Genomic DNA, 576,716 nt, shown 5'->3' on the forward strand with positions numbered 1-576,716 from the left:
TCCCTGAGAACTATATGTTTTGAACAATGTGTTTTCTATTTTTTGGTGTATTGTTTACTGACTGCTTGATAGTGTATATCATTTTGATCACTTTGTTTATGATTTGAGCACAGGTAAAACTGTTTTGAGGCGAAAGTTTCATTTTGCAAGAGAATTCAGAGGCTTTGTAACTAGTGCTTGAAGATGAGGTTTTGTGTTTACAGTTTTGAGAAAATGGGTGACTGTTTCAAGAATGTGTTTTAGCAATTGTGAAAAACTGTAATGGCAAGGAGTCATCTTACAAAGGGAGTGTCAGGTTTAGCATTTTGTGTGTGAGGTTTTCAGTTTTGTGTGTGCAGTTTTGAGAAAGCCGTTATTGTTTTGAGAAACGTGTGTTAAAAAAAAAAGTAAATAAATTCATGGTGAATTATATGGGCATCCATCTCCAATCCTCTGTAACAGACAAAAGGATATACAGATGAGTAAATATGGTATGTCTGAAGTACTGGAAGTAGTGTTGCATACATACCTCTACAAAGTCATGTCGCAGATTCCTGACTGTCAGTTTCTCTCAAATGGCACCTTGTAAAGTTGTTTCATTGTCACTTGGTGCCGTTGGATGATGCGTTGTATGGTCGACAGGCTACAGCATTGATGTTGTTAAATATGGTGTCATTGTTGGAATGCTGCTTCAGCATTCCAAGTATTGTTCTTTGAATCTTTATTCAACTTCTTCATATTCTTCTTATTCTTCTTATTCTATTTCTTCCGTGGCACGTTTCAGCGCCTTCAAATCTTCAGCTATTAAAACCGTTCAGCTATCAAAAAATTCAGCAGTTTCAGGCCATGGGTGCTATGACTTTTCAGCTTTGTACCTCTTATGCTTGAATTAATATAAATCAATATTCCTAATATTTTTTACATGGGTTTCCAATGGAGTTTTCTTTCAAATCCTCTCAAACTTCTTTAAACTTCTTCAAATAAAATCAAATCAAATGTATTTGTATAGCCCTTTTTACACGCAAGCATGTCACAGAGGGCTTCACATATGCCCATAGAACTGCCCCTCAACCAACCTAAACCCTCAAGGAAGACAAGGAAAAACTCCCAAAAAACTCAACAGGAGAAAAAAATGGAAGAAAAAGAAACCTTGGGAGGAGCAATTCAGAGAGAGAGGAGCAATTCCTCTCTCTCACCAACCGTCTCCTCCAGAGACGGTTGGTAAGAGAGAGGAGCAGAACACAGGCTAAACATAGTCATACAGTGTCGATGGGTTTTTAAAACACCAAAATCCATTATTCAACTTTATAGATGTAGGACAGGACCGGGAGACTCGCGACCAGGTCCAGCGTTGGCTGACCGACGACCAGGCAGGTGCTGACAACTCAAACCCCCCACACCACAAGGGATGTGTGTGTGTGGGGGGGGGCAGAGAGAGGAGAGCAGGGATTAGAGAATGCCAGGAGCAGCTAACAGTTACAGTCATAATAGAATGAGATCCCCACCGGTCAAGTGTGGACTGGTGCAGCAATTTAACAGAGCAAAAAAGGGGAATTTGATGCAACCCCACACACCAAGACAGCGACAGCCCCCCTCATTTGGAACATGAAATCTGTTCCAGGGGAAGAGAACTCTAAAATAGGTTATACTTAAAGAATAAGGGTGGAAACAACCCGTCCCCCGTTGCCTCCAACTAGTAACATACTTACCTACACCTATTGGAAACGGGTGGAGGCAGATGTTTTGTCAATTGACGCTGCACCTGAGCTGCACCACCACGCCGCTCCTGAGCTACTCCTGCTCCAAACTTTTCCCAAGCTTTTGTTCTTGCTCCTTGTTAATCGAATATATATATATATATATATTACTTAGTTTATTCATTTATTTTGTCCTTCCCGATTTAACCTATACATTTACTATCTTACTTATAGGTTTACTCGCCGCGGTTTTCTTCGCGGCTTCCTTCCTTGGAGCCCGACACTACTGTTCCTGTTGAACTAGCCAACTCAACGCTCTTGACGGATTTCCCTGGCTGGCATAAACTATTAACGTAAGTTAACTATAATGTCTCAAGGCCCAAGCTAAGGCACATGGCGCACGCACTGATGATAGGTATGAGAATATTGTCATTCATGTCGGCACCAATGATGTTAGGCTAAGGCAGTCAGAGGTCACGAAGGTTAATATAGCTCGGGCATGTGACCTTGCCCAAAAGATGTGTCGGCATCGAGTAATAGTCTCTGGCCCATTACCTGTTAGGGGGACTGACGAGATCTACAGCAGACTGTCCGCTGGTTGGCTCGCTTCTGTTCAGAACAGGGTTTTGGATTTGTAGATAATTGGTCTTGTTTCTGGGCCAAACCTGGCTTGTTGAAAAGTGACGGGCTCCATCCGAGCTGGAGAGGTGCTTTTCTATTGTCTAGGAATATTGAAGCTATTTTAGAGCAGGCCTGACACTCACTAGAACAAGCCGCACAGCTCTTAGAGAGTCTGATAGGTATGTTGTGAGCTGTTGGGGGCCCGATAGCCTAGCTTGTAGTGTAGTCAGTGAGGTTGCTGATGTCGTTTCTCCCATTGAGACGGTGTCGGTCCCCCGCCCTTTCTCTAAATTTCGGCCTTCAAGTATTAGGAATTATACCAATTTAACCCTTGTGTTATCTTCGGGTCATTCTGACCCATCAGTCATTGTGACCCACCGTCGTATTGCGACAAATTTACCGCATACAAAGACAAAGTGAAGCATTTTCTTTTAACAGCTAGGCTGTCTCAGACCCCCCACATTGCAAAGGTTAAAAGAAAATTATTTTAATTTGTTTTTGTATTGGGTAAACACAACGATGGTTCGTTATGAACCTTTGGGTCATGTGACCCGAAGGCAGCACGAGGGTTAATATGTATTCAGCCTTGCTCCCCCGTTGCTCTTCCTTTAAACTTCTTCAACTTCCAAATCCTTCTTCTTCCTCAATCTTTCAGCTAGAGCCACCATTTAAACTTTAAAATGTTGACAAAACCCTAAACTATTTTTAAATAATTCAGCTTTTTGATATCTATTCAACTATTTTCAATATCACTGATTATGTTTCATGACTTTTTCAAGCCGTTTCTGAGATTTACATGGGTGTGTACGTGAAACCCTAGAGTGCAGACTGAAAAGCTTAGAGTGGAGGGCAGCTTCGGATGTCGTTGAAAAAATATTTCTAGTTTGCCAGCATTGCCACAATTTTCGCTCTTCATGCTTCATTTTTGGATCAATAGATAGCTAATTTGGTGCTCGTCGTAGACAGTTGTCTGTTGAATCCAACAGACGTACACATTTGTTCAGAGCCCCACGAAAGCGAGACAAAGTCCAACTCTCGCCCCATAGAGACCAATGCAAATCTGGTGACAAAATCGTCAGAGAAAGCAAAAAGAACAAGATTTTGAAACTGCCGGTAGAGTCGTATTTCTGACCGCACAGAAATATAAAGGACATCTCTGGTTTCGGCAGAGTCTTGGGTCTCGGAAAATATCCTTATTTTTTTGATTGGTGAAGGATTCTTATTCTATGTGTCTATTCCAATAGGTAATGATGGTATTCAATGACACAAATCTGTGTTCTAGAAAGAGTGGTCTGGAGTCGCAGAGGTTAATATCAGCTTTAATGCAGCAGTTGGAAATCAACAAGTACAGAGCTCTGGGGTTGTCTAAGTTTCCCTACCCGCAACAGAGTTTGGGCTGGTTCACGAAGTCCAACTGGCTATCTGTCCCTCCCCAGCATATATTTATACAGTGCAATTGAAAAACAAGTATTAAAAAAGGGTTGAGCTTGTTCTCTCGTGCATCAGGGAGTTGTTCTTGCCTACGCGTCCCACATGCTCGGGTGCCGTCTCCACCCAGTTTCAAGGTTGTTTCTGAAAATGAAGAGATAGAGACACAAAGAACAGCCTGCTTCCCACACTCAGTGTGAGACCCAATGTTTAAGCCTGAGCACACTTCTAAGTTCATAACTTTAATAAGCACAATGCATAACTTTAATAAGCACAATATATTCTTCAATCCCTCTTTTGATCTCTGAAAACACCAGAGATCAATCAACATAGCCCGGACCAACCACCGTCTCCTCGTCCTGGTCAGCCAGCCCCAGGAACGGCATTTGGAACCCCTTCGTCGGGTTCTCCTCAGCCGAGACAATGATCCTGTTACACAGGGACCTGATACATGGGATACAGCAACAATCATGTTGATATTGATATAGCACACTCTTAAGTAAAATAGCGGAAACCTACTTAGTCCAGTACAATTCTAGTGTGGTCAAGCAGTATCACTCTTGACCTAGTCTTAACCATCTTTTCTGGACTCTCTTCGTAGCAATAGCAAAAGGTTCACTGGCCCTTCTCCACCAACTCCTGCAACGTACGGCTGGATTCTGGAGCAGCACAACACATGCTCCAGTGGTACCACGTACTTCCTTTCCCCAGCACCCTTAGGGCGTGCAAGGTTCTCTCGATGACCTTGAATGGTCCTGTCCATAAATGTACAACAGGCTTCCCCGAACATCTGATGATGTATTGGGGCAGGTGGGACAGGGTCTTCAAGGGGAAGGGGGGGGCCAGACCACTCCTAGGTCTGATGGGGCATAGGGGCAGATGGGGCAGGGTCTCCAGGGGAATGGGGCCTTAGAACAGGGGTTAGGTAGTCAGACCCGCCGGTCTGACTCATCCTGAAGCAGAAAAGAGTTACAGTCCCAGCATCACCTTATCTCCCATGATCAAGCAGTAACTGAGTCAAATGAGATGCGAACAGTCGAACACCAATGATTAAACACAGATATTGAAATCAAGAACCCATTTCAGGATTTAAAGTGGATATTTTTAAAGTTCAAATAAATCCCTCCTTTCACACCCTTATAGGGTGTGACAACAAACCCAAATTCAAAAAATATCCCATTACCGATTACACAATGTTGACATACAATAATGATGAGACTATGCAGCGTTATAGCCAAGTGGTGTGGACACACTGGACACAGTGGGAAAACCCTAATGATGTTATAGGGGAAAACCCACCGTCACTCCAGAGTGGACATTCGACATCCATGTATCCACGGCAGACCTGGACATGCTCACAGGCCCCCTTCACCACATACATACAACTTTAGCCAAGCTTTTAGAATTGCAATAAAATAAACTAAATTCGAAACAAATAGAAAAACCAGAAATTAGACAGGATATTTTAAAGTTCTCATAAGATCCCTCCTTTCATTGATAACTTTAATCAATACCCAATCTCCTCGTTTGACTCCTCCACTCTTTGGTTTACTGCTTCACCTGGAACAGAATTTAGCAGGACGAGCCCCCACTATTAGTCATGCCTAGAAATGACAATTTCTTTGTTCCCTTCTTTAGAAAATCAACTGGTAGTCTTAATTTCTTTCACTCCAAAAAACCTTTTCTGTCTGTTAAAACAGTTAAGTTTAAGACCAATATTGTTTTAGATTCTCTATTTTACCAAATCACAGCTCTTTTTATCAAAGATATGATAAAAGCAATTTTCATTATGCCAAACCAGAATCTGTATGCGTCTTAAATGAAATATAGACCAAATAATGTTCTTAATGTAGCTATTAACCAAACATTTTTCCCAAATATATTTTCTATAAAGGTCAGATAGGTAGAACTTCATAACTAGTTTTGCTGCAGTTCAAAACGAGCCAATTAGCTCAAACCATCATAACCACAATTTATCAGACTTGATGAGTCTTCCCAAATTATTTCAGAACTGAATGTTATAATAATCCTCTTCATGCACTAATACCATTTATCAATACAACATTATCACAGCCTAACTGTTTATCCAAAACAGTATGCCAGGCTTTGATAAAACTCTCAAATAAAACTTAAAACCAAATTACAATTAAACTCCAAATAAAAGTACATTTAGTTATTTTCTCTTTCTCATTTTTAACCAAATTACATCTAATACCTTTATCAAAACTCTTAAAAACCCTAGATTTTACTATTTTGACTTAAAATGTTATCCCATATACCTTTCCAATTGCTTCCTCATAATTTTTCACATACATTTCCTCAAACCATTCTTTGACCAACACAGCTGGTTTGCTCTAGTATAACTCTTCCAATTGTATTAGAACCAATTTATAAACCAGGGGTTCAATTTCTGCATTTTTACTGAATACCCTCACACATCACAGATTTTCCGCCTATAAATCCAAGTTCTGGTCGGAAAGGCTTCAAAAAAAAAAACCTCCCTGTTTGGCTAGGAATTATAACAAATGTTGATCACGCATTTGTTAACCACCAAACTTGGGATTCATCTAAACAAACACATCTATCAGCATTAATACTCACATAATTATGCAGAACTATACCCTCTGGGATCACCTTTGTAAGATCTCAAGTAACAGGACTCTTTTAGCCCCCACCTTTCTCCAACTCTCCTCAGGATTTCTGTAACTTCTTGGTCAAAGAAAAAAGCATGAGATTGATAAAAGTGAGTGATTTCACAATTTAAAAACTTGTTAGACTTTGCACCGAAGGCAATTATGGTCCTTGGAGGACACCTAGTGGATCGTTTTATTTTTTATTTTATTTTTTAAAGAACGACAGATCTGTTTAAAATACCGTTCAGCTCAACCCGACTCCACACAAATAGACAGTGAAAAAGACAAAGACAACGAGTTTAGGGACTCTAACCCCTGGAAAGGACTCTAACCTCCCCTTGGACAAGGACAACGAGTTTAGGGACTCTAACCCCTGGAAAGGACTCTAACCTCCCCTTGGACAAGGACAAAACACAAAAACGGTTGATTTCCCACCACTGTTGGTTTGACTAGGTACGATGAAACATAGTAATCGTCTAAATTTGGTTCTCAGTTCCGAATAGCAGTACTTTGAATTAACAGGTGTCTGCTTACCTTTTTTTTAATGTTGAGGCGCCTCTGACGATTACGTCTGCCTCCTCGTACCGGTGTATGGGTCTCTCTCCCGATCTGTCGGTCGGGCCGGAACCCTCTGGACTCCCTCTTTTCAGCGTCGGGGTCACCATTTGAAGGATTCTTATTCTATGTGTCTATTCCAATATGTAATGATGGTATTCAATGACACAAATCTGTGTTCTAGAAAGAGTGGTCTGGAGTCGCAGAGGTCCGATAATATCAGCTTTAATGCAGCAGTTGGAAATCAACAAGTACAGAGCTCTGGGGTTGTCTAAGTTTCCCTACCCGCAACAGAGTTTGGGCTGGTTCACGAAGTCCAACTGGCTATCTGTCCCTCCCCAGCATATATTTATACAGTGCAATTGAAACACAAGTATTAAAAAAGGGTTGAGCTTGTTCTCTCGTGCATCAGGGAGTTGTTCTTGCCTACGCGTCCCACATGCTCGGGTGCCGTCTCCACCCGGTTTCAAGGTTGTTTCTGAAAATGAAGAGATAGAGACACAAAGAACAGCCTGCTTCCCACACTCAGTGTGAGACCCAATGTTTAAGCCTGAGCACACTTCTAAGTTCATAACTTTAATAAGCACAATGCATAACTTTAATAAGCACAATATATTCTTCATTGGACGTATAGTTTTGCGTCTAGGTTAACTTGTTTGAGGTGTGGATTCTAGCTACATTTCTGTTATTCTCTCACCTCAGCGCGTTAGCAATCATAGCTGCACCATCACCGTGGCAACGACAGACACACACCACTCAGTCTCACGCAGGTGATTGGTATTAGCTGATTAGTGGAGTCACAAGACAGAGTTTGATAGTATTTCAACCTAATACAATTTACAAGAGGTGACTCTGCAGGTGCTGCTAATATCTCTTTTACTACTATTGCTAATGGAACTGTTTTATTCTACTACGCCACTGAGTGCGTTTACTTGACCATGAGAAACCCGATTACTAGCAATTGTCGGTTTATGCCATACGATTACTCTGTTTACATGTGTAATTAGTTATGCGATTACTCAATAAGCGCGTCTACATGATTCTTTTTATTAATCGTTGTATGCTCCACGGACAAAACTTGCACCATCATCCTTCTGCAACAAAGTGTCGCCGTGTCTTCCTGTATCGGTTCTACTGCTGTATGTTTCATTCAATCAACACATTGAATCCTACTAAGAAAGCCGAGTAAACGCACTCAATGCACACATCTGCTACTGCTATTGTAACTGTTGCCACCATATTACTTTAATATTTTGTAAAGGTTTTTCAGAATTGTACATTTTGTATTTGTATGTAGCATTACTGTATTGTATTGACATTATTGTAATAACAGAAGACTTTTATTTTGGAGCCTTGGTGGAGCTGCTAGTTTTTGAGCGCGAAACACAGAGAAGAAAGCTGATGTCCTTGCACACACGTTAGTTAGGTAGTACATTAGTCAAGAGAATTACATTAAGATAGTAATGCCTTTAAAAGGGACTGTAAAAGAAAAGAAGATTTCCTTTTAGAGCATGCAGCCAACTAGGTATTTTGTCTGTTATGTACTCAGTGCCGCTGCAAGCCATTTTGGTGCCCTAAGCATAATTCCTTTATGATGCCCCCCCCCCCCTAAAAAAACCTGATTGATTTTGCCAGTTTAACTTTTTATTACCAAACATATAACTCAATACCAATAGCCTAACACAACAGCAGCATCACAATGTAACACCTATTCAGAGGTGGTGGTTCTCTGCTGTGTCTCTGTCCCTAAACAGCTGGTTGAGGGTGGTTGATCAGGGCTTGGCAGAGACGAACTGGGAGTAAAAATAGGCCCTGGACTTTGATCCAGACCGGCCCACCAGAACCGGCCCCGTATACGGCACCACAGCTGCCCTGCCAATGCATCCACATTCTGTGTTTGATGTGATGCTAGTTACGGAGTTCCCAACGTAATGCGAGCGGTGTTGCGCGCGGGCCTTCATTTGAGCGCAAAATAGTTTTTGAGCTTCATGTAAAATAAACAGTAGTGATGTGTCGTTCGTGAACGATTCGTTCATTTTGAACGAATACTTACAAGGACTCGGGAGTAACAAGTCCTCTCAAAGAGTGATTCGTTCATTTTCTCGTGGCCGTGCATCGGGACTGTTGCATAGGCTCGTCCAAGTAAACATAAATGATTAGTTCATTTCCCGACTCGGTCTTCAGGTACAAGTATTTGGATCATTTTTCACGTGACCTGCATAGGCTCTGTAGTGGTAGCTAGAGGAAACGCTAGAGGCAACGATTCGTTCATTTCCCGACTCGGTCTTTCTACGAGTCTTTGGATCCTTTTTTCACGTGACCCGCATTGTATTTTTTTGTAGAGGAAACAGTTTCCTCATTCCCTTTCGCGTGGCCACTGTTTTAGTAAGACGTGAATGATATTCGCTCCAGTCATCATACTGACTGGTTTTGTTATTTTCACTTTACATTTACACTTACAGTTTAGTGCAGTGTAATTGTTTGCCGTGATAATTAAATGCTAGTGTGATAATAAATGAACAAATCATACAAACTGTCATGATACATTATATAAAATGCAGGAATTTCTTTTAAAATAGTATCTGCTGGTGCACATGTCATGCACTAACCTAGATGAGAATATGATACGTGTTTGCGGTGGACGGATAGCCCCCCCCCCGCCCCCCCCGTTGAAATTAACGATTGACTCGAAAAAAGATTAGTTAATTTTACTGAATGAGATTCACAGAACCGAATCAGTAAAATGATCCGAACTTCCCATCACTAATAAACAGCCGTTTTTCAATTGGTAAAACCTTGTCTAGTGAAGGTGATGTATTTTTGTCTCTTAATGCTTCAGCCCCACCCTTACGTTTCTTAGCCTGGTTTTCCAAATTATAAACATTTAAAATGAACGCATGCAGCCAAGGAGCTCTCCACCTTTATTACTCATTTAAAAACTATTTGATAAATCGAATATAAAAGCATCATAGAATGTAAAGTAAAGTATCAGCTAGCTGGCGTCAGTTACTTGTAAAATGCATAGATAATGTTTAACAGTAAAATCTCAATTTAGCTTGCACCTAACATATTTGAGTGTGCTAACATTAGCAATAACGTCAGCTAGTTCGAGGTGTATGCATAGGATAACCATTAAATTAGCAGCACATTTCCCGTATTTAACAATGATTAAACATGGACTTACCTGAAAGTGATGCACGGGCATCATTTCGCAGTTTGTCTTTCTTATTTCTGCCCCTGACTCCTGTTGTCTTTTTGAGGCCATTTTCGAAAAGTTGACACTACTGTCAAAGTTCGTCAGGCCACTGAGATAGGAAAGGGCACCCACGGCGAGCATGGGAAGTTGAGTGTGTATGTAGTTACCATCGTAACTTTTTTTGAGCAATTAAATATATCTCTTGTTCTGCCTGTTTTGTGATACACATGCCTAAAAGGCCTAATATTTATATACTGATATAATATCGGCATTATAATTATTAGTACTATGATGATTTTTGAGTTGGCCATTTTTTGGTGCCCCCTCAGGACTTGGTGCCCTACGCACAGCGCGTAGTGCGCGTTATGGGAGCGGCGGTACTGTATGTACTTTAACTTTGTGTTACTTTTGATGCTGTGTTTGCTAACCAGCTAACGTTATGTCTTATGTCTTTTGATACCGTGTATTACATAGTTTTTACGGTTTGATGTGGAGAACACTTCATTAAAAACTCGTAAAGGAAACCATTTGCTGTCTGACTGTGCTTGGGAGGGAGTCACAGCTATTACTATCCCAACTATAATTTCAGCTGTTAAGACTATAATATTATTTTTATGACTAGCTAGCCTAGGCCTACTTCTTCTTCTGTTTAACAGTTCAGCTTTCAGCTTCTCTCGCATTGTATTTCAGCTCTTAGCGTTGTTAGATGATGCAGTTCAGTTTCCACACTGCCTCTTTTGTGTGACTCGCACATTTTTGACATTCATTTCAGCTTGCGGGTATTTTCTCATTTCTGTATTTTCTGCAATTTAAGAAAAAAAAATTAATCTTTCAGCATTCCAACGCATTTTCAGCAGGAAATGACTGACTTTCTAGTTATTGTTGGAATGCTGCTTCAGCATTCCAAGTATTGTTCTTTGAATCTTTATTCAACTTATTATTGTTGTAATGCTGCTTCAGCATTCCAAGTATTGTTCTTTAAATCTTTATTCAAATCAAATCAAATTTATTTGTATAGCCCCTTTTACACGCAAGCATGTCACAGAGGGCTTCACATATGCCCAGTGGCGGTTCTACATTGAATTACACCCAGGGCGAGACGCCCTTCGCGCCCCCCCCCCCCCCCCCCCCCCATTATGTTCTATACAGCTAAAACAGCCTGGGGTCAAATTGACACCAAACATAATAGGAGGGTTACATAAACATGCCCTTACAAGCTAAATGTCTGTTGTTACATGCTATATTAATATAACTTTTAGGGAGGAACACTTTTAGTTATGACGTTAAACTATACTTTGTCACGAAATATAGTTGTAGCAAATAGCAAATGTTCGTCTTTGAAACTACCTACAGATTGGAAAATTCCGTTGGCTAATTACAGGGCCTAACCTAAATAATGAAAATAAATAATAACTGAACTTGTAACAGTTTTGTTGCAAAGCACACTATTATGGTGAAATGTTATCTCGTGTTTGTTGAGTTAAAACCGAAATATTGTTGTTGCATAGCAAGCATCATAGCAAAAAGGCTAACAAACGTAAGAATTAGCCTATACCCATTTTTTTTAAATTCGCCATTTCACACAATTAAAAAAAAACAAAAATGTGCAGGAACTTTAGGCCTATATTTATAATATTATGAATTGTCCGTTCCATTTGGGAGACCCAGTCAGATGAGCTGTCTGTCCCTCTCCCCTGTTTTCACACAGCTTCTGTGCACGGCACCTTCTCAGCAAGCAGGGGTGCCTGCAGCTGCCTGAAGGGGGCGCCAATTTGCCAATTCCCCACACAGTGAAATGATAGAAAAGAGAAAACGCAGAAATTTTTATTTATTTATTTTATGCTTGTGCGCCCCCCACGTGACATGAAAAAATGCCGCCCCGGGCGGCTGCCCGGTCCGCCCGTGCCTAAAACCGCCCCTGCATACGCCCATAGAACTGCCCCTCAACCAACCTAAACCCTCAAGGAAGACAAGGAAAAACTCCCAAAAAACTCTCAACAGGAGAAAAAAAAAATGGAAGAAACCTTGGGAGGAGCAATTCAGAGAGGGATCCCCTCCTCCAGAGACGGTTGGTGGGAGAGAGGAGCAGAACACAGGCTAAACATAGTCATACAGTGTCGATGGGTTTTTAAAACACCAAAATCCATTATTCAACTTTATAGATGTAGGACAGGACCGGGAGACTCGCGACCAGGTCCAGCGTTGGCCGACCGACGACCAGGCAGGTGCTGACAACTCAAACCCCCCACACCACAAGGGATGTGTGTGGGGGGGGGACAGAGAGAGGAGAGCAGGGATTAGAGAATGCCAGGAGCAGCTAACAGTTACAGTCATAATAGAATGAGATCCCCACCGGTCAAGTGTGGACTGGTGCAGCAATTTAACAGAGCAAAAAAGGGGAATTTGATGCAACCCCACATACCAAGACAGCGACAGCCCCCCTCATTTGGAACATGAAATCTGTTCCAGGGGAAGAGAACTCTAAAATAGGTTATACTTAAAGAATAAGGATGGAAACAACCCATCCCCCGTTGCCTCCAACTAGTAACATACTTACCTTTAACAGTCGTAGAATTGACTAAACAATAACGTTTTTAACCTAATTTTAAATGTCGAAACAGTATCAGACTCCCTAATTGAGACGGGTAGTTTATTCCAGAGAAGAGGCGCTCTATATGAGAACGCCCTACCTCCAGCTGTTTTTTTCTTAATTTTGGGAACCACCAGATAGCCGGCATCTTGAGATCTAAGTGTCCTTGCGGGGCAATAGGGTGCAAGGAGACCGGAGAGGTACAGTGGTGCCAATCCATGCAGAGATTTGTAGGTTAGTAGTAGAACTTTGAAGTCAGCTCTGGCTTGGATAGGGAGCCAGTGTAGAGAGACAAGAGTAGATGTTATGTGATCAAACTTTCTTGTTCTGGTCAATAGTCTAGCAGCAGCATTTTGCACCCGCTGTAAATTTTTTAGGTGGGTAATTGGGAGGCCAGAGAACAACACATTGCAATAGTCCAATCAGGACGTAACAAATGCATGTATTAGTTTTTCGGCATCATCCTTTGAGATAAATTTTCGTATTTTGGCAATATTACGTAGATGGAAAAATGCAGTTCTAGTAATTTGCTTAATATGGTACTCAAACGAAAGGTCTGGGTCCATTGTGAATCCTAAATTTTTTACTAGCTGGCTTTGAGACTTTGACGCCGTCTAGGTCTAAGGTCAGATTGGAAAAATTATTTCTATATTTTTTAGGACCGAAAATTTGAACCTCGGTTTTATCCGAATTTAGAAGAAGGAAATTTGCAGTCATCCAAGCTCTCAACCTAGAAACACATTTTTCCATAGCATGTGGAAATTCTCCAGACTTTATAGACATATATAGCTGAGTATCATCTGCATAACAGTGAAAAATTACCCCAGAGCTTCTAATTAGGTTTCCTAAAGGCAGCATATAGAGAGAAAATAACAGAGGGCCTAGAACTGAACCCTTCAACTTATTATTGTTGGAATGCTGAAGCAGCATTCCAAGTATTGTTCTTTGAATCTTTATTCAACTTATCAGCATTCCAAGTATTGTTCTTTGAATCTTTATTCAACTTATTATTATTTATCTTCTATTTCTTCCGTGGCACCTTTCAGCGCCTTCAAATCTTCAGCTATTAAAACCGTTCAGCTATCTAAAAATTCAGCAGTTTCAGGCCATGGGTGCTATGACTTTTCAGCTTTGTACCTCTTATGCTTGAATTAATATAAATCAATATTCATAATATTTTTAACATGGGTTTGAATGTCCCCATGACGTTTTTTTGTAGGGTCCCCTGAAAGTCCCGGGGACGTTGCAGACAAACGTCCTCATAACATTTAGGGGACTTTCAGGGGACCCTACAAAAAAACGTAATGGGGACGTTCCCTTGCGACGTCCTGATAACTTTCGCATACCAAATGCAGAATCAATTTCTCACCCTTAATTTATAGTCACATTTATGCATTTAATGGATATTTTTTGTATACAAAGTATAAAATGCATATTAGCCTATAGTGCAAAACTAAACTGAATGTGTTCACTTAAACTCAACAACGTAATTTAAATTCTTTATTTTTAAAAATCAACTTTAAGTATAACAGGCTGCTGCTAAGTATTGTGTATTGTAACTTATGTGTATGCTTATAGAAGAAAACACACGATTTACAGTATAAACAAACACTTTATTCAAATGCATTTTAAAAGCCTGAATTAATTTTCTTATATTTTAATTGTGTCAACCCCTCCTCATTCCCTCCTCCTCGTCCTCCACCAGTTCGTCCGGAATCAACACCTGCAACATGAATTAGCTACAGTTAGACAGCAGATCAAATGCAAAGAACATTAAGTGGAAGTGTATTTTATCCATATGCTCCTGGAGTTATTTTTAGGACCGTAACAAGTGAAACGGAAAGCTCCCCTGACCTTCAGTATCCAGATATTTACAACCATCTAGCTAGTGCTAATCAACTTTCCTTCATCTACTCATCGTGAACATTTGTCCGACGTAGCAACGTAGCATATCATCATGATACTTTTCTTGCAAAACGTCTTGGTTTATTGTAGCTCTAGTCTAGAGCTAACTGTCCAAAAGTAGCTTGCTACTCTACAGTAGAGCTAACGCTACTTGACTAGCTAGAGCTGTAGCCTTCACCTGTCCAAAAGTAGCTTCAGCTGTTTTGTATTTTCTGTATCCTTAAAGAGACGACACCACTAGTGTGTAGGCATCCGATTTAGAGCTAGCTAGTGCTAACGATAACATTATTAGCTACTGTACAAATTAAGACGATACTGTACGACGTCTCAATTTAGCCGACTTAGAAAACCAGTGCCAACTCAAATTGGCTAGAAATGAATATACATTAATTTTCGATATGGCTATTTCACATTGGATAAACATACAAATACATAGATAGTAGAGCTTAAGTTTGTATTAAAACATTTACCTCAAATTCTGTCCTTCAGGTGGCCCACCTTCACAGGAGTGCCCTAAATTAGGCCTACTCTAAACTAGCCAACTACACAAAAAACACTATTAAAAACACAATAACAAAGAACTAAACTATCAACACTAAAACTTAAGTTGAAGATATATTTACACGAATTGATTATCAAACGGTATTATAGCTATAAATTAAGGATGCGGGATCAAAACGTTTTGTTGTCTCAACGACTTCTTCACTCAACAACAGGGTTCACTTCACGAGCAGTGACGTCCGCGAGAGATGTGCTGTAATAGGCTAGTATGGAACATTTCTAGAGACGCAGCTGGTGCTTGGATAGGCTGGATCCAGCTTAGATGTTTTGTTTCAGTGATGGTTCATCCCCAAATTATTTATGACTATAATGTATTACTTCGCTCAAATGCAAGTTATTGGTACCATACATAAACAATTGATTTAATACTGTACAGTTTCCATTGTGACAGTAGGCTATAGCTTGAGCAAGTCACATCACAGAATGACACACAAACTAAAATATCCGTTCGGAATTTAGATGGTTATGTTATGACCAACGAATGACGTTCTGGAACCCCCCGAAAGTTTTAAACATAATGTCATATCATAACCAACCAGGGACGTTCCTGGGACGTTCCTGGAACGTCCCGAATGTCCCCTAATTTTTTTTAACATAACGTCGTATCATAACCAACCAGGGACGTTCCTGGAACGTCCCCTGAAAGTTTAAAAATAAATGTCTATAACTGACTAAATTGTGACCTTTTAGGAACTTTCATAATGTCCTTAGGGACGTCCTAAGGATAACGTCACGGTATAACCTATAGGGGACCAAATACGAACGTCACCGAACGTCCCCAGGACGTCCCTTGTTAGCTGGGATGAAATACACCATATTAGTTGATATATTTGAATAAAAAAACGTGTTAAGATTTTACTCCATTAATTGTAGACTACGGTGAACATTTGTAAAGTTGTAGACTTTATAATTACACAATGTTGGTAACGAACGTCCTTTACATGTGGTTACCCTGATGAAAACGAATGAAAATAAACGGATAGATCCGTTGAGCTAGCATGCCCGTAGTTGTTTTGTTTGTTTGAGAGAAACGAGTTGTCACGCGTTGCACACAACACACAAGCAGACATAGCCTACCGAGAGAGAACCCCCAAGTAGATTTCTAAAATCAGCATCAAATGAATTCTCGAAGTTGAAAAGCACAGGGAGTTGTTGTATGTCAGCAACAATTTTACAAGGACAACGTAGATAAGGATCAATGCTGGGATATAGCCAATGCCATGTTTATGTACCATGTCAGCGTAAAGGAAAGCTCAGAGTAGCTGAAAGGCTTGGTGACCGGCACGGAGAAATGCGCGTCTGGTGTGAACAGCTTTTGCTCAGTCGTAGCCAATCGTGGCGCTGCGCGGCGCGTCCAGGCGCTTCGCAGCCAGTGTGTCCCAGGCATTAGACCGAAGAACAGTTTCTCTTCCGTTTTCAGATCAGGTTTTAATGGGCGGAGCCAAAAAATGCCCTATCTACGTCATTTCGCCCTATCTACGTCAGATCACTGAATGGCTCCTCCTGCTGTACTGTTATTGTAGCCTACATCAGCTAGCTAGCTAGCTAACTTCTGGATGTCTCCCACCACCCGCAACTGCATCTTCCCTGGATGCAAGAACTCCAGCTGCGCTGCAACGCCATTTAAGTTCCCTATTGATAATGAAAGGAAAAATAGGTGGATAGATTTTGTGAAGAGACACGCTCATGGAAAGCTTCGGATAAACTCCAACAGCCGCCTCTGCACTGACCATTTCACAGCGGACAGTTTTAACATGGACCAGAGACAGACGGGGTTCACCAACACACGGCTTTTCTTGCAGCGCGGAGCCGTACCGAGCATCGCCCCTCCGGCCGTTCATCCTCCGGTCGCACCTGGACCATCCACCGCCGCCAGCAGTTCATCACTCAGTTCTGTGTGCTTGTTATAATTATACTAGATAACTTTTCCAGAGGTATCTCTGCTATGAGTTAGTGCAAACCGCTAAATTGATATTAGGCTACTCGGTGTAGAATGATGGTATTTTGGTGAAATGGTAGCTAATGTGTTAGAAGTAGCCTAGTTGGAGAGCTCACTGTCTGCTGTCTCTGGTGTCCATTTTTACTGTCACAGCTCACGGGAACATTTCATTTATATGCATCTGTATGTTTCACTCATTGAACAAATAAATTCTAATTCTATACGGTTTTGTTCGGCTTGACATAGCGTCCATTATCTGGGTCGGAGGTAGGCACTAGGCAGCGAGGGGCGGAGCTTCAGCTCCTTCAGGCGACACACCCCCCCAGTCTCAAGCAGAGAAGACTGCCGATTTTTTCACGATTTCAAAGCCTAATTTAACATGTTGTCAGTGTTATTTTTTCATTCGAATTTGGATGGGTAATTAATAACACATTATTCTGTGGTGTGGCGAACTTAAAACTCGTTTCCAGGTCCACTTTACAGGATCTTTAACGAGCTGCTAAACTAATGTTCTGCTAGAGGTAGTCACGCGAGTTTTCGTGACGTTAGTGACGTCATTGACTGTGGCTAGCAAGTTAGCCACCGCGAAAAGTGAAGCCACCGCTTCACTTTTCGCCACAACTTAATTTATACTTGAACCGTGCAATGGAACCCAATAGAAGCAACTATGTAGGCCAAATATTGACTGAGTTTTAGGGGGGCAAAAATAACTAGAAAAGGCTGTTCCTGCGAAACAGCAGTGAGAATGCTGAAAACCTGAATGGGGATAGCTGACCATGCTAAAAAATCTGAAAATAGTGAAAATTTAGTAGAAAGTTATAAGCTGAAGCTTCAAAGCAACCGAAAGGTATTTTTGAAAGGGGCTGGAGCAGCATTCCAACAATGATTTGAAAGGATTTACCATTACTTTTAAAGGGAGAATAATTTGCACAAAACCTTAATATTTTAAAAAGTGAGAAATGAGAAAATACCCGCAAGCTGAAAGCTGAAATGAATTTCAAAAATGTGTGAGTCACACAAAAGAGGCAGTGTGGAAGCTGAACTGCATCATCTAACAAAGCTAAGAGCTAAAATAGCCTACAATGCGGGAGAAGCTGAAAGCTGAACTGTTAAACAGAAGAAGTAGGCTAGCTAGTCGTAACAAGAATATTATCGTTTTAACAGCTGAAATTATAGTTGGGATAGTAATAGCCAGTGGCGACTGGTCATTAGGGGCAGTGCCCCACCTGTTATCAACACAAAGAACTGCAACAAAATTATGTTTTTTTTGGTTTTATTTTGTTTACTTCGAATCATGAATCTATGAATATAGCATCTTCCTAAATTGTTTCGTTTCATTCGTTTGTGTTAGTATTTGATTTCATGTTCATTGGTCCCTGCCTTGCTGCTTCAGACTGCGTTCTGCCGATTCGAGTTAGCAGAGGCTAATCGTGAAGGTGGGGCTCTGGTGGGGCTAGCCCCTCTCTCACAATGCAATGTACATTGGACGAGGAAAAGTATTAATACGCATGCTCAGAATGTAATGTTATGTGGATCACACAAATTTGATGCCAAGTGGGGCTGAGAGCCGGTTGCCCCACCACAGCGTCATTTCGTATTTCAGATCTGATTGGCTGTCTGTCTTTCTGGCGCCAACATTAGTCGGCAAGAAGAAGAGCGAGTAGTCCTTTTTTGCTATCTTCTGTTGAAATACTACACTACCCACAATCCTACGCAAAACAACACTGATATCTTATTAGGTTACCATGGCGACGTTTACCACCCCCTTGACCGGTTTAAGCGATCTGAAGGTTAAAATGTTAGTTTGAGCAGGAAAAGAAATGAAACGTACATATGCCAGTGGTGCTGAACGTATCGGACAACAAAAGAAAAGCTTATTCAGTCTACCAAAAGTGACCTCTTTCTTTGGTCCAGTATCTGTAGAGCTAGCTCTAACCCTGCGCCCGGTGACCTGCATGTCCACGGTGCTGAAACACGGAGCCCATCGTTGCTATTTATGATACCAGTAGTCTAAGTTCGGTTCAGTGTCAGTCAGACACTTTTTCTTCTTTGCTTTTGTTAAATAATTCAAGTTGAGGGGATGTTTGAGTCAGCCCAGACAGCTGAAAATATACTGCGCTAATCAATTAGCTAAGCAGTGAAGTTGCCGAAAGGGCGAGGCTTATTCCAACATAAAACGCTGTATGTATATCGTTTTAATCAAATAAGGTTGGATTATTTCTATGTTGAGCTGCCAGTTCATGAAGATGAAAGTGCACATAATAAAATAATAAACCATTGATGCAAACCAACAGGAATCCTTGCTTTTTATGCTCTATTATGTTTATGTTTTATGTGGGTAGGGCCCCATATAGTTATTGAAACGGGCCCCCAGATGCTTAACCCTGTGAAGCCTGACACATCAACTACTAACAACTATCAATAGACAGAAAATTCAGTTTTTTGTTATTTTAGTGTTTATTGAACCTTTAGTCAAAACAATAAAAAAAATTATACATGATTGTCTGTCTGTTTGGCGCCAATATTAGTCAGCAAGAAGAAGATCGAGTAGATTGTCCCAGCTAGCTTATAAAATGAATACAGTTGATTTCCTACTTGAGCACCGGTTTGAAACCTTAAAATTGGAGGGGAAGCTTGAAATCAAGCGACTTACATTTAGTCATTTACATTTAGTCATTTGTGGCCATCAGCCACGGGATATTGCAATTACTCAAGCTGCTGGTAAAGTTAACCGTGGGTTTAATGTGGAGTGGTTTGTAAAGAAAAAGTGGCTAACGGTGAGCATTCAAAAGACCGCACTTTTCTGTTTTCCATGTCTGCTATTTGGTGGAGATGGTACTTGGTCGAGGACGGGGTACTGAAGGATTCTTAATCTATGTGTCTATTCCAATATGTAATGATGGTATCCAATGACACAAATCTGTGTTCTAGAAAGAGTGGTCTGGAGTCGCAGAGGTCCGATAATATCAGCTTTAATGCAGCAGTTGGAAATCAACAAGTACAGAGCTCTGGGGTTGTCTAAGTTTCCCTACCCGCAACAGAGTTTGGGCTGGTTCACGAAGTCCAACTGGCTATCTGTCCCTCCCCAGCATATATTTATACAGTGCAATTGAAACACACAAGTATTAAAAAAGGGTTGAGCTTGTTCTCTCGTGCATCAGGGAGTTGTTCTTGCCTACGCGTCCCACCTGCTCGGGTGCCGTCTCCACCCGGTTTCAAGGTTGTTTCTGAAAATGAAGAGATAGAGACACAAAGAACAGCCTGCTTCCCACACCCAGTGTGAGACCCAATGTTTAAGCCTGAGCACACTTCTAAGTTCATAACTTTAATAAGCATAATGCATAACTTTAATAAGCACAACATATTCTTTAGTACAAAGATTTAAAACATCTTTCTGAGAGAATTGCCAAACATGAGAGCAGTGGGAGTCATCTGGACAATGCTGTGAAATTGGGCCTACTTGGAAGGGTAAATGTCGCAGCCCAAGTTGACAGTGCATACAGACGCTCCATTGAGCAGCATAACAAACAGGTCGAAGAGAACAGGTACGTTCTCAGTCGGATCATAACCTGTATTCAACTGTGTGGAAAATGTGAAACAGCACTGCGGGGGCACGACGAGTCGGCGGACTCCCTGAATCCTGGTATTTTCCGATGTATTTTCGAGACTGTGTGAGGGTGATTCCAGACTTCTGGAGTCGAGTGCACCAGCTGGGCATAAAAAAGTTGGTCTTAACTCCTACGTCGGTCTTAGCTACGTCCGACTTTGTGATTTGAATTTACACCGAGTGCACCAAGCTTGACAGGCCACGGTCGTAGCTACGCCTGGTTTTAAGATGCGCGTCCTTGTGAAAATGCGAAAGCGTCGATCGTTGCCAAGCAACACATTTAAGAGCCTATCCAAAGCGCACTTAGCTAGCCTATCTCCCTTCAAAACAAGCCATGGATTTAAAAAAGAAAGAAAAGGAAAATACATTTTACTGATAGAGAAATTTGAAAACTTCTAGAGTTGTTTACTCAGAATAGAAGCGTGCTCACGGGGAAATGTAATAATATCAACACAAACAAACAGAAACAATCAGCTTGGAAATCGATCACCAATAAAATTAACAGTGGATTTGTGCGATCACGGACAACTTTTTCTCGCCTTAATGTCCTTTCCATATGTTGCCTATAAACAAGACGCGCTGCATGTGCGATCAAACTGTTGTACATTATAATTACCATGGATATTAGTCCGATTTTCCAATTTACGCCTGCTCCCCACTAGGCGTAAAATGTACACCCAGGTGCAGCACATAAAGGGCTTAAGTCTAACTGGTGCACTAGTCGTAACTTTAAGTTAGTCGTAACTTTCAGTTCTACGTCGGACGTAGCGTTACACCCAGGCGTACGCCCAGCTGGTGCACTCGGCTCCAGAGGCACTATGACGCTCAGCCCATCTTCAAAGGGACATCTAGCACTGTACAAAATGAACTGTTAGACATCATGTATGAAGTGTACAAGGAGGAGATAGCCAAGCAATTGGACGAGACATCATTTGTTGCCGTACAGGCAGATGAGACAACTGATGTCTCCTGTAAATCCCAAATGGTGGTTGTGTTGCGATACATGTTGCCTGACTACACAGTGACAGAGAGGTTTTTGGAGTTTGGAGTTTGTGGAAGTCAAAGACGGCCTCTCTAATAGCATCAAGGGTGTGCTGGAACCACTGAAGCTGGGAGAAAAGCTGATCGATCAAACCTATGACGGTGCGGCTGTAATATGAGTGGAAACATCCGAGGAGTACAGACGCTTATGAAAGAGACATACCCACATGCCCAGTTTGTTTACTGCTATGCTCACCAGCTGAACCTGACCTTGCAGCAACTTTGTTCAGCAAGGATGAGCATCCTGAAGGTTTTTTTTGCAGATTTAACAGCTTTTGCCACCTTTTTCTCTGGCGCTCCAAAACGTGTTGCGGCACTTGCTGAGGCAACACAGAGACGCATTCCAAGGCCACCAGCTGTACGATGGAACTTTAAAAGCAGAACTGTCAATGCAGTTTTGGAAAACCGCGCTGCGCTGCTCCTGTGTATGGAGAACATACGCACACAACCGGGATGGGATGAGGCCACCATAAGTGAGGCATACGGCCTGTCAAAAAAACTCCGGGACTGAGCCTTTCTGCAGCTGCTGGAATTTTTTTTCTTCCTTATGCCAGAAATTGATGTTTTATACAACACTCTGCAAAAAAGGAGCATCGATGCATCTGGGATTGGGAGTGCGCTTACCCGTTTCAAGGAGAATGTCCAGGACATGCGGAAGCAAACGGATGAATGGACTGCCACCGTTCACGATGGAACAGACGATCCAGGCCGACGAGTGACCAACACAGCGCCGGTGATGGAGGCATGCGACACTGTCATCTTCCAGGTGGAGCAGAGGTTTTCACAGAGTGACCACCTGATTGCTGCCAAGCTAGTTGACAGCTCGCTCTTCCCACAATTTCAAATCAAATCAAATTTATTTGTATAGCCCTTTTTACACGCAAGCATGTCACAGAGGGCTTCACATACGCCCATAGAACTGCCCCTCAACCAACCTAAACCCTCAAGGAAGACAAGGAAAAACTCCCCAAAAACTCTCAACAGGAGAAAAAATGGAAGAAACCTTGGGAGGAGCAATTCAGAGAGGGATCCCCTCCTCCAGAGACAGTTGGTGAGAGAGAGGAGCAGAACACAGGCTAAACATAGTCATACAGTGTCGATGGGTTTTGAAACACCAAAATCCATTGTTCAACTTTATAGATGTAGGACAGGACCGGGAGACTCGCGACCAGGTCCAGCGTTGGCCGACCGACGACCAGGCAGGTGCTGACAACTCAAACCCCCCACACCACAAGGGATGTGTGTAGGGGGGGACAGAGAGAGGAGAGCAGGGATTAGAGAATGCCAGGAGCAGCTAACAGTTACAGTCATAATAGAATGAGATCCCCACCGGTCAAGTGTGGACTGGTGCAGCAATTTAACAGAGCAAAAAAGGGGAATTTGATGCAACCCCACACACCAAGACAGCGACAGCCCCCCTCGTTTGGAACATGAAATCTGTTCCAGGGGAAGAGAACTCTAAAATAAGTTATACTTATAGAATAAGGATGGAAACAACCCGTCCCCCGTTGCCTCCAACTAGTAACATACTTACCTTTAACAGTCGTAGAATTGACTAAACAATAAAGTTTTTAACCTAATTTTAAATGTCGAAACAGTATCAGACTCCTTAATTGAGACAGGTAATTTGTTCCAGAGAAGAGGTGCTCTATATGAGAACGCCCTACCTCCAGCTGTTTTTTTCTTAATTTTGGGAACCACCAGATAGCCGGCATCTTGAGATCTAAGTGTCCTTGCGGGGCAATAGGGTGCAAGGAGACCGGAGAGGTACAGTGGTGCCAATCCATGCAGAGATTTGTAGGTTAGTAGTAGAACTTTGAAGTCAGCTCTGGCTTGGATAGGGAGCCAGTGTAGAGAGACAAGAGTAGATGTTATGTGATCAAACTTTCTTGTTCTGGTCAATAGTCTAGCAGCAGCATTTTGCACCCGCTGTAAATTTTTTAGGTGGGTAATTGGGAGGCCAGAGAACAACACATTGCAATAGTCCAATCGGGACGTAACAAATGCATGTATTAGTTTTTCGGCATCATCCTTTGAGAGAAATTTTCGTATTTTGGCAATATTACGTAGATGGAAAAATGCAGTTCTGGTAATTTGCTTAATATGGTACTCAAACGAAAGGTCTGGGTCCATTGTGACTCCTAAATTTTTTACCAGCTGGCTTTGAGAGACTTTGACGCCGTCTAGGTCTAAGGTCAGATTGGAAAAATTATTTCTATATTTTTTAGGACCGAAAATTTGAACCTCGGTTTTATCCGAATTTATAAGAAGGAAATTTGCAGTCATCCAAGCTCTCAACCTAGAAACACATTTTTCCATAGCATGTGGAAATTCTCCAGACTTTATAGACATATATAGCTGAGTATCATCTGCATAACAGTGAAAATTTACCCCAGAGCTTCTAATTATGTTTCCTAAAGGCAGCATATAGAGTGAAAATAACAGAGGGCCTAGAACTGAACCCTGTGGTACTCCGTATTTTACAGTGGAGCTCCTGGATGAGCAGCCATCATAGTGGACATATTGTGATCTATCAGATAGATACGATCTAAACCACTGAAGTGACGTACCAGAAATCCCAACATAGTTCTCCATACGTTCCAAGAGAATCTCATGATCCACCGTGTCAAAAGCTGCACTTAGGTCTAGAAGAACCAGGACAGAGATAGAACCCGCGTCAGAGGCTAACAGTAGATCATTGACTACCTTGGCTAATGCAGTTTCAGTGCTGTGGTGGAGACGAAATCCAGACTGGAGAGGTTCATAAAGCTGATTTGAGGAGAGGTGCTCAGTGAGCTGTTGTGCCACAGCCTTTTCTAAAATTTTGGAGAGAAATGGCAAATTTGAAATTGGCCTGTAGTTGCTAAGACAACCTGGATCCAGGTTTGTTTTTTTAAGAAGGGGCTTAATAATAGCTTGTTTGAAATCGTTGGGGACTTGGCCAATTACAATAGATTCATTAATAATACTAAGCATGGGTGGTCCAATAATAGGGAGAAGTTCCCTACAGAGTTTGGCAGGGAGGGGATCGAGAAGGCAGCTAGTAGGTTTCGAGGAGTCTATCAGCTCGATGAATGCTTCCATAGAAATAGGGTTAAAGTGAGTGAGAGCCTCAACATGCAGCATGCTTGGTATAGGGGAAAGTTCAGTGTTGATGGCCACTCCTCCAGGACTAGTCTGTAGTTTGTCCCTTATTGCATAGATTTTTTGGTCAAAGAAATCTAAGAAATCATTGGGAGAGAGATCTGAACTAACACAGAGTGTACTTTTCTGTCATTTGTCCTGTCAGTCCCTACATCTGAGCTTGACTGTGCGGTGAAACTATGGCCTCTAGGAAACGAGGAAAAGTTGAAGTCTGAGTTGACCACTCTGTACTGCCACACTGAGCTTCACACTGGCAAGACGGCTCTGTCTCTGTTACGATCCATCCATGACCACAACCTAGAGGAGGCTTTTGCTGAGACCGTCACTCTGCTGAAAATAATAATTACAACTCCTATGACGACATCCGAGTCAGAGAGGAACCTTTCCACCTTGAAGAGGGTAAAAACCTTCACCTTCGCATTTGCCACGTTGTCCATCGAAAGCCAGCTGATTCAGCACCTACAAGACTTCGTTCCCAAAGTCATCGAAAAGTTCGCCCAGAGGAAGAACCGCCGTGCCACCTTTCTCTTGAAGTGAGCCCTCAGCCTTGGTGAGTGAAAGCATATTGTATCATCCTGTCTGTAAGAAAGGCTGGTGGGATCAGCCAAATGGGAGACCGACTGCATTTGACGGACTTCTGTCAGTTGGAATCATTAGATAATGACAGTTGGCCTTCTGTTGAGTCAGTTGATAATATTGCTGTGGGTTAATTAATATAAATTTTTCGGGTTGCAGGCGGTAAAGTAGGGGTCTCGCGCCCTCGAGCGGCTACCTAAACTGGACGGGACGAGTCACGAGAGATGAGAAAAATAGAAGATTACAGTTAAGGCCGATATATGCTTCTGCGTTTTTCGAAAAACGGACACATGGGAACGCCCTCGTCTCCGTGGAACGCCCTCTACGAGCTCTCCGTCAGGCCTCGGAGAGCCCCGGAGAGCTCGACGTGCACCTCCTGAATTTTCTAACTATCCGTCGTAATTTCGGAGAGCTACGGAGACCCCCTTGGCTGTGATTGGTCAGTATTAAGAACCGCTTGCGTCAGGGGCGGGGTTGCCGGGATAAACAGGACGAACAGAATCCTTTGACCGCCATTGCTGTAAGTTTTCACAATTCATATTTCAGCTAAACAGTACATGTAAATCAGCATCTGAATTAAAATGTGACGAGAAATGGGCAGTGTAGTTGCTGAAAATGTGCGTATTTTATTGATGAAACGGCTAATTTGTAAATTTGCTCCGACTTCTCGATAACCTAGGTAAATAAACACTCCACGACGACTTACAAAAAACCGTTGCGCCACCTACTCTTCTAGCGGTGAATTGTTTTCAGCACCCACAGCCTACGGAGAACCATAAACGAAGTCTATCTGTCCGTATCCGTGCGTATCCGTGCGCCCGGCCATCCGTAAACGGAGACGGAGAAGCATATTTCGGCCTTTATCCTACTGAGAAGAAAGAAAGAAGAAATATTGATTTACTAACCTTAGAATAAATGCAGTAGTTGTAAATTGATTGAGAGAAGATTTATTGTCTTGCAAATAAAATTAAAGTGTTTTGTGGAGCCACGCTGTTTGTTGATGTGTTAAATAAACACATCAGTAGCAAGAGGGAGTTTTGTAGCTTTAATGGTATGTATCCTATATTTCGAAATGGTTTGTGCCCCACCAATTTTTAACATATAAAAACGCCACTGGTAATAGCAGATGTAGCCTTTGAGTGCGTTTACTCGGCTTTCTTAGTAGGATTCAATGTGTTGATGGAATGAAACATACAGCAGTGGGGCCGATACAGGAAGACACGGCGACACTTTGTTGCAGAAGGATGATGGTGCAAGTTTTGTCTGTGTAGCATACAACAATTAATAAAAAAGAATCATGTAGACGCGCTTATTGAGTAATCGCATAACTAATTACACATGTAAACGGAGTAATCGTATAATTGGCATAAACCGACAATTGCTAGTAATCAGGTTTCTCATGGTCAAGTAAACGCACCAATCACCTGTGTGAGAGACTGAGTGGTGCGTGTCTGTCGTTGCCACAGTGATGGTGCAGCTATGATTGCTAACGCGCTGAGGGCAGAGAATAACAGAAATGTAGCTAGAATCCACACCTCAAACAAGTTAACCTAGACGCAGAACTGTACGTCCAATCCAAAAAATAAGGATATTTTCCGAGACCCAAGACTGCCGAAACCAGAGATATTCTTTATATGTCTGTGCAGTCAGAAATACGACTCTACCTGCAGTTTCAAAAACGTGTTCCTTCTGCGTGTTTGTTTGGTTTTCACGGCGATGGAGCAGCTGTGATCGCTAACGAGCTGGGCAGAGAGAATAACTAATGTAGCTAGAATCCACACCTCAAACAAGTTAACCTAGACGCAAAACTTTACGTCCAATCCAAAAAATAAGGATATTTTCCGAGACCCAAGACTCTGCCGAAACCAGAGATGTCCTTTATATGTCTGTGCGGTCAGAAATACGACTCTATCGGCAGTTTCAAAATCTTGTTCCTTCTTGCTTTCTCTGACTGATTTTACCCACCTCTACATTGAAGTTAGTGAGAGAATTTGAAAGGCTGCTCTTGCTTCAAGGCTCATAGCTGAAAATCTGTAAATGTGAGCTCTTTAGTAGTTACATTGGCTGAAAGAGGACAATCTTTCCTACATTTTAAGGTATAACTTGTTTCTGTAAGTTAAACTATATGAACGTTAGAGGAATTTGTTTGACAATTTAGTTGAATATCAGAAAAAGAGCAGCCAGAAGTGTGCCACTCTGCTTGCTGCTCATTCATAAAAATCAAGAAGGAGCAAACATTTTAATGTATTTCAAACTGTCATAATTCAAAATTGGCTGAATATTTGAAAAAGCTGAATCATTTGGGAATAGCTGAATGTCTTGTGAACATTTTAAAGGTTGAATGGTGTCTCTAGCTGAAAGTATGCTGAAGTAGTTACGTTTGAAAGAGGAGGAAGTTTTTAATGATTTACCATTACTTTTAATGGGAGAATAATTTGCACAACAACCTTAATATCTTAAAAAGTATAAAAGTGAGAAATACCAAAAGACATAGCACACATCTCCTGAAGGAGCTGAACGTTTTGATACAAAAATTGTAGGAATCGGTGAAAGTATGCAGGATTAGTTAAAGGCCAAAAAACCTACGGAAGAACTAAGAAGTTGGAAAAACAATAGTGACTAGCGAGGGTACAATTTCTGGGGAAATTGTAGGGTGTGCTTGCTTGCGTCGGTTGCACAGGGGTCCGTTTTTTTATGACATTTTATTTATGACCCGACCCCCGGACAAGCGGAAGATGATGGATGGATGGATGGATGGATGGAAGATTACATAGATTTAAAAGCATTTTTTTTTTTGCTGCTCATTTACAACTGAAAATACGAGTGAAGTGTAGAATGAAATAGATGTCTTCTCATTTCCCCTGCAAGATGCAGCCTCATCGTTGAATCAAAACGAATACATTTGGCAGACCGGTGTAAAAATGGACCTAATCTCTATGACTTAAACGTCCTTTTAAGTTTTTCCCTTATCGTGATATTTTCAGGCATTTAGCCTACTCATTGCATTCATTCATTAATAAAGAACCCCCTTTAAAGATTATTCTACGACGTTACCGGCAGTAGAATATGGAATCGCGATTCAAACAGTACCATCTGCTAACTAAAAATATGCCCTCCCAAAACGTAAATAAGCTTGACATTTATTTAGTGGAAAATCGCTCATTCATAAAAAGCTCATTGGTAGCGATCATTGTCAGTAACAACGCAAAATGCGATATAGCCCTGTGTGGAGAAGCTGCCCCGGTAAATTGTACTACTACGGTACAGTACTAGACTACTGCTGTGTTCGTCTTGGTAGCGATTGCGTTGGTTGAATTGGATTTAACGTTCCGTTGTACGGTTTAGGCTGAAATTAATTATTTTCATGAACAGATTGACAAAGTTTAGGCTGTGGCAATGAAGTTCAGGTTAGTAGTTAGATAGACTTTTGATTTAAGTAAGGGGAGTGCCGAATATGTTCTGTCGCCGTTTGACTTCCTAAACAGCTGTGTAGATGTTTTTGTAGTGTCTCGCGTAGGCTACAGCGTTGCAGTGAGCTACACTGGTTTGAAACCACAGGTAATGATAATTTCACCCACAAATCGTTTACTTGTAATCTAATGTCATAATAAATCGTACAACGAAAATGTATTTGTGAGGAATGTTTATTTTAACGATTGAAAACAGATGCATCATAGACCACTGTAGTATGTGTTGCCCGGGCAACAGAGGCTAATGTCATGATGCTAATACTTCAGTGAGATAGTAGACTACTGTTTCCGAAAGTAGATGTACTTCCTTAATAATATCAGCTTATATTGTACATTACACATCACAATTGTGTGTCATATTACAAAGTAAAATTATTAAATAGTTATCACCCTGTCCTCTTTGCTTGTGGTGTTTCTGCAGCTGCCTTGCAGTAAAGCAGTTAGCTTAGCTATCTCCCAGAAGTTAACGAGCTGCTAAACTAATGTTTTGCTAGAGGTAGTCACGCGAGTTTTCGTGACGTTAGTGGCATAAGTAGCGTCATTGACTGTGGCTAGCAAGTTAGCCACTGTTAGCTTCACTTTTCACCACAAAAACGTAATTTCTACTTAAACCGTGCAACGGAACGTAAATCCCAATAGAAGCAACTCAATCGCTACCAAGACAAAACTTTTGACACCTAGGTTGTCTATGTAGGCCAAATATTGACTGAGTTTTAGGTGCAACGGAACGTAAATCCCAATAGAAGCAACTCAATCGCTACCAAGACAAAACTAATAGCAGATTACAAAAGTAATAGCAGATGTAGCCTTTGAGTGCGTTTACTCGGCTTTCTTAGTAGGATTCAATGTGTTGATGGAATGAAACATACAGCAGTGGGGCCGATACAGGAAGACACGGCGACACTTTGTTGCAGAAGGATGATGGTGCAAGTTTTGTCCGTGGAGCATACAACAATTAATAAAAAAGAATCATGTAGACGCGCTTATTGAGTAATCGCATAACTAATTACACATGTAAACGGAGTAATCGTATAATTGGCATAAACCGACAATTGCTAGTAATCAGGTTTCTCATGGTCAAGTAAACGCACCAATCACCTGTGTGAGAGACTGAGTGGTGCGTGTCTGTCGTTGCCACAGTGATGGTGCAGCTATGATTGCTAACGCGCTGAGGGCAGAGAATAACAGAAATGTAGCTAGAATCCACACCTCAAACAAGTTAACCTAGACGCAGAACTGTACGTCCAATCCAAAAAATAAGGATATTTTCCGAGACCCAAGACTGCCGAAACCAGAGATATTCTTTATATGTCTGTGCAGTCAGAAATACGACTCTACCTGCAGTTTCAAAAACGTGTTCCTTCTGCGTGTTTGTTTGGTTTTCACGGCGATGGAGCAGCTGTGATCGCTAACGAGCTGGGCAGAGAGAATAACTAATGTAGCTAGAATCCACAGTGTGAGTTTTAGGGGCGCGAAAATAAACAATAATAATAATAATAATATATATATATGTGAGAGAACAAAGGTTGTGCCCTTGCCGAAGGCAAAGCACACCCAATAATAATATATATGTGAGAGAACAAAGGTTGTGCCCTTGCCGAAGGCAAAGCACACCCAATGAGTAAATAGTTATCACCCTGGCCTCTTTGCTTGTGGCGTTTCTGCAGCTGCTTTGCAGTAAAGCTATAGTTAGCCTAGCTATCCCCCAAGTTAACAGATGTGAAACGAATGTTCTGCTACAGGTAGTCACGCATGTTTTCGTGACGTTAGTGACGTAGTGACGTTAGTAACGTCAGTGATTGTGGCTAGCAAATTAGCCACCTTTTAGCTTCACTTTTCGCCACAAAAACTTAACTTTAGCCTAAACCATGCAACGGAATGTAAATACAAATACAAGCAACTCAATCGCTACCAAGACGAAACTTTTGACACCTAGGTTGTCTATGTAGGCCAAATATTGACGAAGATTTAGGGGTGTGAAGAGAAACAATAATAATAATATATATGTGAGAGAACAAAGGTTGTGCCCTTACCGAAGGCAAAGCACACCCAATTACAACAAAGAAATGTTGTAATTTGATTGTATTTTATCAATACATTTCTGATTTTGCTTAATGATTCCACTGTCTGTAGTATTCTCTCTTAGTCCATTTATGGTGATGTAGTATCTTATGAAACATTTATCACATATTTTGTAGTACAATATTTAATGATTGTACAAACAACTACATGGTGAAACTATGGGTATCTTGTGTGTGGATGATCTAAGTGAATGTTCCTATGGCATTTGACAAGGTGTCTTTAAAGATATGAACATACAATGCTATGCTTTGAACATGTGACAGTCTCTGTTACAAGTAATGACTGTTTCGAATTTTGTATCTAGAGTTTTTAAAAAGGACATCAAGGTTCTGAAATGAGTGTCAAAGTGATTGTAAAAAAAATTGTAAGTCCTCAAAATGCTTTATAACAGAAGTGTTGTTGTAGGTTGGATTTGCACTTTTTCTCAATCTTTCAGGACTGTCACTGAGGTCACCTCCTCTCTGTTCACCTTGTATCTTGTGTATGTTCTAGGTTTTTTGTCTGACTGCTAATGGTAATTTTACTGTAGCTTCTCTTCATAGTGGGGACTCTGCCCGTGCCTCTTATGACTTCTGGCCAGATCCTGAGACTGATACTAGGGCTTGTTCCTGGACTCAGAGCCGGCCCAAGGAATAAGCGAACTAAGTGGCTGCTTAGGTCCCCGTGGCCACCAGAGGGCCCCCAAGAGCACATGAAATTACATTTTAATTTTTAAATTATATATATTATGTTAATGGTAATTATACAATTTCGGAGGGGCCCCCAAATCAATTCTGCTTAAGGGTCCCATAAAGGCTTGGGCCGGCCCTGCCTGGACTGTTACTAGTTTGCTTTAATTGGAAACTCTCCCTATAGTGCTGGGCAGGTTCTTAGGCTCTTTGTGACAGTTCTTATGTTTCTTCTGGGTTGTGGCCTGATCCTGAGACATATACTGAAACTTGTACCAAGACGGGTACTGAAGCTATTTGTTGTGGTGCACAACTACAATCCTGTAGTCCCTGTAGTGCCTCTTTCGAAAACTCTGGAACAATCCAAGAACCCTTTATAAGCCCCCATGTCTTTTGGGAATTCTAGTGAAGAGGTATTAGATAGTGCCCAATTGCTGTGAAAGTACCAAGTCAATGAAGTGAATCGCCAAGCACAAGTTCAAGACTAAATCAACGTATTTATTATAGGCGCAGTTGTCCGATACACTCAAGATGAGAATCTAGATAGCATTTTGGTGCTAGATAGCATTTGTTTAGGCTTTTGATAGGGCTCCTAGAAATGGCCCTGACATTCCATGTTCTCATGAGATAATGAAGGACTTTAATTGTTGTGTCTATTCCAATATGTAATGATGGTATTCAATGACACAAATCTGTGTTCTAGAAAGAGTGTTCTGGAGTCGCAGAGGTCCGATAATATCAGCTTTAATGCAGCAGTTGGAAATCAACAAGTACAGAGCTCTGGGGTTGTCTAAGTTTCCCTACCCGCAACAGAGTTTGGGCTGGTTCACGAAGTCCAACTGGCTATCTTTCCCTGCCCCAGCATATCATATACAATGCAATTGAAACACAAGTATTAAAAAAGGGTTGAGCTTGTTCTCTCGTGCATCAGGGAGTTGTTCTTGCCTACGCGTCCCACCTGCTCGGGTGCCATCTCCACCCGGTTTCAAGGTTGTTTCTGAAAATGAAGAGATAGAGACACAAAGAACAGCCTGCTTCCCACACTCAGTGTGAGACCCAATGTTTAAGCCTGAGCACACTTCTCAGATCATAGGGAGTCTACCTGCGGGAGTCCACCGAGGATGGCCGACGAGGCGGATCACCTCTTCTGATAAGTATCACCCTATTTGTATTCTATTCTACCTAGAACATATTCATAGCTAGCATGTGTTTCTTCAGCATTCCTGTTCATTACACTACTCGTAGACGTAGATATATCACAAAGTATATACGGTCAACTTCTAACCTTCACTATCTATCCACATCTCCACCTGCCCTCTCTCTTTCTATAGGGCTCTGGAACTGCCAGTCTGCTGTGAACAAGGCAGACTTCATCCCAGCGTTTGCATCTCATGCTTCTCTTCATGCCCTGGCGCTGACAGAGACATGGATCCGCCCTGAGAACACTGCAACTCCAGCTGCTCTCTCCGTCAACCACTCCTTCACTCACTCACCCCGCTCAACCGGGCGGGGTGGTGGGACAGGGTTGCTTCTTTCCCCACATATTAAATACACATCCACACCACTCCCTGTTACTGCCAAATCATTTGAACACCATTATGCGATGCTAACTGATCCTATCAAAGCATGCTTAATTGTTCTTTATCGCCCACCAGGCCCGCTAGCCGACTTTGTGGAGGAGCTGGACATGCTCCTCAGCGTCCTCCCGGATGATGGAACCCCCCTGATAGTCCTTGGGGACTTCAACATCCACCTCCAAGGAACGCAGGCTGTCGACTTCTTGTCTCTCCTGACCTCCTTCGACCTGACGCTGCTGAGCACACCGGCGACCCACAAGGCAGGCAAACAGCTAGAACTCATCCTGACACGTAACTGTATCACTGACTTAACCTCTGTAACCCCACTGCATATTTCTGATCACTACTTTATCCAATTCTCTATCTCTCTCCCTCCAACTCCTTCTACCTCCCCTCCCCTTGTAACTTTCCGGCGCAACCTCCGCTCCCTATCCCCCTCCCATTTCTCCTCTATTGTAACATCCTCCCTCCCCCCCATTGACGAGTTCTCGTCCCACCCCACTAACACTGCCACCGACACCTTGTTAACCACTTTAACTGCATCACTTGACTCTCTGTCCCCTGTCAACCAGGCCTGCACGATCTTCTCCCTCCTGCCCGTGGCTTACGGATGTTATTCGTGAAGAACGGTCCACCCTTCGGGCAGCTGAGAGGAGATGGCGCAAGTCCAAAGGCGGTCTGGACCTTGATAAGTATCACTCCCTCCTCAAATCCTTCTCTTCTCACATAACTGGTGCTAAAACCCTCTACTTTCTGAACAAAGTTAACTCTGCTTCAAACCCCCACAAACTTTTTTCTACCTTCTCCACCCTTCTTAAGGGTGGGGAAGGGGAGGCAAACTGTCAGGCCCTCGCCAGCTCTCCACTGGTGTCCCACAGGGCTCCGTCCTTGGACCCCTCCTCTTCTCTCTGTACACCACCTCACTTGGACCAATCATCACCTCCCATGGCTTCTCCTACCACTGCTACGCTGACGACACGCAGCTGTACCTGTCGTTCCCCCCGACCGATCCGGGGATCTCAGCTAGGATTGAGGCCTGCCTCACAGACATCTCCGCCTGGATGACCGAGCACCACCTCCAGCTGAACCTCGCCAAAACAGAACTTCTCATCATCCCGGCTAAACCCTCCATCTCCCACGATCTCTCAATCACCCTGGGATCTGCGATGGTGACCCCTTCATCCTCTGCCAGGAACCTTGGGGTTACCATGAACGACGAGCTCTCCCTCACGGCCCACATTGGTGCGGTCTCCCGGTCATGTAGATTCACCCTCTACAACATCCGGAAGATCAGGAGATACCTGTCTGAGCACTCCACCCAGCTGCTAGTCCAAGCACTTGTCCTCTCCAAGTTGGACTATTGCAACTCGCTGCTCGCTGGTCTCCCAGCATGTGCAACCCACCCTCTTCAGAGGCTTCAGAACGCAGCGGCCCGCCTGGTCTACAATCTACCCAGACGCTCCCATGTTACCCTGCTCCTCATCTCTCTCCACTGGCTACCTATCATGGCCCGTATCAGATTCAAGACCCTGGTATTGACCTTCCGAGCAGTGAACGGGACTGCACCCGTCTACATCAAGTCTCTCCTGCAGCCTTACACTCCCACCCGTCACCTACGGTCTTCTTCAGACAACCGCCTGGTGGTCCCACCGCTCAAGACCGCCCGGTCCCAACACAAGCTCTTCTCCTGTCTGGCCCCCCAGTGGTGGAATCAACTCCCCACCTCCATCAGAGACACTGACTGTCTCTCCACCTTCAAGAAAAGGCTCAAGACGCACTTGTTCCGGGAGTACAACGGTACTTAGGAATGGTTCGCTTGACCCGATGTTAGTTTCCTCAAGGATCACAATGACTCTTGCTCAGAGACTTGTTGCTCTTGTGGTTATTGGTAACTGATTAAAAAAAATTGTACTCGCTGTGATATATTGTTTTTATTATTGTTGCTTGTTTTTTCCACAGGTACACTTGCACGTATAGCGGTACATGTTGTTTAATTGTAACTTGTTTAACTACATGCTCTTATGGTTCTTCCCTTTGGCACTTACTTTGGTTGTTCACAATGTGTGCTTCATGTTTTGGCTACTCGCAATGTTTTGTGGCTATCTTGTTGTTATGATCAGTGACCTATTCACTTTGTAAAGCTCTCTCTTGGAAGTCGCTTTGGATAAAAGCGTCTGCTAAATGAATAAATGTAAATGTAAATCATAAGACAGAACTTTAATAAGCACAATGCATAACTTTACTAAGCACAATATATTCTTTAATAATAAAGCAGGATATAGTTCAAACATTGTTTATTATATTCAGAGCATTCCAAACAGTTTACAAGTAACACAGTAATCATTAGTTATTGTTAATTGATCAGCGGTTAAAGACAGACCTCTTCACTAGCAAACTGTAGTTCTGGGACTGGAACTCAAACTGGTCTTGTTCCAGAAGTAGGATTTGAGATCATTGCTGATCCTTGTTCTTATGTTTGTCCTCCCTGGAGGGCTCTTGAGAATTTAGCACAAATTCTGGGATTTGGCCTTGGTCTGAAAGTGGTCCCTGCTGGCCTGTTTGTCTTGTCTCTATGGCCAGATGTTGGACATCCTCGGCTGTCAGCTGTATTCAAAATAGTAGTCAGAGAGTTTCTGTGGCTCCCCGGGCTCACTGTGGAGGCTGACATGAAAAATTAGAGCTCCTATAATGCACTCTGCCTTCCTCCACTGATAGGCCAGTGGCAACAGCAAGTGCACTGTGAGTTTGCGCTCCAGATATGCTCTGCATATAGAAATTTCTATCCAACACCACAATCTCCCTTTGTCCTGGTAAAGCCTGTCCAGAGGCTATCAGTAAAAAACAAGCAATGGATACAAGTTTATCTTTTCATGGTGTCAATATTCTGACATGTGAATGCAACAACTGCAACCAAGGTGTGTTCAGCTTTAAATATATATTTTAGTTTTTTGGACCAGTATTTTATCAAAGACAGATCTGAGACAGGCTCATTTGGCCTAGGCAACTGGGAAGGGCCTTTGGCGGAGGATTTGATGAAGAACCTCAAAGGAGGGGGTCAAACTGGATGGACTTTGTTTGAAGGAGTCCTTGCAGTCTGAATCGTCTCAGCACCATACTTGTCACTTGAAACCTGAGCACCGCTAGGCCTGCCAGAATAAGTATAGCAGAATATAGAAAAGCAGATGGACAATGATTGATTAAACTCATCACATTACTGATGAGTACTGACTAAAATACATTGAGGTACATTGAGTTGAATAATAATAATAAACTTTATTTTTATAGCACTTTTCAAAACACAGTTACAACGTGCTTTACAGGACAAGATAAAATAGTACATACAGTCAGGATAGGAACAAACAACATATACATAGATACAAACACAGAGCATGACCTGATAAAACAAAGTATAAAAAATAAAATGAATAAGATTGAATTAGAGTGAGTGATAAACGTAGAATAAAGACAGATTTTCTATGATAAAGCCTTCCTATAAAAATAGGTTTTAAGAGGTGATTTAAAATAACAATACTTGCAGAAATGTAAAAAGATTAACATAGGGCAATTAGAACATTTAGAAATAATACATTTAGTGTTCTACAGCAAATCATCGGGTAGCATCCTATTCTTCGAGAGAATCAAGTATGAGTTAATCTGTTCTTATCTGCACTGTTTGTGTTTTGAATGTAGTTATTGAACTAATTGCACATTATGAAGAAGGAAGCTCCATTAAATGGAGGAATTATCAAAAATGCTGAAAACCTAACATTCAACCAAAAAGGAAGTAATTTAGTACAGAGGGCTAACAAGTGTTCTCGAACATCTGACTTCCACCAAAACTATACTCTCAAACTCTTTCAATGGCAGAATGTACTATACTTACAATTAGTCCTTATTCGATGTTCATTAATCTGCTGTTTATGAATCCATATCAGCTCACAATGCTAGCACTTGCTTTTTGTCAGTATCAAAAATGAATATACTGGAATTTTTACTTGATGCAGGATTTTTTGGGGTACAAGCACAATTATTCACTGCAAATTGTAAAAAATAACCTACTTCTCAAAGAAAGACCAATAACCTAGAAATATGCCTGAATAAATATAAAAGAAATTACTTTGTGGTCTGCACTTTCGACACTAGAGTGAGCTCTTTCTCCAGATTTATTGTGAATGATTTCCTGTTGCTATACAGAGGCACTGAATTTACCAATTGCAATAATGCCATCGTAAGGTTTTGGGTCAGCTTTAGGATCCACTGTTTTTGTGGAATTTATAATTTAATTTAATTTTGTCTTTATATACAACTTTTCAAAACGAAACAAATTCCAAAATGTTTATGTAAATGTGACTTGACATTTTTCTATCAGTATCACAGTCTACCTTCTAAAATGTTTTACAGTCATTCGCTCTCTCTCTCTTTCTCTCTCACACACACACTCAAAGACTGCACTCAGATCAGTGGTAACAACCTTTACCAAGGGCATGCCACCATACTTATTTTTTTGTCATGTATGAATTTGATTAATGTCTGGCTTATACACTTACATTTTCTTTGATAACTTGGCAGAGTCCCCATCATTACAATTTATGTCTCTTTAAGCAAACTGCACTAAAATGTAGGCAAGTTTTGCAGTCCTCATCCAGCATCTGGTTAATCAATGCATCTATGGCATCATTACGGAAAATATTAGCACCTCATATTATGTTTCCCTAAAACTGTATGGCGTTTGGAACAAAAATGTGGCTTACATTTCCAAGATGGTAGATATCTTCTGTATGTTTGACTGAATATGTACAGTACCACTGCCTTCAATGTGTATTCTTTCTTTTGAAAGACAATGTCACAGACAATGTCACAGAGGGCTTCACATAAGCCCATAGAACTGCCCATCAATCAACCTAAACCCTCAAGGAAGACAAGAAAAAAATAAGTAAATTAAGAAATTAAGAAACCTTAAGAGGAGCAATTCAGTGAAGGATCCCCTCCTCCAGAGACGGTTGGTGAAAGAGAGGTGCAGACTACATGCTAAACATAGTCATACATCAAGAAAAGTGCCAATGGGTGCTGAAACACAGAAATCCAAAGTTCAACTTGGGTCAGAGTTGGCGAATGTCAGTTTAAGCAGTGAAAGCCACAGGGCTGGGGTCATGTGATCGGCACAGCATCAAAGGACATTCAGGTAGATGGATGGACAGGAAGGGACCAGGAACTCCCCGTTGTCCGTCAAAGGAGACCGATGTCCACTTGGCGACTAGGTCCAATGTTGGCAGACCGTCATAGACCAATGTCCACTGGTGACCAAGTCCATTGTTGGCAGACGTTGGCAGCTTAACCCACTCACCACAGGGGAGGTATGGAGGGGGGTGTGGAGGAGGGACAGAGAGAAAAGAGCAGGATTAGAGAATGCAAAGGAGCAACTAATAGTTATAATAGCAGTAAGGGTGAGGTCCCCACCGGTCTAGTTTGAACTAGTGCAGCAGTTTAGCAGACAAAAAAGGATATTTGATGTAGCCCTAGACACCAAGACAGCGCCAGCCCCCCTAGTTTGGAACATGAAATCTGTTCCAGAGAAACTCTAAATAAGACTGCCCTGTTCCCCGTCATCTCCAACTAGCAACAGAAGTAAAAAACAAGTTCAGGTTTACTTTATTTGTAAATTCAAGTTATATGATACCTATGCAGATATGTAGATGCTTTATTTGTAATTTGAAGTTATATGATACATTCACAGACAAACACACACTTCAGGTTTGCTTTATTTGTAATAAAGTAAATTAAACTAAAAATACAAGCACACACACAAACTTTAGCAGCCATAAAACTGACTAAACAGAAAGGTTTTTAATCTAAAAACGGTGTCAGCCTCTTTAATTGACAAATGCATCTTTAAATATAGCTGCAAGCAGCAATGAGGTGGCCAAGCAGTCAAATGACCCAGAAAACGTTTTAGCAAGTTTGGTGTGAATCCATCAAAGATTTGCTGAGAAACGACCCAACTTCCTGTTTGCTGGCTAAACTGCACATTTGGCTGTACCGGGCAAACGGTTTCGAAAATAAAAATACTATGTGATGGCTTTTGTGAGGCTTGGTCTGAAGATAATCTGTGCCAAATTTGGTTCAGATTGGACACACTTTGTAGGAGTAGTAGAGACTTTTTTCATTAATTCAAAATGGCGGCTGCATCAATTCGGCTGTTATCACAAGTTATCATCTGTCACACACGGGATGTCCCAAGATATTGTAACGCTGGGAGGGTTTGGATAACACAAGTTCAAGTGTCATTTGTTCATTGGGGGAGATGTCTAGCCTGGTTTGGGTATTGGTGGAAAAGGGTTAACATACAGGGCTTGTTTTGTTTGTGACCTGACCGAAAGAGGGGGGGGGGCGTTTTTGTGTTTTGGGCGGACATCTCAACCCCGGGTAGCTGTGTGTAAAAATACATCTGGGCTTTCGAGCTATCAACCTGACTGTCTCTGGCTCTTGTGTTCTGAGTCCTGTCTGTTTCCTCGCACGCTACATTGAGGTTCATCGCGGGATTTGCTACAAAAGCAGCTCCGCTTAACCAATTGACGAACAAAAACATCCGGTTTACATGGGGACCAGAGCAGCAACAGGCATTCGACACACTCAAAACGTTGTTGTGCCATTCTCCCGTACTGTCAACACCAGAGCCTGGAGGGGAGTTTGTGCTCGATACAGATGCCAGCAATGAGGGGCTGGGAGCAGTCCTGGGCCAGGTCACGACCAAGGGGGAACGAGTGATCGCCTACTACAGTAGAACCTTCTCAAGACCGGAGAAAAACTACTGTGTCACGCGCCGAGAATTCCTGGCGGTGGTGGAAGCGGTGAATCGATTTAAACACTACTTGTGTGGCCTTAAGTTCCTAATTCGCACTGACCATGCTTCCCTCAAGTGGTTGCTGTCGTTCCGAGAGCCAGAGGGTCAAGTGGCTAGATGGATAGAGCGGCTACAAGAGTACAACTTCACTATCGTCCACCGTAAGGGTGAGGCCCACACCAACGCAGATGGGTTGTCCAGGCGCCCGTGTCCAGGAGAGTGCTCGCATTGCTGCAGGGCAGAGAACAGGGACCGTGAAGCGGGGAAGGAGGACGAGGCTAACTGCAGGGCGCTACGGCTGGACCAGCCTGCTGACTGGACTGCAGAACAACAAAATGACCCAGAACTGAAGGTTGTAATGGAGTGGGTGGAAAAAGGACAGCGGCCAGTGTGGCAAGACGTAGCTGTGGCCAGCCCTGGAGTGAGGGGGTTGTGGGCACAATGGAATAGTCTTAGTCTCCGTAATGGGACTCTCTGGAGATGATGGAAGGAGCCCGCCACAGCCAGGGAGAGGTGGCAAGTAGTGGTGCCACGGGGTCACCGGCAGGAGGTGTTGGCACATCACCATGGGCAACCGGGAGTTGGCCACTTCGGGATCAACAAAACATTGAAGAGGCTGCAGCAGTCCTTCTACTGGGTCACATGTCGGCGAGAGGTGCAAGCATACTGCCAAGGCTGCGACTCATGCACAGCCCGGAAGCGTCCAACAGGTCAGAGCAGAGCACCCCTCCAACAGTATGAGGTTGGAGCCCCCATGGACCGGGTGGCGGTTGATGTTCTGGGACCCTTCCCGCGCACCCCCAGAGGGAACCGCTTTGTGGTAGTGGCGATGGACTATTTCACTAAGTGGCCCAAAGCGTATGCAGTCCCTGATCAGGAGGCGGCCACAGTCTGTGAGGCACTCATTGGAGGGATGTTCAGTCAGTTTGGGGTCCCAACTGTGCTTCACTCCGATCAGGGAAGGAACTTTGAAGCCTGACTCTTTGCAGAGATGTGCAGGCGGTTGGCCATCCACAAGACCCGCACCACACCAATTCGGCCCCAGAGTGACGGGTTGGTGGAGCGGTTTAATCGCACGCTCGTGGCTCAGCTGGCGCTCGTGGTGGCAGTAGACCAGAAGGACTGGGATCTGCAGCTGCCGTTGGTTCTGTTGGCTTATCGGTCAGCAACACAAGAGTCAATGGGCTGCACCCCTGATGTTCGGGAGGGAGCTTCGCACGCCGCCTGCTCTAGTGTATGGGCAGCCGCCGGATACACCGAAGGAATATGCCCAGCAGTTATGGGAGAGGTTGGAAGTGGCACATGGGTTCGCTAGGAAACAGGCAGCGGAGGCAGGAATGAGGCAGAAGAGATACACTGGTTTGTGTATTGGTGGAAACGTTGAAGGGGGAGGGTTAACATACAGGGCTTGTTTTGTTTGGGACCTGACCGAAAGAGGGGGGGGGCGTTGTTGTGTTTTGGGCGGACATCTCAACCCTGGGTAGCTGTGTGTAAAGATACATCTGGGCTTTCGAGCTATCAACCTGACTGCGTGGTCTCTGGCTCTTGTGTTCTGAGTCCTGTCTGTTTCCCCGCACGCTACAATATCATGAGACAAAGGAATCACTTAATAAAGGCAAAAAAATCAACAGTTATTGGCCAAAACACATTTTTGCTTTCTGCAGCCACGCCCAGTGATCACATGACACCAAATTGTTTGGATATCCTCAGAAGAGGGTTCCAAGTCAATATACCAAGTTTGGTGTTGATTTCTCAAAGAGAAATGACCCAAAAAAAAGAGATATGACCCAACTTCCTGTTTGGTTGCTTTGTTGCCGATTTTGAGGGTTGCCCTGACGGTGATGTTTGCCAATTCTCGGAAAGATTGGACAAAAATTGTAGGAGGAGAAGCAAAAAAAAGTGTTTTCTTACAATTCAAAATGGCGGAAAATCTATATAACCGGAAATTGACCCCATAGGGTGTGTTGAACGCCATACGGTTCAAAAGTTACGTGTGTAAACGCAAGTCCAACTTTGACCCGTTGGTGGTGCTAGAGTGCTCCAATGGGACTGTCATTAATGAGTGTGCCAAATTTCACAACTTTTTACCATACGGTTCTAGGGGCTGCCATAGACTCTAATGGGAGAAGAAGATGATTAATAAATATAGTTGCAAGCAGCAATGAGGTGGCCAAACAGTCATATGACCAAGAAAACATTTTTGACATCCTCAGAAGAGGGTTACGAGTACACGCAACAAGTTTGGTGTTAATCCATTTGCTGAGATATGACCCAACTTCCTGTTTGCTGGCTTAACGGCACATTTTGATTGGCTGTACCGGGCAAACGGTTTTGAAAATTCAAAAATGGCTTTTGTGGGGCTTGGTCTGAAGATGATCTCTGCCAAATTTGGTGAAGATTGGAAAACATTTGTAGGAGGAGTAAAGAAAAAATTCAAAATGGCGGCCGGATCAATTCGGCTGTTATAAAGGCAAACAAATCAACAGTTATTGTCAAAAACCCATTTTTGCTTCCTGTGGCTACGCCCAGTGATCACATGACACCAAATTGTGTGGACATCCTCAGAAGAGGGTTCCGAGTCATCATACCAAGTTTGGTGTTGATTTCTCAAGGATTTGCTGAGATATGACCCAACTTCCTGTTTGGTGTCTTTGCTGCCGATTTTGATTGGCTGTACCGGACAAACGGTTTTGAAAATCAAAAATCCTTTCAAGCTTAACTTCACATTTTGATTGGCTGTAACGGGAAAAAGTTTTTGAAAATCAAAAAACCATGTGATGGGCGTTGTGAGGCTTGGTCTGAAGATAATCTCTGCCAAATTTGGTGAAGATTGGAAAACATTTGTAGGAGGAGTAGAGAAAACGTGTTTTTTCTGTAATTCAAAATGGCGGCCGGATCAATTCGGCTGTCATCACAAATTATCATGTGTCACACATGGGAGGTCCCAAGATATCATGAGACAAAGGAATCATTTAATAAAGGCAAACAAATCAACAGTTATTGGCCAAAACACATTTTTGCATCCTGCGGCCACGCCCAGTGATCACATGACACCAAATTGTTTGGACATCCTCAGATGAGGGTTCCGAATCATCATACCAAGTTTGGTGTTGATTTCTCAAGGATTGGCTGAGATATGACCCAACTTCCTGTTTGGTGTCTTTGCTGCCGATTTTGATTGGCTGTACCGGAAAAACGGTTTCGAAAATCAAAAATCCTTTTGTAATTTTTAGTGAGGGTTGCTGTGACGATGATGTGTGCCAATTCTGGGGAAGATTTTACAAAAATTGAAGGAGAAGCGAAAAAACGTTTTTTTCACAAGATTCAAAATGGCGGAAAATCTATATACCCGGAAATTGACGTCATAGGGTGTGTTCGAAAGTTACGTGTGTAAACACAAGTCCAACTTTGACCCGTTGGTGGCGCTAGAGTGCTCGAATGGGAGACATGAAACTTGGTGAGAATAAAGAGGGGCCTGTCCTTAATGTGTGCCAAATTTCACAAAAAGTGACTATACGGTTCTAGGGGCTGCCATAGACTCCAATGGGAGAGGAAGATGATTAATAATAATAATAATAATAATAAAAGGTAGAAACACTTAAGTGGCTTCGCGGCTTGGCCACCAATAAGAAAAGGTAGAAACACTTAAGTGGCTTCGCCGCTTCGCGGCTTGGCCACCAACTAGAGATGGTACAATTTCTGGGGAAATTGTAGGGTGTGCTTGCTTGCGTCGGTTGCAGAGGAGTCCGTTTTTTAATGACATTTTTACAACTGATATTTCTGTATATGTGATATAAAAACGCATAGCCTACTTATTATTTATAAAGATTACATAGATTTAAAAGCATAATTTTTGTGCTACTGATTTACAACTCAAAATACTAAGAATGAAGTGTAGAATGAAATAGTTGTCTTCTCATTTCCCCTGCAAGAGGGAATGGTGATCGGCTATAGCACTAGCAGCCTCAGTTCAATCAAAACGAATACATTTGGCAGACCCGTGTAAAAATGGACCTAATCTCTATGACTTAAACGTCCTTTTAAGTTTTCCCTTCTCGTGATATTTTCAGGCATTTAGCCTACTCATATTGCATTCATTCATTAATAAAGAACCCCCTTTGAAGCTTATTCTAACAACGACGTTACCGGCTGTAGCTAGCCTATCTCAGATGGAATCGCGATTCAAACAGTACCATCTGCTAACTGAAAATATGCCCCCCAAAATGTAAATAAACTTGACATTTATTTAGGGGAAAATCGCTCATTCATAAAAAGCTCACTGGTACTGATCATTGTCAGTCACAACGCAAAATGCGATATAGCCCTGTGGAGAAGCTGCCCCGGTAAATTGTACTACCACAGTACAGTACTAGACTACTGCTGTGTTCGTCTTGGTAGCAATTGCGTTGGTTGAATTCGATTCAACATGTTCTGTCGCCGTTTGACTTCCTAAACCGCTGTGGAGATGTTTTTGTTAGCTACTAGTGTGTCTCGCGTAGGCTACAGCGTTGCAGTGAGCTACACTGGTTTGAAACCACAGATAATAGTAATGATAATTTCACCAACAAATCGTTTACTTGTAATCTAAACAAACGCTATAGTATGGCTTCAAAATGTACAAGTAGGAGGCTAACAAGTAACACTAGCAGGTAGTAGCATTGCCACAAGTATTATGCTAGGTTGCTAGGTAACGGAAGCTAACTAAAACTAGCTAGCTTCCGTTTTGGAAAAATAACTCACTCTGGTGGAAGCGTTGGTAATATTTAGAATTCACTCCTTAAAACGTTAATAATATCAGCTTATATTGTACATTACACTTCACAATTGTGTTTCATATCACAAAGTAAAATGAGTAAATAGTTATCACCCTGGCCTCTTTGCTTGTGGCGTTTCTGCACCTGCCTTGCAGTAAAGCAGTTAGCCTAGCTATCTCCCAGAAGTTAACAAGCTGCTAAACTAATGTTCTGCTAGAGGTAGTCACACGAGTTTTCGTGACGTTAGTGACTTTAGTAGCGTCAGTGACTGTAGCTAGCAAGTTTCAACTTCAACCGTGCAATGGAACATAAATAAAAATACAAGCAACTCAATTGCTTCCAAGATGAAACTTTTGACACCTACGTTGTCTATGTAGTCCAAATATTGACGGAAGCTTAGGGGGGCAAAAAGAAATCAGTTTAATATATATGTGAGAGAACAAAGGTTGTGCCCTTGCCGAAGGCAAAGCACACCCAATAAGAAAAGGTAGAAACGCTTGAGTGGCTTCGTGGCTTGGCCACCAATTAACAAATGCAAGTATACATCTTTCAGCATCATCCTTTGAGAGGATATTTCTTATTTTAGCCATGTTACGTAGATGGAAAAAGGTAGTTTTGGTAATGTTTTTAATATAGTATTCAAATGAGAGGTTTGGGTCCATCGTGAATCCTAGATTTTGGACTAGCTGGCCTTGGGAGACTTTGATGCCGTTGAGGTCCAGGGTGAGATTAGACAGATTCTTCATGTGTTTTTTAGGTGCACTTAAGTCCAGGAGAACCAGGACACAAATAGAGCCTGCGTCAGAGGCCAATAGTAGATAATTGACTAAATTTATTTGTATAGCCCTTTTTACACGCAAGCATGTCACAGAGGGCTTCACATATGCCCATAGAACTGCCCCTCAACCAACCTAAACCCTCAAGTGAATGCTGTTTCAGTGCTGTAATGAGGACGAAATCCGAACTGGAGGGGTTCATACGACTGATTTGAGGAAAGGTGTTCAGTGAGCCGTTGTACCACAACTTTTTCAAAAATCTTTGAGAGAAATGGCAGATTTGAAATTGGCCTGCAACTGATGACAGATCCGGGATCCAGGTTTGTTTTTTGACCAGTTTATATTTGAAGAGTCAATCATATTATTTATTGTAAATTCCAGATAACATCAATCAAACTGCAGCTGGCTTGTTTTAATTTAGTACAAATAATTGCAAACTGCAGGAAACTTGTAAAATGTAACTTTGTTGATTTAGTTATCTAATTTTCTTTTGGCAAAAGCAGATAACTCCAATAGCAAAATCAGCAAACTGCACATTTGAGAGTTAATGTGCGAGTAAAGCACTCAATTGGTTACCTCCTCTGATGACAGTGCAGACAGACTTTTCAAAGTTTTTTTCCCCAAGCAATGGAGGGAGCTTTTCTTTGTACGCTATAACGCACTTTTTTCACTAGGTTACGCCAATAAGTTTCAGCTTTCCTTTTCTTTTCATGCCCCTAAGGAAATAACATCTCTTCACGTGTCTTCAGTTTTGTCTATCCTTAACCCTATTTAAAGATTGTGTTTCACGCAATTAAGACAGGAGCACTCTACTGTGCAAGATCTGGCAAGACGGAAGTTCCACATCGCACTGACCAGATCTTGGTTTTGCAAACTCCAATCAAGCCCCCACCCCTAGCTTTTCATTTTGAAGCAAAGGCCCTGATGGATGTCACCCAGCTTGTTCTGGTTATTTTATTCTATTAAATCCAAAATAAATATCTAAAACTATTACTAACAATTTTTACTGAAGACCAATTCGTTTTGAAAATCAGAATGAGCCAGGTTCCTTAACGGAAGTGCTCCTCTGCTTCAAGCTGAGGAGCTGGGGTTGGGGTTCTTGACTTCAAAGTTCCAATGAGCACTTGCCAAAGAAATGGAAGTGAAATAACATCACACTGTTGTAATTATGAAGATGAAGAATGATTATAGATTATATTATTGGAAATGTACCTCTTAATCACTTTTTATACTCTTACACTTTTATACTTTTATATGTTATACTACTGAAAACCAGATGCAAAGCTGTTGACTGATTAGTATTGCCACTAATATGTAGAAGAAATCAAGCCCAATGTGTTAATCTGGATAATTAGGGCTGGGTGCGAGAGAATGGTATGTGTATAGGCTTCATCGAGAAGAAAAGGGAGTCAGGTGGCTGAGCGGTGAGGGAATCGGGCTAGTAATCCGAAGGTTGCCAGTTCGATTCCCGGTCATGCAAACTGACGCTGACCCTACTTGCCTTGGGGGAATGTCCCTGTACTTACTGTAAGTCGCTCTGGATAAGAGCGTCTGCTAAATGATTAAATGTAATGTAAATGTAAAACTACAAGGCCCAGTTATCAGGAGGCAAAATTACGGCCCTACGTCAAGAAACCCAGTGTACCTGGCCTTCAAGGTCGGAGCAGGCCTAAAAATAGAATGATTTTCTATGCATTTGTAACCTGAAGCCCTAGTGAGAGAGGCCAATAGAGTGTGATATGCATTATGCATTTGTGACAAATAATATTGTACCAATGGGAGTCAGATGGCTGAGCGGTGAGGGAATCGGGCTAGTAATCCGAAGGTTGCCAGTTCGATTCCCGGTCATGCAAACTGACGTTGGCATGACTCTGTTGTCTTGGATTCTAAATAAACACTTGCATCAAACTCTGCTGAAGTTCCTGTGCTGTTTCAAAACTTAGAGACATTGACCCAAAACATTTCTTATTCTTCTACATCAAAATGAACGGGACACCATTTTTAAACAGCTTTGATGCCTGGTCTACTTAATAATAGTAGAAAGAATTACTTTTGTGACAAAACAAAGTTAAGGTTTAGAATATGCTATAAGAATAACTCAAGGCAGTTTGTTAGTTTTAATGATGGTATTTCTAGGTTTTTGCTACATAACTGTTTATTTCTCATTTAAAATTAAGACATTTGGGCAGTTTTCTTAAAATTATGACGTTTTATTAAGATAGTTAAGAAGTATATTAGGAAGTATTTTATTTTTAGTGGTTTGATATTGTAGGCTTGTGCGTTGACCCAAGCCAATAGAAGCTCCCAGTGGCCATCCCCAATGTTTCACCATCAAGCCCAGGAGAGGACACATTGCATACAATTAAAGCGTTATGTCAAAATCCTCTTAGAATCTTCCAAAATCACCTGAGGTAAATCAATTAATTCATTAACTAAGTAGAGATCAAAGCCAATACTTGAGGAAAAGACAAATCAATTCAATTTGGTGGGGCTAAGAAGAAGAGATAAACTTTAATTACTGGATGTTTAATTAAAGACTGTTGGCCATGTGACATTATTGGTTGTTCGATACATCTCCTTCTATAAGATCCATGAGACCTGTCACAAGCAGATCAGATGTCTAATTTTCTGTGTCTGGGTCTTAATGACTGTTTGTTTGGGGATGAACATAGTAATAATTTTGATGGAGTTTTGTAGTATAATTGCTCTGTGTGTGTGTCTGAAGCAGAGGCATAGCCACGGGTAGGCCTGGGTAGGAACTACCCAATTTGTTCTAAGGCCTACCCAAAAACGAAAATATCTCAGAAAGAATATGCACATCGCAAAGTAAATAAGTAAAAAAAACTGAAAAGATGCCTATCCATATTTTTCTAGGCCTACCCAAAAGATTATTCTGGCTACGCCCCTGGTGTGAAGGCAATAGGGGTGTACGGTACACAGAAGTCACGTTTTGGTACATATCGCGGATTTGGGGTCACGGTTTGCGACGAGTTCAACACAAAAGGAAAAAATCCCAAATACTAGGTTTGTTTTTATACGACTTCAATGCTAGTTCCTAAACTTTATGTCCATCTGTTTACTAAAACACGACTGTGAAAACTGCCAAAAAAATCAATTTGGCCTTAAATCCGATGAGTGCCGTTTTTAGCGTTTACAGAATGCCATTCGCTCTACCTAGCCAGCTTGCTGCGAGCATTTCTCAAACTTCCGGCATTAAAATACGGACAGATGAGGGTATATGTTTCAGCATTTTTGCTTATTTACAGTTTTTCTCAATTGTTTACACACAAATACTGGTACTTGAGACACAATGACCACAACATGTAACTCATGCACCAACCCCATGAACCAATTCTGCTAAACTACAAGCACAATTCCTGCTTTACACTCAAATTGCAGTTCTAAAACACACTTTTTTCAAAACACTACACACAATTCTCTGCATTTGGCACAATTTTCATGAAGAAAATCTTTTGTTTTCACAAGGAACACACTCCCATTCAAATACGCACACTGACTCATCGCATGGACAAACACCTGTCACACAGTTTTACAATTAGCAATCAGAGCTTTAGCATAAAAGGGCAACAGGTGACCTCTTCTGTTTTTGAGCAATGGATGCCAACATTGGAAGCAGAGGCAGAGGAGTGAGGGTAAGAGGAGGAGGACGGGGAGGACGAGGATGAGGAAGGCCAAGGACCATAATCTCTGATGAGATCCGAGCCGCTTTGGTTGACCATGTGGTCAACCATGGTCTAACAATGAGGGAGGCTGGGCAAAGAGTACAGCCAAATTTGAGCAGGTACACTGTAGCATCCATCATCCGGACTTTCCGAAATGAGAATAGGTAAGAAATCTACTCTCACTACAAAATTGAAGTAGGCCTACTGCATATCAATACAGTACTCAATGAGTACAGTAGTACAGTATTGCCTGTGGACTGTTCTGTATGACTGTAAAAATAAAGTATGTTTCAAGTATTTGGAAAATGTATTCCTACTTTGTATTCCTACACAGTATTTACAGTATTTTACTATTTGTTTGGCAGAACTGAAAGATTACCAACACAAGGTGGTCGGGAACGTCTTCTGTCTCCTGAACAGGAAACTGAAATCATGAACATGGTCCTAGAAAATAACGCCATAACATTACGGCAAATACAAAGAAAAATAATAATAATGTAACTGTATACACTATACAGTAAATTATTCTGTTGTTTTGTATGTAAACCGCTGTATGTGCAACTTTGTGTTGGTTGGGATGTACACTGTGTACATATATGTAAAATATATTTGTTACCGTGTATTTCTGTGTTCTGAGTATAAAAACAATATTCTCAAATATTTTACAACACACTTATGTATGTACTGTCTGTAGTAAATGTAACACTGAACAAAAAAAGGCCTAAATCACTATGATGATAGTGTTTTACATTGAGCACATCAGTGTTCAAATGGTTCTTAAAAATGTCGATTCATATGATGGGTTGTGTGTGTCATTTGAAGACAAAATACCATTTTGAGAAGAAATAACATTGTTTTGAATGTAAAGTTTAATTTTGCAGGAGAAGTGAGGGGTTTTGCCCATTGTGTGTGTGTGTGTGTGTTATTTGTGTGTAGAGTTCTGAGAGTATGAGGTATGCATCAGAAAATGTGTGTAACCAATCGAGAAAAACTGTAATTTGATCTCTTATACGTTCTCATAAATTGTAAACACCGTTGATGTACCGTTACAACCCTAGAAGGCAGTCTACCAGTAATGTTATCTCTCTATTAATTCCAGGAATCTGTGTGTGTGTACAAATTAGAATGAGTGTAGTTTCCCACGATCATAGAAATAACCGGGCACTCTGCAAAGTTCATATCTTGCAGGTGTCCTCTTTATAACCCAACGGAGCGCAGTTCTGCGAGTGACATTATTTAGATAAGCATTTCGACATTAAATAATGAAAGATTCCTCTATTCGCGTCACAGCCCCTTCCCTCTGATGTTCCTAAGAAAATGTCGTCTGGAGAATGGGGCACTATGGGACTGCAGTAGGCTACCGCGATTGAACTAATGCGATTAACAAAGGCATTCGCAATGAAATGAAACCAAGCATAGTAAGGAAAATAGGGAAATTCTGTTTAGTTATTTAGAAGCGAATTCGCGTTTAGGCTACAGCTGCTTTCAAAGGGGCTGGCTAGCTAACAGAACGACAATATAAAGTGGATATACTTTCATCATCAGAGAAATTTTGTTAAATAAATGTATTGACTGATGTCATAACTACCGAAGTAGCCTACCACGATTGATGTAATGCGGCATTCGCAATTAAATTCTAAACACGAGTGTTGCCAACAGGGACGTTGTAGAGTGCCCTCTGGTGGACATACTATACTATGCAACGCCAACATTCATAACATGGTTGAAGGGTGTTTCGTCAGTTTATTTATTATATTTTTTTATATTCATTTATCGGCCATTATGAGCCTTGATTTTGTACCTTGCTTGTTTGTTTGCATTGTGAAGACATGATAAAAATTACAATAAATTCTCCTACCACTGCTACGCTGACGACACGCAGCTGTATCCTGTCGTTCCCCCCGACTGATCCGGGGATCTCAGCTAGGATCGAGGCCTGCCTCACAGACATCTCCGCCTGGATGACCGAGCACCACCTCCAGCTGAACCTCGCCAAAACATAACTCCTCATCATCCCGGCCAAACCCTCCATCTCTCAATCACCCTGGGATCTGCGACGGTGACCCCTTCATCCTCTGCCAGGAACCTCGGGGTGACCATGGATGACGAGCTCTCCCTCACAGCCCACATTGCTGCGGTCTCCCTGTCGTGTAGATTCACCCTCTACAACATCTGGAAGATCAGGAGATACCTGTCTGAGCATTCCACCCAGCTGCTAGTCCAAGCACTTCGCTACCCTAGAATAATAAGGTTCTATCTGACATTTTTGTCAAAATTGAGTTATTTACATAGTCTTACTCTGGTATAACTTGTGAACATTATTTAAAGTGTTTTTTTTTAATAAAATTAATTTTGGGTGTTTTATTCGCAAAACTAAAAGGTTCTATCTACAAAGTTACGCTCAGACTTGGAGTTTTATAAGGTTATATCTGTGGCCCAATCATCTTTTGGAATATTTACAGAAGGACCAATCAAATACTGTCTCAGGCGCTCGCTCTCTGAAGTCTCTTTATGGCGCCAGGTTGTCTTTTTCACCCCAGTAATAGAAGATGGAAAAATGTCAAGCAAAACCAAAGCCAGATTTACGCGCAATTTAAAGGTTAATGATTTCATCGATGAACTAACAAAGAAACAGGTGAGTTATCTTCTTAAAATCGCTTTAATGTCAGTTCGGGAATTGCCATTCCTGTGCAGTATTAGCTGAGTGTGCTAATGTTAATTTAGTAGCATACATGTAATTTAGTCATCATTTTGAGGCAAGCCCTAACATACAGTGGGATTTATTTAAGTAATATATTTCTTTCTCGTGCTTTTAGATTATGCCGAAGGCAACTTAGATAGCTAACGCTAGCTAACGCTAGCTAACGCTAGCTAAATTGCATCTCATACTGGTTGTCCTTACTTGTGCAATGACGATAAAGTTGAATTTAATGTAATCTAGAACTGATAATGGAGGAATACATGGGCCTAAAGGGATTTTAATTTTATCCTTGATTCTCATCTATTTTCTATTGTGCTATATGATTACAGCAATGGTATAATATCAGTAATTTTCCCACAGACTGGTGATGTTGACCAAGATGCTGAGCCTGGGACTGTGGAGGAGTTGGCGGCAACAGACATTCTGGGTGGGACTGTAGATGAGGAGTTGGGGGCAACAGACATTCTGGGTGAGACTGTGGATGAGGAGTTGGGGGCAACAGAGGAGTCGGGCATGGCAGGAGAGGAGCTGGGGGACACAGAACCAAAGAAAAAGACAAGAAAAAGACCATCAAATTCATCTAAATGGAAAGCAAATATCCGCAAGAGGCTACACCAAGAAGGCAAAGAATACACTAATGCAAGCAATACAAAAGTTCCAGCCAAAAAAGTAAGATCACAGAAAAATTGTGCCCTCTCTTGTAAATTTAAATGTGCACAGAAGGTTACCCCTACTGAAAGGGAAGAATGTTTCTTGGACTACTACAAATTGACACAAAACAGGAAACATGATTACATTGCAATGACAACAGAATGTGCAATGAAAGAAAGGCAAACATGCTGCGAATCACAAAGAAAACGCACATTCTCATTTAAATACTACCTGAATATTGAGGGTGAGAGGATTAGAGTGTGCAAGTCATTTTACCTGGGCACACTGGCAATTAGTCAGAAGCCAGTTTACAACACACATTTAAAGAAAAACCAAACGACTGGCATGCCAAAACCTGATTCTAGAGGCAAACATACAAAACGTGTGATAGATCTTCAACTAAAAGAGCAGGTTCGGGATCACATCAGGTCTTTCCCTGTTGTTGAATCCCATTACTGCAGGGCTAGGACAGAGAGGCAGTATCTGGAATCCACGCTCAATGTGTCTCGAATGTATGATCTGTACAAACGTAAATGTCTTGAAGAGGGCAATACACCTGTAAAGGAGTCTTTCTATAGATTCATTTTCAACTCTGAGTTCAACCTCAGTTTTCACGTTCCTAAAAAGGATAGGTGTGATCAGTGTGAATCTTATCAGACAGCTCTCGAACAGAATCTTCTTAGCGAAGTTGCTGATAGCAAACAGAGGAAACACATTACCGACAAAACTGCAATGCGCCAAGAGCGACAGGCAGACAGGGATGCTGAAAACACATTAGTAGTGTGTTTTGACCTTCAGAATGTTATAACTTGTCCACGTGCAGAGATCAGTTCATTTTTCTACAAACGAAAACTGAACGTGTACAATCTTAAAGCTCATAGTTCTCTCTCAAAGAAAGGCTATTGTGCGATATGGACAGAGGGAATGTCAGGCAGAGGGGCTAACGACATTGCTAGTGCACTTGTTAAAATTTTCGACGAAATTATTCTTGACCACCCATATGCCACGAGCATAATTACATGGAGTGACAGCTGTGTGTCCCAAAACAGAAACTCCATAATAGCGTTTGCTATGGCAGAATTCTTGACAAGGAATTCTAAGATTCACCAGATTACAATGAAGTACTCTACCCCAGGTCATTCTGCTGTACAAGAGGTAGATAACATGCACAGTCAAATTGAGAAGGCTATGGCATTATCTGAATTCTACTCTCCCGTGTCATTATTGCGTGTGTTCCTCAAAGTAAACAGGAACAACCCATACAGAGTTATACAGATGAGAGAGTCAGATTTCTACGACTTTCACTCATGTTCCAAACTGTTCAAGTACAAACAGGTGCCATTTTCTGCAGTGTGTCAGCTCGTATTTGATCAGTGCCCATATACACTTTACTACAAAACATCACATGCACAGGCATTAGAGGTAGCAGTAGACCTTAGAGGACCAAGTAAAACCAGGAAACCAAACTTGGCGCCTACATGCACCCTACCCAAGCCAAGGATGCTCCCAAAACAGAGCCACGTCCCAGAGGTCAAGATGAATGATCTAGAGTCAATGTTTAGATTCATGCCACTTGCAGATAAAGAGTATTACCATACAATAATGAAGAAATGAGCAAAATGTATGTATGTATGTATAGATGTATGGATGGATGGATGTATAGATGTACAGATGTATGTATGTATGTATGTATGTATGTATGTATGTATGTATGTATGTATGTATAGATGTATGGATGTCATGGGTTGGAAATTCATTGATATGTTGAAGAAATAATTGTTCAATAGGCCTTAATGTTGCCAACATGAGCTGTGTGTTGATTATAAAGTGAATAGTATGTGATGTATGTGATGTATGTGTATAGTGAGAGATACTATGTATCTCTTACTATAATACTGTGTATTTTTATTGCATTAAATTATTTTCATTGCAAGGAGCAGCATCTCAAATAAGTTCGATTTTAAGTAACCAGTCTTGAGTTTGAAATACCTTGTTCATAAGCAAAACATTTCTGATCAGTTTTATCTGAATGAGTGTCAGTATTGCCATGTGTGATGTATGATGAATTTTACATTTAAATTGTTTGAAAATGATTTGATAAACTAAAAAAATAAAGACTGATTTTAAATATTCTTTCAACTCGTTTTGGTTTTCTACTGAAAATACTTTGATAAACTGAAGGACTTGACCTTCATCAGACCATGTATTTTTTAAATCATTCATTTACATTTAACATTATTAAATTACTGTTATCTTGAATAAGAAAGATGAAAGGAAAAATGACGCACTGGAAAAATAGTGTTATAGCAGTAAGTGCATGAATGCATGAAGATTTAACATATTAACCAATAAAAATACACTTTTTATTATATAAATTGAACATCCCAACAGTATGTATAAGTAAATTGTTAAACTTATTTGATAATCATTGTTCCTTTTTCAGTTTTTTAAGATAGAACCTTATAATTCCAAGGCGGCTGTTAGTTTTTAGAACTATAAGGTTCTATCTACAATTGACCTGTTTCAAAAACCCTAATTTACAATTCATGTAGAACTTTGGTATCTCAGATGTAAAATACATGTAAGGTGTATGTAACTCTGGTGCTATAAAGAAATGTGCTCCATTTGTCAGTTTTGCTATTTGTAATGCTTAAACTTTAAACCTCAATATCTCAAAACTGACCTGAACGCAGATAGAACCTTATTATTCTGAGGTAACGACTTGTCCTCTCAAAGTTGGACTACTGCAACTCGCTGCTCGCCGGTCTCCCAGCATGCGCAACCCGCCCTCTCCAGAGGATTCAGAACGCGGCAGCCCGTCTGGTCTTCAATCCACCCAGACGCTCCCATGTTACCCCGCTCCTCATCTCCCTCCACTGGCTTCCCATCACGGCCCGTATCAGATTCAAGACCCTGGTATTGACCTTCCGAGCGGTGAACGGGACTGCACCCGACTACATCAAGTCTCTCCTCCAGCCTTACCCGACAACCGTCTGGTGGTCCCACCGCTCAAGAGCGCCCGGTCCCAACACAAGCTCTTCTCCTGTCTGGCCCCCCAATGGTGGAATCAACTTCCCCACTTCCATCAGAGACAATGACTGTCTCCCACCTTCAAGAATAGGCTCAAGACGCACTTGTTCTGGGAGTACAACGGCACTTAGGAATGATTGGCTGGACCTGATGTTTCAGGATCACAATGACTCTTATTGAGAGTCTTGTTGCTCTTGTTGGTTAGTTGTAACTGACTTAAAACTATTGTACTTGCTGTGTAATATATTTTTGTTGCTTGCTTTTTTTACCACAGGTACACCCTTGCACTTTTGAGGTTCATGTTGTTAAATTGTTTAATTTTAACTTGTTCAACTACATGCTGTTATGGTTCTTCCCTTTGGGACTTATTTAGTTTTCACAATGTATGCTTCATGTTTTGGCTACCTGCAATGTTGGGGCTATCTCGTTGTTATGATCAGTGACCTATGCAAATTTGTAAATTAAAAAAACAAATATCGTCCATTATAAATGCCGATACCGATAGTTTGAAAATGCCTAATATCGTCCGATAATATCAGCCCGCCGATAAATCTAGTTCAGATATATAGATCAGTGAATTGTTGCATACATTTATGTGTTTACTGATGTCAAAACTGCCAGCACATTGCAAATGTACAAGCGCTGTATGGTGAAGCCTATACAATTATGACAACTGGCTCAACCATACAGCCCATTTCTCTATCCAATTGAAGAGTTTTTCTCTGTGTGGCGATGGAAGATCTATGACCGAAACCCATATACCAGGGTACATTTCCTACAGGCAATGGAATTGGCCTGTGGTGACATACGTGTGAAGTGTTTTCAAGGTTGGATCCATCACACCAGAGTGTTTTTACCCCGTTGTTCTTTGTTGACAGTACTAAGTTGTAATGGTTACTGTTCTATTATCAAATCAAATGTACAGTATTTGTATTGCCCTTTTTATATGCACAGAGGGCTGTACATACGCCCATGGAAGACGGGGAAAACTCCCAGAAAAACTCACTAGAGGAGATTTTTTTGGGGAATCTTGGTAGGGGGCAATTCAGTGAGGGATCCCCTCCTTCAGAGACAGTTGGCGAAAGAGAGGTGCAGAGCACAAGCTAAACATAGTCATACATCAGGAAAGTGTCAATGGGTGTTGAAACACCAAAATCCAGTGTTTCAAAATCCAAAAGCTACGTAAATGCATTTACTGTGTATACATAAACCAATTTGTCTTTTCATGCCCTGGATGCTGTGTTGTCCATTTTTTTGTGTTGTGTCTAATGATTGCTCCATAGTGTATATATATATGTATTTGCTGTGTTTATGATCTGACAGCAAAATCAAACAGCTTGTTTGATTTTGAGCACAGGTTACACGGTTTAGGGGCGAGTGTTTGATTTTTCCAGAAGAGTCAGAGGTTTTGGAAATTTAGTTTGAAGATTTGGTTTTGTGTTTACAGTTTTGAGAAAAGGGGTGAGTGTTTCAAGAAATGTTTTTTTAACAATTGTGAAAAACTGTAATCGCTGACTACATTACAGGCACTATGTACTAGTTGTTAAGTGCCTGTTTGTGTTTCAATCAAAGGTTTAAAAGTTTGAATAGAAAATGTAATTTTGCCTTCCAAATTGAACCTTTCATCCCTCAATGCTTTCCCATTATCTTTGTTTTCTATGGGATTACGAGCAGGTAAGAGGTTAAAAGCATGCTGACCTTTTTTTCTTGGATTTGCATTTCTTTTCCCCCATGGCAGTTTATGCTTCCGGTGACATTTTCATTCTGTTTGGGACAAAATCTGGAAATATTTTGTACTATAATTATGAAACAAAAACAGCTTCACATTTTTCCTCAAATAATTTTCCTCTATATATACGGTATCTCTGAAGCTCTTTCCCAAGTAATTAAACAAATCAAAGGGTTAAATAAGGAAGAGAAAGTTTAACTTTACTTTAAAAATAGATTATTATTATTTTTTATCTGGAAAATGTATTTTGTTTCCAAAGTTGAGATACGTAGACTCACTTGCCCATGGTTATGGTGAATGGGGACAAATGTTCCATCTCTTTTTCTCATCTGTTTGCTCTTTGTTATCCCTCTGTCCCTCTCCCCCTTCTATTTCTCTATTTTTCCATTTCTTCTCTCTCTCTTTGTCTCTCTCTCTTTCTCTCTCTCTATATGTCTGACTGTCACACATTCCCTCCATCCCCATTTGTCCCCAGATTGTGCCGGGTGTTAATCCCTGGCATAAGGGGGCAAGGCTGGATTAGTGACCGATGTGGAAACATCTGTAGGGGGGCTGGATCAGCAGGGGGGTTGGGTGGTGGGGTTGGTGTGGAGATGCGCTTGTGAGGCAGAGAATAGGGTGGGCTTTTTGTTTAAACTTTTTCAATTTTAAAACTGAAAACATTTTGAGATCTAAAACTTCCATAAACTTCCAAAAACATACAAGCACGAAGATGGGAGGAATAGAGCAGTATGCAGAAATGTATAATTGGGAAAAGGGGAGTTGAGGTGCGCTCGCATTCCTCCGTACTTCGACTGGACTGATGCGTATGATTTGATTGGCATGAAGGAGGAGTTGAGGTGCGATATTGTTCTCCTGAACTTCAGTTATGCCTAACTTCATTTATATGGTAACATGACAATGTCATCAGTAGCGTTTTGTGGCACGGGCGAAGCGGGCAACCGCCCAGGGCGGCATTTTTTCATTAGACATAGGGGGCTGCACGAGCACTTAATAAAAATTGGTAATACAAAACGATTACGTGGTCACCAAGATGAATTGTTTTATTCTTGACTTCTGGTCGTGAGTGACAATTTTGGGGGGATGGGAAATCTGTTGATTGTCGAGTGCCAAATAAACACAGATGGACAGGAAAAGGTCAAAGCCATCAGGTGCCCAATTTAGAAAAAAAAGAAAAGAAGAAGAGGAGAAATCAGGAAAAGGCATACAATTATGTTCTCTCTGTATGATTATGGTATCCATGTCATGAATGAGGTGCTAATGTTAATTACATTTACATTTAGTCATTTAGCAGACGCTCTTATCCAGAGCGACTTACAGTAAGTACAGAGACATTCCCCCGAGGCAAGTAGGGTGAAGTGCCTTGCCCAAGGACACAACGTCAGTTCGCATGACCGGGAATCGAACTGGCAACCTTCGGATTACTAGCCCGATTCCCTCACCGCTCAGCCACCTGACTCCCTGATTGGTGGGTAAACTTGCCTTTTTGCTATGATGCTTGCTATGCTTATACAACAATAATTCGGTTTTAACTCAACAAACACAAGATTTAATTTCACCATAATATTGTGCTATTGTGTAACAAAACTGTTACAAGATCAGTTATTATTTATTTCCGTAATTTGGGTTAACGTTAGGCCCTGTAATTATCCAACGGAATTTTCAAATCTGTAGGTAGTTTCAAAGACGAACATTTGTTCTATATTGTGACAAAGTATAGTTTAACAGGTCATAACTAAAAGTGTGCCATGCAAATAATTTGAGGCAGTAACCAAGGAGCTAATGTTTTCTCCCTTAAAGTTAGATTAATATAGCGTGGGATGACAGACATTTAGCGTGTAAGGGCATGTTTATGTAACCCTCCTATTATGTTTGGGGTCAATTTGACCCCAGGCTGTTTTAGCTGTATAGAACATAATCCTACGGTCTTTTGATTTCAAATTCAATTTCAATTTCAGGGGCACTTCTAAAATATTTTGTAGCATCCTCTGCCACTGGTCAGGACGAGCCACCAACCTCCCCCACTACACAGGACTCTGCTGGAATAGTCTCAGTGCCTCAGGATGAGGAGCTACCATCTACCTCATCAGCTACACAGGCCTCTTCTGGAATGGTCTCGACCCGTTAGGATGAGCTACCATCTATCTCCTCAACTACACATATAATATGTCTCCACAAATATCTCCACAAATATCTGATATTGAGGATGAAGACCTCTTTGCCTCTACTTCTCCCCAGCATGTGCCTTCAGGTGGGTTTTTGCATATGTCTGTATGTGTTTGTGTGTTTGTGTGGAGGGGGTATGCCTAGGCTACAAGACAACTGGACAACTGCAAGTTAATGTAATTTTAATATTTCTGATAATTTAGTAGGCCTATGTGTTCAATCCACTGCTTTGAGTAATGTGCCAATATGCTGTCTGATAGAAATGCCTGGAGCAGAACCCCCACTGAGCCCCACTGCTGAGGATCAGCCTGTCAACCGACCCTGCTAACTGGCCCTCACATATGACTGACAGGATTCAGACTGAGCTGGTTCGCAGAGGAACAAGTAAGGTGCCACCTGGCTTTGTTTTCCGTAGGAATGAGAGTGATGGGAGAAGTTGCCACCACCAATATTTTAAGAAGACATTAGTAAGTGGTGAAAAGATGGCAAGAAGTTGGCTGATTTAATCAATGAAGAACAACAGCCTTTTTTGCTTCTGCTGCAAATGTTTTCCAAGAGGAACATTCATTTAACAAGTGCAGGAATGGCAGATTGGAAACATGCTCGCATCACATGAAAACAGTCCAGAACACCTCAATTGCATGAAAGCATGGAAGGAACTGTCAGTGAGGTTAAAAAGTGGGAAAACTATTGTTAAGCTGGAGATGGCACTTCTGGAGGCTGAGAGGGTGAGATGGAGAGCAGTGCTGACACATCGTGCAGTCACAGGCAGTTTGAAATTTGGCTCTAACAGTGCGTGTCCACTGCGTGTCTACTGCAGCGACGTGAATCGCTTGCCATCACTCGCCTTCCCACAGTGCACCACGCTCGGGGGCGTGTCAGACAGATTAATGCAGAGTTGTAGTTCTCTAAAGTCACTGTTGTAGTTTGTATAACGTCATGGCAAAGGGTGCAGACTTGGGTTTACGTACTTGCAATATCAATCAAATACAACTCTACAATTCAAAACTGTTTAATGGACATACACGTTGACATGTGTAAAAAACTTTTTATTATATTACTCGAAGTCTCTGCTAATCTGTCGATACGACGAGAGAGTCCCAGCCGGGCTAGCTAGCCCTAGGCTAGTTACCACAGAACAAAGTTATATAATGTGACGAGACTGAATTTAAAAGTACAAAAAACCCGCTAGGAGCACCGACAACGTCGGCAACCCTGCGCCAGGCCTCATTCTTTTTATTAATGTCTGTACAAATACAGAGACGTATCAGAGCCTGTTTAAAGAGAGCCTGCCCACTCCCTATTAAGCCCTATTGTACTGAATTTTGTTGCAGTTCCACCAGAGTTCCACTGGGAGTGATCGCGGTCGAGTGCAAAATGAATGGGAGTCTATGGAGCTAAACGGCTAAATTAGTCTCTTTCACCTGATTATCGTGTGCCATTGCCATGTTCAACATAGATTGTAGGTCGAAAGTTGAATGAACGAGTACTTATGTCCTTTCGATTTCTTACAGGGTGAGTCGTTGTTGCCCATAATACGCTAGCATTCTGCTTATGAATGCTGATTGGTTAGTGAAGGACTGACTACGACCAGAGATCCCGCTTGATGGCATCCGAAGTGGAATCAGAATGTCAGAGCATTTGCAAGATTAGCAACAACATTAGCAAGCCAAAACTCTTTCTAGCATGTGTATTGACAGGTAGAGCCTAACTTGGCAGCTGTGTTGTCGATGCCTCAAGAGAAAAAAAGCATGTGACCATAGCTTGCCGTTATGCAATATCTCTGGCCGTACAATGTGTATGACATCATTGACATTGTAAAAGGCTTTTTAGAACAAAAGGCGACATAAAAAAAATCTAAAACCCAGCAGTGTGTATTTTTTTGCCTCCCCTTTCGAATTCAACATTCAAATTACTAGACAAAAAATGATATCCTGAGAAAAGTGGATTTTGAGGGGTATAGCTCCATAGACCTCCATTCATTCTGCACTCGACCGTTAGCGCCCTCATATGGAACTAGAGTGGAACTGCAACCAGTTCAGAAGCCGGAAGTTTCCCGAGAGTGGCAGTTCTCCCTATTTAAGACATTCTCTGACAATGCTCTTGGTACCCAGAATGCCCCGCGGCAAGCTGAAAAGCTCAGGGCATTATCTTAGTTAGATAAGCATTGTTCGGAGTTCTATTGTTGTATTCGTTCTGTTTTGATATGTGTAATGCTATGGTCTGTAGTTTAGATAATTTGAGTGTTCACCCAGATTGTGAATGTTGTCTAGTTTGATGGCTATCCAAGCTGTCCAATGTCAAAGTGTTTCTGGGTAAATAAACACTCGGCCTATATTCCAGTGCGGCCTAGACTCCAATTTACAAACAAAGTTCACATTCTGATGGTATGCGGCTTATAGAAAATGTGGCCTATTTTCCGTAAAATACGGTACATACTGATAAATCAGATAAAGCACTCTAATGTGTTTATGTTTCAGTTGCTGTGTGTCAGCAATACTAATGGTGGGATTTGGATATGAGATATGATAGCTCTAAGTACCACTTTTCATTAGAGAACAATTATGAAAATTAATACCTTCTTATTGGATACTTGGATAAAGTATTTGGGCATTTTTAGAAAATGCTTGGAAGTACCCTTAGAAAAAAAACGTGTTAAATATTAATTTATGTGGTATCATAATCTAGTTTGGACTTGGACTAGGTGAGGCTTCATGCAGTGTTGCTATTGTGTCTTTCAGCTAATATCTTAAACCTATAGGCATCTCTAGCAAAACAAAATTCAGGCGGAAATGAAAACCTTCTATTTGATTGTGTTTAAGCTTCTATTTCTCAAAACCAGTAGCACTTACAGGGATTCTGACAACAGATTCTGAAATACCTTCAGACTGTCACCTTTCCAAAACCATGCATGTACTCCAAATTGTTCAAGAACAGCTTTCAATTTACTTTGGGTATGCCTTGTTTAGGCGTTGTATGTGAATTTAACAGGATTGTTGAGATTAAACATTTTTAGTAATTAATGAACTTTTAAACTTAGTAATACATACAGTAGACTGCATTGATTCCATGCAACATAATTCATGACCAACATAACTCGTCATATTTTTTAATAAACAACAGATGAAATGTCATGTGATTATTGCATTGCATGCAGAAAGTACTTCAAATTGTGAAACAGATCAATTCAACTATTTCATTTGAACCATATCTTTACAGAGGCTGGCAACCAGCATCAGAAACATATATTGTTCGGATGTCGAATGGTAATCCCAACATTTTTCTGCATTGAAATTCCAAATTAAGGAGTAAATCTGCATTCATTTTAAATGTTCGTTCAGGCTGGTCTACAGGATTGGTGGGTTCTGTAACCCAAAAGTAAATCAGAATAAGTGACTTGATAGATTTTTCTGTGTTAATGTAGCCTGGTCTTGGCTCGCGCAATAAGCCTGGTCTTGGCTCGCGCAATAACTCAGGCAAGAAAGTGCATGCAGACCCACGACCCACTGCTGCCTTGCCGATGGGGTAGGTTCAACAAATTGACAATGCGATTGACCCCTGTTGACCCCTCTGGACAATCAGGCTAATGTTTGTCTGAGGACCTGGGTGGCACCTCACTGATCCTACATAGACACTCTTTCTCTCTCAGACACACACACACACATAAACACACACAAGCACGTGTCACATACAATAAACTTCTCACCCACATCACACCCTGGGTCTCTAACCTGCCTCCACTTTTACTGAACACATGGGTGCTTTGCTTCAAGTCAATGCTGACTCTGGTAACTAAAATGAACAGACCTCTGTGTTGATCACTTTGTAATACAGCAGTTGATGAGACTTCTAAACCATATTGGCTTTTACTAGTGTCTCAACCGCAAAAGTATGGAGGTTTCCCATTGGTACTGTCAGGCCAAATAGTGTCCTAGGGCCAAATACTGTCCTACCTGACGTCACAATGCCGTTCCGATGCAAGGACGCGTCCGTCGCTATGCCGACCTTAAATTCCTGAGATACTTACGCGTGCTAGCAGGAAACTGTCATGGTTGCTATACTGGTTACTACGTAGGAAGTTTTGTATTTAGGCTTATTTAAACCAGTTTATTTTACTCTAAGATTTAAAGTTTTTACTCCTTCGATAGCTAGTGCTAGCTAGCTAGTTGTTTTCGTCGGAAAAATTACTTATTAAGCATCAATTTTAACAGACCGGGAAGGCAACACGTATAGGATTCTACCTGCGCGCGTTGCTGTCTCGGGAATGTTGAACGAGTGAAAACTTTAAATCGTAGAGTAGAATAAACTGGTTTAAATAAGCCTAAATACAAAACTTCCTACGTAGTAACCAGTATAGCAACCATGACAGTTTCCTGCTAGCACGCGTAAGTATCTCAGGAATTTAAGGTCGGCATAGCGACGGACGCGTCCTTTCATCGGAACGGCATTGTGACGTCAGGTAGGACAGTATTTGGCCCTAGGACACTATTTGGCCTGACAGTACCAAGCTCAGGTTAAGAGAAGGTGTTAAACATGTGACTTGGTTTGGGGAATCAGAGCTAATACTTGACATGTAAATAATAATACATTTTATTTAAAGGCGCCTTCCTCGAAACTCAAGGACACCGTACAAATTAAATTTAAAAACAGCAAAAATAAAGAATACAACAACATTAAAAACAGCAGAAGTAGGCAGAGTAATTTACATTTAAATGGAATATGCAGTTTTAAACAGATGGGTTTTGAGTTCCGATTTGAAATGGGGGAATTAGTCAATTTTTCTGAGTTGGGGTGGTAGTGCATTACAGAGACGGGGAGCTGAGCAGCTTAATGCTCTATTCCCCAAGGTAGTGAGGCGGGCAGAGGGGACAGACAGATGTATGGAAGAAGAGGATCTGAGGGAGCGGGAGGTAGTGGGACCCTGGAGGAGATTAGACAAGTACGGGGGGACGAGGTTGTGGATGGCCTTGAATGTGAACAGGAGGATTTTGAATTGTATACAGAACTGAACCGGGAGACAGTGGAGCTGTTGCGAGACAGGAGTGATGTGATGGATAGAGGGGGTGCGAGTTATAATGCGGGCAGCTGAATTCTGGACTAGTTGAAGTTTATGGAGGGATTTGTGAGGGAGACCTAAAAGAGTTACAGTAATCCAGACAGGAAGTGACAAGACTGTGAACAAGAATGGCAGCAGTGTAGGGAGTAAGGGAGGGGCGGAGGCGATTAATGTTTCGGAGGTGAAAGTAGGCGGACCGGGTAATGATATTGATGTGGGGTTGAAAGGATAGTGTGCTGTCAAGGATGACACCCAGACTCTGTGGTATGTCATGTGGTATAAAACAGCAGAATCACCAGAACACAAACACCAGAATTCCACCGGGCCTAGACTACCTTGTGTGGATCAATCAGTCCTATATTACGAATCTACATAATCAATTACCATGAAACTGTAGACTCGAACAGTGAGACGTTGACCAGCCAGCAGATCAGAGGCTGTATTGGTAATATTGCAGTTTTACTCAATATTGATCAGATACACCATTGTATCACTGCATTAATCAAGGTTATGCATTGCCACATTTTAGTTACACCATAATCCCAATGAACGTCGGAAAAAAATACTTGTGAAAAAGGATGTGATTTCAGATTGCAAGTGCAAAGAAAATATTCTGCAGTGCAGCTCTGATCAAATGTAATTCTAAAATGTGATATTCATAAAGTGAAAATGCGATTTATGTATTTGCCAGCAATTTCACCTGTGCATTTCCACCTACTGAAACAAACAACACCATGCAAGTTAAAAAGAGGTCTTGTACGGTGACTTTATCCCTGTGGTGAGACATGATCAGCACTAGTAGGAAGACTATAAGATAAGGCTGCATGGTTGAAAATCCCTGCAATGTGGGTTAGAGCTACAGCTGGTGGAGAATGGGAGGAGAGGAAGAGATGTAGAGTTAGAGGCTGGGGGAGGATTAGCATAGTTAAGCCATGCACTAAGTTTCCTGATCTGTCTTCCCAAGCTTTGGGCTGGCAGGCAACGTGTGAGAGAGACTTAAGCTGGCCAGTGGGTGGACAGCTGCGCAGGTCATGTATTTGTGTGTGCTTGTGTGTGCGTATGATAGGATGTGAGTGTATGTAGGGAAGGCATGTATTTTTCGTTTTGAGTTAATTTACAAACTTGACATACACACACTCACTGCTGCACCAGTTGCCCAGTTCCTCATGCATATTTCTCTCCATGTCCTCCGTATGCCTCTCTGACATTCACCTCTAATTGTCCAGAAGTTGTCATCACACACTCCCAAACATCAGAAACAAAAAAATCCCCCCGAGCTACCATTCCATTGCACGCCAAGAGTGCTTTCTCCAGAGTGATGCCACACTATGTCAACAGAAATAAATTGCACAACTTTTCCAAACAGAGCAATTTCTCTGCCATCTGCTCTGCCATTTAAATCAGGTCTTGTTGATGCAAACCTCCTTGGGCAAAATCCTTAGCTACACTGCCAGGCAGTTGCCTAATACACTGTCTCCCCTAGTTCCTAAATCATCACACATATATGAGTGACACTATGTATACTGCCTCTCTACCAAAAATGAATATTTGCTAAATGCTCAGCTAGATAGCTAACTTACTGTAGGTATCTGATACAAATTTAAATATTACATTATTACGTTTTGAAAACTGCATTTAAAAACAGCATATACTGTACCAAGCACTACGGATATTATCAACAATATATTAACAAATCTAAAATAAGTTATGTGTATATATATGTAATACTTATAAATAGAAGAATATATATTGTAGACAAGTTCGGAAGGGTTGAATGTGTGTTCACCTGTTTGTTTGCCCCCACCCCCTCCAGGTGTGTCTCATCTGCTCATTAGTTGGGTATTTAGTCAGTTGGTCTATGTTTGTCCGGTGCCAGTTCGTCTTGTGTGATATTACCGAGCGTTCCCGCATTACCTGTTACCTGTCTTCTGTTCCTCCCTTGTGCTTTGATCTCACGTGTTTAGACCATCCCTGGACCACGACTACTCTGCCTACTCCCGGCCTGCACCTTCACCGCCAGCCTGTGTAACGACCACCTGCCTGTCCACAACTACTCTCTCCCTTAAATACATATTATTGTTTTTGGAAGCTACCTCCTGTGTCGGGGTCTGCATCTGGGTCCACCTCTGAGCGTGAGCCGTGATAGAATGTTGAAACTTGCTGTTTTGTTCAGGCTTGTCTGCATACACATATACACACACATACAAACATACAATCACCAAATCACATTGTTTTTATGTGAACTACAAAATAAGTTGTGATTACATTCTAATGAAATTGTCATGTTATCATATAATTATTATTATAGGAAGTCAATGACACACAGGACTTGGATCTAAAAAATTCTTCAATTTTCAAATCAGATTATTTTAAACCTAATGTGATATGAACCAAAATATGGCCCAGATCGAAATAAAAGACAAAAATGCTTGGTTTCAAATGTAGGAAACCTTTAACCAAAAGCTACAAGATCCACCTTTATCAGAGCGCATTAAAGTTACAGCAAGTACAAAAGTACTCCAGCTCGAATACCACTCTTCCTTTAACCTGTCCATACTAGATCTCTCCCAGCCACCAGAAAGAAATACCTCCACACTCCTTCCCTTCTAAGGGCTATGATGTCACAGGTCAAGAGGTTAAGGACGGAGGAAACGGGTGACCTAACCCTGATGTGTCACTTGGTGCAACATGGCGGGATAAGTGGAGGAGACAAGGAATGGGAGGAGTCTGTGGTTTTCCAGTTGTTTACCGACCTTTATTTTTTTCTAGTTCTCTCTTTCCTTTCCTTTTTATCTCAAACATACGTTTTTCTGAAGAATTCCTTCTCATTCTCTCCCCTACCCATCCACCATACTTTGACTGTACACCCCCTTTCTCCCTTCCTCCTCTTTCCTCCACCTGACCCCTCCTCCCTCATTCCCTGCCATCACTGGGGGGCTTTAAGTATCTGATTGATCACCTACTGCCTTCATATTTCACTGCTTGCTGGCAGGAGATTACGGGTGGCAATTTGTGTTTATGGGATTCCCGAAATTCGCTTAACAACTGGCCTCTTATTAAAAGGTCAGGCAACAAGGATGGGTGGGGGAGTTTTAACCGTCTGTTACTCTCTCCATCCTCGTCTGTCATTTCATTTTGCAAATGTTACTCGTAAAAACAGTATTGGCTCTGCTTAACCTCTAGAATGAGGGGTTAAATAAGCCGGCAACCATAGTCGATAGGGTTGTAGATGGTGACAGCTTGTGCAAATGTTTTTGGGTGTCTTTATTGCAGGGACACTACCTGTAAGCCAGTCCTCTGCTGAAGACATGTTATTTTTTCCACACCAACACAAGTAGGATTTAGATTATTGGGTGTGCTCAAGCCTTCGGCGAGAGCACAACCTTTGTTCTCTCACATATATATTATTATTATTTTTATTTCTTTTTGCCCCCCTAAAGCTCAGTCAATATTTGGCCTACATAGACAACGTAGGTGTCAAAAGTTTCGTCTTGGTAGCGATTGAGTTGCTTCTATTGGAATTTACGTTCCGTTGCATGGTTTAGGCTGAAGTTAAGTTTTTGTGGCGAAAAGTGAAGCTAACGGTGGCTAATTTGCTAGCCACAGTCACTGACGTTACTAACGTCACTACATCACTAACGTCACGAAAACACGCGTGACTACCTTTGGCAGAACATTCGTTTCGCATCTGTAAACTTGGGGGATAGCTAGGCTAACTATAGCTTTACTGCAAGGCAGCTGCAGAAATGCCACAAGCAAAGAGGCCAGGGTGATAACTATTTACTCATTTTACTTTGTGATATGACACACAATTGTGATGTGTAATGTACAGTATAAGCTGATATTATTAAGGAAGTACATCTACTTTCGGAAACAGTAGTCTACTATTTCACTGAAGTATTAGCATCATGGCATTAGCCTGTGTTGCCCGGGCAACACATACTACAGTGGTCTATGATGTAGCGTTATCTGTTTTCAATCGTTAAACATTCCTCACATATACATTTTTGTTGTAGGATTTATTCTGACATTAGTAAACGATTTGTTGGTGAAATTACCATTACCTGTGGTTTCAAACCAGTGTAGCTCACTGCAACGCTGTAGCTTACGCGAGACACACGACAAAAACATCTAACTTACACAGCTGTTTAGGAAGTCAAACGGCGACAGAACATGTTCGGCACTCCCCTTACTTAAATCAAAAGTCTATCTAACTACTAACCTGAACTTCATTGCCACAGCCTAAACGTTGTCAATCTGTTCATGAAAATAATTAATTTCAGCTTAAACCGTACAACGGAACGTTAAATCCAATTCAACCAACGCAATCGCTACCACGACGAACACAGCAGTAGTCTAGTACTGTACCGTAGTAGTACAATTTACCGGGGCAGCTTCTCCACACAGGGCTATATCGCATTTTGCGTTGTTACTGACAATGATCGCTACCAGTGAGCTTTTTATGAATCAGCGATTTTCCACTAAATGAATGTCAAGCTTATTTACGTTTTGGGGGGGGCATATTTTCAGTTAGAAGATGGTACTGTTTGAATCGCGATTCCATCTTCTACTGCCGGGTAACGTCGTAGAATAATCTTCAAAGGGGGTTCTTTATTAATGAATGAATGCAATGAGTAGGCTAAATGCCTGAAAATATCATGAGAAGGGAAACACTTAAAATGAAGTTTAAGTCATAGAGATTAGGTCAATTTTTACACCGGTCTGCCAAATGTATTCGTTTTGATTCAACGTTGAGGCTGCCTCTTGCAGGGGAAATGAGAAGACATCTATTTCATTCTACACTTCACTCGTATTTTCAGTTGTAAATGAGCAGCAAAAATAAATGCTTTTAAATCTATGTAATATTTATAAATAATAAGTATGCATTTTTATATAAAATATACAGAAATATCAGTTGTAAAAATGTCATTCAAAAACGGACCCCTGTGCAACCGACGCAAGCAAGCACACCCTGTACCTCTCTAGTTTTTAACCTGTTATTCATTGTTATTCAACACTGTTATCGTGTACTGAAATCTATTTCAATTGCACTCTCGGGTTTACAATTGTAAATTTCACTGTGAAAATCTCATACACTCTCTTGTGCTCAGTGTAATGGAATTCAAATGATTTGATTATAAAGTACCACTTTAATAGTAACTTATATTGCGTTCCCACTTTTAAAAAGTCTAGACTGGAAAACAATGGCTTGTACAAAAAAGACTGAGGCTATCTGGGAGTTTAGAGCTGCCTCAGGTCCGGTTACAGGCTTCTCACACACTGACCTTGGGTTGCAGGTTTGGGATTACACCAGCTCCTCCATTATTGATACACACTCCTTCCCCAGGTCTCCCTTTACACAGAGATGAGGTGCTTTTTACCAAACACACCTCCTGCCCTGCTCTGCAGTGTGTGGGTGAGAGAGAGAGGTAAAGAAACGTAACGTCAGTGTGGATGTGTGTGCGTATTTCGTGTGTGTTTGTGTGCATGCCTGTAAGTGAACCGGACAGTGGACAGGCCTTGTCATGAAATATTTATTGAAAAACATCACATAGGCTTTGAGTTGTTAAAGGTCGGATAGGCAAAACAGAAGGGGGAACGATATAAGAGAAGGACAGGAAGAAGGAAGTAATGTTCTACTGTAACATACAATACGCACTTTAAACTCACTGGCATCTAAAAAACACATGCCACAAGAACATGACACTTCATGTTACATCAATCAATATTGAACAGCAAAAAGTACAGAAGTAAAAATAGCAGAAATTGCTGTATTTGTGATCTTTTCAAAAATATTTTCTTTGCATCAAATCCCCCCCAAATATTACCGGAGCCTGTTTTACAAGCAATGACCAACAGATCAGCACCTATAGCCAACCTAAACCCTTAAAGAAGACAAGGGGAAAAAACTCTCAAGAGGGAAAATCTTTTAGAAACCTCAGGGAGAGGAATTCAGTGAGGGATCACTTCCTCCAGAGACGAGATGGGTGGTGATGCAAAGAGGTGCAGATAATAGGCTGGAGACAATTCTGCAATGAGAATACAAATAAAAGTATTGTGAAATTGAGCAACTATGTAGTCAGTGAAGTCCCATATATTATGCTATTGCAGAGCACTGGCAATGTCCTGCATTGGCGCTTCTCTTGAGGGCAGCATCTTCAGTACTCATCATTACTCGTGGTTACAATCAGATATTACCCAATTGTAGTCCTATAGTGGCTTAGCTAGCCAGAGGAGCTGGTGGAGTTTTGTCTTCGTCAGGTCACTACAAAGAGCGTTTAGCTGTTCTTGAATAATCGAATGAGAGTAGTCCGGCAGATGGGGACCAGGGGTCGGAAACCCGAGTGGCCATGACACCTGACACATGAAGGGGGGGGGGGGGGGGGGGGCATGCACCTGTTGTCTGTCTTGTGTGTAAACTCATCATGTCACCTGCCCCTCCTCAATCCCTTTAGCCCCTTCTTCCGCCTTTCTTCCAGACTCCAGAGAGGGCATCAGGTCATGAGTTAAATGTTAAACAACCCATCTAGCTTTGAAGAGAGGGTCTGGTTTCCTTGGTGTGTAGTTGTCTTGCCAACATTGTACTGGTGGTCTTTCTGTGGAGGAAAGGTGGGGTGGTGGGTTTTTCTCTCTTTAGTGTGTTTTCAGGTCAAAATAGTTTTGCGAGCGCGGTGGAGGGGGATGTTCTTCCTATTTTGCAGTGTTCCCTCAAGCAAAATACTGTATAAGGCATGTAGATGTATAGACAAGGCAAGGCAACTTTATTTATAGAGCGTATTTCATACACGTGTACAATTCAATGAACTTTACATAAAAATATGGAGAACACTTTAGAATAATGGCCCGTTGTTAACGAGTAGATATGCAGGAAGTAATAGGTACTACTACATTAACACCGAACTTAATACTATTAACTAATATGGAACCAAGATTAACTAAGCAGTTAATAATAGCAAATTTAGTACAAAGGTAGTTCCTTGGTAGTTATTTGATTATTACTAAATAAAAATATCCTCTGAGAACTCAACCCTCTACAATGCGAGTAAATCACTTGCATATGCGACCAAATTTCACGCTAGGCGACTAAAAATTATCTTTAATTAGCCAATGGATAGTAAAATGTTTGATTTCACTCGCCTGTGACTGAGTTAGAGGCAAATAATAAGTTTAGGTCAGATTTCAATGACGCACCGTTGCTTGACTGCGAGTTAACATGATTGGCTGCTATGACAACAGACGTACAATTAGTTATTTTTCTGCTGCTCAATAACGAAAACGGAGATTGCCAAAGTAACAGAAAGTCGCTAGATTTGTCGCTCGTCGCTAGATAAGATTTTTTGTCACTAGGGAAGGTAAAACACTGCCTCTGTCGCTTTCTCTCACAAAAAAATCGACTTGCTTTTTACGGCACTCGTCACGCACAAAGAGATGGATGCAAAAAAAGCTACAATTCCGTCTGAGCAGAAAACGCTTAATTGTTATCAAGACAATTTAAGATTACTGTTCCTTGTTCAGATTATTCTTGCTCTGCTAATCAGCTCTGCCAACTGCGAAAGAGCCTTCAGTGACCAAAAGAGAATAAAATCAGATGTCCGCAGCAGTCACACATCCTCACGCCTTTCAGACCAGATCTTCATTTAAACAGAAGAGCTTCAGCAGTATGATCCATCATCAGCTGTGGAGAGGTGGCTGAAGTCAAGTGGCAAGAGAAAGCCATTTACTAAAAAATGGTAGATTAAATCCATATGCAACATAAAGACTAATTCAGACAAATAATGTACTTTTTTTTCCAGTTGGATAGTTCATGCATTTCATGTAAAAAGTCTGGTGAGTAAAATGAAAAAATACTAGCCAATGGCGACTCAAGCTTCATTGTGTCCTTAGATGGTTGGAACTACTTGTGAACTATGACCAATTAAGAAAGAATAACCAATTAATTACTAATCACAAAAGTAACATGTCTAAAAAGTTAACAATTGTGTTTTTTTTTTACTCTTTACATGGTCATAACATTTCAGAAGCTTGTGCCTCAAATGGGTTCTTTGTGGAAACCAGTTTATGAATATTATATCCCCCCAAATACGTTAGCTACAGGTTGAGATTGTGACTACTACTCTTACCAAAGGATGGACGTATGTTTTCTGTTTATAGAATAATACAAATAATGATAAATTGTTTAAAACTTTAAATTATTAGGAAGTGATGCTGACATGCTAATGATTGGATTAGTTCACTATTATGAGCTCTATTGAGTGTCAGTTCAATATGTCTCAGACTCCAAAGACCTACCTTTATGTTACAGTAGCCGCCTGAGGAGGACTTCTCTTTAGGATATGAATATAAACATTGATGTTCCCTTTTCAAAAACAATTAGCATCCTTAATGAAGACATTGGCTGCATTTATGTTGCGATAAGCGCAAAACCACATCTTCCAGTTTACAATGTTTGTTATAATATCACTAGTGCCTGTACAAATATAAATGTATGCCTGTACAGTATGTGTCAAATATAAAATTAAATGACTTTTTATATTACTTGTGAAAAACATGTTAACTCCTATGTAAATGTACAAGCGCTGTATGGTGACTTAGGCCTACAATTATGACAGCTGACTCAACCATTGTGCATGTAATGACTTACAGTTAGGTCCATAAATATTTGGACATTGACACAATTTATCATTTTGGCTCTGTATACCACCACAATGGATTTGAAATGAAACAATCAAGATGTGCTTTAAGTGCAGACTTTCAGCTTTAATTTCAGGGTATTTACATCCAAATCAGGTGAACGGTGTAGGAATTACAACACATTTTATATGTGCCCCCCCCCTTTTTAAGGGACCAAAAATAATTGGACAAACTAACATAATCATAAATCGAATTGTCACTTTTAATACTTGGTTGCAAATCCTTTGCAGTCAATGACAGCCTGAAGTCTGGAACCCATAGACATCACCAGACGCTGGGTTTCGTCCCTGGTGATGCTCTGCCAGGCCTCTACTGCAACTGTCTTCAGTTCCTGCTTGTTCTTGGGGCATTTTCCCTTCAGTTTTGTCTTTAGCAAGTGAAATGCATGCTCAATTGGATTTAGGTCAGGTGATTGACTTGGCCATTGCAGAACATTCCACTTCTTTGCCTTAAAAAACTCTTTGGTTGCTTTCGCAGTATGCTTCGGGTCATTGTCCATCTGCACTGTGAAGCGCCGTCCTATGAGTTCTGAAGCATTTGGCTGAATCTGAGCAGATAATATTGCCAGAAACACTTCAGAATTCATCCTACTGCTTTTGTCAGCAGTCACATCATTGATAAATACAAGGGAACCAGTTCCATTGGCAGCCATACATGCCCACGCCATAACACTACCTCCACCATGCTTCACTGATGAGGTGGTATGCTTTGGATCATGAGCAGTTCCTTCCCTTCTCCATACTCTTCTCTTCCCATCATTCTGGTACAAGTTGATCTTGGTCTCATCTGTCCATAGGATGTTGTTCCAGAACTGTACAGGGTCTTTTAGATGTTTTTTGGCAAACTCTAATCTGGTCTTCCTGTTTTTGAGACTCACCAATGGTTTACATCTTGTGGTGAACCCTCTGTATTTACTCTGGTGAAGTCTTCTCTTAATTTTTGACTTTGACACAGATACGCCTACCTCCTGGAGAGTGTTCTTGATCTGGCCAACTGTTGTGAAGGGGTTTTTCTTCACCAGGGAACGAATTCTTCTGCCATCCACCACAGTTGTTTTCCGGGTCTTTTGGTGTTGCTGAGCTCACCAGTGCATTCTTTCTTTTTAAGAATGTACCAAACAGTTGATTTGGCCACACCTAATGTTTTTGCTATCTCTCTGATAGGTTTGTTTTGATTTTTCAGCCTAACGATGGCTTGCTTCACTGATGGTGACAGCTCTTTGGACTTCATATTGAGAGTTGACAGCAACAGATTCCAAACACAAATACCATACTTGAAATGAACTCTAGACCTTTTATCTGCTCCTTGTCAATGAAATAACAAACTCCCATGAGGGAATAACATACACCTGGCCATGGAACAGCTGAGCAGCCAATTGTCCAATTACTTTTGATCCCTTAAAAAGGGGGGGGGCACATATCAAATGTATTGTAATTCCTACACCGTTCACCTGATTTGGATGTAAATACCCTGAAATTAAAGCTGAAAGTCTGCACTTAAAGCACATCTTGATTGTTTCATTTCAAATCCATTGTGGTGGTATACAGAGCCAAAATGATGAAAATTGTGTCAATGTCCAAATATTTATGGACCTAACTGTATGCTATGAACTGAATGTTACAAGGGCCTTGTGTTGTCTCCCCTCTTGTGTTTGCCCCTCCCTCTCTTTCTCCTCCCTATCGTTCTTCGCAGGTGTCTGTCCGCGATTGGCTGGGATTGTCGTGCTCGCTCCTGTTTCCGCCCAATCATGTTCCCTTCCGTCTGCCCACAGCAGGAACTGTTCTCGGTTCAGAAGCCAGCCATCCGTGTTCTGTTGCAACGTTGTCGAAATCGTGCATTTTGAAGAAGCTTAGGTGTCCTGTGACACCTTCTTTGTAAATAAACACATGGTTATTGACACCCTGTATGCTTCTTGTTGGCTATAGTTGTTAGACCCTCATTTTGCCCTTAGACATCGGATATCACCCTTCAGCCGTATAAGTTCAGGGAGGGTCGTAACACTGAATGTTTAGATGTAGTGATAAGACAATATAACAGAGAACCAATATAGTACATTTTGATCGACATAACATAAGCAATGTTTAACGTAGGAAACAGCAGACTAATGAAGGCTACATAACAATTTGCATGACTGTGGGCTATCACATTATTGGCAATTTAGATTAGAATAGATGTGAAGTACTTCAGAGATGACAGAGAATTTCAATCGTGATCTAAGAAATATAGGTACCAAAACCACTGAGAAGAACTGTCATCACCAGCTGCATCACGGGAACTGCATCTATCTAACTCAAAAAATCTGTGTGTCACCGACATCGTGGGCACTGTGCCCTATCTATAATTCCGGGAATCTGTATGTGTGTGCCACCAATTTTATCACGGGCACTATTGTAGGGAAATTACGGGAAATTGTAGGGTGTGCTTGCTTGCGTCGGTTGCACAGGGGTCCGTTTTTTAATGACATTTTTACAACTGATATTTCTGTATATTTTATATAAAAATGCATACTTATAATTTTTTTGCTGCTCATTTACAACTCAAAATACCAGTGAAGTGTAAAATGAAATAGATGTCTTCTCATTTCCTTTGCAAGAGGCAGCCTCATAGTTGAATCAACGAATACATTTGGCAGACCGGTGTAAAAATTGACCTAATCTCTATGACTTAAACGTCCTTTTAAGTTTTTCCCTTCTCGTGATATTTTCAGACATTTAGCCTACTCATATTGCATTCATTAATAAAGAACCCCCTTTGAAGATTATTCTACGACGTTACCGGCAGTAGAAAATGGAATCGCGATTCAAACAGTACCATCTGCTAACTGAAAATATACCCCCAAAAACGTAAATAAGCTTGACATTTATTTAGTGGAAAATCGCTTTCATAAAAAGCTCACTGGTAGCGATCATTGTCAGTAACAACGCAAAGTGCGATATAGCCCTGTGTGGAGAAGCTGCCCCGGTAAATTGTACTACTACGGTACAGTACTAGACTGCTGTGTTCGTCTTGGTAGCGATTGCGTTGGTTGAATTCGATTTAACGTTCCGTTGTACGGTTTAGGCTGAAATTGATTATTTTCATTAACAGATTGACAAAGTTTAGGCTGTGGCAATGAAGTTAAGGTTAATAGTTAGAAACTGTAGACTTTTGATTTAAGTAAGGGGAGTGCCGAACGTGTTCTGTCGCCGTTTGACTTCCTAAACAGGTGTGTAGATGTTTTTGTAGTGTCTCGCGTAGGCTACAGCGTTGCAGTGAGCAACACTGGTTTGAAACCACAGGTAATGATAATTTCACCCATAAATCGTTTACTTGTAATGTCATAATAAATCCTACAACGAAAATGTATTTGTGAGGAATGTTTATTTTAACGATTGAAAACAGATGCATCATAGACCACTGTAGTATGTGTTGCCCGGGCAACAAAGGCTAATGTCATGATGGTAATGCCATATTAGACATTCTCTGCTAATGCTTCAGTGAAATAGTAGACTACCGTTTCCGAAAGTAGATGAGGGCCTACTTCCTCAATAATATCAGCTAATATTGTACATTACATTTCAAATTGTGTTTCACATCACAAAGTAAAATGAGTAAATAGTTATCACCCTGGCCTCTTTGCTTGTGGCGTTTCTGCAGCTGCCTTGCAGTAAAGCTATAGTTAGCCTAGCTATCCCCCAAGTTAACAGATGCTAAACGAATGTTCTGCTACAGGTAGTCAAGCGCGTTTTCGTGACGTTAGTAACGTCAGTGACTGTGGCTAGCAAATTAGCCACCGTTTGCTTCACTTTTCGCCACAAAAACTTAACTTGACCCTAAACCATGCAACTGAACGTAAATAAAAATACAAGCAACTCAATCGCTACCAAGACGAAACTTTTGACACCTAGGTTGTCTATGTAGGCCAAATATTGACAAAGATTCAGCATTCTCACGGCTGTTCCTGCGAAACAGCCGTGAGAATGCTGAAAACCTGAATGGGGATAGCTGACTATGCTAAAAAAGCAGAAAATTTAGTAGAAAGTTATAAGCTGAAGCGCCTGAAAGGTATTTTTGAAAGGGGCTGGAACTGGACGAAGGTATAAAACTACAGAAAGGAGAAGAAAAATGCAAAAAGAGAAATAATTCTGAAGAATTTGAAAATTTAGCAGAAAATGATTTGCTGGAGTTTCAAAAGGCCTGAAATGTATGTTAGAAAGGACCTGCAGCAAGATGATGGCAGAAAAGTACAGAAAAGAGAAGAAAAATGCAAAACAATAAGGGCAAAAATTCAGAAAGATGAGCTGCAGGAAAATGTGAAAATTTAGCAGAAAACCAGTTGCTGAAGTCTGGGTTGAACGAATTTGAAGGTAAAAGGACAACACTGGAATGACTTGAACTTGCTGGAAAAACGTAGCAACCGTTGGTCATTGGCAACAGACTGGCAACATTTCTAACCTGGAATCTAGGTTTCAGGTTCAAGACGGAGGAGAAACTAATCATGTGTGCCTGCACACCCAGTCCTGTTCAGACACTTAATTTAAGATGACATCAAAATAATAATTCATAGTGCAGGGTTGCCAATGTTGTCGTTGTCCCTGGTGAGTTTTTTATACTTAAATAATAAGATCATGCTACATCTAACCAGCGGATCATTTCTTGCAAGTGTGTCAAAGTGGTATTTTTACAGACTGTATTAACACCGTAGGCTTGAATAATAACCGAAGGCGTGAAGCTAGAGAGGATGCAATGGAAAATTTCCTACATAAGCTAGATCTACTGCTTCAAATTGAAAACGGAGACCATCTTTTGATTAAAGACAAGTTCCTTAACCTCTGTTGTCAATATCGCCAATTAAAAGTAAATACTCTTCAGTTACGAAGCATTTGTTTGTAGCTATAGGTAATGAATGATAGTTATTAGACCGTATGTGACCTGGTTTCGCCGTTCTATTAGCAGCCATGATGACAGTAGCGTCACTAGAATGGCCATAACTAACAAAAGATCAAATATCGAATCTGTCCGCTGTTCTACATTGCCCACATAATTACGTATATTTCATTCCAAGACTCTGCCGAAACCATAGATATCCTTTATGTGTCTGTGCTGTCAGGAAATACAACTCCTTTGGCAGTTTCAAAAACGTTCATGGTGCGTGTCTGTTTGGTTGCCACGGTGATGGGGCAGCAGTGATAGCTAACGAGCTAGGCAGAGACAAACGAACATTTACCTAGCATCCACACCTCAAACAAGTTGACCTAGACGCAAAACTACACGTCCAATCAATACAATTATTAATCGTTGTATGCTCCACGGACAAAACAAAAACAAAGTGTCGCTGTGTCTTCCTGTAGGCCTATCGGCCCTACTGCTGTATGTTTCATTCAATCAACACATTGAATCCTACTGAGAAAGCCGAGTAAACGCACTCAATGATCTACATCTGCTACTGCTATTACGATCCCAACTATAATTTCAGCTGTTAAAACTATAATATTCTTGTTACTACTACCTAGCCTACTTCTTCTTCTGTTTAACAGTTCAGCTTTCAGCTTCTCCCGCATTGTAGGCTATTTAAGCTCTTAGCTTTGTTAGATGATGCAGTTCAGCTTCCACACTGCCTCTTGAAATTCAACTATTTCTTTGATTGCTTCACAACGTTCAAACGTATTCTACCGCATTGTATTTAAGCACTTAGCTTTGTTAGATGATGTATCAGGTTGAAATACTATCAAACTCCGTCTTGTGACTCCACTAATCAGCTAATACCAATCACCTGTGTGAGAGACAGTGGTGCGTGTCTGTCGTTGCCACGGTGATGGTGCAGCTATGATTGCTAACGCGCTGAGGGCAGAGAATAACAGAAATGTAGCTTGAATCCACACCTCAAACAAGTTAACCTAGACGCAAAACTATACGTCCAATCCAAAAAATAAAGATATTTTCAGAGACCCAAGACTCTGCCGAAACCAGAGATGTCCTTTATATTTATGTGCGGTCAGAAATACGACTCTACCGGCAGTTTCAAAATCTTGTTCTTTTTGCTTTCTCTGACGATTTTGTCACCAGATTTGCATTGCTCTCTATGGGGCGAGAGTTGGACTTTGTCTCGCTTTCGTGGGGCTCTGAACAAATGTGTACGTCTGTTGTATTCAACAGACAACTGTCTACGACCAGCACAAAATTAGCTATCTATTGATCCAAAAATGAAGCATGAAGAGCGAAAATTGTGGCAATGCTGGCAAACTAGAAATATTTTTTCAACGACATCCGAAGCTGCCCTCCACTCTAAGCGTTTCAGTCTGCACTCTAGGGTTTCACGTACACACCCATGTAAATCTCAGAAACGGCTTGAAAAAGTCATGAAACATAATCACTGATATTGAAAAAAGTTGAATAGATATCAAAAAGCTGAATTATTTTAAAATAGTTTAGGATTTTGTCAACATTTTAAAGTTTAAATGGTGGCTCTAGCTGAAAGATTGAGGAAGAAGAAGGATTTGGAAGTTGAAGAAGTTTAAAGAATTTTGAGAGGATTTGAAAGAAAACTCCATTGGAAACCCATGTTAAAAAATATTATGAATATTGATTTATATTAATTCAAGCATAAGAGGTACAAAGCTGAAAAGTCATAGCACTTTGAAAAGATTTGAAGGCGCTGAAAGGTGTCTTGGAAGAAATAGAAGAAGAAGATGCTTGAATAAAGATTCAAAGAACAATACTTGGAATGCTGAAGCAGCATTCCAACAATAAAGATTCAAAGAACAATACTTGGAATGCTGAAGCAGCATTCCAACAATAAAGAGAAACAGGAAAACAATAGTGAGAATGCTTAACAGCATTCTCACAATAATAATAATAATATGTGAGAGAACAAAGGTTGTGCCCTTGCCGAAGGCAAAGCACACCCAATAATATATATGTGAGAGAACAAAGGTTGTGCTCTCGCCGAAGGCTTGAGCACACCCAAATATTGGTGCTACAACTCACAGTTGTGACTGGTACTCCTTTCTGAGGCTACTCTTAGTGGAGGTAGTCAGAGTCCTTAAACCCTACAAAACAGGAAGGTGTTGAGGGTGGATTTAAAAGTTGCCACATTTGGGGCATATCTAAGTGTTTCTGGGAGTTTATTCGAGGTGTAAGTGTATCCAGTGAAGATCAGTTAAACTCACTCCTCTGGTACGTATAGATGCCACCCGCACCAGATAATAGCTAGCTTTTCATTGGTGTAGCTGTTAGTGGTAGCGCTTGAGAAATCTGAGGTGGCAGGTTTGATCTCTGTTGCGGGCGAACGTCTGCCAAGTGTTCCTCCAACGGGGGTGCGGCCAACTCTGTTACATTGGTGCCAAGACCCAGATCATCAGGTTAGCTGCAGATGACCAACTCGGGTAGCTATGATGTGAGGAGTGAGTTTAGAGGGGTGAGTGTAGCCGGTTTAGACCGGTTAAACTCACTACTCAAGTTTGTATACAGGCTGCCATCAAAGAGCCAGCTTTTCACTGGCGTAGCTGGTAGTGTTCGCGCTTGAGATGGTGGGTTTGATCATGTTTGCGGGCAAATGTCAGCCAAGTGTATCCTTGATGGGGGCACGGCACCATCTCTTACATGGGAAGCATGATATCTGAATGATGGTTTACCATGGTTTGTCTTAGGTCTTTAAATATATGCAAGTATATCATAAAACTGTTGGAAAAACTTTAACTTATTATTTTTAACTTTATTTAGATGCAATTAACAATAAAACAAGTGCTGTACTGTTGCATATATAGTTATGGTTTGGTTGGCACTTCTATTCACAATCCAAAAACTGCTCTTATCTAATTTTATCACAAAGAGCTTTGGCAAATCATCTCACATTTTACATCCCATGCAAGTGTAAATAGTTTATATTTTAAGTGTGCAAGCATGTTTTGTGAAGAGCCTCTAAAGAAAGTAAATCCAAATGACATACAATGCTTACTCAGCCGATGCAACAAGGTGTTTTGTGATGTTGTTTGAAGTAGGCCACAGTAACAGAGTTTAACAGATGAAAAAAATGTGGACTGGAATAAATCTTACTTTTGCATCAGTGGAGTTAGGGTGTGGTGATCATTGGAATTTCCTTTCATTTGAGGTTTTCATAAACCCAAACTCACCGGATAAAATGTTGGGTTTTGTTTTTAATATACTGTCTGAATATACAGAAGTATTGGTTCATATTGGGTATGTACTCACGGGGGGATTGAGGGGCACAAAGGAGGGCAGATTGACCGTTCCAATCACGAACAAATGTAGATGACATAAAATTACTTCTAATTCTTACTGATATTCCTGGAAAGATGCCACAGTATATCCCTGAAAGATACTACTCAGCAAAACCCGAATTAATGAGATGATTTAATAACATTTATACAGAAACTTAACATTTATATTTAAGCTTTTTCTTTTCCTTTGCCCTCCTTTATATTATATTTCCTGCTTAAATGTTGTAGGTGCAGTCATCAACATTTACTGTATGTAGGATCTGGGTTGGCCACTACAACCAGTACTTGAGGCACAGCGCCGTAACTTATCCCTGTGTCCCTAACCTTTCTTGACCGTGGGGGCATCCATCATCTTAAAGTGTGATTCAGTTCAGCCCAACTTCATCCCAAGGAAAGGCCTGAGCTAGCATGTTGTGTTTGTGTGTATGCGTGTGTGTGTGTGTGTGGGGGATAGTTGAGGGCGAACAACTTATGAGCTGTCGCCCGCAAAGTGCAGAGCCATGCTGGCTGATACTGACAACTGCCAAAATACTGACACTGACATTGTAGTGTTATAGGGTGTGTTCGTGTTAGTGTTTGCTTTTGTTTGTGACTGTGCAGAGGCTAAGTGCCATGTTCTTCATTTCTTGTTTTTGCTGTTTATTTTTCACATACTGTTTTTCCTCTCTCTCTCCCTAGTCATTTCCTTGCTCTTGCACAAAGCTTGCACTAGCTTTAATCTGTCACTTATCCCAATGACTTTCTCAGTGTCATCCCCTTGAACCCATTTTGAAGCAGGGCTTTAGCAGACTTCGAGGACCTATAAGGCTTTAGAAAAATGGGGATTAGAAAAAGATAATATGTATCTCTGCCCCTGGTTTCTCATCTTATTCCTATATACATTTATCTTGACTTATTTTCCTCCTACCCCCAAATCATTCGTATTGTCTTTCATTTTGTCTCAGGCCCCCTCCTCCGGTCTGACAAATCATGTGATCCCTCTCACCAAACCCTCCCCACCCCGCTTCACTTATGTGTGTGTGGGAGGGGGGGGGGGGGGGGCGTCAGTGCTCATGGTCTGATGAATGTGTGGCCTCCTATTGATCCAGATGGGTGATGGATGATGGCCAGGAGATGACTGATGGGCTCTGGGAGAAGGTGCCAATAAGGGGCAGCTCGAGGGCGGGGCCTCCCCGGCAAGCCCTAATAGGAGAAGACTGGGGGCTACAGCAACCGTGGCAACTACTTGCCCCGTCGCTTAACCCCTGTACACGAGGCACACACATGCACACACTAGGCAATTTTTACATACACACCACCTGTATATTAAGTGTTTAGAATTCCATGGTTTCGTACTATTGCTATAATGAATGGAGAATGTATATGTGTGCTTGTGTTTATTTGTCTGTGCTTGTGTGTATTTGTCTGTTTGTGTGTGTGGCATTGCAAGTGTATGTAGGGGTGAGAGTGAACGTGTGGCGTGTGGAGGGTGTGTGGGTGGTAGTGTGTGTGGTGGTGGCGGGGTGAAGCCTGAGTCTGTGTGAAAAGATGATGGATGATGGTCCAGAAGGGGAAGACTGCCTCTCGGATCCAAATTGATATCCAGGCAAATGTGTTTGTCTGCTGTGAAAAATGGTGCCATGACTTTCATCTCCACTGCATCTCCCCTCCTGCCTCCATCTACACCCCCAACCCTCATACCTCCTCTCTGTCCTCTCTCTTGCTTTCTACTTTTCCCTGCAGTGAACCTTTCCCCAGCAATCCATTCCCATCTCCCTCTTCTCCATATCCTTCTCCCTATCTCAGACAGTATGGGAACATTGCTCTGGCTTCCTGGTGTCCTGTGCCCATTCCTTACCTGCCCTCCCATTTTCTTGTTGCCATGGTAACCCAACTTTGATTATTGACAGCCTCTACCACTCCCTCAACCCCCCCCCCCCCCCCAGCCCTACACTCACCCATGCACCCATAGAACAAAACCCTTTAAGTAGAGTACTACTAATTGTGAGGGGATTGGGAGAGGATCGAGAGGGTGGTTAGGCAAAATTTTCAATGTTTTACATTTTAGCTGCTAGTACCATAGGAGGAAGGGTTAGAATTTGAAGTAGGTGTAATGAAACTGCAAGAATTTAAGGACTCTAGAAGCTTCTTGAAATAGCTACGCATGAAGTGTGTTAATCTATTGGGGGGGAAAAAGAAGCAACAATGTATTAACCCAATTTATAGATGTGGAGCTAGTTCATGTATAGTTTTCAGTTTGGATTCAGTTAGTGTAAAACAGCATTTCAAAATGTAAAATACACTTCACATCAAGTATTTTGTTTATGGTGAGTTTATACTTTTGACACCAGGAATGAAAGGTGATATTTGGGGAGAGTGGGATGAGCAATTGAGAGAGAATAAGAAAGCCAATGTGGGGAGGAAGAAGTGAAGAGGATTGGATGGGGGGTGGTTTGAAAAAAATTAAGAAATAGGAGAGAGAGGGTGAGGCAAGGCAGGGATGGGAAGGAGAATAAGAACGGGAAGAGTTAGAGCAATAAAAGGAGGGAAGGGCATGATCTCAGTGCAGTGCTTAAATTATTAGACAAGTTCTGCCACCCACCCGGACACACACACACACACAAATGAATGGTTACACATAGACACACGCACACACACATATAGCAGGACATCAGTGGCCAGTCTGAGGTCTTTGAAATCATCAGCAGCAGCAGTATGGCCCTAATCCAGTTGTCACATCTGGAGGTTGACTATTGAATATTTGTTGATAAGGATATGCATTATAAATCAGTAAAATGCTAGCCTGGCTCTGCCCTCCTACATACTTCCGCTCAATTTGGATTTTGCTTCTGTACTAGGTCTGGGATTTCAGTGCATCAGTCGGTTTTCAGAAACACATTTTTTGTAGATCCAATCAGCGAACAGAGGGAGTGGCTGAGAATGATGACGTTGATGTTGTGCACCAGTTTGAGTTGTAGTTCAGTAATGGCGGCGGAGAAAGATGCGAGTGAAGCTATTCTGCGGTTGTGGCAACGCTGCCAAATATCCAGAGATATATAAATAATCCTTAAAACCGGAGCAAGAACAATCCTTGCTGAGTTTTGTTGGTGGTCATGATGTTGTGGCCCTTTGATTTTCCAGCTACGGCAGCTAGCTCCGTGGTGAAGGAGTTGGCTAAGGCGAACGCTAGCGATTGGTTATGGCAGATCAGAGTGGCTCTGGGCAGATCCAATAGCTTTAAACTTCCCATGGAGCAATCCCAGACCCTCTGTACAAATGAAATGTACGAGGGACTGGTTAGGACCAGGCTAGTAAAATGCTGCATTGTTCAAAAATTCCAAACAGTACGGTTGATTTGTCACTCATATCTTGGATGTGGTCGCAAAGATTATACAAAAAAGTGAATGTTTCAGCTTTAAAATAAAGTCATCAATGTGTTCTAAGTTCCATCCTCATAAAAGTGGTACACAGATCTATATGGTACAGTAAAATCTGTTTATGTCAGGGGCACGGGACATGCCGTTACGTCTAATCCCAGCTCACTAACCATGCCACCCAGTGAAGGGGCCAAGAACCCTGCTCCCATAAGACCAATCTCCCTGACATCTGGGCCTCAGCCTTACTCCATGCTCCAAACAGATGTTGGCTTCTCATGCCGCATGCTTAAACTCCAAGAGCTCCTAGACAAGGCGACAGTAGTGCAAGCTACATTCAATACCATGATTTATAGGTTTCAAATGTCAAATTTAGTTGCCATTTGTCATTCACCATTTGCTATGTGAAGTACAGATACATTGGAGCTCGTCCAATTACATCCTCTTGACTGTTTAGTGATCTAACCTATGTTGTATATGGTTCCACATTTCTGCATAAATAAATGTGAACTTTTCATTCTTCTAAACAATATATTTAAATCAAATCTAAACATTATATCAAAAGATTTGTGATCAAAAGGACAAGCGAGGGAATTGGGGATCAAAGTTCATGAATGGTGTCAAAGTTGAACCATTCTGTACTGAGTTCAGAAGGGCCCTTTTAGAATTTATTTAGCAGATTTCATGTTGTTTCATGTAAATAAATAGGTAAAGCAGGGATTTAAGTTTATATTTCCGTCTTTATTACACCATACACACATTACATTTTACATTTAGTCATTTAGCAGACGCTCTTATCCAGAGCGACTTACAGTAAGTACAGGGACATTCCCCCGAGGCAAGTAGGGTGAAGTGACTTGCCCAAGGACACAACGTCATTTGGCACGGCTGGGAATCGAACTGGCAACCTTCAGATTACTAGCCCAACTCCCTCACCGCTCAGCCATCTGACTCCCATATCTCACATATCTGCTGCATATAGAAATATTTGCTGATTTAGAAGGTGTTACATGGCATTACAAATGTGCAAAGGTGGGATTCACATGCTGCTGAAATACTGTATGTAATTTAGGTTACTGAGAAAGACTTTATGAACCTCTGATTTAACAAAAGAAATACGACGACGGATTTCATTTATTTGTAAGGATTTTTGCATTGCATGTACATTTTAAAGAAGATTAGTGCAATGTTTACAGTTTTAATCCAACAAAGGATATCGTCACATTAAGCATATTACTCTTTATGGACACCTTGCAAATGTCAACAACTCCTTTTAATCTGCTTTGAAACCTTCCCTTTCTTAATTTGGTTGTGTCAAGATGATAGAATGAACTAAACACAACATTCAGTCAATAAGCAAAGTCCTAACAGAACTGTATCCCTACAGTAACTAACTTAAATAACCTCTGATATTTACAAGGAGGGGTTTAAACTTTTGTTCTTTTTTGTCTCTGTGGATTTATTGAGATTTGGCCACTTGGTTTTGTGTATACCACCAATGAAAAATGTAATTTGAAGATTTGCTGAGCTGAATTTAGAGGCCATTATAGCAATAAATCTAGATTATGTCATTAATAAAGTTGAATCCATGCAGAACATACACTGACAAACTTCTTGAAACACACAGAAGGGGAGGCTATGTAAATACCTTAAATTGCAATTAAAGTTTCTATATGTTCACGTTGCCCCATCTAGAGTTTACAAATAAAGTAAACCTGTTACTGTATATTGTTATTGTTATAGTTTCCGTTACTTGTTGGTGACAACGGGGGACGGGTATTCTCACCCTTATTCTGTAAATAAAACTTATTTTATGTTCTTTCCCCTGGAACAGATTTCATGTTCCAACCGAGGGGGGCTGGCGCTGTCTTAGTGTCTAGGGCTGCATCAAATACACTTTTTTTGCTCTGCTAAATTGCTGCACTAGTCCACACTTGACAGGTGGGGATTTCATTCTAATATGACTGTCACTGTTAGCTGCTCCTGGCATTCCTTGAGGGTTTAGGTTGGTTGAGGGGCAGTTCTATGGGCATATGTGAAGCCCTCTGTCACATGCTTGCGTGTAAAAAGGGCTATACAAATAAATTTGATTTGATTTGATTCTCTAATCCCTGCTCTCTTTTCTCTGTCCCCCCTCCACACATCCCTTGTGGTGTGGGGGTTTTGAGCTGTCAGCACCTGCCTGGTCGTCGGTTTGCCAACGCTGGACCTGGTCGCCAACCGGAAACCAGTCTCCATGACGGGCAACAGTGAGTTTCCCGGTCCCTTCCTACATCTACCAAGTTGAACAATGGATTTTGATGTTTCAAAACCCATTGACACTTCCCTGCTGTATGACTATGTTGAGCCTGTGTTCTGCTCCTCTCTTTCACCAACCGTCTCTGGAGGAGGGGATCCCTCACTGAATTGCTCCTCCCTAGGTTTCTTCAATTTTTTCTCCTGCAGTGAGTTTTTCTGGGAGTTTGTCCTTGTCTTCCTTGAGGGTTTAGGTTGGTTGAGGGGCAGTTCTATGGGCGTATGTGAAGCCCTCTGTGACATGCTTGCGTTTAAAAAGGGCTATACAAATACAATTTTATTTGATTTGACTCCCCCTTCTGCTCCTTCAATCACACAGACATCTACATACAGTATATCCACAGATATAAATGTATGGGTAGTCCCAATGCCAATCTCCAAATCATTTGATGAAATCTATGCTCTCACTAACTGAGAGGATTACATCAGATACAATAAGTGAGATCCCTCCGTACTTCCTTCAGATTCAGAAGTAGTACAGATCTGAAGACTTCTAAATACACATTGTGAGAACGGATTATGTGAGTGAGTTCTTTCAAGTGCAGGTATAAAACCTCCAATCTGATGTTGTGTTTCCATTTCTTAATTAGGTTAATTGGAAGTACAGTTTCTTATGAGATTTGTTTATTAGAAGCCATAGGAAACTTTGATGTGTCTTTTGTCAACACTGCCTGTTACCCAAAAAATACATTTATTGTAATTTGGCTATTACTAAAAGAATTTGAATCTAAATTTGAAATACCAGTATATTATTATAAACATTTCAAGGTTTATCAGTTACACATACATAAAATGGTCTAGAAAAGTTATCCTCATTCCAAGCAACCTCGCTGACCCGTTGGTGAATAACACTGGTGATACAGTTTGATTGGTGAATTAAACAGTGACTCCTCCCCCCCATGCATTTACTTGATTTTCCCCCCTCCCCAACCTTACCTCTCACCCTGACCCTCTCCTTATTGTGAGGCGAACGCTTCGTCTGATAAATTACCCAGAATTGATATGTATTTAATTAACAATTTGCAAGAGCTGTTCATAAAGTCTCTCTGTTCCCAACAGTCTTGCCGGCCTCTCAGAGCATATCCTTGAGGAGAAGAGATACATGGATAATTTATGGTATGATCAATAAGTCCTGGCCTAACAACCATCGTGTTAGGGTAAGGAGTGTAGCACAGTCCACAGACAAAGCACGGTACCATCACACCTTCTCCTACCCCCGACAAGGAAAGGGTCTTCCCCCTTTGTCCTTCTCCCAGAGGAGAAGCTTCAAAGCTTCTGACCCAGCATGGGGTCAGATACAGAGGCCACACGGCCCACAGTATCAGAACAAAGGATTTACAAGGAATAACTTTCTTAAAGGATTTACAAACATATTCTCAAGGACTACATGGCTCATGGACACTATTTCAATGACAGTAGTTGATGTGTTATAATGTGTGTTTTTCCCATTTACTTAGAACGTTGTTTAATTGAGGTTTGATTATAACTTCCCTTCAAGTATAGTTAAGTCAGCCAATCTGGATATCAAAATGATTGTACCATACTAACAAAACCATTTACGAATGTTGTATTGTTATATTCTGAAGTATAAGCAATACATGGACATTTGAAATAGCTGAACTCTGAAAAGTTATCAGCCACTTCACACCTAGGCAGATCTCAGGACAACGCCCAGGTGGGGGAAAACTGACCAATGAAAGAGGTCACCTTCACGGGGACCCCCCCTTTTCCTTTGGAGTATAAAACCCCCAAACGTACAATCACCCCCGCTTGTTCGTAGGATTAAACTGAAGTGCTAGCTACATTTCTAAACTATTCCTCTCAACCTGCAAATTCACTGAGCGCCCGGAACTTTGGCCAAAGATTCCGTTGTTCTATTTTCGTTGGACGATAACGAAACCATTGACTCTACCTTTCTTCAAACCGACAAAAGTAACTACGATTTGCAATATTTCTTACCTGTGACATATTGGCATGTTGTGATTAAATTGTTGATGTTTGATTGTATTTTACAAATGAGTTAGCTTAACCCTCGCTAAGTCAGTTGCCCTTGCTCGTCCATTGTTACTACAAAGGCCTACCTGTCCCCCTCTACCCCTCTCTCTCTCTCCCTTCCCCCTTTACACGCTCTACACAGCCATTGTGTTGCTCGCCCTCATTTGCATCCAGCCACTGCACTATTCTGACTAACCCATAACTTATCTGGTATTTGTTCATTATAATTACATTCTCCTAAATAAATCATTGTGTATAATATTCGCGTATCACTCACGTTATCTGATCTGCTCTACTTTCATAGAATTCCCAACTTTAAGATTAGACTGATTATTACGAAGGCTATTATTTAAATATTATTCAATAAGGTTTCCTCTATCCCTTTAACAATAAGAGGTGGTGCCCCAAGAACTACATACTTTATTATAAATTAAGTATTGCTAATCTTAAACGAGCAAACCCCGCTACATATTGGAGCCCCGTGACAGGCTTTGAAACAGATTGAAATGAGCGATCTATAACGGAGATACATTTTCCGTCTGAAACCCACCCTCCCACCCTTTTGGTTAAATTAACGCTCCGTTGTATTTAACTATTCCCCCAGATAGCTACGGTTTTAAACACTGTTTGAATACTGTGCTGTGTACTCATTGAATTGGCTTTGTCGTGAACAATTGGCTATTTGTGTGTAACTAACTAGCTTCGGAAAAGCTAGACTTGAGCGGAGGTACGCGCGTGCGCAGTGACACTGCGACCCGTCTCATTTCATCTTGTGAAACAAAGGCAGCGCTTCTACATGAAGGCTAAGAACCTTTTTATAGAGTCACAACACTACTATTTTGGTACCATACACGCTTCGGAAAGGTGTATTATAGTAGTGTTGTCCATTTGGGTTGAGTAAATCAACCAAGCAACTGATAAGTTGCCATTGTCTAGTTAGAGGTAGATAACAGACATTGATCAGTCCAAAAGGACTTTGATTTTGAAGGAGACTACGCAGCTCTCTACATTAAGCTATATGCTTCTACCTTGTTAAACAATTGGTAAATTGATTAACTTAGCTTTTCGGAAAAGCTTCACTTTGTTTTGCATATAATTCAACATTAATGTAAACACTCAACCTCTAGAATCAGTAAAGTAACAGTAAAATAATTATTGAGACAGGAGAAGCTGCTTATTTAAGGACCTTTATTGTTGCTTAACCGGAAATAGTTACCTTTCGTGAACAAAGACCTGTAATTTGATTTTCATTCCGCGCACTTAAAAGTGGAGGTTGTCAGAATATCGGCGTTGTTGACCATACTGAACTGTAATCCTATTTATCCCTCATCAATATACAACTTTAACAACAATCGCTAAATAATAATTAAACGTAAAGTGTATTATTTTTAGTTTGCCCACTCTATCTGCGATCAGTCCAAAAGGACTTTTGTTTGGAAGTAGCCGAACAACGCAGCCTGTACTGCCACAATATTGTTAAACAACTCCGAAATTGATAAACTAGCTTTTCGAAAAGAAGCTTCACTGTTTCGCATTCAATTCGAGGTGAATGTAAAACCCTTGCCCAATTTAAAGCTACATTATAGATGCAGCAACAATTTAGTTCATTATCTGTTTGATTCTACAAGCTAAACCGGCTAACTTAATGTGCTATAGTATTTAAATACATTGTACTTTCTCAGTCCAGTTTAGGCTAAAACAAATCAACAGCTACTCAATCTAAATTCTCTAATCGTTTATAGATACTATAACAAGATTACTGAAATTAAGATTTAATATAGGCCTAAAAGAATAAATAATTTGTTTGAATCTTTGATCCTGGAAGGTGACTTTAATATTAATTTTAATTTCTGAATATTAATCTCAGTTTTGATTGTTAATCTTTGAATATTAACTTCTGATTTTAATTTTAGTATTGATTTGATAAACAATTTTTTTAAATCTTTGATCCTGGGTGGTGACTTTAATATTAATTTTAATTTCTGGATATTAATCTCAGTTTTTGATTGTTAATCTTTGAATATTAACTTCTGATTTTAACCTTAATATTAATTTGGTAAACAATTTTATTTATTTTCTGAATCTTTGATCCTGGATGGTGACTTTAATATTGATTTTAATTTCTGAATATTAATCTCAGTTTTTGATTGTTAATCTTTGAATATTAACTTCTGATTTTAATTTTAATATTAAGTTGGTAAACAAAAAAAAAAAAAGGAAAAGAAAAGTATATATATTGCTGCCAAAAAGAGAACCACTACAAAACTAAAGTGCCTATCAACAATTATCACAATAGCATTGTGTTAATAACTTCCAGTAGCCGAACCAAACATGTCTCACCTCACGGAAGCTGAGAAACTGATTGTCCACCTATCCGAAAAAGAAAACCCAAGATATGTGGAAACGCTGACCGATCTAAATTCCGATATGATCACCAGGAAAACTCAAGAAGTGGTCATAGAAAATGTAGGCCAAATATTGAGCAAATCCCAAATTGTCAAATGCCTATCCAGCCTCGGTCTCAACTATGCTGCACTACTCAGGTTATCAATAACAAAAGTCAACACACAATGGACACAGGCTCTCCAGGATCGAGAGGATGCTCTCAAGGCGGCACAAAGAGAACAAGAGCACAGGAAACGATTGGAACAGGAAACCAGCGACCTGGCTGTTGAACTAGATAGAGCTAAAGCACAGCTAACGGAACAGGAAACACAGCTAATACAACAGGAAATAACCCTCAAAGATGCCCTCAAAGAAAAAGAAAAGGAACAGGACCGACGGGAGCAAATGGCACAAAGAGAACTGGAAATAGCTAAGACACAACTAATGGAAAAGGAAATAACCCTCAAAGATGCCCTCAAAGAAAAGGAAAAGGAACAGGACCGACGGGAGCTAATGGAACAAGAAACCAGTGACCTGACTGGAGAACTGGACAGAGCTAGACAACAGCTAATGGAACAGAAAACAACCCTCAGGGATGCCCTCAAGGCGAAAGAAACTGAACGAGATATCCGGGAAACACTTCAACAGGAGAACAAGGAACTCGCTACGGAACTGGGAGACCTAAAAGAAGAAATGCAGGGGGTTCAGAAAAGCAAAAAGGACTCAACCGCCCTCATGGAAAACACTATTAAGATGTTGGATGAAGCTAATGAAAAAGTAGCAGACTACGACCACCAAAAAGAAGAATGGCACACTCTCTACACAAAATTCCAACACCTGGACCAAGATCTCTCACACATCACAGCTGACAGGGAGACAATGAAGGAGGAGTTACAGGAAACAAGAAATGAACTGCTATCTACCATTCGTAAGCTGAACAAGGCGAACGCCACAATCCAGTCCACAGAAGACCCCGACACCAACCGAAGGTGGGGAAGAGACGACAGAGAAGTAGATCGGCATTCAAGAAATCAAAACCCAAGACAGCTGCAATCACCTGAAGCACCGCTCCACTCAGAATACGAAACAAGAAGACCATATAGGGATACATCCCCTCCCAGCCAATCTCTGTACCAAGCTGACACGAATCCACGAAGGATGAGGAGAACAGAAGATGTGGAACAGCAGAGCAGAAGACTGTATGACCAGAAAATGGAGCTACAATTCCAACCTGAACGTCGCGGTCAGACCACAGCCCCAAACAGATGGGATGACCATGATGAACCCTCACGTTCAGCCTATCCACAAAATGCATGGGAAATGCATGACCTGCCACCAGCAGTGTCACTAGATCTGCTATTGAAAATTAGCAGGAACATAGAGAAGTTCGATCCAGACAATCCCACTCAGAGCATTGAGATGTATCTAGAACAACTGAACTCTAATCTCGAACGCCTGCCTACAGCTACAGACGCGGACAAGCTGTACCTGTTGAAGAACACCTCTTCCAGCTCAATCAGAGCCCTGCTTGACAGGCAACCTGCTGGAGAACGCCACAGCTATGACATGGCTTGCCGGACCCTCAAGGCTTGGCACTCAGAAAGTAAAGGCTCCTGCTGCACTATCGCCCTGCACACAAAACAAAAGGCCAACGAAAACCCAAAGACATTCTATGAGAGGCTCCGGAAAGCCTATTTCGCAACAGAAAACCAACCCGGAGGAGAAGAAACTCCCATGTTCAAGTCAGTGTTCATCAACAACCTCTCCCAATCCATAAAACCCTTCATGACGACCTTCGCGAACCAGGAAACCATGACGGCTCTGCAGCTGAGGGACATGGCATATAAATCATGGGCGAACAACAATCGATCCCAAGACTCAAATGTCCATGCGGTGGAATCAGACTCACACCTACAACTAGAAGGAAGAGAACTCCAGAGACCCTACGAACCCAGACCCGCCTGCAAGCAACCCTCCTATAATGCACGAGACCACTCAACAAGACCCGAACAATATCATAACAATTACAACAGACAACCCGACAACAACTATGAATACAAACAACACTCCTATCACGCAAGAAACCACTCAACAAGACCCACACCGTACAAAAACGAACACAACAGCCCTGGACGACGTCCGTCAGACCCAGCATGACTAGAAGGCCCCAACACGGAAAACACACCTCAAATGCTCCCCATTGGATGGAAGAAAGGGAACAGGACCCGAAAACACCACAAACCCACAAGAAGACGACCTCCGGAAACAACAACACACAAACAAGCCCCACAGTTACACACATTTCTGGGTGAGCTTTCCAGAAAAGGAAGAGCTAACCGAAGCTATGTCCCCATCACACTTGAAGATGAAGTGCCCTGCGAAGGATTGCTGGACACGGGTGCAGAAATCTGCCTGATTGCACCCACCTTGGCCGCTCAGCTAAAAGGAATAGCCAGGTCAAACAGAAGATGGATTAAAAGTGAAGATAGTGAATTCAACATCACAAGCTTCACCCAAAACAAAGCTCCAGTCACAGAGACGCTGTACTTGAAGCTAACGTTTGGGGAAATGTCCCTAATCCACCCCATCCATGTCTCACCGCTTGAGACCGAAAAGCTGCTGATTGGACACGATCTACTCAACAGACTGGAACCCCTCATTGACTTCAAACGAAACCAGATGTGGACCAACGTCGAGAAGCCCTATCCACTGCCTCACCCTGAAGTCCAAAACACAGTCTTCACAGTGGAAGGGGGGGGAGATTCCACGTCTGATCCACATCTCTCAGAAGAGGACCGAATCCATGAGCTAGATGGCCGCTCCAGACCGCCCCAGAGCTACGCCACTCACCCATCAAGACACAAGACTCAAACAAAATCAACACAACGCCATGACCGTCGGGTGCCATCAGAAACCCACCTGAGACGAGAAGCATCACAGGTCCAAAAGAAGTCATATGATGCCAACTGGATGAGAGTGCAGAAAGTAGGAAGACCTACTATGGCCACGAAGCATCCCAGAAGAAGCACCCCAGCTGCAACAAGCTGGCACAACCCCCGGAAGAAACCATCACTACTCGCGGGGACAACAGGCCATGCACAGAGGCCTGGCCTGGCCTTATACCAGCAACCTGACCCTGTCAAACTGCTGACGAAACAAGTGCACAACAGGTGCCTTAGCCAAAATGCCTCAAAGTTCAAGAATGAATGTTCCTTTAAACCAAAAATAATAGGAAAATACTATCATGAGACAAATATGGCTCCACCAATCTATCAAATGTTTTAATCTGTTACCAGAAAACCCAACATGAATGACCTTGAGGTACTGTCAAAATAATAGGCTACAACGCCTCATAACCAAACTACCCTGGTCCCTGACAAATGAGGTTTATGACTCCAGGAAGTCAAAGCCCACTCCCACTCCTATCATTTTATTTTAATCTTTCTCCTTTCTTTCCCTTTCCTTTTTCCTTTTATTTCCTTTCATTTTTAGGCATAAAACCTTAGCCCAGAGAAACTTAGTAATAGGACCCAAGTTAGCCCCATTGATTCCTACATTGTTTAGAGTCCACTCATGCCAATGTGTCCAGTAGAAGTGCTATCGTACTGTCGTGTTTGTCTGTTCTCTGCTCTTCTTACGTGCCAACAGCCCGACGACGTCGAATCATCGGACGTTGCCAGCAGGGGGATATGTAGCACAGTCCACAGACAAAGCACGGTACCATCACACCTTCTCCTACCCCCGACAAGGAAAGGGTCTTCCCCCTTTGTCCTTCTCCCAGAGGAGAAGCTTCAAAGCTTCTGACCCAGCATGGGGTCAGATACAGAGGCCACACGGCCCACAGTATCAGAACAAAGGATTTACAAGGAATAACTTTCTTAAAGGATTTACAAACATATTCTCAAGGACTACATGGCTCATGGACACTATTTCAATGACAGTAGTTGATGTGTTATAATGTGTGTTTTTCCCATTTACTTAGAACGTTGTTTAATTGAGGTTTGATTATAACTTCCCTTCAAGTATAGTTAAGTCAGCCAATCTGGATATCAAAATGATTGTACCATACTAACAAAACCATTTACGAATGTTGTATTGTTATATTCTGAAGTATAAGCAATACATGGACATTTGAAATAGCTGAACTCTGAAAAGTTATCAGCCACTTCACACCTAGGCAGATCTCAGGACAACGCCCAGGTGGGGGAAAACTGACCAATGAAAGAGGTCACCTTCACGGGGACCCCCCCTTTTCCTTTGGAGTATAAAACCCCCAAACGTACAATCACCCCCGCTTGTTCGTAGGATTAAACTGAAGTGCTAGCTACATTTCTAAACTATTCCTCTCAACCTGCAAATTCACTGAGCGCCCGGAACTTTGGCCAAAGATTCCGTTGTTCTATTTTCGTTGGACGATAACGAAACCATTGACTCTACCTTTCTTCAAACCGACAAAAGTAACTACGATTTGCAATATTTCTTACCTGTGACATATTGGCATGTTGTGATTAAATTGTTGATGTTTGATTGTATTTTACAAATGAGTTAGCTTAACCCTCGCTAAGTCAGTTGCCCTTGCTCGTCCATTGTTACTACAAAGGCCTACCTGTCCCCCTCTACCCCTCTCTCTCTCTCCCTTCCCCCTTTACACGCTCTACACAGCCATTGTGTTGCTCGCCCTCATTTGCATCCAGCCACTGCACTATTCTGACTAACCCATAACTTATCTGGTATTTGTTCATTATAATTACATTCTCCTAAATAAATCATTGTGTATAATATTCGCGTATCACTCACGTTATCTGATCTGCTCTACTTTCATAGAATTCCCAACTTTAAGATTAGACTGATTATTACGAAGGCTATTATTTAAATATTATTCAATAAGGTTTCCTCTATCCCTTTAACAATAAGAGGTGGTGCCCCAAGAACTACATACTTTATTATAAATTAAGTATTGCTAATCTTAAACGAGCAAACCCCGCTACAGGAGGTTGGAGGACTGTCACAGTCCACACATGCAGAGGAGTGTAAATGGAGAGTGCGCATTTGTGTCTACATGCATGTCTGTGCTTATAAACAAATAATTAATAGCCATGTGTGTGACTTCATTCAAATATATATATATATATATATATATATATATACATACTGTAGCGGGATATACACGTTTAAGGTTAGAAATACTTAATCTATAATAAAGTATTTAGTTGACGGGACACCACCCCAGGATTTGTTTAAAAGGGGCTGGGGAAACCTTGTTGAATAATAGCCTTCGTAATAATCAGTCTAATCTTAAAGGCTCCGTCACACCATAACGTTCTGGTTAACGTTCTCTACAATTCTAATCGTTCAATTTCGAGCGTTCTAGGGCGAGGTGGACACATCTAGCGTGTGACTAATGTGTGACTATGACGCATGACTAGCGTGAGGAGCGTGTAACAGCGACCAAGTAAGACACCCTGAAAACTATTAGCGTGTGACGATGTGTCACTGGGTCGCGACGACGTGTGACGAAAGCAAACTATGAAAACGACGTTTGCTTTCGCAAACGATGAATAACAACCAAGTAACGCTAGGGTAACGACTGACTAACGATAGACAAACGCGTGCAACGTTAGTCAAACGTCCACAAACGTTCTTCAGCGTTATCCAGAGTTTAAAATTAAACGTTGAAGAACGCTGGTCTCCATGAGAACTTTTTTTTTGGACCAGCGTTCTCCGACGATCACCGACGATTACCGACGATTACCAGCGTCCACACAACGCTCTTCTGGCGCTATACCAGCGCTATACCAGCGACCATGGACGATTACCAACGTTTCCTCTAACGTCATAGAACGTTGACCAGAATGTTATGGTGTGACGGGGCCTTAAGTAGTGAATTCTATGAAAGTAGAGCAGATCATATAACGTGAGAGATACACGAGTATTATACACAATGATTTAATTAAGAAAATGTAATTATTAATGAACAAATACCAGGGAAGTTATGGGTTAGTTGAGTATGAGTTGAGTTGAACAGTATAAAGTAGGTCCTAAACTATAATGAGCGGAGTACACAATGGTAGGTTGAGAGCGAGTGGGAAGGGGGAGAGAGAGAGAGAGATAGCTTCTTTAGAACATTGGTAGGCTATATGGCAACTATTCTAACGAAAGTTAGGTTAAACATTTGCAAAATGTTTAACATCAAACATAACAAATTCAACCACAATATGCCAATGTTCACAAATAAGAAATATAGAAAATCGCAGTTACTTTTGTCAGTTTGAAGAAAGGAGTCAATGGTTTCGTTATCATTCAACGATTAGAAACGGAATCTCTCGTCTCTCTCGTCATCTCTCGTTCCGGGCGGTCCAGTGATGTTACAGGTTAAGAGGTGTGTTACGTACGCCACCCCGGAGGGTGGGGACCGACAGCCCGCTGCTCAGCGACAACCAGTGGACAGTGAAAAGGGTATGGAGTCGTGGGTGCGAGCAAGGACACAGAGGCGAGGTGTACAGTGAATCAAAGGGTTTTATTTACCCGGTCAATGCTGGACGGAACCAAATCAAAAGAACTGAAAAGAAGACGCTCCTGCCGCCTATCCGCCCTAAGCTGGCACACGATCAAGGCGTCCTATCCAAACACAGAGGGTGGTCCGCCCAGACCTCGCCTAACGCGTCTAACAGGGTTTGTCCTACGGGAGTAAAAAGAGAAACAGTTAGACACCAAAACAGTACTGACAAATGTCCGACCCACCAAATGAGAGAGAGCGCGAACTGCAAATTGGACGGCTTTTATATCGTCCCAAACCAGCCTCAGCTGGAAGCGCGCTGATGAGAGGGTGGGGCTTGACGAGCACCAGATCGGAGACACGGGCTGGAATCAAGGCGTCCTCTCCGACCCGAATGGTTCCTGCTTGGTGACATAAAAAACACAAAACAGCAACAAGCAGAACAAATAGTAATAGTAACATGGGGGACGTAACAAGGTGATGTTAAGGAATAGTTTAGAAAATGACGCGTTCACTTCAGTTTAACTCCTACTAACAAGTAGGGAGTGATTGTTCATCTTGGGTTTTTATAATCCAAGCGAAATGTGGGGTATCCCTTTTTGAAGGTGACCTCTTCCATTGGTCAGTTAACCTGACTGTGCGTTGTCCTGAGATAAGATAGGTGTGAAGTGGTCGGTAGATTGAGGTCAATATTTTAAATGTCCATGGAATGCTTAAACTTCAAAATATAACAATACAACATTCAGACATTGTTTTGTTAGTATGGTACAATCATTTTGATATCAAGATTGACTGACTTATCATAACAGGAAAGGAAGTTACATTAAAACACCAAATTACATCAACACAGCATTTAAAGGGAAAGCATAAATTGTCACACAAATTCCAATAGTTCTTCTAGTGTCCACAAGTAGTATTGTCTTTGAGAGATGTTGTAAATCCATTAAATGTCTGTTTTGGGATGAGTCCTGGCTGTCTCTCCCCCCCCCCCCTCTTTGGGAGAAGGAGGAACCAGGTATGGCATCAGCCCCTTTGAGGCTTATCCAGAAGAGAGTGGCATTGTATGAGACGTCATATAATGCAATCAGTTGTCCTGAATGTCATCAGTACTGTGTCTTACTGAGTGGATCAGAAATGGTCGTGTTGGCGGTTTGGCTCCCTGCTACAAAACATACACACACACACAAACATACAGTGACTTCAAAGTATTCTGACCCTTTCACTTTTAGTACATTCGCGGTGTGTAAATTATTAACAATCTGAAACTAAGTATCAATTCAGATAGGCTGGGCAGCCCCTTTGGCAGCCATTAGAGCTACAACACGTCTTGGGTACATCTCTACGAGCTTTGCACACCTGGATCTTGGCAGTTTATCCCATTCTTCCTGTCTGATCCTCTCAAACTCTGTCAGATTGGATGGGAAGCTTCCTTGAACTGCAATCATCAGGTCTTTCCACAGATGTTCTTTAGGGTTTAATTCTGGACTTTGGCTGAGCCACTCAAGGACAGTCAGAGACTTGCCCCGAAGCCACTACATTTACATTTACATCCAAAGCGACTTCCAAGAGACAGCTTTACAAAAGAGTATAGGTCACTGATCATAACAATGAGATAGCCCCACACATTGCGAGCAGCCAAAACATGAAGCATACATTGTGGAAAACCAAATAAGTGCCAAAGGGAAGAACCATAAGAGCATGCAGTTAAACAAGTTACAATTGAACAACATGAAACTCCCCACAAGAGTGCAAGAGTGTACCTGTAGAAAAAACAATCAACAGTAAAATATTTCACAGCGAGTACAAGAATTTGAAACCGTTACAACTAACCAACAAGACAACAAGTCTCTCAATACGAGTCATTGTGATCCTGGAGGAAACTAACATCAGGTCCAGCCAAGCATTCCTAAGTGCCGTTGTACTCCCAGAACAAGTGCGTCTTGAGCCTTTTCTTGAAGGTGGGGAGACAGTCAGTGTCCCTGATGGAGGTGGGGAGTTGATTCCACCATTGGGGGGCCAGACAGGAGAAGAGCTTGTGTTGGGACCGGGCACTCTTGAGCGGTGGGACCACCAGACGGTTGTCAGAAGAAGACCGTAGGTGCCGGGGGGGGGGGGGGGGGGGGTGTAAGGCTGGAGGAGAGACTTGATGTAGTCGGGTGCAGTCCCGTTTACCGCTCGGAAGGTCAGTACCAGAGTCTTGAATCTAATGCCGTGATGGGAAGCCAGTGGAGGGAGATGCCCTCCACACTGAAATACCACAGCAAAGGACCTAAATATTAAATTAACGACTTCAGTTTTTGATTTAGTATGAATTTGCTCATTTCTAAAAACATGCTTTCACTTTGACATTATGGGTGACTGTGTGGTTTGATTGGCAAAAAATGCAATTTTATCCAATTGTACTTCTACAACACAGTCACCTGCTAAAGGTGAAGCTACAGTACATGTACAGTATGTATACATACTGGGTTTGCGTGTCTGCATGTGCATGTAAAATACACGTGTTACTCTTTTTAGGTAGTTTCATGTTACATAAAAAGGTAAAGCAGGGATTTAAGTTTATACCTCTGTCTCTTTTATACCTTACTTTCCTACTGTCTACTGTAAATATAACTATTTTCTGGGTTATTTTGGCATCCTTTTATACATCACACATGCAATGATTACAATGATTCACATGCTTTTGAAATACTGTATGTAAATTAGGGAGTCAGTTGGCTGAGCGGTGAGGGAGTCGGGCTAGTAATCCGAAGGTTGCCAGTTAGATTCCCGGTCATGCCAACTGACGTTGTGTCCTTGGGCAAGGCACTTCACCCTACTTGCCTCGGGGGAATGTCCCTGTACTTACTGTAAGTCTCTCTGGATAAGAGCGTCTGCTAAATGACTAAATGTAAATGTAAACTAGAGAGGGTACAATTTCTGGGGAAATTGTAGGGTGTGCTTGGTTGCACAGGGATCCGTTTTTGAATGACATTTTTACAACTGACATTTCTGTATATTTTATATAAAAATGCATACAATTATTTATAAATATTACATAGATTTAAAAGCATTTATTTTTGCTGCTCATTTACAACTGAAAATACGAGTGAAGTGTAGAATGAAATAGATGTCTTCTCATTTCCCCTGCAAGAGGCAGCCTCATCGTTGAATCAAAACGAATAAATTTGGCAGACCGGTGTAAAAATTGACCTAATCTCTATGACTTAAATGTCCTTTTAAGTTTTTCCCTTCTCGTGATATTTTAAGGAATTTAGCCTACTCATATTGCATTCATGAATAAAGAACCCCCTTTGAAGATTATTGTACGACGTTACCGGCAGTAGAAGATGGAATCGCGATTCAAACAGTACCAACGGAAATAAGCTTGACATTTATTTAGTGGAAAATCGCTTTCATAAAAAGCTCACTGGTAGCGATCATTGTCAGTAACAACGCCAAGTGCGATAGCCCTGTGTGGAGAAGCTGCCCCGGTAAATTGTACTACTACGGTACAGTACTAGACTAATGCTGTGTTCGTCTTGGTAGCGATTGCGTTGGTTGAATTTGATTCAACGTTCCGTTGTATGGTTTAGGCTGAAATTAATTATTTTCATGAACAGATTGACAAAGTTTAGGCTGTGGCAATGAAGTTAAGGTTAGTAGTTAGATAGATTTTTGATTTAAGTAAGGGGAGTGCCGAACATGTTCTGTCGCCGTTTGACTTCCTACAGCTGTGTACTGTAGATGTTTTTGTAGTGTCTCGCGTAGGCTACAGCGTTTCAGTGAGCAACACTGGTTTGAAACCACAGGTAATGATAATTTCACCCACAAATCGTTTACTTGTAATGTAATGTCATAATAAATCCTACAACGAAAATGTACTTGTGAGGAATGTTTATTTTAACGATTGAAAACAGATGCATCATAGACCACTGTAGTATGTGTTGCCCGGGCAACAGAGGCTAATGTCATGATGCTAATACTTCAGTGTATCCAGTACATCCGAAAGTAGATGTACTTCCTTCATAAAATCAGCTTATATTGTACATTACACGTCACAATTGTGTGTCATATCACAAAGTAAAATTAGTAAATAGTTATCACCCTGGCCTCTTTGCTTGTGGCGTTTCTGCAGCTGCCTTGCAGTAAAGCAGTTAGCTTAGCTATCTCCCAGAAGTTAACGAGCTGCTAAACTAATGTTCTGCTAGAGGTAGTCACGCGAGTTTTCGTGACGTTAGTGACGTAAGTAGCGTCATTGACTGTGGCTAGCAAGTTAGCCACCGTTAGCTTCACTTTTCGCCACAAAAACTTAATTTCCACTTAAACCATGCAACGGAACGTAAATCCCAATAGAAGCAACTCAATCGCTACCAAGACGAAACTTTTGACACCTAGGTTGTCTATGTAGGCCAAATATTGACTGAGTTTTAGGGGGGCAAAAAGAATAATAAAAATAATAATATATATGTGAGAGAATAAAGGTTGTGCCCTTGCCGAAGGCAAAGCACACCCAATTAGGTTACTGAGAAAGACATCATGAACCTGATATTTAACTAAAGAAATACGACGAGTGAATACAATACTGTCATGTGATGCATGCATTTGCTAAATTCTCTGATTTCAGGGAATTTCATTTTTTGTAAGGATTTTTGCATGATATGTACATTTGAAAGAAGATTAGTTTGTGTGGTGCACTATAGAGGAAAATGTGCAGTTTTGTAATAACGCAGTGTGTTACTTTATAACATTGATATATGATATCTATGTTTCACCCACACAGACACTCTCACACACAGACACGTGCACAGACATTTGGAGGGGCTATTGCTGCCCCCCCCCCCCCCCCCCCAGTCACTTTCTTTGTCATACAAGCCCAAAAAAGCAATCAACATTATCACCATTACTTCGAAAACTCATGTGAAAGTGGAAGGGTTTTTCCCTGTCCTTCACTCACAGTGCACCGGCGTGAGACTACAAACAATGTCATGTGACTTGTGGCAGAGGGCAACGGTGACGTTATGGTGGCAAAATAAATTAACACAGAACTGGATGATATGGCAATTTTATTTTATTTAACTTTACTAATGATGGGCTAATCGTATTGATGCAGCCACAAAAAAAAACATTTTATATAGGCTCTCTCTACAGAGGGGCAGATCAGCCAATCAGGGCAAACAGGCTGTTGCCCGGGCAACAATAGCTCGTACCTGTGCACGTCCCTGCACACACACACACACTTACACATATATATTAAGTAGATTTGCTCTTCAAATACTTTCCAAATGCTGTTTATGTATACTTTTTGTATGTGTGTGCATGTGCGTGTAGAGTATGTGTGACTGAGTTTGTGTGTAGAATGCATGTGTGTTTGTTTGAATGTGAGTGTGTGAGAGTTCGGACACTTACAGGAAATGAAAGGCAGCTATAAGATTAGTAAACACAAAAGAAAGGCTGATCTGTTTGTGTGAACGTTCTGTAGGATGGAAAGATTGGGAGGAAGGGATTAAGATTGTGTGAATACAGAAAGGAGGAGAAGCCCAAGAGAGAAATGATGAATGGGAGAATGAGGGTTGCGATTAATACTGTACTAATCTTTGGAAAGTACCAGATGCTTGGGTATCAAGCAGCACACAGCAGCAAGAGAGAGACTAGAATCACTGAAGTCATACGTCTGTCACTGAGAAATGACTTGCCAATCAGATTTGATTGGCAAGTCCATAAAGTGGACTTGCAAATTGATCCATAAAGTGTTACCAAAAAACCATTTGCTTAACAATTGGCTTTATCCATGCCATTACTGTGGACATTTATATCAACTTTATAAGGATCCCCACCACACACACAGACACACACCAAAGAAAATGTCAGACATGTAGGCCGATGACAATTTTGCAATTCATCTGAGAGTAAACAAGATTATGGCATACATAGCCATATAGCCCAGGTATCCAAAGTATTAGACCATTCATGTTTCATTCATGTTCATGATTCTGGAATGATTAAACACACAAATGCAGCAGAGTAATCATACATACCACTATACAAGAAATGTAGGCCTACCTATGATATTCATCTAATGTTATAATGTAACATAACCATGAGGGGGCAATGCTGAGTTTAGGAGTACATCTCTTCTCCTCTCCAATCATTTCTATAGAACAGAGCAACAAATGAAATGAGGAAGAGCAAAAAAACACCATCGACAAGCAAACCTGTGCAAACTTACTGAACACCAGTAAGTATGCTAAAGATAGAAGGCCTCATTGTGACCAAATGCATTAAAAGACAAGAGACACCCATAAAAGTTATGCACTCTATATGGTGTGCAATATGCCATCCTCAGTCGTGAATAAGCCATAACGGACAGTATGATAGTGTAATGTAAGGGGAGGTAAGCCATCTAAAAACAGGGGGCCAAGGTGAGAACAAAGACATTAGCCCAGTGCTGACACCTTGCGACTGGCCAGTGTTCTTGACCCACTCCTGGGGATGCACAGACTTAAAATGGGTCCTTGAATGGGGGCTGGTGGATGTGAGACGACAACGCATCTTTTACTATCTTCCCATAAAGATGTTTTATAACATATCTTGTAATGCAGCACATTAAGGGTTGCTGTTGTTATTAGAAGCAAGGTCATTTCTTCACTGCCCCCCTCATCCAAACCACCCCCTTCTCTCTCTCTCTCTCTCTCTACTCTCTCTCTGTATGGGCAGGGGTACTTAGCATGTGTCACAGCTCTGCTGTGTTATTACTCATAAAGAGGTGAACATGGCGAAAATATACACACGTATGAATAACTGTGAGGACTGCAACATGACAGGGTAATCTAGCATTATGGCAGATGTTCAGTGCAGAGCATCCACACTTTTGCTGTGTGTAAGTACAGCGATAGGGGGTAGTGTATTGAGATACCGTAATCAGGCCTATCTGTTTCCCCCCCAAATATCTGTATCCGTATCCAGATAGACAGTCGTAATGGTACCTTGGGCCTAACCAGGAAAGCAAAGACCTGGGGCCTCATGTATAAACGCTGCGTACGCACAAAAAGCTTGCGTACGCTGGTTTTAACGCACACGGTGTGATGTATAAAAATGTCCTTGACGAGAGAATGTGCGGGCCGTCACAGAAACTTTTGAGCAGACGTGAGAATGTGCGGACCGTCCGCAAAGTCTTGTCTGGCTCTGTAACATGGCGAATTCTAACTGAAAAGTGCCAAAACTCAACAAACATTACAAAATAAAGTTTCCACTACAGTTACTGTCATACGTCTATGTTGACTATTCAAAAAACATAAAAATAAAAGTTTGATCATAAATGTGGATGATCACATCAAAATGCCAAAACCCAAAACGGGAAATGCTATATACTGTTTAATCCGCCACAATTTAATAACTTCTGTTAAACTTGAGGGTGTCAAACGAACGACAAAATCACTCAGGAAATGCATGTCACGCCAATCCTACAGCTGCCATGCTGTTACAATGCGCCACCACTCGTTTCTTAATTTCAAGTTTTACATCGGACCATTTCTTCTTTATTTCTGCCATGGTCCGGTTCTTCGAACTGACAGAATTTACGGCCCTATAATAATAATAATGATTTTATTTGTAATGCACTTTACATTTAGCTAAATCTCAATGTGCTACAGGTTAAAAACCTCCGCCAACTTTCTTTTGTTGCCAATACCTGATGACAGGCCGCCAAACAGGACACATTTTCTCGCCTCCACCTCTGTTGTTAGAACCTCGATCTCACAGTCTGTGAAATTTTTCCTTTTTGCGTGTTTAGTCATTTCAATTCAGACAAAGAAATGACCTCAGGAGCTCATTTATAGGCCATCTGCATATTCATTTATGGGAGGAGGCAAGGCAGGGTCAGTGGCTCGTTCACGTACGGTAAATCTCACGTTGATTGTGATTTATAAAGGAAAGGTGCGCAGGACCTGGCGTACGACCGGTTTTATACATGTGAATATTTCTGTGCGTAGGTACTTTTCAAGTTTTGGCCGTACGCCATCTTCTGGTATGAAAGCTGCGCAATATTTTATACATGAGGCCCTTGGTCTCTGCAAGGAGATTTTAAACTTTTTTGACATTGTTTTAAATAAATACAGTTGACCAATAAATTAAAGATCCTGTAAAGTAAATTCCATGTTTTGCTTCTAAGTACATTATAAACGTGTGAAATGAGTTCCTGAAAGCATGTGCAAAGCGCTAAAACGTTGTCGCACTGAAATGTGGAGTTAGACCAAAGAACAGTTTCTCTTCCGTTTACAGATCAGGTTTTAATGGGCGGAGCCAAAAAACTACCTATCTACGTCATTTCGACCTATCTACTTCAGATCACTGAATGGCTCCTCCTGCTGTATTGTTATTGTAGCTTACATCAGCTAGCTAGCTAGCTTCAGCTCCCACCACCCGCAACTGCATCTTCCCTGATGCAAGAACTCCAGCTGCGCTGCAACGCCATTTAAGTTCCCTATTGATAATGAAAGGAAAATAGGTGGATAGATTTTGTGAAGAGCTACGCTCATGGAAAGCTTCGGATAAACTCCAACAGCCGCCTCTGCACTGTCCATTTCACGGCGGACAGTTTTAACATGGACCAGAGACAGACGGGGTTCACCAACACACGGCTTCTCTTGCAGCACGGAGCCGTACCGAGCATCGCCTCCCCGGCCGTTCATCCTCCGGTCGCACCTGGACCATCCACTGCCGCCAGCAGTTCATCACTCAGTTCTGTGTGCTTGTTATAATTATACTAGATAACTTTTCCAGAGGTATCTCTGCTATGAGTTAGTGCAAACCGCTAACTTGATATTAGGCTATACTCTGTGTAGAATGATGGTATTTTGGTGAAATGGTAGCTAATGTGCTAGAAGTAGTTGGAGAGAAACGCACGTAAGAAATATCGATGGTTTCGTTTTTTGCTCGATCGTTGCTACGATCCATCATTATCGGGAAACGCAGCCCTGATTGGTAGCCTGATTACCTAACCGCTAGCCATCTGCCCCCTGAAATCATTGTTCATCATTGTTTAATGCATTTCATGTTTTATATTGTAAGTGTGCTTGCTTTTAGCAAGGCACAACCTATATTCTATCTCATAATTTTTGTTATTATTATTATTATTATACATTTTAAAATTGACAGTGTTGAGTCAAAATGTCTTGGTCCCGAAATTTATAAACGTTAAGTTTTTGTGGCGAAAAATGAAGCTAACAGTAGCTAACTAGCTAGTCACATACGTCACAAACATCACAATGTCACAAACCTGCACGCGATTACCTATAGTAGACCATCAGTTTAGTAGCTAGTTAACACTTAGGCTACTTACCGGTCTGGGGATCAGGTCTGAATCTAGGATCAAAACAGAGCACAACCAGCTTCTCCAGGTGACGAAAATGGTGCATTATGCCTGCTAGGATGTTCTCTTCTGTAGCAGATCCACTTCTCCAAAGCACAAGATGTATCAGCTGTGTTTGCCAGCTACAGTACTAGCTACAAACCAGTTAGCTAATACGTTGTCAGTTTTGTTTTCCCTGTATTTGTGCTGTAGAGACAGTATTGTGGTGGGACTGTTGGGTTATTAAAGCAATCAACCACGAGAGGGGTATCATGTCCTGCCATTCAATATCCGAACGATTGAGTTGGATAAGCTTGAGGCGGTTATCCCTTCTTGCAGCGCGGATAGCCGGTCACATGACCCACTAGTCTTCAGACAGGGACACATAATGATCACCTCTCGTAAACTTGTTATATCAGCCAGTTTTCCAGAAATGCATTTCAAGCTTATTTATGTTTTTGGGGGCATAAATTCATATGGTACTGTTTGAATCGCTATACCATCTGATATGCTGCCAGTGACAACGTTGTTAGAATCAGCTTGTTTCAAAGGGGGTTATTTATTAACGAAATTCAATATGAATAAATGCTTAAAAATATCACTAGAAGGAAGAAACTTGAGGGTAAGTTTAATTCATAATATAGGTTAGCACCATTTTAATACAGGATTGTCCAATTTCTTTGTTTTGTTGCACCTGTTTCAACTATGTGAGACTACCACACAGCCAATCACCATTCCCTCTTGCACTAAGGGAAATTAAAAGAGAACCCTGTTTCATTCTACACTTTACTCTTAGTATTTTCAAGTGTACATGAGCAGCAATAAATGTATGCTTTCTAATCTATGCAATCTTCATAAATAATAAGTATGCATACTTATTTGCAATATACAGAAATATCAGTTGAAAAATTTAAGTTAAAAACGGATCTGCAAACGACAAGCACACCTCACACTTTCTCTAGAAAATGTACCCTTTCTAGTTATTATTATTTATGCCATGGAAGTCTATGGCAGCCCACAGAACCGCTTGTGGGAAAGTTATGAAATTTGGCACAGTGGTGGGGGAAAATACAGTGCCTCTTCTCACAAAGTTTCATGCCAGTTTCTCAAGCATTCTAGCCCCACCAATGGGGCAAAGTTGAGAGTGTATTTACATACGTAAGTTTGAAAGTACAATTGAATGTGTGTATACATGAACACCTGATCATCCCAGACTTCAGACTGCTTGATCGTAAATGTCTGGGTTTATCCTTAATTACTGCTTGAATCCTACTGGACTTCTATCAACCCTATTCAATCTTAGCTCATTCACAATTCATAATTTCTTACCTCATTCACAATTCATAATTACTCCACTGATCAGCTTGAAATAAATGTTTTACTCTTCTCAGTCAGAGTTAAACCTCTTGGCTTTGTGCTAATCCTATCAGTCCAGCCTAGGACCACCCCTTCCACTCCCCCGTCCCCATAGTCCTCCCCCATTACACCCGCCTTTATGTCCAACGGTAATAAAAGAGAAGCATAATCTAGTGTTGAAAAATATGAGATTTGCTTGTTGGAATCCAATGGCTCATGTTGGATTATGGGGCTTGTGCTGAGGCTGAGACTGTTGTTGTCTTGTGGCGAGAGTTAAGCCAGGCTTCGAACCCTGTCTGGATGGAAGGATAAATAGAGGGGAAAGAAAAAATAGGAAAAAAAGGTATTGTAGTTATACTTTGACTTTGGGAATGTCTAATGACTCATTCCCTTGCTAATATTTTCCTGCTACTTTCCAAGTGTATAAATGTAGCCTAAATATGAGAGTGTGTATGTGTGTTTCATAGTAGTGGTATACAAAGCACACAAAATTGCCTCATTCATCAATTAACAGAACACAAGCTGTGCTCAAACATGTGAGCCTATGTGTGCAGTACACTGAAAAGTTTGTGTGTGAGTGAAAACCATAAGGATGTCCTGTGTGTTTTTGTATCTTGTTATTTGTTTAGTTTTTTGTATGTTTTTTACAGTTATTTATGGCTGCCTGGATTTGAGATGATGGGACTGGAAAACAAGGCACTTTATTTTCTTTATTTCGCCCCTTTCTTTCTTTTTTTCACTGCCCATTTCTTTAATACCTTCTAAAATGTAAATCCGTATGCACACATGCATCTTGAACAATGCCGGCGATATGAATTTTATGTAAAACCTACCCATAACTCCAGCCCATGATGGAACACATGACTCCATGCAATTTCATTACGTAAAAAGGGTTGTGAGATTGTATGTGTGTGTGTGAGGGGGGGGGGGGGTGGGGGGGAGGGGGGTGAGGAGGGGGAAATAATGGGAAGGGAGAGTGGCTATTGGAGGGTAACAGAGGAGGGGTCTTATTAGTAAAGGCTTGTGTATGCGAGCATGTGTTTTAGTGTGAGGACATGGGTGTGGACGTGTGTATGTGCGTGCATGTGCGATGTAGGGGGAACATCCTGGAAATGCAAAGTGGACAATCGCATTGAATAGAGAGGGGAGCCTTTCTCCAACATTTGTCTAATTCAAGCAGCTACAAAGAGAGACTGCACAGCTTAGATTTAACATGCACTTATTCAGGTGAGCAATCTGAATAGGATTAAATGACAGTATACAATCTCAGTAATTATAATATTTTAAGCAAAGGCGACTGGTTGACCCTGTTCTGGTCCTCAATCAATCTTAATATACCATGAAAAAATAGATGGGCTTGAGTTAAGTATTTATTTGGATGGCATTTGTGTCAAAATGATAAGCTGTTCTGTGTGTTTTATGTGATTTTGTATGAGTTGTTAATGTTGGTTGAAGTGGAGGAGCCTCATCATCTGTATGAACTTTTTTGAAAGCCTGACAAGCTCAAAGAGTGTTTTGATGTTTTAAAATGGGATTGTGAGAGGATGTCACCAACATACTGTATCAACTTTTTTGATTGCATACAAGAACATATTCTATTAATAAGGGGCCCTGCCAATCCATAATGCGAAAATCATGCTCCTTGGCTATCGATCGTGTGAGAGAGAGTGTGTGGAGTGGGGTGGGGTTTGGGGGATGGACATCGGAGGGGGCATGCTTGGGCCAAGAAGCCCTAGACACTCCAGTCTATTGGATTGAGATTCATTCGCTATTTAAGGGTCAGGGATTGGGCTATGGGCGCGCCGGGGCCCCCTCTGATCAATACCAGCACTGCATGGCTGGCCTGACCCCAGCGTTTTGTCACCGTAAATCCCATCGCTCACTTTTTTTCTCTTCCTTTTCCTCCTTTCTCTCCTTCCCTATTTTTTCTAAAGGCGCCCAGTCATTTAAAAGAAATAATGGAGTCAAGGGGGAGCCCTTTGTAAGATCTAAATACATTTAATGTAACCTTGGATTGAGGCTTGATGAGTAATAGGAAGCTTGGCTTGAGGACCTTCACTATGATGTCATCAAAATGGCTTCCTACATTTGTGAACCATACCTCCCAACCTCCCCAGACCAAGTTTCACTTATTATTTGTACCGCTGAAATGTTATGAAGTGTAACCACATTGCAATTCCCATGTAAGTCCAATGTTTTAGCTTTTGCTACTGTATGTAGTTACATGGTAGTTAATGTAGCCTTAATGTAAATTGTTGCCAATCTTTTTTTATCTAAACTACATCATATTCTATCATTCAGCTGCTTTTTTCATTAACACTTTCATTCAGAGGTTTGGCTGAACCTCCCGTTCTGGCTATTCTAGCTGCCTTTCTCAACCTCGCAACCCCACACACCCATAGACATAAAAATACACACACACCAAAGCAATTCCCCACACACCCAATGTCCTTCACAAACCCTTCAGCTCCTTCCTCATTACCATACGGAATGCAAACAAGCCCCCCCCCGGTCGTCGTCACTTCTGTAACCCACTCTCTTCTATTGCTCCTCCATCATATTTTATCCCCCTATCTCTCTACAGTGTCAAGAACCAATGTAGCATTTCTGTCTCTGTCTGTCTATTTATCTGCTTGATTGCTTGCATAGTTGTCTCAGCTTTTCTGTCTGCATGTCTGTGTGTCTATCTGCCAATTCTCCTGCTTGCCTGCTTGCCTGTCCGTCTGGTTGTGATAAAGTGGGACAAGGCTTGGATGGTCGCAGAGGTCAGGGACAACCTATCTATTCAATCCACTCACTTATTGGGGTTATAAATAATTTGAATCGGGACTGAACCTTGAACCATGAACCTTTACCCTGTACAAAATATATCTTTCTTCGTTTCATCCTTTGCTCTCATGCTCTTGGACCCAATGTGTAAGCATCTCATCCATTAAGCAAATGAAATGAACGTTGCTGCTCTATATACAGTATGCAATATTCCCAGACACAATTTGCTTATGGAGAGAAAAGGGAATGTTTTTCTTCCTTTCAAGCAGTGCTTCTTCTCTATCTGTTTCTCTGACTCTATTTCTGTTGGAGTCAAGTATATTAACATTGGTCTATATATGGTTTATTGCAATGGGTATAGTGCCTTTAAAAAAGCATATAGATCTGCAGGAAACAAGTTTATTTGAAGTACTGATGCAACATCTCTTGAAAGAACATGGTCATTGGGATGTCACCCAGGTGAAAGAAAACAGTGATATACAAATGATCTGATTTGTTTGGATTCACTTCAAGTAACACTTTTACAATGTTTTTAGTAAAAACAAAAGTGCTAAGGTAATAGTCTTTGAAAAATACAATGTGTTGAAATATGTGGTGATGTGAAATTCATTATTAAAATACAGTAAGAGATTGACTGGGCTGTTCATCCAATGTGTGTGTGTGTCTCAGCTTGTGAATGTGTGTTGTGAGTATGTCTCTTACTCAAACTCACCTGTACTATCACCATAAAGCCACATAAAAGCCTCTACTACTGTACCTTTTAAAATAATAATTTATATGAATTTACATAATTTTATCAAAGCTGGAAATGTACTCTAGCGTGCTTTCAGAAATGTCAATACAGCCCCTACTTCATCTGTCTTTGGCCCTGATCCCATGGAAACAAAATTACAAAATCATAGAGAGCATGATGAGATTGCTCCTCTATTATTAATCTTCAATAAATACATCTTGACCTAAGGATTAAGTGAAAAAAAACCTATCCACATCGGGCTCACCCTCCTCCCTTGACCATTTCTCTAAAGATAAGGCGATCGCGCTGACATAAATTATGGAGGGGGAAAAAACTAACAAAAAAACAATGGATTGGGAGGGGAACCAAGGATCCACCCGGGATTGAGTATTGGGATGGTGCGGGTGTCCTTGACTTGAAAACTGATCATACCTGGGCTACTTCCGGCATGGCTAACATAAAAAATATATACATATAAGTAGATATGTATATATCAGTAGATATGTATATATGGCACCTCAGAGTTACTAGGAATGGATGAGGTGGACACATAATCTTTGGTTATGTTTATTGATCATCTACAGATTAAGTCTCTATGGGAAAACATGGTTTGTGTTTCTTATTATCTGTATCTTGTTGTCTGTTGTCTGTTTATCTAGCTCATCATAAACTCAAACACACTCTACATACTAAATTCAGAAATGTACAGAAAAATTATGAAAATAATGGAAATCAAGGCTTTTCCTCTTAAAAATGGTATAGGGTTCTTCTGTCACTGCTAAAACATTTAAAAGGCAACCTTCACGTTAGATCAGCCAATTTACAAATGTTATGCATAAAGACAGCACACTTTTGGAAGGCATTTTCCTAACCAGCATTTACTTACATCACACTAAATGCAATTGTTTGCATTCATCCTTCTGTGCAGTTTTTCTTCCGACCTCCTGTGGGATTCACCCTAAATCTAACAGTAACCCTAACCCCAACCCTTACAGTAGTGTTTGCTATTTCAGCGCCTATTTCAATTGCTGTTCCATAAACAGAAATGCAGATAATGATAATAAATAGGTTAGATCCTAGCTACTGCCTGAAATTTGTATAGCTCCACAGAAAAAGTATGTAGTTCAAAATCACTTTAGCATTCCAATATTGACATTGGTAAACTATCTGTCACCCTACTTCACCCTGGCCATGTCATAATCTAGAATGTTAATGATGTCCTACTGTCACACTTGTCCTAACGAGAGAAGACTCATCTCTAGCCAGCAGAACCTGCAAGACATTGATTTGGTGTCTCCGTGTCACAACATGCCACAAGAAAGGGAGTCAGGTGGCTGAGCGGTGAGGGAATCGGGCTAGTAATCCGAAGGTTGCCAGTTCGATTCCCGGCCATGCCAAATGACGTTGTGTCCTTGGACAAGGCACTTCACCCTACTTGCTTCGGGGGAATGTCCCTGTACTCACTGTAAGTCGCTCTGGATAAGAGTGTCTGCTAAATGACTAAATGTAAGAAAGTATGTGACAGTGTACAGGGCAGGATACACAGGCGGTGTCATTTGACAAAAATAATTGTTTGGTTCGGACTACTAGTTAGATAGTCTGATAACCAAAAAAACACTGGACAAGGTTTCTGAGGCTTAGTGGGATATGTTTGTGAAAAGGGGGTCTTGTAATATGATTTGATGTAATTGTCAATTTGAGGTTATTGGTAAACTATTTGTGGTTCAGTTTTCGGAGACAGGAAACACTAAAATCACTCTTTTTCAATTTTGTGTTATTTTCTGTTACCATTTGTTATATTTTAAAATAAAACATATTTCGTTGAATACAGTGTTAAGATTTTTCAGGTTCATTTTCTGAGACATTTACAAAAATCCTTCTGGTGTGCAAAAATGATCAGAAATCCTTCAGATTATTTTAATTGATGTTAATTCATCCATCCCCCCTTTTCCCATAAATCCATATTCAATTTAAATGCACACAGAGGGGTGTCAGTTAGCCTCTATGCCAGAGCCCTGACTCCCTCCAAGCCTCGGAGCAGACATGTGTGGGCAGAGGTACCTAGACATCCCCCCTTCCTTTTCTGGCTACTGAACCAACAGTTGTTCTTAATGTATTTATCACTTCATTTAGTTAGATAGCATATGGAACAAACTGAAGAACCACTCTGTTCTAACTGAATACCTTAACATAAACATTTTATTGTTGACGTACAAAGAAGAATTCTCATACGTTATCTGTACCATGTTTCTGGATATAGATAAAAAGATAATTCTATGCCAATCAATTTAGTGGCAGGTGTGGATGGGGGGCACTTCTAAATCTCTAAAACTCGAGTTTGGATTAAATTGCTGTAGATATAACTTTATTTAGATGGAAAACTGGGTACTCTTATCTTCATTTATTATCAAAGTGTATTTTACTGTATGTTTATGTATCTCCGTCCTTATGCTATTCTATTTTCCTAATATCATTTTATTCTCTGTCTTTACCTTTTATAACAGCCCTTTTCCAACTTTTCTCCATTCCTGATGTCCATCCTGTTCTTTCATGTGGCTTGTGACTCATGTCTGGTGAGCAATGGCTTGTCCTATCAGCTATGATGATTGAAAAGAGTCCCTGTGGCTGCTGGGACCATTTGCAGGTCTATATTCTATGCGCTGTGTGTGTGTGTTGTGGGGGGGGGGGGGGGGGCTGGGGGGCTATCGCCAGACTGGCTCCCAGGGGAGTTGTTAACTCCACATAGATGCATTGGGACCCTGGGGACCCCCGGTGGAGAGCCTTAATGAGAATGCCGGTGATTATAAATGTGTGCCTTTATGAATCCTGCTGACAACAGCAGGTGCTGTAAAATAACTGCATTAAGTGATACCACAGATTTAAGGCACAAGTTTGCAGAAGAGGATTCTGTTCTAGGTTTCATGGCTGAGAAAGTGAATGCAGATTTCTGACAGTCTAAGAATAAATCAAGACCAAATATCTAATGGTATTGTTCATTATTTGGATAGAACAAAGTTGCGTGGAAAGCATTTACTTTGGGAAACAGACTTCTTACTCATGACAATATAGGTTGTTTTGTTCTTCCAACTCTGTCCATCCTGTATCAGAAAGTGAAGATGTCAGCTCTCTTCTTATTTAGAACAACATAGCATAATCTACTCCAATTACAGTTTTATTGAATCATAATAATTCCTCTTCCGAACAACTACACTGAATGAGGCATATGCAATGTAAAGTGTACCGTAGTACCCTGACGACATATGGAAGACTTGGCTGCCAGCTCCAAGCAGAGGAGAAAAAAGACGATGCATTGTCACCCTTTATGTTTTCCCATACGAATGGTCCTGAATGCGTTTTAGGTATTCGTTGCAGACAGATTATCTAGAACATTGTGTTCCAGTCAAAGTGCAAAATGAAGAGATAATTATGCAGCGAGAGGATGATCGAGAGGTGGTCGTGTGATGGATTTGTTTCAAGTCCTCAGTGAAAACACGCTAATGGTTGTGTTGATTAGTGAGTTTGTCGTAATTATGGCATGGACATCAATCTACTGAATGTTGTGAGCAAAAGTGTCTATGTGCTGTGTTCGCAATTTTACCATATGTGTGTGTGAGTGAGAGAGAGAGAGTATGTGTGTGTGAGTGTGTGTTCATTCATTTGACAAGTACAGGTTGGTGGCACAAGCGAGTGACAGTTTGTCAGTGTGTTTTTCCCACACCGTGGATTTACAGGATTTGATTCACAGTATGGATCAGGTCTTTCAAGAGTTTTTTCTTGGTGAAATATTATCTTCAGCAGGTATTACTCAAGTGTAGCATATTTATAATATTTCTCATGCAAAGTGTGTGCGTAAATTTGCTGTGGATTTAATCCAACATTTAATTACTGCCGTATGTCTAAAAGACATATTCAAGAGACACTAGTAAGAGATCATACACCTTAAAAAAAATCTAACATCCAAATAATCTGATAAAAAAGAACATCTTCCAACATTGTCTAACTTGTTTTTAATCACCTCACCCTCCAAAACAAACCCAGGATGTTCAGATTAGGGTTGGTCAAACATTTTTCCAACCCTTCTTCCCTTTCCCTTCCCTTTTCTCAACATATGACCTACCCTCACAAAGTCCCTTCCCTAATTACTTGACCGCTAGATACAAAGAGACATAGAGACAAAGACCACCACAAGATTTTGCCGTAGTTGATTGTTTACTGAAATCAGTGCCTGGGTTAATCCTTTAAGTCCCTCCTCCTCTCCCTTTTACCTGCTTCACACCCCCTATCCCTGGCTGACTGTTGGCCCGAAAATGGACCAGAAGGTCCCCTCTGCATGCACAAGACACCCCCACCCACACACACAGCAACCAGCCATACATAGCTGTTCCATTAGGTCTGAATTGTTACTGCTGTGACGTGTGGGGCCCATGGGAGATGTTATTGTCAGGTCTGATTTACTCAGCGCCATCTGACACAAGGCTGGATGTTTGCTGGGGGGCGTGTGTGTGTGTTCGAGTGTACGAGGGACCGAGAGAGACAGTCTGTAGCCAGACCTGGTGACAGCTATGGCTCAATGCAACAGCCTATAATGTCAATACAAATGCAAATGAAAAGCAACAGTCTGAGCAACAATCTGAAAAGCAACAGCCTGAGCAACAGACTTGGCAACACCCACATTCAACAGGTTCTGTGAAACAGGAATGTATTTGATTATTGAATATTACATTTCAAATGTATAATTTCAGCATTAAAGTTGTCAAAATGACAACAAAAAACAAATAATTTAAATATTAATAAGTACATTGTTTATTTGATGTAATATTTTTAATAAGAAATGTAAAAACTGTTTAAATATGCATCCTCTCTGCACATGAGAGGATGCATATTTCATTCATCTTTGTCTGGAGCACTGTACACAATGATTGAGTGGACATCTGCAGACTTTTAGAGACTCTTTCTAGCCTCGAGGGTCCTGGACCTCCAGGGAAGAAGCTCAAAGGATCCTGCTTTTGTCTGCCGAAGAATGCATGTCAATCAACGGTCATGTCAAACATGGAACATACATTTATAGTACATACGTTGCACAAACTGATTCTATTTGCAAGCATCACAAGCAATATTTCATGAATTTCACTGACAAAATGGTACCTCATTTTTGAATATCAGGCATACATATCAAAAGTTACGTGTGTAAACGTACCTACAACTTTGACACGTTCGTGGTCAAAGTTGGTGCAGAAGGCTGAACAGTTAGGGAATTGGGCTATTAATCAGAAGGTTGCCGGTTCGATTCCCGGAAATGCAAATTACGTTGTGTCCTTGGGCAAGGCACTTCACCCTACTTGCCTCGGGGGGTGTGTCCCTGTACTTACTGTAAGTCGCTCTGGATAAGAGCGTCTACAGAATGACTAAATGTAAATATACAGCTAGACTACAGGTAGCTAGTGACTGCGTTGTACCTGGCTTCCTTTGCAGTGGCTTACAGTCTCGCTAAACAGAAAATCAGTGACATGGCAAGCTCGTTGGCTTTGGCTGGATTCGAACCTCGTACGTTGCCCTTGCCAGGGCACCAATTTATCCTAGTGAACTATTCTCAGTGCTGGAAATTACTGTGTTCAGTTACTGTGTAAAAATATAAGCAGTTTTTCAACTGGCAAGCGGTTGTCAGATTTGGCCCAAGTTTAAACAGCTATAATTCAGTCCTATTTTGACATGTCAAGGTGATTGAGGTCTGAAGATAATCTGTGCCAAATTTAGTGAATATTGGATACATTTTGTTGGAGGAATATGGAAAAGACTTTTATAAAACGTAAAATGGCGGCTGCATCAATTCAGCTGGTATCACAAGTTAACGTGTGTCAGACACGGGATCGTCCCCTAGCGGTTAGATGACACAACATTTTGTTGACCTCTTTGGAACAGGGTCCCGAGCACCTGTACCAAGTTTGATGTCAATTCAGCAAATATTTCCTGAGATATGATCTCACTTCCTGTTTTGGCGGCTTCATCGCCGACTTTGATCAGCTTTACCGGAAAAACAGTTTTGAAAATCAAAAACCATGTGAAAACGTTTGTGAGGCTTGATCTGAAGATAATTTTTGCTTATTGCAGCGCCACCTAGAGGTGACATGGCATGACCTATTGGACCTCTTTAGAACAGGGTCCCTAGTCCTTATACCAAATTTGGTGTCAATGCAATAAAGAGGTGCTGAGATATGACCTCACTTCTTTTATGGTGGCTTGGTTGACGACTTTGATTGGCTGTTCCAGTCAAAAGGTTTAGAAAATCCCAAAAACATGTGATGTATTTTGTGAGGCTTGGTCTGAAGATCATCTGTGGCAATTTTGAAGAAGATTCGACAAGAATTGTAGGAGGAGTAGCGAAAAAACGCTTTTCCTTAACAATCAAAATGGCGGAGAATCTATATAACTGGGTATGATGTCATAGAGTGCATTGAACTCGTCTTGATCCAGGGAATCCAACGGTACCTCATTTTGGAAAATGCGGCATATGGTTCAAAAGTAACGTGTGTAAACACACCTTCAACTTTGACCCATTGGTGGCGCTAGAGGGTTTGAAATGGAGACATGAAACTTGGTGAAATTGATGAGGGGACTGGTCCCAAAGAATGTGCCAAATTTCACAACTTCTGACCATGTGGTTGGGGCTGGCATAAACTCCCATGACAGATGTGTAATAATAACTAGAAAGGTACATTTCTTGAAGAAAATGTGTGTGTTTGCTGAAAGCAGTTGAAACGATTGTTTTGATGGCTTGAATAGTGAAGAAGGTTTTACTAAAATGTTAAAAGAGGTATGTGCTTTAAAAACAAAATGGTGAGAAAAAGTGTTAAAAGTATATCTGTCATTGTTATGCATTGCGATATTTTCTTACTGTTGAAAATGGAGAAAAAACAGTGATGAAAAGAGTATCTTGTTGACTTTCATACATTTTTAAGCGTTAAAAGTATTAAAGAATGAAAGATTGAGAAACAGAAAAAAGTTTGAAGTTAGAAAAATGAGCAAATATAGTGACGAAGAGTTTATTGCATAACAGTTATCAATATCATAGCAGACAAAAGTATGTCAGCAGTTGTGAAAAATGAAGGTGAAAAAAAGTGTTGCTTTGAAACCAAAATGGTGAGACAGTGTTAAAAGTATATCTGTCATTGTTATGCATTGCAATATTTTCTCACGGTTGAAAAAGGAGAAAAAATAGTGATGAAAAGGGTATCTTATTTAATTTAATAAATGTTAAAGCGTTATGTTAGAGCCATTTTATATTTTATTTCATTCTAAACCTTTTACATTTTTAAACCCTTAGTATTAGTTATACTTGTACACTTCTTATTTAAGATTCTTATATGTTTAATGTGTGCACCTTCCTGCCACAGTAAATTCCTTGTCTGTGTGATGTTTCTTGGCGAATAAAACCCATTCTGAAAAGTATTAATACTTGAAAGATGTAGAAACAGAAAAAAGTTTGAATAGTGGAACAGTGAAGAGCGTTGGCCAATCGGATTGGTTCCTTGTTTCTTGTAACGTAGCAACTGTTGGTCATTGTCAACATTTCTAACCTAGAATCTAGGTTTTAGGTTCAAGATGAAGGATAAACTAATCATGTGTGCCTGCACAACCAGTCCTGTTCAGACACTTAATTTAAAGATGACATCAAAATAATAATCCATAGTGCAGGGTTGCCGATGTTGTCGTTGTCCCTGGTGAGTTTTTTAAATTCAATCTCGTCACATTATGTGACTTTGTTGTGCAACTGGAAAAGCTACCTACTCTAACTCAGAATGCTGCTGCAAAAAAAGCTGAACTATTGTGGGTGGTAAATAAGATCATGCTACATCTAGCCAGCGGATCATTTCTTGCAAGTGTGTCAAAGTGGTATTTTTACAGACTGTATTAACACCGTAGGCGTGAATAATGCATGCATCGTCATTGTCGTCCATCTTTAGCCGAAGAAGCTAGAGAGAGGATGCAATGGGAGATTTCCTACAGTAAGCTAGATACTGCTTCAAATTGAAAACGGAGACGATCTTTTGATTAAAGACAAGTTCCTTAACCTCTGTTGTCAATATCGCCGATAAAAAGTAAATACTGTTACGAAGCATTTGTTTGTAGGTAACAAACGATAGACGTTAGTTAGCTAGTTTCGCCGTTCTATGGCAGCTAGCTACAGTACTGTATGATGACAGTCGTAGCTAGCGTTGTAAGCACTCGTCACTAGAATGGCCATAACTTTAAAACAAAAGATCATATTTCAAATCTGTCTGCTGTTCTACATTGCCCACACAATTATGTATATATATCAACTCTAACGTGGCCTGTATCTTGTATTGAAAGTGCTCGAAAATTAGCTTGTCTAATGTATGGTGGACTGAGAAAACATATTTGTCAAAGCGGAGCGAGCGGATGTCGTGGGAGAATTCCTACTGTGTTAGATTTACTGCTTCAAATTGAAAACGGAGAATATATTTAGAGTAAAGATAAGTTTCTTAACGTCTGTGTTCAATATCGTCAACTAAAAGTAAAAACTTTTCAGTTACGAAGCTTTTGTTCGTAGTAACGCCAGCTGCAGAAAACCTTTCGTGACCCCGGTTTGGCTGTTCGTGACAGTCGGATATGACAGTGTTGAGCCTCGATTTTTGCAGATTTCTGTGAAACTTTCTTAAAGAAAAATAATCTAGCTAGATTATGTACACTTTAAATTCAATGTACATACCTTGTTTGGCCAATTTGGTCGATTGTGGAAAAAAGTAGAACCGTTTTTAGTTATGGAGAGCCATCGCGCTAGCTTGGAATTGCGTTATCCCACTCATCACTTCGGTGGTCATAACTTTTAAACAAAATAGTCTATCTTAAATCTGTCTGCTGTTCTGAATTCACGACAAAAGTACGCACATTTCATACGCATTTCTAACTTATCCTATATCTTGTAGTGAAAGTGGTTAAAAATTAGGTTTTCTAAAAAAAGTAATGCAGACGGAGAAGATTTTTGTCAGAATGGCTCCGTGAAATCGTCTTGATAAAGGATGATTTGCCTAACATGGTCATATAAATATTTACATCATTAGAAAGCCCTAAATCTTGTCTTCAAAATGGTATAAACAGTTCAGGTATATTATTTGAAAAAGTCTGCATATTCAGGCAGGAAAGTGTTACACAGTGTCAAAAATTGACGCGGTGAGAAACAGTTCTGTCAGTGCATGACGTCACAATTGAATTTGACTTGAACATTCTGAACCATTGAAACCCATTCATTTTTTTAGCACTTTAAACTTTAATATCTTAAAAACTTTAAAAGTTATAAATGAGAAACGAAATAGCACACTAGAGCAGTTCAGACTTTATCAAATTAAGTTTGAACGGTGTTTCTAGCTTAAACGGTGTGAAAGGAGTAGGCGAGCAAAGAAAGTGGGAGAAAAAAAATATATATATATATAAGTATGCAGAATAACAATAGTGTTTTTGCTTGCAGCAAACACACTAATAATAACTAGAGAGGGTACAATTTCTGGGGAAATTGTAGGGTGTGCTTGCTTGCGTCGGTTGCACAGGAGTCCGTTTTTTAATGACATTTTTACAACTATTTCTGTATATTTTATATAAAAATGCATACTTATTATTTATAAAGATTACATAGATTTAAAAGCATATTTTTTTTGCTGCTCATTTACAACTCAAAATACGAGTAGAATGACATTAGAATCAGAATTTGGTTTATTCGCCATGTATGTTATACAAACACGGAATTTACTGTGGCAGGGAGGTGCAAAACACTAAACATATACAGATCTTAAATTAAGTAAAAGTACAAAAGTTTTACTATTTCTAAGAACTAAACAATCTAAGAATACAACAATTTAAATCTAAAATAAAATATATATAAAAATAAGAATAATGAACAGCGTGAATGGTCAACATAGTGCAATCGGATACTGAGATAAAGTGGCTTATGCATACTGAATTGCCATTAGATGGACTTATAATAGTTAAATAAGTGAATGAATGTCAATGGGAGTCCTCTGCCTTGTTGAAGAGGCCAGTAGCAGATGGAAAGAAACTGTTCTTATGGCGTGAGGTTTTGGTCCTGATGGACCGCAGCCTTCTGCCGGAGGGGAGTAGCTGGAACAGGGAGTGACCAGGGTGGGAGGGGTCGGCCACAATCTTCCTCGCACGTCTCAGGGTCTGAGGTGTGCAGGTCCTCGAGGGTAGGCAGATTGCAGCCGATCACCTTCTCAGCAGTGCGGATGATACGCTGCAGTCTGCTCTTGTCCTTGGCAGTGGCAGCAGCGTACCAGATGGTGATGGAAGAGGTGAGGATGGACTCAATGATGGCTGTGTAGAAGTGCACCATCATTGTCTTTGGCAGGTTGAATTTCTTCAGCTGCCGTAGGAAGTACATCCTCTGTTGTGCTTTTTTGGTGAGGGAGCTAATGTTCAGTTCCCACTTGAGGTCCTGAGAGAGGAGGTGCCCAGGAAGCGGAAGAACTCCACAGTGTTGACTGGGGAGTCGCACAGGGTGATGGGGGTGAGTGGGGCTGTATTCTTCCTGAAGTCCACAACCATCTCCACTGTCTTAAGAGCATTGAGCTCCAAGTTGTTCTGGCTACACCAGGTCACCAGGTTGTCAGCTTCCCACCTATAGTCAGACTCATCCCCGTCAGAGATGAGCCCAATGAGGGTGGTGTCGTCCGCAAACTTCAGAAGTTTGACAGATGGATGACTGGAGGTGTACAGGGAGAAGAGCAGAGGGGAAAGGGCGCAGCCCTGAGGAGATCCGGTGCTGATGGACCGGGAGTCAGAGACTTGTGTTCCCAGCTTAACGCACTGCTTCCTGTCAGACAGGAAGTCTGTGATCCACCTGCAGGTGGAGTCGGGCACGTTCAGCTGGGAGAGCTTGTCCTGAAGCAGGGCAGGGATGATGGTGTTGAAGGCAGAGCTGAAGTCCACAAACAGGATCCTGGCATAGGATGCTGGGGAGTCCAGGTGCTGTAGGGTGAAGTGGAGGGCCATGTTAACGGCGTCATCCACAGATCTGTTGGCTCTGTAGGCAAACTGCAGTGGGTCCAGGAAAGGGTCTGTGATGGCTTTGAGGTGTGCCAGCACAAGGCGCTCAAAAGACTTCATTACCACAGAGGTCAGGGCGACGGGTCTGTAGTCATTGAGTCCTGTTGGCCTTGGCTTTTTGGGCACAGGGATGATGGTGGAGGACTTGAGACAGGCTGGCACATGGCATGTCTCCAGGGAGGTGTTAAAGATGTAGGTGAACACCGGAGACAGCTGGTCAGCGCAGTGCTTGAGGGTGGCAGGAGAGACAGAGTCCGGCCCAGCTGCTTTGCGGGGGTTCTGCCTCTTGAAAAGTCTGTTAACTTCACCCTCCTGAATGGAGAGAGTTGTCACTGTAGAGGGGGTGAGGGAGGAGGCCCCGTGGGTGGGAAGGGGTAGTTCAGGACAGTCCAATTGTCTTTCAAATCTACAGTAGAACTCAGGTCGTTGGACAGGCGGGAGTCGTTAGTGGAGTGGGTGGCTCTGGGCTTGTAGTTGGTGATCTGCCTGAGCCCTCTCCATACAGAAGCAGAGTCGTTAGCAGAGAACTGACGCTTCAGTCTCTCTGAGTACAGTCGTTTAGCCTCTCTCACCGCCTTGCTAAACCTGTTCTTCGACTCCTTGAATCTGTCTCTATCCCCACTCCAAAATGCTTCCTCCTTCTCTGACCTCAACCTTCTGAGCTCTGCTGAGAAACAAGCGGAGCTGGTTCATGAAGGAGGACGTGAGACATAGCGCGTCACTAGCAACGCGTCATTTTATGCGCAGGGCACTCCCTCCTAATAGGGCGGGGTATATAAGGGGTTCCCGGCATATGCATCGCTAGTGCGACATAGACTTCAGTCTTCCTGCTGCCTCCGCCTCCCCGGCCTCCACCCTTGGTTCTGTTTCCTGTTTCAGGGGGAATGCGTCGCTGCTCTCTGCTCGGAGGTCGAGACGGTGTCTCGTTGGATGCGGCAGGGAGCCGATGCGAGCAGAACCACAATGCCAAATCAAATGTACAATCGTGTTTTGTATAGTGTGAAATAAAGTATCGTAAAGTCATACTGAGTCCTCCTGCCTGAACCAGGGCTTGTCGTGAAATTCACCCTGGTGCGTGTTGGAATACAGCAGTCCTCACAGAAGCTGATGTATGATGTCACAGCCTCTGTGAGTTCATCCAGACTATTGGTAGCAGTCGTGAACATATCCCAGTCAGTACAGTCCAAGCACGCCCGCAGATCCTCCATAGCCTCACTGGTCCACTGTTTTGATGTCCTCACAACAGGTTTACAGAGCTTTAATTTCTGCCTGTATGCAGGAATCAGATGGACCATGGTATGGTCAGAGTGACCCAGTGCTGCACGAGGGACGGCATGGTAGGCTCTACTGACTGTAGTGTAGCAGTGATCCAGAGTGTTCTCTTCTCTGGTTGGGCATTTGATGAATTGTCTGTATTTAGGGAGTTTGTGGCTGAGATTACCTTTGTTAAAGTCGCCGAGTACGATAACAAGGGAATCCGGGTTTGCTCGCTCCACACTCAGAATCTGGTCGGCGAGCATGCGTTGGGCCTCTACAAAAACAAATAGATGTCTTCTCATTTCCCCTGCAAGAGGCAGCCTCATAGCTGAATCAAAACGAATACATTTGGCAGACCGGTGTAAAAATTGACCTAATCTCTATGACTTAAACGTCCTTTTAAGTTTTTCCCTTCTCGTGATATTTTCAGGAATTTAGCCTACTCATATTGCATTCATTCATTAATAAAGAACCCCCTTTGAAAATTATTCTACGACGTTACCGGCAGTAGAAGATGCAATCGCAATTCAAACAGTACCATCTGCTAACTGAAAATATGCCCCCAAAAACATAAATAAGCTTGACATTTATTTTGTGGAAAATCGCTCATTCATAAAAGCGATCATTGTCAGTAACAACGCAAAATGCGATATAGCCCTGTGTGGAGAAGCTGCCCCGGTAAATTGTACTAGGCTACTACAGTACAGTACTAGACTACTGCTGTGTTCGTCTTGGTAGCGATTGCGTTGGTTGAATTCGATTTAACGTAGGGTTTAGGCTGAAATTTATTATTTTCATGAACAGATTGACAAAGTTTAGGCTGTGGCAATGAAGTTCAGGTTAGTAGTCAGACAGTTTCACCTATTGAAAGACTTTTGATTTAAGTAAGGGGAGTGACAAACATGTTCTGTCACCGTTTGACTTCCTAAACAGCTGTGGAGATGTTTTTGTAGTGTGTCTCGCGTAGGCTACAGCGTTGCAGTGAGCAACACTGGTTTGAAACCACAGGTAATGATAATTTCACCAACAAATCGTTTACTTGTAATGTAATGTCATAATAAATCCTACAACGAAAATGTATTTGTGAGGAATGTTTATTTTAACGATTGAAAACAGATGCATCATAGACCACTGTAGCAGAGCCTGTTTAAGGAGAGCCTGGCCACTCCCTATTAAGCCCCATTGTACCGAATTTTGTTGCAGTTCCACCAGAGTTCCACTGGGAGTGATAGCGGTCGAGTGCAGAATGAATGGGAGTCTATGGAGCTAAACGGCTAAATTTGTCTCTTTCACTTGATTGTCGTTGAGAAATCTCAGATTGGATTGTAGTTTTTATATGTTCAACATGGATTATAGGTCGAAAATTGAATGAACGAGCACTTACGTCCTTTCTATTTCTTACAGGGTGAGTCGTTGTTGCCCATAACACGCTAGCATTCTGCTAATGAATGCTGATTGGTTAGTGAAGGACTGACGACCAGAGATCCCGCTTGATGGCATCCGAAGCAGAATCAGAATGTCAGAGCATTAGCAACATTAGCAACCCAAAATTCTTTCTAGCATGTGTATTGACAAGGAGAGCCTAACTTGTCAGTTGTGTTGTCGATAGCTCGAGAGAAAAAAGGAAGTGACCAGAGCTTGCCGTAAAACAATATCTCTGGTCGTACGATGTGTATGACGTCAATGACATTTTAAAAGGCTTTTTAGAACAGAAAGGCTACTTTAAAAAAATCTACACCCAGCAGTGTGTATTTGTTTTGCCTACCCTTTCAAATTCAAAATTCAAATTACTAGAAAAAAAATTATATCCTGAGAGAAGTGGATTTTGAGGGGTATAGCTCCATAGACCTCCATTCATTCTGCACTCGACCGTTAGCACCCTCATATGGAACTAGAGTGGAACTGCAACCAGTTCAGAACCCGGAAGTTTCCCGAGAGTGGCAGTTCTCTCTATATTAGACATTCTCTGACTATATTAGACATTAGCCTCTGTTGCCCGGGCAACAGAGGCTAATGTCATGATGCTAATGCTTCAGTGAAATAGTAGACTACTGTTTCCGAAAGTAGATGTGGGCCTACTTACTTAATAATATCAGCTAATATTGTACATTACATTTCACATTTGTGTTTCACATCACACATCACCCTGGCCTCTTTGCTTGTGGCGTTTCTGCAGCTGCCTTGCAGTAAAGCTATAGTTAGCCTAGCTATCCCCCAAGTTAACAGATGCGAAACGAATGTTCTGCTACAGGTAGTCACGTGTGTTTTCGTGACGTTAGTAACGTCAGTGACTGTGGCTAGCAAGTTAGCCACCGTTAGCTTCACTTTTCGCCACAAAAACGTAATTTGAACTTAAACCATCCAACGAAACGTAAATAAAAATACAACCAACACAATCGCTTCCAAGACGAACCTTTTGACACCGCCGTTGTGTATGTAGTCCAAATATTGAGGGATCAAACTTTAAACTTTTGACCAAGCACTTCTAGGGCCTGCCATAGACACCCATGGCGGAATAATACAATAGATGCCTCGCAACTTCGCTGCTTGGCCCCTAATAAGAATAGGTAAAAACACTTAACCCCTGTAAGACCCCTTGTTGTAATATTACAACGTCACCTTTAGTTGTCCAAAAAAAACATTAAAAAAAAAATGTTTTGGGGAAAGACCACATTTTCATAGCCATTGGGTCTAATTGTATTGCCTTGCAATGCCATTGGATACTAAATGTGTATATAGATCTGGCTATAAGGCCATGAACTCATTCCACCAGCCAACGTTCCTGGAAGCAAATCTCCTTGTTTCATTGGACTGGATACATCAACATTAAAGTAAGTAAATTCCATTAAATATTTTTTGGGGTGATTGTTAGAATATGTAGTTCATGTAAATACTAAGTTATTGTGGAATTCATGCATCACATTTGATTTTCAGCTTGTTTTGTCTTTGTTGTAATTTTACAACGTTGGGTCAAAATGGTAGCTAAAATATTAATTCCACCTTGCACTCTACATGGAGACATTACACTTCTCGAATGTTCAGATACAGGATAAATACTTACAGAAATATAATGTATTTGATGATTCACACTTTACAAATGGGTCATTTGTTATAATTTTCAGTTTAGACCAGATTTGAAGATTTCGAAATCAATGGGCCTCATTCTCGAACGCAGTTAAGAAGAATTTAAGAAGGAATTTCTTTTGAATTGGATTTAGGAAAACATTTGGCATTCATGAACGTTTTCTCATCTGGGATTTGTTCTTAACTTCAGAAGACTTTCCAAACTCGAAATAGCAGTCGTAAATCGGCCAGAGTTGTCTCAAATTAAAAAAACACAAGGGGAATCGCATTTAACCCTTGTGTTATCTTCCTGGTCATTCTGACCCATCAGTCATTGTGACCCACCGTCGTATTGCGACGAATTTACTGCATACAAAAACAAAGTGAAGCATTTTCTTTTAACCGTTGGGCTGTCTCAGACCCCCCCCATTGCAAAGGTTAAAAGAAAATTATTTGTATTTGTTTTTGTATTGGGTAAAATTGGGTAAACACAACGATGGTTCGTTATGAACCTCTGGGTCATGTGACCCGAAGGCAGCACAAGGGTTAAGAAAACTCTCTGTGTTAGAAGTGTTAATGAATTTGTGAGAAATCGTTGGTGATTGCGTTCACATCAACTCTACAGACATCCTCGGATTAAAATAATTATAATAATTTACCTTGCTTAGTGTTCACACTGTTAGATCCAGTGGAGAACAATTCCACTGCTCATCTTACTGGTATGATGTTGTATGTGATAAATAAAACCTTTAACTTGCACTTGGACTTGAACATCATATAAATTCAACCAGGCCATCCAATTATCACTGATCACTCTACCTATTTAAAGGGACAAGTGTGCACCTTAGGCATGCAATATGGCACAATTACTGTTGCTCGAGCAAATTGCTGATCGTGCGCTGAGGAGGGAGCGCCTGTACCGCGACCATTTGGACCTTTTCGCAGAGAGCGATGAGTTTCTCATTGGACGCTTTAGGCTTCCGAGACCTGTCCTCTTGGACCTATGCAACACACTGGAGCCAGCACTGAGGAGCCGGACCAGACGCTCCATCCCAGTGCCACCACACGTCTAGGTCTGCATTGGGTCTGCATGGATTTTTAGCCACTGCGACATTTCAGAGAGAGCTGGGAGACAGGGTGGCCATTTCACAGCCATCAATCAGCCGTAGCCTCCATAGGGTGGTTAATGGGATCGTCGAACTGGTCCCAGAATATATCCGCTTCCCGTAAAGCGAGATGGAGCAGATCCCAGTGAAGAGGGCATTTTATGCCATTGCTGGTCTGCCAAACACCATCGGTGCACTAGACTGCACTCACGTGCGCATCAAGGCACCCTCTCCAGATCCGTTCCCATATTTAAATAGGAAACTGTATCATTCTATAAATGTGCAGATAATCTGCGATGCCCAGTACCACCTTCTCAACGTGGTCTCCCGCTTCCCAGGAGGTGCACATGACTCCTACATTTTTTCAAACAGCGCTGTGGGTGTGCACCTCGAGCAAGGAGATGCTGGAGACTCGTGGCTAATTGGTAAGTATCTGTGCAGAATTGATTGCTCCAGCAACAGTAGGCCTCAATTCTTCTAATGACTTGCTATATTAGGAGATTGCGGATATGCGCTGGCCCCTTGGCTGATGACCCCACTCACCAACCCTCAGACGGAGCAGGAGGTGGCCTATAATGAGAGGCACGCAAGGACTCGTTCAAACGTAGAGCGCAGCATCGGGCTGCTGTAAGGGAGGTGGATATGTTTGGGCGCAGCAGGTGACAAGCTGTTGTACAAACCTGAGAAGGTGTGTATGAAGGCAACAGCTTAGAAATGGTGTTTCATTCGTGCTCAAATAATACAGCGTCCACCTCACCCTAATACTATAATTTGTTGCATGTTAATTGTGGCAATTTTTTCATTGTTTCAGGTGTGTAGCATGATCATGGCCTGCTGCGTCCTCCATAATATCGCTCTGAAAAATGGTGTTCCCCTTGCCTTGGAGCCACCTCACCAACAACCTGATGGGGGTCCTGAACCATTCCTGGGCCAGGAAAACCTGCACACGGTCCAAGTCCGACAGGAATTGTTTTTTAGGATGTAGGGCAAATAAAGCCTTTCAACATGAATTTGCTTGTCACTATTCTTTCATACAGTTTACAATTTATGTCAAGAACTAAACACATCACTTCAGTAATAATCAAACAAGGGTTTCTGTGTGTTTATTATCAGGGTGTCGTGCATTTTGGCCATGGTTGAAACCAGGGCTTCCAGTGCCCCCACGATTCTCTCCAGGCTGTCGGCCAATCTCGCCTGGCTGAAGGCCATTCATTCCTGGCTGTCCAGCACTGCCTGTGTTACTACATTGCCACGGGCCCTGGGTGCACGCGTGGCAGCGCTGGTGGACAGCTGGGCTGGCGTGGCAGCGCTGGTGGACGGCGGGGTTGGTGGGGCAGCGCTGGTGGACGGCGGGGTTGGTGGGGCAGCGCTGGTGGACGTCTGCGAATCTGGTTCAAAATTAGTTTCAAATGTGAATAAATAAGTGGGTGAATAATTTATGGGGGTTGGGATCATACAATGCATTGGCACATGTTTAAATTGGATATCCATTCTGGGAGACACACTTACTGGCTGTATCCAAATGTTCAGCACCAGGCACCCCGGCGACTGCTGTGGTGCCTAAGATGGCCTGGATTCGCTGGTCCATCTCACCCAACCTTAAGCCCGCTGTTCAGTTACATTACACATTACATTTAGTCATTTAGCAGACGCTCTTATCCAGAGCGACTTACAGTAAGTACAGGGACATTCCCCCCGAGGCAAGTAGGGTGAAGTGCCTTGCCCAAGGACACAACGTCATTTTGCACAGCCAGGAATCGAACCGGTAACCTTCAGATTACTAGCCCGACTCCCTAACCGCTCAGCCACCTGACTCCCCTTTGCCTCCTCAGTTGCCTCCTCCAGTGGCCATGATCTCTCTGTTAACCTTGGCTATTCTTTTTTTGGCCTCCGATTTCACATCGGCCCATTTCTTTTTGACTTCAGCCGATGTGCGCCTCTGCCCTGACACCACGTTAACCTCCCTAGTAATGTAGTCCCGAGCCTCGTTTTTTTGAGAGGGCTTGTACCCCTCGTTAACACTGCTGAATAAAATGGCACGTTTGAACTCCACACCTTGCAGCATCACCTCAACCTCTGCACCGGTGAAGTTTGGTCTTCTCTTGCTCACCTGTGCACCGGTTGCTTTTCGCTTGGACATAACTTGCGTTCCTGTTGCTTTCCTAATTGTTTTTTTAATTGTTTTTGACTGCACACGTCACTGCTGTTGCGTGCCCTTATAAGGAGCTGCCGGGGCGTGTATGTATGCAAATTCAGGAGCACGAGGACGCGCTTTCAACTTAAGAAAACTCTTCCGGGGGAGCACAGCCCAGAAAACTTCTGCTGCGTAGGAACACATTTTCAAGCGTTCATGAATTTGGCGGACGTCTTTTTCTTGCGTTGTTTTTCCGAAGCCCGTAAGACACATTTCAGAAGAAACTTAAGAAAATGTTCGAGAATGAGGCCCAATGTTATTTCTATGTTAGAAGTGAAATATAGTCAACTGTTTTTTTAAATCTGGACTTTGCTTGTTTGCCCAAATATATGCTTGTTGCACAAGGCAGATACTGTTTGTGGAATTCTTTGGAGGATGGTTGTTCAGGGAAAAGTGTAAATGTTTTGGAATGTGGGGGTTGCATGTATGGTGCATTGTTCAGGGACAGGTGTGAATGTTCTGCAATATGGGGATTTAAGAGGTCTGGGGGGTTGTATCTTCCTTTTGGAATGTTAAGTAGAGAGCACATTAGGCTAGCCAGACAGTATTGTGTGCCTTCAGTGGAATGTATTGCATGAATAAGATTCATTTGCATTGGAATTAGGTATACTTGAACATACTCTAACTATTATTTCCATTTCAGAATGACACCAGCAAGGAGAGTTTACTTCAGTATGCATGATGTCATTGATGCTATCCAAAATGGAGAAAGTGATGTTGACATGGAATCAGACACCAGTGATTCGAGTGATGAGCAGGTGGTTTAAAATGTTGAGGAAGTGGAAAAAGAGAATCAGAGACCCACTGATTGTCCAACTAATGATGATGATGGTAAGGACATCGAGCAAACCAACACAAGCCAACCAAACCACAACATATGCACTGTCAAGTGATATGACAACAGGGCAGTCACACTTGTGTCATCCTTTGCTGGCATTGATCCTGTGCAAAAGATTCAACGCTAGAACAAAGCCACCAAATCTTACATTGAAGTTGAGAGACCTCATATTGTGGGTGCATACAACAAATACATGGGCGGTGTGGATTTGCTGGACTCATTTGGAGCCAAATACAAGTCCCTCATGAAATTGCGCCGCTGATAGTTACATCTTCTGGCACACTATTATCATTGCTGTGATCAATGCCTGTCTCCTCTACAAACGGGACTGCAAGGCTCTCAATATTCCCAAGAAAAAGATGTTGAACAGGAGACTGTTTCAGGCACAACTAGCTTCCTCTCTCATCCTGACAAACACAGCTGTCAACACACCAAGGAGAGGGTGGCCATCTTCAGCCAGTGGGAGCCCTTTGACATTGATAACTGTGACACCTCAGAGACCTGTGACTGCTCAGAAGAGACCATCCTCAGGTAATGGGGGTCCACCAAATGGGGTCCCAGCCAAGAGGGCATGTGAACCACCAACGGATGTGCGCAGGGACATGGTCGCACATTTCCGGTGAAGACAACGAGAGGACGCTGCAGACACTGCATAAAAGGATATTCTAATACGCTCTGCAGAAAGTGCAATCTCCGTCTCTGATTTTCAGAGGAAAGGAACTGCTTTTGGGACTACCATTGCACGTGAACAATGGACCCCGGGGTCTTTGAAGTTTTCATTCAGTTTTTATAATATTTATCCAGTTTTTTTTCTTTCTCATAAATTCTGATTCATCAAAATATAACTATTGGGTGATTATTATTAATGAAATGTACTGTTATAGTGCTATGTAAGCAATCCAAATGAACCATTAGTTGTTTTGTGTATTTGTTCTGACAGTTTGAGAGCAAAAAACTAGGCCCAACGTTGCATTATTACGTTTCCCTAAAAACGTACAAAAACATATTTTTTGAATTAATCCTTTATCTTCATCAGAAGACTCTTACAACATCATCTGACTAAAAAAAAATTGTAGACATTAGTTTTATGTTTGGGTCTTACAGGGTTAAGGTGGTTTCGCCACCAATAAGATGAAAAGGTAGAAACGCAATAGGATGCCTACGAAGCTTTGATGCTTGGCCCCCAATAATAATGATAAAGGGTAGAAACACAATAGGTTGGCTACGAAGCTTTGCTGCTTGGCCCTCAATAGCAGGAGGGAATCCAAGTTAATTTTATAGAGTGGAGGGCTTTATAAACTCTGGTTTAAATTGACCCAGGGTCACTAAAATCTCACCCTTATCACTGAAAGTACCTGACACATGTCTGGATGGGGGGTCATGAAAAACCAGGAAGTAAAGATCAGGGACTTAAAGGGGGTTTTGTGTACACAACCACTTACTTATTCGCCTGGTTGTCTGAGAAGATAACAAATCCAGTTTGCTAACTCCAAATGAAATTGCCTAGTAAACTGTCTAAGGAAAGGGATTGTGGAAGATTAGCGCTTCCTCTGACACTTCCCTCTCACCCCCCTCACTATCCTTGCGGAGACAGCCGGGGATGTCTATGTTGTATGGTGATGGCCGGCACTCAGATGGAAGAATTTGATTTGATGTTCTACCTGGTGTTCTTGTTTTGTTCCGGGAACCTGAGCAGGACAGAAGACCTAGCCTAATTGCCTGAGGAGGTTAGGTTTGCATGGAACAGAGGGTACTGTGTTCAGGTGGTTTATTGTCAGTTTGATGGGGTTGGCATACCTGCATACCACCATAAGTGCACATACAAACACACACACACTCACACACATACTGTACATATTACACAAACACAGAAACTTAAACAGTCAAGAACCCCAGCTTTGTCTATTCAGAATCATTAAGCACATTCTGGGAATGTTGCCCCTTGCTCTTAAAAGTTCATAAGAGTTCTTAAAAGCATGTACTTTTCATGCCCTTGGAGACATATTTAGCAAGAGCAATCATGGCGAGTGCTTGGGTTAAATCTGACCATGCAGTTATGAAACCAAAATAAGTGCCCATTGTTTTGCTCACAAATGGATAAGTACGTCCATAAGATGCTGATACAAGATGGGGAATACTGATACTGAATGTCATTACTTTTATTGTAATTATTGAGTCTAGAAACACAACCCTTAGTTAAAGCCTATGTTAGGACACTTCCGTAGGTTTTAATGAACTCACACCCATTAGGTATTTTCACTTATAGTCAGATTAGTTCCTTTTAGAACACTGTCAATTTTTCATCGATGTTGAGAGAAAATATCTCGGATAAATAAATAGATTTATGGTCTTTGTCAGAGTATGTAGGGGTTGAAAAGGGTATATCTATGACACTATGCAAAGATAAAATTGCACTGCAAGGTTTCTGTCATCAAAGACAAATGAAAGACATTTGTTCACACACACACAAAACTCTGAACGAAGCATATACCATACCAAAATATGTGCACACACAAACATGCATGCAAACTTAAAAAAAACACACAAACGCACAGTTTAATCGTTTAATTGAACCTGACATGGAATGGGTAAACAAATGAGGAAATTCACAAAGGGCACTCATCCCTCCCAAGCTAATGGATTGAGGATTTGTATCTGTAGGGGCATTTGGGCAAACAAGGCGCGGTTATTTCAAAATAGACATCTAGCCTCTCCATCTGCATCAAATGTCATAATTAAACACTTGTTTAACTCTTGATACACAGTTTATTTTTAGTCAGACAGTCATCTTACAGACTCAGACAGTTCTTTGGATTAATCTGGTTCCATTAATTGGTTTGTGATGCAGGATAAATCTTATAGACACAAGGATAAGAAGCAAAGATTTAAGAACGCCTCAGCTCAGTCCCAGTAAATAAAAACATGGTCACATTGTCTTAAGTTTGTTTAGTACTTCATTACTATCACAAAAAGTGTGTAGTGCTTGAATAGTACCAAAGGAATAAGAAAACGTTACAAACAAAGTTTGTTTTGTCCCTCAACAATCAACACCGCACAACGCAAAGACAAGTCAAAACAAGAATCAGTTTGGATTTAGCTGGCAAATTTATTACATACCTGTACCACATACTTAATAATCCTTCTTCTCATTATTATCAGATAGAATAAATAAGACAAAACATCTTCCACTTAAACAAACACGCACACCAGCCAGGTTCAGCATTGCCCCAGGTTGTTTCAGTAGAATTAAACAAATGAGATACATCAGAGAACACGCAAATGCCTAGAGGACATACCAGTAAGTGACAGTATCTAAAGCTGTCAAAGCCCCTGCCCATGAACATACAAAGTCCTCAGGGGTTTTATATAAAAATAAAGTTTTCACAATGATAAACCATATACGTATATGTGTGTGTGTCAGTGTCTATTATTAACATTTGGCAACAACCAGACGTGTAAAGACTCTGACTTTTAATCAAAACTTTTATAGACAGTTTTTATTTAAGAGAGAAAAGGTGGAAGAAGCATTTGTATCAAAATGTATCATGTGCCAGAATTTGCTGTACTGCAAGTGATATTGGATGTATGACATCAGCTATATGTTGCAATGTAACCTCTCAAAGTACGTATTTGTCATTATTCCTGGTTCGGATGTACGATAGTGATGACATCACAGGGAATAAATGTTGAAAATCATCATCAAGAGTCACTGTACACAGTTTATTGTTTGAGGACTACAGGGGTATCTATGGAGTCCTTTGTCAGCTACATCTGAAGACTAAATTGCGTAGTTTGTTTTTTCCAGAATTCTATATGGGTGGATGTCATTGATGCTACGAGAGCAACTTGTACTGAACTGTCAGTCAGAAGATAATGTGTCCTTTCAAGGCCTGCAGTCCTTGGAATGAGTGTAAGTGCTTCCATACAAGGACATAGTTCTAATTGTCATGTTTTAGTCCATCTCACCCAAACTGAACATGGCTAAGATGGATGACAGCAATAGAAAGATCCAAGAGTAGCAAAACATGGTGCCACTGTTTAACCCAGTCTCTGTTTGTACACACTGTGCTGTGTGGTGGGGTTACAGTCTCTTCTTGTCACATCCTCGGTTATCAAAACTGACCGTGGTCAACTTCGTCCAACCAGGAGGCAGGACTTGATGGGAAGTCTGGGTAGCCACCACTGCTGCCAGTGGACAGGTCCGAACTTGGGCCGTTGGCACCACCCATAACCCTCATGCCCGTGTTCATCCCTGATGCCACACCCTGGGTCATGATAGAAAGGCTGGAGTCAGGATAGACAAGACTGGAGACGAATGGCTGGTGCCTGGGAAGGACCTGAAGCGAGCCTGGGGATTGTGGGAGTCCGTAGGGGCTGCTGGAGCGGATGTCGTGGAACTGGTCCTGGGAGGGAAGGACTCCATGCTCCAGGGGGAAGGAGCTGTGGTTGCTTCCCTGGCGGCCCCCCATAAGTGGAGATGATTCACTCAGGCCACTATAGATGCCGTTGGAGTGGCCCAGCTCTGACATGGGTGGCTCATCTAAACAGAGATGGAAAAGAAAATCCAGTAGTAAGGTTTCTTTTTTGTATCATATTGTGGATTTGCTACAGTTACCTAAAAAACTATTTAAATAAGAAATAGCTCAGCCAGATCATGTGTGTCTATGAATGACATACAGTATATGCCATTGATATTTTATTCCAATAGTATTGTGTCAATATATAACACAATGTAGCACAAATCAGGTTGGCTAATTAAGCTCTCTTACACAATGAGCAAATTATCATATTATTATATTCCGATTACAATATTATAGTGGTAAAATAGTTACATAAATATAACAAATAAATGAATAATAACAATTATAATTAATACATTTCTGTTGCTGTCAGTATTGTGAAGTTTCAGCATGTTATCATTGCAGTGTGTAAGACTGTACAGTATTTCCCAATAGAAAAGCAATGGGTTCTATCTATTCAATTATACAGACTGCTTTCTTTGTACAGACACATAGTTTTCTCTTTCTCTTGTCCAAAAACAGCTTATATATGTAATTCCCTTCGCCACAACATTGTCCTTTCAGAAATGAATCAGATTTATATATTAGATTTATACAAATTAAAAATACATTAAAAAAACTTTTGGTTAACCTGTAAAGGAGACCTCTGCATCACTATCTATGCCCTCTTCCTGGATACTGTCCTTGTCTGATTTGGAGCTTCCCCGGGACCTCTTCATGTTACGGAAGTACTGACCCCACCTCTGCCTCCCGGCATCTTTCTTCAGCCTCTTCTCCTTTGCCCGTCTGTTCTGAAACCACACCTGGGACGAGAGCAGGACATGTTTAATTAAAATTTGTTCTGTTTATTTTTTTGTAAAGGGTTTAATATCATTATGTATAAAGAGAGGGTGTCAGTGTGTTTGTTTTTCACAAATGGTGTGTCTTTTCTGTCATTTTGAATATGCAGGAATGCAATTATATAATATAAAATAAATTATATATAAACAATATTTTTTATCACACTTTTCTCATCTGTATTGTTATAATGACAAAACTACGTTTGCATCCACTGGATCTTAACTTTAAACTGGACAATATTAATCTATATTTTCACCTCTATTTCTCCACTTCACCTGCTATGCTTTTAAGTGGTATGGTACATTACCATTAAAACGAAATTAATTTTCAAGGACTGTGTAGGGACAGGGTCACGTCTTCTTTAACCCAAGTCGGAGATTGAAACAGTTGGATGGAACAATAATGTTGGGACCACCATGCCCTGCGCGAGATTTATCACGCACGTAATTAACTTCGCGACAGCTACAAGTTGTCCTTAACCCCAAGAGAAGACTGGTTACCTTTCAATACCCTCTCATTCAAATCCATTGCTGGGGTAGAATTATTTAAATATAAGCTTAACTGAGCAACACAACTTACATTTGAGCACGTTAATAAATTAGTATGCCTAGTTTTAAATCATCGATCGAAAAAATAATATTGTATACATTCAATAGGGCCTCCTTGTTTACGGTTAAAATGCAAGCTTCAACCAATGGTAATTTAAACTAGCTGGTTCAAAATGTTGTCTTTTTTATAAAAGATTAAATTCGTCAATAATAATGCTGCCGTAAATTAATACGCTTCGATTTAATTTCCCACTCACTGAATGATGAACACAATAGGTTCCGTATAGGCTACTTTAAGTGTCCTTGCAAAACTATTTAGGCCTATGTGACCACAGTCATCAGCTCTTTCACAGACAATATCCAAGCCCCCGTCTACGCATGATTAACGTGCTCACCAATCTAACTCTCAAGTGTGTGGACTTCCTTTACTCCATCTCACCGTAAATTCAAACCAGCAAATTATGCTTGTATTATGGTAGCATATGCCATAATTGAAGCCGACTTTTAGCCACACATTCAAACGGAATCTATGGTCCTATGATAATCGTGTAAATACATGGGATGATTACCTGCACAACTCTCATATCAAGACCAGTCTCTGAAGATAATTGTTCTCGAACATGACGTGCTGGTTTGGGAGAGTTGTTGTAAGCATTTTTCAGGGTCTCAAGCTGTTTGGCGGTTATGGTCGTTCGCGGCCTTTTTGCAGTGGAGTCTGCTTCTAAAAACAAAAACCAACAAACGAAACACTATTAACAGTTAAACTACAATTTTTTTAAATACAAAACAGTCAATATGTTTTCAAATGCAGTTGTAGGATGGCACTGGTAAAAAAATTGTCTATTTAAAAAATAGGTCTCTGACCTCTCCTCTGACCATGTTATATGTTTTTTGTAGGCTACATTTGAGTTAAAGTTGTTGAGCTATAGGCCTACCATATTTCTGGTGTACAGTAAAAAGGCAAACAAGTGAAAGTCATGATAAAGGTTATTTGCGACCTGATTAATATCTGCAATGTAAAGTAACGATCTTTTAATATTTTCGTTTTCTTCGTGCGTCATGAAATGCGGTCTATGCAATTCAATTAACTTAATATGATGCAAATAAAATGAGAAATGAAACACCTTACTGCACGTGGACCAACCCAATGGCCCTTTCATTAGTAAAATAAACGTGTGTGTTTTTCTATAAAAACTCACGTTAACTCACTCTGTAAATCAAGTAGGGGCAGTAAATTCACACAAACAGATGGGCTAGATAAAACTTGAGTAATGTGCAACCTGTCCCTTTGCCATAACCACAATCAAAGCCATTATGAATTTCAAAGACAAATTGGCAGCAAGCCCTTTGGTCAAATAAAGTAAAATATATTTGAATTCAACTAAAGCATGAAGTTGATCAATAATTGGTAAAGGACATGTTAGTTTGAAATTAGAAATGTTTGGGCCCTATAATAGACTATGGCTTTCGAAAATGAAGTAGTCTTAATAGCCTTTCTGTAGGCGGTTAAGCCGTTGTAACAAAGCATTGTACAGTATTATGTCATATGATGTCCACTCCACGTTGTAAATGCATAACTCATCTATGGCCTCCATAGACTAATGCGTAATCTAATATCGATTTGGATGCAGGCAACGATACAATTAGTGCAGGCGGGTCAAGTGTTTATTAGTGACCCGTATTCTGCAGCTCAAGTTAAGGCAATAGCGCTCAGAGCAATTCCTCAATGAGAGGTCAGTTGCTAAAAATGTAAAAGATGGCTCCTTGCATGATGCCATTCCAGATTTCAATTTAGGTGAAAAATTCAAGTAGGCCTATAGTGAATAACGGTGGCCAACGATATGATTGCTGGTGTGATGTTAACCTAATATATTCCAAAATGTGGGGCACAGGGTTAGTTGATTCTTATTTTCATATGAAATGTTCAGATATGACATGATGATCCACAGATTCACAGCAACAACAAAAATCGTGCGTATGGAGGCATAAAAGTGTAGGCTACATGTGCGCATCCTTTGGACTTGTGTAAGCCGGATGTGTTCAGGTGTATCATCCTTGACCTCTCACCTCTTTGTTTGGCTGTTTCGTAGTCGGTCTTGCATACAAGCCTGCTGTCCTCCATCAAGTAGTATTCATCACCCGTCGCCAGCTGCCTCTTGCACACAATGCACGCAAAACAGTGCAGGTGGTACACGAAATCCTGCGCTCTCCTCACCACTTGCGTAGGTGGAATACCTTGCTGACATGCGGCGCATTTGGTCCCAAATCTCCTTTTTGGAAATGAGAAGGTTACCATCAATATAGTGATATTGATTGACGGACCTCAACACTAAAGAATGTAACTGCTTTTGTGCAAAGCGTTTTGTTCGTTTGGCCTAAAGCCTATCTAACCAAACTATGTTTAAATTAAGCATTATATTGCTTGTACTCACTTAAAGAAATCCTCTTTACAATAAACGCTGTCGCCTCGACTGAAGCACTTGTCTGCCAGTTGGGATTGACAGTCGATGCATTTCAGGCACTTGCTGTGCCAATGACGATCCAACACTTTAAGAATGAAGCGATCCACGATGTGTTGATTGCAACCCGCGCATACAGGAATTTCTGAAACAGTAGAAATGATAATTGATTCTAAATTGGACTTCAAAAACCCACACGATTAAAAAAACGACATTTCTAATAACTGAATGATGATAATTCAATAATGAGCCTGCTGTCAGTTGTACAAATAGCTTTATCAATTTATGTCTCTCTGTAGGTATTTAGTTGGCCTACATATTCGAGGCTACATAGTTTTCCGTGTATTACAAGGACAATTATGAAGCCTTTCGAATATTGTAGATTATTCGTTTATTTTTATTTTTTATAACCTATCAAAATGTGATCGCGAAATATATTCGTTTATGGATATAAATAAGGGTAGTAGGGCTGAACCTAAACAAATAACTGGATATTCCCAAAATCATTGCAAGAAGTTTAAATTCGAAAAACGTTGATTGTTATCTAAGAATAACTTCGAAGCCTACAGAATAGCTAGGCTAATATATTTAGTCTGGTTGTTGCAAAAGGTAAGTAATAATAATGTAATTCAAATGAAATCCCAAGTCCCAGCATTTGTTTTTTAGTCACCTGGAACATAACCATTAAAATCACTAAAAACATAAACACCAAACATAAAAAGTGTAATCACCAAAAACATAACCATTCAATAATTGTAAATCATCACCATTTTCCATCACCACTATCACAGCAAAGTCTCTCAAAATGTCAGAAGGAATTGCAATGAAAAATTGGAAAGTAGCCACTGAATTCAACTCGGGTTCGTTCCCTAGGTAAAACAAAAATTATATTATCAAAAGCAACTCGCCACTTGATCACTGCATCTATGATATTATAGCGACCATTGTAAAAAGCGGATGTTCACAGAGTTAAGGACATACAAAATTCACGAAACGCTCTTACTTTGCATGTTCACAAGTCCTGGAGTTCTTAGGGACATACCCTGAAATTCAAATGTATTATATCTCTCAAGCTTTCCCATTTAGCTGTAGCCTACTTATTTCATTCCTTCGTTTTCTAACCCTCTAGTACGAAAAAACTCGTCCCTTTTTGTCATACGAGGGCATACCCTACTTATGATTTAAAAAGAAGGGTAAACTTCCCTTTTTTGCTATTACTGGTGTGCCAATCAATCACCATGGGCTCAAAGGCTGCTTAGGAGGTTTTACTTCACATCCGGTCTTCAAATCATGCCGAGTAGTCCCGTTTCCCAGGATAGGCACGCGGTTTTCTTTCACGTAAACGAGACCGACCACAACAATCCATTGATCTAGAATGGAACCGGATTGATATGCCCATAACAGGCATACATGTTCGCCAATAGGCGTACACCTGATGAACAGCGATGGAAATAAACATAACCATTTAGTGATCAGTGACCAGGGAGCGTATCTATGATTGTAGACTTAATTGTTTGTCTTAGATTGGCCTACCATTCAATAATCCCCCTAGTACGAACCCAAGACCTTGCAAGGTGAACATTCACAACATTGCCATGCACTCGAACTTTTGCGCACGGCCTTCCCTCCACCACTGCACGGCACTCTTTAAAAAAAATGGTATTAAAAAGTCCAGGCACTTCATGTTTCACTCGTCTCAGCGGTCACATTCCTAGTGTTTAGTTGGACAATTTATTACATTTTAATGGCCCATTTTTTCTGGTACCACAAGCAAGCAATGCGCCGCAATGACGGAACAGCATAACGAATAGGTGCATCAGACATTATAAATGCAGGAGGTAATGTAAAACTAGTATTAAAGGGCCTTATTGCACGCCACAATGCCAGGTGTGGTAAGACTTTTACTAGTATAGCCGAACAAGTGAAAATACTCTCTGTAGCCTACTCTTTCATGTAGCTAGCCTTTATACAGGATTTGTATTCAGAATTATTCAGAATAGGCTATGTAGTACAATTGTTTGTAGCTAGCCTACTTCGTAAGATAGTTTGGTTAACCTAAAGCCTACGATGATAAAGTACGCATAGGGTTATTTGAAAGTTGCCTATGCAACGCTTGGATGCAAACGCAAGGATTCGACAATAAAACTGTAGGCCTACGTATAGCAGTCTCTTTATTCAGTTCAGGAAAAAAAGACGTACATTACATGTCACAAAAGATCCTTATTTGTCAATTTAGCTTGCGTTTTTGTGCACATTGGCTATTTGTATTAGGCTAATAACTCATTTACAATAGGCTAATAATTCTCCGATTGGAGCATCGCACACAGCACATTAAAACAATATTCAAATTAAACTAAAATATCTACACTAATTGTACGATACGTCTCTTGAATACCTTTCCGTAATTCCTCGCTCTGTGCCAGTAAGGCAAACAGCATCTCCGTGTTATTCGTTGCTCCTTTTGGAGAGTTCTGTTCATTTTCTCCATCCATTGTTCATGATTTCCGTTTAAATAACCCACACATACTATTCTCTGTGTATGTCTCAATTCCTCACACTGACATATAGGCCTATTGACAATATCTCAGCGAGTAGCAAGGGTGTTACGGGCTGTGCATGCATGCACTCTACATTAAAGCAACCTACAATTTGTTGTGTGCTGCGCAGGTTATACCACGCCGTTACCTTGGCAACTAGCCTGTTCTAGCTGAGAAACAGATTATCATCACCTTGCAGTAGCCTAATAAAAAAATTGTGCCGTGAATAGTTGCAACTTGGCATCTATGCTGCATTTTGAAATTAAAATGTTTTATTCCAACAATCGGCAATATCCATACATTTCATGCAATTTCTTTGCATGAAGGCTAAAGGGATTGCATTTAGCCTACAGGCTATGCTTTGGAATGACCACTATCATTCATGTTATAAAGTAATTGATCAGACATGGATTTTACAATTTGTAGTTGGTAGGCCTAACATAGATTTATTTACTAGGGCAAATTAATATTCACTCTCATTGCTATTATAGGCCTAAATTGTTTTAATTTAATAAATTAATTTCCTTATGCTATAGATTTTTTTAAAGTTAAAGAGAACTAAGAAAACATAATTTTCACATTAATTGGATTTGGCCTTATTATCAGTGACATATGTCAGTGTGGCCTATTACCCTAATTCATTTAGCATACACTTTCATCCAAAGCGAAATAGCCTACAAATAGCCTAGTGTACAAAGAAAGTAGCCTACAGTAGAAGATCAAGGATCAGAAGTGCATAGGCCTAGTTGTTCAGTCATTCGGTGGTCAAGGAACAATCTGTATTTAGATTTTAGCCACATTGCAAAGTAGCCTAAGCCTAACCACATCTCAGCTAACAGGCTCGGTGAACAAAAATAATGAATAGCTTACAGTGCAACAATCACATCTCAATTGCTTAAATAGGTTACAATTGAAGGAACAATAACATCTCAATTACATTAGCTGCTGATTAATGCACGGTGAGGTAAAATCTTACAATTACTTCTCAATTAGCTTACACGTAGGAGTGCAATAGAGTGCAGTGCGTTTAGTGCAGCAGAAACAATGACATAGACTATCTCAAGTGCAACATCAAGTTCCCATGTGTTGTGTAGTTTCATACCAGATAGTTTAACAAGAGGATCAAAAATACTTTATTAAGTTCTGGGAAGGGACAAAGTCACAACCTATACTTGTCATTACTTTCTGTGATGACAAGTATAGGTTACTGCTTTAAGTGCCCTTTTCATTGTACATAAAAAACCATTGACCTAAATATTTTACTTAGACACTTAAGTAGTCTGTTATTTATTGAGGAAACATTTAGTTAAGTTGTCTATGTAATTGGACTTACCTTTGGCAAGGCACAACCTATATTCTCTCTTATATTTATTAATTTATTATTATCCCCACACTAGCTAGTCCTTCAATTTTTGCACTACATAGACAGTGTCAGTGTCAAAATGTTTGTCTTGATCCCGATTGCTTTGCTTGTATTTCCGTGAAGGTTCCATTGCACGGTTTAGGCAGAATCAAAGTATTTGTGGTGAAAAGTACCGCTAACGGTAGCTAACTAGCTAGTCATAGTCAGAAACATCACAACGTCACATGATGCGAACGTCATAACAAGGCCTGTACAAAAAAAACAATCTGGAATGTTCGCTGTTTTCAGTGGAGACCTACCCAGTGAACTACAATTTTTAAGTCATTTTGTTATCTGCATAGCTAGCTACAGCTGACAAAGAATCCAGGGTGGTGTTATCACAGGAAACATAGATGGCTTCATCCGCGGTGTTGCCCCGTTTGTTTTGCATATATTTCTCAGTTTTTCGTTAGCTAGCTAGTTCACTTCTGGGAGGTACTGCAGCTGGCTAGCTATCTGGTAGAACTGTAAATCATCTAGGGCTGCGTTTCTCGAAAGCGTTGTAAGCCTAAATTGATCGTAGAATCCATCGTACGACTGATCTTAGTTTTACGGGCCGTTCCCAAAGTCATCGTAGCTAAAGTGGCTCTTGAAAATTCGTAGGTCTTGAAAGCGCTTAGATTAGCCTACTCCATACGAGCATGTTCGGGTGGGGATGGGATGGTTTTGTTATTTTACTCGATCGTTGCTACGATCAATCGTTATCGGGAAACGCAGGCTAGGCTAGTAATGGAACAAAAAGGCCACAGGCACAAGCCAGGGTGATAATGTCTCATATGTAGCTTCATATGCGTTCATGTGATATCAACACTCGTTTATGGGGGCATATTTTCAGTTAGCAGATGGTACTGTTTGAATCGCAATTCCAGCTAAGATAATGCCAGAGAGTGACAACATTGTTTGAATCATCTTGTGTCAAATGTGTTTCTTTATTAATGAAATCCAATATGAGTAAATGCTTAAAAATATCAGAAAAAGGGAAAAACTTAAGGGGAAGTTTAAATCAGGATGCAAGGTTAGGACAATTTTTAAACAGGATTTCCCTGTTTCTTAATTTTGGTGCAAGTGTTGAAACGATGTAAGGCTGCCACATATAATCATTAGATTATAGTCATAGTATCATTTTTTGTTAAGTGTAAATGAGCAGCAACACTTATTTAAAATATACAGAAATATCAGTTGTGAAATGTAAGTACAACCATGACAATTCTCCAAAAGTTTGGATATTTGATATTAGTTTAAACAATAGGTTTGGTGATATGTTAAAAAAAAGGCCCCAGCTGCAACTAAAGCAAGAACACTTCACAATTTCCTCCAAAATTGTACCCTCTCTAGTTATTATTTTTATCATTATTAGTATTATTATTTTGCAAAAACATCCAATCTCTGAATAAGACAAAATGCGTAGGTAAATGTTGTACATTGGCTACTTTGTTCCCTACATTGTACGTCCTTGTTTGTTAAATTGTTTATCCCTTAGAGTATGTCAAGTCAAAGTTACTGATGCCAGGTTGGAGAGTAAAATATCAAATTTCCACCATACATAAGTATTAAAGTGGCAGGTGATTTTCTTTGTTTCTCTTTCTCTCTCTCTTTCTCTCTCTCTCTCTCTCTCTCTCTCTCTCTCTCTCTCTCTCTCTCTCTCTCTCTCTCTCTCTCTTTCTCTATCTATCTATTTATCACACACACACAATTAACTTTATTGACACTGATCTTTGACGCAAAAAGGCGCCTTGGGAAATCAGCCGTAGTGCCATGACTGCCTCGAACCCTAATGAATCTAAAATCAATGACTTACTCATTTGCCTGTATTTTCAGAGTATATGAAACGTATTTTGGTGAAAGGTGCTCCCTAATTACTAAATTGCGTTACAGTATTTTTTGTCTAGTACTATATAGGTCACTTATTTTTGAGGAACGACCTTGACAGTGCATAGCCTAATAGTAGGAATATGAGATTCAATGCTATGAAACTGAAAATGTAGGCCTATATTGAAAAACTGATTATTCTCATTTTTATATATGTAATATAGAATAAATTAAATGATTTTTTACACGTGTTGCATTCTTTAAAAACATCAGTGTTTTATCGACCCTACACGTCTCGACCCTAGTACCCTACACGTCTTTCTTCAAAGCGCATAAAGCGCAAAAATAAATGAATGCAGCATAGGCTACTGAAGATGCTGGTCCGGAATAATTCACGGAATAATTTAAAGCGTGCTAATAGTTCTAACTTTGATGACTGAGTAAAATTAAATGGACATCCAACGTATTTCTTTTGATGTGTCACACACATAAAACACCTAAAGGAAACCGAACCGATACGTAACGCATAGCACATTTTTGTTATTGAGATGTCTTTTCATGCAACTGGATGACTTTGAATCTATGCCCTCTTTAACGTTATATTCACATGGCAACGAGACTCAGGTGCTGCACCTGTCGAAATGGAAGCTAACACCTGTTGGGTATTCCGCTCCGGTTGAATAGGGGCGGGGGCCGTCTGTTTACAGCCTGGCTCTCGTCCTGTCTCTCTGTAGGTGCGGTTGATTGGTTAGTTGGCGTGACACACTGCAAAGCACTCGGGTAGCCTCCTTTAGCCCATAGCCACAGTCTGCCGTGACAACCTTGAGCGATGGTGTGAAATGACAGCACGCGCAAAACATCTGTTAGTATGATTCTCTAACAATTCAAGCTCATTACGTATTCATAACGTCTTCTGCACGCAGGAAAAAAAGAAGAATGACAGAATGTTAACCTCGAAACAAAGTAATGTAAGGCTACACGAAGTTGTGTTGTTGGAGATGGTTATGTTTGACTCACTCTTCATTCATAAATATCAACGCATCCTCCATTCCTATTATAAATCATCTGTGTTAGATAAATAGGCTACATATTGGCAATATACAGGATAGGCTATAGGCAGGGTCGGACTGACCATCGGGAGATTTCCCGAACGGCCGGTCAAACGGTTGCAGCATAATGCATTTTTTTTATAGGCCTACAATAACAATACACGGACGTGGGCCGGTCTGCGTTTCAAAGTCCCGGGCCGTTTTTTAGTCCCAGTGCAGACCTGGCTATAGCTATATATAATTATATGTATAATTTTCCAGAAGACTAACTAAATTATCGGGTATATGCTGTTCCACAATAAGGCCGGTATCAACACAATACCTGTTTCGTGCTTGTTTGGGTGATGCCAGCAAAACCTCCTCAAAGCGTGCCCCTGTTTTGCCAATTTCCTGCATAACACTGTAATTTGATGGCTAATTATCGCCCATTAGCAAACCGCACGGTAGGCCTACTAAATGGACACAATGGGTTCACCTGATGAGGGTCTTTAATTACATCCCCCAATTTAACATGGTTTAGTAATTCCAGTTAAGCCTTGACATGCATGGGTTATAGTTACAATAGGCCTAGACAAGGAGGCTGAAAGACTTCTTACCTTGTTCTGCGCCGTAACGGGAGTAATTTCCGGAATTTTGACAACTTGATCCAGGATGTTCGAGCAACATTGTTAACAGTGGTGAGTTTGTTCTCAAACGAACATAAATTAAAATATGATTTGCAAAAAAAAAAGTATTTCCTGAGTAAAAAACTCTTGCTACAACGAACAAAAACGGGTTAAACGATATATGTATCCTGTGTGCCTCATGTAGCAGTTTCCTGTTGCTACAAACGAATTCTGAACGAAGACCCCCTTCAGACCTGACTCGGACACCGTTCACGGAAACTTTAAAAATATGCAGCAAGATGCTATTGATTCCGTGTTGGTAGCTGGAGATTAGCTAGAGAGGAGATAGTTCAGTGGTTGGATGGAAAGTAATGTATGACCATTACCAACGTCCGCTGACCTCGCGATGCAACCGGTATTTTCTTATGCATAACAAAAGTAACCGCTCAAGTCGAGATGCTATAACTATACGTGTGGAGAGGGTTGCCCTGTCCACGGTCCTGAATAAGAGGCGGGGTAAGAAAAAGGAGGAGGGTGGGGGAGTTACCATATGTGCTTGATTCTAGAGTCGTGTGGACACCCTACTCCAACCCCTTCCTTGTCTTCAATCCCCAACCCTCTTCCGTCCCTCCTCCTCTATTCAGAGGTAGGCTACACGTGTCCACTTTTCATCGCGCATTATAGGGCAGTGGGCGCTTTATTGGGACAACGTTGTACATTTCAATTCTACCGTCCTTGTCTGACCAATATGTCAGAACAACTGTCAAGATTGGAGCTTCCATTAAATTTTTTTATTATTGTGTTTAGGTTGTCCCCAAAAGAGGAACGAGAAGATTGAAGATCACATTACCTCAATCAAAAGTGTTAGAAATATTTAAATAGATTTGTATATTTTCTATTTCTGTTTCTATTGTAGGCTCCGCCCTATTGCGTAAAATATCATATGGTCTAGGAAACTATTTTTGAAATATAATTCACAATACAAAACTAGTTCAAAGAGTTCATTTGAAAAACAGCAAACAAATGTCAGTTTATGTTTAGAATTATTTCAGTCTGTGCCCTTTCTCTTAAATGCTTTATTAAATTAATATTATAAATAATCATTTATAATTTCATTTAATAATACAAATGTAATGATTGCACCATGCCATAGGCATGTCTTTTACCCACACAACTCAGTTCATCGTGAATACATCAATTGCCAGATTTGATCCGATTTTAAAATCAAGCCACATTAACAATGGAATCTCTATATCTAACATCAACTTCCTGGTGGTTTCCATAAGATAAAAGGCACTTGTTAAAAAAAACCTTTATTGTTGTACACTTTAATATTTGTTCCTCAGTAATCTCTGGTCAACAAGTCAACCCGATCTCTTCATGCAGATTAATTAGAAACACTAATAAATCTGCAAGGAATCCTATAATTGACTGTAACTAGGATTCCAAAGCAAATCAGCCTTAAATAAGTTTAGACAAACAGCACATCAACAGCCTCCAAATAACTGAGAGCGTTTTTATGTAGGATTTGTTCCACTTTTATGCTGGAGAGTAATTGTCCACTTGTCTGATATTGATGAACTAATCACATACATACTGTAGACCAATGGTTCCCAACCCTGGTCCTCAGGGAACACCTGTCCTGCATGTTTTAGATGTTTCCCTGCTCCAACACACCTGATTCAAATGAATGGTCATAAGCAGGCTTCTGCAGAGATGGATAACGACCCATTCATTTGAATCAAGTGTGTTGGAGCAGGGGAACATCTAAAACATGCAGGACAGGTGTTCCCTGAGGACCAGGGTTGGGAACCACTGCTGTAGACTACAGTAAACCCTGTCCTTTATTCAAGGGTCATGATCTTTATGCATCTCTCCCTAAATTTCAGGCAAGAGCTCTACTGAATAATAATAATAATACATTTTATTTATATAGCACTTTTCAAAGTTCTCAAAGTCGCTGTACATGGTTTAAAATAAACATAAAACAAGGACATCATATAAAATCACAGCATTAATTACACATTAAAAGCAAATCTAAAAAGGTGTGTTTTGACTAATGATTTAAAAGTTGACAGGTTGGTGCAGTCTCTGATGGGTTTGGGGAGTGAGTTCCAGAGGGAGGGAGCGGCGATGGAGAAAGTTCTGTCACCCCAGGTTCGGTGCTTGGTCCTGAGTGGGGTGGACAGGAGGTTGGCATCAGAGGAACGGAGGGAGCGGGAGGGAGTGTGGTGGTAGAGCAGGTCGTTGAGGTAGCGGGGGGCCTGGTTGTGAAGGGCTTTGTGAATGAGAAGAAGGATTTTAAAGTTAATTCGTTGTGGGACGGGGAGCCAGTGGAGGTTCTGGAGGACGGGGGTGATGTGGTCACGGGAGCGGGTGTGAGTGAGCAGACGTGCGGCGGAGTTCTGGATGTACTGAAGTTTATTGAGGATTTTGGATGGTGAGCCGTAAAGGATGCTATTGCAGTAATCAAGTCTGGAAGTGATGAACGAGTGGATCAGAAGCTTGGCAGTGGAGGAGGAGAGTGATGGACGGAGGTGTGCAATGTTTTTGAGATGGAATAGTCAGGGTTAGCACTACCATCTCCCTTCAATCAGTCTTAATATTAGTAGTGATAATAACAACAACTATAACAAAATACAGAAAATGTATCATAATAAGGTAATGATGTTAATGATGTTGGTAAAATAAGATTTATAATATAGAGGTGTACAATAATAATAGCCCACCGCAAAAAAAAATCTAGCAATAAGACAAAAAACTACTGCCCCCTAAATTCAAATGTGTCATAGCAAAACACTCCTTTGGTCATGGGCATCTTAACCAGCCCTTTCCTCCAAACTCCAGACATGAATATTATTAAAGTGACCCTCAAAAAAAAGCTGCTCTTGTTGCTCTTATCCTGCCCTCCCACCACATGGTGTGTATGTTGGAGGATCATCACAGGAGATTGGTAAAGTGTTAATGCACCTGGGGTCCCTCTCCACACAGCAGCAGCAATCTCGTTTTAATGGCCCCTGACATTTACCCCCCACCCCCACCCCCCATCAAAGTCCCAGGTTGAGTCTTAGCTGATACTGTGGAAGAACACAGGGACAATACAGAAACATGAGCACATGACCAGCAACTCAGAAAGCCAAGAGTCTCTTGAAAAGAAGATACAAAAGAAGAAAGGAAAGCACCATCTCTTGTCATGCAGTCTGATTATGTTTCAATAACTCCAACTTCCCTCAAGTAGCACAACTTATCTTTTGAGAGTTGATGATATTAAAGTGGTATGAATGTATGAATATCCTATTTCAGGTTTGAAGCATCTGTATGAGACAGTACGCTAAATGCTCACATTCAATTACTAAACAACCTTAGTTTCTCTTTCTCACAGGAACTGACTGGAAAATATTTGGGCTTCAACATTGCAGACCTCCGGAATTCTGTATCTGGACAGCTTGTCAGGAAAAATTATTATGTGAAAATGTAATAACTCAAGTTCAGCACACATCACAAATCAGTTTAACAATCTGTAACGATGACTAGCAAGTATTGAAAGGCAAATCTGAAATATGATGATTTCTCGTTTCTTTTTCCACTAATGTATGTGTGTGGCTAAATATTGCCGAGGTGATTCATTTGAGCAGGGAGAAAGTTTCATACATTTACATTCTCTAAATCTTCTTCTCTCCCCTTGTCAATATCAGTCAGGGAACTTCTTTTCATATGCAAGCGCCATATTATAGCAGGGTAATATTGATTGCAGGGCTATACCAAATGTATAGCCAGCATAAACTTGATATATGATGCAATACATAATAACAAAGTGTAAGTGGTAGGGAAAATGTCACATTTAGCCAACTGTCTCACACACACACTGAGAAAAACTTAATTTCGCACCAGTGCTTGTCCTCTTGTCTTGTGCTAGGTGGGCAAATCTTACACAGTGCAGGTATCAGCAAAACAGCAACAGAAGAAGTGCCCTAGCTCTAAATAGCTTCCATATTTTTTCAGATGCAGCATTGTATTTGTCAAGTCAGCTAAACATGGGTTATTGGCAGCCCACTTCACAAATCCGGTGCCTCTAAATGCCTTGTGTCAGAGTACACAGGCACAGGCACTACAGTGAATAATTTGGACAAAAGCTTCTCTATTCCACACCCGGTTCTCAAGGGAGACAGTCTCATGCATTACCATGCATTTTGTTCTTTGGGAAAAGTAGCCCCTCTCAGCCTTAGGTTGCTTGGTCTGCAGTTTTCAACCACATTGTTTTTCTATGCAATGAAGCCATATCATTTATTTTACAGTGAATATTCTGGGAAATTATTTGCCAATTGAGAAGGTGGGAGCTAATAAAAACGTGATATCATATAAAAGTCGGTGCAAATGCCAAGGTGAATCAAATTAATTTGTATGGTGTAGGTGTTTATTTGTGGTGATTGATGTGCATATGTATGAGCCAATGATGTATGTCTGTGTGTTGGTGTTTAAACATGATTGCGCACCCTAAGTGTGATGGTTTGAATTTGTCCTCATGCTTGGCTGTAGGTTACAATACAGTACATATGTGTCTATTCATCCATGATTTTCACATTGGGGTATATTGTATTGTGTCTGTGCGTGTGTATACAGATGTAAGCAGGATGTATCTCTCCATTCATGCTCTATGGGTGTGTGTGTGACCATGCACAAGTACTGCATGTGTTTTGATAGTGTGCATGTATGTTTGTGAGTGTGATCACAAATGTAAACGTCTTTGTGATTATGATGGTGTGTGTCAGTGTCTAACTGTGCACAGCTGAGCACAGTTAGAACGAACTCCTCCTCTGCCATGGGTCCCCCTGTCTTACCCCATGCTACCCCTCTGACACCAAATGTCTATTGTTCTCCTGTCATGATCAGTCATGTCCTCCATTAACTGGCCTTGTGCGGGATAGAGGCGACAAATCACACGCCTCATTACTCTGGCTTGGTTACTCTGTGGTGGAGTGGTCCCAGGACACTCAGCCTGTTGCTGTATGGCAGTGTCCAGGCCAGTTTTCTGGACCTCTGAAAGACAAGGCAGAGAAATAAACATGAGATGGTCTCCTAGGCCTACACTGGGCTGTGACGTTAAACACAATTCTGAGAGGTGGGAGGAGATGTGCAGGTGGTATCTGATATATTATGGAGTAATTGTGTTAGTAAGTGGAGTAATGGAGTTTTGTGGTCTGAAAACATGGCGATTAAGTTAATATTTAAGAAAACATGGTAGGAGAAGGAAGGAAAGAGGAGCCTCAAAAACAGCATCCAAACATCTATCTTAATACCTCAGAAGCAGATGCTGGTTTACGTATAGCCTTAAGATAAAGTGGAAAGGAGGAAGGATTCATGAAGGCATTCAAGACAATAAATGTATTTGTAGTGAAAGCCAGGACCTCAAATATGAAATCAGAGTACATACTGAAAAGAAGAAAAGTGCAACTGACATTGGCCGGGTTTCCCAGATTCGTTAAGAAGCTCTTAACGCTAAGAGCTTCTTAAGAGCGTTCTAAGAACGCTCTAGAACGCTCTTAGAACGCTCCTAAGAAGCTCTTAGCGTTAAGAGCTTCTTAACGAATCTGGGAAACCCGGCCATTGTTAAAACTACCAGTATCCATGTAATTGTCACAACTCAAAGCCAATAAACTACAGTCAATTGGTCAGCAAATTACCTTGTGAAATAAATAAAAAACTAGCCGTGCATAGAATTTATCTCTGCTGGTGGTTAGACTGTGTATCTTTAACTGTTTTCATTGTTTTGAAATTCATCCATCTGGCAGAATTCACTGACCAGCCAAAACCCCAGCCCTTCCTAGCCCAGCCCATACCAGCCCATGACCAGCAACAACTCCCCCAGCAGCTGGCAAAACTGCCCAACCGCTTTTCAGTTTCAGCCTAAAGAATAACTGACACACTCGCTGCTACTCCCTTTGCATACAAACAAACACACACACACGCATGACACACACACAGAAACACTTACTGAGATAACTGTCCTTCCTTGGCCTGTCAGTCAGGGGGTCAGAAGGCTAGGGGTATGTGATGGTGGGGGTTGGGATAGGAGGGGTGAAGCAAGACGGGTGACACCATTAAGCCCTTTGTTTCTCACTTCCCTGAAGGAGTGGGAAGAGGGAGATGGGTGAAGAGGTATTCAGATATACACTAGCCTATGACTGCCTACATATATATTTCCATGATATAAGTTATCTAGTGCAATGACCATTTGAGTGATCTATTACTCAGTCAATTGTCTGCTTGCTAGTTGAGAATATGCTTTCTCTTCTTTTTCCCTATTTCACAAATCGCAGAATCACCTTACCAGTTACCCTACTACGGTAAGCTGGCTCTACAACTCATGTTGGTAGCTTACTAGCTAATATTAGCTGCTGAAAGCCAGACTTTACTGTATATCTAGGTAACGCTATGTGGGTATGGACATAAAGCTAACCTATGGTTTTTACATTCCATATGCAGAAGCTAGTTTCAAAGAGTCTTGTTGCTGGGTTTTTGACAAATAATGCAGTGCCTGTTGGTAGCCAATGTATTTATATTTATTTGTTGCAAACCGCTCATCCAAATAATTTTATGAGATATTGCACGTTCTTGGGTCCTGACTGAGCAATAGACAGAACATACCTCAGTAGAGAATAGAATAGGTTCTCCAGATAATTGAACCACAGACACACAGACAGACAGAGATTCCCAGATAATATAGTTAGATTTGCGTAGTTTAAAAAGGTGATACAATTTAAAATGTCTGTTTATAAAAATTGTAAATGTTTTTCTTTCAGAAACATTTAAAGTGTTGAAAACATAAGCATCATAAGGAATCCTTCTCAAAATATCCATGACCCCTTAGAGACCTTGGGCCCTATCTTGCACCCAGCGCAATTGGACAACGACGCATGTATCATTCCTATATTGCATCCGATGCACAGCGGACTTTTCCCTCCACAGACGCATGTCGGTAAATTAAGGAATGAACTTGCGCTCCCGGGGGCGGTTCAGCGAAAAGAGGAGACGTGTTCCGCCGCAAACGTTCCCTGGTGCTATTTTTCAGTTTCAGAAAACAATTTTGCCACAGACCAGGAAAAAGGTACTGCTGGCGAGGCCAGGGGCTTCTTCATGCAAAGCTGTGTTACATTGTTTTGATTTATTGTATGGCTGTGTTACATTTCTTTCATGTCAATGATTAAAAAGATTTTCATGAGAAATCTCTATATTACTTGATTTGTAACAATTGTGGCAATTTCCTCCCAGGCCTGTTTAACCGAAGCTAATTTGGGTGGGTTTCTTCTCCCATCCCCATACCATGTCACTTCTCTGTCTTTTACTGCCCCGACGAGAACGTCGGTCTCCTCGGCTGTGAACCGCTCCTGGCAAATCCGCCATTATAATAGCAATTGGCAATGGTAAGCCTTGGTTCAACAAAGAGGTTGCTGCACTCCATAGGAAAAAACATTCTGCATTTCAAAGAGGTGACAAAGAGGAGTACAAGATTGCCAAGTATGAACTACGTTCTGCAATCAGAAAAGCAAAGTCTGATTATGCTAAGAAACTGGAGGATCATCTCAATACCAACAAATCTAGGTCAGTGTGGAGAAGTCTGAAGGAGATGACCAACTTCAAGAAAGGGCCTGCCTCTCCACCAGACAAGGACCCTAATCTTCCTGACAAACTTAATGAGTTTTATGCCCGGTTTGAGGACAATCAGTCCCTGGCAATCTTTCCCTCTCCCCCCTCTCCTCCCTTTGTTATCCAGGAGGCAGAGGTGTGCAAGCTTTAAAAAAAAACAGAATGTTGAGAATGCAGCAGGACCAGATCAGCTTTCCCCAGATGTTTTCAGACACATTTACATTATATTTAGCCATTTAGGAGACACTCTTATCCAGAGTGACTTACAGTAAGTACAGAGACATTCCCCCAAGGCAGGTAGGGTGAAGTGCCTTGCCCAAGGACACAACGTCATTTTGCACGGACGAGAATCAAACTGGCAACCTTCTGATTAATAGGCCGATTCCCTAACCGCTTAGCCAACTGACCCCCATTGTGACCAGACACTGTGCGGATCAACTGGCTTATGTCTTCACAAACATTTTCAACTCCTCTTTGCATCAGTGTGCTGTCCCACATTGTTTTAAATCATCTGTCATTATCCTGGTCCCGAAGACAGCAAAAACAACAGAGCTCAATGACTTCAGGCCAGTGGCTCTGACTTCAGTGAGTATGAAGGTGTTTGAACGCTTAGTACTCTCTCACCTACAATCCAGTGTATCACCGCTGATGGATCCCCATCAGTTTGCTTACCAGGCTAACAGATCTGTAGAAGATGCCATCAACCTGGCTGTTCACTCTACTCTGCAACATCTGGAGTCAAGTAACACCTATGTGCGCATGCTGTTTATTGACTTTAGCTCAGCCTTCAACACAATTGATCCACTCATTCTCTTCTCCAGGCTGCAAGCCATGAACATCGACATAGCTCTGTGTCACTGGATACTGGACTTCCTGAGAAACAGAACTCAAACAGTCAAAATCAGCAACGCAACATCATGCCCTCTGACCCTCAACACTGGTGCGCCGCAAGGCTGTGTGCTATCTCCTCTTCTGTTCTCCATCTACACAAATTACCTGAGATCTCACCACCACTCCGTCAAGATGCTCAAATATGCAGATGACACCACCATCATCAGCCTAATCAGAGATGAGGATGAGTCTCAGTACATCAAGGAGGTGAACTGGGCTGTAGACTTGTGTAGGAAGAATAAGATCAATCTTATGCCTCAAAAACTAAGGAAATAGTTGTGGACTTGAGAAGGAGGCCTAACACCAAAGCCTTCGTTAAAATATTTGACCAGCTCATAACCCTTACAGAGTCCTTAAAATTTCTGGGCTCTTACATCAGCCAAAATTTGAAATGGAATATCAACACCTCCCATCTTATCAAAAAAGCCTAACAAAGACTGTATTTCCTCAGACAACTGAAAAAGTTTCATGTCAACAAACACCTTTCGGTGCTCTTCTATAAAGCCATAATAGAAAGTGTCATCACCGCATCAATATCTGTCTGGTATGGAAGTTCTGACAGTCGCACAAAGATAAAACTGGAGAGAGTGGTCACCAAAGCCTCCAACATTATTGGTTATGACCTTCCATCAGTCCTCTCCTTGTATGCTGAGCGTAGCTTAAATCATGCAAAGAACATAATCAGAGACTCCTCCCATCCAAGCCATGACTTTTTTAAACTTCTGCCTTCTGTAAGACACTACAGATCTATGCGAGCTGGAACGACTCGCCTCAATAACAGCTTCTTCCCCTCTGCTATCAGACTCCTGAACTCCCAAAGCTGACCTGGACTTTTTCTATTTGTATTTTTTTATTTTTTCCTATCCCCATCTCCCCCCTCCTCACTGAACTGAGATACCTATGACAAAAGAATACCACCAACATTGTTGTGTGGCAATAAAGTTTGTATTGTATTGTAATCCCCCATGGAACAACGGCGCCTGCTTTTAAAGGAAATGTGAGATGACGCTCTGATCACACCAAACCATTTTAGATTTGCGTCGGGCGCAAGAGTCATTTACCCCGCCGGTATAATAGCAACAGAGCCGGAGTCCCGCCCACAAAGTTTCTTGCGTTTCGCGTTTGATACTTGCGTTTCAGATCTTTAAAATAGGGCCCCTTGTGTGACTGTATCTGATCAAGGATCTATCTTCAGCAGCTATCTACTCAGCAGCTGACTCCTATAAGTGAAACACTCAAGGGCCTGCCACCTCTATACCCTCAGCATCAACGTCTGATTATTGAGATGCAAATGGGGTACAACACTGAAAACAAAGCCTTAACGCTACTACTGGATACTAATACAATCGTCTTTAACTCAGGCCCTGACATTTTTACAACCCAACGTGTCACTTGCTTCATACTCAGACAATGAGCCCCAACAATGGTCCATCCTTTCCTTCTTTTCACTCAGACGGCTTTGCGTGCTCACTATCTTTTTGGTGTGTTTTTTGACCTTTTATTTTTCTATGTGCTGGACCCAGACTGACCTTCTGGGTACTATGAGTTTTTATTGTGTTCCGCCCCAGGTTTTTCTCTGTCATGGGATATCGGGCCTTAAAAGTGACAAGAAGTCACCTTGGAACAGACACAATGGCAAAGGGTACAAGTTTAAATCACTCTTAGCCTGGCCTTAGCTGTTCTTTGGGTAAGACGACCTGTCAAGGGTCTGTCTGGTTTGTAGGTGGTCGCTATATCCCAGAACATCTTCTGAGGGACATACGTATTGCTAGGGACGCAGATGGATATGTGTTCTATTTAACAATGGTATGTGAGGCGTGAGGATGAGGTCATGATTTGTCGAATTAAAAGGGTGACATTCTTTATGATTTAAAGATGCACATTGCTGCATATGAAAAGTCTGAGAACCACATTACATAATAATACTGTGTATTAGGGGAACCAAACAAAGGACTCCATGTCAGACTTTCTTCCTCGTGAATAATTCAACACATTCAGATTTGGGTAACCTGCTAAAATGCTAAACATACCATAACTTGTTCATGTCTGGTAAACTACAATCCCAAGATTATTTTCAGTCAAATTAATGCGAAGCATTAGACAGTCAAGGTTGCGTGGCTGTACCACTTCCAGGAAGTAACTGGTGGCACTGGCTGGTCTTACTTTAATTCTAATTTAAATCCCTGTTCCTGATGTCCCTCGTTTTCTCTTTTTGAACTCAGAGAAGTGAAGAGGTGAGCTTCCCAGCCTCCTCTTCTTCACACAGAGGAGACAAAGGGATTAGTTATGCCCGTCTCCCAGAAGACACGGAAAGTGTTCCTTGGCCACAAAAGCCTGTTCATATCCCCTTAACTATGGGTATTAGCAATGTTTTTTTAATGGTATTCTCATCTGTTTCCTCTCTTACTTTCTCTTTCTTTTCTTCTGTCTGTCTCCTTTTTGTTCTTGGCATTTGCTTTATTGGAGCTACTTCACAAATTAATTTCAATTTGATCTGCGTCTCTTAGGCTGAATCCCAATACTCTGTCTTACCCCTACCCCTTACCCCTTAGTTTTGCACGTTCACGTGAGAGTAAGTGGTGTCCCAATACTCTTGATCGAGGGGTAGGGCTAAGACGAAGGGGTATACACCCCTTAAAACCAAGTGTTTTCGGGAGCTTACTTGAAACCAAAGGGTATGTGAACACTGCGCAACCTGCAACAATGGCAGCCAGATCAGCCAGAGAGTCCCATAAATGTAATATTTTCAGCTTAAATAATTGATTAAAAAATTACAACAGTCTTGTTTTGTGCTCTACACAGTCCTGTACATACAGTCAGGTCCATAAATATTTGGACATTGACACCATTTTCATCATTTTGGCTCTGTATACCACCACAATGGATTTGAAATGAAACAATCAAGATGTGCTTTAAGTGCAGACTTTCAGCTTTAATTTCAGGGTATTTACATCCAAATCAGGTGAACGGTGTAGGAATTACAACACATTTTATATGTGGGCCCCCCCCTTTTTAAGGGACCAAAAATAATTGGACAAACTAACATAATAATAAATCTAATTGTCACTTTTAATACTTGGTTGCAAATCCTTTGCAGTCAATGACAGCCTGAAGTCTGGAACCCATAGACATCACCAGACGCTGGGTTTCGTCCCTGGTGATGCTCTGCCAGGCCTCTACTGCAACTGTCTTCAGTTCCTGCTTGTTCTTGGGGCATTTTCCCTTCAGTTTTGTCTTTAGCAAGTGAAATGCATGCTCAATTGGATTTAGGTCAGGTGATTGACTTGGCCATTGCCGAACATTCCACTTCTTTGCCTTAAAAAACTCTTTGGTTGCTTTCGCAGTATGCTTCGGGTCATTGTCCATCTGCACTGTGAAGCGCCGTCCTATGAGTTCTGAAGCATTTGGCTGAATCTGAGCAGATAATATTGCCCGAAACACTTCAGAATTCATCCTACTGCTTTTGTCAGCAGTCACATCATCGATAAATACAAGGGAACCAGTTCCATTGGCAGCCATACATGCCCAAACACTACCTCCACCATGCTTCACTGATGAGGTGGTATGCTTTAGATCATGAGCAGTTCCTTCCCTTCTCCATACTCTTCTCTTCCCATCATTCTGGTACAAGTTGATCTTGGTCTCATCTGTCCATAGGATGTTGTTCCAGAACTGTACAGGCTCTTTTAGATGTTTTTTGGCAAACTCTAATCTGGTCTTCCTGTTTTTGAGACTCACCAATGGTTTACATCTTGTGGTGAACCCTCTGTATTTACTCTGGTGAAGTCTTCTCTTAATTGTTGACTTTGACACAGATACGCCTACCTCCTGGAGAGTGTTCTTGATCTGGCCAACTGTTGTGAAGGGGTTTTTCTTCACCAGGGAAAGAATTCTTCTGTCATCCACCACAGTTGTTTTCCGTGGTCTTCCGGGTCTTTTGGTGTTGCTGAGCTCACCAGTGCGTTCTTTCTTTTTAAGAATGTACCAAACAGTTGATTTGGCCACACCTAATGTTTTTGCTATCTCTCTGATAGGTTTGTTTTGATTTTTAAGCCTAACGATGGCTTGCTTCACTGATGGTGACAGCTCTTTGGACTTCATATTGAGAGTTGACAGCAACAGATTCCAAACACAAATACCATACTTGAAATGAACTCTAGACCTTTTATCTGCTCCTTGTCAATGAAATAAGAACTCCCTTTATGAGGGAATAACATACACCTGGCCATGGAACAGCTGAGCAGCCAATTGTCCAATTACTTTTGGTCCCTTAAAAAGGGGGGGGCCACATATCAAATGTGTTGTAATTCCTACACCGTTCACCTGATTTGGATGTAAATACCCTGAAATTAAAGCTGAAAGTCTGCACTTAAAGCACATCTTGATTGTTTCATTTCAAATCCATTGTGGTGGTATACAGAGCCAAAATGATGAAAATTGTGTCAATGTCCAAATATTTATGGACCTGACTGTATGTATTTGCAACCATGTTCTTAACCCGTTAAGGAGTAGCGTTGCACATATGTGATCGTTCAACCATATTCTTAATTGAAACATTTTTAAAAATCGCTAGTTTGCTACACTAACGTTACATTGCTGATTTGCACAACAGTCCCGCTTTTCTCTGATTAGAGTAAATGCACTTCATGCATGTCTACAGTTTTAATTAAACTCCATTAGCAGCGATTCGTTTGATTTCAGTGCATAACACTACTTGCTTTGGAGACATCGATATACGTAACCGTAACCAAGTGGTTTCTCATTTCATAGGGCTATGTAGCCCTTACCCCTCAGTTTCGAGGGATACGGGCTAGGGGTAAACTAAGGGGTAGGGGTAAGGGGTATGGGTAAAACAGAATTGGGATTTGGCCTTAATTTGGCCTTAATTCTCTCTCTCTACCCATCTCTCTATCTCTCATATTAGCAGAGGGAATATCATTACCAAGAGGTGGGCCTACCGTTTTCCCTAATGATGGATGTAATCACTGAATCACTTATGAATGTATTTATTATTAGTTATTTATTTGCTGATTAATCATACTAGGTATCAAAGCATGCCAGACAAACGGCCCACTGTGAGGATCACAGAGGTCAGACGTTTAAAAGCTGGCATTTATCATTGTGTCACTTTTAAATGTCATTATTGCTGAGCTGGTCTTGATTCAGTACATTAGAAAACAATTCAATGGGGAAGACTTTGCAAATCACACAAGCAAACACTAAAAACAATTAGCAATTTTTTTTATGGCCATAAGTAGTTGTCCATGTTGATTGGACTGTGTCTACCCATCTTTGTTGCTGCTCTGTAATTGAAGTACTAGGGGTCTGTAAAAGGACATCAAATGTTTGTGTGTACAGCATGTGCAGGCTCAAGTGATTAGTTAGTAGTGGTGGCGGACTAGCAAGAATGTGAGTTTGTGTGGCGTTTCTTTGGTGGGTGGGGGAAGGTTGCTTGTTTTTTTTTCTCTTCCTTTTTTAACAGTGGCAGAGAGGATTTAAAAATCATGGATGAGGTACCACGCGCACAACTCACTGACGGAAGATAATCCGATACTCTCAGACTCATGACCCACTTTCCAGGAGGAGGGCAATGGAGCCCCTTGGCCAGCCCTGGACCCTCCAGAAGGTGGAAGGAAGGAGGGGCCACAGACCCTGCCACCCAGTTGTTTTGTAAAAAATAAAGTTGATACATAGGATGGGGATTAAACGTCATTATTATTCAAGGCTTTTTTCAAAAACAACATTGATTGTTGCACAGCAAGGTTATACGGTATGTTTATTCATGGTATACTTAAAACAAGTCAGAGTTTTGAGAAAGAGAAACTGTATTTGGGTTGACCGTCTATCGAGACTAATCTGATGTCGATAGCTACTCAGGGAGAAGTCGACCATGCTTGGCCCAGACCTGTCCATCCTATCAGATGCTTGACCGTTAGGCTTTTGGATGCCCCTGCGGCAGTTTAGCTTTTTACCCACCACCATACCTGCCATAGTGACAGTTTCAGCCACCTCCAACTCAGACCAGGCTGGGACCAATGAAGAGACAACAGCAATCCAAGCTATTTCCAAATAAAAGTAGTGAATTTAGAAGAGATCCACCAGTCCAAATGAAATGAAAAGAACAGCTTCCCCTCACCTTTGTCTTTTCTATCAATAAACATAGTGACTGCAATCATGATATGCAGAGCATGCAAATGTGTCAACAAACACATTACGGGGGCCTATCTTTTTTTTCTTCTTCTATTTATTTTATGCCCCCCCCTCCCCCTTTTTTCAGAAAACATATCCCCACATGGTCAGCATGATGCAGTGCCGGTCTTACTTCTCTCTTTATCTTAATCCCTGGCAGACTTGAAGTGTCTGGCATCAGGGCAAAATCCCAAACTGGAGAGGAACGCGTTGGGAGACATAATCCCCTTACTCATAGACTCTAGCTGCCCTCGATTCACCTCTCCCAAAGTAGGCCAGGGACCAGGAGCCACAACAGAGGCAAACAGATTCACCCACCCAGTTCTTGGGGCAGAGCGTCAACACGCTTCCAGGATACACACAAACATGCACATTTCTTTTTGCTAAAAGCTGATGTACATACACACACATATACACTTTCTCTTGCTTTGTCCACCACACTGGACAAACACAGACAGACAAACACAAAGACAGAAGGACAAAGCCCCTCTCCAGTGCCTTTTCCAAGCAAAAAGTCCTGCTCCCCCAGATTAGATGGCACTTTCTTCAAATGCAGTGGCAAACTACATGGACAAGACTTACACGGAGATTACAATTACATTATATTGTCATTTTTTGTCTCTATTGAGAGGAATTCACAAAAACATCCAGAAGTTTTTGAAACCCAAACTCCTTTGTGGGGCAATAAGAAAAACAAATTATATAACTATGGAGATGGTTGGGAACACATTCATAGATTATTAATTGTCATGAGGTACCATCTTTGCAAGGCGGCTGTGAGAATGGGGATACTAGTGCCTTGGTTGCTGGAACTGTCTTCTTGGAAACCAGTGTTTAATGGCTACCTTGATAACAGGTGTAACTAAAACCATGATGGTCCTTTGACAGAGTTCCTTTAGCATCTGGTCAATGGTCAGATCCCCCCGCTACCTGGTAATGTAATACAAGGAGTTGGTCTACCAAACAGACACACACTAACACAGACACAGCACACACATGAATGATCTGATGCATCAATTTAGGTTAAAAATATGTTCTTACTTATTGTTCAAGACTAACAATAATGTTTTTTTCCCAAAAGAAAAACTTTACAACATTGAAATCTATAAAATAAAATGTTCTAAACTCCAGTGAACTTGAATTTGATTGAGTACACTTTTGTCAAGACTGCCACCCTCTGGTAGCAGAATTAAACTACAGTTATGCATGGACGTAAAGAACATTAAGAATGACCAACCGTCCAAACGTATATGAAAGCATCATAGGGCATTCAATTATATACAGTAATTTGGAGTTTACATATATTCTCTACAGAATAACATAACAATTTTTCAAATTGATTTTCAGTGGGAAATTTAGAGACCATCAATCATATTACTTTGACATTTTTGGTCATTTGGACAAGGGATAATATTCTCATAAAGATTTAACTTTTTCAGACACATAAATTCCACTTAAAAGTCCATTAAGAACAAAAAGACTAGAAAAGGACAAACAAAACAACAAACTAAATGAAAATAACAATTAACTAAAAAAATATGGATTTGGAGGGAATTGCAGTAAGGCATAAAACATCTAGTCAATCTTTTTGAAAGTTATTCCACTATGTTTGAGCCTCTGACACACTGTGTGCTCTTTCCTATTGCATACAAGAGATGAATAGGTCTTCCAATCCAGAAAGTAAGCTGCTGTGAGCGCTCTCAGCCAGCTTACTGAAATAGGCGACATTATGGGAAAGCCCAAGAGGACAAAAGTCAGAAGCAAAATGCCCATTAGTGGGAGGAGATTGGCAGTCGAGAAGAATTGTCTTGGGGATTGCTATGGCAGAGCTGGAGTTTTAGGAGGTTTTAGAGGTGGGTTAAAAAACTTCAACTCCTGCTGGATCCCTCGCATGCACTGTGGAGCAGGGATAACAATGCTAAGGATTTAAAAACTCATCCAACTCTCTCTATTGCTGTCCCAACTGCCCTCCCTTTACTGCCCTTCTCCGAGTCTCCCATGCTGGACTGGCATTTGGGAAGACTTTTTCATTAAACTAATTGGTTTTCTCTGCCTAAAGGCAACCCTCCCTCAATCGTTATTTCTGGTGAGAGATCGTTTTCCTGTTAGCGTCAACTGGCACTGAATATTTGGCCAGATCCTAAGCTAGTGCATTACATCCTGCTTATAGACTGCCCTCCTTTCAAGGCTCTCTGGGCTGGTAAGCTGTCCATCTGGGCTTATTCTGATATGACTTTTACATTTCTCTTAATAATATGAGGGAAATTGTCTGCATAATGGCACAAACAACAATTTAAGGCAGGCAGGTACTGGCAGACACTGTAGTAGAGTGGCCTTAACAGAGTTAGCATGAGAAATTAAAAAGATAGTCAGTCAAACATATGAACAAGAACAGAGTAACAAAACACTACAGTAATGACAATGTGGCAGATGGTTTTATTTTGTCTAAATGGATAAAAAGGAAACACTTTTGAGAGCCAACTTTAAAGCTAATATTGGCTTATCACATCTTATTTTGACTTTGATTTTGCCTTGCAAGTCTTATATGCTGTTCTCTTTTTTAGTGAGGAAAATAAATAACTAAAAACTTTATCTATGGTCTATGGCTGCAGGATTAAGACCAAAACAAAGAAAAAAACAAGGGTCCTCTTGGGAAAAACTGCTTATTTTTGGTATATTTGAAGAAAACATACTTTAGGACTAATTTGTTTAAAATATCTGGTCTTACTGTCAAGTAAGTTCCCAAAATGTGAATAATAAAATACTGGTAAAATGAGTGTTCATATCCATTATTCGAGGACCATATTATTCTTACACAAAAATGCAAAACAAAATGAGTTTCCTTGCAAACAAATCTTAAAGGAATAAAAGACAGGAAACAAACTAATCAATCCAAGTAACAAACAATCCAAGTAACAAAAAAAAATATTCATGTCACAACTTTAATGTACCACACGCTGAGAAAAATAATACAACAAACAAACAACACACGTTTACATTAAATATATCATGAGCCAACACAACATTTGAAAATAAACCCACAGCATCCTTTTCAATATTCCTTTTGAAAAAGTGGTCCTTTTTATGCAACCCAAAAGTCAAGAGGTATGTTAATCGCACAACAACAACATAAGCCAAGACACGTGCCTGAATATCTGCTTAATTCTGGCTCTGCATCTTCATTCTTAGAGATGCTATACAAAGATTAAATGCTGAAAAAACCTACTGTTCCTGATGATGATGGTTTATATTAAATTACTGAAGAGCTACATTTGACAGGTGCAATCAACAATGATCTTTTAAGCTTATGCATCAGACAAATTATACATTTATATGTATTTTATTAAGATGGGGAGGGGGTGTGGGGGGCAGAAGTGCATGAGTATAAACAACTATTCATTAATGTTGACAGTGTTCTCGAAGATTTGTATCTCATTAAATAAAGAGTTCCTGAAGCCTGAATCCCCCACATGTACCCGAGTCCTGAACCAACTGGGGAGGGGCATATCATGGAATAAATTACAGTAAATATTTCCTTATATGTTAAGAGCATTTGGAGAAAGGGATTGTTTGAGGGAGGAGCCACAGAGGAGGTTAAGTGTTGAAAAGCCCAAGACTCAACGACACTGCAGGACAAAACAATAGGATTTTCCTCAGCACGCCACAACAACTTAATGCCCAATTGTGGGTCAGGTGTAATTTTAAAAAGTGACTCAAAATCCCTTTTCAAAAACACCCCAAAAAACATCTTGGGGTTTGACTTAAAAACACATTAAAGAGACTATATGATCTTCTAGCATAAAAGGCGATATATTTATTACATATGGGAACTTGGGCTTTGGACTTTGGTGTATGTCTGTCCTTTATAGCACACTATTTTTTATTATAGAAAGATTATGATGATGTTCTTGATGGTATTTGTGCGCAATGGTATAGTGAGAGACATGTACCATGCAAAACTAAACACACACTCCTTGTGGCCCCACTTCTACATTTCTTATTTCTTAGAGGTCAGCCATGCAGTGGCTGTATGGATATAATCCCTTTTGTAATGTGAATTATGTGTTTTGTGTAAAAGAGAAGATATATAGAGACAGGAAAGAGACGTTTGGGAAAGTTTGCAAGTATTAATTCAAACACTAAGATGAGTCAAGATGACAATAATGACTGTGAAGAATAGACTTGTTGTCTTGAATGCTCATGCAGCCACAAATCAACCCATGAACAGTTTAATATAATCTACACCAACGCCATAACATGCAATCTTCTCACACACAAAATCCTTTGTTCTCAACAAGTTAATCCAGAAAAAAATTATTTTATGTCAAAAATAGGAGGAACAAATGCAAAGAAAAAGAGTAATACAGAAAACAAAATGGTTGTCACAGCTCTGATTCTCATGGAAATTGGCATACTCACAGACATACACAACATTTAAACATTTGTTCATTGTGTGAGCCATCACAGGTAAATTATCCATTCAATAATCTAAATCAGTCAAATTACATGTACATTCCATAAACTGCAGGTTTATTTTTAAAATGTGATCATGCATGTCATTTTGTGGCACATTTTCTGTTCACTATTCATGATTTGCAAATGTGAGTTTTCTGTTTACAGTCAGTGACAACAAAAAGGTTGAACACAACTTAAATTGGTATATAAGAAGAATTTCCAGGGTTGATACCATACTAATCGTAGTATGTTGTCGATTTGTATGACTGGGCATCCTGATCCGTTTATGGACCTTTTGTGCCCTCTTGTGGTATTACAGTTTATTTCAACAAATACATTCTCCTCCATAGAATTGAACACAATTGTTTGGATAATTATAAGGGTCAAGCATATGGCTTGAAACCCTATTGCGTTTGACACAAATCTAATGATAAATCTGAAGTTGTTCGTCAAATCAGCACAACTTTCACCACTTATCATGTCCATATAAGTACTTGGAATATGCCACATGAAAATTTCAATAAGAACGTCCAGGAGTGGGAGTTAAAGGATTGGCTTAACACAAATTGGACAATAGGTTTGTACGACTTCATGCAGCGTCAGCGGCACCGACAGCCCTACCGCAGCAAAATATGTCTAATAACTCAGACATATTTTGGTGAATCCATAGACTATATATATAATGGATGTGGTCATCGTGATGTCACCCATTGGTTTGTGAAAGCCCGTTTTGAAGCCTCGATTTTTACTTCCTGGTCGCCATCTTTGTTTTTTTGAGCCAGAAATGACCAAATTTGGACAAGAAGGCGGAGTTGGGAAGGGGCGAAGGGCGGGAGAAGCCGAGGACACGTTGCATACCCTCCTCACTAACGGCCTTTCTCCTCTATGCCCCTGGCTAGTAGACCTGTCAATCAAGCCATCCAGGGCCGGCCCTAGCACATTTGGCGCAACGATTTTGCACGAAAACGGAATTGCAACTTTCAAACGCTATTTTGACTTGCAAGACTGCATTTCTTTCAAATAAACACAATAATGATCCCAACGATGAACAAACATTAAATAAAGAACGAAATCCCTGAGAAAATGTCACGTCTGTGCTGAACAACGCTCCGGCCACGCCCCCCTGTTCAACGGTGCACACACGGTGCACGGTCACATTCACTCCCTCATCGCCTCACACACACACTCTGGCCCAGCCGCGGGGGCTCGGATGGAATGAATGAATCAATAAATTACACTACTAACATAACATGGAAAAGTTTTTGACAGGCCTCCCACGTAAACGCAAAGCAGAGGGTGAAGCATCGCCAAATGTGCTTCCAAAGCAATTTCCTTCCAAGGCAAAGACTAGAAAATATGATGACACATATCTTGTCTTTGGCTTCACCTGTAGCTAGCCTACACAGGCACAAATGTGCTTTTTTGCAAAGTCTGCCAACATTCAATCGACCATATTCGGCGTCAAACTATTGTGGCGCAAAAATGTACCAAAGGGGGGCCCAGTACAGAAAGTCTGGGAACCAAACGCCTCACTGTGCTAGCATGTTTTGATAACACCAAGGAGGTACGTACCCCTTCCGTTTTCGCTCATTTTACCCTAATGTTAGATTTTTTTTTTATGTCAAAATATCGGTTGGAGATATAAAAGGGGGTGCAAAAAAAACTGCCCACCAAAAAAAGGGCAATTTTTTTTGCACCCCCCCTCTGAGTGGCGCCCTAGGCGACCGCCTATACCGCCTGTAGAAAAGACCGCCCCTGAAGCCATCCATGGCCCCAAATATACCGATCTTTGAGGCCTAATACCTACATAATTATCAAATTATTTTCAGATAGACCACCAGGACATGGATAAGACACAGATTTTTTTTATTTTAAACTTAATATTTCATGAGAGAAGTTGCCGATTTTTGAATGGAAGTCAATTGGAGCCAGAGTTTTTTGGAGCCAGCCCCTGGCGACCATCGGCGGTATTGCACTTTAAGACATTTCCGCATTGCCTTCATTTTTCAGCCCCGGAGGTTGCCCCCTGGTCAAATCCTTGCAGGTCGAATCCTTCCAGGATATGTTTCATAACAATGCTGAACCCCGTGTGTAAAACTATTTTGAAATCGCTCAATAGGTGGCGCCACCTTTTCCATAAATGGGCCATAAATGGGTCCATAAATCTGTGACAGTTAATCCAAACATAATAAACTTTATGGATATTTATGTTGAACTAACTTTGTAAAAGAAAGTCGTAAAATGGGAAAAAAGGGGGCCATAAATCCATATCAGAGAAAAATCATTTAGAAAGGGACAACTTTGAGGTGAGGTCTGTTCACCAGCTATGCTTATCAGGCCCATGCTTTCTTATAAGTGTAAGTCTAGTCTTTAGTATCACTGTGCCAAATAAGATAAATTATCAAGCTGTGTTGGTTGATTCAACTTCATGGTTCTGGAGAAGAACACCTTCTATTTCTGTTACCAGTAGCATTAGCTTTGGCCAAACTAATCACAGAATGTCTTCTTAAAGGCTCCGTCACACCATAACGTTCTGGTTAACGTTCTCTGAAAGTTCTAAACGTTCAATTTTGAGCGTTCTAGGGCGAGGTGGACACATCTGGCGTGTGACTAACGTGTGACTATAACGCATGACTAGCGTGGGACTGACGCATGAGGAGTGTGTAACAGCGACCAAGTAAGACACCCCTGAAAACTATTAGCGTGTGACGACGTGTCACTGGGTCACGACGACGTGTGACGAAAGCAAACGATGAATAACAACCAAGTAACGCTAGGGTAACGACTGACTAACGATAGCCAAACACAACGTTAGTCAAGCGTCCACAAACGTTCTTCAGCGTTATCCAGCGTTTAAAATAAAACGTTGAAGAACCCTTGTCTCCATGAGAACTTTTGTGCATGTTCAAAAAAAATTTTTGGGACCAGCGTTCTCCGACGATTACCAGCGTTACCAGCGTCCACACAACGCTCTTCTGGCGCTATACCAGCGCTATACCAGCGACCATGGACGAATACCAACGTTTCCTCTAACGTCATAGAACGTTGACCAGAACGTTATGGTGTGACGGGGCCTTTACAGACAGTCAAGTCTTTACAGACAGTCAAGTCTGTTTCATTCATTTGTGTTTTGTTTCATTCATTTGTGTTTTGCTAAAACTTTGCCTCAAGGACAGAGGGTAAAGGTATAGCAGCTAAATTGGTCAATAGGTAGCTAGCTAGAGATCGAGTTTCAGGGTACTTGCCGCCGAGTGAGACCCTGGCTTTGTTTACATAATTAGGGCCATTGTCAGCTGCGCCTTTAGCATATTTAAGGCGGCTAGCACTGCAGAGGCAGCCTCGGTGCACGAAAACTCGGTCGAACAAAGACAGGGAGGCTACCTGCGGGAGTCCACCGAGGATGGCCGACGAGGCGGATCACCTCTTCTGATAAGTATCACCCTATTTGTATTCTAATCCACCTAGAACATATTCATAGCTAGCATGTGTTTCTTCAGCATTCCCGTTCATTACACTACTCGTAGACGTAGATATATCACAAAGTATATACGGTCAACTTCTAACCTTCACTACCTATCCAGATCTTCTCCACCTGCCCTCTCTCTTTCTATAGGGCTCTGGAACTGCCAGTCTGCTGTGAACAAGGCAGACTTCATCCCAGCGTTTGCATCTCATGCTTCTCTTCATGCCCTTGCGCTGACAGAGACATGGATCCGCCCTGAGAACACTGCAACTCCAGCTGCTCTCTCCGTCAACCACTCCTTCACTCACTCACCCCGCTCAACCGGGCGGGGTGGTGGGACAGGGTTGCTTCTTTCCCCACATATTAAATACACATCCACACCACTCCCTGTTACTGCCAAATCATTTGAACACCATTATGTGATGCTAACTGATCCTATCAAAGCATGCTTAATTGTTCTTTATCGCCCACCAGGCCCGCTAGCCGACTTTGTGGAGGAGCTGGACATGCTCCTCAGCGTCCTCCCGGATGATGGAACCCCCCTGATAGTCCTTGGGGACTTCAACATCCACCTCCAAGGAACGCAGGCTGTCGACTTCTTGTCTCTCCTGACCTCCTTCGACCTGACGCTGCTGAGCACACCGGCGACCCACAAGGCAGGCAAACAGCTAGACCTCATCCTGACACGTAACTGTATCACTGACTTAACCTCTGTAACCCCACTGCATATTTCTGATCACTACTTTATCCAATTCTCTATCTCTCTCCCTCCAACTCCTTCTACCTCCCCTCCCCTTGTAACTTTCCGGCGCAACCTCCGCTCCCTATCCCCCTCCCATTTCTCCTCTATTGTAACATCCTCCCTCCCCCCCATTGACGAGTTCTCGTCCCACCCCACTAACACTGCCACGACACCTTGTTAACAACTTTAACTGCATCACTTGACTCTCTCTGTCCCCTGTCAACCAGGCCTGCACGATCTTCTCCCTCCTGCCCGTGGCTTACGGATGTTATTCGTGAAGAACGGTCCACCCTTCGGGCAGCTGAGAGGAGATGGCGCAAGTCCAAAGGCGGTCTGGACCTTGATAAGTATCACTCCCTCCTCAAAGCCTTCTCTTCTCACATAACTGGTGCTAAAACCCTCTACTTTCTGAACAAAATTAACTCAGCTTCAAACCCCCACAAACTTTTTTCTACCTTCTCCACCCTTCTTAACCCACCTCCCCCACCCCCTCCCTCCACCCTGACAGCAGACGACTTCTCCTCCTTCTTTGAGAAAAAAGTCGCCGACATTAGCAGTCGGTTCCCTAAACCCACCTTTCCTACCCTCTCACCCTCCATGACTGACCCAACTAAATGTCTAAACTCTTTTTCTCCCCTGTCTGAGGCAGAGATCTCTGACCTCATTCTCTCTCATCGCCCCACCTCCTGTCCCCTTGATCCTATCCCCTCCCCTCTCTTTCAAACCATCTCCCCCTCCATCATAACTTTTCTTCTCCATGTCCTAAACTCCTCTCTTACCTCTGGCACCTTCCCCTCTGCCTTCAAACAGGCTAGAGTTACCCCTCTACTCAAAAAACCCTCCCTTAACCCTGCCGTCCTCCAGAACTACAGACCGGTATCACTGTTACCCTTCCTTTCAAAAACAATTGAACGTGCTGTATCTAACCAACTGTCTAACTTTCTCTCTCAGAACAACCTGCTTGACCCCAACCAATCGGGCTTCAAGACTGGCCACTCCACAGAGACTGCCCTCCTTTCAGTCACCACTGCCCTCTGCTGGACCTTTCTGCAGCGTTTGATACGGTTAACCACCAGATCCTGCTCGCCAGACTTTCTGAGATGGGCATCACTGGCACTGCACTCCAGTGGATCTCATCCTACCTGTCGGGAAGATCCTACCAGGTTTCCTGGGGAGGCAAACTGTCAGGACCTCGCCAGCTCTCCACTGGTGTCCCACAGGGCTCCGTCCTTGGACCCCTCCTCTTCTCTCTGTACACCACCTCACTTGGACCAATCATCACCTCCCATGGCTTCTCCTACCACTGCTACGCTGACGACACGCAGCTGTACCTGTCGTTCCCCCCGACCGATCCGGGGATCTCAGCTAGGATTGAGGCCTGCCTCACAGACATCTCCGCCTGGATGACCGAGCACCACCTCCAGCTGAACCTCGCCAAAACAGAACTTCTCATCATCCCGGCTAAACCCTCCATCTCCCACGATCTCTCAATCACCCTGGGATCTGCAACGGTGACCCCATCATCCTCTGCCAGGAACCTTGGGGTTACCATGGACGACGAGCTCTCCCTCACAGGCCACATTGCTGCGGTCTCCCGGTCGTGTCTTTCACCCTCTACAACATCCGGAAGATCAGGAGATACCTGTCTGAGCACTCCACCCAGCTGCTAGTCCAAGCACTTGTCCTCTCCAAGTTGGACTATTGCAACTCGCTGCTCGCTGGTCTCCCAGCATGTGCAACCCGCCCTCTTCAGAGGATTCAGAACGCAGCGGCCCGCCTGGTCTACAATCTACCCAGACGCTCCCATGTTACCCCGCTCCTCATCTCTCTCCACTGGCTACCTATCATGGCCCGTATCAGATTCAAGACCCTGGTATTGACCTTCCGAGCGGTGAACGGGACTGCACCCGTCTACATCAAGTCTCTCCTGCAGCCTTACACCCCCACCCGTCACCTACGGTCTTCTTCAGACAACCGCCTGGTGGTCCCACCGCTCAAGACCGCCCGGTCCCAACACAAGCTCTTCTCCTGTCTGGCCCCCCAGTGGTGGAATCAACTCCCCACCTCCATCAGAGACACTGACTGTCTCTCCACCTTCAAGAAAAGGCTCAAGACGCACTTGTTCCGGGAGTACAACGGTACTTAGGAATGGTTCGCTTGACCCAATGTTAGTTTCCTCAAGGATCACAATGACTCTTGCTTAGAGACTTGTTGCTCTTGTGGTTAGTGGTAACTGATTTAAATTTTTGTACTCGCTGTGATATATTGTTTTTATTATTGTTGCTTGCTTTTTCCACAGGTACACTGGCACTTATAGCAGTTCATGTTGTTTAATTGTAACTTGTTTAACTACATGCTCTTATGGTTCTTCCCTTTGGCACTTACTTTGGTTGTTCACAATGTGTGCTTCATGTTTTGGCTACTCGCGATGTTTTTTGGCTATCTTGTTGTTATGATCAGTGACCTATGCACTTTGTAAAGCTCTCTCTTGGAAGTCGCTTTGGATAAAAGCGTCTGCTAAATGAATAAATGTAAATGTAAGTCAGCCCACCCTCCCCAGAAAGACTTCTGTGTGTACATGTCCCTAAACTCGTGCATGTAGCAAGGGCCTGGATGTGTCTGAGATTTTGAAGAGCACGCACGCGCCAGGTGTGACTTGACTGAGCAGATTGCAGTAGCATTTAGCCAACTATACATATTTCAATTATTCACAATAAATCTATTTTTAATCTTACATTCAACAACTTCTTAAATGTTGTTGTAGAAATCAAGACGTCCGTAGAAGGTAGTAGAAAAAGGAGTCGAAGACAAAATATCTTTCAACAGCTCAAGGCAGCTTGATGGTTTATTTCGGAATGGCAATAGCGCATTCACAAGACATACAGAAAAGACAAAGACTCAATTCCCCAAACATCATGTTTTATAGGCTAAATGAGAATAATCCCCCGCCCTGGATGATATGACGGCACTATCTCCGAAAGTCCCTAGATTTCCTAGTATTCTAACTTCCTCCCCCCATCTTTACCTTTTAGGCACTGTTTTGGCTAGTAAAGATGTTGATGAACTTCTCCACAGCTAAATCCCCCATCTTCCAAATCCTCCCCCTCTAATGTCCCAGGCCTACGGCCTTGGATCCCATCATAACAGACTTTGTGTCTCTCTCTCCTAATTCAGCCTGGTTCAGCATAACCGATTACTATTGGCAATGACAGTGGTCCCTTGAGACATACTTCTTGGTAACTTCTCTCTAATTCCCTACCCCCTCTCTTACTCCCCCTTTATTTCTTGACAGGCCCTCTTGAGCCTAACGACCCCAACATAGGCTGTTGTGCAATAACAGCCTATTTCCCTCAGACTATCATTTCCTTTCTCACACTTAGTTTTGCCAATTCAAGTCCCCCACCAGACATTCCCTTTGGTTTGGAGAAAACCAGTTTCAAGCGGAGTTTATCAACTGCGCAGTGATTTTCACCTACGCAGTTAGGAGTCAGCCATTTTAGGCCCCAGAACCTAGCCTGGGTTAACCTTTGCTAGTTTGCCTTGCCACCCCATAATCAATCTCCCACGACAATGTGTTTACTAAACATTATCAAGAGTCTTCACATGTTTGTATAGGAGTATCGGTTTTATGACTAGAGGATGAATGTTAGATGATTTTCTGTCAGAGGATGGGCCAAGGAAAGCACCACGATGAAAAGAGTTGACTTTGTTTATTAGATCGAGCGGCTCGGATCAGGTCACCACGACAGGCAGAGTGGTTGGCATGAGTGAGAAACATGTCGCTCAGAAGTCCTTTATATAAGGCTGGACAGTACAAATGTAGTAACCACCAAAAAATGCACTTAAACGATACACATTCCACAACTTAATGCACAGGAGAAACAACACACAGGTGATGCGTCATAACTCATTGTTTGTATTGTATTATTCTCTGCATCTTGCTCTTTCCCAAAGGTTCAACAGAGCACATTCCCTGATCTATATGTGTATTGTCAAAGGCCCGCTACGTGACCTCTTGACCACAGCAAGAGACAACCTCACATATGTATAGAAAATCTGCATATCAATGAATAAAGCATTATTTTAGCATTAGCAATAAATGATGTTTCCCTTTCATTTAATTGTTTTTGGAGAAATGAAGTTGCCATTGAATATGGTAACATACGCTAGTGTCTTACTCGTATGTGGAACAGATGAAATCCCGAAGTCAAAATACAATTGTTTGATGGACATTAAATATGTGCAAAAGGTGTACATTCTCCAATATACAAATAAATCCACCATATTGGATTCAATTCACAAAGATTTTTTGTCTGACGTATCCCAAACATACAGAAACAAATTTCAAGTCAAACGGACCTATGGTTAATTGAAGTTTGTTTACATAACCTGGAACTTCTTTGAACAGAAATTGATGGTTGAAACACAAGGAGAAAAATGCAGTGTGTTTTAGTGTGACATGATGTTTGCGATTGCGACTTTGTTAGGCAGCCATTATCAAAGTCTTAACAAGCTAGTGTGTCTGTTAAGCAAATGTTAAAACGTCGCAGAGAAAATGGCCAATGATAAAACAGCCAATTTTGCAATTAAAAGGATACATTTTTCAAAAGAAAATCGACTACTCCCAAATGTAAAAGTATCTCAAAGTAATCCTAAATATTTTTGTAATCTGTAAACTCCTCGAATATTGACTTCTGTAATACGATTTAAAAAAAAATGCCAGTAAAGTAATGGATTACAGTTAAAACTAGAGACGGTACAATTTCTGGGGAAATTGTAGGGTGTGCTTGCTTGCGTCGGTTGTAGATGGGTCCGTTAGTATGAAACAAGCTGAACCCCCTTTGAAACAAGCTGTTCTAACAACGTTGTCGCCAGCAGTATTTTTCAGATGGAATCGCGATTCAAGATTTTGATTTAAGTAAGGGGAGTGCCGAACATGTTCTGTTGCCGTTTGACTTTCTAAACAGCTGTGCAGATGTTTTTGTAGTGTCTCGCGTAGGCTACAGCGTTGCAGTGAGCTACACTGGTTTGAAACGACAGGTAATGATAATTTCACCCACAAATCGTTTACTTGTAATCTAATGTCATAATAAATCCTACAACAAAAACGTATTTGTGAGGAATGTTTATTTTAACGATTGAAAACAGATGCATCATAGACCACTGTTATGTGTTGCCCGGGCAACAGAGGCTAATGTCATGATGCTAATACTTCAGTGAAATAGTAAACTACTGTTTCCGAAAGTAGATGTACTTCCTTAATAATATCAGCTTATATTGTACATTACACATCACAATTGTGTGTCATATCACAAAGTAAAATTAGTAAATAGTTATCACCCTGGCCTCTTTGCTTGTGGCGTTTCTGCAGCTGCCTTGCAGTAAAGTAGTTAGGTTAGCTATCTCCCAGAAGTTAACGAGCTGCTAAACTAATGTTCTGCTGGAGGTAGTCACGCGAGTTTTCGTGACGTTAGTAACGTCAGTGACTGTGGCTAGCAAATTAGCCACCGTTAGCTTCACTTTTTGCCACAAAAACTTAACCTAAGCCTAAACCATGCAACGGAACGTAAATCCCAATACAAGCAACTCAATCGGTACCAAGACGAAACTTTTGACACCTAGGTTGTCTATGTAGGCCAAATATTGACTGAGTTTTAGGGGGGCAAAAAGAATAATAAAAATAATAATATATATGTGAGAGAACAAAGGTTGTTCCCTTGCCGAAGGCAAAGCACACCCAATAACATATATGTGAGAGAACAAAGGTTGTGCTCTCGCCGAAGGCTTGAGCACACCCAATAATAATAATACTAGAGAGGGTACAATTTCTGGGGAAATTGTAGGGTGTGCTTGCTTGCGTCGGTTGCACAGGGGTCCGTTTTTGAATGACATTTTTACAACTGATATTTCTGTATATTTTATATAAAAATGCATACTTATTATTTATAAAGATGACATAGATTGACATAGAAGCATTTTTTTTTTGCTGCTCATTTACAACTGAAAATACGAGTGAAGTGTAGAATGAAATAGATGTCTTCTCATTTCCCCTGCAAGAGGCAGCCTCATCGTTGAAACAAAACGAATAAATTGGGCAGACCGGTGTAAAAATTGACCTAATCTCTATGACTTAAACGTCATTTTAAGTTTTTCCCTTCTCATGATATTTTCAGGCATTTAGCCTACTCATTGCATTCATTCATTAATAAAGAACCCCCTTTGAAGATTATTCTACGACGTTACCCGGCAGTAGAAGATGGAATCGCGATTCAAACAGGACCATCTGCTAACTGAAAATATGCCCCCCAAAACGTAAATAAGCTTGACATTTATTTAGTGGAAAATCGCTCATTCATAAAAAGCTCACTGGTAGCGATCATTGTCAGTAACAACGCAAAATGCGATATAGCCCTGTGTGGAGAAGCTGCCCCGGTAAATTGTACTATTACGGTACAGTACTAGACTACTGCTGTGTTCGTCTTGGTAGCGGCATAGGCTACAGCGTTGCAGTGAGCAACACTGGTTTGAAACCACAGGTAATGATAATTTCACCCACAAATCGTTTACTTGTAATGTCATAATAAATCCTACAACGAAAATGTATTTGTGAGGAATGTTTATTTTAAAGATTAAAAACAGATGCATCATAGACCACTGTAGTATGTGTTGCCCGGGCAACAGAGGCTAATGTCATGATGCTAATGCGTCAGTGAAATAGTAGACTACCGTTTCCAAAAGTAGATGTGGGCCTACTTCCTTAATAATATCAGCTAATATTGTACATTACATTTCATAATTGTGTTTCACATCACAAAGTACAATGAGTAAATAGTTATCACCCTGGCCTCTTTGCTTGTGGCGTTCCTGCAGCTGCCTTGCAGTAAAGCTATAGTTAGCCTAGCTATCCCCCAAGTTAACAGATGTGAAACAAATGTTCTGCTAGCTACAGGTAGTCACGCGTGTTTTCGTGACGTCAGTGACTGTGGCTAGCAAATTAGCCACCATTAGCTTCACTTTTCACCACAAAAACGCAATTTCTACTTAAACCATGCAACGGAACGTAAATAAAAATACAACCAATGCAATCGCTACCAAGACGAACCTTTTGACACCGCCGTTGTGTATGTAGTCCAAATATTGACTGATCCTTAGGGGGGCGGAAATAAACAATAAATAAATAAATATGTGAGAGAACAAAGGTTGTGCTCTCGCCGAAGGCTTGAGCACACCAAGCTAGAGAGGATACAATTTCTGGGGAAATTGTAGGGTGTGCTTGCTTGCGTCGGTTGCACAGGGGTCTGTATATTTTATATAAAAATGCATAGGGCCTACTTATTATTTATAAAGATTACATAGATTTAAAAGCATCTTTTTTTTGCTGCTCATTTACAACTCAAAATACGAGTGAAGTGTAGAATGAAATATGATGTCTTCTCATTTCCCCTGCAAGAGGCAGCTGACTGAATCAAAGCTGAATCAAAACGAACTAGAGAGGGTACAATTTCTGGGGAAATTGTAGGGTGTGCTTGCTTGCGTCGGTTGCACAGGGGTCCGTTTTTTAATGACATTTTTACAACTGATATTTCTGTATTTTATATAAAAATGCATACTTATTATTTATAAAGATTACATAGATTTAAAAGCATTTTTTTTTGCTGCTCATTTACAACTGAAAATACGAGTGAAGTGTAGAATGAAATGGATGTCTTCTCATTTCCCCTGCAAGAGGCAGCCTCATCGTTGAATCAAAACGAATAAATTTGGCAGACCGGTGTAAAAATTGACCTAATCTCTATGACTTAAACGTCCTTTTAAGTTTTTCCCTTCTCGTGATATTTTAAGGAATTTAGCCTACTCATATTGCATTCATTCATGAATAAAGAACCCCCTTTGAAGATTATTCTACAACGTTACCGGCAGTAGAAGATGGAATCGCGATTCAAACAGTACCATCTGCTAACTGAAAATATGCCCCCAAAAACGTAAATAAGCTTGACATTTATTTAGTGGAAAATCGCTTTCATAAAAAGCTCACTGTTAGCGATCATTGTCAGTAACTACGCCAAGTGCGATATAGCCCTCTGTGGAGAAGCTGCCCCGGTAAATTGTACTACTACGGTACAGTAGACTACTGCTGTGTTCGTCTTGGTAGCGATTGCGTTGGTTGAATTGGATTTAACGTTCCGTTGTACGGTTTAGGCTGAAATTAATTATTTTCATGAACAGATTGACAAAGTTTAGGCTGTGGCAATGAAGTTAAGATTAGTAGTTAGATAGATTTTTGATTTAAGTAAGGGGAGTTCCGAACATGTTCTGTCGCCGTTTGACTTCCTACAGCTGTACTAGTAGATGTTTTTGTAGTGTCTCGCGTAGGCTACAGAGTTGCAGTGAGCAACACTGGTTTGAAACCACAGGTAATGATAATTTCACCCACAAATCGTTTACTTGTAATGTAATGTCATAATAAATCCTACAACGAAAATGTATTTGTGAGGAATGTTTATTTTAACGATTGAAAACAGATGCATCATAGACCACTGTAGTATGTGTTGCCCGGGCAACAGAGGCTAATGTCATGATGCTAATGCTTCAGTGACATAGTAGACTACTGTTTCCGAAAGTAGATGTACTTCCTTAATAAAATCAGCTTATATTGTACATTACACGTCACAATTGTGTGTCATATCAGAAAGTAAAATTAGTAAATAGTTATCACCCTGGCCTCTTTGCTTGTGGCGTTTCTGAAGCTGCCTTGCAGTAAAGCAGTTAGCTTAGCTATCTCCCAGAAGTTAACGAGCTGCTAAACTAATGTTCTGCTAGAGGTAGTCACGCGAGTTTTCGTGACGTTAGTGACGTAAGTAGCGTCATTGACTGTGGCTAGCAAGTTAGCCACCGTTAGCTTCACTTTTCGCCACAAAAACTTAATTTCCACTTAAACCATGCAATGGAACGTAAATCCCAATAGAATAAACTCAATGGCTACCAAGACGAAACTTTTGACACCTAGGTTGTGTATGTAGGCCAAATATTGACTGAGTTTTAGGGTGGCAAAAAGAAATAATAATAATATATATGTGAGAGAACAAAGGTTGTGCCCTTGCCGAAGGCAAAGCACACCCAATTAACCCCGAAGTCTAGCTAATACTTCGGCCCTGGAACGTTTAACAACGTCTCCCCTGCGATCTCCAACTACGGTCAGAGCTGGAAAGGTTAACAATAGGCTACTTAAAAAATAAAGGAATACGCATAACTATTGTTCCGTTTACTCAACTGTTAATGTTCCAAACTATTAGAACAATTTATATTAACGTCTTGCAGAACTTTGTTTACTGACTGTCTCCCCACCTTCAAGAAAAGGCCCAAGACGCACTTGTTCCGGGAGTACAACGGCACTTAGGAATGCTTGGCTGGACCTGATGTTAGTTTCCTCCAGGATCACAATGACTCTTATTGAGAGACTTGTTGCTCTTGTTGGTTAGTTGTAACGGTTTCAAATTCTTGTACTCGCTATGAAATATTTTACTGTTGATTGTTTTTTTTTCTACAGGTACACTCTTGCACTCTTGTGGGGAGTTTCATGTTGTTCAATTGTAACTTGTTTAACTACATGCTCTTATGGTTCTTCCCTTTGGCACTTATTTGGTTTTCCACAATGTATGCTTCATGTTTTGGCTGCTCGCAATGTTTTGGGCTATCTCGTTGTTATGATCAGTAACCTATGCTCTTTTGTAAAGCTCTCTCTTGGAAGTCGCTTTGGATAAAAGTGTCTGCAAAGTGGTAAATGTAAAATTTTAAAACTCAGTTAACCCTTTTTGTTTCTCTTTTAAACTAAATGGCTTTCAGTTAAATTGCATTACTACATTTTTGTTTCCTAGACATACTTTTTGTAGAAACGAATGTAGAAACTAAACGGTTTAAATCCCTTAGATTTACACCAGGGCTACACTCTCCCCCTTCTAAAATATTTGATGTCCTTATCAAATTACATTGTAGATAACTTGAATCTGCCTATACCTACTAGCTGTATTGAAACTATGACAGTCCCGGCATAAGGCCATAGCATGACACCAGACTGTCCGGCACAGACGGCATCTTGACTCTCTGAAGGTCCCGCCTCCCACAAGCACACCGTGGCTTAGTACAGTCAAAGGTCAGAGGGTTTTCCGAGCTCATCATAACTGAAACGAACCACTGGTTTCTTCACTCTCTTTGAACGTTCTATAAGGTAATCATCTTCATACACAGTTTCACCCGCTCCCTCTTCTAACTCTCTGTCTCCTTCTGGATCAATAGTAGGGAGGCAGATCAGCGTTTGGAATGTTGACAGTATCTAGACTTTGGTCAACTTCTGCGATGCTCCCAGCTGGTGAAACAACTGGGACCGCATCAAGGACTTGAGCCGGAGTCTGTTGTGTTGGGACAAACCATGGCCGTGTCGGGACAAACTCTGGCCGCGACAAACACTCCCCAGCCCATGGCTAGTGGTCGTGGGTTAGATCCAAGATGGAGCCGATGAAGGCTGCCTCGGTCGTTAGGTGCGCTCTTTTTTGTATCGTTTTGTCTGTTAATTCAGTGTTCTGCCAAGATTTCCATGGTTCTCTAACAAGAGAAGTACTTCTAAACATCAGGACTACAACTCCTGTGGATTTATTTCCCACTTTTCTGCTTCCAGCGGCAGAATTAGTGGGAATTATAGTCAAAGCCACCATCGGCTTTGTCCTACCAGCGAAGCGTCGTAGGAGAGGCAAACGAGCCGGTGCATTGGTGCGACTCCGCCGGCGTGGGGCACGCACAGCTCTTCCGGGGATATTTCTCTCCAACGTGCGTTCACTGAGCAACAAACTGGATAAACTTCAGCTACTGGTGTGGGAAAACAGAGACTTTCATTCATCTTCCGTTTTGTGCTTTACGGAGACATGGCTGAGTGAACTGATCCCAGACTCTGCGCTACAGCTAGCAGGTTTCAAACTGCTGAGAGCGGATCGTGACCCTGTGCTCTCTGGCAAAACAAAAGGCGGTGGTATTTGTTTTTACATTAACAGTGGCTGGTGTGAAGATGTGACAGTGATTCTGCAGCACTGTTCTCCTGATCTGGAATCATTTTTTATTAACTGCAGATCTTTTTACTCGCCACAAGAGTTTTCATCATTCATTCTGGTTGGCGTCTACATGCCTCCGCAGGCTAGCGTCAACGAGTCTCAACGTGTGCTCGCCAGCCAGATACTGAGTGTGGAGCATGAAAATCCGGATTCCTTGGTTATTGTGCTAGGCGACTTTAACAAAGGCAATCTCACTCAAGAACTCCCCAAATACAGACAATTCATCAAATGCCCTACCAGAGAAGGAAACACCTTGGATCACTGATACTCTACAATCAGCAAAAGATACCATGCGGTCCCCCGAGCAGCACGGGGCCACTCTGACCACGCCATGGTCCACCTGATTCCTGCATACAGGCAGAAGCTAAAGCGCTGTAAGCCTGCTGTGAGGACATCGAAACAGTGGACCAGTGAAGCTATGGAGGATCTGTGGGCGTGCTTGGACTGCACTGACTGGGAAATGTTCACGACTGCTACCAATAGTCTGGATGAGCTCACAGAGGCTGTGACATCATACATCAGCTTCTGTGAGGACTGCTGTATACCAACACGGACCAGGGTGAGCTACAACAACGACAAACCCTGGTTTACAGCTAAACTCAGAAGGTTGAGGTCAGCGAAAGAGGCCGCGTTTAGGAGTGGGGACAGAGACAGTTTCAAGGAGTCGAAGAACAGGTTTAGCAAAGCGGTGAGGGAGGCTAAACGACTGTACTCGGAGAGACTAAAACACCAATTCTCTGCAAACGACTCTGCTTCTGTCTGGAGAGGGCTCAGGCAGATTACCAACTTCAAGCCCAGAGCCCCCCACTCCACGAACGACTCCCGCCTGGCCAACGACCTGAATGAGTTCTACTGCAGATTTGAAAGACAATTGATAAGATTTTAATGATTCCGACTCCTTATAAATTCCTGCTTATCGATTCGATTCCTTATTGATTCTCTTATCGATGTTCCCCTCTACAGCCATAGGTCTGTGCGTCCTGCACCCCCACACTCACACACTCGTTTTAAACGAATTTCTCAAACTGGCTTTGACTGGCTCTGAAATGACCTAATACCTACCACCTCTAGGCCTCTTCAGGCCTCTGTTTTCAAAACAAAATCTAGTCGGAGATAGAAACTTTCAGTTTCCTTGTGTTCAAGCTTCTATTACTCAACACCAGTAGGACTTACAGGGGTCCGAACAACAGGGGAAATAACTTCAGTGTCACCTTTCAAAAGAGACCATTTACATGCATGTACTCCAAATGGTTCAACAACAGCTTTCAATGTACTTTGGGTATGTTGTTTAGGCGTTTTCAGGCACATTTAACAGGACTATTAAAAGGTTAAACAATTAAAATGCTAAGTTTAATAATGGATTAAAAATCGATATGCTAACGTTTGCTGATAACACACGCCGCCCCGATAACGAGAAATGATCAATAAGATCAATACTAATGGGAGACGAATGCCGGAGCTAAAATGTATGCTTGAAACGACGGGACAGAAGATAACTAGATCGACTACACACAATAAAGGCAAATTGCTTCACACAGTAACAAGTGGTTGTGATCACTTTTGAGCAGTTTAGCACTACCTTAGATGGTTAGAGATGAAGCGCGAATGTTAGCTGCGCTGCTGCATGCATCGAACACATGACGTTCCAGTAACTTCATTCCATGCTGTGTGTTCAAATGCTTCTTCATATTTGTAGTATTTCCTGCCTTCGACGAAATAGACTTTTTACACGCGTTACAAGTGGCGTTGTTGTCATTTTGTCGTGTGAAATGCAACCAAACTTTAGAACGCTTCTTCCTAGTTGCCATGTTTTCTGCAGTCTGTCTATGCGCGAACTTTTATAGTTTATTCAGACAGACGTTCGCGTCTTTTTAATCCATTATTAAACTTAGCATTTTAATTGTTTAACGGCACAGAGAATTGTTAACAGAATCGTTAAGGAATTTTGCTAACGATTCCAAGGAATCGATTCACTGGGAACCGGTTCTAAACAAGAACCGGTTCTCGATACCCATCCCTAGTCCTGAACTACGCCTTCCCACCCAGGAGGCCTCCCACCTCCCCCCCTCTACAGTGGCAAATCTCTCCATTCAGGAGGGTGAAGTTAACAGAATTTTCAAGAGGCAGAATCCCCGCAAAGCAGCTGGGCCGGACTCTGTCTCTCCAGCCACCCTCAAGCACTGTGCTGACCAGCTGTCTCCGGTGTTTACCTACATCTTTAACACCTCCCTTGAGACATGCCATGTGCCAGCCTGTCTCAAGTCCTCCACCATCATCCCTGTGCCCAAAAAGCCAAGGCCAACAGGACATAATGACTACAGACCCGTCGCCCTGACCTCTGTGGTAATGAAGTCTTTCGAGCGCCTGGTGCTGGCACACCTTAAATCCATCACAGACCCTCTACTGGACCCCCTGCAGTTTGCCTACAGAGCCAACAGGTCTGTGGATGATGCAGTTAACATGGCCCTCCACTTCACCCTACAGCACCTGGACTCCACAGCATCCTATGCCAGGATCCTGTTTGTGGACTTCAGCTCTGCCTTCAATACCATCATCCCCGACCTGCTTCAGGACAAGCTGTCCCAGCTGAACGTGCCTGATTCCACCTGCAGGTGGATCACAGACTTCCTGTCTGACAGGAAGCAGTGCGATAAGCTGGGAACACAAGTGTCTGACTCCCAGTCCATCAGCACTGGATCACCCCAGGGCTGCGTCCTTTCTCCTCTGCTCTTCTCCCTGTACACCAACAGCTGCACCTCCAGTCATCCGTCCGTCAAACTCCTGAAGTTTGCGGACGACACCACCCTCATTGGGGTCATCTTTGGTGGAGACGAGTCTGATTATAGGTGGGAAGCGGCCAACCTGGTGACTTGGTGCCGCCAGAACAACTTAGAGCTCAATGCTCTTAAGACAGTGGAGATGGTTGTGGACTTCAGGAAGAATACAGCCCCACTCACCCCCATCACCCTGTGCGACTCCCCAGTCAACACTGTGGAGTCCTTCCGCTTCCTGGGCACCATCCTCTCCCAGGACCTCAAGTGGGAACTGAACATCAGCTCCCTCACCAAAAAAGCACAACAGAGGATGTACTTCCTACGGCAGCTGAAGAAATTCAACCTGCCAAAGACAATGATGGTGCACTTCTACACAGCCATCATTGAGTCCATCCTCACCTCTTCCATCACCATCTGGTACGCTGCTGCCACTGCCAAGGACTAGAGCAGACTGCAGCGTATCATCCGCACTGCTGAGAATGTGATCGGCTGCAATCTGCCTACCCTCGAGGACCTGCACACCTCGAGGACCCTGAGGCGAGCGAGGAAGATTGTGGCCGACCCCTCCCCCCCTGGCCAGTCCCTGTTCCAGCTACTCCCCTCCGGCAGAAGGCTGCGGTCCATCAGGACCAAAACCTCACGCCATAAGAACAGTTTCTTTCCATCTGCTACTGGCCTCTTCAACAAGGCCAAGGACTCCCATTGACATTCATTCATTATTTAACCCAGTATCTGATTGCACTATAGGTTGACCACTCATGCTGCTCATTCTTATTCTTATTTTTATATATATTTTATTTTATATTTAAATTGTTTTATTCTTAGATTGTTTAGTTCTTAGGAATAGTTAAACTTCTGTACCTTTACTTAATTTAAGATTCGTATATGTTTAGTGTTTGCACCTCCCTGCCACAGAAAATTCTGTGTTTGTATAACATACATGGCGAATAAACCGAATTCTGATTCTGATTCTCTATTTTCATAGAAATATATTTCCTTTTTATGGTGTAACTAGTAAGGTTTCACTCTTTATTAGTGTAATTCACTATGTCTAAATTCACAAGTCCTGTTTTCCCTTGGTGATTTTTGGTGCAGAGATTATGGAAGTCCCTATGGTTTATAAATTTAGTTTCAGGAAAAACTTTTTTTACTTTTCATTGATAACAGGCACATGCTTTAACATGATTTGAATGTTTTTATAGGAAGAGAATAGTGTCTTGCTGTTGGTATGAACAGGGTATATGAAAAGCCTTACATGGGTCAGAAGCCCTGGGAATTGGTGTTTGGGGGCATTTGTTTTTCAGAACACTTGGTCCATAGCTGTCAGATGTTTGCCATATGGTAACTTACTGAAATAACATATGACTGCATGCAGAACCTAATGAATAGTTCATGTTTGTTTAATGTTAAATGTGTAAAAAATACTTTTTAAAGATGTAATTGTAAAAATGTTAATGTTGTGTTTGTGTGTGAAGACTTTAGAAGCTTTTAACATACCTGCAAACTTGTCGCTTTTTGGCGAAAATCGCAGTTTTGAATGGGAAAATGTCTCCACGTGAAGCGTATAGATCCGAAGAGTTTTTATTTGTGTGTGTGTGTGTTTGTGTGTGTGTGTGTGTGTGTGTGTGTGGGGGGGGGGGGGGGGGGGGGGGTGGATACAATGTATAAAATGTGTCACCTATTTCAGCCCTTCTGAGTTTGCAGGTATGTTTTAATGTTCTTGAAGGAGCTGGCTTCATGTGCCCATGGTGAATGAGAACACCAAATGTGGAAAAAGCTTACATCTTACGTCAGTCTAACAAATACTGTGTATTTTACTGTTTTACTGAAGACTACCACATTTAATGTAAAACAATTGTTTTATGTTGTAATTAATTATTTGCATTAATCTTTGCGTGAGCTTTAGTGGGAGTCAGATGGCTGAGTGGTTAGGGAGTCGGGCTATTAATCAGAAGGTTGTTGGTTCGCTTCCCGGCCGTGCCAAATGACGTTGTGTCCTTGGGCAAGGCACTTCACCCTACTTGCCTCGGGGAGAATGTCCCTGTACTTACTTACTGTAAGTCGCTCTGGATAAAGAGCGTCTGCTAAATGACTAAAATGGAAATGTAAATGAGCTTTAGTTTAGGTCAAATTTGCATAATTGGTCAAGAACGTTATTTCAAACTTATTTTGTCGAATGTTGGCCATCTCCTGATAGAAACATGAATAAAAAAAGATATGAAAATGAAATACAATTAATAATGAAGGTCGAATTTTGGTAACAAAATCTCTTCAACTGCTTGTACAACTGCTTGTACAAAAGTTGTCTCGCAAAGTCACGTGGCAAGTCTTTCAGCCAATGACATTGTTCAAATCTTACCCTCAAGATTTGAAGTTTGTTGTGAGCCAGCGAAGAATGCAGTTTGTAAGACCCAAGTTGAACCCAAGGTTTAAATCAAAACGGCAAAGTATTTCGCCTATGAATGTTAAACTGTGAAATTTAAACTCTAGAATGGAGGGCAAAGTGATTGGGCCGGGTCCCTACAGGGCAACGAAACTGGTGAGTACTGTATCTCCTGGCAGTCGACTTTGGGTTGTACATACTAGACTACTAGCTAGAGATAGCGCTGTTGAGAGTACTGCATTTCTACTGTGTAGACTAGTTGTGGGCTACAGTGTTTTGCTAACAAGCTAGATACCTTTGATTTTCCCAACCGAAAACTCGATCAGAACAAATGAGATGTACTATCTACTCAGCGTAGTTATCAAACGCAGAGGACAATACAAAAACTAGGCTATACAGTTCCTGTATAGCCCATTGTTAGCGTAAGGGGTCCCATTATCGTCCACCTAGCTCTCGACGCTGGTTAGAAAGTTTACCAAAATGTCGATATATTATATACGACATTATCGTCCACCCAACCACTTTCAATGGAGAAATGTCAAGTTTGACGCTGCGGAAGGCAGATGCTACACATACGGCTTGAGAGCGTATTTACATACTCAAATCTTAAAGTAAGAAGTTTTAATTTGGTGTGCAGCAATATAAGATGTGTACTCATCGATGAGTTAATTTATTTCGTTGCTGCTGCATAATCTTCTTTAAGAAATTAACGGAAGAAACGGTTGTGGACGATAATGGGGTCTGGAACGTTGGCGAGTTTGAATGGACGATAATGGGGCCGCTTGCTCTATAGACTAGTTTGCAACTGTATGTCCTGTCAATGAGCATGGTTTCGAGATGCGGGAGAGGGCCTATTTGCAGTACTGGACGGTAAATCAGATTCTGATATGTATTCATTGTAACGAATGAACAGATACACCCATTAAATTGTGACATGGGCCAACAGCGTATTCCCAACTGCAGTTACAAAGGAGTATGCAAGGACGTCTGATAGGCTCTCTCCATCCATACAGGATCTCACCATCTCACTGACACACACAACTACTTAAACCATCCCCCTTGAGTCTTCTTAGATTACTGCTATTTCATGTTTTCCAGGGGCGATTCTAGGATCAGACCTTTAGGGGTGCTCAGACCCCAATGAGAATGTGACATGAATACAGTGCTTTGCAAAAGTGCAAAACCCCTTTGCTAATAACAGGCATGCAAACAGGTCAGGGGTAAAAAAGATGAGAAGGATACAGCGAACCCGGGGTCCGGGGGCATGGTCCCCCGGAAGAAAATGTATTACATTTATAAGTTAAACGCATGAATCTGGTAGCCTGGCTCTGCTGAAATCCCAATTTCTTCCACACTGCCCTCCGACGTACTTCCGCTCAATTTAGATTTTGCTTCTGTACTGCGTCTGGGCTTGAGGTACGCAAGTCAAATGTCTCCGGTAGTGATTGGTTATGGCAGATCCAGAGTGGCTCTGGGCAGATCCAATAGTTTTAAACTTCAACAGAGTACCCGCCTTCAAGGAAGTTAACGCTTGTCAATGGAGCGAGCCCAGACTCTCTGTACAAATGAAATGTACGAGAGTCTGGTTAGGACCAGGCTATGAATGTGGTGCACTTTGAGAGCAAAATTAAGAGGCTTGATCTATGTAGAATCTGTGCTCTTGTAAGCAATTTCATGTTCTTTGAAACATAAATAAATTTTTTGTATAGCATACATCATAAAAAACAATTAAACAAACAGGATTACCTGTGTTGAACTACTTTAAAAAGCAAAAGTCAAAAGCATCACTTACTGTAAAGCTAACACACACCCAATCAACATAATTTTTTAATATTGGATCAAAAGTTTCTACTAGATGATGTAAAATGGGTCCGTAAACCTCTCCCCACTCTGCCTCTGATTGGCTGTGAGGTTTAGGCATTAGGAGTGATGATTTGGTTTCAGAGCCAGTTGGGAAGCACGGGTAAAACGCTGTGTTGGCCACGCCCCCCCCCCCCCCCCCCCCCCCCCCCCCATCGGATCTGCATGAACACGTAGGTTACCCATTTTGGTTTCAAAAAGGTGAGCTCGCCTAAAGGTGAGGAGTTTGCATGCCTGTAATAAATCCCTAATTTCACTGGTTAACAATTAAAGGTGACATGACATGAAAACTTAGCCTGCCTTTGGTCCCCCAGTGGCTAGAATTTTCGATCGGTGTAAACCAAGCCCTGGGTGTTCTTTTCCGCCTTTCAGAAAATGAAAGCTCAATTGCTCTGTTTGAAAATCTCTTTGTTACGTCACAATGAGGAAGGTTACCTCCCCTCTCTCTGCTTTGCCCGCCCAGAGAATCTGGCCCGCCCATAAGAAACTGAGCTACGACCGTGCAAGTGTTTTTATCCTCGAGAGACATCATGGCTTGCAAACGAACGAAGCATTACATTTGCTCAGTTTGGATGTACAAAGGAAAACAAAAATCTTTTTACAGTTCCTTCATCCGAGCCTCTGTAGACCCAGTATCTTAATTTTATTTTCTCTGGAAATGCGACTACACAACTTCTGTTGTAAGCGCATTTGTTTTGTATGTCTGCGCCAAACACTTCAGCCACGACTGTTTCTTCAACTTGAGCTAATACAAAACTGGCCTTGCTGAAATAAAATTCTGGATCAGTACTAACTCTCCTTCGTCCAGCTACTAACCTCGGACAAGTAAGTTAACTAACGCTATATCATTTTGTAGCTTTACTGTATATGGTTACCTAGCTTGCTACCCTTAGAATGTGGCTGTAACATTAGCTCTGCAACTAACAGCTGAGTTACCGTCGCTAATGGAAAGGTAGATAGCATCAAGTATGTGTGTGAATACACATGCTGTAACGTGAGTGTTGTACACTTCTTTGTTATTTGGATAACCGTTCTGCTGTTGGTGTTATGGCATGCGCGATATCCGCCTTTCCCCTCATTGAAATGACTGAGTGTGTACCTCTGCAAACCAGGGTAATCAGATGAGAATGGGCAAATGGAGGCATCTTACAGCAACGGGGCTACAGCCATTGCGATACATCCATTGTAAACATTAGCGCATGGTGCCGCCCCTCCGCTCCTCATTAGCATTTAAAGCTACAGACACCAAAACAGCGCGTTCTGAGGAAAGCTCCTTGTGGGACTGCTAGTAGTGGCTGTAATTCTGCACCAAGGCTGAATTTCGGGAAAGAGACTTCTGATACAGTATTAGGGGACCACTAAGGCCTATATAAAAGCATCCAAAAACAGCATGTCATGTCTCCTTTAATACATTTATTTATTATATGGCAACAACAGTACGAGCGTTCTGATTGGCTAGTGGGTCGTCATGGCAGTCGTGTATTGACTTCCTCGCCGGTCTGATACAGATTTTTATTACCCTCTGACGTCAACTTCAAAATGAGAGATATCTAGGAGTCAGTTTTACCATCCAGATGATAATAAAGACATCAACAGCGACGAGGAAATTCTTAACTTTCTAAAAGAGCATAAAAGTGAGAACACTGAGAAAACACACCTGAAACACACCGTGGAAAGACTTGAGATATGAACAAAACAACATGTTTTCTATTTACAATGACCATTTATTTTCATTTACGAGATGAAAAGAGCTAAAAATGCCGTATAATAAACAACTTACTAACCTCGACCGTTCGGTTACTAAGTAGTTAGTATTATTATGCAAAATATTGAATGAATGAAAAAACTAAGGATGTCCCTTTCTTCATGAACTACCAGCTTCAAATTATAATAAACAATAACTAGAGAGGGTACAATTTCTGGGGAAATTGTAGGGTGTGCTTGCGTCGGTTGCACAGGGGTCCGTTTTTGAATGACATTTTTACAACTGATATTTCTGTATATTTTATATAAAAATGCATACTTATTATTTATAAAGATGACATAGATTTAAAAGCATATTTTTTTTTGCTGCTCATTTACAACTGAAAATACGAGTGAAGTGTAGAATGAAATAGATGTCTTCTCATTTCCCCTGCAAGAGGCAGCCTCATCGTTGAAACAAAACGAATAAATTGGGCAGACCGGTGTAAAAATTGACCTAATCTCTATGACTTAAACGTCATTTTAAGTTTTTCCCTTCTCATGATATTTTCAGGCATTTAGCCTACTCATTGCATTCATTCATTAATAAAGAACCCCCTTTGAAGATTATTCTACGACGTTGCCCGGCAGTAGAAGATGGAATCGCGATTCAAACAGTACCATCTGCTAACGGAAAATATGCCCCCCAAAACGTAAATAAGCTTGACATTTATTTAGTGGAAAATCGCTCATTCATAAAAAGCTCACTGGTAGCGATCATTGTCAGTAACAACGCCAAGTGCAATAGCCCTGTGTGGAGAAGCTGCCCCGGTAAATTGTACTACTACGGCACAGTACTAGACTACTGCTGTGTTCGTCTTGGTAGCGATTGCGTTGGTTGAATTGGATTTAACTTTCCGTTGTACGGTTTAACAGGAACAGATTGACAACGTTTAGGCTGTGGCAATGAAGTTCAGGTTAGTAGTTAGATAGACTTTTGATTTAAGTAAGGGGAGTGCCGAACATGTTCTGTCGCCGTTTGACTTCCTAAACAGCTGTGTAGTGTAGATGTTTTTGTAGTGTCTCACGTAAGCTACAGCGTTGCAGTGAGCTACACTGGTTTGAAACCACAGGTAATGGTAATTTCACCAACAAATCGTTTACTAATGTCAGAATAAGTCCTACAACGAAAATGTATATGTAAGGAATGTTTATTTTAACGATTGAAAACAGATAACGCTACATCATAGACCACTGTAGTATGTGTTGCCCGGGCAACACAGGCTAATGTCATGATGCTAATACTTCAGTGAAATAGTAGACTACTGTTTCCGAAAGTAGATGTACTTCCTTAATAATATCAGCTTATACTGTACATTACACATGACAATTGTGTGTCATATCACAAAGTAAAATGAGTAAATAGTTATCACCCTGGCCTCTTTGCTTGTGGCGTTTCTGCAGCTGCCTTGCAGTAAAGCTATAGTTAGCCTAGCTATCCCCCAAGTTAACAGATGCGAAACGAATGTTCTGTATTGTATATATATGTATGTATTCTGTATGTATAAATATTGACTGAGTTTTAGGGGGGCAAAAAGAATAATAATAATAATAATATATATGTGAGAGAACAAAGGTTGTGCCCTTGCCGAAGGCAAAGCACACCCAATAATTTGTATTTGTTATTTTTGTATTATTATTATTTTTAGGGGTGCTGAGATTAAATTTATGGGTGCTTGAGCACCCCTAAAAAGGGTCTAAAATTGCCACTGCTTCATTTCATTTGCCTTTCATCATTTCACAATTAGTGAGGGCATTTTTATGAGGTGAGATGTCCTCTTAAATTGTGCCCTGCAATATTCAAACTAGGTGGAGAGCCACGCTCTTTGCTATGGGTGCATTATTGCTGGACAAATGCAGGACAAATACTTTATGTTAAGGACAAAGAAGCCATTATATAATATTACTTAAGTATTAAGTCAACATGCTCAACTAAGTAGGTTTTCACTGAGTCCTCTGTACAAGGCTCGATGCCATTTGAAGTGCTAGACAAATTAGGCATTCTTACGTTTGAAAGTTAAAAGGGGAGTCAGGTGGCTGAGCGGTGAGGGAGTCGCGCCAAAGCTGGGGAACATTCGTCTATCTGGGGGGGAAGAAAGGAAAGGAGGGGGGAGAAAGGGGAAGAAGGAGGAAAAAAGAGAAGGAAGGGATTTTTATGGCCCAGACCTACATCACCAATGTTTTTTAAATGTTGAGGTATATCAGGAATCACAATTAAAACCTTATATTTCTATAGACATATATATGGGATAAAAGTTAATCCCAAGGTTCTGGTTTGACTAAATTGTTGTAATTTTTATTCTTGGAAATCACATAATCACTGTTTGGATAATAACAAAACAATGGTGATACTAATAACTGTTAAGTGAATATTTAAAATTAAGTTGATGTATTTAGCAGAAACTTTTATCCACAAAACATACATTTACATTTAGTTATTTAGCAGACGCTCTTATCCAGAGGGACTTACAGTAAGTACAGAGACATTCCCCCGAGGCAAGTAGGGTGAAGTGACTTGCCCAAGGACACAACGTAATTTTGCACGGCTGGGAATCGAACTGGCAACCTTCAGATTACTAGCCCGACTCCCTCACCGCTCAGCCATCTGACTCACAAACGAAGCATAGGAAAATACATTTCTGTTGTGATCAAACTTTTATTTTCAGTCATCACAAAGCCATTATGCAGTAGTAAGTGAATTTCTCCATTCACGTATTCAACAGTAACTACAGACAATAACTTAAATATATACAGAACAGTAGTGAATCCCTCCATTCACTTATTCAACAGTAACTACAGACAATAACTTAAAGGGGTGATTGACTGGGTTTTTGGTGTATTTCACACTGTTCCTTAAGGTCTCCGAATAGGGTATGTAACATTGGTTGGGTTGAAAATGGCCCGGGTGCTGTTCTATGCCCCCTGATGGATCCTCTGAAATTTTCCCGGGAAAAATACTAGCTTTTCTCCTTTTATGGTATGCTCATTAATATTTAGATGAGCTGCGCGCTGATTGGTTGGTTTTCAACAAGTGAAGCTGGGGAGCAAAAACGCAACACGGCCAACAGCACTCACTGAAACACCGAAGGTGGAGACTTGAAATAAAAATGCGCAAATAAATCTATTGTGTCTACACAACACTGTTTTCAACAGATTGACTAGATATCATTTGAAATGATAACGTTAGTTGTTTCCACTACTGTTGTCGAAGAAAACTGGATTGACTTAGGTGGGTAGAACGTTACAGCTTATAGCAACCAAACTATATCGTGATTCAACTCAGCTTCAGTTAGCTAGCTCTAGACATCTTGCTGAAAAATAACCTGACAAAGATCTGGACAAACATGCATCGTGAATTGTAGATTTACATAACCACACAGGTTATTTATTTGAATGAAACAGTCAGGAACATGAAACAACGTTAGCCCCATTGCCAATAAACTAGGCTAAATCACCATACATTCTACCTATGCTCTTGCGTTAGCAAGCTAAACTAGTTTACATGCCTACAGTCCAGGTGTTTTCGCTATCTAGCTGTTCTTGCATTCCTTGCAAATCAGCGTTAATAAAAAGCAGATGAGCTAGAGTCTAGATAACATTGACTAGACGGGCATGGCTGATGTTTGTCTATACCGTAGCGTAGAAGATCCCTGTGCAGTTCAACCCTCGACACATTTGCGCGAACCATTTCACCGAGGACGGTTTTGAAAACCTGGGACAATGTAGCTAAAGCAGGATTTGCTATGAAGCTGTTGCTGAAAATAGAGGTGCGTTCCGACCGTCATCACAACCTCAAGCTGTAGTATGATTTTTGTCGGTAACAGTTATTAGCAATGCTAACGTATCCTGTATCTAGCACCTGCCTTTCTCCAGTTCTTTGAAATAGATAATCTAGACAGGCGTTAGCAATAGGCCAGACTGCTATTTGTTTTCTGGCTATTTTTTCGGAAGCTTCCCTTCTAATGCCGACTACAGCTAGTCGAGCTAGAGTAATTTGCTAAGTAAAGTATGTTGATGTGTTTAGAAACGTATGTAGTATTCTACCTATGCTAGATACAGGAGACGTTAGCATTGCTAATAACTGTTACCGACAAAATCATACCGTAGCCTACTTACAGATTGTGGTTGCGATGAGCGTACGGTCGGAACAGCACATCTTTTCAGAACCTGAAAAGATGTGCTCTTGGGTGAAATGTTCATAGCAAATGAATAATTGAGTGTCGAACTTCGCCGGGATCTTCTCATAGACAAACAGCAGCCATGCCTGTCGAATGTTTGGCTCCTTGGGAAGACTATGAGTGTTAGCCTTACCTGTACAGCCTGGAACACAGCATTTACGACCGTGGTCCATTTTCAATATCCTTGTTATACTTCAAAACGTTATTCTTTGTAATTGCTTAGAAGTAGCCTACACAGAGCAGCGCGCAGCTAAACTAGCACCGGAGATCTATGCTACCTCGGACTGGGCAAGAACACCAGTGAGTGGGCTGGTCTGGATATACATTTTTGGGCGTGACAAAGATACAGACCAGAGCCAAAAAAGGCGGTCCCCGGACTGACGTCAGTCCGGTGGCTTTGTTGAAAAGCTAGCGTTTTACAGCCAAAGTTTTTCATTTTTAAGATTTGCATAGGAAAGAGGTGTCAATGGACTTTGAGGTTCACTGTATGTTCATTTTACCCACCGAACTGTCGTTATTCAACTATGACAAGGTGAAATCGGTTTTGCAATCACCCCTTTAAATATATACAGAACAGTAGTGAATCCCGCCATTCACTTATTCAACAGTAACTATAGACATGTGACGCCACGAGAAGCTACACAGCCCTCAGCGGGACAGCTCAAAATAGTGCGAGGACACCGGGGTCGAACAAAACAAGGGTTTATTGAAGATCCTCAGGATTAACAAAAAAAAACTTCAAGATCTTACATAGGATTCCAAAAACGGCGCCTCTTCTAGGCGCAGGACTCCTTCTTCTTCACCAAACCCCACTCTGCCCACCTAACTGTGGCTCTCCCTCTTTAACCCAACCCTTTAGGTCATCTGATCAGTTTCAGGTGTGTGGGCATGCCCCGTTTTTAGGGAGGGATGGAGGTCCCCCAGCAGAGGGAGCCACAGCTGCTCAGGGCTGCAGCCACCTCCGGGGAATGTAGCACCCCTCCAGGACCCAGCCTCTCGTGATGTCACAGACAATAACGGAAAACATTAACAGAACTTTTGACAAAATTAAAGTGTTCAGTGTCTATGCCTTTGGGAGGGGGGTAGAGGGGCATCTACTTTTTTTTCATGTCCTCCAACCACTGCTCCTTGGGAACAGCCTCTACAGAGGGGGTGTACACGGTTCCTTTGTACTGACTGTGTCCAGTCTGGGCTGTCCCGCATTTCTTGCACGTGTTGTGGAGTACATGGCGGGTTAGTTTTCGGACCAGTGCAGGGAAGATACCTCCCAGGGCCTGTGGAGCAGCGACGAGGACAGGCACCTGTGAGGTCACCGGAGCCAGCACCAACAGACGAGGGGCCGAGGGTGGAGCAGGGAAGAGCTGACGCTGGGCATGCATCTTTATAGCCACCGGTGTCACATCTGTGGGCGGGACCATCTGTGGGTCGGCTGCCGCAGACAAGCGACTGGGCAAGTTCAGCCCCTGCATAACCACAGCGTTGTCCTGCTTCTTCACCCTCTTGTTGTGCCACTGCACAAGGGTGGTGTGGCTTACATCCACTAGCTGCAGTGTGGTCTGCTGCATGACCGTCCCATTTGCCTAAATGCGCTACCTGATTATCCTGTAGTCATCCAGGATTAAATTCCATCTGGACACTGCGCCAGTCCCCTTCTTCTTGGGAGACCGATGGATGGCACAGAGCCTGACAAAGATCAGTTCAATCAGGCGGCAGCAAGCAGGCCATTGGGCAAGCGGGGCAGTGGTGGTGAGTGCGTGCCTCTTCATGCTCTCCACCCCTGGAGTGAACTCCTGCCTCTTCTTTGGAGACCTGAACCTCCCTCTATCCAGCCTGCTCTGGTGTCTGGCAGCAAAGGAAACCCTCTGCTGGTCGTAGTCCAGCAGGTTCTGCCACAGAGCAACAATGTTGCTTACCTACACAGAGAGAACACATGAGAAGACAAAAAGATGTGCAAGTGTGAACATTTTTGGCAGGGCACAAAGGGAATGTAGCAAGACAATAAATGTTATTGACCTGCTGGTTGGTGAGGGCCAGAGAGGACTGGTTCCTCAGCTCCACCAAACGCTCTGCCAAGCTGTCTACTCTGTCCAAGCCGAACATGCCAGAGTCCACAGCCTGAAAATAAACAAAAATGAGCATCACAATGGAAGGTCAGTGAAGTGGGACAAAACGCAGATACATTGATTTTCTTAAGATACCAGGGAGGGAGCAGCCAGGGGGGCAGCAGCAGGCAGGGAGGCAGCAGGCAGGGTGTTAGTAGCCAGGGAGGCAGCAGGCAGGATGGGAGCAGCCATGGAGGCAGGAGGCAGGATGGGAGCAGCCATGGAGGCAGGAGGCAGGGTGGGAGCAGCCATGGAGGCAGGAGGCAGGATGGGAGCAGCCATGGAGGCAGGAGGCAGGGTGGGAGCAGGCAGGGTGGGAGCAGCCATGGAGGCAGGAGGCAGGATGGGAGCAGCCATGGAGGCAGGAGGCAGGGTGGGAGCAGCCATGGAGGCAGGGTGGGAGCAGCCATGGAGGCAGGAGGCAGGGTGGGAGCAGCCATGGAGGCAGGAGGCAGGATGGGAGCAGCCATGGAGGCAGGAGGCAGGGTGGGAGCAGGCAGGGTGGGAGCAGCCATGGAGGCAGGAGGCAGGATGGGAGCAGCCATGGAGGCAGGAGGCAGGGTGGGAGCAGCCATGGAGGCAGGGTGGGAGCAGCCATGGAGGCAGGAGGCAGGGTGGGAGCAGGCATGGAGGCAGGAGGCAGGATGGGAGCAGCCATGGAGGCAGGAGGCAGGGTGGGAGCAGGCATGGAGGCAGGAGGCAGGATGGGAGCAGCCATGGAGGCAGGAGGCAGGATGGGAGCAGCCATGGAGGCAGGAGGCAGGGTGGGAGCAGGCAGGGTGGGAGCAGCCATGGAGGCAGGAGGCAGGGTGGGAGCAGCCATGGAGGCAGGGTGGGAGCAGCCATGGAGGCAGGAGGCAGGGTGGGAGCAGGCATGGAGGCAGGAGGCAGGGTGGGAGCAGCCATGGAGGCAGGAGTCAGGGTGGGAGCAGGCATGGAGGCAGGAGGCAGGGTGGGAGCAGGCAGGGTGGGAGCAGCCATGGAGGCAGGAGGCAGGATGGGAGCAGCCATGGAGGCAGGAGGCAGGGTGGGAGCAGCCATGGAGGCAGGGTGGGAGCAGCCATGGAGGCAGGAGGCAGGGTGGGAGCAGGCATGGAGGCAGGAGGCAGGGTGGGAGCAGCCATGGAGGCAGGGTGGGAGCAGCCATGGAGGCAGGAGTCAGGGTGGGAGCAGGCATGGAGGCAGGAGGCAGGGTGGGAGCAGGCAGGGTGGGAGCAGCCATGGAGGCAGGAGGCAGGATGGGAGCAGCCATGGAGGCAGGAGGCAGGGTGGGAGCAGCCATGGAGGCAGGATGGGAGCAGCCATGGAGGCAGGAGGCAGGGTGGGAGCAGGCATGGAGGCAGGAGGCAGGGTGGGAGCAGCCATGGAGGCAGGAGGCAGGGTGGGAGCAGCCATGGAGGCAGGAGGCAGGGTGGGAGCAGCCATGGAGGCAGGAGGCAGGGTGGGAGCAGCCATGGAGGCAGGAGGCAGGGTGGGAGCAGCCATGGAGGCAGGAGGCAGGATGGGAGCAGCCATGGAGGCAGGAGGCAGGGTGGGAGCAGCCATGGAGGCAGGAGGCAGGATGGGAGCAGCCATGGAGGCAGGAGGCAGGGTGGGAGCAGCCATGGAGGCAGGAGGCAGGGTGGGAGCAGCCATGGAGGCAGGAGGCAGGGTGGGAGCAGCCATGGAGGCAGGAGGCAGGGTGGGAGCAGCCATGGAGGCAGGAGGCAGGGTGGGAGCAGCCATGGAGGCAGGGTGGGAGCAGCCATGGAGGCAGGAGTCAGGGTGGGAGCAGGCATGGAGGCAGGAGGCAGGGTGGGAGCAGGCAGGGTGGGAGCAGCCATGGAGGCAGGAGGCAGGATGGGAGCAGCCATGGAGGCAGGAGGCAGGGTGGGAGCAGCCATGGAGGCAGGATGGGAGCAGCCATGGAGGCAGGAGGCAGGGTGGGAGCAGGCATGGAGGCAGGAGGCAGGGTGGGAGCAGCCATGGAGGCAGGAGGCAGGGTGGGAGCAGCCATGGAGGCAGGAGGCAGGGTGGGAGCAGCCATGGAGGCAGGAGGCAGGATGGGAGCAGCCATGGAGGCAGGAGGCAGGGTGGGAGCAGCCATGGAGGCAGGAGGCAGGATGGGAGCAGCCATGGAGGCAGGAGGCAGGGTGGGAGCAGCCATGGAGGCAGGAGGCAGGATGGGAGCAGCCATGGAGGCAGGAGGCAGGGTGGGAGCAGCCATGGAGGCAGGAGGCAGGGTGGGAGCAGCCATGGAGGCAGGAGGCAGGGTGGGAGCAGCCATGGAGGCAGGAGGCAGGGTGGGAGCAGCCATGGAGGCAGGAGGCAGGATGGGAGCAGCCATGGAGGCAGGAGGCAGGGTGGGAGCAGCCATGGAGGCAGGAGGCAGGGTGGGAGTAGAGAAGCTTGGGTCATCCAGGAGACTTGACACAGCAAGACTTGGTTTTTCCTGGAAGCCCTCATCTTCTTCCTCGCCCTCATGAACATCCTCCAGCATGCCCTCTGTCTCCTCTGAGTCGGGGTTCACGTTGAGAGACTTCCCAGTCTGACTCAGCAGGTAGTCAACACCAAGCAGCTCTCCTATAAAATAGTACAGACAGTCACACACATTATTAGCTGTATTTGTAGCATTCTATATAGATACTGTTTAATATCAGAGTAGTGTTTCTGTATCATGTTATGAGCAAGTAAGTGTATGGTTTGCTTTGGTAATGGGCATAGTAAAAATAAAGCCTTGTTGAACTTAAGTTAGAACACAGAAAACCCACAAACAGTATTATATATCCAGATATCAGCTTGACATACCAGTGTATTTGGCAGGTGGCGTAAAGGTTGGCACAAATGCCCGGCCAAACACTTTCAGGCTGTTTTTACAGTGCTGCAGGTGTTTACACAGTGGGCCACACCCCCGGAGTAGGTGAGGAGGGACGATGGCTTGCTGGTCACTGCTGCAGTCCCCCGATCCTGGTTCCACCTATTCAGGCCTTCCAGGAGGTACAGCTGGAAATTCAGTGCGTTTGCACTGGTTCCTGAAGAAAATATATAAATGATGTTGGCCAATTAAAAAAAGGTCTTGCTTTTCAATCTGAATAATGGTTTCATAAAAAAACATAAAATTATTGAAAACATTACACATAAGAGAGACACCAACCTGGAATGAACCTGTTTAGGTGGCAATGAAACGACTCCAGGGATGTGGACCCCCTGGCACAGCGGTACCTGGTCAGTACCACGCCCCCCTTGGTGGTGCTTCCAACCTCAGTGTACAGCTGCACCCCTGGCACGTCCTGGATGCACTTGACGGTGTTTCTGCACACGCCAGATGTGCTCCATGCGCACCTGGTCCAGCAGTGGCACCCCCATGAGGTCTCTACCTCTTGCACCCCCCAGTTCCTGCAGCAGACGGTCGATGAGGCTGATGCTGGTCTCTTCGCCGCGTGTCTTCCTGCGGCAGTAGAGGCTCAGCTCCATCTTGGAGATCTTGGTGTCCACCACAAGATCCGTTATGGATGGCACACCCTCCTGCCTGAGCTGCGCTCTCTTTGCCTGCCGCAACAGAGTGAGGTCCCCTGCATCCCACTCAAAGATGCAGGCAGACAGAGAGCCCATAAAGGTGGGGTAGAGTGGGTGAGCGTCGGTGGTGCAGCCGATAGCCATCCTCCTCATAAAGTGCCAGATGTCCAGCCGTATGTGGAGGTCTGGCCACTCTCCAAACCTGGTCTGCAGCTTGCTCGGCCCCTCGCTTTTGCAGCAACCACAGTCCACGTACAGCAGCACTGGGGGTGGAACAGCTGCCTGGCGGTACCGCTCCATCACACCAGACACCATGTGATCCAATCCCGGCCCCTCCTGCACCGTCAGGACACTGGTCAGGATCTGTCCAACCTCGTTCCCAAGGGAGGTCACCCAGAGAGCTGTCCCCTTGCCATGGCCAGACAGCTTCTTTGTGATCTAGAATGTGACAAAAGTTAATGTTTATATGAGAGTAGGGATGCGTATTGATAAGATTTTAACGATTCCGACTCCTTATCGATTCGATTCTCTTATCGATTCTCTTATCGATTCTCCCCTCTACAGCCAACTAGGTCTGTGCGTCCTGCACCCCCCCCCCCCCCCCCCCACACACACACTCGTTCTAAACAAATTTCTCAAACTGGCTTTGACTGGCTCTGAAATGAGCTAATACCTACCACCTCTAGGCCTCTTCAGGCCTCTGTTTTCAAAACAAAATCTAGTCGGAGATAGAAACTTTCAGTTTCCTTGTGTTCAAGCTTCTATTACTCAACACCAGTAGGACTTACAGGGGTCCTAACAACAGGGGAAATAACTTCAGTGTCACCTTTCAAAAGAGACCATTTACATTCATGTACTCCAAATGGTTCAACAACAGCTTTCAATGTACTTTGGGTATGTTGTTTAGGCGTTTTCAGGCACATTTAAAACTATTAAAAGGTTAAACAATTAATGTACACAGTAATGTACAATTACACAGTCAAATGATGTATTACCTTTTTGGTTGAATCCATTTTTTAAATGGAGCCAAACGTGGAGTTGATGCTGGCCTTGATGTGGTCCATGCGGGAGAGGATGTCCCTGCCGTACACGGACAGCAGCCGGGTGGGAATGTCGATGGGCTCAGAGGGCTCCTGCCAGACTACTGGGAACAGACTGGGTCGATCCACAAAGTCAGCACACTCCCCGAGATAGTGTGCCAACCGGGTCAGCCATTCCTCCCCATGGTTCTCCTTGAGCTGCTTCACCAGTCGTGTTGGACTGTTGCCAAGGGTCCTTTCCCGAAGCATCCGAATGACACGAATGTCACAAGCATACCTGACATGCCCATTGTTGGAGTGATTAGTTACATGTTTATTGGAGGGTAATGTCTGCCCTGGTTCCCACAAGCTGGGCAGAACACCCTCACCAAAGGCGGTAGGGAATCCACACCATCAGCCGATGGGTGATGAAGCAGTCGGGTGTTGGTGTTTGATGATATATTAGTGCTGGAACAGGGGGCTCATACCACAGCTTCAAATCTGTCCGCAGTTTGCCAGAGTGAAAGAGGGTGTTGGAAATCCACCTCTGATCTTGAACAGGGATTGACTTGCTCAGCTCACCCGGCAACCAGACAGAAGCTGTAGCCCCAGTAGCAGCTGGATGGATTTCTCCTGCCCCATCCTGTTTGGAAGACAACAGCAAATAAGAATGTTTTTTTGCATTCAAAAAGGCTACTCTCAAGATGACTTGAAACATAACCAGACAAAAGGAGACGCTGTACTCACAGTGGCTACTTCCAGGCTGGTGCTAACAGCAGGGCTGGGGGTCCTCACAGAGGTGGTAAACGGGGTCCTCAGTGAGGATGGAGGAGGAGCAGGACGGGGGGTCCTCACAGAGGATGGAGAAGTTAGGGTTAGGGTTAGAGACGTTACCACAGAATAATGTGTTATTAACTACCCATCCAAATTCGAATGAAAAAATAACACCGACAAGTATGTTAAATTAGGCTTTGAAATCGTGAAAAAATCAGCAGTCTTCTCTGCTTGAGACTGGGGGGGCGTGTCGCCTGAAGGAGCTGAAGCTCCGCCCCTCGCTGCCTAGTGCCTACCTCCGACCCAGATAATGGACGCTATGTCGAGCCAAACAAAACCGTATAGAATTAGAATTTATTTGTTCAATGAGTGAAACATACAGATGCATATAAATGAAATGTTCCCCTGAGCTTTAACAGTAAAAATGGACACCAGAGACAGCAGACAGTGAGCTCTCCAACTAGGCTACTTCTAACACATTAGCTACCATATCACCAAAATACCATCATTCTACACCGAGTAGCCTAATATCAATTTAGCGGTTTGCACTAACTCATAGCAGAGATACCTCTGGAAAAGTTATCTAGTATAATTATAACAAGCACACGGTGGTCCAGGTGCGACCGGAGGATGAACGGCCGCAGGGGCGATGCTCGGTACGGCTCCGCGCTGCAAGAGAAGCCGTGTGTTGGTGAACCCCGTCTGTCTCTGGTCCATGTTAAAACTGTCCACTGTGAAATGGTCAGTGCAGAGGCGGCTGTTGGAGTTTATCCGAAGCTTTCCATGAGCGTGGCTCTTCACAAAATCTATCCACCTATTTTTCCTTTCATTATCAATAGGGAACTTAAATGGCGTTGCAGCGCAGCTGGATTTCTTGCATCCAGGGAAGATGCAGTTGTGGGTGGTGGGAGACATCCTGAAGCTAGCTAGCTAGCTGATGTAGGCTACAATAACAGTACAGCAGGAGGAGCCATTCAGTGATCTGGCGTAGATAGGGCGAAATGACGTAGATAAGGCATTTTTTGGCTCCGCCCATTAAAACCTGATCTGAAAACGGAAGAGAAACTGTTCTTTGGTTTAACTCCACATTTCAGTGTGACAAAGTCTTAGCGCTTTGCACATGCTTTCAGGAACTCATTTCACACGTATATAATGTAAGCAAAACATGGAATTTACTTTACAGGATCTTTAACATCCTTGGGCTGGGGACCATACAACAGAACCGCCCCCGGGAGTCAGGGGGCTGAGAGGTTAGGGAGTCGGGCTAGTAATCTGAAGGTTACCGGTTCGATTCCCGGCTCTGACGAATGACGTTGTGTCCTTGGGCAAGGCACTTCACCCTACTTGCCTCGGGGAGAATGTCCCTGTACTTACTGTAAGTCGCTCTGGATAAGAGCGTCTGCTAAATGATTAAATGTAAATGTAATGTAAATGTAACATGGGCATCGGAGTGTTCTTGTTTCTCGTAACGTAGCAACCATGGTAAACATTTCTAGCTTTCAGTTTCAAGATAGAGAAACTAATCGCCTGTGTGGCTGCATATCCAGTCCTGTACGATATGTCTCTGTATTTGTACAGAGACATTAATAAAAAGAATGAGGCCTGGCGCAGGGGTCCGTGTACTTTGCGGCCAATGGATTTTCGTTTTCAAATTAGAAAACCAAAATCGGGAAACAAGCTGTTTCCCGACTACCATTTAGAAATAGGAAAACGGAAAACTACCCATTTTCCGTTTTTTTGTTTCGATAATAGAAAACGAAAAACTGACCCGTTATCTGATTTTCTTTCATGTCCTTAATAGTGTGTGGAAATCTTCTTTCTCAATTTTGCATAGATTTTTGTGTTGTGACCCGGAAGTTGCTCCCACGAGCTTGACAGTCACTCTGGTCCACATATTCAGGATGTCAGCAGAGGGTGTGCTGCCATTTGTATGGAAGCAAATCAGTGACATCATGTTTTGAATTTTAAAATGCATTGAATACTTAATATTGAAATTTAAACAACACCGAATTCACATATGAATATATATTTCAATGGAAAAAGAAAATCTGACCCAAAAATTCAAGACTCGGAAATTTAGGTTGCTCAAATTCGAGCCCCCAAAAAATTCGAGCTTCACAATTTCGAGCCTATCAACGTCGAGCCAAAAATGTTCTATCTTAAAAAATTGGAGCCTTATGGAACAATAGGGTCATTGTAATCAATATGAAATCATTGTTTAAATATGATTGGTATGAAAAGGGAATTGTGTTTGTGAATGATGTTATAGATGTCTGGTAACCTTTTGGAATATAAAGCTTTCTTCAACATATATAATTTAAACTGTATCAAATCAAATTTATTTGTATAGCCCTTTTTACACGCAAGCATGTCACAGAGGGCTTCACATAAGCCCATAGAACTGCCCCTCAACCAACCTAAACCCTCAAGGAAGACAAGGAAAAACTCCCCAAAAAAAACTCAACAGGAGAAAAAATGGGAGGAGCAATTCAGAGAGGGATCCCCTCCTCCAGAGATGGTTGGTGAGAGAGAGGAGCAGAACACAGGCTAAACATAGTCATACAGTGTCGATCGGTTTTGAAACACCAAAATCCATTGTTCAACTTTATAGATGTAGGACAGGACCGGGAGACTCGCGACCAGGTCCAGCGTTGGCCGACCGACGACCAGGCAGGTGCTGACAACTCAAACCCCCCACACCACAAGGGATGTGTGTGGGGGAGGGTGACAGAGAGAGGAGAGCAGGGATTAGAGAATGCCAGGAGCAGCTAACAGTTACAGTCATAATAGAATGAGATCCCCACCGGTCAAGTGTGGACTGGTGCAGCAATTTAACAGAGCAAAAAAGGGGAATTTGATGCAACCCCACACACCAAGACAGCGACAGCCCCCCTCGTTTGGAACATGAAATCTGTTCCAGGGGAAGAGAACTCTAAAATAAGTTATACTTATAGAATAAGGATGGAAACAACCCGTCCCCCGTTGCCTCCAACTAGTAACATACTTACCTTTAACAGTCGTAGAATTGACTAAACAATAACGTTTTTAACCTAATTTTAAATGTCGAAACAGTATCAGACTCCTTAATTGAGACAGGTAATTTGTTCCAGAGAAGAGGTGCTCTATATGAGAACGCCCTACCTCCAGCTGTTTTTTTCTTAATTTTGGGAACCACCAGATAGCCGGCATCTTGAGATCTAAGTGTCCTTGCGGGGCAATAGGGTGCAAGGAGACCGGAGAGGTACAGTGGTGCCAATCCATGCAGAGATTTGTAGGTTAGTAGTAGAACTTTGAAGTCAGCTCTGGCTTGGATAGGGAGCCAGTGTAGAGAGACAAGAGTAGATGTTATGTGATCAAACTTTCTTGTTCTGGTCAATAGTCTAGCAGCAGCATTTTGCACCCGCTGTAAATTTTTTAGGTGGGTAATTGGGAGGCCAGAGAACAACACATTGCAATAGTCCAATCGGGACGTAACAAATGCATGTATTAGTTTTTCGGCATCATCCTTTGAGAGAAATTTTCGTATTTTGGCAATATTACGTAGATGGAAAAATGCAGTTCTGGTCATTTGCTTAATATGGTACTCAAACGAAAGGTCTGGGTCCATTGTGACTCCTAAATTTTTTACCAGCTGGCTTTGAGAGACTTTGACGCCGTCTAGGTCTAAGGTCAGATTGGAAAAATTATTTCTATATTTTTTAGGACCGAAAATTTGAACCTCGGTTTTATCCGAATTTAGAAGAAGGAAATGTGCAGTCATCCAAGCTCTCAACCTAGAAACACATTTTTCCATAGCATGTGGAAATTCTCCAGACTTTATAGACATATATAGCTGAGTATCATCTGCATAACAGTGAAAATTTACCCCAGAGCTTCTAATTATGTTTCCTAAAGGCAGCATATAGAGTGAAAATAAGAGGGCCTAGAACTGAACCCTGTGGTACTGGAGCTCCTGGATGAGCAGCCATCATAGATCACAATATGTCCACTATCAGATAGATACGATCTAAACCACTGAAGTGACGTACCAGAAATCCCAACATAGTTCTCCATACGTTCCAAGAGAATCTCATGATCCACCGTGTCAAAAGCTGCACTTAGGTCTAGAAGAACCAGGACAGAGATAGAACCCGCGTCACAGGATAACAGTAGATCATTGACTACCTTGGCTAATGCAGTTTCAGTGCTGTGGTGGAGACGAAATTCAGACTGGAGAGGTGCTCAGTGAGCTGTTGTGCCACAGCCTTTTCAAAAAAAAAATTGGAGAGAAATGGCAAATTTGAAATTGGCCTGTAGTTGCTAAGACAACCTGGATCCAGGTTTGTTTTTTTTAAGAAGGGGCTTAATAATAGCTTGTTTGAAATCGTTGGGGACTTGGCCAATTACAATAGATTCATTAATAATACTAAGCATGGGTGGTCCAATAATAGGGAGAAGTTCCCTACAGAGTTTGGCAGGGAGGGGATCGAGAAGGCAGCTAGTGGGTTTCGAGGAGTCTATCAGCTCGATGAACGCTTCCATAGAAATAGGGTTAAAGTGAGTGAGAGCCTCAACATGCAGAATGCTTGGTATAGGGGAAAGTTCAGTGTTGATGGCCACTCCTCCAGGACTAGTCTGTAGTTTGTCCCTTATTGCATAGATTTTTTGGTCAAAGAAATCTAAGAAATCATTGGGAGAGAGATCTGAACTAACACAGAGTGTACTTTTCTTAGTGAGATTTGCAACAGTATCAAATAGGAACTTCGTGTTGTGTTTGTTCTTACTAATAAACCTAGAGAAATATTCTGATCTGGACCTGATGAGGACTTGCTTGTACTCCATTAGGCTGTCCTTCCAGGCCAGGAGGAAAACCTCAAATTTAGTGGTACGCCACTTACGTTCTAGTTTTCTAGTGGACCTCTTAAGAGTGCGGGTTTCCTCTGAATACCATGGAGCCAGTTTCTTGTCCTTTCTTTTCCTTGGTTTGAGAGGGGCAACAGAGTCTAGGGATAGTTGAAGAACCAAATTCAGATCCCTCGTTTTAGTATTTAATGATTTATTTGGGACGTCAAGTGCTTCTAGTGCAGCGGGTAGAATATTAGCCAGTTCCAGAGCTGTGTTTGGGGTTATGCAGCAGTTAGTAGAAATATTCTTAGTGCCTCCAAGGCTCTGGCAGAGGTCCATTTTGAAGGTGACCAGGCAATGGTCTGATAATATAGGATTGTGGGGGTGGACAATGACGTCACTAATCTTGATTCCCCGTGTGAGAACTAAATCCAATGTATGCGAGTGAAGATGGGTAGGTTTGGAAACCACCTGAGTGAGACCTGTGGAATACATTAGAGCAGTAAAGGCCTTACTTAAAGGATCTTTTGGGTCATCCACATGAATGTTAAAATCACCCATAATTAAGATGGTATCAGTATATGTCACAAGATCAGCACTAAAATCTGCAAATTCCTCCAGGAAGAGGGAATACGGGCCGGGGGGCCGGTATAGAGTAACTATACAAAATGAGGGAGGGGGGCCAGGAGTAGTAGCATTATTCTTTTTTTAAATAGTTGGTGGTTTCATGCAAATTATTTCAAATGATTTAAAGGTATTTACAGATTTTAGGCTGAGGTTGAAGCTAGCTTTATATATCATAGCAACACCACCACCTTTCTTTGATACACGAGGGATGTGTGAGTACGCAAAATCCAGAGGCGATGAACTGTAGTTACAGAGAATACAACAAGATCTATAAAGCAATACCGATACCATTATTAGTTAGTTCAAAGCACATTGTTACATGTAAGAATAAGACCCTTACCAACTTTACCAAATGTTTTTCCAAATGAGACTTCGAGTAATATAATAAAACGTGTTTACCAGTGCTAGGAATTTTTTGTAGCAGTGGGGGCAGGCCTGTCCGACTTATTTTGTATTATTTTAACTGGGACAAAATGGGCAAAATATGTTGACATGTTGATTGCTGAGAAACAGTCTTAGGTACAGTACAGAAAGCATTAGGATATTATTAAATATTTAACACGAGTCTTCCTGTTTTCAACATGCTTTACAAAAATTTGCCTCGCAGTGGAATGAAACCATAAAGCTCTTCCGTGGGGGCATGCCATTGAGAAGACACTGGGCACACTTCCGTATCTATGACACCAGCTTCACAGGCTCCGAGGCCATTGATTGGCTGCACGAGATGCTGCGGCGGAACCATAACTTTGGGCCAACGGTGACTCGATACCAGACACTACAGCTTCTCAGAAAGTTCCTGAAGAATCACATTATCGAAGACATCAAGGGCCGCTATGGGAATGAAGACTTTGAGGACAGTGGCCAACTCTACAGGTGATGTTCTCTTAGGATATCTGAATGCAATCTTGTATTTCCTTCATATAGCCGATCAATAAAGTGGCTGCATTTTGAAACCACTGTCATATAAATTATATGCCCTTTGTTCTTATGCCATTGTCTTCCTCCTGTCCAATAGATTCCCTCCACTATCGCCCCTGAAACCTGTGCCCCAGAGACTCCCAGTGACAGAGCTCAATGACGTGCCCCGGCTGATCCGCTGGGATGATTATGAGGAGCTGCCTCAGCAGGAGAACCTACTCAGAAAGCCTCAAGCGCTGGTTAGAGTAGCCATGGTCTCTAAATTCTCAGTTTTGAAGATCAGTACAATGTGTGACAAATGTGGGGGGCATAACACTGTTTATTTATTTTGTTATCAATCAGAACTCTGAGTCCTGGAATAAGAGGCACAGCATTGCCATTGGGGAAGTGCCCGAGTGCAAACTCATACGCAGGAGAGAAATCACACCCAAACAAATGGACCGTATCTGGAAGTCAATGACTATAGCACAGTATGCACTTCCTCCCTCTCATGCTTCCGTGTATACCCTTTCAGTGTCCTGATGTTAGTACTCCTGGTCATACTCCATACCATTTTTTTGCCAGCTGTTTTATAACAACCTTTGTGTCAGTTTGCAGAGAGTGCTGGGTTTGAAGTCAATGGACGGAGTGCTGGACGGAAGATATGTAAATGCCGAGCACATCAATCACAATGTGTCCAGTGTCAACCTGACGGGAATAGTTATCCTGAAAAACAAAGCAGGTAACTACCAGAGCCTGATTTACAAACCATGTGTACAAAAATATGTGTGTTGACTGTTTAGTGAATTAGGGCTATTTGTGCCTTGATTTTGGTTCGTATTATCCTGATTTGTGGTTGTTGAAGTGGTGGATAAAAAAAAAAGTGTTCGTATTAATCAACATTAGGATTAGTTTTGTATGTCATGATCAGGGTTCTAAATTAACACCCGCCAACCCGCCAAATGCGGGTTCAAATTCATTTTGGTGGGTGTTAATAAAAACTCACTAGCCAGTTTGGCCGGTGATACATGTTCTCGGCATGGTTCTCGGTCATTTATCCCCCTGGCAGTACTTCCTAAGTTTCCCATGAACACTGTGCCGTAATGCTACGTGACAACGTTTTATACACCCATTGGCTGCGCGTAGTTGAAATTAAACCAGCGCGAGAAACCGTGGAAACGAACGGAGCATCCACCAGAAAACACAAGGAAGAAGTCAAACGAAGCATAGCGGATCATAGGAGGTAATAAGAGCTAGCTAGAGTAGTAAAGTAAAAAGTTAACTTAATGCGGCGGTGGTTAGGACAAACTTCTGGGGGCGAGAAGAGGAACGAGGCAGGGGATGAGGATATTGATAGCACTAGAGAAACGAAGAAAAGAAAATGTAATGCAAAATGGCTGGCGGGTCGGGAATGGCTTGTGTTTGACAATGAAAATGTTGTCATGTTTTGTAAGGATTGCCGCATGTAGTCTACGCATAAGAAAAATTATGTTGCTTACTGACACAGTCTAGTATAATGTAAATACACTGTTCTTAATAAAGAGTATATTAGGTCAGTTTAATTACTGCCTGCTTAGGACAAAACGTTACTGTAAATGCATGGGCAGGAGTCAATCTCATGACGCGAATGGACGTTTTAGCCATTTACAATAAATCGTGTCCTTACTTAGTCACCTGTTGGTGATTTCACATTCCCTTGCATCATACTTCTGTGCTTCATTTTCTGTGTTTTTCATGCCAACAATGTTGATAAAATGATCAAATGCATTCAGTGAAACTCATAATTGTTCTTATTTTCACCGGAAAGAATTTGGCTAGTGGGAATTCTCACATTGGCTGGTGATCAAAAAAGTTAATTTAGAACCCTGGTCATGATTATAAATGGCAACTTTTTTGTGGAAGCATGACTTTGCTTTCCATTGTTGCCTGCAATACACTATGAAATATATAGCAGATTTTATAAATGAGATTATAAAATAGATATTTAAATTGGTTATTTGCTGTACTTGCTTGCATATGAACTTATTATGAGTATTAAACTCTCAAATTTTTCCCTCTTTCTGCATTACCAGACGACATGCCCTATTGGGTTCTGTCAGCTATGAAATGCCTTGCCAACTGTGAGTATGAATAGCCCAACGATTATAAACAGTCAACATAAAAGCAACAAAACTTCATTTTGGTTGTGTTCGAAAATGCTCAACGACATTGTACTGCACACTGTAAACCTTGCCCCATTTCAAATAAACGGTGGCCATTGGTCCATCCAGATTTGGTTTGGGGGATATCTGTTTGAATGGGAAGGTGGCCAGACCCATCTGCCAGAGCAAATAAAGCATGAGCTTGCAGATTAATCTGGTCCCCAGGCTAGGCTTCATCCATTACCGTTTATCAAGGCAAAAATTCATTATGTCCGTACATATTTGAATATTTCTCTTCCCCACCCCAGGGCAGAATGAGGGTGAGACTAGACAGCCCATGTACCCAGGCTTCGAGAGAGATGTCTTGAGGACCGTGGCCGAGTACTTCCAGAGACTAAAGGAGCCGCTGTTGACCTTTCACCTCTACGAAGTTTTTGTCAACATACTCAGTGAGTGTTGCATGATAAAAAAAAAAAATTATACTCTGTGTTTCCCACAGAATTACATTCTATTTGTGGTGGTAGGCCAGACGTTGTCAACATTAGGGAGCTCAACAAGTAATGTGAGCACACAGAGTGCGCAAGCAAATTGTTTTCACGGTAATTTGTGCTCATTTTTTGGAGCTTTATGTAATAGAAGTATTACGTTGGAGTCATATTGTTATATTTGATGAATGAAGCGCCACGATCGGCTGTTCACACTAGACGCACATTTTACGTGCCGGTCACCAAGCCTTTCACCTTCTCTGAGCTTTCCTTTTTCACATGTAAAGCTGACATGGTACATAAACATGGCATAGGCTATATTTTGGCAACTTGTTATTCCAACAGCCGTCGCAACATCATCTCAACATAACGCCTGGGACACACTGGTTGCGAATCGCCCTGAAGCGCCACGATCGGTTACGAATGGCGCGAGGCTGTTCACACGGCGCGCATTTCTCGGCACCGGTCACCAAGCCTTTCACCTTCTCTGAGCTTTCCTTTTTAACATTGAAAGCAGACATAAACATTGCATAGGCTTTATTTAGGAAACTTGCTGCTCCAACAGCCATCGCAACAACATCCCAACGTAATGTGGCAACATTTGTCTTTTTTGCCGTAGGCTAGTCTTCAGGGCCGGCCAGACCCAATGAACAAACTAAACATTCGTTTAGGGTCCCGTGATTGGTTTGGGGCCCCCCCAAAAACAAAAGTTGGCAATCAAAAGGGCCCCATACACAATTTTTGTTCAGGGCCCCCAAAACCCTAGGGCCGGCCCTGCTTATCTTTGTAAAATAAGCTATAGTGCTGTGGGTCATACAAATCCATGTAGGCCTATGCTACTCAACTTTGATTATTAACTTTGCATCATCAATCTTCCAAAATTTCTCAGCTGGTTTGTGATGTAAGGCAGGGTTTTTCCTGGGTCAAAATGGGTCTTTGGTGCTCCAAAAAAAATATATATATGTATTCTTTTTTTCTAATCAATGTATTTATTCCCAGGTGTTTTGCACCCCCCCCCTGTAATAGTCTAATAGCTAATGTAATATTGCACATATTTTCGTCCTATTTCTCCTAAAGCAACAAAGTTAGCCTACTTAAAGACACCTTACACTCATAAAGTATGCTCTAAATGGCATAAATGCTGCCAATTAATAATTGACGTAACAACTTATTGTAAATGGTCAGTAGTAGCCTAGCCTATCGATTAAGGTAGGCCACTCTGAAGCATGTACACTGCCTGCTTCATTTGATCTTGATAGGCTAAGCATTCTGTAGCAAATAATAACAATAAACCCACTTTTTATTAATTAAAACTACTTCAGCACCTAAAATACAAACCTGAGCAAGGGCAGCAATCGCTATCAAATCAACAGACAATTTAGCTAGCAGGGGAAGAATACAAACAACGAAAATCACCAGTTAACTTGATTTAAATTTGCAAGAACTAGGGGCTCTCAAGTTTTGAAGACAGGCAAGAGTGACATTTCCCCTCCCCCAACCCCCCCCCCCACTCAACATTTATTAATTAATTAATTGCTTTTTACCTGACATCTTTGAAAGGCAGCAATGATTAATGCATCCATGGCCAGGATATAATGATAAAGTATGACATGATTTTAAAAGTGACCTATAACATCGACTATGCAAAACACTTAAATGTATTTAGTGCTAATAAAATTATTAAGCCTATTTGGAAAAATATGTTTATAATGTGACAATATGTCAGTCATCGTGTGATAACGAAAATATGACTAGGCCTACACTCAGGGGCGATTCTAGGATCAGACCTTTAGGGGTGCTCAGCCCCCAATGACAATGTGACATGAATACAGTGCCTTGCAAAAGTGCTAAACCCCCTTGCTAATAACAGGCATGCAAACAGGTCAAGGGTGAAAAAGGTGAGAAGGATACAGCGAACCCCCGACCCTCTAGGGGGGTCCGGGGGCATGGTCCCAATTGATTACATTTTAAAGTTAAACGCATGAATCTGGTGCACTTTGAGAGCAAAATTAAGAGATCTATATAGAATCTGTGCTCTTGTAAACAATGTCATGTTCTTTTAACCATAAAGACATTTTTTGTATAGCATTGGTTCCAGAGCCAGTTGTAAAGTTGGGAAGCATGGGTAAAATGCTGTGTTGGCCACGGTCACGAATCACTAGGTTACCCATTTTGATTTCAAAAAGGTGAGGAGTTTGCATGCTTGTAAATAAATCCCTAATTTTACTGGATAACAATTCATACATTTATGTATTATTATGCAAAATATTGAATGAATGAAAAAACTAAGGATGTTACTTTCTTCATGAACTTTTTAATTATTATTCTTTAAAGGGGTGCTTCAGCACCCCTAAAAAAAGGTCTAATCGCCACTGCCTAGACTACTTGTTCTGTACAGGTGTTGTCAGTGAACAGGCTGTAAAACCGTTGGTTTAGTTACAGACACTCATGAAAAACTGATGCTAATTATCTGGGAAACATTTTCTAACATTTTCTAAGTTGTCATTGTTTGTGTCAAACAAGTTGTGAATTAGTTGTAACATTAAAACAGGAGATCATGACTTACTCTGTGCTTAAAGTGATGCTCGAACTCCAGTGGTTTCCTCTCTAGGTGAACAAAACTTTCAGAAGACGTTGTAGCAGAATCACGTGAACAATTCCAGAATATGATTTTTTGCCATTGGTTGTTGCGTTAAATCTTACCCAGATACAATAGTGGTATTTTCTGATTAGCTATTGTGTAGACCTTTTCTTTTTTTGGATTGGGTGATAAGTGGCAGGCTCAACTAAGAACTCCAGGGGAGACTCGCTTGATTCCTGCCGGTTCCATAGTGAGAGAGGCGCGGCCAGAGAAATTTTGTTTGGGCGCTGCGGCATATTAAATATATTATAAATAGTTTTTCCGCGTGAGAAATACAATGTGTGGTGGGAGTGCGTGACAAAAGACCGAAATGAGTGACTGTCACGCTCAATGCGTGACAATTGAGAGCCCTGACTAAAGATTTATACAATAACAGGCTTAACAAGCAATCTCAACTGCGGTGTGAAGCGCGTGTCCGTGCAATTCTCCGACAAGCACTCTAACAATCACTGCTGATAGACTGCCTAAAATGTTGTACAGCCTGATTTCTGATACCGTGGTGGCAGAAATGTAGCCATAGAGGGAACACTGCACTATATATTATCATTCCAGGTTAAGAATACCAATGGAGGCTGCGTTGGAAATCGTAAATCAAACTTTTGTCAGCATTTTGAGTGGAAATTTCATTTGCATTTGTACAGGTGTATTCGTGCACGTCGGGCTGGCCCTCGCAGCGGAACGACAGTTTACTGGCCGCTCTGTCCATTCGCGCACCTCAAAGTTGCGTATTGATCAGACAAGAAGACACGCTTATCAACTCGATTACTATTGATCAAAACAGAACGAGGGTTCGGCTGTAGCCTACTTGAAACATACTATTGAGAACATATTCGCTGACGTGCATTGCACGCGTGATGAACACAGCTTTTACCAAAAAAAAATTATCGCAGACTTTTTTTTTCCCTTTGGCGCTCGGGATTTGTCATTGGCGCTCGGGAAAACGGCTTTGGCGCGCGCCAAAATTTTCTCTATGCAGGAAAAACCCTGAAAGGTTTTGGTGTATCTTTTGTTTCAGTGTATGCCAGCTCGTCTATCTCGCTCTTAAACACACTGTTTAGAAACAACTCACTAATATGTTGGCTTGACAGTCAACATAATCATCAACCTTTTTTTTATGTTTACATTTTGAGAATTACAACTAAAGTAATACAATTTTAGGTAACACTTTAGAATAATGGTCCGTTGTTAACGAGTAGTTATGCAGGAAGTAATGGGTAGTACTACATTAACACCGGATTTGATACTATTAACTAATATGGAACCAAGGTTAACTAAGCAGTAAGTAATAGCTAATTTACTACAAAGGTAGTTCCTTGGTAGGTATTTGGTTATTACTAAATACATATATCCTCATTGAGAACTACTTGTGAACTATGAGCAATTAAGAAAGAATAACCAATTAATTACTAATCACAAAAGTAACTTGTCTAAAAAGTGAACAATTCGTTTTTTTTTTACTCTGAACATGGTCATAGCTTTTCAGAAGCTTGTGCATCAAATAGGTTCTTTGTGGAAACCAGTTTATGAATATGATATCCCCCCAAATACGTAGCTACAGGTTGAGATTGTGACTTCTCTTACCAAAGGATGGATGTATGTTCTCTGTTTATTTCAAACTTAAACATGGTATAATACAAATAATGATTAATTTGTTTAACATTTTTTATAATTGTGAAGTGATGCTGACACGCTCATGATTGGATTAGTTCACTATTATGAGCTCTTGAGTGTCCGTTCAATATATCTCAGACTCCAAAGACCTACCTTTATGTTACAGTAGCCAACTGAGGAGGACTTCTCTTTAGGATATGAATATAAACATTGATGTTCTCTTGTCAAAAACAATTTGCATCCTGCATTTATGTTGCGATAAGCGCAAAACCACATCTTCCAGATTACAATGCTTGTTAGAATATCACTAGTGCCTCACAGTGTGTATAAATATAAAATTAGACTTATATTACTTGTGAAAACCAGTATAACTCCTCACTAATTACTCAAGCATTACCTTGTCATCCTGCAGGAATTACTTGTGATGTGGACCATTATTTTAAAGTGAAAAACATGTTAACTCATCACTAATTACTTAAGCGTTACCTTGTCATCCTGCAGGAACTACTTGTGATGTGGACCATTATTTTAAAGTGACAAACATGTTAACTCCTCACTAATTACTCAAGCGTTACCTTGTCATCCCGCTGTAATCTGGACCATTATTTCAAAGTGAAAAACATGTTACCTCGCAAGATCTACAACATAAAACAACTGCAGATTGGGCAACATTTCTTTTATTATATGCACTGGTAGATTTCCATGAAATCGTAAAAGAAAATCCTACTTAATGCAAAAATGCACATGGGCATGCAAGATTAAAGCACTTTGTAAAATAAGTCTGAAAAAAACATTCTTTGTTTGGCACAATGATGAAACCTAGAATTTAAAGAAAAAATCTGTATTTTGAATGAAACATTCAACACATTCAACAAACTGATGAAAAACTGAGTCAAACATAATGGCTAAATAAGTATTAAGTAAGTAACGCTACATGCCTAACCCAAACCAACGTATAACGTTAGGCCTATACTCTGAGTATAGCATTGGCCCCTACTACGAAATACAACAGCAACACAATTCCAAAGGGATGAAAATGATGAAGGAAGAAATAACAAATGGCCCAATTCAGAGAACAGGAACATGGCCCAAAACGCTAGCTACAGTTGTTGCTAGTTGTAAAGCCAGGCTAGCTGTCGACTAGCTTGTAAAAAGTCCCATTCATACAAACTGTATATTATTGCAATCTAAATTCGCACTAATTACACAATTCGAAATTCGCACTAATTCTAGCCTACAATTCGAAATTCTAGTGAAATTCACCTAGTCGTTATCTAAGGAATTATGTTAGCCAAATACTGGATATTTACCATCCATAAAAATGTGCCAAATGATTTCGCGCTACAAACTCACTAATTGACATTGCACCAGAGTATAGGTATAGGGAAAACATGACATGGATTTCAGGACAAACAGGTTTCGGTAAGCCAAGTCGACTGGATTTGGAAAATGGACCGGTCGGGATTTGATATTTTCGGAGCTGCAGAAAGACGTAATAGCAGTCACATCGAAATTGCATGCATAATCATACAGTATGATCAAATATTGGGGAGGACGTGTCCCATAATCATACAGTATGATCAAATATTGGGGGGGACATGTTATAACGTTAATCATAGTCATTCATAAACTGGTTTCCACAAAGAACTCATTTGAGGCACAAGCTTCTGAAATGTTATGACCATGTTAATAGTAAAAAAAACACAATTGTTCACTTTTTAGACATTACTTTTGTGATTAGTAATTCATTGGTTATTCTTTCTTAATTGGTCATAGTTCACAAGTAGTTCTCAATGAGGATATATGTATTTAGTAATAACCAAATACCTACCAAGTAACTACCTTTGTAGTAAATTAGCTATTACTTACTGCTTTGTTAATCTTGGCTCCATAATAGTTAATAGTATTAAATTCGGTGTTAATGTAGTACTACCTAACTGAAACCGAAACTGAAACCCATAGGTTACATCACAAACCAACGGAAACATTTGGGAAGATTGACGACACAAAGGTAATCATCGAAGTTGAGAAGTAGCTTATAGGCCTACATGGAGTTGTATGACCCACAGCATGTATTTTACAAAGGCAATGTCAAAAAATACAAATGTTGCCACGTTATGTTGAGATGCTGTTGTGATGGCTGTTGCCTTAGAATCAGAATTCGGTTTATTCGCCATGTATGTTATACAAACACGGAATTTACTGTGGCAGGGAGGTGCAAAACACTAAACATATACATATACTTAATATAGCCTATGACATGTTTATGTACCATGTCAGCTTTACATGTGAAATAGGAAAGCTCAGAGGAGATGAAAGGCTTGGTGACCGGCGCCGAAAAATGTGTGTGTAGTGTGAACAGACTCGTGCCATTCGTAGACAATTATGGCGCTTCAGGGCGCTTCGCCGGCAGTGTGTTCCAGGCATAAAGGGATGGGGCCTAACCGTTAGTAAACTCCGGATTGATTCTCCGGCCGTCTTTTCTGAGGGAAAAAGCCGTTCATCCCGCACAATGATTTAGTGTGTGCACAGAAAGTGAGAGAGAGAGCGAGCGGGGCAAGAAGGGGCTGAGAATCAATGGGCTGTGCGCAAATCTACAATTAAATATATTTTTGTTGCTATATATGTTAAACAGTAAAAACGAAAAATCATCAATTTGTGGCAGCCAATTTTTTTATGTGGCAGGCCGCCACAAAAGTGGGAAACACTTTATTTGTGTGTGACTGTGTATGAGCCTACAGTTAGTGTGTGTGTGTTTTTACTCAGAGACTGTTTCTGTTTTGCCCCCTTCCCAGGCCTGCTTCAGCAGCGTGAGATGGCATTGGATGCTCTCCAGGTGTGCTGCCTTCTACTGCCCCCGGAAAACCGGCGCAGGCTCAAGCTGCTGCTCCGCCTTATGGCCAGGATATGCCAAAACCCTGCCTTGCCACCCCTCAATGACACCATCGCCACACCCACCCTGGTACATATCCACGTCCCTTCTCAAATACCCAAACTATTTTTATAGCATAGTCTCACTGGCTTTTCTCCCCATGAGGACAGTACGGAAAAGTTGGTAAAAAGAGTACCACATTTTTTGGAAATAAAGCCGCGGCCTGTATCCTGATTTTACAGTTTTCTAGTGGTCGTACGGCTTATATTTCGAAGCGGCCTATAGTCTGGTTTTAGAACAAAACAACAGAAACACTTTAGGGGGTTATACCACTCTTATAACCCTATTCAATCGATGTCACAAAACCGCATTCAAATTTTAGCCATGTGAACATTTCAGAATAATTTCAGTAAATCAAAGAAAACACAGTGAAATGTTATATACATTATACATGTTATATACAATCGCTAACGAGCAATTGGCTAATTCAACTTCGGTAGTGTAACCGAGCTCTTTGTAGGTTTGTTTTAGATATAATTTTATATGGTCGTATGGACAATAAGACACGGACGCGGTCTCTTTTCACAACTTGTATTTTCCCACTTCTCTTCTTGACATCGCCATTCGAACAGCCCTCACTGACTTCACGTAACGCTTACGTCAGCATCATGCCTACGGCAACTCCCGAGAGACAAAACACCCTTTTCCGTTGAACATAGAAAGGTCTGCTACAGTAGGCTGTCCTCAGGATTTGCAAGCTAGCTAAACTTATACTATATCTAAAATAATTTTGTAGACAACAATAAATGTTGCCACTAAATGAGTGACTTGGCTTTTTATTTCTGGACATACTATCCACAACCGAAGTGTGTTGCACAATGCTGTAAGATCGCCTATACTCGTGCATTGCTTGGTATTGTAGCGACAATGCTCTTGGTACCCAGAATGCCCTGCGGCAAGCTGAAAAGCTACGAAGTTAAGGGCATTAGCTTAGTTAGATAAGCATTGTTCGGAGTTCTATTGTTGTGTTCGTTCTGTTTTGATGTGATGCTATGGTCTGTAGTTTAGATAATTTGAGTGGTCACCCTTATCGTGAATGTTGTCTAGTTAGATCACTATCCAAGCTGTCCAATGTGAAAGCGTTCCTGGATAAATAAACAGTCGGCTTATATTCCAGTGCGGCCTAGACTCGGATTTACAAACTCAAAGCTTCCATTTTGCTGGGATGTGGCTTATAGAAAATGCGGCCTATTTTCTGTAAAATACGGTAGTTCACAAATGGGTTTCCTTCATTACTTAAAACGTTATCAAATTGTATTCAGTCAAATTGAAAGGAAGTATCTAGCTCCCCTTGCAATAACAGTGTTCAAAGTGCTCAGAATCTTCAAAATATCTGCAGTTTCTCTCATACTTTAGCATTTTGTGTTTGTCCTTCCCCGTCAGATGGTGCAAACTTTTTCACGCTCCATTTTGCGCTCCGCTGATGAGGTGGACCTGGACGAGCTGCTGGCCACCAAGCTCGTCACCTTCATGATGGAGAACCATGAGGATGTACTCTGCGTCCCCCGCAGCCTGCATCGCCAAGTGGAGGAGCACCTCTCTCACCTCCGCAGGGTTCAGGTCAGTCGGGCTAGATCTGAATATCTTGATTAATATTGAAAACATCCTTTGTTTTGGTGTCACATACGACACAAGGTTGTTTAGATGTCAGTGAAACACAAATACAGATTACTTCAAGTATAGATACAGCTGGTGATGACAGTTCTTCTCAGTGGCTTTAGTACGTATATTTCCTCAGTCAAATTCTGTCATCTCTGAAGTACTTGTTCAACCTCCACATCATTTATTATTATGCCACCCTTAGACACAACGCGAAGGCCGAGGTTCCTTTTTCATAGATGTTTAATGTGTTGTTGCTTCTTCAATACAAACACCAACACCGTAGAACTAAATACGAAAATAAAAAATATACAACAAACCATCAGTCACACATTCAGACACATGTAAAACGCACCGTGAACTTGTAAAAACTCGAAAATACAGTTACATATAACTTTTGCTTGCTTGTGTGCTAAGAGTGGGGTTTATATTCTTAGGTTTCTTGATCGGATGGCTTAGAATTGTAAAGAAATTACAACTTTTGACACACTACTTCATTCTTTTCCTTCTGACAATAAAACAGGAAGTCACATACCGAAAACAATTACGATGGGAAATTAACAATTACGTATTCGTACGGTCATGGAAAACCTGGAAAAGTCGTGGCATTTCAAAATTGTGTTTTCCAGGACTGGAAAAGTAATGGAAAAATAAAAACATATTGAAGTCATGGCAAAGTCATGGAAATTTGTTATTTTCATGTTATTAATTAATACTTTTTTCCAACAGAAATATTCTAATAAAAGATCTGCCATGACCTGAACAAGGATCACTGCGCCAGCTCATTATGTACGTTATAGACCTATGCTGAATCCCTGGTGGTTGTTTACAGGCTGTACTGCAGTTTGCCTCCGACTATCACGTCTCGAGCTTGTTACAATATCGCATGCTGACCACGTCAATGATGTAGTGTTGGAGGTAACGGTTTACCACAGATATTAGCACAACGTTAATGAGCGAGCTAGATAAAATTACAGTTGCTATGCCAGGCAAATGTACATTCAACAATGCTTGGCTACACATGCTACAATTCTCATTGTGGATATCTAAAGCTCAAAACGTATCATGTGCAAAATGTAGGGTTGGGTACCGAAACCCGGTTACACTATGGAACCGGTTCCTACGCAACCGGTAGGAATGGGACCAGATTAGAACGCACATTTCAGTTCCTCATTTCGGTTCCACTTAATGTGTTGACTGAAATATTTTATCTCTGTCCCTCCGAAACGAACGTAAAAATATCACACTTTCTCTGTAGTCTACCATTAGCTAGCTACCTTAAATGTAGGCTAGTTTTAAAATGCCATATTTTCCCTATGGGCTCACCAAAACGGACGCAAAAGCATACTAACCATTCACTGCACATGATCGCTAGTGAACATATTACACTTGCTCTGCTAGTCTATCGTTAGCTAGCTAGCTTTTTGTGCATTTAAAATGCCTACAGCCAATCAGTCGAGTGTGGCTGTATTTCACAGCCAAGGATTCCAACATCGCAAAATGCAACAAATGTTTCAAAACAAGTACGTGCAAAGGGGGAAGCACGTCAAATTTATTGAAAAATTCGGCGACACACATGATACTTCTTAATGCAATACTTTCAAACTCATACCTGTGTGTACAGGCCTCTTCGACACCATCTGAAAGAGTTTTCTCCTATGCAGGACATGCCATAAGTCAGGAGAGGTGTCGTATCTTGCCAGAGAAGGCAAATATGGTCATTTTTCTACAAAAGAACTGCTCAAGTTTGAAGCTGGTTTAGTTAGTATACCAACTCAACATTTATTTTGTTGTTACTTGTTAATAGTGTAACTATTATTTATTAGTAAATAATTGTAGTTGTGTGTTAGGTGACTTAGGTTTACTTATTATATATTCAAGTAAGCTACTTTAAATTGTTAATATATTGTTACATTTAAATAATTTTCAATAAATAAATAAAAATCTAAAAAAGAGCTTTTTTTATGCCATTTTTCAGTTATTCAAGAATCAGAATCGTTTAGGAATCGTTTTAAAAGTACCGGTTCGGAATCATAAAAATCCAAATGATACCCAACCCTAGCAAAATGTTAATTTTGTGGAAAAGAGTTTGACGTTTCCAATATGGGTAAGGCTGCGCTAACTAGCCATATGAAAGGCAAAAACACCTATGCCGCGTCGCGACCGAGACAAACAACACTCTCATCCCCAGCTACTTCAACCCAGGACCAGCCACTATTCCCACTACGAATTCCACTACAAATCCTTCTACCGCTGTTCCCACTACGAATACTACTACAAATCAAGCAAACATCCATATTGGCCACTGTAAATAGGAATGAAGTCCTAGCTGCCGAGGTGTTGTGGACTTTGAAGGTAGTGAACTCTCATTATTCATACAAGTCATGCAAAGATACATCGGTCATATTTCCCAATATGTTCCCAGACAGTCAAATAGCATCAAGATTTTAATGCGGTGAAATAAAATGTGCATATATCAGTACATTTGGACTCACACATTACTTTAAGTCCCTCACAGTGCGAGAGGTGTCCAGACAAATTGCATATACAATGCTCTTTGACGAGAGCTTGAACAAGCACTTACAATGAAAACAGATGGACATGCATGTCAGAATATGGGATGGTGGAGAGGTAAAAACGAAATACATTAGCTCAAAATTCATGGGACATTCCCCTGCTGACGACATAATTAATAAAATGAGCGAAGTCTTGTCTGAGATTGGAACTAAGAATCTCCTTCAACTTTTAATGGATGGGCCAAATGTCAATTGGAAAGTTTTTAACACGCTTCAGAAAACATGCAGAAAGATGTCAACAAAGAGCTTACAAACTAATGTGGTCTGCACATACTACATAATGCATTCCGGGATGGATGCAAAGCCATATTATTATATATAGAAAGTTATTCAGCATGGAATTTTGTCGAAAAGTCATGGAATTCCATTTGCCAAAATGAGTATGAATCCTGAATTAAACACTCAAGCACCCTCTAGTGGTAATATACAGAAGGTTTGTGACTGCAAATAGAACTTGAGAGGGTACATTTTCTGGGGAAATTGTGGGGTGTGCTTGCGTCGGTTGCAGATGGGTGCGTTTTTTAGACTTAAATTGTACAAGTCATATTTGGGTAATTAAAATAAGCATGCATACTTATTATGATTCCTCCGTTCCACTACTAACGCCCACACAAAAAGTGGCCCACATCAGACCATAAGAGGTGCCACAGGCCACGCCCAAATGTCCACTTTTCAAAGGGATGGCATTGCAACCCCATTGCTCCAATTCTTCTGAAACTTGGTGTACATGCGTCAGTTTTCATGACGAACAAAAAAGCCTCAAGGACCCATAAGGTCCGCCATGATGGATTTTCCTGTACAGTGATAATTTGGGAAAACTGGCTGAAAGGGGTGTATTTATGTAAATGTCCACATTGCCTCAATATGTTTGTGTCACTAAATCAAATGTTATTTTGAATGATGGTTTTTCAAACCTAATAGTCTTTAAGGTGACACCCCCCTGAAGTACCGTGCAAAGTTTCACCTTGATATGTGAAAATGTGACAGAATTACAGCTGTTCTAGCTTGGACCAAATCTGACAATGCTTGCCATAGGAGAAACGTCTTATTTTATTATCCAGTTACTGAACATAGTAAAGTCCAGGGGCCTCATGTATAAACGCTGCGTACGCACGAAAAGCTTGAGTACGCTGGTTTTCACGCACACGGTGTGATAAAAATTAACTTGACGTGAGTGTGCGGGCCATCACAGAAACTTTTGAGCAGACGTGAGAATGTGCGGACCGTCCGCAAAGTCTTGTCTGGCTCTGTAACATGGCGAATTCTAACTGAAACGTACCGAAACTCACAACATTACAAAATAAAGTTTCCACTACAGTTAGGCCTACTGTCATACGTCTATGACGTTGACTATTCAAAAAACATACAATACAAGTTTGATCATTAATGTGGATGATTCACATAAAAATAACAAAAACAAAATGGAAAATGCTATTAACTGTTTAAATTCCCCACCACTTAATAAGTAAGTAAGTAAGACTTTATTTATATAGCACATTTCATACAAGAATTGTAGCTCAAGGTGCTTTACATAAAATCTATAAAAACAATAATACAAGTGATAAACAATTCAAACAAAAATAAAAATCCGAATAAGATCTCTGTTCAAGAGAGAAAACAACTTTAAACATGCATCTTAAAAGTAACATATACATTTGGTTCACCCCTGGTCTGTATATATAAAACCATACACTCTGTTAACAGATCCTTTCCCCAGGTCAAGAGTATGGGCCGTATTCTCTGTTAACAGATCCTTTGCCTCAGATCAAGAATACAGATTGTTTTACATATTTGTTTAAATACTTCACGCAACCAGAGTTCTTGTACGCTATCAGAGTTCGCCAACTCTGACCTAGACAAAGTAAAAATAGCAAGTCAAATAATGACCCAAATTTACTAAACCAAGATTCTACAATAAAATAACTAATAAAAGTAGGATTACAAGTAACACACATACGTTTGGTTCATTTAACTTATGTTAAACTTGAGTGTCAAACGAACAACAAAATCCCTCAGGAAATGCATGTTACGCTAACCCTATCTGCCAAGCTGTTACGATGCGACACCACTCGTTTCGTAATTTCGAGTTTAACATCTGACCTTTTTTTCTTAATTTCTGCCATGGTCCGGTTCTCCGAACCCACAGCATTTACGGCCCTAGTAGTAATAATAATGATAATAATAATAATGTTATTTGTAATGCACTTCAGTAACCTTTTCCACTGGTGGCACTTGCGCTACTAACATTTTCAGTTACTGGCGCAAAACATGATTTGGTCGCACAAATTATTTATAGTAAGCCGCTCTGGATAATAATGAACAATAATGAACCTGTATTGCATACAGATGTGCACTCTAAAGGTCCCATGACATGAAAACTTCACTGTATGAGGTTATTCAACATTAACATCAGTTCCCCTAGCCTGCCTTTGGTCCCCCAGTGGCAGAAACTTCGATAGGTGTAAACCAAGCCCTGGGTATTTTTCTCCGCCTTTGAGAAAATTAAAGCTCAAATGCTCCGATCTAAAAATCTTACCCTTATATCATCATAAGGGGAAAGGTTACCCCCCCTTTCTCTGGTTTGCCCGCACAGAGAATTTGGCCCATCAATGAGAAAATGAGCTACGACCGTCCGAGCGCGATATTGTTTTTCCCTCGAGACATCATGGCTTGCAATGGCAGTTAGCCCCGCCTCTCTCCTCCTCATAGCATTTAAAGCTACAGACACAGAAATGAGGGAGTCAGGTGGCTGTGAGCGGTTAGGGAATCGGGCTAGTAATCAGAATGTTGCCGGTTCTATTCCCGGCCGTGACAAATGACGTTGTGTCCTTGGGCATGTGCGACCTACAAATTTGGAATTTATTGGGTGTGCACAACTGTATCTGAGACTTCAGATACAGTATTAGGGGACCACTAAGGCCTATATAAAAGCATCCAAAAATAGCATGCCATGGGACCTTGGCATCTTTTAAACCACATGCCTTCTTGTTTTCTTTAACATTGATTGGGATAGATTTACTGCAATACAGTAGTATTATACAGTAGGCCTACATTATGAAGTTCAAAATGAATTTATTTTAAATTTCAACATGTTATGGTTGGGGCACAGATGGGCAGACTCCTGAAATCTTAAGGCCAGACACCAGAGGTTAATAGGGTAAAATGTTTAAAAGATATCACCATTAAACTTCCCCAGTTGATTACTTAAGACAATGTTTTTTTGCATTACAAGTTTTCTGAATATTTTATTGAGATATGCAAATTATATGCAAATGAGGCATAATTTAATTAAATATGCGTACTTTTCCAGAACTGAAATCTGATTATTGGTTAAAGCTAGGTAAAAACTTTTTGTGTCCTTTTGTTGATACTTTGAATATAACGTTTTTTTACAGAGGATATATTCTGCCCTTGCAAAAGAGTCCCCTTCTTAAGCTTAACGGTTAGATAAACTCTTTCCAGTCACCGTAGAATTGAATGATGATTTATTGTCACCAGTTTGTAGGTACAGCGTTAGGAAATGGTTATCGACCGGAAAAGGGTGGAGTGCAATCTCCGGGTCGGGGAGGAGATCTTGTCCCAAGCGGAGGAGTTCAAGTATCTCGGGGTCTTGTTCACGAGTGAGGGAAGGATGGAGCGTGAGATCGACAGGCGGATCGGTGCGGCGTCCGCAGTGATGCGGGCTCTGCATCGGTCCGTCGTGGTGAAGAAGGAGCTGAGTCGAAAGGCGAAGCTCTCTATTTACCAGTTGATCTACGTTCCTACCCTCACCCATGGTCACGAACTGTGGGTAGTGACCGAAAGAACGAGATCGCAAATACAAGCGGCCGAAATTAGTTTTCTCCGCAGGGTGTCCGGGCTCGGGGGTCGAGAGGGGCCAGTTGAGGTGGCTCGGGCATCTGATAAGGATGCCTCCTGGACGCCTCCCTGGTGAGGTGTTCTGGGTACGTCCCACTGGGAAGAGGCCCCGGGGAAGACCCAGGACACGCTGGAGGGACTATGTCTCTCGGCTGGCCTGGGAACGCCTCGGGGTCCCCCAGGAAGAGCTGGTGGAAGTGGCTGGGTAGAGGGAAGTCTGGGCCTCCCTGCTTAGGTTGCTGCCCCCGCGACCCGACCCCTGGATAAGCGGAAGATGATGGATGGTTAGGAAATGAGTAAAACTGAAATAAATAAGGAAAACCACCATGAGTATGCTGAATACTAAGCTTAATTCTCAATAATAGCACAGCATGTATTTTCAGAAACTCTGAAATATTCTGCCTTATACAAAACAATTCCCCAAACATGGCAAGATCAGTTACATAGGACAGATATCTCCAAGCATGCAACAATCAAGAAAATACGTAAATCTATCACATAAACGATTATCCATATAAAATGTAATCATGAATTGAAAGGTAAGTATGTTCTTATTGACTCTACTTACAGACAATGCTTCTACAAAATAATTGCAAGAAGGATAGAGTTTGATAACTCTGATCTGCAGCTTCACAGAGTGGGTGTCACCATTTTTGTGCTAACCAGGATCCTTCTTTACAGGTTATAGAAACTTAAGCAAACAGACCATATCAGAAACAGCGCCATCTATTGGCTAAATAGAATTAACTAAAAATATGAACTCAAACCAACCACAGGGGCCAGAACACTCCCCGTCTGGTATCTGTAAAGATGCCAACATTAGCACCATAACTCAGTCACTTATCAGTCTCTGTAGAGCGGAGTAGGACAGTCTCCAAAACTGGACGCAGAAAGATCTTGCATGACCCCTCTCTTGCGGTCTTGACTTCAACCTTTCTCACTTTCCCATCTCTGCCAGGGGCCAGTCGTTCCTTTTCACTTGACTGTCTTTCAGCATCACAATGTCTCCCTCCTTGAGGTTGGGCTTCTCCTCCTGCCACTTCCTACGGCTCTGCAGGGTAGGAAGATACTCCTTTCTCCAGCGGTGCCAGAAGGTGTTGGCAAGGCTTTGAACCTGCCTCCACTGCCGTCTGAAGAGGTCTTTATCGTCGAATTCACCTTGGGGAGGAAGAACTACAGCAACCTTTTGGGCGAGGAGTGTCGCTGGCGTCAAAATGAAGGGGGAGTCCGGATCCGTTGACACAGGAACAAATGGACGAGCATTCACGATGGCTGAGACTTCCGCCATGAACGTAGTCAGGACTTTGTGAGTAAGCTTGGATGAGCCCACCTTCAGCATCATGGAATCCAGGTTGCGCCTGGTGATGCCAATCATTCTCTCTCAGCTGCCTCCCATATGAGATGAGTGTGGTGGGTTGAAGACCCAAGTACACCCTTTGTGGTTCAGGTACTCTTGGACCTCCTTATTGCTCTGAACAGCCTCCATCTTCAGCTCTTTGCAAGCCCCAATAAAGTTGGTACCACAGTCGGACCTGATTTGTTTGGCTGGTCCTCTGATGGAAAAGAACCGTCGCAGAGCATTTATGAAGCTTTAGGAATCCATCGACTCAATGACTTCGATGTGTATAGCCCTGGTTCTCATACATGTGAACATCACAGCCCAGCGCTTACTGCTTGCTAGTCCACCTCTGGTGCGACGTGCTGTTACCATCCATGGCCCAAATACATCTAAACAAAACAAAAGACAAAAGAGAAGGGAGGGTCAGTGCTGAGGCGATCCACAGGTAAGTCAGACATCTTCTGAGTCTCCATCCTCCCACGTAGTCTTCGGCAGATGTCACAATGATCGAGTATGCTGCTGACGCGCCGTTTTCCACCGACGACCCACAGACCAGCTGCTCTCAAGGTACCCTCCGGAAAGTGGCGCCCTTGATGGTGGACCTGCTCGTGGTGGTGACGGATGAGTAGAGTCGCGATGTGGCTCCGTCCACGTAGGATGAGAGGGTAGATTTTGTTTCTACCCAGGCTTGCTTGGGACAGGCGTCCTCCAATCCTCAGTAGGCCTGAATCATCAATGCAGGGGCACAGACTAAAGAGTGGGCTCCGCTTAGGAATGGATTTCCCTTCTCTGATGCATTCCATTTCCTCTTGAAAGGCATCGTGTTGCGAACTGCGGATTATGACATTCTTGGCTTGTTCCAGGACTTCGCTGGAGCAGGGTTTTTTGCAGATGTGCCATCCTTTGCAGCTACTGCCTACCTTGAAGGACTGAGCAACATGCACAAGCCTTGCTGTTGCGTGTGTCAGGGCTGGCCAGCTTGAGAACCTCTCGAAGCGTTTGGGGTCTAACTTGTTGTTGGAGACATTGGTGGTGTGACAAGAAACTTGGGGACGGATCTCGAAGTCAGATCCAGGATCAACCAAGTCGAAAGGTGTGCGAAGGGTTCCTGGCTCTGCTGACCTGAACAAGAAAGCTGGTCCTGTCAACCATGTGCTATGAGTAAGGCTGCTTGCTGGGACCGATCTTGAGCCATGATCAGCAGGGTTTTGATCAGTAGGAACGTGCTTCCACTGCTCTGGGCTGGTAGATCTCCTGATACGTTGCACCCTAATATTCACATACACGTAGAATCGTCTGAGGTTGTTGTGAATGTAATCCAGGACCACTTTACTATCAGAGTAGAATGTGACAACATAGAGTTGGATGTCAATCTCATCGACGATTGCTTCTGCTATTTCCACAGCTAGAACAGCAGCGCACAGCTTGAGTCTTGGAACGGTGATCTCAGGACGTGGAGCGAGCTTAGCCTTACCGAAAATGAAGCCAACATCCACGTTCCCACTGGCATCAGTTGTCTTCAGGTAAGCTACTGCTGCGATGGCGTTCGTAGATGCATCACAGAAGACGCACATCTCTTTTTTGTGTGCTTGGCTGAGAGAGGTAGAGGTGTATGTGCGATAGATCTTGACCTGCTTAAGCTCCTTCAGTGAGTCTCTCCACATCTTCCATTACTTGAGGTTCTCTTGTGGGAGAGGGACATCCCAGTCACAAGCCCCCATGGTGAGCTCTCTGAGTAGAGACCTTCCTCGAATGCTTACTGGGGCGGCAAATCCAAGCGGGTCAAAGAGGCTGTTGATCGTCGACAAGACTCCACGTCTAGTATATGGTTTCTCTGCTGAAGACACCTGAAATGTGAAGACGTCCTCTGCGATGTCCCAGCTCACCCAGAGACTTCTCTGCATGGGAGGGAAGTCGACACTCAGATCCAGATCCTTCAGCCCCTTAGCTAGGTCGTCTGGAGGAAAGGCTCTCATGACCTGTGCCTTGTTAGAGGCGATCTTGTGCAGGCGCAAGTTGGAGAGGGCCAACATCTCTTGAGTGTTCTGAAGAAGAGTAATGGCTTCCTTCTCTGTGGGGAGGGTAATCCCTCTCGCCCTCTAAGGCAGCTCTCTTGAGGCCATACATGGCCACTGCTGGAGACGGGCTATTTCCAAAAACGTGGACCTGCATCCTGTACTCCACGACTTCATCATCCAGGTTGTTGTTGCGGTACCAAAGGAATCGCAGGTAATTCCGATGGTCTTCACGGACAACGAAGCAATGGAACATCTGCTGCACATGTGCTGTCACAGCTACTGGTTCCTTTCTGAACCGCAGCAATACCCCAAGCAGGCTGTGGTTCATATTGGGACTAGTAAGCAGAACGTCATTCAGAGATACCCCATGGTGCTGGGCGCTGGAGTCGAATACCACTCTTATTTGTCTGAGTTTTTGTGGAAAGATGTGGCCCTGAAAAAAGTTTTTGGGTCATTTGGGAATGCAGGGAATGCATTGTTTGTAGACCTAATTTTAACTCTAGAGAAGATTGGGAATGACACAGCAGTTAAGCCCACTGTGCGAGTTAAAGCAAAAGGGTTTACAGAGTGTCTGCTCAAGTACGAGACCATTCTCACTGCCCAGGTTTTTCTGAGAATATTTCAGCTGACAACACCACTCTCTAAGTACCTGCAAACCAATGGCATGGACATCCTAACTGCCCATCGGCTGGTTCTAGGTACCAAAGACCTGAAGGAGTGTGACAGGAACTTTGAGGGTGTAAAGCAAGCGGCTGACAGTTTTGTGGAGTGGGCCAATGCAGAGCTTCAAAAACAGGCTGACTCTGAGGCTGAGGTCCATGATTCTCTCCCTGAAAAACGCATCAGGAAGAAGAAGAAAAACAAGCAGGGTGAGATCTCAATGGATGAGACTTCACCAGATCCTGCCACCGATTACAAAATCAAAGTACATAATGTCCCGGGCTGTTTTTCGGTCCCAGTCCGACCCTGCGTGAGTGAGGAGAGGCGATTGCTGGCCTGGTCACGGTTATTGGGGAGACGTTTCCGTGGGCTACGGAAAGGGAGCGGGGAAACCCAGCTGTTTGATGCATTCTGATGGAACTCTTTTTCCATCATCTTCAGGAAGGCAAGATCCTCCATTGAGGGAGCTGGTTTGTCATCATCCTTTGTGTAGCAGAAGACAGACTCGCCCATGAGGCTTGCCGCGTCGGCTGGCATGCATCTCTGCTTTAGGGACATGGTGCTAGAACTTTGAGGCTGGTGGGTGTGGCTGAAGTTCTCCTTAACATGGAAGCTGCTGAGACAAGTGCTCATGAAGCTGGGGCGTCCGTTCTCCAGAATGTTTGTCTTGAAGGCGTTAACTGGTGAAGGCTTGTGTGCTCCTCCGAGACAGACATCTCCCACTATTACCCAGCCGAGGGCTAGGCGCTGTGCGAAGGGAGCGCGCAGGGGCCCGTTGCGCTGCTCAAGCACCTTGTGCACCTGGATGATGTCTCTCCCTAGAAGTAGCAGGATCTCTGCCTGGGGGTTCAGAGGAGGTATCTTGGTGACTAAGAACTTGAGGTGAGGTTGGTACCTGGTAACATCTGGTGTAGGAATTTCGTCCTATTGTCTGGGAGCTCGTTGCACTCAATATGCGTGGGAAGAGGTAAACAGGTCTTTTCACCAGCTGATTCCACAATGAAGACTCTTGCTCGCCGGCCTATAGTCTCTGAGATACCTGCGCACGTCTTAAGGGTGTAGGGTGAGGCGTCGTTGGCTACGTTGAATATTTTGAAGAAGGCTGACCTAGCTAAAGACTTGTTGCTTTGGTCATCCAGAATAGCGTATGTTCTCATGTTCTTCTCAGGATGACCTTCTGGGTAAACGTTAACGAGACAGATCTTGGAGCAAGACTTCCTCTGGGAACTATCTCCACAGACCTCAGTACAGGTGGATGTGGCAACTGGAGAGGAGGGAGACTCGTCTTCCTCCCCGCCATGCAGTGTATAGGAGCTGATGCCATCTTTGTGAGACCAAGGAGCGGGACCGGCGTGGAGAGCAGCAATATGCTTGTCGCTTTCACACTCGGAGCACTGGATGACCATTTTACAGTTCTTCGCCTGGTGTGCTGTTGAGGAGACACACCTAAAGCATATATAGTTCTCTCTAAGGAAGGTTTTTCTCTCCTCCAGAGGTTTCTCCCTAAAGCCTCTACACTTTCGCAGGAGGTGCGGCTTTTTGTGGATAGGGCATTGTTTGTTAGGGTCTTCCTTCTTCTTGGATTCATCTTTCTGGATGGCATTATCCACTTCTGTCTTGTGCACTGTGATAGCTCTCGACGTTCTCATTGAGAATGTCTCTCCTTTAGGAAGTGCTGAGCTGGAAGTAGAAGTGATGAAGCTTGGGTCGTTCCTCATTTTAGCTTCTGCACGGATTAAACGGGAGAAGAACGAGAAGGGTGGGAAGCTGACACCATGCTCCTCTTTGTATCTGGTTCCCTGTGACATCCACTTCTCCTGCAAGCTGAAGGGGAGCTTCTCCAGAATAGGCTTGATGCCCTTTGTAGTGTCCAGGTAGGACAGGCCGGGTAAGTAACCTTCATCTTTGGCTGCCTCTAACTCAAGGAGAAGATTGCCCAGCTCTCTCAGACGTTGGGGGTCTTTATTGGAGATCTTCGGGAAGCGTTCAAGCTTGTTGAAGATGGCTGTCTCCGTAGCTTCAGCAGTCCCATAGCACTCCTCTAGCCGTTGCCAGACCACACTGAGGGCTGCAGCGGGATGATTGACATGGACGGACGTCATTCTTCTCACATGCTCAGCTGACTCTGGCCCAAGCCACTTGATTAGTAGGTCAAGTTCCTCGCTGGGCTTTAGGTCGAGGCCTTCAACGGCGTTGGAGAATGTTGACTTCCATGCCCAATAGTTCTCTGGCTTGTCGTTGAACTTGGTGAGTCCAGCTGTGAGGAGGTCGCGGCGTGCTAGGAACTTCGCCAGATCTGCGACATTGGCACGATCAGAATGGGTCCTACCAGGCTCATGACGTTCTACACCATGTGGCTGGCCGTCGTCAACTGCGTAGCGCCTGGGAGACTATGAGGTGTGGAGCTTGTAGGTGTGGTTAGGCACGTTCCCCACTTGCTCTCTGATAAGATGAGTTGTTGGGTGTCTTGAGGTGGCTGGTGCTCCAGTATGAGTGGGGACGTGAGAGAGACGATGCAGTCGTGGTTGAGAGCTCTGGACCAGCTTGTTGTGGAAAGGAAAGGAGTCGTGCAGCTGGAGGTAGTCAACTGGGGGAAGCGGTTCTGGATGTGATACTTCCTTGTTTGCTGATGACTGATGGTGGTTCGCATAGGTTTGCTGGTCTTGTATATACTTTTCAGTCCTCTCGAGACAATGGCGGGATAAGCCTTGTTTGTTGCCTTCGACCCCAGGCAGCTGTGCCGTATCAGTTTTATCCAACGCTGTCTCAAAGACATTAGCCTCAGCTAAGGCGGCCTCCGCCTCTTTCTCCTGCTGAATAGCCTCTAATGTGGCTTCAAGGCGGGTCTCCTCCACTTTAAGCTGGGCCTTCTTCACTTTCACTTCTATTACTCTCTGTGTATATGATGCTCTTGCTAATGCTGCTCCAGCCTTAGCACAAGCTTCTAATGCAGCCAAGCTTGCTGCAGATTTGCTGGAGCGTCTTGATGACTTGGATGAACATGAGCACTCTGACCTGGTTACAAGGCTCCTATGTTCTGAAGCTGACATCTTGCTCGGATGTGTACAGAGGAGTAGAGCAGATTGGATATCTTGTCCACCTGAGGTTGCAATCACCGTTGAGTGTCTTTTTACTATTCTGCCCTGGCAAAAGAGTCCCCTTCTTAAGCTTAACGGATAGATAAACTCTTTCCAGTCACCGTAGAATTGAATGATGATTTATTGTCACCAGTTTGTAGGTACAGCGTTAGGAAATGAGTAAAACTGAAATAAATAAGGAAAACCACCATGAGTATGCTGAATACTAAGCTTAATTCTCAATAATAGCACAGCATGTATTTTCAGAAACTCTGAAATATTCTGCCGTATACAAAACAATTCCCCAAACATGGCAAGATCAGTTACATAGGACAGATATCTCCAAGCATGCAACAATCAAGAAAATACGTACATCTATCACATAAACGATTATCCATATAAAATGTAATCATGAATTGAAAGGTAAGTATGTTCTTATTGATTCTACTTACAGACAATGCTTCTACAAAATAATTGCAAGAAGGATAGTTTGATAACTCTGATCTGCAGCTTCACAGAGTGGGTGTCACTATTTTTGTGCTAACCAGGATCCTTCTTTACAGGTTGTAGAAACTTAAGCAAACAACAGACCTTATCAGAAACAGCACCACCTATTGGCTAAATGGAATTAACTAAAAATATGAACTCAAACCAACCACAAGGGCCAGAACAAGATATCTCTTTTTATCACTTCAGAAATCAGAAAATACTGTCAACACTCATAAAAAAGCGATTTTCGCCACTTTTTAAAATAAAATTCCCGATAAATCAGGCTATGAAATATTTATAAACAAACCCCTCAGTAAACTCCTAGACAAAGTAAATAGGAATATATATAGAAAGTTTGATGTATAAGTACTACAGACTAGAGCCTTTATTTTTATCAATTAGGCTACACCATTCCGGGTGGGGGTCGCGGGGCTGAAGCCAACTTACATTTAGTCATTTAGCAGACACTCTTATCCAGAGCGACTTACAGTAAGTAAGTCTGTTGAATGCTCAGAGCACGTTTTAAAACGTATTCTTAAAATGCACATTACTGTTTTAATAAATGCTCATAATAAATCATGGCATATTGCTAAAACCTAAGGTAAGCACAAAAATAATCAGTGATACATTTGCGGTCGCAATGGCATTTCAAAAGGTCGCAAATGCGACCATTTTGGTAGCAGTGTAGTGCCCTGCACTTTATATTTAGCTAAATCTCAAAGTGCTACAGGTTTAAACAAGAAAGGGCACATTGACAGTTTTCTACTCCGCCGACTTTCTTTTGTTAAGAGTCTGCTATTAGTTTTGCTCATATCTGATGACAGGCCGCCAAACAGGATACATTTTCTCGCCTCCACCTCGGTTGTTAGAACCTCTATCTCACAGTCTGTGAAATTTTAGTTTTTTGAGTGTTTAGACATTTTAATTCAGAAAAAGAAATGACCTCAGGAGCGCATTTATAGTCCATCTGCATATTCATTTATGGGAGGAGGCAAGGCGGGGTCAGTGGCTCGTTCACGTGCGGTTATCTCACGTTGATTGTGATTTCTAAAGGAAAGTTGCGCAGGACCTGGCGTACGAACGGTTTTATGCATGCAAATATTTCTGTGCGTAGGTACTTTGGCTTTGGTACAAGTTTTGGCCGTACTCCATCTTTTGGCATGAAAGCTGCGCAGTCTTTTATACATGAGGCCCCAGGTCTGGGAATGGTTCAATTGGATGATAAGTTTTGCTGCTAAGCGTATGGTCTTAGGTTCAAAACCAGTCAGATGCATGTTTTCTTTTATTTATTATTTTATTCTGACAGAACGGTTTCTAGTCTTCTGGTCAATCCTCCAGTTGTAAAACATAGCAATGAGTGTTTATTTGAGCCCATCACAACACTCCGATCATCTGTTTAGCGAGACTGTGTAAACCACTGCAAAACAAGCCAGGTTCACCACAGTAGCTAGTTACTTGTAGTGTACGCATGGTAGTGTCAGATTCACAACCGAGTTAGCTAGTATATTTATTGTTCAGGTGGATCCCTTGCCTGTTGTGTAAATTCATTTCAGTAACCTAAGCTAGGATATTTACATTTATTCATTTAGCAGACGCTTTTATCCAAAGCGACTTCCAAGAGAGAGCTTTACAAAGTGCATAGGTCACTGATCATAACAACAAGATAGCCACAAAAACATTGCGAGTAGCCAAAACATGAAGCACACATTGTGAACAACCAAAGTAAGTGCCAAAGGGAAGAACCATAAGAGCATGTAGTTAAACAAGTTACAATTAAACAACATGAACCGCTATAAGTGCAACTGTACCTGTGGAAAAAACAAGCAACAATAATAAAAACAATATCACAGCGAGTACAAATATTTTAAATCAGTTACCACTAACCACAAGAGCAACAAGTCTCTACACACATCGCCACTGATGCTAGGCATAATTTGAAATTCCCTTCCATGACAAGTTATGGCACCTCGCACCTGTGGACAACTTTTTCTTCCCCAATCTCAACGAATAGCCGAACACAGCAACAGGATTGACATTGTAAAAAAATAAATAAAAAATACCACAGTAACTTGCTCACTTCTTATGCTTCTAAACTCCATCAAAACAGTCATTCGTGCATCTGAAACCTGAAGCTTTCAAGGGCCAGACTTAACAAACGAAAATTCTAGAATGTTCATCAAAAAAGGTCTATAGGTATTCTATACAAATTCAAAGTTTTACACATTGCCGGTAACATTTAGACTACAATTTTTCTATATCACAGTAGCCTAGGCTATGTCACGGTCTGTAGCTTATCTAGCTAATAGGCTTGAAATTTGAATTTGGTCTCTATGTTGCGATTGAGTAATGACGTGTTTGAAGAAGGAGATAAGAAGATAATTATAGAAGTAAGGGAGCGTTTATCTTTTAACATTTACATCAATGGCCTAGTTTGTGTTTTTGTGCAATACAGCATGTCCTCAACAATAGGTGGTGCATCACCTTTTTCAACATCCGGCAAAGCCTGACTGAATATTACAGCTGTTTGAACTTCAACTAAATCTGACAATGCTTGCCATTGGAGAAACTGCTTATTTTCTGATACAAAAACTGAACAGTCTCAACAGGTGTAGCGGTGTCCTTCCCTGTTGCCTTGTCTGCCAGTAAGGTGGGAGTAACCCATTGTGCGGGGCAGGGAATGTGCGGGGCAGGGAATGTGCGGGGCAGGGAATGTGCGGGGCAGGGAATGTGCGGGGCAGGGGGAGGGAATGTGCGGGGCAGGGAATGTGCGGGGCAGGGGATGTGAGGGGCAGGGGGTGTGCGGGGCAGGGGGTGTGCGGGGCAGGGGGTGTGCGGGGCAGGGGGTGTGCGGGGCAGGGGGTGTGAGGGGCAGGGGGTGTGCGGGGCAGGGGGTGTGAGGGGCAGGGGGTGTGCGGGGCAGGGGGTGTGCGGGGCAGGGGGTGTGCGGGGCAGGGGGAGGGAATGTGTATTTCGTGCACCGGGGGCGGAAAGCTCTGGTTTTAATGAACTAATGTATGAAGTGATTTTATGACATTGCTTGATAAAGACATAATGTATGTGTGAAATGTGTCATGTCAATATGGTGTTAAAGGGGGAAAACCGGGTGAGCATGTTAATTGATTGTGATGCACGTCATATGGTATCGCCCAGGTGAATAAAGATGTGCCGCACAGCTCAGTTGGGAGAGTGGTTGGCGTGAGCAAGTCCTACGGGAGTAATTAAGATTAAAATTAAAGCCTATTTCGTTTCATGGAAATACTGGTGTGCCTGCGTGCATTCTTCAACTCTGACCGAAACAACCGCTCGGGCACACTCCTTCACATTTGGTGGTAGCGAAAACTACTAGCGTGCTCAGGTCAGACTGAAAGATGCCAAAGAAGCAGCAAATCCTTGAAGATAGGGGTGGGCGGTATACCGGTATGAACACGAATACCGGTATTGCGTTGTGCCATGATATGGATTTTGCCATATCCTGGATATCACGATATATTAATAAAATTTAAGTAAAGGTTTTCTGTTTGGTATAAAATATGAGTCAAGTGTTGCTGCCTAGGGGCTAGTTCAAATTTATATCTTTTACAAAAATAACATGCAGCATGGACGCTGCACGCATTGTGCCAGCCAATAAAAGTAAACAAACAAGCTAGCGCAACTCCAGAGGAAGCAAACATTCATATGAGTAAACTGCTTTTGTTGGAAAGCGTTAATGATGTCTGAAAATAATGCCAGTGGGGTTGATTTGCCGGACGAAGAAGAATTGGTAAAAAAATGGAGCCTCTTCTGTCATTTGGAAATGGTTTGGTTTCAAGTTATCCGACATCGCCCAACAAACAGTAGCCTACTCTGTAAGTTGTGTTGTCGAATTGTACTAGCCAAAGGTGGAAACACTAGCAATCTTTTTCACCACCTGAAAGCCATGCATGTGTGCGAAAATGAATCTACCAGAATGCGTTTGACAAATACAATGCCAGGTTGGTTAGAATTGCCAAGAGCAGTTGTGGAAAGGCATGGTGCACCACTTCAATGTGCTCCAAGAGGAAGTGCGGCAAGAGAGAGGAGTGCTCAGGAGGAGCCAAGGGACAACGGCAGCTCCAGGCTCATTGACAGCGGCTCCAGAGTGGCCAGTAAGGATGCCAGTGCAATTCACGGGTTGGAGAAGACCCAAAATGCAACAGTACACTCAGGATGAAGATATAGAGCATTTCCTATTGACATTTGAGCGCATTGCAACAGCAAGTCTGTGTCCGAAGACAGAGTGGGCACTTAATCTGATGTCACTACTCACCGGCAAAGCAAGAGCAGCATATATCGCAATGGACTTTACTGACTCAATGGACTATGAAAAAATCAAAGAGGTGATCCTGGAGAAGTTCGAGATCCATCCAGAGACCTACCAGCAGCGATTTCAATCCACACAAATATAACCGGATGAGTCATGCAAATTACTTTTCACCAGACTGCGGGAGCTGTATGAGAAATGGGTGTGTCCACAGGCCCATACAGCAGAAGAGATTGGCGACATGCTGGTCCTGGAGCAGTTCCCGAGGATGGTGAACAGCGACGTAAAGCTCTGGATTAAAGAACAAAACCTCAAGTCGGCAAAAGAGGCATTGGTGCTGGCCGAGTCTTTAATTGCTCCACACAGAGACTTAAGACCTTACCAGATGGCCGGGGGGAAGGAGAGCCACGCTGCATGGCCAGGTAAGTCTGAGGGTGGTCGGGATAGTGGTCATAGTAACAAAAGCCCTAGAACCTTCGGTGTTAGTCCAAAGGAAGTTGTGTGTTATGACTGTGGTCAGGCAGGGCATATGAAACTCGTGTCCCCGCAGAAAGCCAAAGAATGCACAGGTTGTGTTTATCCCAAAGACCAATAAGGGGGGAGCCACTCTAGATCAATGGGAGTCCCTAATAGATGTACGGGTGGATGGGGCTCAAGCTCTGGTGGATACGGGAAGTAGCAAAACTATTACATTTAGTCATTTAGCAGACACTCTTATCCAGAGCGACTATTGTAAGGGCAGACCTGGTGGCCAGACGTAACGCACTGTTAAATGGGGAGGTGTTCATCCATTGTGTACATGGGGATGAGGTACCCTACCCTACTGCAGAGGTTTACCTGGAGGTGGATAACGTTTCATATTTGATCGCAGTGGCAGAGAAGCTACCATACCCAGTAGTCTTGGGGAAGGATATTCCAGGGCTAGCAACACTTGTAGATCAGGAGCAGAGTTGCAACGTAGCAGTCACCTGCTTACAGACGAAAACACAAGACAGGGATAGTTCATGGGACATGGGTGTAAGGATGAGATCTCTCAGCAGGCAGGCCGGAAAGAGTCACGACAATTATAAAAAGGGTTGACTCGGTTTTATTAGCTCGACATCGGATCATGCCACCAATCCACAACAGAGTGGCTAGCATGAGTGAGAAAACATGTCTCTCAGAAGTCCTTTATATATGGCTGGACTGTACAAATATAGTTACCACCACAGCATCTCCTTAAACGGTACTCATTCCACAACTTGATGCACAGAAGAAACTACACACAGGTGATGCGGTCATCAATCATTGCTTGTACTATTCTCTGCATCTTGCACTTAACCTAAGTTGACCATAGCACATTCCTTGATCTATATGTGTCTTGTCCAAGGCCTGCTCCGTGACCTCTTGACCACAGCAAGAGACAACCTCACACATGTATAGAAAATCTGCGTATCAATGGGTTACCTTTTGCTGACTCAAATAAATGCAAGACAAGGAGCCAGAACAGGAGAGAAGTTTATGGATACTAAACTTGGATGAATGGATCCAAACCCTGAGTTTGACAGGGATTTGAATAAGGCAAGACATAGGTAAAGCTCAAAGAGCAGATATGTCCCTGAAACCATTCTACACAGGGTTGGCTGAAGATGAGCATGGGGAGGCTACAGGCCCCAAGTTTAAGCTAAAGGTAGAAATCTTATACCGCCATGGGGATGAGAGAGAGCAGCTGGTTTTACCAGGTCCTCTCAGAGCTATAGTTATGGAGATATCACATGCTAGTGCATGGGGAGGGCATATAATATTTGTATTTTTATATTATAAATTACTGCAACTTATATTTTATTGTATAGTTTATTTTAATCTAATTCCATTGCTAGTTATGTACCCTTAGTTTGCTAGTTATGTACCCTTAGTATAGTTAGTCCTCATATTTACATTTTAGATTCCTATATGTTTAATGTTTGCACCTTCCTGCCAAAGCAAATTCCTTGTCTGTGCAAACGTTCATGGCGAATAAAACCCATTCTGATTCTGATTTAGGCCAGAATAAAACATGGGACAGGGTTGTTGACCGTTTTTATTGGCCTAATATGTATGCAGAGCTAGTTCAGTTCTGTAAATCCTGTGCAGCAGGATGCCCAGGGGGGGGGGGTGCTAGTTTGTGCAATAAACTAATGTGTTCTGCCAAGAAGGGAGACTGTTGTTGGTCACGGTTTGGAATGGAAGGGAGAAAACAGGACAACGGCAAATATCGCTATAAAAAAAAGTGAATTGAGTCTGGAGCCCTGTGCTTCGTGAGGTGTATAGTGCGAGCTCAACATGGCTGAAAAAATCCATCGCAAAATTGGCGGCGAATTATGTCAGACTTACCCATTTTTGGCCTAACCTTATGCATGTGTAATCATACGTGTTAGATGGCCGGGTGTGTGTTAATGCCATATTTTACGCTCATTTAAATGCATAAAAAGCATGGGAATTATAAAGGAAAAAAAACTTGTATCTATTGGTCAAAAGGTGTGGGAACCCTATTTTTTATTTCACTGTGTGGTCAGTAAAAGGACATTTAATTAAAATATTCTGATTATCCAAAATTGTTTCATTTGCATTTATTTCTTAAGATATTCTGGACTTAAAATTCAAAGGTGCCAATCATTTTGACCATGACTTTTGATTATTCAACTAAGGAGGTTGATTTATTCTTTTGCAATAACCTGTAGAATTGCAAACTGTTGCAAATGCCTGGAGACACAGCCGTCTGTATTTTTTTCCTGAAATCCTCCCATGTTTTTCTAACCTCAGATAAAGTACCTTGGTGCGGACGCAGACTCCTCCATGGTGTCCCCAGCCTACTGTAGGCAAATCAGCAGGGCGGAGTTTGAGGAACAGAGGGTCTCAGGCTCCCAGGGGCCCCTGCAAGACCTACTGGAGGGACTCGTTGCTGACCGAGGGCTCTCAGCTAAGGACAAGAGAAAGAGACTCAAACAGGTAACCAGGAGAGGAATGGTGTGTAGGCAAAATAACTTTGAACATGACTAGATTCCTATAGCTAATGATTATGGTTAACAGTTGAGTAGGACTCCCAATATTTAGAGGCACAGAAATTCAAATTTGAATTGCCATGTTGGATTTATTTTCAACTATTGCATAGTGCCTGTGATGCAGTCGGTGGTTAAGGTGTCAGTGAACCATACACACATACAGATTACTTAAACTATAGATAGTGCATAGTGCTCGTGATAAAATCGGTGGCAGACATAGATTTCTGGAATTATAGATGTGGTGCAGATGGTGACAACAGTTCTTCTTAGTGGTTTTGATACCTATATTTCTCAGATCACAATTGAAATTCTCTGTCATCTCTGAAGTACTTCACATTTGTTCAACCTCCACATATATTGTAGTCAAATTACCAATGTTGTGGTAGCCTACATTCATGCAAATGATTATTGGGTGTGCTTTGCCTTCGGCAAGGGCACAACCTTTGTTCTCTCAAATATATATTATTATTATTTTTATTTCTTTTTGCCCCCCTAAAACTCAGTCAATATTTGGCCTACATAGACAACCTAGGTGTCAAAAGTTTCGTCTTGGTAGCGATTGAGTTGCTTCTATTGGGATTTACGTTCCGTTGCATGGTTTAAGTGGAAATTAAGTTTTTGTGGCGAAACGTGAAGCTAACGGTGGCTAACTTGCTAGCCACAGTCAATGACGCTACTTACGTCACTAACGTCACGAAAACTCGCGTGACTACCTCTAGCAGAACATTAGTTTAGCAGCTCGTTAACTTCTGGGAGATAGCTAAGCTAACTGCTTTACTGCAAGGCAGCTGCAGAAACGCCACAAGCAAAGAGGTCAGGGTGATAACTATTTACTAATTTTACTTTGTGATATGACACACAATTGTGACGTGTAATGTACAATATAAGCAGATTTTATTAAGGAAGTACATCTACTTTCGGAAACAGTAGTCTACTATGTCACTGAAGTATTAGCATCATGACATTAGCCTCTGTTGCCCGGGCAACACATACTACAGTGGTCTATGATGCATCTGTTTTCAATCGTTAAAATAAACATTCCTCACAAATACATTTTCGTTGTAGGATTTATTATGACATTACATTACAAGTAAACGATTTGTGGGTGAAATTATCATTACCTGTGGTTTCAAACCAGTGTTGCTCACTGCAAGGCTGTAGCCTACGCGAGACACTACAAAAACATCTACACAGCTGTAGGAAGTCAAACGGCGACAGAACATGTTCGGCACTCCCCTTACTTAAATCAAAAGTCTATCTAACTACTAACCTTAACTTCATTGCCACAGCCTAAACTTTGTCAATCTGTTCATGAAAATAATTAATTTCAGGCTAAACCGTACAACGGAACGTTAAATCAAATTCAACCAACGCAATCGCTACCAAGACGAACACAGCAGTAGTCTACTGTACTGTACAATTTACCGGGGCAGCTTCTCCACACAGGGCTATATCGCACTTGGCGTTGTTACTGACAATGATCGCTACCAGTGAGCTTTTTATGAAAGCGATTTCCACTAAATAAATGTCAAGCTTATTTACGTTTTTGGGGGCATATTTTCAGTTAGCAGATGGTACTGTTTGAATCGCAATTCCATCTTCTACTGCCGGTAACGTCGTAGAATAATCTTCAAAGGGGGTTCTTTATTCATGAATGAATGCAATATGAGTAGGCTAAATGCCTTAAAATATCACGAGAAGGGAAAAACTTAAAAGGACTTTAAGTCATAGAGATTAGGTCAATTTTTACACCGGTCTGCCAAATTTATTCGTTTTGATTCAACGATGAGGCTGCCTCTTGCAGGGGAAATGAGAAGACATCTATTTCATTCTACACTTCACTCGTATTTTCAGTATGTAATCTTTATAAATAATAAGTATGCATTTTTATATAAAATATACAGAAATATCAGTTGTAAAAATGTCATCCAAAAACGGACCCCTGTGCAACCGACGCAAGCAAGCACACCCTACAATTTCCCCAGAAATTGTACCCTCTCTAGTTTGCTTATGTTATGTTGATAAAAATGTACTGAACTACGCCAAAAAAAATGGAAACGGTATTTAGGTTGATTATTCCTCCCCTTCAATAATACAAATATAATTATACAATATAAAATGTATTTTATATCGTTGGAAAGCCTGATTAGTCACCTTTACAACGAGGTACAACTTGAAAGGATCTTGCGTTCGTGGAATGAGCAACACAGCTAACCGTGTGGGTAGCGGCCCAAAAAAATGTGCCAAAATCGCCTGCAATATTCTTCTGTTGGTGTTCACTCTCGTTTTGAGTTGCTTGGTGGATTGGATGATTGCACTCTCCCACAGTAATAAGGAAAAAACAACACATATTGGCCATTTTGACACTTTATTCATTTGACACTGTCAGGGACCTCAGTAGCGTGTGGAAGATCCATACGCAGCCACAACAGCTTGGCACCTCCTCATGCTGGTCACCAGCCTGGTCACACGCTGCTGTGGGATGGCATCCCATTCCTCAACCAGGGTTTGTCGCAAGTCAGCCAACATTAGGGATGGGCGATATGGCCTAAAATCCATATTGCGATATACATTGCAGCCTATTGAGATAATGATATATATTGCGATATTTAAATTATAATAGAACCATTTCAGAACAGGTTACATAGACCCTAAGGAAAGCCAAACTGCTAAATGTTTTTTTTAAGAAAGAAAGAAACGTATGTAGTTTTGAGAACATTTATTGTGCAAAACTGTATAACATAATGTTGCAGATAAATACAATTCAAGTACAGTAGCTGCAGAAACCTTTAACAAAGAAAAAGCTTTAGTATTGGGTTTCTTTCCTTTAGTGCAAACCATTCTAAAAGGCACTACACTTTAAGTCCTTGGTTCTTAAATGACACCCAAGATGCAAAGAACATAAAAAACATTTAGGCATGTCTATTTAAAAAAAAAAGAAGACAATTCTAAGTGTAGTGCACAGATACTTCAAATGAAAACATAATAAAGTGCAAAATGAAAGCCCAATAATTTATTTGAATAAACCTTTTCACGGAGCTTGCATACAATTTTGGCATCTCTGTTTCTGTAAAGTATTTGTGGCTTGGCACCTCGTATAATCAATCAATAGCTCTGAGGAAAAGTGCATTGTGTGCACAAAGGGAACTCAGTGCTAATGTCACAACGTCATCACATGTTAGCAACGATGCATAGATACGGGTTCTAGTAAGACAGCGATATCAGCAAGGAAAGTTGAGGCTACTTGGTTCCTCTTCGTACTTTTGATGAGCAGTCTCACGAGTAGGGATGGGTATCGAGAACCGGTTCTTGTTTAGAACCGTTTCCCAGTGAATCGATTCCTTGGAATCGTTAGCAAAATTCCTTAACGATTCTGTTAACGATTCTCTGTGCCGTTGCGCATGCGCAAACTTTTATAGTTTATTCAGACAGACTGCAGCAAACATGGCAACTAGCGTTCTAAAGTTTGGTTGTATTTCACACGACAACATTACAACAACGCCACTTGTAACGCGTGTAAAAAGTCTATTTCGTCGAAGGGAGGAAATACTACAAATATGAAGAAGCATTTGAACACACAGCATGGAATGAAGTTACTGGAACGTCATGTGTTCGATGCATGCAGCAGCGCAGCTAACGTTCGCGCTTCATCTCTATCTAAGGTAGAGCTAAACTGCTCAAAAGTGATCACAACCACTTGTTATTGTGTGAAGCAATTTGCCTTTATTGTGTGTAGTCGATCTAGTTATCTTCTGTCCCGTCGTTTCAAGCATACATTTTAGCTCTGGCATTCGTCTCCCATTAGTATTGATCTTATTGATCATTTCTCGTTATCGGGGCGGCGTGTGTTATCAGCAAACGTTAGCGTGTCCCATTATTAAACTGAGCATATCGATTTTTAATCCATTATTAAACTTAGCATTTTAATTGTTTAACCTTTTAATAGTCCTGTTAAATGTGCCTGAAAACGCCTAAACAACATACCCAAAGTACATTGAAAGCTGTTGTTGAACCATTTGGAGTACATGCATGTAAATGGTCTCTTTTGAAAGGTGACACTGACGTTATTTCCCCTGTTGTTAGGACCCCTGTAAGTCCTACTGGTGTTGAGTAATAGAAGCTTGAACACAAGGAAACTGAAAGTTTCTATCTCCGACTAGATTTTGTTTTGAAAACAGAGGCCTTAAGAGGCTTAGAGGTGGTACGTATTAGCTCATTTCAGAGCCAGTCAAAGCCAGTTTGAGAAATTCGTTTAGAACGAGTGTGTGTGTGTGGGGGGGTGCAGGACGCACAGACCTAGTTGGCTGTAGAGGGGAGAATCGATAAGAGAATCGATAAGGAATCGAATCGATAACTAGGAATTGATAAGGAGTTGGAATCGTTAAAATCTTATCAATACGCATCCCTACTCACGAGCCCTACTCACCCGGCGTCATCGAGCCGACCAGCTAAATACTTATTTAGCACTAGCGTTGCTACCTGCATATACCTACAGCTGGCAGCTGTGTTCCGTTTAGCTCCTAGATTCAGACATAGCCCCGGTAAATATTAGAGCTAGGGTCAGTCTCTTGTCCAGGGCCCAGTTCGGAGTTTGGATTCTTTCATTTTAAAAACTTCTCCATCACCACGACCTGTCACATGCATCATTAATTCTCTTGTCTCTAAGAGCTACCTGCTATAGCCTACCTATATTTAGCTATACCTGCTGCCACCCGGACGAATATTACATTACTCTGCCAGTCACTTTATTACAGACACTCGACAATGGAATATTATTTGCAGATCATAATTAATAAATCATTATTATTATTTTAATTCCTTTTTTTAAGACTAATTAAGTGAAATTTTATAATTTCTCACGGCACACCTGACGATCTCTCACTAGTGTGCCGCGGCACAGGGGTTGGGAATCGCTGCTCTACAGAGTAGTTTGCTGCTGCTCGTGAGACCGCTTAAATCCGAACCAAGTCCAAATAATGGCTGTTGCACCGGCCTTTTTCACCAGCTCCTCCGTTTCGCTTTCAGCCATGGCTACTCAAGAGGATGAATACGATGATGCGTTGCGGGTCTTATTTTGCATTAGTCGCAATAGAATTAAAATGTCTATCGTTGGTCAATTTTGTATCGTTTATATTGCCCATTCCTAGCCAACATGTTTGCATTGGTCACTCTGGCACGTACAGCACGCCCAAGCTGATCCCACTTGAATCTCAAAACGAGAGTGAATACCAACAGAAGAATATTGCAGGGGATTTTGGCACTTTTTTTTTTGGGCCGCTACCCGCACGGTTAGCTGCGTTGCTCATTCCACGAATGCACACTCCTTACAAGTGTCTTCCGTCTGGCCACTCTACCATATAAGCCCGATTGGTGGAGCGCTGCAGAGATGGTTGTCCTTGTGGAAGGTTCTCCTCTCTTCACATAGCAACACTGGAGCTCTGTCAGAGTAACCATCAAGTTCTTGGTCACCTCCCTGACTAAGGCCCTTCTTCCCCGATCGCTCAGTTTGGCCGGGCAGCCAATTCTAGGAAGAGTCCTGGTGGTTCCAAACTTCTATTTACGGATGATGGAGGCCACTGTGCTCATTGGGCCCTTCAATGCTGCAGAATTCTTTCTGTACCGTTCCACAGATCTGTTCCTCGATACAATCCTGTCTCTGAGGTCTACAGACAATTCCTTGGACTTCATGGTGTAGCGGGGTTTGCTCGTTTAAGATTAGCGATACTTAATTTATAATAAAGTATCTAGTTCTGGGGGGCACCACCTCATAATTGGACTCAGGAATCTTATTTAATAATATTTAATAATTGCGTTCGTCTATAATCGTAAGTAATGAATTCTATGACAGTAGAGTAGATCAGATAATGTGAGGGATAACGCGAGTATTATACACAATGATTTATTTAAGAAAATTTAATTATAATGAACAAATACCAGAGAAGTTATGGGTTAGTTGAGAGTGAGTTGAGTTGAACAGTACAGTAGGCCTAGCCTATACTATAATGAGAGCGGAATACACAATGGCGCATGGGGAGGGGAAGGGAGAGAGAGATAGACTGTCCACCATTGTTCTAAAGAGGCCTATGGTAACTAATCCTAATGAAAGTTAGGTTAAATCATTTGTAAACTAAATCAAACATAGACAAATTAAATCACAACATGCCAATGTCACAAGTAAAAATGTAGCAATATCGCAGTTACTGTTGTCGGTTTGAAGAAGAAGAGTCAAAGTTCCGTTATCGTAGTCGAACGAATAGAACAAAGGAATCTTTCGTCAAAGTTCCTGGTGGTCCAGTGAGTTGCTGATTGAGAAGGATAGGTTAGACGTGTTGCGAACACTTCAGGTGAATCCTTACGAAAAAGCAGGGTTTGCTTGTGCGTCAGGATTTTATAATCCAAGCGAAAGGGGGATATTCTTTTGAAGGTGAACCCTTTGATTGGTCAGTTAAGGCTTATATATGCTTCTGCGTTTTTCGAAAAACGGACACCTGGGAACGCCCTCTTCTCCGAGGAACGCCCTGCCCTCTACGATCTCTCCGTCAGCCCTCGGAGAGCCCCGGAGAGCTCGACGTGCACCTCCTGATTTTTCTATCCGTCGTGAGCGACGGAGAGCTACGGAGACCCCCTTGGCTGTGATTGGTCAGTATTAAGAATTGCTTGCGTCAGGGGCGGGGTTGCCGGGATAAACAGGACGAACAGAATCCTTTGACCGCCATTGCTGTAAGTTTTCACAATTCATATTTCAGCTAAACAGTACATGTAAATCAGCATCTGAATTTAAATGTGACGAGAAATGGGCAGTGTAGTTACTGAAAATGTGCGTATTTTATTGATGAAACGGCTAATTTGTAAATTTGCTCCGACTTCTCGATAACCTAGGTAAATAAACACTCCACGACGACTTACAAAAAACCGTTGCGCCACCTACTCTTCTGGCGGTGAATTGTTTTCAGCACCCACAGCCTACGGAGAACCATAAACGCAGTCTATCCGTCCGTATCCGTGCGTATCCGTGCGCCCGCCCATCCGTAAACGGAGACGCAGAAGCATATTGCGGCCTTTACTCCAATTTGACATCGTCCTGAGATTAGCATATAGGTGTGAAATGGTTGGTAACTTTGAGTTCCGTTATTTCAAATGTCCATGGATTGCTTATACTTCAAAATATAACATATATAAAATTGACTAACGTAACTCTTTCTGGAGGGAAGTTATAATCAAACATCAATTAAACAACATTCTAAGTAAATAAGAAAAACACATTATAACACATCAACTACTGTCATTGAAATAGTGTCCATGAATGATGTAGTCCTTGGGGAATGTTTTATAAATCCAGGAAAAGTCTGTTTTCCTCAGACTCTTTGTCTCCATACTGCAAGACCATTTTGTTCTATCTTCTGATCCCATGCTGGGCTAGAAGCTTTGAAGCTCCTCCTGGAATATAAGAAAAAGGTGGAAACCCTTTTCTCTTGTCTGGGGTAGGAGAGGGTGTGAATAGTTAGCCTGGTTTGTCTGTGGCTCTGCGTTACAATGGCTTGGTTCGTGCTCTGACATGCACTGTCAACTTAGGGACCTTATATAGATCGGTGTGTGCCTTTTCATGTCCAGTCAACTGAATTTACCACAGGTGGACTACAATCAAGTTGTAGAAACATCTCAAGGATGACCAGTGGTAACAGGATGTTTTTTTTACTTTAACATTGTGTGTAGGATTTTGAGGGAAAAAAATATTTTATCCATTTTGAAATATGGCTATAACATAACGTGGAAAAAGTGAAGCGGTGTGAATACTATGTGGATGCACTGTATGTACTGTAAACTAACTGTCCGCCAATCCCTCAGTTCCAGAGGTCCTACCCAGACATCTACCGCCGGCGTTTCCCTACAGCGCAGAGCGAGGCCGCTGTCTTGCCTGAAAAGGAAAGGGGCCTGCGACTCAAACCACAGCTCATGTTCCTGGCCCTAAAGAAACCCCTCCAGCCTTTCCAGAGAAGCTGGAGCTTCAGGGCTTGAAACTTTTACTTCTGGATGATCTTTTACTTTTCTGACTGCCAATGGCTGACTTTCATTGGGCCACCAGGGAGGCAAGGGGGATTGTGGGTGTTGCAGTGTTCAGAGTAAATTTGTGTCTCTGCAGACTGAAATTACAGAGGTCAGTGTTTCCCCTACCATTTGTTTTGGAGGGGCACCACCCCTAGCAGCCCCCTAAAAGAATGACAATAGATATAATTAGGTTATATATTCAAAAAAACTAAAAACGGACGTGCAAGATAAATCTGTTTTCACACATACAGGCAATTTGCCTCTTGCTCGTCACCTCAAAAGTTACATTCATTTGCGACTAAAGTTTGCTTTAGTTATGCTAGCTAGTTTCGTTTTGACTGGCAACATACTAACGTTGCTCGTCCACAAATGCCCTAATAAACGCATAGAATAGGGTTTGCTTCTCTTGCTCGGCTACCTGTTCGTGCTGCCAGGTATCTCACACTGCCTTGCGGGGCCTGTCACGTGACTTCCATTGAAAATGAATGGGAGGCCACATTTTTGTCTACCGCCCCCCCTTGAAAAAAGTCCTAGGGGAAACACTGGAGGTTATTTACCGGTGATGGGTTATGATCGTTGTTGTTAATTACTCTACACTGACTGTACAGGTAAAACTACATTAAAATGCAAATATGAGATTTGGTTAAAGGCAGCCAACTGGAAAAACAATTATGTACTAACAAGTACGTATGACGATGTCTTAGGGCAATTGTAGGTATTTTTTTTATCATAATTACGGAGCCGGTGGAGGGGGGGTAATATTCTGAGAAAATAACCCGAACCCTGCCGATAAAGAGTCAAGACTAAACCATTTCACCTTGGTGGTGTGCAGACTGCAAGAAACTAGTTTTATATTATTCTTAACGATTTTTCAAAAAACAGAAAATAATTCAACAGTATGTCTGTAAAACTGTAGGCCTATATTCACAGTATTATGAATGAATTGTGGTTTATTTGGTAGCGTTTTGTAGTGTGTCAAGTTCTACTAATAGCATTACAGTACAAAGTTGGAGGTAGATTTGATAGATTACCCCTGCTTCCAGTGGGGAGACCTGAGGCCAACCTATCAACGCCCCCCTCCCCATCTCGACATGGGCAGCCGCCCAGGGCTGCCCATGTCGCCTATGCCTAAATCTGCCAATGGCATGATCCTCATGTTGCACATGATGAATTATATTTAATTTTACAGAAATGGTCTCTGTGTAGAATAAAATATGTGTTTTCTTCTGAAATTATGGTCTTTTCATTGAAACTTTATCATTCAAATACATTTCGGTTGTTTCATTTCATCACGGTACTGGAATTGTCTTTGTTGATGTAGTAGCACATAGATGGACAATTTAATTAGGGTAGGAGGAACCCTGATCATAACAACGAGATATCCCCTAACATTGCGTGTAGCCAAAACATGAAGCATACATTGTGAAAAACCAAATAAGTGCTAAAGGCCAGAACCAGAAGAGCATGTAGTTAAACAAGTTACAATTAAACATGAACCTCAAAAGTGCAAGAGTGTACAGGAGTCAGATGGCTGAGCGGTTAAGGAGTCGGGCTATTAATCAGAAGGTTGTTGGTTCGATTCCTGGCCGTGCAAAATTACGTTGTGTCCTTGGGCAAGGCACTTCACCCTACTTGCCTCGGGGAGAATGTCCCTGTACTTACTGTAAGTTGCTCTGGACAAGGGCGTCTGCTAAATGACTAAATGTAATGTAAATGTGTACCTGAAGAAAAAAGCAGCAACAATAATATATTTTGCAGCGAGTACAAGAATTTAAATCAGTTACAACTAACCAACAAGAGCAACAAGTCTCTCAATAAGAGTCATTTGTGATCCTGGAGGAAACCATTATCAGGAACCAGTGCGTCTTGAGCCTTTTCTTGAAGGTGGGGAGACAGTCAGTGTCTCTGATGGAGGTGGGGAATTGATTACACCATTGGGGGGCCAGACAGGAGAAGAGCTTGTGTTGGGACCGGGCGCTCTTGAGCTGTGGGACCACCAGACGGTTGTTAGAAGAAGACCGTAGGTGGCGGGAGCATTGGCAGCCCAAAGGTCCCACAATTCTGATACATGTCTTTCTATAGGCTGGTAAGCAATAAGGAATATATTACAGAATTGCCAAATTATTAACATTTACTTATGTTCATAAAACTTTACACGTGTTGCACATATTTCATGTGTCCATAAATAAGTGCCACATTGACCTATGGACTAGATCTTTTCCACACACGAGGAAGACACTACAAAATGTTACCATGTGCGAAGGCAACTTCATATCTCCAAAGATGATTGAATTAAAGGAAATCTAATGTATTGCTAACGCTAAAATAATGCTTTACACAACCGCCGGTCAAAAACTGATACTCTGACTCAATCACAAGTTCATATGAAGACTCTTGACAAGGTTTAGTACACAAATCTGAGAAGTTGAATGTAAGATGAAAAGTAGATGTATTGTTAATATTTGAAATGTGCATGCTTGACTAATTGCTATGGCTTCTTCCAATGAACTGTCTTCCTTGTTCCACAGCGCGCGCGCTCCTAATTCTCACAGACACAACCTGGCCCCTGACACACACGCAAGCTTAGGGAGACGCACACACATCCAAGGTTTTCTGAAAAGGGTGGGCTGACCAAGCCCTCACTCCTTGGTTTTTAGCGATGGCCCTTGTGGATCTTGGTGTAATTGTGTAGGGGGTTAAATATTGGCCAAACAACCAAAACCAATTTCCATATGGTTTAACCCTTGTGTTATCTTCGGGTCATTCTGACCCATCAGTCATTGTGACCCACCGTCGTATTGCGACAGATTTACCGCATACAAAGACAAAGTGAAGCATTTTCTTTTAACCGTTGGGCTGTCTCAGACCCCCCACATTGCAAAGGTTAAAAGAAAATTATTTTAATTTGTTTTTGTATTGGGTAAAATTGGGTAAACACAACGATGGTTCGTTATGAACCTTTGGGTCATGTGACCCGAAGGCAGCACGAGGGTTAAAGGAAGATGGGAAACTGAACAGTGTAAACATGAACCAAATAATGCCTACGCAAATGAATGAAATCAATTACAAGGCAAGGCTTGCTCACCTCTTGCTTTCTCTTTGCTTTACAATGATCATGGTAGAGTCGGTAAGATATAAAGCCTTCATTTTCTAACATGTTTGCCTTGTAATTGATTTCATTCATTTTCAATGTTATTAAATGTATATTTTATTTAACCTTACTTTGACCATTCTTGCTCTGATTTAATCCATAGTCAAATAACTGTAATTTCCACTAGGACATTTACCACCAGCTCTATAAAAGGTACATACTGATCCACAATACCCATACTCATCCACACAAATAAACATAGGAACCGATGGATGGACAAAATAATATGCACTGTGTATATGCTAAAGGAACTGGCGCAGCAACAAATAAACTGACCACAACTGAATGTTTGAACTACATCAAAGACTAAACACAGGGGCAATACAGTAGTAATGTAGCAATATCACAACTTGGACCTGAATTAAAAGTAAATGTAAGAGATAGTTAGAATGACATGTAATCACGTTTCAAGTTTAAGGTTTGTTTGTCTTGATGTAGGCTCAGCATATGCTGCATACAAAATGGAGGAGGCCTACCCTTTCCCAGATCCCAACATTTTGACTCGGTCTGGCCACTTCTTAGACAAGCACGACACAATCTACTTTGTTGTTAGAATAAAACACTATAGCGTGTGGGCGGAATACTTCTGCCAAGATCCCAACATTCCACATTTCGGTGTGTCCCTGTCTTTTACAGAAGTTACACTGTCTAGTAGTGGGCTGCTGGGACTTGGGGTTTACCTTGGTCACCATTTTTATGGCAGCAATGTGTGGCAGATCAGGAGCACGAAGATTCTTTGTAGAACGCGGTTTGGGAATTTGCGCACCAATTCCACTGTCTGTGTCTGAACACTCAGTAGAATGTGAGCCAGCATGGCTGGTCTCGTCACTGCTTTTGTTGGCGGTGTATTGCATTGTGGCACTAAAAGGGGTCGCAGCTTTGAGGACAGAGTTGGGAAGACATTTGCCAATTAGATGTTGATATGCAGATTTTCTGTGTACATAGAAGCTTGAGTCTCTGTAAGGTCAAGAGATCATGCAGCGAGGCCCCCTCTGAGCAGAATATAGCACACAGCCCAGACAGTTAGGAGAAAGTAAGGCAAAACATGTACAAATAGGGCTTATGTGATTAACGACCACTTCACCTGTCTTGTACGTTCTACTGTATCGGTGTACTGACCACTAAAGACTCGTTAAATTGGTGATTGACTGGGTTTTGGGGGTATTTCACACTGTTCCTTAACCCTTGTGTTATCTTCGGGTCATTCTGATTCTGGTTCGTTATGAACCTTTGGGTCATGTGACCCGAAGGCAGCACAAGGGTTAGGGTCTCCGAATAGGGTATGTAACATTGGTTGGGATGAAAATGGCCCGGGTGCTGTTCTATGCCCCCTGATGCATCCTCTGAAATTTTCCCGGGAAAAAACGCTAGGTTTTCTCCTTTTATGGTTTTCTCATGAATATATAGATGAGCTGCGCGCTGATTGGTTGGTTTACAGCGAGTGAAGCTGTGGAGCAACACGGCCAACACTCACTGAAACAACGAAGGTGGAGACTTGAAATAAAAACGTACAAATACATCTATTGTGTCTACACAACACTGTTTTCAACAGATTGACTAGATATCATTTGAAATTATTACGTTAGTTGTTTCCACTTCTGTTGTCGAAGCAAACTGGATCGACTTAGGTGGGTAGAACGTTACAGCTTAGCAACCAAACTATATTGTGATTCAACTCAGCTTCAGTTAGCTAGATAAAAAATAACCTGCCAAAGATCTGGACAAACATGCATCGTGAATTGTAGATGTACATTGTAGATTACTTCACATCACTGCACTGCTACTAAACCGTGAGCACGAAGAGGCTCATCAACCAGAAACACATCAACTTATTCAGGTGTCCCCGCCCCCGTAGTGCATAGCAACCCCCACATGAGCTTCCGCTGCTGCCAGAGCAAGGACACCAGCACACAGGCACACATACATCACAATGAACATGAACTTGAACAAATCAACACATACAAGACACTTCAATAGGGATATTCCCATAGATAAACATCAGCCATGCCTGTCTAGTATCTTGTTCTTTGGGAAGATGGTGAAAAGTGTCAGGATTCCCGGTACAGCCTGGAAAACTGCATTTACGGCGCTCAATTTTCAATATCTTGAAAACTTATCTTGGCCCATTTTCTGGCATCTAGTACATTTAACATTTCAGTATCTTAAAGTGCCGAGATTTTTTGATGCTAGCTAGACATGTAGAAGCCAGAACGTAGCAAAAACAATGTGCTACGAAGTGAGTGATGACCTGTTTATGTACTGTAATGTTAAGTGTAGCTAGCTAATTTAGTGCACTATTTATATTTATTGAGAAACTAATGCCTACAAACAAGTTTGTGTGAGAGGAAAGCTGTATTTAAATAAATAAATACAGACAGAAATAAATTACGTAGAAAATAAAAGACTATAGTAAATTAATTGTAAAATTATTTCTATGTATGCAATATATTTATTGATAGATTTATTTCTGTCTGTATTTATTTCTGTATTTATTTATTTCTGTGTACATTTATTTCTGTATTTCTTCATCCTTAAGCTAATTAGGAGGCGGGATTGGGGCGGGATCGGGGGAGGACGTTCAGACAAGCATTATGCCATAGCAATCCACACTCGTGTCGACGAGTGTGTCGGACGGGTCAAACTAAGAAACTTGTGTAAATGAATTTAGACGTAGCTCTAATCATTTTGATTTTAATCCAGTGTTGTAACATTACATAAGTAGCCGGGTAACTTCCCTAGCAGGTCACAAATACATTATGTAGATTGCATATCATTGAAATGGTGCGGTCTAGTTTATAAGCATGGTTATACTACTATACTCTGCAGTTAGACCGACACAGGTGAATCTCAGTAAATTAGAATATCATGGAAAAAGGTGAAACTCATATATTATACACAGGCATTACACACAGAGTGAAACATTTGAAGTGTTTATTTCTTTTAATTTGGATGATTATGGCTTACAGCTAATGAAAACCCAAATTTCAGTATCCTAGAACATTTGACTGAAAAAGTTAAATATTGTAGACTCATGATGTCCTACTCTAATCAGCTGATTATCTCCTGTAACGGTTTCCTAAGCCTTTAAATGGTCTCTAAGTCTGGTTCAGTAGGCTACACAGTCATGGGGAAGACTGCTGTCCTGAAGACAATCATTGACACCCTCCACAAGGAGGGTAAGCCACAAGGTCATTGCTAAAGACGCTGGCTGTTCCCAAAGTGCTGTATCCAAGCATATTAATAGAAAGTTGAGTGGAAGGGAAAATTGTGGTAGAAAAAGGTGCACAAGCAACAGGGATAACTGCAGCCTTGAGAGGATTGTGAAGCAACGGTCATTCAAGAATTTGGGGGAAATTCACAAGGAGTGGACTGAGGCTGGAGTCAGTGCATCAAAAGCCACCACGCACAGATGTATCCAGGACATGGGCCACAACTGTCGCATTCCTCGTGTCAAGCCACTCCTGAACCAGAGACAACGTCAGAAGCGTCTTACCCAGGCGAAGGAGAAAAGGGAAAGGACTTGCTCAGTGGTCCAAGATCCTCTTTTCAGATTAAAGTAAATGTTGCATTTCACTTGGAAATAAAAGTCCCAGAGTCTGGAGGAAAAGTGGAGAGGCACAGAATCCAAGTTGCTTGAAGTCCAGTTTGAAGTTTCCAAGTGATGATTTGCAGAGCCATGTAATCTGCTGGTAGGTCCACAGTTTTATCAAGTCCAAAGTCAATGCAGCCATCTACCAGGACATTTTAGAGCACTTCATGCTTCCTTCCATTGACAAGCTTTATGGAGATGCTGATTTCATTTTCCAGCACGACTTGGCACCTGCCCACACTGCCAGAAGTAACAGAACCTGGTTTAATGACCATGGTATCACTTGATTGGTCAGCAAACTTGCCTGACCTGAACCCATAGACTCTATGAGTATTGTCAAGAGGAAGATGAGAGACACCAGACCCAACAGTGCAGACGAGCTGAAGGCCGCTATCAAAGCAACCTGGGCTTCCATAACACATCAGCAGTGCCACAGGCTGATCGCCTCCATGCCATATTGATGCAATTATTCATGCAAAAGGAACCCAGACCAAGTATTGAATGCCTATATGAACATACTTTCCAGTCGGCTGACATTTCTGTATTAAAAATCCTTAGGTTTATTGGTCTTGTGTAATATTCTAATTTTCTGAGATACTGAATTTTGGGATTTCATTAGATGAAAGTCAGAATCATCAAAATTAAAATGAACGCTTGAAGTATTTCACTGTGTGTAATGCATCTGTATAATATATGAGTTTCAACTTTTGAATTTACTAATCAAAATAAACAAACTTTTCCACAATATTCTAATTTACTGAGGTACACCGATACTCATAGTTCAAGCAGTGCATTTGTAAGGGAGCGTGCTGCACATGTCATTATCAACAGGATTTGGAAAATCAACCGATGCAATAGGAGCTGTATTCCAATTTAAGAATGTCTTCAAGAATCTCTTTAACCCTTGTGTTATCTTCGGGTCATTCTGACCCATCAGTCATTGTGACCCACCGTCGTATTGCGACAAATTTACCGCATACAAAGACAAAGTGAAGCATTTTCTTTTAACAGCTAGGCTGTCTCAGACCCCCCACATTGCAAAGGTTAAAAGAAAATTATTTTAATTTGTTTTTGTATTGGGTAAAATTGGGTAAACACAACGATGGTTCGTTATGAACCTTTGGGTCATGTGACCCGAAGGCAGCACAAGGGTTAAGAATCTCTTCATACCCTTCATGTGTTGTCATTAAATGTAACTTGGAAACAAGTAGTTTGTTCTGCATCTTTATTTAATCTTTCCCTACTATATAGTATCATTTTATGCATGTGTAGTGCACAATGATTAAACCTCAAGGACTTGGTTGTGAAAGGCTACAGTACAACTACATGATAGTCAACATGACTATTCAAATATGTACACATGTTATTTTAGTCTCTGCTATGAAAAGAGTGTAAAGGGTGACACAATAAAGGTAACGCTTTTGTCTACACCGCGCTGTCTTGGTCTTCCACCTAGCATCTTGGATTTCATAATGGTTGGGTGTGATGCATGGGGATGTATTGCATGCTCCAAATAGGGAGTCGTGATGTAGGCTACGGCTTCCCAGCTGATAGTGAGAGGAGAAAGAGGTGGTTTGCTAAAGTCAACAGGAGCAAACTCAATATAACTCAATAACGACCACAATTAAAAGCATAGTAATGACAAAAATACTGTGGTTTAAATATAAGACAGCCCACTCCATCACATTTTCCCTCATCCAGAAATCTCTCATCCAGTGGTCTCCCATCCAGCGCTCCTTCAACTAGTGGTCTCCCATCCAGCGCTCCTTCGTCCAGTGGTCTGACATCCACCTCCAAGGCACTGGGCCTCCTTTTCAGCTCACATCAACATCAGTAGCAATGCCAGACTGCAAGGGCCATAGACACACACACATAAACAGACAGTAAGCTGTAATGATAATCACATGATGGACTGAATGTTACAATGGTCTCTAACTCATAGTTTGCTTAGTAAACATTCACTTTATGAATAGATTAACCATGTTGTACTATGTTCTTTGATGGTTCCTTGACACTGTATAATATCATCCAATTTCTTACTGTACCAACTCCCAGACTTTGGTGCAAATAAGCGACCACAGTTACGGATTAATAATTAAATACAGCTTTCCTCTCACACAAACTTGTTTGTAGGCATTAGTTTATCAATAAATATAAATAGTGCACTAAATTAGCTAGCTACACTTAACATTACAGTACATAAACAGGTCATCACTCACTTCGTAGCACATTGTTTTTGATACGTTCTGGCTTCTACATGTATAGCTAGCATCAAAAAATCTCGGCACTTTAAGATACTGAAATGTTAAATGTACTAGATGCCAGAAAATGGGCCAAGAACTTCCACATTCTTACCTTGGCACAACTCCATCATACAGTACAGTACAACTGTTCCTCAACGACGATGCTGCTGTGTTTGAAACTGATGCTAGCTCGCTCTAGTTCTAACTAGCCTACAGTACAGTTACAGTACCATGAACGTAAAGGCAATTGACGCAACTCTTTCTCTTTATGACTCTGCAGGCAGCTAAATGGTACAAATTGGTATCCAGAGCCTCAACGCGAAAAAGTTAAACATCTTAGCTAGCCAAAACTCTCATATCTCGCTATCTATTGCGTGTGTGCAGTCTTTTGTTTACTAAGGTAGTCATAGCAACCCCAGGCATGGAAAGTCCATCTTCGCACTCTAATACCGATCAACCAATGGGGTTAAGGTGACACCGTGACATACATTGATTGACAGTTTACCTCATTAGCTTAAGGACAAGGAAATACAGAAATAAATGTACACAGAAATAAATAAATACAGAAATAAATGGCCATGTAAATAAATAAATACGTAATTAAGATGTTTTCATACATTTATTTTTATATATTTACATTTTTTTTTATGTATAAATACATTTATTTATACATTTATTTATTTTTAATTTTGGCAGGTTTGGTCCTCCATAGTCTAGTAGGCATACTGTACTGTAGTAGTACAATTTACTGGGGCAGCTTCTCCACACAGGGCTATATCGCATTTTGCGTTGTTACTGACAATGATCGCTACCAGTGAGCTTTTAATGAATGAGCGATTTTCCACTAAATAAATGTCAAGCTTATTTACGTTTTTGGAGCGAGGTGAAGTTAGTTTCATATTCGACATTCGACATTCGTCTCACATTTGGAAAACGCAACAAATATACACCAGATTATTCTAATAATGTCTGGCCTACTTCCACACCCTTTACTTTTTCAATAATGTTTTTAAAAGAGATTAGCGATTTTCTATCATTCTTTTAAAAACATTATTGAAAAAGTAAAGGGTGTGGAAGTAGGCCAGACATTATTAGAATAATCTGGTGGATATTTAAGATTTTTTGACACAAATTTGAAAAAGATATTGAGATTAGCGAGGATTTCATGCTATTTTCAGAGATTAGCGATTTTCTATCATTTAAAAAAAAGTTTTATTGAAAAATTAAGGGTGTGGAAGTAGGCCAGACATTATTAGAATAATCTGGTGTATATTTAAGATTTATTGACACAAATTTGAAACAGATATTGAGATTAGCGAGGATTTCATGCTATTTTCAGAGATTAGCGATTTTCTATCATTTAAAAAAAAGTTTTATTGAAAAAGTAAAGGGTGTGGAAGTAGGCCAGACATTATTAGAATAATATGGTGTATATTTGAGATTTTTTGACACAAGTTTGAAAAAGATATTGAGATTAGCAAGGATTTCATGCTATTTTCAGAGATTAGCGACACCAGATTATTCTAATAATGTCTGGCCTACTTCCACACCCTTAATTTTTCAATAAAACTTTTTTTTAAATGATATGAATGAATTGCTAATCTCTGAAAATAGCATGAAATCCTCGCTAATCTCAATATCTTTTTCAAATTTGTGTCAAAAAATCTTAAATATACACCATATTATTCTAATAATGTCTGGCCTACTTCCACACCCTTTACTTTTTCAATATTGTTTTTAAAAGAATGATAGAGAATCGCTAATCTCTGAAAATAGCATGAAATCTTCACTAATCTCAATATCTTTTTCAAATTTGTGTCAAAAAATCTCAAATATACACCAGATTATTCTAATAATGTCTGGCCTACTTCCACACCCTTTACTTTTTCAATTAAACTTTTTTTTAAATGATAGAAAATCGCTAATCTCTGAAAATAGCACGAAATCTTCCCGAATCTCAATATCTTTTTCAAATGTGTGTCAAAAAATCTCAAATATACACCAGATTATTCTAATAATGTCTGGACTACTTCCACACCCTTTATTTTTCCAATAAAGTTTTGAATAAAATTCCAATTAATCGCTAATCTCTGAAAATAGCATGAAATCCTCGCTGATCTCAATATCTTTTTCAAATTTGTGTCAAAAAATCTCAAATATACACCAGATTATTCTAATAATTTCTGGCCTACTTCCACACCATTTACTTTTTCAATAATGTTTTTACGTTTACATTACATTTACATTTTTTCATTTAGCAGACGCTTTTATCCAAAGCGACTTCCAAGAGAGAGCTTTACAAAGTGCATAGGTCACTGATCATAACAACGAGATAAGCCACAAAACATTGCGAGTAGCCAAAACATGAAGCACACATTGTGAACAAACAAAGTAAGTGCCAAAGGGAAGAACCATAAGAGCATGTAGTTAAACAAGTTACAATTAAACAACATGAACTGCTATAAGTGCAAGTGTACCTGTAAAAAAAAAGACAAGCAACAATAATAAAAAACAATATATCACAGCGAGTACAAACAATTTTAAATCAGTTACCACTAACCACAATAGCAACAAGTCTCTGAGCAAGAGTCATTGTGATCCTTGAGGGAACTAACATCGGGTCAAGCGAACCATTCCTAAGTACCGTTGTACTCCCGGAACAAGTGCGTCTTGAGCCTTTTCTTGAAGGTGGAGAGACAGTCAGTGTCTCTGATGGAGGTGGGGAGTTGATTCCACCACTGGGGGGCCAGACAGGAGAAGAGCTTGTGTTGGGACCGGGCGGTCTTGAGCGGTGGGACCACCAGGCGGTTGTCTGAAGAAGACCGTAGGTGACGGGTGGGGGTGTAAAGCTGCAGGAGAGACTTGATGTAGACGGGTGCAGTCCCGTTCACTGCTCGGAAGGTCAATACCAGGGTCTTGAATCTGATATGGGCCATGATAGGTAGCCAGTGGAGAGAGATGAGGAGCGGGGTAACATGGGAGCGTCTGGGTAGATTGTAGACCAGGCGGGCCGCTGCGTTCTGAATCCTCTGAAGAGGGCGGGTTGCACATGCTGGGAGACCAGCGAGCAGCGAGTTGCAATAGTCCAACTTGGAGAGGACAACTGCTTGGACTAGCAGCTGGGTGGAGTGCTCAGACCGGTATCTCCTGATCTTCCGGATGTTGTAGAGGGTGAATCTACACGACCGGGAGACTGCAGCAATGTGGGCCGTGAGGGAGAGCTCGTCGTCCATGGTAACCCCAAGGTTCCTGGCAGAGGATGAAGGGGTCACTGTCGCAGATCCCAGGGTGATTGAGAGATCGTGGGAGATGGAGGGTTTAGCCGGGATGATGAGAAGTTCTGTTTTGGCGAGGTTCAGCTGGAGGTGGTGCTCGGTCATCCAGGCGGAGATGTCTGTGAGGCAGGCCTCAATCCTAGCTGAGATCCCCGGATCGGTCGGGGGGAACGACAGGTACAGCTGCGTGTCGTCAGCGTAGCAGTGGTAGGAGAAGCCATGGGAGGTGATGATTGGTCCAAGTGAGGTGGTGTACAGAGAGAAGAGGAGGGGTCCAAGGACGGAGCCCAAGTTTAAAAAAAATTATAGAAAATCGCTAATCTCTGAAAATAGCATGAAATCCTCGCTAATCTCAATATCTTTTTCATTTTTTTGTCAATAAATCTTAAATATACACCAGATTATTCTAATAATGTCTGGCCTACTTCCACACCCTTTACGTTTCCAATAAAGTTTTGAATAAAATTCCAATTAATCGCTAATCTCTTTGAAAATAGCATGAAATCTTCACTAATCTCAATATCTTTTTCAAATTTGTGTCAAAAAATCTCAAATATACACCAGATTATTCTAATAATGTCTTGCCTACTTCCACACCCTTTACTTTTTCAATATTTGTTTTAAAAGAATGATAGAAAATCGCTAATCTCTGAAAATAGCATGAAATCTTCACTAATCTCAATATCTTTTTCAAACTTGTTTCAAAAAATCAAAAATACACGCCAGATTATTCTAATAATGTCTGGCCTACTTCCACACCCTTTACTTTTTCAATAAAACTTTTTTTTAAATGATAGAAAATCGCTAATCTCTGAAAATAGCATGAAATCCACGCTAAACATCATAACTCAAATCTTTATTACTGTGGTATTAGTCATTTATTAAAACAAAGACATTATTTTTAGTGCAGGACATTTTCAGGCACTCCGTCTGTTGCAGGCAAGGCATTTCCAGTCTGTTTCTTGTCTTGCGGCGTTGAACTCTCTGTGGGTCATGTCCAAGCACTCTGCATGATACCACCTCATGCATTCAGAGCATGCAATCTATATAATGTCAAGTAGAAGAGTATTAATGAGAGTAGCAATTGTTGTTCATTCAGACGTCAAAGGATTATTCCAAACACTATTCACTGAATAAAAACAGTGTTTAAGATATAGCAAAACTGTTCATTACTATGGGATTAACATCATCCAATTTCAAAAGACTAGTTATACTTTCTCATTACAAGCTATGCAATTTGTAATACTGTAGTCTGACCTTCATGCCAGAGGGAGATATGTTGCCATTATCACTGTATGTTTAGCCTGGTCTTTATTGTTTTTAAAGTATGTAGAGACTCTCCAATCATCTGGTTGCTTTGTAGTTACACATTTCTAGACTAAACTGATAGTCATGCAGTTCCAGTGGAGACATACATTTAGTCATTTAGCAGACGCTCTTATCCAGAGCGACTTACAGTGAGTACAGGGACATTCCCCCGAGGCAAGTAGGGTGTAGTGCCTTGCCCAAGGACACAACATAATTTTGCACGGCCAGAATAGAACGGGCAACCTTCTTATTAAAAGCCAGATTCCCTAACCGTTCAGCCATCTGACCCCCTATAGAACTTGTGTGTCATATTTAAGTGAAAATAAATTACTTACCCAATCAGTCACTGGTTTCCCTCCCATTGGTGCTGACTCACGTCCACACAAACTGCAACAGGACTCTCTTTTGAAGACTGATAGATATTCAACAGTCAGTAAATCCATAAATACAGTATGTGTTTAAATGTATTGTTTCAATTTGTTATTACAAACCTGAGCTTCCTATAAGTGTCTCCGCAAACTCCAGTCTCTTCTTTGCCATAGCTGGCTTGGAGGGGTCTAGAGTTATTTGCTGGGGGAGGTTTGGAAAGCTTTGCACAACCTGCTTAGCCATCTATAGATCAACAGGGAATGTTATGTTAATATCTGCATGACAGTTCAAAAAAGATAGGTATTATTCTAAATGTGTTAAAAAACAATGTTCACCTCACCAGAAAATCGCTAATCTCTGAAAATAGCATGAAATCTTCACTAATCTCAATATCTTTTTCAAATTTGTGTCAAAAAATCTCAAATATAAACCAGATTATTCTAATAATGTCTGGCCTACTTCCACACCCTTTACTTTTTCAATTAAACTTTTTAAAAAATGATAGAAAATCGTTAATCTCTACAAATAGCATGAAATCTTCACGAATCTCAATATCTTTTTCAAATGTGTGTCAAAAAATCTCAAATATACACCAGATTATTCTAATAATGTCTGGACTACTTCCACACCCTTTATTTTTCCAATAAAGTTTTGAATAAAATTCCAATTAATCGCTAATCTCTGAAAATAGCATGAAATCCTCGCTGATCTCAATATCTTTTTCAAACTTGTGTCAAAAAATCTCAAATATACACCATATTATTCTAATAATGTCTGGCCTACTTCCACACCATTTACTTTTTCAATAATGTTTTTACATTTACATTACATTTACATTTATTCATTTAGCAGACGCTTTTATCCAAAGCGACTTCCAAGAGAGAGCTTTACAAAGTGCATAGGTCACTGATCATAACAACGAGATAAGCCACAAAACATTGCGAGTAGCCAAAACATGAAGCACACATTGTGAACAACCAAAGTAAGTGCCAAAGGGAAGAACCATAAGAGCATGTAGTTAAACAAGTTACAATTAAACAACATGAACTGCTATAAGTGCAAGTGTACCTGTGAAAAAAAGACAAGCAACAATAATAAAAAACAATATATCACAGCGAGTACAAACAATTTTAAATCAGTTACCACTAACCACAAGAGCAACAAGTCTCTGAGCAAGAGTCATTGTGATCCTTGAGGGAACTAACATCGGGTCAAGCGAACCATTCCTAAGTACCATTGTACTCCCGGAACAAGTGCGTCTTGAGCCTTTTCTTGAAGGTGGAGAGACAGTCAGTGTCTCTGATGGAGGTGGGGAGTTGATTCCACCACTGGGGGGCCAGACAGGAGAAGAGCTTGTGTTGGGACCGGGCGGTCTTGAGCGGTGGGACCACCAGGCGGTTGTCTGAAGAAGACCGTAGGTGACGGGTGGGGGTGTAAAGCTGCAGGAGAGACTTGATGTAGACGGGTGCAGTCCCGTTCACCGCTCGGAAGGTCAATACCAGGGTCTTGAATCTGATACGGGCCATGATAGGTAGCCAGTGGAGAGAGATGAGGAGCGGGGTAACATGGGAGCGTCTGGGTAGATTGTAGACCAGGCGGGCTGCTGCGTTCTGAATCCTCTGAAGAGGGCGGGTTGCACATGCTGGTAGACCAGCGAGCAGCGAGTTGCAATAGTCCAACTTGGAGAGGACAACTGCTTGGACTAGCAGCTGGGTGGAGTGCTCAGACAGGTATCTCCTGATCTTCCGGATGTTGTAGAGGGTGAATCTACACGACCGGGAGACTGCAGCAATGTGGGCCGTGAGGGAGAGCTTGTCGTCCATGGTAACCCCAAGGTTCCTGGCAGAGGATGAAGGGGTCACCGTCGCAGATCCCAGGGTGATTGAGAGATCGTGGGAGATGGAGGGTTTAGCCGGGATGATGAGAAGTTCTGTTTTGGCGAGGTTCAGCTGGAGGTGGTGCTCGGTCATCCAGGCGGAGATGTCTGTGAGGCAGGCCTCAATCCTAGCTGAGATCCCCGGATCGGTCGGGGGGAACGACAGGTACAGCTGCGTGTCGTCAGCGTAGCAGTGGTAGGAGAAGCCATGGGAGGTGATGATTGGTCCAAGTGAGGTGGTGTACAGAGAGAAGAGGAGGGGTCCAAGGACGGAGCCCAGTGGGACACCAGTGGAGAGCTGGCGAGGGCCTGACAGTTTGCCTCCCCAGGAGACCTGGTAGGATCTTCCCGACAGGTAGGATGAGATCCACTGGAGTGCAGTGCCAGTGATGCCCATCTCAGAAAGTCTGGAGAGCAGGATCTGGTGGTTAACCGTATCAAACGCTGCAGAAAGGTCCAGCAGAATGATGACGGATGACCTGGAAGCCGCTCTGGCAGACTGGAGGGCAGTGGTGACTGAAAGGAGAGCAGTCTCTGTGGAGTGGCCAGTCTTGAAGCCCGATTGGTTGGGGTCAAGCAGGTTGTTCTGAGAGAGAAAGTTTGACAGTTGGTTAGATACAGCATGTTCAATTGTTTTTGAAAAGAAGGGTAGCAGTGATACTGGTCTGTAGTTCTGGAGGATGGCAGGGTTAAGGGAGGGTTTTTTGAGTAGAGGGGTAACTCTAGCCTGTTTGAAGGCAGAGGGGAAGGTGCCGGAGGTAAGAGAGGAGTTTAGGACATGGAGAAGAAAAGTTATGATGGAGGGGGAGATGGTTTGAAAGAGAGGGGAGGGGATAGGATCAAGGGGACAGGAGGTGGGGCGATGAGAGAGAATGAGGTCAGAGATCTCTGCCTCAGACAGGGGAGAAAAAGAGTTTAGACATTTAGTTGGGTCAGTCATGGAGGGTGAGAGGGTAGGAAAGGTGGGTTTAGTGAACCGACTGCTAATGTCGGCGACTTTTTTCTCAAAGAAGGAGGAGAAGTTGTCTGCTGTCAGGGTGCAGGGAGGGGGTGGGGGAGGTGGGTTAAGAAGGGTGGAGAAGGTAGAAAAAAGTTTGTGGGGGTTTGAAGCGGAGTTAATTTTGTTCAGAAAGTAGAGGGTTTTAGCACCAGTTATGTGAGAAGAGAAGGATTTGAGGAGGGAGTGATACTTATCAAGGTCCAGACCGCTTTTGGACTTGCGCCATCTCCTCTCAGCTGCCCAAAGGGTGGACCGTTCTTCACGAATAACATCCGTAAGCCACGGGCAGGAGGGAGAAGATCGCGCAGGCCTGGTTGACAGGGGACAGAGAGAGTCAAGTGATGCAGTTAAAGTGGTTAAGAAGGTGTCGGTGGCAGTGTTAGTGGGGTGGGACGAGAACTCGTCAATGGGGGGGAGGATGTTACAATAGAGGAGAAATGGGAGGGGGATAGGGAGCGGAGGTTGCGCCGGAAAGTTACAAGGGGAGGGGAGGTAGGAGGAGTTGGAGGGAGAGAGACAGAGAATTGGATAAAGTAGTGATCAGAAATATGCAGTGGGGTTACAGAGGTTAGGTCAGTGATACAGTTACGTGTCAGGATGAGGTCTAGCTGTATGCCTGCCTTGTGGGTTGCCGGTGTGCTCAGCAGCGTCAGGTCAAAGGAGGTCAGGAGAGACAAGAAGTCGACGGCCTGCGTTCCTTGGAGGTGGATGTTGAAGTCCCCAAGGACTATCAGGGGGGTTCCATCATCCGGGAGGACGCTGAGGAGCATGTCCAGCTCCTCCACAAAGTCGGCTAGCGGGCCTGGTGGGCGATAAAGAACAATTAAGCATGCTTTGATAGGATCAGTTAGCATCACATAATGGTGTTCAAATGATTTGGCAGTAACAGGGAGTGGTGTGGATGTGTATTTAATATGTGGGGAAAGAAGCAACCCTGTCCCACCACCCCGCCCGGTTGAGCGGGGTGAGTGAGTGAAGGAGTGGTTGACGGAGAGAGCAGCTAGAGTTGCAGTGTTCTCAGGGCGGATCCATGTCTCTGTCAGCGCAAGGGCATGAAGAGAAGCATGAGATGCAAACGCTGGGATGAAGTCTGCCTTGTTCACAGCAGACTGGCAGTTCCAGAGCCCTATAGAAAGAGAGAGGGCAGGTGGAGAAGATCTGGATAGGTAGTGAAGGTTAGAAGTTGACCGTATATACTTTGTGATATATCTACGTCTACGAGTAGTGTAATGAACGGGAATGCTGAAGAAACACATGCTAGCTATGAATATGTTCTAGGTGGATTAGAATACAAATAGGGTGATGCTTATCAGAAGAGGTGATCCGCCTCGTCGGCCATCCTCGGTGGACTCCCGCAGGTAGCCTCCCTGTCTTTGTTCGACCGAGTATTTATGCACCAAGGCTGCCAGACGAGGCTGCCTCTGCAGTGCTAATCGCCTAAATATGCTAAAGGCGCAGAGTCAGATGGCAGTCACAAAGTACACTCAGTAAGACACTATTCGCTCACACCCTGTGTGAGACACAATGTTTAAGCCTGAGCACACTTCTAAGTTCATAAGACATAACTTTAATAAGCACAATACATAACTTTAAGATATGCATCCTTTATAAAGTCGTACGAACATTGTTCCTGTTGCTATATTCACTAGTGCACAGTGCCCGCAATGCATTCGGTGATTAAGATGCCACACATATTAATAACTGGGATTATAGATAGTGACGTGCCCGTGATGCAGCTGGTGATGACAGTTCAAGAATTGTACTGTAATGTATTATACATTTTTTACTATGCACACATGTTGCACAGTCTTTTGTTTTTAAATTTTTGCCACGGAAGTGCCTTGCCCAAGGACACAACGTAATTTTGCACGGCCAGGAATCAAACCTGCAACCGGCAACCTTCTGATTAATAGCCTGATTCGCTAACTGCTCAGCCATCTGACTCCCAAAGATAGATGATTTTGCTGTCCACCAAGTTGTGATAGGCTGTTTAATTTCAATTATAATGAACATCACGTTACTTGAAATATAGTATGTTAAGATGTGTGACTTTTGAAATATGACGACGTGGTTAGTTGTTGTATTTACCTTATTTTAACAAGCCTTCAGTCCCAGCACAACCAGCGGGAAAGACTGCTAGCTTTAACATTTGAGCAGCCAGGCTGTGAAAAGTTCAGGAAGCGTATGCTCGCGATTGGGTCAGGCGAGTGTATGGGTGGGACCTCGATTCCGCGGCTCCACCACCTGATCACTACTACACCGACACCACCAGATGGCAGCACCCGTATCCAGGATATGTTTGTACAGTGGAAGAGAGTGGAGATGTGTCGTCCATCTACGTATATACAGTCTATGGATGAGATTGATAGTGATTCATTGGGATCCTCAGATAAAGGCAACCTAGCAGATGCACACAAACTTACGCATACAGTACGCAAACACACAATGAGTGTGTTCATCAGACACAGATGATGAATTGGGTGTGATACACAAAATACTAAACTGAGTAAGTGAAGGAGTGCAGCTGTAGTTTAGCTTTTTAGGGGCATGCCCAAGCTGAACATCTGTGGTAACAAACCTTTTTTTCTTCTCCCAAAAAGCTAGAGGGTGTGGATGAAGATTTGTTCAATTTATTTTTAATGGCAAACTGGTCTTAACCCTCGTGCTGCCTTCGGGTCACATGACCCAAAGGTTCATAACGAACCATTGTTGTGTTTACCCAATTTTACCCAATACAAAAACAAATAAAAATAAATTTATTTTAACCATTCCAATGTGGGGGGTCTGAGACAGCCCGACAGTTAAAAGAAAATGCTTCACTTTGTTTTTGTATGAGGTAAATTTGTCGCAATACGACGGTGGGTCACAATGACTGATGGGTCAGAATGACCCGAAGATAACACAAGGGTTAATCATAAAACCTAGCACTTGCAATGAATCACAGAACAAAGCATGTGTCAAAGCCAGATTACTTTTCCCTAAATCGTACATCAATGATGGAAGTAAAGAAGGTATCACTTTGGGAGGAAGATACTCTTGTGTGTGGGCTCACTTGTTTGTTTGCATGTGTGTCTGGGTCTTACATTCTCTTATGAGGTGACCTGTGAAGATGGTGTGTGGGGTACACATTCCTGTCATGAGTGTGACTTTGAGGAAATGTGCATCTCTTTATCTCTTTCCCTATTCCCCCTTCCACCGGAGCCCAGTGACATTGCTGTTTGTGGTATTGACTCTTACAACTGCATCTGTATCAATCAAATCTGCATTTAAGTATGTGACAACATGTTCCACAATAACTGTACTTAGTAGAGAAGTTCATGCTATTAGTAGTGCTAGTAGCAGAACTGTGATCATTTATCCACGTTTTAGGGATCATAAAACCCCTGGACCAAGAAATTGTTCTATAGCTGCTTTCAGATGAAACTAATTAAACATTACTGGGTAGGTAGGTAGGCTGGCATGTAGGTTGTAGCATTGTGTGTGTGTGTGTGTTGTAAGGGCTATATCATGTGTCTTTACGTCTGTCAGAGTACAACCTGATGTAAAACCATTCACAGCAGTTTCTCCACATCTCCATTCTATTCTCTCCAACCATGCTGTGTAAGGTTGACAGCTGGATGTGACGGCTGCTACTGTTCTGGCAAAGGCCACATCTCTCAGAGGAGACTGAGCTGTGCGGAGCTCAGTGATACTAAGTGACTTTTGGCGTCAGGCTGTCGCTGGAGCGCACCTGAGACAAAGTGACGTCTCCCGTCATGCTGCCCTGTGAGTAAATGGGGAGAGTAGACTGACAGTCATCACTGCTCTTGACGCTGTGGACAGGAGCACTTGGAGCCCTGTTTAACTGCAGTGAATATCTGGAAATTGATTGTTATTTGATATTACCATGTCTACTGACTACACAATGTCATGTTGCTGTAAATGTAAGAGATGTATGTGTCCATATAAAGACCCAACCAAACAAGTAAAAAAACCAAGAGAGAGTAATGACTTCAGCTTCGCATTACTGGAAAGTTGCCTGTTTACAATTTACTACTTGTCCTAAAATGGCATGAACAAAGCATGATGGGGCCCACTAAAGGTCTTGCTGCCCTGTCTCTGCAAAAGTACAGAGCATTTGGTTCACTTCAGACTCGGCAATCCTGTAGTTCTTAAAGGGCTTGAGGGACAGTTCGATTTAAGATATTCTCTCAATTCTGACTTTTAAAATGATAGGATAAAGAACTGTAATGGGATTTTAAAATATGAAAAATGGGAATCCGTTTCATGAGTGTTGGATATGTGATTAAGTTATTTTGAGGATTCATAGTTCAGAATGTTCCAACATTTTGACGGACACACTGTGGAACTTTTCCTACTTCCGTAAAAGATTTGGTACATAATGAACATTGTGACAAACCTAGTCATTTCAAAAACTGCACCACACTGCTTGTAGGAAAACCCCTTATGAGAGGCCCCACTGACTGACGGTGCCTCCGAGATTAGTGAGCACACACACATACACTCGCCTGTCTCGCACTCACAGTTACACTGCTGCTGACTGTAACTGGTTCTGAAGCCCACAGACAGACAGGACAGGGCTTCTTTGGAAATGGACACTGATGGACATAAGCAAAGGGTTTTCATGGAGCCGGCCAGCTGAAGGCAGTCATATAGGATCCTACCTTACTGGAACCTTCTTAAGAATTATAAGGACGGTTCAGAGGCACCTCTGGATTGGAGAGGTTTATTCCTTCACAGAGAACTGAGCATGAGGGACACAGACAGGGAGATAGTGTGTATATGACTGAGGTGTTTTTGTCGAGTGTGAGGAGAAGTGACAGTGTTTATAACTGTGATCTGGCAAAGGTACTTTAGATTGTCTGTTGAGTGTGTGCATGCGCTGTTAGTGTGTGTGTGTGTTAGTCTGTGTGTGTGTGTATACTATATGTGCATGTCCCACACACGCTACAGGGCTTAGGAGTTTTTCACACAGCTTGATGTTTCATTGAATGGGATATCCTCCTAGGTGTCTCCTCCTACAGTCCCCCCGTCACCCCTTCTTTGCTGGGTTTCTGTGGGATATGACCAGGAGACCAGGAGGACCACAGCACCAACCAGAAACCAGGGACCTTGCTCACAGAATACACCAAGGTCATTTATACTACCTCTGTGGAGATATGTACCGCTACCAAGCTTTCCCCCAGCCTTGAAACTCAAATATCTGCTGTCATAAAAGGATTAAACAAGATGGTGAAACGCAAAGAAATACAATTGTCATTGGTTGCACAGTAGCACCTGTAATGTATCTTGCTAGTGCTGGATATCAAAGATCGATGGGCATATTGTTTTGGGTTCCAATTGGATGAGCCTTTCACTAGCAATTATTTGTGTCTGTGAGTGTTGTCTTTTTGGCCCTTTAGACGTTTTTAAAAGGGAGAATAAATAAAGCAATAATAGCTGAATATGAGTGGAAGTTAAGCCACCCCCATGGGTTCGACTGACCAATGACATCAACAAAAGAAAAATAAAGGCTGAGCTTCTGTTTTGTTGACGATGGCATCAGACAAAAATATGTTTGGGTTCAGGGTTGCAAGGGTTTTCTCAGAGAACATTGTTATTCCACTTAGATGTCCAGTGTGATTGAAAGAGGCAGGGCAACTGAAGGGGAAGATTCCGAAAACAGGAAAGCATTTGATGGAATCCAGTGATGAGTTTTCTTCACAATGACTAAGTACCGGAAGGAGTTTGATGTCCTGGCTGGAAGACTTCCCAGGAAAAGGCAGAAGAGAGACAACCATGCCAATCTTAAAGGGAAAGAGAGTCTTCTTGACAGATTATTTTTTACTTAGCCAAAAAGGCTGTAAGAAGTAGAGCCATATATACCCAAGTATTGTTGCACACACATCGTTTTCTGCCTTACCTCTGCACCCTGGACCAATATTTACCATGTTGCTGTAGTGGATACCCGTGACCTAAATTTTTTCTCCAGGATAATAACTTTACTCCAAGATGCCACAGGGATAATGTCTTCCTCTACCACATTGAAACCCCCCAAAGCGTTGAGTGAATTTCGAACTTCAGAATTATGAGAAAGGGAAGAGGGAACTAAGCCATCAGGCAAAGCTTTTGAGGCTTGAGGTCTGTTTTGTAGTAGCAGAACAAAGCAAGTGGCCTCCTCCCTCCCTTAACCTTTAGCTTAAATGAAGGCTGGTCGCGCTCAGGTAGGACGGGAGACGAAAATGATGCACGTGAACAACTTCCCCTTCAGGAGACATTCCTGGATCTGGTGAGTAGGCCTCTCTGTTTAAACTGGAGCGCCTGTGGGAGATTACGAAATGGAAAAAAGTCCAAACTGAAATTCTGGCATTTGGGCAGGGTGTTTGTGTGTTGTGTGTTCGGTGTGTGTGTTGGGTTTGGGAATTGTGTGTAATTATGCATTTGATCTTTTTGAATAAGCTTGTGTGTGTGTGTGTTAAATCTGCTGGTGTGTGTTTTGCCTCTTAATGACTTGACAAGCGCACTTGTCAGAGCAAGCCTGTTTGTGGACGTGTAAATAAGGAGCTTACTGCTCCAGACCCAGTCATTTCTGGGAAGTTATAGTATTTGTAGTGTAAACATGACTCCCTGTGGGCCCACACCCATACAGTGGCACTTAGAAGGATGTGGAGGAGACCACAGTGGTAAATAGGTCACCCTGAAAAATTCACAGGAGTCTGATGTCAAAAGAAGACAAAGAGGCAAGGCATTGGATGAGGGAGGTGTCCATATTAGCCAATAAGAACTGCTGTCGGATATTGTCCCGTTGCTTGTAATAGGCCAAAACTTGACAGCACAGCTCTTTGTGTTAAATATAATGATAGTAGCAATTCTGTGTGTATGTTTTGACTGTTATGTCATACATTTCTCATTGTTTTTGATAAGTCTACTTCATTTACATTTCATTTAGTCATTTAGCAGACGCTCTTATCCAGAGCGACTTACAGTAAGTACAGGGACATTCCCTCCGAGGCAAGTGGGGTGAAGTGCCTTGCCCAAGGACACAACGTCAGTTGGCATGACCAAGAATCGAACTGGCAACCTTCGGATTACTAGCCCGATTCCCCCACCGCTCAGCCACCTGACTTCATGACATAGCTTAGAGAAAAAAAGAATACTGTACCTGTCAATTAAAACATCAGATAACATACTGCCACTGTGAACTGAACACACACATACACAGGTTTCTAACACATTGATTGATTGCAGAAAAGGTATGCATTACGAAAATAACTCATGTTCAGGATAATGAACAGAGAATATTGACATGCTGACAAACTTACCAAACGAGCACTCTACAATTATATCAGCCTGCAAAAGTTCAAATATGAGAGCAACGTCAGAGGAGCTACTTTGAATGGAAAGAAAGAATGTGCTGCTCATCTCCTAAGGCAACTAAACAAACAGAGATGTCATAAATGTAGGTTGAGGTACTGCGAGAGAGAGAGAGAAAGAAGGAAAGACGCATAGGTAATGGTTTGCCTGCACAGATGACAATAAATAACTCCCTCTTCCAGGGAATGGGTGCTACTTATTTTCATCTGCTTACTGCCATTACAGCATTGAGTACAGAATATGTGTATGTCTACTTATTTAACTCACATTTACCCCTCGAATCAAAAGGCAACACTTTGAGACCTGTGTGCTGGCTATAGGCCTACATCTGTGAGCATTGATTGATAACTATAATGTGCAACAATGAGATTACCGTAATGGCACCCTTTTCTACGCTGTAATTTTAAAAATTAAATTACCACACTTTTTCTGTAAATTATACGTGTTTTTTTTCTGTATTTCTGAATTACAGGAAATACAGATAGAAAGACAATGGCAAACTATACATTTATATTTTGACATAAAAATTACAGCCAAATGTTGTTACTTAAAAATACACAACAATGTCTGTTTTTTTACAAATATTAGTTACATTTTCACCAAAATGTTCTGTTAAAACACATAATTTCAAAACTAGCTATTTTAACAGTTATTTTGCAGATATTTACTTTCATCCCACTGACAAATAACTTCTTAATAACATAATTTTTGGTTTAGACATATAAACCTTGAATTGTGAACTGAGCTTGGGGAGTTGACGTCATGCAATCCCAGTGTTAATTGGATAATTGACAACTGATTGTGCTCCCAATTATTGCTGATGTATTTCAGGTGTGTGTGTCATGTGTCATGTGCTGTCTATATAAGCTGATGCACCTGCACCAAATAAAGGAATTGAGTGTTTTCTCAGAACTTGCGTCCAGTCTCTGCATGTTATTTGTCCTCCCAAGTTTATATATATTGAGTCGGTATATCTAGCAGTCAAGCTCTGTTTAACAGGTTATGGGCCCAGATGCGTTTGACGTTTGTGCGCAGAGATATCCGGCGTGAGTAGCCACGAGAAACATTTGTTTGTATGTGCATTTGAATGCGCGTCTCACGGATTGGAGTGCCACACCATGAGCGAACGTACGAGTTCACGTTGGTCTCGTCTTGTGTTGGACGGAGACGAAAAGAACTATGAACTATGGGAGACAAAGTTTTTGGGCCATCTGCGGTTGCAGAAATGGAAGGACACAATTTTGAATCGGCCCGCCGATGGCGCGGAAGAAAACGCACTGGCTGAGGATGCGGCGAAGAACGCGGAAGCGTACACGGAACTTCTCCAATTCCTTGATGATAAAAGTCTGTCTCTGGTCATGCGAGAGGCGTGACTATTATGCAGGCAAGGGTAAGCCCCGCATTGTATGCCTGTATACAGAACTGACTTCTTTGCAAAAGATGAGTAGTGAGTGTGACTCATTGTCATACGCGCCGAGACCTCAATCACAGCGCTGCGTAATGCTGGAGAGGTTTTAAGCGATGGACTATTGGTTGCAATGATTTTGAAGGGGCTGCCAGAATCATTTAAACCTTTTTCCATTTTTGTCACTCAAAGTGATGAGACTCAGGGCCTCATGTACTAACGCTTTTGCGCCCACTTCAGGCGTATTTGTTTCGCAATTTGCGCGTAAAAGCATGGCGAGGTATGTACAAACATGCCGCACTGAGGTAAAAGCGCAGACTGCCTGTCGCGGGAACTGAAAATGGCAAATTGCGCTTTTCCGAGTCATACATATGCATTCACGGGAGGGTCAAGGGGAAAGTGGGAGTTCCCATGAAGAGATGGGAGGAGATGCGCCTAATTATGTATTCCGCGGTATGTACAGAAACCGCCCGTGAAAGCGTGCTTCCATTTTGCGGTGAAAATTATCCGCCTTTTAAAAGCAGGCGTAAACCAGGATGCGGGTTTACTCGCTTATGCTTCCTGGTGAAATGGCAGCAGTAATCCGAGCCAGACGGCGACATAGGCAAAGGAGACAAGCTGAAAGGATTTTTGGCACAAGGATCACACTTTTTGATTTGAGTGAACACAAAATAATTACGCGTTACAGATTAAGCAGCCATGCAATATTACAGTTACTGGAACAAATCAAAGATTACATTGAATCTTCGACTCAGCATTCACATTCCATTCCAGCAGTTGTTAAACTCCTCGCTACATTCCAATTTTTGGCATCAGGATCATTTCAATCAGTCATAGCATCAGCAGTGGGAATATCGCAGTCTGCACTCAGCCGTATCATAGCACAAGTACTCAACGCTTTGCTACAGCGCACTAGTGAATACATTCATTTCCCCACCACTAATGCCGAAATAACACGCATCAAGCAGTACTTTTTTGACAACGGCAACTTTCCGAATGTACCCACATACCAACTGTCCCCCCGTCACTCCAGGAACACGTTTACAGAAACAGAAAACATACATATTCCATGAATGTGCAAGTTGTATGTGACGCAAACATGCTGATCACAAACGTTGTGGCCAAATTCCCTGGGTCTGTCAATGACAGCTTCATATTCCGCAATAGTGCCATCTATCAAAGATTGTGCAAGCAGGCTTTTGGAGAGACGTGGCTACTTGGTAAGCATTGTTTTTTTTGTTTGGTATGGGGATGTTTCACATGCAGTAAACCTAACATCTATTTATCTAGCCATCTGCAGTATCTGCACACATTATCAAACACCCCATGCATTAATACCACACGTTAATTTATCTTCAATATCTTTTAATTATGTTCTATATTTCGCTGCAGGTGATGGTGGGTATGCCCAACAACCATGGCTAATGACCCCATTACACTGCGTACATTCCCAAGGGTTCAAAGTATCTAACCATGTAAAGTAATTCGTCCAAATACAATGTTTTACATTCATGAATATCCATTATCCTTTGTTTCATTATGCAAGTTAGCTGACGGAAGAAACAACTTGTTCACATAAATGTATATGTATGTCTCTGTGGAGTCTTCAAAATAAAAGTCGATTGCGCAATATGGTTGACAGAATCAGTGTTCTTTGTGCGCCAATCCTGGGAATCAGATAAAGCACTCCAATGTGTTCATGCTTCAGTTTTTGTGGGGGGCAAGTACCACCTTTCATTAGAGATAACAATTATGAAAAATAATACCTTTTTATCCTAAGTATTTGACCTTGGTTACAAAGGGTCATTTTGGAGTCTCCAAAAGGCCCTTTTAGAAAACGCCTGGATGTACTCTTATAAAAACATGTGTCAAATATGAATATATTGTGGTATTATGTTTGACTTTTGATTTGAGTCAGGTGGTTGAGCGGTTAGGAAATCAGTCTAGTAATCAGAAGGTTGCCGGTTTGATTCCCCACCAGGCCAATGACGTTGTGTCCTTGGGAAAGGCACTTCACCCTACTTGCCTCGGGGGGAATGTCCCTGTACTTTCTGTAAGTCGCTCTGGATAAGAGCGTCTGCTAAATGACTAAATGTAAATGTAATGTACACAACCCAACAGCAGCTCAGAGAAATTATAACCGGGCACACATTCAGACGAGGGGGGTGATTGAGCGCACATTTGGGCTCTTGAAAAACCGGATGCGCTGCTTGGACCGTACAGGTGGAGCGTTTCTGTACACACCAGAAAAAGTGTGCAAAATCGTCGTCGCTTGTTGCATTGTGCACAATATCGCCATTCGCCACAGCATGCCCCTGGACGTTCCAGAGGACATGGAGGAGCCACCAGAAGACATGGATGCATTGGGTGGGGTACACCCACAACATGAGATGGCTGAAGGCAGACGTCTGCGAGAAGATATTGTCCAGAGATATTTCACCTAATGTGAAATAATGCCTTGTTGAAATGAGTTGTATAACCTTTCTGGAATCCTGTTAAATTTGCCTGAAAACGCCTAAACAGCATACCCAAAGTAAATTGAAAGCTGTTCTTGAACCATTTGGAGTACATGCATGTAAATGGTCTCTTTTGAAAGCTGACACTGAAGTTATTTCCCCTGTTGTCAGGACCCCTGTCAGTCATACTAGTGTTGAGTAATAGAAGTTTGAACACAAGGAAAGTGAAAGTTTCTATTTCCGCCTAGATTTTGTTTTGAAAACAGAGGCCTGAAGAGGCCTAGAGGTGGTAGGTATTAGCTGGAAGACTAAATTGGACCACAGGTTGAAGCCTTACCCAATTCAAATCAAAAGTCAAACATAATACCACAATATATTCATATTTGACATGTTTTTATAAGAGTACATCCAGGCGTTTTCTAAAAGGGCCTTTTGGAGACTCCAAAATGACCCTTTGTAACCAAGGTCGAATACTTAGGATAAAAAGGAATTCTTTTTCATAATTGTTATCTCTAATGAAAGGTGGTACTTAGAACTATCATATACAATAGCTAAATCCCTAATTAGTATTACTGAAACACAAAAACTGAAGCATGAACACGTTGCAGTGCTTTATCTGATTCCCAGGATTGGCGCATAAAGAACACTGATTCTGTCAACCATATTGCGCTATCAACTTTTATTTTGAAGGCTCCACAGAGACATACAAATAAGGTATTAGCATTTTCAGCTAGCTCTCAGCTACAAGGCTAACGAGCTAATTTCAGAGACCGTCAAAGCCAGTTCGAGAAATTTGTTTAGAACGAGTGGGGGGGGGCAGGACGCACAGACCTAGTTGGCTTTAGAGGGCTGTCAACGGGGCATGGAAGCTCCTATTGGGTCAAACAAGGTGTCAATCGAAAGGGGAGGGTTCAACGGACATTTTGATGCCTTCATATCGTAAATACTCTATTGCTAACCGGAGAAAAGAACACTTATGTGAACAAGTTGTTTCTTCCGTCGGCTAACTTGCATAATGAAACAAAGGATAATGGCTATTCATGAATGTAAAACATTGTATTTGGATGAATTACTTTACATGGTTAGATACTTTGAACCCTTGGGAATGTACGCAGATCAAGTTTTGATGTGTTGTTTGCATACCTGGACGACACTGAACCTTTGAGGGTAAGTAGAGACGTTTGCAACACAGCTTTGGTGTTGTTTACAAAGTAGTGACTGGACAAAGACGTTGACTAAACTTGTTGTTGTGACTCAATCTTGAAATGGTTTACATATCTACAAGCACAAGAATCGTGGATTTCCAATGATGTATAACATGTGTAGTAGTCTAAAAAATATATTTATTAACATTTAGTGCGTAGTAACTGGGGGAGGAGGGGGCAGTTGTTGTCCAGGCCCGCGGGCGGGCCTGGACAAAAAACAGGCTAGTGCACAGTGCCTGTGATGCATTCGGTGATTAAGATGCCACAAATATTAATAACTGGAATTATAGATGGTGCCATGCCCGTGATGCAGCTGGTGATGACAGTTCAAGAATTGTACTGTAATGTATTATACATTCTTTAAGTGGGGGGGGGGGGGGGGGCAGGACGCACAGACCTAGGTGCGTCAAACAAGGTGTCAATCGAAAGGGCAGAGTGTAGCGGACATTTTAAGACCATCCACTCCTAAATACTCGAACCACATCTCCTCCTATGAGCGATAGTGCGTGAGAGACTGAAATAAAAATAATTTGAGAAGGAAGAATGAAGCAACAAGATCGTGGCTATGTGTGTATATAATTCATTGTTTGGACAACTACTCGACATGGTTATATACTTTGGACCTTTGGGAATGTAAGCAGATGAGGTTTTTATGGGTTGTTTGCATACCTGGACCATTCCGAAGTAATGGTAGGTAAGTACAACTTTTTCCTCTGGCTTTGTTGAAATATTGGTCACCGGACAAAGACGTTGACTGGAAGTACAAGTGGAAGCACAAGAATCGTAGCTTTCCAATGATGTACAACATGTGTAGCAGTCTAAAAAATATATTTATTAACATTTAGTAACTGGGGAAGGAGGGGGCAGTGTTTCGGGCGGCCGGGCGGGCCTGGACAAAAAACAGGATAACCCACTGAACCATGTAAAAATAAAAATGGAGGATAAAAATCTTACAAATAACCCAGACAAACAATTGCGTTTTTCAAAATGTTGTATTTATTATCTCCTTTTAGTAGCTGCTTTATCTGACTGTTTGTTCAGACTTGATTTTTCTTTTTCTCAGACAACGCGTCGGTACAGTTGATGGCACAGGGCTGAGTGGTGCAGGTTGAGATGGCACAGGGCTGGGTGGTGCAGATTGAGATGGCACAGGGTAGGGTGGTGCAGATTGAGATGGCACAGGGCTGGGTGGTGCAGGTTGAGATGGCACAGGGCTGGGTGGTGCAGATTGAGATGGCACAGGGCTGGGTGGTGCAGATTGAGATGGCACAGGGCTGGGTGGTGCAGGTTGAGATGGCACAGGGTAGGGTGGTGCAGATTGAGATGGCACAGGGCTGGGTGGTGCAGGTTGAGATGGCACAGGGTAGGGTGGTGCAGATTGAGATGGCACAGGGCTGGGTGGTGCAGGTTGAGATGGCACAGGGCTGGGTGGTGCAGGTTGAGATGGCACAGGGTAGGGTGGTGCAGGTTGAGATGGCACAGGGCAGGGTGGTGCAGGTTGAGATGGCACAGGGCTGGGTGGTGCAGGTTGAGATGGCACAGGGCAGGGTGGCGCAGGGTTGGAGGTTACGGTCATGGCTGCTATGATTGCCTTGAGGCAGTTGTTAGTCTCCTGCTGCTGGCGACATAACTTCGTGACAGCTCGCGTCATCCCATTCACTGCAACCACAAGATCTTTTACTCGCCGACTGTCGCGCCTCATATCCCTGATGTGCCCATCTGCTGCACATCTAACAAGATATTTTGTAGCGCCTTCGTTTGGCCCCTTTGCTCAGTCAAGAGCATTTTATCCAGGTCATCCACCATGTGTGCGGGTGCAGAGGGTCGAGACGAGGTTTCACAGGATGCCGCAGTAGCACCAACATTTGAAGATGTGCTTGCTAAAGGGGAACAATGAAATGTTTGCCTATAGATATCAATCAAAAATATAAAAACACTCCATTTACAATCACCACTACTTATCTTAATCTTAATCAATCAGACTTACCTTCATTTTCTAATGTGGTCTCAGCAGTATCAATGCCTTCCACGCCTTCCACCTGGTCAGCAGCCAGGGTTTGCTGTACAACCTCTTCAAACGTGGTCAATTCCTGTACTTCGGGGGAACCTGCACCAGTTTTCCTTGCCTGTGATCTGTTAAAAGCTACTTTTTCTTTAGTTCGACGTTTAATATCCTGCCACCTCTTTTTCACATCTTCCACTTGCCTGCGTGTTGAGGATATTGCATTAATTTTGTTTGTAATTTCTGTCCATATGGCATTTTTTTGTGTTGGTGTGGAATTCCGGGCTTGTATGACATTTAAATTTGCAGTTACCTCGTGAACAAGAATATCCACTTCATTGTCACTGAATTTTTGTTTGCGCTGTTTGGACTTTGGCTGATCCATGACAGAAAGCGAGAAGGAGGCCCATTCAATTGCGCGTTTAAATGCGCGCAATGTACGGTATAGTGGGCGGAGAAAGGTGCTGATTACACGATGAACTGCAGGTTTCGTAAATACGACCTAAACTGAAGTATCACAGCGTGCGCAATCTGCGGGTTGGCCATGGCGCTAATAACGCTACGTTTGCGAATGTACGTACATGAGGCCCTCACTCTTTTGCGGAGTTCAAGACTAAGTGCTGCCCCAGCAGGCGCAAGTGCGCGCAGCACCGAGAGCGGGGACATTGTGTGTTTCCGTTGTGGCCAGAGAGGTCACAAGGTAAGAGACTGTCAGCGTGGTCAACAGTGGTACAGCCAGGGCGAGAGTACCACACGGCGAGGAGGATGGCAGCAGCAGTAGGACAACGCGCGCGGAGTGTCCGAGGAGACGGATGACAACACCTTTGTGTTCAAGCTTGTGACCAGCGAGCCAGGGAGCGGTGTCACCAAAAAGGGCCTGATGGTGGACACCGGTGCGACGTCACATCAATCAATCAACTTTATTTATATAGCACATTTAAAAAAGCACAGGGAAAGCCAAAGTGCTTTACATTGAGACATAAAATAAATAAATATAAAAACACAAACAAACAAGCTCACTGCAATTTAAGGTAAGTTAAAGGCAAGGGAGTAAAAGTGCGTTTTTAGAAGAGATTTAAAAACAGGAAGCGAGGAGGCCTGTCTGATATTTAAAGGCAGCTCATTCCAAAGCTTGGGTGCAGCAGCGGCAAATGCTCTGTCACCTCTGAGCTTCAGCCTTGTTTTAGGGACTGTCAGCAACATCTGGTCGGCTGATCTTAGGGATCAAGATGGGTAGCAAGGCTGAAGCAGATCGGATAAATATGGTGGAGCAAGGTTGCTCAGGCATTTAAAAACAAATAACAAAAGTTTAAAATGTATTCTGTGGTACACAGGGAGCCAGTGTAGGGACGCCAGGATGGGAGTGATGTGCTCACGCCTGCGGGTCTGGGTTAGCAGGCATGCAGCAGAGTTCTGCACAAGCTGCAGACGGGCAAGGGAAGTCTGACTGATCCCTATGTACAAGGAGTTACAATAATTAAGACGAGTCGTAATAAAAGCATGGATTAATTTCTCCAAGTCAGGTCTTGATAAAATAGGTTTCACCTTGGCTATTTGACACAGTTGATAAAAGCTTTTTTGTACTACACCATTGATCTGTTTCTCAAATTTAAAATCAGTATCAAACTTGACCCCCAGATTAGTGACAAAGTCCTTAAGATACAGTGACAGAGAGCCAAGGTCAATGTTGGGGGAAGAATGACGACTTGGTCCAAACATCATTACTTCAGTTTTGTTTTCATTAAGACTAAGAAAATTGAATGAGAGCCAAGCTTTAATGTCGTTAAGACAGTCTGAGTGGTTGGACTGAGTGGGCATTGTTTTGTGCCAATGGAAGATAGATCTGGCAATCGTCGGCATAAAAATGAAATGAGATGCTGTGTTTCCTAAAAACAGAACCGAGGGGGAGTAAGTAAAGAGCAAATAAAAGAGGGCAGAGGATTGAGCCCTGGGGGACCCCATGTGGAAGAGGAGCTGTTGAAGACACAAAATTCTCAACTTTTACACAGAAGCTTCTGAAGTATGACCGGAACCAGTCAAGGGCGACACCCTTGATGCCCACACCGTGCTCGAGCCGAGAGATTAAAATGCTGTGGTCAAGTGTCAAATACAGCAGACAAATCTAAAAGCACTAGGACAACAAACTTTCCAGAGTCTGTTGACAGAAGTAAATAATTTGAAACCTTCAAAAGTGCTGACTCTGTGCTATGGAGGGCTTTGAACCCTGACTGGAACAGCTCAGTGATGCCATTATCTTCTAAGAATGGTAACAACTGATTGTAGACAACCTTCACAAAATTTGGAAATGTATAAAAGATTAGAGATGGGCCTGAAGTTGGAACAGAGGGAGGGGTCGAGGCCTGTTTTTTTTAAGTAGGGGTCGTACTGCTGCATGTTTAAAATCCCCAGGTACTGTACCAGAGGAGAGGCTACTATTGACAATCTCAAGGACGCTTGGTCCAATTGTCGCAAGTACCTCTTTAAACAGACGAGGGGGAATGGCATCTGCAGGGGAACCAGAGGGCTTCATATGACTAACTGTGTCCTTTAAGATGGAGAGGGACACCGGCTCAAACTGAGCAAATACAGATGTGCAAGGCAAAGGAATCGAAGGGTCATAGGAGGACTGAGAGATGCAGGCTCTTGTAGACACAATTTTATCAGAGAAGAAGTGGAGGAATTTTTCACAGATTTCAGTGGAGGCATCAAAACCAATAAACTTGGGAGCATCGAGGACAGTATTTATGGTTTTGAACAAAGCACTGGGGTTGTTACAGTTAGAAGCAATTATTTCTGAGAGATATTTATTTTTCTAAGCTTTTACGATCCTCTAGTAGCTATACATAGCCTGGTCCTAACCAGACTCTCGTACATTTCATTTGTACAGAGAGTCTGGCCTCGCTCCATTGTCAAGCGTTGACTTCCTTGTAGGCGGGTACTCTGTTGAAGTTTAAAACTATTGGATCTTCCCAGAGCCACTCTGATCTGCCATAACCAATCGCTAGCGTTTGCCTTAGCCAATTCCTTCACCACTACTGTAACAGAGCTAGCTGCCATAGCTGGAAAATCAAATTTTTCCCGAACCCCGTGGGGAGGAGGGCCACAACATCATGCATGATGTTGTGGCCCTCCATACCTGATGATGACCAACTGACAACTATGAAGACATTACGTTGTCACAACGTTGCAACGATCATCTGACAACGTAACCAAATTACTTTGTCGTTACGTATCCACAACTTTCACTTTTCTGGTTGCCACGACGTAATGTAATTACGTTGTGGCAACCAAACGAAAGTTTTGTCATCAAATTACGTCCTAGTTACGTAAGGGCAACGTAACTGTGTTAGCTGGGTGGCCACCAACAAAACTCAGCAAAACTTGTTCTTGCTCCGGCTTTAGTTTATAGATATTCGGCAGTGTTGCCACAACGGACCGAATGGCTTCGCTCAAATCTTTCTCTGCCACCATTACGGAACTACAACACAAACTAGCGCACGATATCAACGTCATCGTTCTCAGCCACTCCCTCTGTTTGCTGATTCGCCGGTAGAAAATCAACCGGAGACATCTGACTGACGTACCTCATGGCCAGACCTAGTACAGAAGCAAAACATGCAGCCTGTTCTTTTTCCACCTGCGCTCCGCTCTCGTGCACTCTTGTCTGGCAGCACAAGTGACGTCATTCAGCCAGGGCTCGGGCGTAGGTTTGGTGCGTCTGCTCTTCAAGGGAGCGATCATGTCCAGTGTTTGTAAACAAATAGAATGAAAACTCAATGCCAGCTCCTCAGTATCCAAAAACATAGAGGCTTTAGAGTTATCGTTTAGCTCACAGAGACCAATAAAAGCTGAAGAGAACAGAGCTGGAGTGGAGGAGTTAAACATGCGACAGCGTTGGGGAGGAGCGCATGGTTTAACCGGACACCGAATGGGGATGTCAAATAAAATCGGCATGTGATCCGAGAAAACAGCGTCACAAATATCCAAATTGGAAACGCACAAACCGTGCGAGAGCACTAAGTCAAGTCTGTGCCTGAGTTCATGGGTAGGACCACACACAGATTGCACTAAGTTAAAAGAGTCAATGGTCATTTAAAATGATTCTGGAGATCGGCTCATCTGGGCACAGGTGTGAATATTAAAATCACCAATAATAAGGACACGATCGTATTTAGGCACAATTTCAACCAGGAATTCAGAAAAGTCACTTATAAAGTCCTTATTATACTTGGGCGGTCGATAGATGACAGCACACTAAACAACATGAGAGCAGCCCAGTTCAAATAAGCAAAGTTTGAATCTTGTGAAGGAGGATTGCAGGCAGATGTGCCGGCATTTAAAGTCATTTTTAAAAACAACTGCTATTCCTCCTCCTTTCCGACCCGACAACCGCGGGGAATTTAAAAAGCAGCAATCCGGTGGTGAGAGTTCAAAAAGAGAGGTGGACTCACCAGAACTCAGCCAAGTCTCAGTTACACAGAGAAAATCAAGTCCACGGGACATAAAGAAATCCTTTAGAATAAAAGTTTTATTTGCCAGCGATTTTGCGTTGACAAGGCCAAACCTGGCACGGACAGGCACATCCGAGGCATCGGCTGTTGGTGGGGCTCATCACAGGGTCCGGAGGTGGCGGGGATTCCCTCCACGCCAGCGGGGACGAGGAGCGCAGGGGCCGCGGGGACGGATTTCCTCATCCGAACCGACTACCGGTACCAGCCAGGTGCAGACAGGATCCAGCGATCGCGGGTGGAAAAAGAGACCAGGTACTGCTCGGTTTCTCCTCCGGGAAGCCGCGGGAATTCGTCCCGAAAGAACCATAAGCTTTACCAGCTGGCCGGTGCGTTTACCCCGGCGGCGTCGGCGTTTGCGCCGAAGGAGTGGAGCGAGGGTGCGCCACAGGTGAATAGGTATCCTGCCGGGGGAGTGAAGCGGTTGAAACGTTGTATGAAACGTTGTATGGCCATCGTGGTCGCCTTTCGCCAAATCCTTGGCAGAGGGGCGAAGATCCAGCAGTGTTTGATGGTCGTACACAAGCAGTGAGCTGACTTTAGAGATAACAATCGACACAAATAGCAAAAACACAAACAGCGTTGCCAGCGAGAGACGGCAGGCCACACACACCGGCGCCATCTTGCTCCTCTTGCATCTTGCATGTAATTTTGATGATGTCATGAAGTTGGAGAAAGTTGTGGATGGAATGTCAATCAGGGGTAAAGCGTCCAAATCCATGATATGTGAAGTGTGTACTCAAGGCAAGTTTACTCAGGGCAGGAACAGGAAGCCTGATATGAGAGCCAAATCAGCCTTAGAGCTGGTTCACACTGACTTGGCAGGCCCCATTGAGTCCAAGGAAGGGTATAGGTATACACTTTCCTTTACTGATGACTATTCGAGTGCAGAGTTTGTGTACTGTTTAAAGCACAAGAGTGAAAATGTAGAAGCCACAGAGAGGATTTTAGCCGACACAGCCCCATGTGGGAAAGTGAAGTGTATCAGGTCTGACAATGGTACCGAGTTCACAGGGCAAGGTTACCTCCTGCGTGGAAATAGAATCAGACATGAAACATCAGCACCATACTCACCACACCAGAATGGCACTGCCGAGCGTAACTGGAGAACCCTTTCTGACATGGCTAGATGTATGCTCTTTGAGAGCCAGTTAGCCAAGGAGCTACGGCCGTATGCGGTCCAGACAGCAGCAGTGGTGAGGAATAGATGTTTCAACAATCGCACCAGAGAAACACCTTACTTTATGCTGACAGGAAGGAGACCTAATGTCTCCAGGATGCAGCAGTTTGGTACTGTGTGTTACGCCTACAGGCAGGACAGGAAGAAGCTAGAGTCAAGGTCTGACAAAGGCATCTTCGTTGGTTATGACAAGAACAGTCCCGCCTATATGGTCTACTACCCTGACAGCAGGAAGGTGATAAAGCACAGACTGGTGAGGTTCATGTCCTGTGTTGAGGGACAGCAGACTGATGACATGTCCGACGATGACAGTGGTGTGCAGGTGAGATCAAGCCAGAATCTCCACGGGAGGCTAGGCCAGGTCCAAGTGATGAAACAAAAGTTCTGTACATCTTCAGTCAATTCTCAGAATTTAAAAACAGCACTGGAACTCAGCAGGGTTGATGATTCCCAATAGAACGTGAGCCTGATCCCGGGATCAGACTGAAGTTTTCTCCGGACAATTTAACTTATATAGTCTTCTCCCCATTGTATGTTAATATGGTACGATATTTGTTGGTTTCGTAGACATTAGGTAATCTTACAAAGCGGATCCCTTGTCTCAGGGGATTCAAAACAGGTACTTTCCTACATAGACACTTCTTCCAATTAGGCTCTTTCTGACCTTGAACAGCCAGCTGCATTAGGCTTCTTATGACTTATGAGACATATTTGTGGCCTTTTGCCCACAAATATGTCTCATAAGTCATAGCTGTGCGTCCTGGTCCTTTATGAAAGCATACACATGCTCCTCTCCCCCACTCATCCTTTAATATTTTAAACCTTATTTTTGGGCTTCATGTTTCCTACTATTGTTTAGGAATAACAATAATCAGCAAACAGCTTTGCATCTGGTTTCCTATAATATAACTTGTAATAATATGGTTTCCAATAATATAGCATATACCAAAGAGTGATTACAAATATCTTTAAGTCCATAATCATTAACCATCTTCATAATTACAACAGTATGATGTTTTTTCCACATCAATCCCCCCTGTGGGACTTGCAAAGTCCCACCACAACCCATGCTGGAAATACCACTGTAATTATTAAACAGAAACAATCATGGTAGAACTTAAACAATGATAAAATACAAATAGTCAAAGCATTGAAACATCAACATCATACACTTTAAAAGCATACAAGTTGACCGTTGAAACATCAAAATCAAAAACTAGAGAGGGTACAATTTCTGGGGAAATTGTAGGGTGTGCTTGCTTGCGTCGGTTGGACAGGGGTCCGTTTTTTAATGACATTTTTACAACTGATATTTCTGTATTTTATATAAAAATGCATACTTATTATTTATAAAGATGACATAGATTTAAAAGCATTTTTTTTTTGCTGCTCATTTACAACTGAAAATACTAGTGAAGTGTAGAATGAAATGGATGTCTTCTCATTTCCCCAAGAGGCAAGAGGCAGCCTCATCGTTGAATCAAAACGAATACATTTGGCAGACCGGTGTACAAATTGACCTAATCTCTATGACTTAAACATCTTTTTAAGTTTTTCCCTTCTCGTGATATTTTCATGCATTTAGCCTACTCATTGCATTCATTCATTAATAAAGAACCCCCTTTGAAGATTATTCTACGACGTTACCCGGCAGTAGAAGATGGAATCGCGATTCAAACAGTACCATCTGCTAACTGAAAATATGCCCCCCAAAACGTAAATAAGCTTGACATTTATTTAGTGGAAAATCGCTCATTCATAAAAAGCTCACTGGTAGCGATCATTGTCAGTAACAACGCAAAATGCGATATAGCCCTGTGTGGAGAAGCTGCACCGGTAAATTGTACTACTACGGTACAGTAGTAGTACAGACTAGACTACTGCTGTGTTCGTCTTGGTAGCGATTGCGTTGGTTGAATTGGATTTAACGTTCCGTTGTACGGTTTAGGCTGAAATTAATTATTTTCATGAACAGATTGACAAAGTTTAGGCTGTGGCAATGAAGTTCAGGTTAGTAGTTAGATAGACTTTTGATTTAAGTAAAGGGAGTGCCGAACATGTTCTGTCGCCGTTTGACTTCCTACAGCTGTGTAAATGTTTTTGTAGTGTCTCGCGTAGGCTACAGCGTTGCAGTGATACACTGGATTGAAACCACAGGTAATGATAATTTCACCCACTAATCGTTTACTTGTAATTTAATGTCATAATAAATCCTACAACGAAAATGTATATGTGAGGAATGTTTATTTTAACGATTGAAAACAGATAACGCTACATCATAGACCACTGTAGTATGTGTTGCCCGGGCAACACAGGCTAATGTCATGATGCTAATACTTCAGTGAAATAGTATACTACTGTTTACGAAAGTAGATGTACTTTCTTAATAATATCAGCTTATACTGTACATTACACATCACAATTGTGTGTCATATCACAAAGTAAAATGAGTAAATAGTTATCACCCTGGCCTCTTTGCTTGTGGCGTTTCTGCAGCTGCCTTGCAGTAAAGCTATAGTTAGCCTAGCTATCCCCCAAGTTAACAGATGCGAAACGAATGTTCTGCTACAGGTAGTCACGCGTGTTTTCGTGACGTTAGTAACGTCAGTGACTGTGGCTAGCAAATTAGCCACCGTTAGCTTCACTTTTCGCCACAAAAACTTAACTTCAGCCTAAACCATGCAACGGAACGTAAATTCCAATACAAGCAACTCAATCGCTACCAAGACGAAACTTTTGACACCTACGTTGTCTATGTAGGCAAAATATTGACTGAGTTTTAGGGGGGCGAAAATAAACAATAAATAATAATAAATAAATATATATGTGAGAGAACAAAGGTTGTGCTCTCGCCGAAGGCTTGAGCACACCCAACAAGGCATCGGAAATGTTGATCTTTTTCTTAAATGTCATCATGTGCGAAGCTCAACATAGGTGGCCTGGTGGACTATCCTTCATTCCAATACTCGCTTAAGCTATCAGCTTATTGCAATCACATAGCAGGGGAGTACAATTGTAAGGGTATGGGGGACTAAAACTAGAAACTCCCCGTAGCCAATGACACACATAACACGAGCCATATGGGTTAACTATGCTCATAATGCGACATGAGCATCCGTTCTAGCCTCTACCTAAGTATATGTGACAAACTGAGTCATCGCTAGTCGTCCTACTGTACTGTCTGCCCTTCCACCATCCACACTGAGATGCTTAGCACTGAGGTCCTATTACATATATCAAAATTGGTCCGTTTCACTCGCATAGATCAAAAATAATGTGCAAAGAATACTCCATGTGATGTATATATGACTACATATTGATTATACTCATCACCCCAGCCAGTGGTCGTGACATTCTTGGTTAGTAAATTTGGTGTCTCTCCCTTGACAGTGAGCGTCTTACACACAGGGACTGCTGGACATACGATGAGCCAGTGAGCACTAGGGTTTTGCCCCACCACTACACTTCTGCAGATATAACTTGCAGAGGCCATCAACACCTCTACTTGTCCCACATAACTCTGCATCCATGTGATAGAAGACCTACACCGTAAGGGCATCTCCAGGGCAACATTGCCAGAGACAAGACAGAACAAACAATGACATTAATACACTTATATTGTGATGTCTTCAAACAAAGAGTATATGGTATCACTATATGGGAGGATACAAAATGATTAACATAGCCATTGTCAGGCAGCGAAAAAGGACATTGTATGCTAGATAGCTTTCGTTTAGGTCTTTAGATAGGGCTCCCAGAATTGGCCTTGTCATTCCTTTCTTTTTTCCTTGTACAAAGTTGCATGGCATTATACACTTTGGAAATATTGTGACCTCTGACTTGCCTTAGTTACACAGGCCTTTCGTAGTCACACCTTCCAAAGACCCAACTTATGGCTATGTAGGCATAATAAAACAGAATAATATCAACTCGTCAATGATACAGGGAACATAATTAATAGATCAGATCAAGGGTTATGTGCTCATGAGCTTAATTTTGCTAGGTTTAGAGCAAACACTTTCTTAAATTTAGATCATTCTAAACCATATGTAAATAATAGGATAATCAATCTCTTCAACTGTTGTTAATCTGTGATTCAGGGACAGACCTCTTCACACTCCACAATACAGCTGCGTAACTGGTAAACCACATAACTACCACTGAGTGGTGAAGGTGAGCAAGTATATTTACTCGTAGTCATCATCCTCCCGTGTATCCGGGGGGTGTGCGCGTTCGTAGTTGTCCCAACGTGGCTGCATGCTCTCCATCATCATCTTCAGTGCCTCATTGCGGCGCGTCAGCACCCGGTTCTTGTCGCGAAGTGCCGCCATCTCATCCCTCCGACGCTCTTTTTCCTTTTAGCGCTGCCTCCACCGAATTTGCGCTTGTCCTCTCCTTCTCATCATCGTCAGACGTTTCGATATCACCATGGCTGCTGCATCCTGGAAGCTGTTAAACTGGGCCGTAGACATCTCTCCCACCCGCTGATCCGTCTCTGCTGTTCCTGGTACGAAGATCAGCTCGGCAGCCTCCTTGTAGATGTCGGTCGCCTCTTCTCGGACTGCATCCAGGTCCTCCTCTGCTCTCCCTCTCTCGTCTCCCGAGGATTCCCTGTCCATGGTCTGGTGTCCTGGAGATGGTGGTGGTGGGCTGCAGAAAGGTGACATGGTACTCCCTGGGTCTCTGCGCTGGTGGATCCGATGTGATGGTCCTGGTGGACTAAGAGGGGCTGGTTGCTCCTGCATCTGCTGCAACTGGGTTGGCGGAAATGGCCTTATTATTACACTGTTTAAGTCTACATCTATGGGGCTGATCTGTCCCTGTCTCATGCTTGGGCTACTGGGACTCTGACTTGCGTCTTCCTCTCCACTGAGTCTGTGTGTCTCTTTTCGCTTTATGTTGTACAGCTTTTGGGGGTACTAATATTGTTACTTTTCCGGTCAACATGGTCGGGGCGCAGATACCCATCCACCCCCGAGTTTTAAGCCTTTCGTCTCCTTCACATACCCAAAATATGTCTCCCAATGGAACTGTTCCCTTGGCGTAACTTGGTATTTTATAACGCTCAGCTTCTGTACTTCCTAATTTATGGACAATAGATTCCCCGTCTGCTACCAGCTGCTCGCACCTTAATTTGGTTTTATTTGCTGTAGTGCATATTTTACCAAAAAAAATCCTGCTTGCAATTTACTAATCTCTTGGAGTCACGCAAGGCTAATGTCCTAAGCCTGACTACCTCCTCTACTTCCCCCCCTCTTACTATACAAAATGGAAACACAATGGTCTGCGGGATTTTAACTACGGGGGGTGTCATATATTCGTCTCCTTTTTTGCGTTACGTCTAATTTACGCGGGCAGACTGATTCATCCATACTCCAACGACGGTATGAGCTATTTGCCATGTGCATAGTACAGTAAGCAAAACACCGATGTAGGTCCGTACAGGACCCTATTTCGCTGCCTGGGATGGGCCTGATCTGTGGAAGCCTTTTGGCATTGTAACAAGCTACACAGGTTTCCTGACTAACTTGCTTAGCTGAGTATTTCAGACAGTCAAAGAACATGTTGGATTTCAACTGCGATGTTTTTAGTGTATTGAAACTGTCCTGGCTCCGCCTGACTCGATGGTTTATGGAGCGGATTTTGATCATGCCCTTGACTTTTTGTGTATTCATTATTCGTTTCGCGTTTACATCAATGCATTGGGTTTTTATGCATTTTACTGTTACTCTTGCTACTCCTTCCTCCTTGCATTTTGTACTCAGGGGAAAGCCGTAGAATGTTATATTACCGGAGCTGGTGGTTGTTATCACATCTTGGCCTGGTGGTTTGTAATATGTTAGATTGACCTCTTCTGCTAATGCTATTTTCCCATGATTGGCTGCCATGACCCCTACTGCCAATGCACACCTGGCCCTCTGCATATCTCCTTTTGAAGATTTTGTCTCATGGGTTGGGGAAACATTTTGCAAAGTTTGGTTGTGTTTTGTCTCATTAGTTGGTGAAACGTTTTGCAAAGTCAGGTCATGTTGGGGGTTCGTGGTGGGCAAAGTCAGGTCGTGTTGGGGGTGTGTGATGGGTATTGGTCGTTGTAATATCTTCATCAAGCATCCTGCAATTATTATGGCTGTCCCTAGTAACATTACCCCTAATCCTATTTTTACCACAGCAGCACTTTTTGGGGAGTCCCTTTCCTGTCTCGTGGTGGCCCTAACATTTGGTGTTATCTTAGCTGTCTGTCGTTTTTTTCTGTGGGTTATTTCCTAATAGCTGAGCGGCTGCCATTAGTGTTATTGTTGTTTGTGTTTCTCTGCTGGACCAGTCTGTGAGATCTTCTGAGTCCCTGCGGGGAGGAGTGCCCGTTCCCATCCTGGAGTCCCTGCGGGGCGGTGACACCTGCCCCTTCTGACTCTGGTTGAGCTGTTCTGCTCCTAAACGCCTCGGTCTTTTCTGGATCTTCTGCTCTGCAGCAGTGGTTGAAATGGTACCAAAACTTCTTACCGTCGACTTTTAGGGCTGTTCGGGTGGTTAAACGGACTCTGAATGGACCTTCCCGTCTAGGCTCGTTCCACTTTCGCTTGTATACCTTCACGTAGACCCAATCTCCAGGCACAACCGTCTGCAGGTTCTCTGGAATCTCTGCTTCCCTTTCTTCCGTTGCACCTTTCACCTGTGAGAACACTTCCTTATGTATTTGTGTTAAATGTAGTAGGTAGCTTTGCAGCTCCCTTTCCAATTTTTCGAGGGGAGGACCCGCAATGGGTCCTCTCAAGTAAGGAACTGGAAGCGGTCTTCCAGTTGCCATTTCGTGTGGTGTTAGAAATGTTAGGCGGTTAGTGCTTGAGCGCATTGCCATTAGTGCCAGCGGTAAAGCCTGTACCCAGTTTAACTTGCCATCAGCCATAATCTTTGCTAGCTTGGTTTTCAAGATACCGTTGGCTCTCTCGACTGTTCCTTGTGACTGGGGATGATAGACACAGCCAAACCGTTGTCTGATTCCTAAAATTTTCACTGCCAATTTGAATGTTTCAGCCACGAAATGTGGTCCATTGTCTGAGCTTATGCTATCCGGGATTCCGAATCTTGGAAAGACCTCTCTACACAGGAACTTGGCTACTGATCGGGAGTCTGGTCCTGCAGTTGGCACTGCCTCTACCCATCTACTGAACCGACAGATTGCTACTGTCGAACGATCGTGTGGGGACTCGAGGACGCTGACCAGGGTGCTGATCCCCCGGCAAATATATATATAATATTGTTACGCCTCGCTACGCCACCCAACTCACGCCCGGGGTCTCACAAATTTGCATAGGCTACGTGTGCGGAGAACACACGCTTGGCTACGAGTTAGTCGGAGGCTCCCTCTCGGGAAGGAATCTCCGCACCCAACCAAACCACGATGTCACAGAAGTTCACCGGGCCTCCAAACACAACCTCAAGAGATCTTTTATAGCAGCAAATGTTTATAGGCCCTTTTTTGGGCAACACATCATAGTTTATCAATCACTTATTCCTTGGCTACGTTTCCCTCCCGGTTACAACGCCCTTCCCACCCGATAACAAAAAAACGTTCAAGGGCCCTCGTCCGCCCTTATTCCCCCCCGTTAGTTTATCTGTGAGACGCAACACCGCACCTATCGAGAGAGTATATGTGTCTGAACAGACGAACACTTCAAGACCCTGTTTCGCGTAAACACCAGCTGGGCAATATTCGTGCCTAAATGACTGGTCGCGATTCCCGGGGAACTCACCTGAGTCTAGGCGTGGGGCGCTGAGTGGATCTCTTGGTCTCGAGCGAGGGGCGCACAAATGGGCAGTAGGGCAACGACTGTCTTTTCAAATTTTTATTGGCAGATTATTGGAACAGAAACAAAAGTGCAAAAATAAAATAAAAAAGGAAGCTAACCTCCTTTACTAAGGCCGACAAAGAAAATAAGAAAACGCGGACCCTGGGTCACTAGTAAAACAGCAAGTAACAGATGGTCAGTACAACTGACAAAAAGAAGCTCTTTTCACTCAACAAAAAACAGGCTCAGGAAAAAACCTTGACTGCTCGACTCAAGAAGTACAACTCAGAGTGCTCTCTTCACCCCCAACTTTCATTCTTATATCTTTCAATACGGGATGGCCCTGTCTAGACTTTGGGCCATACATGACGCAGGTATCTGTCTATTACACACGTTTCCTGTATTCTCCAAAAGGTCAAGTGTGGTTTTATCTATGCAAGCATTTCCTAACCACATCCTCTGCATCTGTCATACTGAAACATTCTGCCTTAAACTTCTACACATTAGCAATTCTACATATCCATTTTAAGATGCACATCTACAAAGTATTTAAAATTCACAAAAGGTAAAAAAGGTTCTAAAACATTTGCAAGCTATTTCTTAACATTCTCTAAAACATTATGCAAGCACTTTCTTAAAAAACATTTGCCAATGCACATTCTTTCTAATAAAACACATGCGTATGCTAGAGGTCAAAACTTCTCTTGAAAACACCAAACTTGGTATATGTATGCACGGAAAAATGCAAAACCTTTATATATGTATGCAAGCATCTACAACTTTTTAATGCACAACTTGGATATACGTATGCACAAAGTCCATCAAAACGAAGGCTCCTTTAGGGGCGTTCGACACTACCAAGATGTATCTTAGTCTTCCTATACGTTGCGTCATGTCTACATAATCTATCATCAGATGTCTAAATGGTCCGTCTGGCGTTGGAATGTGTGAAATGGGAGCCGAAAATGTTTTCCTAACATTATAATGTGCACATACTTCGCATTCGTGTAACACTCTGTCAACTGTGGCTGCTAAATAAGGAGACCACCACACAGCTTGAAGGCGACATATAATCTCCCCCCTGGCGCAATGATCACTACCATGCGCAATCCTTATAGCAGAATGCAACAATGCACTAGGCAAGACGAAATGTCCATGACTGCTCCTCCATAGACCCTTGTTGGGACCGTCTTGAGTGTTTTGTATGGCCCCTCGTTTCAACCACATGTCTTTTTCCTGAGGGCTGACGCGGTCTTGTGCCAGCACAAGAGAAGATAAGGTTGTTAATGGGGCGGAGTCGTCAGCCACCTGCATGGGTCCCATTACTGCCCCTGTCCCTGTTGCTGCCTGTCTGGCTGCCTCATCGGCCATGTTGTTACCTCGGGCAATGAGAGTGTTCGTTTTTTGGTGGGCTGGGCATTTAACAATGGCCAGGGCTGTTGGAACATGCATGGCGTCTAACAGTTGTGAAATAGACTGTCCGTAGCTGATCACGGTACCATCGGCTCTGTGGAAGCCTCTCTGCTTCCATATGTTACCATACACATGACATACACCGTACGCATATGCAGAGTCAGTATAGACATTAAGACTCTTACCTCTTGCCAGCTGACATGCCGCTGCAAGAGCCTTGATCTCAGCCAGTTGGGCTGAACACGGTTGGTCAATTTTTACAGTTTGGATTATCTCAAAAGTGTCGTCATCTTTGAGCTGCACAATGCCGTAGCCAGCATGGTTACCTACTGCATCTCTATAGCAAGATCCATCCACAAACAATGTGAGGTCTGCTGCGATAGGCTCATTGTGGAGGTCCTCACGTGCACGCATGAAAACATCCGTGACATGAACACAATCGTGTGGTGTTCCCTCCACAGGTAACACCATCTTAGTTGCTGGGTTCACTGTGTCACATCTCTGTATGGTAAGTTCTGGGGCCGACAGTATCACCTCGTAGCCAGTCCTTCTGGCCTGTGTCAACACAAAGCGTGGGCTAGTGAGTAAGGCATATAGTTGATGGGATGTATATAAAATTACTGGGTGTCCCATCGTTAATGTTGAAGCTTTCTTGAAAGCAAAAACAGCGGCTGCCAGTCCCTGATAGCAGGGTGGCAGTCCTGCCTCTACATTGTCTAGTTTTGTACTGTAATAGGCTAGTGGTTGTTTCCCTATGGGCGTGTCCTGTAACAATACAGCAGTAGCGTATCCAGAGCGTTCCGCCACATACAGGTGAAATGGTTTTGAGTAGTCGGGATTGCCAAGGGCGGGGGCGGACTGCATGTCACTCTTAAGAGCCAAAAAAGCTCCCTCCGCCTCGTCGGTCCACTGCAATATAGCAGTATTACTATTCTGCCCTGCAGCCCTAATAAGGGCACGCAAAGGTGCAGGTTTGAGGGCATAATCACAAATCCATGGTCTGCTGTATCCCGCCATTCCCAACAGGGTAAGCATTTGCCCTACCGTCTGAGGCTTCGGAGCTTTGGCTACCGCCTCAATCTGTGACAGAGCTATCTGTCTCTTATCTCCACTAAGCTGCCTGCCCAGATAATTGACTGTCGTCTGACAAAACTGCAACTTACTTTTACTGACCTTATGACCTCCCTCTGCCAGCTGTTTTAACACTGTGACAGAGTCTCTCTCACACTGCTCCTTTGAACAGCTGCATACCAGGATATCATCTACATACTGAAGTACGGTACTATCAACCTGAAGATTCTGCAGGTCCTGGGCCAACACTCGATTAAACACAGCTGGGCTGTCCAAATATCCCTGGGGCAAACGAGTGTATGTCATTTGCTTGCCTCCATAGGTGAAAGCGAACAGGTATCTAGAGTCTGGATCTATGGGAATCGAGAAGAACGCAGAGCACAGATCAATGACGGTGTACCATTTAGTACCCGGTGGAATGTTAGAGAGTAGTGTATGTGGATCTGGAACAATCGCCTTTGGAGTGTCTACAATGGAGTTAATAGCACGCAGATCATGAACCAATTGATAATCATTTGAGTGTGGCTTTTTTTTTATTGGAAAGATGGGTGTGTTACAGGAGCTTCACTGCGTCCACTAGGCCCTTAATGGTCGGCCTAATTCCGTCTATGGCGTGTTGTCGGAGTGGATATTGTCTCTGGTAGGGTAATCTTACTCCCTTCTTTACGTTTATGTGTATGGGCACTGCTGACTTTATGTAACCTACATCTGTTTTATGTTTTGACCATAATGTTGGAGGTACCTGTCCTAACAAGTCCTCATGTTCTGAAAGTAAGCATTGTTTGGTTGGTGGTTGTACATTTAATATCACTGTCTCTGCTATCCCTACGTTGTAATTGTTTGCTGAAATCCTATAAAAGCGTGCGTCAGGGGATATGTGTATGTACTTATTGTTTGTGGGCCTCCAGTCTAACACCTGTAAAGCTGCTTTTATCATTGGTCCTAACTCTCTAGATCTATGTCTGTTGGCGGTCATTAGTGTGATGTGGGGCGCAGAATCTTGTATCTGATACCATTCTAGTAACTCTGGCAGGAGTGTTACAGCTGCGGCAGCTCCTTCGGGGCCTACAAATATATCCTGACTGATGATAGAATGCAGTTTTTTATTGATCAGTTCCTACCAGCAGTTAGCATAGTCTGTTTGGTCTTGATGTTCGTCATAGAGGAGAGTGCAGTGGAGCAGCATTTGTTGTGGTCTTGGTTTCCCTACTAGTGCTTGGATCCATGGCTCCCATTCTTCCCATGACTGGATCAGTGAAGATTCTTGAGGGGCCAATGTGCACATGGATTGACGGCAGGGTGAGAGTTGGGGGGAGAACTGGTGCTGCCTGCACTGGTCCTGGTGGAGCAGGAGACTGGGGTGATGGCTGGAACATTACTGGGGCCTGGGGTGTTGGTTTCTCAGGAACCAGGGCCTGTGCTGTTATCACTGGGGCTTGTGTCTTGGCCTTGTCTTTCTTTTGCTTACACAGTTCTCCCAGCTGTAGTTGTGTTAGCTTGTTGACAAGTTGTTTGTTCAGTTCCTCTGCCTCCTGTTTTTCTTTTCTGCAGTTATCAACATGGTGGACTATGTGTTCTGAGAACAACGGCCAGTCCATTTTCATCAGGCCCACCACACCGTCCAGATGCTTTTGCACGTCTTGTGGCATTGCCTTCTTTGCCATCAGCATAAACAGTCTCTGTGTCGTGTTGTTGGTGTTCCAGGCAGCCCCAGTCTCGTCTCTCCATCTGCGTTGGAAAACAGGAATGCAGGAACTTTGATGGGCATTCGTCGTCTTTCAGTATTTCACCATCCAGCTTGGAGGGATCCATCTTCTCTGGGTAGTGTTTCCTTAGCTCTGCCCACACTTGATTGCGGTGACCTCCGAACTCTACGCTGTCCGCTTGGTTTCCGGTCACCACTCTTGGAAGTTGTGCATTTTGGAAAATTTCTTCCGTTATCTGTTTTCCGGCCATGTGCATCAGCAGAGCCTTTATATCTCCCAGAGCCAATGTCACCCCTGCTGTGCTCTCTTCCAATGCTGTTATCCATTTGTTATCTCCATCAGTGAGTGTAGGCAGTCTCCCTGCCAGGCCTATCATGTCCATGAATGACCATGGTACGTACAAGGGATGTTGTCCAGCTCCTTTCACCACCAGGGGGCATTGCTGGGATAGATCGTCTGGATCCTCTGTTGTCCTCCCATCTAGGTGGTCGGTTAGGCTGGATCTTCTCCCAAGTCTTCCTCCGTCTCTTACCCACTGTTGTGGTTGTTCTTGGTGTGTGTGTCGCCTGCGTCGTTGTCCTTCGTCTGGAGCCCTCTCCATTTCCGCAGCCTGCTGTTGTCTAGCTTCAGTTCTTCCATGTTGCGGAGTGATGAGGCCTTCCAGACTTAGGTGCAGGGCCCTCCTGTCGCTGAGCTGATGCCATGAGCTGTGGGGATCCTCGTTCGATCTGACTTCAGGTGTCGACTTAGGTGTGGACCTCATAACATCGGGAAGTTGTATTTTCGTTGTTAGATTGTGTATTTCACTCTCCATCTTGCTTATTTTTTCTTTCCAGTCTTCACATTTCTGATTGAGGTTGTCCCACTCTTTGTGCTCGCTGCTTCTTTGTTTGGGGCGTGCCCCTGATGAGTGATGAGTTGCTTGTGGAGATGCTGTGTTGGTGTCCTCACACTCTTTTTGTTGGATTTCTCGACGGTCATGATGTCTTAACCTTCTCAGTTCATCTTCGATGGAATCTTGTCTTATTACTTCTTCCAGGTAATTCAGTCTGTCCACCAGGTGCGCCACGTCTGCCTTTGCTGCAGTTTTCTCTTGGTACTCCAGTCTGTCTCGAATGTCTTGTGACTGTTCACTGCTGCATGTCGACATCCTGTCCTCTTGCTCCATGCCAGCCTTGTCCAACTCTATCCTGCTTGGTATCATCGCTTCTCTGGGCCCGGTGTGGATTTCTGGTAATTCTGATAATTCTGGTATTGTGTCCAGAGTGAAAGTAAAATCTCCATGTAGTTGTCCAGACCTCTTTCCTCCCTCGGGGCCTGTGTTCAGGACTGGATACAGTCCTGTTCTGAATGGATTCTTACTATCCAAATATGGGGGTGGCTCAGGGGGCCACACTGGTGCCGTGGGGCTCTGTCCCGGTACTCCCTCTGTTCCTGCCACTGTTGGATAGGCTTTTTTCTCTGTTTTCTCTTGTATTTTCCTCGCTCTTTTAGTCATCTGGCGTCTACATCCTTCTCTCCTAAACCAATTCAACACTTCTCTTTCCCTTGTTTTCTTGCCTAATCTCTTGTCGCTGTGGTCTTCAGATTTCTGATGTTTGATGTTGACCTCCATTTCCTCACAACATGCAAGATCAAAGGATCCTTCTTTCGGCCACAGTGAATTGCTTGCATGCCATCTTTTCATAAAATGTTGAATTGACTTTTTGTCCTCTGGGTGGCGTTGTATTATTACCTCCATTGGAACCACCTGGCTGTCCATAGCTCCTTCCCTGTTTTTCCTGTGAATGATCCCCATGCAAGTTTGTTGTATTCTGCTGGCCAAGGACCTGGGAGGCTCCAGTTGGCAGTCCGTCTCCCCAACTTTATTTGTTGGTTTCGTAGACATTAGGTAATCTTACAAAGCGGATCCCTTGTCTCAGGGGATTCAAAACAGGTACTTTCCTACATAGACACTTCTTCCAATTAGGCTCTTTCTGACCTTGAACAGCCAGCTGCATTAGGCTTCTGGGCGAAAGGCCACAAATATGTCTCATAAGTCATAGCTGTGCGTCCTGGTCCTTTATGAAAGCATACACATGCTCCTCTCCCCCACTCGTCCTTTAATTATTTAAACCTTATTTTTGGGCTTCATGTTTCCTACTATTGTTTAGGAATAACAATAATCAGCAAACAGCTTTGCATCTGGTTTCCTATAATATAACTTGTAATAATATGGTTTCCAATAATATAGCATATACCAAAGAGTGATTACAAATATCTTTAAGTCCATAATCATTAACCATCTTCATAATTACAACAGTATGATGTTTTTTACACATCACAAGCCAGATAGGCCTACAGACAGGTGAGGTCAAGCCAGAATCCCAGTTTCCACGGAGATGCCCTGCTAGAGAGAGGAGGAGGCCAGACTTCAATGGGATAGAGAGTGATCAGGCTCAGATCAACATTGATTATTGCTACAGGATGGTTTGTAATGTACCTCAGACGTTAAGAGATGCTGTGAGTTCATCCAACGGGTGGGTAGATGCAATGGATGAGGAGATGAAGGCACTGAGGGATAACAACCCATTTACTCTGACCACCTTACCTGAGTGCAAGAAAGCAGTGGGGGGTAGATGGGTGTATACTCTCAAAGCCAATGTTGATGGATCTGACAAGTACAAGGCCCGCTATGTAGCCAAGGGATACAGTCAACAGATGGGTGTAGACTACAGAGAAACGTTTTCTCCTACTGCTGACCTGACTAGTGTGAGAGTGTTGATGCAGAAAGCTGCCCAGGAGGATCTGATCCTACATCAAATGGATGTTAAAACCGCCTACCTACATGCACCAATTGATTGTGAGATTTACATGGAACAGCCAGAGGGTTATGATGTAAAATCTCAGACAAATGAGAAGATGTGTGTAGACTAGAGAAGTCACTATATATACTATATTTTATATATTTTATAGATTTTTTTTTACTGTAATTTAATGGGTTTAATCTGGTGTCCCAGCTGCCAGATTGTTCCTATTTTTTTACAATGTTTTTTTTACAGTGTAGTCTTATTTCTTTCTAGAAGTTAAATTCAATAGTGTGTAAGAGTAGCTTGTGGTAAACAGCAATTTCTTTCTTCTTTCTAAATGTAAACGTGCAGGTTTTTTGGGAAAATCAATAGAAAATTGGACATGACTCAAATTTTACATGAATAAGAGGAGAGTTTGTATGGGCTCAAAACGAGGACAAACGTATTGCAAATGCATGTTATGACGATCCACAAATGTAAAACATGTTCCACAAATGTGATTAACTGTCCACAAACAATCACATTTCGATTTGCCTTTTTAGTTTTTTTTTTATTACATATTTGCAAGACATTTTCAAAGGGATTTCGTAAAATTGGCGCCATAAAGATTCGCAAATAGGGCCATAAAAAGATGTTTGGCACCGATTTGACGCACGTGACTTTTGGCACCAATCTTGGGTGTACACTGCAATTTACGGATTTGTGGAATTGGTTTTATATTTGTGGAACGCGATTTACATTTGCGGAACGTGTTTCACATTTGCGGAACGTGTTTCACATTTTGCGGAATTGGTTTTACCTTTGTGGAATGCGATTTACATTTGTGGATCACGTTCTACATTTGTGGATCGTCATACATGTATTTGCAACTTCTGGCCCCGTTATGAGCCTAGCCTCAAATCGGTGCCAAAAGTCACCAACTTTTATTTGTATTCTTCTCTTATAGCTGTAACATTGTGCCAAATTTCACATCTGTATTCAAAGGTTTGGTTGAGTTATGAGAAATTGAACCCTGGGTCATAATGAGCAGCTTGTTTTACTGTATGTTAAGTTTGTTATCTAGTTGACATCCCCTTTGTCCCCTGAGTTCAGCCTCTCTGAGCTCACACTTTTAAAAGATGGCATGTATGGCAAACACAAATTCATTCGTATTTGGCACGAATTTGTGTTTGCTGGTCCAGAGACTATGGGCAGCACGCTACAGATTGTCATGCACTGACTGGCATTGTGGAAAGACCCAGAAGCAAACCTGCAAACATGTCTGTGCCACAGCGAAACATATTGGGAGCCAGATGATGCAACATTCATGTGTTGCTCATAAAGCTATGTTTGCTCATAATCAAAAGCTCAAAAACTTCCCTGAAAACTGTAGTGAGATAGTATAAATTGTGGGAAATAACTTTGTGAAAATCTGGACGCATTGGTTTCTTAGTGGCAAACTTATTGTGTGTGTGCTTGTTGTACTCCTTGAGACATTGAAAGATATGGTCACAAAGTTATTTAACAGATCCTCATACAACACTTAGCCTTATTGTAAAACAGACAAACAGGCAACAACAAGTTAACCTGAATGTGGAAATTGCCTAGAGGGAGTAATCAATAAAATACTTTTACCTCAAGAAGTCGGATCCAGAGGAAGTAGCTATTTACCTCTCTAGCCCTTATTCAGTTCCAGTCAAAGTGCAGACAGGACATGAATAAGCAACAAATCTCTGGGGTCTGAATATACAAGAGAAATACTGTTTGAGGATCCAATTACCTTTCCTGTAACCCAGTCCAAACTATTCATAGAATGAATGCAAGCTGTGCTTGGATCAGCGTGTTGTGCCTCAGGGGCAATTGTGCCTACTTTGGATAGCTCAGGGGATGTGTTTAGACAAACTTTGTTTGTAAAAATTTTGTATCTCGTACACAATTCCTCCCCACACTCTTTTCTTTCTCTCTTCCCCATTATACAGCATTATCCTCCTTTTATTTGCCTCTATCTTTCTTGCCTACCCTCCCTTCCCTCCTTGATAAGCAGAGTCCCCTTCTTGCTAAACACAAATCCATGTATTGAAGTGGTTTGCATCAAATATCAAACCCAGCTGTATGTGCTCAGCTGTACTTCGTTTTAGCCTCGAAGCCTTATAACAAGACATTTTCCATGAAACTCACCTACATTCTTTTGGATTATTAAATAGTCTCCAGTCTCTGCATGATATCATCATCAGAGGCCCTACCTCAAGATAACAGCATACGTGTTATTTTGTTAGTTTAACCCACATTGACGTAAAAAGTATAAACAAATGTAATGGGTTTTACGGAACACTTGAGTGAGACTGAGGTAAAAAAGAGTGAAGTTGCTTGTCAGAATCAGAATTCGGTTTATTCGCCATGTATGTTATACAAACACGGAATTTACTGTGGCAGGGAGGTGCAAAACACTAAACACTGGTGCAAAACACTAAACATATATAACACGTTGTGTGCTTGGGCGAGGCACTTATGTTTTTTATAAATCCGTGCACTTATGAAAATGACGTCATCATATTTAGAGTGTTGTGTTATTTTATTGAAATGAAACGTAACATGATAAGACTAGGTAGGTCTATAGTGCCCAGAAAACAAATGTTGATGATTCGTCAACATTGTCAACAGTAATAATTATCAGTAATAATAAAGTCCCCCCAGTTCACAATAGGCCTACATATCACAAATGTTAAGAATAACAACAAATCTAGTTTAATTGCTATAAAGACCGTATCGTATAAAGACCGTGCTGTTTAAAGCGATGTTGGACAACGTATTGTTAACACGAATCTGGATACCCAAGTTCGAGCCCCAGTGCAGGGCACCTCGGACCATATTCTATTACTTTTACTGTGAGAAAATGACACAATTCTAACGGCCTACAGATGTATCACAACATTTTAATGTGTGAGCACTAATATCAGATCAAAATGAACACATGTAGCCTTACATAAAATATTGAATAACGTATGGTAGTCTACCGTCGGAGACAACCACTACTCCTCATTCAGCCAGTTTAAACGGCTGCTAGATGACGCTGTTCATTTTCAGTGCGCAGATAGTTCGGCTCTTTGGGCCGGCACAATCCGGAAGAAAAGACCAAAGCTTCACAAGGCATCGTTCGCCCATCCCTAATTACAGGCTGTTCTTTGCCGGTAAATATGACTTTTATTAATTGAACTTCTCTGTAAAAAACAGCATTTTCAATAAGTAAAAACATTCAATAAAGCCAAAACAAGATATAACGATTTAACATGTTCATTCAAGCCTATTTTACTATTATAAATGTGTTTAACATGTAAACATCAGTAAAGTGGCTTTTGACTGGTTGCATGCAAGCATTTTAGAATTGTACACCTTTCCCCTTTTTTATGCAAACTAGACTCTTAATAACTAAACCAAATCTTACTGTGAATGAAAATAAGTATTTTCAGTGTAGTGGAATTGTTATAGCCCTTGTGGAGGCTATCCTATAAGCCTCGGTGTGGATGGCAAAGTGTTCCCAACGCGTAGCAAATAATCCTTGGTCCAGGCATGAGCTCTCATTGGGTGGTGTTCCCGTTTATTATAAAGGTAGAAATTTGTACATAAAATTGGTCTTTTCACCCAGTGCTGTTTGCTTAATAAACAAGATGCTGTCGGTGAAGTGGTTTTCACGTCTGCGGTAAGAACCCTGTGTTCCCTGCCATCCACACCTTTCCCTAATTGATTAATCACACCTGTAGATATAACCAATTCACAGTGACGTGCCACACCCAGTGCAATACTCCCCCAAGTGGCTAAAATAAGTAATACTAAAATAAACCTAACCAAGAGGTGGATAAAAATGGCTCCTACAGCCCTATTTGTTGCTTCCATACTGCCTTTTACTTGAGCTTATTTACTATATTTACCTGCTCATTCCCACGCACATCACAAACTTTTTACAAGAAGATGTCACCATTTTTTTATACATATCTATTGAAAGGAGCCATCAGTAGTCTAGTCTAGTAGCTTGATGTACTGTACATGACTATTTTCCTTTCTTCAGGATGAATGGTTAATGGTTATTCAATCAGAGGTCACACACACACAAACACAAAGAGAACCTACGTAGTTGTCAGGCCCTGAGGGAGGCGTGCCGCATTTTTCCATCTGGGAATGTTGTTGTTTGAGACCAAAAGAGGTCACAGGAAGTAGTAGTGGATAACAGCAGAGGTGTTGCCAGTGATCAACGCCATTGGTCCACCTTGGCGACGGCACACAGTAACTTTCTGGAGCCTCACTCATTTCATTCCACCAAGAAGACATTGTGAATTCAATACCTTGGGATTTTCCTTTCAATCTGGTTTTATTTTCCAATGTCTCTGAGTTACAGGGAACATGTTGTTCCATCATGTATGTGGCAGCTCCAATAGTCTTTTCTAACCACTGTTATCATCTATTCATTACGTTTAGATCTAAGCCAAAAGTTTTTATTCGTGGTCAAATGTTCATATCATTGATAAGTTATTTGAGATTGATAGATGTGCTAGGATTCATACCTGTCTCTCCTGTCAAGGAGAAAATTGATTTGTCATTAGTCAGTAGGAAGGTGTACTGTTGTATGTAAGGAAGTTTACACCTCTTCTCAGGGCGTACAGTCTGCTATTTCTTAGTTTGCGTTGTGTACTAAATAACTGTTGCTGTTTTAATGGTGGCTGCCAACAGGGCGGGAACCAAAATAACATGTTTAGTCAAGTAAGCTTCCCAAAGGGAAATGGAAAGCCACGTTTAAAGTCTCTTGAAATGTCATAGATGTTTCCTCACCCTTTTAAAGATGATGTTTCAAGTGTGAAACAGCTACAATATTTGTATTAACATAACACTGCTTTGTGTGAACCTTTTGGTATGTCTATTCGATACAGTAGGATCAAGCTATTTGAGAACACAGACTTATCCAAGTGTCCTGATTCGTGTGGACACTGACCCAGACACTGGCCTACTGCTTTGGAAAGGACATAGTGGTTTGTTTAAAGTTCCATCCTGAAAAATATTAGTCTAGCCTAGCTTGTGGCATTTATGTTTCTTTTAGTGTGTAAAGTTGCTTACTTTGTGGCATTGTTCTTTTAAAAAGTCTACTGTTGAGGATATTTTTCCTCTGTTTAATATTTTCCCCTTTTTCTTTTATCGTTGCTCTGGGAATCTTATTTCCATCTTTTTTTTCACTATTACATTTTGCCTAACATAAAAATGTAACAATGCTTTTAGACAACTAAATCCAGCCGCCATCTTTTCCACAATTAAAATGTAAATGTGTGTATGATGTATGATTGCGTGTGGGAACCTGGAACATGCTTGTATGTTTAGTTTGTCTATGGGGTCTGAATAATGTCTGAACGCTTGAACAGGGGTCAGATGACTGAGCGGTTAGGGATTCGGGCTATTAATCAGAAGGTTGCCGGTTCAATGTCCTGCCTTGTAAAATGACGTTGTGTCCTTGGGCAAGGCACTTCACCCTACTTGCCTCAGGGGAATGTCCCTGTACTTACTGTAAGTCGCTCTGGATAAGAGCGTCTGCTAAATGACTAAATGTAAATGTGTCTAGGAAGCTCGTGTCAGGATTGTTGACACAACCTCCAGATAGATATCCACCCACTGATACCTAACCTTCCGCACAGACCATAATGATTCATGTCATAGACTTATTTTTATTTTTTCAAATATGTTTATTGATCAAATCTCAAAGCATAAAACAAGCTGTATAGGGAATGACTATGGTTAACAAGGTTTGACAGTTTTTTTTTCCTTACACACAAATCCCACTCCACCTCACCTACCCCCCCCCCCCCCCACCCCAGACAGGTAGTGAACAAGCATCTCCCACCTAACCACCCATCCACGTCCCTCCCCCCCCCCCCCCACCCCAGACAGGTAGTGAACAAGCATCTCCCACCTAACCACCCATCCACGTCCCTCCCCCCCACCCCACCCCAGACAGGTAGTGAACAAGCATCTCCCACCTAACCACCCATCCACGTCCCTCCCCCTCCCACCCACCCCAGACAGGTAGTGAACAAGCATCTCCCACCTAACCACCCATCCACGTCCCTCCCCCTCCCACCCACCCCTGTGTCCTATTAATCACAATGTATAGGATAGCACTGACAGGCAAAGGAAAACAAAACTGCATTGGTAAAATAAAACAGTGAAAAAAGGATTAAGAATGAATAGATAAAATAAATAATACAAAATAAATAGTAGAATAAACAAAAATCAAACAACCAAACAAATGAAAATGGGGCGAGGGGGGGGGGGGGGTTAGCTATTGGCAGAGGGCTGATTGTTTGCATAAGAAAGGAAAGGATCCCAGGTTTTGTGACATTTCTTCAGAGATCCTCTGACAGTGTGTTTGATTTTTTCAAGGTGTAAAAATGACATTACCTCTTCTAACCAGGAATGTGTGCTAGGCGGCTTTGGGTTCTTCCAATGTAGTAGTATCTGACGCTTGGCTATCAGAGCAGCAAATGCAATAACATTAGCTTGATAACTAGTAAACCTTCCCACAACAGGAGACACACCAAATACAGCAATCAAAGGGCCTGGAGACATATGAATATTAAAGACTGTAGAAAAGGTATCAAAAAATGATGTCCAGAAAGAGTGGTTTGGGGCAGGAGAAAAAAGTGTGTGTGTGGTCTGCTGGAGATTGAGAGCACCTAATAGAGTTCATCTGTATCAGGAAACAGCTTTTTCAGTCTGGCCCTTGTGTAGTGAATTCTGAAGAAAACTTTGAATTGGATGAGGCTCATGCGTGCACAAATACAAGTAGTATTAATTCTAAGTAAAACATCACTCCACCAGAATTCATCTAGTGTAAGACCTAGTTCTTTTTCCCAAATATTCTTCAGCCCTAAAAGAGGAGGAATTTGAGATGAAAGAAGACCATGGATTGACGAGATACTATTTTGTGATACTGGGGAGGACATGATATTCTCTAACAAAGTTTTTTCAGGCAGAGCAGGGAATGAAGTGAATTGTGTTTTGATGAAGTTGCGCAACTGAAAATATCTGAATAGACCAAAATTAGAAATACCAAATTTTGTGGCTAGGTCAGTGAAGTTTCCAAAGGTCCCACCTACATAAAGGTCACTCCATGTCATAGTCTAAAGAAGTTTTTAGGCATCAAGGGCTAATGTACCACATTGTTTTAGCAATCTAGCAATAATACTAAGATAAATAGTTATATTGTTTATAATTGACCAATTACGTAAATCTAATAACCAGGGCTGCTATCACACATATTTGTTGGTATATCAAAGCAAGAAGTAAATGAGTGTCTTTAAATCTAATGTAATTAATTAAATTTACCACAGACTTTAAATGTGGCAGAATGTAACAAACAATTATTTTTAAACTTTTCACACATTCACATCCACACAAAATCCACATGAATGCATGAAAACACACACACATGCACGCCTGTATGGTACACATACAACCACATATACACAGATCACAAGCAAACAAAGTAGGTGGTTCCAAGTTTTACTCCACGCCAATGCTCGTAAACTTTTCAGCTATCGTAAGCTTGCTTTGATGGGTGATGTGTAGGTTGTTTGATGGCATACATCAATTCAAATGGTTTATATTTTAAACCTTTGGCAGCACTTTCCATTAAGGTTACATTAACTACTAAATAACTACATAGCAATACCTATGGTAAAAACATTATGCTGTAGATACTTAGGAATTGTATTGTACTTGCATAGCAACATGCTCCTATGTTAGCAGTATTGTTTTTCACAAAAGTTTAACAAGGCACAGTATGGTGGATCGGTGTATGGGGTAAGTGGATGCAGTAAAGGGGAAGTTGTAGGTTGTGTTTGTTTAAATGAAAAGCTGCATATCCTGCATATGTCTCAAGCAGATAATGTTGTGTATATGTTTTGTTTGTGTGCAAAATGTATAAATCATTCTGAGTTTATACACAACAATGACTTAACAATATTTCCACTAGCCCTAGTTGATGTCTTTCTAAAAAGTGTAGATATACAATTATTTAGATTGTTTTTACATTTTGAGTTTTGATTAGTGGTTGAGGTATCTGAAGGTGTTTGCCTTGCACATCCTAGGATGATGGAGGTTGGTTAAAGAATAGGAGTAGACGGTGCAGGGTTGTCATGTTAGGGTAGTAGTCATGCTAAAGGGGCAGTCACTGTGGAAATTTAATTTGAATGCTCTGTAGAGGGAAAAGGAAATGGGGGGCTTTTTCACTGAAGACTGGCAGTCCAAAGCCTCATCCCCATTTAGTATGTTTCATTTCAACATTTCAAAATACCTTTGAAAAACATACTCTTATAACTATGGATCTGGGCAAAGTTCTCAGATGTCTGAACTCATGTAGCTAATTTTGCCTGTCTGTTGTCAATACCTTAAACCATTTCACATGGTAAAACACAATTTGCAGATCTCACTTAGACTGTTCAGCAAAACTCTAAACACATTCTGCACTCTAATGCACATGTCATCCATACTGGTAAACACAAATGGCAACAATCAAATACAAATAGAGAAAACATGTCATTGACTAAACATAATCACTCAAAATTGATTTCACTTGTTTCAAATGATGTGACACAACCAATATAAGCCAGTTCAGAGAGCAAACAGGTTTTTGAAGGTGGGAAAATATTGCTTGTGATGTCGACAAAGTGCTTTGGCCTAACCCACAAAGTGCTTTGGCCTAACCCAGCCCAAAGACAAGAAGAAGCACATTGATCACGTGTTTACTCCTTTGATTTTTGTCCCTTTCAGTATTGTATACTGTAGTACAGTGCATTGTAGGCTGTCTACTGTACAATGAACAAATTGTATGGCCGTGAACATTGTGCTTTCCATTTGTTACAGTAACAGTACTGACTGCTCAATAGATTTTGACTGGTTGCAGGTTCATATCAACAAAGAACAAGAGTGAGTTGTGAGTAGTGAGATGCAGGGTACAGTACTGTATAGGGGTACAAGGAGGAGAAAGAACAAAACAATTGCAAAGAGCAAAGCAGAGTAGTAATTTCTGATAAATTTTGAGCTACTATGATAGAACATGTTTTTGTTCATCAAAAGACAATGACGGATAAATATGAAATTTGTTTTGAGATTATGTAAAAATGTACTTCTCCCTGAGAACTATATGTTTTGAACAATGTGTTTTCTATTTTTTGGTGTATTGTTTACTGACTGCTTTATAGTGTATATAATTTTGATCACTTTGTTTATGATTTGAGAGCAGTGTTTGATTTTGAGCACAGGTAAATCTGTTTTGAGGCGAAAGTTTCATTTTGCAAGAGGATTCAGAGGTTTTGTAAATAGTGCTTGAAGATGAGGTTTTGTGTTTACAGTTTTGAAAAAATGGGTGACTGTTTCAAGAAATGTGTTTTAGCAATTGTAATATCATCGCTCATAACCCCACAAGTTCTGTGTAAGAGGTCCTGAGGGAGTAGCATGTACCTGCAGAGCCGGAGAGCTGAAGTTTCAGGACCGCAGTTTCAGGACCGCAGTTCTAGGACCCTCGTTTTATCTGACAGCGCAACCTAGCGAATTGGATAACCATGGACCGGAACAAGATAATCACTATTTTCCTGCAGTAGTGAATGTAGGTTACGGTTCAACATTAAATTATAATAATAATAAGAAGAGGAAGTGATGTAGCTTTCATAACAAGATGGACGAGAATCAGAGTGTAAGTAGCTAATTTGAATCAATTGTGGTTATGTATAAAACAATTCTGATGTCTTGAATTGGACAATAAAGTTAACGTTTGCTAGCTAACTTCAACTTTGCTGTCAATCATTTGTAGCAGAGCCAACAGACAAACCACGTACCATCACACCTTTCCCCTACCCCCGACAAGGAGAAAGGGGGTTTTCCCCCTTGTCCTTATCTCCAGAGCAGGAGCTTCAAAGCTTCTTGATATCAAAATGATTCTAATCTACAAACTAAACCATTTATTAATGTTGTATTGTTATATTTTGAAGTATAAGCAATACATGGACATTTGAAATGGCTGAACTCTGAAAAGTTATCAACCACTTCACACCCATACGTCAATCTCAGGATGGACGCCCAGGTGGGAGTAACTGACCAATCAAAGAGTTCACCTCCAAAAGGATACCCCATTTCGCAAGGATTATAAAACCTCGACGCACAAGCAATCCTTGCTTTTTCGCAAGGATTCACCGGAAATGTTCGCGACACATCTGACCTATCTTCTCAATCAGCAACTCACTGGACCACTAGGAACTTGAACGAAAGATTCCTTTGCTCTAACCGTTTGACAACGACGAACGGAACTTTGACTCTTCTTCTTCAAACTGACAACAGTAACTGCGATATTGCTACATTTCTTACTTGTGAACATTGGCATATTGTGATTTCATTTGTTACGTTTGATTTTAGTTTGCAAATGATTTAACCTAACTTTCGTTAGGATTAGTTAACATACTCTCCCATTGTTCTCCAGAAGCCTATCTCTCTCTCTCTCCCTTCCCCACACGCTCTCAACCTACCATCTTGTACCAACCATCATCATAGTTTAGGACCTACTGTATACAGTTCAACTCAACTCACTTTCAACTAACCTATAACTTCTCTGGTATTTGTTCATTATAATTACATTTCCTTAAATAAATCATTGTTTATAATACTCGCGTTATCCCTCACGTTATCTGATCTGCTCTACTTTCATAGAAATTCACTACTTAAGATTAGACTGATTATTACGAAGGCTATTATTCAATAAGGTTTCCTCTGTCCCTTTAACAAATAAGAGGTGGTGCCCCCAAGAACTACATACTTTATTATAAATTAAGTATTGCTAATCTTAAACGAGCAAACCCCGCTACACATTTCACGACACCGGAGTGGTTTTATACATAACCACACGTGATTCACATTAGCTACTTTTACCTATGAGCTACACTGATTGCCAAACATACAACTGTTAACAACCAACTTGAAGACAGAAAGTACTGTTTGTGGGGAATACTGCTTTGGTCGCACTCTTTTTGGTCTTTTGGTGGTCGCGAAAATCTAGAAATCCTACAAAATGTTACTCTCAAGAGTGGTTTATGGGGTGGAGGGAATGATGAAGAGTTGGATGGAGCGATGCAGTTGTATTTGGTGGAGGGGTGGATGGATGTGATACTGCGATTGTTATTGTTTATTATTGTATATATATTTTAAATGTATCCATCAGTTTGATCCATAATAAAATTCCCCAGTTTTCCTTCCTTCTTACCTCTCTCACACCATTCAAATAGCCTATCTTGTTGCGATCTAGTGACACGTACTCAATAGTATATTTCGTCATCCAATTCGCTAGGTGGCGCTGTCAGATAAAACGAGGGTCCTAGAACTGCGGTCCTGAAACTGCGGTCCTGAAACTGCAGCTCTCCGGCTCTGCAGGTTCATACTATTGTCCTGAGGTGACAAATACTTCCACTGCAGATGCTCACACCAAATTCTCACAACAGAACTCCGGGTTCTGTCACAGTAAATATGAGAGTGATGCCCTCTAGTGGGAGGATTAAGATTATGAAGCTTTTCCCAAAAATTGCCTGTTTTACTGTGGTAATTTAAGGTTAAGTGTGTAGATGTGATTTAGAATTGAGCAGTTGTTTTCATGCTCTGTGTTACTTATCATTCCTATCAAATACTTCTACCTGTTATGTGTAAATGTATGATATTGTGTAACCTTACAGTTAACCATTGATAAGTGATTTCCAAGAAAAACCATTGTGCTGTATCCATGCAAGTTGCTCTGCTTCTCATTCTCTTTTGTATGTGCTTCCTTCCTTCACTGTCTCTTGGCTCCTGTTTATGCTGGTCTTGCTGTTTTGCAGAAAGGTTTTTACAATCCCATGAATACTGGCAGGCCCTGTAGAGGCACAAATGACAGCCAAAACAAAAGCCCTCGGCATCTAGAAACCGTAACCTTGGCAACAATCTTTGCCTGTGTGTGTGGATGTCAATGAAAGGACAGTTCCAATTTCTCTGACGTGCTAGTCTACAGATGGAGAGAGGCTACATAAATTGCATGTGACTCAAGCTCTTTCCCCATTAGCTACCACATCAAGCAGGGTCGGCCGATCATGTCACTGTCTGTTCCAAGGGTGGACGGCAACAATAAGAAGTCATGTGGAATGCCAAAGGCAAAACTGTCTGGCAATATACTGCAGGTCTGAGAGACACAGATACAAGAGAGAAATGCTGCATTGATGTGCTGTGACTAAATCAAGTCAATGCCATTTTGATAAATTACTATTCTCAGGCCCTTCTGCCCATTCCCTTAATCCCTTGGCCATTTTCTTAAAATATGATTCTATTGGTAATATAGTGTCAGAGGTGTCATTGGGTTGCAAATCAGTATCTCATTCATTGTGTTCTTGTGTCCTCCGATTTAACTTAACTGACCATCTCTCATGAACATAGCTAACTAATTCTAATAGGTTCCAATAGTTTAACTACAAAATTGTGTGGTCTATGATGTCACATCTGCACTCAGTTGTTTTTTGTTTTGTACCATGTAATAGTTGCAGGCTTACATGGTCTTTAGCATTAATATTTAGCATTTCATTATCCCTAAACATGAATGCTGTTCCTGGTTGCCTTTAGAACAAACTGCTCAATCAGTGCTGTGATCTTACCTGGGAGTCTTTTCCATTAAATTAAGTAAATTAGTCATGGGTATCGGTTACATGGAAGATTGCTAGTTAAAGCCAGGGACCTCTATACCACAGCTTCATCTGTCACCAGGTAACACCAAGTGTTTTACCTGCACAAGTTAGATCACCAGTACCTGCTACACGTACAGTTCATGTAGTTTCATGTAGGCTACTGTGCCTACATAAGTGCCTACAGTACAGAGTCATCTGATTGACTCTGTACTTTCTTCAATTTGCAACTGAATAATTTCTACTGGTCTATGTCAACCAGATCCAAGACTTCTACTCTATGTTAAGTATTGTAGCTTCTGTCTTACAATGGAAGAGCTACACCTGACCAACTTTAATTTATATCTAATGTTTCCCATGCCTCATTCACACATATTACAGTCTTTTAGAAGTTCATCCTTTTGCATTTTGACTTCATTGAGCACACTGTGTCTGTGTATGTGCAGTTAGGTATTACACACATTACAAGTCTCTCTCTTCTCACTTGTGAGATGTATCCATATGCTATAGATTCCAGACAAGAAATTAGATCTGCACCACTGTGTTCATTTACTTGCCTGATTTGAGACCTTTATGGTTTTTAGGTTGGGCAAACTTCTGCTCTCCGTAACTAGAATATGAGATGCCTGGATGACACCATGCCCGCATTAGTGCTTGGATGACAGAGGGAGCCCAGGGGGCAGTGGTGTAAACTTACCTGGGCCACCTGTCTGTATTGTAGAGCTTCTAACAGATATTAGCCCACCTCTTTGTGTTGAAAGGTACATATTGACCAGAGCAGTAAAGGTGTTCAAAGGCACATTTTTACCTGTCATTCCGGCATTCACATTCAGTCACATTGCAGATCTTTCTGTGCACCATGCAGAGCTTAAAGTAAATGTTTAAGCTTTCATTAATAAACTTGATCTGATTATCCTGCATGTCGGTCAAGGGTGAGCTCTTGTCTTAGAAGAGGATGATGTCCAGACATCAGCAGCATATGCACCCCAACCACTCAATTGTGTTGCAAATTAAGTTAAAAGATTCTCCATTTAAAGTACCCATTATATACAACACTAGGCTTACTCCTCCAAAAATGCAGTCATTTATTTTGATTATTTCAAAATGTTGTCTTTAGTTTTCTGTGCATTTATATGAATGAAACCCCTCCTACTCTGTAGCAATAGCATTGTGAGATTGTGGAAGTACTGCAGGAAGTTGGAGACTTGGAGAGTCATGTTTATCTCTTTGGATAGTGCCACTGGCTTTAATAGGATTAGGAAAGTGTGTTCAGGAGACTTACATTTCATTGTTGAGACCAACTCTCACCATTTAACCAGCATCATATTCTACGATTTAATTAAATACCTTACCTCGTATAATGGGTCTTTATTTTCCTTACACATGGTGAAAGTAATTACCAACTTTATCAAAAGGCATGCACTTTGTAGTTTCCTCAGGCGTTTCCTGCCAACAATTGATGACTGGTGATTGAAATTACTCACATTGTTCAAGTAAGAAAGGACTCTTTCAAAACAAGATGGTTACCGTTCTTTAACGGGTTCTTTAATGCCTCTGAAATGCCAAATGTAATCTCAGGCTTCAGCTCTGGTCTCACCTAAGAGGTTTAGCACCATAGAGTTCTGCTGTGTCAGCTGCTCCTCGCCAAATGTGTTCGTTAACCCGGCTCAGGACGCCAGTTGCTCCACTTTATACCAACTACAAAAACGGAGGTTCCATAGATTCATCCAGAAGTAACAATTGTGTATGGAAGCTGGCCCGGTTCTAAGGGAGGGCTGAGGGGGGCACTGCCCCCTCAGATGTTCCTTCCCCCTTCCAAAATGAAGAAAAAAAATCTGATTTGTTGTCCACTGTAGTTTTACTAAATGCTGATTGGTTAGTTGGGAGGTATAAAACTTGAGAGCAGCAGTGAGAGAGGTGTGCTGCGAAGTTTCTGGGTGCCAGCCTCTTGTCATATTTGGTGGTTAGCTAATTTGTGTTTTGTGTCTGAGTGGAACAAGGAGAAAAGGATTTTTTTGTTTTAAAATTCATTTGCATTCCTACATTTGTTTTAGTTTTTTAGTTTAGTTTTGCTTTTTGGGAGTGGGGGTGTTGTTAGATTGTAGGCTGTTGCACATTTGCTGAGCAATTTGCATCCGTATCAAGGGTTGACATATTCACGGTTTTCCAGCCAAATTGGTGTACTTTGAAAACAGTGTCGCGGGTGAAAATATATTGGTCGCGGGTGGCGGGTTTTTGGTTGGTTTTTACTTCTAAACCTCAATGCGGCCGCTGCAATTCTGCCCCGTGGTGGCCTGCACTGGGAGAGTGGGAAACAGCACGGATGGGGAGATTGTGTGGGGAGAGCGAAGGTGTAGGGGGTCAGATGGCTGAGCGGTTAGGGAGATGGGCTAGTAATCAGAAGGTTGTTGGTTTGATTCCCGGCCGTGCAAAATTACGTTGTGTCCTTCGGCAAGGCACTTCACCCTACTTGCCTCGGGGAGAATTTCCCTGTACTTACTGTAAGTCGCTCTGGATAAGAGCGTCTGCTAAATTACTAAATGTAAATACATTACATTTACATTACATTTAGCAGACGCTCTTATCCAGAGCGACTTACAGTAAGTATTTGTATTTTACAGTATTTGTACAGAGACATTAATAAAAAGAATGAGACCTGGCGCAGGGTTGCCGATGTTGTCAGTGCTCCTGGTGGGTTTTTGTACTTTCAAATTCAGTCTCGTCACATTACGTAACTTTGTTCTGTGGTAACTAGCTCTACTGTAGCTAGCCCCCCTGGGACTCCCTAGTCGTATCGACAGATTAGCAGAGACGTCGAGTAATATAATAAAACGTTTTTACACACGTGTATGTCTTGTATACATTATTTTATTTTGTATAGGCTACTAGGGCTGAACGATTTCGGAAATTAAGATAATAGCGATTAATTTGGAATTGCGATTTAATATGCGATTATTATGATGTATTATTAAGCCTTGTGCTGCCTTCGGGTCACATGACCCAAAGGTTCATAACGAACCATCGTTGTGTTTACCCAATTTTACCCAATACAAAAACAAATAAAAATAAAGTCAGAATGACCCGAAGATAACACAAGGGTTAATATAGATATATACTAGCCTACTGATCTCCAGTCAGCAACATAACACACAAAGGTCAGAAAAACTAAGGAGAACATACTGCCTGTAGCCTACCTCATCGAAAATATTTTGGTAAATCAAAGCTAAACTAGAAACGTAAGCTTTAGTTGCACTTTATTAACTAAAGCTAGCTAGCTAGTTACCGTTTTGGAAAAATAACTTGCGCTGTGGAGACAATCGGAAATATTTAGAACTCACGCATCTAAAGGTTAAATCTTAAAAGAAAAAGAGACACTGTCTGAACATTTCTGATCCAGTCAGTAGCCTAACAGAAACAGTATGGCACCGTCAGCCATAGTGATCCTACTGTATCAGGGTTTTTCCTGCATAGAGAAAATGTTGGCACGCGCCAAAGCCGTTTTCCCGAGCACCAATGACAAATCCTGAGCGCCAAAGGCAAAAAAAAGTCAGCGATGAAGAAAAAATTCAAATTAAAAAAGATGTTCATCACGCGTGCAATGCATGTCAGCGAATATGTTCTCAATAGTATGTTTCAAGTAGGCTACAGCCGAACCCTCGTTCTGTTTTGATCAATAGTAATCGAGTTGATAAGCATGTCTTCTTGTCTGATCAATACGCAACTGTGAGGTGAACGAATGGACAGAGTGGCCACTAAACTGTCGTTCCGCTGCGAGGGCCTGCCCGACGTGCACGAATACACCTGTACACATGCAAATGAAATTTCCACTCAAAATGCTGACAAAAGTTTGATTTACGATTTCCAACGCAGCCTCCATTGGTATTCTTAACCTGGAATGATAATATATAGTGCAGTGTTTCCTGTATGGCAAAATTTCTGCCGCCACGGTATCAGAAATCAGGCTGTACAACATTTTAGGCCGTCTATCAGCAGTGATTGTTAGAGTGCATGTCGGAGAATTGCACGGACACGCGCTTCACACCGCAGTTGAGATTGCGTGTGTGCGTCCTTGAGAACTGTAAATCGGATAACTTATGTTGTCAGTTCATTTAAGCCTGTTATTGTATAAGTCAGAATCAGAATTCGGTTTATTCGCCATGTATGTTATACAAACATGGAATTTACTGTGGCAGGGAGGTGCAAAACACTAAACATATACAGATCTTAAATTAAGTAAAAGTACAAAAGTTTAACTATTTCTAAGAAATAAACAATCTAAGAATACAACAATTTAAATATAAAATAAAATATATATAAAAATAAGAATAGAATGAGCAGCGTGAATGGTCAACATAGTGCAATCGGATACTGAGATAAAGTGGCTTATGCATACTGAATTGCCATTAGATGGACTTATAGTAGTTAAATAAGTGAATGAATGTCAAGTCCATAGTTCTTGCAAATTTAAATCAAGTTAACTGGTGATTTTCGTTGTTTGTATTCTTCCCCTGCTAGCTAAATTGCACATGTCTGTTGATTCGATAGCGATTGCTACCCTTGCTCAGGTTTGTATTTTAGGTGCATTATTATGTTGAAGTAGTTTTAATTACAGTTTCACAATTGATAAAACACATTCTTGAAACAGTCACCCATTTTCTCAAAACTGTAAACACAAAACCTCATCTTCAAGCACTATTTACAAAACCTCTGAATTCTCTTGCAAAATGAAACTTTCGCCTCAAAACAGTTTTACCTGTGCTCAAAATCAAACTTTTGCCTCAAAACAGATTTACCTGTGCTCAAAATCAAACACTGCTCTCAAATCATAAACAAAGTGATCAAAATGATATACTGCACAGACTGCACAATTAGCTACATGAGTTTAAGCAACTGAGAACTTTGTTCAGCCAATGGGTTTTAGTGTTTTAGCAATTGAGAAAGACTGTAATAAAAAGTGGGTTTATTGTTATTATTTGCTACAGAATGCTTAGCCTATCAAGATCAAATGAAGCAGGCAGTGTACATGCTTCAGAGTGGCCTACCTTAAATCAATAGACTAGGCTACTGACCATTTACTATAAGTTGTTACGTCAATTATTAATTGGCAGCATTTATGCCATTTAGAACATACTGTCTCCGGTGTTCACTTACATCTTTAACAACTCCCTGGAGACATGCCATGTGCCAGCCTGTCTCAAGTCCTCCACCATCATCCCTGTGCCCAAAAAGCCAAGGCCAACAGGACTCAATGACTACAGACCCGTCGCCCTGACCTCTGTGGTAATGAAGTCTTTTGAGCGCCTTGTGCTGGCACAAGCCGTCACAGACCCTTTCCTGGACCCACTGCAGTTTGCCTACAGAGCCAACAGATCTGTGGATGACGCCATTAACATGGCCCTCCGCTTCACCCTACAGCACCTGGACTCCCCAGCATCCTATGCCAGGATCCTGTTTGTGGACTTCAGCTCTGCCTTCAACACCATCATCCCTGCCCTGCTTCAGGACAAGCTCTCCCAGCTGAACGTGCCTGACTCCACCTGCAGATGGATCACAGACTTCCTGTCTGACAGGAAGCAGTGCGTTAAGCTGGGAACACAAGTCTCTGACTCCCGGTCCATCAGCACCGGATCTCCTCAGGGCTGCGTCCTTTCCCCTCTGCTCTTCTCCCTGTACACCAACAGCTGCACCTCCAGTCATCCGTCTGTCAAACTTCTGAAGTTTGCGGACGACACCACCCTCATTGGGCTGACTATAGGTGGGAAGCTGACAACCTGGTGACCTGGTGTAGCCAGAACAACTTAGAGCTCAATGCTCTTAAGACAGTGGAGATGGTTGTGGACTTCAGGAAGAATACAGCCCCACTCACCCCCATCACCCTGTGCGACTCCCCAGTCAACACTGTGGAGTCCTTCCGCTTCCTGGGCACCATCCTCTCCCAGGACCTCAAGTGGGAACTGAACATCAGCTCCCTCACCAAAAAAGCACAACAGAGGATGTACTTCCTACGGCAGCTGAAGAAATTCAACCTGCCAAAGACAATGATGGTGCACTTCTACACAGCCATCATTGAGTCCATCCTCACCTCTTCCATCACCATCTGGTACGCTGCTGCCACTGCCAAGGACAAGAGCAGACTGCAGCGTATCATCTGCACTGCTGAGAAGGTGATCGGCTGCAATCTTCCTACCCTCGAGGACCTGCACACCTCGAGGACCCTGAGGCGTGCAAGGAAGATTGTGGCCGACCCCTCACACCCTGGTCACTCCCTGTTCCAGCTACTCCCCTCTGGCAGAAGGCTGCGGTCCATCAGGACCAAAACCTCACGCCATAAGAACAGTTTCTTTCCATCTGCTACTGGCCTCTTCAACAAGGCCAAGGACTCCCATTGACATTCATTCACTTATTTAACTATTAGTACATCTAATGGCAATTCAGTATGCATAAGCCACTTTATCTCAGTATCCGATGCACTATGTTGACCATTCACGCTGCTCATTCTATTCTTATTTTTATATATATTTTATATTTAAATTGTTGTATTCTTAGATTATTTAGTTCTTAGAAATAGTTAAACTTTTGTACTTTTACTTACTTTAAGATCTGTATATGTTTAGTGTTTTGCACCTCCCTGCCACAGTAAATTCTGTGTTTGTATAACATACATGGTGAATAAACCTGATTCTGATTCTGATACTTTATGAGTGTAAGGTGTCGTTAAGTAGCCTAACTTTATTGCTTTAGGGGAAATAGGACGAAAATATGTGCAATATTACATTACCTATTAGACTATTACATTACAGTAACCTGTTCCGAAATATAGGTTTAGTTTTGGCGGTGGTGGGGGGGGGGCAAAGTGACTGTAGTCTGTTCTGTCGAACCTGAGGCCATGATCGTACAGGTCAAGGTACAGTGTAGCATGCAAAGTTGATCCTTTGTCTGCAAACTGCGTTACTCTCGCGTGTCACGTGACCAAAGTAAAATCGCAGCCTTTGCGATTACAAAATCGCGTTCTGTCCCATCGCGATATTAATCGCAAATGCAATTAATCGCCCTAGGCTACAAGTTGTATTTTGATCGATATTGCGAGTACGTAAATCCAAAACCTATGTAGGCTAAAGGGCCGACGCCCTTGAGTCTATGTGAACAGCCTGTGCAGATGGCTGGAGGACCGACGTCCCCGCGTACATGACCTATGTGGGCTAGAGGGCCGACGCCCTAGAGTGTATGAGAACAGCCTGTGACGGCTGGAGGACCGACGTCCTTGTGTGCGTAGGGAGCCTGAGAGGCTAGCGGGCCGACGCCCGGGGAGAAGCCTCGTAGAACACACAGTTGATGCGAGAACGAAACACCACCGACCACCAGTTATTTGCAAATACTCACCGAGAGGCAAGGCCGTAGGGATCTTTGGGCCTCGATGATGGAAGCAGCATCCGGACGGACGTAGGAAGAATATGCGGAGGAAGACCAACGCCCCAGCTGTTGCAAAGTCGCAGTGGACAAGGGAGTCAGGTGGCTGAGCGGTGAGGGAAGCGGGCTTGTAATCAGAAGGTTGCCAGTTCGATTCCCGGCTGTGCCAGATGACGTTGTGTCCTTGGGCAAGGCACTTCACCCTACTTGCCTTGGGGTAATGTCCCTGTACTTACTGTGAGTCGCTCTGGATAAGAGCGTCTGCTAAATGACTAAATGTAAAATGTAAATGTGGACAACCCTTGGACTGCAGCGGACGTGGCAGCACCTATCCTGAACGAATGGCCTGAATACCGTCCAGGGGGAAGGTTGCACTTGGATACTACCTGCGCTAAGTGGTGACTGAACCAGGACTGAGACATGGGTTTATTGGCAGGGGTTATGAAGAGAGGGGAGAGCGGATCTGAGGAAGCCCTCATCTTGACATACCTAAGCATGGAAGAGAAAGGACAGAAAGGACCCCCCGTGCGAGCAATGACTACGGAGCAAGAGCCTCCGGATTTAGAGTGTCTAAGAAAAAGGTTGAAGAATTCAGGGTGAAACGTCAAATCGGAAAAGCAAACGTCTGAGGTGGGATTAAACGCATTTGCCCGAGTGGTGAATTCCCCGCACCGAAGAAACCCGTAGAAAGCCAGTAAGAATGAACAATCTAAAAGGGAGTCGATGTAGCGGGAGAAACAACCACGTCTGAGCACCGAAAGCATGGCATGCAGAACGGATAGAGTGAACGGGAGTCTGTCGTCCACTTTAGGGGGAAACGCTTTGCCTATTCCTTTGAACAGCAATTTGATAGTAGGATTGGACAAAAGGCTGGGAAACGAAGGATCCAGGCATCTGGCATTGAATTGGATGCCCGCCACCAGACCTTTAATATAGCACGGCTGGAAATGGCGAACATCCGTGCAGTGACAAACAAAAGCACATACAACATTAACACACAAAGGAAACAGGGGAACAGAGAGAGAAGAGCAAAACATAGCGTATGATCTCCAAGCGAAATCGTAGGACCGAAGGGTGGAAGCCGCTAATCCATTCCTCATATATCCCTTAGCTGCCCCTAAATAAACCTGCAGTGAGTGGTCCTTTAATCTAGGGCCAGTGACGAGAGAAGGGGAACAGCTAGGGGCCACTGGCATGCGTCCGGGCACAGATCCCTGAAAACCTGGAAATTGAAACGAGAGAGAGCATCAGCTATCGAGTTTTCGTGGCCCGGAACGTGACGTGCAGTGAGGATAAAGTTATGACAAACGGAGAGCCATGTAATGCGTCTCATGAATGACATGATTAGCGGGCAATTTGAACGGCCTTTGTTAATAATGCTAACCACGGCCTGGTTGTCGCACAACACAGCGATTCGCTTGCGGCACCACGACTGGCCCCACAGGTGACATGCAACCACTACTGGGTATATTTTGTGCAGGGCGGATGAAGCACCGGGCGCAGCGAAGTCGTGGGGCCACGGGCTAGCGAACCACTGCTCCTGATAATACCCCCCAAAGCTGACGGACGGAGCAGCGTCAGTAAAGAACCGAAGCGAGTCCGAAGACCGAACAACGTTGTCGTAAAAGAACTACACGCCGTTCCAGCCCTCTAGCAACCGAAGCCAGAAAGACAAGTCGGACCGGCACCCGTCGTTCAAGCACACCGGGTCGTGCAGGCCGGACACGGAGGAAGCCAAGACGAGCAGCCGGGAGATGAATGAGCGGCCCTGGGGAATAACACGCATGGCGAAATTCAGATGCCCGAGAAGGGAGAGCAGCTGCCGCTTAGTCACGACAGAAGAAGCCACGGAAGACCGGGCCAGGCTGCACGCTCGCTCGAGCTTCTCGGCAGGCAGGGAAGCCTTCATTCCAACCGTGTCAAGCGTGATACCCAGAAACTCGAGGCGAGTGGCCGGCCCGAGGGGAACGCCCAGTCCGCGGAAAAGGTTCTTGAGGAGCAGCAGCGAAGAGCCAGAAGCGTCGTTAGGAGGATCTACCAACAAAAAAATCGTCTAGCAAATGAAGCAGCGCGGGGACCCGCACCCGATTTAAAAGGATCCAACAAAGGGCCTCGGACACCTGGTTAAAAATGGAAGGGCTGCTCCTACACCCGAATGGGAGGCGCACGGCGAAATAAAACCGATTCTCCCATTTCATGCCGAGCAGGTGCCACTGAGAGGGGTGCACGGAGACGATTTTAAAGGCGTCGGTGATGTCGGCCTTGGAAAGCCAAGCTCCGGGCCCTGCCAGCTTTATGAGCCTAATGGCATGATCAACGGTGGCGTAAGAGGGGGAATAAGCCTGTTTATTCCGGGAACCGGACCAGAACGCGGGGCAGACAGGTCCAGGATAAGCCGTTTCTTCCCAGAGTACTTCCGCGTAGCAACGCCGAGGGGACTGCTGCGAAAAAGGGGAAACGGGCTAACGAGCTAAATGGGCCTATAACGTAGCGCTTGTCGCACTCCCTAGCCAGAAGGCGTGACATGACGTCCGGCTCCTGCTGCGCCGACTGAAGGTTACCCAAGACCAGAGAGGAGGACAATGGACACAAAACCCCCACCCTGAATCCCTGAGTCAGCCCGGATAACAGGTGGTCAACAAACACGGAATCAGGATGAGTGGAGAGTTCGAAAGCCAATGCATCAACATTTATTGGGGTAGAGGGGTGGCCAGCCATCAATTCGGACCACCACGACGCCCTCGCTGAGGACGGGCCCGGCGCGGGCACACTGACCGGGGGTGAGCGTCCTGACAGCCGCTTTCGGCCACGGATATCCACGAGGCGGGGACCCGGGATCCCGTGCCTGAAACGGCACCAACGGGTATAGAGAAGCTATATGCCCCATGCCGCCGCACAACCTGCACAATACAGCCTGCGAGCCCCCGACCAGCATGACTAGGAGCTCAGTGTCCAGCACGGACCAGTCCAGCAGCGTGTTGCAGCGGGTAACATGGAGGGCGGCCTTGCTGGAGAACCCCTTGTGGTAAAGGTAAAAAACATTCTTCCAATAACGCAAATTGAGATCTCCAATTAGGGCCAGGTACCCGTCCAGTTCCGTCCTTCTCTGGGGGAAGACGGAGCACAAGACCTCGCGAAATATGCCGAACGCCACTCTCCAATAGACATGTCCCTGGCCAGCCTTGGGTCGGCTGTCTTAATGACGGCGCAGATCTGACTGCTGGCGGTGATGCTGACGTCGCACTCGGGGGAAGGGAGGATCAGCCGGATTAGATTGATGTTCCGGCCTTGCAATATATGCAACCTCAACCTAGGGGAAATGTCAGCACTGGCAGGAACGTAAGGCCTACCCGAAAACGGTGCTGCCACGGCGGAGGCCAGGGTGTAATGTGGCTCATCGATAACCACCAGGGGCGCCGGGGGAGGAGGTGGAGCGCCCACGGGCGGGAACATCCCAGCAGCAGCGGAGGTAGACGCCCCGGCGCTCTCCAGCGACCGCAGACGGGCGTCGATTGACTGCAAGGACGAAGCCAGGACCAGCAGGGTGGAGGACATGGCCTCCCCAGGAGGAGTAGAGGCGGGAGCAGATGGAGGCGCAACAGCGTGACCGGCAGAAGCGCCGGCGGCAGGATCCAGGAGCTCCTGATGAAGCGTCTTCCTAGCACGCTTATGACCAGAAGAGCAGATTACCCCGGAAACCGGGGGCGACTGGGCCTGGTCGGAGGAGACGCTGGGAGAACCCCAACCCGGGAGCAGGATTGACGCCCCGGGCACGCAGCCCCGCAGCTGATGCAGACCCGTCAGAGCCCCAACGAGAAGCAAGCCGAGAGCTACGGCGAGAACCAGGGACGACTTCCTCGAGCTCCGGCTCGGAATCAGACATAATGAAAGACAAAAAAAAATCCCCAAAAAGAAACAAATACAACAGCGAGAACAGCCAACGCATCACGCAGTCGCACACTTGATAGCCTGGAGGAACTACACGGGGAGAGAATCTTATTTAAAGGCATGATCATGTGATTCTTTGACAGCGTTGATTGATAGACGAGAGCGATGATCAAACCAAACCATATGACAGCCCGATGTAGGAAAGAGGGAAGAAGAGCGTTCTTAGTGGGGGGAGTTAGTTGTGAAACATCGTTGAAGTTGCCCGAGCGCAGGGAGAGGTCTTGCCTGACTGAACTTGCGCTATGCTTCATTCCTCATGGATATTTGTAACAGTCAACTGTCTTCTAGGCTATGTTTTTAAATATGTTTTTTTGCTGAATTCAGATTAAAGTTACCATTTCGTATTCACTTCATCAGTTCTGCGCCCTTCTCCAGATACAGCGTTCATTGCATGAGTAATTGCATTCCATGCATTGTTTTTTTTTTTACTGCTTTGTATCCACCGCTGACACTATTAAATATGTGTCGTTTGTTGCTAACTTCTTGCAGCTGTACCTCCACTTCAGAATTACAAAAGTTTAGTCTTTTGTCGAGGCCTCCACCGTCTTTACCACGTCTTTTTTACATTTCTGAGTGTGCACACGGCCCTGCCATCTCATGCCCATTTATGGGAATTAACGGGGCGTTTACCTATGCTAAATAGGAGCAACGGGGCACGAGCTTTCAATTTACGACATATTGGGATTCATGATTCTAAGACCACACCTGCAAATAATTCTGCTGTTTAGGAACACGTCATGAATCACACGTAGACTTTTCTTAGGAACTTTCTTAATAACAAATGTAGAAATAACTTAGGAAGATATTGGTGAATGAGACCCAATAATCTGGCATAAAACCTGGAGCAAAGACGAAGATGAAATATAGCTGCAAGCAGCAATGCGGGTTCCTCCGCAAAATATTATAAACATGTACACTGTTGAAGATGGAGAGTTGGACAACAAGAGAGCAAAACTACATGTTTGGCCAACAACAATAGGCTGAATGGGGATTTGAACTCATCAGCATAAGGTCACAAGTCAGTCTCTCTATCCTCTCTGCTACACACCAACTGTTGAGATTGTATGAGTAGAAAGGGCGGAGTATGAGCTTCGGTCAGCCTTGGGACAAAGGTTAAGAAACGGTTGACATTTCAAGGTAAAATTGCATAAAAGTGCGCATGGTACATCAGAATGATGTCACCTTGAAGCCAATAAGGTTTGAAAAACCATCAGTCAAAATTATATTTGATTTATTGACTCAAAGATGTTGAGGCAATGTGGACACTTACATAAATACACCCCTTTCAGACATTTTGTATTGCATTTCTCATTCCATTTCACCCTATATAAAGACACATCTGCCCGCACACTATCCCCATCCATGATGTTTCCCTCTCTCCCAGCGCAGGTCATGCCAAAGCAGAAATGCTGCAGCAGCCACATGAGGTTCAGATGTAGTCCAAAAATTACTTCCTACAATCAACACATATCAACTGCAACATAGTTTTCTAAACTTTCTCAAAGATGGCTTGAAAACCACAGATATTCACTTTCTTCTTGAGTAAATCTCAAGAATAGCCTTATAGGCAATTGGCTAGGGTATAGCCCACATCCAGCTCCTTGCGAATGAAGCCTCTGACTGTAAAATGGCCGACTCTCTGTTCCCATTAAACTACACGACATGCACACTCAGGGTGACCAACAAGATTATATTAACTAACAAACAATAAAATTACAAAAATCTAACTGAACGAACACAACAACTGAAATCTCTCGCATGGCCGTTGTAACCGAACTATTTTCCACAAGTCTTTGTGTTTTTTGACATTGCCGCACTGCATGCTGGGTACTCAAGAGCGCTGACAGCTGATTATCTAGCTGTGCTCCGACTGCATGATATGACGAGATGCTAGTGACGCGCTTAGGTCTCTTAGTCTCCTGCATTAACAAGTTCTGCTCGATTAGCAAGCTATTTTTACTAATGTTTTGTTAGCTATTGAATGGTAATGCAAGCTAGCTAAAAACAATGTTAGTTAGCTTGGCTAAACTGGTTTTCATAGCAACAGAAATCAACAAATCAGATCAGTCGAACTTTATTCAGAAAGGGGGGATCTGTATTTTTTACTCTACTCTTAACTAGGGATGCGTAGTGATAAGATTTTAACGATTCCGCCTCCTTATCAATTCCTGCTTATCGATTCGATTCCTTATCGATTCTCTTATCGATGTTCCCCTCTACAGCCATAGGTCTGTGCGTCCTGCACCCCCACACACACACACTCGTGTGCTTCCCACACCCTGTGTGAGACACCATGTTTAAGCCTGAGCACACTTCTCAGATCATAAGACAGAACATTAATAAGCACAATGCATAACTTTACTAAGCACAATATATTCTTTAAGCAAAAGCATGACTTAAAACTTTTGCATCACCAGATGCCATACCCCTAGGTGTCAATTCTGGTCTGGTGGAGGAGAACCCATTGGGGGCCCAGAAAACAGCTGGCAGCCAGGCAAGTGCAAATATAAGACACTCCAAAAAATACTCAAAGATTCTCAATGGCATTGCCAACTCATTGTAAGGCATACCTAAGTTGTTCTGATCGTGGCGGGGCGGATACATATTTGTCAAAACAACAAATGTTGTCATATGAATGCTTTGTATACAACAATTCAAGGTAACATTTGTTATTTACATCAATGTTACAGCTAATCTAGAAGAACCAGAGTGTATGCCAATCATGCTAACTCTTGTAAACTTGTTTTACTTGTCTTTAATGACAGACACATTATAGGTTATTTACATTTACATTTATTCATTTAGCAGACGTTTTTATCCAAAGCGACTTCCAAGAGAGAGCTTTACAAAGTGCATAGGTCACTGATAATAACAACAAGTTAGCCACAAAAACATTGCGAGTAGCCGAAACATGAAGCACACATTGTGATCAACCAAAGTAAGTGCCAAAGGGAAGAACCATAAGAGCATGTAGTTAAACAAGTTACAATTAAACAACATGAACCGCTATAAGTGCAAGTGAACCTGTAGAAAAAACAAGCAACAATAATAAAAACAATATATCACAGTGAGTACAAAAATGTAAATTTAGTTACCACTAACCACATGAGCAACAAGTCTCTAAGCAAGAGTCATTGTGATCCTTGAGGAAACTAACATCGGGTCAAGCGAACCATTCCTAAGTACCGTTGTACTCCCGGAACAAGTGCGTCTTGAGCCTTTTCTTGAAGGTGGAGAGACAGTCAATGTCTCTGATGGAGGTGGGAAGTTGATTCCACCACTGGGGGGCCAGACAGGAGAAGAGCTTGTGTTGGGACTGGGCGGTCTTGAGCGGTGGGACCACCAGGCGGTTGTCTGAAGAAGACCGTAGGTGACGGGTGGGGGTGTAAGGCTGCAGGAGAGACTTGATGTAGACGGTTATGCTCCGGAATATGGAGACATTGGAGGAGAACCAGCGAGAGGCTCTCCTATTCAGGCGACTACAGGGCAGACACACTGAAGAGGGGCCAGTGATGGACCTACAGGTGGCCCAAACACAGGCTGAACTCCAAGACCTTGAGGAGCGCCTTAAGGTGCTGGAGTTCCGAAAGAGAGTGGTAGGTGATTTGAGATGCCATGAACTATGGCTTACACGCAGCGTTCAACGTTCAAATTGGTACTAACAATAAGTTCATGACTTCTAATTGCAGATGCTGTGATGAAGTGGAAGACGGGACTGGGAGAGAACGCTGTGGAGCTCCCCATAGCGGAGACACTCAAACACGCCCCGGCAGCCCATTCAAAACAAGCCAGGTGAATGAATCATGATTGCAGCTTCCATATCCAACCTTTCACATGGCAATGTGACAAAAAACTAGAATCCCATAATATTTTTTTTATGATGTATAATATTCTAGATGTGATTTTTTAATGACTTGTATAGCCCCTTTCACATGTGCAATTATGTTGATAGGACACTAACTTATTTTGTGCTTCATTGTCAGGGCCAACAGACAGGACCTGTAGCGGGGACTGGCAGAAGAATTTAATTCACTGTTTGGCACTTTGTTTGAAATAAAATGACTGAATGTTACATGGAAATGCTGCCTTGTTTATGATTAGCTTGAGTTAGGCTACACACCACACAAACATAGTCCTCCTAAAGTTGGCTACCATGTAGCCTATTATACAAGAACAAGTAGCATTTGGGGCAAATGAGGTCTGCATATGAACTGCCCCAATATAAGCAATAGAATTGAGAAATATAGGTTACTTAATTAACGTTGCAGTTACGGACTGGCAACGTCAGAAAATTACGTTGCTAGGAGGTTGCGGTTACGGACTGGCAACGTCACAAAAATTACGTTGCCAGGACGTCGCGGTTACGGACTGGCAACGTCACAAAATTACGTTGCCACGACGTCGCGGTCACGGACTGGCAACGTCACAAGATTACGTTGCGGTTACCTTCTGGCGTCCCACAGATGCACGGTCCCGCAACGTCGCCAAAGACGTTGCGGCAACGTATGTTTGGTCATCGAGTGATGTTGCGGCAACGTAAGGGCAACGTAACTGTGTTAGCTGGGATTGGCTAACTCTACTTCGGTACGCTATCCTCAGTATTTGCAAGCTAGCTAAACTTATACTGTATCTAAAATAAGATAAATAACCCAGAGACGAGATTTCATGGGTGTTCGAGCGTCTATGTAGGCACACAAAACATTTTAATTCAATGGGAAAATGTGTCCAAACTTTTGACTGGTACTGTATATATTAAATGATAAATATTAACCCGGACAAGTGACTTTTGTGCATGGACAAGTGAAACGTTAATGTACCTCAAAAAGTTAATGTCGAGCCCCGTCATATGCATTACTCGACTATAGAAACAAACAGACATCCCAACCTGCTGAGACGCAATCCGCACGCGCGATATGAAACTGTTTCGACCATAATTTACCATTGTACAGTCTCGCGCTCGCTCTAAATACAAAATCCCCGAATTCCGGGAGATTGTATTGCATTTGCGGTCGTCCGGGAGCCGCTATTGAAATGCGGGAGACTTGGGATGTCTGAGTAAAAATAAGATGATCGGTAGGCCTATCATTTCGAAACTTTCTTTAGTTTTAGTTTTAATGTTTTCTTAGCCTACCTCAATTCTGACTTGTGTGCCGAGTCCGAAACCTGGACTTCTGTGTGCGTGCTGCAGTGGCTATTTGGCAAACTCAGAAGAGCGCGCTGACATACATCGGTTTGTGTTTTCGGTTAAACTGCTTTGATTTTACAAGCGTTGATTGGAGACTGCGTAATTTTTTTCCGGGATTATCAACCTAAATTAATACACTGACTAATAAAGTAAATTGTGAACACTCAAACATTAGATTTTACTGGGGCACTGCAGATTTAGACTTTTATATATGGGGTGGCCAAGGGGTGGCCACGGCAGGGGGTCCACAGACCAAGACTGAAAATGTGTGTGTAACTTTAGCCTGGCATCTAAGCAGTGTAAATTATTCATATGATTGCTGATGAGAAATAGAAATTCAAATTTAGTTCTTCAGTGTGGCCTAGTATGGTCCACTAGGGTTACTTTAATCAAATTCTACATTTACTATGAATAGACTGTGTCTCTACATCTGAATTGCAACTCATTTATTTCACACACTGTACTCACAAACTGGAGAGACTTTGGTCACTCTGTTTAATGAATATATAATCTGGGTCTAACCAGGTTAGAGGTTAGATTCTTTGATGAATCTTTCACATTAAAACATAACTAGTGTATACTCACACAAAAAATGCCACAGCCATCAAAACAAGAACACTTGTGAATCAACAACCAACATTTTAACCCTTGTGTTAACTTTACCGCATACAAAAACAAAGTGAAACATTTTCTTTTAACCGGTGGGCTGTCTCAGACCCCCCACATTGCGAAGGTTAAAAGAAAATTATTAGGGTTCCTCCGTCAGGAGGACCCTATTGTGTTTGTTGGTATTATTAGGTTCCTCCGGTTGGAGGGAACCTATTGTTATTGTTGGTATTCTTCTTATTATTTTTCTTCTCCTTGCGCCCCAATATCTCAAAAAGTCCCTAGTCATAAATTTTATAATTTGGCACATTGATACTACATCCAAGTGGGTACCCCCACACCAAATATGGGCCACATCGGACCATAGGGGGCGCCACAGGCCACGCCCAAAAGTCCGATTTTCAAAGTGATGGCATTTCCACCCCATTGCTCCAATTCTTCTGAAACGTGGTGGGCATTCCTCATTTTTCATGAGGAACAAAAAAGCCTCAAGGACCCATAAGGTCCGCCATGATGGATTTTCCTGTACTGTGATAATTTGGGAAAACCTTCAAAATTCCTCTTCTCTTGAACCAAAGGTGAAATTGACTTGAAATTTGGTACAGATATGTATCATTGACGTATTTAAAAACTTTACTTAAGGCAATTGAATCAAGTACAAAATGGCTGAAATGGGTGTATTTATGTAAATGTCCACATTGCCTCAATATGTTTGTGTCACTAAATGTATTTTTGAAGGATGGTTCAAACCTAATAAGCTTTAAGGTGACATGCCTCTGAAGTACCATGCAAAGTTTCACCTTGATATGTCAAAATATGACTGAATTACAGCTGTTTGAACTTGGACCAAATCTGACAATGCTCGCCATTGGAGAAACAGCTTTTTTAATTATCCAGTTATTGAACTTTGTGTATTCCATGCCTGGGAATGGCTCAATTGGCTGAGATGTTGTGCTGGTAATCAAGGTTCAATACCAGTCAGAGGCATAGTTTTTAATTTTTTATTCTGACCAAACGGTTTCTAGTCTCCCGATAAATCCTCCGGTTGTAAAACATAGCAATGCGTGTTTATTTGAGCCCATCACAACACATCTGTTTAGCGAGACTGTGTAAACCACTGCAACACAAGCCAGGTTCACCACAGTAGCTAGCTACTTGTAGTCTACGCATGGTAGAGAACTCTAATGGTTTTCTCTAATGAAGTCAATTGATTGTTCAGGTGGATCCCTTGCCTGTTGCACAAATTCATTTCAGTAACCTAAGCCAGGACACATTACCACTGATGCTAGGCATGATTTAAAATTCCCTTCCATGACAAGTTATGGCACTCCAAACAACCTGTTTAAAAAAACGATGAGAAAGTTATTCTTTACAGCAGCAACCCAGTCATCCCGTTGTCCCGTTTTTATAGGAAATGTACAAGCAGTTTCAACTTAGGCTGAATCTAACAACACTTACCACAGGAGAAACAGCTTACTTTTTTATACAGTAACTGAACATGACAATATTCAACACTGAGAATAGGGCTGGGATGGTGACCTGTAAAGTATAAGTTTGTAGGTTGGAATCCAGCCATAGTCTTTTGGCCTGTCATAATTTTGATTATCTGTTTAGTTCAACAGGATGACATCATTCTGAAATACGATGCACAATTTCATGCAATTTCACCTTGAAATGTCAACCGTTTCTTAACCTTTGTCCAAAAGCTGACCAAAGCTAATACTCTGCCCTTTCTATTCATACAATCTCAACAGTTGGTATGTAGCAGAGAGGATAGAGAGACTGACTTGTAACCTTATGCTCATGAGTTCAAATCCCCATTCAGCCTGTTGTTGGCCAAACATGAAGTAGTTTTGCTCCCTTGTTGTCCAACTCTCGATCTTCTGCAGTGTACATGTTTATAATATTTTGCCATTTTGCGGAGGAACCCGCATCGCTGCTTGCAGCTATATTTACGTTCCTCCGGTAGGAGGGAACCTATTGTTATTGTTGGTATTCTTATTATTATTTTTCTTCTCCTTGCGCCCCAATATCTCAAAAAGTCCCTAGTCATAAATTTTATAATTTGGCACATTGATACTACATCCAAGTGGGTACCCCCACACCAAATATGGGCCACATCGGACCATAGGGGGCGCCACAGGCCACGCCCAAAAGTCCGATTTTCAAAGTGATGGCATTTCCACCCCATTGCTCCAATTCTTCTAAAACGTGGTGGGCATGCCTCATTTTTCATGAGGAACAAAAAAGCCTCAAGGACCCATAAGGTCCGCCATGATGGATTTTCCTGTACTGTGATAATTTGGGAAAACCTTCAAAATTCCTCTTCTCTTGAACCAAAGGTGAAATTGACTTGAAATTTGGTACAGAGATGTATCATTGACGTATTTAAAAACGTTACTTAAGGCAATTGAATCAAGTACAAAATGGCTGAAATGGGTGTATTTATGTAAATGTCCACATTGCCTCAATATGTTTGTGTCACTAAATCAAATGTATTTTTGAAGGATGGTTCAAACCTAATAAGCTTTAAGGTGACATGCCTCTGAAGTACCATGCAAAGTTTCACCTTGATATGTCAAAATATGACTGAATTACAGCTGTTTGAACTTGGACCAAATCTGACAATGCTCGCCATTGGAGAAACAGCTTTTTTAATTATCCAGTTATTGAACTTTGTGTATTCCATGCCTGGGAATGGCTCAATTGGCTGAGATGTTGTGCTGGTAATCAAGGTTCAATACCAGTCAGAGGCATAGTTTTTAATTTTTTATTCTGACCAAACGGTTTCTAGTCTCCCGATAAATCCTCCGGTTGTAAAACATAGCAATGCGTGTTTATTTGAGCCCATCACAACACATCTGTTTAGCGAGACTGTGTAAACCACTGCAACACAAGCCAGGTTCACCACAGTAGCTAGCTACTTGTAGTCTACGCATGGTAGAGAACTCTAATGGTTTTCTCTAATGAAGTCAATTGATTGTTCAGGTGGATCCCTTGCCTGTTGCACAAATTCATTTCAGTAACCTAAGCCAGGACACATTACCACTGATGCTAGGCATGATTTAAAATTCCCTTCCATGACAAGTTATGGCACTCCAAACAACCTGTTTAAAAAAACGATGAGAAAGTTATTCTTTACAGCAGCAACCCAGTCATCCCGTTGTCCCGTTTTTATAGGAAATGTACAAGCAGTTTCAACTTAGGCTGAATCTAACAACACTTACCATAGGAGAAACAGCTTACTTTTTTATACAGTAACTGAACATGACAATATTCAACACTGAGAATAGGGCTGGGATGGTGACCTGTAAAGTATAAGTTTGTAGGTTGGAATCCAGCCATAGTCTTTTGGCCTGTCATAATTTTGATTATCTGTTTAGTTCAACAGGATGACATCATTCTGAAATACGATGCACAATTTCATGCAATTTCACCTTGAAATGTCAACCGTTTCTTAACCTTTGTCCAAAAGCTGACCAAAGCTAATACTCTGCCCTTTCTATTCATACAATCTCAACAGTTGGTATGTAGCAGAGAGGATAGAGAGACTGACTTGTAACCTTATGCTCATGAGTTCAAATCCCCATTCAGCCTGTTGTTGGCCAAACATGAAGTAGTTTTGCTCCCTTGTTGTCCAACTCTCGATCTTCTGCAGTGTACATGTTTATAATATTTTGCCATTTTGCGGAGGAACCCGCATCGCTGCTTGCAGCTATATTTACGTTCCTCCGGTAGGAGGGAACCTATTGTTATTGTTGGTATTCTTATTATTATTTTTCTTCTCCTTGCGCCCCAATATCTCAAAAAGTCCCTAGTCATAAATTTTATAATTTGGCACATTGATACTACATCCAAGTGGGTACCCCCACACCAAATATGGGCCACATCGGACCATAGGGGGCGCCACAGGCCACGCCCAAAAGTCCGATTTTCAAAGTGATGGCATTTCCACCCCATTGCTCCAATTCTTCTAAAACGTGGTGGGCATGCCTCATTTTTCATGAGGAACAAAAAAGCCTCAAGGACCCATAAGGTCCGCCATGATGGATTTTCCTGTACTGTGATAATTTGGGAAAACCTTCAAAATTCCTCTTCTCTTGAACCAAAGGTGAAATTGACTTGAAATTTGGTACAGATATGTATCATTGACGTATTTAAAAACGTTACTTAAGGCAATTGAATCAAGTACAAAATGGCTGAAATGGGTGTATTTATGTAAATGTCCACATTGCCTCAATATGTTTGTGTCACTAAATCAAATGTATTTTTGAAGGATGGTTCAAACCTAATACGCTTTAAGGTGACATGCCTCTGAAGTACCATGCAAAGTTTCACCTTGATATGTCAAAATATGACTGAATTACAGCTGTTTGAACTTGGACCAAATCTGACAATGCTCGCCATTGGAGAAACAGCTTTTTTTAATTATCCAGTTATTGAACTTTGTGTATTCCATGCCTGGGAATGGCTCAATTGGCTGAGATGTTGTGCTGGTAATCAAGGTTCAATACCAGTCAGAGGCATAGTTTTTAATTTTTTATTCTGACCAAACGGTTTCTAGTCTCCCGATAAATCCTCCGGTTGTAAAACATAGCAATGCGTGTTTATTTGAGCCCATCACAACACTCCGATCATCTGTTTAGCGAGACTGTGTAAACCACTGCAAAACAAGCCAGGTTCACCACAGTAACTAGCTACTTGTAGTCTACGCATGGTAGAGATAACTCTAATGGTTATCTCTAATGAAGTAAATTAATTGTTCAGGTGGATCCCTTGCCTGTTGCACAAATTCATTTCAGTAACCTGAGCCAGGACAAATCCCCACTGATGCTAGGCATGATTTTAAATTTGACAAGTTATGGCACTCCTAACAACCTTTTTAAAAAAACTATGAGTAAGTTATTCTTTACAGCAGCAACCCAGTCATTCCGTTGTCCCGTTTTTATAGGAAATGTACAAGCAGTTTCAACTTTGGACGAATCTTGCAATGCTTACCACAGGAGAAACAGCTTATTTTTTTATACAGTAACTGAACATGACAATATTCAGCACTGAGAATATTTCAATGGGCTGGGATGGTGTCCTGTAAAGTATAAGGTCGTAGGTTGGAATCCAGCCATAGTCTTTTGGCCTGACATAATTTTGATTATCTGTTCAGTTCAACAGGATGACATCATTCTGAAGTACCACAAACAATTTCACCTTGGTATGTGAAAATATGATTGAATTAGAGCAGTTTCAACGTTGGCTGAATCTAACAACGCTTACCACAGGAGAAACAGCTTACTTTTTTATACAGTAACTGAACATGATAATATTCAACACTGAGAATAGCTCAATGGGCTGGGATGGTGATCTGTAAAGTATAAGGTAGTAGGTTGGAATCCAGCCATTATCTTTTGGCCTGTCATAATTTTGATTATCTGTTTAGCTAAACAGGATGACATAATTCTGAAATACCATGCACAATTTCATGCAATTTCACCTTGAAATGTCAACTGTTTCTTAACCTTTGTCCCAATGTTGACCAAAGCTAATACTCTGCCCTTTCTATTCAAAGAAACAGTTCTATATCTCAACAGTTGGTGTGTAGCAGAGAGGATAGAGAGACTGCTTTGTAACCTTATGCTCATGAGTTCAAATCCACATTCAGCCTGTTGTTGGCCAAACATGAAGTAGTTTTGCTCTCTTGTTTTCCAACTCTCGATCTTCTACAGTGTACATGTTTATAATATTTTGCCATTTTGCGGAGGAACCCACATCGCTGCTTGCAGCTATATTTAGGTTCCTCCGGTAGGAGGGAACCTATTGTTATTGTTGGTATTCTTATTAGGGTTCCTCCGGTAGGAGGGAACCTATTGTTATTGTTGGTATTCTTATTATTATTTTTCTTCTCCTTGCGCCCCAATATCTCAAAAAGTCCCTAGTCATAAATTTTATAATTTGGCACATTGATACTACATCCAAGTGGGTACCCCCACACCAAATATGGGCCACATCCGACCATAGGGGGCGCCACAGGCCACGCCCAAAAGTCCGATTTTCAAAGTGATGGCATTTCCACCCCATTGCTCCAATTCTTCTGAAACTTGGTGTGCATGCCTCGTTTTTCATGAGGAACAAAAAAGCCTCAAGGACCCATAAGGTCCGCCAAGATGGATTTTCCTGTACTGTGATAATTTGGGAAAACCTTCAAAATTCCTCTTCTCTTGAACCAAAGGTGAAATTGACTTGAAATTTGGTACAGAGATGTATCATTGACGTATTTAAAAACGTTACTTAAGGCAATTGAATCAAGTACAAAATGGCTGAAATGGGTGTATTTATGTAAATGTCCAAATTGCCTCAATATGTTTGTGTCACTAAATCAAATGTATTTTTGAAGGACGGTTCAAACCTAATAAGCTTTAAGGTGACATGCCTCTGAAGTACCATGCAAAGTTTCACCTTGATATGTCAAAATATGACTGAATTACAGCTGTTTGAACTTGGACCAAATCTGACAATGCTCGCCATTGGAGAAACAGCTTTTTTTTTAAACCAAAACCAGTCAGAGGCATAGTTTTAATTTTTTTATTCTGACAAAACAGTTTCTAGTCTTCCGATCAATCCTCCGGTTGTAAAAACATAGCAATGCGTGTTTATTTGAGCCCATCACAACACTCCGATCATCTGTTTAGCGAGACTGTGTAAACCACTGCAAAACAAGCCAGGTTCACCACAGTAGCTAGCTACTTGTAGTCTACGCATGGTAGAGATAACTCTAATGGTTATCTCTAATGAAGTAAATTGATTGTTCAGGTGGATCCCTTGCCTGTTGCACAAATTCATTTCAGTAACCTAAGCCAGGACACATCCCCACTGATGCTTGGCATGATTTGAAATTCCCTTCCATGACAAGTTATGGCACTCCAAACAACCTTTTTAAAAAACTATGAGTAAGTTATTCTTTACAGCAGCAACCCAGTCATCCTGTTTTTATAGGAAATGTACAAGCAGTTTCAACTTAGGCTGAATCTAACAACGCTTACCACAGGAGAAACAGCTTACTTTTTTATACAGTAACTGAACATGACAATATTCAACACTGAGAATAGCTCAATGGGCTGGGATGGTGACCTGTAAAGTATAAGGTCTTAGGTTGGAATCCAGCCATAGTCTTTTGGCCTGTCATAATTTTGATTATCTGTTCAGTTCAACAGGATGACATCATCAAGTACCACAACAATTTCACCTTGGTATGTCAAAATATGATTGAATTAGAGCAGTTTCAACGTTAGCTGAATCTAACAACGCTTACCACAGGAGAAAAAGCTTACTTTTTTATACAGTAACTTTTTTACAGTAACTGAACATGAAGTAGTTTTGCTCTCTTGTTGTCCAACTCTCGATCTTCTACAGTGTACATGTTTATAATATTTTGCGGAGGAACCCGCATCGCTGCTTGCAGCTATATTTATTATTTTTCTTCTCCTTGCGCCCCAATATCTCAAAAAGTCCCTAGTCATAAATTTTATAATTTGGCACATTGATACTACATCCAAGTGGGTACCCCCACACCAAATATGGGCCACATCGGACCATAGGGGGTGCCACAGGCCACGCCCAAAAGTCCGATTTTCAAAGTGATGGCATTTCCACCCCATTGCTCCAATTCTTCTGAACCTTGGTGTGCATGCCTCATTTTTCATGAGGAACAAAAAAGCCTCAAGGACCCATAAGGTCCGCCATGATGGATTTTCCTGTACTGTGATAATTTGGGAAAACCTTCAAAATTCCTCTTCTCTTGAACCAAAGGTGAAATTGACTTGAAATTGGGTACAGATATGTATCATTGACGTATTTAAAAACGTTACTTAAGGCAATTGAATCAAGTACAAAATGGCTGAAATGGGTGTATTTATGTAAATGTACACATTGCCTCAATATGTTTGTGTCACTAAATCAAATGTATTTTTGAAGGATGGTTCAAACTTAATAGTCTTTAAGGTGAGATGCCCCTGAAGTACCATGCAAAGTTTCACTTTGATATGTCGAAATATGGCTGAATTACAGATGTTTGAACTTCGACCAAATCTGACAATGCTCGCCATTGGAGAAACAGCTTTTTTTATTATCCAGTTTTGTGTAATCCATGTCTGGGAATGGCTCAATTGGCTGGTAAGCAAATGGTTGTAGGTTCAAAACCAGTCAGAAGCATAGTTTTTAATTTTTTATTCTGGCAAAACGGTTTCTAGTCTTCCGATCAATCCTCCGGTTGTAAAAACATAGCAATGCGTGTTTATTTGAGCCCATCACAACACTCTGATCATCTGTTTAGCGAGACTGTGTAAACCACTGCAAAACAAGCCAGGTTCACCACAGTAGCTAGCTACTTGTAGTCTACGCATGGTAGAGATAACTCTAATGGTTTTCTCTAATGAAGTAAATTAATTGTTCAGGTGGATCCCTTGCCTGTTGCACAAATTCATTTCAGTAACCTAAGCCAGGACACATTCCCACTGATGCTAGGCATGATTTAAAATTCCCTTCCATGACAAGTTATGGCACTCCAAACAACCTGTTAAAAAAAACGATGAAAAAGTTATTCTTTACAGCAGCAACCCAGTCATCCCGTTTTTATAGGAAATGTACAAGCAGTTTCAACTTAGGCTGAATCTAACAACACTTACCACAGGAGAAACAGCTTACTTTTTTATACAGTAACTGAACATGACAATATTCAACACTGAGAATAGGGCTGGGATGGTGACCTGTAAAGTATAAGGTTGTAGGTTGGAATCCAGCCATAGTCTTTTGGCCTGTCATAATTTTGATTATCTGTTTAGTTCAACAGGATGACATCTTTCTGAAGTACCACAAACAATTTCACCTTGGTATGTCAAAATATGATTGAATTAAAGCTGTTTCAACGTTGGCTGAATCTAACAACGCTTACCACAGGAGAAACAGCTTACTTTTTTATACAGTAACTGAACATGACAATATTCAACACTGAGAATAGCTCAATGGGCTGGCATGGTGACCTGTAAAGTATAAGGTAGTTGGTTGGAATCCAGCCATTATCTTTTGGCCTGTCATAATTTTGATTATCTGTTTAGTTAAACAGGATGACATCATTCTGAAATACGATGCACAATTTCATGCAATTTCACCTTGAAATGTCAACCGTTTCTTAACCTTTGTCCAAAAGCTGACCAAAGCTAATACTCTGCCCTTTCTATTCATACAATCTCAACAGTTGGTGTGTAGCAGAGAGGATAGAGAGACTGACTTGTAACCTTATGCTCATGAGTTCAAATCCCCATTCAGCCTGTTGTTGGCCAAACATGAAGTAGTTTTGCTCCCTTGTTGTCCAACTCTCGATCTTCTGCAGTGTACATGTTTATAATATTTTGCCATTTTGCGGAGGAACCCGCATCGCTGCTTGCAGCTATATTTATTATTATTATTATTCTAGTAATTTATCTCATGAACACATTGGTAAAAAGTTTTGAAATTTGGCATATTGATACAACATGCCACAACTACGGCCCAAACACAGACTGGCCCACATCAGATCATAGGGGGCGCCACAGGCGACGCCCAAATGTCCGAATTTCAAAGTGATAGGATTTCCACCCCATTGCTCAAATTCTTCTGAAACTTGGTGTGCATGCCTTATTTCTCATGGCGAACAAAAAAGCCTCAAGGACCCATAAGGTCCGCCTGATCGATTTTCCTGTAGAGTGATAATTTGGGAAAAACTTCAAAATTCCTCTTCTCTTGAACCAAAGGTCTAATTAACTTGAGATTTTGTACAGATATGTATCATTGACGTATTTAAAAACGTTACTTCTAGCAATTGAATAAAATACTAAATAGCTGAAAGGGGTGTATTTATGTAAATTTCCACATTACCTCAATATGTTTGTGTCACTAAATCAAAGTTCATTTTGAATGATGGGTTTTCAAACCTAATAGGCTTTAAGGTGACACGCCCATGAAGTACCATAAACAATTTCACCTTGATATGTCAAAATATGACTGAATTACAGCTGTTTGAACTTGGACCAAATCTGACAATGCTCGCCATTGGAGAAACAGCTTTTTTTTGTAGAGTAACTGAACATGCCAATACTCAACACTGAGAATAGCTCAACGAGCTGGAATGGTGACCTGCAAAGTACAAGGTCGTAGGTTCAAATCCAGCAACACTGAGTCTATCTTAATTTGAATACATGTTTAGTTAAACAGGATGACATCGTTCTAAAGTACCATGCGCAATTTCACCTTGATATGTCAAAATATCATTGAATTACAGCTGTTTAAGCTTTGGCCGAATCGAACAAGCCATGCTACAGGATATACATCTTTTTTTCGGGGGACAGAAACTGATCAGAATTTCTCAGCCTTGCGGGTAGCTCAATGGGTTGAAGCGTTGTACTGCAAAGCATAAGGCCACAGGTTCGTTTCGAGGCACAGTCTTTTGGCCTGTCATAATTTTGATTACTTGTTTAGTTAAACAGGCAGACATCATTCTGAAATACCATGCGCAATTTCACCTTGAAATGTCAACCGTTTCTTAACCTTTGTCCCAAAGCTGACCAAAAACTAATACTCATATCACGCAGTCGGAGCACAGATAGATAATCAGCGTCAGCACCCTTGGGTACCCAGCATGCAGTGCGGCATATCAAAAAACGCAAAGACTTGTGGAAAATAGTTGGTTACAACAGCCGTGCAAGGGATTTCAGTTTTTGTGTTCGTTCAGTTAGATGTTTGTAATGTTATTGTTTGTTAGTTAATATAATCTTGTTGGTCACCCTGATTGTGCATGTTGTGTAGTTTAATGGGACCAGAGAGTCGGCTGCTGTACTGTCACAGGCTATTCTCGCAAGGAGCTGAATATGAGTGCTGCCCTAGCCCAGTTGCCCACATGACTATTGTTTGTTGTGCATTGACTAAGAGTCTGGAAGGAGATCAACTCAAGAGTTTCAGTATCCTATAAAAAGTTAATAATCATCCCTTACTAATCATAAAATCTCAGCAGTTGGTGTGTAGCAGAGAGGCTAGAGAGACTGACTAGTAACCTTATGCTCATGAGTTCAAATCCCCGTTCAGCCTATTATTGTTGGCCAAACATGAAGTAGTTTTGCTCTCTTGTTGTCCAAGTCTCGATCTTCTACAGTGTACATGTTTATAATATTTTGCCATTTTGCGGAGGAACCCGCATCGCTGCTTGCAGCTATATTTTTTATTTGTTTTTGTATTGGGTAAAATTGGGTAAATACAACGATGGTTCGTTATGAACCCTTGGGTCATGTGACCCGAAGGCAGCACAAGGATTAAAGTGAGGCTTAATCGGTGTAGGCTTACATGTGTGGCCTACAAACACAAGCTAAACTTGGCATGGGACTGACTGCCTAGTATGCTCTGACCTGGTGCCTGTAGCCTTGGGGAGGGAGCTGTTCTGAGGTCTTGGGGTGGTGCAAGGACTGGGATCTATTTCCACCTGATCCTGTTTGCTCAGCTTTTTGAAGAAGTCTGCTATCTCACCCTTTCTTTTAATGTTTGAATTGAACCCTAAGCAAAGATAACATGTAGGCCTACACATCCAATTACCCACATTTGAGTCCAATCTCAATCTTAAACATATCCCCATTATTATCTTCAATCAACTACCAAGTTACTAGATCATGGCTAGCCCTACTCCGAAATACGTATTTCAAACAGGCATTATACAATAGCAAACAGGGTAGCTATTTGACTGCAGTGTTAATCTTTTGTAATGTTAATAGACTAATAAGGCATCTCATCAAGGAATCTTAGCAGTTAAAGTACAAAAATAGTGTAACGACCCACACCGAAAGACGTGTGTTATATGTTAGGCTGTTAGTTTGTTGTTTACCAGTAGTGTTCGCGGGGTCCGAAATGCCAATCAACCTGCTGTCTGCCAATCACGGGAATGCCCAGAATGTTCGGATGCTGGGCATCCTGTTGGTTGGCGAAGGGGTATGGAGGGGGGTTGGGCAGGGGGGATGAAGCATTCGAAGTTAAGACCAGGTTTAGCGTCTGTTCTTTTTGTTACGTCTGGGTTTCACAAGAGACGGTCACTATTGTTTTGTGGGCTACCATTCGTTTCTTTAGCGTGGGCTAGGACCAAACAGCTGTTTGGCTTACTGTGCCTGTGTACCGTGTTGTTAATAAACGTCAATTCGGTAACTTCATCTTATGCCTGGACGATTGTTCCTTTCTGACCTAGTCAGGTTATTACAATAGATTTCAAATGGCTAAATGATACTGTTGTTGTTTTAAAAGTGTGCTATATAAACAAAATGTTTTTTTCTTTTTTTTTCTTCATGAAAATGAAAAAAAACATAATTGAATCAACTTCACCTTCACTCTTATCTGAATCTGTTATGGAACCAAATTGCCCATATGCATCTTTTTCTATGGCTCTGCAGCCCAGCAACTCAACTTTCGTAACATCTTGTTCAGGAAGCCTCAACCCCAATGCTAAACCTTAAAACGATAACTGTAATATGATGCTCTTGTCTTCCGTCGCTGGCGCTGTATCAGACGCTGGCGTAGTGATTTGTGACTGACTGGTGAACTGTGGAAATATCCTCGATTGAAAAAAATGCGCTGCCAGATGTCAAAAGAAACACTTCTTTTAACAAGATAAATTAAATGTCAATCAGTATCCAATTGCCAGGGATAGCTAATGACATTTTGGGGTGGCCAGTCCGATATCAGGGGGGTCCAGTGCCACCACGGCCACCCCTCTGGCTCCGCGACTGAACGTGCCCCAGTAAAAAGGGTCTAACGACGCCCCTGCACAGGCCTATAGCAGCATCACAAAATAATTATGCAATACACCTGTTATGTAAACAGCATATCAAATAAACTCAGATAAATACATTATCTGGTCACACAATCAAAACAGATTCGCTGTATTAGCCTACTCAATTCACAGATTCTTACTTTAGAAGTTCTTCTTTCTTGTCTTTTTTTTGCAAAGTCGCAGATCAAGTTCAGCTCCCTCATCAGCTTGGACTTGATGGCCATCAAGGACAGTGCAGAAAACCTCTTCTGACCCACAGTTGTCCTGAGTTTCAGTTGTGAAAATGTCCTCTCACTCACAGACTAAAGTTATCTGTTGCTGAGGCTGAAAATAGCTATTTGATGGTGATGCTTCCAAGGTAACATTGGCTAGCTCGACAACCTTTGCTTTGTTTCTAGCTTTTTTGAAAAAGCTACTTAATGGTAGGATATTAATTTATTTTTTCTCTTTCTCTTTGCAGCCCCGCTGGGCACTTGGTTGCTACCGCTGTCTATTTTCTGCAAACACTAATGTTACATGAACATTTTTACCACAGTTCCACTCGCCTATACAACATATCTGACCATGGATCAGTTCCAAATTAATTCCACTGTTTTAATCTCAGAAAAACTGATCTTGATTCAGTACGATGTAAAGCACCGGCTCTATGCCCACCCATCTTTATCATTAGCCAATCTACAGTGCATTGTGGCCTGTTCCCAATCATTACCTGTCTGACACATACAACAGACAATCATGAGACTTTTATTTTATTCTGATTGGATAATTATCAAGATAATTATATAAAAATATGAAGAAATAAATGTTTCCAATCTCGGAGGGCCCCTCTATGCCCAAGAGCCACTGGGCACGTGAGTGGATGTCCTATATTGAAAATCTCTGGTTAATAAATTCATCATAAACTAAAACAAGGCATATAAGAAGTTATTAAAATCTCATATTTCATGGATAGGTCTAACTAAGGCAGATCAGGTTTATAAAGGGAAATAAGTTGAATGTGTACTATTTGGCAAGTAGTGGTTCAATAGGAATGAGTAAGTGTGTCCACCTGTCTTGTCAGCAAAGAATTTAACATATCTCTACCTTTACAGGAGTGTTTAATCTTCAAAATGAATCTACACTGAATATATTTCAATTGTTTTGGTTTGACAATGACCCTATCCAATCATCTGTTGTTATATCAGTCTTTTTACTACCCTCCAAATCAGAGACCAATTCATAAATCTTAAGTTTGTTCTCTAGTTATGTAGTTATATATTGGCATAGTTATATATTGGCAGTAGAACACGAAGAGAACCCCTGTGCAGTTAGCTAAGACCATTCACAAGCCTTTGCCCCTCAGGGGACCGCTTCAGCCTGTGTCTCTACCAAAGTTTTGGTTACTGTGTCACAGGGGATTTCTAGCCTATAAGTTCAAAGCAGGTTACTCTAGTCTAAACACAGTTCAATTTTTCTCTTTCTCTGTCTGTTTCGTCCCGTCTCCTAAATCTTGACTGTGGACCCAAACTCCAGTGAACAGCATTCCTTGAACTAAACCAGGACTGGAATCCTGCTCAAAGGTTTTTTGAGTAAGGAGCCCAGTTGCCAGTTGGCAATAAAATAACATATTACTCTACAATATATTTGCATGTGTATGTAGAAAACTATTTTATTTATTGAAAGAAAATATGATAATAATAAATTGTAGCCCTGAAGACTAGTGCTCAGACAAATCAGCTGCATGACCGAGAGGCTGATTAAACTCACTAATGAGCTTAGAAAAGGACGGGAGTAAAGTTGGTACTGCACCAGTGAAAAACAGAGGGTAGGTGTGGAGAAGGGGGGGGGGGTCAGACAGGGAAGGAGGGGGGCAGGAGGGAAAAACTAAGAAAGAGGATTGTCAGACACTTTACATACTCAAAAGAAGAGAGAGGAAGAGCATGGAAGTGAAAGAGAGAGGTTGCGTAGCGCGTCTTGAGGAAGCAATTTGACCGTAGCAGAATTAGTTTCAGTAAGTATATGCTGCTGACACTTTGTGTCAACAGCATTGTAGTAATCCTGTAGTAGTCCCCCTGGTCACAACATGGATTCTCTAGACGCACAACTGGCCTCCTGCTGGACTTTTGTACCGCCTGGTATAGCCAGCCGGTCCCCAAGTCGAGGTACCAAGAGAAAACGCCTACTTAAATCGTACAGGTAGGACCTTGCTGCTAGGGTTACTGCTTTGTTTGAGTTTGGCTGTATATGTATTTATTTGTAGTCAAAGATAATAGTTGTATAGATAATACTGAGTTACGGTATAGGTGTGCAAATAGGTGTGTAAATGTTTTACTGAATTCTTACAGAGTAGAATGTTGAGACTGAATCTGTTGATTTTTCGCAATCCAAAAAATGCTGATGGGTTACATTCTTTTAAATAATAGATCTTGACTGTTATTCACTCTATTGACTTCATACTTTACCATCAACACCAGATGCACTACAGTATGTTTCCTCAAAGTCTATTGAAGCCATTGCATCTAACAGTTAACCATAACAGTATCAAAGCTGGCCAGGTTCCTTGCTGTTGTCACCTTTAGCAAAGTTTAGCAATGACGTGGTGTCAGCGCTATCATAAAATAATCTCAACTGTCCTGCACTTGTAATATACTGTAAAGCATAGAACAGGTGCTGCCAACAGCTTTTCTCAGTCTCTGCACTCCATAAGCCTTAGTACAGTACAGCTTAACCAGGTAGAACTCTTAGGTAACACTACCTGTGCTTATCTCTATTAATGCTGTACAACATTTACCAGCATGCTCTTGTAAAGGTTTAGCAGGTTCCAGGAGAGACTTACAATAAGAATGGCATGTATTCCTGTTAGGGCTGGGCAATACATAACAAAAATTGATATCTCGATATTGTCAAAATGTTTACAATATTCGATATATATCTCGATATGGTAAGTAATATTGGACGTCCGGCGCATTCTTTGGGAAAGTATGCTTGAATTTTCAAAACAATTAATGTTTGTACTCTTCATAATGTCTTTGTATGATTTGTGCTTTGCTGTACCCCCTTGCATTCTTGTGTGTTTGCATACTCAATAATTGATTGTATTTCTGCCTTTGTGCAGTAATACATAAAATTTAGAAAATTATGCTTGAATTAGAAATATTCGATATTCACAATATTTTCACATTTTACATTGTCGTCAAAATTATTGCGATATTATCTCTAATATTCGATATATGGCCCAGCCCTGATTCCTGTCTGTATTTGTGTGGGGTGGGTAATAGGTTAATATGCTAATTTGGGTTTTTAACAAGGTGTTGATCCCCACACAGCTGTAACATCAGAATCCCAATTTCACTCCATTGTGACAGTGATTAACAATATAATTAATAGGAAATCTGAGGAATCTTCTTCAAATATATTCACCTCAGCTGTGGTTAGGGCGAAGGCCAGCTTCCATCAATGCAAAAAGAAACAAAAAGGAAAAATATTAGAATCTGACATTCATTAAAGATCCTTTAAAGTGGAATTAAAAACGAGTTTCAAGTTCACCACACTACAGAATAATGTATTATTAACCACCCATCCAAACTCGAATGAAAAAAAACCACCAACAAGGATGTTAAATTAGGCTTTGAAATCGTAATAAAATCAGCAGTCTTCTCTGTTCGAGACTGGGGGGGCGTGTCGCCTGAAGGAGCTGAAGCTCGGCCCCCTCGCTGGAAGGCGCTGCCTCTCTCAAGTAAGCTACCTACGACCCAGATAATGAACGCTACGTCAAGCCGAACAAAACAGTATATAATTAGAATGTATTTGTTCAATGAGTGAAACATAAAGATGCATATAAATGAAATATTCCCCTGAGCTGTAACACAGGAGTAAACATTCACAGCAGAGACAGCAGACAGTGAGCTCTCCAACTACTTCTAGCACATAAGCTAGGTTACCGTTTCACCAAAATACCATTATTCTACACCGAGTAGCCTAATATCAAGTTAGCGGTTTGCACTAATTATAGCAGAGATACCTCTGGAAAAGTTATCTATTATAATTATAACAAGCACACAGAACTGAGTGATGAACTGCTGGCGGCGGTGGATGGTCCAGGTGCGATCGGAGGATGAACGGCCGGGGGGGCGATGCTCGGTACGGTTCCGCGCTGCAAGAGAAGCCGTGTGTTGGTGAACCCCGTCTGTATCTGGTCCATGTTAAAACTGTCCGCCGTGAAATGGTCAGTGGCGCAGAGGCGGCTGTTGGAGTTTATCCGAAGCTTTCCATGAGCGTGGGTCTTCACAAAATCTATCCACCTATTTTTCCTTTCATTATCAACAGGGAACTTAAATGGCGTTGCAGCGCAGCTGGAGTTCTTGCATCCAGGGAAGATGCAGTTGCGGGTGGTGGGAGACATCCTGAAGCTAGCTAGTTAGCTGATGTAAGCTACAACTAGAGAGGGTACAATTTCTTGGGAAATTGTAGGGTGTGCTTGCTTGCGTCGGTTGCACAGGGGTCCGTTTTTTAATGACATTTTTACAACTGATATTTCTGTATATTTTATATAAAAATACATACTTATTAATTATAAAGATTACATAGATTTAAAAGCATTTTTTTTTTTGCTGCTCATTTACAACTGAAAATACGAGTGAAGTGTAGAATGAAATAGATGTCTTATTTCACCTGTAAGAGGCAGCCTCATCGTTGAATCAAAACGAATAAATTTGGCAGACCGGTGTAAAAATTGACCTAATCTCTATGACTTAAACGTCCTTTTAAGTTTTTCCCTTCTCGTGATATTTTAAGGAATTTAGCCTACTCATATTGCATTCATTCATGAATAAAGAACCCCCTTTGAAGATTATTCTAAGACGTTACCGGCAGTAGAAGATGGAATCGCGATTCAAACAGTACCATCTGCTAACTGAAAATATGCCCCCAAAAACGTAAATAAGCTTGACATTTATTTAGTGGAAAATCGCTTTCATAAAAAGCTCACTGGTAGCGATCATTGTCAGTAACAACGCCAAGTGCGATATAGCCCTGTGTGGAGAAGCTTCCCCGGTAAATTGTACTACTACGGTACAGTACTAGACTACAGCTACTGCTGTGTTCGTTCGTCTTGGTAGCGATTGCGTTGGTTGAATTGGATTCAACGTTCCGTTGTACGGTTTAGGCTGAAATTAATTATTTTCATGAACAGATCAAGTTTAGGCTGTGGCAATGAAGTTAAGGTTAGTACTTAGATAGATTTTTGATTTAAGTAAGGGGAGTGCCGAACATGTTCTGTCGCCGTTTGACTTCCTACAGCTGTGTAGATGTTTTTGTAGTGTCTCGCGTAGGCTACAGCGTTGCAGTGAGCAACACTGGTTTGAAACCACAGGTAATGATAATTTCACCCACAAATTGTTTACTTGTAATGTAATGTCATAATAAATCCTACAACGAAAATGTATTTGTGAGGAATGTTTATTTTAACGATTGAAAACAGATGCATCATAGACCACTGTAGTATGTGTTGCCCGGGCAACAGAGGCTAATGTCATGATGCTAATACTTCCGAAAGTAGATGTACTTCCTTAATAAAATCAGCTTATATTGTACATTACACGTCACAATTGTGTGTCATATCACAAAGTAAAATTAGTAAATAGTTATCACCCTGGCCTCTTTGCTTGTGGCGTTTCTGCAGCTGCCTTGCAGTAAAGCAGTTAGCTTAGCTATCTCCCAGAAGTTAACGAGCTGCTAAACTAATGTTCTGCTAGAGGTAGTCACGCGAGTTTTCGTGACGTTAGCTTCACTTTTCGCCACAAAAACTTAATTTCCACTTAAACCATACAACGGAACGTAAATCCCAATAGAAGCAACTCAATCGCTACCAAGACGAAACTTTTAACACATACGTTGTCTATGTAGGCCAAATATTGACTGAGTTTTAGGGGGGCAAAAAGAATAAAAAGAATAATAATAATATATATGTGAGATAACAAAGGTTGTGCCCTTGCCGAAGGCAAAGCACACCCAAATATATATGTGAGAGAACAAAGGTTGTGCTCTCGCTGAAGGCTTGAGCACACCCAACTAGAGAGGGTAAAATTTCTGGGAAAATTGTAGGGTGTGCTTGCTTGCGTCGGTTGCACAGGGGTCCGTTTTTGAATGACATTTTTACAACTGATATTTCTGTATACTTTATATAAAAATGCATACTTATTATTTATAAAGATTACATAGATTTAAAAGCATCTTTTTTTTGCTGCTCATTTACAACTCAAAATACGAGTGAAGCGTAGAATGAAATATGATGTCTTCTCATTTCCCCTGCAAGAGGCAGCCTCATAGCTGAATCAAAACAAATAAATTTGGCAGACCGGTGTAAAAATTGACCTAATCTCTATGACTTAAACGTCCTTTTAAGTTTTCCCTTCTCGTGATATTTTCAGGCATTTAGCCTACTCATATTGCATTCATTCATTAATAAAGAACCCCCTTTGAAGATTATTCTACGACGTTACCGGCAGTAGAAGATGGAATCGCGATTCAAACAGTACCATCTGCTAACTGAAAATATGCCCCCAAAAACGTAAATAAGCTTGACATTTATTTAGTGGAAAATCGCTCATTCATTAAAAGCTCACTGGTAGCGATCATTGTCAGTAACAACGCAAAATGCGATATAGCCCTGTGTGGAGAAGCTGCCCCAGTAATTGTACTACTACAGTACAGTACTAGACTACTGCTGTGTTCGTCTTGGTAGCGATTGCGTTGGTTGAATTCGATTTAACGTTCCATTGTACGGTTTAGGCTGAAATTAATTATTATCATGAACAGATTGACAAAGTTTAGCCTGTGGCAATGAAGTTCAGGTTAGTAGTCAGATAGTTTCACCTATTGAAAGACTTTTGATTTAAGTAAGGGGAGTGCCGAACATGTTCTGTCGCCGTTTGACTTCCTAAACAGCTGTGTAGATGTTTTTGTAGTGTCTCGCGTAGGCTACAGCGTTGCAGTGAGCAACACTGGTTTGAAACCACAGGTAATGATAATTTCACCAACAAATCGTTTACTTGTAATGTAATGTCATAATAAATCCTACAACGAAAATGTATTTGTGAGGAATGTTTATTTTAACGATTGAAAACAGATGCATCATAGACCACTGTAGTATGTGTTGCCCGGGCAACAGAGGCTAATGTCATGCTAATGCTTCAGTGAAATAGTAGACTACCGTTTCCGAAAGTAGATGTGGGCCTACTTCCTTAATAATATCAGCTAATATTGTACATTACATTTCACAATTGTGTTTCACATCACAAAGTAAAATGAGTAAATACTTATCACACTGGCCTCTTTGCTTGTGGCGTTTCTGCAGCTGCCTTGCAGTAAAGCTATAGTTAGCCTAGCTATCTCCCAGAAGTTAACGAGCTGCTAAACTAATGTCCTGCTAGAGGTAGTCACGCGAGTTTTCGTGACGTAAGTAGCGTCATTTACTCTGGCTAGCAAGTTAGCCACCATTAGCTTCACTTTTCGCCACCAAAACTTAATTTCCACTTAAACCATGCAACGGAACGTAAATAGAAGCAATAGAAGCAACTCAATCGCTACCAAGACGAAACTTTTGACACCTAGGTTGTCTATGTAGGCCAAATATTGACTGAGTTTTAGGGGGGCAAAAAGAATAATAAAAATAATATATATGTGAGAGAACAAAGGTTGTGCCCTTGCCGAAGGCAAAGCACACCCAATAATATATATGTGAGATAACAAAGGTTGTGTCCTTGCCGAAGGCAAAGCACACCCAATAACAGTACAGCAGGAGGAGCCATTCAGTGATCTGACGTAGATGTGGCGAAATGACGTAGATAGGGCATTTTTTGGCTCCGCCCATTAAAACCTGATCTGAAAACGGAAGAGAAACTATTCTTCGGTCTAACTCCACATTTCAGTGCGACAAAGTTTTAGTGCTTTGCACATACTTTCAGGAACTCATTTCACACGTATATAATTTACTTAGAAGCAAAACATGGAATTTACTTTACAGGATCTTTAAGTCGTCATCTTTGCAGTATAGGAAAAGGAGAAGTGCATGTGAGAGAGAGAGGGTTCATCAGTGGGGGGAATCTATTTATATTTGAGGAACAGTATACCTATTTTTAAGGGCATTGCATCCAGCCATTGTTGGAAACCACCTAAAAATCATTGCAGCACCCATTTGCCAGTTGCATGTTTATTAGATGTAATTTGATGTATTTGTTTTTTGTTCTCTGAGAAGAGGTGCAGCAGATGGGCCTTCATTTAGGTTTCACCTCACCTAGATCTAACTCATGCAGTGAGCCAGCCAAGGTTCAAATTAAGTTCAGATGTAGATTTAGTCAACATCCAATGTGGTACATTTTTCATGTATTTATCTCTTTGACCACAAGGGGAAATGACAAACTCTAAAGAGAAGACGCAATATACGTTTGTAGGGATTTTGACATTGACCATGTCAGTCTGATTTTTTTACTTAGAAAAAGGATCAAACATGGTATATACAAACATGGTATATACAATATACAATGCTGTTGTTGTATGATTTTGTTCAAATCACCTGACCGTTCTACACAGCAATTTGTCATTGACATCCACAGTATTGTTTACATCATGACAAAAAAACACATCCTGAAGCAATGTCATGTGTGCTACTCTATTCTATGTGCACTGAAATGGTAATGTACAGACTAAAAGCCACATACTGTATTTCACGGCCTATAGAGGACACACAATCAGTCGCTTTAACCCCTCCCCCGAATAATGCCGGCAATGGGTGAAAGGATGTTTCATGCTTCACAACTACCCACAAGGCGGATCTATCCACACAACTTGAAATCCATTGTACACACACACACACACACTTTATGACATCGATTAACTTGAAATTGGCTTGGCAGTTTAGATAATGTTTAAAAAGATAGCCATATGTTCTCATATCATGATATGTTATACCTCACAAGGCCTAGTTCTATTTAGGAAAGGGGACTATTGGGAAGCCAATGGAAGGGAGTGTGTTTGGCCAACACAGTGTGTTAACCAGCTAGCGGTAGTCGTCCGTGGCATGTGGAGTATTCAGCTTGGTGGAGTACAGTTGAGGCTCTTAATCACAGTAAATGTAACACAGGAGCCCTGTAGCCCCTGGCTATTCCTGCCCTCTGCCACTCTCTCTTTCTTTCTTTTCTCTTCCCTTCCCTCCCCTGTCCTGCTCTGTTTTCTTTTTCTCTGTTACTCTTTCTCTTTCTTTCTCTCTCTTACTCTTATCTCTACTACCCTTCACTATGTATCTCTCCCTACTCTCCCATGTATTCCTTTTACTGTACCTGACAGTCATCCAATGTTCTGCTACCTCCCTTTTCCCCTCTCTCTCACTTTCTTTATCTTCACATTGTACACTTCTTACACTCTTATCCTTATTTTCTCACATTATCCCCCTGCCTACATTGAATGGCCTTTCACCCTCCCTTCTCCTTCTTTCTTTCATTCTCCTTTTTCATGTTCATTTGTTGTTATTTTTCTACGCTGTTATCCCAGAGGACATGCCTTCCGGGAGTGTCTGTGTGTGTGTGTGTTTCTGTGTGAGTGAGGGAGTGACAATTTGAGACACCAGACAGCCCCCTTTCCCCCACACACACGTACACATGCACACACACATTGCTCAAACCTTAGGGCTACTGTCACTCTCACTCTGTAACATGGCACAAACACAGAGACAGACAGGGCCCTTGGGTTTATCTCCAGAAAGCCAGCCACACACTCATGAGAGGCGGGAGAGAAGAGTGAAGAGAGGGAGAAAAAAGAAGAAAGGGGTGGAGAGCAAAACAGGGAGGAGGAAGGGGGGGGGAAACACGATAGTAGCTCTGTATGCTTGCTCAGCCTGAAGGAGAGATAGAGTTTGAGAGATAGAAAAGGTGAGAGAGAGGGATTGAGAGAGAGAAAAAGATGAGAGCAAAAGGGAGGAAAGCATGAACATCAACAAAGGGAAAAGGAGGCAGACCAGTAGTTTTAGATTAAGTGAGAGGTTCTGGGAATGGGAGGAGAGATGAAAATTGTGAGAGCACTAGTAAGTAAGTAGTAAGAAAAGGAAGAAAAACACATCTGCCCTTGGTTGAAGTTAGAGTGGACTCTTCTGATGTTAGTTCCCAGGCAATGCAAAGCCTAATCTGAAAAGACAGTCAGTCTGAACCTCTGAGGCAAGGGCTCAGCGGAAGAGTGGAGATAACGAGGGACCGTAAAAGTTTAGTTGAAGAGAGAAGGTTCTCCGTATCTTGCCACCATGAGTATCATCATGAAACCTCGCTCTCGTTCTACCAGCTCGCTAAGGAATTCTGATGGAATCTGGTAGCTTCTTCTTTCTTCATGTTTTTTACATCCCGCTTTAACCCTGTCATTTCCTCTTCTCATTTTCTCCACTGATATGTTTAAAATTTTGTATTCAGTACATTTTACAGTCAAAGGTTTGCACCTACTTTTGTGCATGCATGCGTGTAAAGGGGTGGATGTGAGTCTGTGTGTGTGAACGAGAGTGTGGTCAAATGTGCTCAAGATAACCAAAGTGTGAGTGCAATTGCCTGTGGGTGCCGTTTATCAGCTGCGTTGCCTGGTCTCTTGCCTCAGATTTTATACGTACAAGAAAAGCAAGGTTGTGTGTCAGAAGCATGTGTCAGTTAAGGATCCTTATAACTTCATGCTAGTTGTCCCCATAGGCACAGTACTAACATAGTCGGGGGTTACATTAGGATGCTCCACTCATATTATCCTGCCTACTATGCTTATCCTTATATGGGTCAGATTGTTTACAAGGGTAAAGTGTGTGTTAAAACCCTTGTGTTGTCAGATTTGGTATATCACAACTAAGGATTATGGAATGTAAATTTTTTGTGTTTAAACAACAGTTTTGTGTTTGTTGAGGCCAGAGATGTTTGTTGAGGCCAGAGATGTTTGTGAAAGCCATTGAATACTTCAAAGACAACCATCATAAAACATTTATTTTGTAAGTGTATTTGTATGTGTGTGATAGTGTCATTGATTTCCTATTGGCTAAAGGTTTTGTGTGACATATGGTACGTAACCTAAACCGGATACTATTGTACAAAATAAGGACTGAGGCTGAAATGGAGTGGCTATTACTGTATACCACACTCTTCCACAATGGGTAGTTATGGGCTTGGACCAGAGAATTGCAACATCATAAGTACATGAGATGAATGTGTTGAATGCCTGTGTTTGTGTTTGTTGTTTTGTTTGGTTAGTGTGTGTGTATAACTCTCAAGCCCAGGCTAGCGAGCAGCTGCTACCCCTTCTTTTGTCACCTCACAGCTCCATAGTACCATGTCTGCATTTGTGTGGAGATAAGGAGAAATGCCCCTTGCAAGTTGATATCTAGGTTCTAAATACAGTACAGGACAGTGTATTCCTGTAAGCTTGCCAAAGAGACACTGCATACATAGGTACACTGTGGATACATATTTGGCAAAGAAGAGTTTGTACAGAAGTCCTTTGAATTAGGGATTTTATTGTGGTATAGCATATGCCATGTGTAAACAATCCATAATGTGACTACATTCAATCACACAAGCACATTTTCTTCAAAGGGCCTCTCCAGGCATTGTTTGTGTGCAAGCTTGCAAGTGCATGTTGGCGATCTATCTAGGGATGACCTCTGTGAAATAGGCCAAGGGTGGCACTCCAGCCTCTCTCTGTCCCTTACCTCTTCCCTCGTTTTTTTCAGCACCTGATTCTCTCCTGCTCCCATTTTCAGTACTCGTCTCTCTATTATTCTCAGTTTATCTCACTTTGCCCTAATTCTTCCCTTGCCTCTCCTCTATCCATATATATACCTATGTTGTTGTTTTACTCACTTTTTTCCCCCATCTCCCTCCATTTCAGATTATGTGCATCTCCCCTCCTTCCCAGCTAGCCACTTTTCACTCTTCCTGGCACTCTTCCTCTCCGTGCGTCTCAGCTTGACCCTCTCCACTCTTTAATATTCCCTTCCTCCATGCATCTCAATCCCTCTAGTGTAAACAACTCTGTCTTTGTCACACAGACATCAAGCTGTTTCTGCCAGCCTAAAGGCACAGCCACCCACAACACAGTTACCACCCCCACCACCACTCACCTCTCTGACAGAGTCCCTCCCCCCGTTTAGCATCATCAGCAGTGATGCCTGCCTTTTGTAGGGTGGTAGGTTATAGGGTTCAAAAGGGTGGGGAGCAAGAGAGGATGGTTTTGAGAGAGAGTGGGAGAAGAGAGAGGGTGGGAGAAGAGAGAGGGTGGGAGAAGAGAGAGGGTGGGAGAAGAGAGCTTGGGAGATGTGGGGTAAAAGGTCAGGTACTGCTGAGCTAGAACAACAGGTCCACCTTCTTACAGACCCAAGCTTGCATATCACATTCACAATGCATAATACCATGGCTAAACCCTATCCAGACAAAGGTTTAAAAAAACGTTATAAATAATTTTGCAGTTATCTTCTGAAAGGGTTTTCATATCAAGTTTATCATATCAAGCAAATTATAATAAGACTTTATATATATGGCACATTTCATACAAGAATTGCATTCTCAAAGTGCTTTACATAAAATCAATAAAAACAATATTATAAGTAATAATAGTAAATATAGCTGCAAGCAGCGATGCGGGTTCCTCCGAAAAATGGCAAAATATTATAAACATGTACACCGTAGAAGATCGAGAGTTGGACAACAAGAGAGCAAAACTACTTCATGTTTGGCCAACAACAATAGGCTGAATGGGGATTTGAACTCATGAGCTTAAGGTTACAAGTCAGTCTCTCTATCCTCTCTGCTACACACCAACTGTTGGGATTGTATGAATAGAAAGGGCAAAGTATTAGCTTTGGTCAGCTTTGGGACAAAGGTTAAGAAACGGTTGACATTTCAAGGTGAAATTGCTTGAAATTGCGCATGGTATTTTAGAATGATGTCATCCTGTTTAAAGGTCCTATGACATGAAAACACTTTAGGAGGTTATTTAACATTAATATGAGTTCCCCTAGCCTGCCTTTGGTCCACCAGTGGCTAGAAATTTCAATAGGTGTAAACCAAGCCCTGGATATTCAAACGCTCCCCTATTGTGAAAATCCCCTATTGTGACGTCATAATATGGAAGGTTAACTCTCCTTTCTCTGCTTTGCCCGCACAGAGAATTTGGCCCACCAATGAGAAAATGAGCTACGACCGTGCGAGCGCGACATTGTTTTTTCCTCGAGATATCATGGCTTGCAAACAACCGAAGCATGGCAGTTAGCACCACCTCTTTCTTCCTCACAGCATTTAAAGCTACAGACACAGAAACAGCGCATCCTGAGGAAAGGTCATTGTGGGACTGCTCATAGTGTACTGTGATTCTGTACCAAGGCTGAATTTCGGGAAAGAGACTTCAGATACAGTATTAGGGGACCACTAAGGCCTATATAAAAACATCCAAAAACAGCATGTCATGGGATATTTAACTAAACAGATAATCAAAATTATGACAGGCCAAAAGATTGTAGCTGGATTTGAACCTACAACCTTACACTTTGCAGGTCACCATCCCAGCCCATTAAGCTATTCTCAGTGTTGAATATTGTCAAGTTCAGTTACTAAGTAAGCTGTTTCTCCTGTGGCAAGCGTTATAAGATTTGGCCGAAGTTTAAACAGCTGTAATTCAGTGATCTTTTGAAATATCAAGGCAGGGCAGGCCAGCTGGATGAAGCTGCCTTGGGAGCAGGGCTAAAGAGACGCTGTCCAGCTAGAGAGAGTAGTCCAGCAAGGGGTCTGTGTTGCTCTCAGCATCCTCTGTTGCATCCTCTGTTACACTCAGCATCCTCTGTTGTTTCTCTCAGCATGCTCTGTTGCACTCTGTTGAGCAGGCCTCTGCATGACCTGTAAAAGTGAAGAAAGGGTCAATTTCAGTAGTGAAAAATTAAGCTTTTCCATCTACACTTGATATAAACTACAGTTTTGACTGTGAAATGCAGTGGCATTCCTTGAACTTGAATCCAAATGTGTTGACCTGATGAAGACCCATGAAAAGTCACTAAAACACGGGTTCGATTCCAGGCACTGGCAAGAGTATTTAGCTCTAAACTGGTCAATATATACACATCTGACCAAAGACCAGCTCGACCTTTGCCTGTAAACGGTGATTCTGACTGTCAGATACCTTTAAATAGCCTGACCTACTGAAATTGTCAAAACTAGCCTGGCTAATGTAGATCGCTTTATCAGGGCATATGACGAATGAAACAGGCTCGCCTTGAAAAATCAGAGATACTGGCTATCTTTAGCAGGCTCTTGTCTACAAAAAGCAGTCCTCCCTGACGTATTTGGAGAATAATTGAGTGAAATACAAAATAGTTTACACACTGCCAGTGAGCGAGCCAAGTCTGACTCTGAGGCTAACGTCAAAACAATGTACCCCCGGGACGCAGTCTCACTCCACTTGCAAGTTTTCCACAAATCTCAAAAATAATCGGAGCATCTGGATAAAAGCACAATTCCAACATCTCCTAAAGGCTTCCCTCCTCTACCTTTTTGGTGAAGAATTCGCAGAGATGCAAAATGATTCACAAATTATAAACAGAGGGGAAAAAGCTAGTTACTTTTTGAGTTTGGATTTCCGTCACTTCAGACTCACGATCTAAAGGTCTATAAGTGCTCAACCCTTTACCATAATTCAAGAGTAGTGTACTTTCAAGAACCCAATCATTTATTCTAGCTTAAAATGTGTAAATATAGGTGACATGACTTACCGAACGTGGCTGCCTCCAACACGGCTATCAGGTGATTCTATTTGAAAACAACAATGGCCGCCGAAAAATAATTTCTATTCGTAACGGCGAGTTGCAATTGGAAGCGAAATGAAACAGGAGCTAAAAACCGAGGGTGGGGGCTTGGTCAGCACACAATTTCCAGAAAGGATGTGTGTGCATCTCGCCATCTCTACTTTAAGGTGACCACCTGTCCCGCTTTGCGCTGTATCGCACAGCATTTTTGGTGGATGTAGGTGGTATTGCATTTCCGATTTGCTACCTGACTCGTCCGGTCGTTATTATTTTATTAACTCCAGTCAACATATCTAAAACTATCTCCCCCAATAATTTTTGTTTGATTCTTGAACCTGGCTCATACTACTAGCTTTTTAATAGAATAATTTTTCAAAATGGGTAAACTAGCACCCCATTTATTCACCCCTCCAGCAGAAGGCTGCGGTCCATCAGGACCAATACCTCACGCCACAAAAACAGTTTCTTCCCTTCCGCTGTTGGCTCTCTTCAACAAGGCCAAGGGACCACACTGACTCTAATGACTTCCTGCTTAAAACACACTGCTTTTTGCACTGCATTACAAAATTGTATCTTGTACATTTGTATTTTTTTTAATATTTGTATTTTTGTATTTTTATATTGTAATTTACGGTAACTTATATTTTGTTGTATATTTAATTTAATTCTAATCCCACTTAGTACTGCTAGTTTATGTACCCTTAGTATAGATAGTCCACATATTTAAATTTTAGGTCCCTATATGTTTATTGTTTGCACCTTCCTGCCAAAGCAAATTCCTTGTCTGTGCAAACTTTCATGGCGAATAAATCCCATTCTGATTCTGATTTGCTTACGTCAAGAAAAGTTGCCTGTAAACGTGCTTGCGGATACGAACAGGGGACGAGCACAAAAGGGAACATCAGCAAATCGCTGATTTACCTGAGCTGAATGAGAACAAGGAGAAAGAGCTTGATAATCTACAGTTGCCTGCTTTTATAGCAAGTTTTACAAATGGTTGCACACATACATGACGGTTGTTTGTAGAGTTTATTTCCGTTATTTTAAAGCAGATTTAACCATTTTGTAATGAACGCTATTATGCTCATGGCATGACGAACGTAATTATAGCCTAATATAGTTAGTTATAATATTGTGGCATCTTACGGCGTCATTATAGATTGTTGACATGTTATTCTGGAGCAAAGACGAAGATGTATAAATCATGTCTGATAACCACAATATTGTTATGGTCGTTATTCTTAGAACTTGATGTCAGTTAAGACCACAACGATGGCATTAACAATAAGCTAGTAATAGTAAGCAACACTCATCATCATTATAATAGTAACATAGGCTTAATTTAGCTTGCTTTGCCGAGCTAGAACAACGACGGAGCCAGATATTCAAGTTTACAGTTTCTTTAATCCAACACAATACTTTTTTAGTTTTTAGTTTGACTTAAGCAGTCAAACTAAAAACACGCAAAAAGAACAACGTATAGGCCCTGCACGTATAATACTACAGTACTAATAGTATTGATTTTCGTTGTAGTATTGAAGTTCACATGCTTCTTGATCGGACTTGTACCACATTCTGACAGTTTTCTGCAATGCCTTAGCTCCAGCTAGTGATGTGTCGTTCGTGAACGATTCGTGCATTTTGAACGAATCCTTACAAGGACTCAGGAGTAACGAGTCCTCTCAAAGAGTGATTTGTTCATTTTCTCGTGGCCACGCATCGGGACTGTTGCATAGGCTCGTCCAAGTAAACAGAAATGATTCGTTTATTTCCCGACTCGGTCTTCGGGTACGAGTCTTTGGATCATTTTTAACGTGACCTGCATAGGCTCTGTACTGGTAGCTGGAGGAAACGAACGATTCATTCATTTCCCGACTCGGTCTTTCTACGAGTCTTTGGATCCTTTTTTCACGTGACCCGCATTGTATTTTTTAGTAGAGGAAACCTCATTCCCTTTCGCGTGGCCGCTGTTTTAGTAAGACGTGAATGATATTCGCTCAAGTCATCATACTGACTGGTTGTGTTATTTTCATGCACTAACCTACATGAGAATATGATACGTGTTTGCAGTGGATGGATAGCCCCCCCCCCCCCCTTGAAATGAACGAATGACTCGAAAAAAGATTAAAAGATTCGTTCATTTTACTGAACGAGATTCAAAGAACCGAATCAGTAAAATGATCCGAACTTCCCATCACTAGCTCCAGCTCACAAGCTCGCAACTGGTTGTCGCGTATGACGTGTACAGCTAGTTGCAAGCATGCACGAGTTTCGGAGCTAGGAACGAGTTTCGGAGCTAGGAACAAGCTTCTGCGCGAGACCGGACGAGTCAGTCTGGAAAGATGGCGCGGTCCATTTCGCGCTTTCGCTTGCCTCACTGCGCCACTGAGCACTTTTCATAGAAATTAATGGGGACGCCATCTTGGAAGAAAAATCTAGCTCTGTCTATTAATATATAAGTCTATGGGGACAAGGGGTGAAAATGCTGTGCGACACAACGCAAAGCGGGACAGGTGGTCACCCTAGTGTAGGATGAGTCTGAGAATTTGGAGCGCGCGCTGTGGAGCAATTCAATTGAATTCAATCATATATTGACATATCTCAAGCCACAGTCTTTGCGGTATCTCGAGCCACAGTCTTTGTGGTTTCCCAATATAAATAAAATGTAACATAATCAGTAAAAACAATAATACAAGTCAAACACAAGCCGCAGTCTTTGCCGGAATCGAAAATACCAATAAAAACAATAATACAAAAAGTAATAAAACCCTTCTGAGAATAAAATTAGTTAAATGCTTTGGTAAAAAGATAGGTTTTAAGCTGTCTTTTGAAAATATTTAGCTTGTTTGCTTCCCTAATATTTATGGGTAGTGTGTTCCATAGTTTTGGGGCGTAATTGACAAAGGCCGCATCACCAATCTTCTTATGACTGCTTCTGGTGACCTCTAATAGGCCTGCATTTGATGATTGCAGTGTTCTAGCTGGTGTGTAATTAGTAAGAGAGTTAGCAATGTAGCTAGGTCCTTGTCCGTTTAGAGCTTTGTATATGAGGAAAAGGACCTTGAAGTCAATTCTGAAGGTAACAGGGAGCCAGTGTAACGTAGCTAGGACAGGACTAATGTGTTCTCTCCTTTTAGTTTTGGTTAATAATCTAGCTGCAGAGTTTTGAATGAGCTGTAGTCTTTCAGTGTTTTTTTTTGGGAAGACCAGCGAAAAGTGCGTTACAGTAGTCCAGTCGACTGGATATAAAAGCATTTCAGTCAAGACAATCACGTATTAGATTTGAGCATTTATTGTTACATGACATGGACATTTACTGGGGCATGTGCCCCAGTATATTTCTGCTGTGCCCCAGTAAAATCTTAAATTTGAGTTTTAACAAATTACTTAATTAGTCAGTACATTAATTTAGATTGATAATCCCGGAAAAAATGTATTCAGTATCCCAATCAACGCTTGTAAAATCAAAGCAGTTTAACCGAAAACACAAACCGGTGCACGCAGGATTCCATGTCAGCGCGCTCTTCTGAGCTTGCCAAATAGCCACTGCAGCACGCACACGGAAGTCCAGGTGTTGGACTCGGCACACAAGTCAGAATTGAGGTAGGCTAGGAAAACATTACAAAACTAAAGAAAGTTTATAAATGATAGGCCTACCGATCATCTTATTTTGACTAAAAGATAAAAACAAAATTACATGAAGCTACAAAAAACTGTATTTGCGCTCAAATGAATGTGAAAAAAAAATTCTGCGCTCGCATTAACTATTGATGTCCCTGCCAAAGCTGATATCAAACTTGCATCCCTGAACTGTTGTATAGTGGGTTAAGCAAGGGGAGTTTCTATAGCCGAGTAGTGCATTGTGCGCAGCACGCTTGGAAGAAAAAAGAGAGATATGAATAGGGACCTGTGCCCCAGTAGAGTTTTATTTCTAACAACGCCCATGCATACATACATGACATACAAGGCAGGGAGCAATAGAGATATAATCCCCCTGAAAGAAAGAACAGACAGCAGAAGGGGATGGTGGAGGGCGGCAGCAGCACTGATCATACAACAACCGGGGTGAGTGTGTGCGCATCCGCACGTCTTTTAAAGACGCCTTATCAGACGTGGCCCAATGGGTATGCGCTGCTGCATGGGTGTTGTAGTGGGCAGAGGAAAGGAAGGTGGAGTAAGACGCCTTACGTCCCCGACAAAAGGATGACACGCGCTGCCCGATTGCCCTGCCTGAACTAGCTGTGGTTATGAATTAGCTTCTCTGCATAATTTTGGTTTATGAATGTCGTACCTTCGCTATATTCCTGAGGTGAAAGTCACTTTATGTTTTGGTCATTTTATTATTTATTTATTAATTAATTATCCAGTCTATTGATTAGGATGTCATAATCAATGGTATCAAATGCTAGCCTGGCTCTGCCCTCCTACGTACTTCCGCTCAATTTAGATTTTGCTTCTGTACTGCGTCTGGGCTTGAGGTACGTAAGTCAGATGTCTCTGGTTAACTTTCTACCTGTCCAATCAGCGAACAGAGGGAGTGACTGAGAACGATGACTTGATGTTGTAGTTCCGTAATGGCGGCGGAGAAAGATGCGAGCGAAGCCATTCGGTCCGTTGTGGCAACGCTGCCGAATATCCAGAAGTTAAAGCCAGAGCAAGAACAATCTTTGATCCCCACGGGATTCGTTCGATTTTACAGCTAGCTCTGTTAGTCGTGAAGGAGTTGGCTAAGGCAAACGCTAGCGATTGGTTATGGCAGATCCAGAGTGGCTCTGGGCAGATCCAATAGTTTTAAACTTCAACAGAGTACCCGCCTTCAAGGAAGTTAACGCTTATCAATGGAGCGAGCCCAGACTGTACAAATGAAATGTACGAGAGTCTGGTTAGGACCAGGCTAATCAAATGCGGCACTGAGATCTAACAGGATAAGGATAGAGACTTTATTTGCATCAGAGTTTAGTCTGAGGTCGCTAATTATTTGATATTTTCTGAAACCTGACTGAGAGACTTCCAAGATGTTATTTTCTTCAAGATAGGAATTTAATTGGACTAATACCATCTTTTCCAATACTTAACTAATAAATGGAAGATTTGATATTAGTCTGTAATTTGCAAGTATATATCCAATTTTGGTTTATTTAATAGAGGCTGTTTTGAAGGCATCTGGGAAAACGCCAGTTCTGAATGACAGGAAATACAGATAGAAAGACAATGGCAAAATGTACATTTATATATTTACATAAAAATTACAGCAAAATATTGTTACTTAAAAATACACAAAAAGTTTTTTTTTTTTACAAATATTAATAACATTTTCACCAAAATGTTCTGTTAAAACACATAATTTCACTTGTTTTGAATTAACATGTTAAATCGTGATATCTTGTTTTGGCTTTATTGAATATTTTTATTTATTGAAAATGCTGTATTTTTACATTTAAGTTTGATTAAAAGTAGTATTTACTGGCAAAGAACAGCCTGTAATGTAATATTACAGATATATCACTGAAATTATGTTATTAAGAAGTTATTTGTCCATGGGATGAAAGTAAATATCTGCAAAATAACTGTTAAAATAGCTAGTATAAAGTGAAATTATGTGTTTTAACAGAACATTTTGGTGAAAATGTTATTAATATTTGTAAAAAAACTGACATTTTAGTGTATTTTTAAGTAACAATATTTTGCTGTAATTTGAATGTAAATATATAGATTTACATTTTGCCATTGTATTTCTATCTGTATTTCCTGTCATTCAGAAATACAGAAAAAAACATGTATAATTTACAGAAAAAGTACTGTAATTTAATCATTTTTTTTACAGTGTGGTTTTGACTTCATCCTCAGTAAGGGGGTCCAAGTTTTTTCCCATGGGTTTGTTCATTTTAGAGGGATTGCCCTCTATTTTCACAATATTTCTGTCAGGACATATTGGCAATGGGCATCAGAAAATAATAAAAACATAGAACCAAATGTTCATTTGTTTCATTAAATCATAGTAGAACCGCTTGACTTGGATACCGAACCATACTGTATGTCTATACTACTTTCTAGAAGCATAAAGCAAATCCCAGCCTTTCCAACAATTTAGCAGGGAGTCAGGTGGCTGAGCGGTGAGTGAGTCGGGCTAGTAATCTGAAGGTTGCCAGTTCGATTCCCGGCCGTGCCAAATGACGTTGTGTCCTTGGGCAAGGCACTTTGCCCTACTTGCCTCGGGGGGAATGTCCCTGTACTTACTATAAGTCGCTCTGGATAAATGACTAAATGTAAATGTAAGTTATAAGGTAAAAACATACTCTCCACACCGAGTCGAATAGAAGGTCCATATGTTTTCATATGTTTTGATTGCTCTGCTTTGTCAAGGGGTTCCTTATTTTGTCACTCTGTGGCCTGTTCTTTTGCTTTTTAGGATAGATATCTAAACAATAACTAAAATATCTATTTGTCATTGTAGTGTCCTGAAAGGACAGACATAAGCCATGATTTTTTCTGTGTCTTTTCTTTCTGGCAAGAACCACTTGGATGAACTTGGAACATAGTGGTTCTATTGTGAAATAACATGGTACTGCTAACATGTTCTATGTTTTTGGGAGGATGTAAATGCCCCTGTGTTTCTAATATAGATTAAAACCAAGGATTAAGAGGGATCTGGACCTGGGTCATGGTAGACTGGAGATATTGATAGTCACTGAACACCGGAGTTATGCTTTATCACCATTATCTGAATAATTGGGGGGCCCAGTCTCTCTAAAGCTGTGCAAGGATTCAACACCACTGCTGACATTGATATAAGAGAGCTACAGAAGTTCAGTCCCTGTTACACTTTTTATGTAATGGAAGAACTAGATCAGTGCATTCATATTAATAGATTCTGGCCTCTTTTGCGTCACACTGGGTGACGCACTGTATTGGAGTGCACGGTGCCACTGCCCTGGTGAGAACAGTGATAAGCATGGATACACACAGGCATTATTGGGCTCCTTTTGAAATTAGCCTGCCCCACTTTGGAACTTTGGGCATGTCATCAGGGAATGGATTTTAAAAAGAAGAGGCTATAGACAATGTTGGGGAAGTGCCGTTGTGGTTTGTTCACGTCATAGTGGGAATCCCTACTGTGCTTGTATGTGTTTTTGATTAGATGTCTGTACGTCTGTATGCATGAACCATGTTGCTTTTCTCACTTTTTTGTGATGTATGTGAGGCTTTTATGTCATCCTTCTGGGATTGGCCAGATGTGCGTAAACGCAAACATGCACACATACACCCAAAATACACCCACAGGGGTTTTTCCTCACATGAACCCACCGCTCTGACTCTGTGTTGCCAGTGTGGGCTTCTTGCTAAGGTAACAGCTAAATCTGCAGGGAAATCTGCGCTTAACTCCAGCAGAAGGACAAAGATGTACATCAAGGTTGCTCGAGAAACTGTTGTGCACTGTAATTTTCATTAATCTCCAAAGGACTGACTCCCTGTCACAACTGTAGCCTATAAATGTACTTTTGACATGGACAAGTGCCTTCTATAAAGTACTTTAACATCATTCTTATTTTAACTTAAGTTATGATATGCCCCCTCATTAGACTTTTTACGTTAGAACCTTTCCCTAACCACTCCTTTTTTTGTCTCTTTGTCCATAGCTTCGATGTGGACAATGGCACATCGGCGGGTCGAAGCCCATTGGACCCCATGGCCAGCCCGAGCTCCGGCCTTATCCTGCAGGCCAACTTCGTCCACAGCCAGCGGAGGGAGTCCTTCCTTTACCGCTCAGACAGCGACTACGACCTGTCGCCCAAGTCCATGTCCCGCAACTCGTCGATAGCCAGCGACATGTAAGAGAAAACCTAGGATAGGCGTGTTTTTCTCTCTCAGAGGAAACTATTCTTATTTATTTTGGTAGGTGTCCTATCTTTTGACATCATCTGTTTTGTCTGGTGTGTTAGTTTTTTCAGTACAGAATGTCCCTGGTGTACTTTGTTCATTGGCTGAGAAAGACTACCAGGGTCACTAATGTCATCAAGTAAGATACTTAAGACATGTGTGTCTTACTGGCCTTCTAAAGGATTTACCGGCCTGATATGAAGTTTATCCGAACAAATATTTTGATGTACTTTTTTTTGTGTGTGCAGAGGACGCAACATGTGAACGCAATTACAAAAGTGTCAAATTGTTTGGTAAAAAGAATGATGTACAAAAAAAATTCAGAACTAGATAAAAAATGCACAGACAATGGTCCACTTTGGGGGTCTTGTCATGTTAATCACTATTTGGCCTGCCTATAGAAACCTAAGCTATGGTACTGTGTCTTGTGGCTTTACTTTCTGTAAGGATATAAATACATTATATTTAAACAAATATAATTTACCTAGACTATGCCACTAAGGATGGGATCATACAATTATCAGCCTCTTTGAGCTGAAGTAGTAATTAATATAGACGTCTTTTTTCCTTGGCCCTCAAGCTTTTTCTTCTCCCAGTAAAACATCATAAGCCAGTTCCCACTGCATTTAAATATAGTTAACAGAGGATGCATTTTTTACATTCAGTGTTGTGAGGTTTGATGTTTTTGCAATATGAAATGCCCTATTTCACTAACTCGATATGGGGTTAAGTTTTTCTCAAAAACTAATGTGCTTTTTTCTCTAAAACTAATGTGCTTTTTTCTCTATAATTAACTTAAGGCCAAAATATACTACTCCGTTTTCACAGAGACAGGGAACACCCTCTCCGATGTGGAATGCCCTCTCCGAGCCCCTCGGAGAGCTCTACGTGCACCTCTTGATTTTCCTGACTATCCGTCCGTCCGTCATTTTACGGATACTCCTTGGCTGTGATTGGTCCGTATTAAGAACCGTTTGCGTCAGGGGCGGGGGTGGGGTTGCCGAGACCAACAAGACAAACAGAATCCATTGCTGTACGTTTTTACAATTCATATTTCAGCTAAACAGTACATGTAAATCAGCATCTGAATTAAAATGTGATGAGAAATGGGCAGTGTAGTTGCTGAAAATGTGCTTATTTTATTGATGAAACGGCTAATTTGTAAATTTGCTCTGAGTTTTCGATAACCTAGCTAGCATCGCAGTGCAGCGCCACCTACTCTTCTGGGGGTGAATTGTTTTCAGCACCCACAGCCTTTGGAGTACTATAAATTCAACAAATCCATCCAACTCCGTCTGTCTGTCTGTCCGTAACGGAGTCGGAGTAGTATCATTCGGCTTTTACTGTTATACTAGTCCACAAGGTCATTCCTCTTTAATTTTTTCACAAGAAGGATAAACAAAGTGACTTAACTAATTTTTATGGTGTTTTAAAATATGTTTTGTGTATGTCTTAAATGTTCAGTTCTGCTTTTAATGTTGTCTTGATCTTCATACCCAGTACATTCCATTTAAGGATGCATATGTTTATAGTGCATCTGGTTGCCAATGCAGTGACAGAGAAAAAGATGCTTTGAGGGTTAAAATAGGTCCCATCATATGAAGAAAAGTGGTAGCCTACCTTTTAAATGAAAAATGACTCCTGCATGATATCCACATATACGGTTATTGGTGGCACTACAAGAACATTTTTATTTTTTTTGCCATTTTATATCACAAAATAGGAAACAGTCACTCTGAAGCACTGGAAACCCAGGAATTTACACTTTGTGTCCAGTATTTTGTGACTCATGGTGACAGTCATCAGGACAATGCTATATGACCCCCAGCTCAGTGTCATACATTTTGTGTTCTTATTATTAGGAATAACCATCTGCAGAGGCCAGGCCTGGTCTCGCGACGGTCTGAACCCGTCATTAGTGGAAAGTAAGTGATGGCGTTGCTGATGAAGCGAAATTAATCAGTAACACTTTAAGACCTCCTTCATAAGGGCCTAAATAAGACGTCATTTGTATAACATGATACTTTTAGGGAAGCTTGCTAGCAAGGGCTATACCTTACCAGCTAGTTGTGCAAGTCAAGAAAAGTTCATTTTAGTCCGTTTTTGAATGTCCTAAATTGAACCATGTTCAATTAGTGAACTATGTAGAATTAGCTGGATGGCTATCACATGGCTATGTTGATGTGAAACTCCAGTTTCTTCTCTGGACCAATCTTTAGAGAAGTAATTAAAATAGATCCCACACTTGTTCATGACATGCTAATGACAGTGTTATGGAGGCCTTATGATGGAGGTATCTTTTGAAGTGTTGGCCCCTCGCAGTACGTGCAGGTTATTCTGTTAAAGAGGAATGCTCTGCCTGTGTCTGCAATGCCTTGCTTTATACCTCACTTCACTGACGCACAAACCAAAATGCACATGTAGCCACAAAAGATTATATTTAATGCACAGAATAACTATCCTAAAATACTAACGGTTAAAAATATAAGATATTTTTTCTGTTTGAATGTTGTCGGTCTGTGTATTTTAGTCATTTATATACTTGATCAAATCAAACTTTATTTATTTGATCAAACTTTATTTATATGGCGCATTTCATACAAGGAGGCAACACAATGTGCTTCACAGAGGGGAAAAAAAGGGGGGGGGATACAAACACTTATGTTTGACTCAGATTTTCCAGAGGGAAGCAAAAAAACAGATCACCCATGTGGGCCAAAATAGAAGAACTGTAAAAATTATTCCTTGCCCTCTCTGAAATGAGACGATCGAGCACTCTCCTGGAGAATGTGAAGTGCTAACATATTACCAAGCACACATATAGCATGAATGAATATTACATCATAAGAAACATGCAACATACAAAAATAAATGAATAAAATAAATAAATGCAACATTTTATAATGAATGGTAGGCGAATATATATGCATTAAGAGTATATACATTACAAAACACATTAAGCATGTAAAAGCAAGCCAATGGAATATTTAAACATTTAAATTTAAACACAACAAGCAAACTTGTAAAGCTAGTTATGCAGCAGAGGTAAAGAGCTAGTGGAGATTCTACTGGCTTGTAAAGACCGCTCAGTAGCAATAGTAAAGGGACAGTACAGACTACAAAGTATCTATCAGTGCTGCTGGCTTGATAGTATTATGGTCATTATGGTCATAACAAAAATTTGGAACCCTGAGTGGTGCAGTTAAAACTCCCTTTTGTTGAACATTCAACGGGAACATCCCAAAGACAAGACATAGTGGATGTAGCATGGTTTACAGGTTTAGATCCAAGCTCAGGACTAGGCTCTGAGTTTCAGATCAGTTCTTTCATCGTGTGTAGTTTTCCATCGTTGCACTGAAGGTTGCATGGCATGTTGAAAACTGTGGTATTCAAATAATCCCCTGCTCCAACCCTATTCTGATCACTTAATCAAGTAATCCTTGAAATCAAAGGGAGTTTGGTGATTTTACACTAACTTGTGATCTGACAAACCCAAATAATTTTTGCGGTCCTTAAAACCTTAAAAGAAGATTGGGCGTTTTGTCTTCCCCTCAAATAGTATTACATCCACATTTTGTATTAACAAAGTGGCACCTGTTGCCCATTTCGCTTCTTGCGAAATCCGTTCTGTCTTGTTGCTGTGTTCTGCGTTCTGTCTCTGTCTAGTGCAGTGTCCGTGGGCCGAATGCTAAGCAGCAAACACTAGTGCAGTACCATTGGCAGTGAACAAATTTAAATGTAGGTCCTGAGCAAAACACTTGCCACATTTCAACTGTGTGCTGGGTTCTCGAGATAAAACCTCAGACACACACAGATTTCTGCTTTTATAGTTAGATGTTGTTCATGTTATTACACTGCTTAATACGCAGGACTTTTGGTTTAATTACACTGTAACAAGGACACGGTAACGTACAGTAAAGTGTAACTGTAATATGGAAATCATGCACAATTTGAGATGGTTGACAGCAATGGTTACAGACTAAATGTACAATGGTGTCTCAAGGTTTTTATGTGGCTCTGGTTTGCTCATTTGCTCACTCATGGGAACCCAACACCAATGTATGCATAATGCAAAAGCCTATGGGAGCTCATAGCTTAGCATAGGTCATGAGCTTAGCATATAATGCAGCCAGCTATGTGAAAACAGTTGAAATATCAAGTTGCATGTAACTGATATGTGCCCTACAACTAGGGAGATGCGGATGGATGGTTACAAGTAAACTTAACTGTTTTATGAAACACTATAGACCTAGTTTTGAAAATATCAATCATAATTACCATGCATTGCAATGCTTAAACGTGTGCAATAGGCCATTGTGTAGGCTATTATGTTTAGCCCACTTTATTTGCAGCACATACTGTGCTGTCTTGTTGACATGATGACCACCATTGCACCTGCGGTCATGGGTGTCATATGTTTGGGGGGTTACATTTACAGGCCACAACTACCCGCAGACATACATACATGGATACAGTAGAGTCATGTAGAGCATTGAAACAAGAATAGATATAGAAATATGTATTGCAAGCTTGCTCCACTCACTGACCACTGTTCAGGAGCTGTTGGCCGAACTTTGGTGTGTTCATGCCTTTACACTGCAAAACTATAAGACTAGAATTAGTGGAACAAGGACCTTTATTCTTACTGGACTGAACTAAAACCACTTCCCATACAATGAACGCCCCTTCCTCTCCCTCGATTTACAACCACCAGAGAGAACTGCTGCCTGGGGTAGCTTTGGAATAACACCTCTTGAGATTTCCACAGTGTTTTAATGCAGAAAAGAAACGTATGAAACTCTTGTGTTTCAGACAGAATATGTTTGCTTGTGTCATGATACTGTCATCAAAAATACTTACGCTACAATGCTAAATGAAAATCAGACCAAGCACTTAGGCAAGCATCTGTTTTATGTTCATTTATGAAGTCTCACTTGATGAATTGTATTGTTTATAGTTTCAAGTTGGAGAGTAATTTAAACTCAAGGGGGATCTACAGGACTAAAGAAAATATGTAAAAAGGACAGGGTCTCACTTGTACTGTCTGGATGTACTAAAAAAAAAAATCTTTTAGACACACTGCTTGCTTACTCCGGAAAGCGGGTTTAGTGAAAACCCTGATTTGGTTAACACTAACCCTGAGTTGAGGCAAACTCTGGGTTTTCCGTTCCACAAAGAGAGGTAACGCGAGGTAAACTGTGGGTCAGTGTCCATGGTCACTGACTCTGTGAACCTAGCCTGCTCGCTGGCAGGTTTTCCTTAACAAACTGCATTTCTACATATCCCCTCCCACTTTCTTAACCTGATACAGCTGGCAGACATGGGGTGTCCTTTCCTGGTTCAGCCGACCGATCTCAAACTAAATTTAATTCGCTTAGCCTTACGTCGGGAGAGGATTATAAAACTGCGATTAGATGTGGTTTAATTCTCTGATGAATACCTAAGTGAATGTTACAGTTTTCCGTCACATTTCATTATTTATTTTGGCAACATTCTCAGCCCTTACATCGCTAATGTTACACACTGTATAACGCACTCAGAACTGACCAAATGCTTTTTGGCACTGAAATAAAAGCAAATCATTTTAAATTTCATTTGACCACTGTTCAGGAGCTGTTGGCCGAACTTTGGTGTGTTCATGCCTTTACACTGCAAAACTATAAGACTAGAATTAGTGGAACAAGGACCTTTATTCTTACTGGACTGAACTAAAACCACTTCCCATACAATGAACGCCCCTTCCTCTCCCTCGATTTACAACCACCAGAGAGAACTGCTGCCTGGGGTAGCTTTGGAATAACACCTCTTGAGATTTCCACAGTGTTTTAATGCAGAAAAGAAACGTATGAAACTCTTGTGTTTCAGACAGAATATGTTTGCTTGTGTCATGATACTGTCATCAAAAATACTTACGCTACAATGCTAAATGAAAATCAGACCAAGCACTTAGGCAAGCATCTGTTTTATGTTCATTTATGAAGTCTCACTTGATGAATTGTATTGTTTATAGTTTCAAGTTGGAGAGTAATTTAAACTCAAGGGGGATCTACAGGACTAAAGAAAATATGTAAAAAGGACAGGGTCTCACTTGTACTGTCTGGATGTACTAAAAAAAAAAATCTTTTAGACACACTGCTTGCTTACTCCAGAAAGCGGGTTTAGTGAAAACCCTGATTTGGTTAACACTAACCCTGAGTTGAGGCAAACTCTGGGTTTTCCGTTCCACAAAGAGAGGTAACGCGAGGTAAACTGTGGGTCAGTGTCCATGGTCACTGACTCTGTGAACCTAGCCTGCTCGCTGGCAGGTTTTCCTTAACAAACTGCATTTCTACATATCCCCTCCCACTTTCTTAACCTGATACAGCTGGCAGACATGGGGTGTCCTTTCCTGGTTCAGCCGACCGATCTCAAACTAAATTTAATTCGCTTAGCCTTACGTCGGGAGAGGATTATAAAACTGCGATTAGATGTGGTTTAATTCTCTGATGAATACCTAAGTGAATGTTACAGTTTTCCGTCACATTTCATTATTTATTTTGGCAACATTCTCAGCCCTTACATCGCTAATGTTACACACTGTATAACGCACTCAGAACTGACCAAATGCTTTTTGGCACTGAAATAAAAGCAAATCATTTAAATTTCATTTGGTTTTGTTTGCCTACAAATAGAAATCCAACCATGAGTATTTATATATTGTTCCTACAATTAACATTATTCACCTGATCCAGCAAATCAATTTCAAGATCAGCCTTCCTAATCTTCTGCTCTAAGTACACCATTTCTTAGTCAGTTTTTTGCACTTGCTTCATGAGATGCCGTTTGTACAACTCCTTTACTGGTAACTGGGAATACATTAGATTATATTAAATTCCACAGATCTGCATGCAGAATTCATTAACTGATCATCTCACAGTGTGCAGCTATGCTGGCTGATGGACCCCCCTCCTGGCAATGCCCATCCATGCTCTGTTCAACAGGATCAGAATGTGCAATTTGTTTCCCATTCATTATTCTGATCACTTCAGTGTACATTTAAAACTGACAATTACACACAAGACTGTAAATAAAAGTACATGGGTGGCAGTGATGTCGGTAATCTGACCACTTTTTTCAGTAACGAGTAATCTAACGCGTTACTATTTCCAAACCAGTAATCAGATTAAAGTTACTTGTCCAAATCACTATGCGTTACTATTTTGTCATTAATAGTAAAATTTATATTTGATTTCTTCTTGCGTCTCTGGGAGTTACGCCTATGCGACAATTAAGTCACGTTTTCAGCACGAGGGTCACGTCATGTGTATATACATAGACCTACCACTCAGCGACACAAACAACAATGTAGCAGGAGAGAGAGAGATGCGCATTTTCGAGTTGGAAATACAATCACTATTTTGAGTATTTGTCAGCTAAAGATGGAAATATCAAGGTTCGTTGTACACTCTGTGCTGGTGGCGACAAAGTGCTATCAAGCTACAAAAACACGACGTCAAATTTGAAGAAACATTTGGAGTCGCAGCACTGCACAGTCAAACTTATAGAGACGGTTTTCAATAGGTGCGTTGGACTTCATGCAGCGCCGCCGGTGCTATGAAGTCGAACACACCTATTTTTATGTTGAGGCGGCGGGGGTGTTGTCGGCAGCTGCTGAATGTAACTAATAAAGTAACTTGTAATCTAACTTAGTTACTTTTAAAATCAAGTAACTTGTAAAGTAAGTAAGTTACTTTTAAAATCAAGTAACTGTAACGTAACTAAGGTACTTTTTCAAAGTAACTGTGGCAACACTGATGAGGAGATAACTACCAGTAGCTACCATACATGTAGGCATCTCTGCATTCCTCTCTGCGGCAGCAGTCAACGTCTCTTCATCATCATAATCATCATCCTGTGATGAAAAGCATTCTGTTGGGCGTTACTGCTACTATAAATTGAAATAGGCACTAACTGATATTTACTTTGTATCGTGAAATATAATTCAAACCAAAGTGACATAGGCAACAATCACAAGCTTATTGGCCTCTGCAAAATATGCCGTACCTCTTCGAAGTATGTTTTTATATTTCATTTTAAGCTGCTTTTGTTGATGTTGGCTTGTAATAGACCTCATTCACTCGCTAAACTCTGAGTAGACATACTTCGAGTTGATTGAACAAATTCAAATCAGCTGTTCTGGAACAGTTTCCCGTTTTAGGATAAATCAACTCAGAGTTCAGGGTTAAGCTCACAGTTGGTTAAATCCGCTTTCTGGAATACCCCCCTGGACATGTACTCAAGAACTCATCTAAGAAATATTACACTTTTTCTTTTCTTGTGCATCTGTTGCATAATACATAACACACTTTTTCATATCCTTTGTTATGAATTAAACTTGAGGCTAAGTTGATCAGCCCTTACGGTGCATGTCCACTACAGCGGAGCGGGCGGCGTGTCGGCTTCCAATTCATTGTCAATGAACTCGTGTAGGGCATTGTGGGAAGGCGAGCGGAGCAAGCTGGATTTTCTCAACTTTATGTAAATAAGGAACGTTAAATGCTGGTGTTGGCCAATCGGATTGGTTTCTTGTAACGTAGCAACCGTTGGTCATGGTAAACATTTCTAGGTTTCTCAGTTTCAAGATGGAGGAGAAACTTATTAGGTGCGTTCGACATGGACTGCGGCTGCATGAAACGACCGGCGAGAGTAGCCGCTTGCAGTCGGGGAGGAGTTGAAAACGGCTCTGTAAAGTCGGACATTCCAGCTTCTCGTGGTTTGCTGCGTTGACATCAGTCATGGCCGATCAAGCGCTGTTTGCTTACTTTACTTTATTTATAATTAAACTTAGTCTTTCCGTTAGTGAAGAGGCGGACTAAAACCCTTTCTTCAACAAATGTTTAATTCAATTAAACTGTTTGGTCCGGATTTGAGCGTTGGCGAAACTGAAGGTGTCAGAATAATTACAAAACACGCGTCAAAGTTGTCGTGTGTGAGTCTGGCCAATCATGAAATAGCTGTGTCGTCATTTGAACCCGTGCAGTTGCTCTTGAGAAATGCGCTCGGCTACACAGCCGGCAGTTCTTGAATCGATCTCACGGTACTTTGATGGCTACGTCACAGTGACCTAGCCTCGGAACCGTCTCAAGTCGGACAAAAAGTCTAACCAGAATTCACTGTTTCAAGTCAGCCGCCTGCAGCCGGCTGCAGCGCTGCATGAAGTCAGGTCATGTCGAACGCACCTATTGTGTCTGCACATCCAGTCTTTTTTGATACGTCTCTGTACGATTACAGAGATCTTAACAAAAATGATGCCTGGTGCAGGGTTGCCAAGGTTGTCAACGGTCATGGTAAACATTTCTAGGTTTTACAATTTCAAGATGGAGCAGAAATGTATCGTATGTGTCTGCACACCCAGTTCTGTTCAGAACAAAGTGACGTAATGTGACAAGCCTGAATTTAAAAATTATATTAAAATAACTAGAGAGAGTACAATTTCTGGGGAAATTGTAGGGTGTGCATGCTTGCGTCGGTTGCAGGTGGGTCCGTCCCCTTAAGTTTTCCCCTTCTAGTGATATTTTCAAGCATTTAGCCTACTCATATTGCATAATTCATTAAGAACCCCCTTTGAAACAAGCTATTGAAACAACGCTGTCACCGGCAGTATTTCAGATGGAATCGCAATGGCTAAAGCGCCGGAAATGAGAACATTTCTTTTGACATACAGTTTAGGCTGTGGCATTGAAGACTAGCCTGGTCCTAACCAGACCCTCGTAAATTTCATTTGTACAGAGGGTCTGGGATCGCTCCATTGACAAGCGTTAACTTCCTTAAAGGCGGGTACTCTGTTGAAGTTTAAAACTATTGGATCTGCCCAGAGCCACTCTGATCTGCCATAACCAATCACTAGTCTTCGCCTTAGCCAACTCCTTCACCACTACTGTAACGGAGCTAGCTGCCATAGCTGGAAAATCTAAAGATTGTTCTTGCTCCGGCTTTAACTTTTGGATATTCGGCAGCGACTCCGCCGCCATTACTGACCTACAACTCAAACTAGCGAACAACATCAACGTCATCGTTCTCAGCCATTCCCTCTGTTCGCTGATTGGACCTACAAAAATGTTGTTTCTGAAAACCGACTAATACACCGAAATCCCAGACCTAGTACAGAAGCAAAATCAAAATTGAGCAGAAGTATGTAGGAGGGCAGAGCCAGGCTAATTGAAGACAGCAACGCACCACAAAAGCTTGAGTTTAAATTAGTGGTGGGCCGTTATCGGCGTTAACGCGCTGCGACTCTTATCAGCGATAAAAAAAAATATCGCCGTTAATCTATTCTCAAAGTTGGGTTGGGAGCTGGGTCTATACTACGCAAGCTATGATGACTTTCACCTTGATATTTTAGCGCGGATGTATACCTAGCCGAATTGCACTGTAGGGGGCGAGACCGAGTCTTCGAAGCTGTGTGTATGCCTTGTGTATGATATTATCACATCAAACGCGATGTGCTAACATGGATGCAGTATGAAGGCGCCTGGTTTGCTTCAGGGAAAATTTATTTTTAAGAAGCTTCCCAATGGAAACCTCGACAAGACTAAGGTTGTTTGCACCTTGTGCTATGCGGAATGAGTTTACTGTAGGTATTCTTCCAGTCTCAAATACCACCTAAACGCAAAGCGTCCCTTAGCTAATGCGGAAGATGCCGTGCCAAGCACTGATGTAGCGCAGGGGAAGAGTCGTCGTCAAACTACGATGTTTGAGTGCAACCGAGGCAAGCCCGTCAGCACAGCTCTATCAGCCAAGCTAACTAATATAATAAACAGTTAATAAACACAAGTACATCTTATTGAACATAATTTATTTTCATCACCAATTATCATAGTAGAACAGCTTTCTCAAGCAGTTTGTGATGCATTTTGGAAACAGGAGACGAGCTCCTGGTCTAATGCGCCACCTGGCTTGAGAAACCCGTTCTCAAAGACTTACTTTTAGTCATTATTTGGGTAGCACACATATTCTGAATGCCTTTGGCGGAATTCAAATGAGCCATTTTAATCTAAATTAATCTAGAATAACGCCAAGATTACAGTGAGATTAATCTAGATTAAAAAAATTAATCTATGCCCACCACTAATAATAATATATATGTGAGAGAACAAAGGTTGTGCTCTTGCCGAAGGCAAGCACACACAATAATAATATATATAGAAGTCAGGTGGCTGAGCGGTGAGGGAATCGGGCCAGTAATCATAAGGTTGCCGGTTCGATTCTTGGCTGTGCAAAATGACGTTGTGTCCTTGGGCAAGGCACTTCACCCTGCTTGCCTCGGGGGGGAATGTCCCTGTACTTACTGTAAGTCACTCTGGATAAAAGCGTCTGCTAAATGACTAAAAAAATATATATATATGTGAGAGAACAAAGGTTGTGCCCTTGCTGAAGGCAAAGCACACCCAATTAACTCATCCATGAGTACACATCTTATATTGCTGCAAACCAAATTACAGCTTCTTACTTTAAGATTTGAGTATGTAAATTGAAGGATTCATATATCTATGTGTCTATTCCAATATGTAATGATAGTATTCAATGACACAAATCTGTGTTCTAGAAAGAGTGGTCTGGAGTCGCAGAGGTCCCATAATATCAGCTTTAATGCAGCAGTTGGAAATCAACAAGTACAGAGCTCTGGGGTTGTCTACGTTTCCCTACCCGCAACAGAGTTTGGGCTGGTTCACGAAGTCCAACTGGCTATCTGTCCCTCCCCAGCATATATTTATACAGTGCAATTGAAACACAAGTATCAAAAAAGGGTTGAGCTTGTTCTCTCGTGCATCAGGGAGTTGTTCTTGCCTACGCGTCCCACCTGCTTGGGTGCCGTCTCCACCCGGTTTCAAGGTTGTTTCTGAAAATGAAGAGATAGAGACACAAAGAACAGCCTGCTTCCCACACTCAGTGTGAGACCCAATGTTTAAGCCTGGGCACACTTCTAAGTTCATGACTTTAATAAGCACATTGCATAACTTTAATAAGCACAATATATTCTTTAATCCCTCTTTTGATCTCTGAAAACACCAGAGATCAATCAACATAGCCCGGACCAACTACCGTCTCCTCGTCCTGGTCAGCCAGCCCCAGCAACGGCATTTGGAACCCCGTCTTTGGGTTCTCCACAGCCGAGACAATGATTCGGTTTCACAGGGACCTGATACACGGGATACAGCAACAATCATGTTGATATTGATATAGCACACTCTTAAGTAAAATAGCGGAAACCTTCTTAGTCCAGAACAATTCTAGTGTGGTCAAGCAGTATCACTCTTGACCTAGTCGTAACCCTCTTTTCCGGACTCTCACATTCGTAGCAATAGCAAAAGGTTCACTGGCCCTTCTGGCCGTTCTCCACCAACTCCTGCAACGTACGACTGGATTCTGGAGCAGCACAACACATGCTCCAGTGGTACCACGTACTTCCTTTCCCCAGCACCCTTAGGGCGTGCAAGGTTCTCTCGATGACCTTGAATGGTCCTGTCCATAAATGTACAACAGGCTTCTCCGAACATCGGATGATGTATTGGGGCAGGTGGGGCAGGGTCTTCAAGGGGAAGGGGGGGGGGGGGGCAGACCACTCCTAGGTCTGATGGGGCATAGGGGCAGATGGGGCAGGGTCTCCAAGGGGAAGGGGTAGATCATCCAGTGAGAAGGGGGGGGGACAGGGTCTCCAGGGGAATGGGGCCTTAGAACAGGGGTTAGGTAGTCAGACCCGCCGGTCTGACTCGTCCTGAAGCAGAAAAGAGTTACAGTCCCAGCATCACCTTATCTCCCATGATCCATGATCAAGCAGTAACTGAGTCAAATGAGATGCAAACAGTCGAACACCAATGATTAAACACAGATATTGAAATCAAGAACCCATTCGAGGATTAAAGTGGATATTTTTAAAGTTCAAATAAATCCCTCTTTTCACACCCTTTTAGGGTGTGACAACAAACACAAATGAAAAAATATCCCATTACTGATTACACAATGTTGGCATACAAATCAACAATAACGATGAAACTATGCAGCGTTATGGCCAAGTGGTGAGGACACACTGGACACAGTGGGAAAACCCTAATGATGTTATAGGGGAAAACCCACCGTCACTCCACAGAGTGGACATTCGACATCCATGTATCCACGGCAGACCTGGACATACTCACAGGCCCCCTTCACCACATACATACAACTTTAGCCAAGCTTTTAGAATTGTAATAAAATAAAATAAATTTGAAACAAATAGAAAAACCAGAAATTAGACAGGATATTTTAAAGTTCTCATAAGATCCCTCCTTTCATTGATAACTTTAATCAATACCCAATCTCCTCGTTTGACTCCTCCACTCTTTGGTTTACTGCTTCACCTGGAACAGAATTTAGCAGAAGACATCTCTTTTCTCGTGAGCATTAGGTTTAAGTTGTGTAATTATGATCTTCTATAATTCAATTCAAATGTTGTTAATGCATCTGGTACAGGACTGGGAAAGATTTCAATCCACTGTAAACATATCTATAATTACCAGGCAGTATTGACCCTTCAGTTTTCTTATTGTTGAGCAAACACATGTAACAGCATCTAATAAGACAATACATCATCATTTGATATTCAACTCCTATTAGTCATGCCTAGAAATGACAATCTGTTTCTTTGTTCCCTTCTTTAGAAAATCAACTGTTAGTCTAATTTCTTTCACTTCAAAAAACCTTTTCTGTCTGTTAAAACAGTTAAGTTTAAGACCAATATTGTTTTAGATTCTCTATTTTACCAAATCACACCTCTTTTTATCAAAGATATGATAAAAGCAATTTTCATTATGCCAAACCAGAATCCGTATGCTTCTTAAATGAAATATAAACCAAATAATGTTCTTAATGTAGCTATTAACCAAACATGTTTCCCAACTATATTTTCTATAAAGGTCAGATAGGTAGAACTTCATAACTCGTTTTGCTGCAGTTCAAAACGAGCCAATTAGCTCAAACCATCATACCCACAATTTATCAGACTTGATGAGTCTTCCCAAATTATTTCAGAACTGAATGTTATAATAACCCTCTTCATAATACAACATTATCACAGCCTAACTGTTTATCCCAAACAGTATGCCTGAGGCTCTGATAAAACTCTCAAATAAAACTTAAAACCAAATTACAATTAAACTCCAAATAAAAGTACATTTAGTTATTTTCTCTTTCTCATTTTTAACCAAATTATATCTAATACCTTTATCAAAACTCTTAAAAACCCTAGATTTTACTATTTTGACTTAAAATGTTATCCCATATACCTTCAAAGTATATTCATAGTTTCCTCTTCAAAACATCAGTGTTTAAACCTATCTCTTCACATCCACAAAACGTTCTTGTTTTATTTCATAACCTTCCATGATCCTCTCTAAACCAATCTTTTATGTAACTTTCCAATTGCTTCCTCATAATTTTTCACATACATTTCCTCAAACCATTCTTTGACCAACACAGCTGTTTAGCGTTTACCGTCTATTCACTTAATTTTGCTCTAGTATAACTCTTCCAATTGTATTAGAACCAATTTATAAACCAGGGGTATACCCTCTGGGATCACCTTTGTAAGATCTCAACGTAACTGGACTCTTTTAGCCCCCACCTTTCTCCAACTCTCCTCGGGATTTCTGTAACTTCTTGGTCAAAGAAAAAAGCACGAGATTGATAAAAGTGAGTGATCTCACAATTTGACAACTTGTAAGACTTTGCACTGAAGGCAATTATGGTCCTTGGAGGACACCTAGTGGATTTATTTATTTATTTATAAAGAACGACAGATCTGTTTAAAATACCGTTCAACTCAACCCGATTCCACACAAATATTACTTTTTCAGGTACTGTGACCCTTTTGTACCGGAGAGGACAAAGGAAAGAAAAAATAAACACACACAAGACAAATTCAGGGACTCTAACCCTTGGAGTGTATTTTAACCTCTCCTTTTTTTAAACACAAAACAAGTTCAGGTACTCTAACCCTTGGAGTGCTCCTTTTTTAAACACAAAACAAGTTCAGGGACTCTAACCTTTGGAGTGTATTTTAACCTCTCCTTTTTTAAACACAAAACACGTAGGCCTACAGGGACTCTCACCCTTTTTGAAGAGGACTCTAACCTCTCCTTGACAAAGACAAACCACGTGTTAGGACTCTCACCCTTTTGAAGAGGACTCTAACCTCTCCTTGACAAAGACAAGACACGTATAGGGACTTTCACCCATTTGAAGAGGACTCTAACCTCTCCTTGACAAAGACAAAACACGTGTAGGGACTTCCACCCTTTTGGAGAGGACTAACCTCCCCTTGACGAAGACAAAACTTAAAAACGGTTGATTTCCCACCACTGTTGGTTTGACTAGGTATGATGAAACATAGTAATCGTCTAAATTTGGTTCTCAGTTCCGAATAGCAGTACTTTGAATTAACAGGTGTCTGCTTACCTTTTTTTTATGTTGAGGCGCCTCTGACGATTACTTCTGCCTCCTCGTACCGGTGTATGGGTCTTTCTCCCGATCTGTCGGTCGGGCCGGAACCCTCTGGACTCCCTCTTCTCAGTGTCGGGGTCACCATTTGAAGGATTCATATATCTATGTGTCTATTCCAATATGTAATGATAGTATTCAATGACACAAATCTGTGTTCTAGAAAGAGTGGTCTGGAGTCGCAGAGGTCCCATAATATCAGCTTTAATGCAGCAGTTGGAAATCAACAAGTACAGAGCTCTGGGGTTGTCTACGTTTCCCTACCCGCAACAGAGTTTGAGCTGGTTCACGAAGTCCAACTGGCTATCTGTCCCTCCCCAGCATATATTTATACAGTGCAATTGAAACACAAGTATCAAAAAAGGGTTGAGCTTGTTCTCTCGTGCATCAGGGAGTTGTTCTTGCCTACGCGTCCCACCTGCTCGGGTGCCGTCTCCACCCGGTTTCAAGGTTGTTTCTGAAAATGAAGAGATAGAGACACAAAGAACAGCCTGCTTCCCACACTCAGTGTGAGACCCAATGTTTAGGCCTGGGCACACTTCTAAGTTCATAACTTTAATAAGCATAATGCATAACTTTAATAAGCACAATATATTCTTTAAAATACGCTCTCAAACCGTATGTGTAGCATCTGCCTTCCGCAGCGTCAAACTTGTCATTTATCCATTGAAAGTGGTTGGGTGGACGATAATGGGGCCCCTTGGCTAATTGCTAAAATCAGGAAAATAAAATGTCTAGGCATATGCTTATTGAATTTTAAAACCGGAATGTTATACTATAGGTGTGTATCTATATATTAAAGTACAATGCTGTGACATAACGTTTTTAATTTGTTTTATATCGACATTTTGGTAAACTTTCTAACGAGCGTCGAGAGCTAGGTGGACGATAATGGGACCCCTTACGCTACACGTCAACGTTTATGTCTGATAAATCAACAGCACAGATAGTTACATACTAGCTAGTTATAGCTAACAGATCTTTTTTTCTTTTTTTGTGTTGACGTTAGCTAGCTAGCGTCGGCAGCTGTGTACCTAGCAAGCAATAGCAGCATTTGTATCAGTTAAATGTACGTAGTTAAATATCAGCTAATATTCAACTGTAAAGTATATACCTTTTAAAGGATCCCTTGGTAAATCAGCCTCTGCCGGGTAGAAAAGGACATTTTTGAAAAAATAAAAAAGTTAACACCAACATTTAGTGGCAAAATCCATTGTTATGTTTACGAAATTTATTTTAGATATAGTATTTACATTGTCATTTAGGAGACGCTCTTATCCAGAGGGACTTACAGTAAGTACAGGGACATTCCCCCTGAGGCAAGTAGGGTGAAGTGCCTTGCCCAAGGACACAACGTCATTTGACACGGCCGGGAATCGAACCAACAGCCTTCTGATTAATAGCCTGATTCCATAACCGCTCAGCCATCTGACTCTGCGTAGTATAAGTTTAGCTAGCATGCAAATACTGAGGATAGCCTACCGAAGTTGAGTTAGCCAATGTCAATGCTAGCTAACGTTAGTTTGCTAGTTGTAGGCTATATAACATTTCACTGGGTCTTGCAGCGCTGCTTGATTTACTGAAATTATTATGAAATGTTATGTTCTACTAGCCATTTGCCTACTTTAGCAAGTCACAGTATTTCCCACCCCTGATAGTGTAACTGAGGCGACACAGTAAATAATTCCTCATTCAAGTAATAAGCCCCCGTAAAGCTTTACATGGATTGACTCCATTGTATATCTCAGATCTTCTTATGCTATATCACACTTCCAGGCCCCTTACGCCTGGGACACACTGGCTGTGAAGCGCCTGGATGCGCCGCGATCGGCTACGACTGAGCAAAAAGCTGTTCACAGTAGACCTTTCAGCTACTCTGAGCTTTCCTTTTTCACTGACATGGTACATAAACATGGCATAGGCAATATTTAGGAAACATGTTATTCCAACAGCATCCCAGCATTGATGCTTCTACATTGTCCTTGTAAAAATCCTTGTGCTTTTCAACTTCGAGAAATAATTTGATGTCGTCCATCTCCTTGAATTTATAGCCAATGCCAGTATTTCTTATTTATACTTTAACAAAATTATTTTTTGAGGTGACACAGCATTCCATTTGGGGAGGCATTGCCCCCCAATGCTAGCCTGATCCTAACCAGACTCTCGTACATTTAATTTGTACAGAGAGTCTGGCCTCTCTCCATTGACAAGCGTTGACTTCCTTGTAGGCGGGTACTCTGTTGAAGTTTAAAACTATTGGATCTGCCCAGAGCCACTCTGATCTGCCATAACCAATCGCTAGCGTTCGCCTTAGCCAATTCCTTCACCACTACTGGAACAGAGCTAGCTGCCGTAGCTGGAAAATCAAACTGTTCCAAAACCCCGTAGGGAGGAGGGCCACAACATCATGGCCACCAACAATACTCTCAAAACTTGTTCTTGCTCTGGCTTTAGCTTATGGATATTCGGCAGCGTTGCCACAACGGACCGAATGGCTTCGCTTGCATCTTACTCTGCCGCCATTACGGAACTACAACACAAACTAGCGCACGACAGCCACTCCCTCTGAGTGGCTGTCCCTCCCTCTTTTCTACCGGCTGATTGGCCGGTAGAAAATTAACCGGAGGCATCTGACTTACTTACCTCATGGCCAGACCTAGTACAGAAGCAAAATCTAAATTGAGCGGAAGTACGTAAGAGGGCAGAGCCAGGCTACCCCAATGCCCCCCTTGGAGCCGACCCTGGGTTCATGTACTCACAATATCGATTAAAATACCACTTTTACACAAAACTTTTATAAAAATATACAACATTTTACTAGTGCAATATTACAGTAGAATACATGTTACACCACTGGTCACTCAACCAGTCGTTTGTCGGCTGGGCTAGCGAGCTAGCAGTGGCACAGATCAGTCACGTAATGTGATGAAACTGAATTTAAAAGTATAAAAACACACCAGGGACACTGACAACATTGGCAACCCTGCACCGTGCATTATTATTTTAATGTAATCTTTAAATTCAGGCTTGTCACATTCCGTAACTTTGGTCTGAACAGAACTGGGTGTGCAGACACATACGATAAATTTCTCCTCCATCTTGAAATTGTAAAACCTAGAAATGTTTACCATGACCAACGGTTGCTACGTTACAAGAAACAAGAAACCAATCCGATTGGCCAACGCTAGCGTTTAAATCTCCTAATTTACATAAAGTTGAGAAAATCCAACTTGCAACGCTCTGCTCCGCTCCGCTTGCCTTCCCACAATGCCCTACGCGCGCGTCAACGCCCGGTTTCATTGAAAATGAATTGGAAGCCGCCGCCCGCTCCGCTGTAGTGGTCACGCACCGTTGCTTGCAAATATTTTTTATGCAATTCTCCCTTTTTTAAACAATTATTAATTAGTTAAACAATTATTTGCTCTCTTTTGTCAAGTAACTTAACTTTTATCAGTTTTATCTGTTTGTGAACTTAAAGTATAACATATTTAAACTACTGACTGCCACTGAATATTGCAACATTGCAGATAGCAGTCTTTTCATCTTAAGCTTGGTTGTAGTTGACCTTTCCAAGGTCAAAGATGATTTGGGAATATCATTCTTCCTCCATGGAGTAGATCCAAGAGGCCTTTACATGGTAAATCAAGATACAGCAAGGAGAGAGAAAAAGAGAGACATTGCTTGGAGGGAGAAAAAGATAGTTTAAAGAGAAACCAAAGAGCTGGGAGTTGGAAGGTAATGTTTCCTTGGTGATTTTCCAAAAATAAATAAATAAACCAGCAGACCCAGGGACCTAGTTAAGATTGGAAAAGTGGGGGTCTGAGGAAAGGAATAGTTTTCTTGGCACAGTTTATGTCCTTGTATCTGTCAGCAGATGGATTTAGGCCTGACCTTTGTCAGAGTGGAACCACTCAAAGCCTTGGTGTTCCACTGTTCCTTCACTCAGACAGGTCCTGCTGACACACAGTTGGCACGTGAGCAGACACTCAAACATTGTCGGACTGACACACAGACAAAAATACAGAGAAAGAGACAGAAAGACAGACGATATGCTAAAAAAACAGAACCTGCATTGTAAATGAATAGACTGGAAACACAAGCAAAACGTTTTTTGTCTCATAATTTTCTGAAAATTATTTCAAATGAACCAAAAACGTTTTGGTAACCTAAAACTCACTTCAAGGAGTTATCTTCCTTTCATCTATGGTATAGATGTATAAATTCTATACAGTAGATTTAGTCGGATGTGATTAAAAGGGAAGACATTTATTTTAACATTGGATATAGTGCAAGGTTTGACCAGTGTGCTTATCCAATTGCCTTGATGTCCCTTGTCACACAGACACACCCTATATTTATTTTAAATATATATAAAAATGTCTCATTTTATTCATTGTACTGTATATTTAATGTACACATTTTTGTAAGATGACTCAATAGTAGAGAACATTGCAAGAATCTCAATATATGGTTTATCAGTGTTGACAACTGCATGTAATATCTTCTTCACCTTACTTGTTAAATTTTTCCCCCAAATGTTAGAGGATTACTGTGTCTCTGTGTGTGTGTTAACCTGCAGCCTCTCTCTTCCTCTCTTGCAGTCATGGGGATGACCTGATAGTCACACCATTTGCACAGGTTAGACTGGAATTCACTTTATTAGATAACATTTATAATTTTGATTGAATATCCAACTTGCATTTGGTTATGCTTTTCTAATCCTTTGAAAGAGCATACGTGAAGCATTATAATTGATGTCATATACTGTACTTTCACTGTTTCCCAAATGACTTAGGTCCTGGCTAGTTTGAGAACAGTACGGAATAACTTTGCTGCACTAACCAACTTGCAACAAGACAGAGCCTCAAACAAGTGAGTTATATCTAAAACATGATTTATACAGTGTTTTTCATTGCCATGCATTTTTACAATCCATAATTGCCATGTTTCCTTTCTCAGGCGATCACCCATGTGTAACCAGCCTCCCATTGCCAAGTTCTCTTTCTCAGGTGAGACCACTACACACACTGTCAACAACTTGACACGGTAGTAAGTTCAGAACACAAGGAGATCAGCTTCATCCATCAATCTAATAATGGCAGGAATCTCTGTGTGGTTTTATAAAGGGATTTTAGGGCAATTAGTTTTCCACGATTATCTCGAGAACCGGGTACTGTGCAAAGTTCTAATTTTGCAGATGTCCATTTCAGAACCCAAGGGAGTGCAATGCTACATTGATTTTTGTCGCTTGGAGTGCGTCTAGTGACTTACATATCTGAAAGGAGTTTTAAGGTTTAATTAGATTTTCACCCATCAATCTTTGTGTTATATTGCAAGAAGAAAGTAACACGAGGCAGGCATTAACTTCACTCTTTATCGAAAGTAGGAGCAGCTCTACAGCATGGTACATCGCTTTGTTAGCCTATTCTCGAACCTTAAGTCCTTCTCTCTCAGTACATGGTAATCCCACACATAACAGAACATTACAGCGACACGTAGTGGTGTGGTGGCATAAGGAGGACACAACACTTTGGTAAATGTGTCTTTATATACATGAAAAGAAAACATACAGAAAGTTAAAATATGTAAATACAGCCTGTAAGCACTCAGGTTTGTAGGGGTCTAGTAAATGCTGTTCCAAATATGTACACACAGGGGAGACAAAGAGCACATGAAACTGGTGCCTTTATATGGTTTGATTACTGGTGTTTACCAAGCTGTGAAATACAAGACTTTGATATTATATGAGATCTATGATAAATGCAGTTTCATATACAAAAGGTATCTTCACACTAAGAAACAGTATTGGTTGCCTCTGCTTAGGATCGGATGTCCAATTAAATTCTCAAGCCTTTCAGGCCCAAGTCTAAATCACAAAATCGGATTATATATACTGTATTTTCCATGTCAGTGCTCAGCCTACTGACAAACAAACAGAAACTTACATACACAATCAGGAACACACACAAACCGTGGTGGGGCAGGATGTAAAACCACCTTAACATTGTGTTATGATGTTTGAGATAAGTACAATATTTTATAGATTATGTTGGTTTAAAATATCTAACAGTCTCTGCTCAGACTTAAGTTTATTAATTTCTAGCACCTCAAGTAGTTTTCCTCAGGTAAAGGTGAAGACTAAAGATACAATATACAGCTTGAATACATTTATAGTCTGTCTCACAGTCTAGACCAGGGCTCTTCAATTAGTTTGGAGCTGGGGCCGGTTCTTGAAATTGAGGCAAAGTCAGGGGCCGGAGGATATGAGTAATCACGGTAACAAATAAAGAAATTACAACAACATACTGAAGGAGTCAATATATTATATTTTGTAAGTGCATATAACAACATATGCCCATGAGGCCGCATAGGCCCAAGGATTCAAAAATCAAACCAGGTGAGCAATAACCAAGCCATATTAACAGACAATTGGAGAAAATGCAATTAACTAACAAAAATGGAAGACTAAGGGCGGTGGGGGCCCCTGGGCTTGGGTCATTTTCGGGCCCTACCAACTATACATGACTTTAAATAGAACAAAATGATACATACACAAGCTACTATATGTATTTAGAGATCACGATTCTGAACAAACAACTAAACAAAATAACATTATTTATGTGAATTGCTGAAGTCTATTTAAAATGTTTAATTAATCTGAATTATTAAAAAAAAACTTGGTTTGAATGCATGATTCAACTACTCAAATACTTCACTTGTTTCATGGATGAATCAGCATTTTTGAACTAATCTCCTGAATTAACGATTCAATGACTAAATGTTCCCCAATGACAAAACATTTTTTTAAGTTATTAGGCGCGTTCGACATGGACTGACTTTATGCAGCACCGCAGCCGGCTGCAGGCGGCTGCCTTGAATCTGAGAATGCCATTGGCTGCTTCAAGTCAGCCGGGCTGCAGGCGGCTGCAGACGACGCCGGCGCTGCATGAAGTCGAATCTAAAATACCATGGTCTGGGTGAATACTCGATTCTGATTGTCTGCAGCCAATCAGCCAAGTAGTTCCAGCAAAACTGTTCACCGTTCTAAATTATTGAGCGGGCTACGTTGTATGAGCAAAGAACATCTTTCCTTGGTATGAGCCTGTACAAAGTGTCTGAAATAAGTAACAATAACAGGGAATATCAGGGACGCAGTCACACAGTCAAAACCTCCGTTTACAATTTTGAGAAACTTTACCAAGCAAACATGTAATTACAACAATGAGTGACTTCAATATTTCTTTGAACCTATTTGGAAAATGTTACTTTTCTGAATTTACTGTGTCAGTCAGTGTCACGTAACCGCTCATCTCACATCCCATTCGATTCACTTCGCTAGTCAACCTAGCTCTACTTCAGACATGCTGCGGCCAACACATACAAATCTTGATTTGATTTGGGGACAATGACATGGCTAGATTGCTGGCTAGTCTTGTTGTTAAACATACTGTCAAATTATAATTACTGTTTGGAGAATATGTCAACTTTGATGCGATCATCTCACATCCATTTGCTATTCAACCCGCTACACATGCTGCGGCCGTACTGTAGCCTAGTACTAGTATATGGCCGATACCTTGTTCGTGAAAACCTTGATATTGATTTGGGGACAATGACATGGCTTGTTAGCTAGCTAGTCTTCTTGTCAAACATATTGTCAAATTATATTTACGGTTTGTCAACCGTACACAATGTTCTTGTCTATGAATCTTGCTAGCATAACTTAGCTTTCTGGCTAATAGCTCAGTCCTCCACTGCACGTAAACGGGCGGGGCCCCCTACAGGACGGGGCCCATGGGCTGGAGCCCAGTCAAGCCCAATGGTAAGTCCGGCCCGGGTCACAAACTGAATGAGGTTACCGGACCACACTCCGGGGGCCAGTCCAAAGCTGCTCGGGGGCCGGATTCGGCCCGCGGGCCGCCTATTGAAGAGCCCTGGTCTAGACCGTAGCTCCTCCTGTCCAGCTGATTGACCCAGTGCTACACAAAAGGTTGGAAAAATTGGTGATTGAAATAGACCCGTTTGGTGTCCATTTCCATTTCCAATCAAGGCCCTGATCTGCTCACTATCACCTTCCAATGCAGATTGATTGGAATGATTATGAAGCAAGTTAAATTTGGAAGAGAGTGAGGATAGTAAGGTAGTATGGCCTCCTCTGCTTCCCAAACACGCTGCCATGTTGCCTAGTAACAGGGGACAACTGTGTTTTGGAGAGGCAAGGATGAAGTGTGTGCATTTACAATTTGAGAACACTCAAGAAAATAGATGATCTTCTGAGTTACTTAAGGGGATGTTTTGTAGCTGTGAATCACAGATGCTCTGGTTTTGTATCAAACTAGGTAATAACACGGCTACTGACTTTTATTGCCAACATTATGAATGTCAGTGGCATTGCTCAACCTTGAAGAATAGGCATTTCCTGACAAATTGGATACTCTGCGCGGGACTTTTTTGCCATCTGTAACAAAACCCTAATCCCAGATCCACATCCAGATCACTGGTGATCCACTTCACGGCTTAGTCCAAACCTGATATTACCCTGTGAGGGGCGGTCCCTGTATGTCACACTTTAACAGGAGAAGTATGCCATTGACGTCAGAGGAGATGTTGTCAGCAAGGACAGAGGACACTCCCCCCCCCCCCCTTTAAAAACCTGCACAAACAGATAACAAGGGAGGAAGTGAGAGAAGTCCGAAATAGAGGGTTAATTAGATAAAATGAAGAAGGATGATAAACATGGAAACATAGAAGGAGAGATACATAAGAGTGGTAGGGGCAATTTGAAAGACAGAAGTTAACAGCCGTGGTGGCCGTGGGATAGTTTGATGGAAATAGAGTGAAGCCACCAGGAAGAAAGTAAAACAGAAAAGAGGAGAGATTACAGGTTGAGACAGCCAGACAAAGAGACATCAAGAACTATAATCCTCTTTAACTGTCTTTCTTTCCATCCTTCCATTCTTTTCCCTAGCACCATCAGTCTCCCTCTATCTATCCATCTCTCCACTTTTCTTTCTCTCCTTTACATCATTTTATGAGTCACAGAGAGGCGTAACATTTTGGATATGAATGATATTACACTTACAGACGCTCGAACCATTCAAGCAAGAGACAAAACAAGAACACCAGATTCTCAACCCCAAACCAACACTTTGCCAATGTTGATGCATTGCTCCAATTGCTTTATTTCATACTAGCCTATTTTGTGGGAAGACATTTCAGTACTGTGTCATGCTGTGGGCCACATGCACAATATCTGCATAATATATTCCAAACTCTGGTTTGATATAATCTGGGATTATGGAGAAATGCAGGGAATCTGCGCATGGCCAAGCGGATATGCTTCTGCCACTGCATCATTCCTTAATGACAATTTATCCCTAAAATCCTTGAGTTTCCTTCCCATTCACCACCATGCATAATACCTCAGGTAAAGCTCAATCAGTGAGCATTAGCATATGTCATCTTCATCATCAGGGTTTTGGTTTTTCAGATTTTAGAGACAGATCAGTCTGAAAATGCATTGTGCTACATCATCGTATAAAACAGAATATCAATAACTAAAGAATGTCACTACTGCAGTTATTTTTTACGTATCTTTTTATATTATGGTATGACCATATGTCATTTTATGCAAATGTTCTGTTCAGAGCTTTACATTGTGATGTGGCATTGAGACATCTCTCTCTCTCTCATTACACACAGTTAGTAAGCAAAGGTTTAGATGTCCTTAAATTAGCCATTAGAGGGCAAGAAAAATATTGGACTCAAAATCAGTTGAAGGGCAAACTCCTAATTTATTGCTGAACCAGGAAGAGGTCATTCCAGTCCAGCTGCTACTCCATCCCAGATTTTCCTTTTTCTGTATGCCGAGCCGTGCTTCTCTCTGAGCCTGTCTTTTCACAGGAAACTGGCAAGCAGCTCGTACTTTAGGCTCAACCATACAATAAAATCCTATAAGCAAGTTGCTCTAGCTATTGTCAGACACGCTCGGACCTCTCGACACATCTGTACATTTGTGTACCAGTCAGAACAGCGGACGTCTACAAGTGTATGCAGGACGGAACGGTCTTAAAACAGGAAATATGCTCATCCTAGACTCTTAGTGTGCGTGTGTGTGTGTGGAGGGGGGCTCCGAATGGGGTTCTCTGTCTTTAGAGGAGGGGGATAAAGGAGGTGCAGCAGGAGTAACAAGGGACCTTTGCAGATCTCTTTCATCGAGGCCTCCTCATCTTGGAGGGCAGAGAGAGCCCTCTCTACCTGAAGTTTTCCCTTTTTTGTTTTTTCAGATGTCCCTCTGGAACAACTTGATCATGGAGCGATGCATAAAACGGAATTATGTGGTTTCCCCAAATCTGGGAATCCTATGGGCTGGATGGAGCTCAGCTCCATGTGGAACACTGAAAGACATTTGTGTGTGTATGTGAGTGTGGGCGCAGGAATCTATGAGTGTATGTGTGTGTTTTTGTTCTCGACTTATGGATCATCGAGCTTCATTGGAGTTTTCTCCATTGTACAATGTGCGAGGCTGGACAAGATGTAGTTTGACACTGTGAACCTATTTTTCCATCCAAGACTGGAACTATCAATTATACAACTACACCATGAACCAAATTACCACTTGTGGAATCTAAAACAATGCATTGTGGATTCTAAAAACTGTACACTGTGGAACTATCTGTAATACTTTTGGGGACAAAGAGAAGGGGTGGTAAAGATTTCAGAGATTTATATTTGTAATTGACAAGACACAACCAAAAAGGATTTCAGAGACCATTTTAAAGGAGTATAAAAAAATAAAAAAAAGATTCTCCCCTATGGTTTGCCATCGGTGTCATAATTTACCCACCAGAATCCCCAACCCCTCGCTATGAAAAGCCACCCATGCGTCCACCATGGAAACCCAGCCACGGCCGACATCTATGGCATTGATAGCGAAAGTGGCCAGGAGACATCGGCCAGCCCTGTCAAACGCCTCAAAACTGACCACCCACTTCCTCTACCTGTCCCTGTCCCACACCCTCACCCCCTGGCCCCCATTCCCTGTATCCCCCCTCCAGAGGAGGCCTACCAGAAGCTGGCCACAGAGACCTTGGAAGAACTTGACTGGTGCCTGGACCAACTAGAAACACTGCAGACCAGACACTCAGTCAGTGAGATGGCCTCCAACAAGGTAAGACTGCAATGTCCTTTTGTTGATGTGGTTTTACACTTGTCTTTTAAAATGGACTTCTTGAGAAGATGATGGATGTGGGACTAGTTATGGTTCTTTTATAGTCAGTTTCAGTTTCCAGTTTTATTGTCAGGTGCACAAAACAACTAAAGGGTTAGGGTTAGACTGGGCACTGAAATTCTTGGGACAAGACAACGCAAGCAACCTAGCATAACATAGCATATAAGTACTAAGAACATAGATTACATCTATGATAAGATCAAATAAAATAGAATAAAATAAAAATAAAATTGTAATAAACATCCTAATATACAAAAAAACATATGCAATATACAATAATACACATTATACACTAAGACACATAATGACCTATACTAACCTTATAGACCTATACTAACCTAAACCTAGTCATGGTGGAATAGGAACAAACAACTACAGTTCCCCATGTTAGTGATTCCTACATGACTTATTTTGTTGAACCAAATACTGCAGTCGTTACCATGTAGAATTGGCATAGAAATGCTTACCTTTCTTTCCTTTTAAATTCAGCCTAAAATATATATTTTTAGCATTCATTAGATGGCATGCACTTGAACAGTTGATCAACCATTGAAGCTAGTGGGATGTAGGCAAGGCAAGTTGGTTATACCTCCTATTAGAAAAAAAAACCTCACATCTGGTGAGTTCATTTGCATGCGGCTGTCTGAATATCAGCCCTTCAGAAACCACCTGTTTAGACTTGAGGAGTGTTATAGTTATGTGTAAGAAGAACTTGAAATAAGTTGTAATCATTTTATTTTAGTTGAAATGTTCATTTTCTCCCCATCCTCTTCTCACCCTCTGGGAGACAGCTTTTCTTTTGGTGCAGGCTCAATAGACTTCTTAGCATTGCTCAGCTGCAGCAACAACAGGCACCCATACCCCCCCCCCACACACACACACACGCACATACACACACCCCCCACCACCCCCACCGTCCTAAGCATCTCAATTACATCAAAGATGGCTGTCGCAGGGAACCAGTCTGTGTACACAGTATGTGTCTGAAAGGGGAAACTCAAGGGGACCCTTGTTATCATTAGCACTAGCCTAGCATTAGCATCCTCTGTTCTGCCATGGCTACGGAGGCATCTCCAGCTGATAACATTGTGATGTCATCAGTACACTGGAGTCTCGAAGTGAAATGAGGGACAACATAATGTGTTTCTGCGTGAGTACGAGAGATGTTTTTCTGTGTGTGTGTGTGTTTGTCTGTTTGTTATAGTCGTCACATCTACAATAAAACAATAATACAGATTAACCATACTATTAAATTGCACTGAAGAGTAGCTGCCAATATGTGTGTATTTACAAAATTAGGTACAAGTCAGTATGTGTGTGAGTGCAGGTGTTAGTCATAGCAGCATAATTCTTTTTTTTCAGTTGACGTATGTGCATGCCTATGCTATTCACCAACTGGTGTGTATGCCTCTATGTGTTGTTCTGTTTGGAGGCTTCAGAAGGTCATTCGGCCGATGCCACTGTGTGTGTGTGTTATTGTGCAAGTCACATGGTGCCTTGCACATGTACAAAACGACAATAACAGACCCACTCACACGCTCCGGCTCCCTCATCATGGCTTCCCTCCACATTCAATGGTCCCTTCTCTCTAGTTAAACACTGACCACATCAAAGGCCCTTCATGTAGATCACACACCATTGGGTTTGAAGATAAATAAAACACAACTGGACTAAGAACCAGATTTTAGTTTCATTTCTGAGAACTTAATCTGCAATTACCAGTTAACTAATTTGTTTCAGTACAGTATCATTATCCCTTATTATAACATGTTCTCTTATTTATGACATTGCCATCTTAGGGATTGTACGAAATGAGATATTATGTGGTGAGGTATGGATCAAGTCTTCTCAAAACAACTGGGATATGTCATCGAAATACAGAAATGCTATTTAACCTTTGCACATCCCTATGTGTCATTGCCTCTTTTCTTTCTGTGAGATTTCAAAACTGTAGCCTGTTTTGAAAGCTCCCCATATTTCATGTGTGATTGGGGGGGGGGGGGGATGGGGAGGGCTTTTGACCATAGTCAGGCCCCAGCTCTGTAAAGGTGGTCTGGAAGCTTTCTTGGGATAGATAAGCTGGAATCCAACCTAAACACTGGTCTCTTTATAAAGTGCCACAACTTCAGTCTGAAAGCAGCATTGTCCAGTCATACCCAGACACAAGGTCCCATTCTGCTTTCCATGTCATGGAAGTCGACTGACTCCAATTCTCCCACCCTAGCCCTCCAGTTACAGCATGTTTATTACATAATTTTTTACACACTATCTCTGGTGCATTTGTTTTGCTAGTTTTGGCAATTGTGTTGATAGCTGTCTTGTTGTGGAGTTGTAATCGAGGCTTTTTGAGAACACATTAAAAGTTTTTGAGGTGTTTTTAGTGGGAGAGGTCTTTGTAATTGCCTCATGGTCATTACAGTATGAAAGTGTTTCCTCTAAGTTGATTTTACTGATTTTACTGATTTCTGCCGCCACGGTATCAGAAATAGGGCTGTACAAAATTGTAGGCCGTCTATCAGCAGTTATTGTTAGAGTGCATGTCGGAGAATAGCACGCACACGCGCTTCACACCGCAGTTGAGATTGCGTGTGTGCGTCCTTGAGAACTGTAAGTCGTATAATTTATGCCTGTTATTGTATAGGTATAGCCTGACGTTGTCATACTCATAATTCTAGTCAGAATATGAGTCTGACACCGCTTCGTTGGGCTGTGAGTATGGGGAGTGTTTCAACCGAACCCGGAAAAAAATGCCTCTTCACTCAATTGGATAGACCTACAACCAATCAGAGCAACTGTCAAGTTAAAGATGAGTTGAACCTTACTTTGGGATTTTAAAGAAAATGCAGGGGAAGAAAATAGAATTGAAGGGAAATGACAAAGTCACTGATGATCAACGAAACCCATCGTCATCGTCATACACGCAACGCCGCAATAGGAACACACGTGCAACAGAGAGGAGGCTGACAGGTGCCTAATCAAGTGTGTGTCTAAATCAAGTATAAAGCGAGTGTGGAACGCCACAGAGAACGCTGAGAACAACTGTATGTATGGAGCATTGTGCACATTGGAAATATCTACAGTCTGGAGAGGCAGCCGGTAAGAGAAGAAGCTTTCAATCATGGTTTAAAAACTTACCGCTGTCAAAGTCTGCTGCTGCTCCTGCATTGTGGCTTTTTGTGCTAAAAAGTTAGTCACTGCAGCGACCGTCTGCTACCTGGTCCGGTTTTGGGTGGACATGAAATTGTAAATGTTGTAAATGCCAAATGGTTTGTGTTTATACTGACCGTTGTAAAATAATGTTGCGTGAATTTGCACGTCGATTTGCACTTTACATTTAAGCTGTTAAAACTTTCAATTGCGTCTTCAAAGTGTTTTCTATAGTGGTTTATTTCAAATGTAAAGTTAAATATTTAAAGCATCTTTTCTTTCATTCACATGTTGGTTACTGTGTACTGCGGGGGACTTATGTGTGCTCTGTTTCTGTTTTTTACCTGATTGATTGCTGTTTGAACTGAGAAAATGCTGCTAACCTGAAAATAAAAATAAAAAAAGGGAAAAGTGGAAACGTAGCTACTGCCTGAGGCTCAGTTATTCAGCACTTCGAGTGGAATCCAGTGAATTACACCTCCATGTAGATCATTTCAGTGCCTTATTCAAGTTGGGGAAGTTCAAGTTCACTTCAAAACTTGACAGCAACGTAGTATGTTGTTTGTTGAAAACAAATTCAAGCGCTCTTTGGTGATGTGGTTGATTACGTTACTGTTGATCATCTGTCCATCATTCGTATAAAGCCCGCCCTGACAATTTTATTGGTCCGAACAGCTCTTGTTCGGATATAGTTTTTCCCCAACCGAGCCACCCCAGACCCAACTTCCCGACCCAATTTTTTGGTGGGCGGGCTAAGTTTGGCTGGCACCCAGGCTAGTATAAGTCTATAGTTCTTGCTAATTTAAATTAAGTTAACTGGTGATTTTTGTTGTTTGTATTCTTCCCCGGGCTAGCTAAATTGCACGTCTGTTGATTCGATAGCGATTGCTGCCTTTGCTCACGTTTGTATTTTAAGTGCATTATTATGCTGAAGTAGTTTTAATTAAGAAATAGTGGGTTTATTGTTATTATTTGCTACAGAATGCTTAGCCTATCAATATCAAATGAAGCAGACAGTGTACATGCTTTCGAGGACCTTAATCGATAGGCTACTGACCATTTACAATACGTTGTTACGTTAATTATTAATTGGCAGCATTTATGCCATTTAGAACATACTTTATGAGTGGAAGGTCTCTTTAAGTAGCCTAACCTTATTGCTTTAGGGGAAAGGGAAATAGGACGAAAGTATGTGCAATATGACATTAGTTATTAGACTATTACATTAACCTGCTCCAAAATATAGTATTAGAACTTGGTTTTGGCTGGGGGTGGGGGGGGGAGGGGTCGGTCAGACAGACAAAAAAAAATCCTAGAGGAAACACTGTATGAACGTCATTGTTGTTTTCTGAAATATAAAAATGTCTCTGACAAACACAGGATTGGTCCAAGGTGCCACAAATACAATTTGCCAAATTCTCTCATTCAGCCTTTCCTATAGCCCATATTTCCCACCATTTATTGGTGGCCAAGCCGCGAAGCGGCGAAGCCATTTAAGTGTTTCTACCTATAATTATTATTTATTATTATTAATCATCTTCCTCTCCCATTGGAGTCTATGGCAGCCCCTAGTACTGTATGGTCACTTTTTGTGAAATTTGGCACACTCATTAAGGACAGGCCCCTCTTTATTCTCACCAAGTTTCATGTCTCCCATACGATCACTCTAGCGCCACCAACGGGTCAAAGTTGGACTTGTGTTTACACACGTAACTTTTGAACCGTATGACCAATTTTCAAAAATGAGGTACCGTTGGATTCCCTGGATCAAGACGAGTTCAACACACCCTATGACGTCAATTTCCGGTTATACAGATTTTCCGCCATTTTGAATTTTAAGGAAACACGTTTTTTTGCTTCTCCTACAATTATTTTTTTAGATTGGAATTTTATTTTTCCAATCTTCCCCAGAATTGGCACACATCATCGTCAGAGCAACCGATACAGCCAATCAAAATTGTCAACAAAGCAACCAAACAGGAAGTTGGATCAAATCTCAGCCAATCTTTGAGATATCAACACCAAACTTGGTATGATGACTCAGAACCCTCTTATGAGGATGTCCAAACAATTTGGTGTCATGTGATCACTGGGCGTGGCCGCAGGAAGTAAAAATGTGTTTTGGCCAATAACTGTTGATTTGTTTGCCTTTATTAATTGATTCCTTTGTCTCATGATATCTTGGGACATCCCGTGTGTAACACATGATAACTAGTGATAACAGCCGAATTAATGCGGCCGCCATTTTGAATTCATGAAAAAACTTTTTTCTCTACTACTCCTTCAAAGTGTGTCCAATCTGAACCAACTTTGGCAGAGATTATCTTCAGACCAAGTCTCACAAAGGCCATCACATGGTTTTTTGATTTTAGAAAGCGTTTGCCCGGTATAGCCAATCAAAATGTGCCGTTAAGCCAGTAAACAGGAAGTTGGGTCGTATCTCAGCAAATCTTTGATGGATTCACACCAAACTTGCTGCATGCACTCGGAACCCTGTTCTGAGGATGTCTAAAACGTTTTCTGGGTCATTTGACTGCTTGGCCACTTAATTGCTGCTTGCAGCTATATTTTTCTTGTGTTTTTTCCCTTTTCCCTGAGCATGCACCTGACTCACCGGCATCGCTTTGCCCAGCTGCATACAGATGAAGACACACACACATTTGTAACAAAGCACAGACAGACAGGCCTAGGCATGTGCCACACATACACACACACCCCACATCGCCCGCAGCCCCGCATGCTCACCCATGTTACTATGGAAACCCTAGCTGTCAATTCAAGCCCAGCATTGAGCTGAGAGTAAAAGCAGGGGCCAGACAGACAGAGAGAAAGGAGAATAGTCTGTGAGAGAGTGTGTGTGTACTTGTTTTTGTAACTGAATCACTAGCCATGGGTTTATCATGCACTATGTTTTAGATTATGGTGTAATGCAATGGTCCGGTGGGTCAGACATTGATATTGAGAATCTGTGTAACATCTTTTAATGACACAAATCTGAACCAGACATTCCAATGTTCCAGGAATGTTTGTTTCCTCAATGACGAGATACATTTTTAATAAAAACAACAACATGTCTTGTGTATATATCCCACTGGACCATAAACCATCTCAAACTTGCTCAAACTTGTACTATACAGAACTGTATAGTACATAGCATCACATAACTGATTTGGCCCAACAGTTTCTGAACTCAGGGGAGTTCTGAAAGTGGGGAGTGTTGCTGCCAAGAATTTGGAGAGCCAGCCAAGGCACCACACCCTGTATGACCCTGAGGCTGACTGGTGCCAACACACTGACACATACCACAATGGAGAGGAGAAGAGAGAAGGAAAACTAGGAGATGGTCAGGGTAGTTTGAGGTGGAAAAAAGCAACAGAGTAGAAAGAAAGTGCAGTAGATATGGAGAGAAAGAGGGAACTTCTTGGTTTGGGACAGAATGGCGACTACCTCTATGCAGTCCAGTCTCATTAATATGTATGGTTAGCATAATGCAATGTATGGGTAGCATAATATATTATTTGTGTACAAGTGTGTGTAGCCAAGATGTTTGTTTGTTAGTCTTACTCGACTGATTATGAGAGCAAGATCAACATTAAATCCTTTGTCTCTACCTGCGTCGCTCTTATAGGAGAAAAGGTATGTGTAGAAGGATTGAGAAACAAGGTCGGAGACTATTTGGTTTGCTAGTCCAGTTTTGAGATAGTTTTTTAACTGTGCAAACCAGTACTTGGTATCTTTGAGCGCTAAACCGACAATTACATTTGTGGAACCTCATTGCTCCGGTGCAACAATAATGATATCAACTGGAGAAAACAAAAAAAATAAAATAACTGAAGGTATAAACTGGGAATGGGCAATGCCTACTGACTCCTGAGCCCCGCCTGTACCTCTCCTGGTCTCCCTTAACTAACTTAATGGACTCCAGCCTCCTCCTTCATACTAGATTCCAGCCTCCTCCTTCATACTCACTGGGTCGCAAAGTTGACACTACCAAAAACAAAAACTTCACCCGACTTGTTTTAATCAGTTTCCCAAGTGTATTTGATCATAGGGCACGGGCTATCCCCATGACATACTGCATTTATGTTCAGTTAATTGCCATATCAATCTATCTTTTGAAATGTATTCTTACCCGAGTGTGTGAAAGATACATTCGAAAACCAGTAAACCAAGTTAATCTATGAATTACCTAAATATTTATAAATACCTAAAACATAATGTATATGTCATGTAAGAACAAATCAATACAAAAACATACCATGTATTAAGTTATAAGTAACAGTGAAATGAAAGTAGGTGCCTTGTGCACAGGAGCACATTAACAAAACTAAAATTAAAACGACATGCTTAGGGGTGGAGGTCTTAAATACAAAACTCAAAGATCATACCACTGGGTGACACTGACTATTAGAGAAATATCTATAAAAGGCTAAAATATTACAAATTAAAATACGCTTATCACCAGATTTTATGTGGTCATAGTTAGTAACCCCCTATTTCAGCCCTAATGTGACATGACTTGTCCTCCAACAAATGTCTTAAATGATATATTATATATATTTTACCAGTTCAAAACTGATTATTTGGATTGTTGCTACTACCTGTCAAGGCCACACCCACTTCCGGTTTCTACCAAACTACAGATACAGATAATTTTGTTTGTTCAACAAGTACAAATAATGATGTCTCTGCTATCTGTGCAAGTTCAATACACACTAACCTCTCCTAGACTTGTATTTCAAGTGAGGTCACCCATGTCTCTAATCTACATTAGGTAGAGGTTACCCTTGGGCACAGATCAAGGACCCATGTATTAATTCCAAATTCTAACATCATGTCACATCTAGCTATAAGGAGGACCCAAATGTGGAGTGTGGAACGGAAAGTTTATTAATGAAAAACTGAAAATCACTCAAGCAGAAGGCTCGGGAAACAAAACGGCAAGTAAAGCCATAGAAGGTAAATCCAAAGGGTGATCCGTAGTACGTCATCAAGAACAGGCAGAGTCCGAGATAGGAGGCAGTCCAGTAAATCCAGGGAAGCAACCTGCTTAGGTTGCTGCCCCCGCGACCTGACCCCCAGATAAGCGGAAGATGATGGATGGATGGATGGAGGGTAGGAAAGCAGCTCACCGCAGCTGGAACAGAAAAGATCATGCATGATAGGGAACACGTCAAAACCACAAAACTCTTCAGCAAAGAAGGAGGGAAACAGAGGATATTTATAAGATGCGTAATCAGCGCAAAACAGGGAACAGGTGGTGAGGAGGACGAAAAAGGTGCTGATAGAAAGATGAGCTTCAGCTGAGCGCTGCCGTGAAAAGAACACAGGGTGACCACTAGGTCACCCCCCAAACCCTGACACATCAACTCTTAGCTAGATAAGTGTTCAGAAAGATCCGGATCAGTCCTATGGGGCAACTTTTGTGTTACTCAGCCACTTATCTTAGTGCACACACGTAAACCCACCACAAAGAGAGGCAACGGGTGTTGTCACGCTACCCCCTATTGGCAGAGGCTCCAGACAGGAACCGCACAGATGTGGAGCCAATGTGGGGTGGCCTAACTGCTGCCATGTTGGAGAATTCCAAAGAATGACCACAGAGAGCTCCAAAGGGTGACCACTGAGCAGGATGATACACTGATTCAAAGGCCTGGGGATGGCTTTAATCATAAACACACACAAACACACACTGGTATGAATGCATGAACCACAGACAGACCCCAGTCCACAAGTCTGGCTCCATGCTACTAAACCAACAAAGTTCTGAATCCTCAAACAGTTTGACAGGCTAAAACTAGAATCAGCAGTAGTCAGTAGTCAATACTGCCCAACTCAATGACACAGGTCCTGCTTATTTTTCCTTTCACTGCTTTTTGAGACTTGCAGTGGTCAGTAGCATATAGCAGGTTCAAAAAACATAACACATTTAACTTTTTAACATTGCACTTTTGGTATACTGTAATTCAGTGTGTGTGCCTGTGTGAGTGTGCAACTGAATGTTTGTTGGGGGGGAGAGGACCCTCAGGAAACATTGCCATTTCATGTCATGTGGCTTCAAAACCACTGCAGGAGCCATGAACAACAAAGAGGTCCATCAGTCTGTGGGCTTTTATATGAAAACTATTACTATCATCACCATTAATTATAGATGAAGGGCACTATATAAACAGAACCACTAACAGTGCGTGTCCACTGCAGCGACGCGAATCGCTTGCCATCGCTCGCCTTCCCACAGTTCACCACGCTCAAGGGCGTTTCAAACAGATGAATGTAGAATGTAGTTCTCTAAAATCACTGTCGTAGTTCTCATGGCCAAGTGTGCAGACTTGGGGTTACGTAGTTGCAACATCGATCAAAATACAACTTGTATACAAAATACAAAACTGCTTAATAGACATACACGTTGACATGTGTAAAAAACGTTTTACTATATTCCTCAGTCTCTGCTAATCTGTCGATACGATAGTGAGTTCCAGCTGGGCTAGCTAGCTAGCTAGTTACTACAGAACGAAGTTACGTAATGTCACTAGACTGAATTAGAAAGTACAAGCACCAACAACTTCGGCAACCTTGCGCCATGCATCGTTTTTTTATTATTAACATCTCTGTACAAATACAGCTATGTATCGTACAGGACTGGGTAAGCAGCCACACAAACGATTAGTTTCTCCTCCACCTTGAAACCTAGAAAGCTAGAAATGTTTACCATGGTTGCTACGTTACGAGAAACAAGAAAACACTCCGATTGGCCATCGCTAGCGAAAATCGCTCCTCATTTGCATAAAGTTGAGAAAATCTCAACTCTGTCGCGTCGCTACCCACAATGCACCACGCAAGCGATTCGCCTGGCTCCATAGAAAATGAATGGAAAACATGTTGTCGCTCGCATCGCGTCGCTGCAGTGGACACGCACTGTAAGGGATAATTAGACATAATCCCAGAAATTGCATTATAAATATAATCGTTATGGTGTGACCAGTATCTTTGCAAAACACTCGCTTAACCTACTGCACAGTATGTGCCTGTAATTGTTAAAACTCAAACTTTAGATTTTACTGGGGCATAGCAGATTTATATTGGGGCACGTGCCTGAGTCAAGACCAAGACCGAGGCAGGGCGAGACAAAGTCAAGACCAGACCACTCAAAATACACAAGCAGTAGGGTTTGACGAGGTAAAAAGTTAGATTGGATCTGTAACTGTGTATTTGAACTAAAAATGTGCACTCTTAAATTAGTGCCATGTGCTTATGGCCAGTCAAAACAGCCTATTTGTTTTTTTAAATCTTAACGCAGGCTAGTACTCGTCTCTGCTTTCACATCTCTCTCTCACGCAAGTGAAGGAGCACGGTACCGCGGCATTTAACTTAAAGATCCCATGACATGCTGTTTTTGGATGCTTTTATATAGGCCTTAGTGGTCCCCTAATACTGTATCTGAAGTCTCTTTCCCGAAATTCAGCCTTGGTGCAGAATTACAGCCACTACGAGCAGTCTCAGAATTTACACAAGCTGTTTGTTTTCTTTTGGAAGTTATTGTAAACTCTTTGTGGTTGAGGTAACCAACTAATTAGCCTATAGCAGATTTGGCCAACATTTTCAGACAGCCACTGTTTCACCCATGTTCCTCATTCACTTTTGGGGTGAGAGGAGAGGTGATGGGTCATTTCAAATGACAAATTAGTGATTGGTTGCATTTGAAGCGTGACGTTTTACATCCAATAAATAAAAGTAATGATAGGCCTCCCAGCTAACACACAACGTTGCCGCAACGTTGCCAGTAAGTGCCCATTTGGTCAACGCGACATTACCTTCTGGCAATGTTGTGGCACCATTGTAGCAACGTTATAAAGCGAATGTTGGTCCGGTGGAAAACGTTGCCGCGACGTCGTACCTTGGTCGGCTACAGACGTTATGTTTGGTACCATGGATTACATTGCTGTTACGTTGCTCTTTGGTCGTAGGACCACAACGGATCTCGAGTGCATTATAAATGATTTATCCAGACATGGAGTGATGACACTTGACTGCTCTCAGTTCTGACACGTTTGTAATGTAGTCTACATGAATTTCAATCACACACAATATTAAAGATCCCATGACATGCTGTTTTTGGATGCTTTTATCTAGGCCTTAGTGGTCCCCTACAGGGCCGGGGTGGGTAATCGGGAGAGTTCCCGGTGGGCCGCTTCACTTTTGGGCCGGTCAAGGATTTTTTTGTTGTTGACATTTGTCACGTTAGTCTATCTTCTCTTAAAGTAGGCTACACACGTTCCGCATTCTGACACCTCAGCCTCTGCATGGGTTGTACCATGTGAGGGAGTTCTCCCCTCCCAAATAGAGTTGGTTGGGTCCATAGCCCGTCTTTTCCAAAAGCTTTTCTCAGATCGGCTACCGATAGCTGTCCGGGCTGCCCTACCGTAACTATACCGATCAGGGAGGATGGATGGGAGCAGGGCCGGAGTGATGGCATCACTAGACAAGGTTTTACCAATTGAAAAACGTCTGTTTATTTTACATAAAGCTCAAAAAACTATTTTGCGTTGAAATAATGGCCAAAAACTTTAGCTTGCGTGCTGTGTGTGCTCGCATTAAGTGTAGAAGTCCCTATCTTGCATCACATCAAACCCATACGTCCTAGGTTGGGGCAAATCTCCGAATGTTTACAACGTCTGGCTCCGTGCCTGATTAACACACGGATCGTTAAGCAGTCTCAAAAATTGTATCACTATAAAAAATAATACAATCCCTTTCTGTAATCATGATACCCCCCCAGAAAAGTTCACTGCACCCACAGTCAAAGCAGGCTGCATCCGGCCCTGTTTGGTATACAAAAAAAAGGGCCGGTCTTGGGCCTGAAACTTCCGGCCTGAAAAGTAGCCCCACTCCGGCCCTGGTCCCCTGATACTGTATCTGAAGTCTCTTTCCCGAAATTCAGCCTTGGTGCAGAATTACAGCCACTAAGAGCAGTCCCACAATGATCTTTCCTCGTTTATGTGTCTGTAGCTTTAAATGTTATGAGGAAGAAAGAGGCGAGGCTAACTGCCATGCTTCGGCCGTTTGCAAGCCATGTCTAGAGGAAAAAACAATATCGCGCTCGCACGGTCGTAGCTCATTTTCTCATTTGTGGGCCTAATTCTCTGTGGCTAAAGCAGAGAAAGGAGAGGTAACCTTCCTCCTTTTGACGACATAAGGAGAGGATTTTCAAAACCGAGCATTTCAGCTTTCATATTCTCAAATGTGCATAATAATACCCAGGGCTTGGTTTACAAACTTTCTAGCCACTGGGGGACCACAGACATGCTAGGGGAACTCATATTAATGTTAAATAACCTCCTAAGGGAACATTTCATGTCATGGGACCTTTAACATTATTAAGTCGGGAGAGGTATGCAGCTGATAACGCTGATGTAACATAACTTTATATTCATCATTAGCTACATAGCTTTATGTGGCATGGCTCGTTATCACAAACAAAATCTGTCAAGCAACTGAAACATACATGTTACATACAGTATAGCTAAATCTGTAACGGGGGAAGAGATTTCTGAAGAGTTTTGGTACAGAGGCAGATTGCAAACGTCTGAGTTGTCTCAGTGAGTGTCTCTTTACACAAGCAGTGTGTTTTCTTTTGGACGTTATTGTAAATTCTTTGTGGTTCAGGTAACCAAATATAATTATAGTTGATTTGGCCAACATCTTCAGACAGCCACTGTTTCACCCATTCACTTTTGGGGTTCGAGGAGGGGTGATGGGTAATTTCAAATTAGAAACTAGAGAGGGTACAATTTCTGGGGAAATTGTAGGGTGTGCTTGCTTGCGTCGGTTGCACAGGGGTGTGTTTTTGAATGACATTTTTACAACTGATATTTCTGTATACTTTATATAAAAATGCATACTTATTATTTATAAAGATTACATAGATTTAAAAGCATTTTTTTTGCTGCTCATTTACAACTGAAAATACGAGTGAAGTGTAGAATAAAATAGATGTCTTATTTCACCTGCAAGAGGCAGCCTCATTGTTGAATCAAAACGAATAAATTTGTCAGACCGGTGTAAAAATTGACCTAATCTCTATGACTTAAACGTCCTTTTAAGTTTTTCCCTTCTCGTGATATTTAAAGGAATTTATCCTACTCATATTGCATTCATTCATGAATAAAGAACCCCCTTTGAAGATTATTCTACGACGTTACCGGCAGTATAAGATGGAATCGCGATTCAAACAGTACCATCTGCTAACTGAAAATATGCCCCCAAAAACGTAAATAAGCTTGACATTTATTTAGTGGAAAATCGCTTTCATAAAAAGCTCACTGGTAGCGATCATTGTCAGTAACAACGGCAAGTGCGATATAGCCCTGTGTGGAGAAGCTGCCCCGGTAAATTGTACTACGGTACAGTACTAGACTACTGCTGTGTTCGTCTTGGTAGCGATTGCGTTGGTTGAATTGGATTTAACGTTCCGTTGTACGGTTTAGGCTGAAATTAATTATTTTCATGAACAGATTGACAAAGTTTATTTTCTGTGGCAATGAAGTTAAGGTTAGTAGTTAGATAGATTTTTGATTTAAGTAAGGGGAGTGCCGAACATGTTCTGTCGCCGTTTGACTTCCTACAGCTGTGTAGATGTTTTTGTAGTGTCTCGCGTAGGCTACAGCGTTTCAGTGAGCAACACTGGTTTGAAACCACAGGTAATGATAATTTCACCCACAAATCGTTTACTTGTAATATAATGTCATAATAAATCCTACAACGAAAATGTATTTGTGAGGAATGTTTATTTTAACGATTGAAAACAGATGCATCATAGACCACTGTAGTATGTGTTGCCCGGGCAACAGAGGCTAATGTCATGATGCTAATACTTCAGTGACATAGTAGACTACTGTTTCCGAAAGTAGATGTACTTCCTTAATAAAATCAGCTTATATTGTACATTACACGTCACAATTGTGTGTCATATCACAAAGTAAAATTAGTAAATAGTTATCACCCTGGCCTCTTTGCTTGTGGCGTTTCTGCAGCTGCCTTGCAGTAAAGCAGTTAGCTTAGCTCTCCCAGAAGTTAACGAGCTGCTAAACTAATGTTCTGCTAGAGGTAGTCACGCGAGTTTTCGTGACGTTAGTGACGTAAGTAGCGTCATTGACTGTGGCTAGCAAGTTAGCCACCGTTAGCTTCACTTTTCGCCACAAAAACTTAATTTCCACTTAAACCATGCAACGGAACGTAAATCCCAATAGAAGCAACTCAATCGCTACCAAGACGAAACTTTTGACACCTAGGTTGTCTATGTAGGCCAAATATTGACTGAGTTTTAGGGGGGCAAAAAGAATATGTGAGAGAACAAAGGTTGTGCCCTTGCCAAAGGCAAAGCACACCCAATTATTAGTTATTGGTTGCATTTGGTGTGACGTTTTACATCCAATAACAGTAATGATATTAACAGTGATGCCGGTAACGCGTTACTCTAACCTGACCACTTTTTTCAGTAACGAGTAATCTAACTCGTTACTATTTCCAAACCAGTAATCAGATTAAAGTTACTTGTCCAAGTCACTGTGCATTACTATTTTGTCATTAATAGTAAAATATATATTTGATTTCTTCTTGCGTCTCTGGGAGTGAAGTCATGTAGCCTATGCGACAAGTCATGTTTTCAGCATGAGGATCACGTCAAGTGTATATACATAGACCTACCACTCCCTCCCAGTGACTCTGACGGTACGTGTCCACTACAGCGGAGCGGGGCGTTGGCTTCCAATTCATTTTCAATGAAACCAAGCGTTGACGCTTGCGTAGGGCATTGTGGGAAGGCGAGCGGAGCGGAGCGTTTCAAGTTGGATTTCTTGGCTCTCTTACCAGCAGCCTATATTGCCTTCAAAGTCGGTCAACATGCACCAAGATCCTAACCCTAAGAATGTGTGCACTGAAGAGGAGCACTTCCACAATAACAGCCTGATGGTCACACTGGACATGGCTCATAAGATTGAGGCTGCTACAAGAGAACAGGCAGCATAACAGGAGTGGCATCAGCTGAGAAAGCCTAGGATCACCTCCTCACATTTTAGAGAGGTGTGTTTTGTCCGGGGAGTGAGTTCTGCAGAGTCCCTTGCAGAAAGAATCCTCAAAGGAACAAGGCAGACAGCACAAATGAGGAGAGGTGCAGACATGGAGTTTGAGGCAGCAGCGGAGTACAGCAGAATGCAAAACGTGAACTACACTCCCTGCGGCCTCTTCATCCACCCTGATGCCCCTTGGCTTGGTACCTCACCAGATGGCTGTCTGATGGTTTATAATCCATTCACACAGCCGCCATTTGGATTGGTTGAAATCAATGTGAAAAACTGTGGACTGCAAATACCTTAAAATGCAGCATGGCGCTCTAGCACTTCGAGAAAGCCACATGTACTACTGGCAGGTGCAGGGTCAACTGTTGATCACTGGCCTGCAGTGGTGCGATTTTGTAATCTGTGCCCAGGAGGACATGCTGGTGCAGCGTATATATGTTGACCCAAAGGCAATAGCAACCATCAGAGAGAAGGTGGATCACTTTTATTTTAATGTGTATCTACAAAAGTCTTTCTCTAAAAGGTCATAATGACAACGGATAGGACAGGGCTCTTCAATTAGTTTGGAGCTGGGGCCGGTTCTTGAAACTGAGGCAAAGTCAGGGGCCGGAGGATATGAATAATCACGGTAACAAATAAAGAAATTGCAACAACATACTGAAGGAGTCAATATATTATATTTTGTAAGTGCATATAACAACATATGCCCATGAGGCCGCATAGGCCCAAGGATTCAAAAATCAAACCAGGTGAGCAATAACCAAGCCATATTAACAGACAATTGGAGAAAATGCAATTAACTAACAAAAATGGAAGACTAAGGGCGGTGGGGGCCCCTGGGCTTGGGTCATTTTCGGGCCCTACCAACTATACATGACTTTAAATAGAACAAAATGATACATACACAAGCTACTATATGTATTTAGAGATCACGATTCTGAACAAACAACTAAACAAAATAAAATTATTTATGTGAATTGCTGAAGTCTATTTAAAATGTTTAATTAATCTGAATTATAAAAAAAAAACTTGGTTTGAATGCATGATTCAACTACTCAAATACTTCACTTGTTTCATGGATGAATCAGAATTTTTGAACGAATCTCCTGAATTAACAATTCAATGACTAAATGTTCCCCAATGACAAAACATTTTTTTAAGTTATTAGGCGCGTTCGACATGGACTGACTTCATGCAGCACCGCAGGCGGCTGCCTTGAATCTGAGAATGCCATTGGCTGCTTCAAGTCAGCCGGGCTGCAGGCGGCTGCAGACGACGCCAGTAAAACGGGAATAGATACTAGTAACTATTAGATTAGTTACTAGTAACTAAAGAATAGGTACTAGTATCTAATGAAAGTTACTAGTAAAACAGGAATGGGTACTAGTAACTATTGGATTAGTTACTAGTAACTAAAGAATAGTTACTAGTATCTAATGAATAGTTACTAGTAAAACTGGAATAGATACTAGTAACTAATCCAATAGTTACTAGTAAGAATCTGTTTGGAGATATCCTAAGTTTGGAGATATCTTCATTCAAATGTTCTAATGAATAAACATGAGGCAGACAACCACATGCTTTCCTTGTCCGGCCCACTTGCAATGAAAGCTGTTTTTTTCTCATCGCGGTCAGAATTATATAGCCTGCAGGCGACAAGCCTCAAAATTAAACAATGTTCGCGGGATGCTGAACGCGTTCTTCACACGCTGCGTGCTATATTCTTTTTACATTTTTGATAAATGAAAAATGCCAGAGCTCGAGTTAGCTTCGACATGATAATGCCTTGTATTAAGCGTTGATGGCTTAAGGGCTGTACAGTAGTTCATCCACTCTTACATTGGGGGGAACACTATCGATACCCTTTGTTCACCAGTTATTATAGTTCATGACATATCTGACGATCATTTGTTAGATGCCTTCTGTATTTTACACTAAGACATTAAATTATCTCAAACGGGCTGCATGTCTGACGCGTGATCTGTCGGTGCGGAGGAGACACCAGAGAAAGAAGACAATATATCTTAATTATTATTTGTATATTCCCATGGGACCAGTGTGGTATCATCCCTGTATAATTAATATATCTCATATGTATTTTGTCCAAGAATAACTGGTGGAAGTTATGGTTCAATGGCTAAATGTACGAGACAAAAGAATCAGCACTACAACAAGCTGGATGATTATCAATGACATTTTCTGTTTTGAGTACATTTCAATTTAATAGCTATTTCTTGATGATGCTATATATGAAGGCTAAGAGAATTCATCATGAATTGTGTTGCCGATGATGAACTCAGAAGAACGGACCACACTACTTAAGGCCTTGCGGTCCCTGTCTGTGCAGCTCCCATACCACACTGTGATGCAACCAGTCAGTATGCTCTCTATAGTGCATCTGTAGAAGTTAGTGAGGATGACTGAGTCCATGCTGAACTTCTTCAGTCTCCTCAGGAAGAATAGGGGTTTACGGGCAGCTTTGACCACCTTGTCCGTGTGAACAGACCAGTTGAGATCATTGCTGATTGTAAGGATGAGATCTCTGTCTCCAGGCAAGCCGGAAGGAGGCACGACAATTAGAAAAGGGTTGACTCGGTTTTATTAATAACAACGTCGGATCATGCCATTAGTCCATGACAGAGGGATAGCATGAGTGAGAAACAAGTCTCTCAGAGGTCCATTATATACATGAGCTGGCCCATACAGATATAGTTACTATACAGATATAGTAACCACCAAAACGGTACACATTTCACAACTTAATGCACAGGAGAAACAGCACACAGGTGATGCGTCATAACTCATTGTTTGTACTTTTCTCAAAGGTTAAACAGAGCACATTCCCTGATCTATATGTGTATTGTCAAAGTCCCGCTGCGTGAACTCTTGACCACCGCAAGAGACAACCTCACATATATATAGAAAATCTGCATATCACTGATGTTCACCCCGAGGAACTTGAAGCAGCTGACCTTCTGACCTTCTGACCTCTTCGGATCTGTTGATGTGTAGGGGTGCATGCTCCTCCTCCTGCCGCCTCCTATAGTCCACAATCATCTCCTTGGTCTTGCTGACGTTGAGAGAGAGGTTATTGTCCCTGACACCATGATTTCAGGGTATCAACCTCCTCTCTGTAGGCTGACACTGTCAGAGATGAGGCCCACGATGGTTGTGTCGTCAGCATACTTAACAAGGAGGTTGGAGCTGTGCGTTGCCGCACAGTCGTGAGTGAACAAGGCTGAGCACACAGCCCTGGGGGGGCCTGTGTTGGTGATCAGTGTGGATGAGGTGCGGTCACCGATTATCACCACCTGTGTCCTCCCCGTCAAGAAGTTGAAGATCCACTTGCAGAGGGGAGGTGCTTAGTCCCAGGTCCACAAACTTGGAGACAAGTCTGGAGGGGATAATGGTGTTGAATGCTGAGCTGTAGTCAATGAACAGCATCCTCACATACGTATTCCCTTTGTCCAGGTGGGAGAGAGCGGTGTGCATAGTTAGAGCGATGGCATTGTCTGTAGACCTGTTGGACCGGTATGCAAACTGCATTGGGTCCAGGGTGGGGGGCAGCGAGGAGCAGAGGAATGATTTGACTAGCCGCTCGAAGCACTTCATGATGACAGAGGTCAGTGCTATCGGGCAATAGTGGTTCATACATGTGACCTTGGTGTTCTTGGGCACAGGGATAGTGGTGGTCCTCTTGAAGCAGGTGGGGGGTACAGACAGGCTGAGGGAGAGGTGGAAGATGTCACTGAAGACCCCTGCTAGCTGGTCAGCACAGCCCGAGGGCCCTACCTGATACACCATCTGGGCCAGGTGCCTTGCGAGGGTTGATCTTTTTGAAGCGCTGACTCACCTCAGCTGCAGTTAGTGTAGGATAATGTAGGAAATATGTGTTGGGCTGGTTGACCTCAGACTGTCTGCCTGAGAAAAATGGACACACTAGCATCATGTTGTACCAGTGTAGGTGTGGAATACAAGGACTTGTGTTTATGAGACCAAATGGCCATTGTTCTGATGTTTTAGGCTCAGCCAGTTGCGAGAATTGATCATTATATTGATCTGGGGATTTCTCAGGTATGGTAGTTTTATTGATCATCTCATGTATAAATTGTCCCCTAACAAACACTACTGGGTCCATTAATAAAAATCTCCATGTAACTACAGTCTACAGCATTCTCCTTGGGCCAGGCTGTGCCCCCAACACAATCGCATACTATACAAATGAATAGAATAGATCTTTATTGTCATTGTCACAGGTACAAGGAAATTAAAGTGCTTCCAGTCAGTGCATCATTCAGTGACTTAATCAGTAAAAAGGATACAATTACTAAAGTGCTAAAATTACTCAAATAAATAAGAATAAATATACCTAAGACTGTACCGTTAACAACCACACACAGTCATTACATAATACATAACATTGTGCACATTATGTTTTGGCAGCATTAACAGTGGTTATTGCAGTTGGATAGAAACTGTGTTTTAGTCTGTTTGTCTTTGCCTTGATTGATCTGTACCGTCTGCCTGAAGGCAACATTTCAAACAGGGAGTCCCCAGGAGTGTGAAGTGTCTTTTATGATGTTCTGGGCTTTTTTGAGACAACGGGATCTGTGTAGGTCTTCCAGTGCGGGGAGAGGGCAGCCAACAATCCTTTGAGTGCTGTTGATGACCCTCTGGAGCGTTTTCCTCTGAGCCACTGTACAGCTGGTATACCAAATGCATATGCAGTATGTGAGGATGCTTTCAATGGAGGCTCGGTAGAAGGACACCAGCAATCTTTGTGTGATGTTATTCTTCCTGAGTGTTCTCAGGAAGTACAGTCTCTGCTGGGCCTTTTTCAGCAGCTCAGAGGTGTTCACACTCCAGGATGGGCTGTCCTGTATGTGGACCCCCAGGAAGCGGAAGTCTGCCACCCTCTCCACACTCCTCACACGTGAAGTGTAACAAGTTTACTTTTTACGCTGTGTTGGTTGACTGTGAAGGCACAGAGCACTGCCCCGCTTCCATGTCCAAATATGTGCCCACGCCATTTTCAAATAGCAGCGCAGCAGCCTGGTGAGCAGCAGAGGTGGATAATGTCAGTTGTCCTGCTTCGCGGAGGTCATCCATGTACCTGCAGTAATGAAAAACAGGACACAAATTTGGAACTACAGTCAAATAGTAGCCTTTGCCTCAGATAGGACAGTGGGGAGCGACATGACACAAGTGTGAGAGAGTGTGCCCTAGCCAGCTGCAACACAGGTAAGGGCACAATCACAAACTGTTTAATGACACACATTTTGCATATTCCAATACCCAATAACTTGTCATGCAACACCATAACCATATATTGGCCCTTATTGTTAGAACTAAGCTAAATGCAAGTTCCATTGTGTAGTCATTGCCATGGTGATTGTTTTTTAAAGGTCTCAAGGCATAAAAATGTCACATTATGAGGTTATTTAACATTAATATGAGTTCCCCTAGCCTGCCTTTGGTCCCCCAGTGGCTAGACATTTTGATACGTATAAACCAAGCCCTGGTATTCTAGGTAGATAACATTAGCGCTCGACAGCTAGCTAGCAAGCTAATACAAGGTATATTTGGCTAACCATATTACCATTGTATGAGTAATGTTATTCTAAAAGCGAAATCCAAACGTTACCTGATGGCATACGAGGGTCTGAGAAGTCGTCTTCGCTGTGCTCTCTAATTGACATCGAGTGCGTGGTGATGAGAGCTCGGAGTTCTGAAAGACTAGCAACAAGTTCTTCCATTGTCTCCATCGATAAAATGCCTCGAGTCTTCTTAAATTCGCCAGTGATGAATCAATAGGCATCAATTGTGCGTGGCGTATGTTGCCTTGTTGGAAAGCTGTTCAATAACACGTGTGTGCCATTTCTGAAATCGGTTTGCGTCGATATCTTCTCTGTAGTGCTGTCTTCTGTGAGGTGTGGTCTTCAGCAGCTAATTTGCATGTTAACTAGATATCTTCAGAAGCCAATTTGCATGTTAACTAGATATCTTCAGAAGCTAATTTGCATGTTAACTAGATATCTTGTTGGCAATAGTTACTAGTAACTAAAGAATAGGTACTATCTAATGAAAAGTTACTAGTAAAACGGGAATAGATACTAGTAACTATTGGATTAGTTACTAGTAACTAAAAAATAGGTACTAGTATCTAATGAAAAGTTACTAGTAAAACGGGAATAGATACTAGTAACTATTGGAATAGATAATAGTTGGAAACAAATAGTTGATATCTGTAAAGCAGAGCCCCATAGAATACAATTGTAAAAATGTGCAATTTGTTACTAGTAAAACGGGAATAGATACTAGTAACTAAAGAATAAGTACTAGTAACTTTAAAATAGTGACTAGTACGTTTGTAGAAATAAATGTTAAAACGGCCTGCCATAGTTGTGTGCAACGCGTGACAACTCGTTTCTCTCAAACAAACAAAACAACTACGGGCATGCTAGCTCAGGGTTTGATAACATGGGCGCCGAAAGAAAAAAGGAGGCACTTCCAGGCGCGTCGCAGCAGATCGCAGCCGATCCTTTTTTCTTTCGGCGCCCATGTTATCAAATGGGACCGATCACACTGGCTGCGAAGCGCCGCGATTGCCTGCGATGGCCTGCGATCTGCAGCGATCGTTTCGGCAGCTGGTCGAATTGTTTCGCGAGACGCTTGCGAAATCGGCTGCAGGATGATGAAATACACCATATTAGTTGATATATTTGAATAAAAAAAACATGTTATTAAGATTTTACTCCATTAATTGTAGACTACGGTGAACATTTGTAAAGTTGTAGACTTTATAATTACACAATGTTGGTAACGAACGTCCTTTACATGTGGTTACCCTGATGAAAACGAATGAAAATAAACGGATTGATCCATTGAACTAGCATTCCCGTAGTTGTTTTGTTTGTTTGAGAGAAACGAGTTGTCACACGTTGCACACAACACACACGCAGACATAGCCTACCGAGAGAGAACCCCCAAGTCGATTTCTAAAATCAGCATCAAATGAATTCTCGAAGTTGAAAAGCACAGGGAGTTGTTGTATGTCTGCAACAATTTTACAAGGACAACGTAGATAAGGATCAATGCTGGGATATAGCCAATGCCATGTTTATGTACCATGTCAGCGTAAAGGAAAGCTCAGAGTAGCTGAAAGGCTTGGTGACCGGCGCGGAGAAATGCGCGTCTGGTGTGAACAGCTTTTGCTCAGTCGTAGCCGATCGTGGCGCTGCGCGACGCGTCCAGGTGCTTCGCAGCCAGTGTGTCCCAGGTGTTAGGTGGGTAACGTTAGCACTACAGCTTAGCAAACAAACTATCGTGATTCAACCCAGCTTCAGTTAGCTGTAGCTATCTTGCTGAAAAATAGATCTGGACAAACATGCATTTTGAATTGTAGATTTACATGACAACACGGGTTATTTATTTGAATGAAACAGTCAGGAACATGAAATAACGTTAGCCCCATTGCCAGTAAACTAAATCATCACACATTCTACCGATGCTAGATACAGGCACGATACGTTAGCATTGCTAATAACTTAGCGACAACATCATACTACAGCTTTTGGCTGTGATGAACATAAAGTCGGAACAGCACCTCTTTTCAGCAACAGCTTCATAGCAAATCCTGCTTTACATTGTCCCAGGTTTTCAAAACTGTCCTCGGTGAAATGGTTCGATCAAATGTGTAATTGAGGGTCGATCTGCACAGGGATCTTCTCATAGACAAACATCACAGCCCGTCGAGTGTTTGGTTTATTGGGAAGACTGAAAAGTGTCAGCAGGACTCAACATTAACATTTTTTGGCACTGGCCCCATCGGGCCAGTGGGTTTGAAACTTACTGGCCCCAAGACAGTTTTTACTGCCCCCCCCTCCAAAATTTGTAATTTATCATTGTTACAACAAAACCAAAGACTTATAAATTGTGTTATTCTGTTAACATGTTTAACCATTTATTAAACACATCCTGGATATATATATAAAAAAAATCAAAAAATCACATTTCTAGTGATAAAAAATGTAAAGGTAATAGTCAGCAAAACAATTGACTTTTAACCTCAAACATGACGTGCTCTCTTCCCTGCTGACAGCCATCTCTGCACAACTCTGTCTGGCTGAAACTGAAACCTCTGGTCCCTCAATGCTAATATATAAAAGCTTCCATAGCATTTCATCAGTATGATACTAAGTACCCAAGTCGACACCATTCTTCTGCTGCAGTTCAATAGCCTGGGGGAACGAGGCGAACGGCTGGCCCGTCTTAATTACGTGATATGCGGTTGTTATAAGTCGTGCAATAACACGATGGGCATCTACATTTAAATTCCTGACCAACATGGTCAACGGCCTCGAAGATTGATTGTCAACCATCCGCTTAGCTGTCACCCAAACCAGGGGCTGTCTGCTAGCATGGCTGGTCAGGTATTGTTTTCGAAAATTGAAAAAATATACTGTAAAAATATCCACTTTTGTCTGCTTCAGATGGGAACATATGACAGACGACACAGTGCATCTTCGTTCCCTAAAAAAGTTGCTTCCGTTTAGTGATGGGTCGTTCGCGAACGATCCGGCTCTAAGAGCCGGCTCTCGAGGGAGACCTGGCCAAGACAGGCAGCAGCATAAAAAACACAGAGTTACAGACAGAAAATCACAGAACAAGACAAGTTAAAAGAAACACTAAAAGAAATTAGAGTTAATTTAAGAAACATTTACATATTAGGGAACCTGCCTCTATTTCTTTCATTCGAGATTTAAAAGTAGTCAGTGATATTAGTTCCCTGAGCTTTAAAACATTCTGCAACATATTCCACGATGAGGGGGCAGAGTACCCAAAAGCCCTTTTTCCCATTTCCAGCCCTTTTTCCCATTTCCATGAAACCATTTATGCATTATCCATTTATGCATTTAGCAGATAGCAAAACATATGAAGGATGTTAACTTTTGCCGCCACGGCTAAATTTCTGCCGCCACTGTATCAGAAATACGGCTCTACAAAATTTTTGGCCATCTATCAGCAGTCTGTAGCTGCTCATTATCTGTCCATGTAATATAGTCATTATGTAGTGTGAATGCCTAATCTCTGAATACTTCTCTGTCTCTCCTTCTCTTTTTTGTTGCTTCTCCAGTTCAAGAGGATGTTGAACAGGGAGCTGTCTCACCTGTCTGAGATGAGTCGCTCAGGAAACCAAGTCTCTGAGTTCATTTCAAGCACATTCTTAGGTATGACTGAATTCTATCAAAAATTGTCCCCCAACGTCCTCATGAAAACACTAGTCTTCAAATGTTCCCAAAAATGTCAGAACTGTTCTCGAAACTTTCAGATTCAGGAATGATTAGCAATGAGAAAAATTCACCAAAGCCTAAATCTCAATCCTTATATATATTTTTTTCATCTTTCTGTCAATCTCCTTCAAAGATAAGCAGCATGATGTTGAGATGCCATGTCCACAGACGCAGAAGGAAAAGGACAAGAAGAAGATCAAGCCCATGTCTCAGATCAGTGGGGTAAAGAAGCTGCAGCACAGCACTAGTCTCACTAACTCCAACATCCCACGCTTTGGAGTGAAGACTGACACAGAGGACTCCCTTGCCAAGGTGAAAAAGCAAAGGCCCTGAAAAGATGCTTAATTGTTGTTGATTTAAGTCGATAATGGAATGAAGAACAAAAATGTTGCTTTAAAAAAAAGTTAATGAATACAACTCTAGAGTAAAGAGTTGCTTCTACTGTATCACCTACAGTAATTATGATCTCCAGTCTCTCCAACGTGAAGGAGCATGCTTCTATGTTTGTATTGTTAACACCCATCCTAAGTATATATGTGTGTGTATATATAAATACCTGGCTAACTGTGGATTAAGAATGGCCTAGCTATTTTTGGCTCCTCATTGAACTTCCTGTACCTATCACCACTAGGGATATAGGTTGAAATTGATTGCATCCAGATGAGGAAAATGGAGTGTCACACTCATTCATAAGTGTAGATTAAGTCTAAATTGATTCAATCAACACGGTAATAGGATGCCTGAGAGGGTCACCTCAGGAGTAGGTGATGAAAAGTAGTCCTATATTGGTGGATGTCATAACAATGGCTGCAGTCACATTTGCACCTCTGTAGTTTGGCGTTAAATATGATCATTTGAAAGTGGGTTTAAACCAAAGTGTCTGAAAATGGCTTAATTTTCCTGCAGGAGCTGGAGGATGTTAACAAATGGGGCCTTAATGTTTTTAAAGTCACTGAGTTTTCTGGGAATCGGCCATTGACAGTTATGATGTACACAATCTTCCAGGTAAAAGCATTATGAAAATACTATTAAGCTAAAGTCCATAATTAAGCAAGTGCAAAAATAGCATATACTAATCTGTCACAGCTCTTTAAACTTAAGCTGCTGTTTGTCTTTACCTTTTCCAGGAAAGAGATTTATTAAAAACATTTAAGATACCATTAGACACCTTCATCACCTACCTGATGACTCTAGAAGACCATTACCATGCAGATATTGCCTACCACAATAACATCCACGCTGCAGATGTCACCCAGTCCACCCATGTACTTCTGTCCTCACCTGCTCTAGAGGTACTGGTTAAACTTATAATAAATGAACACTGGCTGAGGGGAGGAGATTCTTCGGTCTGTGTAGATAATGTGTATTTTTTATTCACAGGCTGTTTTCACAGACCTGGAGATTTTGGCAGCCATTTTTGCCAGTGCTATTCACGACGTAGACCACCCAGGAGTATCCAACCAGTTTCTAATCAATACCAGTGAGCATCCATTTATTATGTTCTTGTGTAAAATGTCCTTGTTTGACATTATTTTCCAAAACCGAAAATCCATGATAGTCTGCACACACCTTGAACAGATAGATGGATATACATTCAACCCAATCTCTCTAAGGAGAATTTCCATCATTAGACAGGGAGATAGGAGATCATTGTCAAGGATAATAGTCTCCTTTCACTTCCCAGTCCAGGTGTGGTTGTGTGTGATTGCGTGTGAGAGAGAGAGAGAGAGAGAGAGAGAGAGAGAGAGAGAGAGAGAGAGAGAGAGAGAGAGTGATTTGTATCCTGGAGTTTTAGCAGCCCCAAAGGCATCCTACTCACTGTCATAAATCTATCTTAAAGAAGGGTGAAACAAAATGCTCACAATAGTTAACTGGACATTATGTTTTTAAATAGTTAAATTATTGGTAAACAATCATTTTCCTCAACTCTAACTCCAAGCTGAATAATACAATGGGTAGTGTGATTTGTTAAGCCTTTTATAATTACTTTCCACTGGTTAACAATAGAATCTTTCATTCTACACTTATTTAATTTAATTGTCTAAAGACATTACTTTGGCAACACTCAAAGCAGTTACTTGGTGTTACTCTCAGTCATTATGCAATCCCCATAGGATTAACCAAGCCAGTGCAAACCAACAAATATATTAAACCCCTCCAAAGTGTGTGTGTGTGTGAGAGAGAGAAAGAGAGAAACAAGGCGCAGAGGAAATGTGTCTTGGTCTTTAGGTGTAAATTTAGGTGTAAATTAGGTGAGAGAGGTTACTCAGAGAAGTCAAAGAAAGCGCTTGCATCTTGATTGTACAGAAATGCAGCCTATCATCTCTCATTGTCGTCTTTACTTTTGTAGACTCAGAGTTGGCACTAATGTACAACGACTCATCAGTCCTGGAGAACCATCACCTGGCGGTGGGCTTCAAGCTGCTGCAGGAGGAGAACTGTGACATCTTCCAGAACCTGACCAAAAAGCAACGCCAGTCCCTCAGAAAGATGGTCATAGACATAGTGAGTGGACCAACATTAGAACCTTGGGGGGTACCTTGGGGAGAATGTTGAACTCCAAGATGGCGCCGATGATGGCTGCCTCGGTCGTTAGGTGCACTCTTTTTTGTCTTGTTTTGTCTGTTAATTCAGTGTTCTGACAAGATTTCCGGGGTTCTCTAACTAGAGAAGTACTTCTAAACATCAGGACTACAACTCCTGTGGATTTATTTCCCACTTTTCTGCTTCCAGCGGCAGAATTAGTGGGAATTATAGTCAAAGCCACCCTCGGCTTTGTCCTAGCAGCGAAGCGCCGTAGGAGAGGCAAACGAGCCGGTGCTCTGGTGCGACTCCGTCGGCGTGGGGCACGCACAGCGTTACCGGGGATATTTCTCTCCAACGTGCGTTCACTGAGCAACAAACTGGATGAACTTCAGCTACTGGTGTGGAAAAACAGAGACTTTCATTCATCTTCCGTTTTGTGCTTTACGGAGACATGGCTGAGTGAACTGATCCCAGACTCTGCGCTACAGCTAGCAGGTTTCAAACTGCTGAGAGCGGATCGTGACCCAGTGCTCTCTGGCAAAACGAAAGGCGGTGGTATTTGTTTTTACATTAACAGTGGCTGGTGTGAATATGTGACAGTGATTCTGCAGCACTGTTCTCCTGATCTGGAATCATTTTTTATTAACTGTAGATCTTTTTACTCGCCACGAGAGTTTGCATCATTCATTCTGGTTGGCGTCTACATGCCTCCGCAGGCTAGCGTCAACGAGGCTCAACGTGTGCTCGCCAGCCAGATACTGAGTGTGGAGCATGAAAATCCGGACTCCTTGGTTATTGTGCTAGGTGACTTTAACAAAGGCAATCTCACTCAAGAACTCCCAAAATATAGACAATTCATCAAATGCCCTACCAGAGAAGGAAACACCTTGGATCACTGCTACTCTACAATCAGCAAAGCATACCATGCGGTCCCCCGAGCAGCACTGGGTCACTCTGACCACGCCATGGTCCACCTGATTCCTGCATACAGGCAGAAGCTAAAGCGCTGTAAGCCTGCTGTGAGGACATCAAAACAGTGGACCAGTGAAGCTATGGAGGATCTGCGGGCGTGCTTGGACTGCACTGACTGGGACATGTTCACGACTGCTACCAATAGTCTGGATGAGCTCACAGAAGCTGTGACATCATACATCAGCTTCTGTGAGGACTGCTGTATACCAACACGCACCAGGGTAAGCTACAACAACAACAAACCCTGGTTTACAGCTAAACTCAGAAGGTTGAGGTCAGAGAAAGAGGCCGCGTTTAGGAGTGGGGACAAAGACAGTTTCAAGGAGTCGAAGAACAGGTTTAGCAAGGCGGTGAGGGAGGCTAAACGACTGTACTCAGAGAGACTAAAACACCAATTCTCTGCAAACGACTCTGCTTCTGTCTGGAGAGGGCTCAGGCAGATTACCAACTACAAGCCCAGAGCCCCCCACTCCACTAACGACTCCCGCCTGGCCAACGACCTGAATGAGTTCTACTGCAGATTTGAAAGACAATTGGACAGTCCTGAACTACCCCTTCCCACCCAGGAGGCCTCCCACCTCCCCCCCTCTACAGTGACGACTCTCTCCATTCAGGAGGGTGAAGTTAACAGACTTTTCAAGAGGCAGAATCCCCGCAAAGCAGCTGGGCCGGACTCTGTCTCTCCAGCCACCCTCAAGCACTGCGCTGACCAGCTGTCTCCGGTGTTTACCTACATCTTTAACACCTCCCTTGAGACATGCCATGTGCCAGCCTGTCTCAAGTCCTCCACCATCATCCCTGTGCCCAAACAGCCAAGGCCAACAGGACATAATGACTACAGACCCGTCGCCCTGACCTCTGTGGTAATGAAGTCTTTCGAGCGCCTGGTGCTGGCACACCTTAAATCCATCACTGACCCTCTACTGGACCCCCTGCAGTTTGCCTACAGAGCCAACAGGTCTGTGGACGATGCAGTTAACATGGCCCTCCACTTCACCCTACAGCACCTGGACTCCCCAGCATCCTATGCCAGGATCCTATTTGTGGACTTCAGCTCTGCCTTCAATACCATCATCCCCGCCCTGCTTCAGGACAAGCTCTCCCAGCTGAACGTGCCTGATTCCACCTGCAGGTGGATCACAGACTTCCTGTCTGACAGGAAGCAGTGCGTTAAGCTGGGAACACAAGTCTCTGACTCCCGGTCCATCAGCACCGGATCACCTCAGGGCTGCGTCCTTTCTCCTCTGCTCTTCTCCCTGTACACCAACAGTTGCACCTCCAGTCATCCGTCCGTCAAACTCCTGAAGTTTGCGGACGACACCACCCTTATTGGGCTCATCTCTGGTGGAGACGAGTCTGATTATAGGTGGGAAGCGGCCAACCTGGTGACCTGGTGCAGCCAGAACAACTTAGAGCTCAATGCTCTTAAGACAGTGGAGATGGTTGTGGACTTCAGGAGGAACACAGCCCCACTCACCCCCATCACCCTGTGCGACTCCCCAGTCAACACTGTGGAGTCCTTCCGCTTCCTGGGCACTATCCTCTCCCAGGACCTCAAGTGGGAACTGAACATCAGTTCCCTCATCAAGAAAGCACAACAGAGGATGTACTTCCTTCGGCAGCTGAAGAAGTTCAACCTGCCAAAGACAATGATGGTGCACTTCTACTCAGCCATCGAGTCCATCCTCACCTCCTCCATCACCGTCTGGTACGCTGCTGCCACTGCCAAGGACAAGAGCAGACTGCAGCGTATCATCCGCACTGCTGAGAAGGTGATTGGCTGCAATCTGCCTACCCTCGAGGACCTGCACACCTCGAGGACCCTGAGGCGAGCGAGGAAGATTGTGGCCGACTCCTCCCACCCTGGACACTCCCTGTTTCAGTCACTCCCCTCCGGCAGAAGGCTGCGGTCCATCAGGACCAATACCTCACGCCACAAAAACAGTTTCTTCCCTTCCGCTGTTGGCCTCTTCAACAAGGCCAAGGGACCACACTGACTCTAATGACTTCCTGCTTAAAACACACTGCTTTTTGCACTGCATTACAAAATGGTATCTTGTACATTTGTATTTTTTTTATATTTGTATTTTTATATTGTAATTTACGGAAACTTATATTTTATTTTATTGTATATTTAATTATATTCTAATCCCACTTAGTACTGCTAGTTTATGTACCCTTAGTATAGATAGTCCACATATTTAAATTTTAGGTATATGTTTATTGTATGCACCTTCCTGCCAAAGCAAATTCCTTGTCTGTGCAAACTTTAATGGCGAATAAATCCCATTCTGATTCTGCCAAAACATGATGCTAATATGAAACGTGTGCTTCATTTAGAGATTCCAGTTCTTATTAGATTATTCTTAGCTGGACTGCTATTCTGTTACCATAAATCTTAAGACAACACAATATGTTATGTAATATTATTGATATGTTGAACTGTCTTTGCAACAATTAAATAGTTGAATACCAGATGGTAACTTTTAGTTCGTTTTGCAACTTAAATGCAATTAATTTAGTATGTGTGCGTGTGTTACGATTGCAATTGTGTTTTCTCTTTTTTATGCTTTTCACTGTTGCTTTTGCTTATGTCCATATAGATACTAGCTACTGACATGTCCAAGCACATGAACCTCCTAGCAGACCTCAAAACGATGGTGGAGACCAAAAAAGTCACCAGTTCTGGAGTGCTCTTACTAGACAACTACTCTGATAGGATACAGGTATGGGGCCCCTGCACGAGGGCCTTCAAATGGCGTATTTATGTTTTATCAAAAAAGGTTGTTATCCTGCAGTCAAAATAAGATGATCTGTATCAATAACAGCACTTACCATCCCCTTCTCTCTCTCTGTCTCTCTCTCTCTTTGTATGTCTATTTCACATTTAGGTACTCCAAAACATGGTGCACTGTGCAGACCTCAGCAACCCCACCAAGCCCTTACAGCTCTACCGCCAGTGGACGGACCGGATCATGGAGGAGTTCTTTAGCCAGGGGGACAGAGAGAGAGAGAGGGGAATGGAGATAAGCCCCATGTGTGACAAACACAATGCCTCAGTAGAAAAGAGCCAGGTACGCACATTTGTGTGCACATAAACATGTACAGTACACATAGCACACAAAAACTAGTAGGAACACTCATGCATACGTACCGTATTTCTTCGATTAAACACCGCCCTCAAATAAACGCCTCCCTCGAAGAAACGAATAATCCCGGACAATTTTGGAATCCCTGCCGGACGCATTTTTTAGGTCTCGAAAGAGGACATGTCCGGGTAAAAGAGGACGTCTGGTCACCCTATGTAATAAACGCCGCCCCAGAAATACGGTGGTAGCAGCATGTCATTTTAATGAACATTCTCTTGTGTTGCACTAGGGGCCCACTGCTAGCTAAATACGTTTCAAATATCAGATCAACATACCTTACTTAGCAAATTACTCTTGCTAGCTAGAGACTGTTAGTCGGCAGTCTCTAGCTAGCAAGGGAAGCTTACGAAAAAATGGCCAGAAAACTAATAGCAGTCTAGCCTATTGCTAACGCCTGTCTAGATTCACTAGATTCACTGCACCAAAAATGAACATTTAAAAATGAACATTGTGTAGTAAACGCTGCAGCGTTTACTACACAATGTTCATTATTTTCGAAAAAATACAGTATTTGCTTAATTTAAATCAAACAACCAGATTACATTATTGTAAATCAGATTTGGAAAAATGACATTTACTAGCAAAAGGTTTTTGACTATGCTGTAAATCATGTGTCCCACACCAATTTCCCTCTCCAGGTGGGCTTCATTGACTACATTGTCCACCCCTTGTGGGAGACATGGGCCGACCTGGTGCACCCGGATGCCCAAGACATCCTGGACACCTTGGAGGACAACAGGGAGTGGTACCAGAGCACTATCCCACAGAGCCCCTCACCTGCACCAGACGACCCTGAGGACGGCAGCCGGCCCTCCGGAGGGGACAAGTTCCAGTTCGAGCTCACGCTGGAGGAGGATGGGGAGTCAGACACAGAGAAGGACAGTGGCAGCCAGCCCGAGGAAGAAGAAGAGGAGGAGAACAGCTGCAGCGACTCCAAGACGCTCTGTACTCAGGACTCGACAGAGGTCCTGTTAGATGAGCAAGTGGAGGAGGAGGATGCAGTAGGGGAAGAAGGGAAGGTGGGGATCCCCAGAGAACCTAGCATGGCAGAGTTAGAGGAGGAGGAGGAAGAGGTGGGGGAACAGAGACTGGCTGATACATAGCATTGGTAGGAAACATGGGGTTTGTTAAACTCTTGAGACTGTCACGTATCGATGATTAAAAGGGATGAGGCAAATGCTAATATTAGCTATTAGCAATGATGGTGGTATTAACGGCCTCATTCCAAAGTGCACTTGCACTCCTCAAGCCCGTACCTCTCCACACTTAATGCTGCCTAATGCAAACAGGGTAGTTTACCCCACCTTACAAGACACCCCCGGAGCTACACACTATGGCACTCAGGAAATATTTCCATCAACTTTTCGCCTCATTTTTGTTTACCTTTTTGGTGAATTCAGGCTATGCGAGAGAGGTGTGTGTTTTCCCACATTTTAGGCGGGACACATTTGATCAAGAAGTAGTTCAAAAGGTTAACAATTATATTTTTCATTCTTACCTTAACCTCTTCTAGCCCTGCCTAATTCCTGTCAGAACAGGATGTAAACAGGACTTCTAGACTGGGTGTTGTTTGACTCCTGACTGACCACAGCTTGAGAAGGAACGCTTTTGACAGAACACTAGCTTCAAAGAGAGATAGACTGAGAAAAACGGGCTGTAATGTGATACCAGTTCAACTAAGCTGTTTTTCCAGCTGAAGGGAGAAAAGGTGCATCTGAAAAACCAATGAGGGATGTTGCGGGAGAGAAACTAAGAAATATACAATGATCATGAGGAATTCAAAGATACCCTTTTTCTAAAGTTCAAGTCTTCCTTGAAACCAGACTGGTAGAAACCACAGCTGAACTGTTTCAACCCCCTCAGTTTTTGTATTGTATGTAAGACAAATACTTTTTTATTTATTTTACTTTTATTAACAGAGAGAGGGGGAAAACAATATTTGTCATATTGCAATCATTGTTATCATACTTTTTTAAAGAAAATATTAATGTGGTCTTTCTGGGATTGTGCGCTTGCTCTTAGTGACTTCTCACTGCTACCCTCCATTGCTCCATTTTTTTAAAATTATTTTACTATCCAGATATGTATTTGATGACATCTGCTTTAGGGGTTATTCATGTACATTTACTCATATTTTACCCTCTGTGGTTATTAAGACCAGATATACAAAAACACATTTCTAACATTAGCATAAAACGACTTGTCTTGTAAACCATCAATTCATCTATGAATTAAAAAAATCTTTCAGTTATGTAATGTTATACATAACTAGATTAATACTGTTGCAGCTCACCCCAAAAAATTTAAATGGAAAAAAAGACAAATGGAAAATGATCAATGCACAATCTTTAATCTTTAAAATTAGGTTTATTTATATTGGTGTTTATGATACAAAATATTGGATTTCACAAAACAAGGAACTAGGGTGAATAGTACATTTATACCTTGCTAGGTATTTATCCAAAATAAAATGAGGGATGCTTTTTTGTGTGTTTCAAAAACACCCAAAAAAACCATCTATTAAAGGTCCCATGACATGACATTTTCACTTCAGGAGGTTATTTAACATTAATATGAGTTCCCTTAGCCTGCCTTTGGTCCCCCAGTGGCTAGAAATTTCGATAGGTGTAAACCAAGCCCTGGGTATTCTTTTCCGCCTTTGAGAAAATGAGAGCTCAAACACTCGGTTTTGAAAATGTTCCTATTAGGACGTCATAATAGGGAAGGTTAACTCCCCTTTCTGTGCTTTGCCCAGACAGAGAATTTGGCCCACCAATGAGAAAATGAGCTACGACCGTGCGAGCGCGATATTGTTTTTTCCTCAAGAGACATCATAGCTCGCAAACGACAGAGGCATGGCAGTTAGCCCCGCCTCTTTCTTCCTCATTAGCATTTAAAGCTACAGACACAGAAACAGCACTTCTGAGGAAAGCTCATTGTGGGACTGCTCGTAGTGGCTGTAATTCTGCACCAAGGCTGAATTTCAGGAAAGAGACTTCAGATACAGTATTAGGGGACCACTAAGGCCTATATAAAAGCATCCAAAAACAGCATGTCATGGGATCTTTAATGTGTGTCTGTTGAATTGTGTGATAGAATGCCATCATCTGCAAACCAATTTTTTTATAACCAGAGCTTAACAACCACTTTTTTTCTAATCTGTGGTATTTTAATGCCATACATTTAAGCAAATTGACTTTGCAAGCAAATCATCCTTTTATATTTTTTTCGCACAAATCTCACATTGGACAATAATCTATATAGATTTGGAAGTGGCTACTTCATTAATGAAAGCTGTGTTACATAAAATACATGCTTTGCATTCAAATGCTAAGCATACCTTTGCCCTAAGGATTCACAGAGTACATAAATGTATATACTCCATAGTCATTGTTAAGAAAGTACTGTAGCAGGATTTGTAGCAAAGCCTGTACAAAGTACATTGTGCACACCCAATACATTGTGCTTTATGTTCCATTATTCCATTTCAATATAATGTTTTTTGCGGGATAATATGTCGCTTTAACCCTATTGCTCTCCTTTTATGCCAAAACCTTTTTCTTCTTCTTTGCTTAACTTGCACAATGCACCACACACCCTTTTGTCAAGTGGCTTTTTCTTTTTCAAAAAGTTTTATTAGGTGTTATTTATAAAATAATTAACACTTCCACTATGAATCATCTGTATACAGAAATGCATTACAGAAGAAATCGTGTGCACTTACATTTGCTGTAATGGGAAGTAATGCACTGTCAGCAAGTGTTCAAGTGCATTATGGGTGTGTCTCAATATAAATGCATTATACATTCACTGGTTCATAGTAGACAGTGTTACATGGATACATTATTTATGTTACTGTTATGCCATCCTATGTCAAGACAGCACTGTGTAGAACACACGTAGCTAGCAACATTTGGTGGACCACCTATTTAGAGCTCCCGATCAGTTTTGTTGGTAGGATATGTACTTATAACACTATCATCTTTCAGACATTAAGGATTAATGACTTGTGTCCAGAGAGTTGATCCTGGCTTTACAATTGAATTTAGACGTAATAGTCTTAAATATAATGTTAGTTTTTATTATTAACGTTTGCGTGCCATGTTTTTTGTTTCTTTTCCTCACCGGACAACCTTACCTGTTAATGGACTTTTCTTGTTTGTCTCTGTTTACAGACCGTATATATATTTATTAAGCTGTACATAATTTTCTTACTCTATCATCCCTAATGGCGATGGTGTTGCTGTATTTGGAAAAACTCTTGTTGAGAGAATGTTTATTATTATACATACTTATCCCATCTGCTGTTCAAAGTGATAACATGGATACAATGGATACAACGACGAACATGTCATTCGTGGGGGTAAGAAGGGAGGGAGACAAACTAAACAAGATGTGACACACCACTTGTATTTGGCCTCAGGGCTGTGCCTTAAACAATGTCCTTATTTATTAGTGTGCGCTTGTGCGTGAGTGCATTTGTGTATCTCTGTGTGTGTGTGCGTGCACACGTGTGCACAGATGTTTTTCCTCTTTAGTCTGCTTTAGATACATGTTCAGGGCATTTGAACTTTTCCTCAGTGGTAAGATATACTGTAATAAGTGCTATTGCTAAGTGTAACTCTTTGTTGAACAACAGCTGCAGTAACTGGATGGGATATAGGTCTTATACAGTACATCAAAGCAGTTCAAAGGCCCACACTTCGCTGGATCCTCATAGTATGCAAAACAGCAAATGTTTCAGTTCAAAAGGGTTGCCTGTCCATGTGCTCATAAACTTTGATGGTCCAGAAAGAAACCTCGGTAAATACAATTTATGGAAAGTCGCAATGCACAATGCAATGGAAAGTCTACAACTTTTTCAACCTTACAGCCTTAAACACAAAATATGAAATATTATAAATATTGTTTCTCACTTGTCTACACACTTGTATTGGTTTTGAAAACCTGTTTTACACATTTTGTTAAAATGTTTTTAATTTCAAACACAGAAATAGATCATTTGCAAAAGTATAAACACCCAAGTACATTTTAAGAAAAGTTGTCATGTCATTACTCTTTCAAGCACTGATTTTGATTGACATCACCCAGCTCTTGGTATGTAATTTTACCCTTCCAACCTGATACTACTGGATCACAGATTTCAGGTAAGAGATGTTTCTCCAGGTAGGTTACCAAGTATGGCTTCTATTGTATGTCATACTCAGGGGTGTTATATCTAATTTGATTACAAAAATAATTTCTCGAAAACTAATGCAGTAAGGTTAAAAAGGGGATATTTTCTAACAGTAGCCTTTCTGTAGGCATTGTTTTTGGCATAACACCCTGGGTATACCTACAGTAAAAGTCATTTATTGACTGGATTAGATCTATTCAGAGTACCGTGCCCTTTTCTATGAATTATCTATGCATTCTATTTCTATCTGAATGACTAATTATAATGAATCCCTAGTTTGGCCCAGGTCAAGTGTAGGCTGGCCTGCAACATGTCCTGTCCAGTCACAAAGTGGGTAGTTAGTGTGTAGAATCTTTAAATGGGTTGTCGCCTCTCAAACGCACATACTGTAGCCCTAGACCAAACCTGATGGTAGCTCTATTATAATTATGATTATTATTGAGATAAAAACACTTGAAATGTTATTTAACTTCTTTAGGCTTTGGCCAACAATCTCTGAGGAATTATTTTTCACGGATCCCTCATCTCCAAATGTCACTTGGTATGGAACTGTAGATTATGCTCACTTTCTTATGCAACAGATGAAATAAAAGCATGGGTTGATTCTTCCTACACCTTAAACCTGTTTGTGGTTTTATTTTTGAACTGTATTTCAACAACATTATCTAGGTTAGGATACAGTGCTGCTCCTCAGCAATAATAGTATATTTGTGTACATGACGATACTTTTCTGATTGGGTAGCACATTTGTGAACTATCATCTCAGCCGTGTGAATTTAAGTTGTCTTACTCTCTTTTTTAGTAGTAAGTCATATTTTTGGCATTTTACTGCTTTACTGGATAAGGACAGTTAGACACAGACAAAAAGGCAGGGAAAAAAGAGAGGAAGACATACAGAAAATGCCCTGAGCCAGAATAAAAACCCAGGCCCATGCGGCAAGTCCTCAGCAGTACAGCGGGAAGTAGGGGTGCTGTTTTTAGCCAAAAATAAATAATTAAAATAAAATTGATTAAGAGTGAGATAACTTTCTTTATTTGGCAATGAGCACCACAGACGGTGTACACAGGAATGGGCAGTATTTATGATACATGTATTTCAAATATGTATTTCAAATACAAAATTGTATTTAGTCATTTGTATTTGTTAGGTTTGATGGAAATAGCTTGATATTTTGTATCAAAATACTTTAGTGTTTTGTATTTTTTTTAAACAGTAAAATACTTTGTGACAAGTCTACATGATGACATCGTAAAAACTAATGCTTGCTTTGTCTTGTCCCAAGAATTTCAGTGCCCAGTCTGACCTTGTGTTGTTCTGTGCACCTGACAATAAAACTTGAAACTTAATGCACAGTGCCAGTCATGCAGTCTGTGATATCAGTGAGACCAAGAGGCAACAACTCCGCTTCCTCCCACTGTGCGAAAAGCCAAAATAGCCAAAATATCCCGGATACAAGTGCTGCCATCTTGCGCTGGTGATGAGTCTGTGCAGTACTGATCGGGTGGTGGAGCTGCGGTATCAATGTCCCGATCGACACTCACCCGACCCAATTGCAAACACACATGAACCCCTTTTTCTATCATTAAATAACAAATTATACAAATAAGGATTAATCAAATAGGCCGATGGAAGGTTTGTTTGATTTCATGCTCCCTTGTAAAAGCTTTTTTTAAATACAGTTGTTTATTTTGATACATGGTGTGGTTGCTGTATTTGGTAGTTTATTATACACTTAAAGTCAAGGTAAAAAAATCATTTTTATGTACCTTTTCCCATCCCTGGGTGTACAAGCACTCCGCATTGTCAAGTTGCAGCGGTAAATTTGATCAATGTTGTTAGTTAAGCATCTATATGCGAACTTACCGAACTTAAACTCCAAAACATACATCACAATAACCTGCACATAAATGGCAACAGATGCCTGAAGCAGATTTACAAACTTTTAATGCCTTTTGATTGTGATGTTTTAAGCCTTGATAAAAAAAGAATTTTGGGGGTGGATGGCGTCATCTTGTGGTCTACCAAGTGAATTCATCACCACCAAAAATCATCATATCAAAAACAATCTGAGTTCACCACTTTTCAGAGTGCAGCTTACAACCCATTTTAATTCAAACCCTTTTTGTAGCCACCTCTATGGTAAGGAAAGTCTCTGAGCATGACAAAAATACAATAATACAATTGGTATCTGTACTGTATCTACTGTACTGGTTCTGAACTGTATCACTGACTTAACCTCTGTAACCCGACTACACATCACTCCTTCATCCAATTCTCTGTCTCTCTCCCTCCAACTCCTCCTACCTCCCCTCCCCTCGTGACTTTCCGCCGCAACCTCCGCTCCATATCCCCCTCCCATTTGTCCTCCATTGTAACATCTTCCCTCCCTCCCTCCCTCCCAGTTTATGTGCCACCCCACTGACACTGCCACCAACACCCTGTTATCCACACTAACTGCATCACTCGACACTCTCTGTCCCCTATCAACCAGGCCAGCGCGTTCTTCTCCCTCCTGCCCGTGGCTCACGGATGTGATTCGTGAAGAACGGTCCATCCTTCGGGCAGCTGAGAGGAGATGGCGCAAGTCCAAAGATGGTCTGGACCTCGATAAGTATCACTCCCTCCTCAAATCCTTCTCTGCCCGCATAACTGATGCTAAAACCCACTACTTCCTGAACAAAATTAACTCTGCCTCAAACCCTCACAAACTTTTCTCTACCTTCTCCACCCTTCTTAACCCACCTCCCCCTCCACCCTGACAGCAGACGACTTCTCCTCCTATTTTGAGAAAAAAGTTGCTGACATTAGCAGTCGGTTCCCTGAACACACCTTTCCTACCCTCTCACCCTCTATGACTGACCCAACTAAAAGTCTAAACTCTTTCTCTCCCCTGTCCGAGGCAGAGATCTCTGACCTCATTCTCTCTCATCGCCCCACCTCCTGTCCCCTTGATCGAGTCCCCTCCCCTCTCTTTCAAACCATCTCTCCCTCCATCATAACTTTTCTTCTCCATGTCCTTAACTCTTCTCTTACTTCCGGCAGGCCAACAGGCCATAGTTAGCCCTCTACTCCAAAAACCCCCCCTTAACCCAGCCGTCCTCCAGAACTACAGACCAGTATCACTACTACCCTTCTTTTCTAAAACAATTGAACGCGCTGTATCTAACCAACTGTCAAACTTCCTCTCTCAGAACAACCTGCTCGACCCCAACCAATCCGGCTTCAAGACTGCATCATGGGCATCACTGGCACTGCACTTCAGTGAATCTCATCCTACCTGTCTGGAAGATCCTACCAGGTCTCCTGGGGAGGCAAAGTTGGACTACTGCAACTCGCTGCTCGCCGGTCTCCCAGCATGCGCAACCCGCCCTCTCCAGAGGATTCATAACACGTTGGCCCGTCTGGTCGTCAATCTACCCAGACGCACCCATGTTACCCCGCTCCTCATCTCCCTCCACTGGCTTCCCATCACGGTTCGTATCAGATTCAAGACTCTGGTACTGACCTTCCGAGCGGTGAATGGGACTGCACCCGACTACATCAAGTCTCTCCTCCAGCCTTACACCCCCCCCCCCCACCTACGGTCTTCTTCTGACAACCGTCTGGTGGTCCCACCACTCAAGAGCGCCCGGTCCCAACACAAGCTCTTCTCCTGTCTGGCCCCCCAATGGTGGAATCAACTCCCCACCTCCATCAGGGACACTGACTGTCTCCCCACCTTCAAGAAAAGGCTCAAGACGCACTTGTTCCGGGAGTATAATGGCACTTAGGAATGCTTGGCTGGACCTGATGTTAGTTTCCTCCAGGATCACAATGACTCGTATTGAGAGACTTGTTGCTCTTGTTGGTTAGTTGTAACGGTTTTAAATTCTTGTACTCGCTGTGAAATATTTTCTGTTGATTGTTTTTTCTACAGGTACACTCTTGCACTTTTTGACTTTCATGTTGTTTAATTGTAACTTGTTTAATTGCATGCTCTTATGGTTCTTCCCTTTGGCACTTATTTGGTTTTTCACAATGTATGCTTCATGTTTTGGCTGCTCGCAATGTTTGGGGCTATCTCGTAAAAGCGTCTGCTAAATGCATAAATGTAAATGTATGTTTTATTGGCATCTTGAAAACACCAAAGTAATGCATTTTGTGACAAACACACACATGCAAAATACCCAGCTCGAGTAATGTGAACAAGTCAAATAAAGTGAGTCACTGTACACTGTTGTGTATCAATGTAGGTCCATCTTGGTTGCTCAGGTAATTACAGAAAATACTTGCTTTAATGAAGACAGTATGAAATAAACATAGTTAGCAGACAGCTGTAATACCTACACTGTTAAAGGGGATGTTTTACACTAGATATTCTTCTTTGCTCACTAGCTTAAATAGGTAGGCGATATTTCAACAAAGAAAGGTCCCAGAGAATATTGGTGGAAGAAACTTTAGGCTAAAATGCTTGAACAGATAAGATTCTAGAACAGGGTAAGATTGGGAACCAATGTCCACCTTTATCCCTCACTACAGAAAATGTTGTCAAGGAGAGAGGGTTGAGTATCGAGAACTGGTTCCATTTTAGAACCGGTTCCAAATTTCCAAGAACCATGGATTTGATAAGACACGCATTTCTATTCCTCACTTCGGTTACTAATTTTATTACAAAGGGTATTACGATGGTGGTATTTTTCTTTAGAGGTTTCTTCTGCACTGTTGCTTGTAGGCCTACTCCCCCGGTTGAGCCTTTCACATGGCTACAGGCTTATTGGTTGACTTTACAGCTCAAATAAAGAAAAAAAGGTTTCTAGCCTCCATTAAATGACACCCAAAGAGAAAAATGCTTTTCAAATATTGCACTTTTTGGCCTATTGCACCACAGGAAAAGACCTGAGGATGCACAAATACAACAGTTTAAGAATACTGATATTAGACATATAGAAATAGATATCATTCATATATGTGATGCTGGAAATAGTTGCTTGAGAAAAGTCAGTATTGTTTCAGTTCTACTGTAGTACTCTCTGTTGACAAATATTTGGCATGACACTGGATATATTTTAGACATCAGGACTGGGCCCAGGAGAGGGCTCTTCTTGAGGTAGGCTTTGGGGTCCTCTTTTTCCTTAAACACATAACAGACATTCTTCTGTTAAAATAATGCAATTAAAAGATCATTACAATCAATAATGTGAGTGTATAAGTTCATTTGAAATATAACATTTCTCACAAGGGCAGAATGCAAAGTTGAAACTCACCCGTCACTTTACTAGCCAAGTCTGTACACTGTTACCCTTCTTTTCAAAAACAATTGAACGTGCTGTATCTAACCAACTGTCAAACTTTCTCTCTCAGAACAACCTGCTTGACCCCAACCTATCGGGCTTCAAGAATGGCCACTCCACAGAGACTGCCCTCCTTTCAGTCACCACTGCCCTCCAGTCTGCCAGAGCGGCTTCCAGGTCATCCGTCATCATTCTGCTGGACCTTTCTGCAGCGTTTGATACGGTTAACCACCAGATCCTGCTCTCCAGACTTTCTGAGATGGGCATCACTGGCACTGCACTCCAGTGGATCTCATCCTACCTGTCGGGAAGATCCTACCAGGTCTCCTGGGGAGGCAAACTGTCAGGCCCTCGCCAGCTCTCCACTGGTGTCCCACAGGGCTCCGTCCTTGGACCCCTTCTCTTCTCTTTGTACACCACCTCACTTGGACCAATCATCACCTCCCATGGCTTCTCCTACCACTGCTACGCTGACGACACGCAGCTGTACCTGTCGTTCCCCCCAACCGATCCGGGGATCTCAGCTAGGATTGAGGCCTGCCTCACAGACATCTCCGCCTGGATGACCGAGCACCACCTCCAGCTGAACCTCGCCAAAATCAAATCAAATGTATTTGTATAGCCCTTTTTACACGCAAGCATGTCACAGAGGGCTTCACATATGCCCATAGAACTGCCCCTCAACCAACCTAAACCCTCAAGGAAGACAAGGAAAAACTCCCAAAAAACTCTCAACAGGAGAAAAAAAATGGAAGAAACCTTGGGAGGAGCAATTCAGAGAGGGATCCCCTCCTCCAGAGACGGTTGATGGGAGAGAGGAGCAGAACACAGGCTAAACATAGTCATACAGTGTTGATGTGTTTTTAACCCTTGTGTTATCTTCGGGTCATTCTGACCCATCAGTCATTGTGACCCACCGTCGTATTGCGACAAATTTACCTCATACAAAAACAAAGTGAAGCATTTTCTTTTAACTGTCGGTCTGTCTCAGACCCCCCACATTGGAATGGTTAAAAGAAAATTATTTTTATTTGTTTTTGTATTGGGTAAAATTGGGTAAACACAACGATGGTTCGTTATGAACCTTTGGGTCATGTGACCCGAAGGCAGCACGAGGGTTAAAACACCATAATCCATTATTCAACTTTATAGATGTAGGACAGGACCGGGAGACTCGCGACCAGGTCCAGCGTTGGCTGACCGACGACCAGGCAGGTGCTGACAACTCAAACCCCCCACACACATCTGGGGGGTTTGAGTTGTCAGCACCTGCCTGGTCGTCGGTCAGCCAACGCTGGACCTGGTCGCTGGACCTGGTCCCAGGCAGGGCACCTGCCTGCCCTGCCTGGGACAGAGAGAGGAGAGCAGGGATTAGAGAATGCCAGGAGCAGCTAACAGTTACAGTCATAATAGAATGAGATCCCCACCGGTCAGTGTGGACTGGTGCAGCAATTTAACAGAGCAAAAAAGGGGAATTTGATGCAACCCCACACACCAAGACAGCGACAGCCCCCCTCATTTGGAACATGAAATCTGTTCCAGGGGAAGAGAACTCTAAAATAAGTTATACTTAAAGAATAAGGATGGAAACAACCCGTCCCCCGTTGCCTCCAACTAGTAACATACTTACCTTTAACAGTCGTAGAATTGACTAAACAATAACGTTTTTAACCTAATTTTAAACGTCGAAACAGTATCAGACTCCCTAATTGAGACGGGTAGTTTATTCCAGAGAAGAGGCGCTCTATATGAGAACGCCCTACCTCCAGCTGTTTTTTTCTTAATTTTGGGAACCACCAGATAGCCGGCATCTTGAGATCTAAGTGTCCTTGCGGGGCAATAGGGTGCAAGGAGACCGGAGAGGTACAGTGGTGCCAATCCATGCAGAGATTTCTCAAAACAGAACTTCTCATCATCCCGGCAAAACCCTCCATCTCCCACGATCTCTCAATCACCCTGGGATCTGCAACGGTGACCCCTTCATCCTCTGCCAGGAACCTTGGGGTTACCATGGACGACGAGCTCTCCCTCACGGCCCACATTGCTGCAGTCTCCCGGTCGTGTAGATTCACCCTCTACAACATCCGGAAGATCAGGAGATACCTGTCTGAGCACTCCACCCAGCTGCTAGTCCAAGCACTTGTCCTCTCCAAGTTGGACTATTGCAACTCGCTGCTCGCTGGTCTCCCAGCATGTGCGACCCGCCTGGTCTACAATCTACCCAGACGCTCCCATGTTACCCCGCTCCTCATCTCTCTCCACTGGCTACCTATCATGGCCCGTATCAGATTCAAGACCCTGGTACTGACCTTCCGACCAGTGAACGGGACTGCATCCATCTACATCAAGTCTCTCCTGCAGCCTTACACCCCCACCCGTCACCTACGGTCTTCTTCAGACAACCGCCTGGTGGTCCCACCGCTCAAGACCGCCCGGTCCCAACACAAGCTCTTCTCCTGTCTGGCCCCCCAGTTGTGGAATCAACTCCCCACCTCCATCAGAGACACTGACTGTCTCTCCACCTTCAAGAAAAGGCTCAAGACGCACTTGTTCCGGGAGTACAACGGTACTTAGGAATGGTTCGCTTGACCCGATGTTAGTTTCCTCAAGGATCACAATGACTCTTGCTTAGAGACTTGTTGCTCTTGTGATTAGTGGTAACTGATTTAAAATGTTGGTACTCGCTGTGATATATTGTTTTTATTATTGTTTTTTTTTTTTTTTCACAGGTACACTGGCACTTATAGCAGTTCATGTTGTTTAATTGTAACTTGTTTAACTACATGCTCTTATGGTTCTTCCCTTTGGCACTTACTTTGGTTGTTCACAATGTGTGCTTCATGTTTTGGCTACTCGCAATGTTTTGTGGCTATCTTGTTGTTATGATCAGTGACCTATGCACTTTGTAAAGCTCTCTCTTGGAAGTCGCTTTGGATAAAAGCGTCTGCTAAATGAATAAATGTAAGTCTGGGCTGCTACTCCCCTCAATGGACAGATCCAGAATAGGTGTGGTCACTTGATTTAACTTCATCTGTGTCACTTGGCAGCTCAAGACGCCTCTTTGTAGAGCTGCAAAGATTAGTCGATTAGTTGGTAGTTAATAAATCAATCACCTAGTACATTGACACGATTGCTCATTTTGAATAGTGTACACATGACAATAATTGATTTCAGCTTCTCAAATGTGAATATTTTCTAGCTTGTATAGTCCAGTGTTTCCGCTATGTTGATTTTGTCGTGGCGGCCCGCCACGGCTACATTTCTGCCGCCACGGTATCAGAAATAGTGCTGTACAAAAGGCCGTCTATTAGGTTGTGAACAAAACAAGAAATTGGATGTAGTGGGCTTTGAGAACTGATCAACGTTCTCCTGACATTTTATTGACCAAAAAACTGAGTGCTTAATATGGAAAATAATTAAAACATTACCTCTTCGAATGTCTGCCATCTGGAGTCTTTTTTTGTGGTGATTTTACATTTCGCAGTCTTTTGTTGAGCTGTGTGTTAACAGTGACCTGCACAAAAAATAAATAAAAAAGAATTACCACAAATGTTCAACATGAAATACTTCCCTCATCAACTGGATGCATTTCACTTACCCATGTATTCTTCATGCATTTGTCTTGAAGCATGGGATAGTACAGTACGATTCTCTTTGCCATTGCTGTCATTTCTGGCTGTGATGGGTATCGTGATTCTCCATCTTCTTTTGCCCTCAAGATGGCAATCATACTGGTCATGGTGTTACGGATGAGCCGGCATCTGAGGTCCTTTGACATTTGGCAGTTGTACTCTTCACCTGACTTTGATAACTCAAAGTAATGTTGTCGGACGTGCTCAAGCTTAGAATCACTGTATAATACATACTCTGGAAAAGATATCTTAATAATCTTTCCGGGAGTTGTGTACTCAGTAGTGAGATTCACTGGAGTGGATATCTGTGGCATGGGTGACTCATTACTGGAGAAACCCAATGATTTAGAGTCTTCTTGGCCAGACTACTGTAAACAGGAGCGGCGCCAGAGAATTTTTAATGCAGGTGCTAAGGGGGTGCTAGATCATTGACAGGGGGACCTGCGCAATTCTATATATTATATATAAATACTATCAAGGCCGCCTGGGCCGGAGTGGGACCCATTTTCAGCCCGGCAGTGTAATGGCCAAAGCCAGCCCATCCCCCATCAGGGGCCGAGCCAAACGTTGAACAATCAGGGCTTAACCCGAACCTAGAACCTAGTCAAGGTTTTGATGTGAGGTGAAATCGGAACTTCACATGAATGCGAGCGCGTAATTTTTTGCATTAATTTCTGTGCCAAATAGTTTTTTGAGCTTTCTGTAGGCTAATATAAATATTTCGTTGGACTCAAATTGTAATATTTTCTGGAAATTACAACCCAAATTTGTACCTGAAAGATTCAGGGCTTTTGAGAAAACATATTTTTCCCACCCTTGCAGGAACCTAGATTTATGAAGTGACAGATCTTTCTTTTTTTACCTGTCTTTTTCAGTTCCTCCTGGCATCTTTCCCCCATCCATTTTATTCTTTTTTCATCAGCTTAATCTTGCTAACTAAACAACAATAAATGATTGTTTAGGCTTGTCTCCGTGGCAACAAACTTGGTACACGCACTTGTGTTTGAGAAAGAGAGCATGCGCGACAACTGAAAACGGCACTTTTTAATCCACGGTCTGATCATGCGCTTATTTAGATTAAAACCTAGTGTAGCCTATTAGCTTACTTATCAGTCACAGTAACTTAACACATATGGTTTTATTCGGTGTGTGAAAAAAACTAAGAGAAAGCAGGCGATCTGCTGGGCCAATTTATGAGCGGGCAGAGCGGCCCACCGTGAATTCTCCCGATTCTCCCGATGGCCACTCCGGGCCTGAATACTATTAATAAATGAGCAATATTTTTGGGGATCCTATTGGGGTGCTTTGGTCTTTCTTGGGGGTGCTGAAGCACCTGCTAGCCCCTCCCTAGCGCCGCCCATGACTGTAAAATAAAAGATAAAAATGCTATATTTACTTTAATCTGTTGACATAAACTGCAATGCAGCATTGACAGCTCCGCACAAGTATAAGTAAGCAATCGGTTCCATTTTAGAGGTTCTAGCAGCTTCAGCTTCCGGTCTAATGGGAATAGTGGGGCACAGGCCAGTTTTATAAGCATAATAAATCAATAAAGGTCGATTTGGTGACTGCCTAATGGTATTACAACATAAAAATTAATTATTGCAAAAGAAACAACAATAGAATAAACTTAACAGACAAAAACTGAATTGCGCACACCTGTAAGCTACCATGCCCATTCCAAAAACACTGTGCTGTTCGCTCTATGTGCTTCTGGCAATTTACATAGATGGTTAGTTAAGGCCATGTCACTTACCTCAACATGGCAGACACGCCACACAGCTTTTCTCCTAAAGAAATTCTCGGGCCCTGGGAAAAGATCCCGCAAGTCTTCACGGGACAAGGTGCCCATCATTTCCTCACTGATGTTTGCAGCTGTAAAAACATTGGAAGACACAGCAAGATGAAACAGTGCCATCCAATTCACTTAGATGTTTTTTTGAAAACCTCAAGAATTTAAACTAATTATTCAACCTAAAATACATGAACTGAACAATATCTTCAGCTTACTGAATTTATTTTCCCAAGTTTAGTTAACTTAACCCAATTGGTTTCAAAACTAATCTAGACATAACTAGACATAAAATATTCAAAACCATTTGATGGAATTGTCATTCTAAAACAAAATATTCACACATAAAATTAAGAGAAATCCTAAAATACAAGTGTAAGAGATGTCAGGCTAAAAAGTTAGTTTACATGTTTAGTGTGTCTGCTACAGATGACAAATGCCCAAAACTCCTCCTAACAATCACTGTGGCTACAGAGGGGGACAACATAGTAATTGCTGCTAGGCCATGGTATGTGGTTAACTGATTTAAATTCTGGGGCACTGGGCACTATCCTCTCCCAGGACCTCAAGTGGGAACTGAACATCAGCTCCCTCATCAAGAAAGCACAACAGAGGATGTACTTCCTTCGGCAGCTGAAGAAGTTCAACCTGCCAAAGACAATGATGGTGCACTTCTACTCAGCCATCATTGAGTCCATCCTCACCTCCTCCATCACCGTCTGGTACACTGCTGCCACTGCCAAGGACAAGAGCAGGCTGCAGCGTATCATCCGCACTGCTGAGAAGGTGATTGGCTGCAATCTGCCTACCCTCGAGGACCTGCACAACTCGAGGACCCTGAGGCGAGCGAGGAAGATTGTGGCCGACTCCTCCCACCCTGGACACTCCCTGTTTCAGTCACTCCCCTCCGGCAGAAGGCTGCGGTCCATCAGGACCAATACCTCACGCCACAAAAACAGTTTCTTCCCTTCCGCTGTTGGCCTCTTCAACAAGGCCAAGGGACCACACTGACTCTAATGACTTCCTGCTTAAAACACACTGCTTTTTGCACTGCATTACAAAATTGTATCTTCTACATTTGTATTTTTTGTAATATTTGTATTTTGATATTGTAATTTACGGCAACTTATATTTTATTTTATTGTATATTTAATTCAATTTTAACCCCACTTAGTACTGCTAGTTTATGTACCCTTAGTATAAATAGTCCACATATTTAAATTTTAGGTCCCTATATGTTTATTGTATGCACCTTCCTGCCAAAGCAAATTCCCTGTGCAAACTTTCATGGCGAATAAATCCCATTCTGGTTCTGATTGTACTCGCTGTGAAATATTTTACTGTTGCTTGCTTTTCTATCTAATCCTTCTTCCTCAATCTTTCAGCTAGAGCCACCATTTAAACTTTAAAATGTTGACAAAACCCTAAACTATTTTTATAACGTTCAGCTTTTTGATATCTATCCAACTTTTTTCAATTTCACTGATTATGTTTCCTATATCCTTATTTTTTGGATTGGACGTATAGTTTTGCGTCTAGGTTAACTTGTTTGAGGTGTGGATCCTAGGTACATTTCTGTTATTTTCTCTGCCCAGTTCGTTATAACGGTCACAGCTGCGCCATGGCAACCACACAGACATGCAGTTCAGCTTCCACACTCCCTCTTTAGTGTGACTCACATTTTTGAAATTCATTTCAGCTTTCGGGTATTTTCTCATTTCTGTATTTTCAGCAATTTAACAAATATAATTTCATCTTTCAGCATTCCCACTTTCTATTTGCATAACGTTACATTACCCTTCAAAATCGACACTGCCACATCATCTAATTCCTCCATGCTAGCTAGCTCGGTCCGCTGACGTTAGCTTGCCTGTGGTCCAGCCGTCTCCGTTTGACTGGAACGTTACACAACACATTTACATTAAAATATTGACAACATTTGAATGATATATGATGTAAAGAACAAGAAATGAACACTGGATATACCGTTTTTAACTTGCAATAAAACGCGTTAAATGATTCACTTCTAGATGAAGGACGTAGCTAGCAAGCACGGCGGTTTTTTGCAAACTGTCTGTTGGAGCATGCGCAACGGGGATCTCAGACCTATTGGCGGGTGTATATGGAAGCAAATCGTTACCAAAATTCAAATGCAAATGCATTTCCAGAAATGCATTTGCATTTTAAGAATGTGGCTGCATTATTTGACTCATAAATGAAATTAGTAATCAATCATCCTATTTGCATTTTAATTTTCTTCTTCAAGAGTGCTCAATCTTTCACTTAATTAAAATGAAAAAGAAATAGACATTTGAGATTTAATTTTCAAAACATGCCCCAGCAAATAGATACCAATATTCAATTTGAAATGTAAAATTTGAAAATAAAAATGCATTTCCAGAAATGCATTTTCATTTTAAGAACGTGGCTGCAAAATCGTGACCACAATTCAAATTCAAATGCATTTCCAGAAATGCATTTTCAAGAACGTGGCTGCAAAATCGTGACCACAATTCAAATTCAAATGCATTTGCAGAAATGCAAAATGAACGAAAAAGCATTCTGAGCGGCGCAGCAGAGTGACGTCAGTAGCCGCTCTTCTTCAGCTCCCTGCTTACCGAGCTACCCATCTCTGAGTACAGAGTGTATAACTCCTTCTACTACCACGTAGTAGAAGGAGTTTGACGTAGTTTATCAACTACGTCAAATAGCCATGGTAAAACCTATTTTATCAAGACCTGACTTGGAGAAATTAATCCATGCTTTTATTACGAGGTGGAGAGACACTGACTGTCTGTCCACCTTCAAGAAAAGGCTCAAGACGCACTTGTTCCGGGAGTACAACGGTACTTAGGAATGGTTCGCTTGACCGATGTTAGTTTCCTCAATGATCACAATGACTCTTGCTTAGAGACTTGTTGCTCTTGTGGTTAGTGGTAACTGACTTAAATTTTTGTACTCGCTGTGATATATTGTTTTATTATTGTTGCTTGCTTTTTTTCCACAGGTACACTTGCACTTATAGCAGTTCATGTTGTTTAATTGTAACTTGTTTAACTACATGCTCTTATGGTTCTTCCCTTTGGCACTTATTTTGGTTGTTCACAATGTGTGCTTCATGTTTTGGCTACTCGCAATGTTTTGTGGCTATCTCGTTGTTATGATCAGTGACCTATGCACTTTGTAAAGCTCTCTCTTGGAAGTCGCTTTGGATAAAAGCGTCTGCTAAATGAATAAATGTAAATGTATTACGACTCCTCTTGATTATTGCAATTCCTTGTACATAGGGATCAGTCAGACTTCCCTTGCCCGTCTGCAGCTTGTGCAGAACTCTGCTGCACGCCTGCTAACCCAGACCCGCAGGCGTGAGCACATCACTCCAATCCTGGCGTCCCTACACTGGCTCCCTGTGTACTATAGAATACATTTTAAACTTTTGTTATTTGTTTTTAAATGCCTGAACAACCTTGCTCCACCATATTTAACTGATCTGCTTCAGCCCTACTGCCCATCTCGATCCCTAAGATCAGCCGACCAGCTGTTGCTGACAGTTCCTAAAATAAGGCTGAAACTCAGAGGTGACAGAGCATTTGCCGCTGCTGCACCCAAGCTTTGGAATAAGTTGCCGTTTAATATTAGACGGGCCTCCTCGCTCCCTGTTTTCAAATCTCTTTTAAAAACGCACTTTTACTCCCTTGCTTTTAACTTACCTTAAATGTTCCGTCATTCCCTAGAAATCACTTGCAGTGAGCTTGTTTGTTTGTGTTTTCTACATCTATTTATTTTATGTATTTTTATGTATCAATGTAAAGCACTTTGGCTTCCCCTGTGTTTTTTTTTAATGTGCTATATAAATAAAGTTGATTGATTGAAAGCGGACGTACGCGCATCATCTTGTCATCTTCAACCGGCCGCGGAAGAAGGATCGACTGACCACGATTTGAGAGGAACAGGTGAAAGGGCCACCAACGAACAAACCAATGCCAGCCCGGTGGATGAGGCCATACCGATGCATTTTTCAGTGACTGACGAGGGCCTGAACATCGTTAATCAAAGAGTAAGTTGTCCACTAAATGTGTTGTCTAAGTTGCCAACTTGATAGGCTGCAGTTGTAATTTTAAACAAAGATAAAACCAGAATTGGAAGTAATATGTAACTGCAATTCCACTAGATTAACTCACCTGCACAAGCAGAGGGCAGAGATATGTCCAGTCCTCCTGTTTGGTAAAAAAAAAATGTGATCCACTGTTGAAATACATTTCGAAATCAGCAGGGTAAAAAAAGCCAGATCTTTAGATTTTACATACTTGAGAATCTAGTTATTAGTTAAGAATCTATTATTAGAAATTCATCCATCTTATTACTTTTTGTGGAAAGAATTTTAGCTAACTAGTTTACCCAGGTAGTTATCAGATTCTTTGGTGGTTGTTAACAGGTAGGCTTATACCTTCTGCCTACCTGCACAGCGGAATAATGATTCAGAGGAATGAACGGACATTTAGACGTTTGTCTCTTTAGCCATCAATGCGTGGCATTATTTATTGAAAGTACAACATGCTTCTCTCCGTGAGAGTCAGGTAACAAGTGAAGAGAGAGAGGGTGAACATCCCCCTTTATAAGATCATCAGTCACACGTGACTGATGTCATATGAGGCGCAACAGTGCCTCCTCCTGGACAAATATAATTACATACATTCATACACTTATCCACTCTCAACAGTGGTGCTATCAATGACAATATTTTCCCTGTTATAATATGTTTGCTGTTAATCTGTTTCAGTGTGGATTTCAAGAAGCTGAGGAGGGGCGCATGAATGTTGATGTTTCTAAACACGCAACTGCATTTATGCTTCAAGCCAGAGAAACCCATCGCCTGACACAGGTAATTTATGCCATTAATTTTCCAACTGTATTTCACTGTTACTAGCGAACATAAAAACAGCAACCTAAAAGATGCCCATACTACTTTTTTCAATAATATCATCACTGCAAATAAACAGTCCTCGGTTTCTTTTTAAAATTACTGACCGCCTATTAAGTAATCCAGATAAAGTTTTCCGCTAGCAGTCAGGTCAGAAGGCTCATTCAAGTGTTTTAAAAGGTGCTATAAAAATAAAATACACCTAAAATTAAACTTAAGTAATGGAATCTTGGCTGATGTTATCTCAAGTAGATGGGTTTTAGGTCAGTTAAACATCCAACTGAATATTTTTTTTTTTTAATGTTTCTCATGCATCTTGAGTGACCACTTGTGATTCATCACATCTCACAGACACACTTTGCATACACAATCTGCCCATCCACTAAATTTACTGAGCATGAGCTAACAATATACAACATAATACAACACTTAAACTTTTAGTGCAAGTACATTTAGCTGTCCACTGTCTATTTGGGATCCCATTGGTCAAAACGCATTAAACAGGTATAAAAGTCTTAAAGTTGCAGAGGGCAGTATGATTATTTTAAATTATAGTTTGGGTGGAAATAACTTATTTTGATCATTGCATGTCACTAACAGAAGTGTTTATCTTAAAGTGTGTTTGTGAGTTTCCATGTTGACTTCGTTTTTTGTATGAAGTTTATGATATATTTTTTCCTTCTCCCCAGAGAACTGTTAACCAGTTGGTGAGTGGAGTCCAGCAATATCAGGTGGTATTATTGGAGCATCTAAAACATAAAATGAGCAACATAATTGAAAGACATTCTGGGGACATGGATCAACTAAAGAGTGATGCAATGGGGGTATTTGACCAGTTTGTTGACCCTTTCAGTCAGATTTCTTCCACCCATTTGCAGGATAAGACCATCAGAGAGCTGTTACAACCTGTTTAACCAGAGATTGTTGTCGCAAAACAAACAGTATCTTATGTGAAAAGTGGAGACTCCAGAGTCCTTACCATTAAGGACCACTATTTTCATTATGTACCGTTGGTGAATAGTTTGGAGCAGCTCCTATCACATCCTAGAATTCTTGCAATGATTGATGAGGGGCCACAGCCATGCAAGGATGTTTTTTTTCATGATTTCATTGATGGAGACATTTTTAAGTCACACCCACTGTTTTTGAAATTTCCCACAGCATTGCAGTTGATTTTATACACAGATGAAATTGAGCTATGCAATCCGCTTGGATCTCGGGCAAAGAAAAACAAATTATTATTGATTTATTACACATTAGGTAACATCAACCCAAAATACAGATCAAGACTTGCTGCTATTCGTCTGCTTGCCATGGTAAAATCAAAAGATCTATCCCATTGTGGTATTGATGAGATATTTCAGAGGATAAACCGCAACTTAATTGAGCTGTGTGATGGTGTTCAGGTTTCCACTGCAAATGGTGAGAAGACCATTTATGGGGCGCTTATGTCTGTGTGCGGAGACACTCTAGCACAGCATGAAGTGGCTGGATTTAAGGTAGGAGTAGGGTTTGCCTACAGTAAATGCAGGCACTGTGAATGCAACTTTGAGGACATGCAGGAACAATTTAATGAAGATTTGTTTGTTAAAAGGACAATAGCAAGTTTTAACAGACAATGTAATGACATTGAAAAAGCGAGTACTGACTTTCTGAAAGACAATCTTAAGACGACATATGGTATAAACAGGAGAAGCAAATTAACAGAATTTCCTCACTTTGATATAATCAATCAAACCCCACAAGACATCATGCATGTTATTATTGAAGGTCATGAAGTCAAATGTGTTTTAAAGGATCTTGTGCTTTCAGGGCATATTGACTTTGACATTCAACAGTGCAATTACTGGTTTTCCTTATTCTCCTGTGGATGCGAGGGACAAGTGTCATGGAAATTTTGGAATACAGTTATAATATGTGTGTTTTATATGAGGAATATGTTTTAAGGGAAGTCTGAAGAAGCTTAATACAGTGACAGTCGATTCAACCCATTTGGTAGAGATGCCATTTGCAGTTTTATAACTAGGAGACGTGAAGTCTAAGAGACGGGAAGTCTGGGTGACCTGAGAGGGTTCTTGTCACCTGGGGAGGAAGAGACAGTTGGTCTGGAGACAATGTGAATTCAACTGTATTGTTATTGTGATCTGCTGCTCTGACCCTTCCTGTAGACTTGTTTGAAGTGGCCCACACAAAGGACAGTTGACCATTTGACTGGTGAACCCCTGTGGTTTTACTATCTACTGGTTTGGGGAGAGAGGCCACAATAAAGAACCGTGGGAACTTGATATGAAGTCACTGTCACTGAGCAGTGCTGACCAATCACAGAGTTCAGAATAACCATTTGATCTAAAGTTTATATAAGGCAGGGTTTTGGGGTTGTTCTGTATCACTCTGGCGAACGACCTGTGGCTAGCACCTCCTTCGTTATGACTGATCACAAAATACTTTGTTAAATCTTGATTTGTACAAGCAAAATAAATTTATTGTAACCGCCATCTCTTGACTATTCAAATCTACACAGTGCCACTGGAATTTTTCCATATCACAAGCCTTGCCCCATATCTATCAATACACTGTCATCAAATGACAATAAATTGAAACAGTCTGCTGGGCAGATGCTGGTTTTGTTAAAGATCCTTCCATTTCTCATTGACAAAATTGGAGAAAATGATCACACACAAATGCTACATAAGTTGTTAGAGATAATAAAAATTCTGTTTTCACCTATTATTGCTCTCTCAACTCTTTCAAAACTGAAGCTTTTAATTGAGCAACATTTAAATCATTTCAAGCAACTGTTTCCAGATGCAAATATTATACCTAAACAGCATTATCTGCTGCATCTGCCTTCTCAGATTAAGGCACTTGGTCCTGCAGTGAGGCATATGTGTATGTGCTTTGAGTCAAAGCATTGCTTTTTTAAGCAGTGGGCTTTGAAAAGTAGTTTTAAGAATATTTGTAAATCTCTTGTGAAGCACAACCAACTTTATGAATGTAGTCAGAATGTGCATCCAATTTTCTGACTATGTAGAAGCTAAGGTTAAAGACTTTTTGGGAATAGCGCAAGTTGAACATATAGTTTCTGTACAGTGGATTATACAACATGGAAATAAGCATACATGTGGAAAATCTTTGGTTTGTTCTAATGTCATCAATGATACTCCAGAGTTTGCACTTGTGAAAAACATCTATATTGTAAATGCATCAGTGTATTGTTTTGAATGCCAGCCTCTCACTACAGTTGGGTGGAATGATTATTATTTGGCTTATGAGGTGGAAATTCCTCACCTAGCTCAAGCCAATATTTTCATGGATATTGAAAATCTTGTTGATTATACACCATACTACTATGTAAATGTCAACAACAGAAAGTACATTCCAGTGAAGTATGACCTCACAAACATCATCAGTCATCATTCTAGGTTTTGAGTTTTATATTAGTCAGCTCAGCCACCTGACAGGGAGTCGGGTGGCTGACAGGGAGTCGGGTGGTTGAGCGGTGAGGGAATTGGGCTAGTAATCCGAAGGTTGCCAGTTCGATTCCCGGTCATGCCAACTGACGTTGTGTCCTTGGGCAAGGCACTTCACCCTACTTGCCTCGGGGGAATGTCCCTGTACTTACTGTAAGTCGCTCTGGATAAGAGCGTCTGCTAAATGACTAAATGTAAATATTAATTAATATTTCTGATCAGCTAAATAGGGGGAAAATTGGGTGGTCCAGATCAAGCTTAGATTGACTTAAAAATAGATTTGGCTTTGATGTAGCAGGCTCTCTGTCAGCGGTATTTGTTATATGTTTGTAACGTGGTCATTGTTTTATAGAAATGGAAGAAAAATAGCCACACTGTATTAAATGTATTATAAGAGTCATAATCCAATGTGTCAGCAGTTTTCAATAAATTGATGTCTTGAAGTCTTTGTCTTGAAACAAGATGACTAATGTTTTCCAACACAGCATGCTTAAAAATTGTATGACATGTCAAAAAAAAGCTTGTTTCATATGAGATATGACTTCAAACAAGATGTTTTCAAGACTATTTAACTTAACAAGATATTCAAGAAGCATTGTCTAAAAACAAGTTCTTTATAACTCAATGAAATCTCACTCTTTAGGCGATTGTGTCTTATATTAAAAAATTGAATAATTTGTCCTATAAGATAAATGTGAGGTGAGCAATATTCCTCTCAAATTTGAACAGCTAGCCGGCACTACAGTTGTAAATATCTGGATAATGATTACAGAATCTGGATGCTGTATATTGTGCACACGACTTCTTTTGAATGAACATGTTAAATCGTGATATATTGTTTTGGCTTTATTTAATATTTTTATTTATTGAAAATGCTGTATTTTTACATTGAAGTTTAATTACAGTTTTTCTCAATTGTTTACACACAAATACTGCTAATGAGACACAATGACCACAACATGTAACTCATGCACCAACCCCCTGAACCAATTCTGCTAAACTACAAGCACAATTCCTACTTTACACTCAAATTGCAGTTAAAAAACACACTTTTTTCAAAACACTACACACAATTCTCTGCATTTGCAACAATTTTCATGAAGAAAATCTCTTGTTTTCACAAGGAACACACTGCCTCATCGCATGGGCAAACACCTGTCACACAGTTTTACAATTAGCAATCAGAGCTTTAGCATAAAAGGTCAACAGGTGAGCTCTTCTGTTTTGGAGCAATGGATGCCAACATTGGTAACAGAGGCAGAGCCAGAGGAGTGAGAGTGAGAGGACGGGGCAGACGGGGAGGATGAGGAAGGCCAAGGACCGTAATCTCCGATGAGATCCGAGCCACTTTGGTTGACCATGTGGTCAACCATGGGCTAACGATGAGGGAGGCTGGGCAACGAGTACAGCCAAATCTGAGCAGGTTTACTGTGGCATCCATCATCAGGACTTTCCGAAATGAGAATAGGTAAGATCTCACTAGAAAATTGCAGTACTGCATATCAATACAGTACTCAATGAGTACAGTAGTACAGTATTGCCTGTGGGCTGTTTTGTAGGACTGTAAAAAATAAAGTCTTTGGGAAATGTATTCCTACTCTGTATTCCTACACAGTATTTTACTATTTGTTTGGCAGAACTGAAAGATTACCAACGCAAGGTGGTCGTGAACATCTTCTGTCTCCTGAACAAGAAACTGCAATCATAAACATGGTCCTAGAAAACAATGCCATAACTTGACGCCAAATACAAAGCAAAACTAGAGAGGGTACAATTTCTGGGGAAATTGTAGGGTGTGCTTGCTTGCGTCGTTTGCACAGGGGTCCGTTTTTTAATGACATTTTTACAACTGATATTTCTGTATATTTTATATAAAAATGCATAGGGCCTACTTATTATTTATAAAGATTACATAGATTTAAAAGCATCTTTTTTTGCTGCTCATTTACAACTCAAAATACGAGTGAAGTGTAGAATGAAATATGATGTCTTCTCATTTCCCCTGCAAGAGGCAGCCTCATAGCTGAATCAAAACGAATAAATTTGGCAGACCGGTGTAAAAATTGACCTAATCTCTATGATTTAAACGTCCTTTTAAGTTTTCCCTTCTCGTGATATTTTCAGGCATTTAGCCTACTCATATTGCATTCATTCATTAATAAAGAAACCCCTTTGAAGATTATTCTACGACGTTACCGGCAGTAGAAGATGGAATCGCGATTCAAACAGTACCATCTGCTAACTGAAAATATGCCCCCAAATACGTAAATAAGCTTGACATTTGTTTAGTGGAAAATCGCTCATTCATAAAAAGCTCACTGGTAGCGATCATTGTCAGTAACAATGCAAAATGCGATAGCCATGTGTGGAGAAGCTGCCCCGGTAAATTCTACTACTACAGTACAGTACTAGACTACTGCTGTGTTCGTCTTGGTAGCGATTGAGTTGGTTGAATTCGATTTAACGTTCCGTTGTACGGTTTAGGCTGAAATTAATTATTTTCATGAACAGATTGACAAAGTTTAGGCTGTGGCAATGAAGTTCAGGTTAGTAGTCAGGTAGTTTCACCTATTGAAAGACTTTTGATTTAAGGGAAGTTCCGAACATGTTCTGTCGCCGTTTGACTTCCTATACAGCTGTGTACTAGTAGATGTTTTTGTAGTGTGTCGGGTAGGCTACAGCGTTGCAGTGAGCAACACTGGTTTGAAACCACAGGTAATGATAATTTCACCAACAAATCGTTGACTTGTAATGTAATGTCATAATAAATCGTACAACGAAAATGTATTTGTGAAGAATGTTTATTTTAACGATTGAAAACCGATGCATCATAGACCACTGTAGTATGTGTTGCCCGGGCAACAGAGGCTAATGTCATGCTAATGCTTCAGTGAAATAGTAGACTACTGTTTCCGAAAGTAGATGTGGGCCTACTTCCTTAATAATATCAGCTAATATTGTACATTACATTTCACAATAGTGTTTCACATCACAAAGTAAAATGAGTAAATAGTTATCACCCTGGCCTCTTTGCTTGTGGCGTTTCTGCAGCTGCCTTGCAGTAAAGCTATAGTTAGCCTAGCTATCCCCCAAGTTAACAGATGCGAAACGAATGTTCTGCTACAGGTCGTCACGCGTGTTTTCGTGACATAGTGACGTTAGTAACGTCAGTAACTGTGGCTAGCAAATTAGCCACCGTTAGCTTCACTTTTCACCACAAAAACTTAACTTGAGCCTAAACCATGCAACGGAACGTAAATAAAAATACAAGCAACTCAATCGCTACCAAGACGAAACTTTTGACACCTAGGTTGTCTATGTAGGCCAAATATTGACGAAGATTTAGGGGGGCAAAAAGAAATAAAAACTAGAAACGGCTGTTCCTGCGAAACAGCAGTGAGAATGCTGAAAACCTTAATGGGGATAGCTGACCATGCTAAAAAAGCGGAAAATTGTGAAAATGTAGTAGAAAGTTATAAGCTGAAGCGCCTGAAAGCTATTTTTAAAAGGGGCTGGAGCTGGACGAAGGTATAAAACTACAGAAAAGAGAAGAAAATTGCAAAAAGAGAAATAATTCTGAAGAATTTGAAAATTTAGCAGAAAATTATTTGCTGGAGTTTCAAAAGGCCTGAACTGTATGTTAGAAAGGACCTGCAGCAAGATGAAGTCAGAAAAGAGAAGAAAAATGCAAAAGTACTGGCAGTTGGAAGGTACTGCTGGGAAAGGTATTTTTGAAAGGACCTGGAGCAAGATGAAGGCATGAAAGAGAAGAAAAGAAGAAGAAAAATGCAAAACAATAAGGGCAAAAATTCAGAAAGATGAGCTGCAGGAAAATGTGAAAATTTAGCAGAAAACCAGTTGCTGAAGTCTGGGTTGAACGAATTCAAAGGTAAAAGGACAACACTGGAATGACTTGAACTTGTTGGAAAAACGTAGCAACCGTTGGTCATTGGAAACAGACTGGCAACATTTCTAACCTAGAATCTAGGTTTCAGGTTCAAGACGGAGGAGAAACTAATCATGTGTGCCTGCACACCCAGTCCTGTTCAGATACTTCATTTAAGATGACATCAAAATAATAGTTCATAGTGCAGGGTTGCCAATGTTGTCGTTGTCCCTGGTGAGTTTTTTATACTTAAATAATAAGATCATGCTACATCTAACCAGCGGATCATTTCTTGCAAGTGTGTCAGTGGTATTTTTACAGACTGTATTAACACCGTAGGCTTGAATAATAACCGAAGGCGTGAAGCTAGAGAGAGGATGCAATGGAAAATGTCCTACATAAGCTAGATCTACTGCTTCAAATTGAAAACGGAGACCATCTTTTGATTAAAGACAAGTTCCTTAACCTCTGTTGTCAATATCGCCAATAAAAAGTAAATAATCTTCAGATACGAAGCATTTGTTTGTAGCTAGGTAATGAATGATAGTTATTAGACCGTATGTGACCTGGTTTCGCCGTTCTATTAGCAGCCATGATGACAGTAGCGTCACTAGAATGGCCATAACTAACAAAAGATCAAATATCGAATCTGTCCGCTGTTCTACATTGCCCACATAATTACGTATATTTCAGTGGCGATTTCTTTAAGACTGCAAGGGAAGCTCAGCTTCCCCTAACATTTCTAAAAATTAATGGTCAAATATTTACTATTGTGTTAACATTTTAAATGCGTTCATATCAAAGACGAGTTTGTTCAGAATCAGCTACATATATTAGCAGGTCGACTGACTGATTTCCTTCTCATACATTCCCGTAGCGCCACAGTGCATTTGCCTGTTGAAGCTCAGCTTCCATGGAGTTCAATGGGGCTGCTTTGAACAGTTTTTTTCAGTGCTTTGAAACTATACGGCCATTGGATAAATGCTGCGATTATGTCCCGCCCTGGACGCTCAGCGTCTCTGGGGGTGAATAAAGGAGTGGGCTGCCTGGACGCTGGGCTTCCGTGTGATGATTGGAGGGTCTGTCGAAAGACTGCATCTCCTTTTGATTGACAGCGATTTTGTACTATAAAAAGTCGCCGAAGCTATTCAAGCTCAGTCCCATCGCGGATTTTGCAACTGTAGTTGAAAGACAAACTGCTGCAACCTATTTCTTATGGAAGTAAATCGTTACCAAAATTCAAATGCAAATGCATTTCCAGAAATGCATTTGCATTTTAAGAATGTGGCTGCATTATTTGACTCATAAATGAAATTAGTAATCAATCATCCTATTTGCATTTTAATTTTCTTCTTCAAGAGTGCTCAATCTTTCACTTAATTAAAATGAAAAATAAATAGACATTTAAGATTTAATTTTCAAAACATGCCCCAGCAAATAGATACCAAAATTAAATTTGAAATGTAAAATTTGAAAATTATAATGCATTTCCAGAAATGCATTTTCATTTTAAGAACGTGGCTGCAAAATCGTGACCACAATTCAAATTCAAATGCATTTCCAGAAATGCATTTTCATTTTCAAGAACGTGGCTGCAAAATCGTGACCACAATTCAAATTCAAATGCATTTCCAGAAATGCATTTTCATTTTAAGAACGTGGCTGTAAAATCGTGACCACAATTCAAATTCAAATGCATTTGCAGAAATGCAAAATGAACGAAAAAGCATTCTGTGCGGCGCAGCAGAGTGACGTCAGTAGTCGCTCTTCTTCAGCTCCCTGCTGACCGAGCTACCCATCTTGTTCGGTAGGGAGCGGTGTGCACATCTGCATTGCATTACATTGCAAATGTGCCGGGAAATTGATTGAATTGCCGGGTCTTTAGAGGACACATCACAGACTGAGCAACTTGATGTCAAACAATGACTAAAACAGTGGCAGAGCTACTATTAATGTGTAAATCTGTGACGGCAGAGTATGCAGCCAAGCTCGCTATGACTTGTTCTACTCGGTCACGGGCATCAGACTCAGATATATTATTAGATTCTACCTGTTCAGCTAATTCTAACAGTGTTTGCACAATTTGAGGGAGCGCCATGGTCTGTGATGTGTCCTCTAAAGCAGCGGTCCCCAACCTTTTTGGCGCCACGGACCGCTTTCATGTAAGACATATTTTCACGGACCGGCAGAACGGACTGGGAGGAAAGATAGGCCCTGGACAGCTGCGCTGCTAATGCATGTACATTCTGGGTTTGATGTGATCCTAGTTAGTGACTTCCACACCTAATGCGAGCGCGCTAGAAAAATAGTTTAGCTGATTTGAGCGAAAAATAGTTTTTGGAGTTTTATGTAAAATAAACAGCCGTTTTTTCAATTGACCCATCTTTAAGTTTCTTAGCCTGGTTTTCCATCGTTATATTGTTTGTTACTAGCTAGCTTTCGATGTGTCAGTCCCACTGTTGTGTGTGACTATAAGCTACGACAGTGACACCCCAAGTGCGTTCCTTATATCCAGTTTAGGCCTATTCCATAATTTTGTTTGATTGCTGTCACGGCAGAAAATCCCGCTTGATGTTGGAAATGGAAGCAGGGTTTTCAGTGCTTTAGTGGCGATCTCAGGATAGCCTTCATCCAAAACACCGATAGAGTTGTTGTCTCAAACAGGCTTCATTGAGTGGTAACTATCACTTGTCATGTGTCAAGAGGAAGAGACGCGCATGATACCGCTCAATGAAGCCCACAAACTTGCTAAAAAATGAGTAAACATACGTCTTTGCAGAGCTTTTTTGCTCAGGGGAAAAGGCCCGTGGAGAAGGAGAGAATCAGGTAATTTTTCATAATACATTTACATTTAGCAGACGTTCTTATCCAGAGCGACTTACAGTAAGTACAGGGACATTCCCCCCAAAGCAAGTAGGGTGAAGTGCCTTGCCCAAGGACACAACGTCATTTGGCACGGCTGGGAATCGAACTGGCAGCCTTCAGATTACTAGCCCGACTCCCTCACCGCTCAGCCATCTGACTCCCTTAAAACGTCTTTCAGACTCTGATAATCAATTCAAAGGAAATAATGTTATTAATTCTTTTTTGTGCGGCCCGGTACGAAAGGCTGCTCTAAAGACCCGGCAATTCAATCAATTTCCCGGCACATTTGCAATGTAATGCAAATGTGCCTGTTTTGTTTGGCGAACAATGGAGAACTTAGAACATATCAACAACCAGAGAAGGAGAGGGGTAAGAGTGAGAGAAGGAAGAGGACAAGGAAGAGGACAAGGAAGAGGAGGGAGAGGATGACAAGGAGGAGGATAAGGAGGAGGAAGTGGAGGACGACAAGGAGGAGGAGAAAGAAGGGTCCAACCAAATCTCAGCCGCTTCACAGTTGCTGCCATCATTAGAACCTTTTAGAATGAAGAACAGGTATGAATTATATTTGCCTTGTGTACTGAAATACTGCATATCAATTCAATACAGTGTGCTCACTGTATTTGTATTTTGCAGGACTGAAAGAGAACCACACCGTGGAGGAAGAACATGCACTTTCACAGCCGAACAGGAGACTGACATTGGGAAAATGGTTCGTGAAAACAATACTATCACACTCCGACAGATACAAATCAGGATCCTGGCTGACCATGCCACATTCAGAAACATCCAGACCATCAGTCTCTCTACACTGGACCGTGTTCTCTGCAGGAATGCCATGCGGATGAAACAAGTGTACAGGGTCCCATTCGACCTGAACACAGACCACATCAAGGAGTTACGGCAAGAGTTTGTGCTTGTAAGTCCCATACATTCAGCACTGACACATGCATGTACAGTATTGTACCTGTAATCCAATATTGTTCCTTTTCTACAGTGTCTCACTGTAGCCCACTGTGTTGACCTATCTGTGTCCATACTATAACTTGCATTCTCATGCTGTTTGTTTCAGTGGATCCAGGAGCATGACACAGCTAATGAGCTATATGAATACATATTCATTGATGAGGTTGGATTCAACCTGATTAAAAGGAGGCGCCGGGGCTGAAATGTCATTGGCCAGCACGCCATTGTTGAGGTCCCCGGCCAGCGTGGTGGGAACGTCACTTTGTGTGCTGCAATGGGTTGAGCAGGCCCGTTGACAGTATTGTACTGTTCAGAAATAAAACTTTTTTTGCTGCATATGTGTGCTGTTTTATGTTTGACTATGAAAAAAGTAGGCTTACACTGAGACATTTTACTAAAGGAGAAATGGCTCATTCTCCAGAGTCATTGTCATTCATATGGTGTGTTCCATTTCTATAATTGTGTTTTCAATTTTGCACTACAGTGTGTTGTGAATGCTTGGTAGTGTGCAGCAAATGCTTAGTTGTGTAGAGATTTGATGGCAGGGAGTCAGGTTTAGCATTTTTTGTGTGAGGTTTTCAGTTTTGTGTGTGCAGTTTTGAGAAAGCCGTTATTGTATTGAGAAACATGTGTTAACAATTGTGAAAAACTGTAATTGAACTTCTCTGTAAAAAAACAGCATTTCAAATTTTAAATGTGTATTATTATCCCGAATAAACTAGATTTTCGGGGAAAAAACTATTTGTAATTGTAATAACATATACGTTGTGTACGTTCACATTATAAACCCATGTTATGACACGTTCCAGTACCAAATTTACAATATATATCTGTAAAATTACATTATATGCTGTTCTTTAAACCGGTAAATATACCCATTCCATGTTCAGGTAAATACTTTTATTACAGTTTTTCTCGATTGGTTACACACATTTTCTGAAAGCATACCTCATACTCTCTAGCCTGGTCCTAACCAGACTCTCGTACATTGCATTTGTACAGAGAGTCTGTCCTCGCTCCATTGACAAGCATTGACTTCCTTGTAGGTGGGTACTCTGTTGAAGTTTAAAACTATTGGATCTGCCCAGAGCCACTCGGATCTGCCATAACCAATCGCTAGCATTCGCCTTAGCCAATTCCTTCACCACTACTGTAACAGAGCTAGCTGCCGTAGCTGGAAAATCAAACTTTTCCCGAACCCCGTGGGGAGGAGGGCCACAACATTATGGCCACCAACAAATCTAAGCAAAACTTGTTCTTGCTCCGGCTTTAGCTGTTGGATATTCGTCAGCGTTGCCACAACGGACCGAATGGGTTTGCTCGTATCTTTCTCCGCCGCCATTACGTAACAACAACACAAACTAGCGCACAACATCAACGTCATCGTTCTCAGCCACTCCCTCTGTTCGCTGATTCGCCGGTAGAAAATCAACCTGAAAAATCTGACTTACGTACCTCATGGCCAGACCTAGTACAGACGCAAAATGAAAATTGAGCGGAAGTACATAGGAGGGCAGAGCCAGGCTACATACTCTCAGAACTCTACACACAAATAAAAAAAAACACACACACAATGGGCAAAACCCCTCACTTCTCCTGCAAAATTAAACTTTACATTCAAAACAATGTTATTTCTTCTCAAAATGGTATTTTGTCTTCAAATGACACACAAACTGTAAGAAAGGCTGGCGGGTATCAGCCAATAAGAGACCGTCTTAGTAAATGTATCAGTTAGAATCAGTTAGAATCATAGAGAATGACGGTTGGGTTTATTTCTTGCACTTGTAGTTTATAATCTTTGGTTCGGTAGAGTGCGGTCATGATGAAAGTAAGTTGTTTGTTTTGTTGTTTGTTTGTTGTCCTCTAATTGTTTAAACATATTTCAATCTGTATAGTTTATAAATAGTCTCGGTAAGTCGGATCATTTTATGTGGAATGTTTAGTTTCGTTTTCAACAGCGATCGGAATTCATTGATATAATGTCAATAGACTATAATATTTGTTTAATAATAATAGGTAACGTATTAGTCTTTATATTATGTCATATGCTGTGTCGGGAGCATGATGGTAATTGTTTTACGTTCTGTGTTGTTTCAGCACCACTCTCATTTCACTGTCATGTAAGAAACTCGCAATAAATCAGCAAAAGGAAAGCCGTTTGAAGAGTTGTGTTCTGACAGACACACCGGGAGCGAACACAACGCACCAACCAGCTGCACATACACCCTATCTTAGTTTCTCACCTACACAAACCATCATATGAATAGACATTTATAAGAACACTGATGTGCTCAATGTAAAACACTATCATCATAGTGATTTAGGCCGTTTTTTGTTCAGTGTGTTATAAAATATTGAGAATATTGTTTTTATACTCAGAACACACAAATACACGGTAACAGATATATTTTATTTTTCCCCCAAAAACAATGTACAGAGTGTACATCCCAACCAACAAAGTGTCACATAATGGTCTACATACAAAACAGAAGAATTTACTGTATACAGTTACAGAAAGAAAATAAACACTATGCATCCTCTCTCCTGTTTCGGTCTGGCCACAGCACCTCATCCACGTCACAAGCAATGTTTTCCCTGGCCAAGCAGCGGGGGAAATATCGCCTAGCATGGCGAATCCAGCCATGAAAAGCATCAACTGCTATATCTCCACATGCATCTTCCATAGCTTGGAGAAGGGGTATATGTGTTTGTGGATTTCGGTCATACACTTTCCATCTCCAGGCAGAAAAGAATTCCTCAATAGGATTGAGGAATGGAGAATATGGAGGGAGATAAACAACTGAAAAGCGTGGGTGGGCAGTGAACCAGTTACGAACCAGAGCAGCCCGGTGGAAACTTACATTGTCCCAAATGACAACGTACCTGAGCTGCTCTGGGCCGTCTATCTGATCTGGTGGAATGAGTGTGTTGTGTAGGGTGTCCAGGAATGTGATCAGATGGGCAGTATTGTAGGGGCCAAGGGTAGCATGGTGATGGATGACGCCGTTGTGGTGATGAAGAAAGTGTTTTGTCCATCTCTTCATAAACGGAGTGACTAAGTTCAGTTGAGTTCCGGATTTTAATAAGTATTTATCAATCTGCAGATTGGGAGAGAAAACCAGTCTTCTGACCATAAATGACAACACAACACCAAGCTTAGGTCTCAACCGGGGGCCTTTTCCATAAAGGCCGCTCAAATAAATTGGACTTAAAATCCCAAACCAGACTTGAATTAGCTTAACAAGTCAAGCGGGGCTAAAGCGGTTCCATAAAGGCCAATTTCAGCTCACGCAGTCCTACTAATTCAAGTCAGATTTAAGTAGTCAAGCTAATTGTACGTGCACCCTATTCTTAAACAGCCCGAGAGGTAAAACATGGATCATACAATCCACCATGGCAAAAGCAATGCACACGGCCACGTGACTTCTTCCAGAAAAAACGTTCCCTTTAAGCCTTGTACTATGACAGCTCCCTCATCCACCGCTTCATCAAAATGAAACAACACGCCATGATTGACGTGAACGATAGGCTACGTAGGTCGAGGTCCTTTTTTAGACCTTTACTTCGTTGATTAAAAAACAGACACCCTCTAAACACATGTACATTTACTTTTTGGGTGTGCTTTGCCTTCGGCAAGGGCACAACCTTTGTTCTCTCACATATATATTATTATTTTTTTATTTTTGCCCCCCTAAAACTCAGTCAATATTTGGCCTACATAGACAACCTAGGTGTCAAAAGTTTCGTCTTGGTAGCGATTGAGTTGCTTCTATTGGGATTTACGTTCCGTTGCATGGTTTAAGTGGAAATTAAGTTTTTGTGGCGAAAAGTGAAGCTAACGGTGGCTAACTTGCTAGCCACAGTCAATGACGCTACTTACGTCACTAACGTCACGAAAACTCGCGTGACTACCTCTAGCAGAACATTAGTTTAGCAGCTCGTTAACTTCTGGGAGATAGCTAAGCTTTACTGCAAGGCAGCTGCAGAAACGCCACAAGCAAAGAGGCCAGGGTGATAACTATTTACTAATTTTACTTTGTGATATGACACACATTTGTGACGTGTAATTGGGTGTGCTTTGCCTTCGGCAAGGGCACAACCTTTGTTCTCTCACATATATATTATTATTATTTTCATTTCTTTTTGCCCCCCTAAAACTCAGTCAATATTTGGCCTACATAGACAACCTAGGTGTCAAAAGTTTCGTCTTGGTAGCGATTGAGTTGCTTCTATTGGGATTTACGTTCCGTTGCATGGTTTAAGTGGAAATTAAGTTTTTGTGGCGAAAAGTGAAGCTGACGGTGGCTAACTTGCTAGCCACAGTCAATGACGCTACTTACGTCACTAACGTCACGAAAACTCGCGTGACTACCTCTAGCAGAACATTAGTTTAGCAGCTCGTTAACTTCTGGGAGATAGCTAAGCTAACTGCTTTACTGCAAGGCAGCTGCAGAAACGCCACAAGCAAAGAGGCCAGGGTGATAACTATTTACTCATTTTACTTTGTGATATGGCACACAATTGTGACGTGTAATGTACAATATAAGCTGATTTTATTAAGGAAGTACATCTACTTTCGGAAGTATTAGCATCATGACATTAGCCTCTGTTGCCCGGGCAACACATACTACAGTGGTCTATGATGCATCTGTTTTCAATCGTTAAAATAAACATTCCTCACAAATACATTTTCGTTGTAGGATTTATTATGACATTACATTACAAGTAAACGATTTGTGGGTGAAATTATCATTACCTGTGGTTTCAAACCAGTGTTGCTCACTGAAACGCTGTAGCCTACGCGAGACACAGCTGTTTAGGAAGTCAAACGGCGACAGAACATGTTCGGCACTCTCCTTACTTAAATCAAAAATCAATCTAACTACTAACCTTAACTTCATTGCCACAGCCTAAACTTTGTCAATCTGTTCATGAAAATAAGAAATTTCAGCCTAAACCATACAACGGAACGTTAAATCGAATTCAACCAACGCAATCGCTACCAAGACGAACACTAAGTCTAGTACTGTACCGTAGTAGTAGAATTTACCGGGGCAGCTTCTCCACACAGGGCTATATCGCATTTTGTGTTGTTACTGACTGATCGCTACCAGTGAGCTTTTTATGAATGAGCGATTTTCCACTAAATAAATGTCAAGCTTATTTACGTTTTTGGGGGCATATTTTCAGTTAGCAGATGGTACTGTTTGAATCACGATTCCATCTTCTACTGCCGGGTAGCGTCGTAGAATAATCTTCAAAGGGGGTTCTTTATTAATGAATGCAATATGAGTAGGCTAAATGCCTGAACATATCACGAGAAGGGAAAACTTAAAAGGACGTTTAAGTCATAGAGATTAGGTCCATTTTTATTCACCTATGAGGCTGCCTCTTGCAGGGGAAATGAGAAGACATAATATTTAATTCTACACTTCACTCGTATTTTCAGTTGTAAACGAGCAGCACAAAAAAATGCTTTTAAATCTATGTAATCTTTATAAATAATAAGTATGCATTTTTATATAAAATATACAGAAATGTCAGTTGTAAAAATGTCATTCAAAAACGGACCCCTGTGCAACCGACGCAAGCAACCACACCCTACAATTTCCCCAGAAATTGTACCCTCTCTAGTTATAATTACAATACTGAAATATGTATAATTTATACAGTGTTGAGAGTATGCAGCAATTGTGGGATTGTATATACAATCCTATAGGCTATAGGACTCACTTACACATAGTTATATCGCAATTCTTTGACCCTTTCTGAATTGTGTTCAAATGGCACCCTGTAGACCTGATATATCCAAGATGGTGCCGATGATGGCTGCCTCGGTTGCTAGGTGTGCTCTGTATTGTCTTGTTTTGTCTGTTAATCCAGTGTTCTGCCAAGATTTCCGGGGTTCTCTAACAAGAGAAGTACTTCTTAACATCAGGACTACAACTCCTGTGGATTTATTTCCCACTTTTCTGCTTCCAGCGGCAGATTTAGTGGGAATTCTAGCCAGTGCAGCGCTAGGCTTTGCCCATGCAGTGAAACGCTGAAGAAGGGGAAAGCGAGCGGGAGTGCTAGTTCGGCTACGCAGACGTGGAATCTGAACAGTGCTTCCAAGTTTTTTCCTCTCCAACGTACGTTCACTGTGCAATAAAATGGACAAACTTCAGCTACTGATGGTGAAAAACAGAGACTTTCTTTCATCTTCGGTTTTGTGCTTCACAGAGACATGGCTGTGCGATTTGATCCCGGACACCGCAATACATCTGGCAGGCTTTCAACTTGTGAGAGCTGACCGGGACACTGCACTCTCCGGCAAAACCAAAGGCGGTGGTATTTGTTTCTACATCAACAGTGGCTGGTGTGTAAATGTGACAGTGATTCTGCAACATTGTTCTCCGGATCTGGAATAATTTTTTATAAACTGTAAACCTTTTTACTCGCCAAGAGAATTTGTGTCACTCATTTTGGTCGGAGTCTACATGGCGCCGGGTCCACAGGTTAAAGAGGCCCAACGCATGCTCGCCGACCAGATTCCGAGTGTGGAGCGAGCAAACCCGGATTCCCTTGTTATCGTACTCTGCGACTTTAACAAAGGTAATCTCAGCCACGAACTCCCTAAATACAGACAATTCATCAAATGCCCAACCAGAGAAGAGAACACTCTGAATCACTGCTACACTACAGTCAGTAGAGCCTACCACGCCGTCCCTCGTGCAGCACTGGGTCACTCTGACCACGCCATGGTCCATCTGATTCCTGCATACAGGCAGAAATTAAAGCTCTGTAAACCTGTTGTGAGGACATCAAAACAATGGACCAGTGAGGCTATGGAGGATCTGCAGGCGTGCTTGGACTGTACTGACTGGGATATGTTCACGACTGCTACCAATAGTCTGGATGAGCTCACAGAGGCTTTGACATCATACATCAGCTTCTGTGAGGACTGCTGTATACCAACACGCACCAGGGTGAGCTACAACAACGACAAACCCTGGTTTACAGCTAAACTCAGAAGGTTGAGGTCAGCGAAAGAGGACGCGTTTAGGAGTGGGGACAAAGACAGTTTCAAGGAGTCGAAGAACAGGTTTAGCAAGGCGGTGAGGGAGGCTAAACGACTGTACTCAGAGAGACTAAAACACCAATTCTCTGAAAACGACTGCTTCTGTCTGGAGAGGGCTCAGGCAGAATACCAACGACAAGCCCAGAGCCCCCCACTCCACTAACGACTCCCGCCTGGCCAACGACCTGAACGAGTTCTACTGTAGATTTGAAAGACAATTGGACTGTCCTGATCTACCCCCTCCCACCCAAGAGGCCTCCCCCCCTCTACAGTGACGACTCTCTCCATTCAGGAGAGTGAAGTTAACAGACTTTTCAAGAGGCAGAACCCCCGCAAAGCAGCTGGGCCGGACTCTCTCTCCAGCCACCCTCAAGCACTGCGCTGACCAGCTGTCTCCGGTGTTTACCAACATCTTTAACACCTCCCTAGAGACATGCCATGTGCCAGCCTGTCTCAAGTCCTCCACCATCATCCCTGTGCCCAAAAAGCCAAGGCCAACAGGACTCAATGACTACAGACCCGTCGCCCTGACCTCTGTGGTTATGAAGTCTTTTGAGCGCCTTGTGCTGGCACACCTCAAATCCATCACCGACCCTTTCCTGGACCCACTGCAGTTTGCCTACAGAGCCAACAGGTCGGTGGATGACGCCGTTAACATGGCCCTCCACTTCACCCTACAGCACCTGGACTCCCCAGCATCCTACGCCAGGATCCTGTTTGTGGATTTCAGCTCTGCCTTCAACACCATCATCCCCGCCCTGCTTCAGGACAAGCTCTCCCAGCAGAACGTGCCCGACTCCACCTGCAGGTGGATCACAGACTTCCTGTCTGACAGGAAGTAGTGCGTTAAGTTGGGAACACAAGTCTCTGACTCCCGGTCCATTAGCACCGGATCTCCTCAGGGTTGCGTCCTTTCCCCTCTGCTCTTCTCCCTGTACACAAACAGTTGCACCTCCAGTCATCCGTCTGCTTCCTGGGCACCATCCTCTCCCAGGACCTCAAGTGGGAACTGAACATCAGCTCCCTCACCAAGAAAGAACAACAGAGGATGTACTTCCTATGGCAGCTGATGAAATTCAACCTGCCAAAGACAATGATGGTGCACTTTTACACAGCCATCATTGAGTCCATCCTCACCTCTTCCATCACCATCTGGTACGCTGCTGCCACTGCCAAGGACAATAGCAGACTGCAGCGTATCATCCGCACTGCTGAGAAGGTGATCGGCTGCAATCTGCCTACCCTCGGGGACCTGCACACCTCGAGGACCCTGAGGCGAGCGAGAAAGATTGTGTCCGACCCCTCCCACCCTGGCCACTCCCTGTTCCAGCTACTCCCCTCCGGCAGAAGGCTGCGGTCCATCAGGACCAAAACCTCACGCCATAAGAACAGTTTCTTTCCATCTGCTACTGGCCTCTTCAACAAGGCCAAGGACTCCCATTGACATACATTCATTATTTAACCCAGTATCTGATTGCACTATTGCACTATGTTGACCACTCATGCTGCTCATTCTTTTATAATTTTTTTAATATAATTTTTTTTAAATTATTATTTCCCCCCACCCCCCCACTGCCTATGCAAATAACAATTATACAGAAAAAAAGAAAAAAAAGTAAATAAGTACACAAAATAAAAATATTAAAACAAAGTAACAAATATAATTTAAAAAATTCCATATACATATGAACAAATAATAAATATTTAAAGGTACGAATAGAGGATGTTTGTGGATGTACAAGTATATAGGCTAAATGCCATCAGCTCTTATAATTATACTCCGGTATGCTGAGAGCTCAAACAATGGAGCAGGGTTAGCAATGGAGGATGCAGTTCCTACTCAATTAACGGGAAGAGTCTTGAGCTTTTCAAAATGAGACACCAAAGCATCCCATCTCTCATGGAATTTGTGGATCGACCCCCTACTGGAATATTTAATCTTTTCTAACTGTAGAAATAGCATAAGGTCGTTCATCCAAGCCGAGGCTTTGGGTGGATGTTCCGATTTCCACTCTAACAAAATCCTTCTCCTCGCAAGGAGAGTTGCAAAGGCAAACACATCTTTTAGTCTACTTGTCATTTGTACACCTTCCCCTGGAACACCAAAAATAGCCATTTCAGCACTAGGCCGGATGTCTCTGTCAAATGCCTCAGACAAGGTCTGGAATACAGTAGTCCAAAAAGTGTTCAGCTTGTTACAGGACCAAAACATGTGGGACAGGTCTGCCTTTTCTCGGCGGTAGACTGGGAAAGGACGGGCTAATGGATTGCACAAAGTGACGGACCTGGAAATAGGGGAAGAGGCTGGAGTGCTGCAACTTAAATTTGGCGGAGAGGGCATTAAAATCGGCGAACGTGCCGTCTATGTAAAGGTCACTGAATTTATAGAGGCCTGTTCTTTGCCAATCTGCAAAGACAGGATCTAATTTGGCTGGGAGAAAGAGGTGATTATTGCATATGGGACCATTAATTGAGAAATCTTTCAAATCAAAAGTTTGTCTAAACTGAGACCAGATCCTAAGAGTGGAAGTTACTTACGAGGAGTATTGTTTAGGAGACAGTGGAAGCTTGGCAGCGACTAGTGCAGGAAGTGATGATGATGTACAGGTGTCTGCTTCCGATTGGCACCAGTCAGCATTCGGGACCTATATCCAATTAACAATTTTATGCAGGTTTGCCGCCCAGTAATAATACATGAAGTTAGGCAGGGCCAGTCCCCCCTTTGCCCTATGCCTTTGGAGGAGCACCCTGCGAACCCTGGGGTGCTTGTTACCCCATAAAAATGAGGATTTTCAGACTGTCAACAGATATAAAAATTTGGGCAGTACGTTCATTTTAATACACGCAATTTTGCCGGCCAGAGGAGGCTAGTTTTAAGATTATTAATCAAGGGTATACATTTTTTGTCATAAAGACCAGATAGATTACGGGTAACATTGATTCCCAAATATTTAAATCCTGACCTAGAAAGACGGAAGGGCAAGGCTGACTCCGCAATTGTAAGGGATGGATTATTGACTAGAAAACATTCGCTTTTTGAGAAGTTTAATTTATAACCTGAAAAACTACCAAAATGATTTTACCAAATTTTCACTGTCAGAGGCACACGGCACAGGGTCCGAAACGTAGAGCAATAAGTCGTCCGTGTATAAGGACACTCTATGTTCCATATTTCCCCTGTAGATTCCATTAAAGTTTTGTGAGGTTTTCAACATGAAAGTGCTTCAATAGCCAAAGCGAAAAGCAGTGGGCTAAGAGGAAAAGGCTTGGAACATAGTTTATTAGTCATTACCGATGCTTTAGGTGAGGCATATAACAAGCGAATCCATGATACAAGTTTTGGTCCAAATCCAAATTTTTCTAATACCGCAAACAGATATGGCCACTCAACTCGGTCAAACGCCTTCTCGGCATCCAAGGAGATCTCCTTGGATCAAGGAGATCCAAGGAGTCTCAGAGGATGCCGAGGAGTGAACGACACCAAGAAGCCTGCGAATATTGGTAAAAGAATGACGACCTTTAATAAAGCCAGTTTGATCCATAGAAATGATGTCTGTCATAACAGTGTCCAATCTAGTGGCGAGAAGTTTGGCCAATATTTTTACATCGGCAATCAAAAGCGATATCGGCCGATAGGAGCCACATGCTGTTGCATCTTCTTGATAACCCTAAGTTATCAAGAAATGCACGCATATTTGAGTCATCCTCTGGGAATTCAGAACTATATAAGTTTGAATAAAAGGCTTTAAATGTATTATTTATTTCAACAGGGTCAACTGTAAATTCTTATGAAGTCTTCCGGATCTGTGGTATAAGTTGAGCAGCAGATCTACATTTCAGCTGATGTGCCAAGAGCCGGCCTGCCTTGTCACCATGCTCATAGACAAGGCCTCGGGACCGAAGCAAATGCTGTTCAGTTTTTTTAGTCGATAGCAAGTTATATTGCATTTGTAAACCCAGCCTCTCTTTGTATAATTCAGGGGAAGGTGATGTGGAGTACCTACGATCAAATTTAAGTATTGAATCTATGAGTTGCTCCTGCCTTAACCTGTCGTATTTGTTGCGTTTTGCAGTGTATATTATTTCTCCCCTAATTACAACCTTTAGGGTCTCCCAAAAATTGTCCTCTTTCAGCCAATGTAACTACTAAAGAGCTCACATTTACAGATTTTCAGCTATGAGCCTTGAAGCGAGAGCAGCCTTTCAAATTCTCTCACTAACTTCAATGGAGAGGTGGGTAAAATCCGTCAGAGAAAGCAAGAAGGAAGATTTCGAAACTGCCGGTAGAGACATATTTCTGACCGCACAGACATATAAACAGACATCCCAAGTCTCCCGGGAGTCTCCCGCATTTAAATAGCGGCTCCCTGAAGCCCGCAAATGCTATACAATCTCCCGGAAATGAGTCTCTGCAGGTTGGGATGTCTGTATAAAGGACATCTCTAGTTTCGGCAGAATCTTGGGTCTCGGAAAATATCTAATTTTATTGATTGGACGTGTAGTTTTGCGTCTAGGTCAACTTGTTTGAGGTGTGGATACTAAGTAAATGTTCGTTTTTCTCTCTGCCTAGCTCGTTAGCTATCACAGCTGCGCCATCACCGTGTCAACCAGACAGACACGCACCATGAACGTTTTTGAAACTGCCAAAGGAGTTGTATTTCTGACCGCACAGACACATAAAGGATATCTATGGTTTCGGCAGAGTCTTGGAATGAAATATACGTAATTATGTGGGCAATGTAGAACAGCGGACAGATTCGATATTTGATCTTTTGTTAGTTATGGCCATCCTAGTGACGCTACTGTCATCGTGGCTGCTAATAGAACGGCGAAACCAGGTCACATACGGTCTAATAACTATCATTCATTACCTAGCTACAAACAAATGCTTCGTAACTGAAGAGTATTTACTTTTTATTGGCGGTATTGACAACAGATGTTAAGGAACTTGTCTTTAATCAAAAGATGGTCTCCGTTTTCAATTTGAAGCAGTAGATCTAGCTTATGTAGGAAATTTTCCATTGCATCCTCTCTCTAGCTTCACACCTTCGGTTATTATTCAAGCCTACGGTGTTAATACAGTCTGTAAAAATACCACTTTGACACACTTGCAAGAAATGATCCGCTGGTTAGATGTAGCATGATCTTATTATTTAAGTATAAAAAACTCACCAGGGACAATGACAACATTGGCAACCCTGCACTATGAATTATTATTTTGATGTCATCTTAAATGAAGTGTCTGAACAGGACTTGGTGTGCAGGCACACATGATTAGTTTCTCCTCCGTCTTGAACCTGAAACCTAGATTCTAGGTTAGAAATGTTGCCTGTCTGTTGCCAATGACCAACAGTTGCTACGTTTTTCCAGCAAGTTCAAGTCATTCCAGTGTTGTCCTTTTACCTTTGAATTCGTTCAACCCAGACTTCAGCAACTGGTTTTCTGCTAAATTTTCACATTTTCCTGCAGCTCATCTTTCTGAATTTTTGCCCTTATTGTTTTGCATTTTTCTTCTTCTTTTCTTCTCTTTTCTTCTGTTTTCTGCATTCATCTTGCTCTAGGTCCTTTCAAAAATACCTTTCACAGCAGTACCTTCCAACTGCCAGTACTTTTGCATTTTTCTTCAAGTCTTCATCTTGCTGCAGGTCCTTTCTAACATACAGTTCAGGCCTTTTGAGACTCCAACAAATAATTTTCAGCTAAATTTTCAAATTCTTCAGAATTTATATTTCTCTTTTTGCATTTTTCTTCTCTTTTCTGTGGTTTTATACCTTCGTCCAGCTCCAGCCCCTTTCAAAAATACCTTTCAGGCGCTTCAGCTTATAACTTTCTAATAAACTTTTCCGCTTTTTTAGCATGGTCAGCTTTCCCCATTCAGGTTTTCAGCATTCTCACTGCTGTTTTGCAGGAACAGCCGTTTCTAGTTATTGTTGGAATGCTGCTTCAGCATTCCAAGTATTGTTCTTTGAATCTTTATTGTTGGAATGCTGCTTCATAATTTTTAAATAATTCAGCTTTTTGATATCTATTCAACTTTTTTCAATATCACTATTCAACTTTTTTCAATATCACTGATTATGTTTCATGACTTTTTCAAGCCGTTTATGAGATTTACATGGGTGTGTACGTGAAACCCTAGAGTGCAGACATTTATTCATTTAGCAGACGCTTTTATCCAAAGCGAAACGCTTAGAGTGGAGGGCAGCTTCGGATGTCGTTGAAAAAATATTTCTAGTTTGCCAGGATTGCCACAATTTTCGCTCTTCATGCTTCATTTTTGGATCAATAGATAGCTAATTTTGTGCTGGTCGTAGACAGTTGTCTGTTGAATCCAACAGACGTACACATTTGTTCAGAGCCCCACGAAAGCGAGACAAAGTCCAACTCTCGCCCCATAGAGACCAATGCAAATCTGGTGACAAAATCGTCAGAGAAAGCAAAAAGAACAAGATTTTAAAACTGCCGGTAGAGTTGTATTTCTGACCGCACAGAAATATAAAGGACATCTCTGGTTTCGGCAGAGTTTTGGGTCTCGGAAAATATCCTTATTTTTGGGATTGGACGTATAGTTTTGCGTCTAGGTTAACTTGTTTGAGGTGTGGATTTTAGCTACATTTCTGTTCTCTCTTCCCAGCTCACAGCTGCGCCATCACCGTGGCAACCAAACAGACACGCACCAGGAAAGCAAAAGGATGCCCATGGTTCCCACCTTAATATCTTTGCCGTCCAATCACCGATTTTATTTCTGAAAACTGCTAGAAATTACACAATTGTTACACAATTGCTTCCCCCCCTCCACGTATAAATGTCACAAAACCTGTGAAAAATAAAGTTTTATTAAACAGACCTGTTTCATTAATATATTATGTTTTTCATTTACCTTTGTTGCATAAGGCAGGCTGAAATTATGCATGTTTTGATTTAATGTTCTTCCAGGTAAAAGTAGATACGCTCTTGGGCTGATACCTATGTCTTGGATGGAACATGCCAGGCTTGAGTTGGGGGGCGAGATGTGTACCCCATGTTAATATAGTGGGTGTTTATAGCAGTCCTATCAAGTGGTTGCACTGTCCCATGCCAGAGATGAAACGTTAGTTGCTTTATTTTCGGGCTGTTCCTTAGATCAGTGGTTCCCAACCCTGGTCTTCAGGGAACCCTGTCCTGCCTGTTCTAGATGTTTCCCTGCTCCAACACACCTGATTCAAATGAAAGGGTCGTTATCCAGCTCTGCAGAAGCCTGCTTATGACCATTCATTTGAATCAGGTGTGTTGGAGCAGGGAAACATCTATAACAGGCAGGGTGCCCTGAGGACCAGGGTTGGGAACCACTGCCATAGATGGTTTGTTGTCAAGTGAATGTCCTTGTGTAAAAAATAATCAAATAAAAAAGTAATGTAGTATCACTGAAACTAAACATCTGCGCTGGATTCAGCCTATCCAAGCACCAGCTGCGTCTCTCAATGTTCCATACTAGCCTATTCCAGGACATCTCTCGCGGACCTGCCTGGTTACTTGGTTGGGTCCCTGTCAACGCTCGTGAACCCTGTTGTTGAGTGAAGATGTCGTTGAGAGAGACAGCAAAACTTTTTGATCCCGCATCCTTCCTTTATATAATACCATTTGATAATCATCCATCCATCATCTTCCGCTTATCCGGGGGTCGGGTCGCGGGGGCAGCAACCTAAGCAGGGAGGCCCAGACTTCCCTCTCCCCGGCCACTTCCACCAGCTCTTCCTGGGGGACCCCGAGGCGTTCCCAGGCCAGCCGAGAGACATAGTCCCTCCAGCGTGTCCTGGGTCTTCCCGGGGGCCTCTTCCCAGTGGGACGTGCCCATTTGATAATCAATTCGTGTAAATATATCTAACTTAAGTTTTAGTGTTCATAGTATAGTTCTTTGTTATTGTGTTTTTAATAGTGTTTTTGTGTAGTTAGCTAGTTTAGACTGTAATTTAGCGCACTTTTGTGAAGTTGGGAAGGACAGACACCTGAAGGACAGAATTTGAGGTAAATATATTTTAATACAAACTTTAACTCTACTGTACCTGTATGTATGTAGAGCTATTTGTATGTTTATCCAACGTGAAATAGCTAGGGATATCGAAAATTAATGTATATTAATTTCTGGCCAGTACTGGTACTACTAGCTCCAACTGTGAAGGCGAAGTCAGCTAAATTGAGACGTCGTATCGTCTTAATTTGTATACAGTAACAATGTTATCGATAGCACTAAATAGGAATGCCACACACTAGTGGTGTCGCCCCTTCAGGGGCGGATCTACTGGGGTGGCAACTGCCACCCTAAATATAGCCTTGCCATCCCAGCTGCCACCCCTGTTGGCAGCTTTGAAAACAAAGAAAAGTTGTGGCTCATCGAACATATGCAAGAGCGAATTTCTAATATCCGACTGCAAGCGAATGCAGCACAAGACAACTCCACCCACCCTCCCCACTCCACCGAGTTGGACATTTGCGAGAGAGAATTTTTAATATCCCACTGCAAGTGAATGCAGCACTAGACGACTCCAACCCCCCTCCCCACTCCGCAGAGTCGGACATTTGCGAGAGCGAATTTCTAATATACAAACCCAAACAAATTTTTCACATTTTCTGCGGTTATTCAAACTGAAAACCTGCGGAATTCCGATAGCCTTCCTGTTGTTGTGTTGGAGCGACCTAAGTTGTTCCACAACAGTTTGACGCCGAATATGGTCGACTGAATGTTGAGAGACTTTGCAGAAAAGTATTGATCCATCCTCATAAAGATCGCCTGAAAACTCCCTGGCCCTGTCTATTCCTGTTATTATGGTTGATAAGTGTTTCCGTGTCAATTCTTCAGGGCTGAATCTGGGCATTTTTGACTAACGTTTTAATATTGGCTACAGTAGCTGGTGTAACGTGAAAGTTACTGTATCAGTTTCAGGGTTGACATACTTCCTTTGATTGCTATCACAGACCTACTACCTACACTGATGGCAATGGGCTCTGTTTACAGGTTAAATATTTCGAAAGAATAGACGTAATATGAGTTGACAAGTTTATGCATTCTATTTGAAATTCCACAGGTTTTCGTCGTAATTCTGCGCTCGCGAATTACGTTTGGGCCTGCTAATATCCCACTGCAAGTGAATGCAGCACTAGACGACTCCAACCACCCTCCCCACTGCGCCGAGACCGAGGTGAAATCAATTTTATATTCGAGACTTACCCTTCCAGTGACGATAAAGCAATTTTTAGCCGGTAGACTCCAAAGCTGAATATTCATCACATATGTGAAGTTTTATGACGGCATATTAGTATAGGGCCTAATCATATAAATCTCTCGCCATAAAAATACATAAAAATAAATAAATCTCTTGCCATTACACACATTCTCTCGCCCACGGCAAAGCCTATTAAAGCAGGAACCGTGGTAATTTTATTTCCCATAGGCTATTTGAATGATCCGGCAGGAAAGGGCTATTAGGCTAATAAGGTAAGTTCGTTTTTTCAAAACTCATTCTTGCCAAAACCTGTTTAACGCTATATGTGTTTTGTTAACTATTGAAGTACAGTACATAAAAATAATTACTAAGATTTTTCGAGGGCCTTATAGTTCGGTAACGCCAGTTAGAAGATAAAGAATTTTTTACAAACTAGCTTAAATAGCCTCCCAGTTACGCCGACATACGTTGGACTTAAACTAATTGTCAAATTCGATTTATTCACTCATAACTCTTTCTACAAAAGTTAATGGTCAGAAAAATTTGATATAAAACGGGGGTTCTATTAGAAACTGAGGTAAAACATTAGCTATTATGTGCAACAAAGAACAACAAAGTTGTGGCCATCAAGGATGGGGAGACGGTCACAAGAGTGACCATGATCGAGGAGTTCTCCTCAAAAATAATGGAGGGGAAAAGTTACATTATGAGGGGGCACTCCTTGCGGGGAGAGTTAGTAACCAGGGACACCAAGTTCTTCAGGAGCTCGCCTGTTGTCTGTAAGGACGGGCTTATGGAGCAGGCGAGAGCCCTCCTCTGTCCCCCGTCCTTACAGACAAACCTGCAGAAGGTGAAGGACAGCAAAGGGCCTCCTCACAGTGGAGGGGGAAATTGTGCAAGTATGCCGACTCTGTTCATAAGAGTAATACACTAAATTTACATTCCCAGTACTTTCAGTCTGTGTACTTAGCTTATCCTGTTGTAATTCGGAGATATTAAGTTTTTAGGTAGACAAAGTAATACAGTAAGAATCTGAAACAATGGATCTTCTGTAGTTTTTTTTGTTTAACCAGACCGATATTATAAATGTTTTTTTACTTAAATGTCACAGTGAAATGTTAAGGTCTAATTAGATCAGTAAGTGATTTACCTTGTTGTTGTCAGCTTTCAGCGGTGAAAAAAGTCCGCAGTGGGAGAGAGGAGGTGCCACTGAGAGAGCTGAAGCTCCGGCAGGTAAGACATGAGAATGTGAGGATGAGACAGGGACTACCCCTTAAGTTAAAAAATGCTAAATTGCCTGTTTCATCATCCTTGAAAAAGAGAGTTGTCATACAAAGTTGTCAGTACTTTCAAACAGCTCCATGGTGCCAAGCATATAAACAGTTTCCTGCCAAACACAATAGAAATTGCTTTTTTTAAAGCATTTTCTGCATTATAATGTGTATTGCTCACTATATCCATCTAATATATCACAGCATTGCTTAGTGGGAGTAGCTGAAACTTAAGCAGTTAAATTACATGTTGGAGGGTTGTTGGATTGCTAAAATCTGAATGTGTACTGTAATATCTTTAGATCAACAAATATCAGTGAAGGCAAGGACCTGCTCAATATCAGAATGTCTGTGTTGAATTATAAAAGTATTGTAGCAGAAAGCAAAGACATGGTTACACATACTGAATTAAATTCATTGTGATGATTTTCAAAACTCTTGCTCATTGTTTTCTTTTACAGGACTTCAGGCTTTAGCATTATCAATCTTTATCCATTTTACCTTAAGATCTTCATCTTTATATATATATACATATAATATATACATATATAATATATACATATAAAGTAGAACTCTTATGTAGTTCTAATATATCATTCTGTGTTATTTCCAGGATAAATCTGATGTCACCATCAATCTGTTGCGTGATGCTGCGGTTGAGGAGCTGGTGCTTGGCAGCACATACAGCTTCTCGCACCTGACAAGTAGGGCTGCAGGGGGTGATCAGCTGCAGTCAACTGCCCACACCAACATAAAGGTAAATCGCAATTCTTATTAACAAGGGCATTGATGGAAATAAATGTGGGTTAAATTCAATGCAATAAATGTAAAATAATCTATTTTAACAGAAGTATGTGTAGTTAATACAGACCAACATTCAGGATAATGTGGGAAAAAAACTTGAATGTGTTGAATTAGGTATACAAAATGAGGTATACAATCATAGGTGTCCTTGTTAAGCATTAATCTCCTGAGCAGATCATGACAGGGCATTGAGTATATTTCATTAAGCCATGTAAATGGTTGTGGTTTTCAACACTGAAATGTATCATGCAGATATAAAGGGACAAGTGATATCATTGAAATGAAAAAAAAAGGAAGAAAAGAGTTTAATATTTGATCGCAATATGTCATGAGACATCTGAATGAAGCATCGCCTCCGGATTTTGCGTACTCACACATCCCTCGTGTATCAAAGAAAGGTGGTGGTGTTGCTATGATATATAAAGCTAGCTTCAACCTCAGCCTAAAATCTGTAAATACCTTTAAATCATTTGAAATAATTTGCATGAAACCACCAACTATTTTAAAAAGGAATAATGCTACTACTCCTGGCCCCCCTCCCTCATTTTGTATAGTTACTCTATACCGGCCCCCCGGCCCGTATTCCCTCTTCCTGGAGGAATTTGCAGATTTTAGTGCTGATCTTGTGACATATACTGATAACGTCTTGATTATGGGTGATTTTAACATTCATGTGGATGACCCAAAAGATCCTTTAAGTAAGGCCTTTACTGCTCTAATGTATTCCACAGGTCTCACTCAGGTGGTTTCCAAACCTACCCATCTTCACTCGCATACATTAGATTTAGTTCTCACGCGGGGAATCAAGATTAGTGACGTCATTGTCCACCCCCACAATCCTATATTATCAGACCATTGTCTGGTCACCTTCAAAATGGACCTCTGCCAGAGCCTTGGAGGCACTAAGAATATTTCTACTAACTGCTGCATAACCCCAAACACAGCTCTGGAACTGGCTAATATTCTACCCGCTGCACTAGAAGCACTTGACGTCCCAAATAAATCATTAAATACTAAAACGAGGGATCTGAATTTGGTTCTTCAACTATCCCTAGACTCTGTTGCCCCTCTCAAACCAAGGAAAAGAAAGGACAAGAAACTGTCTCCATGGTATTCAGAGGAAACCCGCACTCTTAAGAGGTCCACTAGAAAACTAGAACATAAGTTGCGTACCACTAAATTGGAGGTTTTCCGCCTGGCCTGGAAGGACAGCCTAATGGAGTACAAGCAAGTCCTCATTAGGTCCAGATCAGATTATTTCTCTAGGTTGATTAGTAAGAACAAACACAACACTAAGTTCCTATTTGACACTGTTGCAAATCTCACTAAGAAAAGTACACTGTGTTAGTTCAGATTTCTCTCCCAATGATTTCTTAGATTTCTTTGACCAAAAAATGTATGCAATAAGGGACAAACTACAGACTAGTCCTGGAGGAGTGGCCATCAACACTGAACTTTCCCCTATACCAAGCATGCTGCATGTTGAGGCTCTCACTCACTTTAACCATATTTCTATGGAAGCGTTCATCGAGCTGATAGACTCCTCGAAACCCACTAGCTGCCTTCTCGATCCTCTCCCTGCCAAACTCTGTAGGGAACTTCTCCCTATTATTGGACCACCCATGCAGGGTCTCGAAGATGTCCGGAAATGTGATGGCTAGTTCAGCAATTATAGCTGTTCTTGCAATGGTGTTGCGGTCAACGTTTATTTTGGCAAAGGCCTTTTTCATGGATCCAAATTTACCGAATCTCTTCAGGGCATTCTTGTACCGGCGGATGACTCCATCCGTTGTGGTCACTTAAAATAAATATATTTAGTCAGCATCTATTTTCAAACATGTATTGTGGATTTGGCACTCAATACATAGTAGCAAGAAACAATGTGATTATAAAGACAATCAAAGCCTGTACGTACTTCTTGAACGGCTGTGTGAATCTTTGTGTTTCTTTGACTTCTTGGTCTTCTTTTTTTTCTCTTCTGAGGATGATGAGGAGCTTGAGTCTGAGGAGGGGGCAGGAGACGTTGAAGTTGAAGATGAGGAAGGAAACTGAGCAGTCTTTTTAGAGCCTGTGAGAAGGGGTGGGGTGAAGCACACAGGTGTATAAGTAAACAAAGCTCAAAAACCTAAATTTAAGCCTTTTTTATGTAGGCTCACTCTATATTTATTTATTTAGAAGATGCTGTTATCCAAAGCGACTTCCAAGTAAGAGTTTTACATACTATACGTAGACCATGATCATAAACAATGATCCATATTATTGTCTATTGGGTACTATCTTAAGTTTAATAATATAAGGAAAACCCAGATTATTTTGCTTTCTCATCCATCCCAACATCTAGTACTGCATGAATAACGTTATTGCCATAGTACCTGACTTGCTAGTTGATGCAGGCACCCCGGGGGCTCCCTTAATTTGGGAAAGCAAAAAGTCCTTGTCTGTTTTTAAGTCTTTGTTGGCCTCCTCCAGGTTTTTAACACGGTCTTGAAGGTGTTCGATTCTCTGGTGATCCAGTTTGGCTTGTTGTTTGAGTTTCACCAACTCCAACGCCCCTGTTGGAGCCACTGCTAGAATTTGGGGGGTAAACAGATCTTATTAAATATATATTAAGCTTTTTCATATCTACTGTCCTAGGAACGTCTCTTGCCGCATACACACAAACAGGGTAACAGGCTGTTATGTAATGTAGTACAATAAACAACATTGTATTTATTCTTTTCTGGACTAAACCAGTAAAATAATTACTAGGAATGGCCCAAACTTATCAGCCAAAGGACTTCTTAATAAATGAAAATATTAAACACAGGTTGGCTGCTGCAAAAGATTTAACAGCCATAGACAAAATAAAGCAGCTAGCAATTTATTTATTTAGCTAGTGGCCGGTTTTAAATTTCAAGTTTTGGTGAATAGTACTGTAACACAAAATTACTTACATAATTTCAATCTGGGAAACTTTCGCCCGCTTGTTTTTGCCTGGTCGAACAGAGACATCTTCATGTGGCTGGTCCTCTTCCTGTGGCTGGTTCTCTTCCTGTGGCTGGTTCTCTTCCTGTGGCTGGTTCTCTTCCTGTGGCTGGTTCTCTTCCTGTGGCTGGTCCCTGTTCACCTTCTCCACTTCATTCTCGTCTTCATTTTCCTTCACTTTTTTTTCCTCCACCCTCCCACCACGTGGTCGTTTATTGAAACGAGTTTCCATCTAGGTAGCAAGAGTTGTACAAAGTAAAGAACACAAGCATTATGTAATGTCAGCTCCATTAGTAAACTCACAGTTCCTCAGGTAACTTTGGCTAACCTAGCTGTTTAAAATGAGCTCGCTAGAAGAAGAAACAATTATGCAGAACTAGGTTACTAGCTAACGTTAGCCTGATGCCCGTTGATAAGGCCTACAGAGTTAGCTTAGCTAGCTAGCCTAGCTAACACCAGTTAACTTTACCTAGAACGAGAAAGATCTAACGGTATGTCAATGGTAAGTTCGCAAAGAGAATCCAAGTGTTTACCAATGTTTACCTTACCTTAAAAATCTATAACTTTTGCCAACTTTGTGCGTTTATATCTTCGACGACCTGCTTCAATTAGTGTTAGTCTGGTGGCACAATGATGCTCTGTGTCGACGTTGCCGTTGGTAAGGTAAAGAGCGACGAGGGAGAGTCAAATGACGTACTTTCCTGTCAAACGGATACCTAGACAAAAAATGTGGGCGCGACATTCAAGGAAATCCGGATCAGAGACAAATAGGTTTTTGGTTTCGAAATTACTGTTTCAATGGCAGGGTTATTCCAAGCACTTCTAAAAAATATAAGGCATTCTGATACAAAGAGGAACAAAATAAAAATAGTTAAATGGATGCAGAAATGGGGCATACTGAAGAGGAGGATGAGGTGTGCAAAATGTAATCTAAGCATGCATTTGGTGAAATGCAATCGCAACGATGGGTTGCGGTGGTAAATTAAGCATGTCTCTAATTTACGTTAGCTTGCTAGATTTACAGGTAGCCTACTTATTGTAATCAAAAATATAACGTAATCAAAAGTATAATAATAATAATTATTATTTATTTTTTACTAATGCTGCCTACTTGTGTAACTCAAAATGTAAGAAATGCTAGTTGATTATGGAGCCTGAAAGTCTGAAATTGGCATTATGCTAGGCCTACTGTATAATGTGGACAGTAACGACACGACAGTATGTTCTAGAAAATATATTTGATCTTTGTATATTTGATATTTAACATAATTGAACCTTCTTTTCCCTCAGGGTCTGTAAGCGTCACAAAAGTTATCCACTGTCTGTGCGCAATGGCTCAATATTCACCAAGTCTCACACCCCTTTGGCGAAATGGCTTGAGTTCATGCTCAGGTACAGTATTCATTTTAGTTTTATTTCGTAAATGATTTAGCTGTGTGAGTTATTCATGTGTAAGTATGTTACACTATGTTCCACTTCCACCTCTAATGTATTAGCACTAAATATATAGTTCCTATAAAAGAAAATATAAAATAACCCCTCATATAAGTCTTATAACACCTAAAGTAGGCTAATTGATAATTCAATTTTGAAGTGGCTACCTACTTTGGTTTAGCATAATACTGTGTGCTTGTAGTTTCATGTCAACCCAGTTCAATGACAGGCGATTACATCATTGCAACAACAATACAAATTAAGAATGACTACAATTAGGATTAATTATTGCTTTTTCTTTTTTTCAGGTTTGCACAAGGTTTGCAGTTGAAGCAGCTTGACACGATCTCTGAGGGGATAGCAGCAAGCTCCAAGACACTGACAAGAATGACCAAAGTACTCAGAAAGGTTGTTGCAATACTGTAATTAACTAGGTTAAAAATGTCAATGTTTGATAAGTCACATCCCACTGTAGACAATTGAATACAACATTGCTACACACTTATTTAGTACACTCAGTGACACATGCAATGCTTATGCATTGATGGTTAGTGCGTGTAAACACGTATAAACGCATGTAACGCACTAACACACTTTATTCCTAAATATTTGTATACATGATACATTTATCAAATTCAATACTAAATCAAAAGTCAACTTACTGTTGTTTTATGTCTACATTGAAGGTGTGTGTTGCTGCCCTCAAGCGAATGAAAAAGAGAGGAATGAGATTGGTGGTCGTCATCGATTTGTTGTCATCGACGAGAGCAAATTTGCCCACAAACGAAAAGTATACTTGTGTGCAGCTGTTCTATAACCTTACTTAACATTTATATACTTTGCTAATTTTAGGGGAAACATTCAGATGTCCGTTATTTCCTTTTGTCCACACTCTTTCACGCGTTAATTAATATACTTAATACTGTAAACCGCAGTGCATGTGGAAAGGATACCACATGTTAAAACATTTATACAGCCCAACCCTTATTAAAGTATATTTATTTACTTTTCAGTACCATCGTGGCCAATGTGGCAACACTTGGCGCCGTGAACGCCAGTGGGTCTTCGGGATGCTGGAGGTTGATGGTCCTTCCAGAAGACCCATTCTGAGACTCGTCAGGGACCGCTCAAGGCAAACCCTTACAGGCCACATCCGACGACACATCAGGCCCAGAACACCCATCCTCACAGATGAATGGCGTGCCTATAAGGGGCAGCTTTCCCAGTACGGATATAGCCAATATTCTGTCTGCCATAAAAGGAACTTTGTTGACCCTGACACAGGTGCTCACACTCAGCATATTGAGCGTGCGTGGCAGAAATACAAACTGGAAATATGGCGTCATAGAGGTAATCGCACTCCGGAGTCACTGAAGATTCACCTTAAAATGATAGTGGCACCACTGGTTAGGGACACACCATCATAATGGTGTCTTGGGCAGACTTTTCCATGACGTGAAAAAACAAGTCGGGTAAGCGTAGGCCTAGAGGTTCTGTTTGAGTTGTTGGGTTTGGTTTTAGTTTGCTTAAATTTGGTAATTATGTTTGCCAGCCATTCTGGCATGGCCCACATTCTATTATTTTTTTATCGGTAATGTAGCTTCAGCATACCTGAAGCCAGCATGTATGTTTAAATGTATATTGATTTCCGGACATCTTCGAGACCCTGCTCGCTGGAGACAAAAATAGTGAGAAGATCTCTGCGTTTGCAGAGCGCTGCAGGAGGGCTGTAACAAAAGAGATGGCTGAAATGATCACAGCAAAAAAGAAAAGTGGAAAACTGCTTCCAATAATGTACAAGTACACTTAAAAACCTTTGATAGAACATGGTTCCCCTGTTTTTTGTGTGCTTTTTTGTTGTTAGGGTTAATGAATACATGTAAAAGTGTCTGCTAAATGTGCTAAGTGTTGTTAAAAAATATTACGTACAAAAAGTACGTTAGGACAATATTGGAACCCTGTTTGAGGAAAGCAAGTTAGTTTGCTTAAATTTGTTACCGGTAATGTTTACTAGCCATTATGGCCCACAATCTATTTGTTCTGGTCCTCTTATATTGTGCAAAAAGTTTATTGCATGAAAGGAAATCTCTTGTATTTAAAAGCATTTGACAGACTTAATACCACCTTTATGACAGAATTTGACTAATTTAATGACTTCTTTATGACGAATGAAAATGTTACCACTGTAGTTGAGGTCAAGGAAAATATTCTTGACACTGTTATAAAAGCATATGACAGTGTAATAACACTTAATTGTTATGTTGTGTCTAAGCTGACTGACGCATCCCAAACAACCTCCCATGGAACAGAACAGAACATTCAAACAGCCTCCTGCAAGGACATGGGCCCTGCACAGATCTGCACCCCCCGGATGAATTCCCTTGTGATGGAACAGCTCAGTGACAGAGACTTTCCCAAAGAAAAGCTACGCTAGGACAGCCACCATGCTATTTCATTGGACATACCGATCATCATCACAAACAGAAAATGGCATGGTAAAATGCATGGTTACAAACCTGAAACTAGTGTTAGAAGTCACAGAACTATCCATATTCTTCCAACAGATTTATCTACCCGTTTTATCTGTTAATACCCCACAGATGAAACTGTCCCTTCTAAATGTTAGATCACTAAATAACAAAACATTTCTAGTTAATGATCTGGTCAAAGAAAACAACTTAGACTGCATCTGTCTAACAGAAACCTGGCTAAACAATGACACGGCAACAGCAACTTTGATAGAAGCGTGTCCGCCCGATTACAGCTTCCACCAAGTTTCTAGGACATCAAAAAAAGGTGGAGGAGTCGCAGCTATTTTCTCCTCTAAACTGTTGTTCAAAATCACTGAGCTAGGTGAATTCACATCATATGAATATCTTGCTATAGAGGTCAAAACCGAATCAATACTTTTTGTTATTATATATCGGCCACCCAAGCACTCGCCAATATTCATACAAGAATTCTCTGAACTATTATCACTATGTGTCACTAGATATGACAAAGTAGTTTTAAACAGAGACTTAAATATCCAAGTAAATAAAAAAGCAGACCCAAGAACTATTGAGCTCTTAAATCTCCTTGACAGTTTCAATCTAACTCAACACATAACAGACCCAACACACCGACACGGAAACACACTAGATCTAGTGATAACAACTGGACTAAATATCAATAATATTTCAATAACTGATCTACCCCTCTCAGACCATCATTATATACTTTTTAATGTGGACAACAAAAAACAAAAAAGAATTCTTAGTCCATAGAAGATATTTAGACGATACAGCTATGATGAAATTTTCTGAACAATTTGCTCTATATGAGCCGACTAACTATGATTGCTCTCTGAATGAAATGGTAGAGAACCTCAATGATGCACTATTATCTGTGTTAGACTCTGTTGCACCACTGAAAACCAAAAAGAAGTGCACAAGCAGAACCTCCCCATGGCTGAGAAATAAAAATGTTAGTGAAACAAAAGGAAAATGCCGTGCAGCAGAGAGAAAATGGAGGAAAACAAAGATCACTATCCACTACAATATCTACAAAGATACACTAACCACCTATAACAAAACCATCCGTCTAGCAAGGAGAGAATATTTCTCCAACATTATTACAGAAAATGCCAGAAATTCCAGAGTTCTTTTCTCCACCATTGACCAGCTGCTAAACACTGTCCCTGCTCCACCTCCATCCTCAGTAGTTAAATGTGAAGAGCTTGCTTTGTTCTTCAAGAACAAAATAACTTTGATCAGAGCTAGTATTATTAATAGTGGGGTCGAAACTGACATCAGTAGATTCTGCAACATAACCATGAGCACATTTACCTGTATCACACTTAGTGAACTTTCCAAAACTGTCAGCGAATCTAACTCCACAACCTCAGATATTGATCCTATACCCACAACATTCTTTAAGCGAGTGTTTGATAGTGTCTCAGGTCCGGTGCTAGAGATTATAAACACATCCCTTAGAACTGGTGTTTTCCCAGATGCCTTCAAAACAGCTGTTGTAAAGCCCCTATTAAAGAAACCCAAATTGGATAACAGTCTACTTGCAAATTACAGACCAATATCAAACCTTCCATTTATTAGTAAAGTACTGGAAAAGATAGTTTTAGTCCAATTAAATTATTTTCTTGAAGAAAATAACATCCTGGAAGTCTTGCAGTCAGGTTTCAGGAAATATCACAGTACTGAAACTGCTCTCACCAAAATAATTAGCGACCTCAGACTAAACTCTGATGCAAATAAAGTCTCTATCCTTATCCTGTTAGATCTCAGTGCAGCATTTGATACAATTGATCACGACATCCTAATCAATAGACTGGAAAAGCTTATTGGGTTCACGGATAGTGTATTGAACTGGATGAAATCATATATCACAGGAAGGAAGTTTTATGTTAGTTTAGGTGACCATAGGTCCAAGAAACATGAGAACTGCTACGGGGTTGCTCAAGGAAGCTGCTTAGGTCCATTACTCTTTTCTCTTTATATGTTACCACTCGGCGACATAATCAGAGAACATAACATAGATTTCCATAGCTATGCGGATGACACACAACTATATATATCCACTGAACCCAACGATGCAACGGCCATCAATTCCATTACCAACTGCCTGTTGGCAATAAACAAATGGATGAACGCTAACTTTCTTAAATTAAATGAAGACAAAACCGAAGTCCTACTATGTGGCCCCAAATCCAAAAGAGAGATGCTTATTAAGAATCTTGGAGGTTTAACCCCGTCTTAAACCAGAGGTGACGAGTCTCAGTGTAATCCTGGACTCAGATTTGAATTTCAACTCTCACATTAATAAAGTGACCAAAACAGCTTTCTTTCACCTGAGGAATATAGCAAAGGTACGACCATTCATAAACCAAAATGATGCAGAGAAGTTAATTCATGCTTTTATATCCAGCCGGCTGGACTACTGTAACGCACTTTTCACTGGTCTTTTAAGGTCCTTTTCCTCACATACAAAGCTCTACACGGACAAGGACCTAGCTACATTGCTAACTCCTTTATAAACTACACACCAGCTAGAACACTGCGATCATCAAATGCAGGCCTATTAGAGGTCACCAGAAGCAGTCATAAGAAGATTGGTGATTCGGCCTTTGTCAATTACGCCCCAAAACTATGGAACAAATTACCCATAAATATTAGGGAAGCAAACACTCTAGACATTTTTAAAAGACAGCTTAAAACCTACCTTTTTACCGAAGCATTTAAGTAATTTTATCTCAAAAGGGTTTTCCTACTTTTATTAATTATATTATTGTTACTTTTAAGATGCATGTTTAAAGTTGGTTTCTCTCTTGAACAGAGATCTTATTGGGATTTTTATTTTTGTTTGAATTGTTTATCACTTGTATTATTGTTTTTATTGATTTTATGTAAAGCACCTTGAGCTGCAATTCTTGTATGAAATGTGCTATATAAATAAAGTCTTACTTACTTACTTACTTACTTTATGACGAGTGAAAATGTTACCACTGTTGTTGAGGTCAAGGAAAATATTCATGACACTGTTATAAAAGTATATGACAGTGTAATAACACTTAATGACATCTTTATGACGAATGAAAAGGTTACCACTGTAGTTGCGGTCAAGGAAAATATTCTTGACACTGTTATGAAAGCATATGACAGTGTAATAACACTTAATGACATCTTTATGACGAGTGAAAATGTTACCACTGTAGTTGCGGTCAATGAAAATATGCTTGACACTATTATAAAAGCATATGACAGTGTATTAACACTTAATGACATCTTTATGACGAGTGAAAATGTTACCACTGTAGTTGAGGTCAAGGAAAATATTCATGACACAATTATAATGGTCTCATGACAGCGTGTCAAAACCAACCCCATTGTCAAAACCAACCCCATATGACAGTAGTATTTAATGCTAACACATAAAGCTAAATACACTGCTCTAAAACATGTAAGGAACACGTAATCACCACAATATTACATTGTCATTTAAACTTCAGGGATATCAATCTGTCCAGTTAAGAAGCATAAGCAATTGTGAATCAATTGTCACCTGTTTTGGTGAAAATTAAAGTGACAACAGGTGCACTGGAGAGGCAACAGCAAGACAACACCTCAAATAAAGCTAAATTATTTTATTCAAGTTTGATAATTAGGCTATTTTGTCTCAGTCAATGTCAAGTTGTCATAACAAAGACAGTGACAGGTTATTTTGTCTCAGTTAATGTCAAGTTGTCATGACAAAGACATTGACAGGTTATTTTGTCTCAGTTAATGTCAAGTTGTCATAACAAAGACATTGACAGGTTATTTTGTCTCAGTTAATGTCAAGTTGTCATAACAAAGACATCAGAAACAATGTCAACCTTGCATAAGAAATGACATAATTTACCGAATGACACCTAATGACAACATTCATAAACATTCATGAACATCCTTTCATGTGTCATGTCATGGTTATGACAGTGACATGTCACTCTTATTCACACCCCTTCAAATAAAGTGTTACCCTATATTTTAGTCTGAGAATACTGAAATATAACAGTTTACTTTAAAGGCTATTAAAGCTTACCTTAGACAAATAGCGAGGCGTTCAGCTGGGCTGATCGCCTCGCAGAAAGAGGTGTTTAGCCTCGCGGAAAGAGGTGTTTAGCCTCGCTATCTGGGGTCCCACTCTGGTCAGCAGGTCATCGAACTCGGCCTGGTTCAGCCTAAAGTACCGCTGGAACAAGTCGTCGTCCAGTCGCAGCTCCTGAACCAGCCGGTGATAAGCTCCGTTGTTTACCCGCAAATGGCGAATCTGATGAACCCAGAAGCGTCGGCGGGGTCTTCTCCGGTAGTAGAGCAGGGCGATGAGAGCATTCCTCTGGACGTTATTCATGATGAATGATAGAATATTGATGGAGCACCTGTATTTATACCAATGTATTCCCTCCAAAAATATATAAATAGCGGGAGGGAATTTAATTTGTTGGTTCTGAATACAGGGTGTGGTTATCTATCAAAATCCAGCTAGGCCTATGCATACAATTATTTACAATGTTACTGAAAACCTTGTTAAAGTCCTAGCTAGCTTGCAGAAATTGTAACTATTACAATACATTAATAATAAAAATGAGCTAAACACTATAAATACAACATTATACAATATGGACCATAGACAACTCTGTATTCCAGCCGGCACAAGACCGGTTACATAGAGTGCGGATGGCATTTAATCTTTCACTCGGTCTAAAAAAAGTGGGATAAAAATAACCTATTTTGTGCAATAGATAAGATCATGTCAGATCTAGAAAGCGTATCGGATTTTTGCTTAATGTGTGTAAAAGTTGTATTTTGTCTGCACACTTTGCCATGACATTATACGAACTACAGCAGTGACTTTAGAGAACTACAACTCTGCATTAATCTGTTTGACACGCCCCCTGAGCGTGGTGCACTGTGGGAAGAAGAGCGATGGCAAGCGATTTGCGTCGCTGCAGTGTAAACGCACTGTTATGTCGCAAAAAGCTAAGCGTAAACCAGCTTGAGTGGTGTTATTTTCAGCTGCATAAATTGATTTTTTTGAGTTTTTTTAGTTGTCCCCAAAAAGGCCAATGTTGCCGCAATTAACGACAAGGGAGACAAATTGTCAAACCATTACGACCGTTAAAATGCGTAAATTGTAGGCCTACCAAATCTACTTCACATAACTAATGCATTTAGGCCTACTGATAATTAGCGTAATTTGATGAGCTGTCTGAAACCGTTCTGACAGTAATCACTGGCAAATATTCTCAACAGGAGGTTGAGCATAATAGCCAAAAAAAAGAACGTGGCAGCAATTGAAAATTGTATTTGGAAGTTATGTATAAATTCAAGACTGCAGAAGGCCATGGTTTGGACTTGATGTGGGCTAATAATGTTTTAGTCATCACATCTTGAATAAATTACTTCAAAATAACTTTGCCACACACATTTATTAACTGATAGGCTAAATGATGAGCTTTAAAATAAAAGGGAAAGATAACGATGACTAAAATGGGAATTCACTAAAATAAGTATTATTGCACAGATCCAGGTCAGACAGAAGGTGACCCAAACTGTAGCACACTTTACTTGGCATTTGAAGCTGGCTGTTTGAAGAACATTTTAAAGGGCTGCTACTGCACGACATGGGCTCCCACCAGTGTAACAATGGGAATGGGACGACACCCCAAGTGTCGTCACAGCCTCATTTTGGGAAATAATGCCCTAGTGGGCACATTGTAGGGGAGACTGTTGGGCACAACATCTAATCGTCTTCTTTGGGAAAGGGCACCATTTACACTCATGTAGGGGCAGCATAAAGGGCACTTCATAACAGCACCCTTTTCCATTGGAAGTAAGGGCACGGGAACAGTCAAGTTTAGACCATTGTAAAGGCACCTTATAGGGTACTGCATCACATTTTCTCTACTATAAAGGAATTCATTAAGACATGATTTTAAATGTAGACGGCACACTATCATTTATTGCGTTAAGGGGCATCCTGGGCACTCAAGCATATTTCACAATGTGAATGGCAGACAGTAGGGCACTTGGTCTCATTATTGCCACTCTAGAGGGCATTTTAGAAACACTTTGGCAGTCAGCCCCTGAGTCTTCCAGTGGGCCTGGACACACCCATGGGGACAGTATATTGCACCTATAACATTGGGGAAGCCAGAAGGAGGGGATGAAGTAATACAGAGGCTTGTCAACATATAGGCAATGAAAATACTTTATACAACTGAATAAAAAGTCTCCTCTTTGTGTTTCAAGATTACCTGAAAAACTGATGAGAATATTCAGGTACTGCTTTGGAGCAAAGTGCACCCATCATATTTCCTTGCATAGTTGCTACAGAAGAAGCAAAGCCAAAAGCAAGGGCCAAAGCTACACAAGAAGCAAAGACAAAAGCAAAGGAAAAACCTACAAAAAGGAAACAGCTACTGAAGAAGCAAAGACAAAAGCAAAGAGAGGGGGCTCCTCTCTCTCCTTGGTTGAGTGTTGATAGGAGGTGAGTTGTTGGGCGACTTCAGAAAACATGAACATGTGCTAAAACGATGGGCGTGTTTGGCTCAATTAGGCCTTAATTAAACACAGGGGAGTGAGAGGGGTATGGCCTGGACAGCCAATCACAATCCACAGGAGGTGGACAAGCGCCTTCCTCCAAATCCCTATAAAACTTCCTGTTTGGCTCAATCAGCTCAGTACTTCTCTGAGGAAGCCTTGATGAGGTGAAACATTAAAAGCTCTCTCTTCTTTTAAAAACTTCTTATTCTTGTATTCTTTTATGGGGGAAAAACTTTTAGCTCTTTTTAATCCTATGGTTTTATTCAAAATCTTTGAACTTTTAGTCCTTTTAAAGACCAATTTTCTGCACATTTGGCACCCAATATATAGCACTTTATAGGCAGTGGGCACCTCCTGAGTTGGCTCAGCATCCTTCTTTTGGTGCGTTAGTGGGGGTGGATAACATTTTCATACACTTTCTTTTTTGGTTCAGAACCTCTTATTCAAAGCACAGTATGCAGGGTTATAGGGGCTGGCCAAACAAAGGGTTTATTTACACTAAACCTACCTAAGTGCTATTGGGGCAAATGAGGAACCCCATCAAAGTTTTTTTAGAAATGCTTTTATAAAAGCCAACTTATTTTATGTGAAGTTGAAGGACTAATAGGAACACACCATAGGAAACAGTAGGGATGGGCAAACATGGAGAAGTTGCTGTTCCATCGTGTCTCCACTTCAGCTGTGGCCTGTCCATCTGTCTTTGGACAACTGCCAACCTGTCCTTGGCTATACAACTTGTTTTAAATAATGTTACAATCCTCCTTGCTTTTGAGCGGATCGCTGCCATATCAGGAGTATCATCAAGGGCCTTTTTCGCCACTAAGTTCAGTGTACGAGCAAAACATGACTTATTTTTATTAGTGAGGCACAGAGAAGCAAATTTGATGCATTGTCGGTAACAAGACACCTGACTCTGCCTTGCAGACCCAAGTCTGCTATGAGAAAATCCTTTGCATCCTTAATATGCTGTGCTGTGTGTGTTCCAGTGAACTTAGCTACACCCAGCAGTCTTGAACATAATTCGTCTTCTTTGGTGAAGTGGCATGTAACGCCCAGGTATGAATCCATGTTATTGGAGGTCCACAAACTGCTCAGCTGTCACCTTCTCCTTGGTGTGGTATTTCTCACACACATTGGGCCTCATTCTCGAACGCAGTTAAGAATTTAAGAAGGAATTTCTTGTGAATTGGATTTAGGAAAACATTTGGCATTCATGAAAGTTCTCATCTGGGATTTGTTCTGAACTTCAGTAGAATTTCCGAAATCGAAATAGCAGTCGTAAATCGCCCAGAGTTGTCTCAAATGCGATTCCTTAAAAAAACACAAGATGGGCAATCGCATTTAACCCTTGTGTTATCTTCGGGTCATTCTGACCCATCAGTCATTGTGACCCACCGTCGTATTGCGACAAATTTACCTCATACAAAAACAAAGTGAAGCATTTTCTTTTAACTGTCGGGCTGTCTCAGACCCCCCACATTGGAATGGTTAAAAGAAAATTATTTTTATTTGTTTTTGTATTGGGTAAAATTGGGTAAACACAACAATGGTTCGTTATGAACCTTTGGGTCATGTGACCCGAAGGCAGCACGAGGGTTAAGTAAACTCTCCATGTTAGAAGTGTTAATGAATTTGTGAGAAATCGTTAGTGATTGCGTTCACATCAACTCTACAGACATCCTCGGATTGCATACAATCCGAGGCATGCAATATGGCACAATTGCTTTTCGCTTGGACATAACTTACGTTCCTGTTGCTTTCCTAATTGTGTTGATTCTGACTGCACACGTCACTGGTGTTGCGTGCCCTTATAACACAAGCTCTTCTCCTGTCTGGCCCCCCAATGGTAGAATCAACTCCCCACCTCCATCAGGGACACTGACTGTCTCGCCACCTTCAAGAAAAGGCTCATGTCTTTTTCTTACGTTGTTTTTCCGAAGCCCGTAAGAAACTTCAGAAAATGTTCGAGCATGAGGCCCAATGATCTTTAACGCTCTTCTTGTTAGAGTGTAGGCTGGATCCAGCCCAACAAATACTCTGAAGCCCTCATCCTCCACCACAGAAAACGTCTGTAAATCCTTCTCTACCATCTCCACCAGTGCATTATCAAGTGCTTGTTTCCTGGCTGTCGAGACAAATAATCGTTTGAATATGTATCACCATTTTAACATATTAATTGTATTGTAACTTTCATACATATATAATTATGTACAACTGCTGAACATTATATGACTGTATTGTGTAAGCAATCATACCTTGTGGTAGGACCGCAGGCCTCCCAGCAGCATACTCTGCATTGGGTGCAGGTGGGTTGGCCAGCCCTGGGTGTTTAGCATACAGATGCCTTAACATTAAAGAGGTATTGTTACAATATGACAAATGCATAGAGCATTGCAAACACTGCACCTTGTTAGGGGAGACCATATCAAAGTGCTCCCACATAAAGGACCTTGGTCTCTTGTTGGCCCTATTCTGCATTTCTCCAGCTAGCACTAGGCCTACTACAAACTTGTCAGACAGCTGAGCGGTTAGGGTATCGGGCTAGTAATCAGAAGGTTGCCGGTGCGATTCCCGGCAGTGGGAAATGACGTGTCCTTGGGCAAGGCACTTTACCCTACTTGCCTTGGGGAGAATGTCCCTATACTTACTGTAAGTCGCTCTGGATAAGAGCGTCTGCTAAATGACGATGATGATATAAATATAACTAATACTGAATATAAACTAACTATGGAAACACACAATGAACTAACTAAGGCAGCACGATAAAGTACACTAAAGCTAATATTAATAACATATATATTTTATACACACCACACAGACAAATGAACAAAACAGGATTCCGCTAATGGCACACAAGTAACTAACTTTCTCGATCTCTCACATCTGAGTCTTTTGGCAAGTGCCAGAATATTCACTTATTTATCTTCGGGTAATCATTTAACATGAACATAGCAGACTAGTGCCAGTGCAACTCCAACCCAGCAATGGGCTGAGACCTTCCCTAAACCTAACCCAGCCAGAGCCTAGTCCCAATGTAATTTTTTTTGATTGAATATTACAATTCCCCATTCTTTACCTACCTTGAGTCCCCCTGGGGCCCCCCTCCAGGACCTCCGCCTTCCTCCGGCTCCTCGACGAGGACGCCCGCTGGAGGCACTGCAGGGGCTCCAGCCCATTTTGCTCCGCTGCCCCGACCCGCTCCACCGTACCACCCTCTGCGGGCCCCGGTTGCCCAGAAAAGAGGGCCTTGAAGGCGTCCCCCAGGGGGCCGGGGGGGTCCTGCGCCGCTGGGACTTTGTCCAGGGCCGACACCAGCGCCAACAGTCCCTCTCCGGACCAGGAACTGCCACGCCGACCGCAGCCCCCGGGGCGCCCGACATGCCCGGGTAGGCCGGCACCTCCAACGCCCCCGACTCCTCAACCCCTGCCGCCGGGCCCCCCGACCGCCGCGCCCCCCGACCGCCGCGCCCGCTGCTCCTCCTCCGTGGCCCCCCCGTGCCCCCCAGCTGCGGCCACATATGAGCGTGCCCTCGTCAGGCACCCCCGCCATATGTGCCCCCGCTCCCCACAGGCGTTGCACGTCGGTGGGGCACACGGAGTCCGCCTGCCCGGGGCCCCGCTGCAGGGAGTGCGGGGCGGAGGGACACCTGCTGCGGGACTGCCCCGCCCCGCACTCCCTGCAGCGGGGCCCCGGGCAGGCGGACTCCGTGTGCCCCACCGCCCGGCACCTCCGGCAGTTTGGGGGCTGCTTGGGATAGTAAAGATGCCCCCACAGTGAAATAGGCCGGGCGGTGGCTGAGACCATAGACACCCTCCGGGTCCTCCCCCAGCTGGACCTGGTACTGCCTCCTTCCTATCCATAACCCGAATACGTCCTTCACCTAGCGGGCCGCCGAGACGACCGTCCCATACCTCCCCAGGCAGGCGACGATCGCCTGCTCCGGTACATGGGGGCTGACATTGTTACTGTGATGACCCGGTGGTTCTGCCTGGCCAGGTCCACCACCTCGTAATGGCTCAGTGGCTTCTGCTGCCCCAGAGCCCTGCACCTGGCCAGGACAGACGCCGCTATCGGCCCCGTCTTGAGGGTAAGGTCGAAACCCCTCTCCGGCACGTTGTCCTGGAGGCAAAGGACCTCGGCCGGGGTGAGCCGCAGCATGCCCATCACCACGCCCCTGGTGAAGTCATCCCTTGGTAGCCTCTTTGCGCTGGCGTCCTCAGGTCTGTCGGGATCCACTGCAGGTGCCTGAGGTAGGACCCCATCCAGAATCTGGCCTGGGCCGCGGGCTTGTGGTTTCCGGATGGGGTCATCGCCAGTGCCAGGTGGAGTGCGGTGTACCGGCCCCCTAAAAACAGTTTAAAATCCGGGAGTCCTTTTCGTGGGGCCTTTTTCATCACTTCGCGTTTCAGGCGCTCCCACTTGGACCCCCAGATGAAATAAAACACCATCCTGTCAAGGGCTAAAAGAATGGGTCTGGGGGGGATAAAAAGTGAGTCAGGTGTCTGAGCGGTGGCTGAGCGGTGAGGGAATCGGGCTAGTAATCCGAAGGTTGCCAGTTCGATTCCCGGTCATGCAAACTGACGTTGTGTCCTTGGGCAAGGCACTTCACCCTACTTGCCTCGGGGGAATGTCCCTGTACTTACTGTAAGTCGCTCTGGATAAGAGTCTGCTAAATGACTAAATGTAAATGTAAAAACAGAACAGATTAATAAAAGCAAGGGTAAAATCACTGCTTTAATGATTAAAACCTTGCCCTCAATCGTCAGTCGTCTGAGTCCCCAGAACGTCAGTCTCTGTCGGGTTTTCGTCAGTACACCCACCCAGTTTCCACTCCCTCCCGGTCGAACTGTACCCCAAGGATGCGGAGGTCGGTCTGGGTTGTCGTCATAGGAAGCCTAGTCATGTCTGTCCCTCCCCACGGCCCAAAAAGTCTCCCCTCAGTCTTGTCCCTGTTAAGTTTGGCACCCGAAGCGAGGCCAAACCAGTCTGTCCGGTCCAGGGTCCTGTCCACGGATAAAAGGTCAGTGCATAAAATATTAATCGTCCATGTATAAAATGCACTTGGCAGTCAGTCCCCCGGATCCCCAACCCACAAATGAGTTGGTCCCTTCTCAAGATCTGCGCCAGCAGCTCTATACAGCAGACATAGAGTAAGGGGGATAGAGGACACCCCTGACGGACGCCGCAGTTCACTTCCACTGCTTTGGATAAGAACCCATTAACAAGGATTTTGCTGGTAATGTCCCCGTACAGCAATCCCACCCAAGCTAGAAATCTCCCAGGAAACCCCAGTTTTTGCAGTACCTTAAAAAGGTACTGGTGCGAGACCCGATCAAAAGCTTTCTCAAAATCTAAATTTAGGACTACTAGCCGAATGTTTCTGTCTCTCGCAAAACAGATGGCGTCTCTGATCAGTACCAGGCTGTCCGTGATCCTCCTTCCCGGGATGGCGCAGGCTTGATCCAGTCCCCTAAAACAAACTTAATTTTCACTAAACAACTCTTCATAAAAGTCCTCCACCACCTTTGTAATATTTCTTGTGTCTGTTTTTAAAATCCCATCTTTGTCTTTAATGCTTGTTAAAACGTTGCTTTTACTGATTATTTTCTTTAAAAAGTACCTGGAGCATTTCTCTCCTCCCTCCAGGTCTCTCTCTTTACTATTTAAAATCTCCCGTCGAGCGTCCCAGACCACCGTTTTCCCGACAGATATCAGGAGCCAAAGCAGGAACCCCACCCGCCCCCTCCCCCGTAGGCCCAACCCCAGCATTACCAGGTCCCAGGACAGGGGCCCCATGCCCCGGAAGACGCGGCCCAGCTCCTCCTTCACGAAGGCGCACTCGACGAAGGTGTGGCCCACCGTCTCCTCCAGGCCCCCACAGCCCGCCCGCGGACACGTGCGCAGCCGGGAGAGGCCGTGCCTGTGAAGGGCCTCCTCAGGACCCCAGCCAATTGAGGTCCCGCTCTCTGTTGGACAGGCCCCGGTGGTTGACGAAGGCCCACCCGGCCGGGCCCACCCCGAAGACCCCCACGGGCCCCCTCTTCTGTACCAGGGTGTCGTACAGCCCCCGGTGGTCAAGGCACAGATCCCCACACTCTTTGTGCCGACCAGCCGTCTGAAGGGGAAAGACAGCCAAAAAAACAAAAAGGCCTCACACCGGTGGCCGCTCGGGCTCCTCAGGCACCGGCAGAGGAAGGAGAAAAGCAGCACGTCCAACTTGAGGGGGATGTCCGGGACCCCCCTCCCGCCCACCCCCACCGGCTGGTACATCCACTCCCTCTTCACGTACTCGTGCCCCCCCCCCACACGAAGGCAAAGACGTCCCGCGCCCTCAGCTCGGGCGGCAGAGGGAACACGAGCGAGGATGTCTGCCTTCACTGCCAACACCCTGCCGCTCAGGGTGAGCCCCCGGGCCCTCCACAGCCCCATCTTGGTCCGGACCGCGGCCAGGCACTTCCCCCAGTTGAGGGCAGCGCTCCCCTCCACGGCAAAGTCCACTCCGAGGATCCTCATGGGCCCCGGGCACAGAGACAGGCCGCCCCCACACCGCCCTCCCTCCCCGCCCAAGGCCCAAAAAACTTCACAGAGGACTTGCCCAGGTTGACCCTGCCCCCCGACACCGCCCCGAACTGGCCCAAGAGCTCCACCACCCTCCTCACCGACCCCTCCGATGTAAGGAACAGGGTCATGTCGTCGGCGTAGAGGGAGATCCTGAGTTCCTCCGGGCCCCCACCCGGCAGACGCAGGCCTGCCACCCCTGTGTCCACCCTGATGGCCTCTGCCAGCGGCTCCAGGTAGAGTATGAAAAGCAGGGGAGACAGAGGGCACCCCTGCCGGACCCCCGACAGCTGTGGCACCACCTTCCCCAAGTGCCCGTTCACCGCCACCCTGCTGCCCACCCCCGTGTAGAGCACTGCCACCCACCGCAGAAACCGAGGCCCAAAACCCACCCTTCTCCATCACCGAAAACAAAAACCTGTGGTCCACCCGGTCAAAGGCCTTTTCCATGTCGAGGCCCACCAACATCAGGTGGACCCCCCGCTCCCTCACCCAGTGCAAGCAGTCCCGGACCAGGCCCGTATTAAAATGGACCCTGTGCCCCTCCACTCCGCACGTCTGGTCCATGTGGATGACATGGGGAAGCGCCGCCCAGAGCCGCCGCGCCACCACCCTGGCCAGGATTTTGTAGTCCGCGCAGAGCAGAGTGATGGGCCTGTAATTGCCCATCAGCTCCCGGTCCCCCTTCTTGAACAGGAGGCTGTGGACCCCCACCCTCATGGTGGCCCCCAAAAGCCCCCCCTCCAGCGCCGCCACCAGCACCTCCACAAAGTCCTTCCCCAGGATCCCCCAGAAGGCGGAGTAGAATTCCCGGGGCAGGCCGTCGAGCCCGGGCAACAACAGACTTGTTTCAACTTTTGTATTTATTTAATAATAAAAAAACGGTCAACAAAGACAATTCGTCCGAGCAATGCGCAGCTTGCTTCAAACCAGATCAACTTTATTATTGATGTATTAATAACATATGTATGTGTTTAATATTGTATGTGCCAAAGTAACGAAAATAATCTCAACTGGACATCGATCAAAACCGTGTTTTTGCCCAATAACAACAACAACAACAATAATAGCATAGGCTAGGCCTACTATACACGGATCGCATATCCTCCTTCACCAAACCGACTAATGAATACATAAATCATGGACTTTAGAGCTAAACAGTAAACTTGTTTTTCTCAACTGAGGAGCTACGAAAATAATACGCCAATTGTAGTTTATGATTGAACTATGTGCATTTGTCGACGTGATGCGTTAATGTGCGCACTTACAAAATGTCCATTTATTCAAACAACATGCGCAGTAGTTTATAGAACACCTATAACCTGTAGGTTATAGGTGTTCTTATGGCCCTGGCCACGCTTCTGCTTCATCCGTGCTGCATTCTGTCACTGGCTTTCATTGCATTAAACTCACTTTGTGACAGATAATATTTATAACTCCAAAAGTGCAATTAGACAACAGATTCATTCATATTCATTGCTTTGAGAAGAGAGAGAGAGGTCGAACAGTCCGTCCAAACCATTTCAGCGTCTAAGAATTTCAAGGCTCTTAAGACAACATAGACTTGTTTCAACTTGTGTTTTTATTTAATAATACAAAAACGGTCGACAAAGACTTAGCCTTAAATTGCTTACACTTTGCCCAACAACATGGAAGGGGAGTTACTGGCATTGGCATGTACATTGGAGGGCCATGTGTTGGTTTAGCCAATAGCGTCGTAGAAGGCCTTAACAGCGATAGACGTTCATTGTTTGCTCAGACAGTGACTGCTATTAACCCAAGGAGGTAAAAAAAAATTCTGTGTGTTGTCGAATACAAAGTAAGTGTTTCAATGTTGTTTCTAGCACTTTGTGACTCCGTACTCTGTGTTGTATAGGCCTATCATCATGCTATGATTAATGTCGAGAAAAGTTTCTATATTGCCACTTAATTTGCCCAACTCGAGCAATGCGCAGCTTGCTACATACCAGATCAACATTATTACTGATGTATTCATACTATATGTATGTGCTTAATATTGTAGGATATGTGCCACCGTAACGAAAATAATCTCAACTGTACATCGATCAATAAGTGTTTTTGCCCAATAATAATAACCCCGTAAAAACAGCATACTATACACGGATTGCATAGCCTCCTTCACCAAACCGTTTTAATGAATAAATAAATCATGGACTTTAGAGCTGAACAGTAAACTTTTTTTTCTCAACTGAGGAGCTACGCAAATCCAACATTTTTTGTTTCTGATTGAACTACTGTTCTGTGCGTTTGTCGACGCGATGTGTTGTGCATGCGCGCTCCTCCAAAATGGCCATTAGGGTCCTGGCCACGACACTGCCTCAACCTGTGTGCTTACATTATTCACAAATGAATTGAACTACTCATTGGGGTCAGGAGAAAGTACTGGCTAAACGTTCTTTGTCATGACTAGTCAGAGGTCTGGTTTTCTCTCCCAATCTGCAGATTGATAATACTTATTAAAATCCAGAACTCAACTGAACTTAGTCACTCCGTTTATGAAGAGACAGACAAAACACTTTCTTCATCAAAAGCACCCATCATGCATACATGCGGGCGCGCGCAAACTTACTCACTGCTTATCATTGCATTAAACTCACTTTGTGACAGATAAAATGTATAACCCAAAAAGTGCAATTAGACAACAAACAATAACAACATTTAATATCTGGCCTGCCCCTTGAAGCGGGCCATCATTAACTGTAACTCTATAGGCTAGTTACAACACCAATAATCAGCTGTCTGTGTTTTTTTCAGGAGAGATGAGCGACATTGAAGAGGCCAAGCTGTCTGCGGTGGAGATCTTGGAGATCAAGCTCAACGTCCTCAAAAGCCTGGCTGGGCATTGGGTGAAGCAGAGTGTACAAGGCTCAACAGTGACCTGGAGCGGGCGCAGATGTTGGTGATGGCCGAGGCCGCTGCCCAGTGCAAGGAGGTTGAGACCAGAATGCTAGGTCAGCTGGGGGCCCTCGAGAGGCGTCTGGAAGCAGCGGAGGACGGCAGGCGGGCAGAGGAACCTGCCCCCGCTGCCAACCCCAACCGAGAGGCAGGGATGCTTGCATTTGTGCTCGACAGCCATTCCTGCTCCACCCCAATTGCGCGTTCTACGCCGAACACGACGACCAAACACGATCCTCAGGGGCCGCACGCTTCCTGCTCCACCCCGATGAGACCATGTGCGTCAGGCGTGGATCCTCCCGGGCATGTGACAATGTCTTTGGTCAACAGTTACGAGGACTTTGAGCCGCTTTTCTCCATAAAAGGAGTTGCTCTCGGAAATTCAACTGGCGTTCTTCCTGATGTCAATGGAAGATCTGGAGATCACCGGTGAGTAAGCAACACATGCTTTCTGTGTAATACCTGACAAAAAGGCACACAGGCGTCTGAAACCATGTTCTATTTGACTCTTGTTTTTCAGATATTGTCCGGGTTTCCCAGATTCGATCGTTCTTAAGGACTTAAGAAGGCTCTTAAGAAGGGTTCGGCTAAGAAGGAGTATTATCAACGCAGAAATCACACACAATACCCTGTGGTCCCCACACACAGGTGCAATTAGGCTCCGCGCGCGCGTGTGTATGTGGGATCACAGTTAACAGGTGTATTCAAGTAGTAATCAAGTCCATAAACGCATATATACCCCCCTGTGGCTGGGCACACACATGTGAGAATGGAGAAAACAAGCAGCAAACGCAGCAAGAGATCACCAGCGTTTACCCCAGAGGAGATGGCGGTATTGGTGGACGAGGTCGGCCAGCACCGCGATGACCTATTTGGGGGAACAAAGGGCAAAAAAAATATCGTCCTCAAGAACCGAATTTGGCAGGCCATAGCCCAAAAGATGTCCCCCTCTAGTCCCTGTGGCCTGCGAGACTGGGGTGCCGTGAGAAAGAAGTGGCAGGAGTTCCAAAGCCAAACAAAAAAAAAAGCAGCAAAGGTGAGGCGAGAGACCATGGGCACGGGTGGTGGCGCACCATGTGCTACAATCCTCACTCCCGACGAGGAAAAAGTTTTGTCTATAATCGGAATGACGGCCTCTGAAGGCATTGGTGGAGGCATCGACCTTCTGGGGGACGAGGGCCTCTCAGGGAACGGTGAGGGCGAGGAGCCATCTGGGAGCGGAGCGGCGACATGTACGTCCCCAGGAGAGGACCACCCTCCACAACCGAGCCATGTCCCCGCGAGCCAACCAGCAGGGCCCGGTGTCCGCATGCGGGGAGGCTTAAGATGGCGGCCCCCCATAACGACCTGCACCTGCAGCGAGACGCTAGTGCGTCTCGAGAGGGAGAAACTGGTGGTGCTGCGGGGGATAGAGGGCCAACTGGAGAGACAGACTGCCCTCCAGGAGGAAATGGTGCAGATAAAGCGCCAGAGGTTGGAGCTGCACCATAGACAGCTGGCACTTGCCGAGGCGCAATTCAACCGGCCCTCCATCTCGGTCCCAATAATCCTCCCCCAGGTTGGAGGTAAGGGGCATTTCTATTTTTTCCCTCCGCATTGCACAATGTATCCCATTCAATTTAACTAATCAATCTCCCTTCATTGCAGGTGATGCAGACGCCCAGTGAAACAGCGGTGCCACTGCTTTTTGTTTCCCTTTGTTTTTTGAATAAACTACTTTTCCCTTTCAACCATGTGTTGTGTGGATAATTTTGCGTCATTTCCTAGCTATCAAGGCCGTAATCATAATACATATTGGGGGGGATACATCCCCCCCCCAATATTCAAATCTGTTCAAAATGTCCCCACCAATATATTGATATAATTAGCATAAATATAATTGCCGCCCCCCCAATGTTGACTCCATGGCTACGGCCTTGAGCCCTATACATGATAGTTGATATGGGTTGTGTGATGGTGGTGGTAGTGGGTTTATTGTTGGGAGTAGGGTGGTGCTGATATCGGTGCTTGGTGATTGGTGGTGACGGGGTAGGGGCTGATAGACATCAAAAGAGGTTGACAAGCTCCTCTCTGGTCTGGACACCAGCTTGGTGGAGTGCTGCTCGGGATTCGCGGGGGGCGAGGTTGGGGGCTTCGTCTTCCGATGATTCCCCATCTTCATCCACAGGAGGCGGCTCATCTGCTCCAACGCGCACTGCTATGTTGTGCAGCATGGCTGTGACAACAATTCAACCGGCCCTCCATCTCGGTCCCAATAATCCTCCCCCAGGTTGGAGGTAAGGGGCATTTCTATTTTTTCCCTCCGCATTGCACAATGTATCCCATTCAATTTAACTAATCAATCTCCCTTCATTGCAGGTGATGCAGACGCCCAGTGAAACAGCGGTGCCACTGCTTTTTGTTTCCCTTTGTTTTTTGAATAAACTACTTTTCCCTTTCAACCATGTGTTGTGTGGATAATTTTGCGTCATTTCCTAGCTATCAAGGCCGTAATCATAATACATATTGGGGGGGATACATCCCCCCCCCAATATTCAAATCTGTTCAAAATGTCCCCACCAATATATTGATATAATTAGCATAAATATAATTGCCGCCCCCCCAATGTTGACTCCATGGCTACGGCCTTGAGCCCTATACATGATAGTTGATATGGGTTGTGTGATGGTGGTGGTAGTGGGTTTATTGTTGGGAGTAGGGTGGTGCTGATATCGGTGCTTGGTGATTGGTGGTGACGGGGTAGGGGCTGATAGACATCAAAAGAGGTTGACAAGCTCCTCTCTGGTCTGGACACCAGCTTGGTGGAGTGCTGCTCGGGATTCGCGGGGGGCGAGGTTGGGGGCTTCGTCTTCCGATGATTCCCCATCTTCATCCACAGGAGGCGGCTCATCTGCTCCAACGCGCACTGCTATGTTGTGCAGCATGGCTGTGACAACAATTCAACCGGCCCTCCATCTCGGTCCCAATAATCCTCCCCCAGGTTGGAGGTAAGGGGCATTTCTATTTTTTCCCTCCGCATTGCACAATGTATCCCATTCAATTTAACTAATCAATCTCCCTTCATTGCAGGTGATGCAGACGCCCAGTGAAACAGCGGTGCCACTGCTTTTTGTTTCCCTTTGTTTTTTGAATAAACTACTTTTCCCTTTCAACCATGTGTTGTGTGGATAATTTTGCGTCATTTCCTAGCTATCAAGGCCGTAATCATAATACATATTGGGGGGGATACATCCCCCCCCCAATATTCAAATCTGTTCAAAATGTCCCCACCAATATATTGATATAATTAGCATAAATATAATTGCCGCCCCCCCAATGTTGACTCCATGGCTACGGCCTTGAGCCCTATACATGATAGTTGATATGGGTTGTGTGATGGTGGTGGTAGTGGGTTTATTGTTGGGAGTAGGGTGGTGCTGATATCGGTGCTTGGTGATTGGTGGTGACGGGGTAGGGGCTGATAGACATCAAAAGAGGTTGACAAGCTCCTCTCTGGTCTGGACACCAGCTTGGTGGAGTGCTGCTCGGGATTCGCGGGGGGCGAGGTTGGGGGCTTCGTCTTCCGATGATTCCCCATCTTCATCCACAGGAGGCGGCTCATCTGCTCCAACGCGCACTGCTATGTTGTGCAGCATGGCTGTGACAACAATTCAACCGGCCCTCCATCTCGGTCCCAATAATCCTCCCCCAGGTTGGAGGTAAGGGGCATTTCTATTTTTTCCCTCCGCATTGCACAATGTATCCCATTCAATTTAACTAATCAATCTCCCTTCATTGCAGGTGATGCAGACGCCCAGTGAAACAGCGGTGCCACTGCTTTTTGTTTCCCTTTGTTTTTTGAATAAACTACTTTTCCCTTTCAACCATGTGTTGTGTGGATAATTTTGCGTCATTTCCTAGCTATCAAGGCCGTAATCATAATACATATTGGGGGGGATACATCCCCCCCCCAATATTCAAATCTGTTCAAAATGTCCCCACCAATATATTGATATAATTAGCATAAATATAATTGCCGCCCCCCCAATGTTGACTCCATGGCTACGGCCTTGAGCCCTATACATGATAGTTGATATGGGTTGTGTGATGGTGGTGGTAGTGGGTTTATTGTTGGGAGTAGGGTGGTGCTGATATCGGTGCTTGGTGATTGGTGGTGACGGGGTAGGGGCTGATAGACATCAAAAGAGGTTGACAAGCTCCTCTCTGGTCTGGACACCAGCTTGGTGGAGTGCTGCTCGGGATTCGCGGGGGGCGAGGTTGGGGGCTTCGTCTTCCGATGATTCCCCATCTTCATCCACAGGAGGCGGCTCATCTGCTCCAACGCGCACTGCTATGTTGTGCAGCATGGCTGTGACAACAATCACGTGACAACATTTCACTGGTGACAAGCGCAGCCCCCCCGACGAACGATGGATACACCGGTAACGACACTTCCACCTGCCAAACACCCGTTCAATGTGGGTCCTGGTGTGTGTGTGGGCCTCATTGAACCTCTCCTCCTGTGGTGTTGTCGGGTTGATCATCGGTGTCACGGGGTAACTCCGGAGAGGGTAGCCACTGTCCCCGAGGAAGATGCTCCTGCTGAACTCTCCTCTGCCAGCCTTCTGCCCCACAGCTGAGTTGGCCCACACAAAGCTCTCGTGTGTGCCTCCTGGCCACCTTGCAACGATGTCCGTGATGAGGCCATCGTGGTCCACTGCCACCTGGGTGTTGATGGCGGCATAATGTTTCCTCCCAATCCAGCACGGATCCACCAGGGAAGGATTGTGGATTGGGATCAGTGTGCCATCCACGACACCAATTACCCGGGGGATCCCAGCCATGGCATGAAATCCACTGTGGACCTGGCGGACCTCGTCCCGTGTGGTGGGCATTCGGATGTGTGTCCGGGCATGGCGCAGGAGGATCGGTGTCACGGCTGCCACACTCCGTGAAACCGATGCTTTGCTGAGGCCGGTGCCGTCCCCCACCACCTCCAGGAAGATGAGGTTCCAGCCGAGTTCAATTACACCTGTCAGTTTCCCTGATATCTGTGAAATACCACAGGGTTGTTGTTTTTATAGCTTGTGAACTCATATGAAGATGCCGAATGTGTGTGAAAACGTAATGAGTGATAGTAATGATGATTAATTTTATTTATGTGCTACAGGAACACATGGACAATTATTTATTTTTATATCTTTATTTTTCTTCTTATGCTATTATTTTTCTTGTTCTGCAGCTGTGGGCGCACATTTATCATCACGCATGGTTTTAGTATTCCTTTGAGTGTCAGATATAACTTTCCCGGCTGCAGTGAGCGTTTGGTCGCTAAGAAGGCTGTTAAGAGTGGGTCAGGCTGATCTTACATTTCCTTCTTAGTGAAAGATCTTCTTAAGCTAAGAACGACTCTGGGAAACACGTCCTTCTTTCACAGCGCTCTTAGAGCTTAAGAGCTTCTTAACAAATCTGGGAAACGCGGCCATTGTCGAACAACATTCACAAATTACATCATGGAGAAAATAAAAAATTACATACACAAACATAAAACCCCCGACGAGAAGATCAGACAGTCCAACTTGGCTGAGACAGACTCTGACTCCTCGTAATGGGGTCTCACCTGTACCACAGTACAGGTGAGACCCCATTTAGGCACGCGCACCTGAAACCCCACTCACTCCGTATCCCTGAAATGAATGAATGAGCAGGAGACTGTTTTATAGGCTCCTCCTTTTCTACTGCCAGACCTATTGACCAATAGGAGTAGAATATGATCCTATGTCCATGTCTTGTTTTCTTCTTTCCAACCTGACCCTATTGGCAAATATGAGCCTATCAGTATTAACAACCCACAGGGATGACATACTGTTGTCCAAAGACTTTAACACTACCCATTGCTGAGGTCATCAGAATAAAAATATCTTGTGTCCAAGTCTTCATCCAACATCCTGTGTCCAAGTCTTCTTCCAATATCCTATGTTCAAGTCTTCATCCAACATCCTGTGTCCAAATCTTCTTCCTGTGTCCGAGTCTTCTGTCACTGTCTGGTCTTCTTTCAGACCTAACCTTTTTTGGCAAGTAGGAGCCTATCAGCATTAACATCCCTCAGGGATGACATACTGTTGTCCGAAGACTTTAAAACTACCCATTGCTAATCAAATCAAATCAAATTTATTTGTATAGCCCTTTTAACACGCAAGCATGTCACAGAGGGCTTCACATATGCCCATAGAACTGCCCCTCAACCAACCTAAAACCTCAAGGAAGACAAGGAAAAACTCCCAAAAAACTCAACAGGAGAAAAAAAATGGAAGAAACCTTGGGAGGAGCAATTCAGAGAGGGATCCCCTCCTCCAGAGACGGTTGGTGAGAGAGAGGAGCAGAACACAGCTTACCTTTTTTAGCAAGTAGGAGCCTATCAGTATTAACATCCCTCAGGGATGACATACTGTTGTCCGAAGACTTTAACACTACCCATTGCTAACATAAGTACAGCTGTCTTAGCGTTTGTCAGTCAAGTAGAAGTGAGAAATAAAACCAAATGTGAATCTAAATTGTGGAAACACATCATCAGTAGTATACCTAGGATCATCGGGCGTTTCGGCCTTCGAAATACTAGACACCCTCCCCATAGGCAGGCCCACCAGGGTTGATCAAATCCCCAGTGTGTGTTTCCAGTCCAATTGGTGAATCAACACAAATTTGGAAAAATAGTCTGGTCCACAGAAAAACAGTCCATCATATACATTTATTAATTAAACAGCCGCCTTGAACCAAAGCGTCTTTACAATAAAAAGTCACTTAACAATAAAACAACAATACTTACCTGTGCTAAGAGTAAAAGAGGGTTAGGTTTAAGACAAGAAAGAGAGAGACCCACCAGGAGGTTGGGGTTAGGGTCGAGAGCAGGAGGGTTGGGTTTAGGTAAGAGAAGGAGAGGGAAATTAGGGTTAGGGTTAGGTGTGGCATTAATAACGAAGAAACACCCTGTGGGACCCCAACGGGACCACAGTACAGGTGAGGGTTAGGGTTATGGGGGTGTCTCAACCCATTACTGGGTTGGAGTTGCACAGGCACAAGTAGGGTTAGGGTTAAGTGTGGCAGTAATAATGAGGAAACACCCTGTGGGACCCCAACGGGACCACAGTCAAGGTGAGACCCCAATTAGGCACGCGCACCTGAAACCCCACTCACTCCGTCCCCCTGAAATGAATGAATGAGCAGGAGTCTGTTTTATAGGCTCCTCCCTTTCCACTGCCAGACCTATTGACCAATAGGGTTAGGGTTTAGGGTTAGGTTTCAGAAGGGTCTCAACCCATTGCTGGGTGGGAGTTTGCGCTGGCACAAGTACAGTATGTTTAATTGCTCTGTTTTATTATTCCCTTAGAAAAGGAAAAAATAAGAAATTAATGATCTATTAATATGTATGAAGAATTGAAGGTATGTATTAGGTCAGTTTCTTAAGGTAGGTTCTGCACCATCCACTCTCAGGTAAGTATTATTGGTTCTTCTAGGTGTTAAATGTATGATTTTTGTAAACAATATTTTAACTGTTTTTCTTCCCCCTAGGAATCCATCCTCTCACCGAGAAATGTGATTAGCCGCTTGTCATCAATTCGCTCTACACGGTAAGTATTTTTAAGTGTTTGTTACAGTAAAAATTAATAAGTGCAACGGTTAGGGTTTAGGGTTAGGTGGCAGATCTCAACCCCTTGCAGGGTTGGAGTGGCACTGGCGCTAGCCCCCCGTGTTGGACTGTGGAGGTCTATTGTTCCTGTGCGAGTGTGAAAAGAAGAAGAAGGAGATTTGAAGGTCTGTAAGGTAAGTGTTTGAAAAATTGTGAAACATACCGTTTGTCCTCTATGAGGGTGCAAGAAACCGATGTTTCACCCCTTTTCTCTCTCCCCAGGTGGATCCCTCGACATTGAATGCAGCAAGGAAGGTAAGTGCAACTGCATTTTTTGGAGTTGGGATCCCCCACATGGCGGGGCAACAAGCACCCAACAAAAATGTAATAAATCATAATTCATAGTATCAATATTACAACAGAAAACACATATACATGTTAATATATATGAGAACCCGCCATGTGGAGGATCCCAACTACCTGTAGTGTCTACAGGTACCCCCAAGGAAGACCAAGGTAAGTTTTTTTCAACACTCCCTAATGTTAGATTAGGGCCTTTTTGGATTTTTAATATTTTTAATTTAGCCCTAGCGGGTCAATTGTTTTCAAAAGGTGCATCCAGGTCCTTTCAGCCTTCTGTCTTTGAGTTTTTGTCCACTCTTTATGGCTCTCCAGACCCTCAATCCCCATGTTGTTAACCCCATGCATTACAAAGTGCCGGTAAAGGACTGTATCCTCGTTTCCTCTCCTGACCTGATACCTGTGCTGTTTAAAACGGATCTCCATGGAGTATCTGGTTTCTCCTATGTACAGTTTCTGGCAACTGGAACATCTGATAGCATAGACCACGTTGTAAGTTTTAAAATCAATGCTATTCCCTATAGGTACCCCCCTCCCAGAATATCTATTCCCAATATAGACATCCTGTTGGAAGTGTTGTTGTTCTGTTAGGGATACCTCAGGTTTTTTATTCAGGCTCGAGTGAACCAGTTTATCTTTAAGATTGTTGTTTCTCCTGTATGCAGAGATCAATTTAAAACCACCCAGGTCCTCCAGGGTCTCCTGGGCCTGTCCAAAGTTGAGCCTCAGCTGGTCACCCAAACGTCCAAGAGGATGAGAGAACGTTGTGACCACAGGTATATTTTTCTTCTCATCATTTTGCACTACATATCTCCCATTTGTTTGGAACACCCGCCTCACTTCACTCCTTATCCCCCTCAGGAACCTCCGAGAATATCCCCGAGGCCTCAGGGCTTTAAAGAGGACCGATGTCGCCTCCTCCACATCACTAAGGTGAGTACAAATGCGATGGAATCTGATCAATTGAGATTTGACCAGACCCTTATATGTATGCTTAGGATGGTAACTGTTTTTGTGGAGCAATGCATGCCTATCTGTTTCCTTAAAGAAAACTTTAGTGGCTAAAGTTTTTGTTGTTGCTCCCAAACTGGATGAAAAGAATACCTGTGTGTCTAAGAACTCTAATGTTTCCCTCTGAATGTTGTGTGTTATTTTGATGGCCGGATGATGTGTGTTTAAAACTTCCAAGAATGCTTTAAAACTCTCCATATCTCCCTCCCAGATACCAAAGATGTCATCCAGGTACCTCAAATACAGCGACGGCAGATGGCGGCATTTCACAAATGCTGATTTTTCCCACCCACACATATACAAATTGGCATAGGCTGGGGCAAATTTTTTGCCCATCGCTGTACCATGGATCTGGAGGTAGTGTTTGTTATTAAACTCAAAGTCATTCCGGTCAAGGCTCATCTTTAACAGTTCTAAAATATACGCATCAGGTCTTCCTGGAACAGGAAATTTATTGAAAGCAGCTCTTATTGACTGTAGGCCCAAGGTCGTATCTATGTTGGTGTATAGAGAGTTAATGTCAATAGAAAACAAAAACGCATCAGCTGAGACTGAAATTAACCCAACTTTCTCCACAAAGTCATACGTATCCTTTATGTAGGAAGCATGCTTGTGTGAAAGAGGGTTAATGTGCCGGTCCAGATACTCAGCGATGTTAGACGACTCTGAGCCACAGTCACTCACTATTGGTCGACCACAGGGAACCCGGCCCGGGACAGTCCATTGGTCTAGGGCCTTGTGTATCTTCGGCAGCAGGTAGAAGACTCTTGGCCTGGGGACATCCGGCCCCAACAGGTAAGTCATTTGTTTTGATGTTATTATGTCATCCCGGAACATATCACACAGGATGGATCGGATCATGATCTGTGTCTCGGGCTGCATTGAATGTAATAAAGGTGTATAATGATCTCTAGGGTTAGGGTTAGGGTTGTATGTCTGAGAAATCCCATCACCAAGCAGATCGGAGAACCGGTAAGCGAGGATCAGAGTGAGTGCACTGGCATCTTCCAGGGACCCCGGGATACAACGCCAAGAGACAGGGGCTAGGCCCCTCCAGGAACCCAAAAGGGGACCCAGGCCGGGTGTCCAGTGGTACGCAAGCCACCCAACCTCCGGAGTGGAGAAGAACTCTCAGGGGGACAGGAAACAGAGGTGGGCACATGGATAGCCCGTCTCTGTATCCACCTAGGCACGCCAGTGAAACAGTGTCAAGGTTAAGGTGGGCGGGGTGATGGTGTGTTGTGGGGGGGTGGTGATTACCGTGGTGGGGGGGGCCCCGTCGGTGGGAACAAGGGAGGTTAGGGTAAGGTGGGTGGAAAGGGCGGGTCCAATTGGGTAGGCGGGTATAGGAGGGGGAAGACGGAAGGGTGTGAGTGTGTGGAGGCCGAACCTCCCCAGGGGAAGAGGGGCAGGTGGCGGAGGGGGCCCTAAGGGTCGTGCCAGCAGCCATAGAAATGGCGGAGCACTGACCCCCCGTTCTAGGAGGGGCGGTGGGCGGCAAGGTTAGCCCAGGTACGGGGTCCAATGGGCCAGCATAGCCCGGGCCGTGGACGCCGTCCAGTGGATATCGTCATGTTCCGTATGGAACCTGGCGGGAGGGAGGAGGGGGATGACGGCGGTGTGGGAGGCCAGGAACATGTTCAGCCGTGTCAGGTTGTCCCTTTCGGTTCCCGGCAAGGCCGGGTCCCCATTAACGAGGGGGACCACAATGGTGGCCTGTGGGAACACCGCGTGGGCGCGGCGGACCATGACATCGGCCTGGGGGTGGGCATAGGCCGAGGGTGTGGTTCGGTTGTTCAGGCCGAAGGAGAGGATCACATGGGTGACCTGAGTATTGGGGGTCACTACGCTGTTCAAGATGTTGGCAGCGTGCGTGAATCTGGCCCCGGGGTAGCAGTCAACCTGCACATGGTCCAGTAGAACTGGAGGGAGGCGGTGCAGGTTGGAGTCCCCCATGATGATGACCCGCCTAAAGGGGGTCAGGGACCAGTCCGATTTAAGCCCGGGGCCGTGCCGGGTGTAGAGGGGAAGCGGACGCGCCGCGGGAGGGCGCACCGCCTTCGCCGGTCCAGGGAGTTGAGTGGAGGAGCTGGTACTGGCCCGGAGAAGGGGGGGTGGTGAGGTGGTGGAGGCGGGCGGATGGGTGGTGCATGGGGTGGGTGGAGTAGGGAGGGGTGGTGTCGGAGCGGGAGGGGCAGACGTGGGAGGGTGGCTGTAGGGAGGATTGTGGGGGCGTCGCAGATGGCCACTTCCTCATCTGAGAGGGAAAAACTGAAGGAAGGAGAGGGTGGGGGGGTAGGGAGGTCTGGAAAAAGGTGGACTCCAGATCCGCGGCGTGATCCGCGAGGATCGCGTCATCGCTGGCCCCCGTGAGGTCCGGGCCAGCGTCGCTCAGGACCCGGGGAGTAATGGGGAGAGGGGGGGAGGGGGAGGGAATGGGCAGGGCCATGGGGGCCGAGGCGGCGACCGGGGTGGGGCTGACGTCCATGGGGGGGTCCTCGAACTCCGCCGCGTGGACAATCGCGCGGACAGAGAAGGTGATGGGGGCGGGGAGGTGGTTGTGGAGTGGCAGAAGTGGAGGTGACCGGGGAGGGGGGCCGGGTCAGAGCGGGTGAGGGGGTGGTAGCGGAGGGGGCCGTCACGGCGGTGGAGTAAGGCGCGGCGACAGGGGCCGCGGTCGAGCTTACCTCCATCGGGGCGGCGGAGTCGTGTGGTAGGTCCTCCGGTTCCTCAAAGGCGAGGGCCCGGCGGGAGGGGTGTGTGGCAGGCCCGGGGGTCTGGTGACTGACACCGGGGGGATCCAAGGGACTGCGGGCTCATTGGGAAAGACCCGTCCCGGCAGGAGGGCCTCCACGCACCTCAGAGTTCGCTGAGGCACGGGGGCTCCCAGATCCACGGCGGCCCAGCGGACCGCCAGTTCCCAGGCATCCGGCCAGCCATCAAAGGCCGGGAATTGGATCTGGAGGTGGCGGACTTTGGCCTCCAACGCCAGGTTGTAGTGTCTCTCCAGCGACTGATAGTTGTGGCGTTGGAGTGGAGTTCGTCCCAGTTCTCATAGGTAGGGGACGAGGGGCGAAAGAGGGCCGCCAGCTCCAACACCTTTTGAGCGTGGCCGGGTGGAGCAATGCCGTCCCTTAAAAAGGCGGTTACTTGGTCGCGGTGGAAGGCGGTCTTGATCACCCGGTTGATCAATTTACCAGCCTCCGTGATCGCCGGGCCATGTTCCCGGCGTGCTCGGGTTCGGGAGACCGCGTAGAGGTCTGTGGTCAGGGTTAGGGTTAGGTGTGACATTAATAACGAAGAAACACCCTGTGGGACCCCAACGGGACCACAGTACAGGTGAGACCCCAATTAGGCACGCGCACCTGAAACCCCACTCACTCCGTCCCCCTGAAATGAATGAATAAGCAGGAGTCTGTTTTATAGGCTCCTCCCTTTCCACTGCCAGACCTATTGACCAATAGGAGTAGCATTAGTAACCCTCAGGGAAACAATTGTCCGAACACTTTACTACTACCTATTGTTACATAGGATATTCTTCTTGGACGTATTGTTCCTGATGATCCTATGTCCATGACTTGTTTTCTTCTTTCAAACCTGACCCTATTGGCAAATAGGAGCCTATCAGTATTAACAACCCCCAGGGATGACATACTGTTGTCCGAAGACATTAACACTACCCACTGCTAAGGTCATCAAATAAAAAAATCTTGTGTCCAAGTCTTCATCCCACATCCTGTGTCCAAGTCTTCTTCCAATATCCCGCGTTCAGAATATCCATGTCTTGTTGTCTTCTTTCCAACCAGACCCTATTGGCAAATGGGAGCCTATCAGTATTAACAACCCCCAGGGATGACATACTGTTGTCCGAAGACATTAACACTACCCATTGCTAAGGTCATCAGAATAAAAAATATCTTGTATCCAAGTCTTCATCCAACATCTTGTGTCCAAGTCTTCTTCCAATAACCTGTGTCCAAGTCTTCTTCCAATATCCCGTGTTCAAGTCTTCATCCAACATCCTGTGTCCAAGTCTTCCTCCAAAATCCCGTGTTCAAGTCTTCATCCAACATCCTGTGTCCAAGTCTTCTTCCAATATCCCGTGTTCAAGTCTTCATCCAACATCCTGTGTCCAAGTCTTCTTCCAATATCCCGTGTTCAAGTCTTCATCCAACATCATGTGTCCAAGTCTTCCTCCAAAATCCTGTGTTCAAGTCTTCATCCAACATCCTGTGTCCAAGTCTTCTTCCAATATCCTGTGTTCAAGTCTTCATCCAAAATCCTGTGTCCAAGTCTTCTGTCACTGTCTGGTCTTCTTCTTTCAGACCTAACCTTTTTTGGCAAGTAGGAGCCTATCAGCATTAACATCCCTCAGGGATGACATACTGTTGTCCGAAGACTTTAACACTACCCATTGCTAACACAAGTTCAGCTGTCTTAGCGTCTGTCAGTCAAGTAAAAGTGAGAAATAAATCCAAATGTAAATCTAAATTGTGGAAACACATCATCAGTAGTATACCTAGGATCATCGGGCGTTTCGGCCTTCGAAACACTAGACACCCTCCCCATAGGGTTAGGTGTGGCAGTAATAACGAGGAAACACCCTGTGGGACCCCAACGGGACCACAGTACAGGTGAGACCCCAATTAGGCACGCGCACCTGAAACCCCACTCACTCCGTCCCCCTGAAATGAATGAATGAGCAGGAGTCTGTTTTATAGGCTCCTCCCTTTCCACTGCCAGACCTATTGACCAATAGGAGTAGTATTAGTAACCCTCAGGGAAACAATTGTCCGAAGACTTTACTACCACCTATTGTTACATAGGATATTCTTCTTGGACGTATTGTTCCTGATGATCCTATGTCCATGACTTGTTTTCTTCTTTCCAACCTGACCCTATTGGCAAATAGGAGCCTATCAGTATTAACAACCCCCAGGGATGACATACTGTTGTCCGAAGACATTAACACTACCCATTGCTAAGGTCATCAGAATAAAAAAATCTTGTGTCCAAGTCTTCATCCAACATCTTGTGTCCAAGTCTTCTTCCAATAACCTATGTTCAAGTCTTCATCCAACATCCTGTGTCCAAATCTTCTTCCAATATCCTGTGTCCAAGTCTTCTGTCACTGTCTGGTCTTCTTTCAGACCTAACCTTTTTTGGCAAGTAGGAGCCTATCAGCATTAACATCCCTCAGGGATGACATACTGTTGTCCGAAGACTTTAACACTACCCCTTGCTAACACAAGTACAGCTGTCTTAGCGTCTGTCAGTCAAGTAAAAGTGAGAAATAAATCCAAATGTGAATCTAAATTGTGGAAACACATCATCAGTAGTATACCTACACTGTAAACCCGAATTAGTTGACTTTACTCGCAAATCGCGTGGAAACCCGTTGCCCTATCCCACTTTAGTTTTTACACAAGCTGATACTAAACATGTTGCGTTGTATTAGCATGGAACCTTAAGTTTTTACACAAGCTGATACTAAACATGTTGCGTTGTATTAGCATGGAACCTTAAGCTTTTACACAAGCTGAAACTAAACATGTTGCGTTGTATTAGCATGGAACCTTAAGCTTTTACACAAGCTGAAACTAAACATGTTGCGTTGTATTAGCATGGAACCTTAAGCTTTTACACAAGCTGAAACTAAACATGTTGAGCTGTATTAACGTGGAACCTTAAGTTTAGTATTTATATTTATTAGTAGTGTGTATTCAAAATCATTAGATAAAACTAGCTATTATGACTTGTTATTGCTACTCATCATTTAACACAATTATTGTATTTTCCTCTAATTTAATTAGCTTTTGATTTGTTTTTAAGTATGTTATAAAACATTGTTTCAATTAATTGGATGAAAACAAAAAACACCTCTAAATGCTCCAATGCATTTTATTTTTTAAAAAAATGGCCAAACACAGCCAATCTTCTTATGACAAACTTAACATCAGGTCAACATTAACACATCCACCCTGAAATGATTCATCTGAAAAAGGTAATTTCAAATAAATTAAAAAACAATTATGTGTGTGGGTGTTGTATGTGTTTGTGTGTTGTCCGTGTCTGTGTTGTGTGTGTGTGTGGGTGTTGTCTGTGTCCGTGTGGCTGTTTTCCGTGTCTGTGTTGTGTGTGTTGTCCGTGTCTCTGTTGTGTGTGTTGTCCGTGTGGGTGTTGTCAGTGTGTGTGTTGTCCGTATGTGTGTGTATGTGTGTGTTGTCCATGTCTGTGTTGTGTGTGGGTGTTGTCCGTGTGTGTTGTGTGTATGTGTGTGGGTGTTGTCCGTGTGTGTTGTGTGTATGTGTGTGGGTGTTGTCCGTGTGTGTGGGTGTGTCCGTGTGGGTGTGTCCGTGTGGCTGTTGTCCGTGTGGCTGTTGTCCGTGTCTGTGTTGTGTGTGGGTGTTGTCCGTGTGTGTGTTGTGTGTGGGTGTGTCCGTGTGTGTGTTGTGTGTGGGTGTGTCCGTGTGGCTGTTGTCCGTGTGGCTGTTGTCCGTGTCTGTGTTGTGTGTGGGTGTTGTCCGTGTGTGTGTTGTCCGTGGGCGTTGTCCGTGTGTAGGTGTTGAATATGTCACAAATTTACAGGAAAAAAACATGGATGTCCCCTGAGATTAAAGTGGTAAATCCATTAACAAAACAAAATTGACAAGAAACCCCCACTCAAATGTACAAGAAAACGCAAACAGGATCTGATTCATCTGCCTAAATGAAGGGAGGCCAGAGCATGAACCAACAGACTATCATATCAGAACAATATCTAATTCCATCTAAGTAAATTGGTGAAGAACTGAAACAATAATGTCCTATGTCTTTCTGCTACAACTCCTCTCAGTTTTAATTTTCACACAAGTCACATCCTTCAGCACGCTTCCTACAGCATTTAAAGGTGTGTAGGTGTGTCAGTGTTGTTTGTGTGTGTTGTGTGTGGGTGTTGTACGTGTCTGTGTGTGTTGTGTGTGGGTGTTGTACGTGTCTGTGTGTGTGTGTGTCTGCGTTTTACGCGTGTCTGTTCGTCCACTTGTTTTACAGAAAGTAAAAAGGTTTACCCCACAGGTAAGAAAAAAAGTTTTGTCAACAGCTTCTTACAGTAAACTTGACATCTCTTTACATAGCGAGCTGATTTTTCAAAGTCTGTAGCTTCGGCTTTAGGTCAGTGTGGCCTAACAAGAGTAATACCTGTTGGATGAACTGAAATGTGAGCTTCATAGTCTTGGGATAGTTAAGATGGAGTGCATACATGAGTCCAAACAGAATGCACATTGCTTTTGGCAGATCTTGAATGTTGTCCATCACGACTTCTCCCTCAATGATGATTTTCAACGAGGCTGGACTGAGATGCTGGGAAGATGTGAGCACAGCACTTTCACGCTCAATGAGAAGTATCCCAATGTCAAGGTCACGAAAAGAATCGTCATCATCAGATTCCTAAATAAAGAAAAACAGAAGAGCACAATCATTACATTATACCTCTCATTTGAAAAACAACTTTAATCAATAGAAGAGTGTCATGGTGAAAAATAAACAATATTAAAAATTATAAGAAAGCAAGTGCTTACTTACAAAGCCTGCTTTGAAGAAGTCTGTGGGGTTGTCCCCAAGGATGATAGGAAGCCCTCTGAGCACCTGTGTCCGGATCGCAGTTGGCTCTGTAGTCTTTTGGGAATTAAACACAGTACCACAAGTTAGATAGCTAAAATGAAAAACAAATAATGATCTCTAAGAAAGCTTAAACAAGCCAAGCAATGTTTGGATTGAATTATACAACTAATAGGAGCATTGTGATATGATGTTTATACAAAACCTGAGAAAAACAATGCCATTACATTAGTCTGTTGTGAAATCTGTGTCAACAACTGTCCAACATTCCCTCTCTTGGATCGAAATAACTCGAGGAGACGAGGACTGTGCCGGTCGATGCTCTCATAGAATTCCTGCTTGAGGTTCTTGCCCACAATCCTGCTGAACTCCATGAACACCTGAAAAATACATAGAACAAAAAAAAAACTGAATTTAGATCAACTGAACTATACAAGGCAGCAAAGCCATCTGCAAAGTAGTGCTGTCCTGAAAAACATCCATGAATGTCCTTTTTATATGATTTGAAATGTTGATGTTTAAATGAAAAACATCATGCCCCAAATTAAAAATACCAATGCTTTCCTTAAAGAGGACAAGAGAAATATACATCTAGACACATTATATAATAATAGAAAGATAATTATTTGTTATGTTCTCTTTCTTAAACATACTTGATCTTCAGTGAAAAGGGCAGGCCAGCGTTTCACCATCGTGCTTATGGCAGGTTCCGACTCCACTACCTCTTTTCTTCTCAGAGCAAATGTCTGATCCATCTTCTGTTTCACAAGAGGTCCATTTGGTGTTCTCTTCTGCATTTCATCAACCAAGTCTTTACAGGCACCCTCCAGGGCTGCCTGATCAAATCCATCTGGAAAGTTGGGCAAGTAGTTGATTTCACCTTTGTTTGCCTTCTTGATGCGCTTGTTAGCTGGTTGTCCTAATGAATGCCTTCCCCGCTTACCTGCATTTACTGCAACATCAAGGCATCCTGATTGCCTACGCTTTGTTCTATAATTTGCCATTTTATGCTTGAGACTATTTTTCCAACCACAACAGCGAGTGGTTGAGCCTCGCTCCTGGAGACAAGGGTGCTTGTTTATCAGTGCTGCTGCAACACTTTCGAACTGAGCAGCAGTTGGGTATGCTGTGTAGCTATACATGCTCTCTGCCAATCTTTCAAGTATCTCATGTTTTAGTTCTTTTGATACTTTAAGGTATGTACCCTCACTCATAAACAGCAGATCTGCTTGCCTAAGTCTATACTCTACGTCAACAGAAAAGGTTGGGATATCAAAAAATTCTGGCCACTGTTTCTGTCGCTCCTGAGATGAGTGTGAGAGTACGTCTGTATCTGCTGTACTGGGTGTGTCACTGAAGACTTCATCAGATGAGACAGGTACCAGCTCAAGGACAGGCATGACTTTAACTGTTGGTTTTTCTGGAAGTTCTTCAGTATCTGTCAGATTGCATAGCTCATTATTGAATTCAGGGTCTTGGTATTGGAGACTGAAGTTATAACGAAGTCCCAGTGATTCTTTAAGCTTGCTTATCAAATCTTCGACTGTAGAGGGCCTTGTGGTTAGGATGACTTTTCTTATATCCGCCTCTGTTAGAATGACCCTCAAGGTCATCTTCTGGTTTGCAGTCATCTTGGGAATAGAAACAATAATTAGGTCATTAGAAATATACATATCCAAAAGGCCATTCAATTGCTGAGCCATTGCTATGTGGATCACAAAAATAGCTGATAACTGTAATAAGAAATATTAAAGATAAGTTGAAATACATACATGTTTATGTAGATGTGCAATGTATCATCAAGAAATAGTTTTACACCTCTATTTAATAAGAGAGCTGCAACGATAAATAGATGTAGTTACTAATTTTCAACTATTTTCATAATGGAATGATGATTTCAAGTCAAAATATTTGAGAATGTTACACTGGGCTTTGATAAACACTGATCACCATTTTATGAACCAAACTATGAGTACTATTCTGAGAAAAAAAAATAAAAAAATAACTTGGGAATTCTCAAAAATCACATGTCCCGTGAGAATAACGTGGTAAATCCATTAAAAGCTGGGTGTGTTGTTGGTGTGTGTGGGTGTTGTCCATGTCTGTGTTGTGTGTGTGTGTGTGTGTTTAATGTGTCACAGATTTCCAAGAGAAAATAGTGACTGTCCCCTTAGATTAAAGTGTTAAATCCATTAAAAAAATTAAATTCACAAGAAATCCACATTTAAATGTACAAGACTGTATCATACATTTCAACATGAGCTCTAAAATAAGCTACAACATGTTCCATTACAGCCTAGATTGATTGCAGAAATCCCAATGTGGCTTTTTTAACACAGAATATAACGCCTGAGGGTCACTACTAAATTATCACCATATCTGTACGCTGAAAGAGGGAAAACATCATTCAGCTCTTTCAACTGCACCACACACAGAGAGGGGTTACTGCTGTCACAGATGAGTTCGAAAGATCTCAAATGCTCATGGTACCATGCAGTCATCTCATTGCAAACAAACAGGATCTCAGTGTTAAGTGCCACTATCTGTTTGATCTGCCTAAATGAAGGGAGGCCAGCACATGAACCAACAGCGACTATCATGTTAGCACAATATCTAATTCCATCTACATAGACTGATGATGCAACAAGAACTGATGTAAGCTGAGGAACTCTCTGGCAGAACACCTGTTGGACATTCTCAGGATAAGATGTGATCGATGCTGTAGTGACCTTGTCCATTTCAATTGAAGGCTTGAAAAATGAACTTGTGTCCAAATAGTAAGCCATCATTTTCTGATGCTTAACAGCCAATGTAAGAGCTACATTTTTGAAGTTGTGGGCATTACGAATGACCCGTTTGAAGAATTTGTGTTTTCCCTCAAACCGCATTGTCCAAACATCTGAAAGGGGACCGAATGCTTTGATCATCTCAGGGTAATGCTCAATGTAGTGGTGTTTTGGCCGTAATCTAAAATCTGGGAATGTCGTTTGCAACAAGTCTCTATGTTCTGACACTTTGCAGTCAAGGAAATGCACCGACTCTTCAGTGTGCTTTGTTGCGACAGCCAACTCAACAATGTCTTTTAGGAGCAGCAGAATGTTCCATGCATTGTCTCCTTCAGGGACTTTATGGCCAATGATAAGTGGGAGCATCCTGAGTAGGGCCCAGTTCTCATGGCCATTGCCACCAATGGTCCCTTTGGTAGAGAAGCCATGGGCAATTGGCTGAGGCTGGTCAGTTTTGTCAGAAAAAGCATATTCAAAGGTTTTCATGGCATGATTCAGTGTTTCTATGGTGAAATATTTCTTAGAAATCATGTCTGAAATGCAGAGGGATAACTCAACAGGAACAATGCCTTCCAAAAGGTCATGGAGGATGTCAGGGGGGTACCCACGAACAACATGGAAGTGCTCCAGACCGTCAGTCAATACACACCCTCCTTTCACACCATACCGTTTTGCCACAGTGGGATCCTGCTTTACCTCCTGCACCTGCTGGTTGTGAGTGTCTATAGTGCGAGGTTCAAAAGCACCTGAATTTACCTCTGTGGCTTGCATCTCGCCTCTCGTCGCCATACAGAACCTGCAGAATCTTTCCACCATAAAACTTTCAAAGAATCCTGCCAGAGAATGAGCAGCAAGGTTATCAGCAGCCACATATAAAACCGTACCTTTGACACATTCTCCCAACTTCTCAACATATACACCATGTTGCTCCAAAGAAGCCAGATCATGAATGAGAGGGCGGAGAATTTTAGCATAGCCAAATTCTTTAACATGAGAGGCTTTACACAAAACAGCAAGCTGAATGGAGTGGAGTGTGGATCTATATTTTGATGGCACATTAGCTATCACCCAATAGACTGCATTCATTTTGTGTTTCTTTCTAGATGTTCCTAAAGGATTGGACACTTCAAAATCATCTGTATAAAGTCCAACAGCGATTTTGAATTCCTCCCCTTTAAGGAGGTCATTGTCATTACAGTACGAGCCATCTCTGTATGAACTGTACTCATGTTGCACATGCTTTTGGACGGGAAGAGCTTTGTCCAAAATATCTGCCCTATTCAACATCTTCTGTAGCATTGGATGCAAAGGAACATATACAGCACTAGATTTTTTTCCTCTTTCAATAATGTACTCCACTGGTTTAATCTCTGTGAAGTTTTTATTCACATATGCTGCTCTCCTTTTTGTTGTTGATAAGGGGCCATCCTTGCCACAGAATTTCATGATCACATTGCTCTTTGCGGCAGCCTTGACTAGCTCTTCCACAACTGAATCATCTACATCTGTATGTTGTTTCAGAATGTCCTTGAGTGCATTATGCAGCAGTGGCTGGGATAGTTCACACATCTGTAACAGCTGTTGTATGACTTCTTGTACTGTACGTTCTGGAATGTGTAGGACCGTTTGCATCTTTAAAAAAAGAGCTGCTAGGTTGTGCTCCAGCTGTTTCTCTAGATCATTAAGGTCTTCATTGGTAGAATCATCATTGTCTTCTGATTCAATGGTGTCATTTGAAGGCTCATGTTCTTCTTGGGCCATTTCGTTAGTTGCACTACTAGAGACTATTTCTGGCCTGAACATCCTCCAGTCGTGTGTTCTGTGCTCCTTACTTCTATGTGCATTAAATGTAGAATACACATTTGTGTGAAAGTTACAGCCATTATATGGACACTGGACTCTGTGATTTACCTTTAAATGTGTACTGCGCAGGTGAGTGAGAAAGACTGCTTCAGTGCAGGGTGCAGAAAAGTCACATGACTGACAGTTAAAGGTTACTTGGGCAGTTTCACTCAGTTGTGCACCCTGGGTTTTCTGGTGAATCTTTGCTAAGTGGACCTTAAGTGCATTAATGGAGTTGAATGTGCACACACATTGTTGGTGTAAGCAGGGAAATGGGACAGTTCTACCATAGTTTCCGTGCTTTAACCGATAATGTTTTAAAAGGTAACCCCTTTTCTCACACACAAACTCACAGTACTTACACTTCCACAGCATCCTCACACCACAAGGATCTGTTAAAATAGAAAACAAGAAAACGTTTAGGTCAACGACTCAGCTCAACAATGTCACAGTTAAATACAATAAGGTAATAAAACCGAAACAACACCTGTGTTACAGAGAAAACCGGCATGTAAACAAGCGTGTGTGTGAGGCCGGTTACACACTGCCTGTGTGGCGTGAGCATGGCATTTCTGTTGCGTGTCAGCTGCGTGGATTTTTCGGTCTTCTCACACCAGAAACGTGTCTGACGCGACGCTGCTGCTGCTAGCCTTGTCTGTACCCATGGTCTGTACACATATGTTTCCCACTGCACTCAAGCAGTATACTTCATGTTACACATAAATATATACTGATTTGATTACAGCAAAGACAACGTCGGCAGTATTGACGGTAAAATACACTACAGAATATTTAATTCTGTATTGACAGGTGCAATATTATGAAAATCGATAATTATTTATTACTATTTTTTTTAAATTACATTCATATATCTGCATTTATGTCAAAACCTCGAGACTTTCAAACATCAACATGCCATTTATTAATATGTATTCGTGTCAAAATGACATATAAACATCTTTTCCTCTTTTATTTAGCCGTCGGTCCTATTTCTAGCAGGCAGTGTGTAAGCTCTAACCTTTTAACATGGAAGCCTAAATATAAACGGACACGCCACGCAGCTGACACGCTCACGCGACGCAGCCAGTGTGTAGCCGGCCTGAGAGTGAGAGGGAAAAAGAGAGCGGCCAAGGATGGGTCGAGTGAATTAATGCGCTGCAAGCAACTGTGGGTGTCCACAACGTAAACACCTCCACAGCGACTGCTAATTTGCCCCGACAGCGGTTGAATCGCTTTTCTATTGTGTAAAATGACTATTTTATAAATGATACAGTCGAGCAAACTCGCCGGTATGTGAGCCGTCCTCAGACTGTTAACACTAAGTTAACTTTAACATTCAGCTGACACTTTTTGAGTAGCTAGCTAGCTAGTGTTAGCATAAGCATGTATTAACACCATGCACAGGTTCAAACAATAACGGAATAACGAATTAGACGGAAATAAAAGCTGCGTCAACAAATTATCTGCAAGCTTTTGGGTATTAAAAATTCCCAAAAAGATAACTAGGCTACAGTAGTTATTTTACATACTAACCATTCCACTTGGAGTAAGGTTGCTTTCTTGGATACGGTCTGCTGCCGATGCCTGTGCTCTTCCCGCAAAGTGTAGAGCCTCTTGGACGCACGTTAGACGTTGGTCTTGTCACGTGACCAGGCAGGTTTTTGAATTAGCCCCCTCCCCTTTCTTATAAAAGTAAACATACCAAGTTATCTCTGCTAAACATGATTAGTGCAATGAATCTTTCAGCTAAATAGTACAAACAACTAATGTTGTTTAGTAAAGATAGCAGGTTTTAACTAAACATAAAAGTATAAGTAATGATTACTCGTAAGTTTAATTAGAAACAAAATCTGGGTTTACAGTGTAGGATCATCGGGCGTTTCGGCCTTCGAAACACTAGACACCCTCCCCATAGGCAGGCCCACCAGGGTTGATCAAATCCCCAGTGTGTGTTTCCAGTCCAATTGGTGAATCAACATATAAATTTGGAAAAATAGTCTGGTCCACAGAAAAACAGTCCATCCTAATGCAGTCTTGAGGAGTAACTGGGGATAATAAAGAAAATACAAGCGGAATACATATACATTTATTAATTAAACAGCCGCCTTGAACCAAAGCGTCTTTACAATAAAAAGTCACTTAACAATAAAACAACATGAATGTCAACAATAATACTTACCAATAAAAATAACATGAATGTCAACAATAATACTTACCAATAAAAAGTCACTTAACAATAAAACAACATGAATGTCAACAATAATACAACATGAATGTCAACAATAATACTTACCTGTGCTGGGAGTAAAAGAGGGTTAGGGTTAGAAGAGAAAGCAAGGAGGGTTAGGTTTAAGACAAGAAAGAGAGAGACCCACCAGGGGCCTAGGGTTGGGGTTAGGATAGGGTGCAGGTGGGGTTAGGGTCGAGAGCAGGAGGGTTGGGTTTAGGTAAGAGAAGGAGAGGGAAATTAAATCAGTGACTCATACAGGGTCGACACCCACAGGGCGAATGACACTGCTGCCCACAGGGCTTGAGTCGAATTCTCCCGCCCAGCCCAAAGGAATCAATCCCAGGGGGTGGAAGGCAGAGACAGAGTAGGAAAAGCAGGGAATAGTGAGGAAGATCTGTTTGACCCGGTCCAGAATGATGTGAAAAAATCCTGTAGAAGACTGGAATGAGGAAATCCTGTTTACTTCAGTCCAGAGTGTTGTGAAAAATCTTGTTCAATCTTGTCCAGAGTCTTGTGAAAAATCCAAAAATAGGAGAGTAAGGCCACAGGCCATCTTACAAAAATTGTAGAGTGAACCAAACCTTGTAAAATATCTTCTTGAGGCAATATAGTAAATAAGAGCGGAAATGGAAAGGGGGCAATAGGAGCAAGTAGGGCCAAGGCCCCGGCAGAGTTAGGTGTGGCAGTAATAACGAGGAAACACCCTGTGGGACCCCAACGGGACCACAGTACAGGTGAGACCCCAATTAGGCACGCGCACCTGAAACCCCACTCACTCCGTCCCCCTGAAATGAATGAATGAGCAGGAGTCTGTTTTATAGGCTCCTCCCTTTCCACTGCCAGACCTATTGACCAATAGGAGTAGCATTAGTAACCCTCAGGGAAACAATTGTCCGAAGACTTTACTACTACCTATTGTTACATAGGATATTCTTCTTGGACGTATTGTTCCTGATGATCCCATGTCCATGACTTGTTTTCTTCTTTCAAACCTGACCCTATTGGCAAATAGGAGCCTATCAGTATTAACAACCCCCAGGGATGACATACTGTTGTCCGAAGACATTAACACTACCCATTGCTAAGGTCATCAGAATAAAAAATATCTTGTGTCCAAGTCTTCATCCAACATCTTGTGTCCAAGTCTTCTTCCAATAACCTGTGTCCAAGTCTTCTTCCAATATCCCGTGTTCAAGTCTTCATCCAACATCCTGTGTCCAAGTCTTCCTCCAAAATCCCGTGTTCAAGTCTTCATCCAACATCCTGTGTCCAAGTCTTCTTCCAATATCCCGTGTTCAAGTCTTCATCCAACATCCTGTGTCCAAGTCTTCTTCCAATATCCTGTGTTCAAGTCTTCATCCAACATCATGTGTCCAAGTCTTCCTCCAAAATCCCGTGTTCAAGTCTTCATCCAACATCCTGTGTCCAAGTCTTCTTCCAATATCCTGTGTTCAAGTCTTCATCCAACATCCTGTGTCCAAGTCTTCTGTCACTGTCTGGTCTTCTTCTTTCAGACCTAACCTTTTTTGGCAAGTAGGAGCCTATCAGCATTAACATCCCTCAGGGATGACATACTGTTGTCCGAAGACTTTAACACTACCCATTGCTAACACAAGTACAGCTGTCTTAGCGTCTGTCAGTCAAGTAAAAGTGAGAAATAAATCCAAATGTGAATCTAAATTGTGGAAACACATCATCAGTAGTATACCTAGGATCATCGGGCGTTTCGGCCTTCGAAACACTAGACACCCTCCCCATAGGCAGGCCCACCAGGGTTGATCAAATCCCCAGTGTGTGTTTCCAGTCCAATTGGTGAATCAACATATAAATTTGGAAAAATAGTCTGGTCCACAGAAAAACAGTCCATCCTAATGCAGTCTTGAGGAGTAACTGGGGATAATAAAGAAAATACAAGCGGAATACATATACATTTATTAATTAAACAGCCGCCTTGAACCAAAGCGTCTTTACAATAAAAAGTCACTTAACAATAAAACAACATGAATGTCAACAATAATACTTACCAATAAAAATAACATGAATGTCAACAATAATACTTACCAATAAAAAGTCACTTAACAATAAAACAACATGAATGTCAACAATAATACAACATGAATGTCAACAATAATACTTACCTGTGCTGGGAGTAAAAGAGGGTTAGGGTTAGAAGAGAAAGCAAGGAGGGTTAGGTTTAAGACAAGAAAGAGAGAGAGGGTTAGGGTGAGGGTTAGGTGTGGCAGTAATAACGAGGAAACACCCTGTGGGACCCCAACGGGACCACAGTACAGGTGAGACCCCAATTAGGCACGCGCACCTGAAACCCCACTCACTCCGTCCCCCTGAAATGAATGAATGAGCAGGAGTCTGTTTTATAGGCTCCTCCCTTTCCACTGCCAGACCTATTGACCAATAGGAGTAGCATTAGTAACCCTCAGGGAAACAATTGTCCGAAGACTTTACTACTACCTATTGTTACATAGGATATTCTTCTTGGACGTATTGTTCCTGATGATCCCATGTCCATGACTTGTTTTCTTCTTTCAAACCTGACCCTATTGGCAAATAGGAGCCTATCAGTATTAACAACCCCCAGGGATGACATACTGTTGTCCGAAGACATTAACACTACCCATTGCTAAGGTCATCAGAATAAAAAATATCTTGTGTCCAAGTCTTCATCCAACATCTTGTGTCCAAGTCTTCTTCCAATATCCCGTGTTCAAGTCTTCATCCAACATCCTGTGTCCAAGTCTTCCTCCAAAATCCCGTGTTCAAGTCTTCATCCAACATCCTGTGTCCAAGTCTTCTTCCAATATCCCGTGTTCAAGTCTTCATCCAACATCCTGTGTCCAAGTCTTCTTCCAATATCCTGTGTTCAAGTCTTCATCCAACATCATGTGTCCAAGTCTTTCTCCAAAATCCCGAGTTCAAGTCTTCATCCAACATCCTGTGTCCAAGTCTTCTTCCAATATCCTGTGTTCAAGTCTTCATCCAACATCCTGTGTCCAAGTCTTCTGTCACTGTCTGGTCTTCTTCTTTCAGACCTAACCTTTTTTGGCAAGTAGGAGCCTATCAGCATTAACATCCCTCAGGGATGACATACTGTTGTCCGAAGACTTTAACACTACCCATTGCTAACACAAGTACAGCTGTCTTAGCGTCTGTCAGTCAAGTAAAAGTGAGAAATAAATCCAAATGTGAATCTAAATTGTGGAAACACATCATCAGTAGTATACCTAGGATCATCGGGCGTTTCGGCCTTCGAAACACTAGACACCCTCCCCATAGGCAGGCCCACCAGGGTTGATCAAATCCCCAGTGTGTGTTTCCAGTCCAATTGGTGAATCAACCTATAAATTTGGAAAAATAGTCTGGTCCACAGAAAAACAGTCCATCCTAATGCAGTCTTGAGGTGTAACTGGGGATAATAAAGAAAATACAAGCGGAATACATATACATTTATTAATTAAACAGCCGCCTTGAACCAAAGCGTCTTTACAATAAAAAGTCACTTCACAATAAAACAACATGAATGTCAACAATAATACTTACCAATAAAAAGTCACTTAACAATAAAACAACATGAATGTCAACAATAATACAACATGAATGTCAACAATAATACTTACCTGTGCTGGGAGTAAAAGAGGGTTAGGGTTAGAAGAGAAAGCAAGGAGGGTTAGGTTTAAGACAAGAAAGAGAGAGACCCACCAGGGGCCTAGGGTTGGGGTTAGGATAGGGTGCAGGTGGGGTTAGGGTCGAGAGCAGGAGGGTTGGGTTTAGGTAAGAGAAGGAGAGGGAAATTAAATCAGTGACTCATACAGGGTCGACACCCACAGGGCGAATGACACTGCTGCCCACAGGGCTTGAGTCGAATTCTCCCGTCCAGCCCAAAGGAATCAATCCCAGGGGGTGGAAGGCAGAGACAGAGTAGGAAAAGCAGGGAATAGTGAGGAAGATCTGTTTGACCCGGTCCAGAATGATGTGAAAAAATCCTGTAGAAGACTGGAATGAGGAAATCCTGTTTACTTCAGTCCAGAGTGTTGTGAAAAATCTTGTTCAATCTTGTCCAGAGTGTTGTGAAAAATCCAAAAATAGGAGAGTAAGGCCACAGGCCATCTTACAAAAATTGTAGAGTGAACCAAACCTTGTAAAATATCTTCTTGAGGCAATATAGTGAATAAGAGCGGAAATGGAAAGGGGGCAATAGGAGCAAGTAGGGCCAAGGCCCCGGCAGAGTTAGGTGTGACATTAATAACGAAGAAACACCCTGTGGGACCCCAACGGGACCACAGTACAGGTGAGACCCCAATTAGGCACGCGCACCTGAAACCCCACTCACTCCGTCCCCCTGAAATGAATGAATGAGCAGGAGTCTGTTTTATAGGCTCCTCCCTTTCCACTGCCAGACCTATTGACCAATAGGAGTAGTATTAGTAACCCTCAGGGAAACAATTGTCCGAAGACTTTACTACCACCTATTGTTACATAGGATATTCTTCTTGGACGTATTGTTCCTGATGATCCTATGTCCATGACTTGTTTTCTTCTTTCCAACCTGACCCTATTGGCAAATAGGAGCCTATCAGTATTAACAACCCCCAGGGATGACATACTGTTGTCCGAAGACATTAACACTACCCATTGCTAAGGTCATCAGAATAAAAAAATCTTGTGTCCAAGTCTTCATCCAACATCCTGTGTCCAAATCTTCTTCCAATATCCTGTGTCCAAGTCTTCTGTCACTGTCTGGTCTTCTTCTTTCAGACCTAACCTTTTTTGGCAAGTAGGAGCCTATCAGCATTAACATCCCTCAGGGATGACATACTGTTGTCCGAAGACTTTAACACTACCCATTGCTAACACAAGTACAGCTGTCTTAGCGTCTGTCAGTCAAGTAAAAGTGAGAAATAAATCCAAATGTGAATCTAAATTGTGGAAACACATCATCAGTAGTATACCTAGGATCATCGGGCGTTTCGGCCTTCGAAACACTAGACACCCTCCCCATAGGCAGGCCCACCAGGGTTGATCAAATCCCCAGTGTGTGTTTCCAGTCCAATTGGTGAATCAACATATAAATTTGGAAAAATAGTCTGGTCCACAGAAAAACAGTCCATCCTAATGCAGTCTTGAGGAGTAACTGGGGATAATAAAGAAAATACAAGCGGAATACATATACATTTATTAAGCATCCTGTTAAATGTGCCTAAAAACGCCTAAACAGCATACCCAAAGTAAATTGGAAGCTGTTCTTGAACCATTTGGAGTACATGCATGTAAATGATCTCTTTTGAAAGCTGACACTCTGAAGTTATGTCCCCTGTTGTCAGGACCCCTGTCAGTCCTTCTAGTGTTGAGTAATAGAAGCTTGAACACAAGGAAAGTGAAAATTTCTATTTCCGCCTAGATTTTGTTTTGAAAACAGAGGCCTGAAGAGGCCTAGAGGTGGTAGGTATTATCTGGAAGACTAAATTGGACCACAGGTTGAAGCCTTACCCAATTCAAATCAAAAGTCAAACATAATACCACAATATATTCATATTTGACACATGTTTTTATAAGAGTACATCCAGGAATTTTCTAAAAGGGTCTTTTGGAGACTCCAAAATGACCCTTTGTAACCAAGGTCAAATAAAAAGGTATTATTTTTCATAATTGTTATCTCTAATGAAAGGTGGTACTTAGAACTATCATATATAATAGCTAAATCCCTAATTAGTAATACTGAAACACAAAAACTGAAGCATGAACACATTGGAGTGCTTTATCTGATTCCAAGGATTGGCGCACAAAGAACACTGATTCTGTCAACCATATTGCGCAATCGACTGTTATTTTGAAGGCTCCACAGACGCATACAAATGAGGTATTGGCATTTTCAGCTAGCTGTCAGCTACAAGGCTAACAAGCTAATTTCAGAGCCAGTCGAAGCCAGTTCGAGAAAATTGTTTAGAACGAGTGTGGGGGGGGGGGGGGCGGGGGAGGGGGCAGGACGCACAGACCTAGTTGGCTTTAGAGGGCTGTCAACGGGGCATGGAAGCTCCTATTGGGTCGAACAAGGTGTCAATCAAAAGGGGAGGGTTCAACGGACATTTTGATACCTTCATTTAGTAAATACTCCGTTGCTAACCGGAGAAAATAACACTTTTATGTGAACAAGTTGTTTCTTCCGTCGGCTAACTTGCATAATGAAACAAAGGATAATAGCTATTCATGAACGTAAAACATTGTATTTGGACGAATTACTTTACATGGTTAGATACTTTGAACCCTTGGGACTTACGCAGATCAAGTTTTGATGGCATGATTTGCACACCTGGACCTATTTGAACAACTTAGGGTGAGTACAACTTTTTTCTTTGGCATTGTTGAAGGAATGTTCACCGGAAAAAGACGTTCACTTTGCTTGCTATTGCGACTTGATCTTGAATTGGTTTATTTCAATGGAAGCACAAGAATCGTAGCTTTCCAACGATGTATAACATGTGTAGCGTCTAAAAAATATATTTGTTAGAATTTAGTGCGTCGTAACTGAGGGAGGGGGAGGCAGCATTTTTGTCTCGCGGGCGAAACAGGAGCGTAAACAGGTTAAAATCCAATTCAAAACATACCTGTAGAGGGGACTCTGATGAGCAGACCAGACCAAGTTTGGGGCATGTAGGGCCTTTCTAGGCAGAGTTATGGGCCAGACAAAAAGGGAAGACAAATATGGTCAAAAATCTTAAAATCCAATCCAAAACACGCCTGTAGAGGGGACTTTGATGAGCAGACCAGACCAAGTTTGGGGCATGTAGGGCCTTTCTAGGCAGAGTTATGGGCCGGACAAAAAGGGAAGACAAATATGGTCCATTTTTGTTTTAATCCAATCCAAAACACGCCCGTAGAGGGGACTCTGATGAGCAGACCAGACCAAGTTTGGGGCATGTAGGGCCTTTCTAGGCAGAGTTATGGGCCGGACAAAAAGGGAAGACAAATATGGTCAAAAATCTTAAAATCCAATCCAAAACACGCCCGTAGAGGGGACCCTGATGAGCAGACCAGACCAAGTTTGGGGCATGTAGGGCCTTTCTAGGCAGAGTTATGGGCCGGACAATAAGGGAAGACAAATATGGTAAAAAATCTTAAAATCCAATCCAAAACATGCCCGTAGAGGGGACTCTGATGAGCAGACCAGACCAAGTTTGGGGCATGTAGGGCCTTTCTAGGCAGAGTTATGGGCCGGACAAAAAGGGAAGACAAATATAGTCATTTAAAGACAAAAATCCAATCCAAAACATACCTGTAGAGGGGACTCTGATGAGCAGACCAGACCAAGTTTGGGGCATGTAGGGCCTTTCTAGGCAGAGTTATGGGCCAGACAAAAAGGGAAGACAAATATGGTCAAAAATCTTAAAATCCAATCCAAAACACGCCCGTAGAGGGGACTTTGATGAGCAGACCAGACCAAGTTTGGGGCATGTAGGGCCTTTCTAGGCAGAGTTATGGGCCAGACAAAAAGGGAAGACAAATATGGTCAAAAATCTTAAAATCCAATTCAAAACATACCTGTAGAGGGGACTCTGATGAGCAGACCAAGTTTGGGGCATGTAGGGCCTTTCTAGGCAGAGTTATGGGCCGGACAAAAAGGGAAGACAAATATGGTTATTAAAAAAAAAAAATCCAATCCAAAACACGCCCGTAGAGGGGACTCTGATGAGCAGACCAGACCAAGTTTGGGTCATGTAGGGCCTTTCTAGGCAGAGATATGGGCCGGACAAAAAGGGAAGTCAAATATGGTCATTTTTTTTTTTAATCCAATCCAAAACACGCCCGTAGAGGGGACTCTGATGAGCAGACCAGACCAAGTTTGGGGCATGTAGGGCCTTTCTAGGCAGAGTTATGGGCCAGACAAAAAGGGAAGACAAATATGGTCAAAAATCTTAAAATCCAATTCAAAACATACCTGTAGAGGGGACCCTGATGAGCAGACCAGACCAAGTTTGGGGCATGTAGGGCCTTTCTATGCAGAGTTATGGGCCGGACAAAAAGGGAAGACAAATATGGTCAAAAATCTTAAAATCCAATCCAAAACACGCCCGTAGAGGGGACTCTGATGAGCAGACCAGACCAAGTTTGGGGCATGTAGGGCCTTTCTAGGCAGAGTTATGGGCCAGACAAAAAGGGAAGACAAATATGGTCAAAAATCTTAAAATCCAATCCAAAACACGCCCGTAGAGGGGACTCTGATGAGCAGACCAGACCAAGTTTGGGGCATGTAGGGCCTTTCTAGGCAGAGTTATGGGCCGGACAAAAAGGGAAGACAAATATGGTCAATTTAAAAAAAAATCCAATCCAAAACATGCCCGTAGAGGGACCTCTGATGAGCAGACCAGACCAAGTTTGGGGCATGTAGGGCCTTTCTAGGCAGAGTTATGTGCCAGACAAAAAGGGAAGACAAATATGGTCAAAAATCTTAAAATCCAATCCAAAACATGCCCGTAGAGGGATCTCTGATGAGCAGACCAGACCAAGTTTGGGGCATGTAGGGCCTTTCTAGGCAGAGTTATGGGCCAGACAAAAAGGGAAGACAAATATGGTCAAAAATCTTAAAATCCAATCCAAAACACGCCCGTAGAGGGGACTCTGATGAGCAGACCAGACCAAGTTTGGGGCATGTAGGGCCTTTCTAGGCAGAGTTATGGGCCGGACAAAAAGTGAAAACAAATATGGTCAATTAAAAAAAAAATCCAATCCAAAACATGCCCGTAGAGGGACCTCTGATGAGCAGACCAGACCAAGTTTGGGGCATGTAGGGCCTTTCTAGGCAGAGTTATGGGCCAGACAAAAAGGGAAGACAAATATGGTCAAAAATCTTAAAATCCAATCCAAAACATTCCCGTAGAGGGGACTCTGATGAGCAGACCAGACCAAGTTTGGGGCATGTAGGGCCTTTCTAGGCAGAGTTATGGGCCAGACAAAAAGGGAAGACAAATATGGTCAAAAATCTTAAAATCCAATCCAAAACATGCCCGTAGAGGGGACTCTGATGAGCAGACCAGACCAAGTTTGGGGCATGTAGGGCCTTTCTAGGCAGAGTTATGGGCCGGACAAAAAGGGAAGACAAATATAGTCATTTAAAGACAAAAATCCAATCCAAAACATACCTGTAGAGGGGACTCTGATGAGCAGACCAGACCAAGTTTGGGGCATGTAGGGCCTTTCTAGGCAGAGTTATGGGCCAGACAAAAAGGGAAGACAAATATGGTCAAAAATCTTAAAATCCAATCCAAAACACGCCCGTAGAGGGGACTTTGATGAGCAGACCAGACCAAGTTTGGGGCATGTAGGGCCTTTCTAGGCAGAGTTATGGGCCAGACAAAAAGGGAAGACAAATATGGTCAAAAATCTTAAAATCCAATTCAAAACATACCTGTAGAGGGGACTCTGATGAGCAGACCAAGTTTGGGGCATGTAGGGCCTTTCTAGGCAGAGTTATGGGCCGGACAAAAAGGGAAGACAAATATGGTTATAAAAAAAAAAAAATCCAATCCAAAACACGCCCGTAGAGGGGACTCTGATGAGCAGACCAGACCAAGTTTGGGTCATGTAGGGCCTTTCTAGGCAGAGATATGGGCCGGACAAAAAGGGAAGTCAAATATGGTCTTTTTTTTTTTTAATCCAATCCAAAACACGCCCGTAGAGGGGACTCTGATGAGCAGACCAGACCAAGTTTGGGGCATGTAGGGCCTTTCTAGGCAGAGTTATGGGCCAGACAAAAAGGGAAGACAAATATGGTCAAAAATCTTAAAATCCAATTCAAAACATACCTGTAGAGGGGACCCTGATGAGCAGACCAGACCAAGTTTGGGGCATGTAGGGCCTTTCTATGCAGAGTTATGGGCCGGACAAAAAGGGAAGACAAATATGGTCAAAAATCTTAAAATCCAATCCAAAACACGCCCGTAGAGGGGACTCTGATGAGCAGACCAGACCAAGTTTGGGGCATGTAGGGCCTTTCTAGGCAGAGTTATGGGCCAGACAAAAAGGGAAGACAAATATGGTCAAAAATCTTAAAATCCAATTCAAAACATACCTGTAGAGGGGACCCTGATGAGCAGACCAGACCAAGTTTGGGGCATGTAGGGCCTTTCTATGCAGAGTTATGGGCCAGACAAAAAGGGAAGACAAATATGGTCAAAAATCTTAAAATCCAATCCAAAACACGCCCGTAGAGGGGACTTTGATGAGCAGACCAGACCAAGTTTGGGGCATGTAGGGCCTTTCTAGGCAGAGTTATGGGCCGGACAAAAAGGGAAGACAAATATGGTCCATTTTTGTTTTAATCCAATCCAAAACACGCCCGTAGAGGGGATTCTGATGAGCAGACCAGACCAAGTTTGGGGCATGTAGGGCCTTTCTAGGCAGAGTTATGGGCCAGACAAAAAGGGAAGACAAATATGGTCAAAAATCTTAAAATCCAATTCAAAACATACCTGTAGAGGGGACTCTGATGAGCAGACCAGACCAAGTTTGGGGCATGTAGGGCCTTTCTAGGCAGAGTTATGGGCCAGACAAAAAGGGAAGACAAATATGGTCAAAAATCTTAAAATCCAATCCAAAACACGCCCGTAGAGGGGACTTTGATGAGCAGACCAGACCAAGTTTGGGGCATGTAGGGCCTTTCTAGGCAGAGTTATGGGCCAGACAAAAAGGGAAGACAAATATGGTCAAAAATCTTAAAATCCAATCCAAAACATGCCCGTAGAGGGGACTCTGATGAGCAGACCAGACCAAGTTTGGGTCATGTAGGGCCTTTCTAGGCAGAGTTATGGGCCGGACAAAAAGGGAAGTCAAATATGGTCATTTTTTTAAATCCAATCCAAAACACGCCCGTAGAGGGGACTCTGATGAGCAGACCAGACCAAGTTTGGGGCATGTAGGGCCTTTCTAGGCAGAGTTATGGGCCAGACAAAAAGGGAAGACAAATATGGTCAAAAATCTTAAAATCCAATCCAAAACACGCCCGTAGAGGGGACCCTGATGAGCAGACCAGACCAAGTTTGGGGCATGTAGGGCCTTTCTAGGCAGAGTTATGGGCCGGACAAAAAGGGAAGACAAATATGGTCCATTTTTGTTTTAATCCAATCCACAACACGCCCGTAGAGGGGATTCTTATGAGCAGACCAGACCAAGTTTGGGGCATGTAGGGCCTTTCTAGGCAGAGTTATGGGCCAGACAAAAAGGGAAGACAAATATGGTCAAAAATCTTAAAATCCAATCCAAAACATACCTGTAGAGGGGACTCTGATGAGCAGACCAGACCAAGTTTGGGTAATGTAGGGCCTTTCTAGGCAGAGTTATGGGCCAGACAAAAAGGGAAGACAAATATGGTCAAAAATCTTAAAATCCAATCCAAAACATACCTGTAGAGGGGACTCTGATGAGCAGACCAGACCAAGTTTGGGGCATGTAGGGCCTTTCTAGGCAGAGTTATGGGCCGGACAAATAGGGAAGTCAAATATGGTCTTTTTTTTTTTTAATCCAATCCAAAACACGCCCGTAGAGGGGATTCTGATGAGCAGACCAGACCAAGTTTGGGGCATGTAGGGCCTTTCTATGCAGAGTTATGGGCCAGACAAAAAGGGAAGACAAATATGGTCAAAAATCTTAAAATCCAATCCAAAACACGCCCGTAGAGGGGACTTTGATGAGCAGACCAGACCAAGTTTGGGGCATGTAGGGCCTTTCTAGGCAGAGTTATGGGCCGGACAAAAAGGGAAGTCAAATATGGTCTTTTTTTTTTTTAATCCAATCCAAAACATACCTGTAGAGGGGATTCTGATGAGCAGACCAGACCAAGTTTGGGGCATGTAGGGCCTTTCTAGGCAGAGTTATGGGCCAGACAAAAAGGGAAGACAAATATGGTCAAAAATCTTAAAATCCAATCCAAAACATGCCCGTAGAGGGGACTCTGATGAGCAGACCAGACCAAGTTTGGGGCATGTAGGGCCTTTCTAGGCAGAGTTATGGGCCGGACAAATAGGGAAGTCAAATATGGTCTTTTTTTTTTTTAATCCAATCCAAAACACGCCCGTAGAGGGGATTCTGATGAGCAGACCAGACCAAGTTTGGGGCATGTAGGGCCTTTCTATGCAGAGTTATGGGCCAGACAAAAAGGGAAGACAAATATGGTCAAAAATCTTAAAATCCAATCCAAAACACGCCCGTAGAGGGGACTTTGATGAGCAGACCAGACCAAGTTTGGGGCATGTAGGGCCTTTCTAGGCAGAGTTATGGGCCGGACAAAAAGGGAAGACAAATATGGTCCATTTTTGTTTTAATCCAATCCAAAACACGCCCGTAGAGGGGATTCTGATGAGCAGACCAGACCAAGTTTGGGGCATGTAGGGCCTTTCTAGGCAGAGTTATGGGCCAGACAAAAAGGGAAGACAAATATGGTCAAAAATCTTAAAATCCAATTCAAAACATACCTGTAGAGGGGACTCTGATGAGCAGACCAGACCAAGTTTGGGGCATGTAGGGCCTTTCTAGGCAGAGTTATGGGCCAGACAAAAAGGGAAGACAAATATGGTCAAAAATCTTAAAATCCAATCCAAAACACGCCCGTAGAGGGGACTTTGATGAGCAGACCAGACCAAGTTTGGGGCATGTAGGGCCTTTCTAGGCAGAGTTATGGGCCAGACAAAAAGGGAAGACAAATATGGTCAAAAATCTTAAAATCCAATTCAAAACATACCTGTAGAGGGGACTCTGATGAGCAGACCAGACCAAGTTTGGGGCATGTAGGGCCTTTCTAGGCAGAGTTATGGGCCGGACAAAAAGGGAAGACAAACATGGTCAAAAATCTTAAAATCCAATTCAAAACATACCTGTAGAGGGGACTCTGATGAGCAGACCAGACCAAGTTTGGGGCATGTAGGGCCTTTCTAGGCAGAGTTATGGGCCAGACAAAAAGGGAAGACAAATATGGTCAAAAATCTTAAAATCCAATCCAAAACACGCCCGTAGAGGGGACTTTGATGAGCAGACCAGACCAAGTTTGGGGCATGTAGGGCCTTTCTAGGCAGAGTTATGGGCCGGACAAAAAGGGAAGACAAACATGGTCCATTTTTGTTTTAATCCAATCCAAAACACACCCGTAGAGGGGATTCTGATGAGCAGACCAGACCAAGTTTGGGGCATGTAGGGCCTTTCTAGGCAGAGTTATGGGCCAGACAAAAAGGGAAGACAAATATGGTCAAAAATCTTAAAATCCAATTCAAAACATACCTGTAGAGGGGACTCTGATGAGCAGATCAGACCAAGTTTGGGGCATGTAGGGCCTTTCTAGGCAGAGTTATGGGCCGGACAAAAAGGGAAGACAAATATGGTCAAAAATCTTAAAATCCAATCCAAAACATGCCCGTAGAAGGGACTCTGATGAGCAGACCAGACCAAGTTTGGGTCATGTAGGGCCTTTCTAGGCAGAGTTATGGGCCGGACAAAAAGGGAAGTCAAATATGGTCATTTTTTTTTTAAATCCAATCCAAAACACGCCCGTAGAGGGGACCCTGATGAGCAGACCAGACCAAGTTTGGGGCATGTAGGGCCTTTCTAGGCAGAGTTATGGGCCGGACAAAAGGGAAGACAAATATGGTCCATTTTGTTTTAATCAATCCACAACACGCCCGTAGAGGGGATTCTGATGAGCAGACCAGACCAAGTTTGGGGCATGTAGGGCCTTTCTAGGCAGAGTTATGGGCCAGACAAAAAGGGAAGACAAATATGGTCAAAAATCTTAAAATCCAATCCAAAACATGCCCGTAGAGGGGACTCTGATGAGCAGACCAGACCAAGTTTGGGGCATGTAGGGCCTTTCTAGGCAGAGTTATGGGCCGGACAAATAGGGAAGTCAAATATGGTCTTTTTTTTTTTTATCCAATCCAAAACACGCCCGTAGAGGGGATTCTGATGAGCAGACCAGACCAAGTTTGGGGCATGTAGGGCCTTTCTATGCAGAGTTATGGGCCAGACAAAAAGGGAAGACAAATATGGTCAAAAATCTTAAAATCCAATCCAAAACACGCCCGTAGAGGGGACTTTGATGAGCAGACCAGACCAAGTTTGGGGCATGTAGGGCCTTTCTAGGCAGAGTTATGGGCCGGACAAAAAGGGAAGACAAATATGGTCCATTTTTGTTTTAATCCAATCCAAAACACGCCCGTAGAGGGGATTCTGATGAGCAGACCAGACCAAGTTTGGGGCATGTAGGGCCTTTCTAGGCAGAGTTATGGGCCAGACAAAAAGGGAAGACAAATATGGTCAAAAATCTTAAAATCCAATTCAAAACATACCTGTAGAGGGGACTCTGATGAGCAGACCAGACCAAGTTTGGGGCATGTAGGGCCTTTCTAGGCAGAGTTATGGGCCGGACAAAAAGGGAAGTCAAATATGGTCATTTTTTTTTTAAATCCAATCCAAAACACGCCCGTAGAGGGGACCCTGATGAGCAGACCAGACCAAGTTTGGGGCATGTAGGGCCTTTCTAGGCAGAGTTATGGGCCGGACAAAAAGGGAAGACAAATATGGTCCATTTTTGTTTTAATCCAATCCACAACACGCCCGTAGAGGGGATTCTGATGAGCAGACCAGACCAAGTTTGGGGCATGTAGGGCCTTTCTAGGCAGAGTTATGGGCCAGACAAAAAGGGAAGACAAATATGGTCAAAAATCTTAAAATCCAATCCAAAACATGCCCGTAGAGGGGACTCTGATGAGCAGACCAGACCAAGTTTGGGGCATGTAGGGCCTTTCTAGGCAGAGTTATGGGCCGGACAAATAGGGAAGTCAAATATGGTCTTTTTTTTTTTTAATCCAATCCAAAACACGCCCGTAGAGGGGATTCTGATGAGCAGACCAGACCAAGTTTGGGGCATGTAGGGCCTTTCTATGCAGAGTTATGGGCCAGACAAAAAGGGAAGACAAATATGGTCAAAAATCTTAAAATCCAATCCAAAACACGCCCGTAGAGGGGACTTTGATGAGCAGACCAGACCAAGTTTGGGGCATGTAGGGCCTTTCTAGGCAGAGTTATGGGCCGGACAAAAAGGGAAGACAAATATGGTCCATTTTTGTTTTAATCCAATCCAAAACACGCCCGTAGAGGGGATTCTGATGAGCAGACCAGACCAAGTTTGGGGCATGTAGGGCCTTTCTAGGCAGAGTTATGGGCCAGACAAAAAGGGAAGACAAATATGGTCAAAAATCTTAAAATCCAATCCAAAACACGCCCGTAGAGGGGACTTTGATGAGCAGACCAGACCAAGTTTGGGGCATGTAGGGCCTTTCTAGGCAGAGTTATGGGCCGGACAAAAAGGGAAGACAAATATGGTCCATTTTTGTTTTAATCCAATCCAAAACACGCCCGTAGAGGGGATTCTGATGAGCAGACCAGACCAAGTTTGGGGCATGTAGGGCCTTTCTAGGCAGAGTTATGGGCCAGACAAAAAGGGAAGACAAATATGGTCAAAAATCTTAAAATCCAATTCAAAACATACCTGTAGAGGGGACTCTGATGAGCAGACCAGACCAAGTTTGGGGCATGTAGGGCCTTTCTAGGCAGAGTTATGGGCCAGACAAAAAGGGAAGACAAATATGGTCAAAAATCTTAAAATCCAATCCAAAACACGCCCGTAGAGGGGACTTTGATGAGCAGACCAGACCAAGTTTGGGGCATGTAGGGCCTTTCTAGGCAGAGTTATGGGCCGGACAAAAAGGGAAGACAAACATGGTCCATTTTTGTTTTAATCCAATCCAAAACACACCCGTAGAGGGGATTCTGATGAGCAGACCAGACCAAGTTTGGGGCATGTAGGGCCTTTCTAGGCAGAGTTATGGGCCGGACAAAAAGGGAAGACAAATATGGTCAAAAATCTTAAAATCCAATTCAAAACATACCTGTAGAGGGGACTCTGATGAGCAGACCAGACCAAGTTTGGGGCATGTAGGGCCTTTCTAGGCAGAGTTATGGGCCGGACAAAAAGGGAAGACAAATATGGTCAAAAATCTTAAAATCCAATCCAAAACATGCCCGTAGAGGGGACTCTGATGAGCAGACCAGACCAAGTTTGGGTCATGTAGGGCCTTTCTAGGCAGAGTTATGGGCCGGACAAAAAGGGAAGTCAAATATGGTCATTTTTTTTTTAAATCCAATCCAAAACACGCCCGTAGAGGGGACCCTGATGAGCAGACCAGACCAAGTTTGGGGCATGTAGGGCCTTTCTAGGCAGAGTTATGGGCCGGACAAAAAGGGAAGACAAATATGGTCCATTTTGTTTTAATCCAATCCACAACACGCCCGTAGAGGGGATTCTGATGAGCAGACCAGACCAAGTTTGGGGCATGTAGGGCCTTTCTAGGCAGAGTTATGGGCCAGACAAAAAGGGAAGACAAATATGGTCAAAAATCTTAAAATCCAATCCAAAACATGCCCGTAGAGGGGACTCTGATGAGCAGACCAGACCAAGTTTGGGGCATGTAGGGCCTTTCTAGGCAGAGTTATGGGCCGGACAAATAGGGAAGTCAAATATGGTCTTTTTTTTTTTTAATCCAATCCAAAACACGCCCGTAGAGGGGATTCTGATGAGCAGACCAGACCAAGTTTGGGGCATGTAGGGCCTTTCTATGCAGAGTTATGGGCCAGACAAAAAGGGAAGACAAATATGGTCAAAAATCTTAAAATCCAATCCAAAACACGCCCGTAGAGGGGACTTTGATGAGCAGACCAGACCAAGTTTGGGGCATGTAGGGCCTTTCTAGGCAGAGTTATGGGCCGGACAAAAAGGGAAGACAAATATGGTCCATTTTTGTTTTAATCCAATCCAAAACACGCCCGTAGAGGGGATTCTGATGAGCAGACCAGACCAAGTTTGGGGCATGTAGGGCCTTTCTAGGCAGAGTTATGGGCCAGACAAAAAGGGAAGACAAATATGGTCAAAAATCTTAAAATCCAATTCAAAACATACCTGTAGAGGGGACTCTGATGAGCAGACCAGACCAAGTTTGGGGCATGTAGGGCCTTTCTAGGCAGAGTTATGGGCCGGACAAAAAGGGAAGACAAACATGGTCAAAAATCTTAAAATCCAATTCAAAACATACCTGTAGAGGGGACTCTGATGAGCAGACCAGACCAAGTTTGGGGCATGTAGGGCCTTTCTAGGCAGAGTTATGGGCCAGACAAAAAGGGAAGACAAATATGGTCAAAAATCTTAAAATCCAATCCAAAACACGCCCGTAGAGGGGACTTTGATGAGCAGACCAGACCAAGTTTGGGGCATGTAGGGCCTTTCTAGGCAGAGTTATGGGCCGGACAAAAAGGGAAGACAAATATGGTCAAAAATCTTAAAATCCAATCCAAAACATGCCCGTAGAGGGGACTCTGATGAGCAGACCAGACCAAGTTTGGGTCATGTAGGGCCTTTCTAGGCAGAGTTATGGGCCGGACAAAAAGGGAAGACAAATATGGTCAAAAATCTTAAAATCCAATCCAAAACATGCCCGTAGAGGGGACTCTGATGAGCAGACCAGACCAAGTTTGGGTCATGTAGGGCCTTTCTAGGCAGAGTTATGGGCCGGACAAAAAGGGAAGACAAATATGGTCCATTTTTGTTTTAATCCAATCCACAACACGCCCGTAGAGGGGATTCTGATGAGCAGACCAGACCAAGTTTGGGGCGTGTAGGGCCTTTCTAGGCAGAGTTATGGGCCAGACAAAAAGGGAAGACAAATATGGTCAAAAATCTTAAAATCCAATCCAAAACATACCTGTAGAGGGGACTCTGATGAGCAGACCAGACCAAGTTTGGGTCATGTAGGGCCTTTCTAGGCAGAGTTATGGGCCGGACAAAAAGGGAAGTCAAATATGGTCTTTTTTTTTTTAATCCAATCCAAAACATACCTGTAGAGGGGACTCTGATGAGCAGACCAGACCAAGTTTGGGGCATGTAGGGCCTTTCTAGGCAGAGTTATGGGCCAGACAAAAAGGGAAGACAAATATGGTCAAAAATCTTAAAATCCAATCCAAAACACGCCCGTAGAGGGGACTCTGATGAGCAGACCAGACCAAGTTTGGGGCATGTAGGGCCTTTCTAGGCAGACTTATGGGCCGGACAAAAAGGGAAGACAAATATAGTCATAAAAAAAAAAAATCCAATTCAAAACATACCTGTAGAGGGGACTCTGATGAGCAGACCAGACCAAGTTTGGGGCATGTAGGGCCTTTCTAGGCAGAGTTATGGGCCAGACAAAAAGGGAAGACAAATATGGTCAAAAATCTTAAAATCCAATCCAAAACATGCCCGTAGAGGGGACTCTGATGAGCAGACCAGACCAAGTTTGGGGCTTGTAGGGCCTTTCTAGGCAGAGTTATGGGCCGGACAAATAGGGAAGTCAAATATGGTCTTTTTTTTTTTTAATCCAATCCAAAACACGCCCGTAGAGGGGATTCTGATGAGCAGACCAGACCAAGTTTGGGGCATGTAGGGCCTTTCTATGCAGAGTTATGGGCCAGACAAAAAGGGAAGACAAATATGGTCAAAAATCTTAAAATCCAATCCAAAACACGCCCGTAGAGGGGACTTTGATGAGCAGACCAGACCAAGTTTGGGGCATGTAGGGCCTTTCTAGGCAGAGTTATGGGCCGGACAAAAAGGGAAGACAAATATGGTCCATTTTTGTTTTAATCCAATCCAAAACACGCCCGTAGAGGGGATTCTGATGAGCAGACCAGACCAAGTTTGGGGCATGTAGGGCCTTTCTAGGCAGAGTTATGGGCCAGACAAAAAGGGAAGACAAATATGGTCAAAAATCTTAAAATCCAATTCAAAACATACCTGTAGAGGGGACTCTGATGAGCAGACCAGACCAAGTTTGGGGCATGTAGGGCCTTTCTAGGCAGAGTTATGGGCCGGACAAAAAGGGAAGACAAACATGGTCAAAAATCTTAAAATCCAATTCAAAACATACCTGTAGAGGGGACTCTGATGAGCAGACCAGACCAAGTTTGGGGCATGTAGGGCCTTTCTAGGCAGAGTTATGGGCCAGACAAAAAGGGAAGACAAATATGGTCAAAAATCTTAAAATCCAATCCAAAACACGCCCGTAGAGGGGACTTTGATGAGCAGACCAGACCAAGTTTGGGGCATGTAGGGCCTTTCTAGGCAGAGTTATGGGCCGGACAAAAAGGGAAGACAAATATGGTCAAAAATCTTAAAATCCAATCCAAAACATGCCCGTAGAGGGGACTCTGATGAGCAGACCAGACCAAGTTTGGGTCATGTAGGGCCTTTCTAGGCAGAGTTATGGGCCGGACAAAAAGGGAAGACAAATATGGTCAAAAATCTTAAAATCCAATCCAAAACATGCCCGTAGAGGGGACTCTGATGAGCAGACCAGACCAAGTTTGGGTCATGTAGGGCCTTTCTAGGCAGAGTTATGGGCCGGACAAAAAGGGAAGACAAATATGGTCCATTTTTGTTTTAATCCAATCCACAACACGCCCGTAGAGGGGATTCTGATGAGCAGACCAGACCAAGTTTGGGGCGTGTAGGGCCTTTCTAGGCAGAGTTATGGGCCAGACAAAAAGGGAAGACAAATATGGTCAAAAATCTTAAAATCCAATCCAAAACATACCTGTAGAGGGGACTCTGATGAGCAGACCAGACCAAGTTTGGGTCATGTAGGGCCTTTCTAGGCAGAGTTATGGGCCGGACAAAAAGGGAAGTCAAATATGGTCTTTTTTTTTTTTAATCCAATCCAAAACATACCTGTAGAGGGGACTCTGATGAGCAGACCAGACCAAGTTTGGGGCATGTAGGGCCTTTCTAGGCAGAGTTATGGGCCAGACAAAAAGGGAAGACAAATATGGTCAAAAATCTTAAAATCCAATCCAAAACACGCCCGTAGAGGGGACTCTGATGAGCAGACCAGACCAAGTTTGGGGCATGTAGGGCCTTTCTAGGCAGACTTATGGGCCGGACAAAAAGGGAAGACAAATATAGTCATAAAAAAAAAAAAATCCAATTCAAAACATACCTGTAGAGGGGACTCTGATGAGCAGACCAGACCAAGTTTGGGGCATGTAGGGCCTTTCTAGGCAGAGTTATGGGCCAGACAAAAAGGGAAGACAAATATGGTCAAAAATCTTAAAATCCAATCCAAAACACGCCCGTAGAGGGGACTTTGATGAGCAGACCAGACCAAGTTTGGGGCATGTAGGGCCTTTCTAGGCAGAGTTATGGGCCGGACAAAAAGGGAAGACAAATATGGTCCATTTTTTTAAAAATCCAATCCAAAACACGCCCGTAGAGGGGACTCTGATGAGCAGACCAGACCAAGTTTGGGGCATGTAGGGCCTTTCTAGGCAGAGTTATGTGCCAGACAAAAAGGGAAGACAAACATGGTCCATTTTTATTTTAATCCAATCCAAAACACGCCCGTAGAGGGGATTCTGATGAGCAGACCAAGTTTGGGGCATGTAGGGCCTTTCTAGGCAGAGTTATGGGCCAGACAAAAAGGGAAGACAAATATGGTCAAAAATCTTAAAATCCAATTCAAAACATACCTGTAGAGGGGACTCTGATGAGCAGACCAGACCAAGTTTGGGGCATGTAGGGCCTTTCTAGGCAGAGTTATGGGCCGGACAAAAAGGGAAGACAAATATGGTCAAAAATCTTAAAATCCAATCCAAAACATACCTGTAAAGGGGACTCTGATGAGCAGACCAGACCAAGTTTGGGGCATGTAGGGCCTTTCTAGGCAGAGTTATGGGCCGGACAAAAAGGGAAGACAAATATGGTCAAAAATCTTAAAGTCCAATCCAAAACACGCCCGTAGAGGGGACTCTGATGAGCAGACCAGACCAAGTTTGGGGCATGTAGGGCCTTTCTAGGCAGAGTTATGGGCCGGACAAAAAGGGAAGACAAATATAGTCATTTAAAGACAAAAATCCAATCCAAAACATACCTGTAGAGGGGACTCTGATGAGCAGACCAGACCAAGTTTGGGGCATGTAGGGCCTTTCTAGGCAGAGTTATGGGCCAGACAAAAAGGGAAGACAAATATGGTCAAAAATCTTAAAATCCAATCCAAAACACGCCCGTAGAGGGGACTTTGATGAGCAGACCAGACCAAGTTTGGGGCGTGTAGGGCCTTTCTAGGCAGAGTTATGGGCCAGACAAAAAGGGAAGACAAATATGGTCAAAAATCTTAAAATCCAATCCAAAACATACCTGTAGAGGGGACTCTGATGAGCAGACCAGACCAAGTTTGGGTCATGTAGGGCCTTTCTAGGCAGAGTTATGGGCCGGACAAAAAGGGAAGTCAAATATGGTCTTTTTTTTTTTTAATCCAATCCAAAACATACCTGTAGAGGGGACTCTGATGAGCAGACCAGACCAAGTTTGGGGCATGTAGGGCCTTTCTAGGCAGAGTTATGGGCCAGACAAAAAGGGAAGACAAATATGGTCAAAAATCTTAAAATCCAATCCAAAACACGCCCGTAGAGGGGACTCTGATGAGCAGACCAGACCAAGTTTGGGGCATGTAGGGCCTTTCTAGGCAGACTTATGGGCCGGACAAAAAGGGAAGACAAATATAGTCATAAAAAAAAAAAAATCCAATTCAAAACATACCTGTAGAGGGGACTCTGATGAGCAGACCAGACCAAGTTTGGGGCATGTAGGGCCTTTCTAGGCAGAGTTATGGGCCGGACAAAAAGGGAAGACAAATATGGTCCATTTTTTTAAAAATCCAATCCAAAACACGCCCGTAGAGGGGACTCTGATGAGCAGACCAGACCAAGTTTGGGGCATGTAGGGCCTTTCTAGGCAGAGTTATGTGCCAGACAAAAAGGGAAGACAAACATGGTCCATTTTTATTTTAATCCAATCCAAAACACGCCCGTAGAGGGGATTCTGATGAGCAGACCAAGTTTGGGGCATGTAGGGCCTTTCTAGGCAGAGTTATGGGCCAGACAAAAAGGGAAGACAAATATGGTCAAAAATCTTAAAATCCAATTCAAAACATACCTGTAGAGGGGACTCTGATGAGCAGACCAGACCAAGTTTGGGGCATGTAGGGCCTTTCTAGGCAGAGTTATGGGCCGGACAAAAAGGGAAGACAAATATGGTCAAAAATCTTAAAATCCAATCCAAAACATACCTGTAAAGGGGACTCTGATGAGCAGACCAGACCAAGTTTGGGGCATGTAGGGCCTTTCTAGGCAGAGTTATGGGCCGGACAAAAAGGGAAGACAAATATGGTCAAAAATCTTAAAGTCCAATCCAAAACACGCCCGTAGAGGGGACTCTGATGAGCAGACCAGACCAAGTTTGGGGCATGTAGGGCCTTTCTAGGCAGAGTTATGGGCCGGACAAAAAGGGAAGACAAATATAGTCATTTAAAGACAAAAATCCAATCCAAAACATACCTGTAGAGGGGACTCTGATGAGCAGACCAGACCAAGTTTGGGGCATGTAGGGCCTTTCTAGGCAGAGTTATGGGCCAGACAAAAAGGGAAGACAAATATGGTCAAAAATCTTAAAATCCAATCCAAAACACGCCCGTAGAGGGGACTTTGATGAGCAGACCAGACCAAGTTTGGGGCATGTAGGGCCTTTCTAGGCAGAGTTATGGGCCAGACAAAAAGGGAAGACAAATATGGTCAAAAATCTTAAAATCCAATTCAAAACATACCTGTAGAGGGGACTCTGATGAGCAGACCAGACCAAGTTTGGGGCATGTAGGGCCTTTCTAGGCAGAGTTATGGGCCGGACAAAAAGGGAAGACAAACATGGTCAAAAATCTTAAAATCCAATTCAAAACATACCTGTAGAGGGGACTCTGATGAGCAGACCAGACCAAGTTTGGGGCATGTAGGGCCTTTCTAGGCAGAGTTATGGGCCAGACAAAAAGGGAAGACAAATATGGTCAAAAATCGTAAAATCCAATCCAAAACACGCCCGTAGAGGGGACTTTGATGAGCAGACCAGACCAAGTTTGGGGCATGTAGGGCCTTTCTAGGCAGAGTTATGGGCCGGACAAAAAGGGAAGACAAACATGGTCCATTTTTGTTTTAATCCAATCCAAATCACACCCGTAGAGGGGATTCTGATGAGCAGACCAGACCAAGTTTGGGGCATGTAGGGCCTTTCTAGGCAGAGTTATGGGCCAGACAAAAAGGGAAGACAAATATGGTCAAAAATCTTAAAATCCAATTCAAAACATACCTGTAGAGGGGACTCTGATGAGCAGACCAGACCAAGTTTGGGGCATGTAGGGCCTTTCTAGGCAGAGTTATGGGCCGGACAAAAAGGGAAGACAAATATGGTCAAAAATCTTAAAATCCAATCCAAAACATGCCCGTAGAGGGGACTCTGATGAGCAGACCAGACCAAGTTTGGGTCATGTAGGGCCTTTCTAGGCAGAGTTATGGGCCGGACAAAAAGGGAAGTCAAATATGGTCATTTTTTTTTAAAATCCAATCCAAAACACGCCCGTAGAGGGGACCCTGATGAGCAGACCAGACCAAGTTTGGGGCATGTAGGGCCTTTCTAGGCAGAGTTATGGGCCGGACAAATAGGGAAGTCAAATATGGTCATTTTTTTTTTTTATCCAATCCAAAACACGCCCGTAGAGGGGATTCTGATGAGCAGACCAGACCAAGTTTGGGGCATGTAGGGCCTTTCTTTGCAGAGTTATGGGCCAGACAAAAAGGGAAGACAAATATGGTCAAAAATCTTAAAATCCAATCCAAAACAAGCCCGTAGAGGGGACTTTGATGAGCAGACCAGACCAAGTTTGGGGCATGTAGGGCCTTTCTAGGCAGAGTTATGGGCCGGACAAAAAGGGAAGACAAATATGGTCCATTTTTGTTTTAATCCAATCCAAAACACGCCCGTAGAGGGGATTCTGATGAGCAGACCAGACCAAGTTTGGGGCATGTAGGGCCTTTCTAGGCAGAGTTATGGGCCAGACAAAAAGGGAAGACAAATATGGTCAAAAATCTTAAAATCCAATTCAAAACATACCTGTAGAGGGGACTCTGATGAGCAGACCAGACCAAGTTTGGGGCATGTAGGGCCTTTCTAGGCAGAGTTATGGGCCAGACAAAAAGGGAAGACAAATATGGTCAAAAATCTTAAAATCCAATCCAAAACACGCCCGTAGAGGGGACTTTGATGAGCAGACCAGACCAAGTTTGGGGCATGTAGGGCCTTTCTAGGCAGAGTTATGGGCCAGACAAAAAGGGAAGACAAATATGGTCAAAAATCTTAAAATCCAATTCAAAACATACCTGTAGAGGGGACTCTGATGAGCAGACCAGACCAAGTTTGGGGCATGTAGGGCCTTTCTAGGCAGAGTTATGGGCCGGACAAAAAGGGAAGTCAAATATGGTCTTTTTTTTTTTTAATCCAATCCAAAACATACCTGTAGAGGGGACTCTGATGAGCAGACCAGACCAAGTTTGGGGCATGTAGGGCCTTTCTAGGCAGAGTTATGGGCCAGACAAAAAGGGAAGACAAATATGGTCAAAAATCTTAAAATCCAATCCAAAACACGCCCGTAGAGGGGACTCTGATGAGCAGACCAGACCAAGTTTGGGGCATGTAGGGCCTTTCTAGGCAGACTTATGGGCCGGACAAAAAGGGAAGACAAATATAGTCATAAAAAAAAAAAAATCCAATTCAAAACATACCTGTAGAGGGGACTCTGATGAGCAGACCAGACCAAGTTTGGGGCATGTAGGGCCTTTCTAGGCAGAGTTATGGGCCAGACAAAAAGGGAAGACAAATATGGTCAAAAATCTTAAAATCCAATCCAAAACATGCCCGTAGAGGGGACTCTGATGAGCAGACCAGACCAAGTTTGGGGCTTGTAGGGCCTTTCTAGGCAGAGTTATGGGCCGGACAAATAGGGAAGTCAAATATGGTCTTTTTTTTTTTTAATCCAATCCAAAACACGCCCGTAGAGGGGATTCTGATGAGCAGACCAGACCAAGTTTGGGGCATGTAGGGCCTTTCTATGCAGAGTTATGGGCCAGACAAAAAGGGAAGACAAATATGGTCAAAAATCTTAAAATCCAATCCAAAACACGCCCGTAGAGGGGACTTTGATGAGCAGACCAGACCAAGTTTGGGGCATGTAGGGCCTTTCTAGGCAGAGTTATGGGCCGGACAAAAAGGGAAGACAAATATGGTCCATTTTTGTTTTAATCCAATCCAAAACACGCCCGTAGAGGGGATTCTGATGAGCAGACCAGACCAAGTTTGGGGCATGTAGGGCCTTTCTAGGCAGAGTTATGGGCCAGACAAAAAGGGAAGACAAATATGGTCAAAAATCTTAAAATCCAATTCAAAACATACCTGTAGAGGGGACTCTGATGAGCAGACCAGACCAAGTTTGGGGCATGTAGGGCCTTTCTAGGCAGAGTTATGGGCCGGACAAAAAGGGAAGACAAACATGGTCAAAAATCTTAAAATCCAATTCAAAACATACCTGTAGAGGGGACTCTGATGAGCAGACCAGACCAAGTTTGGGGCATGTAGGGCCTTTCTAGGCAGAGTTATGGGCCAGACAAAAAGGGAAGACAAATATGGTCAAAAATCTTAAAATCCAATCCAAAACACGCCCGTAGAGGGGACTTTGATGAGCAGACCAGACCAAGTTTGGGGCATGTAGGGCCTTTCTAGGCAGAGTTATGGGCCGGACAAAAAGGGAAGACAAATATGGTCAAAAATCTTAAAATCCAATCCAAAACATGCCCGTAGAGGGGACTCTGATGAGCAGACCAGACCAAGTTTGGGTCATGTAGGGCCTTTCTAGGCAGAGTTATGGGCCGGACAAAAAGGGAAGACAAATATGGTCAAAAATCTTAAAATCCAATCCAAAACATGCCCGTAGAGGGGACTCTGATGAGCAGACCAGACCAAGTTTGGGTCATGTAGGGCCTTTCTAGGCAGAGTTATGGGCCGGACAAAAAGGGAAGACAAATATGGTCCATTTTTGTTTTAATCCAATCCACAACACGCCCGTAGAGGGGATTCTGATGAGCAGACCAGACCAAGTTTGGGGCGTGTAGGGCCTTTCTAGGCAGAGTTATGGGCCAGACAAAAAGGGAAGACAAATATGGTCAAAAATCTTAAAATCCAATCCAAAACATACCTGTAGAGGGGACTCTGATGAGCAGACCAGACCAAGTTTGGGTCATGTAGGGGCCTTTCTAGGCAGAGTTATGGGCCGGACAAAAAGGGAAGTCAAATATGGTCTTTTTTTTTTTTAATCCAATCCAAAACATACCTGTAGAGGGGACTCTGATGAGCAGACCAGACCAAGTTTGGGGCATGTAGGGCCTTTCTAGGCAGAGTTATGGGCCAGACAAAAAGGGAAGACAAATATGGTCAAAAATCTTAAAATCCAATCCAAAACACGCCCGTAGAGGGGACTCTGATGAGCAGACCAGACCAAGTTTGGGGCATGTAGGGCCTTTCTAGGCAGACTTATGGGCCGGACAAAAAGGGAAGACAAATATAGTCATAAAAAAAAAAAAATCCAATTCAAAACATACCTGTAGAGGGGACTCTGATGAGCAGACCAGACCAAGTTTGGGGCATGTAGGGCCTTTCTAGGCAGAGTTATGGGCCAGACAAAAAGGGAAGACAAATATGGTCAAAAATCTTAAAATCCAATCCAAAACACGCCCGTAGAGGGGACTTTGATGAGCAGACCAGACCAAGTTTGGGGCATGTAGGGCCTTTCTAGGCAGAGTTATGGGCCGGACAAAAAGGGAAGACAAATATGGTCCATTTTTTTAAAAATCCAATCCAAAACACGCCCGTAGAGGGGACTCTGATGAGCAGACCAGACCAAGTTTGGGGCATGTAGGGCCTTTCTAGGCAGAGTTATGTGCCAGACAAAAAGGGAAGACAAACATGGTCCATTTTTATTTTAATCCAATCCAAAACACGCCCGTAGAGGGGATTCTGATGAGCAGACCAAGTTTGGGGCATGTAGGGCCTTTCTAGGCAGAGTTATGGGCCAGACAAAAAGGGAAGACAAATATGGTCAAAAATCTTAAAATCCAATTCAAAACATACCTGTAGAGGGGACTCTGATGAGCAGACCAGACCAAGTTTGGGGCATGTAGGGCCTTTCTAGGCAGAGTTATGGGCCGGACAAAAAGGGAAGACAAATATGGTCAAAAATCTTAAAATCCAATCCAAAACATACCTGTAAAGGGGACTCTGATGAGCAGACCAGACCAAGTTTGGGGCATGTAGGGCCTTTCTAGGCAGAGTTATGGGCCGGACAAAAAGGGAAGACAAATATGGTCAAAAATCTTAAAGTCCAATCCAAAACACGCCCGTAGAGGGGACTCTGATGAGCAGACCAGACCAAGTTTGGGGCATGTAGGGCCTTTCTAGGCAGAGTTATGGGCCGGACAAAAAGGGAAGACAAATATAGTCATTTAAAGACAAAAATCCAATCCAAAACATACCTGTAGAGGGGACTCTGATGAGCAGACCAGACCAAGTTTGGGGCATGTAGGGCCTTTCTAGGCAGAGTTATGGGCCAGACAAAAAGGGAAGACAAATATGGTCAAAAATCTTAAAATCCAATCCAAAACACGCCCGTAGAGGGGACTTTGATGAGCAGACCAGACCAAGTTTGGGGCGTGTAGGGCCTTTCTAGGCAGAGTTATGGGCCAGACAAAAAGGGAAGACAAATATGGTCAAAAATCTTAAAATCCAATCCAAAACATACCTGTAGAGGGGACTCTGATGAGCAGACCAGACCAAGTTTGGGTCATGTAGGGCCTTTCTAGGCAGAGTTATGGGCCGGACAAAAAGGGAAGTCAAATATGGTCTTTTTTTTTTTTAATCCAATCCAAAACATACCTGTAGAGGGGACTCTGATGAGCAGACCAGACCAAGTTTGGGGCATGTAGGGCCTTTCTAGGCAGAGTTATGGGCCAGACAAAAAGGGAAGACAAATATGGTCAAAAATCTTAAAATCCAATCCAAAACACGCCCGTAGAGGGGACTCTGATGAGCAGACCAGACCAAGTTTGGGGCATGTAGGGCCTTTCTAGGCAGACTTATGGGCCGGACAAAAAGGGAAGACAAATATAGTCATAAAAAAAAAAAAATCCAATTCAAAACATACCTGTAGAGGGGACTCTGATGAGCAGACCAGACCAAGTTTGGGGCATGTAGGGCCTTTCTAGGCAGAGTTATGGGCCAGACAAAAAGGGAAGACAAATATGGTCAAAAATCTTAAAATCCAATCCAAAACACGCCCGTAGAGGGGACTTTGATGAGCAGACCAGACCAAGTTTGGGGCATGTAGGGCCTTTCTAGGCAGAGTTATGGGCCGGACAAAAAGGGAAGACAAATATGGTCCATTTTTTTAAAAATCCAATCCAAAACACGCCCGTAGAGGGGACTCTGATGAGCAGACCAGACCAAGTTTGGGGCATGTAGGGCCTTTCTAGGCAGAGTTATGTGCCAGACAAAAAGGGAAGACAAACATGGTCCATTTTTATTTTAATCCAATCCAAAACACGCCCGTAGAGGGGATTCTGATGAGCAGACCAAGTTTGGGGCATGTAGGGCCTTTCTAGGCAGAGTTATGGGCCAGACAAAAAGGGAAGACAAATATGGTCAAAAATCTTAAAATCCAATTCAAAACATACCTGTAGAGGGGACTCTGATGAGCAGACCAGACCAAGTTTGGGGCATGTAGGGCCTTTCTAGGCAGAGTTATGGGCCGGACAAAAAGGGAAGACAAATATGGTCAAAAATCTTAAAATCCAATCCAAAACATACCTGTAAAGGGGACTCTGATGAGCAGACCAGACCAAGTTTGGGGCATGTAGGGCCTTTCTAGGCAGAGTTATGGGCCGGACAAAAAGGGAAGACAAATATGGTCAAAAATCTTAAAGTCCAATCCAAAACACGCCCGTAGAGGGGACTCTGATGAGCAGACCAGACCAAGTTTGGGGCATGTAGGGCCTTTCTAGGCAGAGTTATGGGCCGGACAAAAAGGGAAGACAAATATAGTCATTTAAAGACAAAAATCCAATCCAAAACATACCTGTAGAGGGGACTCTGATGAGCAGACCAGACCAAGTTTGGGGCATGTAGGGCCTTTCTAGGCAGAGTTATGGGCCAGACAAAAAGGGAAGACAAATATGGTCAAAAATCTTAAAATCCAATCCAAAACACGCCCGTAGAGGGGACTTTGATGAGCAGACCAGACCAAGTTTGGGGCATGTAGGGCCTTTCTAGGCAGAGTTATGGGCCAGACAAAAAGGGAAGACAAATATGGTCAAAAATCTTAAAATCCAATTCAAAACATACCTGTAGAGGGGACTCTGATGAGCAGACCAGACCAAGTTTGGGGCATGTAGGGCCTTTCTAGGCAGAGTTATGGGCCGGACAAAAAGGGAAGACAAACATGGTCAAAAATCTTAAAATCCAATTCAAAACATACCTGTAGAGGGGACTCTGATGAGCAGACCAGACCAAGTTTGGGGCATGTAGGGCCTTTCTAGGCAGAGTTATGGGCCAGACAAAAAGGGAAGACAAATATGGTCAAAAATCGTAAAATCCAATCCAAAACACGCCCGTAGAGGGGACTTTGATGAGCAGACCAGACCAAGTTTGGGGCATGTAGGGCCTTTCTAGGCAGAGTTATGGGCCGGACAAAAAGGGAAGACAAACATGGTCCATTTTTGTTTTAATCCAATCCAAATCACACCCGTAGAGGGGATTCTGATGAGCAGACCAGACCAAGTTTGGGGCATGTAGGGCCTTTCTAGGCAGAGTTATGGGCCAGACAAAAAGGGAAGACAAATATGGTCAAAAATCTTAAAATCCAATTCAAAACATACCTGTAGAGGGGACTCTGATGAGCAGACCAGACCAAGTTTGGGGCATGTAGGGCCTTTCTAGGCAGAGTTATGGGCCGGACAAAAAGGGAAGACAAATATGGTCAAAAATCTTAAAATCCAATCCAAAACATGCCCGTAGAGGGGACTCTGATGAGCAGACCAGACCAAGTTTGGGTCATGTAGGGCCTTTCTAGGCAGAGTTATGGGCCGGACAAAAAGGGAAGTCAAATATGGTCATTTTTTTTTTAAATCCAATCCAAAACACGCCCGTAGAGGGGACCCTGATGAGCAGACCAGACCAAGTTTGGGGCATGTAGGGCCTTTCTAGGCAGAGTTATGGGCCGGACAAATAGGGAAGTCAAATATGGTCATTTTTTTTTTTTATCCAATCCAAAACACGCCCGTAGAGGGGATTCTGATGAGCAGACCAGACCAAGTTTGGGGCATGTAGGGCCTTTCTTTGCAGAGTTATGGGCCAGACAAAAAGGGAAGACAAATATGGTCAAAAATCTTAAAATCCAATCCAAAACACGCCCGTAGAGGGGACTTTGATGAGCAGACCAGACCAAGTTTGGGGCATGTAGGGCCTTTCTAGGCAGAGTTATGGGCCGGACAAAAAGGGAAGACAAATATGGTCCATTTTTGTTTTAATCCAATCCAAAACACGCCCGTAGAGGGGATTCTGATGAGCAGACCAGACCAAGTTTGGGGCATGTAGGGCCTTTCTAGGCAGAGTTATGGGCCAGACAAAAAGGGAAGACAAATATGGTCAAAAATCTTAAAATCCAATTCAAAACATACCTGTAGAGGGGACTCTGATGAGCAGACCAGACCAAGTTTGGGGCATGTAGGGCCTTTCTAGGCAGAGTTATGGGCCAGACAAAAAGGGAAGACAAATATGGTCAAAAATCTTAAAATCCAATCCAAAACACGCCCGTAGAGGGGACTTTGATGAGCAGACCAGACCAAGTTTGGGGCATGTAGGGCCTTTCTAGGCAGAGTTATGGGCCAGACAAAAAGGGAAGACAAATATGGTCAAAAATCTTAAAATCCAATTCAAAACATACCTGTAGAGGGGACTCTGATGAGCAGACCAGACCAAGTTTGGGGCATGTAGGGCCTTTCTAGGCAGAGTTATGGGCCGGACAAAAAGGGAAGACAAACATGGTCAAAAATCTTAAAATCCAATTCAAAACATACCTGTAGAGGGGACTCTGATGAGCAGACCAGACCAAGTTTGGGGCATGTAGGGCCTTTCTAGGCAGAGTTATGGGCCAGACAAAAAGGGAAGACAAATATGGTCAAAAATCTTAAAATCCAATCCAAAACACGCCCGTAGAGGGGACTTTGATGAGCAGACCAGACCAAGTTTGGGGCATGTAGAGCCTTTCTAGGCAGAGTTATGGGCCGGACAAAAAGGGAAGACAAATATGGTCAAAAATCTTAAAATCCAATCCAAAACATGCCCGTAGAGGGGACTCTGATGAGCAGACCAGACCAAGTTTGGGTCATGTAGGGCCTTTCTAGGCAGAGTTATGGGCCGGACAAAAAGGGAAGACAAATATGGTCCATTTTTGTTTTAATCCAATCCACAACACGCCCGTAGAGGGGATTCTGATGAGCAGACCAGACCAAGTTTGGGGCATGTAGGGCCTTTCTAGGCAGAGTTATGGGCCGGACAAAAAGGGAAGACAAATATGGTCAAAAATCTTAAAATCCAATCCAAAACATGCCCGTAGAGGGGACTCTGATGAGCAGACCAGACCAAGTTTGGGGCATGTAGGGCCTTTCTAGGCAGAGTTATGGGCCGGACAAAAAGGGAAGACAAATATGGTCAAAAATCTTAAAATCCAATCCAAAACATGCCCGTAGAGGGGACTCTGATGAGCAGACCAGACCAAGTTTGGGTCATGTAGGGCCTTTCTAGGCAGAGTTATGGGCCGGACCAAAAGGGAAGTCAAATATGGTCTTTTTTTTTTTAAATCCAATCCAAAACACGCCCGTAGAGGGGACCCTGATGAGCAGACCAGACCAAGTTTGGGGCATGTAGGGCCTTTCTAGGCAGAGTTATGGGCCGGACAAAAAGGGAAGACAAATATGGTCCATTTTTGTTTTAATCCAATCCACAACACGCCCGTAGAGGGGATTCTGATGAGCAGACCAGACCAAGTTTGGGGCATGTAGGGCCTTTCTAGGCAGAGTTATGGGCCGGACAAATAGGGAAGTCAAATATGGTCATTTTTTTTTGATCCAATCCAAAACACGCCCGTAGAGGGGATTCTGATGAGCAGACCAGACCAAGTTTGGGGCATGTAGGGCCTTTCTATGCAGAGTTATGGGCCAGACAAAAAGGGAAGACAAATATGGTCAAAAATCTTAAAATCCAATCCAAAACACGCCCGTAGAGGGGACTTTGATGAGCAGACCAGACCAAGTTTGGGGCATGTAGGGCCTTTCTAGGCAGAGTTATGGGCCGGACAAAAAGGGAAGACAAATATGGTCCATTTTTGTTTTAATCCAATCCAAAACACGCCCGTAGAGGGGATTCTGATGAGCAGACCAGACCAAGTTTGGGGCATGTAGGGCCTTTCTAGGCAGAGTTATGGGCCAGACAAAAAGGGAAGACAAATATGGTCAAAAATCTTAAAATCCAATTCAAAACATACCTGTAGAGGGGACTCTGATGAGCAGACCAGACCAAGTTTGGGGCATGTAGGGCCTTTCTAGGCAGAGTTATGGGCCAGACAAAAAGGGAAGACAAATATGGTCAAAAATCTTAAAATCCAATCCAAAACACGCCCGTAGAGGGGACTTTGATGAGCAGACCAGACCAAGTTTGGGGCATGTAGGGCCTTTCTAGGCAGAGTTATGGGCCAGACAAAAAGGGAAGACAAATATGGTCAAAAATCTTAAAATCCAATTCAAAACATACCTGTAGAGGGGACTCTGATGAGCAGACCAGACCAAGTTTGGGGCATGTAGGGCCTTTCTAGGCAGAGTTATGGGCCGGACAAAAAGGGAAGACAAACATGGTCAAAAATCTTAAAATCCAATTCAAAACATACCTGTAGAGGGGACTCTGATGAGCAGACCAGACCAAGTTTGGGGCATGTAGGGCCTTTCTAGGCAGAGTTATGGGCCAGACAAAAAGGGAAGACAAATATGGTCAAAAATCTTAAAATCCAATCCAAAACACGCCCGTAGAGGGGACTTTGATGAGCAGACCAGACCAAGTTTGGGGCATGTAGAGCCTTTCTAGGTAGAGTTATGGGCCGGACAAAAAGGGAAGACAAATATGGTCAAAAATCTTAAAATCCAATCCAAAACATGCCCGTAGAGGGGACTCTGATGAGCAGACCAGACCAAGTTTGGGTCATGTAGGGCCTTTCTAGGCAGAGTTATGGGCCGGACAAAAAGGGAAGACAAATATGGTCCATTTTTGTTTTAATCCAATCCACAACACGCCCGTAGAGGGGATTCTGATGAGCAGACCAGACCAAGTTTGGGGCATGTAGGGCCTTTCTAGGCAGAGTTATGGGCCGGACAAAAAGGGAAGACAAATATGGTCAAAAATCTTAAAATCCAATCCAAAACATGCCCGTAGAGGGGACTCTGATGAGCAGACCAGACCAAGTTTGGGGCATGTAGGGCCTTTCTAGGCAGAGTTATGGGCCGGACAAAAAGGGAAGACAAATATGGTCAAAAATCTTAAAATCCAATCCAAAACATGCCCGTAGAGGGGACTCTGATGAGCAGACCAGACCAAGTTTGGGTCATGTAGGGCCTTTCTAGGCAGAGTTATGGGCCGGACAAAAAGGGAAGTCAAATATGGTCTTTTTTTTTTTAAATCCAATCCAAAACACGCCCGTAGAGGGGACCCTGATGAGCAGACCAGACCAAGTTTGGGGCATGTAGGGCCTTTCTAGGCAGAGTTATGGGCCGGACAAAAAGGGAAGACAAATATGGTCCATTTTTGTTTTAATCCAATCCACAACACGCCCGTAGAGGGGATTCTGATGAGCAGACCAGACCAAGTTTGGGGCATGTAGGGCCTTTCTAGGCAGAGTTATGGGCCAGACAAAAAGGGAAGACAAATATGGTCAAAAATCTTAAAATCCAATCCAAAACATGCCCGTAGAGGGGACTCTGATGAGCAGACCAGACCAAGTTTGGGGCATGTAGGGCCTTTCTAGGCAGACTTATGGGCCGGACAAAAAGGGAAGACAAATATAGTCATAAAAAAAAAAAAATCCAATTCAAAACATACCTGTAGAGGGGACTCTGATGAGCAGACCAGACCAAGTTTGGGGCATGTAGGGCCTTTCTAGGCAGAGTTATGGGCCAGACAAAAAGGGAAGACAAATATGGTCAAAAATCTTAAAATCCAATCCAAAACACGCCCGTAGAGGGGACTTTGATGAGCAGACCAGACCAAGTTTGGGGCATGTAGGGCCTTTCTAGGCAGAGTTATGGGCCGGACAAAAAGGGAAGAAAAATATGGTCCATTTTTTTTTAAATCCAATCCAAAACACGCCCGTAGAGGGGACTCTGATGAGCAGACCAGACCAAGTTTGGGGCATGTAGGGCCTTTCTAGGCAGAGTTATGGGCCAGACAAAAAGGGAAGACAAATATGGTCAAAAATCTTAAAATCCAATCCAAAACACGCCCGTAGAGGGGACTTTGATGAGCAGACCAGACCAAGTTTGGGGCATGTAGAGCCTTTCTAGGCAGAGTTATGGGCCGGACAAAAAGGGAAGACAAATATGGTCAAAAATCTTAAAATCCAATCCAAAACATGCCCGTAGAGGGGACTCTGATGAGCAGACCAGACCAAGTTTGGGTCATGTAGGGCCTTTCTAGGCAGAGTTATGGGCCGGACAAAAAGGGAAGACAAATATGGTCCATTTTTGTTTTAATCCAATCCACAACACGCCCGTAGAGGGGATTCTGATGAGCAGACCAGACCAAGTTTGGGGCATGTAGGGCCTTTCTAGGCAGAGTTATGGGCCGGACAAAAAGGGAAGACAAATATGGTCAAAAATCTTAAAATCCAATCCAAAACATGCCCGTAGAGGGGACTCTGATGAGCAGACCAGACCAAGTTTGGGGCATGTAGGGCCTTTCTAGGCAGAGTTATGGGCCGGACAAAAAGGGAAGACAAATATGGTCAAAAATCTTAAAATCCAATCCAAAACATGCCCGTAGAGGGGACTCTGATGAGCAGACCAGACCAAGTTTGGGTCATGTAGGGCCTTTCTAGGCAGAGTTATGGGCCGGACCAAAAGGGAAGTCAAATATGGTCTTTTTTTTTTTAAATCCAATCCAAAACACGCCCGTAGAGGGGACCCTGATGAGCAGACCAGACCAAGTTTGGGGCATGTAGGGCCTTTCTAGGCAGAGTTATGGGCCGGACAAAAAGGGAAGACAAATATGGTCCATTTTTGTTTTAATCCAATCCACAACACGCCCGTAGAGGGGATTCTGATGAGCAGACCAGACCAAGTTTGGGGCATGTAGGGCCTTTCTAGGCAGAGTTATGGGCCGGACAAATAGGGAAGTCAAATATGGTCATTTTTTTTTTGATCCAATCCAAAACACGCCCGTAGAGGGGATTCTGATGAGCAGACCAGACCAAGTTTGGGGCATGTAGGGCCTTTCTATGCAGAGTTATGGGCCAGACAAAAAGGGAAGACAAATATGGTCAAAAATCTTAAAATCCAATCCAAAACACGCCCGTAGAGGGGACTTTGATGAGCAGACCAGACCAAGTTTGGGGCATGTAGGGCCTTTCTAGGCAGAGTTATGGGCCGGACAAAAAGGGAAGACAAATATGGTCCATTTTTGTTTTAATCCAATCCAAAACACGCCCGTAGAGGGGATTCTGATGAGCAGACCAGACCAAGTTTGGGGCATGTAGGGCCTTTCTAGGCAGAGTTATGGGCCAGACAAAAAGGGAAGACAAATATGGTCAAAAATCTTAAAATCCAATTCAAAACATACCTGTAGAGGGGACTCTGATGAGCAGACCAGACCAAGTTTGGGGCATGTAGGGCCTTTCTAGGCAGAGTTATGGGCCAGACAAAAAGGGAAGACAAATATGGTCAAAAATCTTAAAATCCAATCCAAAACACGCCCGTAGAGGGGACTTTGATGAGCAGACCAGACCAAGTTTGGGGCATGTAGGGCCTTTCTAGGCAGAGTTATGGGCCAGACAAAAAGGGAAGACAAATATGGTCAAAAATCTTAAAATCCAATTCAAAACATACCTGTAGAGGGGACTCTGATGAGCAGACCAGACCAAGTTTGGGGCATGTAGGGCCTTTCTAGGCAGAGTTATGGGCCGGACAAAAAGGGAAGACAAACATGGTCAAAAATCTTAAAATCCAATTCAAAACATACCTGTAGAGGGGACTCTGATGAGCAGACCAGACCAAGTTTGGGGCATGTAGGGCCTTTCTAGGCAGAGTTATGGGCCAGACAAAAAGGGAAGACAAATATGGTCAAAAATCTTAAAATCCAATCCAAAACACGCCCGTAGAGGGGACTTTGATGAGCAGACCAGACCAAGTTTGGGGCATGTAGAGCCTTTCTAGGTAGAGTTATGGGCCGGACAAAAAGGGAAGACAAATATGGTCAAAAATCTTAAAATCCAATCCAAAACATGCCCGTAGAGGGGACTCTGATGAGCAGACCAGACCAAGTTTGGGTCATGTAGGGCCTTTCTAGGCAGAGTTATGGGCCGGACAAAAAGGGAAGACAAATATGGTCCATTTTTGTTTTAATCCAATCCACAACACGCCCGTAGAGGGGATTCTGATGAGCAGACCAGACCAAGTTTGGGGCATGTAGGGCCTTTCTAGGCAGAGTTATGGGCCGGACAAAAAGGGAAGACAAATATGGTCAAAAATCTTAAAATCCAATCCAAAACATGCCCGTAGAGGGGACTCTGATGAGCAGACCAGACCAAGTTTGGGGCATGTAGGGCCTTTCTAGGCAGAGTTATGGGCCGGACAAAAAGGGAAGACAAATATGGTCAAAAATCTTAAAATCCAATCCAAAACATGCCCGTAGAGGGGACTCTGATGAGCAGACCAGACCAAGTTTGGGTCATGTAGGGCCTTTCTAGGCAGAGTTATGGGCCGGACAAAAAGGGAAGTCAAATATGGTCTTTTTTTTTTTAAATCCAATCCAAAACACGCCCGTAGAGGGGACCCTGATGAGCAGACCAGACCAAGTTTGGGGCATGTAGGGCCTTTCTAGGCAGAGTTATGGGCCGGACAAAAAGGGAAGACAAATATGGTCCATTTTTGTTTTAATCCAATCCACAACACGCCCGTAGAGGGGATTCTGATGAGCAGACCAGACCAAGTTTGGGGCATGTAGGGCCTTTCTAGGCAGAGTTATGGGCCAGACAAAAAGGGAAGACAAATATGGTCAAAAATCTTAAAATCCAATCCAAAACATGCCCGTAGAGGGGACTCTGATGAGCAGACCAGACCAAGTTTGGGGCATGTAGGGCCTTTCTAGGCAGACTTATGGGCCGGACAAAAAGGGAAGACAAATATAGTCATAAAAAAAAAAAAATCCAATTCAAAACATACCTGTAGAGGGGACTCTGATGAGCAGACCAGACCAAGTTTGGGGCATGTAGGGCCTTTCTAGGCAGAGTTATGGGCCAGACAAAAAGGGAAGACAAATATGGTCAAAAATCTTAAAATCCAATCCAAAACACGCCCGTAGAGGGGACTTTGATGAGCAGACCAGACCAAGTTTGGGGCATGTAGGGCCTTTCTAGGCAGAGTTATGGGCCGGACAAAAAGGGAAGAAAAATATGGTCCATTTTTTTTTAAATCCAATCCAAAACACGCCCGTAGAGGGGACTCTGATGAGCAGACCAGACCAAGTTTGGGGCATGTAGGGCCTTTCTAGGCAGAGTTATGTGCCAGACAAAAAGGGAAGACAAACATGGTCCATTTTTATTTTAATCCAATCCAAAACACGCCCGTAGAGGGGACTCTGATGAGCAGACCAGACCAAGTTTGGGGCATGTAGGGCCTTTTTAGGCAGAGTTATGGGCCGGACAAAAAGGGAAGACAAATATGGTCAAAAATCTTAAAATCCAATCCAAAACATACCTGTAAAGGGGACTCTGATGAGCAGACCAGACCAAGTTTGGGGCATGTAGGGCCTTTCTAGGCAGAGTTATGGGCCGGACAAAAAGGGAAGACAAATATGGTCAAAAATCTTAAAGTCCAATCCAAAACACGCCCGTAGAGGGGACTCTGATGAGCAGACCAGACCAAGTTTGGGGCATGTAGGGCCTTTCTAGGCAGAGTTATGGGCCGGACAAAAAGGGAAGACAAATATAGTCATTTAAAGACAAAAATCCAATCCAAAACATACCTGTAGAGGGGACTCTGATGAGCAGACCAGACCAAGTTTGGGGCATGTAGGGCCTTTCTATGCAGAGTTATGGGCCAGACAAAAAGGGAAGACAAATATGGTCAAAAATCTTAAAATCCAATCCAAAACACGCCCGTAGAGGGGACTTTGATGAGCAGACCAGACCAAGTTTGGGGCATGTAGGGCCTTTCTAGGCAGAGTTATGGGCCAGACAAAAAGGGAAGACAAATATGGTCAAAAATCTTAAAATCCAATTCAAAACATACCTGTAGAGGGGACTCTGATGAGCAGACCAAGTTTGGGGCATGTAGGGCCTTTCTAGGCAGAGTTATGGGCCGGACAAAAAGGGAAGACAAACATGGTCAAAAATCTTAAAATCCAATTCAAAACATACCTGTAGAGGGGACTCTGATGAGCAGACCAGACCAAGTTTGGGGCATGTAGGGCCTTTCTAGGCAGAGTTATGGGCCAGACAAAAAGGGAAGACAAATATGGTCAAAAATCTTAAAATCCAATCCAAAACACGCCCGTAGAGGGGACTTTGATGAGCAGACCAGACCAAGTTTGGGGCATGTAGGGCCTTTCTAGGCAGAGTTATGGGCCGGACAAAAAGGGAAGACAAACATGGTCCATTTTTGTTTTAATCCAATCCAAAACACACCCGTAGAGGGGATTCTGATGAGCAGACCAGACCAAGTTTGGGGCATGTAGGGCCTTTCTAGGCAGAGTTATGGGCCAGACAAAAAGGGAAGACAAATATGGTCAAAAATCTTAAAATCCAATTCAAAACATACCTGTAGAGGGGACTCTGATGAGCAGACCAGACCAAGTTTGGGGCATGTAGGGCCTTTCTAGGCAGAGTTATGGGCCGGACAAAAAGGGAAGACAAATATGGTCAAAAATCTTAAAATCCAATCCAAAACATGCCCGTAGAGGGGACTCTGATGAGCAGACCAGACCAAGTTTGGGTCATGTAGGGCCTTTCTAGGCAGAGTTATGGGCCGGACAAAAAGGGAAGTCAAATATGGTCATTTTTTTTTTAAATCCAATCCAAAACACGCCCGTAGAGGGGACCCTGATGAGCAGACCAGACCAAGTTTGGGGCATGTAGGGCCTTTCTAGGCAGAGTTATGGGCCGGACAAAAAGGGAAGACAAATATGGTCCATTTTTGTTTTAATCCAATCCACAACACGCCCGTAGAGGGGATTCTGATGAGCAGACCAGACCAAGTTTGGGGCATGTAGGGCCTTTCTAGGCAGAGTTATGGGCCAGACAAAAAGGGAAGACAAATATGGTCAAAAATCTTAAAATCCAATCCAAAACATGCCCGTAGAGGGGACTCTGATGAGCAGACCAGACCAAGTTTGGGGCATGTAGGGCCTTTCTAGGCAGAGTTATGGGCCGGACAAATAGGGAAGTCAAATATGGTCTTTTTTTTTTTTTAATCCAATCCAAAACACGCCCGTAGAGGGGATTCTGATGAGCAGACCAGACCAAGTTTGGGGCATGTAGGGCCTTTCTATGCAGAGTTATGGGCCAGACAAAAAGGGAAGACAAATATGGTCAAAAATCTTAAAATCGAATCCAAAACACGCCCGTAGAGGGGACTTTGATGAGCAGACCAGACCAAGTTTGGGGCATGTAGGGCCTTTCTAGGCAGAGTTATGGGCCGGACAAAAAGGGAAGACAAATATGGTCCATTTTTGTTTTAATCCAATCCAAAACACGCCCGTAGAGGGGATTCTGATGAGCAGACCAGACCAAGTTTGGGGCATGTAGGGCCTTTCTAGGCAGAGTTATGGGCCAGACAAAAAGGGAAGACAAATATGGTCAAAAATCTTAAAATCCAATTCAAAACATACCTGTAGAGGGGACTCTGATGAGCAGACCAGACCAAGTTTGGGGCATGTAGGGCCTTTCTAGGCAGAGTTATGGGCCAGACAAAAAGGGAAGACAAATATGGTCAAAAATCTTAAAATCCAATCCAAAACACGCCCGTAGAGGGGACTTTGATGAGCAGACCAGACCAAGTTTGGGGCATGTAGGGCCTTTCTAGGCAGAGTTATGGGCCAGACAAAAAGGGAAGACAAATATGGTCAAAAATCTTAAAATCCAATCCAAAACACGCCCGTAGAGGGGACTTTGATGAGCAGACCAGACCAAGTTTGGGGCATGTAGGGCCTTTCTAGGCAGAGTTATGGGCCAGACAAAAAGGGAAGACAAATATGGTCAAAAATCTTAAAATCCAATTCAAAACATACCTGTAGAGGGGACTCTGATGAGCAGACCAGACCAAGTTTGGGGCATGTAGGGCCTTTCTAGGCAGAGTTATGGGCCGGACAAAAAGGGAAGACAAACATGGTCAAAAATCTTAAAATCCAATTCAAAACATACCTGTAGAGGGGACTCTGATGAGCAGACCAGACCAAGTTTGGGGCATGTAGGGCCTTTCTAGGCAGAGTTATGGGCCAGACAAAAAGGGAAGACAAATATGGTCAAAAATCTTAAAATCCAATCCAAAACACGCCCGTAGAGGGGACTTTGATGAGCAGACCAGACCAAGTTTGGGGCATGTAGGGCCTTTCTAGGCAGAGTTATGGGCCGGACAAAAAGGGAAGACAAACATGGTCCATTTTTGTTTTAATCCAATCCAAAACACACCCGTAGAGGGGATTCTGATGAGCAGACCAGACCAAGTTTGGGGCATGTAGGGCCTTTCTAGGCAGAGTTATGGGCCAGACAAAAAGGGAAGACAAATATGGTCAAAAATCTTAAAATCCAATTCAAAACATACCTGTAGAGGGGACTCTGATGAGCAGATCAGACCAAGTTTGGGGCATGTAGGGCCTTTCTAGGCAGAGTTATGGGCCGGACAAAAAGGGAAGACAAATATGGTCAAAAATCTTAAAATCCAATCCAAAACATGCCCGTAGAAGGGACTCTGATGAGCAGACCAGACCAAGTTTGGGTCATGTAGGGCCTTTCTAGGCAGAGTTATGGGCCGGACAAAAAGGGAAGTCAAATATGGTCCATTTTTGTTTTAATCCAATCCACAACACGCCCGTAGAGGGGATTCTGATGAGCAGACCAGACCAAGTTTGGGGCATGCAGGGCCTTTCTAGGCAGAGTTATGGGCCAGACAAAAAGGGAAGACAAATATGGTCAAAAATCTTAAAATCCAATCCAAAACATACCTGTAGAGGGGACTCTGATGAGCAGACCAGACCAAGTTTGGGGCATGTAGGGCCTTTCTAGGCAGAGTTATGGGCCAGACAAAAAGGGAAGACAAATATGGTCAAAAATCTTAAAATCCAATCCAAAACACGCCCGTAGAGGGGACTCTGATGAGCAGACCAGACCAAGTTTGGGGCATGTAGGGCCTTTCTAGGCAGACTTATGGGCCGGACAAAAAGGGAAGACAAATATAGTCATAAAAAAAAAAAAATCCAATTCAAAACATACCTGTAGAGGGGACTCTGATGAGCAGACCAGACCAAGTTTGGGGCATGTAGGGCCTTTCTAGGCAGAGTTATGGGCCAGACAAAAAGGGAAGACAAATATGGTCAAAAATCTTAAAATCCAATCCAAAACACGCCCGTAGAGGGGACTTTGATGAGCAGACCAGACCAAGTTTGGGGCATGTAGGGCCTTTCTAGGCAGAGTTATGGGCCGGACAAAAAGGGAAGACAAATATGGTCCATTTTTTTAAAAATCCAATCCAAAACACGCCCGTAGAGGGGACTCTGATGAGCAGACCAGACCAAGTTTGGGGCATGTAGGGCCTTTCTAGGCAGAGTTATGTGCCAGACAAAAAGGGAAGACAAACATGGTCCATTTTTATTTTAATCCAATCCAAAACACGCCCGTAGAGGGGATTCTGATGAGCAGACCAAGTTTGGGGCATGTAGGGCCTTTCTAGGCAGAGTTATGGGCCAGACAAAAAGGGAAGACAAATATGGTCAAAAATCTTAAAATCCAATTCAAAACATACCTGTAGAGGGGACTCTGATGAGCAGACCAGACCAAGTTTGGGGCATGTAGGGCCTTTCTAGGCAGAGTTATGGGCCGGACAAAAAGGGAAGACAAATATGGTCAAAAATCTTAAAATCCAATCCAAAACATACCTGTAAAGGGGACTCTGATGAGCAGACCAGACCAAGTTTGGGGCATGTAGGGCCTTTCTAGGCAGAGTTATGGGCCGGACAAAAAGGGAAGACAAATATGGTCAAAAATCTTAAAGTCCAATCCAAAACACGCCCGTAGAGGGGACTCTGATGAGCAGACCAGACCAAGTTTGGGGCATGTAGGGCCTTTCTAGGCAGAGTTATGGGCCGGACAAAAAGGGAAGACAAATATAGTCATTTAAAGACAAAAATCCAATCCAAAACATACCTGTAGAGGGGACTCTGATGAGCAGACCAGACCAAGTTTGGGGCATGTAGGGCCTTTCTAGGCAGAGTTATAGGCCAGACAAAAAGGGAAGACAAATATGGTCAAAAATCTTAAAATCCAATCCAAAACACGCCCGTAGAGGGGACTTTGATGAGCAGACCAGACCAAGTTTGGGGCATGTAGGGCCTTTCTAGGCAGAGTTATGGGCCAGACAAAAAGGGAAGACAAATATGGTCAAAAATCTTAAAATCCAATTCAAAACATACCTGTAGAGGGGACTCTGATGAGCAGACCAGACCAAGTTTGGGGCATGTAGGGCCTTTCTAGGCAGAGTTATGGGCCGGACAAAAAGGGAAGACAAACATGGTCAAAAATCTTAAAATCCAATTCAAAACATACCTGTAGAGGGGACTCTGATGAGCAGACCAGACCAAGTTTGGGGCATGTAGGGCCTTTCTAGGCAGAGTTATGGGCCAGACAAAAAGGGAAGACAAATATGGTCAAAAATCGTAAAATCCAATCCAAAACACGCCCGTAGAGGGGACTTTGATGAGCAGACCAGACCAAGTTTGGGGCATGTAGGGCCTTTCTAGGCAGAGTTATGGGCCGGACAAAAAGGGAAGACAAACATGGTCCATTTTTGTTTTAATCCAATCCAAATCACACCCGTAGAGGGGATTCTGATGAGCAGACCAGACCAAGTTTGGGGCATGTAGGGCCTTTCTAGGCAGAGTTATGGGCCAGACAAAAAGGGAAGACAAATATGGTCAAAAATCTTAAAATCCAATTCAAAACATACCTGTAGAGGGGACTCTGATGAGCAGACCAGACCAAGTTTGGGGCATGTAGGGCCTTTCTAGGCAGAGTTATGGGCCGGACAAAAAGGGAAGACAAATATGGTCAAAAATCTTAAAATCCAATCCAAAACATGCCCGTAGAGGGGACTCTGATGAGCAGACCAGACCAAGTTTGGGTCATGTAGGGCCTTTCTAGGCAGAGTTATGGGCCGGACAAAAAGGGAAGTCAAATATGGTCATTTTTTTTTAAAATCCAATCCAAAACACGCCCGTAGAGGGGACCCTGATGAGCAGACCAGACCAAGTTTGGGGCATGTAGGGCCTTTCTAGGCAGAGTTATGGGCCGGACAAATAGGGAAGTCAAATATGGTCATTTTTTTTTTTTATCCAATCCAAAACACGCCCGTAGAGGGGATTCTGATGAGCAGACCAGACCAAGTTTGGGGCATGTAGGGCCTTTCTTTGCAGAGTTATGGGCCAGACAAAAAGGGAAGACAAATATGGTCAAAAATCTTAAAATCCAATCCAAAACACGCCCGTAGAGGGGACTTTGATGAGCAGACCAGACCAAGTTTGGGGCATGTAGGGCCTTTCTAGGCAGAGTTATGGGCCGGACAAAAAGGGAAGACAAATATGGTCCATTTTTGTTTTAATCCAATCCAAAACACGCCCGTAGAGGGGATTCTGATGAGCAGACCAGACCAAGTTTGGGGCATGTAGGGCCTTTCTAGGCAGAGTTATGGGCCAGACAAAAAGGGAAGACAAATATGGTCAAAAATCTTAAAATCCAATTCAAAACATACCTGTAGAGGGGACTCTGATGAGCAGACCAGACCAAGTTTGGGGCATGTAGGGCCTTTCTAGGCAGAGTTATGGGCCGGACAAAAAGGGAAGACAAACATGGTCAAAAATCTTAAAATCCAATTCAAAACATACCTGTAGAGGGGACTCTGATGAGCAGACCAGACCAAGTTTGGGGCATGTAGGGCCTTTCTAGGCAGAGTTATGGGCCAGACAAAAAGGGAAGACAAATATGGTCAAAAATCTTAAAATCCAATCCAAAACACGCCCGTAGAGGGGACTTTGATGAGCAGACCAGACCAAGTTTGGGGCATGTAGAGCCTTTCTAGGCAGAGTTATGGGCCGGACAAAAAGGGAAGACAAATATGGTCAAAAATCTTAAAATCCAATCCAAAACATGCCCGTAGAGGGGACTCTGATGAGCAGACCAGACCAAGTTTGGGTCATGTAGGGCCTTTCTAGGCAGAGTTATGGGCCGGACAAAAAGGGAAGACAAATATGGTCCATTTTTGTTTTAATCCAATCCACAACACGCCCGTAGAGGGGATTCTGATGAGCAGACCAGACCAAGTTTGGGGCATGTAGGGCCTTTCTAGGCAGAGTTATGGGCCGGACAAAAAGGGAAGACAAATATGGTCAAAAATCTTAAAATCCAATCCAAAACATGCCCGTAGAGGGGACTCTGATGAGCAGACCAGACCAAGTTTGGGGCATGTAGGGCCTTTCTAGGCAGAGTTATGGGCCGGACAAAAAGGGAAGACAAATATGGTCAAAAATCTTAAAATCCAATCCAAAACATGCCCGTAGAGGGGACTCTGATGAGCAGACCAGACCAAGTTTGGGTCATGTAGGGCCTTTCTAGGCAGAGTTATGGGCCGGACAAAAAGGGAAGTCAAATATGGTCTTTTTTTTTTTAAATCCAATCCAAAACACGCCCGTAGAGGGGACCCTGATGAGCAGACCAGACCAAGTTTGGGGCATGTAGGGCCTTTCTAGGCAGAGTTATGGGCCGGACAAAAAGGGAAGACAAATATGGTCCATTTTTGTTTTAATCCAATCCACAACACGCCCGTAGAGGGGATTCTGATGAGCAGACCAGACCAAGTTTGGGGCATGTAGGGCCTTTCTAGGCAGAGTTATGGGCCGGACAAATAGGGAAGTCAAATATGGTCATTTTTTTTTTGATCCAATCCAAAACACGCCCGTAGAGGGGATTCTGATGAGCAGACCAGACCAAGTTTGGGGCATGTAGGGCCTTTCTATGCAGAGTTATGGGCCAGACAAAAAGGGAAGACAAATATGGTCAAAAATCTTAAAATCCAATCCAAAACACGCCCGTAGAGGGGACTTTGATGAGCAGACCAGACCAAGTTTGGGGCATGTAGGGCCTTTCTAGGCAGAGTTATGGGCCGGACAAAAAGGGAAGACAAATATGGTCCATTTTTGTTTTAATCCAATCCAAAACACGCCCGTAGAGGGGATTCTGATGAGCAGACCAGACCAAGTTTGGGGCATGTAGGGCCTTTCTAGGCAGAGTTATGGGCCAGACAAAAAGGGAAGACAAATATGGTCAAAAATCTTAAAATCCAATTCAAAACATACCTGTAGAGGGGACTCTGATGAGCAGACCAGACCAAGTTTGGGGCATGTAGGGCCTTTCTAGGCAGAGTTATGGGCCAGACAAAAAGGGAAGACAAATATGGTCAAAAATCTTAAAATCCAATCCAAAACACGCCCGTAGAGGGGACTTTGATGAGCAGACCAGACCAAGTTTGGGGCATGTAGGGCCTTTCTAGGCAGAGTTATGGGCCAGACAAAAAGGGAAGACAAATATGGTCAAAAATCTTAAAATCCAATTCAAAACATACCTGTAGAGGGGACTCTGATGAGCAGACCAGACCAAGTTTGGGGCATGTAGGGCCTTTCTAGGCAGAGTTATGGGCCGGACAAAAAGGGAAGACAAACATGGTCAAAAATCTTAAAATCCAATTCAAAACATACCTGTAGAGGGGACTCTGATGAGCAGACCAGACCAAGTTTGGGGCATGTAGGGCCTTTCTAGGCAGAGTTATGGGCCAGACAAAAAGGGAAGACAAATATGGTCAAAAATCTTAAAATCCAATCCAAAACACGCCCGTAGAGGGGACTTTGATGAGCAGACCAGACCAAGTTTGGGGCATGTAGAGCCTTTCTAGGTAGAGTTATGGGCCGGACAAAAAGGGAAGACAAATATGGTCAAAAATCTTAAAATCCAATCCAAAACATGCCCGTAGAGGGGACTCTGATGAGCAGACCAGACCAAGTTTGGGTCATGTAGGGCCTTTCTAGGCAGAGTTATGGGCCGGACAAAAAGGGAAGACAAATATGGTCCATTTTTGTTTTAATCCAATCCACAACACGCCCGTAGAGGGGATTCTGATGAGCAGACCAGACCAAGTTTGGGGCATGTAGGGCCTTTCTAGGCAGAGTTATGGGCCGGACAAAAAGGGAAGACAAATATGGTCAAAAATCTTAAAATCCAATCCAAAACATGCCCGTAGAGGGGACTCTGATGAGCAGACCAGACCAAGTTTGGGGCATGTAGGGCCTTTCTAGGCAGAGTTATGGGCCGGACAAAAAGGGAAGACAAATATGGTCAAAAATCTTAAAATCCAATCCAAAACATGCCCGTAGAGGGGACTCTGATGAGCAGACCAGACCAAGTTTGGGTCATGTAGGGCCTTTCTAGGCAGAGTTATGGGCCGGACAAAAAGGGAAGTCAAATATGGTCTTTTTTTTTTAAATCCAATCCAAAACACGCCCGTAGAGGGGACCCTGATGAGCAGACCAGACCAAGTTTGGGGCATGTAGGGCCTTTCTAGGCAGAGTTATGGGCCGGACAAAAAGGGAAGACAAATATGGTCCATTTTTGTTTTAATCCAATCCACAACACGCCCGTAGAGGGGATTCTGATGAGCAGACCAGACCAAGTTTGGGGCATGTAGGGCCTTTCTAGGCAGAGTTATGGGCCAGACAAAAAGGGAAGACAAATATGGTCAAAAATCTTAAAATCCAATCCAAAACATGCCCGTAGAGGGGACTCTGATGAGCAGACCAGACCAAGTTTGGGGCATGTAGGGCCTTTCTAGGCAGACTTATGGGCCGGACAAAAAGGGAAGACAAATATAGTCATAAAAAAAAAAAAATCCAATTCAAAACATACCTGTAGAGGGGACTCTGATGAGCAGACCAGACCAAGTTTGGGGCATGTAGGGCCTTTCTAGGCAGAGTTATGGGCCAGACAAAAAGGGAAGACAAATATGGTCAAAAATCTTAAAATCCAATCCAAAACACGCCCGTAGAGGGGACTTTGATGAGCAGACCAGACCAAGTTTGGGGCATGTAGGGCCTTTCTAGGCAGAGTTATGGGCCGGACAAAAAGGGAAGAAAAATATGGTCCATTTTTTTTTAAATCCAATCCAAAACACGCCCGTAGAGGGGACTCTGATGAGCAGACCAGACCAAGTTTGGGGCATGTAGGGCCTTTCTAGGCAGAGTTATGTGCCAGACAAAAAGGGAAGACAAACATGGTCCATTTTTATTTTAATCCAATCCAAAACACGCCCGTAGAGGGGATTCTGATGAGCAGACCAAGTTTGGGGCATGTAGGGCCTTTCTAGGCAGAGTTATGGGCCGGACAAAAAGGGAAGACAAATATGGTCAAAAATCTTAAAATCCAATCCAAAACATACCTGTAAAGGGGACTCTGATGAGCAGACCAGACCAAGTTTGGGGCATGTAGGGCCTTTCTAGGCAGAGTTATGGGCCGGACAAAAAGGGAAGTCAAATATGGTCATTTTTTTTTAAAATCCAATCCAAAACACGCCCGTAGAGGGGACCCTGATGAGCAGACCAGACCAAGTTTGGGGCATGTAGGGCCTTTTTAGGCAGAGTTATGGGCCGGACAAAAAGGGAAGACAAATATGGTCAAAAATCTTAAAATCCAATCCAAAACATACCTGTAAAGGGGACTCTGATGAGCAGACCAGACCAAGTTTGGGGCATGTAGGGCCTTTCTAGGCAGAGTTATGGGCCGGACAAAAAGGGAAGACAAATATGGTCAAAAATCTTAAAGTCCAATCCAAAACACGCCCGTAGAGGGGACTCTGATGAGCAGACCAGACCAAGTTTGGGGCATGTAGGGCCTTTCTAGGCAGAGTTATGGGCCGGACAAAAAGGGAAGACAAATATAGTCATTTAAAGACAAAAATCCAATCCAAAACATACCTGTAGAGGGGACTCTGATGAGCAGACCAGACCAAGTTTGGGGCATGTAGGGCCTTTCTAGGCAGAGTTATGGGCCAGACAAAAAGGGAAGACAAATATGGTCAAAAATCTTAAAATCCAATCCAAAACACGCCCGTAGAGGGGACTTTGATGAGCAGACCAGACCAAGTTTGGGGCATGTAGGGCCTTTCTAGGCAGAGTTATGGGCCAGACAAAAAGGGAAGACAAATATGGTCAAAAATCTTAAAATCCAATTCAAAACATACCTGTAGAGGGGACTCTGATGAGCAGACCAAGTTTGGGGCATGTAGGGCCTTTCTAGGCAGAGTTATGGGCCGGACAAAAAGGGAAGACAAACATGGTCAAAAATCTTAAAATCCAATTCAAAACATACCTGTAGAGGGGACTCTGATGAGCAGACCAGACCAAGTTTGGGGCATGTAGGGCCTTTCTAGGCAGAGTTATGGGCCAGACAAAAAGGGAAGACAAATATGGTCAAAAATCTTAAAATCCAATCCAAAACACGCCCGTAGAGGGGACTTTGATGAGCAGACCAGACCAAGTTTGGGGCATGTAGGGCCTTTCTAGGCAGAGTTATGGGCCGGACAAAAAGGGAAGACAAACATGGTCCATTTTTGTTTTAATCCAATCCAAAACACACCCGTAGAGGGGATTCTGATGAGCAGACCAGACCAAGTTTGGGGCATGTAGGGCCTTTCTAGGCAGAGTTATGGGCCAGACAAAAAGGGAAGACAAATATGGTCAAAAATCTTAAAATCCAATTCAAAAACATACCTGTAGAGGGGACTCTGATGAGCAGACCAGACCAAGTTTGGGGCATGTAGGGCCTTTCTAGGCAGAGTTATGGGCCGGACAAAAAGGGAAGACAAATATGGTCAAAAATCTTAAAATCCAATCCAAAACATGCCCGTAGAGGGGACTCTGATGAGCAGACCAGACCAAGTTTGGGTCATGTAGGGCCTTTCTAGGCAGAGTTATGGGCCGGACAAAAAGGGAAGTCAAATATGGTCATTTTTTTTTTAAATCCAATCCAAAACACGCCCGTAGAGGGGACCCTGATGAGCAGACCAGACCAAGTTTGGGGCATGTAGGGCCTTTCTAGGCAGAGTTATGGCCGGACAAAAAGGGAAGACAAATATGGTCCATTTTTGTTTTAATCCAATCCACAACACGCCCGTAGAGGGGATTCTGATGAGCAGACCAGACCAAGTTTGGGGCATGTAGGGCCTTTCTAGGCAGAGTTATGGGCCAGACAAAAAGGGAAGACAAATATGGTCAAAAATCTTAAAATCAATCCAAAACATGCCCGTAGAGGGGACTCTGATGAGCAGACCAGACCAAGTTTGGGGCATGTAGGGCCTTTCTAGGCAGAGTTATGGGCGGACAAATAGGGAAGTCAAATATGGTCTTTTTTTTTTTTTAATCCAATCCAAAACACGCCCGTAGAGGGGATTCTGATGAGCAGACCAGACCAAGTTTGGGGCATGTAGGGCCTTTCTATGCAGAGTTATGGGCCAGACAAAAAGGGAAGACAAATATGGTCAAAAATCTTAAATCGAATCCAAAACACGCCCGTAGAGGGGACTTTGATGAGCAGACCAGACCAAGTTTGGGGCATGTAGGGCCTTTCTAGGCAGAGTTATGGGCCGGACAAAAAGGGAAGACAAATATGGTCCATTTTTGTTTTAATCCAATCCAAAACACGCCCGTAGAGGGGATTCTGATGAGCAGACCAGACCAAGTTTGGGGCAATGTAGGGCCTTTCTAGGCAGAGTTATGGGCCAGACAAAAAGGGAAGACAAATATGGTCAAAAATCTTAAAATCCAATTCAAAACATACCTGTAGAGGGGACTCTGATGAGCAGACCAGACCAAGTTTGGGGCATGTAGGGCCTTTCTAGGCAGAGTTATGGGCCAGACAAAAAGGGAAGACAAATATGGTCAAAAATCTTAAAATCCAATCCAAAACACGCCCGTAGAGGGGACTTTGATGAGCAGACCAGACCAAGTTTGGGGCATGTAGGGCCTTTCTAGGCAGAGTTATGGGCCAGACAAAAAGGGAAGACAAATATGGTCAAAAATCTTAAAATCCAATCCAAAACACGCCCGTAGAGGGGACTTTGATGAGCAGACCAGACCAAGTTTGGGGCATGTAGGGCCTTTCTAGGCAGAGTTATGGGCCAGACAAAAAGGGAAGACAAATATGGTCAAAAATCTTAAAATCCAATTCAAAACATACCTGTAGAGGGGACTCTGATGAGCAGACCAGACCAAGTTTGGGGCATGTAGGGCCTTTCTAGGCAGAGTTATGGGCCGGACAAAAAGGGAAGACAAACATGGTCAAAAATCTTAAAATCCAATTCAAAACATACCTGTAGAGGGGACTCTGATGAGCAGACCAGACCAAGTTTGGGGCATGTAGGGCCTTTCTAGGCAGAGTTATGGGCCAGACAAAAAGGGAAGACAAATATGGTCAAAAATCTTAAAATCCAATCCAAAACACGCCCGTAGAGGGGACTTTGATGAGCAGACCAGACCAAGTTTGGGGCATGTAGGGCCTTTCTAGGCAGAGTTATGGGCCGGACAAAAAGGGAAGACAAACATGGTCCATTTTTGTTTTAATCCAATCCAAAACACACCCGTAGAGGGGATTCTGATGAGCAGACCAGACCAAGTTTGGGGCATGTAGGGCCTTTCTAGGCAGAGTTATGGGCCAGACAAAAAGGGAAGACAAATATGGTCAAAAATCTTAAAATCCAATTCAAAACATACCTGTAGAGGGGACTCTGATGAGCAGATCAGACCAAGTTTGGGGCATGTAGGGCCTTTCTAGGCAGAGTTATGGGCCGGACAAAAAGGGAAGACAAATATGGTCAAAAATCTTAAAATCCAATCCAAAACATGCCCGTAGAAGGGACTCTGATGAGCAGACCAGACCAAGTTTGGGTCATGTAGGGCCTTTCTAGGCAGAGTTATGGGCCGGACAAAAAGGGAAGTCAAATATGGTCCATTTTTGTTTTAATCCAATCCACAACACGCCCGTAGAGGGGATTCTGATGAGCAGACCAGACCAAGTTTGGGGCATGCAGGGCCTTTCTAGGCAGAGTTATGGGCCAGACAAAAAGGGAAGACAAATATGGTCAAAAATCTTAAAATCCAATCCAAAACATACCTGTAGAGGGGACTCTGATGAGCAGACCAGACCAAGTTTGGGGCATGCAGGGCCTTTCTAGGCAGAGTTATGGGCCAGACAAAAAGGGAAGACAAATATGGTCAAAAATCTTAATATCCAATCCAAAACATACCTGTAGAGGGGACTCTGATGAGCAGACCAGACCAAGTTTGGGGCATGTAGGGCCTTTCTAGGCAGAGTTATGGGCCGGACAAAAAGGGAAGACAAATATGGTCAAAAATCTTAAAATCCAATCCAAAACACGCCCGTAGAGGGGACTTTGATGAGCAGACCAGACCAAGTTTGGGGCATGTAGGGCCTTTGTAGGCAGAGTTATGTGCCAGACAAAAAGGGAAGACAAATATGGTCAAAAATCTTAAAATCCAATCCAAAACATGCCCGTAGAGGGATCTCTGATGAGCAGACCAGACCAAGTTTGGGGCATGTAGGGCCTTTCTAGGCAGAGTTATGGGCCAGACAAAAAGGGAAGACAAATATGGTCAAAAATCTTAAAATCCAATCCAAAACATACCTGTAAAGGGGACTCTGATGAGCAGACCAGACCAAGTTTGGGGCATGTAGGGCCTTTCTAGGCAGTTATGGGCCGGACAAAAAGGGAAGACAAATATGGTCAAAAATCTTGTCCAATCCAAAACACGCCCGTAGAGGGGACTCTGATGAGCAGACCAGACCAAGTTTGGGGCATGTAGGGCCTTTCTAGGCAGAGTTATGTGCCAGACAAAAAGGAAGACAAATATGGTCAAAAATCTTAAAATCCAATCCAAAACATGCCCGTAGAGGGATCTCTGATGAGCAGACCAGACCAAGTTTGGGGCATGTAGGGCCTTTCTAGGCAGAGTTATGGGCCAGACAAAAAGGGAAGACAAATATGGTCAAAAATCTTAAAATCCAATCCAAAACATACCTGTAAAGGGGACTCTGATGAGCAGACCAGACCAAGTTTGGGGCATGTAGGGCCTTTCTAGGCAGTTATGGGCCGGACAAAAAGGGAAGACAAATATGGTCAAAAATCTTGTCCAATCCAAAACACGCCCGTAGAGGGGACTCTGATGAGCAGACCAGACCAAGTTTGGGGCATGTAGGGCCTTTCTAGGCAGAGTTATGGGCCGGACAAAAAGGGAAGACAAATATGGTCATTTAAAAATAAAAATCCAATCCAAAACACGCCCGTAGAGTTGACTTTGATGAGCAGACCAGACCAAGTATGGGGCATGTAGGGCCTTATTAGGCAGAGTTATGGGCCGGACAAAAAGGGAAGACAAATATGGTCCATTTTTGTTTTAATCCAATCCACAACACGCCCGTAGAGGGGATTCTGATGAGCAGACCAGACCAAGTTTGGGGCATGTAGGGCCTTTCTTTGCAGAGTTATGGGCCAGACAAAAAGGGAAGACAAATATGGTCAAAAATCTTAAAATCCAATCCAAAACACGCCCGTAGAGGGGACTTTGATGAGCAGACCAGACCAAGTTTGGGGCATGTAGGGCCTTTCTAGGCAGAGTTATGGGCCGGACAAAAAGGGAAGACAAATATGGTCCATTTTTGTTTTAATCCAATCCAAAACACGCCCGTAGAGGGGATTCTGATGAGCAGACCAGACCAAGTTTGGGGCATGTAGGGCCTTTCTAGGCAGAGTTATGGGCCAGACAAAAAGGGAAGACAAATATGGTCAAAAATCTTAAAATCCAATTCAAAACATACCTGTAGAGGGGACTCTGATGAGCAGACCAGACCAAGTTTGGGGCATGTAGGGCCTTTCTAGGCAGAGTTATGGGCCAGACAAAAAGGGAAGACAAATATGGTCAAAAATCTTAAAATCCAATCCAAAACACGCCCGTAGAGGGGACTTTGATGAGCAGACCAGACCAAGTTTGGGGCATGTAGGGCCTTTCTAGGCAGAGTTATGGGCCAGACAAAAAGGGAAGACAAATATGGTCAAAAATCTTAAAATCCAATCCAAAACACGCCCGTAGAGGGGACTTTGATGAGCAGACCAGACCAAGTTTGGGGCATGTAGGGCCTTTCTAGGCAGAGTTATGGGCCAGACAAAAAGGGAAGACAAATATGGTCAAAAATCTTAAAATCCAATTCAAAACATACCTGTAGAGGGGACTCTGATGAGCAGACCAGACCAAGTTTGGGGCATGTAGGGCCTTTCTAGGCAGAGTTATGGGCCGGACAAAAAGGGAAGACAAACATGGTCAAAAATCTTAAAATCCAATTCAAAACATACCTGTAGAGGGGACTCTGATGAGCAGACCAGACCAAGTTTGGGGCATGTAGGGCCTTTCTAGGCAGAGTTATGGGCCAGACAAAAAGGGAAGACAAATATGGTCAAAAATCTTAAAATCCAATCCAAAACACGCCCGTAGAGGGGACTTTGATGAGCAGACCAGACCAAGTTTGGGCATGTAGGGCCTTTCTAGGCAGAGTTATGGGCCGGACAAAAAGGGAAGACAAACATGGTCATTTTTGTTTTAATCCAATCCAAAACACACCCGTAGAGGGGATTCTGATGAGCAGACCAGACCAAGTTTGGGGCATGTAGGGCCTTTCTAGGCAGAGTTATGGGCCAGACAAAAAGGGAAGACAATATGGTCAAAAATCTTAAAATCCAATTCAAAACATACCTGTAGAGGGGACTCTGATGAGCAGATCAGACCAAGTTTGGGGCATGTAGGGCCTTTCTAGGCAGAGTTATGGGCCGGACAAAAGGGAGGGAAGACAAATATGGTCAAAAATCTTAAAATCCAATCCAAAACATGCCCGTAGAAGGGACTCTGATGAGCAGACCAGACCAAGTTTGGGTCATGTAGGGCCTTTCTAGGCAGAGTTATGGGCCGGACAAAAAGGGAAGTCAAATATGGTCCATTTTTGTTTTAATCCAATCCACAACACGCCCGTAGAGGGGATTCTGATGAGCAGACCAGACCAAGTTTGGGGCATGCAGGGCCTTTCTAGGCAGAGTTATGGGCCAGACAAAAAGGGAAGACAAATATGGTCAAAAATCTTAAAATCCAATCCAAAACATACCTGTAGAGGGGACTCTGATGAGCAGACCAGACCAAGTTTGGGGCATGCAGGGCCTTTCTAGGCAGAGTTATGGGCCAGACAAAAAGGGAAGACAAATATGGTCAAAAATCTTAATATCCAATCCAAAACATACCTGTAGAGGGGACTCTGATGAGCAGACCAGACCAAGTTTGGGGCATGTAGGGCCTTTCTAGGCAGAGTTATGGGCCGGACAAAAAGGGAAGACAAATATGGTCAAAAATCTTAAAATCCAATCCAAAACACGCCCGTAGAGGGGACTTTGATGAGCAGACCAGACCAAGTTTGGGGCATGTAGGGCCTTTGTAGGCAGAGTTATGTGCCAGACAAAAAGGGAAGACAAATATGGTCAAAAATCTTAAAATCCAATCCAAAACATGCCCGTAGAGGGATCTCTGATGAGCAGACCAGACCAAGTTTGGGGCATGTAGGGCCTTTCTAGGCAGAGTTATGGGCCAGACAAAAAGGGAAGACAAATATGGTCAAAAATCTTAAAATCCAATCCAAAACATACCTGTAAAGGGGACTCTGATGAGCAGACCAGACCAAGTTTGGGGCATGTAGGGCCTTTCTAGGCAGTTATGGGCCGGACAAAAAGGGAAGACAAATATGGTCAAAAATCTTGTCCAATCCAAAACACGCCCGTAGAGGGGACTCTGATGAGCAGACCAGACCAAGTTTGGGGCATGTAGGGCCTTTCTAGGCAGAGTTATGTGCCAGACA

At 42.5% G+C, this 576,716-nt stretch overlaps 3 protein-coding genes, 2 long non-coding RNA genes and 1 pseudogene across 10 annotated transcripts; 2 read left to right on the top strand and 4 right to left on the bottom strand.

Moving 5' to 3' along the window:
- Positions 1-135,922: 135,922 nt before the first annotated feature.
- Positions 135,923-148,012, bottom strand: lhx3 (LIM homeobox 3). Of its 3 annotated transcripts, none has more exons than XM_062484123.1 (6): positions 147,571-148,012; positions 140,151-140,322; positions 139,786-139,988; positions 138,288-138,439; positions 136,962-137,133; positions 135,923-136,350 (listed from the first exon to the last, which is right to left on the bottom strand). In XM_062484123.1, exons 1-6 carry the CDS (start codon positions 147,638-147,640, stop codon positions 135,923-135,925), a joined length of 1,197 nt encoding a protein of 398 aa, XP_062340107.1. In that variant the 5' UTR covers positions 147,641-148,012. The 3 variants fall into 3 exon arrangements, with proteins under 3 accessions (XP_062340107.1, XP_062340108.1, XP_062340106.1); XM_062484124.1 differs by lacking the exon at positions 147,571-148,012 and adding an exon at positions 142,573-142,713; XM_062484122.1 differs by lacking the exon at positions 147,571-148,012 and adding an exon at positions 141,181-141,628.
- Positions 148,013-187,211: 39,199 nt separating this feature from the next.
- Positions 187,212-250,231, top strand: depdc1b (DEP domain containing 1B). 2 transcript variants are annotated; one of them, XM_062484717.1, is made up of 11 exons: positions 187,212-187,375; positions 208,449-208,714; positions 208,857-208,998; positions 209,102-209,229; positions 209,350-209,480; positions 210,811-210,858; positions 211,188-211,328; positions 218,412-218,578; positions 219,932-220,108; positions 241,225-241,410; positions 249,309-250,231. In XM_062484717.1, the coding sequence occupies exons 1-11, from the start codon at positions 187,328-187,330 to the stop codon at positions 249,477-249,479; spliced, it is 1,605 nt and encodes a 534-aa protein (XP_062340701.1). In that variant the 5' UTR covers positions 187,212-187,327; the 3' UTR covers positions 249,480-250,231. The 2 variants fall into 2 exon arrangements, with proteins under 2 accessions (XP_062340701.1, XP_062340702.1); XM_062484718.1 differs by having other exon boundaries at positions 241,231-241,410.
- A 7,228-nt stretch (positions 250,232-257,459) lies between these two features.
- On the bottom strand, positions 257,460-258,708 carry LOC134038789 (uncharacterized). The gene is made up of 2 exons (XR_009932687.1): positions 258,605-258,708; positions 257,460-258,096 (listed from the first exon to the last, which is right to left on the bottom strand). It is a non-coding gene; the product is annotated as an uncharacterized LOC134038789 (long non-coding RNA).
- Positions 258,709-270,843: 12,135 nt separating this feature from the next.
- Positions 270,844-430,249, top strand: LOC134038961 (cAMP-specific 3',5'-cyclic phosphodiesterase 4D-like). 3 transcript variants are annotated; one of them, XM_062484688.1, is made up of 16 exons: positions 270,844-272,588; positions 366,291-366,482; positions 368,394-368,456; positions 386,646-386,682; positions 386,840-386,916; positions 387,004-387,053; positions 393,102-393,214; positions 417,632-417,725; positions 417,922-418,100; positions 418,695-418,793; positions 418,916-419,080; positions 419,169-419,268; positions 420,139-420,293; positions 423,890-424,012; positions 424,178-424,360; positions 425,074-430,249. In XM_062484688.1, exons 1-16 carry the CDS (start codon positions 272,503-272,505, stop codon positions 425,536-425,538), a joined length of 2,181 nt encoding a protein of 726 aa, XP_062340672.1. In that variant the 5' UTR covers positions 270,844-272,502; the 3' UTR covers positions 425,539-430,249. The 3 variants fall into 3 exon arrangements, with proteins under 3 accessions (XP_062340672.1, XP_062340671.1, XP_062340673.1); XM_062484687.1 differs by lacking the exon at positions 270,844-272,588 and adding an exon at positions 345,779-346,046; XM_062484689.1 differs by lacking the exons at positions 270,844-272,588; positions 368,394-368,456 and adding an exon at positions 345,779-346,046.
- Positions 430,250-440,273: 10,024 nt separating this feature from the next.
- Positions 440,274-444,537, bottom strand: LOC134038553 (uncharacterized). The gene is made up of 3 exons (XR_009932663.1): positions 444,488-444,537; positions 442,104-442,201; positions 440,274-440,389 (listed from the first exon to the last, which is right to left on the bottom strand). It is a non-coding gene; the product is annotated as an uncharacterized LOC134038553 (long non-coding RNA).
- A 47,851-nt stretch (positions 444,538-492,388) lies between these two features.
- On the bottom strand, positions 492,389-494,738 carry LOC134039103 (uncharacterized; annotated as a pseudogene).
- Positions 494,739-576,716: the final 81,978 nt, after the last annotated feature.

This window comes from Osmerus eperlanus, chromosome 18 (assembly GCF_963692335.1).
Source record: "Osmerus eperlanus chromosome 18, fOsmEpe2.1, whole genome shotgun sequence".
In the NCBI taxonomy this organism is placed as follows: Eukaryota; Metazoa; Chordata; class Actinopteri; order Osmeriformes; family Osmeridae; genus Osmerus; species Osmerus eperlanus.

Coding starts and splice junctions, on each gene's coding strand:
- LOC134038961 (XM_062484687.1), top strand. CDS start 345,934: ATGGATTCTCTAGACGCACAACTGGCCTCCTGCTGGACTTTTGTACCG. Junction 346,047..366,290: donor CGCCTACTTAAATCGTACAG/GTAGGACCTTGC, acceptor CTTTGTCCATAG/CTTCGATGTGGACAATGGCA. Junction 420,294..423,889: donor GAAAGATGGTCATAGACATA/GTGAGTGGACCA, acceptor ATGTCCATATAG/ATACTAGCTACTGACATGTC.
- depdc1b (XM_062484717.1), top strand. CDS start 187,328: ATGGAGGGCAAAGTGATTGGGCCGGGTCCCTACAGGGCAACGAAACTG. Junction 211,329..218,411: donor AGTTTTTGTCAACATACTCA/GTGAGTGTTGCA, acceptor CCCCCTTCCCAG/GCCTGCTTCAGCAGCGTGAG. Junction 220,109..241,224: donor CTCACCTCCGCAGGGTTCAG/GTCAGTCGGGCT, acceptor TTCTAACCTCAG/ATAAAGTACCTTGGTGCGGA.
- lhx3 (XM_062484124.1), bottom strand. CDS start 142,669: ATGGATGGAGAAAATGAACAGAACTCTCCAAAAGGAGCAACGAATAAC. Junction 139,989..140,150: donor TGTAAAGAGGATTTCTTTAA/GTGAGTACAAGC, acceptor ATTTCCAAAAAG/GAGATTTGGGACCAAATGCG. Junction 138,440..139,785: donor CGAAACAGCCAAACAAAGAG/GTGAGAGGTCAA, acceptor TTTTGTTTTTAG/AAGCAGACTCCACTGCAAAA.